The sequence below is a fragment of the Corythoichthys intestinalis genome, chromosome 17 (assembly GCF_030265065.1).
Source record: "Corythoichthys intestinalis isolate RoL2023-P3 chromosome 17, ASM3026506v1, whole genome shotgun sequence".
In the NCBI taxonomy this organism is placed as follows: Eukaryota; Metazoa; Chordata; class Actinopteri; order Syngnathiformes; family Syngnathidae; genus Corythoichthys; species Corythoichthys intestinalis.
This window is the reverse complement of record NC_080411.1, coordinates 29,877,764-30,439,718: the sequence shown is the minus strand read 5'-3', so window position 1 is coordinate 30,439,718 and position 561,955 is coordinate 29,877,764. Positions and strand designations below refer to the sequence as shown.

The 561,955-nt window shown below is 39.5% G+C and overlaps 8 protein-coding genes across 22 annotated transcripts; 4 read left to right on the top strand and 4 right to left on the bottom strand.

Annotated features, from left to right (window-relative positions):
- Positions 1-20,555: 20,555 nt before the first annotated feature.
- fubp3 (far upstream element (FUSE) binding protein 3) lies at positions 20,556-77,152 on the bottom strand. Of its 2 annotated transcripts, none has more exons than XM_057818985.1 (19): positions 76,995-77,152; positions 64,695-64,806; positions 61,479-61,512; positions 61,357-61,406; positions 61,195-61,266; positions 50,271-50,328; positions 49,915-50,077; positions 49,711-49,809; positions 48,192-48,296; positions 47,648-47,750; positions 46,308-46,408; positions 44,967-45,099; positions 33,001-33,161; positions 32,702-32,769; positions 32,540-32,616; positions 29,046-29,102; positions 28,265-28,315; positions 27,229-27,356; positions 20,556-21,926 (listed from the first exon to the last, which is right to left on the bottom strand). In XM_057818985.1, exons 1-19 carry the CDS (start codon positions 77,085-77,087, stop codon positions 21,918-21,920), a joined length of 1,674 nt encoding a protein of 557 aa, XP_057674968.1. In that variant the 5' UTR covers positions 77,088-77,152; the 3' UTR covers positions 20,556-21,917. The 2 variants fall into 2 exon arrangements, with proteins under 2 accessions (XP_057674968.1, XP_057674969.1); XM_057818986.1 differs by having other exon boundaries at positions 61,479-61,509.
- Positions 77,153-128,517: 51,365 nt separating this feature from the next.
- Positions 128,518-356,165, bottom strand: ass1 (argininosuccinate synthase 1). Its single transcript, XM_057818992.1, has 15 exons — positions 356,006-356,165; positions 350,287-350,419; positions 340,142-340,210; positions 336,171-336,359; positions 330,058-330,114; positions 329,885-329,959; positions 327,060-327,130; positions 326,946-326,976; positions 180,933-181,023; positions 162,182-162,266; positions 158,462-158,526; positions 151,131-151,262; positions 140,376-140,532; positions 132,065-132,130; positions 128,518-129,471 (listed from the first exon to the last, which is right to left on the bottom strand). Exons 2-15 carry the CDS (start codon positions 350,386-350,388, stop codon positions 129,423-129,425), a joined length of 1,239 nt encoding a protein of 412 aa, XP_057674975.1. The 5' UTR covers positions 350,389-350,419; positions 356,006-356,165; the 3' UTR covers positions 128,518-129,422.
- A 3,834-nt stretch (positions 356,166-359,999) lies between these two features.
- LOC130905800 (surfeit locus protein 4) lies at positions 360,000-383,347 on the bottom strand. 2 transcript variants are annotated; one of them, XM_057819493.1, is made up of 6 exons: positions 383,066-383,347; positions 367,830-368,016; positions 367,603-367,679; positions 367,481-367,524; positions 367,199-367,385; positions 360,000-361,217 (listed from the first exon to the last, which is right to left on the bottom strand). In XM_057819493.1, exons 1-6 carry the CDS (start codon positions 383,111-383,113, stop codon positions 360,951-360,953), a joined length of 810 nt encoding a protein of 269 aa, XP_057675476.1. In that variant the 5' UTR covers positions 383,114-383,347; the 3' UTR covers positions 360,000-360,950. The 2 variants fall into 2 exon arrangements, with proteins under 2 accessions (XP_057675476.1, XP_057675475.1); XM_057819492.1 differs by lacking the exon at positions 383,066-383,347 and adding an exon at positions 382,763-382,959.
- A 4,726-nt stretch (positions 383,348-388,073) lies between these two features.
- Positions 388,074-410,512, top strand: psmd5 (proteasome 26S subunit, non-ATPase 5). Its single transcript, XM_057818794.1, has 10 exons — positions 388,074-388,299; positions 393,909-394,053; positions 394,192-394,305; positions 394,382-394,510; positions 400,454-400,557; positions 405,025-405,167; positions 405,236-405,427; positions 405,547-405,656; positions 405,733-405,873; positions 409,960-410,512. Exons 1-10 carry the CDS (start codon positions 388,127-388,129, stop codon positions 410,212-410,214), a joined length of 1,506 nt encoding a protein of 501 aa, XP_057674777.1. The 5' UTR covers positions 388,074-388,126; the 3' UTR covers positions 410,215-410,512.
- A 211-nt stretch (positions 410,513-410,723) lies between these two features.
- On the top strand, positions 410,724-421,019 carry timm10b (translocase of inner mitochondrial membrane 10 homolog B (yeast)). Its single transcript, XM_057818795.1, has 3 exons — positions 410,724-410,994; positions 414,714-414,809; positions 420,495-421,019. Exons 1-3 carry the CDS (start codon positions 410,968-410,970, stop codon positions 420,759-420,761), a joined length of 390 nt encoding a protein of 129 aa, XP_057674778.1. The 5' UTR covers positions 410,724-410,967; the 3' UTR covers positions 420,762-421,019.
- Positions 418,709-445,011, bottom strand: LOC130905414 (calmodulin-regulated spectrin-associated protein 1-B-like). 4 transcript variants are annotated; one of them, XM_057818790.1, is made up of 19 exons: positions 444,670-445,011; positions 442,515-442,696; positions 437,998-438,260; positions 436,730-436,891; positions 436,563-436,646; positions 436,089-436,148; positions 434,678-434,819; positions 434,456-434,595; positions 432,749-432,845; positions 432,538-432,661; positions 432,361-432,459; positions 432,189-432,275; positions 429,887-432,119; positions 429,005-429,141; positions 428,724-428,932; positions 428,548-428,632; positions 424,230-424,351; positions 423,998-424,116; positions 418,709-423,912 (listed from the first exon to the last, which is right to left on the bottom strand). In XM_057818790.1, the coding sequence occupies exons 2-19, from the start codon at positions 442,693-442,695 to the stop codon at positions 423,622-423,624; spliced, it is 4,635 nt and encodes a 1,544-aa protein (XP_057674773.1). In that variant the 5' UTR covers position 442,696; positions 444,670-445,011; the 3' UTR covers positions 418,709-423,621. The 4 variants fall into 4 exon arrangements, with proteins under 4 accessions (XP_057674773.1, XP_057674774.1, XP_057674775.1 ...); XM_057818791.1 differs by having other exon boundaries at positions 432,361-432,444; XM_057818792.1 differs by lacking the exon at positions 436,089-436,148.
- Positions 445,012-452,980: 7,969 nt separating this feature from the next.
- ark2n (arkadia (rnf111) N-terminal like PKA signaling regulator 2n) lies at positions 452,981-497,352 on the top strand. 5 transcript variants are annotated; one of them, XM_057818801.1, is made up of 5 exons: positions 452,981-453,182; positions 467,652-468,521; positions 487,050-487,220; positions 487,546-487,654; positions 490,328-497,352. In XM_057818801.1, exons 2-5 carry the CDS (start codon positions 467,717-467,719, stop codon positions 490,530-490,532), a joined length of 1,290 nt encoding a protein of 429 aa, XP_057674784.1. In that variant the 5' UTR covers positions 452,981-453,182; positions 467,652-467,716; the 3' UTR covers positions 490,533-497,352. The 5 variants fall into 5 exon arrangements, with proteins under 5 accessions (XP_057674784.1, XP_057674789.1, XP_057674788.1 ...); XM_057818806.1 differs by lacking the exon at positions 490,328-497,352 and adding an exon at positions 487,700-488,032 and having other exon boundaries at positions 487,546-487,617; XM_057818805.1 differs by lacking the exon at positions 490,328-497,352 and adding an exon at positions 487,700-488,032 and having other exon boundaries at positions 487,546-487,622.
- An 11,680-nt stretch (positions 497,353-509,032) lies between these two features.
- Positions 509,033-550,434, top strand: ark2ca (arkadia (RNF111) C-terminal like ring finger ubiquitin ligase 2Ca). 6 transcript variants are annotated; one of them, XR_009061100.1, is made up of 9 exons: positions 509,039-509,451; positions 534,516-534,816; positions 538,013-538,138; positions 538,246-538,375; positions 540,964-541,068; positions 541,182-541,277; positions 541,346-541,449; positions 546,515-549,910; positions 549,973-550,434. XR_009061100.1 is itself a non-coding variant. In XM_057818959.1 (8 exons), the coding sequence occupies exons 1-8, from the start codon at positions 509,391-509,393 to the stop codon at positions 546,630-546,632; spliced, it is 942 nt and encodes a 313-aa protein (XP_057674942.1). In that variant the 5' UTR covers positions 509,033-509,390; the 3' UTR covers positions 546,633-550,434. The 6 variants fall into 6 exon arrangements, 5 of the variants coding, with proteins under 5 accessions (XP_057674942.1, XP_057674938.1, XP_057674941.1 ...); XM_057818959.1 differs by having other exon boundaries at positions 509,033-509,451; positions 534,615-534,816; positions 546,515-550,434; XM_057818955.1 differs by having other exon boundaries at positions 509,036-509,451; positions 538,246-538,372; positions 546,515-550,434.
- Positions 550,435-561,955: the final 11,521 nt, after the last annotated feature.

Here is a 561,955-nt window from a genome sequence, read left to right as displayed (position 1 = left end):
CATATAAATAAAAAATTAAATCGAAATACACGTGCAGTGGGGGATGGATTCCATTTCCTTTAGTAAATTATCACACATACACCATTAAAGCAATACAAAGAGGGAGGGAAAAAGTTTAAGTAGAAGAACTGAGTGGCTTGTACTACATGCAAACAACTAATAACAAGTTGTTTTTTAAAAAAAAAAACAAATTCCCACAAAGCAAAATCAACTGATGCACGTGAACTTTTTGTCCGAATCAAGAATTACTTTCCAAAGCGGTGGCTTCTGTTGTTCCCCTGAGTGCATTTGCTATTCATGTGCCTGTAATGTTATTTAGTGTGAGGGGTAAGAGCGGGAATAACAAGAATAGAAACACGCTCATGTGTTTTTTGTTTTTTTTATATACTTTTGGATGAGGAGAGAGGATTGGTGGGCATGAAAAGGTAGTGGGGGGTTGTTTTACTGCATTGTTCCCATGCAAAGCTGCTTTGACGGGCTGCACTTGTTGAGGTAAAACGGTTTAATATTCATGGGTGTTGTTGTGTGTGCCCCCCGTTCCCCCCCTTATTGGTATTGTGACAACGTTTAGATGAGTATATACGAGCCCCCTATTTTTCAGGCTTGATGGAGTGCAGCTAAACGTGCAGTTTTCCTTCTTTTTATTTAGGACATCTTTATTCCATTCGCTGCTTCGTGCTTTCAGGCCCCCCCTTCAGCACCCCCGCCATTATTTTTTTTTTCCACCCAAAGTGATGTCAGTGTCCCTGAAAAGTGTCGCAAATCAATCTTTCATGGGGGCTTTTGAGGGCAATTTGACATCCATGCACGCCTCCTTTCACTGCAGCAGCTACAAGGAGGATTGGAAGAAAAATGGGAATTTTTCTTTTTTTTAAAAGAAGAGAGCGGTGGTGGGGGGGGTGACGGGTTTGAATATGGAGGTATAGATGGCAAGTAGATCCAAAAAGAGGCAAGGTGAGTGACAGGGCACGTAAAAAGATTACTGCGCAAACAGCTGCTTTTTTATGAGCCTCTCCTTTTTTTCCCAGATGAAATTTGGGCACCCCCTCACTTTGCAGCCCCCTCCCTGGTCTATTCCCTTTCTCATCTAGATTGATTTACATTGATGGCATTCATCAGGAATAAAAAAAAAAAATCAGGGCGGGGCTGGGCTCTTTATTAAAGAGGAATTAAAGGCCCTGAATTGGGCTCAGGCATGGATTTGATTTGCTTATTTATGCATTAACCTCGGCTGCTGGTTGTGTCATCCCCCCGTTCAGGCGGCCCCATTGTCAGGGGACAGGGGGGCTTTCTTTTGGCCATTTAAAGCCTATCAATTTCGTGTGGATGATTGACAATTATTGCACAAAGACGCACGCTAATTGTAGCGTTTCAAAGAGCTGCTGGGAAAGCTATCAAAGAGAAGGGTGAGAAGAAGAAGGGGAAAAAAAGCAGGATGAATGCAGATTTGCTACTCTTTAAGAACAACAAAACGTGCTGGAATACATTAGAACTTTCAATGAATAATCATTTATATACATCGGGCACGCTTGCACACATCCAAAGGGGTCAAATTGGGCCTATATGTGACCCCGTTTCGATGCATGGTATCCAGGCTGAGAAAATACAGTGGGGCCTTGAGATTTTTAAGATACGAGCAGTCATCGGAACAATATTTCAAGTTGTTTAAGTGTGTCAGTGACGATGATAGACGTTCAATTATGGTTCTTTTTTAATTCTTCTAGTGCAGTGCATAGACTTCGCTATCAGTTGACGGGACAAGGGGCTCTGGGATCGATCCGTAGGGGGCCTATTTTCAAACATTAAAATTCAAATATTTTCAAAACCAAAGCTGCTAGCGACCTAAAACCAAAACAGGCACCTCTTTTAGGCATATATGAGTCTGCATGAGCAGGAACATAAAACAATTCAAAGTCGTTCCCTAATAAAATCCCGATTGTTTTTTAATACTCGCGTAATTTCCGGACTACAAGCCGCTACTTTTTTCCCTTATTTTGGGTCCTGCGGCGTGTGCAATGATGCGGCCAATTTGTGTATTTTTCTGACGGCCGCCAGGGGCGCTCGAGCATGGAATGTGGGAGTGAGACACGTGGAATATACAGTGGGGAGAACAAGTATTTGATACACTCACAATGGGAAAACCCATTGGCAGTGTATCAAATACTTGTTCTCCCCACTGTATGTGTGAAGGAAGATGCCAGTTTGCACTATTACCGGTAGTTTAACTTTGTGCGTTGTGCATCCGCCTTTGTGCATGAGTAGAATTGGCATACCTGCTTCATGGAAAATGCTCGAAGAAATTAAATTGGCCATCCGAGTTGTATGGGAAGCTTTGATGACGAGCGGCGAGAGACCGTTTGCCAAGACTCGCCGCATGCAAAGAGCAGCTTTTCCACAGGTTTGCCGGGGGAGCCTGGCAGCGTGAAGCGCTGTGAAAGAGTCCGCCATCACCAACGGGTTTTGAAGGGGCCATTCTGCTGCGTTACGAGGAGGACAGCACGAGCTAGGAGTGAATTTGCCTCGACATTGAAGGCGACAACGAAGGAGAGACAGTAAGTGTGTGGCGAAGTGCATCTGAGCGTCTTCATATCCGACACTGAGGGTGAAGACTTCCATGGTTTGAATGCACAGGAGGAAGATGACGATTGCTAACAAAGACTTTTATGTTTTTATTAACCAGCACAATTAGTGCTGCACCGCCATGCTGATACTATGTAACTTCCGTGCCGCTGCTATATAAATGCCGTGTTTGCCAGCGCTGTTTGGAACGAAAAGTTAAGGTGTGTTATTAAAATTTTGAAAACTGTATATTTCTTTGTCAATGTCTCTTGTTACTAAGTGGGCACACGCGGCTTATAGGCAGGAGAGGCTTATGTATGTACAAAATGGTTTTTCCTTTAAAAATGTACTGGGTGAGGCTTGTAATCAGGGGCGCCCAATAGTCCAGAAATTACGGTAGTAAAACAAAACTTAAATTTGCAATAAAATTCTCATATTTTACGCTAGATGCACAAGTCTCCAAATGCAGAGATAATAACTAGAGCTGTCAAACGATTAAAATTTTTAATCGAGTTAATCACAGCTTAAAAATTAATTAATCATAATTAATCACAATTCAAACCATCTATAAAATATGCCATATTTTTCTGTAAATTATTGTTGGAATGGAAAGATAAGACACAAGACGGATAGATACATTCAACATACTGTACGTATGTATTTGTTTATTATAACAATAAATCAACAAGATTGCATTAACATTAACATTCTGTTAAAGCGATCCATGGATAGAAAGACTTGTAGTTCTTAAAAGATGAATGTTAGTACAAGTTACAGAAATTTTATATCAAAACCCCTTTTAAGGTTTTCGTTTTAATAAAATTTGTAAAATTTAATCAAAAAATAAACTAGTAGCTCGCCATTGTTAATGTCAATAATTACACAATGCTTATGGTGCTTAAACCCATAAAAATCAGTCGCGACCAAGCACCAGCAGAGGGCGACAAAACACCAAAAAACATAAGTAACAAGTGGCCATGACACTGTGCTGTCATTTTAATCTGTTTGAGCGGGGCATGTGCGTTAAATGCGTCAAATATTTTAACGTGATTAATTTAAAAAATTAATTACCGCCAGTTAACGCGATAATTTTGACAGCCCTAATAATAACCTATATTTTCAGGATCAATAGCAATATTTAACATATCATATAAGTTTTTGCCCAAAATAGCAACTGTATTATTTTTTCATTTAGTGCTAGTTTTCAACGGCTAATGAATCACTCAATTTTCACATCAGAAACTTAATATTTCAGGAAAGCATGCCGAATCAGCTTACTCAACAAAAGCAAAATTTTCATTTTTCTATATACAATCACAACTTATTTAGGTTTAATTCCGCTATTGTGTAGAAATACACAATCCAATGTGGCGGCCATCACAAAACGAGCTTTTTAAGTTGAAAAGTCTTGTAAATAAATGCTTAAATCGCGGATTTTCTATAGATATGAATGTAAAACAGTCTACATTCTTGGTTAAAAGCAAAATACGGGCAGTTTTACGTAAATATTTCAAGCAAAAGTTACGGTATTGTGGCGGCCATCGCGAAACAAGGAACTTTTAAGTTAAAAATTCTTGTAAATGAGTCTTAAATACTGGAATTTCTATAGATATGAAAGTAAAACAGTCTTGATTCTTGGTTAAAAGCAAAAAAAAATAAAAATAAAAAATTTAAAAAGGGGGCAGTTATCATTCATTTTAGGTAAATATTTCAGGCCAAAGTTACACTATTTTCATCCAGTGATTTTTTTTTTCAAAGTGCATGCATTGTGCTATTGAAGATAATAATTACCTTGAATCCTTGACCAAATCACTCTTGAGACACTCCTGCCTGCTTGTATGCACTAAAACCTTCGTCCTATTTCCACCTATAACCGGCGTTAGAACGCAGCGTGTTTGAATTTATTACGGAGAAAGCGATACTCAATGTTCTGCCTGGGTTGGCCCCCTACGGGAAAGCGTGGCGCAATGTCTGTAGGAGCTGTCAACTGATGGTGGAGTCTATGTGCAGTGGTTCCTAAAGTTGCTAAAGGTACCGACGAGTTTCACACGTGCATTAACCGAACCCTTTGGAATTAGAAAAATCTTTTTTTTTCTTTCCCCAAATTCAAAATCGATATATCTAAGCTAGCAAGCTAAAACCCAAGTGAATTTCCATTCAAATTTCTTCTCATTTAGACAGCATGTTATTAAACAGGTCAAAGTTTTTATGCCTACAGCATCATCAGACCACTAAACCAAGACTGGCTCAATGCGCCTATCTTAGAATTTTTCATTCACTTGTGGAGGAATATATCTTACACTCAACATTAAACCTGCTTAGTTGCACTAAACTTGACTTAGCAGTTTCTGTTATTTTACATCTAAAAGTATATCAAATTTAATGAAACACCTGCATAAAATGATCGACAAATTTGTACACAGTCATTACGTTAGAAAAAACATGAATCTTCTCACAAATCCAATATACAGTATTAATTTACAACAAATAATTTTGCATTTTGATTTGAAAAACACTACTCCTATCCTGCTACTTTGGGGTACACAAATGTCATTTTCCTTTTTATTCAACTTATTAGATTTATTATTTTTTTGCCAGCAATGCCAAGAGTAGCTCTACCAATTTCACCTATGAGACATCCCAACAATAATCACATGACTACATTATACCCAATCAGACTCAAGCTTGCCAATTACTCAATCACGTGGCGTCTTTAAAGCATTGTAAAATGTAGTATTTGACACAGAGCGCTGCCCTCAACATGACTCGAAAGCGCGGATTTAAGCCTCTCTCCCAGTTTTCATTTGGCACCGTTGGCCACGGAAAACCAGAGATATGATCCTTTTAATTTCATAATAGTAGCCATGAAGGAACTACAGTATTCACGATTCAAACTAGGAACTATTTTCTCCACTAGAGGGAACTCAGGCTCTTTGGAAAAATAATGCTTCATTTCTGTCTTTTTTTTTTTTTTTTTTTTTTAAATTTCTCTCTCGCCGGAATTAAATGATTTTTTTTTTTTTTTTTATTACTTTGGCCTAATGCGGTAATGTAACAGGTTCTTGTACAGTATCATTATAACAACAGTTCATATAGATAAGTTTGTTTTGAGAGAAAAAAACCCATTGTTTAAAAAAAACAAATAAAGCAGTTACTCACAATGTTAATCATTACTTGAGTATTCTTTTCACTGGATACTCTTTTACTTGTACTTTAGTACATTTTTTGAATGACTACTTTTATTTTTTTACTTGAGTAATATTATTTTGAGGGAACGCTACTCTTACTTGAGCAAAATTTTTGGCGACTCTACCTACCTCTGCCCTTAAGTCTGTTGTATGTCCTCATGCCAAGTGAGAGTCAACCTTCCACTGAGCAAACCAGTTTCTCCTACCATCAGACAGGACTACCAGTTGAAAGAACTGGAATAGAGCCTGTAAATTGGGGACTAACCAGTCCAAAACGCCACTTTGCCTAGATTTAGTCAGCCTCCAAAAATAGGGCCCTGCATGTCTTCACCTCTCTAATCTTTGCAAGTTGGAGAACTTGCACAATTGGTGGTTGACTAAATACTTATTTGCCCCACTGTATGACCATTTCGACATACAATACAGGTTCTTGAACAAATTAAATTTGTATGTTGAGGTACCACTAGTGTATGTTTTAGGTACACAACTGTAACAAACTGCAGCGGGGGAAAAAGCGACCATGAAAAAACATAAAAGCATATGCAAAAAAGTCAAGAAATCACAATGAAGATAGCTCAATCACGTTGGATGAACAAATTTCTTATGCAATTTATCTTAAAATAAAACAAACTGCAGCGGGGAAAAAAGCGACCATGAAAAAACATAAAAGCATATGCAAAAAAGTCAAGAAATCACAATGAAGATAGCTCAATCACGTTGGATGAACAAATTTCTTATGCAATTTATCTTAAAATAAAACAATTTGTCTGCAACTTGTGCCGCACAACTGATTTGCAAAAAGAAAGGATTTGAGATAGTTTCTTTTTCACTTTGTTGAAAACAATCTTTTATATGATTATAATATTGCGATGGCCATGTTAAAATTGGAGGGGGAAAAACATTTGCATATGCTTTTTGCCCCCTATTTAATAAATTTCCAACGTATTGGATCAGGACTCAATATAGGCAATTCCCCAAAATCAGGTGAGTCGGACTCACATGTAAACTATGTGATCGAGATCACCAATCTATTTGAAGTGGGATGGCTGGCAGCGAATGAACATTCGTTCATGAAATGTGCAGTTTCATGAACACAGCACAACGCTAATGCATGTGCTAACTGCACGTTTTTTTTTGTTTTTTGTTTTGCTTTTAACCAAGAATCAAGACTGTTCTACATCCGTATCTATAAAGAATTCAGGGAATTAAGAATTTATTCACAAGAATTTCAACGTGAAAAGCTCTGTTGTGGTAAGGTGGCGCCACAGTGAACTTAAAGACGAGCAGCACATTCGACATATTTACGTAAAATAAATGCTAACTGCACGTTTTTTTTTTTTTTTTTTTTGTGCTTTTAACTAAGAATTGAGGCTGTTTTACGTTCATATCTATAAAGAATTCAGGGATTTAAGCATTTATTAACGAGAATTTTCAACAAAAAAAGCTCTTTGTCTGTGATTCCACTCGGTCAGCTTTGATGGCCTCGCCAACAATGCAGGCCCCCTATTTTTTGGCCCCGCGCCCCATCAATTACATTATAAGGTTCAGACTTTTATTAGGCCTAATCTTCGAGTTTGGGGGTTTAATTAGTCGTTGGAGTTGATTTCAACTAATTCCATGCAGTTAGTAAAGTGTTGGCTATGTTTTCAGGATAAAGTTATTAAAACTTACCATTGTATATCAATAACTGTAGTATGAACAGCAACATTTGTAATCCAGCAGTGCCGTAGGTAACAGGCTGCAGAGCGGAATGATATTTTTTCCACCAGTGTGTTTATGTCGTAGCCAGCAGCAAGTGTCCACAGTTTGTATTGTTCCTCGTTCTTCATAGGGAATTTGTGGAAACTCTTGTTTGCCCATTTCTTCTGTGTTTCCACAGCCTCTAAATGCGTGTTTCACAATGTTGCTGTTCTTCAGTCAAGACTATGTAGACTAATGTTGCATTTGGGGAAGGTGGGAATTTAGAGTTTTCCAATCTCTGACCATGAAAAATATCATTGGAACTCCACTCGAACTGGGAGGCCCTAGTTGCGAAGTCAGGGGGAAGAAAAGTACCGCGACTTCATGAGTAGCCTCAATCTGACGTCACTCGACAAAATGCGCTGCCCGTCAAAAAGCAGACTGCAATAGTAAAACTAAAGAAGGCAGTTTACAGTGTGGTCTACTGCAGGGTTACCTCAGAGTGTGTTGGCACTTTTTTAAAAAGTATTTAAATCAATCCATCAAATTTATTTCTATAGCCCTTTACAAAAACCTGAAAGGTCCTAAAAGTGCTTTACAACAACGACAAACATGGTTCATGATCAATAAAAGGCAGGAAAGTAGTATACCATGACATTAAAAACACGAAAAAACAACAGCAACAAATCGGCCACCCCACTGTTTAAGTCTCAACCTCGGAACTTGCAAAAGAAGCTGGCCGGTAGAACGAAGAGCCCTGCCAGAGTTACGGATGGTCAAAATCTCCGATAAATAAGAAGGAGCTTGACCATTAATAGTATTAGAAACAAACAATAAAAGTTTGAAGTCAATTCTAAAATGAACTGGAAGACAGTGTAGCGATGACAGCATGGGGGTAATATGTTCACGTCTAGGTGTACCGGTTAAGAATCGAGCAGTAGCATTTTGAACAAGTTGCAGATGACAAATAGAGGACTCGGGAAGACCAAGATGAAGTGCATTGCTGTAGTCAAGCCTTGAGCTTATAAAAGCGTGAATTGAAAGAAAAAAAAAGGATTTAAAATGATTTTAAAAAACGCTCACACAAAAAAGGCTCAGGACCTTAAGGGTTAAATTATATACCGTATTGGCCCGAATATAAGACGGTGTTCTTTTGCATTGAAATAAGACTGAAAAAGTGGGGGTCGTCTTACATCCACGGTCTAGACGTTATACCCATTCACGACGCTAGATGGCGCCAGATATCATTGAAGCGATGTTCTGTCATGACAGATCTCAGCTACTCTCAAGTTTAACCAGTATGCATTATTTTATTGCAATGTTTTTCCTTATTCAAATTTGTTTCAAGACTAAAGTTACAGTTAGACTTCACTTTGATGGTTAATGCAGTTATTGCAATTTTGTTGTTTTATCACAATAGATTGGTTTATTTACATTTCAAAAACCAGAAGCCATTCATTTATGAATGTGATTGCACTTTAGTTTACATATTTAAATGTTCAGATATTAAGATTTGAATGAGGCAAAATAACATGCTTTTTCTCTCAAATATATTGTTATAATCATTTGTTTCAGATGTACTGTAATTATTTTCTGTATAAAAATTTGGTGTTCAAAAAGTCTTTTTTTTCCAAACTTGAGTCTTGAAAAACAGGGGGTCGTCTTATAATCAGGGCCAATACGGTTCTTTTAAATTTAGCAGGACAAATGTTAATTTCATTCTAGTATTTTTTGTATTAGAAATACATTGCTAATAACTAGGGTTGTTCCGATCATGTTTTTTTGCTCCCGATCCGATCCCGATCGTTTGAGTATCTGCCGATCCCGATATTCCCCTATCCGATTGCTTTTTTTACTCCCGATTCAATTCCAATCATTCCCGATAATTTTTCCCGATCATATACATTTTGGCAATGCATTAAGAAAAAAATGAATAAAACTCGGACGAATATATACATTCAACATACAGTACATAAGTACTGTATTTGTTTATCATGACAATAAATCCTCAAGATGGCATTTACATTATTAACATTCCTTCTGTGAGAGTGATCCACGGATAGAAAGATATTGCCATCTAGTGTATTTGTTGAGCTTGCAGTAAATGATACTGAAGGCCATGCCCAAATGCATGATGAGAAGTGAAACCATGACTGTGCGTAGTGCTACCAATTTATATAGCTTCTCTGCGTTGGGAAATAACATAAGGTGTTAAGAAAAAGATCAATTGCGACCTTGCTTCCCCACATTGCTTCCCATGGTATTCCTAATCGTAGGGAGAGGGATTGTAAGGCTTTAGCCAATTAAAAAAAAGGCTCCAAAGGCTGCCAAAATTCACTCTACTCATTTTACGCTGCTTTTTATCTCTCTATATAGGTAAAACTGCGCCATTACAGATTGAGCGTGACATTGCGTGAGTGGGTCGTGCAGCGCATGCATTAATTGCATTAAATATTTTAACGCGATACATTTTTTAAAAAATTAAATACCGCCGTTATTGGGATAAATTTGATAACCCTACCTTAAGCCTAAACTAAAGACTCTGGATGAGTGTAACATATTATGTCTGTAACGTTAAATACAATTAGAAAACGATTTAATTAAAATATATATATATATATATTTAAAAAAGGCATGGCCGATATGTTTTTGCCGATTCCGATACTTAGAAAATGACGTGATCGGACCCGATCGATCGGTCAGGACATCTCTACTAATAATGGTTTCCATGTGTTTATAGCACTCAAATATGTAACTAATTAATTCAGGAATTAGTGAAATTACAAAAATCATTTCACATACAAAAAAATAATTAAAGGCCGACTTTTATCGGGCTGGCCAGCTCTACCTTTTTTTCTTTTTTTTTTTTCTTCAGAGAGTTGGCAACCCTAGTCAACATGCAGTAACAGCTAGCTAAAGAAAAGCTAACATTAGTACGGATTTGCGACCATGTTACTGCATGTAATTATGCTAAATTATGTAACTACTCCCCACAACCCCCAAAAATGTAATAAGATCTTACCATAGATCTGTTAGCTGAGCTAATCTAGTCTCTGATCGTTTTACTGATAATTGTTGAGTATGTATCATAATAAATCGGTAAAGTCTTCAAATCAGAAAGGTGAAGGCTTATTCATCTAGAATTTTGAAGCCAAAATGCCCTCCATTTCTGGAATGACCCATTAACACAAATTTTAAATAATTGGTCACACTGCTCCAATGTAAATTGTACAAGCAACAATCAAGACAGTAGATTTCAATGCAGGTGTACAAAATAAAATGCCCACTGAAATATAAAAACTACAAGCAAACTACTTCATCAATGTGCAGTCCAACCCGTAACAGAGGCAAAATACACGCAGACGCTTGACTATCGAAGCGTCATTAAAATGAGATTAAGCCGTATAGTGTGGGTCTCAGTAAAGATCAGCTAATCTGATGCAAAGGTGAGAGCAGAGGTTCGCCCCCCTCCTGCCCTACCATTCTTCCCCTTGTCACACCACACCTGCTTGCCTTAATATGCGGGGGAGGAAGGACATGGACGGGGGTGCACATTTAGACACACTTGAAATCATCATAATAGGCACAACATGTCAATAAAGCTTAGTGTGAGGTGGAGCTGTACTGAATCAAGCACAAGTAGCAAAAACCTGTTGGCATATTGTGAGGAAAATGAAGCAGTTAGTCATAGAATTGTGGCTAGAAAGTACCATGCAATTTTTTTTTTTTTTTACTATTTTAACCTGTCCTGCTCAGCTGCTTGACGTGGAGAACGGTAATCTGAGTGTCTTATTGGTCTAAACAGTTTTAATGTATCACATTAGAGTATGATATATTCCCTTGTGATGATTATTCATTGTATTTTGTTTATTAGGAGAAAGCAGGTACCAGGAGGGGGTTATGGAGGGACAGAAAGGAAAAAAGAAAAGGAGAGAGACAGAAGAAATGAACAAACAACAACAAGAAATACGTTCAACACCTACATTAACTATGAATATAGTGGTGCTATCATTAGCTAATTGTATTTCCGGTTGACACCATGTGGGGGGCCTGATGACCGAGGAGAAAAAGGAGTGGGAGAGAGTCAAAAATACAAGTCATAAAGTGGGGTGGAGCATACACAAATCAGCAATGTGAGATTTACAACCCAGTATTACAGTGGGGAGAACAAGTATTTGATACACTGCCGACTTTGCTGGTTTTCCCACTTGCAAAGCATGTAGAGGTATGTAATTTGTATCATAAGTTCTCTTCAACCGTGAGGGACGGAATCTAATACAAAAAAACAGAAAATCACGTATGACTTTTAAATAATAAATTTGAATTTAATTGCATGAAATAAGTATTTGATACATCACAAAAATCGAACTTAATATTTGGTACAGAAACCTTTGTTTGCTATTACAGATACCAAACGTTTTTTGTAGTCCTTGACAAGGTTTGCACACACTGCAGCAGGGATTTTGGCACACTCCTCCATGCAGATCTTCTCCAAAGCCTTCAGGTTTTGGGGCTGCTGCCGGGCAACACGGACTTTCAGCTCCCTCCATTTTCTATCGGGTTCGGATCTGGTGACTGGCTAGGCCACTCCAGGACCTTAAGATGCTTCTTACGGAGCCACTCTTTAGTTGCCTTGGCTGTGTGCTTTGGGTTGTTGTCATGCTGGAAGACCCAGCCACGACCCATCTTCAGGGCTCTCACTGAAGGAAGGAGGTTGTCAGCCAAGATCTGGCGATACGTAGCCCCATCCATCCTCCCCTCAATACGGTGCAGTCGTCCTGTACTCTTGGCAGAGAAGCAGCCCCAAAAAATGTTGTTTCCTCCTCCATGTTTCATGGTTGGGATGGTGTTCTTGGGGTTGTACTCATCCTTCTTTTTCCTCCAAACACGACGAGCCGAGTTTAGACCAAAAAGTTCCATTTTGGTCTCATCCGACCACATGACCTTCTCCCATTGCTCCTCTGGATCATCCAGATGGTCAGTGGGAAACTTCAGACGTGTCTGGACATGCACTGGCTTCAGCAGCGGGACCTGGCGTGCGCTGTAGGATTTTAATCCATGACAGCGTAATGTGTTTCCGATGGTTTTCTTCGAGACTGTGGTTCCAGCTCTCATTGACCAGGTCCTGCCGTGTAGTTCTGGGCTGATTCTTCACCTTCCTCATGATCAGTGATGCCCAAGGTGAGATCTCGCATGGAGCCCGAGAACGAGGCAGATTGACTGTCAACTTGAACTTCTTCCATTTTCTAATAATCGCTCCAACAGTTGTTACCTTCTCACCAAGCTGCTTGCTTATTTTCCTGTAGCCCATCCCAGCCTTGTGCAGGTCTATTGTTTTATCCCTGATGTCCTTACACAGCTCTTTGGTCTTGGCCATTGTGGAGAGGTTGGAGTTTGTTTGTTTGAGCACGTGAACAGGTGTCTTTTATACAGGTAACAAGTTCAAACAGGTGCAGTTACTTCCGGTAATGAGTGGAGAACAGGAGGGGTTCTTAAAAAACGAACTAAGAGCCGAAATATTTACTAGTTGGTAATGTATCAAATACTTATTCCATGCAGTTAAATACAAATGTATTATTTAAAAATTATACAATGTGATTTTCTGGATTTTTGTATTAGATTCCATCACTCACAGTTGAAGAGAACTTATGATACAAATTACAGACCTCTACATGGCTTGCAAGTGGGAAAACCAGCAAAATCGGCAGTGTATCAAATACTTGCTCTCCCTACTGTATCTGTTCTTCGCCTTAGTAACGAGTTTGTCTCTTTATTGAACAGGCAAGTTAGTTTAATGTCCTGTGAGCCAGACCTGCTTCCAATATGGCTGGGTTGTTGTCAAATCTCTCGTGATCCCCCATTCTGTGACGTAAACACTCGAGCCTAATCGCGCACGTACTCCAGAGCAGGTGTTTTCACACACAAACCGGAACAGCACGTGCGGCAAACATACACACACAAAACGGATGCAGAGGGATATGATGGCAGAGCATTCAGAGGAAAACACTATTTCAAGTTGGTCGAAATTAAAGGAAAGAACGTGCATGTAAAGTGTAATTTATGACACGGGGCAAAGCTTTTGTCTACATCTGTGGTAAGCAATTAAAATCTGTTTATTTTTGTTGCACTTCAAATGCAGGAGAAATCTGTTGCTGGTTAGGTGCAATAAATATTACAAGGTTCTATAGCACAACTACCAGTCTGTTCTTCTCTATTCAACTGACAATACTGCTAAGAAAATTTCAAATTCTTTGACATACAACAACTTCTTTTTAAAGTAACGGAAAGTTAAAATCCCTGGTAACTAGTTACTTTTACTATAGAGTAATTCAGTTACTCCGTTACTTTTTGAAAGAAATAGTAACTATAACTAATTACTTTTTTAAAGTAACATGCCCAACACTGGTTATGGGGGGACAGAAAGGAAAATAGAAAAGGAGACAGAAGAGATGAACAAATAACAAGAAATACGTTCAACGCCTACATTAACTATGAATATAGTGGTGCTATCATTAGCGAATTGTATTTCCGGTTGACACCATGTGGGGGGCCTGATGACCGAGGAGAAAAAGCAGTGGGAGAGAGTCAAAAATAGAAGTCATAAAGTGGGGTGGAGCATACACAAATCAGCACTGTGAGATTTACAACCCAATATTATGTGAATAACTTGTGAGTGTGGATATGTTGACATCCTATTCTAAGCTGCCTGATCGCTAATCCTGGCACCGATAGCTTCTCTACTTGAGTGTGTCTAATTGTACACAGTCATGCGTGAGTCCCATCAAATGTGTCATAGTCCTGTAGACAAGTGGAAATGCTGCGCAGGGGTCGCTCCAGGACCACGGCCGCCCCCCAGGCAATCAAAGGCGTTGAGCTAGCTTTCTCTCCTGGCTAGGGTAGCCTGGTTTTGAGGGTTTTCATGTGGTTTATTTTTATGTTTTATTTGTTGTAATGACTTTTAGCGTGGCACACTTGTTTTTTTTCTCAATTGTATTGTATAGTACAGTGGTACCTCGACATAAGCATTGACATACGATCCGTTCGATATCACACGGAAAATTTGACTCGCCATTCGTCTCGACATATGACATGCTTGAAATACGATTTATTACAGCGTCACAGTTTCATTGTTTCCCCACAAGACGGGCACAATGGATTTTCTTGTGAAAGAACTCAACCTAGGCCCCGAGAAGGTTAGTGCAGGTGGTGAATAAGGAAAAAGGTGACGCTTACCATTGAAAGAAATGATTGAAAAATATGAGTGTGGCGTACGTGTGAGTGAACTGGCTAGACAACACGGCTCCAGCCCCCCCTCCCCCGCCGACAACAACAGAACATGAATTGCGAAAGTAAAAACTTTTCACTCTTCTGCACCGCTCTGTCACACGATGCGTTCATAAACAGCATGCAAAACACAACTGCCACATTAGAACCAGATTCATCACATTACTATTATTTCCTGTATAATAATATTATTACGATTTGTATTTGTAATTTGTTTTGCTATGTGTAATTGCTATTAGTAATTGTACCTGCAGTATTTATTAAGGGATTTAGCGTAGGTTTTTGGGCTGTGAAACAAATTAATGGAATGATAATGTATTCTTACTGTATGGGAAAAACACGCTCGACATAGGACCATCTCGATTTACAAACCAGGTCTTGGAATTATGTTATGTATGTACTAGGGCTGTCATATTTATTGCATTAACGGGCGGTAATTTTTTTTATTAATCACGTTAAAATATTTAACGCATTTAAAACATGTATGGAACGACCCACTCAGGCATTGCTACAAACAGACTACAATGGCACCGTTTTATGTATATTAAGAGCCAAGAGGCAGCGACAAGCGAGTGGAGTGGACACAGCCATTCATTGGGGCCGTACTATTTATCGGCATAAGCTTTGGCATCTCTTCCACAACAATTATAACTATTGTGGCGAGCAACATGGGGAAGAATGACAGGAGATGATCTATTTATTAACACCCTGTATTGAACACAATGCAGAGAAGATATACCATTTGCAGCCACCACTGACAGTCATGGTTGCCCAACTTACCATCATGCGGAACAATTAAGTCGCTTTAGTATCACTTACTGAAAGCACAACAAAAATAATATTCCGATTTCTAAAAAAAATAATGTTCACAAAAAAGAAAAGTGCTCAATGCAAAGAGAACTGGCATTCCCAATCAGCTATGCAAAATAAGTGCAGACGTCGGTCAAACTCTATTCAAACATTTCGTTTAGCTCAACAAATACACTAGATGGCAATATTTATTCACAATATACAAACTATCAGAGGTCTCGTACATTGTGAAGTCAGCACTCAAATGAACGCAAGGTAGAACGAACCCGGAAACTACGGCGTCGGTCGAAGGGCAAAACGCCCTACAGAAACTAGGCTAGATCTCTAATTTAAAACACGCCCTTGACACCTTGTGGTGTATTTCAATCACTACCTTCCACAATGGCGAGCTATTAGTTTATTGATTGAAAATTTAAAAATTAAAACGAAAACAGAGAGGTTTTAATATAAAATTACTATAACCTGTTCTCACATTTATCTTTTAAGAATTACAAGTCTTTCTATCCGTGGATCCCTTTCACAGAAAGAATAATGTTAATGCCATCTTGTGGATTTATTGTAATAATAAACAAATACAGTACTTACGTACAGTATCTTGAATGTATATATCCGTCTTATCTTTCCATTCCAACAATAATTTACAGAAAAATATGGCATATTTTAGAGATGGTTTGAATTGAGATTAATTATGATTGATTTGTTTTTAAGCTGTGATTAACTCGATAAAAATTTTAATCGTTTGACAGCCCTAGTATGTACATTACCGTTCGAAAGTTTGGGGTCACTTAAAAAATTTTCTTTTTGAAAGAAAAGCAGTTATTTCAATTGAAATAACAGACCAATCAGAAAAACACTATTCATTATTAATGTGGTATATGACTATTCTAGCTGGAAACGTCCGGTTTTAATGCAATACCGGCGTAGTTTTGTAAAGAGGCCCATTAACAGCAAACATCACTCCAGTGTTCTAATGGTACATTGTTTGTTAGTTGCCTTAGAAGGATCATACTGTAGATGATTAGAAAACCTTGCGCAATTATGGTGGCACAGCTTAAAACAGTTTAGGTGGTTTGAGAAGCTATAAAACGGATCTTCCTTTGAGCTAGTTGGGTATCTGGAGCATCACCTTTGTGAGTTTGATTAAACTCTCAAATTGGCTAGAAAAAGAACTTTCACGTGAAACTTGACAATCTGTTCTTAGAAATGAAGGCTATACCGTAAGAGAAATTGCCAAGAAAATGAAGATTTACGATAATGCTGTGTACCATTCCCTCCAGAAATCGGCACAAACAAGATCTAACAAGAGTAGAAAGAGAAGCGGGAGGCCCCGCTGCACAACCAAGCAAGAAGACAAGTACATAAGAGTCTCTAGTTTGAGAAATAGATGCCTCGCAGGTCCTCATCTAGCAGCTTCATTCAATAGTACCCATAAAACGGCTGTGTCAATGTCGACAGTGAAGAGACGACTCCGGGATGCTGGCTTTCAGGGCAGCGTGGCATAAAAAAAAAAAAAAAAAAAAAAAAAAAAAAAAGCCTTATCTGAGACAGGCTAATGAAAGGAAACAATTAATATGGATAAAAGAATACAGACATTGGGGAGAGGAAGATTGGAAAAGTGTTATGGATGGATGAATCATAGTTTGAGGTTTTTGGACTTCTGATCAAAGAGAACATTTTAGAGATGCAGGACAACAGAAAAGATGCTGGAAGAGTGCCTGATGTCATCTGTCAACCATGGTGAAGGTAATGTGATGGTCTGGGGTTGCGTTGGTTGGTGGTATAGTGGGTGATTTGTTCAAGGTTGATAGGATTTTAAATAAGGAAGGCTATCACTTCATTTTACATCGCCATGCCATACCCTGTGGACAATGCTCGATTGGAGTCAATTTCACCCTACAACATGACAATGACCCAAAGCACACCTCCAAATTATGAAAACTATTTAGGAAAGAAGCAGGCATCTGGTATTCTATCTGTAATGGAGTAGCCAATCAAGCCATCAAGCCAATCCAACTTGTGGGAGGTGCTTCTGGAAGCGTGAAGTTTCTCCAGACAACCTCAACAAATTAACAGCTAGTATGTCATTGGTCTGCAAAGCTGTAATTGTTGCAAAGGGAGCATTCTTTGATAAAAGCAAAGTTTGAAGGAAAAAATTTCATATAAAAATCCTTATTTCTAACCTTGTCGATGTTTTGACTATTTTCTATTCATTTTGCAACTCATTTGAAAAATAAAAGTGTGGCTTTTGAAGGAAAACAAAATTGTCTGGGTGATCTTAAACTTTTGAATGGTAGTGTATGTAGAGGCACCACTGTACTCTAATTTATTGTGCATGTTACCAGTGTTGTCTTCATCAACGACGCCGAAAATATTTCGTCAACGAACAATTTTTTCATGACGATGTGCTAACTCTTGCGTGACTAAACTACACTGAGACGGATGCCAGTTTTCGTCTGACGGGACTAGATGTAAATTGGCCACCGTTTTAGTCATAAGATCACAGTATGTGACATTTTCTTCATATGTGTAGTTAGCACGCATCATAGCAGTGTTTGGTCGTGTCACACATCATGTGCTGTGCCTCCACACACAGCTTACTCACTGGCCGGTCAATAGGTTTGTGTCCTCTCCAGGCTAGACTTGTGTGAAACACATGTCAGGTGCTGCTTGATAAGTTTTAATATCTTAGCGAGATATGCCATGTTGCTTTAGCCTTTAAAATGTCTGTGCCGAGTGATCATCATACACTAAATGTAACTTGTAGCGTTAGCATTTAGCGTGGGGTCATCTGAAACTCTTGAAAAACGTTTTACATACAATTTGTGGCCTCCAGGTGAGTTTAACTGAAAATAATGTATTGTTTTTGATTGTTGTATCACGGAGATGGTGACGTCTTTGTAGACTACAATTATGTGCTCGTCTGTCAAATGTTCATTTGAAATTGTTGGAAACCTTTTTATTCATGGACTAAAACGAAGTTTATCGACGAAAACATTTTGAGTAACTGTTGACTAAAATTAGACAAACACGTTTTCAAATGACAAAAATATGACCAAGACTAATAACTTTTGGACTTTGACTTTTGGACAAAAACAACAGTCGTGTACTATATTTTTCTTTGTTGTAAAGCCCTTTGAGGTTTATGTAAAGGGGTATATAAATAAAATTGATATATTGACCAGAAGAAAGTCCTAATGTTACAAGAGAGCAAAGTTGACTTCCGACAATGACACAGCATTTTTAGAATGAGGTATTGCACAGAGTATATATATATATCTAGCCTTTAATTAATATAAATATGCAAAAAATTAAAAAGGAATCTGGTAACACTGACCCTTGGTATGGGGGTATTTAAATTAGTATTTTTACCAAGAAATATTTTAGATACGTTAATTATGCATCATTACATTTCAAAGTAAAATTATACTCATTACGAATTGAGTACATTACGATACCAATAACTACTGTAACAATTCATCTCAAATATTCTATATTCAAACGGCCACAAGCAGAAATCAATTTTATTCCGTTTTAGATTCATGCAACACCAAAGAATTACGTGCTAAAGTATGTATATTAATTTAATATTTCAAAGTTTCAAGTTTTTTAATTGCTTGTAATAATCAGAAAAACACGTTTTCCCACTAATTTGGCAATGTCTTATTAGTATGACATCAATACTCCTACTTGCTCCGAGATCATGTAGCAGATAAGCAAACAATGAATTAATTACAACAGCAACAATAGAGGCTGCACTCATTGAGGCTCTGGGAATGAGCCCGGAACAAGAACGTTATTAGCCGGCCACAATGAACCACCGGGTCATTAGTGTCCATTGGGAAAAGAGGAAGAGGATCAAAATCAAGGCTCGGATTTGGAAACAGCTGCAGCGCATCAATACAGGGGCTGCCACGGGGCCCGGCGTGGCAGGAGCCCCCCTGCTGCGCGCAAACGTGCAATGCTAGAGCGGGAGGGGGCCAACGGCAGGAACATGTCACTTATTATTAGGGCTCCGAGGACAAGGCGGTGCCAAGGCACTTTTGGAATTGCTGTTAATGATGATTCTTCCACTTTTGTACGAAGCGATAAAGTGCCCGAAAACTCAAGTTTTTGCAAGCGTGCATCCTGGTGAGAAGGTTTGTGTTAACAACCTTCACCAAAAACTCTGAAGAGTTTAGAAACAAAGTGAATTGAATCATCCGTTTTGGTATGAAAGTATATGAAAAAGGTGCCTTGAAACTACCGGCAAGAAATTAAGGTAATTAAATCAGGCCGTCACTTTCACTAAACGTGAAATTAGACGTGTTGAATAGCAAGTGTACCAAAAATCTCTCAGTTGAATGTTATGAAGCTTCAAAACTGTTCGTTATGCATGTTTGGTTGTCAATTGGACATCAATATTACAATTTTTGACACATTTTCTTGTTGTCTTTTTGGGTACAACAATTTCATTATAATTGTTCAGTGAAGAAAACATTTTGGACAAGAAAGGTTATGGTGCAAGGCCATTGTGAACATTTTGTCTTTGAAATATAAAGGCAATATGAAAGGCATGCAAAATCAGACAAAATAGGTCTTAAAGTATTAAGTCAAGAGTCAAGTCGCGAGTCCTCAAATTTGCAACTCAAGTCAAATTGTCTGCTGAATACCAAGGCCTTTTTTCGGGAGGGGGGCGTAAGTGGGTGGAGCTTGACATCCAATTGTGATGATCCCCAAAATTAAAACTCTGCTGGAAAGTTGCAAAAATGCCACTACCGACACCTATCTCACAGAGTAAGAAATGTGAGCTGATAAGACCATCATAGCAGGAAGAAAAAGTTCTAGGACCCATGCTGAAAATGGAGGTCAACCACAAGAGAGGCTTGCGGAAAATTTATTATGACTTTTGAGAACTGTCAACAGGCTATATAGAAAATAGATTTTCTGCTAATAAAACATACAGTTGGCCTATCATGGTTGTATTTACATAATAGAACTCTCAGGCGTCAAAAACAACCAACAAAAATCAGCTTGTATAACAGTACACAATGAAGGTAGTCTGGATGTTTTTTTTAATACACGGTTAACTGTACACCAAAGTAAACCCACCATAATTAGACATTTTTTCAAATTATATCCCTTTTCATTAAGAAATGACGTTAATACAAGAATCAGTTCTCCATGATGACTTGTCACCCTTGATATTTTTATATTAGATCACACAACAAAGAAATAAAAAAATAATTAAAAAGGTCTTAGCATCGGACAGAAGCGGGAGGTACCGAAGGAGAGCGTTTTTTGTCTTTTTTGATCATAACACTTCTTAAAACATAACAAAAACCAATCATCGCACAGGTAGAAGAAAACAAGAGGCTTAGCAGTCTTGAACACACGCAGAACAGACACCCCCGAACAAAACAAAAAAAACATTTCTTCATAAGATGCAACATCCAATTTCAATCACATTCACAATCTTGGAGCAGTATAAGAAAATAAGAACCGAGAGAGAAAAAAAAAAAAAAAAAAAAAAAAAAAAAGAGGGACAATTTTCTTACAATACTGGTGGCAGGAAAAATCATTTCTATATGAAACATTTTTTTTAAATTAACAGTCAAATACATGAGCATATATATTTATATATACACTTTTACAAGGTAGCAAAGGCAAACATCCCTCTAAGTCTTATATAATCAGATCCGTGTAATAAATTATCCTCAAAAGAAAACATTTCATAAAACTACAAGTTAAAAGTCTGTCAAAAATATTCGAGAAACCATCTTTGTATATCAAACGTGAAATAAGATATTGCACCTTTTTTCCCCGTATGTGAGCAAGTTGAGTACAATAAAATGACAATGAAGGAAAAAAAACAACAAAAAAACAGCATACAATGCACAATTAAATTAGAACTATCATTGCTTTTTCTTCGCTTTAAACCGTGTAACAAAAAACACATTCTGCTGTAACAAAACATCACAGTTTCATTTCATTGAATTATGTAAGATAACAGAATCATCGCAAGACGCTCTTCCGTGACAAAACGACAACAAAAAAAAAGGTATTCAAGACTGCTAAGCGGAATCAACATGGTGCCGCAAGAAACAGAACGAACAGATCATATATAAGTATTGCCTCTTTGAAATGTTACACACGCGCTTTTCATTTTGGCGAAAAAACAAAAACCAGATCCCAGATAACACGCTCTATTCAAAAATAACAGTGTACACAAGCATTTAGTAACAAATAAAGTTTCTGCTGATTACAAATATATTTCATCATGTCATTCTACAGCTAGTGTTTCCCACTAAGAAAAGTCTTCAAGGCGCTGCAAGTCTAAAAAATACCAACAAAAATGATAAAGGAAAAAACAAAAACAAAAAAAGAGGGCCGTCTTCATCCTTTGTGACGAGGCCTTTTCTAGTGATCCTGTAGGACAACAAACAGATGCAATGGTGGTTCACATACAGCAACGTGAAAACTGAAACCCCGATGAAAATAGTAATAACGGCACTAAAAAGTAGGGTTGGGAATCTCTGGCATGAAGCCGATTCGATATGTATCTAGATACACAGGTTACGATTCGATTAAAAAACGATACATTTTTAAGGCCGAGCGATTCGATGCAGTTTAAGAACAATGCGGTTCGATACAGAGTGAAAACGATACGATAGTAAACATTTGTTGTGTGTGTTCGTACAGTATTTTGAAAATATAAAAAAATACCACATTTTTTAATAGCAAAATTAACAAAATTTCATACCAATGTTATGTTTTATTTTTTATGAGAAAAAAATAAGGCTTACTATATGACCATCATTTTGTTGGATGGGATTGATAATACAATAAAACTCCAGTCACAGACAACAATAAAGTGCAGTAATTCAATTACTGTATTTCCTGGTGTTTTTAACACAAGAGGTAAGTAATTTAAGTGCAAACTTTCAATGTAAACATCTTACAAACAAAAAATATTAATTATATGCAGCAGCTCTTGAAAAAAAAACTAAACCTGCTAGTGTTATCGTAAATAAACAAATTATGCTTTACGACTGGTATAATTGGGGGAATAAAAACATAGCATTTTAGACAGGTCAATAATATAATCATTACTTTAACCTAATACACAGCAAAGTCACTTATGCCCGTGCTTCCTCATTTTTTATTGCTCATCACTGTCCATCTTTTTTGAAGGGCAGATTTTTCTTGAGGAAGATCAACTAATCCACATGTTCATGTTTAAGCAGACTGCGTTTCGTGGAAACAATATGCCGCCCTTTCCAGCATTGTAGTGGATTATTTTTCAGGGTTAAAACTCACGATTTCTGTACCGCTCCACACTTCACACAAGCTCTGTCCCATGCGAACAGATCTGGCTGCCTTCATCACTTCAAAGTCCGACTTTTGTTTTCCTGGGTGTGTTGAAAATCAATCACAGCACGTCGCTGCCGTCGGTGATCACACTGTCCATTGTTTTAGCATGTTGCTTCGTTGCCACTACTAGTTTCGTTTTCGTTTTGGGCTGTTAGTGTGAAGAAAACGCTACGCTGCGTGCGTTACAGTGGTTTCGTTAGCTCTCGCGTTATTATGACACGCCCGTGACGATCGGGTAATGACGGCGACTAGTAGCGGTTCTGCCGAAATGCATGGGAAGTAACTTGTGGCAACCACGACTGTGAGTAGTGCTTGTCCATATTATATCATGCGTGCGGTCTCGATCTAAGTGTGCGCTGTGTGGTGAATAACGAGCACTTGTGTCATTCACTGAAAGACAAGCGCAGCATGTGAAGTAAAAGCTAAATTATCATATTAAGCAATGCATTGAACTAGGCATTAGAAGCCGATTCTTGTGCTCACGATAGCCGAATTCTATCTCTACTATCGGTTCACTGAATATTTAATGGCTAATTACTGTCGAATGGTAACTTTACTGTCGATACGTCTGTATCTCTCACCTGGAAAACCGGATATCCGGTCGTATCGGTTTATCGTTCTCAAGCTTACTAAAAAGATGTCATCGGTAACACGGAATACTAAGAATGTGCTGATGCTGAGGAGTGGGGCAAACTTTCTTCAGACCGACGTCAAAGACTGGTAGATGGCTACAAAAAGCGTCTCACTGAAGTTATTTCAGCCAAAGGGGGTAACACTGGCTATTATGTGGTAGGGTGTCCTCACTTTTTCCTCAATTAGAATATGCATTATTGTTGATAAATTAGAGTAAAACAATGTTTTTTTTTGTTGTTTACCTGCAATTAAATTACTTTTTTTTTTCTGCAGAGATAAAGAAAAACATGTTCAGACATTGATACGTGAACATTTCTTAATAAGGAACTGAATATTTAATGGGGTGTCCTAATTTTTTCACATGACTGTACGTGATAGATTAAAGACTTAATTTTTTTTAAATGACTCATTAGAAAGTATCCAGTGATTATGCCGTAGACAGAAGAAAAGAGTGCCTATAAATACAGAATCAGTTTTACTGTACATGTTTAGAACAAACTATACTCACATATGCAAATAGGGGTGGTAACTAAGCCTGTCGCAATATGCAATAATTCCATTTACCGCACGGTAAATAAAAATGAAAGCGATACATTTTCCACTGCGATTTATCGCCTCACGTGCACGTGCGAACGCGCGTGTGGCTGACATGCTGTTAAAAAGTTCGGCTTCCTTGTTACCAACTACGCAAAATGCATTTTCGTTCTGGGTTCAGCAAAAAAAATAGCGCCGGAGCCAATTTGTTCCCATTATATCCTATTGTTCAACGTATCCCGGCCGCGTCAGTGCTCCGGATTGACTGCGGACCAACTCTGGCGGGCTCCGGCAGTCAATGTCAATGGTTTAGGCTATTTTTTATTTTTGCCGGAGACGAATCAGTCAAAATGGGCGGAGTCGGGCCTGGAGTCAACAGCCCAGTTGCTTATTCACGGTTTAACCAGCGAACATGGACGAAGAACGCATTATCACAGTCACAAAGTGATTTATGATGTAGCAGATCATCATTATAAGAACAATATTAAAAAAGAAGCTGTCCTATTATGTGTGTTTTTCTGGCAATGATATCTAACACACGACGTGCTGACAACTGTTTTTTATTAACACACAGCGCTTACAACACTTCAACCTGTGGCTCTCGGCAGGCTGTGTAGAGACACTGCCCCTCTCACTGCCGCGTCACATGAACAAAACAACAACAGTGTTGCGTGCGCTTCATGGTGCCTCAGAAAACATCCAATCACAATATTATACATGGAACGCCATAGCAGAAGCTATGAGGGGAAACGTTTTCATTTGCCTAAATGCGCAAGTTATTAAGTGCAATTTTATTTTTTTCTTGAATAAGAAATTTTATTTATTCTGTGTTTCTATGCGGAATTAATATTGTCTGTTAGTATTAGTATTGTGAGGCATGTCATTTGTTTTTAGTTGTGATTTCTTAAGTATTTTTTAATTAAAGAGTAAGCGTTTATTGCGTTTAAATGGGTGTACTTGATCTATTAATATATACTGTATTCTCACAGTGTTATTGTAAAAAAAAATTTTTTCCTAAATTTGGGAGGGGGGCGCAATAATATCAATAATTTATGACAAATTATCGCACACTAAAGTTTGTTATCACAACAGGCCTAGTGGCAACCTCTTGGTACCTCACGATACGGTAAGAATCGCGATATACAGCTCACGATAACATTCTCACAATATGGCGAGAACGCTTATCGATACTTTGGTCAGGAAATCATTCTATTCTACATAACAACTAATAAACAGAAAAACAAGCGAGTAGACGTCCAATCCATTTCAACTGGGTGGGTGGCAACAAATGAACCCCTCCTTTTTCAAACGGGCCCCTCCCACTTCTATGGCCGTCAGTGCCAGCCAATGCCAGGCAACGAGGTAATTTCCGTCAATGGCAGCTATAGAGTTAACTGAGACACTATCATGGTGAAAGATTTGGTAGCAACTTTTTGGTTCCATTTTTTTTTTTTTTTAAACGTTGACACTTTTTTAAAACGATACAGTGATTCTTGGCATGGGCGTATCGATAACCTTTTGGGATACAAATTATCAAGATATATCACAAGTTCGATATTTTGTGACACCCCCATGAGCTAATACAGTATAGGACTTCGTACATTTTTATAATAACACCATTTCTTACATACCATCGTGCCTTTCGTATGAAAGATAACTTTTTATCGTTTAATCTATCACGTTTATATCTATATCTGCGGTCAGTGCTCGAGCGAAAGTGATGTCGATTTGCTCATGGTAGCAATCCGGTAGTGCAGGGGTCTCCAAACTATTCCACATAGGGCTGCAGTCGATGCAGGATTTCATTACAACAAAACGAAAATGTTCATTTAGAAGTGTAATCAGTTGATTGCAGTCAGGTGCTGCTTGTTTTAGCAGAAACCTCATTGGTTAAACTGTCTGAGCTTGATCGGTTGGAACAAAAAACAGACCCACAGCGGCCCTTGACCGGTTTGTAGACTCCTGCGGTAAACTGTCACGATCAGGTAGTGACAGGGACCGTCGCCCTTACCAAAATGGCCACCCTAAGGTCTTTTTGGTGGATGTGATGTAAAATCTTAACATGCATCTGCCGATAATTGAAATGAGTTTTATCATTAGCTGAACGTTCATTCGCTGCCTCTCTCTCTCTTAAAACGGATTAGACGTCCAGAATCGTCAACGACAGCCAATGAGTTAAAGGTGCTATGAAATGTTAACCAAAATTTTGAAAAAGACTGGACTACTGTAATTTTACACGTAGAAAACAAATTTGGCAGCTATCTGCCGTTTTTGTTTTTTTAGCCATTTCATAGTTATTACACCCAAAACAACACATCGGGGAAAGCCCACTTTTTTCTAGCAATTCAGAATAGATGATCATCTAGCTTTCTTTTACTGCGCTAGCTAGTACTCGATGTTAGAATGACGGAACGATCACACATCAACAAAAATAGAAAGCCTACGGATAGCATGCTAGCAGACTGCAAAAATCTGCAGCTCATTCTGGGTGTGAAAATCTTCTGATTGGACATATTTTAATGGGCAGAGCTAAGGTGACTGATGAAAGACTAATTAGGATCTAATTTCATTATTAAGCCTTTCTGTCATGGTTTTATTTGTTTTGTAATTTGTGTATATAATATGGTCTGCTATCATTTTAAAGTCACTTGCTGTAGTATTTCATAGCACCTTTAAGCAGTGTCTGGCCAAGCCAAGATAGAAATGACATTCGAGTATGCAATAATGTAGTATTTAAAAAAGTATATTCAAAAAACGTGGTATTGGTACAGAATCGGCATTAGCCGATACCACATAGCCGGGTATTGGAATCTTTATTAAAAAAAAAAAAAAAAAAAAATTATTGGTGCAACACAAATAGTAGTAGCTCCCACTTTGTACACATTTTCATTACCATTTACAGCTCAAGGGCTGCTTGCTTATTCATTTTTAAACACCTACCTCCAAAAAATAAAAATAAATAAATAAATAATAATAATAATATGGACATTTATGTCTTTTTGTTTTAATTTGGACATCGCTCTTGATGGATTGCAGTTTTGTGTTGTTTTAATCAATGAAGACGAAATAAATTTCACTAAACTCTGACAAATTAAACTTTGCCCTTTACTGACAAAATGGCTATGAGACATTTGTCTAGTCACACAGGAATTTCAACCAGATATACAAATTTCAGTGAGAGAATACACACCTGAAGGCCCGGGGCTTGAGTCTGCTGGGCACCCTGGTTGAAGTAAGCCATGGGCTGCCTGTAGAAATCCACCCAGGCGTTAAAGTCTGGAGTGGAAGCCTGCTGAGAGCCAGGAGTCGAGGTTTGTCCTGACAACAAATATACACATTTAGTATATACTAATACATATACATACACACAGAGGTGGGTAGAGTAGCCAAATATTTGACTCAAGTAAGAGCAGCGCTACTTCAAAATAATATTACTCAAGTCAAAGAGTATTTGGTGAAAAGAATACTCAAGTCATGAGTGATACTGTAAGTAACTGCTTAAGATGTTTGATTTTTTTCTTCAAAAATTGTATTTTTTTCTCAGCACAGTTATCTATATGAGCAGTTATTATATTGTACTATAATATACTACATAACCAAATTAAGCCAAAGATATACAAAAAAAACCAACATTGAATTTTGGGCGAGAGCAAAGAATTCTACAGAAACGAAGCATTATTAACAGTTCCTATTCTGAAACTAAAAGACCACATTTCCGGTTTTCCGTGGTCAATCGTACCAAATAAAAACTGGGAGAAAGATTAAAATCCAGGCTTTTGAGTAATGTTGACAGCGACGCTCTATGTCAAATACTTAAATTTTTTACGGGGTATTAAATACGCCATATGATTGAACAGGCCGACGTGATCATAGAACAGCAAGCTTTAGTCTGATTGCTATAATAGAGTAATGTGATTATTGTTGGGACATATCATTGGTGAAACTGACGCCACTGTTGGAGTCTCTGGCCAAAAAAAAAAAAAAGTTAACTAATACTACGAGTGTAGCACAAAGTAGCCGAGTAATAGTTGCGTTTCTTCTTCACAAATCTCCCAAAGTATAAAGTATGGTTTAGTAAAACTACTCTTAGAAGTACATTTTTCCCCCCAAAGTTACTCAAGTAAAATGTAACAGTAAATGTAACGCGTTACTACCAACCTGCATAAACACCCCCCACCCCCCCTAAATCCAAGACGCAAACATGGAATCTACCCTCATTAACTCACCCCAGGCTTTGTTGTATTCAGGAGCAGCACTCTGGGCTTGGCTTTGCTGACCTGCAACAGACAATGTTCTTAAAAAGGGACATAGCACCGCTATCATGTGCATACCAGTAGAAAGGGGAGGGTGTTCAATTTCTTCAATGTGTAATAGTACAGAAAAAGGTAAATAAAAGCCAGTATTTAAAGGATGTGGCCACCCTTAAAACGCCAATTTATCAATGCCAGTCCCATTTTAGCCAATCAAATGTGAGCATCACACCCTTCCTTATTAATTCATTAATACCCATTATCACATACACCCGTGTTCATTCTTTTTATGTGTTAGTGTATATCTGACGTCATGAAATGGCTGTGCTCATTTCCTGTTTAAATGTTAATTCCTCCATTATCAAAGGCCTGAGAAATTTATAATTTGCATAAACACTTTGAACAACAGTCTTTCACATGAAAATCAAGTGTGTTAAGTTTTGCTAGTCCCTTTAAGCAAGAAGGAAAAATGGCAAATTCAAGATAATTGCAATGACTTTGGAAATTAGGCTGTTACGCTATCAATATAGTCGTATGATCATACCATGCTACTCAAAACATTTGTCGTTACAGTCAAAGGTTTTCAGGTCATTTGAATTTATGATCACTCTGGAATTAGTTCAAATTTAATTGATATCAATAGGGGATTTTTGTTTTGAGGGTTGACTAAATTTAACTTGAAATTGAACAGTCATGGAACTGCAACCGCTGGACCTTCGATGATGTGCTTTGTAGTAGGTAGAGTTAGCATGCTTGCCTAGCTTTTTGTAATACTGCTCCCAGTCCATCTGCCCCGTCTGGGATCCGTTGTGACCTGAAGTAGACAGATAATGCAGTCAATTCCTCAAGTGCAATTCTCTTTCCTGATCATTTCCATAGAGGATTCATAAAAAATGTGTCTGCACAGGAAAGAGGTGATTACCATTAGCATGTCTCAAAACCTCCACTTGAATATACACTTTTCCTTTACTGTCATTTTAGGATCTAAAAATTGCATTCAAAGTGCCTGACTTTAACGTGGTCGCATCATCGAAGCCAGGTTGCCTAACTGTGCTTCCTAACTTTTTTTTTTAGCCAAAACATTACAAAAATTGGATATGTAGTGTGAATTCTATCAAGTGGCAACCGATACAGCTATTTGTTGGAGTATAGGATTCGGTCACAAGATCAGATACAATCTAGTACAATGGTACCTCTACTCACAAACGTTTCTACAAACATTTTCAGGTTACGACATGTTTAAAGGGGAAATTAATGCTTCTTGTTAAGAAATGTCAGGTTACAAGAGGCAAAAATACTGGACAATAGCTTAAAAGATGCGTATCAACCTCCTGCGTTCTGCTTTTAAATGTCTCGCCATAAAATCCTCCTGTATTGATCATAATATTTCCAATCATGCGTAGTAATCAGGCATGAAAATGGGTCAGGGGTTAAAAAGGTGAGAAGGGTGTGGAGGAAATATGTTCCAGTACACTGTACACCCCAACAAAATATTGAGCTCTGTCGACCCACACTGTGTTTCAGCAGGGCCGTGCAGAGACCGGTGGAGGGGCGGGTGCTCGTAGATCAAAAGAAGCACATGAACAACTATTTAATACACCTTAAAACAACATAACTTCAATTTTAACCAGCTTTAGATAATAATTGGCTGCGACTGTGACATACTTTAATTGGGAGGGGGCAACAGTGAATAGAAATCAAAACTGTCATCAACACTTTCTGGCTGTGACTCAGTCAGTCTGCCTCTTTTCTTCCTTCAACCTCTGCATCAAAACTTCCTTCCTCAACTTGTTCATCTGAGAACAAACCACATCAGATGGTCACTGAGCCACCAACAGCACAGTTTTCTCAAAACTATTATTTCATTATTATCCATACTTAACAACTCTAGCACCTAATGATTAATAAAGCAATGACATAAAATCTTATAGTAAAATAACATTGCAATTGTGTTTATAATTGTATTTAATACCCGACTATCCTTGCAAACTTGTTCTTACCAGGTCTGCTATTCACCCAGCTGATGAGGTATCCACTGCCTTTAGCAGCCTCATCCAACTCATTTTTTTATCCCTCAATCTCCTTTCCCTACGAGGCATGTCTATGTAATGAAATATAAATATTTAAAAAAACAAAAAAACAGACTCCCCGGTGGCTTTTAGTTTTAAAGCTTTCTTAATTTCTTTCTCTCTCAATAACGATGGAGGTAGATTTGTGTTTTTATTATTCAATCAAAAAACGAAGTTACTTCTATCAAAAACAAAGTTGCTTCAATCAAAATACAGTATATACTTTTAATCCCAAAAAAGTCACTTCAATAAAAAAAAATTGTTTTTGATTGCAAAAATAAATTTGAGACAAAAAAAGCATTTGAAAACTATTGTTCTTGATTGAAACAAATTTTTCCATTGAAGTAATGTTTTGCGTTTGGGCCACATTATGGCTAGGACATTTGTGTCTTTATTATTCAATCAAATAATTTGCTTTAAACAAAAAAATATATATAAAAAGAAAAACTTTGCACATGTGTCAACCACCGTTTAACAAAGCCTAAGAGGGTTTGAGTAGACTCACTATGAAGCATTTAATTAAGTCAAGCATTTTCTTACTACTTTATTCTTGTTTAAAAAATAATTCGGTGGGGCAGTAACATGTTTAAAACTTATCATAATTCTTACATTTTGAAGTGCTTGAAAACCATTTATAAATGATACTTTGGTGAAAAAAGTGAAAAAACGTCATATATGTATTTTTTTCCAATGTAAAATCTGAATAAATACATTGAACACGCACAAAAAAATGGGGGGGGGGGGGGGGGGGCTTCTGCGCGGTTTTCACTTATTGCGGCGGGTTCTGGTTCCCATTAACCGCGAAAAACGAGGGATCCATGTATGTCTGAAAAGCTTTAAGAAGCAAGAGTCATTCCCACCACTCGTCGGGCCGGTATTGTGCCGACACCAGCCGTCAGCTCAAGTCCCAGCCGAAAATAACGTGTCTCAGGAGGACGACAGGAGCGATACGAGGCGCCCCAGTCAAGCGGCTCACTTCACCGCAGTATGTTAATGTAAGGAGTGCGCGCGTTTGGAATAATGGAACGCAGCTTGGGCCGATGATTGGTTCTCGTCAGCGATGCATCTAGAAGGATTTGCTGAATGTCCAAGTGTCCCTTTTTTAAAGAACCGATTTCTTAAGTGCTCAATTTACGTACTAAGTTAATCACATGATGATAAAAATAATAATAATAATAATTAAATAAAACCTCCTGACCCCCCCCCCCCCCCCCAAAATAATTTCTCCTTGTATCTACGCAATTCATGTAGGTCGCCCTTTTTGACCTCAAAACGGCGAATTTCGCCGAAAGGAGAGATTTTCATGCCTGAGTACTGGAATTCTCTCCTACTAGCCTATTGATGACATTTCAATTTGGCGTCGCAGTATGACATGCACAGGCGCGACGGTTTGTTTACATTGTGGGTCGACGTCTGAGTCAAATGAGCACAAGGCGCCTCGTGTTTTTGTCTTATGAAGAGTTTTTTAAGCCCACAGACAGTTCATTACAATAGTAGCACATTTTGTGTCATGAAGAGTGTGATAGGCACCATCGATCTTGTGAAAGAGGCCATTTCTTCACTCGAAAGGAAGGATATTTTTTCTTTGCATTTTGTTCTATTATTACTTCATTACTGGTATTAAAGGTGAGTTTAGGCATATGGAATGATTAAAATTTGTATGGCTGTTTTATTCTGGTTTTACCACAATTATAAAATTTAATGTGGCATGTCAGTCGTGCTTGGAACGGATTAGGGCATTTACAAGTAAAACGCACTGCAATTTACGAAATTTCGGGTTACGAGACTACTTCCGGAACCAATTAATGTTGTAAGTAGAGGTACCACTGTATTAATGCACCTTTTCAGCATCTAAGTCAAACAACTACGCAAACGTGTCCACGACTACTTCTCTTTAGAAAATATAGTTTACCATTTGTTAAACAGAGCATTTTCTTCAGGAGGTACTAGCAAGCATAACACATACACACATACATATATGCATACATTATATATATATATATATACATACATCATTCAGTAGTTTTCATGGTCTAAAAATATAGGTATCGAATCTGCAATCCATATCTTGGAGGAGTGTGGGTTGAAATCAGATTGGAGGTCAAAAAATCTTTAGCGGGGCATCTATATCAGTTGTTGTAATAAGATTTAGTATTGGTGACTGATCACTAGTCTAACTCACTATGGTCTTGTTGGCCTGGAGGCTGCCAGATCTGGAAAGTTGTCCCCCATCCTCCAGTCATGAAGGTTTGAGGGCCGCTGCGAGAAGATGAGTCAAGCGCACATTTAGTATTTCTGAGCTAACACTGCCGGTTACAAAAAAATAAAAGAAAGTTGACTTTACTGCTGTGGAGGAGTGGCTGCTCCTTGGTTGTAGGGATTCATTCCAAAGCTTCCTCCCAATCCAGGACCCTGCCGCGGAGAGAGTGAGAGACCACACTTGTGTTGAAAAAAGGAAGCCAACAGACAAGGTCAAAGGGCACGGGTGGGTGCTGATGCACTCCATTAAGTTCATTTGATGGATTCTTGGTGTGTAACCTCTGGTGTCATCCCTGTGACCACGCAACAACCCCCCACACCCTCGCAGAGGCGGCATGTGCACTCATGAATATAAGTGGGGGCAGCCAAAGCCAGACCACCTACCCCAATCCTCTCGTCGATCAGCTGCCGGGCCTTTTCCAGCTGCTGTGGGGTGCCTCGGATGGAGAAGATGCGCACGTTGGGGTCAGTGTTGGGTGGCGGGTTTCTCTGCAGCTCCACGTGGGCGCGAGACTGCTCTTTGATGTTCTTGATGGTTTCTCCGCCTGCAAAAACCATGGACACCTTATTGTCTGCATAGCCCCATTTCACACTAGTCTTGAGATGTCAGATCCATCAGGTATATGACTGAATGGGTTAACTTGAATAGAGGTTAAGTTTCTAGTCTGAAAAGTTAGAGACCCGTCGCTCCGAATTGTCACAGTTGCATCTGGATTCATTAAAGTCATCAATTTGATAATCATGTAATGATATAGGGCACCTGCACATGTGGGTACTTCAAATGTAAACAGCCATATACAGTCATGTGAAAAAATTAGGCCACCCGATGGAAGCCTGTGTGTTTTCTAACATATTTGGTCATATGGATATTTAATATCAAGATTCAAGAAATAGAACTAAACCAGAGGTGTCCAAAATTTTTGCAAAGGGGGCCAGATTTGGTGTGGTAAAAATGTGGGGGGCCGGCCTTGGCTGACGTCCTTTACGTAGAACAATATATTTAAGCAAATTTTAGCAAGCCGTTCTGTGTGTCACATTTGCTTTATTATAAGGCTGCAGCTATCGAATATTTTAGTAGTCGATTACTCGATGGACTAGTTTGTTCCAATAATCGAGTAATCGGATAAGGAACATGAAAAATTAAAACACCTGAGCTGAGCCTCAAACGATATAATTTTTTAAAAAATGAGGATCTGTGTACAAAAAAAAAGAACAATTGGCTAACTTGGATAGGCAAGGCAAAGGCAAGGCAAATTTATTTATATAGCACAATTCAACACAAGGCAATTCAAAGTGCTTTACATCACATGAAGATCATAAAAATCACATTTAAATCAACACAACGTAGAAACGAAGACAAAAGATCGCATTTAATCACAGAATAAAAATAAATAAATAAAATAACAATAAAACAAAAACTACTACTACTAATAATAATTGAAATCAGCAATGGAGATAAAAACAAGAGGAATAGAAAGCAGGTAGATTGAAATATATAGACAGTTATAGATATGCAGTGCTAAACAAAAGCGTTTTTAGCCCTGATTTAAAAGAGCTAACAGTTTGAGCATACTTCAGACGTTCGGGTAACTTGTTCCAGAGGTGAGGAGCATAATAACGAAATGCTGCCTCACCCTGCTTGGTGCTTGTTCTTGGAACATGCAGAAGACCGGTTCCAGACGACCTTAGGGGTCTAGATGTCTCATAGGACTCTAACAAGTCAAGCATGTATTTTGGTCCAAGGCCATTAAGTGTTTTGTAGACGAGCAGTAGTATTTTATAGTCTATCCTTTGACTTACTGGAAGCCAGTGTAGCGATTTCAAAACTGGTGTAATGTGGTCCAGCTTCCTTGTATTTGTGAGGACTCTGGCTGCAGCATTCTGTACCAGCTGCAACTTCCTGACTGATTTTTTATCAAGACCTGTAAATATACCGTTGCAATAGTCCAATCTGCTGAAAATGAATGCATGCATAAGTTTTTCCATGTCTTGTTGAGTCAGAAGCCCCTTAATTCTGGTTATATTGTTTAGGTGGTAATAAGCGGATTTAGTGATGGACTTTAAATGGCTGTCAAATTTTAGGTCTGAGTCAATAATTACGCCAAGGTTTCTGACTTGATTTGTAGCTGTAAGTGACATTGTGCTAAGTTCGCTGCTTATCTTTGACCTTTCCTTTTTTGGCCCAAAAATGATCACCTCTGTCTTCTGCACATTTAACTGGAGAAAATTCTGGCACATCCATTCATTGATTTGATGAATGCATTTGCTCAGGGTGACTAAGGGACTATAATCATGTGGGGACACAGAAATGTACAGTTGTGTGTCATCTGCATAGGCGTGATAGGAGATGTCATACTGTTCCATTATCTGAGCTAACGGAAGCATATAGATGTTAAATAAGAGTGGTCCAAGAATTGACCCTTGAGGGACTCCACACGTGAATTTGGTTCGTTCTGACTGATGGTTTCCGATTGACACAAAGAAATCCCTATCATGTAAATAGGATGTGAACCACTGAAGAATAGTGTCAGTAAGCCCTACCCACTGTTCCAATCTGCTGAGTAGTATGTTGTGATCAACCGTGTCAAATGCGGCGCTGAGATCCAATAGTAGCAGAACAGATGATTTGCCTGCATCGGTATTCCGACGAATATCATTTAGGACTTTGATAAGCACAGTCTCGGTGCTGTGTTGTGGTCGAAATCCAGACTGAAATGAGTTAAAAAGATTGTTTTGCATCATATAATTCTGGATCTGTTCGAACATATATAGATATGAAAATATGAATGAAATAGGATAGAAAAAGTCTGCTAGCTTAAATGCTATAAAATGCTAAAGTTTTTTTTTTTTTGTTTTGTTTTTTTTTTTTAACAATGCTCTTAACAAGTGCTTCAGACACATATTCCCACAAAAAATGGCTAAATATACCTACAAACTAAATTAAGAATGCATTAAAAAAAACATTCGCTCAAACAAAAACTTAGCTTATGTCTGTCTCAACAGGGAGCAGTTGGATTCAGCCAAGTGAAAAGAGGCAGGCCAGAGGGCACTGTATCCACCCTCATCAGTAAAAAGAAATGCAAACACTTTTAAAATCAACCATTACAATGCCACTTCAATTAAACGAATACTCGAAGCAACAAAATTTAGCTCGAATATTTTTTTTCTAATCAAATACTCGAGTTAATTGATTAATCGTTGCAGCACTACTTTTTTTTTTTTTCTTTAATTAATAATTTCAACAATTTAGCAACTAGCCTTTGTGGCATTCTCTTTCGACTCTCGGGCTCTTGCGAAATACTGCTGCTGTGAAATTAAACTAGCTTAAAGTTACTTCAATTTCTCGCTATGCATCTACCCTGTAATCTTGTCGTACATGTCAGCGTGTCTTGTTTGGTAATATCGCCTCATATTGAACTCTTTAAAAACAGCGACTGTCTCTTTGCAAATGAGGCAGACACAGTCGTTGCGTATTTTTTTGACGAAATAGTCCAGTTTCCCCCTACCTTTGAAGCGCCAGCAGTTGCAGTCAACTTTTTTTGTTGTTGATTGTCACCATTTTAGAAAATTGGGTGTAAAGGGTCACTTGTGGTAATGTTGCTTAAAGTGCTGCTCCCTTTTAGTGGGTAAATGAGGAGCAGCATTTAGTGTGTAAGCTACTTCATATGCTTGTAGCTATACTGCTGACCAATTTATTAAGTCTGTGTGCGGGCCAGACGTTATTGATTTTATGACAGAGGCTGGGGGCCGGATGAAATCTGACCAGGGGCCGCATTTGGCCCCCGGGCCGGACTTTGGACGTGTCTAAACTAAACAATTAAAACTGAAAAAAATATTTTTTATAACTTTCTGTAAAATGTGATTTTAAAAATAAATGCAATTTCTAGTGAAGAATAAATTAGGACACCCCCACATTCAATCCCACTTGAAATGGCTAAAATCACACAGGGGTATCACATGAGGTGCACATAATTAGAACATAATTGCCCAGTGTTTTGAAGGAGGCTTGCCTTATTTAAACCTCACATTTTGTTTGGTGTGCCCCTGACTGTTGAAGTGAAAGAAAACAGCATGGTGAGTTCAAAGGAGCTGTCTGAGGCTTTCAGAAAGAAGATTGTAGACGCTTATGAGTCTGGTAAGGGATTTCAAAACATCTCAAAAGAATATTAAGTCAGCCATTCCACTGTCCGGAAATAACTGCCTCCACCATTCAAAACAACTGCCAACATGCCCAGGTCTGGCCGTCCAAGCAAGTTCACCCCGAAAGCAGACTGCAAGATGCTAAAAGAAGTCTCCAAAAACCCTAAAATATCATCACGGGACCTACAGCAGGCTCTTGCTACTGTTGATGTGAAAGTGCATGCCTCTACAATCAGAAAGAGACTTTACAAGTTTAACCTTCATGGGATGTGTGCAAGGAGGAAACATTTGCTCCACAAGAAGAACATTAAGACCGGACTGAAGGTTGCCAGAGTGAATGAAGACAACGACCAGGACTTCTGGAATAATGTTCTTTGGATAGAAAAATCTAAAATTGAATTATTTGGCCACCAGAACAGAGGACATGTTTGGAGTAAACCCAATACAGCATTCCAGGAAAAGAACCTCATAGCAACTATGAAGCATGGAGGTGTCATGGCTTGGGGATGCTTTGCTACAGCAGAACCTGGCTAGCTCACAATCATAGAATCCGCCATGAATTTTATCAACTATCAGAGGGTGCTTGAGGAACATGTGAGATCATAAGTGAAAAAATTAAAGCTGAAGCGAAACTGGACCCTGCAACATGACAATGACCCAAAACATACCAGTAAATCCACCAAGGACTGACTGAAAAGGAAGAAATGGAGAGCCCTGGAATGGCCAAGTCAAAGCCCAGATATTAATCCCATTGAAATGCTTCGGCGTGACTTGAAACGGGCTGCCCATACAAGAAACCCCTAAGACATCTCACAGCTGAAAGTATTCTGCGTTGAAGAGTGGGGCAAACTTTCTTCAGACCGATATCAAAGACTGGTAGATGGCTACAAAAAACGTCTCACTGAAGTTATTTCAGCCAAAGGGGGTAAACACTAGCTATTAGGTGGTAGGGTGTCCTAACTTTTTCCTCAGAATATGCATTTTTGTTGATATATTTGGTTTAATGAGTAAAACAATGTTAATTTTTGTTGTTTACATGCAATTAAATTGCTTTCTTTTCCAGAGATAAAGAAAAACAAGATCAGACATTAATAAGTGAACATATCTTAAGAACAGAATATTTCATGAGCTGTCCTAATTATTTCACATGACTGCATGTGATATATCACACTTGAAATAAACAAAGTTAAAAATAAAAATGGGAAAAAATGAAAAGGCTATCCAATTATTATATCGAATGATATGTCACACCCATGTATAAGTCGCTCTAGCCAAAAAATGCACAAGAAAAAAACATACAAAGTTGCACCAGAAAATAAGTTGAATTTTGGGGAGGTCATTTTATTTAATCAGACTCCAAGCCCAAACATTATACCTTATAGCTGTTGTAATGAAACAAAGTGCTAAATAGGCATCTGTTAAGATATCAGTTATTCAGATAATGAAAAACAAAAACTCTCGATCTCACGCCAAATCCATATTTCATCTTCAGCATCACTTTTGAACAATTGCACCAACTCGAAGTAGAGGGCACACCTCGAGTATAAGTAGAGCATGGGGGTTAACCGAAAAATTCACCGTTACCGTAATTCTTCACAATGACCAACGTAATTTTGACCATGTCTGTAAATTCGGTTATTTAATAAAACAAGAAAATATAGTCTTTTCATCCTGCTTTGACTCTGTGTTGTTCGGCTATTTTCATTCCCCTTTAAGAAAGCATTCCGTGTGCTTACGTATGGAGTCACGTGGTTATCAGGAAGCCAAACAAACAGAAGCCCAGTAGGCTAACGCTGGCGGCTAACGCTACAAGCAAACGTGATGGAGTGTGGCTCAAGGGAGGTTCGCCAAACTTTCACCTGACATTAAGTATACTCTTGGCAGCATCCAGACAGGCTTTCACCCGCTGTCCTCCCTTGTTCTCACGATTTCCGGAGAGGGTGCTTTCTACTGGTAGCCAGGCCACAGGCCAACGCTCGCGGCTAACGCTAGTGGTTAACTCTACAAATGAACGCAATGGAGTCGGATAGCGGCTCTAACAGTGTCGAAACGGCTGAACTTAATGACTGGATTGGGCACGGACTGCATCTAGCAATTAGTACGTCATGTTATTGTGTATCTCTGAAATATGACTGTTTAATGGCCCCAGCTATTTTTCTGTATGTGCTTAATTCTGTGTCATTAGATCAATGCAGCTTTAATGTGTGTGTGTCTGTGTGGGGGTTCATGTGTGCTTGCATGTATTAAAAAATGCAGTGGGGAAAAAAACAACTGAAACCTTGAAGTAAACACTTGTCTTAAGTAGCAATTAGTAGGTCACGTTATTTTGTATCTCTGTCTGTGATTTCTCTGATAGCGTTTGTGATGGTAAGGCATTTAGCATAAAGTACAATCCAACAGTGAAAGTTATAATACGACCGTTTAATGGCCCCAGCTATTTTTATATATGTTCTTGCTTAATTCTGTGTCATTACTGCCATCATAAAATCTTAAATGTTTCATTTGCAGAAGATCAATATAGCTTTAATGTGTGTGTGTCTGTGTGGGGGTTCATGTGTGCATGCATGTATTAAAAAAATGCACTGGGGAAGAAAAAAAACCCTGAAACCTTGGAGTAAACACTTGTGTTGAGTAATTATGTCATAGCAGCCATTAACAATAAGTTGTCTTTTTGAAGTGTACTGTATAATCTGTAAGTCAATTGTGTTACAATGACATGTTTGCGCAGGCATATTGATTTTGATAATGTACATTGTTCAAGCCATACAAGCTGTTATAAATGTTCATACTTGAATTCTTATTGTTTACAATAAATGTTTAAATAGTTAATGTTTAGACTGCAATTCTTAAATATATTAAATTGAAAGCTGGTAAATAAATCAACGAGAAACGGTTAATCTGTATTTCATGCATTGATTCAGATTTTGAAATGATATAACAGTCCACTTGGGCGAATTTATCATTATTGAGGTACATCTGCTCAATTTACCGTGATACGTGCTTAAGGCCATATCGCCCAGCCCTATAAGTATCAACATGTAAGTCGCACCTGAGTATATGTTGTGGGGGGGGGGCACTTATAGTCCGGAAAATATGGTGAATAGGAATTGAGCAGTCGGACTGGCAGCGCAAATCCAGTCTTTGTGGAACACCACGTGCGAAGAGACATTCCTCTGCGCGCTGGCATCATGTCGAGTCGCATGACGGAATGATGCATGGCGTGACGCGACGCTACCTTACGCCGACGGCCATGTGTCTGACCGCTTTCTTACCATTCTCTGCTAACATCCGTGCAAATCGGAGAAACAAAAGAGGGACATCTCTTGGTCCCCCACCTCCTTCCCAGCATCAGATGCCAGTTTCCCGACGTGTGGTGAGAGCAATTACACCAGCAGGGAGAAATGAAACATTGCTGGCAAGAGAAAGGGGGGCAAAATTGAAGCGTATCCTCCTCTGGGGATATCGTTTGTCTCTTTTAGCCTTTTCTTTCTTGACTTGGTGTTGTCCTCTGTGATGAGAGCATGGAGTGAATGAAGTGGGGGGGCCAAACAACTGCCACCAACCCTTTTTTCACTCCCCTCCACATCTGAACCGAGAGCTAGGAAAAGGGCCGTGGGTGCTTCCCGGGGGGTGGGAGGGGGACACCGGGACCGTTCTGACATCAATTACACATTTGTTCACTTGTGGCTGACACTCTGATGACCCGGGCTGACCCCCGCGTGAAAACGCTCATCAAAAAGCTCTCCTCCTCCCTGACTCTCTTTTTCCACACCGCCAACAGACTGCACATGGACCATTAAGGCATTGTGAAGCAAATGAAACTTCTGCCTTAATGAAGCCATTATGAGCTCTCGCAGTCAGACGGCAGAGAGCGATGAAGAGGAGGACTATTCATTTCATGGACTGGCCAGAAGTCAGCGCAGATAATACCGGTCTTATTAATGAGACTGGTTTAGTGCGCTGCAAGAAAGGGAGGCACACAAAAGTGCAACTGGTGACGGTATTCAGAGGGTCTGGTTAGCGGATGGTCCTGCAGGGCGAAACACGGGTCACGCCCATCTTTTCGGGGGCGACTACTAAATTGTTCTGAAAAGACCCTGTATAGGTTTGATACATTATATACGCGTTTGAGGATAACTCCTGAAAACGTGCAAAGACTGAGAACTATGTAACAAGGTGAAGCCTTGCTCTCTCCACAAAAACCAGCCCGCGTTAACTGTTATCTAGTGGAATTTAGCACTGGCTACAACTCAAAAATGCAGCTACACATGCGCGGACCTCACATTTTGCGTCATGTAGGCTAAAGTATTAACATTTGGCATACAAATGCGGGCTACATGACCCAAAATGTGATGTCTGCGTACGTACTATACGTGGACGCCAGGTCTCTATGATTATTTAAATCATTTGTCATTATTGTATTATGTATATCATTTTATTAGAGCTGCAGCTATTGAATATTTTAGTAATCAAGTAATCGACTGAAAATTCTATCGATTAATCGAGTAATCGGATAAAACACTTTTTTTTTAGGTAAAGAGCAATTATAAATATACATGAGAAAAAAAGACATTTAATCCAATATTGAAACATTTTCAATGTCTTTATTTCCGATGTACATTGTTGAAAACAGCCAACAATTGCATCTCAGATGTGACTAGAAAAAAAAAATTCACTGCTTTTACTCAAATTTTACTCAAAAAACTCAAAACATATTTCTTACCTAAAAATGTAATTACGCTTGATAACACACATCACTTGAAAGCCATGTGTTTTTCCCACGTGTTTCAATGGAATTTCCATTTGTGTCAAGCTATTTTTAAGTTCTAATTAAGTTTTAAGTTAGTCTAAACTGTAAGTACTGATAGGATTTTAAGTTTTTGCAGTGTTCAAGATAAATGTATAATACCTGCTGTATTGGAGCACATTAGGGTGCTACTTGGTGTTTTATTCAGCAATGACTACTGAGCTAAAACTGACAGCTTTATTTTTCATTTTACACCCTCATTACTCTACAGCGCTTTTTTTACTGGTTAAATAAAGCCTGTATGTAAGACACATTAGCCACGCATCGACAGTAGTCATAATCAATAGAAACCTAGCCCTCCGAAGAGCTAACGTTATTTATGACCGCTGAGAAGTCTACTGCTTAAAGATGTCGCCTGTTGACTAACGCTGCCCAGACGCGGCCGAGTCTGTCATTTCGCATCTAGTTCTAAATGCATGCGATATCTATGAGACGCATCGGACACTACCTGCTACCACACTAGCATTATGCAGACGTAGTTTTTAGCAACGTCAGCGTAGTTTATAGCGGATGTCTGCTGCGGTAAAGTTTTTTTTTTTTTAATTGCTTCTTCCTCTACCCACATGACGTCAGCGCGTTGTCCCGCATTAGAAGTATTCTGGGCAAAACGTGATGCTTAGAGCTGGCAAAATTAAACGATTCCTCGAGGTGAACAAAATTACTCTGATCAGTTTTTAAACTCGAGTTACTCGAGTATTCGTTTCAGCTCTACATTTTATTTATATATTGTACTTATGACTAAATTTATTGCAAAAACAAAATTAATACGATTGAAACGATTGGTTATGGCCCCCAAACAACTTTTTATTTTTTTATCTAATTGCATTTAACTCATTGCCTGCCATCTATGACATACGTCCAATTCATTTAAACTGGGAGGATTGACTGTGAATGCTCATATTCCAGTGCCATTGATTTTGCTAGACATCCATACCATTTTTCTGGATTTTTTCTTTCTCCCAGTCATATTGGATTGGACGTCTAGCCCCGTCAATGCCAGCCAACGAGTCAATGAGTGTTGAATGTCCTATAATGGATTGAGAGGGCTACATGGTTGCACAAGTCATTGAGACAAAGAATATGACAGTTGAGCAGGGTGCGATTTCACACATATATGCCTACTTCACGTTTCAATGCATTTTTGAAAATGTTAACACTATTCAGCGGCATGTCAAATTTAGAGGACATTTTCACTCGATGGGACTTTATTACAATATTGCAGCTGAATGAGATTGAATTTGCTGGAGTTATGGATAAAGCGCCATACATTATCTATTTCTCTTTAAAGACTTTTTCTCATTAAAAAATATGAAAAAATATTTTTTTTTAAATGTGAATACTTTATTTTAATGCTTAACCAAATAAAGACACTAAACATTACATCATGGGAGTGAATAAAGAAAACGTAAAAAGTATGTAGTGTTGTTTTCATCACCGATGTGATTAAGAAAATATTTCGTCAACAAACAATTTTTTCATCACGATGACGAGCTAAAAACGTGTCTTGGGAGACTAAAACAAAGCGAGCACCAGTTTTCGTCTGATGAGACGAGATTAAAACTCGCCATAGTTTCTGTCATAAGTTCATAATGTGTGATATTTTATTATATGTGCAGTTAGCACGCATAGTAGCAGTGTTTGGTCGTGTCACTCATGTGACGTGCTGTGCAAAACAGACATGCTTACTCACAGGTGTCCTCTCCAGGCTGCAGACTTTTGTGAAACACATGTCAGGTGCTGCTTGTTAAGTTTTGTTTTCATATCTTGGCTAGATTTGACATGTTTCCTGGGCCTTTAAAGGTATGTGCCGAGTGATCATCACACACCAAATGTAACTTGCAGTGTGCAGTGAGTGTCATCTTAAACGCTTGGAAAGCTTTTTACATACAGTTCGTGGCATCCGGGTGAGTTCAATTTATTAAAAATAATGTCCCGTTTTCCTGCTGAGTGTGTATTATCATCACGAAGATGTTTCTGTAGACTCGTCTGTCAAAGTTCATTTGAAATTGTTCGAAAACATTTATCCATGCACAAAAACTTTTCAAGTTTATAGCCGGAAACATTGAGTAATTGAAGTTTGTAGGCGAAAACATTTTGAGTAACTGTTGACTAAAACTACACACAATGTATTTTCGTTAACTAAAACTAGACGAAGATGAACACATTTTGAAAAATTTTGAAAAAAATATTACCAAGATTCATAAGTAATTTCGGCCAAAAGGCTACGAAAATTAAAAGGCCAGCCAAAAGCAACATTAGAGGTATGTTTGTGGGTCTGTGCGTGTATTACTATATGTGGAAGCTATCCCAAAGGAGATCCTTTTTAATTTGCTTTTACACTAATGAATGATTGGACTGTCGCCGCGTATAACCTGCGCTTCTTTTATTGTATTAGTTATGCCTTTGCTTCAAATCAGATGTTGACTATTGCAAGCTTGCATGAAAATCTAAGCTCTGGAGCACGTAGATGTGTTTAGGGAGAATGAAACAGAAGGGAACATTCAGTATTAGTGGAAAACGGCTATGAATTTAAACCGATTTTAATGTGGGAGCAGATTGGTGGGTGGCTTGATCCATCAAGCACTGTTGAGCGACTGCGTGTGAGTAGGGGGTCAAAAGCAGGGGGCACCAGGCTACATATGGCATCGTAAAGATATTAATCACCGCAACCTTTAAGGGTCTGCTGACAGCACCCAGACCCACCGCCATCTCGACCACATTGACCCACTTCATATGCTAATGCAAGAATGGGGGGGTCGTGACGCCCAGGTTTACTTGTTTCCCTTGGCCGGCTACATCCACAAAAGCCACTTGACATTTCTATTGCCATGTTTTCATTTTAGGTAAAGAGGCCCTCTCCCCTTCCACCATCACAGTACGCACGCAGCAAGCGTAACGCACGAGCATGCACGCAAACACACACCCACGCGCGCGCACACACACACGCCTCCTTCCAAAGCAATGGTCAATGACTTTTAAATAGCTGGCAATAGAGTGGGCATGAATAGCCAATAAGCTAATTCCTCCTATTCATTCCCTCGCTGCACTCTATTGGGCTGAAAGAGGCTCATTAGATGCCAGGCGGCCTTCCACATGATTGAGGGCTGTTATTATGCACCTTGAACAATTAATGTCACATTACACGCATTATCCCCATCATTAAGCCCTTAGTGAAGCCAATGAATGCCACTTGTGCTGTATACATGATTCCTAACGGGGGGAAAAGGGGTGGTCACTCGCCCCCTCGTTGGTTTCGCTCAAGGGCAGAGCAGCACTCACTTATTCAAAAGATGATGGGCGGAGACGATGCAATCTGTTGAGTTGGAACTTACAGATGAACCGTACTCACAGAACAATTATAATGCTCACACTGACAAAATGTACTTTTAAAACATCTTTTTACCTTTGCCAATCACCAGGCCGCACTTGTCAGCGGGTACGGCGTACGTCACTTCCTGTAGCCCCCCAGGGCCGCCGCCCATGTTACAGTCACTTCTGCTGCGACGACCCATCACACCCCCAAAGCCATCTCGCTCCTGCAGAAGGCAAAAACTACTCAAGTCCTGAAAAAAATAGGGATGCCTGATCATATCAGGACTTTTTTTTTTTGCAACCGATACACCGCACAGTAGAAGAAATCTCAATCCATATGTATTAACTGTTTGATTTTGACAATGTTCAGCGCGATCAACTTCTTGACTATTTCTTATCACATGTTAAACGTAAAATAACTCCTTCTTTGTTACCTTTCATTGGCATTTACACATTTTCACTGCTTAAAGCAAGGAACGTTGCGTCAGTGCTCCTTGCTTTGGATACGACCAGCCTGAATACTTTATACTCATACTTACTGATTAATGACGCAACACACAAATACATTCTAAATGACGGTAAAATGTTCTGCTCCACTCACTCCCGTGACATCAGCAGCAAATAGGCTCAAGGCGAAGTGGACCTTAATCACTTATCAGCAACAGGTTTTAAATATATGATACAGAAATTTAATGGTTGCACATATGCGAGAGGTTGAGAAATATACTGGCATTAGTGCAAAATTGAGGAGCAAGATAATGCACTCTGTGTATTGAGTCCTGATGCACTCCCTCTCTGCCTATAACCCGTTTATTGTGTTAGGGTTGAAATGGATTCGTTTCCAAGTTTCGGTATGCAACAATCAATGATATATTTTACATACTCAAATTTGAAAATGGGTCAAACTTGACTCAAAAGCAATATACTGCAAAGTTTTAGTATTTTCATACCACTAGGTAAAATGCGGGCAGATTTCTAACAATACAGGGGCTAAACTTACCCGCTTCTCACGAGTGGTTTTCTTTCGGTGTTCAAGTAACAAGTTTCTTGCAAGCTCACAGATCATTGTCGACACTTCAGCCAGTCTTTTTGCGAGTTACCAGCAAATGTCAATATTTGGTTTTAACCTTGCTTGAACGCGTGTCACATTATGAAATCACGAGACAGGATCGTGACTGAGCTATTTCGGTTTGCGTATCATTACAGGCATAGTACAGTGTTAACCAAGTGCCCCAATTTGTGTTGTGTAATGACACATTCTTAAACCGCATTGCTAACTAGTTCATTAAGCACTGTATGCACTTCTGAAGGGTGCATCTCTTTACACTCTTAATTAACTTTACACTCTTGTAACTGTTCAAAATGGCAATAATGGTTTGAACAAAGCACCAAGGCATGGGGAGTAGTTGTCCAACAAAAAAAGCACATATACCTGGGCAGTTTGAACTAGCTCATTGATGAGATGCACAGCATGGTGGCAGTGGTCAGGCTGGCCCATCACTTGGGCAACACGGTCTGGGCTGATCCCGTCATCTGTGGGGATCAAATGACATGCAATGTCAGAGCACAGACTTCACAACCAGTTGACAAGACAGCTCCTACAGACATTGCGCCATGGCTTCCCCTTAGAGGGCCTGGCCAGGCAGAGCGTCCTGGCAACTTTCACTGCGATAAACACGCCGGATTTAGGTGGAAACAGGACGGACGTTTTGGAGCATACAAGAAGGCAGGAGTGTCACATGAGTGATTTGGTTGAGAATTCAAGGCAGCCATTATATAAAATCGCACCATGTTAACACTTTGAACAGTTGTGAAAATGAAATGGAAAAAAATTAGCATTTGGTTGAAATATTTACATAAAATAATAACTGCCCGTTATTTTGCTTTTAACCCAGAACCTAGACTGGTTTACATTCATATCTACAGAAATTCCGGGATTTCCGCATTTATTCATAAGAACTTAAAAAGCTCTTTGTTTTGTGATGGCCGCCATGTTGGATTTTGTATCCATACACAATAGCTTAATTGTAATAATTTTCGGCCAACTGCCCGTTTTTTACCCCCAAAAAATAGTCATTTAGACATTTCTGCGTCCGTACAAAAAAAAAAAAATCGGCTTTGACGAGTTTGATTTTATGTAAAATTTCAATCTAAAAACAACAAAGGCCAGATAAACAGCAAAACATTTTGAGGCAATAGTGACATTGGAATTCAACCTAAATAAGTTGTGATTGCATATAGAAAAATGCAAAACTTAGTTTCTGATGTGAAAATTGATTTATTAGCTGTAAGTAAAAAGTTATGTCACTATTTCGGGCAAAAACTTATATAAGTTAAATATTGCGATTGATCCTGAAAATATATGTGATTATCTCTGCATTTGGTGATTTTTGTGCATCTAGTGTAAAATCTGAGAATCACCATTTTAAGCTTTTTTATATTTGTATAAAAAATAATTACTCGGGATTTTATTAGGGAACGACTTTGAATTTTTTTATGCCGCTCCGCATGGAGACTCATATATGCCTGAGGGAGGTGGCCGTTTCGGTTTTAAGTCGCTAGCAGCTTTGGTTTTGAAAATATTTGAATCTTAAGTTTTTGAAAATAGGCCCCCTACGGAGCGGCCCCCCATCAACTGATAGTGACGTCTATAGTCAAAGGACGTGGCTATTCAGTGAGATATGACAAAGGGAGTGGGCACCTGCTAAAAGACTACAATACTACTGTGTCACATTCTATATTGGTAGTAAATTGTCCACTGTATGGTCTTGCCTTGTTTGAACTGAATCCTGACCCCAGCGTCATTCTGAATCTTCTTGATCATCTCTCCGTTTCTGCCAATGATGATGCCAACTGCAAATCTGGGTACCACCACCTGACCAATTAGGAAAAATAAAAAGTGAACTACTTTTTGTCTCCAAAAGTGCATTCTTTTATGTTCTAGAAGCTGTGTACAATGTATACAGATGTATCCCAACACATTTAATGAATGCATACCTTAAAAAAAGAAAAAAATCAAAAGTCCAATTAATAAACTAAATATTTTTACTTATGTAACATTTCAACTATTTGAAGTGGTGAATTGTTGTGGGTTTATCACCTTTAAGCTGTAATCATCAAAATTATGAAAATTGTAATAATGAAGGTTTCATTTGGTGTCTATCAATTCTACATGGGTTTTAAGGTTTGAATTCAACCACTTAAATTGAGTTCCACCTTATCCTAAATAATTAAAATACACATGAAAATTCCATTGCACAAGCAAATGTATTCGTACACAACTTGATTTGTATTCAAATGTGGATAAACATCTTACATCCAGACTGCTTCCGCCCATTTTGGACCCAAAGTCAGCCCTGCCCACCCTAAATTCTCCTTGGTCCTTATCCCTGATTAGTTTGACGACAAGTTCACGTGCTTGCTGAAAGAAAAAAAAAAGCAAAGTAAATCAAATAAGTCAGCTAAAAAATTGATTTGATTGACAATTTACTGTATAATCAGATTTTCAAAAGTTGCTGTATGCATTTCATCACTAACACAGTAAAGTTAAACTCATAGTCAATGGTTGGTCACCACCGTCATAACCGAGGATGCCTTCCTTTGTGGATGACAACAAAGTTGGCCTGAACTATATTTTTTTGGGTTTGCGATATTAAAAATGTATATATATTTATATACTGGACTGTCTCAGAAAATTAGAATACACAATATTCTAATTTTTTGAGACAGTCCTGTGTATATATACAGGACTGTCTCAGGAAATTAGAATACACAATATTCTAATTTCCTGACTGTCTCGGGAAATTAGAATATTGTGTATTCTAATTTCCTGAGACAGTCCTGTATATATACACAGGACTGTCTCAAAAAATTAGAATATTGTGTATTCTAATTTCCTGAGACAGTCCAGTATATTTTTTAAAATATTTTTTTACAAATTTTTACTTTGGATGACTCATCATGACCACAGTGTACAGTATTCCATTGTTTTTCGTGGTTGATAGGGACCACAACCGGCTGCGATAAGTGAAAAAACGCGAAGTAGCGCATACCCCCCCCCCCCACCATTTTTTTGTGTGTGTGTGTGTGTGTGTGTTCAATGTATTTATTCAGATCTAGCACTGGAATGAGAAACATATTAGACATGTTTTTTCTCGCTTTTTTCCCCCCAAAGTATGATTTTTAAAAAATGTATATTGTATATATATTTATTTTAATAAATACTTTGTAAGCATTTCAAATGTAACAATTATGATCAGTTTTAAACATAAATGTCCCACCGAATCATTTTTAAACAAGAATAAAGTACTGTAGTAGAAAAATGCTTGGCTTTATTAAATGCTTCTGTTTACCTAACATGGTTGTGAGTCGGAGTGATATGTAGAAATTACAAACTCCTCATAATCACTTCTGGCGTTTATTTTATATGTCTTGAACGTCTCCACAACAAAGACACACACATTCATTCCAGCCCGCGCTTCCTTGCAGAAACTGTTTAACAAGTTAAATGATGATTGACAGATTGTGTGATGTCGCCTTCTTTGGCCAGATCAAAGCCATCGTTAACTTTAATAAGCAAGTGGCGCAGTGACAGAGCTGGGAGAGGGGTTGAGGGAGGCTGTGCGAGCGAATGAAGCAGAACAAAGGTTTGTGGATTGGGGGGGGGCTATCGCACGTCCTTGCGATGGGACATCGCGCATGCGCACATCACGATGGCGATGTTTAAACGATATATCGTTCAGGCTTACAACAAAGTGTCATAAAAACGTCTTTGCGCCCTTCAAAATATTTATCTCAGCTGATAATTTTAATATTGAACTGGATGCGGGACCAACCTGCACTTTGTGGGGGTCTCCAGTTATTCTCAAGGGCTTGTCTGCACCAGTGGGCATTGGGTCATCCTGAATCATGATCATCTGCACTCCTGTTCTCTCCTATATATGGCGTTGAATGGTGACACGGACGCGCATTAATAAGACAGACGTAACATTAAAAACAACAGCTACTTTATTCTCACTTGGGTTGAAAAGAATTCACACCTGTAACTGTTTGATGGTCTCTCCCCCCTTGCCGATCACCAGGCCCACTTTGTTTGCGGGGATTAGCATCTGTTGGATGGCGCCATTGCCATCCATCTCGCAGTGGAAGCCCGGACCGTAGCGACACTGCTCTACAATCTCAGTCAGCAGCCTCTTGGCTTGCCTGTAAGGGGGTAGTGGTGCATTAGTCAAACTTTTTTAAAATTTGTTTTGCTAGTCATATTATTCAATGCACCAAGAGAAAATATTGTCATTAAGAAAGTGCATCGACCAATTTTGTGAGACTACAAGAAATACACGTTTAGTTTTTAGCCAAGTGGTTAAAAAGAGGGTGCAGGGGGTGAGAAAGAACTCACTCAATGTTCTCAGGACTGCCAGTCAGCGTGCAGGGCCTGTCCACCATGCCTCCACTGTCTGCAGGATTATCAAACCACACGATAATGTTAGCACCTGAATTGACTTTCCAAGAGAAATACAACATTGACTATGTAATTGCTTGTATACAAATTAGCTAACTCTCTGTAGTGCCTGCCCAGCCAGCCTGCCTGCCTTTCGCCGTTTACAAGACACGTGGCAAGTCATCCTGGTCTTCTGTGGTTTCAATAGGATTTCCACACCGATCTAATCTGGACTAACAAATCAGAGCACGAGAAGTGGGACTTTGTGATGCGTCATTAAGGGGAGCGAGTGCAATATCGTTTTTTACACTTTTTTACACATTTTTGGAAGGTGTTGTGTGTTTTTGTCTTTTTTTCACATATATTTAACTTAAAGGCTCCTGTAGGAGACTGGCAATTGTTTTCAATGTGCCGCTATTGCTTGTACAACGTGGTTTCATTTGGCACACAAGAAAAACACTAAAACTGCACAAACATGCTATTTCAAAACTGCTTAGTCAAAGGCAGACCTAACTACATAAAGCTTCCAAACTGATTTATTGTTTGTTCTCTACGTTTACACTACATCTGTGTTTCTGTGATTGGTTCTTTCAGATTTAGTCTCTGTTTGCTGGCCTCACCTTTAGCATCAATTTTGAAATCCAAAACCACAGAAGACCACACAGGCTTGCCATGTATCTTGAAAGTCAGGTTGGCTTGCCGGGCAAGTGTCTCCCCACCCATATTTTGTGCACCAATTTCTGAAAAGTAGTCTAAAGACTTTGTATGACGGCAAGATAACATTTCTTGATTAAATTGTAATTTAACATGCAACTTCTTTGAATAATTATGATGGTAACTAGAGATGATGCCGATCGATCGGGTCCGATCACGTCATTTTCAAAGTATGGAAATCGGCAAAAAAATATCGACCATGCCTTTTTTTAATATATGGTAAATGATGTTATACTTATATAGCGCTTTTCCACCTTTCAAGGCGCTCATATTTTTTAATTAAATCGTTTTCGAAATGTATTTAACGTTACAGACATAATAAGTTACACTCATCCAGAGTCTTTAGGCTTATGGTACCAATAACGGCGGTAATTAATTCTTTTAAAATGTATCACATTAAATATTCAACGCAATTAATGCATGCGTTGCACGACCCACTCACGCATTGTCGCGCTCAATCTGTAATGGCGCCGTTTTACCCATTTAGAGAGATAAAAGGCAGCGTCAAATGAGGAGAGTGCAATTTGGCAGCCTTTGGAGCCTTATTTTAATAGGCTAAAGCCTTACAATCTCTCTCCCTACGATTAGAAATATCATGGAAAGCAATGTTGGGAAGCAAGGTAGCAAGTGATTTTTTTCTTAACACCTCAAGTTATTTCCCAACGCAGTCATGGGTCCACTTCCCATCATGCATTTGGGTTGAATGGCTGCAGTATCATTTACTGAAAGCTCAACAAATACACTAGATGGCAATATTAAGTCACAATATACAAAGTCACAAGTCTTTCTATCCGTGGATCCCTCTCACAGAAAGAATGTTAATAATGTAAATGCCATCTTGAGGATTTATTGTCATAAGAAACAAATACAGTAATTATGTACTGTATGTTGAATGTATATATTCGTCCGAGTTTTATTCATTTTTTTTCTTAATGCATTGCCAAAATGTATATGATCGGGAAAAATTATCAGGAATGATTGGAATTGAATCGGGAGCAAAAAAAAGCAATCGGATCGGGAAATATCGGGATCGGCAGCAAAAAAACATGATCAGAACAACCCTAATGGTAACCTCATGGCATTCAACAGTATACAGATTGGGATTTTATTCCCGTCATTTTCCAACCAAAAGGTGAGAAAGGAGACTCAATTTTTTCATGATTAACGCCATCAAACTAGCCAGCAGGGGAGGGAAAATGTTACTAGTGAAAAAGAATTCTACACAATTAAAATGATTCTTTGTAAAGAAAAAAAATCAATCAATCAATTTTAGATGAGTAAAGCTGACATCTTACTAGGGAGCTATTGAATATTTTGGTATTCAAGTAGCCTACTTGGAAATGGGGCTTGAAGTAGGTGTAGGCAACAAAAATATTCTAGCACCCAAATTCTTTCTCTATAAGTCGATATTGATGTACACTATCTGCGCGAAAGTATTTGCTCACAGGCCATAGCTCGCTTAGGAATTTAAGCGACATCCCATTTATGATCTATAGGAGCTAATGCGTTTGCCCACTTCCCGTTGTTACCATAGCTTCAACTCTCCTGGGAAGGCTTATTACTTAAATACGGAATGTTTTCATAGACACTGTTGGCCATTCTGTCAGAAGCGCATTTGTGGGGTCGAACACTTAATTGGATGTACATTTGTGCTGTAATTTATCCCATAATTGTTTATTAGGTTAAGCCAGGAATTTGCAAACACCAGTCAGGTTATCTAAACCAAGCTTTTTCATCCATGCTTTCCTTATTCTACAGTGAAACAGTGTGTTTGAAACAGGAAGACACCATCCCCAAACTGCTCCCACAACATTGGGATCATTGGAATTGTCCAAAAATATTGCCACATGAAAAGCATTTTTGATAATTCCACGCTTTAATTTTGGGAGAAGTTTGTTGATAGCCCATTCCTGTTACAAAATGACAGTGCACCAGCGCTCAATGTGAGCTCCATTAAGACATACAGGGATTGGACAAAATAATGGAAAAAAACCTTAAAAAAAAAAAAAAAAAAAATCTTCAAAAACTAATTTAATATAGTGTAGGACCGCCTTTTGGGGCAATTACAGCCTCAATTCTCCGATGCATAGATTCATACAACTTGTGAATTTTTTTCCATGGGAATTTTAAGCCATTCTTCAGTTTGAATACCCTCTACGGTGGAAATCGACATCTTAATTGAATCTCAAACTGACCATAAATGCGCAATAATGTTGAGGTCTGGGGAGTGGGCCGGCCATAGGATACTCAACTTCATAAGAATGTTCCTCATGCCAGTCTTTAACAAATATATTTATTGATTATGATGCCAAAATGTTAGGTGTTTCCATTATTTTGTCCAACCCCTGTAGATTACCATTTTTTTGTGGATGAATATAACTGGCATGCAAAAACCCTACCTCAACCGGACAGAATATCTGTTACATATTAGAGCGGAAACAGAGTAAGGCCTTTTCAACCAACATCAGTCTGTAAACCTCACTAATTGGTTTTGAAAGAACGGACAAACAATACAATAAGCTCTATTCACAGTGATGTCACTCAGCTTCCGGATTAGCGATAGGAGTGTATCTTCAGTATTCTTCAATGATGATTGTGTGCACTGCTCCATAATCCAACAAAAGTCATTTAAATTCGAAATTAATATTAACTTTAATATTAACTTTTTTTTGTCTTGATAACGTCATATGTCCTTTATGCTTTACCATTCGGAAATTATCTTAAATTCGCCTAGGAATTTATGCTAAACACCAATGATATTGATTAGAGGTTGGGAATCTTTGGGCAACTAACGATTTGATTACGATTCAGAGTAAAGATGCACGATAATATCAGTTACCGATAATTATCGGCCGATAATAGCAATTATGATGTCATACAGATAATCCAGATAGAAATTCAACAGATAAGGCAATCCGATAATTATATACTTGATTTAGCCTCCAAATGTACGAAAACGAAGTTTTGTCCACTTCTCCACTGCGCCTCCTCAACCCCTCCTCTCTCTGAAGCCCCTGAGGGGGGAGGGGTTGAGGAGTATGGCGTCATAGAGGAGGCGGAGTTACACAACAGAGTTGAGGCATTACGGCCGATCTCACTAACGTGGGTTGTTTTCCGTGTGGTAAAGAAATGTCGCTCTCGCCATCTGCAAAACATGCACTGCAGAAGTTCCTTGAGACGAAAAGAAAGTCTTCATTTAACACCACTAATCCAGCAGCCATTTAAAACTGCCTCACAAAGATTTTTGGAACGAATACGAGGCTGCTGCTAGCGTGAATGCTACAGCTAAACACACATAAACAAATTACGGGGCTTGTGAAAATAGCGAGACGCTGCAGCCTTCCCTTCCCAGAGTCGGGTTGTTTAGGAATGCAGCCCAAAGCCGGTGGTAAACTCCATTTAAGGCTAAACACCGGCAAGGAAACCGATAGACGACAAGTGGCCTTCTTCCGACGGAGCCCGCCGCTCTGGCCGCTCCGGCAGGCCGCCGCCGGCCCGAGCCCGATTGCCTGGCGGCGGGACCCCCGGCGATCACCCCAGTTTCTCGAGCGTTCTTGTATGGCGTGCGGGACGCGAAGCGTGCGCCTCCGTCCGGAACAGAGCCATGCTCCGAATACGTCGCGGCGAGACGGCCAGGGCGGGCGGATATAACACCCGTATGAACGTAGCTGCCGTCGACACTCATCTCCGGTTCAACTCATTGTGCACTATGGCGGCCGGACGGACTGAAGGTCGGTAATGCATTCAGTACGCTGTAAATTTATGACGTCTTAATCAGATCCTTCTTCTTAAATCTTGTCAAATAATTTTCCCCGTCTTGTTTTGAGTGTTAAAGACTAATTAACAGATGAATGCTCCAGATTTTTCCACTTGAAGTAAATATTGCCATTTGTTCTTATCAAGCCCAAACATCTTAAAAAATTGTCATTTTTCACCTAAATCAAGAAAAATGCTTTCAAATAATGTTTTGAACCATACCTATTCTTGAACATTTTTGAACATTTCTGTTTTTTTTTTTTGTTTTTTTTTGATTAAGTATAATAATTTATTGTTTAAAATTAGGCTGTTAAGGTTATTTTCAGCTAGCTATTTTTCTTCAAGAAATCTGAGTGAAATATACTTGAAGTGCTGGCAGAAGATTTCACTTATTTCCAATAGATTTACACTGAAAACAAGGGAATTTAAATACTTTTAAGGAGGTGTGTTTTTGCAGAGTCGTAATGTCATATGTTAGGAGTGGCTTACTTTTAAACAGATTTTTGTGCAACTTAGGTATTTACTCTGTAAGTAATTGTTGCCAAAAGTTTACCATTACACAATGTCAGACAATCTGTATTTAGAGCTTGGAATTTACTACTTGTTCACATTTGATGTTGAAAAAAGGAGCAATAAATTATATTTTTGCACAGTAATATTTTCTCTTGTGTATACTTTAAAGTTTTACATAAATCTTTTAATAGAATTATCGGCTTGACATTATCGGTTATCGGGTGAAACGAGGAGGAAATGATCGGTTATTGGTATCGGTTGAAAAATGTATTATCATGCATCACTAATTCAGAGGCTCCGATTCGATTATAAATCGATTACTGATGCAACCCCCCCCCTTCCCTGCTTTTAATGTTTTGTAAATTATGTCCAAAATTGTTCAAAAACCTCTCAGGCTAAACGAAACTACTATTTCAGTATTAAGTTAACAGTTAATAACAGTAAATAAAATACTCAAGTCCCCATTCTGTATCAGCAGCTTTAAACTACATTGAATTGATTTAATGTTGTGAATCAACTGTTATTGTTAAAATTGCTTCCGTTATTCCATAATTTCCCTTCTGTCTACTTTCGACATGTGAACGTTTTAAAACCCTTTCATCATTTAAAGATAGATTCAAGTCAAGATTTTGCCGATTGGAGTATTTTAGATAAAAAGTTAATTAGGTTCGCTACAACAGAGCCTTCTAAAGAAGTCTACTGCTCTAGGGGGGCAGCTGTTTACTAACGACGGCAAGTCTCATTTCGCATCTAATTCTCCAATACTTGTTCTAATGCTGCCGTCTGTCATTTTGCATCTAGTTGAACATATATGTAATATTTACCGTAGCCGTATGTTTGTAGCAACTAGCAACTGGGCGTTGTTTGTAGCGGCTGTCAGCCGCAGTTAGGTATTATTGTTTTTTTCTATCTAGCGGCATGAGACAAGATATACTCGCGGTCCGTTCCTCATTGCGTCGCGAAGACCGCGCTGACTGCGTTTTACTTCGGCTTTACCTGGTATAATTCAGTCATCGGCATTTTGATGCTTATGAATCGTTCTCGAATCTTCCACGGCCGAATCGCGAATAATCTAAGAATCGAAAATTTCGCACGCCTCTAATAGATGTTGTTGTGTGTCTATGTGTATCACAACCATAACAAAGAATTTCTTGATTTATCATTTTAGCTTAAATGTATGACTGCATGAAATGCTGTATACATTTCTGACGGTGGCTTTGAGCCTTTTTCATAACACCAATTCCAGTGCCCTCCATAATTATTGGCACCCCTGCCTGGTTAAGATGTGTTTTTTGGCTTCTAATATATTTTTTAATTCAAATAATGAGGGACCTCAATGGAAAAAAAGAAAAATCCAACCTTCAATAAAAGTGCATTTATTCAGTGGGGAAAAAATCCCACATAAAGAAATAATTATTTTACATCAAATAATGTGTGTCACAATTATTAGCACCCCTGGTGTGTTAATACTTTGTACAACCCCCTTTTGCCAACAAAACAAGGTCTGGGGACTGAGATGACCATGGGAGCAGCTTGATTTTGTGTCTGGTGAACCATTTCTGTGTAGGGTCATTGTCTTGCTGAAAGACCCAGTGACGACCCATCTTCAGCTTTCGGGCAGAGGGCAACAGATTTTCATTTAAAATGTCCTGGTATTTCAAAGCATTCATGATGCCATGCACCCTAACACGGTTCCCAGGGCCTTTGGAAGCGAAACAGCCCCACAGCATCACTGACCCACCCCCATACTTCACAGTGGGTATGAGGTGCTTTTCAGCATGCGCATCTCTCGTGGCACGGTCCTAGCCTGGGACCGTGTGCTTTGGTCAGATGAGACCAAGATTGAGCTTTTTGGCAACAAACACTCTTAAGTAGGTCTGGCGTTAAAAGCAAATGCATAACTGCATAACGAAGTAGGTTGCCAGCATTATTAGCGTTACTTAGCTTCCATTCCAACTAATGCACAAATGTTACATTCAAAATTTGTAAAGTATGCATTTAGGAAGACAACATATTTCCTTGTCGTAAATAATATTAATCTTCATTATAACTTTTGAAATTGAATGTTTTTTCATTGTAGATCCCGGTTGTCCATATAAACTCAATGGAGTTTCAGAGAGGGATACGCTCCTATCAGCAAACCCAGAGGAGGGTATGACGTCATGTGAATTACCCTCATTTAATACTACTGATAAACCGATAAGAGTATCGGCAGTGGGAGCGATCCGGCGCAAAATGGTAGTATCGACGAGTACCAACAAACAGGGCGCCAATACCATTTACCGGTCCTGTAACACTGAACGCAGCCTTTCTCCTCCTGACACTGACTACACTCTGTTTTGTGTGCTCACAGGTGATTACTTTGCATGCCAAGCAGCTATTGCTATAGACCTGCTCCAGAACAATGAGAGCGGGCTCTTAACCAATGCCGTGGCAGCTTTTTCATGTAGAGGAAAAACAAACTAGGAGTAGGAGAAGAAAATGTCGGCGGTTTCGGAATATTTCGGCGTCGAGTACAATGGCTGGGGATGGACCGCAGCATCAAACCCTGGGCAGTGGGACGAGAAGAGTGAAGCAGCAAGAGCGATGTCCAAAAAAAAATCACCAAAATGACATGTCTTTAACCTGCCAGTTGCCTTTGTTGAAAGAGTGGGAATCCTGCTTTTTATGGCTCACGCAGTACCTAAGTATAAGGTCCCATGTCAGATACATTAAGGAGACGACTATCCTGCACTAAAAAATAAAGTAATGAAATATGTTTTAGAAAAGCTGGAGAAGGCAGGGGCCATAAACTTTTCAACCGACGTCTGGAGCAGCTAAGTCTCCCAACTTTACCTCCTTAGCTTGACTTCTGACTGGGAAGCGTAGTACTTCATGCGAATGAATTCAAGGGATCACACACACTTGCCAAGCTATTGCTGCTCAATTGGAGCATCCCAAAGTCAAAGGTACTTTACTTTTATTGTCTTTTACTGAAAGAAATGCCGTAGTAAATTGAGACCAGTTTCAAAAGTGCTGTAGAAGCAACGTAAACTGAGCTAAGTGGCTAAGCTGTGTGTGTGTGTGCGCCGTTTGTATTTGTGGGTTTTTATAGATGGAGTTATATGGTATTATACATGTTTTAATTTCATATTTTGGCCTTTGAGAGCCAAAGGCTTATTCAACTATTGTCCCCCATACCAGGTATGCAATAAAAAGTTCCATTAGTCTTTTTCCTGTTTCGCAAAGGTAACCAACAGGCTGACAAAGCCATGATAGCAATAGTTTCACATCCAAGTATTAGTGATGCACGATAATGCATTTTTCAACCGATACCGATAACCGATAATTTCCTCCTCATTCCAACCGATAACCGATAATGTCAAGCCGATAATTCTATTAAAAGATTTATGTAAAATTTTAAAGTATACACAAAAGAAAATATTACTGTGCAAAAATATAATTTATTGCTCTTTTTTTCAACATAAAGTATGAACAAGTCGTCAATTCAAACATCTAAATAATGACAGATTGTCTGACATTGTGTAATGGTAAACCTTTGGCAACAATTACAGAGTAAATACCTAAGTTACACAAAAATGCGTTTAAAAGTAAGCCATTCCTAACATATATAACATTAATCTGCTGCAAAACACACCTCCTTAAAACTAGTCAGTTTTAAGTGTAAATCTATTGGCAATAAGTGAAATTATCTGCGATCGCTTCAAGTGTATTTCTCTCAGATTTCTTGGAAGAAAAATAGCTAGCAGAAAATAATCTTAACAGCCTTGTTTTAAGCAATACATTATTATACTTAATCCTAAAAAAAAAAAAAAACTTGAAGGAAAGATTTTGAATAATATTTGTGGCTACAGAATATTGATTTAAGAATTTGATTATCTACTGTGACTGTAATTGAGCAGACAAATAAGTTAAATAATTTGAAAAGTGATTGCTAATGTTATATGCTTTGTTGCACACTGTGAAAATGATTACCTCAAAAGAGCGAGATGTCATGTACCCATTCTGCAGCGCTTTGTTTACATTTGCGGCTTTCACGACATTTGCGTTACAGCAGCTAAACTGCTACACGGCAGTACTATTTGGACGGAGTTGGAGCTCGCATCCGCGTGCGTTTGTTTTGTGCCTGAGTTTTATTAAGCCGAAAATAAAGGCAGCGTTACAAAGTCATCTGACCGCTCGTCATTTCACATTCTGAATGCATTATTGACTGGCTGACTTCGTTTTCTCCATGTTTAAATGATCTTATAACCACTGTGCCGTCATGATAAGCTTGCTTACCGGACATCACTTTTTCATGAAGAATGGTGGTCGTATAAACTGCATTATTTCTTTTATCCAGGGCTTTGGTTCTCGGGTCATTAAGGTAACAAAAAAAAAAAACACGTGTCTCGTCTCGGCGGCAGCGGCAGCTACATTCGTACCGGATAATCCGCCTGCCCCGGCCGGTTCGCCGCGGCGTATTCGGGTCCTGGCTCTGCTCGCACGCCGTGGGGGAACGCTCGAGAAACCGGGGTGTTCGCCGGAGGTCCAGAGGCCGGGGAACCGGGCTCGGCCCGCCCCGCCTATGGCGAGGCGACGGCGGCCTGCCGGACTGGCCAGAGCGGCGGGCTCCGTCGTAAGACGGCTACTTGCCGACTATCGGTCTCCAGTAGTGCCAGTGTTTAGCCTTAGATGCGAATTTACCACCCGCCTTGGGCTGCATTCCCAAACAGCCCGACTCTGTATCGTCACAAGCCCTGTAGTTTAACTTAGTGTTTACAATAGCTTTAGCATTCCTGCTAGCAGCAGCCTCGTATTTGTTCCAAAATTCTTTATGATGCATTTTTAAATGGCTGCTGGGTTAGTGGTTTTGAATGAGGACGCGTTCTTTCTGCCTCGTGGAACTTATACGGTACATGTTTCGCAGATGGCGAGAGCGTCGTTTTTTTAGTAACAGCCGCCATAATATTCAACTACTTCTTGTCTTGTAACTCCGCCTCCTCAACCCCTCCTCCCTCAGGGGCTTCAGAGAGGGGAGGGGTTGAGGAGGCGGTGTGCTGAATTCTTTGGTTGCGCACATTTGGAGGCAAAATCAAGTATATAATTATCGGATTGCATTATCGGTTGAATTTTTTTATTATCTGGATTATCTGTGTGACGTCATAATTGCCATTATCGGCCGATAATTATCGGTGACCGATATTATCGTGTATCTTTACCAAGTATGTAGCTCTTTTGGGAAAAAAAAATAAAATTATACAGTATATATATAAATGGAGTGGTATAGGTATGGTATCTGCAGATACTGCACAGCCAGGTATCGGGGCCAAAAAATTGTATCAGTGCAACACTATTAAATACATCACTGAACTATGTACAAAGCCTGCCCTGAATAGTTCATGCTGCTGTAGCTACAAGGACAGTCCAACATCATACTAAAACCACAATTCTAATGAAGTCGGAACATGGCGTTAAGTAAAAATACATTGCGCTGCACTGAATACACAAAAAATACAAGATTTTTAATGTTCAAACTGATAAACCTGATTATATTTAGCAAATAATCATTAACTTAGAGGTTTATGTCTACAACACGTTCCAAACGAGCTGAGGCAGGGTCTTACCACCGTTACCTTTACTTTTTAATACCATTCAATAAACTTTTGGGAACTGTGGACACCAATTCTTGAGGTGGCTTGATGTGCAGCTTCAGCTGTTCAAACGTTCAGGGTTTCTGTTGTCGGATCTTACGCTTCATATTAATAAATGAACTGTATTTTCATGCCAAGAAACAGACTGTGGGGCGATTTTAGTTCTCATGTACATAATTGTTTCAGTGGACTATAAGGAATCAAATGAGTACATATGGTATGCATCCAAATTTAAAGCTGTAGCCAAACGCGTTTCATGAACTCACCTGATGCTATCTGGATCTTACAGCCAGATTCCAGCTGGATTCTTGAAATCTGCTCCCCTCCTTTTCCAATGACTGATGGGAAATAAGAAGGAAAAGATGTCAATAGTAATGATCACATGCAATACATTCACCGCAAATGTAACGAATTCAAAGACCACTTACTGAAGCCCACCATCTTATCAGGCACTTTGAAGTCTTCGGTCGTGAGAGCCCTGTGAGATGATGACATGCGCAATAAAGTCTGAGTGAAAATTAGCTTTAGAACAAAAAGATACTGTGCTCACCTTTGATGTACCATTGCACCAAGATGGTTGCCTACTGAGAAAAAGAACAAGACAATGTCTGTTAGCACGTCAGAAAGGACTCAGGAAAATACGTTGCACAGAAATCCAAACAAGCGCATAAATAAGAAACATTTCCATTGATAGGTAACTGATGCCACTGTGAATCGACAATGTCGTCAGTCACGCAGCGGGATGGAAATGGAGTGCAGCGAAGAGAACTTCAATCAAAAAGAAGTTTGGCAGCTAGGTCGCTCAGATTGAATGTTGACAGGTAGCACTGAGCACGGGTCCTGCAGGGGTCAGTGGAACATGTGCCATCATGGATGTGAACATTTACACTGTAGCAGTGTGGACGATTTTTATGCTGGTTTGCACTCTTCACACACTGGAAATGCATTGGACTTCACATTGGGCTAGCTATGAATATAAATACAAGGAGGGGGTGTTTGAATTCCAGACAAGGAGGCAACTGAAATGTGGAATGTAAATGCCTTGGAACGACCGAGCGTGGCAGGTATTTTACTTTGGCTAGAGTTACACTACACGCTTCGAGAATTCAGTTTTTTCCCCTTTTTGCTCCATGTGCCACAATGGGCTATTATTATCTCTGACCTGATGTAAGGGCTGTCTATTCCCTTTCTGAAATTGAAATATGTTGTGTTAGTCAAGGGACTGTGTTTACTGTACTTATGCAAAACAGAACAGGCCTCAAAGTATTTTGCCTGTTAGAAAATCAAATAAAATGAAAGAATTTCTCTCTTCAATACGAATGGACAATTAGACTACCTAGTTATCAATCAGGACAAGGGCTGAAGAGATTTGGGGCAAGCTATGAACTTCTTTTACACCCACTTTAAACATAGGGGCTTATCTTACAGTACAACTAATTTCTAAATTTATTTATAAAAGGCTGCATGCCTTTTGGTGTAAATATCCCATAATATAATGTGGATACCAGTGGGAGTGTGGCTTCTATAAAAACAAATGCAAATTTCTTGTAAAATGGGGTGTGTGTAGTAGTTGTAATTTATTAAAAACAAATGTCGCCATTGCAAATAAGCTTTTAAAGCTCCAAAATTATTAAAGTGTACCGCGTGTAGTCAGCTGAAAATATATGCATATGGTTCGCAGAGCAATACTGTACAGTTTGATACTAAATATCCGATACGACTAAAAAATCGTATTATTTGATACTAAAATTATACGTGATTAATAATTGTGATTACTGGTAGTCCACGGGTTATACGAACGAGTTCCATTCCTACGCTTTAAGTCGAAATGAACCCTTTAAGTACCTTTAAATACCCCCTAAATCTCTAAATAACTATCCATAAACATTATACGTCATTGTACTGTCCTCACCAAAACATTGTAGCTAAGTCCTAGCTAGACAGCGAGCTAAGCTCCAAAATGAGGATGTCAGACAGCCGTGTGGTTTGCTGACTTTATTCAGCTGCACATGACATCAACACTTGCATAATGAAACTAAAAAATTAAATCAAAACAGGTTCATCTTCAATAAATAGCAATTCAAATTTGCGTTTATAACTAGCTGCTGACACAGCAATAACAATGCACACAAATGATTAGCAGTTAGTGTCCGAACATTATCAAAAACAATCACATGAACTCGCCCCAAATATTTTACCACAACTGAAAACCCACAACAAATAGTCCAAAAGGTGTTGCCTCTGTGGATGCTTCACAAGCAACAAATGCCTGCGCAGGCTTGCAGCTGTAATCTTTTCCCTTTTTCTCTCCGCCGGCTGCGCGACTTCTTTGTGGGCGCAAAAGCGCTACTCCTCGTGTGTGTGTGCGGTCTTCTTTGTGTGCGCAAATTCGTTCTTCATGTGTACGTGCGCTCTTACTCGCGTGCGGAAGTACTACCTACCTTCGGCCTCGTAACGTAAAAATCACGTAAGTCGGGTACGTCGTAACCCACGGACTACCTGTATTGATTATAGAATAAGGCGATGTGATGGATGACTGTTTAGCATATCCGCCACACAGTTCTGAGATCAAGGGTTAAATCCCAGTCTCCGGCCTTCCTTTTTGGAGTTCGCACATTTTCCTCTTGACTGAGTGGCTTTTCTCCTGGTAGTGGGTTTGCTCCCACAACCCACAAACATGCATGGTAGTTTGATAGAATGCACCAGATTGTCCGTAGTTATGAGTCTATGGTGAATGGTTGTTTGTCTCATTGTGCCTTGCGATTGGCTGACCACCACCTCAGGGTGTATTGCCCATAGTTGGCTGGAATAGGCTCCAGCACCCCTGTGAGTCAAGTTCGAATAGGCGACACGGAAGATGAACGAAAGAATTATATATATTTTTTCAACTTCCAAAGATGTACATGCATACACGGCACAAAAGCTACAATTTGTAATTAGGGATAGCATTTAGCAATCTAAGATAAAGGCACTATAAACTTCATTTACATTCACACCACAGGGCGTGATGCCAGACTCAGATTTTTTTGTTCGTTCCAATTTTTGTGTAGCCTTTTTGTGTAGCCCCTCATATTGCAAAAACATGAGACTTGCAGCATAAAGGGCATGCATCTGTGACGTCCCCCGCATGCTCACCGCAATGCGTCGACACATGTCGTAGTGCTTACGGAAGTAAATATAGTCTTTCGGGAGGTTCACTTTGAGAGGTCATTTCACTTTGGCATCTTTGAGGCTTTCATGTTACCGTAACCAAAGGCAATTTCTACATCTTGGTCCAACATTGCTCATGTCTGTTTGCTGTGTCAAGGAGTAGTGACGTATTTCACTTATTAATGACGTATGTCTCGTATTCATTCTTATAAAAGTTCATATTGTAGAGCTGACGGACAGACATCTGATTCTTATCCACATACAAATGATCCCAGGCTGGATGTGAAATAAAACACTGGATTGTTCCTACAGTATGAAAAAAAGATGCGTGTCGCATATGGGCAAAGAAATCGCAATTGACTGCAGTGCGAACGTAGCCTTAGTGTGGCGAGGTCAAGATGTTCGTTTCAATAGCATTTGCGAAATTTACTAACGTAGAAATGACCAAAAAGAATGCTTACTTACTGAAATGAAGAAATCCAATAGCCCTTAGAAGGTCTTACTGTACGGTCAACTGAACAGCAAGCCTTATTTGCAAAGTTTACAACACTAATTCAAGTTGAGAACCGAGATTTGCATATGACAAGCTAGCACATGTACATAAGACGCGACTTACCTCCATTGTCCAGCGTGCGTTTCTGGCCCCCGAAACCATAGAGGGAGGGGTCAATGACGGGCGAGGAACTGTGTAGATTTGGCATCTGCTCTCCTCCCATCTTGGCAGCCATCTGGAGAAAATTCAGAACTTACAACTGACCTTACAAACACGCTAAATTTCAAAGGGGAAAAACAACTGTTTTTTTGGTTGTTGGGTGCTCATGACCATGGGGTTCATGCTAACAAACACCAAAAATAGTACAATTAGGCTACTTCAGACCTTCGACGGTCGCCAACGTACTAATACGTTTCCGTGAAACCCGATGTGGAAATTCCAAGTCACATGCTACCGACATACTGTATATTTGTAGCGTGCTCCAATTTATACAACCCTGACTTATCGTAATAATAAACGTGATTTTACAGAAAATGGTCGACATTTTGTTGATAAAGTACTCTACTTATATGGCACAAATTCTATATTCATACACCACTAGCGTAGAGAGCCGTGTGTTTGTTGCGTAACTCGTTTTACATCACCACCTGACTGAATAACGAAAGTGATCATCAGTTTGTGGATAGAAGGGCATGTTTTTTCATCGAGCTGAATAAATCGGCTCCATTCCATCTTTTATTTTTTCCAAAATTACTTACAGGTATCTGGCCGTCGAAGGTTTAGTGTGCATATGTGCACATGGTAGTAGTGGTTGGTTTAGTCCCGGCTGTTCCACATAAATTGCGCTGACTATCCAATAATGTCCCATTCTAATATAAAGGGCCTAAATTTGATGCCTTGATATTTTACCCATGGCTGTCAATAAATGACAATGTTTATCAAATTAAAGTTAAAAAATGTCTAAACCTGAACCAGACTATTAAACTATTAGATTATACTAATTTCTTCATAGGTATGAATTTCACAAATAGCTTTATTTTCCATCTATTTTGTTTTGCCAGAATGGACTTAAAGTGCGTACGACAGGAGAAAAAAAAAAAGTCTTAAATAGCATTATTATGTGAATTAGAATCACATTTTGAGACGATTCAACTATATACAACAATTTGGCAAAGTTCAGATAAAGAGAAATTTGTCTTTTAATCTGCTGGTTAGCCATGCCTACCATTATAGACCCTACTCACATGACGTCACAACCACGCCTCCGCACCATATTGTCCGTCTACTCGTCGTGTTGACGCATTACCGCTACGTAAATTCCTATTATGGCGTGTTTTTCTGCTCGTTAACATTAATCATCAAAATGGTGAAGGCGTGTGTGGCGGTTGGTTGCAATAACAGAGAAGATAGACGGAGAGACTTGAAGTTCCACCGTATTCCGAGAGACCCGCAGAGGAGAGCGAGATGGACTGCTGCAATTCAACGAGAAAACTGGGCTCCAAACAATTACCACAGATTATGTAGTAGTCATTTTATATCTGGTAAGATAAATTTAATATATATTTAGAGGGTTTTGGGCTGACAACCACAATTAAGATCATTGCGAGGCTAATCGCCGACAACATACAGTTTCAAATTCAAGATGCTGATTTCTTCCACCATCATTACATTTTGAATAATATTTAGCTGGTACCAAGTGAAAGAAGCTGGCCTCGTCTACGGATCATCAGTTAAACAGGTGTGTCCAAACCTTTTGCAAAGGGGGCCAGATTTGGTGTGGTAAAAATGCGGGGGGCTACCTTGGCTGATTTACATAGAACAATATATTTAAACAAATTTTAGCAAGCCCTTCTGTGTTTCACATTTGCTTTATTATATTTTTTAAATTCATAATTTCAACAGTCTCGTCTTTGTGGCGTTCTCTTTCGACACTCGGGCTCTTGCGAAATACTGCTGCTGTGAAATTAAACTAGCTTCAAGTTGCTATAATTTCTCACTGCGTATCTTCCCTGTAATGTTGTCGTACATGTCAGCGTGTCTTGTTCGGTAATATTATCGCGTCACATCGAACTCTGACAACAGCGACTGACTCTTTGCAAATGAGGCAGACACAGTTGTTGCGTGTTTTATTGAGGAAATAGTCCAATATCCACCTATCCTTGAAGCGTCGTCGGCCATCGCAGTCAACTTTTTTTTTTATTGATTGTCGCCATTTTAGAAAATTGGAAGTAAAGGGTCACACGGGGTAATGTTGCTTAGAGTGCTGCTCTTAAAGTTTTTCAAACTTTCGTGAGAATAGGCTGATTTTGTGTGGACAAGATAGTTGTAGATATCAGGGTAGCAGATGTCAGGCAGAGAGGGCGAAGACAGCGGGTCGAAAAATATCGATTTAGGCATCAAATATGGATCTGGCGAATGGATAGACTGAAGCTTTTCCACATAACATCTTTTATGCAACGCTTCCAATGAGTTTACAGCGTCTGAAAGCACCGGGGCTTCCATGAATTGCACTATAAATTGCACGACAAATTGAAACCATTGAGAACACGGATAAACAAAGACGGACAATATGGCGGCCGGATACAGCGACACGTCATTCTGTGACGTTGGTGAGTAGGGTCTATAGGTCTCCAGCGTCCCCAACAGGACGATGACGTCGGCAGGAGAATGGTTTCATTTGTTTTACTATTCACCCCTTTGAAGGGGAATTATTCAGAAAGAGGAAAATGCGACGTAGAGAGTCGCAAAAGGTCATTGTTTCAGTCTCTCTACAATATTTTTACAGGATATGCTTTTATTTGAAGTATTTTTTCCGCTATTGCTAAATAAATGGTGTGGTCATGAAAATAACAGTCTTGTGCTAAATGAAATATGAAATAATAAAAATGCATTTATTCAGTACGACATGGCAAATTAATCCATAATGGTCAAAACTGTCGACTTCACCTTTATTGTAGCACCCCCCGAACGATATTTTATGCCACCTTAATTAGTCAGGCTTTTGTCATTTCCCTGCCCTGGCTTCAGAGAATGTAAACAAACAAAGAGACATGACAGCTAGCCGACATGCTAACCCGGACGGAGTGACGTCTCAAAGTCTTATTTTCGCTTCTCGAAGTGAAAAATCACACAAAACTAGCCCTGATCAATTCACACGGCGGCGGGGTTGTCGATTGTCTTCGCCGATCTGCAACCCGCCCGGCGGCAAGCAAGTTAAAGCTCGTTCCCCTGCTACAGACAGGAGAGCTCGCCGGGGAAGCAGCTGGAGAGTACCCCCCGACAAACTAGTGCGAAAAGTCGCCGGTCGTCGGCCGAGTTGCAATTTCAGTGGACAGTAAGCCACAAAATGCAAGCTACCTCCATATTAAAACGTGCCATGATCCCAGTATTTGACATAATACAAAATACGATGTTTACTCACTTCATGCGAAGATTTGCGTCCTTTGGTTTAATGGGGACGGAATTTAATAAGCCCAGGCTTCTCCCGTCAGCCCTTGTCTTTTCTTCGGGTTAATTAATCTTATCACAATGCTATCTTGTAACTGTCAATAATACCAATGAAGATGACAATAAAAAACAACAACTTTCTCGAAAGTCCAATGGGCTTGTTTTGGCCAATATCCGTGGTGAACGGTAATCTTTTGAAACCCAAAAAGGCTCACACGCCTCTCCCTAGTGCAGGGACAATTTTCTGCAGCTGTTTGGCTGGCGTGTTGTGAAAAATAAATTAGTCCGCAAAATCAGCTGAATCAGTAGTCCATCTGCACGCTATAAAGCAATGCTGTATTGTGAGACGCTGACCCGGGTGACGTCACATTCGTCATAAACCCGAGACTGAAGCCGGAAGTCACTCATTTTCATGGCGCGGGATTCAAAAATTGAATATATAAAATGATCGCTTCCACACATCCAAGCGGTCCATTTCATTCAGGAGCATAAAACACTGCGCGAAATATAAAATAAACAGGGGTGCACATAAGTGGTCCGCATGCGCGCATGCGTACTGGACGTAGACAAACGCGCTGGCCCTCAACGGCTTCCATACGCTTTTGCGTACCGATGTCTGACCACTGTATTTGCGGCGGACACGAGAAAATAACTTCTCAAAATGTCGAAGAGGCAGGCCACACTGAGTAATTACTTCCGTGTTCCCCTACCCCCGTCAAAAGACAGACAGACGACAGAGATGTCACCGGAGCTACCGAAAAAAAGGACTTTTGCTGAAAAGTGGCTACAGGAGGTACCATGGCTAGAAGCAAATGATGCTCGCACGGAAATGCGGTACAAAATGTGCCGTGAGAATCCCAATGTCGCCGATATGAGCAGCGCATTTTATGTAGGGTCAAAGAATTACAGCCATCCAAACTTTGAAAAGCACGAAAAAAACAGCATGTGGCAATTAAGCAAACTATCGATGTCAAACAGGACCCCACTCGCCCTATGGACAAGTGGCGGAATAGGGCGGAATAAAGGTAATGAACAGCGACATGCACTGACAAACGTGTTTTTGCTCGCATTTTACAAAGCTAAACATGCACGTTCAATGAGGTCTTATGAGGAGGACATCCCACTTTTAAAAAGGCTTGGAGTTAATGTGGGAGCCGCATAATCAGGCATGAAAATGGGTCAGGGGTTAAAAAGGTGAGAAGGTGTGGAGGAAATATGTTCCGGAGTTCTGCCAAAATGTCCGCCGTCGGCAAAACGTCCTACATGTGGCGAATTTGACCATTTTAATTTTTCACATAAGGCTTAATATTCGAGTTAACGGGGGTTTAATTAGTTGAAGGAGTTGATTTCAACCACCATTGACTCGCGCTAGCTTAGCCACTCCGGAGCCCTGAAACTAACAAATAACTGTCAAACTGCACAGAATTTGTTCAAATCATTTCCAACGACTAATTAAACCCCGGCTAACTCAAAGATTAAGCCTAATGTAAAAAATTCTGAACTTCCCCTTTAAAATAAAGACCATTGAATATGGCCCTTAAAATGTTGTCTATAAAAGTTTTAGAGCAATAAAACAAACAACACAAATGAATAAAATGAACAGGAATCCTTCAAAGTATTTCATTATGGGTCCAAATTATTTTTCGAACAGATCATGTGACTATAGAACCTTAGAGACAGCCGTTTGCATTGCTTAGCCAAAACTACAGCTGAGGAGGCAAGATGGATACTTAGAATTTCTTTAAACCTAAGCTTTCAAAACCCTCACCAACAACTGAGCTTGAACCGAGGATTGAGCACGAGCAGTATCATAAAGTCCTGGCTGTCGTGTTACCTGTTGTGCTGTAATTCCAAGTGGTGCTTGAGTTGGATGCTTTTAGCGGTCGAGAGTCTTTTTGAGCCAGCGCAAAGATGCAGCGCACGGGGATATTTTTGTTATCTTTACTGGACAAAAATGTGAAGTAATGGCTGTGTTTCCAGTGTGCAAATGCAGCCGTTTGTAGTATATCTCCTGCCTACTGATTTAGAAAAATGAACGCGTTAGATTGTTCTTTACTGAAAGAAAGTAATCAGATTAGTTACGCATTACGATACCGCGTTATTGACAACACTGCTTTTATATTACCGTTAAATACACAAGCTTGACGCTACCTTAACGGGAGCTATTTTTTCACCGGACGCTCCGGCAGTGTTCAACGCAAGCTGCAACGAACGGCAGTAACTTTGTCATACCACAAAATATGAAAACGAAAACCATTACTCACTAAATTCAATATGCTGGCAAATGCATTCATCTAAAAACAATTGGGAGTGATACTTTACCTCCTCCAGCGAATGTGAATTTGTGCTTAGTACAAGATCATCTGTCGCAATTAGCGATCTTTGACGCTCTTTTTTTTTTTTTTTTCCCTCCCCGCATACAAACTTGTTTCTCTCTCAGCGGCTGTGATTAACCTCAATGAAGTTGCTGTCCTAGCTAAGCCTTGCCTATCATTCGTCTTTGTAAGTTTTTAGTAACTTTGTGTATTGAATTTGAAAGGAAAATGTGTGTTTTGTTTTTGACGAACTTTTTCATGAAGCTAAACTGTTGAAGCTACTCACATGTGGAAAAATACGAGTGTACAACGTTTTAAATGTATTCATTTGGTATATTTCAGTTACCACGATTTGAGAGATCATTAAATTGAAGAATTTACGCCTTGCGTTTGGAGTGCTTGTTTTTGGGTTTGCTAGAATAGCGTCACTGACACACGCAGCATCAAACAGGGGAAGGGGTAAGCGCTGCCGCGCCAAGCTAATTCTGGCTGCATTTTCGACACATGAAAAATAACGAATACGTACTACTGTATGACGGAAAATTTTAGTGGTTTTGTAACCGCGACGTTTTCATAGCATGGTAATCCGTGAAGGTAACTGGCACATGCCTACAAACGACCCCCCCCCCTTAAAATTTTTTCTCCTCGGATCTACACGATTCACGTAGGTCATCCTTTTTTACTGCAAAACGGCGAATTTCGCCGAAAGGTGAGAGATTTTCATGCCTGATAATGCCCTTTATTTTGAATTGGTGCTTTTTATTTCTTTACATTTCACTTCAAAGTAATGGCAATTTTGTTGTGCCAGTTGATGTTAGTCAAGCATTAATTGTTAATATAATTAATTAAAGTTAATTGGCTCTAAGTAAAGCTTGTCATAAATTTATCGCATCAGGCGGGTCGGCTCTCAAGCTCAATGAGGAGCAAGTCACATCTCCAGGTCCTCCTCTGAGAACCTGGGCAAAAAAATTATGTGCACCCCTGGAAATAAACATGCTTTTTGGTGTCATACGCACTTTAAGAAGCTGTTTGGTTTGCCAGACATGAACGAGCTGTGACTGGTGGCTCGAGCATTGTTTAACAACAGCTACTGAGCATTGTAGTACACAATGATGTTCGAGACGTCATACTAGGAGTGTGTCAATAACTCAACATGGCAATATATCGGAATACTATACACGGATACATGATTGATATACTGTGGCCAACAATCTATGATTTTAAAAGGTGTCACTGCTTAATAACTGATATACGGTATCTACCGATATATTATTTAGTCTGTAAACAGGTGACAGGTTGAGTCCGTGGAACTGACTAAAATACATTATAAAATTTAGAAATATATTCATTAGGCCTGCACAGTATATCATTTGAACCTCGCCATCTCACTGTGCGCATGCGCAATAGTCCTATCCAGGATGTGCAATTGATTGATTGCATTTTTTTTATGTAACCTTTTGTTTTTCTTCATAAAATCAGCATCCCTTGTATTGTGTTAGATACAACCCATATTTTGGTAATGAATTAAATAGAGCTGTCCCGACTAGTCGACATTGTCGACGTCATCGATGACGTAAATGCGTCGACGGGCAAAACATACCGTCCACGGGTATTGACGGGTTAGAAAAAAAAAAAACATGCGGATAAAGTTTAGAATGGCGGGCGCTCGCGATGCAAGCGGTTGTTACTAACACCCCCAAGGGGTCCGCTGTTATTTCAATGTGACCGGCATTGTCAGATTGAGCAAAGAGGAAGAAAGTGGGCGAGCAACAGAGAGTGAGCGAAAGAGAGGGAGTGAAATCGGTGAGTTTGGAAAGTGCACGACTGCGCGGGTAGCGCGGAGTTCAGTGGCTGCAACCCCTGCGTTTTTGTTTTGGACATTAAAAGTATCTATAAAGAGCCATCCGACGCCTCTTGGTGTTTTTATGCACGCCGCCGCCTTCCTGAGGAGGACATGGGCCGAACCGACGACAACGAGCCAAGTGAATCGCCGGTTCACTCCTCACTATGGCGAGGAGTTGAAAACACCGCCAATTACCAAAAAGGGCAGAATTGGTGACACGTGAAAGTGGCATAAAGCCAAAAAAGCGGACCAGAATAGCCAGAGCCTGGAATTATATCAAGGAAAATATGGAGTGTGCCACTGTGTGTACTCTTTGCTAAGTTGAGCTCGCATACCACGGTAGCACGTCGGCTATGAACGAACACTTGAAGCGCCGTCACCCAAGTATAATTTTCGAAGACAACAAGAAACAACAAGCTAGCAGATTGTAAGTCCATACAACTTTCTGACGATGTTTTTTTAAAATGGAAGTTACCTTTATGTGCGTCGTATCAACGTGCATTTTTATTTAATAAAATAATTAATGTATATATATAGTTATATAATTTTTTAAAAATTATTATTAAATTTATTACGATCATGGAAGCTCCCACTTGGGGAAAATATATACATACATCCTGTATATACATAATATGAAAATATATATGGAAACAGCACTGGCCTGCTTACTGTAATCCATGACTGCACTAATGTTAGTCACTTTATATTATAAAGTATCGTTGTGTATATACATATAGTAGTATACTATAAAATTAATACTGTATATTTTATTTTTGTTACTGTGAGTATGTGTGCCTCTCATTCAAAATAGTTGTGGTAATATTTCAGTGTGCCCTCTACTTTATCTATTTTCAGGTTAAAACAAACAAAAACTGAACAGCTTTTCCCCTCCCCAAAAAATGCAGAATGCACACCAGAAAAAGCATCTGAACTCACACAAAGTATTCTGAAAATTGTTGTCCGGGACATTTCAATTCATTTTAACATTTAGAACAATTTAGACAATGACATACCACAAGAATTGTTTTGACTCCTGTTAAAGAGGTGAAGTCTCAGTGTTTCGGTTTACATTTTTTACACTACTTAATGCCAGCATCATTTGACCTATTTGTTTGTGATTTATTATTGATTTATTATTATTATTTATTATATTGATTTATGTTATTTAGTTATCCATTAATAAAGAATGTAGGTGTTCCAAAATGTTTTTGTGAATTAATAAGCTTCAACAAAAATTTCATTATTAAAGTAGTTAAAAAAAAAATCATTAGATTAGTCGACTAATGGTAAAAATAGTCGGCTGACTAATCGGGAGGAAATTAGTCGTTTGGGACAGCCCTAGAATTAAATTTGATCTGTAAACTAACTTGGCCTGAAAATATGAAACTTTTGCAGTATATTGTTTTCGGGTCAAGATTGACCCGTTTTCAACTTTGGGTATGTCAAAAGTACCATCGCATACGAAAATTTGAAAACTGGTCAATTCTGACCCCAACACAATACGAGAGTTAAACAGCAAACTTCCTCCTTCACATATAAACCCCCTAAGCCTGGATTAAACTGTATCATATGAGTACTACGGATATCCTGATTGCATATTTTTGCACCCGAGCCAGAGTCTTGTGTCACCTGATTTTGAGAACCTGCCGATACAATCTGATACCGAAAAAGATATATATATTTTTTTGCATTGACGCTCACGCTAGCAAGAACAGCCTCTCACTTACACAATAAATGAGTGGCCACAGCACACTTTAGACCACATGTGTCAAACCGGTCCTCAAAGGGCTGCAGTGGGTGCAGGTTTTTGTTTAAGCCCATCAGGACCACAGCCTTTCACCAATCTGGTGTCTTACAATTGATTGCAGTCAGGTGCTGCTTGTTTTAGCAGAAGCAGAAACCTCATTGGTTGAACTGTCTGTGCTTGATTTGTTGGAGCAAAGACCAGGACCCACTGCGGCCCCTTGTGGAATCTGTTTGACACCCCTGCTTTAGACTGTGTACCAAGCTTAATGATGATTAACACATTTGTGCCTTTGATCGTAGAACTATCAAGGCGTCTCTTGCCAGATCAAAGCTACAAACCTGTCAATCACAGTCAACTAAGTACCAAACGCCAGCTGCACTGGTGACCAAGAAAAACATTTTGGTCGCACTGCTGAGCAGGAGGGAGGGTGAGAGGTAGAGGTGGGAATCTCGGGGCACTTAACGATTCCATTACGATTCAGAAGCTACGACTTCGATTATAAATAGATTATTTATGAACCCCCCCCCATCCCAGCTATTAGCTGCTTTTAATGTTTCGTACATTAGTTACAAAAATTGTACAAAAATCCTCTCAGGTCTATTTCAGTATCAAGTTAACAGTTCAAAACAGTAAATAAAATAGTCAAGTTCTCATTCCATAATGTACCTTCAGTCTACTTGCGACATGTGAAGTTTTAAAACTGTTTCATCATTTAAACAGATTCAAGACAAGATTTTGCCCATTTTGGAGTATTTTAGATAAAAAGTTAATTAGGTTCGCTTGGAAGGTTCGCTACAACAGCTTTCCAGAGAAGTCTATTGCTTTAAGATGGTGGCTGCTTACTAATGCCGGCGAGTCTGTCAAATTTGCATCTAGTTTTCTAAACATGTGCTGCTAACGGTGCCGAATTTGTCATTTCGCATCTAGTTCTTTATACATGAGATATTTACCGTAGCATTATGTGGGCGTAGTATGTAGCGGCTGTTGGCCGCAGTCAGGTGTTATCGTTTTTGTTTTTTTTTAATCTAGAGGCATGAGTTGAGCCAGAGCCATGAGTTCAGCATGACGTTTACTCTTGGTTCGTTCCTCATTGCGTCCCGAAGACCGCGCTGACTGTGTTTTAGTTCCGTTTTACTTGGCATATTTCAATAAATCGGAATTTGGATGTTTGTGAATCGTTCTCGAATCTTCCATGGCTGAATCGCAAATAATCTAAGAATCGGAAATTTCACATATCTCTAGTGAGCGGCTGTACGAACGAGCATGAAGCAGAAAAACATGAAAGCCGATCCTTTTCACCAGATTCCCATCCACTGAAAAATGGCACGACTGGCCTGATTTCCAATCACGTGATCAGATCGGGACATCTCTAATGAATACAATGTGCTCATAGTGAGTCAAATAGTTTTTTCCAAAACATAGCTATGCAAGTCATCTGGTGAAAATTGTTCTAGTTTTAATACCGCAATATACCACATTTCCCCCCAAAAGGCGCAAAATCAGTTTTTTTCCAATATCGTTCAGCCCTAATATACATCTCCCTATTGGCAGAATCGTACAGTGTAGATTTCCTGATGCATGTATGGATAATTGCTGTATTGCCATATTTCTGCACAACAGTCAAGTGAGCAGTCTTCCCCATGATTCTGAAGCCTACAAGGCAAGACTGAGAACAATTGAGATCCGAGGAAAACTTCTGAAGGCGATCTGAGTTAATAATCTCAGACAATTAGGTGCTAAATGTTCACCTTTGTCATGATTTTCAAATTTTGGGGAATACTAAATTCTTTTTTTTTTTTTTTTTTTTTAGTCTTTCCGCAATAATCATTAAAGGTTTGACATATTTGATTTGTGGTGTACTTATTTAACGTACAGGTTTCACTTTTTGCAACAAAACATAAATGGACCTTCACCTGGATATTGGAATTTTTTGGCACACTGTAGATGACTAGCAAACTAGGTCACTAACTTTGATCATACATGACAGTGGAAAATTTGCTGGCATGGGTACTATGGCATATCTACAATATATATAATAACGGTAGCAAAAGTGTGTGGGACTATAATAACTCGAGATTTTATGTGCGAAAAAAACAAGAGGCAATATTTACTTAAAAGTCTACTTAACTACGGCGGCCATGTCTTCTGTGAATATTAGCTGACGTCTTGCAATGCAAGGCGACAACGCAAACGCACGGTGCTTGACGCTATAGTATTTTACGCGCATTTGTCGTGGGAAAAGAACTGTGGAATGGGGTTTATTTGGGGCAGGTGACGTTACATGACACGGCCTAACTCTCCAACAGACACGACCAAACGCGAGAAGCTAGCCGAGCTTAGTTAGCATGCCGTGCTAGCTTACTCACTTGTGGTGTTTAGTACACCGAGCAAAGTACGACACGAGTCGGACAAATACGCGTCACGTTCGGCTAAAACTCCGCCGTGTCGAGGGATAGGCTGGTTCGAAGTGTGTAAAGTGATAGTGGTCACAGCTTTGGTTGTTTTCGGCGACTGACTTAAGTGGTGCAACTGCGGCTTTACAAGCGTAAACGCAAGCTAACTTTCTGACGGCGTGTCAGTACATTCCGGCTAAAGTTGAGCTCCAGTTTGGAGGCTGTCACACACCGGGGAAATCGGCCGGCTGGGGCAGGGAGCTAATATGCTAAGGCTAGCAGCCAACTTGCGGGGGGAACTTGACAACAGGTTGTCGACGTAACTTGGCCAAAAGTTGGGCTGACTAAACTTCCACATTTCCACGAGGCGTCGGCGTCTCGGGAAACCGAGTACTTCCCTCCACTCACGGGGGGACGCCGTCGACTCGTCCTGTCCGTCGCTGTTAGCAGCGTAGTCAGGTTGAGGCTGTACAACTCTTAATCTGTCGGCTCAGCTACGCTAACTCAGCTAGTGGCTGTTAGCGCTTGAGCTAACGGGCTAACTGGGTGCATGAGGAATGGTTTGTGGTTTACGGGGAAGGGGGGGGTGAGGTGAGGGTCCCACACACGCCAAACTGTTGCCTTCCACCCCGCGTGCGCTTCTTTTGCGGGGCTTCCTAACCGGAGCAGTTGTTTTACCTGTCGCACCCGGCGTATAGTGTCTGCGAAGTCATCTTTCGTTCCGGGCTGAGCCACCGAGGCCTGTCCCTGAACCAGCTCCGCCATCATCATCACTCGCCTCGGCAGCTGAGAGGCTCACTTGAGGAGGGGAAAGGGCGGGGGGAGAGGAGCACATGTGCCAAACCCAAGGCTCCGAGAGTAGCCACATCTCGCGTGATGATCCAAAATCACACAGGAAAAAGAAAAAACATTTTTCTTTTTTTTTGCATAAAAACATCTACATGGGTACAAATCAATTGAAAATTGTGTAGTATTAAAAAACAAACCAAAAAATAAAATAATTCAGAAATGTACATTTATCAATGTCTACAATTAAACGACAATGAATTAATAGCATACCGCACGCATGCTATTTTTAGACCGTGACGTCACCATCGTAACCCGGAAGTGGGTCAACATAAACACGCCCTCACATGCAACTCATGTTATTAGTACGGTATTTTTCAGACTGTAAGTCGCACCTGAGTATAAGTCGCACCAGCCATAAAATGCCCAACGAAGAGTTAAAAAAAACATATATAAGTCGCACCTGAGTATAAATCGCATTATGGGGGGAAATTTACTTGATAAAATCCAACACATAAAACAGATATGTCATCTTGAAAGGCAATTTAAAAAAAAAAGAGAGAGAACAACATGCTGAATAAGTGTACAGTATGATAATGTTACATGATGCATGAACAACGAAATGCAAACGTGGCCGGTATGTTAACGTTACATAGCTATTAAGAGTTATTCCGATAACTATAGCATAAAGAACATGCTAACAAGTTTATCAAACCATCAGTATCACTCCAAAATACCAAAATAACATGTGAAATACTATAATAATTGTGATTTATAGTCCAAAAAATACGGTACTTGTTTTCTGCTGGTAATTTTTCAAAAAAGAACATGCCGCGAACATTGCTGCAATGGAAGTTGTAAAAACGACTCAAGACATTACGACACATAAAGGATGTTTTCTTCATACGTTTCCCAAAGCCAAAAAAGGGGGGGAAATGTGAACAATGGATCATCTTGTGCGGACGTCCAAAAGACCAGTTAAATGCCAGCAAGGTGAAGCCTTCCATCTTCATATGCAGTAAACATTTTGTCGGGGGCCATGGTCCTACAGAGGACAAAGAGGTAAGCCATTTTAATATTTTTAGGTTTTTTTTAGCGTGGCATTTTGCCGTGCTGCTTCCATCTGACAATGAATGACCTGAAAAAATTTAAAATGGTATCTGACTGCCACTGTTGTTACATTTATAAATTACCCCCGAAAATGGTCAGAGACGTAAGACAACCAGAGGATATAATATATAAGAATGACGGGGCATATGGTGGTAAAGGATAGATTGTTGAAACAGGAGAATGTCATTGTCAGTGCCGTAAGGCTATGCACACAGGAAAAAGGTGTCGAGAAAAAAAGCTACCAATGGATCAGGTCGGCTTTTTCCCATTTTTTTCAGCCCTCGACACTCAAGCCATCACTTTAACTGAGCATTTGTATGTTGTTCCACATCTTTACCAGTGAATTTGTCATCAGGGACATCATTTTCAGAGAGAATTGGTAGGTTTAGCTTAGTAAACATCTCATTCGTACACTATTTACATGCATTTAACATTGGAACAAACACGAGCTTGACCCTCCTAGCAACAACTGCTAATGTCATGAATATTAACGAGCAAAAGTGATGTGTTGCGTGCGGTACGCCATTACAAATTTTAAAATGATTATCAATGCCTCAGGAGACTTTAAGAGCGATTGAAACCAATTTTTACCAAACAATTTAAGTCAGATGTATGCCCAATCACAGATGTGTGGTTTAAAGCTGGACCGCCCACTATACAACACACACCTGGTAAGGATTGTCTTGATGAGAAGCATTGTCTGATGTGCATCATGGCTCGGTCAAAAGAGCTGTCTGAAGACCTGCAATCAAAGATTGTTGACTTGTATAAAGCTGGGAAAAGATACAAAACCATCTTTAAAAGTCTGGATGTTCATCAATCGACAGTCAGAGAAGTTGTCTACAAATGGAGAGAGTTTGGCACAGTTGCTTCGCTCCCAAGGAGTGGCCGTCCACCAAAGATGACGCCAAGAGTTCAGCGCAGAATACTCAGAGAGGTAAAAAAAGAACCCTAGAGTGTCTGCTAAAGACTTACAGATATCACTGGCACAGTCCAATATCTCTGTGAGCACATCAACTATATGTAATACTATGGCCAAGAATGGTGCTCATGGGAGGACTCCACGGAGGAAGCCACTGCTGTTTAAAAAAAAAACAAAACAAAACATTGTTGCTCGTTTAATGTTGGAAAAAAGGCACTTGGACACTCCAAAGAAGTTTTGGCAAAATATTTTGTGGACTGATGAAACCAAAGTTAGGGTTAGGGTTTGGGAGTAACACACAACGTCATGTGTAAAGGAAAAATGGAACAGCTCAACAACATCAACACTTCATCCCCATGGAGGAAGCATCATGATTTGGGGCTGTTTTGCTGCCTCAGGGCCTGGACAACTTGCAATCATTAATTGAAGGATAAATTCAAAAGTTTATCAGGATGTTCTTCAGGAAAACCTGAGGCCGTCTGTCAGACAGTTGAAGCTTAAAAGAGGATGGATGCTGCAACAAGACAATGATCCAAAACACAGAAGTAAATCAACTTCAGAATGGTTTCAAAAGAACAAAATACACATTCCGGAGTGGCCAAGTCAAAGTCCAGACTTGTACCCCCATAGAAATGCTGTGGCAAGACAATGATTCATGCCGGACATCCCAGGAATCTGACTGAAATACAGCAATTTTGTAGAGAAAAATGATCGATGTGCCAGACTGATCTGCAGCTACAGAAAGTGTCTGGTTGAAGTCATTGCTGCCAACGGGCCGCATGGAAACAATACGGAAAGTTCAGTTGATAGGGTCGATGTGCAGAGAGAAGTGGTTGACGAACTCACAGACGCGGTGAGCATAAAGTACGTGTTCTCTTTCACATTTTAATATTGTTTGTTAGGGAATTTTATGTGCTGTATGCACAGAGTGACTGATGATACGTTCATACAATTTAATCGGGTGCACTCTGTTTTTATGTACAGCACATTAGTTGAACTCCTGCAAAATAATACACAGCATCAAGCAGCCAAGAAATGTTTTCTGCACAGTATCAGTAAAGGGTGATTATGAACTCTTTTCAGCATATATCAAGGATATGATACTTGTCAGCCATTTGTGTCTGCATAATACTTAAACGATTGCCCTTTGCTGCACATGTGGAAACATATTCTGTCACACATCTGGAAAATAACAGCAGCCAGACAGAAGAAAAAGCTTTGTGAAATTGCAGCAAATCTTCCCAAATCTTTATGCAAAATAGTTCCCCGCTTCATAAATTGTATCCAAACCTCAGTGAGGTGCAGCCACGAGCAGTGCATGTGTGGTCTTCTGGATGTCATATAGTGCGATACATGCTTGCGTTTTTTCAGGAGTCCTTTTTTTTAGAACAATAAATATGCACACATATATTCAAATGAAAAAAATTTAAAAAATAAAAAATGAAAAAATACAATAAAAAAATAAAACATACAATACAATACACAGTATTTGTAAAATATAATGAAAATACTGATTTAAAAAAGAAAACATCCTTAAAGTGGAAGTTCAGAATTTTTGACATGAGGCTTAATCTTCGAGTTAGAGGGGTTTAATTAGTTGGTGGAGTTGAGTTCAACAAATTCCGTGCAGTGAGTTAGTTATTAGTTTCAGGGCTCCGGAGAGGCTAAGCTAGCGTGACTCAATAGTCCCTTCCTAGCATGCCAATAAACAACTGTATAAACAGATTTAACATTGTCAAATAAATTCGAAATGCAGAACGTTGTTCAAAATACCCATGCGGCCAAAACAATGTCACACCAAGCTGCCGTAATTCATTTATTTCTGCAGGACTATTTTTTTCAATGCCTAATGCAACCACAATAGAGATGAGCGCTTCGGTTGCTCGTGCTCATGCTGCATTCGAGGAAGGTAGGAAGTCGGACTTATCCCGCTTGGATGGTACCAGTTGCGACCTCAAAGCATTCCAAGCGGTTTTTATTTTGGCCATCAAAAGACATGTTGACCTCCAGCAAACCTGATTTCTCGTAAGCGATCAAATAGTGGAGGAAAAACGACGGCTAAGGTGAATAGACCATGCTGTAAACTGCCTTTAGTTTTACTATTGATGGTCTGCTTTTTGACAGGCGGCGCATTTTGTCGAGTGACGTCTGATTGAAGCAACTCGTGAAGTTGGGGTACTTTTTTTCTGACTTCGCGACAAGGGCCTTCCAGTTTAAGTGGCCTTCAATTTTATTTTTGCTGGTCGGAGGTTGGAAAACTTCAATTTCCCACCTTCCTCGAATGCAGCATCAGTCTACATAGTCTTGACTGAAGAACAGCAACATAATGAAACGTGCATTTAGAGGCTGTGGAAACAGACGGAAGAAATGGGCAAATGAGAGTTTCCACAAATTCCCAATGAAGAACGAGGAACAATACAAACTGTGGATACTTGCTGCTGGCTACGACATAAACACAACAGTGGAAAAATATCACTCCGCTCTGCAGCTTGTTACCTACAGAGCTGCTGGATTACAAATGTTGCTGTTCATACTACAGTTATTGAGATGCAATGGTAAGTTTTAATAACTTCATACTGAAAACATAGCCAACACTATTGATTGCATGTGTCATCAGTGGTTTTCATGCACGCATATATGGTCTTATATTGGCATGCTAGGGCGGGCCCACTGACTCACGCTAGCTTAGCCACTTCGGAGCCATGAAACTAATAAATAACTAACTGACTGCACGGAATTTGTCGAAATCAACTCCACCGACTAATTAAACTCCAGTTAACGCGAAGATTATGCCTAATGTCAAAAATTCTGAACTTCCCCTTTAAGAATACAATGTAATCAAAATATGGCTGAACTGATATTAAAAATGTATGGATTTTAAAAATATTTGAAATATACAGTATATGTATATATATATTTTTTATTCATTTCATTTCAGGTAGTTACGTCTTTATATTTGGTACAGGTACAGGTACGTCTTTATATTTGAAGAAATAGTATGAATAAGTATATTCATAACGAATGATTACTTGATAAAATAATAAAAAATAGAAATAAAATGCATTAAAACAGTGATGCCTTGTAACATATTCTTATTCATATGTGACCCAGCAAACAAAAAGAATCACGTGACCCATTTAAGAAAAAAAAAAAAAAGTTTTTGGCATAATCAAAAAGAAAATCCCACGCTTTCCAAAAGCATTTTGCTGCTAGGTTTCATCACCGAGAAATTGCGACTTGGAGGTTTGGTCTTATATTTTGTATTTCCAAAATTATTAGGATAAAAAGAACTAAAAAAAAAAAAAATTAAAACAACCCATCACTAATCCTTACCAACTAGAAAGTTAGTGAGGCTGGTGAAGCACCAAATTTGGCCTAGAGTCCTGTAACTGTCAACGTGGGTAAACTTCAACCATGGGAGACAGAATGTGAAAAAAAAAACAAACAGAAAATCACATTGTTTGATTTTTAAAGAATTTATTTCCAAATTAGAGTGGAAAATAGGTATTTGGTCACCTACAAACAAGCAAGATTTCTTGCTGTCAAAGAGGTCTAACTTCTTCTAACGAGGTCTGACGAGGCTCCACTCGTTACCTGTATTAATGGCACCTGTTTTAACCCATTATCGGTATAAAAGACACCTGTTCACAACCTCAGTCAGTGACACTCCAAACTCCACTATGGCCAAGACAAAAGAGCTGTCGAAGGACACCAGAGACATTTTTTGTAGACCTGCACCAGGCTGAGAAGAATGAATCTGCAATAGGTAAAACGCTTGGTATAAAGAAATCAACTGTGGGAGCAATTATTAGAAAATGGAAGACATGCAAGACCATTGATAATCTCCCTCGATCTGGGGCTCCATGCAAGATCTCACCCCGTAGCGTCAAAATGATAACAAGAACGGTGAGCAGAAATCCCAGAACCACACGGGGAGACCTAGTGAATGACCTACAGAGAGCTGGGACCACAGTAACAAAGGCTACTATCAGTAACACAATGCGCCGCCAGGGACTCAAATCCTGCACTGCCAGACGTGTCCCCCTGCTGAAGAAAGTACACGTCCAGGCCCATCTGCGCTTCGCTAGAGAGCATTTGGATGATCCAGAAGAGGACTGGGAGAATGTGTTATGGTCAGATGAAACCAAAATAGAACTTTTTGGTAGAAACACAGGTTCTCGTGTTTGGAGGAGAAAGAATACTGAATTGCATCCGAAGAACACCATACCTACTGTGAAGCATGGGGGTGGAAACATCATGCTTTGGGGCTGTTTTTCTGCAAAGCGACCAGGACGACTGATCTGTGTAATGGAAAGAATAAATGGGGCCATGTATTGAGAGATTTTGAGTGAAAATCTCCTTCCATCAGCAAGGGCATTGAAGATGAAAGGTGGCTGGGTCTTTCAGCATGACAGTGATCCCAAACACACAGCAAGGACAACAAAGGAGTTGCTTCGTAAGAAGCATTTCAAGGTCCTGGAGTGGCCTAGCCAGTCTCCAGATCTCAACCCCATGGAAAATCTGTGGAGGGAGTTGAACAGTCCATGTTGCCCAACGACAGCCCCAAAACATCACTGCTCTAGAGGAGATCTGCATGGAGGAATGGGCCCCAAAAAAATAATTCTCAAAATGTGTAATTAAACCTCATCGACAACCAATGGGTCATGATTAATTGATTGATTGATTGATGTCCAAATCTGAGCTATTTTCGTCGTTCCCATTGGTTTTACCATTGGCAGCATAATGTTCAAGTTCGCACACGCTATCCTGATTCTGTATGTAATTTTTCCCAATCGCTGGCTTCACGTCCATTGTCAAAACAAAAGTACGTAGACATCGATTCAATCCACTGCCATGGATTTCCAGCACCATCCAAATTGAGAGCCAACAGCTCATTCAGACTTTCAGCAACTTCTTTTTCCAAATAACCAATAAATTTTCCTAATCAATGCATTTTTTAACTCAGAGAACTCCCACACAACTCCATGTTATTAGTACAAAAAAGTCAGTGTGTTTTCTGACCATTGCCTCTGTGTCTCACAGTACACAAGTTCCCAGACTAATTTTAGCATACAATTATTAAAATACTGTAAGTACAAAACTAGAAAAAGGGAATCATCAACTTCATACTGATACTCATAAATTGGGGGTTACTCTTGTAGATATTGTTGGAGGCAGTCTTTCAGGTCCTCCGCGTGTTCGTTTTCAATTCAGGTGAGACGGCTAGACTGGATTGCTAAATAAAAGACTGGAGTCAAGAGATCATTACTGCACAGTTTTAATTTCAGAAATTTCTGGGTGCATTCAATGACAGAAGAAAAGCTGTGTAGAGAAATGCACACTAGACAGATGGCTCGGCGTTGCTTATATGCTGTACAGATAAGGAGGTGTGTCTGTTTGGTGATAAACTCTTCCTACGGATCTTGCAAAATAGGTCATGAGCCTTGCTGGTTGGCCGTTAAAAGTCCATGATTATCTGAGGCAAAACTAACTCAGCAGTTTCTATGAAACACAACTCCATTTGATTGCATTAGGCAAGATGCAGCAGTTTCTATGAAAAACAACTCCATTTGATTGCATTAGACAAGATGCATACTGACTTCAATATCTACGAAAACGGTAAGGAAATTAGTAATTGTTTCAAAATTCATGATGTCTTGGTGGAGTACCTATTGCAAAATATTCAAATATTTTGTGATGTTTGTTTCAGGATAATAGAACTTTGAATGGAAAAAAACTTACAACTTAAGAGAATTTATCACTTTAAGAAATGTTCTTGTTGTGCCAACTCATTTTGCTACACTAGTTCACAAATACATACAAATTAGACCTTAAAATCATAACACCATGTTAATAAATCAAGTTAATTAATATCATTTCTGTTTCAGTAAATGCTAGAGACTTAATAAAGTTGGATGTCTAATACCACAAAGGTGTTTGCCTATTCATGATGTGCAGCTCCTCAGACAGTGTTCCCACACAAGAAGATTGTTAACGTTTCCATGTTGCACATATCAATTTCTCTTCCATGTCAGCCTCTGGCAAATTCATCGTCCCCACAAGAGAATGAGAGCGACTCAATGGGAATCTACAGCTGTTCACAGAGCATCAACCCCCTCCTTCCCAAAATTAGCATGACTGAAGTATGATCCTGTTCCACATATTGCTACCATGTGCTCTGCAATGTGTTCAAAGCTGCGGGGTAGCTGGGAAACAAAAATCCTGGTCAAGTGGTTTCTTTTATTTACCAACGATCAAAAAATTGGTCTTCGTGGATTTGCGACCAGGCAAGCCAACTTTACATCATTGACTTCCTCATACACATCAACGTACCGTACCAGGTTCGAGAAAATCCGTCTCTTATTTTGCCATGACAAGCCAGCAATTACAACACATCCTCTTTTAAAGTGGACTTGCCACCAAATTACCAACACCAAGTTGAACAAGGTGAAAGTGTAGAGCTGTAGATATAGTATACATGAACCTCCTACAGGCAACAATAAGCCTGCAATTAACTAATTTGAGCCAATATTATCGGCCGATAAAAGCATTTTAAAATGATATCGCATCATATCTACATCTGTTTTTCCAATATCGGTTTTGAGCCAATATTCCAAAATTGCCTTCAAAGTGAATTTAGAAGTCTTCTGCCTTTTTACAAGGGCTGGTCACAGTTTAGCACAGCAATTATGCTTATTAACCATTAGATGCCTCCAAATTAAGATGCTTGGGAATTGTTAAGTGAGCATTATCATTATTAAAGCATCCAGTGGTGCATCTCAATACAATTAGCCATAATATGTTAAGTCCATGACCGCGTATATTGGTATTGGTTTGATATCGGTATCAGATTTTCGGAGTTGGACAATATCGGGACAGCGGTTATCAGTTAAAAAGTAATTAGAGTGATCTCTCGTTTTTCGCGGTTAATGGATACCAGAACACACCACAAGGGAAAAACTGCGAAGTAGTGCACTGCCCCCCTCCCCCAAAATTATTTATATACTGTATGTATATAATTTTTTGTGTGTGTTTGATGTATTTAATATGATTTAGCATTGGAAATAGATACATATAGGACACATTGAATTTAAAAAAATTAATTGAAATAATTAAAAAATAACCATTTATTAAAATATTATATCATACATAAATATGTATGATATAATATTTTAATAAATGGTTTATAAGCACTTCAAATGTAATAATTATGATAAGTTTTAAACACGTTACTGTCCCAATGAATTATTTTTAAACAAGAATAAAGTAGAAAAATGTCTTTAGTAAATGCTTAAATGAGTGAGTCCACTCAAATCCGCTCAAGCTGCTAAATTACACTCAATGAGTTGGCACAGCAACTGTTTAACAAGTGAAACAATGGTTGACGCATGCGGCGCTTTGAAGTTTCGGCTTGCAGTCATCTCTCACAACATCAAACCTTAACGTCTGTCAATCATCCTTAACTTTAATAAGCAACTCCATTCCTGCAGAGTGAGACTACATGATCAGATCGGGACAGCTCATCTGTGTTCATTTCTTATGTTTTAGTTTTTTAAAAATCTGCGATGGACTGAAGGCGCGAAGTTTGAAGCGCTAAGTAGCGAGGGATCATTGTATCGGACAACTCTAAATCTAGTTAATCAGCCCTGACACACACACAAAAAAAATCTTACTATTTAACATCCAATTCATTTAAACGTGCAGGACTGCCCGTGAATGCTCACCTTTCAGTGCCATTGACAGCGCTAGATGTCCAATCTATTTTCACTATTTAAAAAAAAAAACTTTTTCAGAGCAATAAGAAAGGGCTGGAAAATGTTTTTGTTTTTTGACATGGTGTTTGAGCTTTCCAGACATCTTTATGCATATGTGGGCCTGAAATCTATCCCCAATCACTGTATTTCAAATTCGGCCCTCATTACAGCAGGTGTGCGAGCTCCTGGAGTCCTGACAGTCAATCAGTGCGTTACAAAAGCGTGTGTGACTTTGGATCAAATATCATCCACATGCACGCACTGACACAGACACGCATCACGCACGAACAAATACGCAGCTGGACAAACGCAACGTTACATTGGTCCACTCACCCCTCCTTTCACAGTATGGAAGGAAGAGGCCACATGAAACTGTAATTGCTTGATAATTGACGCCGTTCTGCAAAGGGCATCAATTTCTAAAGGCAGGAAACATGAAACGGTTAAAGTTTCAACCAGAGACCTCAGAGGCAGACCAGCACTCCCCCTTGAATGTGTATTAGCACAGTCTTGGCATGGACTCTCCGTTTATTAGTGTCATTACAAATATAAAAGAAAATGTAATTGATAATTAATTAGAACATTTTGGTTCACTTCCTTATGTCATATTTCATTAAATTTATGCATCTTGCCAAAACTCTTTTCCCGTTTTTAGGGCTTTTCATTCATTTTCTATTTCCGGGTATGACATTTGACATTTTTGCGGTTTGGAATTATTTTACATGTTAAAAGACAAACTGGTTTAACATTTACTTCTACTGTCTTCTGTGAATCTCTTTAACCATTTTGAATTAAAAACAAAAAACAAAACAACAGCAACAACAAGAAACTAGGCCTGCAAGCAGGACTGAACGAGCCCTCGCTCTCGGACGGCACGCAGGTCAGAGTGGTGGCGAATCGTCCTGCTCTCATGATCTCATGAGAACACAACATGCTCGAAAGTCACCTCCTATTTTGGGATTAGAAATACATTCACACACCTAGGAGAAAATATCCCTCTTGAAGAGGGTCCTACAAAAAAGGAGGCCCTACTGCGCTGTGCAGCCACGCCTATATTCAAAACCAAAATGAATCTTCTAATTGGGCCAATTTGACCAACTGTGCCAAAATTCATGGCTCTATAAGCTGCCTAAGTCCCTGAAGAAATCAACTTCCTTTCAATGGCAAACAAAGGGTCGTCACGCCAACAGACAGAGACATGTGGACATGGGCCTTAAAATGTAGTACTACAAAAGGTCTTGTAAGTATATTGACCTACCTGAAAAGAACTGGACATGTAGAAGTAAAATGAGTGACTTTCTGTTGCTACTAGTTGGCGCTGTAAGGTTGATGCAAATGGCCCTTGCAGGACCCTTAAGGGTACGACTTTCACCGTGCATTTACATTTGAGCAATAATAATTTTAACTCCTTGATGCCTACTGTTGCAAAAAAGTCCCATTTCTGATCAAAGCAGCCTCAATGCTTTTTTTTTTGTTAGCCATAGATGCCTGTTGTCGCTAATTTGCCCCATACATTAAATTATATGCATTTTAATATTATCATGTTTTATTTAATTATTTATCTATTATTCTATTATGTATTTAATGAACTTTCTCATCTTGATTTAGCCTCTACTTAAAGGCATAAACATTTTTTAATTTAAAATTTTATAACATTATAAGGGATAAGGGTCTACATTTAAAAAGGTCTATAACCGATTTTTAAATCATTAGTGGTCCAAAACAAAACTAAAAAAACAATAATCAAACTCAGAAAATTAAAAGTACCCCTAGGACAGATACACTGGGGCAAATAAGTGTTTAGTCAACCAGCAATTGTGCAAGTTCTCCTACTTGAAAAGATTAGAGAGGCCTGTAATTGTCAACATGGGTAAACCTCAACCATTAGAGAAAGAATGTGGGAGGAAAAAAAAACAGAAAATCACATTGTTTGATTTTGAAAGAATTTTTTTCCAAATTAGAGTGGAAAATAAGTATTTGGTCACCTACAAACAAGCAAGATTTCTGGCTGTCAAAGAGGTCTAACTTCTTCTAACAAGGTCTAACGAGGCTCCGCTCGTTACCTGTATTAATGGCACCTGTTTTAACTCATTATTGGTATAAGACACATGTCCACAATCTCAGTCAGTCACACTCCAAACTCCACTATGGCCAAGACCAAAAGCTGTCGAAGGACACCAGAAACAAAATTGTAGACCTGCACCAGGCTGGGAAGACCAAATCTGCAATAGGTAAAACGCTTGGTGTAAAGAAATCAACTTTGGGAGCAATTATTAACAAATGTCAGACATATAAGACCACTGATAGTCTCCCTCGATCTGGGGCTCCATGCAAGATCTCACCCCGTGGCGTCAAAATGATAACAAGAACGGTGAGCAAAAATCCCAGAACCACACAGGGGGACCTCGTGAATGACCTACAAAGAGCTGGGACCAGAGTAACAAAGGCTATTATCAGTAACACAATGCGCTGCCAGGGACTCAAATCCTGTACTGCCAGACGTGTCCCCCTGCTGAAGAAAGTACACGTCCAGGCCCGTCTGCAGTTCGCTAGAGAGCATTTGGATGATCCAGAAGAGGACTGGGAGAATGTGTTATGGTCAGATGAAACCAAAATAGAACTTTTTGGTAGAAACACAGGTTCTCGTGTTTGGAGGAGATAGAATACTGAATTGCATCCGAAGAACACCATACCCACTGTGAAGCATGAAGGTGGAAACATCATGCTTTGGGGCTGTTTTTCTGCAAAGGGACCAGGACAACTGATCTGTGTAAAGGAAAGAAGGAATGGGCCATGTATCGAGAGATTTTGAGTGAAAATCTCCTTCCATCAGCAAGGGCATTGAAGATTGAAGATGAGACGTGGCTGGGTCTTTCAGCATGACAATGATACCAAACACACAGCCAGGGCAACAAAGGAGTGGCTTTATAAGAAGCATTTCAAGGTCCTGGAGTGGCCTAGCCAGTCTCCAGATATCAACCCCATAGAATATCTGCGGAGGGAGTTGAAAGTCCGTGTTGCCCAACAACATCCCCAAAACATCACTGCTTTAGAGGAGATCTGCATGGAGGAATGGGCCAAAATACCAGCAACAGTGTGTGAAAAGCTTGTGAAGGGTTACAGAAAACGTTTGGCCTCCGTTATTGCCAACAAAGGGTACATAACAAAGTATTGAGATGAACTTTTGGTATTGACCAAATACTTATTTTCCACCATGATTTGCAAATAAATTCTTTAAAAATCAAACAATGTGATTTTCTGGTTGTTTTTTTCGACATTCTGTCTCTCATGGTTGAGGTTTACCCATGTTGACAATTACAGGCCTCTCTAAGATTTTCAAGTGGGAGAACTTGCACAATTAGTGGTTGACTAAATACTTATTTGCCCCACTGTACATATCGATAAATTGGACGGATAGAAGGATAGCTGTAGTGCTGCAACGATTTGTCGAGTAACTTGAGTAATTCGTTTAGAAAAAAGATTCGAATCAAATGTTGCTGCTTCGAGTATTCACTTAATAAGAGTTGTAAAGGTTTGTTTTGAAAGTGTTTCTATCAAGTTTTATTCATTTGGGTGGATACACTGCCCTCGAGTGGCAACAGTGAATATTGCATAACTCATTTAACGTGGCTGAATCCAGCTGCTCCCTGTTACGACCAGCATAAGGTAAGATTTTGTTTGAGCTAATGTTTTCTATGCATTCATAATTTAGTTTATCGTTATATTTAGCTGTTTTTTGTGGGAATATTTGTTAGAACGATTTGTTAAGAGCAATATAAAAGATTTTTTAGCATTTTGTAGCATTTAAGCTAGCAGGCTTTTCCTATGCAAGTGAGCCATTTGTTCTCTTGCTGTACTTTGAACAATATTTTTTATTCATTTTTCATACTGTTTGCGGCAAAGCTCAGGTATTTTGATTGATTTTTAAATGAAAGTGCAATTCTGCATAGTATGACGAAACACTCAGGAATTTTATTTAGAATTCTAATTTAATGTTCTTTCGAAAGTGCAATATTAGTAAGCCTTTGTTATACATCTCTTAAAATTTATTCTGCAATGCATTAAATGTTCCTAATCTGATTACTCAAGTATTCGAACTAACTATTTGATAGATTAATCGACTACTAAAATAATCAATAGCTGCAGCCCTAAAATGTTGCACCACTTAGAAATGACCTTCTTTGACATATATATATTTTTTTGCTTCAAAGCAAATATTATTTCATTGAACTACTTGTTTGCAAGGCATTTGGCGAAAATAAATGCTTGAAGGGAAAAAAAAGTGCAATTTCGGTACAGATTTTCTTCCAAACTGACCAAAACAAATCCATGAAGCAAAAACATCTTGACTCCCCAGCTTTGCTTTAGTAGGCCGAAACTGGGCCATGGGCCTTGAGTTTGACACCAGTGCATTAGCGGGATGATTGACAGCTGACAAAGGTAAACAGTGGCGTTTTGCCCAGTAATGGCAGATATGCACCTACTTGTTTTTCGCCCTTTTTTCTTCTACTTTGCACCTCCTCCATCCTTCTCAAACCACTTTGCTTTGATCCTCTTGTGTATCTGTATTTTAAATGACTCAATTACGCGAGACCCTGCGGTGAAAATGACGGATGTTTTCCACTATTTGTCCCACCGTGACCCCTACCCCCACCCTCCTCTTCTGGCCTCCACCAGTGCTATTTTCCTCTTCCACGTAATGTCAAATTTTCTCCAAATAAACATTCGGCTGAGAGGAAATAATAGCTAAATGCTTTTGTTTGCGAGCTCTTTACACAAGGAGCTGACAAAAGACATTTCTAGGAGTGTGTGTGCTTTTTGTGTGTGGTCGTTGCAGGTAATTTTTCACAATGGGCTGCAGTAAACAAGATTTGACGAACCAAGTGGAGAGAAAAGCGCATCGGTGAGTAGTAAGAGCTGCACTTGAGTATTGTCTGTGGCTTTCTTCTCTTAGGCCCTGTACTTAAAACCATTACTAATTTTAATGCACTGCAGTGGACCAACGCTTGAGACACATGAAATAGCTCTGAATGATGGCGTACAGTAACATTAGTCCTAAAGCGGAAGTTCAGCATTTTTGACATTAGGCTTAATCTTTGAGTTAGCGAGGGTTTAATTAGTCGGTGGGGTTAATTTCAACAAATTTCGTGCAGTTTGTCAATGGGGCTAACTTAGCATGCCAATAAAAAAACAATACGGATCTACTAACAGATCCAAATTAGTCAAATAAATTCAAAATGTAGATCATTGTTCCAAATACCCATGCAGCCAAAACGATGTCACACCAAACTGCCATTCATTTCATTCTGCAGGACTGTTGTTTTTACAACCCGGATACGGATGAAGTTGGGAAATCGTGTAAAATGTAAATAAAAACAAAATACAACGATTTGAAAATCCTTCTCAACCCATATCGAATTGAATACGCTACAAAGACAACATATTTAATGTTCAAACTGATAAACTTCATTGTTTTTTGCCAAATAATAATTAACTTAGAATTTCATGGCTGCAACACGTCCAGTAGAAGTTGGGGAAGGTGGCAAAAATTCTGAGAAAGCTGAGAAAAGCTCATCAAACACCTATTTGGAACATCCCACATGTGACCAGGCTAATTGGGAATAGGTGGGTACCATAAAAGGAGCCTCCCCAAACATGCTCAGTCATTCACAAGCAAGGATGGGGCGAGGTTCACCACTTTGTCCACAACTGCATGAGAAAGTAGTTGAACAGTTTAAGAACAACATTTTTTCTAAGCAAAATTGCAAGGAATTTAGGGATTTCAACATCTACGGTCCATAATATACATCAAAAGGTTCCGAGAATTTGGTGAAATCAATGCACGTTAAGCGCCACAGCCGGAAACCAAGACTGAATGACCGTGACCTTCGATCCCTCAGACGGCACTGCCTTAAAAACCGACATGAGTGTGTAAAGGATATCACCAAATGGGCTCAGGAAAATATCAGAAAACCACTGTCAGTAAATACAGTTCGTCACTACATCAGTAAGTGCGGGTTAAAACTCTACCATGCAAAGCAAAAGCCGTTTATGAACAACATTCAGAAACGCTGCCGGGTTCTCTGAGCCCGAGCTCATGTAAAATGGACCGATGCACAATGCAAAAGTGTTTTGTGGTCTGATGAGTCCACTTTTCAAATTGTTTTTGGAAACACTGGACATCGTGTCAACATTGGACATCGTGTCCTCCGGACCAAAGAGGAAGCGGACAATCCGGACTGTTATCAACACAAAGTTCAAAAGCCAGCATCTGTGATGGTATGGGGGTGCATTAGTTCCCATGGCGTGGGTGACTTACATTTCTGTGAAGGCAACATAAATGCTGAAAAGTACATACAGATTTTAAAGCAAAATATGCTGCCATCCAAGCGACGTCTTTTTCATGGATGCCGCTGCTTATTTCAGCAAGATAATGCCAAGCCGCATTCTGCACGTGTTACAACAGCGTGGCTTTGAAGTATAAGAGTCCAGGTTCTCCCCTGCCCTGCTTGCAGTCCAGACCTGTCTCCCATTGAAAATGTGTGGCGCATTATGAAGCATAAAATTTGACAGAGAAGACCTCGGACTGTTGAACAATTGAAGCGGTTAATCAAGCAAGAATGGGAAAGAATTCGACATGAGAAGCTAAGAGAATTAGTTTGTCTCCTCTCTTTCAAAACGTTTATTGAGTGTTATTAAAAGGAAAGGTGATGTAACCAAGTGGCAAACATGCCCTTTCCCAACTTCTACTGCATGTGTTGCAGCCATGAAATTCTAAATTAATTATTATTTGAAAAATAAATGTTTATGAGTTTGAGCATTAAATATGTTGTCTTTGTAGTGTATTCAATTGAATATAGGTTGAAAAGGATTTTCAAATCATTGTATTTTGTTTTTATTTACATTTTACACAATTTCCCAACTTCAACCGAATCCGGGTTGTACATGCATAATACGACCACAATAGAGAGGAGTGCTTCCGCCATTCGTGCTCACGCTCCGTTCGAGGAAGGTGGGAACTTGGGAAGTCGGACTTATCCTACTCAGATGTTACCAGTTGCGACCTCAAAGCATTCCAAGCGAATGTAAACAACAAAGATGGCAGTTGCTTTTAATTTTGGCTATCAAAATACATTTTGATCTCCAACAAACCTGCCTTCTCGTAAGCGATCAAATAGTGGAGGCCTTCCTATAATATTTTTCCAGGTCGGAGGTTGGAAACTCTCACTTCCCGCCTTCCTTGAATGCAGCATCAGTCTGCTGAGTTAACTGACGGACAGCAACATGAGCCCTTTTCACACACATATCCGGGTAATAAGGTGACGGGGGATTTACTCGCGTCATTGCTTTCCCGCATGTAGAGATGTCCCGGGAATGACGCGGGTCGGACACTTTCACAGATTTGTCCAATGCTGCCCACTGGCGCTCTCTGTGGGGGGAGGGCTGCTGGCGTGATTTTATAACCCGGATATTACGTAATTTTTGGTTGGCATTGGCTGTCACAATGTTGGTCAAATTGTGTTTCGTTCCAGAGTGAGCGTTCCCGACGTCGTAACTGCAGCCAATTCAAGCTCATCAATCGCGATCATGATCGCGTGTATTTTTGCTTGCGGGCAGCGGCGGCGCTCTCTCCCCGCGCCTCAGGCCCCGCCGAGTAAGACGACTGCTGCGGTGCACATGGAAGCCGCAGGCGCGGGCCCAGGTGGAGCCGACGCGGGAGCAGATCTTAGTGGTAGTAGCAAATATGTATTTAATAAACCCTTGAACACATCTCTTCCTCGGCTCTGAGAGCCCGTAGTAATTTAATTTCGTTATGTTTTCAGTTTAATTTAGCTACTGTATATCCAGCTTGCTATGTTGATGTTTGTTTATCGCATTTCATCTTACCGCGAAGATCGAGGAAGTGACAATCTGACCGTTATCATATTTACGTCATCAGCCATCGTGCTGTGACCCGAGAATTTAAATCCTGCTTTCACGAACACCGATTCCTGGGAAAGGCAGGACATGATACTATAACGCGACCCATGAAATGTCCGCGTAATCTTTGTGTTGGTCAACCCGGGAAATGTTTTCACATACAACCGCGATATTTCCGGTGTTTCGGAGTGTGTGAAAGGGGCTATGGTGATTTAGTGGCTGTGGAAGCAGACAGAAGACATGGGCAAAGGAAAGTTTCAAATTCCCACAAATTCCCTATTAAGAACAAAGAAACAATATAAACTTTGTTTACGTGCTGCTGGCTACGACATAAAAAATCAGCGGTGGAAAAAAACAACGTGATATCACTCCGCCCTGCTCCCTGTAGAGCTGCTGGATTACATATGTTGCTGTTCATACTACAATCAGGGGCGCTGCCAGGGATTTTGGGCCCCATGAAAAGATATCACTTTGGGCCCCACCACCAGTGCCAGGACACACACACACAATTACAGTATCAACTACGTAATTTCCTGCACTCTGGTGAATCTTTACATACTGATTTGTGCATTTTTTGCATTAATTTAAGATGAAAATAGCAAAAGGAGTTGTGCCTGTTACAACAGGCAAGAGCAGAGACAACTGTTTTAGTATGAAGACGTTGCTAAGGGTTTGCCAGCTGTACTGATTAAATGTAAGCTAAAAGTGGAGCAAACAATTACAGTATTTCATTATGGAGTAGGTTTAGCCCCATCTGGAAACTCACGATCTCCAATATACGCTACAGCTCCGAAGCGAGGTCCCTTGTTAACCAACTAAATTCAATTGATGACAAACTGGATTCAAGCCGATTCTAAAAAAGAAAATTTCCACTCCCACTTTCAACATCTGTAGGACACCAAAAAATGCTGTCATTATTTGGAATTCATGTTTTTGAATAAGTGAATGTCGCTCAATGAGGCCGGGAAAATCACGTATTTCTTACGGAGTGAGCTGGGACCTTGCTTTGGAGATTTGTAATACACATCGCCAGTTTCCAGATGGGGCTCGAGTGGGCTAAGATAACAGGTTGATTTTCATCACTACTCTGACACAAGACACCAAACTTCCTTTGTGAAGTACTTTGTCACATCCTGTTGGCCTTTTATACCCCTCTCCTGTTTTGCTTTCTTTTCTTTCCTCTTTTGATAACCCGATTTTTATTTTGAAAATATTTCTGCAGTACCGCGCACTCCGAGTCACTGACTGGTGTAAATGCGCACCGCTGCTCCCGGTCTGATCGAAGGAAGGGCTGAACAAACCATTGGGGGGTGGGGGTGGGGGGTTGGGGGTCGTGGCTGGCAATACATATGCTCTCTGGGTGTTTACTTTTTGCCAAAAACAAAACAAGAAAAAGAAATCCTTCGTTTTATTCCTATTAAAATTATAATGATTATTATTTACATTTGCAAACGATTACCTAATGTTCTAATTTTCTTTGTGTGCCCCATCAGGGCATGGGCCCTTAGAATCAATGATCACTTTTCACCCCTATAAGGTGCCCCTGCTACAATTATTGATATGCAATGGTACGTTTTAATAACTTTATCCCGAAAACATAGCCAACACTATTGATTGCATGGGTTATCAATGATTTTCATGTGTGCATACTGTATGCTGTTTTTTATTGGCAAGTTAGAAACTAGAAACTAACAAACTTCACGTAATTTGTTGAAATCAACTCCAATGACTAATTAAACCTTCACTAACTTAAAGATTAAGTCTGATGTCAAAATTCTGAACTTCCCTTTTAAGACCGTTTCAAACTAGCGGCAGCCGAATGTGAAGGGTTCAGCGGCAACCCATTGATTGTGTATGTGGTAGCGGACTCCTCGGCGAAAGTGAGCGGTCTGCTGTCATCTTGGGCAGAACGTTTGAATAAATTTCTGCCCAAAATAGAGCTTTGCACTATTGTTAGAGTGCGCTGACGTCAACAACGCGTCCCATTGCAGAGGGGCCTGTGTACTTATATCTGTGCTATCAGGCTGTTTTGCCGACGGATATACGCAAATCAAGCATGACGAAACCTTGATAAATGAGCTTTTTTAAAGTTTCGCGAGCTCTGGGACACTCGAAAAATGACAATCATACCGCTCCTTGCTAAGCTAAATGGTACCTCGTGGCAATTTTTCTTTTGATAATGAATAAGTGTCCCCCATTCAGTGATGTGGAAACAGCCACCGTACTCCCAGCACTTAAACAACAAGCAGGCCTGACCGCTTGAAGAGTTGCCAGAAGAGGTAATAACTGGCATCCATCAGAACAACACACACAAACAAAACAAGCAGATAACCAGCGATATTAAACATTTACATCCTCCAAAGGGAACGACTGAGAGCATCCCCTGACGTCCCCTCTCATCCGGTCACGACATCACGGCGGATCGAAGAGCTTAGTGGACGTGTGCCGGCGGACAAACCCCGATAGTGGACGCCCTCCCTCGTGTTCCCCTGTGAGTCAAATGCAAAAGGAAAGGCACGGGCAAATGAGAGGGATAAATCTATTGATTTGGAGATCAACATACTGCATTACACACCACTGCCCCCGGGGTATTTGGGAGATGGAGGGGGTGCTAAAAGGTAGGTGGTGGTGGGGGGTAGGGGTTTCAGCCTCCAACAGAGCTGAATAGTGGCCACTCCAGAGTCGGAGGATTTTGGGCTTCAAAATTTTCTCATTTTCTGCTATATATGAATCAATACTATGTAATACAATATAGTAGGCTTGATTAGCTCAGTTTACAGAGAAATTGTATTTTTCTGTCATAACAAGATTGATTAAGTTTTAACTAATTGGCTGCCACTGACAGTGATAGACGTCCAATCCATTTTGACTGGGAGGGATTAGACGTCTATCAGCATCAGTGGCAGTGAAACATTGTCACTGAATGCCAGCCTTCCCAGGTGAAATGAATTTGATGTTTATAACTGTCCATGGCGGTTAATGAGATAAAGGCTACAAGCAACAAAATAATCCAGAGATAAGAATATATTTTAAAAATTAAAAATCAAAACTGTCCAGTGACCAAAAAGATAAAAAAACACAATCAAGATAGCACAATTTATCACATTGCATTTACAGTATGTATTTTTTTAATATATGTCTATTTACTGTATGTCAGGGTTATCACTAAACTTAATAGAATACTGGGGCACTGGCGAGCGAGCAATTTAGTTTTTTTTAGCACTTATCTGACTTTTTATCATAAGTCAGAAATAGATTTTAAACTATCTATGATCCAACCAAAATACAAGTTTCTGTAAAAAGTGCTGTTTTTTTCAGCCATCAATATTCAAAATCAAAATTGGGACTTACCTTGTTGATAGTTAATTCACCTCTGCTCATGCTCATCAACTTCCATCTCTCCTTCACCTCTTCCTACACTCTGCTGCTCTACTTTGACCTGACATAAATGGGGATACATCACTGTAACTGTTATGCAATTGTTTCTCAACAGGTATGTTGTGACCTAAAAGTGGTTTATGTTGCCTAGGTGGGTTACCTAGCTTACCTCTCTCCCTCCTCCTTGCTGAATTATCCTTGCTGCAAGCAAATAATTTGCAAGAGTAATGCTGTTTAAATCAAATAGAAATAATCTTATTACATATTACAGGGACTGCAGTAACATATAAAATGCTCGTAAAATAGCTGGAAATTATGATGAACACACCTACAAAATTGTTAGAGGTCATATCCCAAAGTTAGGCAATTAATTTATACAGATGGATTCTATTCATTTTGGACATATAAACAAATATCAATAAATAGCATTAGTATTGATACAGTTCAAATTGGTCATATAAACAAATATCAATAAATAGCATTAGTATTGATACAGTTCAATTTGGTCATATAAACAAATATCAATAAATAGCCTTAGTATTGATACAGTTCAAACCCCACGTATCGTATCAACACAATATTAGGCAAAGCTCTTCAGTGAGAGCCTCTCACTCAGACTGCATTTAATTGTATATATTGTAAATGTATTCATAGCTAGTTAGCTAAAAGACTACAGCTAATCTGCTACTTCAATTTGGGACCAGAATAGTTAACTGCCTGATACGTAAAGAGTAAAGTTAAACCATTTAAATTCACAATTCATGGAAATAGGCGACCAAACAAACATCAACACGGAGGTAAAAACCAACAACAGGGATGGGCAGTTTATCTGGGACTAACCTGTAAAGCAGGTGGGAAGACATCATTTACACAGGCGACTGTATGATTAGTACGGAAGCGTATTGCATTCACGTGAAAAATAAGAAAATGGGGGGCTGTTTAAAAATGTTTTTTTTTCAACTCTCCGTTTTTCTGAGTACCGGTAATTTATTTTTGGGGCTGTTTTTAAAATTTTTTTTTCTTTTTCAACCCTCAGTTTTTCCCCAGTAATTTATTTTGGAGGTCGTTTTTTGAATTGATTTTATTCCCAACTTTGTTTTTCTGAGTAATTTATTTTCGGGGTTATTTTTTGAAATATTTTTTTCTCCAGCTTTGTTTTTCAAAATAATTTATTTTTGGGTTTGTTTCTGAATTATTATTTTTTTTGCTGAACCTTGGCTACCAGGGAAAAAAATATTTATTCGAAATTCAAGTAATCAAGATACTTGGAAGTCTGGCGCGAACTGCATCCTGCAAGTTCACTATTGGAAGACACCTCTCGCGACACCTTCCAATGGCTGTTTTTCAAAAACATATTTTTTCCTGAGCTTGGCTAATGCTAATGGCTACCAAGAAAAAAAATAATCAAAAAACGACCTCCAAAATAAATTACTCAGAAAAACAAAGGGTTGAAAACAAAAACAAAAAAACTCATATAAATAGCTCCAAACATAAATTACTCAGAAAAACGGAGAGTTGAAAAAAAATTAATTCAAAAAACAGCCCACCATTTTTTTATTTTTCATGTGAATGCAATACGCTTCCGTAGATTAGCACACGCCTGGCAAAAAAAAAAAAAAAAAAAGCACACGCCTAGCACACGCTAATATTGACGCTGCATTCACGTGTTGTTGGAGTAATCGAAAAAAAAGAAAATCTATTACATGGTGACTATAAAAAGCGCCAAAAGGTCACTTAACTTTGGACGTATCGATGGAGCATTAAAAAAGGCTTCCCTTCTTTGTAGCAACCATGTTTTTATCCAACATTCAGACTGTACAACACATCAGGACGATTTTCCAAATTGAGACTCAGATCTCCTCCCGATAAGTGCTTCCCGGAAGTATCAATGCCTATCGCAGCCAAAGTTTTGTGCATAAATTATCATATTAAGGAGCCATGTGCAAATTGTGTGTATGGAGTGAATAGTGTAATATGACCATATTAAATAGGCACATTCTGCAGATTATGATATGTAGACTTAAAACTGCAAAGTACAGTATTTTATTTATTTAGTTTTACAGGTAATATTTATACTGGGGCACATGCCCCAGTGAAATATGTCTGGCGATCCCATGCTGTATGTAAAAAAATAAATAAAATACTGAACTCCTACACTTTACTACATTGATTTCAAGTCAGGTTTTGACTCCTGCGCTAATGGAGAGGCACTGTTTAAGTGACTAGCTCCATCCAGTGTTGAAGCTGAGAAGTGCAACACATTGTAGGCTGAGCTCAAGCTTCTTGTTCGGACTATATTCAATGATATTTTCATAATTTGCTGTGTCCCAATAAAAACCGCGCCCGTCGATAGTCTTTTCTGATAACACGCATAATAGAATTGCGTGAAGCAGAATGAAAAAAAAAAAAACCCAGAAAATCACAATGTTTGATTTTTAAAGAATTTATTTGTAAATCATGGTGGAAAATATGTATTTGGTCAAGACCAAAAGTTCATCTCAATACTTTGTTATGTACGTTTTCATCCAAATGCACTCTAGCGAACCAAACGTTTTCTGTAACTCTTCACAAGCTTTTCACACACTGTTGCTGGTATTTTGGCCCATTCCTCCATGCAGATCTCCTCTAGAGCAGTGATGTTTTGGGGCTGTCGTTGGGCAACACGGACTTTCAACTCCCTCCATAGATTTCCTATAGGGTTGAGATCTGGAGACAGGCGAGGCCGCTCCAGGACCTTAGAATCCTTCTTACAAAGCCACTCCTTTGTTGCCCTGGCTGTGTGTTTGGAATCATTGTTATGCTGAAAGACCCAGCCATGTCTCATATTCAATGCCCTTGATGATGGAAGGAGATTTTCACTCAAAATCTCTCGATACATGGCCCCATTCATTCTTTCTTTTACACGGATCAGTCGTCCTGGTCCCTTTGCAGAAAAACAGCCCCAAAGCATTATGTTTCCACCCCTATGCTTCACAGTGGGTATGGTGCAATTCAGTATTCTTTTTCCTCCAAACACGAGAATCTGTGTTTCTACCAAAAAGTTCTATTTTGGCTTCATCTGACCATAACACATTCTCCCAGTCCTCTTCTGGATCATCCAAATGCTCTCTAGCGAACTGCAGACGGGCCTGGATGTTTACTTTCTTCAGCAGGGGGACACATCTGGCAGTGCAGGATTTGAGTCCCTGGCGGCGCATTGTGTTACTGATAGTAGCCTTTGTTACTGTGGTCCCAGATCTCTGTAGGTCATTCACTAGGTCCCGCCGTGTGGTTCTGGGATTTTTGCTCACCGTTCTTGTTATCATTTTGATGCCACTTGGTGAGGAGGGAGTTAAAAGTCCGTGTTGCCCAACGACAGCCCCAAAACATCACTGCTCTACAGGAGATCTGCATGGAAGAATGGGCCAAAATACCAGCAACAGTGTGTGAAAATCTTGTGAAGAGTTACAGAAAATATTTGGCCTCTGTTATTGCCAACAAAGGGTACATAATAAAGTATTGAGATACACTTTTGGTATTGACCAAATACTTATTTTCCACCATGATTGACAAATAAATTCTTTAAAAATCAAACAATGTGATTTTTTTTTTTTTCCACATTCTCTCATTGTTGAGGTTTACCCATGTTGACAATTACAGGCCTCTCTAATATTTTGAAGTGTGAGAACTTGCACAATTAATGGCTGACTAAATACTTATTTGCCCCACTGTATTACTGGTGTCTTAATTGGTGCATTGACTTCTGAGTTTAATTCAGTGAGCATTCGGGTACCTCATACTACTCATATTTCAAATCTCAAATAAAAAGAAATGAAATGAATTTGTTATAGGCCCCCAAAATGTGTTGTTACATATTTTTATTAGGTTCAGTCCCCGGTATGAATGGTTTTCCATTATTAAAAAAAAAAAAAAAATTTTTTTTTTTTTTCCTAAAATCATCATATATCAAATAGATGGCTAGATCTATCGCTATACGCAGCGGCAATCACAGCTCGGCAACCTAATCTAGTGCTGAAAGTTTATTGATTCCTGCAGGCTCCCATCGTCGATGGTGGCGGTGGTCTTTTCGTTACATCTTGTAACAGGAGACGGCAAAGTCTTCACACTCATTAACCTCCAACACGGAGCAGCAGGCAAAATATTTCTATTTTTCCATCAATATTTCATCACCAGCTCAAGCCAAACAATGCCAAAGGGGGGGCTTTCTGACCGTAATGGCTCCATCTGTCTATAGATCTTAAGGACAGGAGCTTGCAATAGCTGTCCTTTGACACCAGAAAATAGGCTTTGACATCAATGGAAAGTGCACACACACACACACACACACATATATATAGAGGGTCCGTGTATGTTTGAAAGAGCCTGCAAGGCAAAGTGTATCCTGCTAGGTTTCCTCACAGATGGTCTCTTGATGTTCTCGCAGGAAGATCAAGTTTCCAGAGCGACGCGAACATGTCTGCTGGTGCTCCTGAGAACATGGGTGCTGTTTTGTACAAACACGATGAACACATTATGACATGAGGTTGCCGGGTACACTACCGCTTGAGTGAAGTGAGAAAAAAATTGGGGCAATCGGTGTCTTGACATTTATTGGACGGGACCAACAAACACACATACAGTAAATTCTGATGAAGGAGCTACTTTGGCCCACTACTCACAACCAGTGTTCTTACTTTAGAAAAGTAATTACAGTAGTTACAGTTAAAAATGACTTATCCCAAAAATAATTGAGTTAGTAACTCAGTTACCTCATTGTAAGAGTAATTAGTTACTCAGCAAAGTAGCTAGTGTTACTTTTCAGGTTGTACACCTTATTACATTATACATTCTATATGCTCTTTCACTCAAAAGATGTTTATATTAACTGATTGAATTGAACTGAAAAAAAAAAAACTAACATAGGTCACACTTTTGACATTATTTTTTCCAATTTCACCTTAAGTATATAAAATTCAAATTTTAACTTACAAATGATGTGAGGAAGAAAATCCTTTTTGTTTATCCTGTTGTACTGAACCCGCACCGAACCGTGACACCCGTACTGAGGTACGTACTGAACCATGACTTGTGTTTATCATCACACCCCAAATATATACAGTGGGGCACATTTAGTATTTAGTCAACCACTAATTGTGCAAGTTCTCCCACTTGAAAATATTAGAAAGGCCTGCAATTGTCAACATGGGTAAACCTCAACCATGAGAGACAGAATGTCGAAAAAAAAAAACAGAAAATCACATTGTTTGAGTTTTAAAGAATTTATTTGCAAATCATGGTGGAAAATAAGTATTTGGTCAATACCAAAAGTTCATCTCAATACTTTGTTATGTACCCTTTGTTGGCAATAACGGAGGCCAAACGTTTTCTGTAAATCTTCATAAGCTTGTCACACACTGTTGCTGGTATTTTGGTCTATTCCTCCATGCAGATCTCCTCAAGAGCAGTGATGTTTTGGGGCTGTCGTTGGGCAACACGGACTTTCAACTCCCTCCACAGATTTTCTATAGGGTTGAGATCTGGAGACTGGCTAGGCCACTCCACGACCTTGAAATGCTTCTTACAAAGCCACTCCTTTGTTGCCCTGGCTGTGTGTTTGGGATCATTGTCATGCTGAAAGACCAAGCCACGTCTCATCTTCAATGCCCTTGCTGACGGAAGGAGATTTTCACTCAAAATCTCTCAATACATGGCCCCATTCATTCTTTCCTTTACACAGATCAGTCATCCTGGTCCGTTTGCAGAAAAACAGCCCCAAAGCATGATGTTTCCACCCCCATGCTTCACAGTGGGTATGGTGTTCTTCGGATGCAATTCAGTATTCTTTCTCTTCCAAACACGAGAACCTGTGTTTCTACCAAAAAGTTCTACAGTGATACCTCAGCTCACGAACGCTTAAGCTCACGAACTTTTCGCCTCAAGAACATTAAATTCGCGAGCATATACTGTAGTCTCTGCTGACGAACTAGTTTTCGGCGGACGAACCAAACCACGCGGTCGAACAGCGCCACGAGAAGCTGACGCACGCTCACGGTGTCCCAGTTCGTCCCCTCCCTTTCGTTGCATGCGGACGTGGTTTGTGTTTGATAGACATTTTGGACCATATTGAGTGTACTTTTGCTATTATGGGACCGAAAAAGACCCCACCACAGGCTAGTGTTAAGCCTAAGAAGACATTAAAGAAAATAAGGTATATTTTTGTGTAGCTTTAAGGCTTATCTAGTAGAAAATTATGTTTTATGGGGACCTGGGAACGGATTATTCTCATTTCAATGGTTTCTTATGGGAAATAAATGTTCGGAAGACGAACTTTTCGCCTTACACACACTTACTGGGAACCAATTATGTTCGTGAGCTGAGGTATCACTGTATTTTGGTTTCATCTGACCATAACTAATTCTCCCAGTCCTCTTCTGGATCATCCAAATGCTCTCTAGCGAACCGCAGACGGGCCTGGACATGTACTGTCTTCAGCAGGGGGACACGTCTGGCAGTGCAGGATCGAGTCCCTGGAGGCGCATTGTGTTACTGATAGTAACCTTTGTTACTGTGGTCCCAGCTCTCTGTAGGTCATTCACTAGGTCGCCCCGTGTGGTTCTGGGATTTTTGCTCTCCGTTCTTATCATTTTGACGCCACGGGGTGAGATTTTGCATGGAGCCCCAGATCGAGGTAGATTATCAGTGGTCTTGTATGTCTTCCATTTTCTAATAATTGCTCCCACAGTTGATTTCTTTACACCAAGCGTTTTACCTATTGCAGATTCAGTCTTCCCAGCCTGGTGCAGGTCTACAGCTTTGTCTCTGGTGCCCTTCGACAGCTCTTTGGTCTTGGCCATAGTGGAGTTTGGAGTGTGACTGACTGAGGTTGTGGACAGGTGTCTTTTATACCGATGATGAGTTAAAACAGGTGCCATTAATACAGGTAACGAGTGGAGCCTCGTTAAACCTTGTTAGAAGAAGTTAGACCTCTTTGACAGCCAGAAATCTTGCTTGTTTGTAAGTGACCAAATACTTATTTTCCACTTTAATTTGGAAATAAATTCTTTAAAAAATCAAACAATGTGATTTTCTGTTTTTTCCCCACATTCTGTCTCTCATGGTTGAGGTTTACCCATGTTGACAATTACAGGCCTCTCTAATCTTTTCAAGTAGGAGTTATTTGCCCCACTGTATTTGCCGACTGAACTCTTGTACTGTCCATGTGCTGTGATGTTTTTGCATGCGTCCTCACATCGTTTTTTCCTCCACTACTAACCAATATATGCTCACAGTACAGTGAGCAAAAAGCAAATGTCACTCTTTTACTTTTACTTATCCAAGAATAGTCATTTTTGCCAAGCTGCTTGATATTTTGATTCATATTCTCTCTTCTTTTTGCATTGCTTCTCATCAGCCATCCTGCTCGTCTGCTACTTCTGCAATAAATGAAGTCACGTGGCAGCATGCATGTCTGGCGAGCAGATCTTTCACTGTCAGACAAAATTTTTCAGGTTTGTGAAAAGAATCTTTGCCAGAAAAAATTGACAGATTAAGTAGAGAACTACAGTATGAATATATATTTTTTAATCAGGAGATTTTACTGGTAAATCGGGAGGCGGGAAAATTTGTAAATAATCGGGAAATCCCCGACCAAATCGGGAGACCTAATCGTGAAAGTGAAAAAAAAAGTTGCATTTTAAAGTGTTCTGTGTGTGTGTTTATATTAGTTTGTGCGGGTGGCTGTAAATAATATTGTAATAATAATTGTAACTAGAGATGTCCGATCACGTCATTTTCAAAGTATCGGAATCGGCAAAAAAATATCGGCCATGCCTTTTTAAAATATATACAGTATATATATTTTTTTAAATTAAATCGTTTTCTAATTGTATTTAACGTTACAGACATAATATGTTACACTCATCCAGAGTCTTTAGTTTAGGCTTAAGGTAGGGTTATCAAATTTATCCCGATAACGGAGGTAATTAATTTTTAAAAAAATGTATCATGTTAAAATATTTAACGCAATTAATGCATGAACTGCACGACCCACTCACGCATTGTCGCGCTCAATCTGTAATGGCACCGTTTTACCTATATAGAGAGATAAAAGGCAGCATAAAATGAGTAGAGTGAATTTTGGCAGCCTTTGGAGCCTTTTTTTAATTGGGTAAAGCTTTACAATCCCTCTCCCTACGATTAAAAATATCATAGGAAGCAATGTGGGGAAGCAAGGAAGCAATTGATCTTTTTCTTAACACCTTAAGTTATTTCCCAAAGCAGAGAAGATATATCCACTGGTAGCACGACGCACAGTCATGGTTCCACTTCCCATCATTCATTTGGGCATGGCTACAGTATCATTTACTGAAAGCTCAACAAACTAGATGGCAATATTTAGTCACAATATACAAAGTCACAAGTCTTTCTATCCGTGGATCCCTCTCACAGAAAGAATGTTAATAATGTAAATGCCATCTTGAGGATTTATTGTCATAATAAACAAATACAGTACAGTGGTACCTCTACATACGATCGCTTCGACACACGAACTTTTCGACATCCGACGTAAAATTTGACTCGCCATTTGTTTCTACATCCGACGACATGCTCGAAATACGACGACAATGGCAGCACCGCAAACGAATGCACGGCGGATTTTCTTGTGTGACAAATCAACACAGGTTTCAGAAAAGGTTGGTACAGGTGGTGAAACAAGGAAAAAGTTGAAGCTTACCTTCTAAATGAAGATGCAAATGACAGAAAAATATGAGCGTAGGGTGGGCATCCGTGAAATGGCTCAACAATACATCTCCACTTTCCTCCTCCGACCATCGTTCGCCAGTCTTTATAAGTTAAGCTGACAATTCTTATTGTGGTAACATCTCCAGAGAAATCGCCAGCTTCGCCACGTTTTCATCATTTCTTTCACAACTTATTCAACACAAAACGCCTGCTGTCTGCCGCAATTGACGATGTTCTCAAGAAAGCATTGAAAGCGAAAGTAAACTTTCACCCGCTCCCCTCCCTCTTTGTCACGTCAGCGCCGCGGTGCCTTCAGGTACAGAAAAAAACGTCCGCCTTATTAGAACCCGTTTCGTTACACTATTACAGGAATTATTATTATTATTATTATATTATTAATCCGATTTTTAGTTATTATTTTTTTGTTTTGCTATATGTAATTGCCATTTGTAATAGTACCAGCAGTATTTTTTAAGGATTTAGTGCAGGTTTTTGGGCTGTGGAACGAATTAATGGAATTATAATGTATTCCTATGGGAAAATCCTGCTCGACATACGACCATTTCGACTTACAAACAAGCTCCTGGAACGGATTAACTTCGTATGTAGAGGTACCACTGTACTTGTGTACTGGATGTTGAATGTATATATTCGTCCGAGTTTTATTCATTTTTTTCTTGATGCATTGCCAAAATGTATATGATCGGGAAAAATTATCGGGAATGATTGGAATTGAATCAGGAGCAAAAAAAAAGCAATCGAAACTAAAACAATCGGGATCGGATCGGGAGCAAAAAAACATGATCGGAAAAACCATAATTGTAACTTATTTTATCTTATTTATTACGTTTGTTTTTTAAGTGTTTTTGAATTATCAGAGTATTTTTCTTTTAATTTCTGCATTTGTTCATTGTTTTTTTACATAATAAATTACAAAGCGATAATGTGCTTTTTCAGTGTGTTTAAATATGTGTTGTGAAAATATCTACAATATGGGGAGGGGGGACGCCAGCAAATATATTGCCAAGGGTACCAAATTGGTCAGGAATGGCCCTGGTGAAGATGGACTAAATATCGTGCCCATTAAGCGCTTTCGATTGTGGTAGGATTGACAATTATAAATAATACATATAAACAATCCACCCTCCTGAATCACTTTGTATGACCTCATCGCACCGCTATTTGCGCCACAAATCTCGAGGGAGTGGTGCATTACCACTTACCAGTTAAGCATTAGGTGAAATTTTCAGTGTTTGTGATGCATTAACTAACAGTAATTATAAAAAATAACTCACTTAATATGATAGTAGAGTGAAATGCTCTGGAGGAGCGGAGCGGCATTATTTGAATACGTACCTAGAGGCAGGTGGAGGGTTAAACGGAGGGTTAAACTTACAGGTAGCACCACAGACGTCATAATGGTGGCTGAGCGAAGGGAGGCTTTTTGGGTTTGAGTTACAGCGGAGGGGCGAGCCATGTCGGCCTGTAATTGTGGGTAATTAACCCCCCTGGTGGTCACTGTCGCAGCCTCATTGTGCGCCAGAGGAAAGGTCAGCGACCGAAAAGGCTTTTCTCCAGCGACAGCTCCTTGAAGAGCACACAATGAACGAGCACAAAAGGCAAGAGAACGACGTTGAGTTCAATCTTCTATGCGCTCAAACCTTATGTCAGCGCTAATGTGAGTACACTTGCACAAGTCGGAAAGTGTCAATTTTTAGCACAGCGGGTGCCTTGAAATACGAGTGACACACCTTAAAAGCTTTTCAAGATGGTAGTCGTCGCTTGGCTCATATTTTTCAATGCGAAGTCACTTTACGACAAGCAGTAATTTTGGATATAGTAAATGATTATTCACAAAATGAGGCTTCAAGATTTGAAATGCAACACAGTTTTACATGGCAGCTTTTAAAACAGGCGACATGGGCAATTTCCCCAGAAGGCATTCTCATAGAGGTGCCGGTACATAGAATTCTTCACAGAACTGCCAATGGTCCTCATACAAACAATTAATGCAAAATTCTAACAGCCATATAGACCCTAGTCACCAACGTCACAGAATGACGTGTCGCTGTATCCGGCCGCCAAATTGTCCGTTACGTATTGTCAATGGTTTCAATTTGTCGTGCAATTTATAGTGCAATTCATGGAAGCCCCGGTGCTTTCAGACGCTGTAAACTCATTGGATGCGTTGCATAAAAGGCGTTATGTGGAAAAGCTTCAGTCTATCCATTCGCCAGATCTATATTTGATGCCTAAATCGATATTTTTCGACCCGCTGTCTTCGCCCTCTCTGCCTGACATCTGCTACCCTGATATCTAAAACTATCTTGTCCACACAAAATCAGCCTATTCTCACGAAACTTTGAAAAACTTTAAGAACAGCACTCTAAGCGACATTACCCCGTGTGACCCTTTACTTCCAATTTTCTAAAATGGTGACAATCAATAAAAAAAAAAGTTGACTGCGATGGCCGACGCTTCAAGGATAGGTGGATATCGGACTATTTCTTCAATAAAACACGCAACAACTGTGTCTGCCTCATTTGCAAAGAGACAGTCGCTGTTTTCAAAGAGTTCGATGTGACGCGATAATGATATTACCGAACAAGACACGCTGACATGTACGACAACATTACAGGGAAGATACGCAGCAAGAAATTATAGCAACTTGAAGCTAGTTTAATTTCACAGCAGCAGTATTTCGCAAGAGCTCGAGTGTCGAAAAAGAACGCCACAAAGACGAGACTGTTGAAATTGTGAATTAAAAAAAATAATAAAGCAAATGTGACACACAGAGGGGCTTGCTAAAATTTGTTTAAATATATTGTTCTATGTAAATCAGCCAAGGTAGCCCCCCACATTTTTACCACACCAAATCTGGCCCCCTTTGCAAAAGGTTTGGACACACCTGTTTAACTGATGATCCGTAGACGAGGCCAGCTTCTTTCACTTGGTACCAGCTAAATATTATTCAAAATTTAATGATGGTGGAAGAACTAAGCATCTTGAATTTGAAACTGTATGTTGTCGGCGATTAGCCTCGCAATGATCTTAATTGTGGTTGTCAGCCCAAAACCTTCTAAATATATATTAAATGCATCTTACCAGATATAAAATGACTACTACATAATCTGTGGTAATCGTTTGGAGCCCAGTTTTCTCATCGGATTGCAGCAGTCCATCTCGCTCTCCTCTCCGGGTCTCTCGGAATACGGTAGAACTTCAAGTCTCTCCGTCTATCTTCTCTGTTACTGCAACCAACCGCCACACATGCCTTCACCATTTTGATTATTAATGTTAACGAGCAGAAAAACACGCCATAATGGGAGGAATTTACATAGCGGTAATGCATCAACACGACGAGTTGACGGACAATATGGCGCGGAGGCGTGGTTGTCATGTGAGTAGGGTCTATACTGTACACAAAGGGAAGATTTTGTTGGGATACTTGACAAAAGATTGTTATGCTCGAAAACCGAGACCGCCTCATAACACGAAACACATACTGTTATTTTCTCCTTGGACCACAAACATGTATAGTACGTATTTTCCTTTCCATTTGCATCAATTTCAATCAATCAATCAATGTGAATCATCACTGCCAAACCTCCCACATACACTAAAAAAAAAATGGGGTGTTGAACTGACATAAAAAAATTATGGAAAGAATTTGCACCTGATAATATTGCTTTCCTTCAGCATTTAGCAAATGTGTCCGTAACGCACTCTTGTTGAGCCAACATGAGGCAGTCATATTCACCCCAAAATACATGTTGAACCGACATTAAAGAAATATATAATGTGCACCTGATTAAATTGCTTTCCTTCAGTATTTAGCAATTGCGTGCTTTTAACATAAAGCACACATGTTGAGCCAACATAAGGCACAACTAGGGATGTCAAATTTATCGCGTTAACGGGCGGTAATTAATTTTTAAAATTAATCACGTTAAAATATTTAACGCATGCACGGAACGACCCACTCACGCGTTGCCGCAAATAGACTACAATGGCGCCGTTTTATGTATATACAGAGCTAAGACGCAGTGACAAGTGAGTGGAGTGGATACAGGCATCCATTTGGACCGCGCTTTTAATTGTCAAAAGCTTTGACATCTCTTCCACAACAACTATAACTATTGAGGCGAGCAACGTGGGGAAGAATGACAGGAGTTGATCTTTTTCTTAACACCCTGCATTGTACACAACGCAGAGAAGATATAGTATTTGCAGCCACCACACACAGTCATGGTTGCCCCACTTCCCATCATGCATTCGGGCAGAACAGTTTAGTCACTACGCAGAGGTGGGCAAACTATTCCACAAAGGGCCGCAGTGGGTGCAGGTTTTTGTTCATACTCATCATGAGGACAACCTTTCACCAATCTGGTTTCTTACAAGTGCAATCAGTTGATTGCAGTCAGGTGCTTCTTGGTTCCACTGAAACCTCATTGGTTAAACTGTCTGTGCTGAATCAGTTGGAACAAACACCAGGACCCACTGCGGCCCTCGACGACCGGTTTGCCCACCCCTGCACTACAATATCATTTACTGAAAGCTCAACAAATACACTAGATGGCAATATTTAGTCACAATATACAAACTCACATTTATCCTCTAAGAATATATCGCTAGAAAGCATTTGGATGATTCAGAATAGGACTGGGAGAATGTGTTATGGTCAGATGAAACCAAAATAGAACTTTTTGGTAGAAACACAGGTTCTCGTGTTTGGAGGAGAAAGAATACTGAATTGCATCCGAAGAACACCATACTCACTGTGAAGCATGGGGGCGGAAACATCATGCTTTGGGGCTGCTTTTCTGCAAAGGGACCAGGACGACTGATCTGTGTAAAGGAAAGAATGAATGGGGCCATGTATCGTGAGATTTTGAGTGAAAATCTCCTTCCATCAGCAAGGGCATTGAAGATGAGACGTGGCTGGGTCTTTCAGCATGACAGTGATCCCAAACACAAAGCCAGGGCAACATAGGAGTGGCTTCGTAAAAAGCATTTCAAGGTTCTGGAGTGGCCTAGCCATTCTCCAGATCTCAACCCCATAGAAAATCTGTACAGGGAGTTGAAAGTCCGTGTTGTCAACGACAGCCCCAAAACATCACTGCTCTAGAGGAGATCTGCATGGAGGAATGGAATGGAATTGAGATGAACTTTTGGTATTGGACAAATACTTATTTTCCACCATGACTTGCAAACAAATTCTTTAAAAATCAAACAATGTGATTTTCTGTTTTTTTTTTTTTTTTTCCCACATTCTGTCTCTCATGGTTGAGGCTTACCCATGTTGACAATTACAGGCCTCGCTAATATTTTCAAGTGGGAGAACTTGCACATATAGTGGTTGACTAAATACTTATTTGCCCCACTGTAAGAGTCTCCATGAGCAGCGGCATCAAAAAAATTCAAAGTCGTTCCCTAATAAAATCCTGATTAAATATTTTTTATATACCTTAATTTTTGGACAATGAGGCGCACCCGACTATAAGCCGCCACCGACCAAATTTGACACGAAAACAACATTTGTTTATAGATATGCTGCCCAGAGTATAAGCCGCAGCTGTCCTCTCTGTATAATGGGATATTTACATCAAAATATATTAACCGGTAACACTTTGACAGCGGCATCATAAGACTGTCATAAGACCAAATGAACCACCTTGAAGCCGTATACCAATTAGCTGCAAAGCTTCATTGCTTCAAGAAGCTTCATTTGGCCATCTTTTGGGGGAGACCGTCAACCTCTGCTGCCACCTGCTGTCAACGCTGTTGTCGTCCAACATGCCTCCTAGCATGCATTGCAGAGCTACACAAGTAAATACCAAACAAAATTCATGTTCTGTGCGAATTATTTCTTCAGTTACTGTTCCAGTCGTTTCATGAATCGCTAGTTATGGTATTTAGTAACACTTTAGTTGAAAGTGGCGCCATAAAACTTAAAATGGCAATAAAATTCTCAGATTTTATGCTAGATACACAAAAATCACCAAATGCAGAGTAATCACTTATATTTTCAGGATGAATAGCAATATTTAACATATCATAAAAGTTTTTGCCCGAAATAGCGACTGCATTTTTCAAATTTAATTATTAATTAATGATGATTATTTTTGACATTATTATTTTTGCTTTCAACAGCTAAAAAATCACTCAATTTTCACATCGGAAACTTAATATTTGAGGAAAGCATGCAGAGACTCATCTTAATTTTTCAACAAAAGCAAATTTTGCATTTTTCTATATACATCACAACTTATTTGGGTTGAATTCCGTCACCATAGCCTCTGCACGTCTTGCCGGCTATCTGGCCCTTATCGTTTTTAGAGTGAAATGTTACATAAGATAAAACACGTACAAGACTATTTTTTTTGTGTGTATGGACACAGAAATGTCGAAACGACAAGTTTTTTTTTTTTTTTGCCCAAAAACGGGCAGTTGGCCGAAAATGACCTGATTGTTTGAATGTTAAAGCGATCCTCGATCTTTAAGACAAGTAATTCTTAAAAGATAAATGTTAATATGAGTTATATTAATCTGATATTAAAACCCCTTTTAATGTTTTCGTTTTAATAAAGTTTGTACAATTATTTTAAGGGATAGGTTGCCATTCTTGTTACGCCGCAGTGCGTGATGTCACAGGGCCTGTTGCCGAACTTAGCGTGTCACTCTTAGCTACCCCAACATGTCGTCGGTTCTGCCCTTCCAATTTGAACCAGATCAGAAAAGTGAAGAGCAGGACAGCACTGTCGGTCGTTTACAAGACGAGCAGCAAAGTAAAAATGAGAGTAGGAAATGCAGTACCTGATAAGACAAGAGTTGGGAAAAACTGGTGATGTCCTCGCGGCAAGTGTATCTCAATGACAATGGAGCTAGAGAGTGTATGCTGTTGAGAACTCCGGTCTATGTGCAGATCCTCAAGGTAAGCTACTATGTTTTCAAACTTATCCCAGTATAATCATGTAGATTTTTAGCATCCAGGGCTGTCGTGTGCTTTACATACAGTACAGGCCAAACTCTGAACACACCTTGTCATTCGTGCATTTTTATTTTCATGACTATTGACATTATAAACTAGGGTGACCAAACGTCCTCTTTTGCCCGGACAAGTCCTACTTTCACGTAGTGTCCTCGTGGTCCGGGCGGGTTTTATAAATTCATAAAAATGTCCAGTTTTTATGAATTTTTTTAGTTTTATTCACGGGACCAGTTTGAAGAGAATCCCTCCGACCACTGGGTGGCAGTAGTTAACATGGCTCCTACGAGAATGGAGGGAAGTAGTAGTTCTTCTTGTTTTTGTTGTCAGTTTACCCCTATCATGAGGCATTACCGCCATCTACTGGGTTGACGATTTGGCCACAATGCCTGAAGTTTTTTTGTTTTTTTAATGATAAATACGTATATAATGGCAACTGTTGACTTCTGTCTGAGTTTTGACTGTAAAATCCCGTTTGGTGTCGCATCGGCGCGCTGCCGATGATTGTAAACTTTTATCAAATCAAATCAAATTTATTTATATAGCCCTTTACAAAACCCGAAAGGTCCTTTACAACAAAGACAAACATGGCACATAGTAAATAAAAGGCAGGAAAGTGTTATACAATGACATTAGGAAGAAAAGAAAAAAAAACGAACCATCGCATCACGATTAGTCAGACAGCAAACAAAACAATAAAACAGATCAAATCCGAAAACATTAAAACCCTAAAGAAATAAAACCAGGCTAAACTAATCTTGGGGAAAGGCGAGTCTAAAAAGGTGTGTCTTTAAACGAGATTTAAAAAGGCCCAAATTTGTAGTGGTGCGGATTTCCAGGGGAAGACTATTCCATAACCTGGGTGCAGCAACCGCAAAAGATCGGTCTCCCCACTGTTTGAGTTTGGACCTTGGGACTTGCAAATGAAGTTGGCCGGTAGAGCGAAGACTCCTGCCAGAGTTACGGATGGTTAAAATTTCTGATAAGTAAGAAGGAGCCTGGCCATTAATAGAATTAAAAACAAACAGTAAAAGTTTAAAATCAATTCTAAAATGGACTGGAAGCCAGTGGAGCGATGATAGCACGGGGGTAATATGTTCACGTCTAGGTGTATCTGTTAAAAATCGAGCTGCAGCATTTTGAACAAGTTGGAGACGAGAAACTGAGGATTTGGGAAAACCAACATAAAGAGCGTTGCAGTAATCCAGCCTTGAGCTTATAAAAGCGTGAATTGCTTTTTCCAAGTCGTGGCGAGTAAGAAAAGGCTTCACTTTGGCCAGGAGACGGAGCTGGAAAAAACTTGCTCTTACAACAGAACTAATCTGTTTTTCAAAGTTGAGCCTGCAATCGAATATCACTCCGAGATTTTTAACATGTGTTTTAAAAAAGGGAGCCAGAGTGCCAGGGTTGGGCTCAAGGGCATTTAACATAGAAGGTGTGCCAAAAGTAATATATTCAGTTTTGCTTTCGTTAAGATGTAAAAAGTTTTGCGCTAGCCACTGCTTCACATCGGATATGCACTCCATTAATTTAGTGAGAGCAGTTTGTTCGTTGGGTCTCAGGGGGAGATACAGCTGCAGGTCATCAGCATAAAAATGAAAAGAGATATTATGTTTTTTTATAACTGATCCTAAAGGTAGGGGATAAAGTGCAAAGAGAACAGGCCCTAAAATGGAGCCTTGTGGCACCCCACAAGACAGAGAGGTTTGTGAGGAGGAAAATTCCCCAATCATTACTGAGAAGGTCCTATGTTCCAGGTACGATTTAAACCACTGTAGAGCTTTACCACGGATACCTATAAAGTGTTCTAGACGAGATACAAGGACTGTGTGGTCGACTGTATCAAATGCTGCTGTGAGATCTAGTAAAACAAGGATTTATAGCAAAGTTTGATTTTTGCCTCAGCTAGCTATCAGTAAGCTAAACCGCGCTAGGCATTATGGGAAACGTAGTTTTGAACTGCTACATTTGGAAACGTGCTGATTGAATAGTTTGTCAGTTTATTTCGGTTTTTGTTTGTGTGCAATCTAGAACATTGAATGAGAACATCAATTGAATGGGAATAACAATTTGTCAAGAATTGTCGTGATAGTAATTTATAAAAATGTTTAGTTGGCACATAGCCTACTGTGTGTATGTGTATTGACTGGACTACATTTCTATGGGTCTGCATTATGTATATATATATATATATATATATTAGGGCTGTCAAACGATTAAAAATTTTAATCGAGTTAATTACAGCTCAAAAATTAATTAATCGTAATTAATCGCAATTCAAACCATCTATAAAATATGCCATATTTTTCTGTGAATTATATATATATTCTGTAAAATAAATTGTTGGAATGGAAAGATAAGACACAAGACGGATATATATATATACATTCAACATACGGTACATAAGGACTGTAGTGGGCATTTCACTCTACTGTCATTTAAATCTGTCTATGCTGTCCTCACTCCGAAGTGTCTACTTTTTCCAACGTTAGACAGCTAGTGAACGACGCCTTAATAATCAGACTTATTCCTTTTTCATCTGATTTATTAATAAATTGGCCTCAAACCATTGTCCCCTTTAAAACTACAAAAAAAAAAGTACACAAGCATTGCATTAGCAACAACGTTAGCTTAGCACGCTATACAGGTTAACTAAACATAAACAAAAAGCGTCTCATACAAAAAATATAACATTTCGCTTATTAACATAATATGTACATTCTTTACAACAACCATACTTACGGACAAATCTTGTCCAAGGATCATATGAACACAACAGAGACGTCGTGCAGCCATATTGAACGAAAGGAGGAAAAACAATAATCCATGTCGCAAAGCGACCACAAGAGTTCGCTGTTAGCACAAAAAGCCTTGCTGTAAAACTTATCAAAAGGCAGAATACTGTCTGAGCGGGACATGTGCGTTAATTGCGTCAAATATTTTAACGTGATTAATTTAAAAAATTAATTACCGCGCGTTAACGCGTTAATTTTGACAGCCCTAATATATATATATATATATATATATATATATATATTTTTTTTTATTTTTTTTTTAAAGTCATTATTTTTTTTCAAACTGCATTTTTCCATCCAGAGTGAGGGGGCAGGCTGGGCTGAGTGTCCTCTTTTTTAGAAATCAAAATATGGTCACCCTATTATAAACTCTCACTGAAGGTTATAAAACTATGAATGTACAAGTGTGATAGTCAGAATCGGAGTCATGTCGTGGCTGACTGTCCTCATTAAATTCGTCATCTGACGGGGAACAAATCCTGGAATTGAGTATAATCCATGTCTTGTACATTGTAACGCGTGGTAGGTAGGATACGTGAATAAAAGTACCAAAAGGGGGAGAAGCTTCCACTTATGCACATTTATTCACAAAAAAAATATTTCCACCTTGACCACTCGTCACTTGGGAGCTCAGCGGTACGCACACACGCGTTCCCAGACGAACTCCAACATAAAAGTAAGGTCCATATCAGAGTCACTGTCATCACTGTAGCATGCCATAGTGCTTTAATTATTTGGTATGATTTGGGGAAAACTCCCTCGAAGAATAGTCAACAAAAAAAGATAACAATAGTAATCCAAATCCGCGTTTTTTTCACTCACTCGAAGATCCAGGAAGTAGACCGATCCCATGGCAACGTTGCAGCCGCGATCAGGCCGTCGAATCCACAAAATAAACTAATCCGAAAAGCCGCCGTGCGACCGTCGAATCCAGAAAATAGACATATGCGAAACCAATATTGCAGCTGCGGTGGGATCGTCGGATCCAGAAAATAGACGGATCCCTTACATGACTAAGGATCCGGGAAAAATGTTCGGGCGCCACTTGTAACGCGTGGTAGGTAGGATACGTGCATACAGGGACCAAAAGGGGTGAAGCTTCCACTTATGCACATTTATTCACACGTCACTCCCCTTGTTTCAATTTGACTGGAAATTGCATCCAAAAGCAGCACATCGTGGCATTTTACCTCGCCAGTTTAGGCAGCAATACGCGATTGTTGTATACGCTACACATTTGGAAACATCCCATTTACGTCATCACTGCGAGCCCGCAAAACATGGCGCCGACTACCGGTCAAAATGTGTACTAAATATTATAAAATATTGCCATTGATTTAACATTTTATGTGTTTCAAGAACATATTTTAGTACAAGATGGTGTTATACGTGTATAGCGCTTTTCCACCTTTCAAGGTGCTCAAAGCACTTTACACTACATTGCCATCTACCTACTGGTGACGCAGCACCAGGAGCAATGTGGGGTTCAGTATCTTGCTCAAGGATACTTAGGCAAGTTCATCAGGGTAGGGAATTGAACCCACAACCTCTGGGTTGGGGAGACAACTACTCTATCACTGAGCTACGCCATCCCCGTGAGAACAATTGTGGTTTATTAGAGCCTACATGTATTTAAGGTAGAGGATCACTTTAAGTTAGGCAATTGTGTATGGATACAAAAACCAACATGGCGGCCATCACGAAACAAAGAGCTTTTCATTTTTCACTGTGCTAAACTCAAACATACGCTGCTTTCTAACGCCGAATTTTGGTGGAAATAAGACAAAGCTTTTACTGCTTTTTACTGCATACAAGCAGACAGTGTCTCAAGAGTGATTTGCTCAAGGTAATTATTATATTTGTCGCACCATGCATGCACTTTGAAACGTTGTGAATACAATGAAATGAATGGGAAAAATTTGCCTAACTTTAGCTTGAAATATTTACGTGAAATAAATGATAACTTCCCATAATTATTTTTTTTTTTTTTTTTTGCTTTTAACCAAGAGTCTAGACTGTTTTACATTCATATCTACAGAAATTCCGCGATTTAGACATTTATTTGCAAGAATTTTCAGATTAAAAAGCTCTTTGTTCTGTGACGGCTGCCATGTTGGATTTAACAATACCATAACTTTGGCTTGAAATATTTAGGTATAATGAATGATAACTGCCCGTTTTTTGCTTTTACCAAGAATATAGACTGTTTTAAGTTCTTGTCTATTGATAATTCCACGATTTTAGCATTTATTTGCAAGAATTTCCCACTTAAAAAGCTCTTTTTTTTGTGACGGCCGCCATGTAGGATTTTGTATCTGTACTAAAGATGCACCGATACCGATACTAGTATCGGCAGGGGGCGCCGATCCGGCCCGAAATGGTGGTATCGGCGAGTACCAACAAAGACGGCGCCGATACCATTTACCGGTCCATTATTATAACATTTGACCACAGCCTTTTTCTCCTCCTGGCGCTCACTACACTCTGTCTCTGTGTTGTGTGATGACACGTGAACACCAAGCAGCTATCGCTATTGGCCTGCTCCAGACCAATGAGAGTGGGCCAATAGCCACTCCTGACCAATCAAAAGGGGGCTTTTTCATATGGACGAAAAACAAACCAGGAAATATGGCGGCGCCGCGGCGGTCGGGAAATATTTCCAAATAGAAATCCCGTCGATTAAAATCAATGGCTGCATGCAAGATTTGCGGCCTGAAAGTTTGGAGATGTGGAGTTAAATCGGCCAGTTTCAATACCTCGAACTTGATAAAACACTTGAAGACGAAACTTGAACGAACACAACGAGTTTGAGCCTGCAAGAGCAGGACTGCTATCCAGAGGAAGCAGCCGCTGGACCGGAGCAACAATCTCTGGTCAGTTCACTTCGTCTACTTTACTTTTATTGTCTTTTACTGAAAGAAATGCCGCAGTAATTTGGGAAGTGTTTCCAAAGTATTGTTGCCACCTTTCAGAAATAGAAAAAGGAGGAAAAAAAGGAGAGACGGGATGCTGTGGTCAATTATTATTACTTATAATTGTTAGCGTCCGCAAATGCGGAAACAAGGTTGAACCTCGAAGCAGACAACAAGCGGGGGATACATAAAAGGGTTTAATGATTGCAAACAAAAAATAACACGCGATCGCGGGATAGTAGAAATAACAAAAGGAGTCCGTGACAGCAGGTGGACGGACAAACTAAGACGATAGGCAGCGGTTACAAACGAGAGCAGCACACTAACAGAAAAACCCAATGCAGGGGCATAACAAGCAAATGTAGCGAGATTATTGTGCCAGATGTCAAATAGCGATCAGCAAGGCAAATATCTCGGCAGCCTTCTCTGAGATCACCCGTGCTTAAATGCTGCGTTGACGAGCCTGCAATGGATTCAAGTGCCACGCCCCCGCGCCCAGCAACAAAACACAATCTAACCAGCAGCAGAATGTGACAATAATTTCATGAAAGTTGCACTGTTTGGACTTTGAGAGGTTTAAAAAACTTTATTCAGTTCATTCAGAGTTTATTATTATGAATTTATTTTTACTTTCTTACTGTTGGGCTAGTATTATACATGTTTTATTAATTTCACAAATTTAGCACTATTTTGGCCTTTGAGAGCGGAAGGTTTATTCAACTATTGTCTACTAGGGTTTAGTGTACTTTTTCCTATTTTGCGAAGGTAAGCAACAGCCTGACAAAGCCTTGATAGCAATGATTTCAAATCCAATTATGTAGCTCTTTGGGGGAAAAAAAATTAAGAAAAAAAAAATATATATAATCGGGGTGGTATCGGTATGGTATCGGTATCGGCCGATACTGCACAGCCAGGTATCGGTATCGGGGCCCAAAAATGGTATCGGTGCAACACTAATCTGTGCACGCAGAATTCAACCGAAATCAGTTGTGATTGTATATAGAAAAATGCAAATTTTGCTTTTGTTGAGTAAAATCAACATTATTCTGCATGCTTTCCTCAAGTATTGTTTCTGATGTGAAAACTGAGGGATTTATCAGCTGCTGAAAACTTGCGCACACACACACACAAAAAAAGTTGCTATTTTGAGCAAAAACTTATATGATGTGTTAAATGTTGCTATTGATCCTGAAAATATAGGTGGCTATCTCTGCATTTGGTGATTTTTGAGCGCCTAGCGTTAAATTAGCGAATTTTATAGCAATTTCAAGTTTTGTTATGCTTGCATTAAAAAAAAAAAAAATCTGGATTTTATTAGGGAACGGCTTTAAATTTTTTCATGTCGCTGCTCATGGAAACTCATATATGCCTAAGGGAGGTGTCTATTTTGGTTTTAGGTCGCTAGCGACTTTGGTTTTGAAAATATTTGAATTTTAAGTTTTTGAAAATAGGCCCCCTACGGATCGACCCGTTAACTGATAGTAAAGTCTATGCTGAAGTTCCGCGATTTTTCCTATGAATTTAATTTTTTTCAAAACGTTTCAAAATGCATGCATGGTGCTATTTTATATAATAACTAGTACCTTGGATCCTCGACCAAATCACTCTCGAGAGTTTGAGTTTATTGCAGTGAAAGCTGTCACAATGCTCTGCCTGGCCCGGCCCCCTACAGGAAGCCGTGGCGCAATGTCTGTTGGAGCTGTCTCGTCAACGGATAGTGAATCGGCTTGCTCGCGTCTGTTCGTCTGCTCCGGGCTAATTGCGGAAACAAAAGTGTGGATGCACAGTTAAGTGTCGTTGAGTGTCTTGAAAAACTTTGAGGCAGTATTATTAATAAATCAGAAGTTAATATTTGTGATTCTAGTAAATCCTTGATTTAAAAAAAAGCTGTCTCTGCACCCCAACTCCAGAGGGGTCACCGCCGGTGAACAACGACCTCCTTTGTACTTTTGCTTTGTGCAGAGTGACACGGACCTGATGGTTAGTCGACACCGACTCCCGAGAAGACGGAAGAATGGCGTAGGACTCCATTGGCCTCTGCGACAAATGCGGCCGCCGTCAACTTTTTACGTTGCCTTATTGTTGCTCACATCTATTCCACACTGAGTGGGTAATAAGGGGTAATTGGTCCAGGGTCAAGGATGATTAATTCCCTTGGTCGGGTGACAGCTCAGGTAAAAGGAAGAAGATGGAATATGAGAAGCACGCAATGAATGAATGGACAAGTATGCCAGCATGCATCATTAAGAACGTCTGTGCTTCAATAAAGAGTGAAACAAAAATAAAAAAGCAAAACTTAGAAATACATACAGTGGGGCAAATAAGTATTTAGTCAACCACTAATTGTGCAAGTTCTCCCTCTTGAAAATATTAGAGGCCTGTAATTGTCAACATGGGTAAACCTCAACCATGAGAGACAGAATGTGGAAAAAAAAAACAGAAAATCACATTGCTTGATTTTTAAAGAATTTATTTGCCAATCATGGTGGAAAAAAGGTATTTGGTCAATACCAAAAGTTCAATACTTTGTTATGTAACTATGTTATGTTAGCTAATAAACAGATCACATTCTTATCCAGTAGAGCTCGCTTATACACTCACCGGCCACTTTATTAGGTACACCTGTCCAACTGCTTGTTAACACTTCATTTCTAATCAGCCAATCACATGGCGGCAACTCAGTGCATTTAGGCATGTAGACATGGTTTAAGACAATCTCCTGCATTTCAAACCAAGCATCAGTATGGGGAAGAAAGGTGATTTGAGTGACTTTGAACTTGGCATGGTTGTTGGTGCCAGAAGGGTTGGTCTGAGTATTTCAGAAACTGCTGATCTACTGAGATTTTCATGCACAACCATCTCTAGGGTTTACAGAGAATGGTCCGAAAAAGAAAAAATATCCAGTGAGCGGCAGTTCTGTGGGCGGAAATGCCTTGTTGATGCCAGAGGTCAGAGGAGAATGGCCAGACCGGTTCGAGCTGATAGAAAGGCAACAGTGACTCAAATAACCACCCGTTACAACCAAAGTAGGCAGAAGAGCATCTCTGAACGCACAGTACATCGAACTTTGAGGCAGATGGGCTACAGCAGCAGAAAACCACGCCGGGTGCCACTCCTTTCAGCTAAGCACAGGAAACTGAGGCTACAATTTGCACAAGCTCATCGAAATTGGACAATAGAAGATTGGAAAAACGTTGCCTGGTCTGATGAGTCTCGATTTCGTCTGCGACATTCGGATGGTAGGGTCAGAATTTGGCGTAAACGACATGAAAGCATGGATCCATCCTGCCTTGTACCAACGGTTCAGGCTGGTGGTGGTGTAAGGGTGTGGGGAATATTTTCTTGGCACTCTTTGGGCCCCTTGGTACCAATTGAGCATCGTTGGAACGCCACAGCCTACCTGAGTATTGTTGCTGACCATGTCCATCCCTTTATGACCACAATGTACCCAACTTCTGATGGCTACTTTCAGCAGGATAATGCGCCATGTCATAAAGCTGGAATCATCTCAGACTTTTCTTGAACATGACAATGAGTTCACTGTACTCAAATGGCTTCCACAGTCACCAGATCTCGATCCAATAGAGCTTTTTTTGGGATGTGGTGGAACGGGAGATACGCATCATGGATGTGCAGCCGACAAATCTGCACCAACTGTGTGACGCCATCATGTCAATATGGACCAAAATCTCTGAGGAATGCTTCCAGCACCTTGTTGAATCGATGCCACGAAGAATTGAGGCTGTTCTGAAAGCAAAAGGGGGTCCAACCAGTTACTAGCATGGTGTACCTAATAAAGTGACCGGTGAGTGTAGCTCTGACGCTAGCTGCTAACATTAACCAATCGATGTGAGCTTACGTCTGTTGTATGACTTAAAACAGAAATATTTTGCTTCTGAGAGCAAAATCATATCCAAAATATTTTTCTTCAAACTTTCACTGTTTGTTTTTAATTCTATTAATGGCCATGCTGCTTCTTATTTGTCGGGGATTTTCACTCGCCTTTTATCCAAACTAGGGTAGCCTGGTTTTTCTTAAGGGTTTTAATCCTTAGGATTTGATTGATCTGTATTATTGTTTTATTTGCTGTTTTGACTTTTATCGTGATGCGTTGTTTTTGTTTTTTTGTCAATGTCATTGTATAATACCTTCCTGCCTTTCATTTATTATGAAGTACAGTATATTTTTGTTGTAAAGCACTTTGTGGACTTCTCGGGTTTTTGTAAAGGTCTATGGAAATAAATTTGATTTGATTTTAGAATTTAAAAAAATAAACTTCATTCAATTGCCTGACTTTACATTTTTTGGGGGCAGTCAGCAGTAGTGTAAATTAAGTGTATCATTTGTATTCCGTTTTAATTGTTTAGTTTGAATAAACTTTCGCTATTTTAAAAGTTATTTCAATATTGCTTCCGCTTCAAACCAATTGTTTGATTAAATGTGTTAGTAATGTGAGAGTGACAAAGATATTGTTGATACTTAATAGTTTATAATCACAATGTTTCGCAGTATTTTGGTGTTGCAAATAATTTCATTTGTGAATTTTAACATCACTCTTGCTTTAATTTGCTTCATAAATGGTCAGTTTAGGTTGGTTAATTAGATTCCAAGTTGTGGATTGCCCTCCGCAGAATTCAGAATTGTTCTCCATGGAATCAATACTTTTCACTGCTGATTACTGGGAGGACTATCAAGGCAGTCTAAATCGAGCAAAAAAACTGACAAAGGCTGTGTGACCTATTCGCCAAGTCCGTCCCCAGCCTCAAACCCAACAGAGCATGCATTTTACTTTCCGGACAAACAACAAAACCAGAAAATTTCTCGATCTACATTTGAGTGAAATAACATTCGTAAGACATCCACCAAGTCCCCAAATGCTAAAGGCACATAGCGATTGATAGCTGTCCCCTATCGCTCAACCCCCTCGCCTTCGGCTTGACTGACTAATCTGAATATGGGGGCCATTACAGACACTGATTATCTTGCAACCTGTGCGCGCGTGACAGTAAATGTAGGGGCCGGCCGGTAATTGACCAGGCAAAGACTGAGACGCCTGCCGTGTAATTGAGCAGGAGCTGGGAGGAGGTTGGTGGAGAGACGGAGGGGGGGACTATAGCAGCACTCAAAAAGTCCAAGTCGCCGTCATTGCTCATTAGACCTGGCGGGGGGTCCCGGACCTCATGGGGGGTCCCCTTATGGCTGTGGACTCTGGTGCTGACACCTTTCAGTGATACACTCACTGAACTGTTCATGACTGTAATGTTCCACATTAACGCTAATGGAGTTTTGGGGAACTTTAGCCCACTTTTACCTGAGGAAAGGAAATATCTGAAGTACAGCTATTCAAAAAGAACCAATATGTTCATAAAACTCAAAATAGGGGAAATTGTTGCCGATTTTCACTTTTTGAATTAATGTCTGACTGTTATTTACAGTGGTATGAAAACGTTATCTGAACCTTTTGGAATTTCTCACATTTCTGCATAAAATCACCATCAAATGTGGTCTGATCTTTGTGAAAATCACACAGATGTAAAAACAGTGTCTGCTTCAACTAAAGCCACCCAAACATTTTTAATGAGGATAGCATGCAAACAATAACAGAAGGGTGAAAAATAAGTAAGTGAACGGTCTGCCTAAGGAGACTTAAAGAGCAATTGAAACCAATTTTTACCAAACATTTTAAGTCAGGTGTGTGCCCAATCACTGATGAGTGGTTTAAAGCTGCCCTGCCCACTATAAAACACACACCTGGTAAGAAATGTCTTGATGAGAAGCATTGTCTGATGTGAATCATGGCTCGGTCAAAAGAGCTGTCTGAAGTCCTGCAAACAAGGATCGTTAATTTGTATAAAACTGGGAAAGGATACAAAACAATCTCTAAAAGTCTGGATGTTCATCAATCGACAGCCGGAGAAGTCTACAAATGGGAGTTTTGCACTGTTGCTTCTTTCCCATGGAGTGGCCGTCCACCAAAGATGACGCCAATAATTCAGCGCAGAATACTCAGAGAGGTATAAGAGAACCCTAGAGTGTCTGCTAAAGACTTACAGCAATCACTGGCACAGTCCAATATCTCTGTGCACACATCAACTATATGTTAAACTATGGCCAAGAAGGGTGTTCATGGGAGGAAACCACTGCTGTCTAAAAAAAAACAAAAAAACATTGTTGCTCATTTAATGTTCGCAAAAAGGCACTTGGACACTCCATAGAAGTTTTGGTAAAAATTTTTGTGGACTGATGAAACCAAAGTTGAATTGTTTGGGAGTAACACACAACATCATGTGTGGAGGGAAAATGGAACAGCTCACCAACATCAACACCTCATCCCCACCGTGAAGAATGGTGGAGGGAGCATCATGATTTGGGGCTGTTTTGCCGCCTCAGGGCCTGGAAAACTTGCAATCATTAATGGAAGAATGAATTCAAAAGTTTATCAGGATGTTTTGCAGGAAAACCTGAGGCCGTCTGTCAGACAGTTGAAGCTAAAAAGAGGATGGATGCTGCAACAAGACAATGATCCAAAACACAGAAGTAAATCAACTTTAGAATGTTTCTGAAGAACAAAATTCAAGTTCTGGAGTGGCCAAGTCAAAGTCCAGACTTGAACCCCATTGAGATGCTGTGGCATGACCTAAAGACAGCGGTTCATGCCAGACATCCCAGGAATCTGACTGAACTACAGCAGTTTTGTAGAGAAGAATGGGCCAAGATTAGCCCTGATCGATGTACCAGACTGATCTACAACTAAAAGAAGCGTCTGGTTGAAGTTATTGCTGCCAAAGAGGGGGCCACAAAATATTAAATGTGATGGTTCACCTACTTATTTCTTCCTTACTTTTTTATTTTGGTTGGTTTTAGTTTAAGCAGACACTGTATTTTCATCTGTGTGATTTTGACAAAAATCATATCACATTTGATGGTGATTTTATGCTTAAATGTGAGAAATTCCAAAAGATTCAGATACTTTTTCATACCACTGTATATTTATAGGCTCTTTTGGTTTGTGAGAGTTGAAAAGGACAAGAATCAATCTCCCAATATAATTGGGAGTTTTAAAGCTCGGGTGGGACTTACTGATTTTCTTTTCATCTCACTGCTGCCGTTTAAAGCTCACAAATGGCTTTCATCATCTCTGCTCCGGCGCCTACCACCAAAACAATCCTTCCAACATTCAACTGGGACAAATGTGAAACAACAACCTCCAAAAGTGACCAAATTTGTTCTTGACTACTTACAAGGCTGTAATAGAAAATCTATAAAAGGTGTAGCAACTATGATGTCAATCAGACAAGGCAGAAACACCAAAGATTGTTTAGATGTTGTTTGATAAATTTCTTCCTTTACACTTTATGTAGAAGTACACTCCATGTTATCTATCTTTGTATAGACAAGTTTCCTGAGCGAAACTTGGGCGGCGTCATCTTTGACGGACTTCCAGGTTAGACAGAATACCATGAATTGCGATTGAACTACACAAAGTTTTAAACTGCCAAATTATAAACCCTTGTCTGTTTTTCAGTCATTTTTCGCTAGGGTGTGGGCTTATAATTTCTGGGAACAAATAGGATACGTCATTATCGAGGGCAAGCGCACATAGTTTGTCACATTCGGTTGGTCAGATTGTGTTTTGTTACAGAGCCGGTTGTGGGAGTGTTCCTGACGTCGCACCTACAGCCAATTGGAGCTCATCAAGACTGTATTAAAAAACCCAGGCGATCCAAGAAAAGGGTGTCGGTTAACTTGTTGGACGCCATTCGACACGTTGTACTTTCGAGTCGCATTGCAATTGTTAATTTCACCCCTGCCTTGGGTTTTGGTCGTCGGCCGCTCTTGTTTTGAATTCCTCTACCTTGTGCAGGTATTTGAGTGTTTTAGTTTGTTGTCTTATTGGCCCTCTGCCTACCTTGGTTACCCTCGGGTTAATAGTATTGATCTGGGTCGACTTTCTGTCATGCATCCGTTTTGTTATTCCCCTTTTCCATTGACTGACGCTGGGCTGCTACTGAGGTGTGTTAACACCCCAGTAATGGCGGCCACCACTAGATGGCGACGTCCACATATCTCTACTCTGACTATTCAATAGAGCAGATTAGTGTGTCAAGAGGCATAGGCCAGAATGTGGTCGTTAATTAATAGGGATGGGAATCGAGAACTGGTTCTTTTTGAGAACCGGTTCCGTGTGTTTCAATTCCATGGAATCGTTTGGCAGTTTATCTAACAATTCTCTTATCGATTCCAACTAGCACGAATTACATCACGTAATTTACGCGTGTTACACACGGTCGAAGCAGCAGTTAAGACTACACGATTACTCAAAGAGTGACCACTCACCAAGTAAAATCTAAATAGTCGCCGCCGAGTGATTATGCATTGAGTTTCACAGGCCATATCATTATTGATGAGACTACTTAAAGAAATGGGGATTTTTCCCCCCCAAAAGTCTATTAACGGGTCTACCGTATTCCTCGTCGAATACGCTATAAGAAAAATATAACATATATGCATCTAAATGAATCCCAAACGATTTTATTAGCAATTTTAATACTCGTGTTAGAAAGGTTCATTGGGTATGCGTCGTTCCCATAGCAACCAGTCAGTTACTTCCTGTTATTGTCGTACGTCACACGCGCTGCATATTCTGGATCCGAGAATAGGCGTAAGGTGCACATTTTGAGCAGAGTGCAGCGTTAAGGCGTTAATCTGTGTGCGTCCATGAACGAATGTATTTCCTCTTCATGTCATAAAGTTCTTATGATAAGTTAGAGCCATTATCAGCGCGACTGCTTCGTGTTTTTACCGTTACGTTGTCTGGTTGCTCCAGCTCATCCTCGCTGCGTCGAGGAGAGCGTTGTTTACATTATATTTGCGTTGCACATTTGTGTTAAGAGGGAATGTGTTAGTTTAACATCTTAAGATGATGTTGTACATCCATATGAGTGTAAAGTGCTTAGTTTTCGCCACTTTTATGGCAAAGATGACCGCACGTGCATGCAGTGTGCTTCCGGGTTGTGCACACGCATTCTCGCCTCCCACCTTTGTGTTCATTATACAGTGCGAGTCATGTATGTATGTCATTGACTGCTTTACAGTCAATTTGCATTGTTTATTGCATCAGCACTAATATGATGTATTTTTTTTCCTTTCAGAACCACACATATACCCACACATTCCAGTCTTCTTCCACACACATACAAATACATCAACATCTTTCCACGCATGGTCTCATCTGCTCATTGAGTGATTCTCATATCAAGTGTCATTGCCTGTATATAGTTGTTCCTGTTGCCAAATTGGATTAAAAGTGCCAAAGACCAACTCCACGCTCCGCTCCTTGTGCTCTAACCGACACCCCGAGGTGAATGAAACATAAAACATATTGAACCCAAAACCTCATACAGTCTATTAGTCCAAATTAGAATCGATTAGAGAATCGATAAAGAATCGAATCGTTAAGCAATATCGATAATGGAATCGGAATCGTAAAAATCTTATCAATTCCCATCCCTATTAATTAATTATTTATTATTTCTGTGCAGACCAGTAGAATATGCACTATGGAAAGATACCGGTCCCCGTCTCGGCGGTAGAGGACCACTGCATTACCGTACATGCGTAAACATACGGCCGACAAACAACAGATTCAATTTTCACTGAGCATTCATTTCAGCTTCTATTTCAAATTCTTTCCATTATTCAAAATGGGAACGATCAGGTAACATAATACATTGCTTTGGAACGGAATGAAGAAATTGCAAATATACTGTAGTTTTTATTGAGATTCTACTTCAAATTGGAGTGTGGCTCCTTTGTAGGTTCACTGTTTGGCACTGGGAAGACCCTGAAGACGCTGGTGTTCCTTCAGCCTGCCGAGCAGAGAAAAAAATGCTATTACTACTGTAACAAACAGAGTGCCAATTAGTGTTGGGCATCGAGCATCGATAGGATACAAGATTAACACTGAGATTCTCCCGGAACTGTTCGATTTTTTAAAAGTTTCGATTCGAAGTTTTGATGACTTGACCGCCGACCGGAAAAAATAGCTTCCGAAGACCACGAAGAAGAAGCCACATGAGGTGTGTGTTTGTGCATTGCAGCTTTATTTCAAACAGTGACACTGTGAGGCGGCTCTCAAAGGTTTGGCTCAACTTCACAAAGAAAAATAACCGTTCAGCTCAGTGCAACACAGCTAAATAATGCAAATGTGGGTGCACAACCAATAATGATTAAACACCTCCCGTTTCATGGAATACAAGTCTTTTGAGTGCCGCGTGTTTGACATCCTGCGCCGGTCCTCTAACCAGTCAGAACCAGGTAAGTAAAACAATAAATTACGTCTGTCTTCTGCTTTAATTGAGGCGCCAAACAAATTTTACTGTTAATATGGTTGGAGAATAAATAGTGAATTAATAGTAGGAAAATAAGTCGTATTATTATTTCGGGCTAATGTAGCTATATAAGCAGCTAGGTACTTTACGCAGCATGTTGCCGCCTCCGTTAAAATCAACAATATTGAAAGCATTTTGTGTTTTAGAAACGGTTTTGAAAATAAGAAAAGCATTATTTTGTTCATATACATCAAATTATGATCAGTAGAGGAATTTATACTAATGCTTCGTCCTAGCTCCTAGCTAAGGTACAAAGTGCGTAGCAGCTCAAAGGTACATTACCCTACGTAATAATTTTCCTCATAGCAATAGCACGACTTTAATCGCGTAGTCCTTTTTTGAAATTTATTTATTTGGCCCTTATACTCCGTCGTAGCGTCGTATCAACGTGCATCATTAAGTTTTTTTCACATACTCCACTCCAGTGATACGTGACCTTTTTTAATCTACTCTGCTGGTGCTCACTCTTGGAACAATATAGACATACCACAAAAAGAGAAAGAATTGTTTTGAATCCTGTTGGAAAAGGAGTCACAGTGTTCTGAATCAGTTGACATTCCATTTTTTTGCAGGAATTAATGCCGTCAGCATTGACCTCTTTGTTTATTTGTGATTTATTATAGTAATTTACAGTACATGCTGTGTTTATTTGTACTTTTATAAAAGCATTTAAGTGTTCCAAAATGTTTTTGTGAATAAATAACTGTCAACAAAAATGTAATTGCAAGATTAGTAAAAATAAATGAATAAATATGTATAAATGTTTTCTTCGTGAGCTTTTGAAAAATAAATATCTTTCTTATAGTGCACTGCTTTGGAGAGAAACTTCATCATATTCAAGTTCAAAGACTGATATTCATATGACGGAAAACACTCAGGTGACTTGAAATTCCACTCTGAGACCCCCGATTTGTCCAAATTTCAAAATTGTCCGATATGCTTTCATCATTGGAAAGCTTAAAATCTCAATTTTCTGGAAGAAGAAAAATTTTGAACATTAAAAAAAACACACACAAAAAAAACAATGTAAACAGTGAAACCCTAACTGGAGGTGAGAGCATGAGAGAGCAGAATTAAAGACGCCACGATTTTAACAAGATATTATCGCAGACTTACTTTGTTTCGATCCAAAAACTTAGATATTAGACATCAATTAATGATTCAAAGTTAAAAATGACAGACATTTTGAATAATAAATATAATTTCTTCTTTTTATGGCTGGATTGAAACAAAAGCGGTTGCGCGACGTCTGTAAACGGGGGTCTCCAGGGTAAAATGGACAAATTAAAAATAGTTCGGGGACTTAATACGCCAAGAATCTGCTATGGCAGCATATAGACATATTGTTCTATCAAACACAACACTTCTTTTGGCTTAAAATACAGTTTATTTTAAAGAGGGGTGCAAGAGCAGAAACTGCCTTTTCAGTCTTGTCTGTGTTTTCTGCCATATACAAGTTAAAAATAGCACTGTGAGAAATGTATAGCAAAGTTATTTGAGAGTTCATAAAATTTAAAAATTCATTGAGAAGACATTAATATAAACTATGCCATTTTATTTTTAATCTGCCAATTAAAAGAATCAGAATCCAGAATCGTTTGGAAACGGAATCGAAAAGTGGAATCGGAATCGCTCAAATTCATACGATGCCTAACTCTAGTGCCAATACAGTATAATATAGTGGCATCATTTATCTTATGTACTTTCAGTACTTTCTGGGCTTTCGGTATTCATGAAACACCACCATTTATCACATTACGATTACATTACATCAATATTATATCAATATAATATTTGAAAACAACAACAGGCAACTGCACCATGTTATTTATAAACATAAAAGCTGTAAACAAAAAATTGACATTGACAACACCTTTTGACGGCAATAGTCCAATCCATTTCAACTAGGATGCTTATAATGGATTGGACCTCCATTGCTATCAATGGCAAAGACGTCACAAGACTTAAAAACATGTTTTTTTTCTCAATTTATTTATTGTGCAGAATGATTTCTGCTAGCATGCACATGATTAAGGTTTTGTCTTCCCCTTTTAGCAGAGCAATTGCTCACCTGACGGCGTTGATCCTGATAAATCCGGAGGCGTCGCACGGGTCATAGTCTCCCTGTACATCCATGCTAGAAAGAGGAAAGACAATGACAGCACACAAAGTGAAATGTTTGTGAGCAGAGTGATAAACAGACGAGTGGTGAAGCCTCATTAACTGCTGGGATAACTGGATCATTGATAAACTGTTCTATGGGAATTACGTGGCTATTGATTTCTCCCTCGTTGTTCCACTTTGGGGTTGGCCAAATGGGTCAATATTAGCCGGCAACAACAAGACGTGCTGAATTTTGATAAATCAATCCCATCATATCAAGTCGAGCAGATGAAGCTCTTATGATACAGTGTCGCATTCAGTCAAATTTTCAATCAAATCAGCTAGGCCTTGCATTTGTGAAACATTAATGTATGTTTTTAGAAAGTACCATATGCTAGAAAGCTATTTTGTCAGCCACAATTGCTCTCCTTTACTAAAATATCTTATTAGAAACACATAAAATATTGCCATTGATTTAAAAATTTATAATATTTAGTACCATATTTTTCGGACTATAAGTCGCACCGGAGTATAAGTCGCATTTTGGGGGGAAATTTACTTGATAAAATCCAACACATAGAAAAGATCCAGTGGGGCAAATAAGTATTTAGTCAACCACTAATTGTGCAAGTTCCCCCACTTGAAAATATTACAGAGGCCTGTAATCGTCAACATGGATAAACCTCAACCATGAGAGACAGAATGTGGAAAAAAAACCCAGAAAATCACATTGTTTGATTTTTAAAGATTTTTTTTGCAAATCATGGTGAAAAATAAGTATTTGGTCAATACCAAAAGTTCATCTCAGTACTTTGTTATGTACCCTTTGTTGGCAATAACGGAGGCCAAACGTTTTCTGCAACTCTGCACAAGCTTTTCACACACTGTTGCTGGTATTTTGGCCCATTCCTCCATGCAGATCTCCTCTAGAGCAGTGATGTTTTAGGGCTGTTGTTGTGCAACATGGACTTTCAACTCCCTCCACAGATTTTCTATGGGGTTGAGATCTATAGACAGGCGAGGCCACTCCAGGACCTTGAAATGCTTCTTACGAAGCCACTCCTTTGTTGCCCTGGCTGTGTGTTTGGGATCATTGTCATGCTGAAAGACCCAGCCACGTCTCATCTTCAATGCCCTTGCTGATGGAAGGAGATTTTCCCTCAAAATCTGTCGATACATGGCCCCATTCATTCTTTCCTTTACACAGATCAGTCGCCTTGGTCCCTTTGCAGAAAAACAGCCCCAAAGCATGATGTTTCCACCGCCATGCTTCACAATGGGTATGGTGTTCTTCGGATGCAATTCAGTATTCTTTCTCCTCCAAACACGAGAACCTGTGTTTCTCCCCAAAAATTCTATTTTGGTTTCATCTGACCATAACACATTCTCCCAGTCCTCTTCTGGATCATCCAAATGCTCTCTAGCGAACCACAGACGGGCCTGGACGTGTACTGGCTTCAGCAGGGGGACACGTCTGGCAGTGCAGGATTTGAGTCCCTGGCGGCGCATTGTGTTACTGATAGTAGCCTTTGTTACTGTGGTCCCAGCTCTCTGTAGGTCATTCACTAGGTCCCCCCGTGTGGTTCTGGGATTTTTGCTCACCGTTATTGTTATCATTTTGACGCCGTGGGGTGAGATCTTGCAAGGAGCCCCAGATCGAGGGAGATTATCAGTGGTCTTGTATGGTGTCTTTTATGCCGATAATGAGTCAAAACAGGTGCCATTAATACATGTAACGAGTGGAGCATCGTTAGACCTCGTTAGAAGAAGTTAGATCTCTTTCACAGCCAGAAATCTTGTTTGTAGGTGACCAAATACTTATTTTCCACTCTAATTTGGAAATAAATTCTTTAAAAATCAAACTGTGTTAATTTTCAGTTTTTTTTCCACATTCTGTTTCTCATGGTTGAGGTTTACCAATGTTGACAATTACAGGCCTCTTTAATATTTCAAGTAGGAGAACTTGCACAACTGGTGGTTGACTAAATACTTATTTGCCCCACTGTATGAACAAATGCCGTTTTCAAGGCAAATTTGGTGGGTAGCGGCTTATAGTCAGGTGCGCCTTATAGTCCGAAAATTACGGTAATTGGAAAAAAATGGATTATAAAAATAATCGTTAGTTGCAGGTCTAGTCAGGTGTGGCTTATATATGGATTTAAAAAAAAATTTTTTTTTAAAGTTTTGTCAAATTTGGAGTTGTGCGGCTCATAGTCAGGTGTTTTATAGTATGTTTGGACTTTGTTTATCAACAATATTGCAAAACTTTTTATTTTATCAAAGATTTCTTTTCCCCATTGATTTCTCCACTTGTACAAACGACAACATTAGAGTTAACCCACTCTAGGATTTCAGGTTTAGAAGTCCCAAAATCCAGAAAGTTTGAGAACACCTGATTCTATGTGCGTCTTGGGTTCATATGCGAGCCTGGAAAAAAGGCGCTAAATCAATGCCTTGCTCTGTTATCGCCTTCCCACATGAGTGCACGGAGCACAAAGGCGTTCAACGGCGTGGCGTGTAATTACGGCAGTTTTCTACCTGCCGTGCTTAATATGCTGCCTGGCCCGAGTCCTCTCTTGGCCGCCCAGTGTTTTCGCCTGCCGCTCATTCTTCGCTAGCACTTAGCCAAAGAGGAAATTGCCAACAAATGATAGGATAAACACGATAAAAAAAGAAACTCTGACAACTAAATCATCAACTCTCAATACAAGGCTCCCTGCCTCGCACCTGAGCGCCATTATGAGTGAGTGGCTTTGGAGGATATAGCGGCGTATGTGCGTGTGTGTTGGTTGCAGAAACCCTGCGGTCTAATTGAGAGGCGAGTCGGTAGACAGACGAGGAGGGTGACATTTCCCTCTCAGATGGGTGCAGTGACGGGTTGTGTTACCACTGTGTTAATGATGCCGTTTACTGTTGCCCACGGAGAGACGGCGAGATGCCGGCGGGGGATTTGCGCGTGTGTTGCTGTCATGAAACAACAAATGTGTGCGACTCTTCCTTCAAGGTATATCATTCTCAAACAGACATAGTTACTGCATGTGCTGAAAGTATGTTTTGTGAAAAGAATGAATGAGATCAAAGAAAGTGGGTTGTGTGTCATGACTTTACATGTGAATTTTTATTGCCTGGTGGACTAAAGCAGGCAATGAATCACTGCGTTTCACAAGCTGCCTTTGTCGTTTGTAGCGAACTCTTTTTGTGGGGAACCGCTGGGCCCATTTGTCACTGAGGCCTGAGGACTTTGTGATGATGGAACATAACACCTCAGTCACAACAAGGTAGCTAATGTGCTCTATCAAAAATTAGTTGTTGAGATTCAAGTATTAATGCAAAAGGGTCATTAGAAATGTGGAAATTTTATGTCCCACCCTTCACATTTTAAATAAATAACATACAATATGGTAAAACATTGTTTTTAAGTATATGTACTAAAAATACAAACCAAAAAAATGCTTGAAAATACGTTTTAAATAGAGATGTCCCGATCACGTCATTTTCAAAGTATCGGAATCGGCAAAAAAATATCGGCCATGCCTTTTTTTAATATATATATATATATATATATATATATATATATATATTTTTTTTTTTTTTATTGTTTTCTAATTGTATTTACCGTTACAGACGTAACATGTTACACTCATCCAGAGTCTTAAGGTAGGGTTATCAAATTTATCCCGATAACGGCGGTAATGAATTTTTTAAAAAATGTATCATGTTGAAATATTTAACGCAATTAATGCATGCGCTGCACGACCCACTCACGCATTCTCGCGCTTACTCTGTAATGACGCTGTTTTACCTATATAGAGAGATAAAAGGCAGCGTAAAATGAGTAGAGTGAATTTTGGCAGCCTTTGGAGCCTTTTTTTTTTTTAATTGGCTAAAGCCTTACAATCCCTCTCCCTACGATTTGAAATATCATGGGAAGCAATGTGGGGAAGCAAGGTAGCAATTGATCTTTTTCTTAACCCCTTATGTTATTTCCCAACCCAGAGAAGATATATCAATTGTGAGCACTACGCACAGTCATGGTTCCACTTCCCATCATGCAGTTGGGCATGGCTACAGTATCATTTACTGAAAGCTCAACAAATACACTAGATGGCAATATTTAGTCACAATATACAAAGTTACAAGACTTTATATCCGTGGATCCCTCTCACAGAAAGAATGTTAATAATGTAAATGCCATCTTGAGGATTTTTTGTCATAATAAACAAATACAGTACGTATGTACTGTATGTTGAATGTATATATTCGTCAGAGTGTTATTGATTTTTTTCTTAATGCATTGCCAAAATGTATATGATCGGGAAAAATTATCAGGAATGAATAGAATTGAATCGGGAGCAAAAAAAAGCAATCCGATCGGGAAATATCGGGATCGGCAGATACTCAAACTAAAACGATCGGGATCGGATCGGGAGCAAAAAAACATGATCGGAACAACCCTAGTTTTAAATATATCTTCTACAACTCACAGTTTTTTCATAGTTTGGCAGAGGGTGGTGCGTCTTATACTCTGGAGCGACATATGTGTGATTATTTACGGTCGAGTCACGCCGACTTCTCTCTCGCTAACTTTTGTTTAAATAAATATTAGTGCTTTCAAATTTATTGCGTTAACGGGCGGTAATTAATTTTTTTAAATGGATCATGTTAAAATATTTGACGCATTTAACGCATGCGCGGAACGACCCCCTCATGCATTGCCTCAAACAGATTACAATCTCAAACAGATTACAATGACGCCATTTTTTTGCACATTGAGGGCTAAGAGGCAGAGAAATGCGAGTGGACACAGGCGTTCATTGGACCGCGGCGTTTAATGGCATGAGCTTTGGCAACTTTTTCACAACAAACAACTATTGTGGCAAGCGATTGTGGGGAAGAATGTCTAGCGCTTATCTTTTTCTTGACACGCTTCATTGAACACAACGCAGAACATATACCATTTGCAGCCACCACTGACAGTCACGGTTGCCCAACTTCCCATCATGCATTTGGGCGGAACAGTTAAGTCGCTACAGTATAATTTAGTGAAAGCGCAACAAAGATATTATTCCTATCGCTCCAAAAAAAAAAAAATGTTCAAAAAGAAAAGCGCTCAATGCAAAGAGAACTGGCATTCCCAATCAAAATAGCTATGCAAAATACACAGAAAACCTACTCAGACTTTGGTCAAACTCTATTCAAACAATTCGTTTAGCTCAACAAATAGACTAGATGGCAATATTTAGTCACAATATAAAAACTATCAGAGGTCTCTTACGTTGTGAAGTCAACACTCAAACGAACGTAAGGTACAATGGACACCCAGGAAACTACGGCATCAGTCGAGGGGCAAATCGCACTCGTTGGCTGGATCTCTATTCAATTAAAAACTCGCCATGGACACCTTGTGGTGTATTTCAATCACTACCTTACGTAGTTAAAGACACTGTGGAAGAACAGCCGGCAGCCCACGTGACGTCCCGCTCGGCGACGTCAACAATGGTGAGCTATTAGTTTATTTTTTTAATTGAAAATTTTACAAATTTTATTAAGAAGGGTTTTAATATAAAATTACTATAACTTGTACTCACATTTATCTTTAAAGAACTACAAGTCTTTCTATCCGTGGATCCCTTTAACAGAAAGAATGTTAATAATGTTAATGCCATCTTGTGGATTCATTGCCGCATAAACAAATACATTACTTATGTACAGTATGTTGAATGTATATATCCATCTTGTGTCTTATCTTTCCATTCCAACAATAATTTACAGAAAAATATGGCATATTTTAGAGATGGTTTGAGTTGCAGTTAATTACGATTAATTAATTTTTAAGTTGTGAACAACTCGATTAAAATTTCTAATCGTTTGACAACCCTAATATATATCCATATATTTACACTAAATTGATGTATGGATGTTAAATAAATAAATAATTTGGATAAAACAGAGAAGGCGCTGTGCATGCCTGCGCACGTGAACGCAGTGGCCCCGCTCTCTTTTCAATCTTCCCTGCCCTCCGTGAGCATCCTGGTATTTCCTTTTCGATATGGAGCAGCTATAGGAGTGAAAAACAAACTAAAGACAGATTGAAAAGCAAACAACTGCTGTAGGAGTGGGATAAGGAAAGGATACAAATGGATTTTTAAAAATTTTTTTTATTATACTTTGGGGAAAAAGGGAATAAACATGTCTTATACAGTGGTACCTCTACATACAAAGTTAATTCGTTCCAGTTGTAAGTCGAAATGGTCGTATGTTGAGCAGGATTTTCCCATAAGAATACACTATAATTCCATTAATTCGTTCCCCAGCCCGAAAACCTACACTGAATTCTCCATAAATATTGATGTTACAATTGCAAATATCAATTACAAAGAGCAAAACAAATACATTATGAATAAAAATTGGAATCATAATATAATAATAGTAATAATAATAATAATAATAATACCTGTAATAATGTAACAAACCGGGTTCTAATGTGGCGAATGTGTTTGCGTGGTGTTCCTGAACGCATCACGTGGCTGACTTGATAGTGAGCCTTTTTAGTTTCACTTTCACCTTGTTTACTTGCTGTGGGGGACACTATAACTTATAAAAACAGGCGAACGGAGGAGGACCGTCATAGACCGTCTACGTCTATTGTTGAGCGAGCCTTATCACGGATGCGCAAACCATGCTCATATTTTTCAACATATCTATCTTCATGTCAATGGTAAACAGTAAGCATCACCTTTTTTCCTTTTTTTTTTCACCACCTGCACTTACACTGTTAGAACCATGTTGATTTCTCGCATAAGAAAATCTGCCATGCGTTCATCTTGCGGGAAAACAGAGAAACTGAGGTGCTGTCATAGATTCATCGTATTTAGAGCATGTCGTCGGATGTAGAAACAAATGGCGAGTCAAAGTTGGATGTCGAAAAGATCGGTGTCGAAGCGATCGTATGTTGAGGTACCACATATTCCAATGCTAAATCTCATTGAATCTCTTTCTTTTTTTTGGGTGGGGGGGTACTACTTCACGGTTTTTCACTTATCGTAGCGAGTTCTGGTTCCCATTAACCGCGAAAAATGAGGTATCACTGTAATTCATTATTTTTCAATCATTTATTGTTCATTTAATTTTTGCACCATGAATGCCAGTTGTCTGCTCACATAACAAATCCCAAGCATCTTAGTTTGTCGACATAAAAAGGTCAATAAGCATAACTGCCGTGCTAAGCTGTGACCAGCCGTTGTACAAAGGCAGAAGGCTTCTACATTTACTTTGAGGGCAACATGTATATTGACCCAAAACCGATGTTGATATTATTCAATATCATTTTAAAATGATTTTATCGGCCGATATTGTCGGCTACCTGATGATAATATAGGACAACTCTAGTAATGACCGATGTTCCTGAAAAGCTTAATAAACATACATAATATATAGATTTATATAAGTATGTTACACTGTATACACACACAATTGCTCAGCTTAGCTTTCCTACACTAATGGATTGTTTTCAGAGTGGTGTCAAAGCACCCCCTTGTATCCTTGAAGAAAAAGTTTAACACCCACTGTACAGTGTGCCCCCATCCAAGAGGACACCTCACCGATTGTTTGATTGAAAAGCGACCTCATTTTTTCTTTTTTCCCCTTTGACTTCTTTTCTGTGGTCCAGATCAAAATAGAGCGTCTGCTTGCCAAAGCAGTGTGAGAAACTAAACGTCTGTACACTTGAGGCATCGCTCCTCCTGACCTGCTTAACAAGCATGACACTTTTGCTACTTTCCTCTTAAAAGCCCGCTGAACGTCAGCTCCCTCTCTGGCTGAACACACTATTAGCTGCTTGACTCTAGGGTACAAGTGGTGTCCTTGACTCAAGTGGGGATGGAGAGGCATATGGAGGGGTTTTCACTTTGGTCAGTGCTGAGCCTGCCCACGGGGCATCGGGGGTCAACGTCCTGAACAAACCCACTGTTAGCGCCACAGAGAGGTCACGGGGGTGCGTTGAGGAGGGGGGTTAAGGGGTAGGGGGCAGCCCCGCAGGAACTGAGCTTGAAGCTCCTCTGATGTCTTTGTGCGTGTAGCGTGTCGACGGAGGTGGCGCGAGTGCTTAGGCGAGCTGACCCGACGACAGGCGAACGTGTGCGATGGCAGCAGGGAAGCATCTTATTCACATCGTACGGTATTAAAAAATATATATATAATGTATGAGCACAACCTAGGAAAACTCGAGTGTGTTTGTATGCCAATGAAACACTCACGGGCTCATCATTTTCTCCACCTACCTGACCAGCTCCTGGTTGTACAGGGACTTGGGCGACTCTCGTCCCAGGATGTAGACTTGGCCCTTGAAAATTGACAGCTGGACTATGCCTTCAATGTTCTCCTGGGACTTGACTATGCAGTGGCGCACAAAGTCAAACTCTGGACTGTACCAGAAGCCTGAGAGGAAACAACACACGGTGAACAGTTACATATAACACAGGCAGCGATGTATGATTTCTCAGTGCCATTGACGGTGACAAACGTCCAATCCAATTAGTCTTCTATCACTGTAAAAGGCAGTGAATGAGTTAATTACTAGGTGTGCAAATCACCAATTTCATGACATACAATATCAATTCTTTGAACAACAATACAATTTTCGCCGATATTGCAAGGTCTGCCACAATTCACTTCAATGCGATTCAATTCTAGGGGAACAGAATCAGTTCAATTCACCTGAAGCACTAAAAATAACTAAATGATTTGGATGTTTTTGACAATTTTCCCTGCTGAAACATTTCAAATACCTGAATGAAAATGATTCTTTTTAACAAAACGACTAGGGTTGTTCCGATCATGTTTTTTTGCTCCCGATCCGATCCCGATCGTTTTAGTTTGAGTATCTGCCGATCCCGATATTTCCCGATCCGATTGCTTTTTTTGCTCCCGATTTAATTCCAGTGATTCCCGATCATTTTTCCCGATCATATACATTTTGGCAATGCATTAAGAAAAAAATGAATAAAACTCGGACGAATATATACATTCAACATTTACATTATTAACATTCTTTCTGTGAGAGGGATCCACGGATAGAAAGACTTGTAATTCTTAAAGGATAAATGTGACCTTGTATATTGTGACTAAATATTGCCATCTAGTGTATTTGTTGAGCTTTCAGTAAATGATACTGTAGCCATTTAACTGTTCTGCCCTAATGCATGATGGGAAGTGCAACCATGACTGTGCGTAGTGGCACCAATTGATATATCTTCTCTGCGTTGGGAAATAACATAGGGTGTTAAGAAAAAGATCAACTACTACCTTTCTTCCCCACATTGCTTACCACAATATTTCTAATTGTTAAGATAGAGATTTTAAGGCTTTAGCCAACTGAAAAAAGGCTCCAAAGACTGCCAAAATTCACTCTACTCATTTTACACTGCCTTTTAGCTCTATATATAGGTAAAACAGCGCCATTATAGATTGAACGCGATAATGCGTGAGCGGGTCGTGCAGCGCATGCGTTAAATATTTTAATGTGATTAATTTTTAAAAAAATTAAGTACCGCCATTAACGCGATAAATTTGATAGCCCTACTTTAAGCCAAAACTAAAGACTCTGGATGAGTGTAAGATATTTTGTCTGTAACGTTAAATACAATTAGAAAACGACTTAATTAAAAAAACTATATATATTAAAAAAAGGCATGTCTGATATTTTTTTGTCGATTCTGATACTTTGAAAATGACGTGATCGGACCCGATCAATCGGCATCACATCTTTAAAAACGACATATCTAAAACATGTTTTGGGTTTTGACCGCTTTCAATTAGATTCTGCTTAACAAATCAATATATTGATCCAGCTCAATTAGTTGTCACACTCCTATTATATACAAAGTACACCACATATCTTCCAGTAAACCTTTAGTTCTGACATGGTATTGCACTGAATTGCAACTACCGTATATTCCAGACTTCGGCTGAAACAATTAAACAATTAAAATCGGTTAATATAAATTAGCCAACGAATTTGACAATCGATTTTCGTAGGCAGGTTTGAGCAGTCCCGTTTGGGTCCTTCTTTGTGTGTAATGTGAGGCTGCGCGCTCCAGTGATTAGACCAAGAGAGAGAGAAAGAGAGAGTTCACTGCTACACTCAGGTTGGGTTGCTGAATCAATAATAGTGTATTACGAAGTGTCACGAATTATATTGTCTTTTGTGTTGTTAGATCCAGTGTGCCTCCATCAGAGGTGAGTAAATGAAGCCAACTGTATTGTTTGTATTCTTTTTTAAAGAGAAGTTACTAGTTAGCGATTATGCTAATCAGTGTTTTAAGTGTCCGTTTGCATTGTGTTTTGGAGAATCAAATTTACACTTGAGTTTTTGCTAGATAGTAAAGTTAGTAAAGATCATTTTTAAAAAGAAACCACACACATAAACCCATTCATATAACAGCTTAGAGTAGTGGTTCTTAACGGGGGTTCGATCGAACCCCAGGGTTTCGGTGAGTAAGCCTCAAAGTTTTGGTGAAGGTTAAGAAACGCAGAGCCTTGGTTTGTACGCTGACTAAATCTGGGCAAAGTGGCGTTTTAGACCTGGTTTTGGACTAGCTTGCCCTTTATTTATTTCTTTTTAGAAAGAAACCACACACATAAACCCATTCATATAACAGCTTAGAGGAGTGGTTCATAACTGGGATTCGATTGAACCCCAGGGTTTCGGTGAGGAAGCCTCAAGGGTTTGGTGAAGGTTAAACGAAGAACCTTGTTTTGTACGCTGACTAAATCTAGGCAAAGTGGCATTTTAGACCTGGTTTTAGACTAGTTTGCCCTCAATTTACAGGGTTTATTCAATTTCTTTCAAATGCTTGCCCTCTATCTAATGCAGTGGTTCTTAACTAGGGTTCGGTGAGTAAAGGACAGGGGTTCGGTGAAGGTTAAGAAACGCAGAGCCTATTTGGTACGCTGACGAAATCTAAAAAAACTGCCGTTTTAGACTGGTTTGCCCTCAATTTACCGGCTTTATTCCATTCTATTCAAATGCTATCCCTCTAGCTCAGGGGTGGGCAAACTATTCCACAAAGGGCCGCAGTGGGTACGGGTTTTTGTTCACACCCATCACCTTTCACCAATCTGGTTTCTTACAAGTGCAATCAGTTGATTGCAGTTAGGTGCTTCTTGTTTCCACTGAAACCTCGTTGGTTCAACTGTCTGTGCTGAATCAGTTGGAACAAAGACCTGGACCCACTGCGGCCCTCGAGGACCGGTTTACCCACCCCTGCTCTAGCTCATGGAAGGAGAAATCGGTTTGCTCAGTGGAAGATTGACTGGCACTTGGAATGAAAAAGTACAAAAGACCTACAGACAGCGTGAACTGCGTAGATAATTTAAAAAATAGATTTGCGTAATTTTAGACCATGAAAATAGCATGTCATGCAAGAATGCGACAATAAAATGACAATGTAGACATGAAAACAAAAAAGGAACAGTGTAAATTCAAATGAGTTTAATTTCATTTACTGACGTGAAAATTAACAGCAAAAGAAAAAAAATTGTAGTAAATTTGAAATCTGGAAGAAATTTGAACAGGATTTCACTTAGATTTTAGCTTGCTAGGTTTTGAATTTGTAAAAAAAATACTTTATTATGAAATTCCGAAGGGTTCGGTGGATGCAGCTGTGAAACTCGTGGGGTTCGGTACCTTTAGCAAGGTTAAGAACCACTGATCCAATGGGAGGAGAAATTGGTTTGCTCAGTGGAAGGTTGACTGGCACTTGGTATAAGGAATTATAACAGACCTACAGACAGCATGACTGCGTAGATTATTTATTTATTTATTTTTTAAGTGGTGTCATTTTACGCCATTTATGTAGACATGAAAACAAAAAAAGGAACATTGTGAAATGAAATGAGTAATTTCATTTACCAATGTGAAAATCAACAGCAAAAGGAAAAAATATTGGAGTAAATTAGAAATCTGGAAGAAATTTAAACAGGAATTTACATAGATGTTAGCTTGCTAGGTTTTGAATTTGTAAAAAAATGGCTTTATTATGAAATTCCGAAGGGTTCGGTGAATGCCCGTTAAGTCTCCTTTGAACACAAACTCACATTCAAACTGTAAATTGTCATACAAGAGGGTGTGCTTTGAAATTGGATTGTATTTATGAACAACTGTTTGATAAAGAAAACGTATTCTTTACAGTCTGCCTCCTTCTTATTCGATTATGTTGTTTAGTTTGTTTAAAGTAAATAAATGAGTCATTAACACAATTTATCAGCACTATGCCTACAAAATAAATGTCAATCAGCAGCAATTTTTTATTTGAATGAACAGGACTTTTGTCTGATTTGTGAACTGAGAAATTCTTTTCATCTTTTATATTCAGAACCTTTACTAAAAACTAAAAGTTTTATGTACTTGAAAAGTACTGTTGTAGAATACAAGTTAAATCAGGAAGCTGTAATAAAATAATATTTTTGAAGGAAGTGTTCATCCATTTTGTCTTCATTGTTACTTACAACATGCCTAAAACAACTTCAAGGTAAATTGTAAAGGTAATTGAAAAAAGTGACATTTACCCGATTAATCGATTAATCATTTAATCAATCAATCGACAGATTAATCGATTATAAAAATATTCGTTTGTTGCAGCCTCATTCCAGACAATGAGTCACACATTTTTTTGCATTGTTTGGCTGGGTCCACCACTTATACTCATGTTTTTACATAATATTCCAATCAATTTTATACTAATAGGTAAAGTTGTTAGGGTTTATTATTATTGAAACAAAGACACTGCAGACAATTCAGGTTACATATTGTTGCCGTACTATGAAAAACACTTATTAATGTGTTAGCTCCTTCGGTTGTTTTGGAGTTAGCTACGTCTCTTAGGCCCTGTTTAGACTGGCAGTCAAGTTCTGATTTTTAGCCCATCCAGATTGAAACTGAATGGCTCTTTTGTAATCTGAACAGTCACAAAGCACAAAAATCAGATTTTTGCAAGACGGGTTGAACCAACATGAAGTCACTCTATGCTGGATGGTGCCTACGTTGCCACAGCAACCTGTCAGGTGTGTCAATAATGTGGCCCATTCTGAACAGGCTCTTAGGAGCCATGTATGATGTGTTTTTTTAAAGCTAAAAACACTGGTTTAGCATCAATATTTAGGATGCTACAATATTGGTATCTTTGTCTCACACGAAGTCAAAATTGTGGCTGTATTTCCATCTTGACAACATGTACAGTGCTATGAAAAAGTATCTGAACCTTTTGGAATTTCTTGCATTTCTGCATAAAATTACCATCAAATGTGAGCTGATCTTTGTCAAAATCACACAGATAAAAATACAGTGTCTGCTTTAACTAAAACAACCCAAACATTTATAGGTTTTCATATTTTAATGAGGATAGCATGCCAAAAATGACATAAGGGGGAAAAATAAGTAAGTGAACCCTCTGCTTAAGGAGACTAAAAGAGCAATTGAAACCAATTTTTACCAAAAATTTTAAGTCAGGTGTGTGCCCAATCACTGATAAGTGGTTTAAAGCTTCCCTTGCCACAATAAAACACACACCTGGTAAGAATTGTCTTGATGAGAAGCAATGTCTGATGTGCATCATGGCTCGGTCAAAAGTGATGTCTGAAGACCTGCGATCAATGATTGTTGATTTGTATAAAGCTGGGAAAGGATATCAAACCGTCTCTAAAAGTCCGGATGTTCATCCATCTACAGTCAGAGAAGCTGTCTACAAATGGAGAGAGTATTGCACTGCTGCTTCTCTCCCAAGGAGTGGCTGTCCACCATAGATGACGCCAAGAGTTCAGCGCAGAATACTCAGAGAGGTAAAAAAGAACCCTAGAGTGTCTGCTAAAGACTTTAAAAATCCCTGGCACAATCCAATTTCTCTGTGCACACATAAACCATATGTAAAACTACAGGCAAGAATGGTCTTCATGGGAGCACTCCACGGAGGAAGCCACTGCTGTCTAAAAAAACACATTGTTGCTCGTTTAATGTTCACAACAAGGCACGTAGACACTCCACAGAGGTTTTGGCAAAATAGTTTGCCGACTGATGAAACCAATGTTGATTTGTTTGTGGGTAACACACAAAGTCATGTGTGGAGGAAAAATGGAAAAGCTCACCAACATCAACACCTCATCCCCACCATGAAGCATGGTGGAGGGAGCATCGTGATTGGGGTTGTTTTGCTTCGTCAGGGCCAGGACAACTTGCAATCATTAATGAAAGAATGAATTCATCTGTTACCAGGATGTTTTGCAGGAAAACCTGAGCCCATCTGTCAGACAGTTGAAGCTTAAAAGAAGAAGAAGACAATGATCCAAAACACAGAAGTAAATCAACTTCAGAATGGTTTCAGAAGAACAAAATACACATTTTGGAATGGCAAAATACACGTTTTGGAATGGCAAAGTCAAAGTTCAGACTTGAACACCATTGAGATTGTGTGGCATGACCTAAAGACAGCGATTCATGCCAGACATCCCAGGAATCTGACTGAACTATAGCAGTTTTGTAGAGAAAAACAGGCCAAGATTAGTCCTGATCGATGTGCCAGTCTCATCTGCCGCTACAGGAAGCATCTGGTTGAAGTTATTACTGCTAAAGGGGGTGCCAAAAAAATTAAATGTGATGGTTCACTTACTTACTTATTTTTCCCCCTTCTGTCATTGTTTGCATACCGTCCTTACTCAAATATGAAAACCGATAAATGTTTGGGTGGTTTTAGTTAAAGCAGACAGTTTTTTCATCTGTGTAATTTTGACAAAGTTCAGACCACATTTGATGGTGATTTTATGCAGAAATATGAGAAATTCCAAAAGGCTTAGATACTTTTTCATACCAATGTACCTCTATCTTACCTCCATTGTTGTCTCTGTTCTAGGTCAATGTATGTCTGATTTTGTCGGGGCTGCTTTAGGTGTGTGTGACTTTTTTTTTTTTTTACGTCAATGGTGTATACAGTAGAGCTGGGAATCTTTGGGCACTTAACGATTCGATTACGATTATGAATCAGAGGCTCCGATTCGATTATAAAACGATTATTGATGCACCCCCCTCCTTTTTTTTTCCTTTTTTTTTTTTTTAATGCTTTGTACATACTTTCAGGCTAAACCAAACTACTATTTCAGTATCAAGTTAACATACAGCAGTAAACAAATATACAAAAATAACAGTAAATAAAAAACTCCAGTCCCCATTCTGTATCAGCAGCTTTAAACTATATTCAATTAATTTAATGTTGTGAATCAACCGTTAAAGTTGTTAAAATTGCTCCCGTTATTTCATAATTTCCCTTTTGTCTACTTTCGACATGTGAAAGTTTTAAAACTATTTTAAAGATAGATTCAAGTCAATATTTTACCGATTTAGGCGTATTTTAGATAAAAAGTTAATTAGGTTTGCTTGGAAGGTTCGCTACAACAGCCTTGCAGGGACGTGTACTGCTTTAAGATGGCGACCATTTACTAACGCCCACATCTAGCTTTTTGTAGGTGTGCTGCTAACGCTACCGAATCAATAATGCATCTAGTCCTATATAAAGGATATCTACCATAACATTATGCTACTTTGTAGCAGCTTTTCGGCAGCAGTCAGGTATGTTGTTGTGTTTTTTTATCTCGTGGCATGAGTTGAGCTAGAGCCGTGAGTTGAGCATTGGCATTACCCGAGGGGCCGGGTAATGAGAAGCATGATGTTTAGCTACTCTCGCTCAGTTCCTCATTGACCGCGCGGCGCACTGAGTGTGTTGTACTTCCGCTTTACTTGGCATATTTCAATAATCGGAATTTGGATGTTTGTGAATCGTTCTCGAATCTTCCACGGCCGAATCGTGAATAATCTAAGAATCGGAAATTTTGCACACCTCTAGTATACAGTATGTATTACATGTGAGTAGTCCTTGTGCTGCATGAGACCAAAAGTAACACACTCAGTGACTTGTAGATGTAACTTAAATTACTGGTTGCTTGGAAATAGCTACGGGTTAGATTACTCATTATTGAAACATGCAGATTTAATTGGGAATCACTGGTTGTGTGTGTTAAATTTTGGACAGATGGAGAACGCTTGTGCCTGCATTTGTTCGAGGAGGTCCCGCACCACTCGGCAGGGGTCTTCCTCTGATCAGCACCTGAACTCCACCTCATCATCTGTCCAGACTCAAAGACCAAAGCTGTCCCCGCTCTCCTTTTTAATCTCTTTAATTATTGTAATCTATCTATATTAGTTGGCATTTAGCATGTGTATTTCAAGGTTCCAGTTGAAAAATCTAACACATTTATGCATTTACGCGATTGTACTTGTTTTATTCTTTTTATTGATAATCGTCTCAGCAAGGATAAGGACATAGAAGACTCTGGAGGAAACTGAATATGGCCGTAATGGAGGGCAGGTGCATTGTTAAAATAAACCACACCAACACACACACACACACACACACAATTGTATTTATTTATTTTTAAATCTGTTGTGTTATTAATGTTTTAAATCCAATGGGTTTAATCCAGAGTGGGAAAGTATTGCTTGCTCTTTAATCTTGCCCACTGCGTTACTATAATGAACAAATGAGACTGATCAATTAAAATGTATTATTTGTTAATTATTTTGTCTTCATTTGTCGGAGTAAAGAATGGTTTAATTTACTGAAATGAACAAAACTAAACAGTAAAATAATGGGGGGAAATGACATCTATAAAATCCAAAATTATTAAAATAGCATTTGATCACGTTTTAATTTTTTACTTATTTCGCCAATCAGTTGGTATTAAATCCCAGCAGCACAGATGCGTTTTCTATGATTTAATTTTACTATTTGATGTCCGGCCTGCTTTTTATGCACCAACACCCTTAAAGTCGGAGCGTGTGTATTTGTGTGTGTGTGTTCACGTCGTGTCTCTGGAGGGTATAAGTGAAGTGGCCAAATAGTCAAGTCTCTAATGGCACTGATCCTATTATGTGGATGAAGGTGCAGAGGAGACTGGAGACAGAGCAGAAGGGAGGATTAAGACACCTGAGCCACACGCACAGAGATGAACGGATAAACTCATAGACCGAGGGTGTCAATTACAATGGCAATTTTTTGTTGCAAATAATGACATGCACATTTGGAAAATGTTCATGTGTAGGTTATTATATCTACAGTGGGGCAAATAAGTAATTAGTCAACCACTAATTGTGCAATTTCTCCCACTTGAAAATATTAGAGAGGCCTGTAATTGTCAACATGGGTAAACCTCAACCATGAGAGACAGAATGTGGAGAAAAAAAAAACAGAAAATCACATTGTTTGATTTTTAAAGAATTTATTTGCAAATCATGGTGGAAAATAAGTATTTGGTCAATACCAAAAGTTAATCTCAATACTTTGTTATGTACCCTTTGTTGGCAATAATGGAAGCCAAACGTTTTTCTGTTATTCTTCACAAGCTTTTCACAGACTGTTGCTGGTATTTTGGCCCATTCCTCCATGCAGATCTCCTCTAGAGCAGTGACGTTTTGGGGCTGTCATTGGGCAACACTGACTTTTAACTCCCTCCGCAAATTTTCTATGGGGTTGAGATCTGAAGACTGGCTAGGCCACTCCAGGACCTTGAAATGCTTCTTACGAAGCCACTCCTTTGTTGCCCTGGCTGTGTGTTTGGGATCATTGTCATGCTGAAAGACCCAGCCACATCTCATCTTCAATGCCCTTGCTGATGGAAGGAGATTTTCACTCAAAATCTCTCGATATATGGCGCCATTCATTCTTTCCTTTAAACAGATCAGTCGTCCTGGTCCCTTTGCAGAAAAAGAGCCCCACAGCATGATGTTTCCACCCCCATGCTTCACAGTGGGTATGGTGTTCTTCGGATGCAATTCAGTATTCTTTCTCCTCCAAACACGAGAACCTGTGTTTCTACCAAAAAGTTCTATTTTGGTTTCATCATACCATAACACATTCTCCCAGTCCTCTTCTGGATCATCCAAATGCTCTCTAGCAAACCGCAGACGGGCCAGGACGTGTACTATCTTCAGCAGGGGGGACACGTCTGGCAGTGCAGGATTTGAGTCCCTGGCGGCGCATTGTGTTGCTGATAGTAGCCTTTGTTCCTGTGGTCCCAGCTCTCTTTAGGTCATTTCCTAGGTCCCCCCCTGTGGTTGTGGGATTTTTGCTCACCGTTCTTGTTATCATTTTGACGCCACGGGGTGAGATCTTGCATGGAGCCCCAGATCGAGGGAGATTATCAGTTGTCTTGTACGTCTTCCATTTTCTAATAATTGCTCCCACAGTTGATTTCTTTACTTCAAGCGTTTTACCTATTGCCGATTCCGTCTTCCCAGCCTGGTGCAGGTCTACAATTTTGTCTCTGGTGTCCTTCGACAGCTCTTTGGTCTTAGCCAGAGGGGAGTTTGGCGTGTGACTGACTGAGATTGTGGACAGGAGCCCCAGATCGAGGGAGATTATCAGTGGTCTTGTATGGTGTCTTTTATACCGATGAGTTAAAACAGGTGCCATTAACACAGGTAACGAGTGGGGCCTCGTTAAACCTCGTTAGAAGAAGTTATATCTCTTTGACAGCCAGAAATCTTGCTTGTTTGTAGGTGACCAAATACTTATTTTCCACTCTAATTTGGAAATAAATTCTTTAAAAATCAAACAATGTGATTTTCTGTTTTTTTTTTTCACATTCTGTCTCTCATGGTTGAGGTTTACCCATGTTGACAATTACAGGCCTCTCTAATCTTTTCAAGTAGGACAACTTGCACAATTGGTGGTTGGCTGAATACTTATTTGCCCCACAGTAAGTACAAAATATACAGACTGTGAATTGAACAGGCGTCGACTGTTTGAAATTAATAAATGTCCTAAGAACGGTGCAGGAGTTACACAGTTACGCGAATGTGTTACACAAGTGCTCTCATTGGTTTTACTGTACTTGAGTCAAATAAAAAAAAAGAGTAACAAAATACTCCAGGATTGGACACTTTGACACATGCCATTAACAGAAGAATATTATTGCACATTTGAGAGGCTTACCATTGTAGACAAGCTCAGAGAACTTGATGCCGAGCCCCTGCTTGATTCTGCGCACCTCCTTGTCCATGGTAAACGTCTCTATGTCGAGATGGGCTGCCAACAGGATGGTACCTCCAGGGGTTTCATAGATCCCTGACAAATAAATAAAACAACAATTAAGCAAATGTCCTTGTTGTTGTTTTTGTTTTTTGGTAAAATCCTTTTACGTTTGGATTGTTGCTTTGTAGCCCATAAAAATTTGAAATATCAATACGTTTTTAAAATCCAATCATCTTCGCCCGATCACGATCCTCTGAAAAATAACGTGATCTCCCTGATTTTGCAATCACGTACTCAGATCGAAACATATTTAGTAGGGCTGAATGATATTGGGAAAAAAATGATATTGCTACTTTTCGGGGGTTTGCGATGTACAGAGATCCCTTGCCAATTTGCGCTTCAAAATTTGCGGTTTCAGTTATTCGCAGATTTTTGTGGTACTGTATTAGACTCCCTTAACACCTATGCATTGTGTCATCTTCATCGAAGTGCATAGGTGTTTCTTCATCATCATCATCATCATTATCATCGTCGTCGTCGTCGTCAGTCAAGGAAGGAGCCACTGGAGTCTTATGTTAGTGTTATTTTATTTAAAAATGTGTATGCATGTATAAATGTACAAATCATTTTCTTTTATATACATCTTATTTATATGATGTATTATTAGATTTGCAGTGCTTAAAAACATTTATAAAATATATACATACATGTAAATAGGCTCCACCTGTACTTTGCGGATTTTCGATTTTCACGAGGGGCCATTCACCGTGAAAAACGGTGCTATATATTGCGATATTTAAAACTAGAATATTTTTTACCAGATGACTTGTATAGCTCCATTCTGGAAGATCACAAGAGATTTATAAAACAAAACCAAAAATTTCCAGCGCAAAATTCATACAGGCCACACTTATTTGAATGTATGTTTTTGTTCTTTTCCAATATATTAAGTTCTGTTTTTTTAAATAATAATTCAATTTTAAATTCTTATTTTTTACTAAGCATGTTTTTTTTTTTTTTAATTTGCACTTAAAAAAAAAATCTTTCTTATTCTTAATCCCTCGCTACTTCGTGGCTCAACTGTCGCACCCTCAGTGCACCGCAGATTTTTTAATCTTGTTATAAGAATAAAAGAATTTAAAACATTCATGTACACTTTATTTTCATCTATGTATGTATGTAGAGTTACGCACACACACGCCCCCAAACACACACGTCGATCATATGAGAGAGAGTGAGAGAATGAATGTACAGTTAGGCCTGTCGCGATAACGAATTTTAGTAGGCGATATATTGTCTCATAAATTATTGCGATATGCGATATTATTGCCTGTTTTTTTTTTAACCTATTCAACCACGAATATAGTGACAATACATCCTAATAAAGCACCTATTAAAATGCAATAAATTGTTATTGTTAAATAAAACACAAACTATATTAAAATCTATAAATACTGTATTAAAAAAACACACAATGCATAATGAGTAATTTTAAAACTAGTTAGGTGCAGAATATGAAATATGTGAGAAACCCACTCTTATTTTTGTTGTCTGCCCATTAAAAGTGTTAATTTGATCCAAAATGACTGTCATCTTGTCTTGCAAAGTGCGCATGCAACAAATTTGAAGCCAAATTATTATCTTTTATTACATCATATTATCATTGCCAATCAGATTTTTCATAACGGTTGTCATTTTAAATTTATTCTTAGTGTAGAATCTGAAGTATATGCGATTGCCTCCAGAAATCTGAACATGGCATGCTTTTATTTTTAAATGTTCACCGGAAGTACGTTTACTAAGCCACTAACCGTAAGCTTTACACTCAGTAAAAAGAAACAAAATGCACTTCTCTTTCATCATGCATGTTGTATCAGTAACAGATTTTTTTCCTTTTGTTCGCATCACTTGCAATTTGCAAATTCTTTAATCCAGCGAGTTTTAATGTTTGATGTGTTTTAACCACAATTTCGCGTTGTGGAGAAGACTGTCAATGTTTTATAGCAGACTAAAGTGGGTAGTACATTGTCTTTTTTCCATTTGCCTCAATGTAGCAATGCTAACGTATTACAATGTTTAATAAAGAAGTGTTTCCTTATTTTGTACGTCTGAACTTTAATTCCATGGCGTGTTGATGGCCAATAAACATCTGTGAAAGCTACTGTGCAGCGTGCACGCAGCACATGCACGCATATACATATGCACGCACGCATTTACATTTGCCGTGCGATAATTTGACTTATTGCATATCGCGACAGGCTTATGTACATTACGGATTATTTATAGTCAGGGGTGCACATAAGTGGTCCGCATGCGCGCATGCGTACTGGACGTAGACAAAAGCGCTGGCCCTCAACGGCTTCCATACGCTTTTGCGTACCGATGGCTGACCACTGTATTTGCGGCGGACACGAGAAAATAACTTCTCAAAATGTCGAAGAGGCAGGCCACACTGAGTAATTACTTCCGTGTTCCCCCACCCCCGTCAAAAGACAAGACAGATGACAGAGACGTCACCCGAGCTACCGAAAAAAAGGACTTTTGCTGAAAAGTGGCTACAGGAAGTACCATGGCTAGAAGCAAATGATGCTCGCACGGAAATGCGGTACAAAATGTGCCGTGAGAATCCCAATGTCGCCGATAAGAGCAGCGCATTTTATGTAGGGTCAAAGAATTTCAGCCATCCAAACTTTGAAAAGCACGAAAAAAACAGAGAGCATGTGGCAATTAAGCAAACTATCGATGTCAGACATGGCCCCACTCGCCCACTGGCCCTAAGTCGCGGAATAAAGGTAATGAACAGCGACATGCACTGACAAACGTGTTTTTGCTCGCATTTTACAAAGCTAAACATGCACGTTCAATGAGGTCTTATGAGGAGGACATCCCACTTTTAAAAAGGCTTGGAGTTAATGTGGGAGCCGCATAATGCCCTTTATTTTGAATTGGTGCTTTTTATTTCTTTACATTTCACTTCAAAGTAATGGCAATTTTGTTGTGCCAGTTGATGTTAATCAAGCATTAATTGTTAATATAATTAATTAAAGTTAATTGGCTCTAAGTAAAGCTTGTCTTAAATTTATCGCATCAGGCGGGTCGGCTCTCAAGCTCAATGAGGACCAAGTCACATCTCCAGGTCCTCCTCTGAGAACCTGGGCAAAAAAATTATGTGCACCTCTGTTTATAGTATTTATTCATTATGTGTGTCATTTGGATTATAATTTTTATTTACTTTTTTATTCACTATTCATTAATGATCCAATGATAATGTATGTACTTATTGGGTTTATAAACACTTGTTGATATTATATATACAACCAAAACATGTATATTAAAAATGGGGCGTGGGGGTTGACAATACAACTTTACATATACCAACACTTTACGCGGTTGGTTTTGGTCCTATTATAAGATAAGTGACAGATCACTGTATTACTGTTTAAAAACTAATTTTTTTTTTTTCAAAATGGATCCTTCAATTCATAGCAGAAAACACTCAGGTGACTTGAAGTTCCGCTCTGAGACCCCCAATTTGGCCAAATTTCAAAATTATCCTATATGCATGTGTGATACATTCTTCCGGTTGAATCCTGCTTTGATCATTTTTATTTTTTTGTGCTCAATTTTTTTATTTGACTTTGTTAATTTCGCGTACTGTTTGGCATGCTTCCTTTGTTGTACTTTTTGTTAAATACAAACTTATTCGCTATCTCTGTTCTCCGAGTCTGTGATTGAGATTCACATAAATGGCTTGCCATTCACTACAGAATCATCCGACACAGTTGATATACGCAGGCGTCCTTGAATACAGTGCGCTTCTAATGCGTCACTCAGACAGAGTGCTCCTTAATGCGTCACAAAGAACAATTGAACACAAACATGTCACAAAGAACAACTGAGAACAAAAACATGACAGAAAAAGTTGTAATATTATGAAAACTGCTGAAGAGAAATAAGTCATATCCCGAGAATAAAGTGATAAAATTATGACATTAATTTAACATTTTTTGATTAACTATTCTTTGGGACAACAATTGAAAAGGGACAAAATACGCTGCTGACAGGTCTTTTTGATTCCAAGAATATAATCCAGTGACAGACAGGCCTGCTCGCTAAATATGGACGAGTGTGTCCATGCAGGCTAAATGACAGGGTAGGAGGCCCCTGCCAGCCAGCAGCGTGGACCGGGACTCTGCCTATACCCTGCAATTTACCCCCTCCGGTTGGGGAGGGGCAGCAAAAAAATGAGGTGGCTGACAGCAGAAATGAAGCTGTCACTCAAATGTCAGCTCAATCAAAAAAAAAAAAAAAGGGCAGGTGAGGTAAGGTCGTTACAGGCCGAAAACTACTGCTATGCTATTTAATCTCCCGGTTTGTACAACAGCAAATCCTCCAGTGCCAGTGCTGACCTGAAAATGGAGAAGCACTTACTGCAGTGCTGGCGGCCAGAAACACAGCTTAGCCCCGCTGCTAATTGTCCAAAGCCTCAAACGGCCGCCACCTGAGCTCCAAAGGCTCGTGGCCTTTTGCTGATCCAACGGAAGGCGCGTAGGAACATTTCCGCAAGGCCTGCCTCTATCAGATAAATAAGTTAAGACTCCCTCCAACTAAACTTGGCTTAAAAACAGCTTAGCGGCAAAGGAAGAACAATGGGAAGCTATCTGGAAGTTGAGTTAAGGCTTAAGGTGAAAACACCTCCAGTGTTTTTTGAGGTTTTAATCTCATGAAGGGATGACAGGTACACAAAATTTGAATGGGGACTATTTAACCACATTAAAAGTGTTCAAGCCATGAACTACAATACAGCACAAGTTTCAGGCACTTTTGTAGAAATGTTGTTTTAATCGCCAAATTATGTGGTACTTTGCTTAAGTAAGATTCTATAATTTATGAGTTTTTGAGTTATGCAAGTTTTCTGGCCAAGATGCACAGTGGCGCCTCCAGAAATTTTTCATAGGGGTGGCCAGATGGGGCCACTTAAAATCTTGGGGTGGCCAAAACTAAAAGCCATAATTTCAGGTTTTCATTATATTATTGCAGTAAAAAGGTCAGGGGAAAACTATCAGAAAGAGTTAAGGACATGGCTACTGGTATACTTTGGTGTATTGTGTAATATTTGATGTTACTAATGATTTAATGTGCATAGTCCATAACTGTCCAGTCAACATTTTGAGTTCCACAACAATTCTGTTTGTATTGTGTTATGTAAATATTAGGCATAAGGTGTACATTTAACAAGGGCTGTCAAACGATTAAAAATGTTTTAATCAAGTTTAAAAATTAATTAATTGTAATTAATCGAAATTCAAACCATCTCTAAAATATGCCATATTTTTCTGTAAGTTATTGTTGGAATGGAAAGATAAGACAAGACGGATATATTTTATATTATATATATATATATATATTTATTTTTCAGGGTTAAAAACTCACGATCTCTGTACCACTCCACACTTCACACTCGCTCTGTCCCATGCGAACAGATCTGGCTGCCTTCATCCCTTCAAAATCCGACTTTTGTTTTCCTGGGTGCGTTGAAAATAAATCGCTGCACGTCGCTGGCGTCGGTGCTCACACTGTCCATTGTTTTAGCATGTTGCCTCGTTGCCACTACTAGTTTTGTTTTGGGCTGTGAAGAAAACGCTAAGGAGCCTGCGTTACAGTGATTTTGTTAGCTCTCGCGTTGTTATGACACGCCCGTGACGATCGGGTAATGACAGCGACTAGTAGCGGTTCTGCCGAAATGAATAGGAAGTTGAGGCAACCACGACTGTGAGTTGTGCTTGTCCATATTAGATCATGCGTGCGGTCTCAGTCCAAGCGCGCTGTGTGATGAATGACAAAAGCGCAGCATGTGAAGTAAAAGCTAAATTATTATCCTATTAAGAAATGCATTGAACTAGGCATTAGAAGCCGATTCTTGTGCTCGCGATAGCTGAATTCTATCTTTACTATCGGTTCATTGAATACTTAATGGCTAATTACTGTCGAATGGTAAGTTTACTATAGATACAGCTGTATCTCTCACCTGTAAAACCGGATATCCGGTCGTATCGGTTTATCGTTCTCAAGCTTATTTCATACCACGGTATACCTTGAAACCGGTAATCGGCACATGTCTATTCTGCATAATATGTGGCTAAAAACTAGCAAACGAGGCAACAAAAGCGAATGCACTGAGAGCATCATACCTCGTGGAGAAGCGAAGCCAAGAAACCTTCCACAATTGAAGAACTCATTATGCCTACGACCAAGGATATTTGTTTTCAAGTTTTAGGAGAGGCAGCTGTTAAGAAAGGTTGATTTAGCTTATGGTGAGTTATATTTTTCCAGCGCTTAATCTTTATTTTTAGCCCCGTTGTGTTATATTTACTGTAATTTTCTACCACATATTGCCGGTCCGTGAAAAAAAGGCCCACATCACACCGGTACCCTTTAATAAAGTCAATGTATTGTTTAGTTCAATACTTCAGAAGATTTTTTCACAGTCCCCACACAGTTCAGCGAAGCTCAGAATCTGTCTGTGACACGTCAATCTTCCTTAATAGACTACATCCAGTGATTTTCTGAGTATCTCAGCCTGTTCATGAAAAGGTCAGAGGTCTGACAATGCTGTGACAGGATTGCTGATTGTTTGGTGTTCAACATTTTTTGACACAAATAAATATGACCTGACAAAAAATAAGTATGACATCCACCCCCTCCGGTCGTCTTTCATTGTCATTCTATAGAAGGATGGCGTCAAGTGCACTCAGCGGGAGTTACTCAAGCACTCGGAAACCTTGCCCTCCACCTCTTCCCGTTGCTCTTCCTTTTGCTTCTTTTGTGTCGGCAACGGGAGAGAAAAGTGGGCTTCCTATTTCGCCCCCATTTCTACCTGCCAATGTTGTGTCGCAGCCATTGAATGGTGGTGAAAATGCGCATGTGAGGAACACGAGCTTTCACCCTCTTATTTTCTACCGTGTTGTGATGTTTGTCACAAACAGACATGAAGTGACAACAGACTGAACAAGTGACGGACAGATGTGTGTCCTGTGGAGTAGGTGCGCTGCAGTCTAGCGCTGTTCTTTTTTTTGTGTATATCTGCTCACAGTCTATAATTCCAAACACTTGCAGTGGAATCATTTTGCTTTTACCGACTCGCTCTTGTAAAATAAGTGCAAATTACAGAAAAGGTTAAATATTGAGATGCTTTTCAGCATAATAGCGCACACAAGTGAGGGAAATGCAAATGTGAAAAGGGAGCGGAAAAAACAGACTCAAGATAAACGTGAAAGTGTAATCGTTATCACCTCGGGACTTCATGCCGATGAAACGGTTCTCCACGATGTCGATGCGACCCACTCCGTGCTTTCCTCTGAAACAGTCACACAGTGTTGACATTTCATTCAGTAAATACTGACTCATAATTTTCTGCTGTTTTACAAAATTTGACAAGAAATCATTTTGGACTTTAGTGTTTATAGTAGGGTTGTTCCGATCATGTTTTTTTGCTCCCGATCCGATCCCGATCGTTTTAGTTTGAGTATCTGCCGATCCCGATATTTCCCGATCCGATTGCTTTTTTTTTTTTTTGCTCCCGATTCAATTCCAATCATTCCCGATAATTTTTCATATACATTTTGGCAATGCATTAAGAAAAAAATGAATAAAACTCGGACGAATATATACATTCAACATAGAGTACATAAGTACTGTATTTGTTTATTATGACAATAAATCCTCAAGATGGCCTTTACATTATTAACATTCTTTCTGTGAGAGGGATTCACGGATAGAAAGACTTGTAATTCTTAAAGGATAAATGTGACTGTGTATATTGTGACTAAATATTGCCATCTAGTGTATTTGTTGAGCTTTCAGTAAATTATACTGTAGCCATTTAACTGTTCTGCCCAAATGCATGATCGGAAGTGGAACCATGACTGTGCGTAGTGGCATCAATTGATATATCTTCTCTGCGTTGGGAAATAACATAGGGTGTTAAGAAAAAAAGGTCAACTACTACCTTGCTTACCCACATTGCTCTCCACGATATTTCTAATTGTTGAAAGAGGGATTGTGAGGCTTTTGCCAATTAAAAAAATGCTCCAAAGACTGCCAAAATTCACTTTACTCATTTTACGCTGCCTTTTAGTAGTAGTTTTTTATTTTTATTTATTTATTTATTTATATTCTATTTGTTATAAAATGCAATTTTTATGTATACTTTTATTTCCGATTTTGATTGTCTTAAATGTGATTTTTATGATCTTCATGTGATGTAAAGCACTTTGAATTGCCTTGTGTTGAATTGTGCTGTATAAATAAATTTGCCTTGCCTTGCCTTTTAGCTCTATATATAGGTAAAACGCCATTATAATTTGAACGCGACAAAGTGTGAGTACGTCGTGCAGCGCATGGGTTAATTGCTTTAAATATATTAACGTGATTCATTTTTAAAAAATAATTACTGCCGTTAACGCGATAAATTTGATAACCTTACTTTAAGCCAAAACTAAAGACTCTGGATGAGTGTAAGGCATTTTGTCTATGACGTTAAATACAAATAGAAGACGATTTAATTAAAATATACATATATATTAAAAAAAGGCATGTCCGATATTTTTTTTCCGATTCTGATACTTTGAAAATGACGTGATCGGACCCGATCCACATCTTTAGTTTACAGAGTATGTACTTCTTGTTAACAAATGACATTTTCCAAAGACAAAATTATGGTATTTCTAGAAAGCGTTTTTAACAAATGGCATTTTCCAAAGACAAAATGATGGTATTTCTAGAAAGCGTTTTTATGTATATGGAAAATTAGAGGAATAAATAAACATGAGGAAATTCTGGCACTTTAAGCTCAATAAGATAAATACTAGGGCTGGCAAACGATTAAAATTTTTAATCGAGTTAATCACAGCTTAGAAATTCATTAATCGTAATTAATCACAATTCAAACCATCTCTAAAATATGCCATATTTTTCTATAAATTATTGTTGGAATGGAAAGATAAGACAAGACGGATGTATACATTCAACATACTGTACATAAGTACTGCATTTGTTTATCATAACAATAAATCCACAAGATGGCATAAACATTCTTTCTGTGAAAGGGATACACGGATAGAAAGACTTGTAATTCTTAAAAGATAAATGTGAGTACAAGTTATAGTAATTTTGATAGTTTGTATATTGTGACTAAATATTGCCATCTAGTGTATTTGATGAGCTAAACAAAATGTTTGAATAGAGTTTGACCAAAGTCTTAGTATTATTTTGCATAGCTATTTTGATTGCGAATGCCAGCTCTCTTTGCATTGAGCGCTTTTCTTTTTGTGAACATTTTTTTTTTTTTTTTTTTTTTTAGATAGGAATATTATTTCTGTTGTGCTTTCACTAATGATACTCTAGCGCAGGGGTCACCAAACTTTTTCCTGTGAGGGCCACATAACCTTTCCCTTCTCTGATGAGGGGCCGGGGTCAGTTGGTAACAGAAAAAGTGTGACGATTGCAGGAGTGCCTAAATGTAAAAAATTATTGTTTTTCAGATAGCCACAATCAAATAACCCTTTCTGGATTCTTCACGGAAAAAAAGTATATAATATAATATAATATAATATAATATAATATAATATAATATAATATAATATAATATAATATAATATAATATAATTAGGGCTGTCAAAATTATCGCGTTAACAGGCAGTAATTAATTTTTAGAATTAATCACGTTAAAATATTTGACGCAGTTAACGCACATGCCCCGCTCAGACACATTTAAATGACAGTTCAGTGAAATGCCCACATGTTAATTGTGTTTTATGGAGTTTTGCCGCCCTCTGCTGGCGCTTGGGTGCGACTGATTTTATAGGCTTCAGCACCCATGAACATTGTGTAAGTAATTATTGACATCAACAATGGCGGGCTACTAGTTTATTTTTTGATTGAAATTTTTACAAATTTTATTAAAACGAAAACATTAAGAGGGGTTTTAATATAAAATTTCTCTAACTTGTACTAACATTTATCTTTTAAGAACTACAAGTCTTTCTATCCATGGATCGCTTTAACAGAACGTTAATAATGTTAATGCCATCTTGTTGATATTATTGTTATAATAAACAAAAACAGTCCCTATGTACCGTATGCTGAATGTATATATCCATCTTGTGTCTTATCTTTCCATTCCAACAGTAATTTACAGAAAAATATGGCATATTTTATAGATGGTTTGAATTGCGATTAATTACAATTAATTAATTTTTAAGCTGTAATTAACTCGATTAAAAATTTTAATTGTTTGACAGCCCTAAATATAATATAATATAATATAATATGATATGATGATATATATATATGATAATAAAAATAAATAATAATAACACTTTGAATTAAATAGATAATAACCAAATAACCCTCTCTGGGTTCTTTACAGAAAAAAGCCAGGGAATAAATAACAATATTGAAGAAAAAAAAAAAAAAAAAAATCTTCAGGGGGCCGGACCAAATGTGGAGGTGGGCAGTATCCAGCCCGCGGGCTGTAGTTTGGGGACTCCTGCTCGAGCGACTTAACTGTTCTTAACCACCCAAATGCATGATGGGAAGTTGGGCAACCATGACTGTCAGTGGTGGCTGCAAATGGTATATCTTCTTTGCGTTGTGTGCAATACAGGGTGTTTAAAAAAAAGATCATCTCCCGTCATTCTTCCCCACATCGCACGCCACAATAGCTATAATTGTTGTGAAAGAGATGCAAAGCTTATACTAATAAATAGCATGGCTCCAATGAATGCCTGTGTCCACTCCACTCGCTTGACTCTGCCTCTTAGCTCTCAATATACATAAAACGGCGCCATTGCAGTCTGTTCGCGGCAATGCGTGAGTGGGTCATTCCGCGCATGCGTTAAATGCGTTGAATATTTTAACGTGATTCATTTTTAAAAATTAATTACCGCCTGTTAACGTGATAATTTTAATAGCCCTAATAAATACACAATAAAAGGAAAAAAAAACCTTACCCAATCTCATTTAAAAACACAAATATTTCCAAAGGGGTGTGTTTGGATATTCCTTCTTTCACACTGACCACCTTGACAGGCACTCCTGGAGGGGAACCAGAAAAATAACAATTTACCAAATTATGACAACCTAAGTGAAATATATAATCACAATGTGGGATTTCGTTTAAGCTGTGCTCCAGTGATTTCAACATAATGAAGCACACTTTTCCAGAAACATTTCTCAAACCAAACTAGCTTTTTTTTTTTTTTTAAACGCAGGAAACGGCAGCGGCGAGACTTAAGTGGGAGTGCAATTTACATTCATAAACGTGCTGTCAGTAACATGCTTTATAACATCAGTCAGACGATTCACCTTTTTCTGGACAAAAAAAAATGGATACAATAACATAAATCATTTCAATATATTTCCCATTTCAACTCTGCTTTTCTACAGTGAATATAATCAAGCTGAAATACAAATTTATAATAAAGATATTGCGATCAATCCTGATTGAAATCTCCAAATCCTGTTAAAAGTCATTCATTTTCAAAATACGCAATGTGCATCACCCTTGATGTGTATTCTGAAAAAAAATACATGCATTAATATTTTACAAATTTAGGACCATATAATAGTACAAGATGTGTGGACATGCACATACTGTACACACAGCTACACGGTAAATATATCAACACACATGTACAGACATATACACCCACATTTATACACACTGTACACACATATATACAGTGATACCTACAAACATATTTATCTGGATCTTTGAAAAAAAGACCCAGATAGTGTTATGCTGTTCTTTTTTTTTTTTTTGAATGGGATTTCTTCGGCGCGCCACACAGCCCGAACCGTTTGACCGATAGGCACCATTCGAATATCGAAACGACCGGAATTTTCACACGATGCAGGGAATTTTTCAAACGATCCAGAGAAGTTTTCCGTTCGCTCGTAAACGCCGATTTTTGGAATAAAAAACACATTTTCAAAATGTATCTAGTCCTACAATTTTTGACCAAATAACATAATTTGGACATCAAAAATTCCAGGACGGTGCGGGCATAAAAGTTGTATACAGAATTTGAAAAAAAAAACCTTATACAGTTCCCCAGAAATTTGCCAAAAACGTTCCCATTCATTTTTAATGGGATGCAACATTGGTTCAAATTTCCCATTCACTTCCAATGGAATTTCCAATGGAATTTACAGTGCATTGATGCCATTGACGGACATGAATTTCGATTCTATTGCTATTCTATTGATTCTATTATTCGATGCCAATGTACTTTGACTCCATTGACGTATATGAAAGTCGATGCCATTGACGGCCGTGGACGTCCAAATTTCCCATTCATTTTCAACGGCATTTACAGGGGTGCACATAAGTGGTCCGCATGCGCGCATGCACACTGGACGTAGACAAACGCGCTGGCCCTCAACGGCTTCCATACGCTTTTGCGTACCGATGGCTGACCACTGTATTTGCGGCGGACACGAGAAAATAACTTCTCAAAATGTCTGAGTAATTACTTCCGTGTTCCCCCACCCCCGTCAAAAGACAGACAGACGACAGAGACGTCACCGGAGCTACCGAAAAAAAGGACTTTAGCTGAAAAGTGGCTACAGGAGGTACCATGTCTAGAAGCAAATGATGCTCGCACGGAAATGCGGTACAAAATGTGCCGTGAGAATCTCAATGTCGCCGATAAGAGCAGCGCATTTTATGTAGGGTCAAAGAATTTCAGCCATCCAAACTTTGAAAAGCACGAAAAAAACAGAGAGCATGTGACAATTAAGCAAACTATTGATGTCAAACAGGACCCCACTTGCCCTATGGACAAGTGGCGGAATAGGGCGGATTAAAGGTAATGAACAGCGACATGCACTGACAAACGTGTTTTTGCTCGCATTTTACAAAGCTAAACATGCACGTTCAATGAGGTCTTATGAGGAGGACATCCCACTTTTAAAAAGGCTTGGAGTTAATGTGGGAGCCGCATAATGCAATTTATTTTGAATTGGTGCTTTTTATTTCTTTACATTTCACTTCAAAGTAATGGCAATTTTGTTGTGCCAGTTGATGTTAATCAAGCATAATTATTAATATAATTAATTAAAGTTAATTGGCTCTAAGTAGAGCTTGCCATAAATTTATCGCATCAGGCGGGTCGGCTCTCAAGCTCAATGAGGACCAAGTCACATCTCCAGGTCCTCCTCTGAGAACCTGGGCAAAAAAATTATGTGCACCCCTGGGCATTTACTTTAATGCCATTGAAGGCCATGTTTGTCGATTCTATTGATGCCAATGTACTTGGATTCCATTGACGCAAATGTAAGTCGATGCCATTGACGGCCATGAACGTCCAAATTTCCCATTCATTTTCAATGGAAAAAAAAAATGTCCCCAAATTAACAGGAGATGACAAGATATCTATAGGACGTGTCCCCCAAATGTCCCCAAATGACCTGATATGACCAGGCCACGTACCCCAAATGTCCCCAAATGACCTGATATGACCAGGTCACGCCCCCCATATGTACTGATATGACCAGGCCACACCCCCCAAATGTCCCCAAATGACCTGATATGACTAGGACACGCCCCCAAATGGCCTTATATGACCAGGACGTGTCCCCCAAATTACCTGATATGACCAGGACGTGTCCCCAATATTGTCCCCGAAATGTCCGCAAACCTACCTGGGCGGGGCTAAGATCTGTATCTCCACACATTAAAGACCCAGAGTAATTTCTCCAGAAATTGCAGTTTCTAATTATAAGTACTTATTCTAGTACATTCAATATCTACAAATGCATGTAAAATAAAACGTATAAAATGTATCTATATAGTACCGTGGTACCTCGAGCTACGAAAGCTTCAGTACATGAAAAAAATATTTTACAAAAAGATGTGAATTTCCCCTCTCCGTTTCATATTGCGAAAAATTATTCAGCATACGAAAGAATACTGTATCCACTATAATAGATACAGTGGTACCTCTACATATGAAGTTAATTCTTTCCAGGACCTTGTTTGTAAGTCGAAATGGTCGTACGTCGAGCAGGATTTTCCCCTAAGAATACATTATAATTCCAATAATTCGTTCCACAGCCTGAAAACCTACACTAAATCCTTAATAAATACTGCTAGTACTATTGCAAATAGCAATTACACATAGCAAAATTAATAAATTATTAATACAAATCCGAATAACAATATAATAATACCAATAATAATGATAATAATAATAATATCTGTAATAATGTAACGAATCGGATTCTAATGTGGCGGATGTGCTTTGCGTGGTCTACCTGAACGCACCGCGTGGCTGACGTGACAGAGTTAGAGGTGCATTAGAGTTTTTAATTTCATTTTTCATGTTGTGTTGTTGGCGTCAGCTGCGACGGACAGTAGGTGCGTTGTGTCACAATTTCTCAAATAAATGATTAAAAACCTGACGAATCTGGCGATTTTTTGGGCAATGTTACAATATTAATAATTGACACCTTAACTTATAAGACTGGCGAACGGAGGTCGGAGGAGGTCCGTCGAGATTGTAGACATTCGACGGCAGTATTGTCCAGCCAGTTCACACCACGCTCATATTTTTCTATCATTTGCGTCTTGATTTCAATGGTAAGCTTTTTCCTTTTTTCACCGCTTGCACTAACATTCTTGGAATCCGTGTTGATTTCTCCCAAGAAAATCCAACGTGCGTCCGTCTTGCGGGAAGAAGAAACTACGGCGCTGTTATAAATTGCCGTATTTTGAGCATGTGTTCGGATATAGAAACAAATGGCGAGTCAAATTTTACGTTGGATGTCGAAAAAATCGCGTGTCGAAGCGATCGTACAGTATGTCAAGGTACCACTGTAATTCCCGTTCGCAGCAAATTTTAAAAGTCGCACCACAAGATCTTGCTGCCCTATTGAGCAGAATCTTTCCCATCCTGCTGACTAGGGCTGAACAATATTGGAAAAAATTTACATTGTGACTTTTTGGGGGTTTGTGATATACAGTATATCGCAATATTAAAACTAGAAGAATTTACACCAGATGACTTCAATAGCTATGTTTAGAAAGGCTTTGCTTGACTCACCATGTTCCTCTTTTATCCTTATATTCTTAATTTTTTCCCTTTATTTTATATTCTTTAAACAATTCATTACATTTTTATTGTTGCATTATAGATTTAATCACTTCAGACCTTCTGCTAGGTAAAAAAAAAAAAAAATCTTTGCTGATTTTTACTCTACTCAAATACCAGAATTAAGTGTAATTTTTGGTCAGGGATATTTCATGCTTTTGTCGGTTATTTTTAATGTTAATGTTACATTGTTTTGGATGAGAAATGAGCACTTACCTTTAGCCCTTAAGTTGCGTTTTGTCTCAGCCATTTTCAAAGAGCCAAACATAGCAAAGAGGGCACGCTAAACCTCATGATTTGATTTCGATGGGTAAATTTTCGTCCAATAATCTCCTAGTAGTGGCAATAGCAACTAAATTCAGTGCATTTATTGATTTAGAGACGCGAACGCATCATGTCCTTCAGCAGCATGCTCAGGTCTGAAGGGGTTAGAGTGCTTCAATTTACTTTAATTGTATTTATTTACTTATTATTCATTTATTTAAGAACTTTAAGTGCAAAAAATTATAAAACCGCTTACTTATCTTTCTCCCTTCTGTCATTGTGTGCATAGGATCCTCATTAAAAAATGAAAACCTAAAATGTTTGGGTGGTTTTAATTAAAGGAGACACTGTTTTTTCATCTGTGTGTTTTTGACAAAGATCAGATCACATTTGATGGTGATTTTATGCAGAAATGTGAGTATTTCCAAAAGGTTCAGATACTTTTTCATACAACTGTACATAGCACATTTTGTGCCTGAATTCGTGCATTCTCGTGAGAGCCCTCATCATTTCCGCTGTCTGATTGCCGCAGACATTCGTAGCACAAACGCAACTAGTAAAAACTAACCTGCGATGTTTTCGTAGCCGTCATGCAACCGTGTTGCAGCTGCAGTCGGTGTGAATTCGGAGTGACACACTAGGTGGCGCTTCCTTTACTCGAGTCACACAAGAGGAGTACGAGTTTTGCTCATTGAGTATTAAAAAAGAGCCAAAATTACACCAACAACTTTAACTCCTTTGCTTTGCACGCGGACTTTGATGGGTGAGTTTGGCAGATGAAATATATTCATGAAATGCTGCAACATGTTTCCATGAAATAATCAATTAAAAAGTAAAATAATTATATATGTTTTTACTAAAGATGTCCCGATCCGATCACGTCATTTTCAAAGTATCGGAATCGGCAAAAAAATATCGGACATGCCTTTTTTTAAATGTATATATCTTTTTTAATTAAATCGTTTTCTAATTGTATCTAACGTTACAGACAAAATGTCTTACGCTCATCCAGCGTCTTTAGTTTTGGCTTAAAGTAGGGCTATCAAATTTATCACGTTAACGGCGGTAATTAATTTTTAAAAAATTAATCACGTTAAAATATCTAACGCAATTAACGCATTCGCTGCACGACCCACTAACGCATGCGCTGATGACCCACTCATGCATTGTCGCGTTCAATCTATAATGGCGCCGTTTTACCTATTTATAGAGCTAAAAGGCAGCGTGAACTGAGTAGAGTGAATTTTGACAGCCTTTGGAGCCTTTTTTTAATTGGCTAAAGCCTTACAATCCCTCTCTCAACAATTAGAAACATCGTGGGAAGCAATGCGGGGAAGAAAGGTAGTAGTTGATCTTTCTCTTAACACCCTATGTTATTTCCCAACACAGAGAAGATATATCAATTGGTGCCACTACGCACAGTCATGGTTCCAATTCCAGTGATGGTTGCACTTCCCATCATGCATTTGGGCAGAACAGTTAAATGGCTACAGTATTATTTACTGAAAGCTCAACAAATACACTAGATGGCAATATTTAGTCACAATATACAAAGTCACATTTATCCTTTAAGAATTACAAGTCTTCCTATCCGTGGATCCCTCTCACAGAAACAATGTTAATAATGTAAATGCCATCTTGAGGATTTATTGTCATAATAAACAAATACAGTACTTATGTACTAGGGTTGTTCCGATCATGTGGTTTTGCTCCCGATCCGATCCCGATCGTTTTAGTATGAGTATCTGCCGATCCCGATATTTCCCGATCCGATTGCTTTTTTTTGCTCCCGATTCAATTCCAATCATTCCCGATAATTTTTCCCGATCATATACATTTTGGCAATGCATTAAGAAAAAAATTAATAAAACTCGGACTAATATATACATTCAACATACAGTATATAAGTACTGTATTTGTTTATTATGACAATAAATCCTGAAGATGGCATTTACATTATTAACATTCTTTCTGTGAGAGGGATCCACTGATAGAAAGACGTGTGACTTTGTATATTGTGACTAAATATTGCCAGTAAACTTTCAGTAAATGATACTGTGGCCATCCCAAATGCATGATGGGAAGTGGAACCATGACTGTGCCTCGTGCTACCAATGGATATACCTTCTCTGCTTTGGAAAATAACTTAAGGTGTTAAGACAAAGATCAATTGCCACCTTGCTTCCCCATATTGCTTCCCATGATATTTCTAATCATAGGGAGAGGGATTGCAAGGTTTTAGCCAATTAAAGAAAGGCTCCAAAAACTGCCAAAATTCACTCTACTCATTTGGCGCTGCCTTTTTTCTCTATATATAGGTAAAACGGCGTCATTACAGATTGAGCGTGACAATGAGTGAGAGGGTCGTGCAGCGCATACATTAATTGCATTAAATATTTTAACGTGACACATTTTATAATAAATTAATTACCGCCGTTATCGGGATATTTTTGATAACCCTACCTTAAGCCTAAACTAAAGACTCTGAATGAGTGTAACATATTATGTCTGTACCATTAAATACAATTAGAAAACGCTTTAATAAAAAAAAAAAAATATATATATATATATATATATATATATATATATTAAAAAAAGGCATGGCCGATATTTTTTTGCCGATTCCGATACTTTGAAAATGACGTGATCGGAACCGATCGATCGGGATGTCGATCGGGACATCTTTAGTTTATAGAGTATGTACTTCTTGTTAACAAATGGCATTTTCCAAAGGCAAAATTATGGTATTTCTAGAAAGCGTTTTTGACAAATAGCAATTTCCAAAGACAAAATGATGGTATTTCTAGAAATGGGGATGCCGATCGATCGGGACATCTCTATTACAGTGCCTTGCTAAAGTATTCGGCCCCCTTGAATCTTGCAACCTTTTACCACATTTCAGGCTTCAAACATAAAGATATGAAATTTAATTTTTTTGTCAAGAATCAACAACAAGTGGGACACAATCGTGAAGTGGAACGACATTTATTGGATAATTTAAACTTTTTTAACAAATAAAAAACTGAAAAGTGGGGCGTGCAATATTATTCGGCCCCTTTACTTTCAGTGCAGCAAACTCACTCCAGAAGTTCAGTGAGGATCTCTGAATGATCCAATGTTGTCCTAAATGACCGATGATGATAAATAGAATCCACTTGTGTGTAATCAAGTCTCCGTATAAATGCACCTGCTCTGTGATAGTCTCAGGGTTCTGTTTAAAGTGCAGAGAGCATTATAAAAACCAAGGAACACACCAGGCAGGTCCGAGATACCGTTGTGGAGAAGTTTAAAGCCGGATTTGGATACAAAAAGATTTCCCAAGCTTTAAACATCTCAAGGAGCACTGTGCAAGCCATCATATTGAAATGGATGGAGCATCAGACCACTGCAAATCTACCAAGACCCGGCCGTCCTTCCAAACTTTCTTCTCAAACAAGGAGAAAACTGATCAGAGATGCAGCCAAGAGGCCCATGATCACTCTGGATGAACTGCAGAGATCTACAGCTGAGGTGGGAGAGTCTGTCCATAGGACAACGCTGCACAAATCTGGCCTTTATGGAAGAGTGGCAAGAAGAAAGCCATTTCTCAAAGATATCCATAAAAAGTCTCGTTTAAAGTTTGCCACAAGCCACCTGGGAGACACACCAAACATGTGGAAGAAGGTGCTCTGGTCAGATGAAACCAAAATTGAACGTTTTGGTCACAATGCAAAACGATATGTTTGGCGTAAAAGCAACACAGCTGAACACCCTTAATACACCATCCCCACTGTCAAACATGGTGGTGGCAGCATCATGGTTTGGGCCTGCTTTTCTTCAGCAGGGACAGGGAAGATGCTCAAAATTGACGGGAAGATGGATGCAGCCAAATACAGGAACATTCTGGAAGAAACCTGTTGGTATCTGCACAAGACCTGAGACTGGGACGGAGATTTATCTTCCAACAGGACAATGATCCAAAACATAAAGCCAAATCTACAATGGAATGGTTCAAAAATAAACATATCCAGGTGTTAGAATGGCCAAGTCAAAGTCCAGACCTGAAACCAATCGAGAATCTGTGGAAAGAGCTGAAGACTGCTGTTCACAAACACTCTCCATCCAACCTCACTGAGTTCGAGCTGTTTTGCAAGGAAGAATGGGCAAGAATGTCAGTCTCTTGATGTGCAAAACTGATAGAAACATACCCCAAGCGACTTGCAGCTGTAATTGGAGCAAAAGGTGGCGCTACAAAGTATTAACGCAAGGGGGCCGAATAATATTGCACGCCCCACTTTTCAGTTTTTTATTTGTTAAAAAAGTTTAAATTATCCAATAACTGTTGTTCCACTTCACGATTGTGTCCCACTTGTTGTTGATTCTTGACAAAAAATTAAAATTTTATATCTTTATGTTTGAAGCCTGAAATGTGGCGAAAGGTTGCAAGGTTCAAGGGGGCCAAATACTTTTGCAAGGCACTGTATGTCCTGTATGTTGAATGTATATACAGTGGGGAGAACAAGTATTTGATACAACGCCAATGGGTTTTCGCATTGGCAGTGTATCACATACTTGTTCTCCCCACTGTATTTGTCCGAGTTTTATTCATTTATTTCTTAATGCATTGCCAAAATGTATATGATCGGGAAAAATTATCGGGAATGATTGGAATTGAATCGGGAGCAAAAAAAAAAATCGGATCGGGAAATATCGGGATCGGCAGATACTCAAACTAAAACGATCGGGTTTGGATCGGGAGCAAAAAAACATGATCGGAACAACCCTAGTTTTTACATTAAATGAGTTGGTATTTTAATAAATAAATGACACATTTAAGTATTTATTTGAAGACGTATTTATAAATTTCATTCTGTCCCATTTGGTCCTCCACAATATCGTGGTGGCAAGAATTCATAACGAGTCGTTGAAATCAATAATGTTCAACCAAACCCAAATTTAAAGTTAACACATCACGGTCTCTCTCATGGTTTATGTTTTACATGCAAATGTTCTGATATACGCTTACCTGAAAAATGAATGGTTAGGCATGACACATGAACTCAAATAAATATCTAGTGACAAGTATTCATTACAAGTCATTGAAATCAATAATGGTCAAGTAAAAGGCATCACAAAAGGAGGCCGCGACGAAGAATGGCTAATAAATTCAAAGGCTGGACGCATTTGAAAACTGTGAAATTGTGGGCCGGCCTTAACCTAATTCAATTAAACACACAGCTTTGTTACCCACGCTCTCGTCAACGTCGACACTTTGTGTGCGTGTGAGCGCAACTTACCAATCTTCCAATCAGATACACACATTGATAGTTTATTTGCTTGACTGGGAGACGACCACATTTGCATCCGTCACTGTCACCCTACTGCTCATTAATGGGAGACGTGGAAGGGAGGACACAAAAAAGGAGCTTTTTCTTCAATTTGGGAAGGGAGCTCTGATACAACAGCATTGGGAAGGCGGAAAAAAAAGCCTGACAAGTGAAGGACTTGACAAATTTTCTTGGACAAGGGCTTTGTTGACAGGCCATTCGCACATCGCGGGAATCTCGCTTCTCCCATGGAAGCAAAAGTGCAGGAGAGGGATTTTACGAACGCCGTTCCCCCCGCCCTCAGATAGCTAATAATTAGATTAAAAGTTCAAATAAATTAAGTGGCCGAACGTGGGAGTGTAGGGGCCGGCGTTTTTCCCTCGGTTTGCTCACTCTCTCCATCATTCCGAGACTCACATCATTCAGCGATAGGCCTCTCTCTTTCTTTCTCCCCGTGATCCTTTTCTTCGTTTTTTCTCGCCGTCTAACAGTGCAGACAATGGAAGCGCAGACACAGTTGTAGGAAAAATTACTGCTTTACATTTTTCCTCTCTGTCTCTCTTTCCTCTTCTATTTCTTTGGCGTGAAAGGAGGGAGGGAGGAAAAAACGAGAGGGCGAAGTACGGGGGGAATGGAAAAGGTTCCTGTCGTTTAATATTCTTTTTTAATCAGTGAGAAAACTTCGGTGAGAAAAAGTTGGGATGAAAAAGGCGGGGGTGTGCGTGTGTGAAGTGAAAACATTCTTGCGCTGATCTTGTGCTCAGAGGGAGGAGCAGGCTCGGGGCCTTTGTGTGGACAACTAAAACAGCTTTTGTCACAGGGCACTCAATAAAAGCCAAAGAGAGTATGTGTGAAAATGGCGCACTAGGCCCAAAAAAAGAAATCTGAAAAACAGGCAGGGCTTTAATTCTCCGATCCGTCGGGTGACGGGACCCCAACTTGGACTAAGGTGAGATTGGGACACTACACAAGTTTCTGAAATATCCTTAAAGGGACAACTAATATATATGACCTTCATGTGAAAGACTGTTGTTCAAAGTATTTAAGTATGCAACTGGTAAATTTCTTAGACCTCTGATAATGGGTAAGTAATGTTTAAACACAAAAAAAGTGACACCGCTTATTAGGGGTGTGACAATATCAAATGGTGATATATTGCGATACAGTGGTACCTCGACATACAGTCCCTCACAGTCTTGTCACTTATCCATTTTGTAGAAACAATTGCTAATAACCTGACTATTTATGTTGCCTTCCACCCTGCAGATCTCTCGCACACCCCCATACTGGATGTAACCCCAGACCATGATTTTGCCACCACCAAACTTCACTCTTTTCTGAGTGAATCTCGGATCCATGCCAGCTCCAGTAGGTCTCCTGCAATATTTGCGGCGACTGTGGTGTATAATTCAATGGAAGATTCATCTGAAAATCCACCTTTTGCCACTTTTCCAGCGTCCATCCTTTTGACAGGCTGTGGGCCTTGTCAAATGCCACATGGTTTTTTAATTGTCTGCACCCTGAGAGATAGTCTGAAATATCAACAAATCTTAGCTGCCTCTTACATTCCTAACCATAAAAACAGACAAATTCTGCAGCAGGAGGGTGTTCCATTGCATACTTCAACCTCTACCTCAAACTTCCTCAAAGCAAAGAAGATCAAGAGCCTCCATGACTGGCGAGCCCACTCACCAGACATGAACATCATTGAGCATGTCTGGGGTAGGATGAAAGAGGAAGCATGGAAGACGAAACCCAAGAATGTTGATGAACTCTGGGAGGCATGCAAGACTGCTTTCTATGATGTTCCTGATGACTTCATCAATAAATTGTATGAATCCTTGCCGAAGCCCATGGAAGTCATACAAAATACTAAATTTGGATCTCACTGCACCACTACTTAATTCGCTTATGTTATGTAACATTTTTTTATTTGGAGTACATTTGTGTTCAATTTTCACAATACTTTCTGCAGGCGACAAAACTTCTTCTTGCCAAAATTTGACCTTTATGTCTTCATTAAATGATAAATCTTTTTTCAGTGAATCCAAATATATTTTTGTACACTCAACATCATTTGAGATGGTCTTAGCTTTCATATAAGCCATTTCTGAAACCAATTGAATAATTAAAAGTCAGGTTAATAGTAGGGCTGTCAAAATTATCGCGTTAATGGGCGGTAATTAATTTTTTAAATTAATCACGTTAAAATATTTGAAGCAATTAACGCGCATGCCCCGCTCAAACAGATTAAAATGACAGTACAGTGTCATGGCCACTTGTTACTTGTGTTTTTTGTCTCCCTCTGCTGGCGCTTTGGTGCGACTGATTTTATGGGTTTAAGCACCATGAGAATTGTGTAATTACCGTATTTTTCGGACTACAAGTCGTAGTTTTTTTCATAATTTGGCTGGGGTTGCGACTTATACTCAGGAGCGACTTATATGTGAAATTATTAACACATTATTATATCAATTTACATGTTATTTTGGTGTTTTGGAGTGACATTGATGGTTTGGTAAACTTGTTAGCATGCTCTTTATGCTACAGTTATCTGAATAACTCTATACATTAACATTAACATACCGGCCACGTTCGCATTTTGTTGTTCATGCATCATGTAACATTATCATACTGTTCATTTATTCAGCATGAAGTTCTCGATTTTATTTTTATTTTAAATTGCTTTTCAAGATGACATATCTGCTCTATGTGTTGGATTTTTTTCAAGTAAATTTCCCTCAAAAATGCGACTTATACTCCAGTGCGACTTACATGTTTTTTTCCTCTTCGTTGGGCATTTTATGGCTGGTGCGACTTATACTCAGGTGCGACTTATAGTCCGAAAAATACGGTACTGACATCAACAATGGCGAGCTACTAGTTTCTTTTTTTATTGAAAATTTTACAAATTTTATTCAAACAAAAACATTAAGAAGGGTTTTAGTATAAAATTTCTATAACTTGTACTAACATTTATCTTTTAAGAACTAAGTCTTTCCATCCATGGATCGCTTTAACAGAATGTTAATGTTAATGCCATCTTGTTGATTTATTGTTATGATAAACAAATACAGTACTTATGTACAGTATATTGAATGTATATATCTGTCTTGTGTCTTATCTTTCCATTCCAACAATAATTTACAGAAAAATATGGCATATTTTATAGATGGTTTGAATTGCGATTAATTACGATTAATAATTTTTAGGCTGTGATTAACTCGATTAAAAATTTTAATCGTTTGACAGCCCTAGTTGTTAGCAATTGTTTCTACAAATTGGATAAGCGACAAGACTTTTGTCAGGGACTGTACAATCGCTTCGACATCAGACTTAAAATTTGACTCGACATCTGTTTCTACATCCAACGACACGCTCGAAATATGACGATTTATCACAGCGCCGCGGTTTCTTTGTTTTCCCGCAAGACGGACGCACGGCAGATTTTCTTGTGAGAGAAATCAACATGGGTTCCTACAATGTAAGTGCAGGTGGTGAAAACATAAAAAGGTGAGGCTTACCATTGAAATGAAAATGGGAATGATGAAAAAATATGAGCTTGGCGCGCATCCGTGAACTAGCTCAACAATACGGCCGTAGACAGTCTTTGATCTCGGCGGTCCGCCTCCATTCGCCAGGCTTTGTAAGTTAAGGTGACAATTATTATTATTGTAATATCGCCAAAGACATCGCCAGCTTCGTCAGGTTTTAAATCATTTATTTCAGAACTTGTGCAACACAACATGCCTACTGTCAGCGCAGCTGAACAAGTGAAGTGAAAGTAAAAAGTCCTCCCTCACTCTGACACGTCAGTAACTCGGTGCCTTCAGGTACATCACGCAAGAATACATCTGTCACATTAGAACCCTATTCGTTACATTACTACAGGTATTATTATTATTAATATTATCATATTATTATTCAAATTTTTATTCATAATTTATTTGTTTTGCTCTGTGTAACTGCTATTTGGAATAGTACCAGCAGTATGTATTAAGGATTTATTGCAGTTTTTCGGGCTGTGAAACAAATTAAGGGAATTATAATGTGCTCTTATGGGAAAAACCTGCATACGACCATTTCGACTTACAAACAAGGTCCTGGAACGAATTAACTTCGTATGTAGAGGTACCACTGTACTTTGTATCCCAAAAGGTTACCGATATGCTCCCACGTAGAATGGATATATCATTTTAAAAAGGTGCGTTAACTGATTTGCTGCCATTGACGACGCCAGACATCCAATTCATAAACAAATAAACAAACTGTCATTCACCCCCCCCCCCTCCCAGTCTAAGGCTAGGCATGGTTTCACCCTGGGCAGGGCGCGTGTGTGACCCGTTTTGCATACCTGTTGTACGGTTTCGGCGTAATTTGTACAAGTGAGCATTGATTTTTAAATGTGTATGCCGTAGGTTCAAAATCTAAGTTTTTCGTGCATTACGGTTTTTTCTCCGTTCGGATTTTGTCACCGTTTCGGCAACGAGACAATGCACCGAAAAGGTGAGAGTTACTATGCGTTTATTGCTGCAACGATTAATCAATTAACTCGAGTATTCGATTAGAAAAAAATACTCTAATTAAATTTGGCTGCTTCGAGTATTCATTTCTTTAAAGTGGCGTTGTAATGGTTTGTTTTGAAAGTGTTTGCATTTAGTTTTATTGATTTGGGTGGATACACGGCCCTCTAGTCTACCTCATTTCACATTGCTGAATCCATCTGCTTCCTGTTAAGACCAACATAAGCTAGGTTTTTGTTTGAGCTAATGTTTTTTTAATGCAGTTGCAATTTGGTGTATTGGTATATTTAGCATTTTTTGTGGGAATATGTGTCTGAACCATTGATTAAGAGCATTGTAAAAGGGTTAGCAACATTAAATGACTTCCAAACATAGCAAAGGTTACTATGTTTTTATGTTGTATTTTTTTAATGAAAAACAAAACATGAAAAGTAACACCAGTTACTTTGCCAAGAAACTAATTACACTTACATTCAGGCAACTGAGTTACTAACTCAATTACTTTTTTGGAGAAGTAACTTGTAACTGTAATTAATTACTTTTTTAAAGTAAGATGAACAACACTGGTCATAAAGATGCAGTCTGCAGAATGAAAAGCTATGCTGTGACGAAAGCGGAGATTTTATTCTGCCAATTTGTTGTCGAACACAATTTGCCTGCAACTATTGCTGATCTCTTCTCAGAATTAGCAAATGAAATATTCCCTGACTCAAAGATTGCATCGGTAAGTTAATTTATCAACTGACCTTTTTAATTTATAATTGGACACACTAACGAACTACCTTCAAGTCAAACTAAATTGCGAGCTGAAGTGCCATGCAGTGCAGCCATCAGAAGACATGATAGAAATTGCCAAAAGTGCTACATACAATTATAACAAAAGTTACTGTTAAATTTTAGTAATCATGATGTAGCTTAATATATTGATTGTTCTTTGATTGCACCAGGTTATATGTGAAAATATTACCAATACATTCATATTATTTAAAAAATTGTGTTTTATTTTTGTTTCATATTGCACGCTATATAAAACGTTGTAAGATTAGTCACCAATTTTTAAGGGCATACGTCACTATTTTTAAGATTGCCAACGGCCTCGGGCTGACAGGTATGCGTTTTGTCCACGGATCTGTGTTGTCTGTCAGTTTGTCATTGAGCTCAAATTGTTTGTAAGTGTTTTTTTTCTCTTTCTCTCTCTCTCTCCTTTTTCTTTTTCTTTACTTTTCCCTCATTGTGAGTGAATTGTTCATGCGTGTGACTTGGAAGGTTGTGATATTGTCTAATGTAATACACCTGTAAAATGGAAACATCGACCTTATTTTCTTTTTAGCTCTATGTGTACGTCTGGCCCTTTAAGTAACTTTCTCTGAATGTCCTGTGTGATAAGAGAAGCTAGTGTCCCTCTGACCCCCCCCCCCCCCCCCCCCCCGATACTCTTCATTGGACATGAACAACCATCTGTGCTATTTGCCCCCCGGCCGGGCTGGTTCTTTCCGTTTTCTCTTTGCGCAAACAAGTGACACTTTCCACTGTTCGAGGCCCTCGTGGCCAACATATCTAATGAGCGTCTCCCCCGGGGGCGCCGATGTATTAAAGAGACTTCCGGCTTGCGCGCCGGTTCCCTGCGGCCAAACGTGCCACGTTCAGAGCCAGCGAATGCACGAGGTTGGGCATATTAAGTCTGGGTGGTCAGCGGTGATAAAGTGGCGAAAGGGGTCAGAGCTGGAGCAGCAGCCCTGCGGTGACAGCGACCAATGTTAAGTAACAAGAGTGGCCGACAGGCTGGACGTCAACACTCGAGATAAATGACTTTTAAAAGGGAGCTGGCAAATTAAATGACTTGTGTGGTCCAGCTAGCATTTTATGTAGCCTGGTTACAATTGTAATATACCAAGATGTAGCAGAAATTTTACATTCACACAAAAGAAGAGTGATAACTACAGTATCTTTCAGACTACACTTTGTATTTCGGGATGATTTTATTTTATATAATTATTATTCCAGTATATATTACATCAAGAACAAACATTATACAATACATTATAGTAGAGCTAAAACAATAACTCGAATAATTCGAGTAACACTTTTAAAAATTGATCGAGGAATTTTCTGCGCCTCGAGGAATCGTTTAATTTTGCCAGGTTTCAGCATGACGTTTTGCCTGGACTACTTTAATGTGGCAGAACACGCTGACATATAGGGTATAGGGTTGTTCCGATCATGTTTTTTTGCTCCCGATCCAGATCGTTTTAGTTGGAGTATCTGCCGATCCCGATATTTCCCGATCTGATTGCTTTTTTTTTTGCTCCCGATTCAATTCCAATCATTCCCAATAATTTTTCCTGATCATATACATTTTGGCAATGCATTAAGAAAAAAATGAATAAAACTCGGACGAATATATTCATTCAACATACAGTACATAAGTACTGCATTTGTTTATTATGACAATAAATCCTCAAGATGGCATTTACATTTTTAACATTCTTTCTGTGAGAGGGATCCACGGATAGAAAGACTTGTAATTCTTAAAGGATAAATGTGACTTTGTATATTGTGACTAAATATTGCCATCTAGTGTATTTGTTGAGCTTTCAGTAAATGATACTGTAGCCATCTGTTCTGCCCAAATGCATGATGGGAAGTGCACCCATGACTGTGCGTAGTGGTACCAATTGATATATCTTCTCTGCGTTGTGAAATAACATAGGATGTTAAGAAAAAGATCAATTACTACCTTTCTTCCCCACATTGCGTCCCACGATGTTTCTAATCGTAGGGAGAGGGATTGTAAGGCTTTAGCCAATTCAAAAATGGCTCCAAAGGCTGCCAAAATTCACTCTACTCATTTTACGCTGCCTTTTAGCCCTATATATAGGTAAAACGGCGCCATTACAGACTGAACGCGACAATGCGTGAGTGGGCCGTGCAGCGCATGCATTAATTGCGTTAAATATTTTAACGTAATAAATTTTTAAAAAACAATTACCGTCGTTAACTGGATAAATGAAAACCCCACCTTAAGCCTAAACTAAAGACTCTGGATGAGTGTAACATATTATGTCTGTAACGTTAAATACAATTAGAAAACGATTTATTTTAAAAATATATACAGTATATATTAAAAAAAGGCATGTCCGATATTTTTTTGCCGATTCCGATACTTTGAAAATGACGTGATCGGCGTCCTGATCGATCGGGACATCTCTAGTTGAAATCAAATATATCCGGCGCCTCTTCCGGAACATACGTGACTAGAGATGTCCGATCGCCGATCTTTTTATCACCGAGATTTTATCGCGTACTTACCTCTTTTCGATCCAAAAACTCCATGTAGCATGTATCACTGAGTGTCAAGACTGTGAATGGCCACAACCAGACTTTTGGGGGATTTTATGGGTGATGCATGGTATTATAACAAGGGTCGGGATGCAGAAATCACAGACATCAAGGAGGGGTAGAGATTTTAATTTTCATATATTTATACTTTTAAACATTTTTTTTCAATTTTTCTTTGTTTGGATCGATTATCATCTAAAATTTCGGGGAAAAGCAAAAGTAACGGGGAAAAAAATACAATTACGCAATAGTTATGAGGTAGATATCCGTGACTTTTTTACAGACGCTAAATTTTCATTGTGACGTAATTTGTTTAAAACTTTAAAATATGCGAGTGAATAATTTTTTAAAGTCTTTTTTTTTTTTTTTTAAACTAAATATCAGACATCAATTAATGATTCTAAGCTAAAAATAACAGACATTTTGAATAATAAATATGATTACTTGCCTTCTTTTTATGGCTAGGTTGAAACAAAAAGCGGTTGCGCGACGTCTGTAAACGAGGGTTTCCAGGGTAACATAGACAAATTAAAAATAGTTCGGGGACTTAATGCGCCATGAATCTGCTTTTGCAGCATATAGACATATTGCTCTATCAAACAAAACAGTTCTTTTGGCTTACATATACAGCAGTTTATCTTAAAGAGGGGTGCAAGAGCAAAAACTGCTTTTTCAGCCTTGTCTGTGTTTTCCGTCTTATATATATTATTTGATTGATGTAAAACAAAATACTGAAATTCTACAGCTTCATTCATGTTGTCAGGTTGTGACCCTTGAGCTAATGGAGAGGCAATGTATGACTCCATCTAGCTCTGAAGCTAAAAATGCAACAGAAGGTAGGCTGACTTTTAGCTTCTTGTGGGCCACATTTGGCCCACAGCTAAAGTTTGGACGGTGTTGTTCTAAACAATTGATTGACTGTCAATACAGTTACTGAATATTTTTATCATCGATTAGTTCATTAATTCTCACATCCCTAATTGTTACAACATTTTTATTGGTGTTTTGGGGGATCTGGAAGACATTAATTGTGTTTCCTTTCATTTCAAAGAGCATCATCAATTTATGTGGACCGTTGTAGCTGCTAATCAGCACGAGAGTTTAGTACAGTCTTATTGTGTGTTGCACTAAATCACTTTCATGGGTTTGTGGAACATAGTAGAAATGCACACAAACCGTTTTTGAAGTGCAGCTCCAGTACATCAGGGGAGGAGGGAGATTCTTCTGGGTTCTTGGTCATTTGATAGAGGTCAGTTGGAGCGTGGTTCTAGGAAAGCAAAAAAAAAAAAAAAGTTGCACTTTCACTCCCACTCCACTGATGAAAACCCATCTGAGACCTCATCATAGAAGAAGACTTTTGTGTGAAATTGACACATGGCTAGAAGAAGAAAAGAGACGATGAGGCGTGAAAAGTAGTTACTTGAAAATATCTGGAGTGGAGTCAGGTGGAAGGGGAAAAAAAATCAATATTTCATTTTTTTATGTGAAGGGAAATACATCCATAAGCAGCCAATATTACTCATTTTTCACAGATGATAAAGAATATGACTTGAGGTACCACAGTATTCATTCACACCTCTTGATCTATAAAATCTATTAAAAAATTTATTGGGTTCTAGTGCACACAAAGAGACATAAATATATGCTTGGAAATGTATGATTGGAAAAATAAGCCTTCACTTTTCTAAATTTTGTGCTGTCTATTGATCAACAATAGGTAATAGACTTGACTAGCTCATCTTTATGTATTTACGATATATATACAATTTATTTGATATTTATATTATCTGGCAAAAATCATTGTAACAAGACTGCAAATCCGTACAAATGTTTTTTTTTAACCTCGTTAAATCCTAACCAAACCCTAGCTAACATAAATAGTTAATAATAAATAATAAATTGCCTTTTCTGATCATATTCATAACAGTGTTACATGATATAGAGTAAGACATTTTTAATCAAGGCTAAATATTTCATAAAAAAATATTTGAAAAATAGAAGCAAAGACATCAATCTTCTCAGCTATTCTTTAGGAAAACTGCCAGAGCTTTTAATGTGATTCACTGCTTTCGTCTTCTTTCTACTATGATAAAATGCTTTTGGTAAAAGGCTTACTTGCAAGTTGTGGCTCAGACCTTACAACAGTAATAATTAATATTTGAAAAATCATGCTTATTCAAACATGTTCCCACAGTTACAAGAGACTGCAATGAACCGAATAAAACCCCACCCAAAAATTAATCAATTAATTTCATTTGAACTTTTTTATTTTCAATTCAATTTGGTGGCACGAAGGGTGGGACAAAAGAAAAGTAGCATTTCAGTCGGTACAGTATTTAAAGGGAACCACGGACTTAAAGACTTGCAGGATCTAATCAGCCACAATCGTTCTTTTTTACTAAAATATGTTATTAGAAACATATATTATTGCCATTGAGAAACATATGTGTAAATAAAGTGTTACTTTGCTATCAAAAGCTCTATTTGTCTTGTTCTCTAGGATATTTTGTAAAAGGAAAACATTATTCAGATGTTTGGGATGTAACTAAAGCAAAAATAACCGTGTTAAAGTCAAAGTTATGTTTGAAATGTATGCTTTCACAAAAAGCTCAATTTCTCTGTTTTTTCATCAGAAATTGGAAAATTGCTCAAACTAAGCTATTTTCTAATGCTGATTTCTAAAGAATGGAAAAAGACTTGAACTTACTTTTTTCCTGCTGAAAGAAAAGAGTAATCTTCCTTTTGGTAGGTTCCAAGTTTATATAGCAATAGAACAGAATTTTCTGTGGGCCTTGCAAAATCAGTCAAAATCCAGTAAAACGGCCGGGAGCGAAGGGCCTTGCTCTGGTGAAAATGGCTGGGAGATGAGTTCATGTTTGACTGTTTGTATTACTCTAACACACCCAATATAAAATAAATAGCACTGATATCATAGTTTAAGAAAAACAAGAAGAATATATTTGATATTAAGAACAGCTGGACCTGAAATGATTAGAATTTGCCGCGCCAAGGCAACGGGCAGATAAGGGCAGAACAGATACAGGATGCCTTCTGACCACGGAAGCCAAACGTGTGCGTCATGCAGCTGAATGAGCAAGATTGACGCTGACAAGCAGGTGATAGGCAAGACATCTACAAGCCAACGTCTGCACCACCAAATCCCGCAATCAGCTCTTCTGGACAGTCCAGAACAAATGGCGGTACATCTTGTCTTGCCACAAGGAACATCTGATACAGAGGAACCCGCGAACAAGAAGTAAACATTCAGCACTCACATGGCGCAGAGGATGGCAAAATCCTTAACTCTTGTTGCCCTGATAACAATAAAGCTCGAATCCTTCTGTCCACAACAGACAATAATCCTAAACAACGCCCAAACACACCCTTCTTCCAGACCACAGCCTACCCCACCACAGCCTTTAAAAGACTGAATGTTTAACTAATCATTGTCATCTTTCTCAGGAATCTTTTGTTGACCATGATATGGTGATCCTGGATCCAGTTTGCCTCCTTGCCTGGGTCTCTCTGTGCTGTATGACTGCTGCCGACTTGGAATAAATTGTCAACTTGTGTTTCGAAGCCTTTTTCCAGCTTTTAAAATAGAGTCAGTACAAGGGGTTAAGACTAAGGTGAACGCGAGGAGTTTGGCCTTTTGGGCAGGTTGTTGGGATTGCCCTAGCCCGGGTCGTTGAAATTGCACTAGCATGGTTCTGACAGTTCAGCTGGCATGATTCCGGCAATTTGGCTAAAAGGTCAGATTCCTTCACACTAAAAGTCTTTCTATCCGTGGTTCATTTAAAAATACATAATTTCAAGCATTCTTTTCTCATATTTATATTTATTTTCTTTTAAAGATTTGGTCTCAATTAAAGCAAATTCACTTAGGATCTGCATGTTTTATTATTGTGGATGTGGATTATTTTAAATTTGAAGGGTAGGAAGTAAAACATCCTCCAATTGATGAATGAGTCATTTGGTAAGGAAGAACCAAACCACTAACATTTAGGAGAGGGGATTTTCGATGAAGTACTTGTATTTGTCTACATCTATTTTCCCTCTGTTGACACCACTTTCATCTTCCGTCGACAATTTTCTGCCTGACAAGTCCTTCCTATTATTTGACTTTCCTCATGCCAAATGGGCGCCCGCACACCTAAATGCACTGAAGTTGTCCGGGCTGTCAAATGTTTGCGTTGCCGAGTCGTCTCGGCTCGGTCGGAAGTAAAAGAGCGCTCACAATTACACAGCCGCAGGACGGCGTCTTCTGAGCGGCGGCAAATTGCAGGGGTGCTATGCAAAGTAACTACTGAGTGCATTTAAATGGAAAGCTTTACCAGACACGGAATCATCACAATAACTAATCGGCATTCGTCAGTGAAGTGAAAACGAGCGGCGCAAACGCTTTTTCCTTTTAACTAAACGCCAAAATTGACCGAGAAGGTTCTCATGTGCCCTTTCTGAAATTTTATGCCTCACTGGCCTAAAAGATGTCAAATGAGTGAACAGGAGCCGTGTGAATGACAAACCTAAAAAGCCTTTTGGTGTATATTTTTTTGTATTATTGTTTTCGATACAGAAGAGTGATTAATTCATTCGCTGTGAATGACGGCGATAGTGAGTTACTGCCACGGGTTAAGTTGATGAGGCCTCATAATAAGGCGGAAAAGGTGAAATAAGGTATTTGTTGGAAAAATATTGATACAACACGATTCCCAGTGGGACTTGAGAGCCATAAATATTCAAATTTGCTCGCACCCACCACAATGAAAGAAGAGTGCAAACTTAAGGGTGGCTGGATACAAAGAAAAAAGGGAAAAGTGAGGGAAAAGACTTGTTTGCAGTGTTTGAAGATCAATGCATTTCAAGTGAAACCCCCTGCAGGTGGACTTGTCCCAAAGCCGTGATCCTGAGAGAGAAGGGAGGAGGCAATGGGGAAAGGTAGAGATGGAGAAGGTGGGAAGGGGTAGGGGGTGGGCGACGGGCATTGGTGGCAAATGGTGCGTGAAGCGCACCATCATGTCGCACAGAGCAACTCCTTTGGCAGTCTTTGCTCGGGCCATATTGTTGTGCTAAACGCGGCCCATAGAGCCACAGAGAGGGTTGACGCATGAACTTAAAGCAAGTAAATTTCTATCTTTCCACATATTATTTGCCTCATTGGTTTTCAATCGAAGCCAACCGGGCCTAAAGAGGCAGCGATGGCAGAGAGAAGGGGGGTGGCTCAGCAAAGGGAGAGTTGGGAGGGCCGCGGTGCAAACATCCTTGGTGCAATGGCTTGGAAATGACGCTTAAATCACCGTGTTTCTGGACTCTCTTTAAAATGCAAACGTGGCAAAACTGAGACAAAAACACATAATGTCCAGAAGGGACGCTTATATTTGTTGCTGGCTCCCTGAGGAATTGTGTTTGGACTGTACTATGGGCTCGATGCCCATTCTTGAGCAAAGAACTGTAAGTCCTTCATCAAGGTGTGGAAGAATTGATTTGTAGATTCAGGTTGTTCTTTTGTGTGTTCTAATGAGAGTCATTAAAATAAAGAATGTTGTAAGTATTTTAGTTTATTTTTGTATATGATGCTGTTCCTCTCATTTGCCACGTTTACATGGAGCCAAATATTCCAATTACAATCGGAATATTTGTTTAAACCGAATAAATGTGTTCCATATAAACACCTCATTCGGAATGAACAGGCCCAAACCGAATGGAATTTCATTCCGATTCACAGGGTTGGAATATTCCTTTTCCCAAACCGATTAGAAGTAAAATTATATCATGTAAACAGGGAAGCGGAATGGTGTCTGGTTGCGTTCTTTCTGCACATGCTCCGTACTGACGTGGTGACGTCACTTGGTGACGTAAGTAACGTCACTTGCAACATGGCTTCCAAGCACACGCACAGCGCACCCACACAACTTTTTAAATGAACTGCGTGTCATTCTGAAGTTTTGTTTCCACTCGAAAAGTTAAAACAGCAGCTGATCTGACGATCGATCTCCATGTTTTGCAACGTGACGCTTTGTTTTGATGAATCTGCGCATGTCAGACGGCAGTTGTCAAACGTCCTTTCGGAATAAAGGCAGACACATGTAAACGCTGGATCGGAATAGATGAAGTGACAAGTAAACAGCTGATGTGAAATTTCCATTCGGAATGATTTGAATCGGTATGAATAAAAGTCAGCATGTAAACGTGGCTATTAGAGGTGTGCAAAATTTCCGATTCTTAGATTATTCGCGATTCGGCCGTGGAAGATTCGAGAACGATTCACAAACATCCAAATTCCGATTATTGAAATATGCGAAGTAAAGCGGAAGTACACAACACTCAGCGCGCCGCGCGGTCTTCGGGACGGAACGGAGCAAGAGTAGCTAAACATCATGCTTCCCATTACCCGGCCCCTCGGGTAATGCCAATGCTCAACTCACGGCTCTAGCTCAACTCATGCAACGAGATAAAAAAACACAACAACATACCTGACTGCTGCCGAAAAGCTGTACATCCATATAATGTTACGGTGGATATCATTTATATAGGACTAGATGCATTATAGATTTGATAGCGTTAGCAGCACATCTACAAAAAGCTAGATGCGGACGTTATAAACGGCCGCCATCTTAAAGCAGTACACTTCCCTGCAAGGCTGTTGTAGCGAACCTTCCAAGCAAACCTAATTAACTTTTTATCTAAAATACTCCTAAATCGGTAAAATATTGACTTGAATCTATCTTTAAAATAGTTTTAAAACTTTCACATGTCGAAAGTAGACAAAAGGGAAATTATGGAGCAATTTTTACAAATTTAACGGTTGATTCACAACATTAAATTAATTGAATGTAGTTTAAAGCTGCTGATACAGAATGGGGACTGGAGTTTTTTATTTAATGTTATTTTTGTATATTTGTTTACCATTTACTGCTATATGTTAACTTGATACTGAAATAGAAGTGTGGTTTAGCCTGAGAGTATTTTTGAACAATTTTGGAACTAATGTACAAAACATTTTTTTTTAAAAAAGAGAAAAAAAAAAGAAGGGGGGTGCATCAATAATCGTTTTATAATCGAATCGGAGCCTCTGAATCGTAATCGTAATCGAATCGTTAGGTGCCCAAAGATTCCCAGCTCTAGTGGCTATTGTCATAGAGGCGCGTAGTGAGCAAAATATCCCACACAGAAATATATTTAACGAACCTTTCCAGCGTTATTTCGTTGTGTAAATGCATTTATAATGATCAGAAAAATAGGTAGCCTATTTAAACATTAAGAAAACTTGCGGGGTCTTTTTCTGCCAACTTGAAGAAATTAAAATAAATGTCTATTGCATTTTGCCGAGGAAATGACACATGAACTATCCACCTGATAGACACAAAAATATAAAATATATAATATGCATCTTACAGTCTTGTTTAACTGGGAGAATCTGTTACAAAAGACGGGCTTTAATTTGTTATCATTATGCACATCGTCACAAAAAACGCAACCACGCATTGCATCCCCGCATTTCCTCCCTCACCTGAGTCCTCACAAATAAAACGGGCGCGGGCCTACAAATAAAACATAAAATTTCGGGGGGGTTTCGGGCTCGGGCATACAAATAAAAAATTAAATTTGGGGTTTTTTCAGCCTCGGGCCTGCAAGGTAAGTTAATTGTTCGGGCCGGGTCGGGCTTTAATACGCGCGGGCCGGGCCGGGTCGGGCTGGATTTTTTAGGCCCAAACTAGGCTCTAATATAAGTACATTCAAAAATCTTCCCTGCGCAATTCCGGTGATGCAACGGATTTGGTTTCCCCATTTGTATTATTATTCTCATGTTTACCTGTAGAGGAAGCTACTTTATATTCAAAGCAATGCAGGTGGGACGAGGAACCCAAATCCGCTTCCTCACCGGAGTAACGTCACAGACATGCGCAGTTGCAATCGAGAGAGAGATAAGACATAACATAACAATGGATGAAGCGGAGAAAGAGGGAGTGCTACTGTGTGTAAAAAAAAAAAAAAGAGATAGCCCTGGTCTCATCAAAGCACAAATAAATGCTGTGATCTTTTTTCTTTATAATATATATATCTGAAAGTATACTATTTTCATTTAACTTCAACCAGGTGTGACACAAGAGCCAATAAAAAGTTGTTTAATGTCTGACCGCTTGTGTTGCCTCATGATTCACAAAAAATATGCTTTGCTTTAGAATTTTAATGCATCCCAGGCTTTAATGCATCGCGATGCATTGCCGAATCGAACCGAATCGAATCGTGACCCTCTGAATCGAATAGAATCGTGGCCCTCCGAATCGTAATCGAATCGAATCGTGAAGGCAGTGCCGATGCACACCTCTACACATAAACAACTTTAAGTAAGCAGGTTTTTCATTTTATTCAGAGGACAAAAAGTGAGAGCAGGTACTGAGAAATTCACTGCAATAGATATCATAGTCATTTGATCTGCGTTGGTTGGAGTGTTTCAGATATTGGACCATTTTCTGAGGAACACCTGATGAGCTCACTAATGTGATCTAAGTATTACAGGTCATGGCGCACACGCCCGAAAGGAAGCCAGAACACAGGCCCAAACGCTGACCTCTTGGCTTCAAAGCGCACATTCACGCGCACACTTACACCTACAAACTTCCACTTCCTTCCCCTCAAGGCACTCTTTTGTATCTCCATCCATCTTTCCGACTAGCCATGCGACCAAAAACACATTTCCACTTCCTTGAGGTGAACGGACCCACCCCCCATCGTTACGCCTCTTTACTTCTGGTCAACGCGAGCGGTGGTCCATCTATTTCCCCATCACAAAGAACAAAGCGGGTCAGGGTGGGAAGCTCACTGTTAGAAGCTATAATTAAGAGTGAGTTGATGTTTTAATGACTTGGGACGAGTGTCAGGCTGCCTGAAGGCATTGCCCCCCCCCCCCCCCCGCACAACTACTCGTGGGCAAGGAGCCTTCCAGCAACGATAATGAAATTGGATGTTTCCTTTTTTTGAAACGAGCCATGTAGAAGGCATTCATCTTTGTAGAACATTATGAAAATATTCGAAAAGCTGCACTAGCCCTGCTCACATGTCACACAGGTTAAGGCTACAAGATGGGAGGTCAGCAGGGCCATTGTGTTAAATTCTGTCAGGAAGGATTCTGTGTTTTAATTGCAGAGTAACCTGAACTCTGGTTGGTTCTTATCTACGGAACAACATATGATCGACCATTGGGACATTTCCTCATCTGAATGTGACAAGCAGGGGGTGTAGGAGTATTTTGTGCCACAGGTGGAATGGGGGTGGGCGTTAGGTTTGGCCCTTAGCCTTCAGGGCAGTAACTGGAGGAGAGAAAGGCTAACTTAGAGATGAGATATCCCCTTTAGATGACCTTCTGGGTCAGTTAGTCGATGCAAGTAAGAAGATTTTTACTGCTACTTGTTTTAAATTTCAGTTAAATGTGCTGAGTATTTGTTTCTTTTAAAAAAACAATCAAATGTTTTGATAATGAATTGTGGGTAACATATGGCTTACATGGGAATTTAAAAGTCCTGTAATATTTTTTTGTATATGGCGGTTTCTGCTCTTGCACCCCTCTTTAAAATAAACTGCTGTATTTTAAGCCAAAAGAACTGTTGCGCTTGATAGAACAATATGTCTATATGCTGCCATAGCAGATTCATGGCGCAATAAGCCTCCGAACTATTTTTAATTTGTCCGTTTTCCCGTGGAAACCCCGTTTACAGACGTCGCGCAACCGCTTTTGTTTCAACCTAGCCATCAAAAGAAGGTAAGTAATTGTATTTAATATTCATTTATTATTTATTGTATTTATTATGCGGCCATGGCGCAGTTGGTAGCTAGACTTGGACTGGAGGGTCAGTGGTTCGATTCCCGGCTACGACTGCCCACTGTCGAAGTGCCCTTGGGCAAGGCACTGAACCCCGATTTGCCTCCAATGGGTTGACAGCACCTTGGTTGGTTCGATTTCCGGCTACGACTGCCCACTGTTGAAGTGCCCAATGGGTTGACAGCGCCTTGCATGGCAGCAGCCCCATTGGTGTGTGAATGTGTGTGTGAATGGGTAAATGTGTGCTAATGTAAAGCGCTTTGGGCATGTTAACTATGCAGAAAAATGCGCTATATAAGTACAGTCCATTTACCATTTTACCATTTGCCATTCAAAATATGTCATTTTTAGCTTAGAATCATTCATTGATGTACAAATTTTAGTTTAAAAAAAAAAAAAAAAAACTACTTTAAAAAATTATTCACTCGCATATTTTAAACTTTTAAACGAATTACTTCACAATGAAAAATTTGGCATCTCTAAAAAAGTCACGGATATCTACCTCATAACTATCGCTTAATTGTTTTTTTGTTACTGTTGCATTTTCCCCGATATGTTAGATGATAAATAATTGATCCAAACAAAAAAAATTTGAAAAATGATGTTTAAAAGGGTAACTATATGAAAAAGAAAATCTCAACTCCTCCTTGTTGTCTGCGATTTCTGCATCGCGACCCTTGTTATATCACCATGTTTCACCCATAAAATAATATGCATATGCTTCTTCCCGTCCGCCTTTGTCTTCTTCTTCGGTTCCTTCGGGCAAATCATATCACATTTTGTAATTGTCAATGATACCGATGATGATGACAATAAAATTATTCAAAAAATAAATAAATAAATAAATCCGGCTGTGGCCATTCACAGCTGTGTCTTGACACTCGGTGATACATGCTACATGGAGTTTTTGGATCGAAACAAGGTAAGTACAAGATAATATCTCGTTAAAATCATGGAGTCTTTCATTCTATTCTCGCGTGTTCTCACCTCCAATTAGGGTTTTGCTGTTAAAAAAAAAAATTTTTTTTAAATGCCTTCCTGTTCAAAATTTTTGTTCCCCCAGAAAATTGAGATTTTAAGCTTTCCAATGATGCACATGCATTTCGGACAATTTTGAAAGTTGGCCAAATTGAGGGTCTCAGAGCGGAACTTCAGTCACCTGAGTGTTTTCCGCCATATTGACTGCATTGATTATTTAGATGCTACAATCAGTGAAGAAAATAAGTTTTTGAACACCTTGCTATTTTGCAAGTTCTCCCACTTAGAAATCATGGAGGGGTCTGAAATTTTCGTTAAAGGTGCATAATCTAAAAAGAAAAATCAAGATATCACAATGTATGATTTTTTTTAACGATTTATTTGTGTGATATAGTTGCAAATAAGTATTTGAACACCTGAGAAAACAAATGTTAATATTTAGTACAGTAGCCTTTGTTTGCCATTACAGAGGTCAAGCGTTTCCTGTCGTTTTTCACCATGTTTGCACACATTGCAGGAGGGATTTTGGCGCACCCATCAGTCAGGTTTCTGGGCTGTCGCTGAGAAACACGGAGTTTGAGCTCTCTCCAACGGTTTCTATTGGGTTTAGGTCTAGAGACCGGGTAGGCCATGCTCGAACCTTGTTATACTTCTTACGGAGCCACTCCTTGGTTTTCCTGGTTGTGTACTTCGGGTCATTGTCATGTTGGAAGACGCAGGCACGATTCATCTTATTTGCTCTGACTGACAGAAGGAGGTTGTTCCCCCAAAATCTCACTACACAGGGCACCAGTCATCCTCATCCCCAAAGCATGATGCTTCCAGCCCCATGCTTCACAGTAGGGATGGTTTTCTTGAGCTAGTACTCATCATTATTCTTCATCCAAACACGGTTAATGGAATTATGACCAAAAAGTTCTATTTTACTCTGATCTGACTACAAAACTTGCTCCCATGACTCCTGTGCATCATCCAAATTGAACTACTGGTAGTCAGGAAGATAGGCAAGCTTAAGACGGGCCTTGACATGTGCTTGTTTAAGCAGGGGAAACTTCCGTGCCATGCACAATTTCAAACAAGGACGTCTAGTGTATTACCAACAGGAACCTTGGAAACGGTGGTCCCATCTCTTTTCAGGTCATTGAACAACTCCTGTTGTGTAGTTCTGGGCTGATTCCTTACCTTTCTTAGGATCCAGCCACGAGCTGATATCTTACATGGGGCTCCACTCCGATTGCGATTGGCAGTCATGTTTAGCTTCTTCTATTTTGTAATGATTGCTCCAACAGTGGATCTTTTTTCACCAAGCTGCTTGGCAACTGCTTCGTAGTCCTTTCCAGCCTTGTGGAGGTCTGTGGTGTCATTGGACAGCTCTTTGGTCTTGACCATGTTACAAGCTTGAGTCTTACTGACTGTATTGATGACGGGTGTCTTTATGCTGCCACCGACCTCAAACAAGTGCATCTGATTCAGGATACTACATGGAGTGGTGGTGGACTTTTAATAGGCGGACTAACAGGTCTTTCAGGGTCAAAATTCTAGCTGATAGAGAGGTGTTCAAATACTTATTTGCAGCTGTATCACATAAATAACTTGTTAAGACGCCATGCATTGTGATTATTGGATTTTTCTTTTTGGATTATCTCTCTCACAGTGGACATGCAGCAACGATGAAAATTTCCGACTCCTCCATGATTTCTAAGTGGGAGAACTTGCAAAATAGCAGGTTGTTCAAATACTTATTTTCTTCACTGTATATTTTAATGCAGTACGTTTACCTGTACCCTTATAATAACCGGTTTTCATTTAAAAACAAAACATTAAAATAGACAGATTTTTTTTTTATTTCACCCATGTTAAATGCCAGACAGCTTAGCCCTCCCACCATTAGAAGTAGCCTTGATTCACCTCAAAGTCCATGTGCAGGTTTTCCCTAACATTTTGTCATTCTACATGGCGCTTAAAGGTTTTTTTTTCGGGCAAAATGGTTATTTCCTTCTAAATTGACTGATGAATGTGTTTTAGTTCAATAAAAACAGGCCCAAAGCATGACTCTCCTACCAACGATTATTTTATTTTTTTCTCCATCTTTTTTGACTAGTTCTGATTAGCTGCTTGTACATGCAGAATGATAAACCTGAATGCCTGAACACTTATAAATGTGCCACAACGGGAGTTTAGACTAGTCCCTTTATGACTGTTCATATTATATTATGTATGAGGAAATTGCAAGTGGACAGAAGAGTGTTTCAAGGTAAACAAAAATATTAGATTAAATACAAATGCTTTGTGCCAAATTATATTTTGGAATGGTGGCAAAAAAAGATCAAATGTAGTTTCATGGAATAAACCATAACACTTTAGCCCACATTTTTTAGGGAGATTCAATAGTGCAGTCCTAAGAAAATGGGAGATTGTGACATGTTCTGTTAACAAGCCAGTATTTGCAAGAGTTTTGCAGCTGCTTCAATGATTCCAAATACTGTACAGTGGTTCCTTGACTTATAAGCTTAATTCATACTGTGCCCATATTTAGGACTGCATTTTGTGAGCAGTACAGATACTGTATCAAATCAACCTGCTGATTTCTCCCTCAAGCTTTGGCTTGCTACACTTCAAGAAACAACACAAAAAATTAATTGGGGCCACTCATAAGTTAAGGAACGCTGTTAATTGATCGCACCCGCATTAAGGACCAGACTGCTTTACACCTTTGGAAGTTACTTTTTCTACTATTGCCCAGGGTATTGTATTCAAATCCATTTATCATGAATATTTAATTGAATTTAATACATTTAATCAACTCGGTATTGGAGTAAATGACCCATGACAGAACTCCTAATGAATGAAATCACAAGCACAACGTACACTGCCAATACGCTCTTGAGCTTCTCACCCGCATTCTTTTGAAAACATTTATCAACAGTCCGAGCTTTCAGGAGGCATCGGCAGGGTGGGAAAGGGAAGGATATACAGAGGTCTGCATTACAGCGCATCGCAACTCAAGCAATGCGGGACCCTTCGCCGCCTTGTGACACCCCGACCATCAAGAGGAGGGTGGGCGCGGCGGGGTAGACTCATCTGTCTGGGCGCGCTGTCTTTGTACTTTACTGTTACTGGTGACATTTTGGTGTCACGGTGTCACAGTGAAATGGCTCCCCTCCCACGTCGCAGCCCGCGGCGGTGCAAAACCGGCGGAACAATGAGCACCCGACGAGTTGGGGCTAGAACTCAGGAGGCCCCAGCTGGGCGCGTTGCCCTAACCCTTCCCCCTTCCCCCGGCTCCCATGAAATCGGGAATTAGTCGAAGCGTCACTGACGACAAGTCAGTGTCTGTGTGTCCCCGGCTCTTCCCAGGGCCCGGCAAAGACCCCGGGTGAGCGGAGACGCACACAGACGTCGCCAACGCCGTGAGACAGGAGCTTTACGGGTCGCCGAGGGCAACCTGTATGTACTGCCGTCACCTCTGACCGCTAACAAAAATCACAGTGTCTCACCAATGACCCCGTGGAAGAGTGTTTGTCTCTGAAGGCTCTTGCGTGGGCGCTAATATTCTTATGGCGCTACAGTAAGGGTCAAACTGAGGCATCAATGCATTTCAATTATACCGATAGTCGTAAATAGTGCAAATGGCAGGCATGAAAATGGGTCAGGGGTTAAAAAGGTGAGAAGGGTGTAAAGGAAATATGTTTTCGGTAGGGCTGTCCCAAACGACTAATTTTCTCCCGATTAGTCAGCCGACTATTTTTACGATTAGTCGACTAATAATTTTTTTAAAAAATTTAACCCTTTAACACCTAAGCCTATTTTGGCCGAATTTGCATGCATTTGATGTTGCCTTTATATTTCAAAGAAAAAATTGTTTACAATGGCCAAGTTGGGTTCCTTTTTTCAGGACACCTTGAACTTCATATCCAAACTGTTGTTTTCTTCACTGACCAATTATAATCCACATTTTGGACCCATGTTGATGTCCCATTGACAACCAAACATGCTCGACCAACCGTTTTGAAGCTTGATAATATTTATTCAACTTGTTAGGATAAACATTCAATAGAAAAAAATAAGATTGAATAGTTTTCTGTTTGACAATTTAACACAAACGGCAGGTATGGCCATAGGCGTTTTTGGCCTTTACACATACTATGGTCAAAACAGGTTATATACAGTGCAAAATAGCGAGAAAAAAAAATTCTATATATCATCTAATACAAAAAGGGTTTGGAGGATATCTCTTTGTGAAGTTAGGTGTTATACCCATCACCTTATCTAAAGTATACGCACATGCAATCAAGCTTCTCGAACACACATCTACATAAAAATTGAAAAGATTATAGTGAAGAATGGCTCTTTCGCCGTTTGTGCGCTCCTGTCACTTCTACTCACCGAGACGCCGACTCATCCAAAGAAAACAACTACAAATACGGCTCATCTTCTTCCTTGAGTTAAGGAAATAATGCATTAGCTTGCGCTAAATGTAGTTTTAGATTCATTCTGCACGTTTCAAAGTCGCTCGCTCAAACCAACCGGCCGTTGTTTGCTTCGCATGCCTCCCTTTCATTAGTTAGCGCCTCGCTCGGAAATTTATTAAAAATGATCACATTCGGTTTGTCCTTCTTGACATCACAACGGCTCTTGGATATATAGTCTTTTGTGCTGCTTTCGGTTTTGAAAAAGGACAAGAAATGATGGAAATATGGAGATAGATACATGGTCCATGCAGCGTTTTAATGCATATTTATGAGTGCAATAAAACTATAAAACTCAAATGACATTATCTTCCGTTTTTCTTGGTCGATCGACTTCAAATAAAAACTGGTGTGGACATCAACTTCCGCACTTTCAAATGAGACCAACCAGCGGCACGTGGGTGACGTAATTACAGCGTGACGAAGCTTCAAAGACGATATGCGTAAACGCGTCACTGCCGACACTTTCGGTGTTAAAGGGTTAATGATATTGCAAAAAACTATCATTGCGATTTTTGGGGAGTTTGCGATATTAAAATGAGAACATTTTCACCAAATAACTTGAATAGCTCAGTTTGGAATACCTGCACTGTTGACCGAGAAAAACAGTTTGGTCGCTCTGCCTAGCAGGATGGCGAGTGAGACACTGTGGCGCTGAAGCGAGCATGAAGCAGAAAACCATGAATGTACTGTATGTAACTTGTTTTTAAATAAAAACCTGATCCTTTTCACCCAATTCCAATGCTCTGAAAAATGGTGCCAACGGCCCTCATTTATATAACGCAGTTTAATCACACTTGCTGGATTTATGAAGTAAAACAAAAGTTGAAATGTTGATTAAAAAAAAAATAAATTGCTTGTCCTGCGATTTGACTAGTGCGCATGCGCACATTGCAATGGAGATGTTCAAACAATATATTGTCCAAGCTTAGCTGATAGCATTTACTAGTGCGAAAAAATGGAACGTAAACAGATTCAGAACACTGACTTCGTCTTTCCAACATTATTCAAAACAATTCTTGAAAAAAAAAAATCTTGCATTATTATTATCGTATATACTACTATATATAATAGTATTATAATAATTATAATATTCATTGCCGGTTATCTTTTTTGAAAAGGGTATCATTTTGAAGCTATTCTTAGTGTAGAATCTGAATTCTTTAGTATTTACATACAATAGTAGTAATCCCACATATTTCAGAATTAACTCCAGAAATTGTTATTTATATGACGAATGTGACGTGCTTTTATTTTGAAATGTTCACCGGAAAGACGTTCGCTAAACCGCTAACAACTTTACACTCCGCAAAAAGCACTTCTCGTCATTGCTTGTGGTGTCACCAATAGATTTTTTTTTCATTTTTTCGTTTGCAAATGCTGTTAACCAGCGATTTTTCATGTTTGAAATGTCACCTTTTAACCGCAAGTTTGCGTTTTGGAGAAGACTGCCAAAGTTTTATAGCAGGCTAAAGCAGGTCAACTTTTGTTCCCCATTAGTGTCAATGTAGCAATGCTAACGTTTACAGTGTTTAATATACTGTAGATGTGTTTCCTTATTTTGTATGTGTGAAGTGTAATTCCACGGCGTGTTGCTGACCAATAAACATCTGGACACAACAACTGGAGTCTCATATGTTATCTACACGCACGCACAAATGTATGCATGCACGCACGCGGTGATAAAACGCAGCCTTGAAAATTACCGCCCTCATTTTTATTTACCTTGCGATAAATGGAATCATTGCATATCGCGACAGGCTTAGCAACTTCAATAAAACATGTCGTTAGTTAGATGGACTTACAACGCCCCCCCACCACCCCTAAAAAATTTCTCCTCGGATCTACACAATTCACGTAGGTCGCCCTTTTTGACTTCAAAACGGCAAATTCGCTGAAAGGTGAGTGATTTTCATGCCTGAAATGGACGTCAAATCTAATATTTTTTGGTTGTCTGAAATTAAAGTCATGCAAACAAATCTCCCAATTTTCTACAAAAGGCTGTGCTTCATTCCAAGTGATTGAAAGACTGACTAGGCAAAGGACTTACACTGTCATCTACAGCAGTGATCCCTAACCATTGGTCTGGGGACCGGTAATGGTCCGTGGCACATTTACTGTGGGGCCGCAGAGAAATAATAAATAATTTGTTAAAGACCGCAATCTAGTCTGTGCCTCTTGACTAATCCGAGTAGAGATTTGTTTACATCACCCTCTAGTGGTTGGCCACCATTACTGGGGTGTTTGTAAACCTATAGCAGCCCAGTAGTGTTGTATCGGTCGCGAACGATTCGTTCTTTTAGAACGAATTGTTTGGGTGAACGAGACCGAACTAATCACCATCTGCACTGATTCGTTCTATGAAGTTGGTGGCGCTTGTTCGCTGCGTGGGAGGGCGTTGAGCAAGCGGCAGCGTCTTCTGACATCGCACACGACCAATCAGACGCCAGCCTCATCGCGGGCAGGGGAGGGAGCGGAAACAGAATCATGGCGTATGTCACTCATTTCCACGTGTGGCCAATAAGCAGCCAGCGTGCAGGCAGGGGGGAAAGACTGAGTTTTGTCACTTCCCGTTCAGTGATTCGGTCCTCCGGTTCCTGACCTAGCTTGCTGCTAACTTGACTTTCCAGTAATGACTATGCGGTGAACGAGTCATAAAATGAAAGGAAACGACTTTGTCACATATTTGTTAACGTGGAGCCTATCAAATGCTGCTCAAAAAGACAAAAACACCACACAAATCTAGCGAGCATGGTTTAGTGTTCTACTTTTCTCAACAGACTCGGGACTGTGCCTATGACGATATACTATCAAATTTACAGTAATTTAAAACACGCGTAGCTGCGAGGCAAGCAAAACCTGAGCTGCGGTCGCGTGACGGCAGTGAAGCGGGCAGAGAACTGTCACTATATGGAGGCTTCATGGCAGCGATATGTACCTCATATGTGCACAGAAAAAAAATAATATTTAGTATGATCACCATAATACTGATTTGCAATGAAACTGTATATACATGTCAATTTTTTCCGAGTGTTTTTTTTTTTTTTTTTTCGTGTCAGAGGGTGTCGGTTGGTTTGACAAATTATGTCAATCCGTCCATCATGTGCTACTCAAGCGCCCCAAAAACAAAGCGCGCGGACACGGGAGATGTCGCAATATGTCTACATTTTTCTTAACAGACTAATGAGAGTAGAAAGGCGAAATCATAAAGCAAACAATTATTTCTCGTCAGCATTTGACGATCTGAGATGCGGGGAGACAGGGGAGCTGACCGGATTATTTTATTTATTAATACCAGTGCAAAAATTCAAAACGATCATCTTAATAATAAAAAACAAAAATACAACAGAGCGAGAGGTTAATATGATGTGTTGGCCGTTCCATAATTAGAAATTAAACTTTCGATTTATTTTTATTTTCGTGACAGCAGGCATGCCGCGTTGGCTGTTAGCAGCAGCATTGTATATGTGAGCAAGATCATGCTAAAGAAAGTCCGTGCGCCCCCGACCCCAAACCCCGACTTCCCCCTCAAAAGGAAAATGTTTAACCGTGTCCTAATTCGAAATGCAAGCACGAGCCATGACTTTGAGCCCATAAAACTAGGACAGACGACGCGGAAGTTCTCCCTCGCTTTTGCAGCAGCGGGAGGGAGACGAGGCTGTCTCTGAGAGCAGAATGATATCGCCTGTCACTCATTTCTGAAACTACGACGAGTGGTCAATGTGCAAGAGAGGGAGGGACCAACCAATGTCACTTCCCGTTCAGTTATACTGCGAAGCGGTCTTTGGTGATTCGTTCGGCAACGTCACTTCCCGTTCACTAACCGAACGATTCATTTGGGTGGGGAGGGAGATGAGGGGGGCGAACGATTCGTTGAACGATTCGTTTGAACGAATCGTTTTACTGAACGAACCGGAATGGATTCGTTTACTCAAGTGAACGACAGATCCCGTCACTACAGCCCAGCGTCAGTCAATGTAAACAGTAATGTTGGCTGCTGTTGGCTGGGTGCTGTAGTGGCACACTTCAGCAATGGCGGACGGGGTACTTCCAGTTGTTTTGCTCGGATTATCCATTGGAGCTAGCATCTAGCATCTTTTTTATATATCTATGTTCGAGAGATGAAACAATTACTCAAATAACTCGAGTAACTGAAGTTTAAAAATTGATTGAGGAATTTTAATCATCTCGAGGAATCGTTTAATTTCCCCAGCTCTAAGCATCACATTTTGCCCGGACTACTTTTAATGCGGCACAACGCACTGACATCACGTTCATACTGGAAGAAAACAGCAGCAGGGGATATATTTGATTTCAACCATGCATGGATATAGAGATAACAACGAAGAAGCCGACAAAAGCCAAGAGAAATGCACCAAGAAAAGGCAGAAAATGCCAAAAGTGTGGGAGCATTTGGAGCTGGAGACCAAGACGAACAACATTTTCATGTATTCACTGTAATTTTTATATTTATAATTGCTCTTTACCCAAAAAATATGTTTTATCCGATTACTCAATGAAATTCATAATAGAATACTTGATTACTAAAATATTCGATAGCTGTAGCCCTACTATGTCCGCCCATCGTCGATAATGGCGTAGACACATCAGATTTGTTCCCGGAAATAGTAAGCCCACATGTTAGCGAAGAAAACTGAAAAACAGACGTCTTTGGACAAGTTTTTAGCAGGGAAAAGGTCAGCTGCTAAGGCAGAAGAGGAGCCTACAACCAAGTCCATTCCGCATAATATGTGGCTAAAAGCTAGCAAGCGAGGCAACCAATGCAAATGCACTGAGAGCTAAAGTCAAGAAAACTTTCACTATTGGAGAAGAACTCATTATGCCTGCGACCAAGGATATTTGCCGTCAAGTTTTAGGAGAGGCCCCTGTTAAAAAAGGTTCATTCAGCGTATGGGGAGTTCCATTTTACCAGCACTTAATGTTCGTTTTTAGTCCCGTTGTGTTATTTTATATTAACTGTAATTTTTTGCCACACATTGCTGGTCCGTGGTGCAAAAAAGGTTGGGGACCACTGATCTACAGCAGAGGTTAAACCCTTCACTGAAAAAAATAATTGGTAGATTTACTTGATAAAATCATTGTAACAATTTGCACTTACTTCTACAGTATTAAGAAATTTTTACTGCTTGTGAACTGAACAAATTTACTTTTATGAGTTGAAGTGGCTGGGGAGAGGGAAGTCTGGGCTTCCCTGTTAAAGCTGCTGCCCCCCCGACCCGACCCCGGAACAAGCGGAAGATAATGGATGGATGGATGGAAGTCAATTTTACTGCTTGCAATATTAAACCTTTCTTGCAAAATGTATCACATTTGATACACTTAGAATTTCATGATTTTGAGACTAATTCAGAATTTTGAAATATCTTTCCTCAAAAAAAAAAAAGAATAATGGATGCAAGTCAACTCATGCATCTGCAGGTTCCAAGAGGGGAAAAAAACAGGATTTAGCAAGCGTTATAGATATTAGAGCGCTTATTACACATGTTTATTTTTTTTCTTTTTTACAAATTTGGGAAAAAAAAGGTTTCATTAAGAACTTATTTTTCAAATTTTGTGATTCTCTGACAATTGCTTCATATTGCTGGGGTTAAAGGGTTAAGTTCAGTTCTGAACAAATTTACTTATTTTCATTAAGTAAATTTTGCTGCCTGCAATATTAGGTTCAGTTCGCAAGCAGTAAAATTTACTTAATTATTGCTTGCAACATTAGGTTCAGTTCACAAGCAAAAAATTTTACTTAATACTGTGGAAGTAAGTGCAAAATGTTACAATGATTTTATCAAGTAAATCAACCAATTATTTTTTTCATTTTTTTATTAAGTAAATTTTACTGCTTGCAATATTAACTTCAGTTCACAAGCAGTAAAATTCACTGTAAATTTACAGTAAAATTATTAAGTAAATTTCACTGCTAGCAATATTAACTTCAGTTCACGAGCAGTAAAATTTACTTAATACTGTAGAAGTATGTGCTAATTACCTTGGTCTTTCCAAAGGAAAGAACAAGGTAATGATATTCTACAACTTTATTGTACTTATTATTATTACCTTGGTCTTTCCAAAGGAAAGAACAAGGTAATGATATTTACCTTGGTCTTTCTGAAAGAAAGAACAAGGTATTGTTATTGTGCAACTTTATTGTACTTATTATTTATTCATCTTATTCTCCGCGTTTTTTTGAGCCAACGCACAGCCCAAACCGTAGCACCGATCGGCACAGTTCAAGTATCGGCACGACCGGAATTTTCGCGTGACGATGGGAATTTTTCAAACCGCCACGAAAAATTTTCCGTTCGCCCGTAAACGGCAATTTTCCGAAAAACAAAAAAAGTTTCAAAATGTATCTAGTCCTACAATTTTTGACCAAATCACATAATTTGGGCATCAAAAATTCCGGGACGGTGAGGGGCATAAAAGTTGTATACAGAATTTGGCAAAAATTTACGGTTCCCCGGAAATTTGCCAAAAACTTTCCTATTCATTTTGAATGGAAAAAAAACGCGCGCTTCACAGCCCGAACCGTTAGACCGATCGGCACCGTTCAAGTATCGGCACGACCGGAATTTTCGCGTGACACAGGAAACTTTACAAATGGCCCCGAAAATTTTTCCGTTCGTCCGTAAACGGCAATTTTCCGTGAAAAAAAAAAAAGTTTCAAAATGTATCTAGTCCTACAATTTTTGACCAAATCACATAATTTGGGCATCAAAAATTCCGGGACGGTGAGGGGCATAAAAGTTGTATACAGAATTTGGAAAAAAATTACGCTTCCTCGGAAATTTGCCAAAAACTATCCCATTCATTTCGAATGGGAAAAGTCCCATTCACTTCCAATGGGATTTCCAATGGAATTTACATTGCATTGATGCCATTGACGGCCATGCATGTCGAATCTACTGATGCCAATGTACTTGGATTCAATTGACTATATGAATGTCGATGCCATTGACGGCCATGGACGTCCAAAATTTTTCCCATTCATTTTCAATGGGGAAAAAACAAAATTTCCCCAAATCAACAGAAAATGACCAGATATCAATAGGACGTGTCCCCCAAACTTCCCCAATTCCATTGACGCTTATGAAGGGTGCCGCCATTGACTTCCATGGACGTCCAAAATTTTTCCCATTCATTTTCAATGGGGAAAAAACTACATTTCTCCAAATCAACAGAAAATGACCAGATATCAATAGGACGTATATCCCAAACGTCCCCAATTCCATTGACGCTTATGGGGGGTGCTGCCATTGACGTCCATGGACGTCCAAAATTTTACCCATTCATTTTCAATGGGAAATTTTTTTTTTTCCCCAAATCAACAGAAAATGACTAGATATCAATAGGACCTGTCCCCCAAATGTCCCCGATTGCATTGCTGCTTATGGAGGGTGATGCCATTGACGTCCAGGGACGTCCAAACTTCCCATTCATTTCCAATGGCATTTCTTCATGTTTGTTCATTCTATTGATGCCAATGTACTTGGATTCCATTGACGCTTATGTAAGTTGATACCATTGACGTCCATGGACGTCCAAAATTTTTCCCATTCATTTTCAATGGGAAATTTTTTTTTTTCCCCAAATCAACAGAAAATGACTAGATATCATTAGGACGTGTCCCCCAAATGTCCCCGATTGCATTGCCGCTTATGGGGGGTGATGCCATTGACGTCCATGGACGTCCAAACTTCCCATTCATTTCCAAAGGCATTTCTTCATGTTTGTTCATTCTATTGATGCCAATGTACTTGGATTCCATTGACGCTTATGTAAGTTGATACCATTGACGTCCATGGACGTCCAAAATTTTTCCCATTCATTTTCAATGGGATTTTTTTTTTTTTCCCAAATCAACAGAAAATGACTAGATATCATTAGGACGTGTCCCCCAAATGTCCCCGATTGCATTGCCGCTTATGGAGGGTGATGCCATTGACGTTCATGGACGTCCAAACTTCCCATTCATTTCCAATGGCATTTCTTCATGTTTGTTCATTTTATTGATGCCAATGTACTTGGATTCCATTGACGCTTATGTAAGTTGATACCATTGACGTCCATGGACGTCCAAAATTTTTCCCATTCATTTTCAATGGGAAATTTTTTTTTTTTTCCCAAATCAACAGAAAATGACTAGATATCAATAGAACGTGTCCCCCAAACTTCCCCGATTCCATTAACAATTATGGAGGGTGCTGCCATTGACGGACATGGACGTCCAATTCTCCCAATCTTTTCTCATGGCTTTTACTTTGTTTAGTGCCATTGACTGGCATTATGGTCCATTCTATTGATAGACCTGAGTGGGGCTAAGATCTGTATCTCCACAGAGGAAAGACCAAGGTGTGTAATTTCTCCCGAAATTGCAGTTTCTAGTCTACAACTTTATTGTACTTATTATTACCTTGGTCTTTCCAAGGGAAAGAACAAGGTTATGTTGTTGTACAACTTTATTGTACTTCTTTATTTTTTTTATTATTACCTTGGTCTTTCCAAAGGAAAGAACAAGGTTATGTTATTCTACAACTTTATTACCTTGGTCTTTCTGAAGGAAAGAACAAGGTTATGTTGTTGTGCAACTTTATTATTATTATTATGTTTTTTCATTCTATTGATGCCAATGTACTTGGATTCCATTGACGCTTATGTAAGTTGATACCATTGACGTCCATGGACGTCCAAAATTTTTCCCATTCATTTTCAATGGGATTTTTTTTTTTTTTCCCAAATCAACAGAAAATGACTAGATATCATTAGGACGTTTCCCCCAAATGTCCCCGATTGCATTGCCGCTTATGGAGGGTGATGCCATTGACGTTCATGGACGTCCAAACTTCCCATTCATTTCCAATGGCATTTCTTCATGTTTGTTCATTTTATTGATGCCAATGTACTTGGATTCCATTGACGCTTATGTAAGTTGATACCATTGACGTCCATGGACGTCCAAAATTTTTCCCATTCATTTTCAATGGGAATTTTTTTTTTTTTCCCAAATCAACAGAAAATGACTAGATATCATTAGGACGTGTCCCCCAAACTTCCCCGATTCCATTAACAATTATGAAAGGTGCCGCCATTGACGTCCATGGACGTACAATTCTCCCATTCATTTCTAACGGCTTTTACTTTGTTTTTTGCCAATGACTGGCATTATGATCCATTCTATTGATAGACCTGAGTGGGGCTAAGATCTGTATCTCCACAGAGGAAAGACCAAGGTGTGTAATTTCTCCCGAAATTGCAGTTTCTAGTTACCTTGGTCTTTCTGAAAGAAAGAACAAGGTATTGTTATTGTGCAACTTTATTGTACTTATTATTTATTCATCTTATTCTCCGCGTTTTTTTGAGCCAACGCACAGCCCAAACCGTAGCACCGATCGGCACAGTTCAAGTATCGGCACGACCGGAATTTTCGCGTGACGATGGGAATTTTTCAAACCGCCACGAAAAATTTTCCGTTCGCCCGTAAACGGCAATTTTCCGAAAAACAAAAAAAGTTTCAAAATGTATCTAGTCCTACAATTTTTGACCAAATCACATAATTTGGGCATCAAAAATTCCGGGACGGTGAGGGGCATAAAAGTTGTATACAGAATTTGGCAAAAATTTACGGTTCCCCGGAAATTTGCCAAAAACTTTCCTATTCATTTTGAATGGAAAAAAAACGCGCGCTTCACAGCCCGAACCGTTAGACCGATCGGCACCGTTCAAGTATCGGCACGACCGGAATTTTCGCGTGACACAGGAAACTTTACAAATGGCCCCGAAAATTTTTCCGTTCGTCCGTAAACGGCAATTTTCCGTGAAAAAAAAAAAAGTTTCAAAATGTATCTAGTCCTACAATTTTTGACCAAATCACATAATTTGGGCATCAAAAATTCCGGGACGGTGAGGGGCATAAAAGTTGTATACAGAATTTGGAAAAAAATTACGCTTCCTCGGAAATTTGCCAAAAACTATCCCATTCATTTCGAATGGGAAAAGTCCCATTCACTTCCAATGGGATTTCCAATGGAATTTACATTGCATTGATGCCATTGACGGCCATGCATGTCGAATCTACTGATGCCAATGTACTTGGATTCAATTGACTATATGAATGTCGATGCCATTGACGGCCATGGACGTCCAAAATTTTTCCCATTCATTTTCAATGGGGAAAAAACAAAATTTCCCCAAATCAACAGAAAATGACCAGATATCAATAGGACGTGTCCCCCAAACTTCCCCAATTCCATTGACGCTTATGAAGGGTGCCGCCATTGACTTCCATGGACGTCCAAAATTTTTCCCATTCATTTTCAATGGGGAAAAAACTACATTTCTCCAAATCAACAGAAAATGACCAGATATCAATAGGACGTATATCCCAAACGTCCCCAATTCCATTGACGCTTATGGGGGGTGCTGCCATTGACGTCCATGGACGTCCAAAATTTTACCCATTCATTTTCAATGGGAAATTTTTTTTTTTCCCCAAATCAACAGAAAATGACTAGATATCAATAGGACCTGTCCCCCAAATGTCCCCGATTGCATTGCTGCTTATGGAGGGTGATGCCATTGACGTCCAGGGACGTCCAAACTTCCCATTCATTTCCAATGGCATTTCTTCATGTTTGTTCATTCTATTGATGCCAATGTACTTGGATTCCATTGACGCTTATGTAAGTTGATACCATTGACGTCCATGGACGTCCAAAATTTTTCCCATTCATTTTCAATGGGAAATTTTTTTTTTTCCCCAAATCAACAGAAAATGACTAGATATCATTAGGACGTGTCCCCCAAATGTCCCCGATTGCATTGCCGCTTATGGGGGGTGATGCCATTGACGTCCATGGACGTCCAAACTTCCCATTCATTTCCAAAGGCATTTCTTCATGTTTGTTCATTCTATTGATGCCAATGTACTTGGATTCCATTGACGCTTATGTAAGTTGATACCATTGACGTCCATGGACGTCCAAAATTTTTCCCATTCATTTTCAATGGGATTTTTTTTTTTTTCCCAAATCAACAGAAAATGACTAGATATCATTAGGACGTGTCCCCCAAATGTCCCCGATTGCATTGCCGCTTATGGAGGGTGATGCCATTGACGTTCATGGACGTCCAAACTTCCCATTCATTTCCAATGGCATTTCTTCATGTTTGTTCATTTTATTGATGCCAATGTACTTGGATTCCATTGACGCTTATGTAAGTTGATACCATTGACGTCCATGGACGTCCAAAATTTTTCCCATTCATTTTCAATGGGAAATTTTTTTTTTTTTCCCAAATCAACAGAAAATGACTAGATATCAATAGAACGTGTCCCCCAAACTTCCCCGATTCCATTAACAATTATGGAGGGTGCTGCCATTGACGGACATGGACGTCCAATTCTCCCAATCTTTTCTCATGGCTTTTACTTTGTTTAGTGCCATTGACTGGCATTATGGTCCATTCTATTGATAGACCTGAGTGGGGCTAAGATCTGTATCTCCACAGAGGAAAGACCAAGGTGTGTAATTTCTCCCGAAATTGCAGTTTCTAGTTGTACTTATTATTTATTCATCTTATTCTCCGCGTTTTTTTGAGCCAACGCACAGCCCAAACCGTAGCACCGATCGGCACAGTTCAAGTATCGGCACGACCGGAATTTTCGCGTGACGATGGGAATTTTTCAAACCGCCACGAAAAATTTTCCGTTCGCCCGTAAACGGCAATTTTCCGAAAAATAAAAAAAGTTTCAAAATGTATCTAGTCCTACAATTTTTGACCAAATCACATAATTTGGGCATCAAAAATTCCGGGACGGTGAGGGGCATAAAAGTTGTATACAGAATTTGGCAAAAATTTACGGTTCCCCGGAAATTTGCCAAAAACTTTCCTATTCATTTTGAATGGAAAAAAAACGCGCGCTTCACAGCCCGAACCGTTAGACCGATCGGCACCGTTCAAGTATCGGCACGACCGGAATTTTCGCGTGACACAGGAAACTTTACAAATGGCCCCGAAAATTTTTCCATTCGTCCGTAAACGGCAATTTTCCGTGAAAAAAAAAAAAGTTTCAAAATGTATCTAGTCCTACAATTTTTGACCAAATCACATAATTTGGGCATCAAAAATTCCGGGACGGTGAGGGGCATAAAAGTTGTATACAGAATTTGGAAAAAAATTACGCTTCCTCGGAAATTTGCCAAAAACTATCCCATTCATTTCGAATGGGAAAAGTCCCATTCACTTCCAATGGGATTTCCAATGGAATTTACATTGCATTGATGCCATTGACGGCCATGCATGTCAAATCTACTGATGCCAATGTACTTGGATTCAATTGATTATATGGATGTCGATGCCATTGACTGCCATGGACGTCCAAAATTTTTCCCATTCATTTTCAATGGGGAAAAAACAAAATTACCCCAAATCAACAGAAAATGACTAGATATCAATAGGACGTGTCCCCCAAATGTCCCCAATTGCATTGCTGCTTATGGAGGGTGATGCCATTGACATCCAGGGACGTCCAAACTTCCCATTAAATCCCAATGGCATTTCTTCATGTTTGTTCATTCTATTGATGCCAATGTACTTGGATTCCATTGACGCTTATGTAAGTTGATACCATTGACGTCCATGGACGTCCAAAATTTTTCCCATTCATTTTCAATGGGAATTTTTTTTTTTTCCCCAAATCAACAGAAAATGACTAGATATCAATAGGACGTTTCCCCCAAATGTGCCCGATTGCATTGCTGCTTATGGAGGGTGATGCCATTGACGTCCAGGGACGTCCAAACTTCCCATTCATTTCCAATGGCATTTCTTCATGTTTGTTCATTCTATTGATGCCAATGTACTTGGATTCCATTGACGCTTATGTAAGTTGATACCATTGACGTCCATGGACGTCCAAAATTTTTCCCATTCATTTTCAATGGGAATTTTTTTTTTTTCCCCAAATCAACAGAAAATGACTAGATATCAATAGGACGTTTCCCCCAAATGTCCCCGATTGCATTGCCGCTTATGGAGGGTGATGCCATTGACGTCCATGGACGTCCAAACTTCCCATTAATTTCCAATGGCATTTCTTCATTGTTTGTTCATTCTATTGATGCCAATGTACTTGGATTCCATTGACGCTTATGTAAGTTGATACCATTGACGTCCATGGACGTCCAAAATTTTTCCCATTCATTTTCAATGGGAATTTTTTTATTTTCCACAAATCAACAGAAAATGACTAGATATCAATAGGACGTGTCCCCCAAATGTCTCCGATTGCATTAACAATTATGAAGGGTGCCGCCATTGACGTCCATGGACGTCCAATTCTCCAGTTCATTTCTAATGGCTTTTTGTTTTGTGCCAATGACTGGTATTATGATCCATTCTATTGATAGACCTGAGTGGGGCTAAGATCTGTATCTCCACAGAGGAAAGACCAAGGTGTGTAATTTCTCCCGAAATTGCAGTTTCTAGTTATTATTATTATTCAATAATTCTCCGCGTTTTTTTTGAGCCAACGCACAGCCCAAACCGTAGCACCGATCGGCACCGTTGAAGTATCGGCACGACCGGATTTTTCGCGTGACGATGGGAATTTTTCAAACCGCCACGAAAAATTTTCCGTTCGCCCGTAAACGGCAATTTTCCGAAAAATAAAAAAAGTTTCAAAATGTATCTAGTCCTACAATTTTTGACCAAATCACATAATTTGGGCATCAAAAATTCCGGGACGGTGAGGGGCATAAAAGTTGTATACAGAATTTGGCAAAAATTTACGGTTCCCCGGAAATTTGCCAAAAACTTTCCTATTCATTTTGAATGGAAAAAAAACGCGCGCTTCACAGCCCGAACCGTTAGACCGATCGGCACCGTTCAAGTATCGGCACGACCGGAATTTTCGCGTGACACAGGAAACTTTACAAATGGCCCCGAAAATTTTTCCGTTCGTCCGTAAACGGCAATTTTCCGTGAAAAAAAAAAAAGTTTCAAAATGTATCTAGTCCTACAATTTTTGACCAAATCACATAATTTGGGCATCAAAAATTCCGGGACGGTGAGGGGCATAAAAGTTGTATACAGAATTTGGAAAAAAATTACGCTTCCTCGGAAATTTGCCAAAAACTATCCCATTCATTTCGAATGGGAAAAGTCCCATTCACTTCCAATGGGATTTCCAATGGAATTTACATTGCATTGATGCCATTGACGGCCATGCATGTCGAATCTACTGATGCCAATGTACTTGGATTCAATTGACTATATAGATGTCGATGCCATTGACTGCCATGGACGTCCAAAATTTTTCCCATTCATTTTCAATGGGGAAAAAACAAAATTACCCCAAATCAACAGAAAATGACCAGATATCAATAGGACGTGTCCCCCAAACTTCCCCAATTCCATTGACGCTTATGAGGGGTGCCGCCATTGACTTACATGGACGTCCAAAATTTTTCCCATTCATTTTCAATGGGGAAAAAACTAAATTTCTCCAAATCAACAGAAAATGACCAGATATCAATAGGACGTATATCCCAAACATCCCCAATTCCATTGACGCTTATGGGGGGTGCTGCCATTGACGTCCATGGACGTCCAAAATTTTACCCATTCATTTTCAATGGGAATTTTTTTTTTCTTCCCCAAATCAACAGAAAATGACTAGATATCAATAGGACCTGTCCCCCAAATGTCCCCGATTGCATTGCTGCTTATGGAGGGTGATGCCATTGACGTCCAGGGACGTCCAAACTTCCCATTCATTTCCAATGGCATTTCTTCACGTTTGTTCATTCTTTTGATGCCAATGTACTTGGATTCCATTGACGCTTATATAAGTTGATACCATTGACGTCCATGGACGTCCAAAATTTTTCCCATTCATTTTCAATGGGAATTTTTTTTTTTCCCCCCAAATCAACAGAAAATGACTAGATATCAATAGGACGTTTCCCCCAAATGTGCCCGATTGCATTGCTGCTTATGGAGGGTGATGCCATTGAGGTCCACGGACGTCCAAACGTCCCATTAATTTCCAATGGCATTTCTTCATGTTTGTTCATTCTATTGATGCCAATGTACTTGGATTCCATTGACCCTTGTGTAAGTTGATACCATTGACGTCCATGGACGTCCAAAATTTTTCCCATTCATTTTCAATGGGAAATTTTTTTTTTTCCCCAAATCAACAGAAAATGACTAGATATCATTAGGACTTGTCCCCCAAATGTCCCCGATTGCATTGCCGCTTATGGAGGGTGATGCCATTGACGTTCATGGACGTCCAAACTTCCCATTAAATCCCAATGGCATTTCTTCATGTTTGTTCATTCTATTGATGCCAATGTACTTGGATTCCATTGACGCTTATGTAAGTTGATACCATTGACGTCCATGGACGTCCAAAATTTTTCCCATTCATTTTCAATGGGGAAAAAACTCAATTTCTCCAAATCAACAGAAAATGACCAGATATCAATAGGACGTATACCCCAAACGTCCCCGATTGCATTGCTGCTTATGGAGGGTGATGCCATTGACGTCCAGGGACGTCCAAACTTCCCATTCATTTCCAATGGCATTTCTTCATGTTTGTTCATTCTATTGATGCCAATGTACTTGGATTCCATTGACGCTTATGTAAGTTGAAACCATTGACGTCCATGGACGTCCAAAATTTTTCCCATTCATTTTCAATGGGATTTTTTTTTCCTTCTCCCAAATCAACAGAAAATGACTAAATATCAATAGGACGTGTCCCCCAAATGTCCCCGATTGTATTGCTGCTTATGGAGGGTGATGCCATTGACGTCCATGGACGTCCAATTCTCCCATTCATTTCTAATGGCTTTTACTTTGTTTCGTGCCATTGACTGGCATTATGGTCCATTCTATTGATAGACCTGAGTGGGGCTAAGATTTGTATCTCCACAGAGGAAAGACCAAGGTGTGTAATTTCTCCCGAAATTGCAGTTTCTAGTTATTATTATTATGCAATGGTTTCTCCGCGTTTTTTCGGCGCGCCGCGCAGCCCAAACCGTGCCACCGATCGGCACCGTTCAAGTATCGACACGACCGGAATTTTCGCGCGACGATGGGAATTTTTCAAACGACCCCGAAAAATTTTCCGTTCGCCCGTAAACGGCGATTTTCCGATTTTTTAAAACTTTTTCAAAACGCTACTTGTCCTACAATTTTTGACCAAATCACATAATTTGGACATCAAAAATTCCGGGACGGTGGGGGGCATAAAGATTGTATACAGAATTTGGAAAAAATTTACGGTTCCCCAGAAATTTGACAAAAACTTGCCCATTCATTTTTAATGAGAAAAATAAAATTTCAAAATGTATCTAGTCCTACAAATTTTCACCAAATCACACAATTTGGGCATCAAAAAATCCAGGATGGGGAGGGGAATAAAGGTTATTAACACAATTTGGAAAAAATATACGGTTCCCCGGAAATTTGCCTAAAACCTGCCCATTCATTTTTAATGGGAAAAAAAGACAACTTTCAAACTGTTACTAGTCCGTCAATTTTTGACGAAAACACACAAGATGGGCGTCAAAAATTCCGGGATGGCGAGGGGAATAAAAAATACCGAGAAATTTTTTTTGATAAAATGTACGGTTTCCCGGCAAATTGCCAAAAACTGGCCCATTCATTTTTAATGGGAAACAAAGAAAAGTTTCAAATTGTATCTTGTCCTTCAATTTTTGACCAAATCACACAATTTGGGCATCAAAAATTCAGTGATGGTGAGGGGCATAAAAGTTGTATACAGCATTTGTAACAAATTTACGGTTTCCCAGAAACTTGCCAAAAACTTTCCTATTCATTTCTAATGAGAACATTTCCCGTTCACTTCCAATGGGATTTCCAATTGATTTTTTTTTTTTTTTACATTGCAGTGATGCCATTGACGGCCATGCATGTCGAATCTATTGATGCCAATGTACTTGGATTCAATTGACTATATGGATGTCGATGCCATTGACGGCCATGGACGTCCAAAATTTTTCCCATTCATTTTAAATGGGGAAAAAACTACATTTCCCAAAATCAACAGAAAATGACCAGATATCAAGAGGACGTGTCCCCCAAACGTCCCCAACTCCATTGAGGCTTATAGGGGGTGCTGCCATTGACGTCCATGGACGTCCAAAATTTTTCCCATTCATTTTCAATGGGGAAAAAACTAAATTTCCCCAAATCAAGAGAAAATGACCAGATATTAATAGGACGTATACCCCAAGCGTCCCCAACTCCATTGACGCTTATGGGGGGTGCTGCCATTGACGTCCATGGACGTCCAAAATTTTTCCCATTCATTTTCAATAGGATTTTTTTTTTTTTTCCCAAAATCTAAAGAAAATGACTACATGTCAATAGGACGTGTCCCCCAAATGTCCCCGATTGCATTGCCGCTTATGGAGGGTGATGCCATTGACGTCCATGGACGTCCAAACTTCCCATTCATTTCCAATGGCGTTTCTTCATGTTTGTTCATTCTATTGATGCCAATGTACTTGGATTCCATTGACGCTTATGTAAGTTGATACCATTGACGTCCATGGACGTCCAAAATTTTTCCCATTCATTTTCAATGGGAAATTTTTTTTTTCCCCAAATCAGAAAATGACTAGATATCATTAGGACGTGTCCCCCTAATGTCCCCGATTGCATTGCCGCTTATGGAGGGTGATGCCATTGACGTTCATGGACGTCCAAACTTCCCATTAAATCCCAATGGCATTTCTTCATGTTTGTTCATTCTATTGATGCCAATGTACTTGGATTCCATTGACGCTTATGTAAGTTGATACCATTGACGTCCATGGACGTCCAAAAATTTTCCCATTCATTTTCAATGGGAATTTTTTTTTTTTCCCCAAATCAACAGAAAATGACTAGATATCAATAGGACCTGTCCCCCAAATGTCCCCGATTGCATTGCCGCTTATGGGGGGTGATGCCATAGACGTCCATGGACGTCCAAACTTCCCATTCATTTCCAAAGGCATTTCTTCATGTTTGTTCATTCTATTGATGCCAATGTACTTGGATTCCATTGACGCTTATGTAAGTTGATACCATTGACGTCCATGGACGTCCAAAATTTTTCCCATTCATTTTCAATGGGGAAAAAACTCAATTTCTCCAAATCAACAGAAAATGACCAGATATCAATAGGACGTATACCCCAAACGTCCCCGATTGCATTGCTGCTTATGGAGGGTGATGCCATTGACGTCCAGGGACGTCCAAACTTCCCATTCATTTCCAATGGCATTTCTTCATGTTTGTTCATTCTATTGATGCCAATGTACTTGGATTCCATTGACGCTTATGTAAGTTGAAACCATTGACGTCCATGGACGTCCAAAATTTTTCCCATTCATTTTCAATGGGATTTTTTTTTCCTTCTCCCAAATCAACAGAAAATGACTAAATATCAATAGGACGTGTCCCCCAAATGTCCCCGATTGTATTGCTGCTTATGGAGGGTGATGCCATTGACGTCCATGGACGTCCAATTCTCCCATTCATTTCTAATGGCTTTTACTTTGTTTCGTGCCATTGACTGGCATTATGGTCCATTCTATTGATAGACCTGAGTGGGGCTAAGATTTGTATCTCCACAGAGGAAAGACCAAGGTGTGTAATTTCTCCCGAAATTGCAGTTTCTAGTTATTATTATTATGCAATGGTTTCTCCGCGTTTTTTCGGCGCGCCGCGCAGCCCAAACCGTGCCACCGATCGGCACCGTTCAAGTATCGACACGACCGGAATTTTCGCGCGACGATGGGAATTTTTCAAACGACCCCGAAAAATTTTCCGTTCGCCCGTAAACGGCGATTTTCCGATTTTTTAAAACTTTTTCAAAACGCTACTTGTCCTACAATTTTTGACCAAATCACATAATTTGGACATCAAAAATTCCGGGACGGTGGGGGGCATAAAGATTGTATACAGAATTTGGAAAAAATTTACGGTTCCCCAGAAATTTGACAAAAACTTGCCCATTCATTTTTAATGAGAAAAATAAAATTTCAAAATGTATCTAGTCCTACAAATTTTCACCAAATCACACAATTTGGGCATCAAAAAATCCAGGATGGGGAGGGGAATAAAGGTTATTAACACAATTTGGAAAAAATATACGGTTCCCCGGAAATTTGCCTAAAACCTGCCCATTCATTTTTAATGGGAAAAAAAGACAACTTTCAAACTGTTACTAGTCCGTCAATTTTTGACGAAAACACACAAGATGGGCGTCAAAAATTCCGGGATGGCGAGGGGAATAAAAAATACCGAGAAATTTTTTTTGATAAAATGTACGGTTTCCCGGCAAATTGCCAAAAACTGGCCCATTCATTTTTAATGGGAAACAAAGAAAAGTTTCAAATTGTATCTTGTCCTTCAATTTTTGACCAAATCACACAATTTGGGCATCAAAAATTCAGTGATGGTGAGGGGCATAAAAGTTGTATACAGCATTTGTAACAAATTTACGGTTTCCCAGAAACTTGCCAAAAACTTTCCTATTCATTTCTAATGAGAACATTTCCCGTTCACTTCCAATGGGATTTCCAATTGATTTTTTTTTTTTTTTACATTGCAGTGATGCCATTGACGGCCATGCATGTCGAATCTATTGATGCCAATGTACTTGGATTCAATTGACTATATGGATGTCGATGCCATTGACGGCCATGGACGTCCAAAATTTTTCCCATTCATTTTAAATGGGGAAAAAACTACATTTCCCAAAATCAACAGAAAATGACCAGATATCAAGAGGACGTGTCCCCCAAACGTCCCCAACTCCATTGAGGCTTATAGGGGGTGCTGCCATTGACGTCCATGGACGTCCAAAATTTTTCCCATTCATTTTCAATGGGGAAAAAACTAAATTTCCCCAAATCAAGAGAAAATGACCAGATATTAATAGGACGTATACCCCAAGCGTCCCCAACTCCATTGACGCTTATGGGGGGTGCTGCCATTGACGTCCATGGACGTCCAAAATTTTTCCCATTCATTTTCAATAGGATTTTTTTTTTTTTTCCCAAAATCTAAAGAAAATGACTACATGTCAATAGGACGTGTCCCCCAAATGTCCCCGATTGCATTGCCGCTTATGGAGGGTGATGCCATTGACGTCCATGGACGTCCAAACTTCCCATTCATTTCCAATGGCGTTTCTTCATGTTTGTTCATTCTATTGATGCCAATGTACTTGGATTCCATTGACGCTTATGTAAGTTGATACCATTGACGTCCATGGACGTCCAAAATTTTTCCCATTCATTTTCAATGGGAAATTTTTTTTTTCCCCAAATCAGAAAATGACTAGATATCATTAGGACGTGTCCCCCTAATGTCCCCGATTGCATTGCCGCTTATGGAGGGTGATGCCATTGACGTTCATGGACGTCCAAACTTCCCATTAAATCCCAATGGCATTTCTTCATGTTTGTTCATTCTATTGATGCCAATGTACTTGGATTCCATTGACGCTTATGTAAGTTGATACCATTGACGTCCATGGACGTCCAAAAATTTTCCCATTCATTTTCAATGGGAATTTTTTTTTTTTCCCCAAATCAACAGAAAATGACTAGATATCAATAGGACGTGACCCCCAAATGTCCCCGATTGCATTGCCTCTTATGGAGGGTGATGCCATTGACGTCCACGGACGTCCAAACTTCCCATTTATTTCCAATGGCATTTCTTCATGTTTGTTCATTCTATTGATGCCAATGTACTTGGATTCCATTGACGCTTATGTAAGTTGATACCATTGACGTCCATGGACGTCCAAAATTTTTCCCATTCATTTTCAATGGGAATTTTTTTTTTTCCCCAAATCAACAGAAAATGACAAGATATCATTAGGACGTGTCCCCCAAATGTCCCCGATTGCATTGCCGCTTATGGAGGGTGATGCCATTGACGACCATGGACGTCCAATTCTCCCAATCTTTTCTAATGGCTTTTACTTTGTTTAGTGCCATTGACTGGCATTATGGTCCATTCTATTGATAGACCTGAGTGGGGCTAAGATTTGTATCTCCACAGAGGAAAGACCAAGGTGTAATTTCTCCCGAAATTGCAGTTTCTAGTTATTATTCAATAATTGTTGACGTTTTTTTCGGCGCGCCGCGCAGCCCGAACCATACCTCCGATCGGTACCGTTCAAGTATCGGCACGACCGGAATTTTCGCGCGACGATGGGAATTTTTCAAACGGCCCCGAAAAATTTTCCGTTCGCCCGTAAACGGCAATTTTCCGAAAAATAAAAAAAGTTTAAAAATGTATCTAGTCCTACAATTTTTGACCAAATCACATAATTTGGGCATCAAAAATTCCGGGACGTTGAGGGGCATAAAAGTTGTATACAGAATTTGGCAAAAATTTACGGTTCCCCGGAAATTTGCCAAAAACTTTCCTATTCATTTTGAATGGAAAAAAAACGCGCGCTTCACAGCCCGAACCGTTAGACCGATCGGCACCGTTCAAGTATCGGCACGACCGGAATTTTCGCGTGACACAGGAAACTTTACAAATGGCCCCGAAAATTTTTCCGTTCGTCCGTAAACGGCAATTTTCCATGAAAAAAAAAAAGTTTCAAAATGTATCTAGTCCTACAATTTTTGACCAAATCACATAATTTGGGCATCAAAAATTCCGGGACGGTGAGGGGCATAAAAGTTGTATACAGAATTTGGAAAAAAATTACGCTTCCTCGGAAATTTGCCAAAAACTATCCCATTCATTTCGAATGGGAAAAGTCCCATTCACTTCCAATGGGATTTCCATAGAATTTACATTGCATTGATGCCATTGACGGCCATGCATGTCGAATCTACTGATGCCAATGTACTTGGATTCAATTGACTATATGGATGTCGATGCCATTGACTGCCACGGACGTCCAAAATGTTTCCCATTCATTTTCAATGGGGAAAAAACAAAATTTCCCCAAATAAACAGAAAATGGCCAGATATCAATAGGACGTGTCCCCCAAACTTCCCCAATTCCATTGACGCTTATGGGGGGTGCTGCCATTGACTTCCATGGACGTCCAAAATTTTCCCCATTCATTTTCAATGGGGAAAAAACTAAATTTCTCCAAATCGACAGAAAATGACCAGATATCAATAGGACGTATACCCCAAACGTCCCCAACTCCATTGACGCTTATGGGGGGTGCTGCCATTGACATCCATGGACGTCCAAAATTTTTCCCATTCATTTTCAATGGGGAAAAAACTAAATTTCTCCAAATCGACAGAAAATGACCAGATATCAATAGGACGTATACCCCAAACGTCCCCAACTCCATTGACGCTTATGGGGGGTGCTGCCATTGACATCCATGGACGTCCAAAAATTTTCCCATTCATTTTCAATGGGAAATTTTTTTTTTCCCCCAAATCAACAGAAAATGACTAGATATCAATAGGACGTGTCCCCCAAATGTCCCCGATTGCATTGCTGCTTATGGAGGGTGATGCCATTGACGTCCAGGGACGTCCAAACTTCCCATACATTTCCAATGGCATTTCTTCATGTTTGTTCATTCTATTGATGCCAATGTACTTGGATTCCATTGACGCTTATGTAAGTTGACACCATTGACGTCCATGGACGTCCAAAATTTTTCCCATTCATTTTCAATGGGAAATTTTTTTTCTTCTCCCAAATCAAAAGAAAATGACTAAATATCAATAGGACGTGTCCCCCAAATGTCCCCGATTGTATTGCTGCTTATGGAGGGTGATGCCATTGACGTCCATGGACGTCCAAACTTCCCATTAATTTCTAATGGCATTTCTTCATGTTTGTTCATTCTATTGATGCCAATGTACTTGGTATCCATTGACGCTTATGTAAGTTGATACCATTGACGTCCATGGACGTCCAAAATTTTTCCCATTCATTTTCAATGGGAATTTTTTTTTTTTCCCCAAATCAACAGAAAATGACTAGATATCAATAGGACGTGTCCCCCAAACTTCTCCAATTCCATTGACGCTTATGAAGGGTGCCGCCATTGACGGCCATGGACGTCCAATTCTCCCAATCTTTTCTAATGGCTTTTACTTTGTTTAGTGCCATTGACTGGCATTATGGTCCATTCTATTGATAGACCTGAGTGGGGCTAAGATTTGTATCTCCACAGAGGAAAGACCAAGGTGTAATTTCTCCCGAAATTGCAGTTTCTAGTTATTATTATTATTATTTATTCATCTTATTCTCCGCGTTTTTTTGAGCCAACGCACAGCCTAAACCGTAGCCCCGATCGGCACCGTTCAAGTATCGGCATGACCGGAATTTTCGCGTGACGATGGGAATTTTTCAAAACGCCACGAAAAATTTTCCGTTCGCCCGTAAACGGCAATTTTCCGAAAAAAAAAAAAAGTTTAAAAATGTATCTAGTCCTACAATTTTTGACCAAATCACATAATTTGGGTATCAAAAATTCCGGGACGGTGAGGGGCATAAAAGTTGTATACAGAATTTGGAAAAAACTTACGGTTCCCCAGAAATTTGCCAAAAACTCTCCCATTCATTTCTAATGGGAAAAGTTCCCATTCACTTTCAATGGAGTTTACATTGCATTGATGCCATTGACGGCCATGCATGTCGAATCTACTGATGCCAATGTACTTGGATCCTATTGACTATATGGATGTCGATGCCATTGACGGCCATGGACGTCCAAAAATTTTCCCATTCATTTTCAATGGGGAAAAAACAAAATTTCACCAAATCAACAGAAAATGACCAGATATCAATAGGACATGTCCCCCAAACTTCCCTGCTTCCATTGACGCTTATGGGGGGTGCTGCCATTGACGTCTATGGACGTCCAAATTTTTTCCCATTCATTTTCAATGGGATTTTTTTTTTTTTCCCAAAATCAAAAGAAAATGACTACATATCAATAGGACGTGTCCCCCAAACTTCCCCAATTACATTGACGCTTATGGAGGGTGCTGCCATTAACGGACATGGACGTCCAATTCTCCCAATCTTTTCTAATGGCTTTTACTTTGTTTAGTGCCATTGACTGGCATTATGGTCCATTCTATTGATAGACCTGAGTGGGGCTAAGATTTGTATCTCCACAGAGGAAAGACCAAGGTGTAATTTCTCCCGAAATTGCAGTTTCTAGTTATTATTATTATTTATTCATCTTATTCTCCGCGTTTTTTTGAGCCAACGCACAGCCTAAACCGTAGCCCCGATCGGCACCGTTCAAGTATCGGCATGACCGGAATTTTCGCATGACGATGGGAATTTTTCAAAACGCCACGAAAAATTTTCCGTTCGCCCGTAAACGGCAATTTTCCGAAAAAAAAAAAAAGTTTAAAAATGTATCTAGTCCTACAATTTTTGACCAAATCACATAATTTGGGTATCAAAAATTCCGGGACGGTGAGGGGCATAAAAGTTGTATACAGAATTTGGAAAAAACTTACGGTTCCCCAGAAATTTGCCAAAAACTCTCCCATTCATTTCTAATGGGAAAAGTTCCCATTCACTTTCAATGGAATTTACATTGCATTGATGCCATTGACGGCCATGCATGTCGAATCTACTGATGCCAATGTACTTGGATCCTATTGACTATATGGATGTCGATGCCATTGACGGCCATGGACGTCCAAAAATTTTCCCATTCATTTTCAATGGGGAAAAAACAAAATTTCACCAAATCAACAGAAAATGACCAGATATCAATAGGACATGTCCCCCAAACTTCCCTGCTTCCATTGACGCTTATGGGGGGTGCTGCCATTGACGTCTATGGACGTCCAAATTTTTTCCCATTCATTTTCAATGGGATTTTTTTTTTTTTCCCAAAATCAAAAGAAAATGACTACATATCAATAGGACGTGTCCCCCAAACTTCCCCAATTACATTGACGCTTATGGAGGGTGCTGCCATTAACGGACATGGACGTCCAATTCTCCCAATCTTTTCTAATGGCTTTTACTTTGTTTAGTGCCATTGACTGGCATTATGGTCCATTCTATTGATAGACCTGAGTGGGGCTAAGATTTGTATCTCCACAGAGGAAAGACCAAGGTGTAATTTCTCCCGAAATTGCAGTTTCTAGTTATTACCTTGGTCTTTCTGAAAGAAAGAACAAGGTATTGTTATTGTGCAACTTTATTGTTCTTATTACCTTGGTCTTTCCAAGGGAAAGAACAAGGTATTGTTATTGTGCAACTTTATTGTTCTTATTACCTTGGTCTTTCCAAGGGAAAGAACAAGGTTATGTTGTTGTACAACTTTATTGTACTTCTTTATTTTTTATTTCTTTATTATTATTATTCAATAATTGTTGACGTTTTTTTCGGCGCGCCGCACAGAACGAACCGTACCACCGATCGGCACCGTTCAAGTATCGGCACGACCGGAATTTTCGCGCGACGATGGGAATTTTCCAAACGGCCCCGAAAAATTTTCCGTTCGCCCTTAAACGGCAATTTTCCGGAAAAAAAAAAAAGTTTCAAAATGTATCTAGTCCTACAATTTTTTACCAAATCACATAATTTGGGCATCAAAAATTCCGGGACGGTGAGGGGCATAAAAGTTGTATACAGAATTTGGCAAAAATTTACGGTTCCCCGGAAATTTGCCAAAAACTTTCCAATTCATTTTGAATGGAAAAAAAACGCGCGCTTCACAGCCCGAACCGTTAGACCGATCGGCACCGTTCAAGTATCGGCACGACCGGAATTTTCGCGTGACACAGGAAACTTTACAAATGGCCCCGAAAATTTTTCCGTTCGTCCGTAAACGGAAATTTTCCGTGAAAAAAAAAAAAGTTTCAAAATGTATCTAGTCCTACAATTTTTGACCAAATCACATAATTTGGGCATCAAAAATTCCGGGACGGTGAGGGGCATAAAAGTTGTATACAGAATTTGGAAAAAATTTACGGTTCCCCGGATATTTGCCAAAAACTATCCCATTCATTTCTAATGGGAAAAGTTCCCATTCACTTTCAATAGGATTTCCAATGGACTTTACATTGCATTGCCATTGACGGCCATGCATGTCGAATCTATTGATGCCAATGTTCTTGGATTCAATTGACTATATGGATGTCGATGCCATTGACGGCCATGGACGTCCAAAATTTTTCCCATTCATTTTCAATGGGGAAAAAACTACATTTCCCCAAATCAACAGAAAATGACCAGATATCAATAGGACGTGTCCCCCAAACGTCCCCAACTCCATTGACGCTTATAGGGGGTGCTGCCATTGACGTCCATGGACGTCCAAAATTTTTCCCATTCATTTTCAATGGGGAAAAAACTACATTTCTCCAAATCAACAGAAAATGACCAGATATCAATAGGACGTATATCCCAAACGTCCCCAATTCCATCGACGCTTATGGGGGGTGCTGCCATTGACGTCCATGGACGTCCAAAATTTTACCCATTCATTTTCAATGGGAATTTTTTTTTTTCCCCAAATCAACAGAAAATGACTAGATATCAATAGGACCTGTCCCCCAAATGTCCCCGATTGCATTGCTGCTTATGGAGGGTGATGCCATTGACGTCCAGGGACGTCCAAACTTCCCATTCATTTCCAATGGCATTTCTTCACGTTTGTTCATTCTTTTGATGCCAATGTACTTGGATTCCATTGACGCTTATGTAAGTTGATACCATTGACGTCCATGGACGTCCAAAATTTTTCCCATTCATTTTCAATGGGAAATTTTTTTTTTCCCCAAATCAACAGAAAATGACTAGATATCATTAGGACGTGTCCCCCAAATGTCCCCGATTGCATTACCGCTTATGGAGGGTGATGCCATTGAGGTCCACGGACGTCCAAACTTCCCATTAATTTCCAATGGCATTTCTTCATGTTTGTTCATTCTATTGATGCCAATGTACTTGGATTCCATTGACCCTTATGTAAGTTGATACCATTGACGTCCATGGACGTCCAAAATTTTTCCCATTCATTTTCAATGGGAATTTTTTTTTTTTCCCCAAATCAACAGAAAATGACTAGATATCATTAGGACGTGTCCCCCAAATGTCCCCGATTGCATTACCGCTTATGGGGGGTGATGCCATTGACGTCCATGGACGTCCAAACTTCCCAATCATTTCCAAAGCCATTTCTTCATGTTTGTTCATTCTATTGATGCCAATGTACTTGGATTCCATTGACGCTTATGTAAGTTGATACCATTGACGTCCATGGACGTCCAAAATTTTTCCCATTCATTTTCAATGGGATTTTTTTTTTTTTTCCCAAATCAACAGAAAATGACTAGATATCATTAGGACGTTTCCCCCAAATGTCCCCGATTGCATTGCCGCTTATGGAGGGTGATGCCATTGACGTTCATGGACGTCCAAACTTCCCATTCATTTCCAATGGCATTTCTTCATGTTTGTTCATTTTATTGATGCCAATGTACTTGGATTCCATTGACGCTTATGTAAGTTGATACCATTGACGTCCATGGACGTCCAAAATTTTTCCCATTCATTTTCAATGGGAAATTTTTTTTTTTTCCCAAATCAACAGAAAATGACTAGATATCATTAGGACGTGTCCCCCAAACTTCCCCGATTCCATTAACAATTATGAAAGGTGCCGCCATTGACGTCCATGGACGTCCAATTCTCCCTTTCATATCTAACGGCTTTTACTTTGTTTTTTGCCAATGACTGGCATTATGATCCATTCTATTGATAGACCTGAGTGGGGCTAAGATCTGTATCTCCACAGAGGAAAGACCAAGGTGTGTAATTTCTCCCGAAATTGCAGTTTCTAGTTACCTTGGTCTTTCCTATGGAAAGAACAAGGTATTGTTATTCTGCAACTTTATTCGCCTTATTATTATTACCTTGGTCTTTCCTATGGAAAGAACAAGGTATTGTTATTCTGCAACTTTATTCGCCTTATTACCTTGGTCTTTCCAAGGGAAAGAACAAGGTATTGTTATTGTGCAACTTTATTATTATAATAATTATTATTACCTTGGTCTTTCTGAAAGAAAGAACAAGGTATTGTTATTGTGCAACTTTATTGTACTTATTATTTATTCATCTTATTCTCCGCGTTTTTTTGAGCCAACGCACAGCCCAAACCGTAGCACCGATCGGCACAGTTCAAGTATCGGCACGACCGGAATTTTCGCGTGACGATGGGAATTTTTCAAACCGCCACGAAAAATTTTCCGTTCGCCCGTAAACGGCAATTTTCCGAAAAATAAAAAAAGTTTCAAAATGTATCTAGTCCTACAATTTTTGACCAAATCACATAATTTGGGCATCAAAAATTCCGGGACGGTGAGGGGCATAAAAGTTGTATACAGAATTTGGCAAAAATTTACGGTTCCCCGGAAATTTGCCAAAAACTTTCCTATTCATTTTGAATGGAAAAAAAACGCGCGCTTCACAGCCCGAACCGTTAGACCGATCGGCACCGTTCAAGTATCGGCACGACCGGAATTTTCGCGTGACACAGGAAACTTTACAAATGGCCCCGAAAAATTTTCCGTTCGTCCGTAAACGGCAATTTTCCGTGAAAAAAAAAAAAGTTTCAAAATGTATCTAGTCCTACAATTTTTGACCAAATCACATAATTTGGGCATCAAAAATTCCGGGACGGTGAGGGGCATAAAAGTTGTATACAGAATTTGGAAAAAAATTACGCTTCCTCGGAAATTTGCCAAAAACTATCCCATTCATTTCGAATGGGAAAAGTTCCCATTCACTTCCAATGGGATTTCCAATGGAATTTACATTGCATTGATGCCATTGACGGCCATGCATGTCGAATCTACTGATGCCAATGTACTTGGATTCAATTGACTATATGGATGTCGATGCCATTGACGTCCATGGACGTCCAAAAATTTTCCCATTCATTTTCAATGGGAAAAAAACAAAATTTCCCCAAATCAACAGAAAATGACCAGATATCAATAGGACGTGTCCCCCAAACTTCCCCAATTCCATTGACGCTTATGAAGGGTGCCGCCATTGACTTACATGGACGTCCAAAATTTTTCCCATTCATTTTCAATGGGGAAAAAACTACATTTCTCCAAATCAACAGAAAATGACCAGATATCAATAGGACGTATATCCCAAACGTCCCCAATTCCATTAACGCTTATGGGGGGTGCTGCCATTGACGTCCATGGACGTCCAAAATTTTACCCATTCATTTTCAATGGGAAATTTTTTTTTTCCCCCAAATCAACAGAAAATGACTAGATATCAATAGGACCTGTCCCCCAAATGTCCCCGATTGCATTGCTGCTTATGGAGGGTGATGCCATTGACGTCCAGGGACGTCCAAACTTCCCATTCATTTCCAATGGCATTTCTTCATGTTTGTTCATTCTTTTGATGCCAATGTACTTGGATTCCATTGACGCTTATGTAAGTTGATACCATTGACGTCCATGGACGTCCAAAATTTTTCCCATTCATTTTCAATGGGAATTTTTTTTTTTTCCCCCAAATCAACAGAAAATGACTAGATATCAATAGGACGTTTCCCCCAAATGTGCCCGATTGCATTGCTGCTTATGGAGGGTGATGCCATTGACGTCCACGGACGTCCAAACTTCCCATTAATTTCCAAAGGCATTTCTTCATGTTTGTTCATTCTATTGATGCCTATGTACTTGGATTCCATTGACGCTTATGTAAGTTGATACCATTGACGTCCATGGACGTCCAAAATTTTTCCCATTCATTTTCAATGGGAATTTTTTTTTTTTCCCCAAATCAACAGAAAATGACTAGATATCATTAGGACGTGTCCCCCAAATGTCCCCGATTGCATTGCCGCTTATGGGGGGTGATGCCATTGACGTCCATGGACGTCCAAACTTCCCATTCATTTCCAAAGACATTTCTTCATGTTTGTTCATTCTATTGATGCCAATGTACTTGGATTCCATTGACGCTTATGTAAGTTGATACCATTGACGTCCATGGACGTCCAAAAATTTTCCCATTCATTTTCAATGGGATTTTTTTTTTTTTCCCAAATCAACAGAAAATGACTAGATATCATTAGGACGTGTCCCCCAAATGTCCCCGATTGCATTGCCGCTTATGGAGGGTGATGCCATTGACGTTCATGGACGTCCAAACTTCCCATTCATTTCCAATGGCATTTCTTCATGTTTGTTCATTTTATTGATGCCAATGTACTTGGATTCCATTGACGCTTATGTAAGTTGATACCATTGACGTCCATGGACGTCCAAAATTTTTCCCATTCATTTTCAATGGGAAATTTTTTTTTCCCCCAAATCAACAGAAAATGACTAGATATCAATAGGACGTGTCCCCCAAACTTCCCCGATTCCATTAACAATTATGGAGGGTGCTGCCATTGACGTCCATGGACGTCCAATTCTCCCATTCATTTCTAACGGCTTTTACTTTGTTTTTTGCCAATGACTGGCATTATGATCCATTCTATTGATAGACCTGAGTGGGGCTAAGATCTGTATCTCCACAGAGGAAAGACCAAGGTGTGTAATTTCTCCCGAAATTGCAGTTTCTAGTTATTATTACCTTGGTCTTTCTGAAAGAAAGAACAAGGTATTGTTATTGTGCAACTTTATTGTACTTATTATTTATTCATCTTATTCTCCGCGTTTTTTTGAGCCAACGCACAGCCCAAACCGTAGCACCGATCGGCACAGTTCAAGTATCGGCACGACCGGAATTTTCGCGTGACGATGGGAATTTTTCAAACCGCCACGAAAAATTTTCCGTTCGCCCGTAAACGGCAATTTTCCGAAAAATAAAAAAAGTTTCAAAATGTATCTAGTCCTACAATTTTTGACCAAATCACATAATTTGGGCATCAAAAATTCCGGGACGGTGAGGGGCATAAAAGTTGTATACAGAATTTGGCAAAAATTTACGGTTCCCCGGAAATTTGCCAAAAACTTTCCTATTCATTTTGAATGGAAAAAAAACGCGCGCTTCACAGCCCGAACCGTTAGACCGATCGGCACCGTTCAAGTATCGGCACGACCGGAATTTTCGCGTGACACAGGAAACTTTACAAATGGCCCCGAAAATTTTTCCGTTCGTCCGTAAACGGCAATTTTCCGTGAAAAAAAAAAAAGTTTCAAAATGTATCTAGTCCTACAATTTTTGACCAAATCACATAATTTGGGCATCAAAAATTCCGGGACGGTGAGGGGCATAAAAGTTGTATACAGAATTTGGAAAAAAATTACGCTTCCTCGGAAATTTGCCAAAAACTATCCCATTCATTTCGAATGGGAAAAGTCCCATTCACTTCCAATGGGATTTCCAATGGAATTTACATTGCATTGATGCCATTGACGGCCATGCATGTCGAATCTACTGATGCCAATGTACTTGGATTCAACTGACTATATAGATGTCGATGCCATTGACTGCCATGGACGTCCAAAATTTTTCCCATTCATTTTCAATGGGGAAAAAACAAAATTACCCCAAATCAACAGAAAATGACCAGATATCAATAGGACGTGTCCCCCAAACTTCCCCAATTCCATTGACGCTTATGAAGGGTGCCGCCATTGACTTACATGGACGTCCAAAATTTTTCCCATTCATTTTCAATGGGGAAAAAACTAAATTTCTCCAAATCAACAGAAAATGACCAGATATCAATAGGACGTATATCCCAAACGTCCCCAATTCCATTGACGCTTATGGGGGGTGCTGCCATTGACGTCCATGGACGTCCAAAATTTTACCCATTCATTTTCAATGGGAAATTTTTTTTTTTCCCAAAATCAACAGAAAATTACTAGATATCAATAGGACCTGTCCCCCAAATGTCCCCGATTGCATTGCTGCTTATGGAGGGTGATGCCATTGACGTCCAGGGACGTCCAAACTTCCCATTCATTTCCAATGGCATTTCTTCATGTTTGTTCATTCTTTTGATGCCAATGTACTTGGATTCCATTGACGCTTATGTAAGTTTATACCATTGACGTCCATGGACGTCCAAAATTTTCCCCATTCATTTTCAATGGGATTTTTTTTTTTTTCCCCAAATCAACAGAAAATGACTAGATATCATTAGGACGTGTCCCCCAAATGTCCCCGATTGCATTGCCGCTTATGGAGGGTGATGCCATTGACGTTCATGGACGTCCAAACTTCCCATTCATTTCCAATGGCATTTCTTCATGTTTGTTCATTTTATTGATGCCAATGTACTTGGATTCCATTGACGCTTATGTAAGTTGATACCATTGACGTCCATGGACGTCCAAAATTTTTCCCATTCATTTTCAATGGGAATTTTTTTTTTTTCCCAAATCAACAGAAAATGACTAGATATCAATAGGACGTGTCCCCCAAACTTCCCCGATTCCATTAACAATTATGGAGGGTGCTGCCATTGACGGACATGGACGTCCAATTCTCCCAATCTTTTCTAATGGCTTTAACTATGTTTAGTGCCAATGACTGGCATTATGATCCATTCTATTGATAGACCTGAGTGGGGCTAAGATCTGTATCTCCACAGAGGAAAGACCAAGGTGTGTAATTTCTCCCGAAATTGCAGTTTCTAGTTATTATTATTATTCAATAATTCTCCGCGTTTTTTTGAGCCAACGCACAGCCCAAACCGTAGCACCGATCGGCACCGTTGAAGTATCGGCACGACCGGATTTTTCGCGTGACGATGGGAATTTTTCAAACCGCCACGAAAAATTTTCCGTTCGCCCGTAAACGGCAATTTTCCGAAAAATAAAAAAAGTTTCAAAATGTATCTAGTCCTACAATTTTTGACCAAATCACATAATTTGGGCATCAAAAATTCCGGGACGGTGAGGGGCATAAAAGTTGTATACAGAATTTGGCAAAAATTTACGGTTCCCCGGAAATTTGCCAAAAACTTTCCTATTCATTTTGAATGGAAAAAAAACGCGCGCTTCACAGCCCGAACCGTTAGACCGATCGGCACCGTTCAAGTATCGGCACGACCGGAATTTTCGCGTGACACAGGAAACTTTACAAATGGCCCCGAAAATTTTTCCGTTCGTCCGTAAACTGCAATTTTCCGTGAAAAAAAAAAAAGTTTCAAAATGTATCTAGTCCTACAATTTTTGACCAAATCACATAATTTGGGCATCAAAAATTCCGGGACGGTGAGGGGCATAAAAGTTGTATACAGAATTTGGAAAAAAATTACGCTTCCTCGGAAATTTGCCAAAAACTATCCCATTCATTTCGAATGGGAAAAGTCCCATTCACTTCCAATGGGATTTCCAATGGAATTTACATTGCATTGATGCCATTGACGGCCATGCATGTCGAATCTACTGATGCCAATGTACTTGGATTCAATTGATTATATGGATGTCGATGCCATTGACTGCCATGGACGTCCAAAATTTTTCCAATTCATTTTCAATGGGGAAAAAACAAAATTACCCCAAATCAACAGAAAATGACCAGATATCAATAGGACGTGTCCCCCAAACTTCCCCAATTCCATTGACGCTTATGAAGGGTGCCGCCATTGACTTACATGGACGTCCAAAATTTTTCCCATTCATTTTCAATGGGGAAAAAACTACATTTCTCCAAATCAACAGAAAATGACCAGATATCAATAGGACGTATACCCCAAACGTCCCCAACTCCATTGACGCTTATGGGGGGTGCTGCCATTGACGTCCATGGACGTCCAAAATTTTACCCATTCATTTTCAATGGGAATTTTTTTTTTTCCCCCAAAATCAACAAAAAATGACTAGATATCATTAGGACGTGTCCCCCAAATGTCCCCGATTGCATTGCCGCTTATGGAGGGTGATGCCATTGACGTCCATGGACGTCCAAAATTTCCATTCATTTCCAATGGCATTTCTTCATGTTTGTTCATTCTATTGATGCCAAAGTACTTGGATTCCATTGACGCTTATGTAAGTTGATACCATTGACGTCCATGGACGTCCAAAATTTTTCCCATTCATTTTCAATGGGAATTTTTTTTTTTTTCCCCAAATCAACAGAAAATGACTGGATATCATTAGGACGTGTCCCCCAAATGTCCCCGATTGCATTGCCGCTTACGGAGGGTGATGCCATTGACGTTCATGGACGTCCAAACTTCCCATTTATTTCCAATGGCATTTCTTCATGTTTGTTCATTCTATTGATGCCAATGTACTTGGATTCCATTGACGCTTATGTAAGTTGATACCATTGACGTCCATGGACGTCCAAAATTTTTCCCATTCATTTTCAATGGGAATTTTTTTTTTTTTCCCCAAATCAACAGAAAATGACTAGATATCAATAGGACGTTTCCCCCAAATGTGCCCGATTGCATTGCTGCTTATGGAGGGTGATGCCATTGACGTCCACGGACGTCCAAACTTCCCATTAATTTCCAATGGCATTTCTTCATGTTTGTTCATTCTATTGATGCCAATGTACTTGGATTCCATTGACGCTTATGTAAGTTGATACCATTGACGTCCATGGACGTCCAAAATTTTTCCCATTCATTTTCAATGGGAAATTTTTTTTTTTCCTCAAATCAACAGAAAATGACTAGATATCATTAGGACGTGTCCCCCAAATGTCCCCGATTGCATTGCCGCTTATGGGGGGTGATGCCATAGACGTCCATGGACGTCCAAACTTCCCATTCATTTCCAAAGGCATTTCTTCATGTTTGTTCATTCTATTGATGCCAATGTACTTGGATTCCATTGACGCTTATGTAAGTTGATACCATTGACGTCCATGGACGTCCAAAATTTTTCCCATTCATTTTCAATGGGATTTTTTTTTTTTCCCCAAATCAACAGAAAATGACTAGATATCATTAGAACGTGTCCCCCAAATGTCCCCGATTGCATTGCCGCTTATGGAGGGTGATGCCATTGACGTTCATGGACGTCCAAACTTCCCATTCATTTCCAATGGCATTTCTTCATGTTTGTTCATTTTATTGATGCCAATGTACTTGGATTCCATTGACGCTTATGTAAGTTGATACCATTGACGTCCATGGACGTCCAAAATTTTTCCCATTCATTTTCAATGGGAAATTTTTTTTTTTTCCCAAATCAACAGAAAATGACTACATATCAATAGGACGTGTCCCCCAAACTTCCCCGATTCCATTAACAATTATGGAGGGTGCTGCCATTGACGGACATGGACGTCCAATTCTCCCAATCTTTTCTAATGGCTTTAACTTTGTTTAGTGCCAATGACTGGCATTATGGTCCATTCTATTGATAGACCTGAGTGGGGCTAAGATTTGTATCTCCACAGAGGAAAGACCAAGGTGTGTAATTTCTCCCGAAATTGCAGTTTCTAGTTATTATTATTTATTATATCTTCATCTTATTCTCCGCGTTTTTTCGGCGCGCCGCGCAGCCCGAACCATACCACCGATCGGCACCGTTGAAGTATCGGCACGACCGGATTTTTTGCGCGACGCAGGGACTTTTTCAAAATCCCCCGAAAAATTTTCCGTTCGCCCGTAAACGGCAATTTTCCGGAAAAAAAAAAAAGTTAAAAAATGTATCTAGTCCTACAATTTTTGACCAAATCACATAATTTGGGTATCAAAAATTCCGGGACGATGAGGGGCATAAAAGTTGTATACAGAATTTGGCAAAAATTTACGGCTCCCCGGAAATTTGCCAAAAACTTTCCTATTCATTTTGAATGAAAAAAAAACGCACGCTGCACAGCCCGAACCGTTTGACCGATCGGCACCGTTCAAATATCGGCACGACCGGAATTTTCGCGCAACGATGGGAATTTTTCAAACGGACCCGAAAACTTTTCCCTTCGCCCGTAAACGGCAATTTTCCGGAAAAAAAAAAAAGTTTCAAAATGTATCTAGTCCTACAATTTTTGACCAAATCACACAATTTGGGCATCAAAAATTCCGGGACGGTGAGGGGCATAAAAGTTGTATACAGAATTTGGAAAAAAATTACGCTTCCTCGGAAATTTGCCAAAAACTATCCCATTCATTTCAAATGGGAAAAGTCCCATTCACTTCCAATGGGATTTCCAATGGAATTTACATTGCATTGATGCCATTGACGGCCATGCATGTCGAATCTACTGATGCCAATGTACTTGGATTCAATTGACTATATGGATGTCGATGCCATTGACGGCCATGGACGTCCAAAATTTTTCCCATTCATTTTCAATGGGGAAAAAACAAAATTACCCCAAATCAACAGAAAATAACCAGATATCCATAGGACGTGTCCCCCAAACTTCCCCAATTCCATTGACGCTTATGAAGGGTGCCGCCATTGACTTACATGGACGTCCAAAATTTTTCCCATTCATTTTCAATGGGGAAAAAACTAAATTTCTCCAAATCAACAGAAAATGACCAGATATCAATAGGACGTATATCCCAAACGTCCCCAATTCCATTGACGCTTATGGGGGGTGCTGCCATTGACGTCCATAGACGTCCAAAATTTTACCCATTCATTTTCAATGGGAATTTTTTTTTTTTTCCCCAAATCAACAGAAAATGACTAGATATCAATAGGACCTGTCCCCCAAATGTCCCCGATTGCATTGCTGCTTATGGAGGGTGATGCCATTGACGTCCAGGGACGTCCAAACTTCCCATTCATTTCCAATGGCATTTCTTCATGTTTGTTCATTCTTTTGATGCCAATGTACTTGGATTCCATTGACGCTTATGTACGTTGATACCATTGACGTCCATGGACGTCCAAAATTTTTCCCATTCATTTTCAATGGGAATTTTTTTTTTTTTCCCCAAATCAACAGAAAATGACTAGATATCAACAGGACGTTTCCCCCAAATGTCCCCGATTGCATTGCCGCTTATGGAGGGTGATGCCATTGACGTTCATGGACGTCCAAACTTCCCATTCATTTCCAATGGCATTTCTTCATGTTTGTTCATTTTATTGATGCCAATGTACTTGGATTCCATTGACGCTTATGTAAGTTGATACCATTGACGTCCATGGACGTCCAAAATTTTTCCCATTCATTTTCAATGGGATTTTTTTTTTTTTCCCAAATCAACAGAAAATGACTAGATATCATTAGGACGTGTCCCCCAAATGTCCCCGATTGCATTGCCGCTTATGGAGGGTGATGCCATTGACGTTCATGGACGTCCAAACTTCCCATTCATTTCCAATGGCATTTCTTCATGTTTGTTCATTTTATTGATGCCAATGTACTTGGATTCCATTGACGCTTATGTAAGTTGATACCATTGACGTCCATGGACGTCCAAAATTTTTCCCATTCATTTTCAATGGGAATTTTTTTTTTTTCCCAAATCAACAGAAAATGACTAGATATCAATAGGACGTGTCCCCCAAACTTCCCCGATTCCATTAACAATTATGGAGGGTGCTGCCATTGACGGACATGGACGTCCAATTCTCCCAATCTTTTCTAATGGCTTTAACTTTGTTTAGTGCCAATGACTGGCATTATGGTCCATTCTATTGATAGACCTGAGTGGGGCTAAGATTTGTATCTCCACAGAGGAAAGACCAAGGTGTGTAATTTCTCCCGAAATTGCAGTTTCTAGTTACCTTGGTCTTTCCAAGGGAAAGAACAAGGTATTGTTATTGTGCAACTTTATTATTATAATAATTATTATTACCTTGGTCTTTCTGAAAGAAAGAACAAGGTATTGTTATTGTGCAACTTTATTGTACTTATTATTTATTCATCTTATTCTCCGCGTTTTTTTGAGCCAACGCACAGCCCAAACCGTAGCACCGATCGGCACAGTTCAAGTATCGGCACGACCGGAATTTTCGCGTGACGATGGGAATTTTTCAAACCGCCACGAAAAATTTTCCGTTCGCCCGTAAACGGCAATTTTCCGAAAAACAAAAAAAGTTTCAAAATGTATCTAGTCCTACAATTTTTGACCAAATCACATAATTTGGGCATCAAAAATTCCGGGACGGTGAGGGGCATAAAAGTTGTATACAGAATTTGGCAAAAATTTACGGTTCCCCGGAAATTTGCCAAAAACTTTCCTATTCATTTTGAATGGAAAAAAAACGCGCGCTTCACAGCCCGAACCGTTAGACCGATCGGCACCGTTCAAGTATCGGCACGACCGGAATTTTCGCGTGACACAGGAAACTTTACAAATGGCCCCGAAAATTTTTCCGTTCGTCCGTAAACGGCAATTTTCCGTGAAAAAAAAAAAAGTTTCAAAATGTATCTAGTCCTACAATTTTTGACCAAATCACATAATTTGGGCATCAAAAATTCCGGGACGGTGAGGGGCATAAAAGTTGTATACAGAATTTGGAAAAAAATTACGCTTCCTCGGAAATTTGCCAAAAACTATCCCATTCATTTCGAATGGGAAAAGTCCCATTCACTTCCAATGGGATTTCCAATGGAATTTACATTGCATTGATGCCATTGACGGCCATGCATGTCGAATCTACTGATGCCAATGTACTTGGATTCAATTGACTATATGAATGTCGATGCCATTGACGGCCATGGACGTCCAAAATTTTTCCCATTCATTTTCAATGGGGAAAAAACAAAATTTCCCCAAATCAACAGAAAATGACCAGATATCAATAGGACGTGTCCCCCAAACTTCCCCAATTCCATTGACGCTTATGAAGGGTGCCGCCATTGACTTCCATGGACGTCCAAAATTTTTCCCATTCATTTTCAATGGGGAAAAAACTACATTTCTCCAAATCAACAGAAAATGACCAGATATCAATAGGACGTATATCCCAAACGTCCCCAATTCCATTGACGCTTATGGGGGGTGCTGCCATTGACGTCCATGGACGTCCAAAATTTTACCCATTCATTTTCAATGGGAAATTTTTTTTTTTCCCCAAATCAACAGAAAATGACTAGATATCAATAGGACCTGTCCCCCAAATGTCCCCGATTGCATTGCTGCTTATGGAGGGTGATGCCATTGACGTCCAGGGACGTCCAAACTTCCCATTAATTTCCAATGGCATTTCTTCATGTTTGTTCATTCTATTGATGCCAATGTACTTGGATTCCATTGACGCTTATGTAAATTGATACCATTGACGTCCATGGACGTCCAAAATTTTTCCCATTCATTTTCAATGGGAATTTTTTTTTTTTTCCCCAAATCAACAGAAAATGACTAGATATCAATAGGACGTGTCCCCCAAATGTCCCCGATTGCATTGCCGCTTATGGGGGGTGATGCCATTGACGTCCATGGACGTCCAAACTTCCCATTCATTTCCAAAGGCATTTCTTCATGTTTGTTCATTCTATTGATGCCAATGTACTTGGATTCCATTGACGCTTATGTAAGTTGATACCATTGACGTCCATGGACGTCCAAAATTTTTCCCATTCATTTTCAATGGGATTTTTTTTTTTTTCCCAAATCAACAGAAAATGACTAGATATCATTAGGATGTGTCCCCCAAATGTCCCCGATTGCATTAACAATTATGAAAGGTGCCGCCATTGACGTCCATGGACGTCCAATTCTCCCATTCATTTCTAACGGCTTTTACTTTGTTTTTTGCCAATGACTGGCATTATCATCCATTCTATTGATACACCTGAGTGGGGCTAAGATCTGTATCTCCACAGAGGAAAGACCAAGGTGTGTAATTTCTCCCGAAATTGCAGTTTCTAGTTACCTTGGTCTTTCTGAAAGAAAGAACAAGGTATTGTTATTGTGCAACTTTATTACCTTGGTCTTTCTGAAAGAAAGAACAAGGTATTGTTATTGTGCAACTTTATTGTACTTATTATTTATTCATCTTATTCTCCGCGTTTTTTTGAGCCAACGCACAGCCCAAACCGTAGCACCGATCGGCACAGTTCAAGTATCGGCACGACCGGAATTTTCGCGTGACGATGGGAATTTTTCAAACCGCCACGAAAAATTTTCCGTTCGCCCGTAAACGGCAATTTTCCGAAAAATAAAAAAAGTTTCAAAATGTATCTAGTCCTACAATTTTTGACCAAATCACATAATTTGGGCATCAAAAATTCCGGGACGGTGAGGGGCATAAAAGTTGTATACAGAATTTGGCAAAAATTTACGGTTCCCCGGAAATTTGCCAAAAACTTTCCTATTCATTTTGAATGGAAAAAAAACGCGCGCTTCACAGCCCGAACCGTTAGACCGATCGGCACCGTTCAAGTATCGGCACGACCGGAATTTTCGCGTGACACAGGAAACTTTACAAATGGCCCCGAAAATTTTTCCGTTCGTCCGTAAACGGCAATTTTCCGTGAAAAAAAAAAAAGTTTCAAAATGTATCTAGTCCTACAATTTTTGACCAAATCACATAATTTGGGCATCAAAAATTCCGGGACGGTGAGGGGCATAAAAGTTGTATACAGAATTTGGAAAAAAATTACGCTTCCTCGGAAATTTGCCAAAAACTATCCCATTCATTTCGAATGGGAAAAGTCCCATTCACTTCCAGTGGGATTTCCAATGGAATTTACATTGCATTGATGCCATTGACGGCCATGCATGTCGAATCTACTGATGCCAATGTACTTGGATTCAATTGATTATATGGATGTCGATGCCATTGACTGCCATGGACGTCCAAAATTTTTCCCATTCATTTTCAATGGGGAAAAAACAAAATTACCCCAAATCAACAGAAAATGACCAGATATCAATAGGACGTGTCCCCCAAACTTCCCCAATTCCATTGACGCTTATGAAGGGTGCCGCCATTGACTTACATGGACGTCCAAAATTTTTCCCATTCATTTTCAATGGGGAAAAAACTAAATTTCTCCAAATCAACAGAAAATGACCAGATATCAATAGGACGTATATCCCAAACGTCCCCAATTCCATTGACGCTTATGGGGGGTGCTGCCATTGACGTCCATGGACGTCCAAAATTTTACCCATTCATTTTCAATGGGAATTTTTTTTTTTTCCCCAAATCAACAGAAAATGACTACATATCAATAGGACCTGTCCCCCAAATGTCCCCGATTGCATTGCTGCTTTTGGAGGGTGATGCCATTGACGTCCAGGGACGTCCAAACTTCCCATTCATTTCCAATGGCATTTCTTCATGTTTGTTCATTCTTTTGATGCCAATGTACTTGGATTCCATTGACGCTTATGTAAGTTGATACCATTGACGTCCATGGACGTCCAAAATTTTTCCCACTCATTTTCAATGGGAAATTTTTTTTTTTCCCCAAATCAACAGAAAATGACTAGATATCATTAGGACGTGTCCCCCAAATGTCCCCGATTGCATTGCCGCTTATGGGGGGTGATGCCATTGACGTTCATGGACGTCCAAACTTCCCATTCATTTCCAATGGCATTTCTTCATGTTTGTTCATTCTATTGATGCCAATGTACTTGGATTCCATTGACGCTTATGTAAGTTGATACCATTGACGTCCATGGACGTCCAAAAATTTTCCCATTCATTTTCAATGGGATTTTTTTTTTTTTCCCAAAATCAACAGAAAATGACTAGATATCATTAGGACGTGTCCCCCAAACTTCCCCGATTCCATTAACAATTATGAAAGGTGCCGCCATTGACGTCCATGGACGTCCAATTCTCCCATTCATTTCTAACGGCTTTTACTTTGTTTTTTGCCAATGACTGGCATTATGATCCATTCTATTGATAGACCTGAGTGGGGCTAAGATCTGTATCTCCACAGAGGAAAGACCAAGGTGTGTAATTTCTCCCGAAATTGCAGTTTCTAGTTGTACTTATTATTTATTCATCTTATTCTCCGCGTTTTTTTGAGCCAACGCACAGCCCAAACCGTAGCACCGATCGGCACAGTTCAAGTATCGGCACGACCGGAATTTTCGCGTGACGATGGGAATTTTTCAAACCGCCACGAAAAATTTTCCGTTCGCCCGTAAACGGCAATTTTCCGAAAAATAAAAAAAGTTTCAAAATGTATCTAGTCCTACAATTTTTGACCAAATCACATAATTTGGGCATCAAAAATTCCGGGACGGTGAGGGGCATAAAAGTTGTATACAGAATTTGGCAAAAATTTACGGTTCCCCGGAAATTTGCCAAAAACTTTCCTATTCATTTTGAATGGAAAAAAAACGCGCGCTTCACAGCCCGAACCGTTAGACCGATCGGCACCGTTCAAGTATCGGCACGACCGGAATTTTCGCGTGACACAGGAAACTTTACAAATGGCCCCGAAAAATTTTCCGTTCGTCCGTAAACGGCAATTTTCCGTGAAAAAAAAAAAAGTTTCAAAATGTATCTAGTCCTACAATTTTTGACCAAATCACATAATTTGGGCATCAAAAATTCCGGGACGGTGAGGGGCATAAAAGTTGTATACAGAATTTGGAAAAAAATTACGCTTCCTCGGAAATTTGCCAAAAACTATCCCATTCATTTCGAATGGGAAAAGTTCCCATTCACTTCCAATGGGATTTCCAACGGAATTTACATTGCATTGATGCCATTGACGGCCATGCATGTCGAATCTACTGATGCCAATGTACTTGGATTCAATTGACTATATGGATGTCGATGCCATTGACGGCCATGGACGTCCAAAATTTTTCCCATTCATTTTCAATGGGGAAAAAACTACATTTCCCCAAATCAACAGAAAATGACCAGATATCAATAGGACGTGTCCCCCAAACGTCCCCAACTCCATTGAGGCTTATAGGGGGTGCTGCCATTGTCGTCCATGGACGTCCAAAATTTTTGCCATTCATTTTCAATGGGGAAAAAACTAAATTTCCCCAAATCAACAGAAAATGACCAGATATCAATAGGACGTGTCCCCCAAACGTCCCCAACTCCATTGACGCTTATGGGGGGTGCTGCCATTGACGTCCATGGACGTCCAAAAATTTTCCCATTCATTTTCAATGGGAAATTTTTTTTTTTCCCCAAATCAACAGAAAATGACTAGATATCATTAGGACGTGTCCCCCAAATGTCCCCGATTGCATTGCCGCTTATGGAGGGTGATTCCATTGACGTCCATGGACGTCCAAACTTCCCATTCATTTCCAATGGCATTTCTTCATGTTTGTTCATTCTATTGATGCAAATGTACTTGGATTCCATTGACGCTTATGTAAGTTGATACCACTGACGTCCATGGACGTCCAAAATTTTTCCCATTCATTTTCAATGGGAATTTTTTTTTTTTCCCCAAATCAACAGAAAATGACTAGATATCATTAGGACGTGTCCCCCAAATGTTCCCGATTGGATTGCTGCTTATGGAGGGTGATGCCATTGACGTCCACGGACGTCCAAACTTTCCATTCATTTCCAATGGCATTTCTTCATGTTTGTTCATTCTATTGATGCCAATGTACTTGGATTCCATTGACGTTTATGTAAGTTGATACCATTGACGTCCATGGACGTCCAAAATTTTCCCATTCATTTTCAATGGGAATTTTTTTTTTTCCCCAAATCAACAGAAAATGACTAGATATCATTAGGACGTGTCCCCCAAATGTCCCCGATTGCATTGCCGCTTATGGAGGGTGATGCCATTGACGTTCATGGACGTCCAAACTTCCCATTAAATCCCAATGGCATTTCTTCATGTTTGTTCATTCTATTGATGCCAATGTACTTGGATTCCATTGACGCTTATGTAAGTTGATACCATTGACGTCCATAGACGTCCAAAATTTTTCCCATTCATTTTCAATGGGAAATTTTTTTTTTCCCCCAAATCAACAGAAAATTACTAGATATCATTAGGACGTGTCCCCCAAATGTCCCCGATTGCATTGCTGCTTATGGAGGGTGATGCCATTGACGTTCATGGACGTCCAAACTTCCCATTAAATCCCAATGGCATTTCTTCATGTTTGTTCATTCTATTGATGCCAATGTACTTGGATTCCATTGACGCTTATGTAAGTTGATACCATTGACGTCCATGGACGTCCAAAAATTTTCCCATTCATTTTCAATGGGAATTTTTTTTTTTCCCCCAAATCAACAGAAAATGACTAGATATCAATAGGACGTGTCCCCCAAATGTCCCCGATTGCATTGCCTCTTATGGAGGGTGATGCCATTGACGGCCACGGACGTCCAAACTTCCCATTCATTTCCAATGGCATTTCTTCATGTTTGTTCACTCTATTGATGCCAATGTACTTGGATTCCATTGACGCTTATGTAAATTGATACCATTGACGTCCATGGACGTCCAAAATTTTTCCCATTCATTTTCAATGGGAATTTTTTTTTTTTCACCAAATCAACAGAAAATGACTAGATATCATTAGGACGTGTCCCCCAAATGTCCCTGATTGGATTGCCGCTTATGGAGGGTGATGCCATTGACGGCCATGGACGTCCAATTCTCCCAATCTTTTCTAATGGCTTTTACTTTGTTTAGTGCCATTGACTGGCATTATGGTCCATTCTATTGATAGACCTGAGTGGGGTTAAGATCTGTATCTCCACAGAGGAAAGACCAAGGTGTGTAATTTCTCCCGAAATTGCAGTTTCTAGTTGTACTTATTATTTATTCATCTTATTCTCCGCGTTTTTTTGAGCCAACGCACAGCCCAAACCGTAGCACCGATCGGCACAGTTCAAGTATCGGCACGACCGGAATTTTCGCGTGACGATGGGAATTTTTCAAACCGCCACGAAAAATTTTCCGTTCGCCCGTAAACGGCAATTTTCCGAAAAATAAAAAAAGTTTCAAAATGTATCTAGTCCTACAATTTTTGACCAAATCACATAATTTGGGCATCAAAAATTCCGGGACGGTGAGGGGCATAAAAGTTGTATACAGAATTTGGCAAAAATTTACGGTTCCCCGGAAATTTGCCAAAAACTTTCCTATTCATTTTGAATGGAAAAAAAACGCGCGCTTCACAGCCCGAACCGTTAGACCGATCGGCACCGTTCAAGTATCGGCACGACCGGAATTTTCGCGTGACACAGGAAACTTTACAAATGGCCCCGAAAATTTTTCCGTTCGTCCGTAAACGGCAATTTTCCGTGAAAAAAAAAAAAGTTTCAAAATGTATCTAGTCCTACAATTTTTGACCAAATCACATAATTTGGGCATCAAAAATTCCGGGACGGTGAGGGGCATAAAAGTTGTATACAGAATTTGGAAAAAAATTACGCTTCCTCGGAAATTTGCCAAAAACTATCCCATTCATTTCGAATGGGAAAAGTCCCATTCACTTCCAATGGGATTTCCAATGGAATTTACATTGCATTGATGCCATTGACGGCCATGCATGTCGAATCTACTGATGCCAATGTACTTGGATTCAACTGACTATATAGATGTCGATGCCATTGACTGCCATGGACGTCCAAAAATTTTCCCATTCATTTTCAATGGGGAAAAAACAAAATTACCCCAAATCAACAGAAAATGACCAGATATCAATAGGACGTGTCCCCCAAACTTCCCCAATTCCATTGACGCTTATGAAGGGTGCCGCCATTGACTTACATGGACGTCCAAAATTTTTCCCATTCATTTTCAATGGGGAAAAAACAAAATTTCTCCAAATCAACAGAAAATGACCAGATATCAATAGGACGTATATCCCAAACGTCCCCAATTCCATTGACGCTTATGGGGGGTGCTGCCATTGACGTCCATGGACGTCCAAAATTTTACCCATTCATTTTCAATGGGAATTTTTTTTTTTTCCCCAAATCAACAGAAAATGACTAGATATCAATAGGACCTGTCCCCCAAATGTCCCCGATTGCATTGCTGCTTATGGAGGGTGATGCCATTGACGTCCAGGGACGTCCAAACTTCCCATTTATTTCCAATGGCATTTCTTCATGTTTGTTCATTCTATTGATGCCAATGTACTTGGATTCCATTGACGCTTATGTAAGTTGACACCATTGACGTCCATGGACGTCCTAAATTTTTCCCATTCATTTTCAATGGGAATTTTTTTTTTTCCCCAAATCAACAGAAAATGACTAGATATCATTAGGACGTGTCCCCCAAGTGTCCCCGATTGGATTGCCGCTTATGGAGGGTGATGCCATTGACGTCCATGGACGTCCAAACTTCCCATTAAATCCCAATGGCATTTCTTCATGTTTGTTCATTCTATTGATGCCAATGTACTTGGATTCCATTGACGCCTATGTAAGTTGATACCATTGACGTCCATGGACGTCCAAAAATTTTCCCATTCATTTTCAATGGGAATTTTTTTTTTTCCCCAAATCAACAGAAAATGACTAGATATCAATAGGACGTGACCCCCAAATGTCCCCGATTGCATTGCCTCTTATGGAGGGTGGTGCCATTGACGTCCACGGACGTCCAAACTTCCCATTCATTTCCAATGGCATTTCTTCATGTTTGTTCATTCTATTGATGCCAATGTACTTGGATTCCATTGACGCTTATGTAAATTGATACCATTGACGTCCATGGACGTCCAAAATTTTTCCCATTCATTTTCAATGGGAATTTTTTTTTTTCCCCAAATCAACAGAAAATGACTAGATATCATTAGGACGTGTCCCCCAAATGTCCCCGATTGCATTGCCGCTTATGGGGGGTGCTGCCATTGACGGACATGGACGTCCAATTCTCCCAATCTTTTCTAATGGCTTTAACTTTGTTTAGTGCCAATGACTGGCATTATGGTCCATTCTATTGATAGACCTGAGTGGGGCTAAGATTTGTATCTCCACAGAGGAAAGACCAAGGTGTGTAATTTCTCCCGAAATTGCAGTTTCTAGTTACCTTGGTCTTTCCAAGGGAAAGAACAAGGTTATGTTGTTGTACAACTTTATTGTACTTCTTTATTATTATTCTTTATTATTATTATTATTCAATAATTGTTGACGTTTTTTTCGGCGCGCTGCGCAGCCCGAACCGTAGCACCGATCGGCACCGTTCAAGTATCGGCACGACCGGAATTTTCGCGCGACGATGGGAATTTTTCAAACGGCCCCGAAAAATTTTCCGTTCGCCCGTAAACGGCAAATTTCCGAAAAAAAAAAAAAGTTTCAAAACGCTACTTGTCCTACAATTTTTGACCAAATCACATAATTTGGGTATCAAAAATTCCGGGACGGTGAGGGGCATAAAAGTTGTATACAGAATTTGACAAAAATTTACGGTTCCCCGGAAATTTGCCAAAAACTTTCCTATTCATTTTGAATGGAAAAAAAACGTGCGCTTCACAGCCCGAACCATAGCACCGATCGCCATCGTTCAAGTTTTGGCATGACCGGAATTTTCGTGCGACGCAGGGTCTTTTTCAAACGGCCCCGAAAAATTTTCCGTTTGCCCGTAAACGGCAATTTTCCGTAAAAAAAACAAAAGTTTCAAAACGCTACTTGTCCTACAATTTTTGACCAAATCACATAAATTGGACATCAAAAATTCCGGGACGGTGGGGGGCATAAAGATTGTATACAGAATTTGGAAAAAAATTACGGTTCCCCGGATATTTGCCAAAAACTATCCCATTCATTTCTAATGGGAAAATTTCCCATTCACTTCCAATGGGATTTCCATTGGAATTTACATCATTGATGCCATTGACGGCCATGCATGTCGAATCTATTGATGCCAATGTACTTGGATTCAATTGACTATATGGATGTCGATGCCAATGACGGCCATGGACGTCCAAAATTTTTCCCATTCATTTTCAATGGGGAAAAAACTACATTTCCCCAAATCAACAGAAAATGACCAGATATCAATAGGACGTGTCCCCCAAACGTCCCCAACTCCATTGACGCTTATAGGGGGTTCTGCCATTGACGGCCATGGACGTCCAAAATTTTTCCCATTCATTTTCAATGGGGAAAAAACTAAATTTCCCCAAATCATCAGAAAATGACCAGATATTAATAGGACGTATACCCCAAACGTTCCGAACTCCATTGACGCTTATAGGGGGTGCTGCCATTGACGTCCATGGACGTCCAAAAATTTTCCCATTCATTTTCAATGGGGAAAAAACTAAATTTCCCCAAATCAACAGAAAATGACCAGATATTAATAGGACGTATACCCCAAACGTCCCCAACTCCATTGACGCTTATGGGGGGTGCTGCCATTGACGTCCATGGACGTCCAAAAATTTTCCCATTCATTTTCAATGGGAAATTTTTTTTTTTCCCCAAATCAACAGAAAATGACTAGACATCATTAGGACGTGTCCCCCAAATGTCCCCGATTGCATTGCTGCTTATGGAGGGTGATGCCATTGACGTTCATGGACGTCCAAACTTCCCATTCATTTCCAATGGCATTTCTTCATGTTTGTTCATTCTATTGATGCCAATGTACTTGGATTCCATTGACGCTTATGTAAGTTGATACCATTGACGTCCATGGACGTCCAAAATTTTTCCCATTCATTTTCAATGGGAATTTTTTTTTTTTCCCCAAATCAACAAAAAATGACCAGATATCAATAGGACGTGTCCCCCAAATGTCCCCGATTGGATTGGCGCTTATGGAGGGTGATGCCATTGACGTCCATGGACGTCCAAACTTCCCATTCATTTCCAATGGCATTTCTTCATGTTTGTTCATTCTATTGATGCCAATGTACTTGGATTCCATTGACGCTTATGTAAGTTGATACCATTGACGTCCATGGACGTCCAAAATTTTTCCCATTCATTTTCAATGGGAATTTTTTTTTTTTTCCCCAAATCAACAAAAAATGACCAGATATCAATAGGACGTGTCCCCCAAACTTCTCCAATTCCATTGACGCTTATGAAGGGTGCCGCCATTGACGGCCATGGACGTCCAATTCTCCCAATCTTTTCTAATGGCTTTTACTTTGTTTAGTGCCATTGACTGGCATTATGGTCCATTCTATTGATAGACCTGAGTGGGGCTAAGATTTGTATCTCCACAGAGGAAAGACCAAGGTGTAATTTCTCCCGAAATTGCAGTTTCTAGTTATTTATTCATCTTATTCTCCGCGTTTTTTTGAGCCAACGCACAGCCCAAACCGTAGCACCGATCGGCACAGTTCAAGTATCGGCACGACCGGAATTTTCGCGTGACGATGGGAATTTTTCAAACCGCCACGAAAAATTTTCCGTTCGCCCGTAAACGGCAATTTTCCGAAAAATAAAAAAAGTTTCAAAATGTATCTAGTCCTACAATTTTTGACCAAATCACATAATTTGGGCATCAAAAATTCCGGGACGGTGAGGGGCATAAAAGTTGTATACAGAATTTGGCAAAAATTTACGGTTCCCCGGAAATTTGCCAAAAACTTTCCTATTCATTTTGAATGGAAAAAAAACGCGCGCTTCACAGCCCGAACCGTTAGACCGATCGGCACCGTTCAAGTATCGGCACGACCGGAATTTTCGCGTGACACAGGAAACTTTACAAATGGCCCCGAAAAATTTTCCGTTCGTCCGTAAACGGCAATTTTCCGTGAAAAAAAAAAAAGTTTCAAAATGTATCTAGTCCTACAATTTTTGACCAAATCACATAATTTGGGCATCAAAAATTCCGGGACGGTGAGGGGCATAAAAGTTGTATACAGAATTTGGAAAAAAATTACGCTTCCTCGGAAATTTGCCAAAAACTATCCCATTCATTTCGAATGGGAAAAGTCCCATTCACTTCCAATGGGATTTCCAATGGAATTTACATTGCATTGATGCCATTGACGGCCATGCATGTCGAATCTACTGATGCCAATGTACTTGGATTCAACTGACTATATAGATGTCGATGCCATTGACTGCCATGGACGTCCAAAATTTTTCCCATTCATTTTCAATGGGGAAAAAACAAAATTACCCCAAATCAACAGAAAATGACCAGATATCAATAGGACGTGTCCCCCAAACTTCCCCAATTCCATTGACGCTTATGAAGGGTGCCGCCATTGACTTACATGGACGTCCAAAATTTTTCCCATTCATTTTCAATGGGGAAAAAACTAAATTTCTCCAAATCAACAGAAAATGACCAGATATCAATAGGACGTATATCCCAAACGTCCCCAATTCCATTTACGCTTATGGGGGGTGCTGCCATTGACGTCCATGGACGTCCAAAATTTTACCCATTCATTTTCAATGGGAAATTTTTTTTTTTCCCCAAATCAACAGAAAATGACTAGATATCAATAGGACCTGTCCCCCAAATGTCCCCGATTGCATTGCTACTTATGGAGGGTGATGCCATTGACGTCCAGGGACGTCCAAACTTCCCATTCATTTCCAATGGCATTTCTTCATGTTTGTTCATTCTTTTGATGCCAATGTACTTGGATTCCATTGACGGTTATGTAAGTTGATACCATTGACGTCCATGGACGTCCAAAATTTTTCCCATTCATTTTCAATGGGAATTTTTTTTTTTTCCCCAAATCAACAGAAAATGACTAGATATCATTAGGACGTGTCCCCCAAATGTCCCCGATTGCATTACCGCTTATGGGGGGTGATGCCATTGACGTCCATGGACGTCCAAACTTCCCAATCATTTCCAAAGCCATTTCTTCATGTTTGTTCATTTTATTGATGCCAATGTACTTGGATTCCATTGACGCTTATGTAAGTTGATACCATTGACGTCCATGGACGTCCAAAATTTTTCCCATTCATTTTCAATGGGATTTTTTTTTTTTTTTCCCAAATCAACAGAAAATGACTAGATATCATTAGGACGTTTCCCCCAAATGTCCCCGATTGCATTGCCGCTTATGGAGGGTGATGCCATTGACGTTCATGGACGTCTAAACTTCCCATTCATTTCCAATGGCATTTCTTCATGTTTGTTCATTTTATTCATGCCAATGTACTTGGATTCCATTGACGCTTATGTAAGTTGATACCATTGACGTCCATGGACGTCCAAAATTTTTCCCATTCATTTTCAATGGGAAATTTTTTTTTTTCCCCAAATCAACAGAAAATGACTAGATATCAATAGGACCTGTCCCCCAAATGTCCCCGATTGCATTGCTACTTATGGAGGGTGATGCCATTGACGTCCAGGGACGTCCAAACTTCCCATTCATTTCCAATGGCATTTCTTCATGTTTGTTCATTCTTTTGATGCCAATGTACTTGGATTCCATTGACGGTTATGTAAGTTGATACCATTGACGTCCATGGACGTCCAAAATTTTTCCCATTCATTTTCAATGGGAATTTTTTTTTTTTCCCCAAATCAACAGAAAATGACTAGATATCATTAGGACGTGTCCCCCAAATGTCCCCGATTGCATTACCGCTTATGGGGGGTGATGCCATTGACGTCCATGGACGTCCAAACTTCCCAATCATTTCCAAAGCCATTTCTTCATGTTTGTTCATTTTATTGATGCCAATGTACTTGGATTCCATTGACGCTTATGTAAGTTGATACCATTGACGTCCATGGACGTCCAAAATTTTTCCCATTCATTTTCAATGGGATTTTTTTTTTTTTTTCCCAAATCAACAGAAAATGACTAGATATCATTAGGACGTTTCCCCCAAATGTCCCCGATTGCATTGCCGCTTATGGAGGGTGATGCCATTGACGTTCATGGACGTCTAAACTTCCCATTCATTTCCAATGGCATTTCTTCATGTTTGTTCATTTTATTGATGCCAATGTACTTGGATTCCATTGACGCTTATGTAAGTTGATACCATTGACGTCCATGGACGTCCAAAATTTTTCCCATTCATTTTCAATGGGAAATTTTTTTTTTTCCCCAAATCAACAGAAAATGACTAGATATCAATAGGACCTGTCCCCCAAATGTCCCCGATTGCATTGCTACTTATGGAGGGTGATGCCATTGACGTCCAGGGACGTCCAAACTTCCCATTCATTTCCAATGGCATTTCTTCATGTTTGTTCATTCTTTTGATGCCAATGTACTTGGATTCCATTGACGGTTATGTAAGTTGATACCATTGACGTCCATGGACGTCCAAAATTTTTCCCATTCATTTTCAATGGGAATTTTTTTTTTTTCCCCAAATCAACAGAAAATGACTAGATATCATTAGGACGTGTCCCCCAAATGTCCCCGATTGCATTACCGCTTATGGGGGGTGATGCCATTGACGTCCATGGACGTCCAAACTTCCCAATCATTTCCAAAGCCATTTCTTCATGTTTGTTCATTTTATTGATGCCAATGTACTTGGATTCCATTGACGCTTATGTAAGTTGATACCATTGACGTCCATGGACGTCCAAAATTTTTCCCATTCATTTTCAATGGGATTTTTTTTTTTTTTCCCAAATCAACAGAAAATGACTAGATATCATTAGGACGTGTCCCCCAAATGTCCCCGATTGCATTACCGCTTATGGGGGGTGATGCCATTGACGTCCATGGACGTCCAAACTTCCCAATCATTTCCAAAGCCATTTCTTCATGTTTGTTCATTTTATTGATGCCAATGTACTTGGATTCCATTGACGCTTATGTAAGTTGATACCATTGACGTCCATGGACGTCCAAAATTTTTCCCATTCATTTTCAATGGGATTTTTTTTTTTTTTTCCCAAATCAACAGAAAATGACTAGATATCATTAGGACGTTTCCCCCAAATGTCCCCGATTGCATTGCCGCTTATGGAGGGTGATGCCATTGACGTTCATGGACGTCTAAACTTCCCATTCATTTCCAATGGCATTTCTTCATGTTTGTTCATTTTATTGATGCCAATGTACTTGGATTCCATTGACGCTTATGTAAGTTGATACCATTGACTTCCATGGACGTCCAAAATTTTTCCCATTCATTTTCAATGGGAATTTTTTTTTTTCCCCCAAATCAACAGAAAATGACTAGATATCATTAGGACGTGTCCCCCAAACTTCCCCGATTCCATTAACAATTATGAAAGGTGCCGCCATTGACGTCCATGGACGTCCAATTCTCCCATTCATTTCTAACGGCTTTTACTTTGTTTTTTGCCAATGACTGGCATTATGATCCATTCTATTGATAGACCTGAGTGGGGCTAAGATCTGTGTCTCCACAGAGGAAAGACCAAGGTGTGTAATTTCTCCCGAAATTGCAGTTTCTAGTTATTATTATTATTATTATTCAATAATTCTCCGCGTTTTTTTGAGCCAACGCACAGCCCAAACCGTAGCACCGATCGGCACCGTTGAAGTATCGGCACGACCGGATTTTTCGCGTGACGATGGGAATTTTTCAAACCGCCACGAAAAATTTTCCGTTCGCCCGTAAACGGCAATTTTCCGAAAAATAAAAAAAGTTTCAAAATGTATCTAGTCCTACAATTTTTGACCAAATCACATAATTTGGGCATCAAAAATTCCGGGACGGTGAGGGGCATAAAAGTTGTATACAGAATTTGGCAAAAATTTACGGTTCCCCGGAAATTTGCCAAAAACTTTCCTATTCATTTTGAATGGAAAAAAAACGCGCGCTTCACAGCCCGAACCGTTAGACCGATCGGCACCGTTCAAGTATCGGCACGACCGGAATTTTCGCGTGACACAGGAAACTTTACAAATGGCCCCGAAAATTTTTCCGTTCGTCCGTAAACGGCAATTTTCCGTGAAAAAAAAAAAAGTTTCAAAATGTATCTAGTCCTACAATTTTTGACCAAATCACATAATTTGGGCATCAAAAATTCCGGGACGGTGAGGGGCATAAAAGTTGTATACAGAATTTGGAAAAAAATTACGCTTCCTTGGAAATTTGCCAAAAACTATCCCATTCATTTCGAATGGGAAAAGTCCCATTCACTTCCAATGGGATTTCCAATGGAATTTACATTGCATTGATGCCATTGAAAGCCATGCATGTCGAATCTACTGATGCCAATGTACTTGGATTCAATTGACTATATGGATGTCGATGCCATTGTCTGCCATGGACGTCCAAAATTTTTCCCATTCATTTTCAATGGGGAAAAAACAAAATTACCCCAAATCAACAGAAAATGACCAGATATCAATAGGACGTGTCCCCCAAACTTCCCCAATTCCATTGACGCTTATGAAGGGTGCCGCCATTGACTTACATGGACGTCAAAAATTTTTCCCATTCATTTTCAATGGGGAAAAAACTAAATTTCTCCAAATCAACAGAAAATGACCAGATATCAATAGGACGTATATCCCAAACGTCCCCAATTCCATTGACGCTTATGGGGGGTGCTGCCATTGACGTCCATGGACGTCCAAAATTTTACCCATTCATTTTCAATGGGAAATTTTTTTTTTTCCCAAAATCAACAGAAAATTACTAGATATCAATAGGACCTGTCCCCCAAATGTCCCCGATTGCATTGCTGCTTATGGAGGGTGATGCCATTGACGTCCAGGGACGTCCAAACTTCCCATTCATTTCCAATGGCATTTCTTCATGTTTGTTCATTCTTTTGATGCCAATGTACTTGGATTCCATTGACGCTTATGTAAGTTTATACCATTGACGTCCATGGACGTCCAAAATTTTTCCCATTCATTTTCAATGGGATTTTTTTTTTTTTCCCCAAATCAACAGAAAATGACTAGATATCATTAGGACGTGTCCCCCAAATGTCCCCGATTGCATTGCCGCTTATGGAGGGTGATGCCATTGACGTTCATGGACGTCCAAACTTCCCATTCATTTCCAATGGCATTTCTTCATGTTTGTTCATTTTATTGATGCCAATGTACTTGGATTCCATTGACGCTTATGTAAGTTGATACCATTGACGTCCATGGACGTCCAAAATTTTTCCCATTCATTTTCAATGGGAATTTTTTTTTTTTCCCAAATCAACAGAAAATGACTAGATATCAATAGGACGTGTCCCCCAAACTTCCCCGATTCCATTAACAATTATGGAGGGTGCTGCCATTGACGGACATGGACGTCCAATTCTCCCAATCTTTTCTAATGGCTTTAACTATGTTTAGTGCCAATGACTGGCATTATGATCCATTCTATTGATAGACCTGAGTGGGGCTAAGATCTGTATCTCCACAGAGGAAAGACCAAGGTGTGTAATTTCTCCCGAAATTGCAGTTTCTAGTTACCTTGGTCTTTCCAAGGGAAAGAACAAGGTATTGTTATTGTGCAACTTTATTATTATAATAATTACCTTGGTCTTTCCAAAGGAAAGAACAAGGTAATGATATTCTACAACTTTATTGTACTTATTATTATTACCTTGGTCTTTCCAAGGGAAAGAACAAGGTAATGTTATTGTACAACTTTATTATTATTATTCAATAATTCTCCGCGTTTTTTTGAGCCAACGCACAGCCCAAACCGTAGCACCGATCGGCACCGTTCAAGTATCGGCACGACCGGATTTTTCGTGTGACGATGGGAATTTTTCAAACCGCCACGAAAAATTTTCCGTTCGCCCGTAAACGGCAATTTTCCGAAAAATAAAAAAAGTTTCAAAATGTATCTAGTCCTACAATTTTTGACCAAATCACATAATTTGGCCATCAAAAATTCCGGGACGGTGAGGGGCATAAAAGTTGTATACAGAATTTGGCAAAAATTTACGGTTCCCCGGAAATTTGCCAAAAACTTTCCTATTCATTTTGAATGGAAAAAAAACGCGCGCTTCACAGCCCGAACCGTTAGACCGATCGGCACCGTTCAAGTATCGGCACGACCGGAATTTTCGCGTGACACAGGAAACTTTACAAATGGCCCCGAAAATTTTTCCGTTCGTCCGTAAACGGCAATTTTCCGTGAAAAAAAAAAAAGTTTCAAAATGTATCTAGTCCTACAATTTTTGACCAAATCACATAATTTGGGCATCAAAAATTCCGGGACGGTGAGGGGCATAAAAGTTGTATACAGAATTTGGAAAAAAATTACGCTTCCTCAGAAATTTGCCAAAAACTATCCCATTCATTTCGAATGGGAAAAGTCCCATTCACTTCCAATGGGATTTCCAATGGAATTTACATTGCATTGATGCCATTGACGGCCATGCATGTCGAATCTACTGATGCCAATGTACTTGGATTCAATTGACTATATGGATGTCGATGCCATTGACTGCCATGGACGTCCAAAATGTTTCCCATTCATTTTCAATGGGGAAAAAACAAAATTACCACAAATCAACAGAAAATGACCAGATATCAATAGGACGTGTCCCCCAAACTTCCCCAATTCCATTGACGCTTATGAAGGGTGCCGCCATTGACTTACATGGACGTCCAAAATTTTTCCCATTCATTTTCAATGGGGAAAAAACTAAATTTCTCCAAATCAACAGAAAATGACCAGATATCAATAGGACGTATATCCCAAACGTCCCCAATTCCATTGACGCTTATGGGGGGTGCTGCCATTGACGTCCATGGACGTCCAAAATTTTACCCATTCATTTTCAATGGGAAATTTTTTTTTTCTCCCCCAAATCAACAGAAAATGACTAGATATCAATAGGACCTGTCCCCCAAATGTCCCCGATTGCATTGCTGCTTATGGAGGGTGATGCCATTGACGTCCAGGGACGTCTAAACTTCCCATTCATTTCCAATGGCATTTCTTCATGTTTGTTCATTCTATTGATGCCAATGTACTTGGATTCCATTGACGCTTATGTAAGTTGATACCATTGACGTCCATGGACGTCCAAAATTTTTCCCATTCATTTTCAATGGGAATTTTTTTTTTTTCCCCAAATCAACAGAAAATGACTAGATATCATTAGGACGTGTCCCCCAAATGTCCCCGATTGCATTGCCGCTTATGGGGGGTGATGCCATTGACGTCCATGGACGTCCAAACTTCCCATTCATTTCCAATGGCATTTCTTCATGTTTGTTCATTCTATTGATGCCAATGTACTTGGATTCCATTGACGCTTATGTAAGTTGATACCATTGACGTCCATGGACGTCCAAAATTTTTCCCATTCATTTTCAATGGGAATTTTTTTTTTTCCCCAAATCAACAGAAAATGACTAGATATCATTAGGACGTGTCCCCCAAATGTCCCCGATTGTATTGCCGCTTATGGGGGGTGATGCCATTGACGTCCATGGACGTCCAAACTTCCAATTCATTTCCAAAGGCATTTCTTCATGTTTGTTCATTCTATTGATGCCAATGTACTTGGATTCCATTGACGCTTATGTAAGTTGATACCATTGACGTCCATGGACGTCCAAAATTTTTCCCATTCATTTTCAATGGGAATTTTTTTTTTTTCCCCAATTCAACAGAAAATGACTAGATATCATTAGGACGTGTCCCCCAAATGTCCCCGATTGCATTGCCGCTTATGGAGGGTGATGCCATTGACGTTCATGGACGTCCAAACTTCCCATTCATTTCCAATGGCATTTCTTCATGTTTGTTCATTTTATTGATGCCAATGTACTTGGATTCCATTGACGCTTATGTAAGTTGATACCATTGACGTCCATGGACGTCCAAAATTTTTCCCATTCATTTTCAATGGGAATTTTTTTTTTTTCCCAAATCAACAGAAAATGACTACATATCATTAGGACTTGTCCCCCAAACTTCCCCGATTCCATTAACAATTATGAAAGGTGCCGCCATTGACGTCCATGGACGTCCAATTCTCCCATTCATTTCTAACGGCTTTTACTTTGTTTTTTGCCAATGACTGGCATTATGATCCATTCTATTGATAGACCTGAGTGGGGCTAAGATCTGTATCTCCACAGAGGAAAGACCAAGGTGTGTAATTTCTCCCGAAATTGCAGTTTCTAGTTACCTTGGTCTTTCCAAAGGAAAGAACAAGGTAATGATATTCTACAACTTTATTGTACTTATTATTATTATTATTATTATTTATTCATCTTATTCTCCGCGTTTTTTTGAGCCAACGCACAGCCTAAACCGTAGCCCCGATCGGCACCGTTCAAGTATCGGCATGACCGGAATTTTCGCGTGACGATGGGAATTTTTCAAAACGCCACGAAAAATTTTCCGTTCGCCCGTAAACGGCAATTTTCCGAAAAAAAAAAAAAGTTTAAAAATGTATCTAGTCCTACAATTTTTGACCAAATCACATAATTTGGGTATCAAAAATTCCGGGACGGTGAGGGGCATAAAAGTTGTATACAGAATTTGGAAAAAACTTACGGTTCCCCAGAAATTTGCCAAAAACTCTCCCATTCATTTCTAATGGGAAAAGTTCCCATTCACTTTCAATGGAATTTACATTGCATTGATGCCATTGACGGCCATGCATGTCGAATCTACTGATGCCAATGTACTTGGATCCTATTGACTATATGGATGTCGATGCCATTGACGGCCATGGACGTCCAAAAATTTTCCCATTCATTTTCAATGGGGAAAAAACAAAATTTCACCAAATCAACAGAAAATGACCAGATATCAATAGGACATGTCCCCCAAACTTCCCTGCTTCCATTGACGCTTATGGGGGGTGCTGCCATTGACGTCTATGGACGTCCAAATTTTTTCCCATTCATTTTCAATGGGAATTTTTTTTTTTTCCCCAAATCAACAGAAAATGACTAGATATCATTAGGACGTGTCCCCCAAATGTCCCCGATTGCATTGCCGCTTATGGGGGGTGATGCCATTGACGTCCATGGACGTCCAAACTTCCCATTAAATACCAATGGCATTTCTTCATGTTTGTTCATTCTTTTGATGCCAATGTACTTGGATTCCATTGACGCTTATGTAAGTTTATACCATTGACGTCCATGGACGTCCAAAATTTTTCCCATTCATTTTCAATGGGAATTTTTTTTTTTTTCCCCAAATCAACAGAAAATGACTAGATATCAATAGGACGTTTCCCCCAAATGTGCCCGATTGCATTGCTGCTTATGGAGGGTGATGCCATTGACGTCCACGGACGTCCAAACTTCCCATTCATTTCCAATGGCATTTCTTCATGTTTGTTCATTCTATTGATGCCAATGTACTTGGATTCCATTGACGCTTATGTAAGTTGATACCATTGACGTCCATGGACGTCCAAAATTTTTCCCATTCATTTTCAATGGGAATTTTTTTTTTTTTCCCCAAATCAACAGAAAATGACTAGATATCATTAGGACGTGTCCCCCAAATGTCCCCGATTGCATTGCCGCTTATGGGGGGTGATGCCATTGACGTCCATGGACGTCCAAACTTCCCATTCATTTCCAAAGGCATTTCTTCATGTTTGTTCATTCTATTGATGCCAATGTACTTGGATTCCATTCACGCTTATGTAAGTTGATACCATTGACGTCCATGGACGTCCAAAATTTTTCCCATTCATTTTCAATGGGATTTTTTTTTTTTTCCCCAAATCAACAGAAAATGACTAGATATCATTAGGACGTGTCCCCCAAATGTCCCCGATTGCATTGCCGCTTATGGAGGGTGATGCCATTGACGTTCATGGACGTCCAAACTTCCCATTCATTTCCAATGGCATTTCTTCATGTTTGTTCATTTTATTGATGCCAATGTACTTGGATTCATTTGACGCTTATGTAAGTTGATACCATTGACGTCCATGGACGTCCAAAATTTTTCCCATTCATTTTCAATGGGAATTTTTTTTTTTTCCCAAATCAACAGAAAATGACTAGATATCAATAGGACGTGTCCCCCAAACTTCCCCGATTCCATTAACAATTATGGAGGGTGCTGCCATTGACGTCCATGGACGTCCAAAATTTTTCCCATTCATTTTCAATGGGATTTTTTTTTTTTTCCCCAAATCAACAGAAAATGACTAGATATCATTAGGACGTGTCCCCCAAATGTCCCCGATTGCATTGCTGCTTATGGAGGGTGATGCCATTGACGTCCAGGGACGTCCAAACTTCCCATTCATTTCCAATGGCATTTCTTCACGTTTGTTCATTCTTTTGATGCCAATGTACTTGGATTCCATTGACGCTTATATAAGTTGATAGCATTGACGTCCATGGACGTCCAAAATTTTTCCCATTCATTTTCAATGGGAATTTTTTTTTTTCCCCAAATCAACAGAAAATGACTAGATATCAATAGGACGTTTCCCCCAAATGTGCCCGATTGCATTGCTGCTTATGGAGGGTGATGCCATTGACGTTCATGGACGTCCAAACTTCCCATTCATTTCCAATGGCATTTCTTCATGTTTGTTCATTCTATTGATGCCAATGTACTTGGAATCCATTGACACTTATGTAAGTTGATACCATTGACGTCCATGGACGTCCAAAATTTTTCCCATTCATTTTCAATGGGATTTTTTTTTCTTCCCCCAAATCAACAGAAAATGACTAGATATCATTAGGACGTGTCCCCCAAACTTCCCCGATTCCATTAACAATTATGGAGGGTGCTGCCATTGACGGACATGGACGTCCAATTCTCCCAATCTTTTCTAATGGCTTTAACTATGTTTAGTGCCAATGACTGGCATTATGATCCATTCTATTGATAGACCTGAGTGGGGCTAAGATCTGTATCTCCACAGAGGAAAGACCAAGGTGTGTAATTTCTCCCGAAATTGCAGTTTCTAGTTATTATTATTATTTATTCATCTTATTCTCCGCGTTTTTTTGAGCCAACGCACAGCCTAAACCGTAGCCCCGATCGGCACCGTTCAAGTATCGGCATGACCGGAATTTTCGCGTGACGATGGGAATTTTTCAAAACGCCACGAAAAATTTTCCGTTCGCCCGTAAACGGCAATTTTCCGAAAAAAAAAAAAAGTTTAAAAATGTATCTAGTCCTACAATTTTTGACCAAATCACATAATTTGGGTATCAAAAATTCCGGGACGGTGAGGGGCATAAAAGTTGTATACAGAATTTGGCAAAAATTTACGGTTCCCCGGAAATTTGCCAAAAACTTTCCTATTCATTTTGAATGGAAAACAAAACGCGCGCTTCACAGCCCGAACCGTTAGACCGATCGGCACCGTTCAAGTATCGGCACGACCGGAATTTTTGCGTGACACAGGAAACTTTACAAATGGCCCCGAAAATTTTTCCGTTCGTCCGTAAACGGCAATTTTCCGTGAAAAAAAAAAAAGTTTCAAAATGTATCTAGTCCTACAATTTTTGACCAAATCAAATAATTTGGGCATCAAAAATTCCGGGACGGTGAGGGGCATAAAAGTTGTATACAGAATTTGGAAAAAAATTACGCTTCCTCGGAAATTTGCCAAAAACTATCCCATTCATTTCGAATGGGAAAAGTCCCATTCACTTCCAATGGGATTTCCAATGGAATTTACATTGCATTGATGCCATTGACGGCCATGCATGTCGAATCTACTGATGCCAATGTACTTGGATTCAATTGATTATATGGATGTCGATGCCATTGACTGCCATGGACGTCCAAAATTTTTCCCATTCATTTTCAATGGGGAAAAAACAAAATTACCCCAAATCAACAGAAAATGACCAGATATCAATAGGACGTGTCCCCCAAACTTCCCCAATTCCATTGACGCTTATGAAGGGTGCCGCCATTGACTTACATGGACGTCCAAAATTTTTCCCATTCATTTTCAATGGGGAAAAAACTACATTTCTCCAAATCAACAGAAAATGACCAGATATCAATAGGACGTATACCCCAAACGTCCCCAACTCCATTGACGCTTATGGGGGGTGCTGCCATTGACGTCCATGGACGTCCAAAATTTTACCCATTCATTTTCAATGGGAATTTTTTTTTTTTCCCCAAATCAACAGTAAATGACTAGATATCAATAGGACGTGTCCCCCAAATGTCCCCAATTGCATTGCTGCTTATGGAGGGTGATGCCATTGACGTCCAGGGACGTCCAAACTTCCCATTCATTTCCAATGGCATTTCTTCATGTTTGTTCATTCTATTGATGCCAATGTACTTGGATTCCATTGACGCTTATGTAAGTTGATACCAGTGACGTCCATGGACGTCCAAAATTTTTCCCATTCATTTTCAATGGGAAATTTTTTTTTTCCCCCAAATCAACAGAAAATGACTAGATATCAATAGGACGTTTCCCCCAAATGTGCCCGATTGCATTGCTGCTTATGGAGGGTGATGCCATTGACGTCCACGGACGTCCAAACTTCCCATTCATTTCCAATGGCATTTCTTAATGATTGTTCATTCTATTGATGCCAATATACTTGGATTCCATTGACGCTTATGTAAGTTGATACCATTGACGTCCATGGACGTCCAAAATTTTTCCCATTCATTTTCAATGGGAATTTTTTTTTTTTTCCCCAAATCAACAGAAAATGACTAGATATCAATAGGACGTTTCCCCCAAATGTGCCCCATTGCATTGCTGCTTATGGAGGGTGATGCCATTGACGTCCACGGACGTCCAAACTTCCCATTAATTCCAATGGCATTTCTTCATGTTTGTTCATTCTATTGATGCCAATGTACTTGGATTCCATTGACGCTTATGTAAGTTGATACCATTGACGTCCATGGACGTCCAAAATTTTTCCCATTCATTTTCAATGGGAAATTTTTTTTTTTCCCCAAATCAACAGAAAATGACTAGATATCATTAGGACGTGTCCCCCAAATGTCCCCGATTGGATTGCTGCATATGGAGGGTGATGCCATTGACGTCCATGGACGTCCAAACTTCCCATTTATTTCCAATGGCATTTCTTCATGTTTGTTCATTCTATTGATGCCAATGTACTTGGATTCCATTGACACTTATGTAAGTTGATACCATTGACGTCCATGGACGTCCAAAATTTTTCCCATTCATTTTCAATGGGAATTTTTTTTTTTTTCCCCAAATCAACAGAAAATGACTAGATATCAATAGGACGTTTCCCCCAAATGTGCCCCATTGCATTGCTGCTTATGGAGGGTGATGCCATTGACGTCCACGGACGTCCAAACTTCCCATTAATTCCAATGGCATTTCTTCATGTTTGTTCATTCTATTGATGCCAATGTACTTGGATTCCATTGACGCTTATGTAAGTTGATACCATTGACGTCCATGGACGTCCAAAATTTTTCCCATTCATTTTCAATGGGAATTTTTTTTTTTTCCCCAAATCAACAGAAAATGACTAGATATCATTAGGACGTGTCCCCCAAATGTCCCCGATTGGATTGCTGCATATGGAGGGTGATGCCATTGACGTCCATGGACGTCCAAACTTCCCATTTATTTCCAATGGCATTTCTTCATGTTTGTTCATTCTATTGATGCCAATGTACTTGGATTCCATTGACGCTTATGTAAGTTGATACCATTGACGTCCATGGACGTCCAAAATTTTTCCCATTCATTTTCAATGGGAATTTTTTTTTTTCCCCAAATCAACAGAAAATGACTAGATATCATTAGGACGTGTCCCCCAAATGTCCCCGATTGCATTGCCGCTTATGGAGGGTGATGCCATTGGCGTTCATGGACGTCCAAACTTCCCATTAAATCCCAATGGCATTTCTTCATGTTTGTTCATTCTATTGATGCCAATGTACTTGGATTCCATTGACGCTTATGTAAGTTGATACCATTGACGTCCATGGACGTCCAAAAATTTTCCCATTCATTTTCAATGGGAATTTTTTTTTTTCCCCCAAATCAACAGAAAATGACTAGATATCAATAGGACGTGTCCCCCAAATGTCCCCGATTGCATTGCCTCTTATGGAGGGTGATGCCATATACGTCCACGGACGTCCAAACTTCCCATTTATTTCCAATGGCATTTCTTCATGTTTGTTCATTCTATTGATGCCAATGTACTTGGATTCCATTGACGCTTATGTAAGTTGATACCATTGACGTCCATGGACGTCCAAAATTTTTCCCATTCATTTTCAATGGGAATTTTTTTTTTCTTCCCCAAATCAACAGAAAATGACTAGATATCATTAGGACGTGTCCCCCAAATGTCCCCGATTGCATTGCCGCTTATGGAGGGTGATGCCATTGACGTTCATGGACGTCCAAACTTCCCATTAAATCCCAATGGCATTTTTTCATGTTTGTTCATTCTATTGATGCCAATGTACTTGGATTCCATTGACGCTTATGTAAGTTGATACCATTGACGTCCATGGACGTCCAAATTTTTCCCATTCATTTTCAATGGGAAATTTTTTTTTTTCCCCAAATCTACAGAAAATGACTAGACATCATTAGGACGTGTCCCCCAAATGTCCCCGATTGCATTGCTGCTTATGGAGGGTGATGCCATTGACGTTCATGGACGTCCAAACTTCCCATTCATTTCCAATGGCATTTCTTCATGTTTGTTCATTCTATTGATGCCAATGTACTTGGATTCCATTGACGCTTATGTAAGTTGATACCATTGACGTCCATGGACGTCCAAAATTTTTCCCATTCATTTTCAATGGGAATTTTTTTTTTTTTCCCCAAATCAACAAAAAATGACCAGATATCAATAGGACGTGTCCCCCAAACTTCTCCAATTCCATTGACGCTTATGAAGGGTGCCGCCATTGACGGCCATGGACGTCCAATTCTCCCAATCTTTTCTAATGGCTTTTACTTTGTTTAGTGCCATTGACTGGCATTATGGTCCATTCTATTGATAGACCTGAGTGGGGCTAAGATTTGTATCTCCACAGAGGAAAGACCAAGGTGTAATTTCTCCCGAAATTGCAGTTTCTAGTTCTTATTATTATTTATTCATCTTATTCTCCGCGTTTTTTTGAGCCAACGCACAGCCCAAACCGTAGCCCCGATCGGCACCGTTCAAGTATCGGCATGACCGGAATTTTCGCGTGACGATGGGAATTTTTCAAAACGCCACGAAAAATTTTCCGTTCGCCCGTAAACGGCAATTTTCCGAAAAAAAAAAAAAGTTTAAAAATGTATCTAGTCCTACAATTTTTGACCAAATCACATAATTTGGGTATCAAAAATTCCGGGACGGTGAGGGGCATAAAAGTTGTATACAGAATTTTGCAAAAATTTACGGTTCCCCGGAAATTTGCCAAAAACTTTCCTATTCATTTTGAATGGAAAAAAAACGCGCGCTTCACAGCCCGAACCGTTAGACCGATCGGCACCGTTCAAGTATCGGCACGACCGGAATTTTCGCGTGACACAGGAAACTTTACAAATGGCCCCGCAAATTTTTCCGTTCGTCCGTAAACGGCAATTTTCCGTGAAAAAAAAAAAAGTTTCAAAATGTATCTAGTCCTACAATTTTTGACCAAATCAAATAATTTGGGCATCAAAAATTCCGGGACGGTGAGGGGCATAAAAGTTGTATACAGAATTTGGAAAAAAATTACGCTTCCTCGGAAATTTGCCAAAAACTATCCCATTCATTTCGAATGGGAAAAGTCCCATTCACTTCCAATGGAATTTACATTGCATTGATGCCATTGACGGCCATGCATGTCGAATCTACTGATGCCAATGTACTTGGATTCAATTGACTATATAGATGTCGATGCCATTGACTGCCATGGACGTCCAAAATTTTTCCCATTCATTTTCAATGGGGAAAAAACAAAATTACCCCAAATCAACAGAAAATGACCAGATATCAATAGGACGTGTCCCCCAAACTTCCCCAATTCCATTGACGCTTATGAAGGGTGCCGCCATTGACTTCCATGGACGTCCAAAATTTTTCCCATTCATTTTCAATGGGGAAAAAACTAAATTTCTCCAAATCAACAGAAAATGACCAGATATCAATAGGACGTATATCCCAAACGTCCCCAATTATATTGACGCTTATGGGGGGTGCTGCCATTGACGTCCATGGACGTCCAAAATTTTACCCATTCATTTTCAATGGGAATTTTTTTTTTTTCCCCAAATCAACAGAAAATGACTAGATATCATTAGGACGTGTCCCCCAAATGTCCCCGATTGCATTGCCGCTTATGGAGGGTGATGCCATTGACGTTCATGGACGTCCAAACTTCCCATTCATTTCCTATGGCATTTCTTCATGTTTCTTAATTTTATTGATGCCAATGTACTTGGATTCCATTGACGCTTATGTAAGTTGATACCATTGACGTCCATGGACGTCCAAAATTTTTCCCATTCATTTTCAATGGGAAAATTTTTTTTTTTCCCAAATCAAGAGAAAATGACTAGATATCATTAGGACGTGTCCCCCAAACTTCCCCGATTCCATTAACAATTATGAAAGGTGCCGCCATTGACGTCCATGGACGTCCAATTCTCCCATTCATTTCTAACGGCTTTTACTTTGTTTTTTGCCAATGACTGGCATTATGATCCATTCTATTGATAGACCTGAGTGGGGCTAAGATCTGTATCTCCACAGAGGAAAGACCAAGGTGTGTAATTTCTCCCGAAATTGCAGTTTCTAGTTATTATTATTATTATTATTATTATTCAATAATTCTCCGCGTTTTTTTGAGCCAACGCACAGCCCAAACCGTAGCACCGATCGGCACCGTTGAAGTATCGGCACGACCGGATTTTTCGCGTGACGATGGGAATTTTTCAAACCGCCACGAAAAATTTTCCGTTCGCCCGTAAACGGCAATTTTCCGAAAAATAAAAAAAGTTTCAAAATGTATCTAGTCCTACAATTTTTGACCAAATCACATAATTTGGGCATCAAAAATTCCGGGACGGTGAGGGGCATAAAAGTTGTATACAGAATTTGGCAAAAATTTACGGTTCCCCGGAAATTTGCCAAAAACTTTCCTATTCATTTTGAATGGAAAAAAAACGCGCGCTTCACAGCCCGAACCGTTAGACCGATCGGCACCGTTCAAGTATCGGCACGACCGGAATTTTCGCGTGACACAGGAAACTTTACAAATGGCCCCGAAAAATTTTCCGTTCGTCCGTAAACGGCAATTTTCCGTGAAAAAAAAAAAAGTTTCAAAATGTATCTAGTCCTACAATTTTTGACCAAATCAAATAATTTGGTCATCAAAAATTCCGGGACGGTGAGGGGCATAAAAGTTGTATACAGAATTTGGAAAAAAATTACGCTTCCTCGGAAATTTGCCAAAAACTATCCCATTCATTTCGAATGGGAAAAGTTCCCATTCACTTCCAATGGGATTTCCAACGGAATTTACATTGCATTGATGCCATTGACAGCCATGCATGTCGAATCTACTGATGCCAATGTACTTGGATTCAATTGACTATATAGATGTCGATGCCATTGACTGCCATGGACGTCCAAAATTTTTCCCATTCATTTTCAATGGGGAAAAAACAAAATTACCCCAAATCAACAGAAAATGACCAGATATCAATAGGACGTGTCCCCCAAACTTCCCCAATTCCATTGACGCTTATGAAGGGTGCCGCCATTGACTTACATGGACGTCCAAAATTTTTCCCATTCATTTTCAATGGGGAAAAAACTAAATTTCTCCAAATCAACAGAAAATGACCAGATATCAATAGGACGTATATCCCAAACGTCCCCAATTCCATTGACGCTTATGGGGGGTGCTGCCATTGACGTCCATGGACGTCCAAAATTTTACCCATTCATTTTCAATGGGAAATTTTTTTTTTTCCCCAAATCAACAGAAAATGACTAGATATCATTAGGACCTGTCCCCCAAATGTCCCCGATTGCATTACCGCTTATGGAGGGTGATGCCATTGACGTCCATGGACGTCCAAACTTCCCATTCTTTTCCAATGGCATTTCTTCATGTTTGTTCATTCTATTGATGCCAATGTACTTGGATTCCATTGACGGTTATGTAAGTTGATACCATTGACGTCCATGGACGTCCAAAATTTTTCCCATTCATTTTCAATGGGAATTTTTTTTTTTTTTCCCAAATCAACAGAAAATGACTAGATATCATTAGGACGTGTCCCCCAAATGTCCCCGATTGCATTGCCGCTTATGGAGGGTGATGCCATTGACGTTCATGGACGTCCAAACTTCCCATTAAATCCCAATGGCATTTCTTCATGTTTGTTCATTCTATTGATGCCAATGTACTTGGATTCCATTGACGCTTATCTAAGTTGATACCATTGACGTCCATGGACGTCCAAAATTTTTCCCATTCATTTTCAATGGGAATTTTTTTTTTTTCCCCAAATCAACAGAAAATGACTAGATATCAATAGGACGTGTCCCCCAAATGTCCCCGATTGCATTGGCTCTTATGGAGGGTGATGCCATTGACGGCCACGGACGTCCAAACTTCCCATTCATTTCCAATGGCATTTCTTCATGTTTGTTCATTCTATTGATGCCAATGTACTTGGATTCCATTGACGCTTATGTAAGTTGATACCATTGACGTCCATGGACGTCCAAAATTTTTCCCATTCATTTTCAATAGGAAATTTTTTTTTTTCCCCAAATCAACAGAAAATGACTAGATATCATTAGGACGTGTCCCCCAAATGTCCCCGATTGCATTGCCGCTTATGGGGGGTGATGCCATTGACGTCCATGGACGTCCAAACTTCCCATTCATTTCCAAAGGCATTTCTTCATGTTTGTTCATTCTATTGATGCCAATGTACTTGGATTCCATTGACGCTTATGTAAGTTGATACCATTGACGTCCATGGACGTCCAAAATTTTTCCCATTCATTTTCAATGGGAATTTTTTTTTTTTCCCCAAATCAACAGAAAATGACTAGATATCAATAGGACATGTCCCCCAAATGTCCCCGATTGCATTGCCGCTTATGGAGGGTGATGCCATTGACGTCCATGGACGTCCAAACTTCCCATTAATTTCCAATGGCATTTCTTCATGTTTGTTCATTCTATTGATGCCAGTGTACTTGGATTCCATTGACGCTTATGTAAGTTGATACCATTGACGTCCATGGACGTCCAAAATTTTTCCCATTCATTTTCAATGGGAATTTTTTTTTTTTCCACAAATCAACAGAAAATGACTAGATATCAATAGGACGTGTCCCCCAAACGTCTCCGATTGCATTAACAATTATGAAGGGTGCCGCCATTGACGTCCATGGACGTCCAATTCTCCAGTTCATTTCTAATGGCTTTTTGTTTTGTGCCAATGACTGGCATTATCATCCATTCTATTGATAGACCTGAGTGGGGCTAAGATCTGTATCTCCACAGAGGAAAGACCAAGGTGTGTAATTTCTCCCGAAATTGCAGTTTCTAGTTATTATTATTATTTATTCATCTTATTCTCCGCGTTTTTTTGAGCCAACGCACAGCCTAAACCGTAGCCCCGATCGGGACCGTTCAAGTATCGGCATGACCGGAATTTTCGCGTGACGATGGGAATTTTTCAAAACGCCACGAAAAATTTTCCGTTCGCCCGTAAACGGCAATTTTCCGAAAAAAAAAAAAAGTTTAAAAATGTATCTAGTCCTACAATTTTTGACCAAATCACATAATTTGGGTATCAAAAATTCCGGGACGGTGAGGGGCATAAAAGTTGTATACAGAATTTGTAAAAAACTTACGGTTCCCCAGAAATTTGCCAAAAACTCTCCCATTCATTTCTAATGGGAAAAGTTCCCATTCACTTTCAATGGAATTTACATTGCATTGATGCCATTGACGGCCATGCATGTCGAATCTACTGATGCCAATGTACTTGGATCCTATTGACTATATGGATGTCGATGCCATTGACGGCCATGGACGTCCAAAAATTTTCCCATTCATTTTCAATGGGGAAAAAACAAAATTTCACCAAATCAACAGAAAATGACCAGATATCAATAGGACATGTCCCCCAAACTTCCCTGCTTCCATTGACGCTTATGGGGGGTGCTGCCATTGACGTCTATGGACGTCCAAATTTTTTCCCATTCATTTTCAATGGGATTTTTTTTTTTTTCCCAAAATCAAAAGAAAATGACTACATATCAATAGGACGTGTCCCCCAAACTTCCCCAATTACATTGACGCTTATGGAGGGTGCTGCCATTAACGGACATGGACGTCCAATTCTCCCAATCTTTTCTAATGGCTTTTACTTTGTTTAGTGCCATTGACTGGCATTATGGTCCATTCTATTGATAGACCTGAGTGGGGCTAAGATTTGTATCTCCACAGAGGAAAGACCAAGGTGTAATTTCTCCCGAAATTGCAGTTTCTAGTTTCTCCCGAAATTGCAGTTTCTAGTATTATTATTTATTATTATTATTCAATAATTCTCCGCGTTTTTTTGAGCCAACGCACAGCCCAAACCGTAGCACCGATCGGCACCGTTGAAGTATCGGCACGACCGGATTTTTCGCGTGACGATGGGAATTTTTCAAACCGCCACGAAAAATTTTCCGTTCGCCCGTAAACGGCAATTTTCCGAAAAATAAAAAAAGTTTCAAAATGTATCTAGTCCTACAATTTTTGACCAAATCACATAATTTGGGCATCAAAAATTCCGGGACGGTGAGGGGCATAAAAGTTGTATACAGAATTTGGCAAAAATTTACGGTTCCCCGGAAATTTGCCAAAAACTTTCCTATTCATTTTGAATGGAAAAAAAACGCGCGCTTCACAGCCCGAACCGTTAGACCGATCGGCACCGTTCAAGTATCGGCACGACCGGAATTTTCGCGTGACACAGGAAACTTTACAAATGGCCCCGAAAATTTTTCCGTTCGTCCGTAAACGGCAATTTTCCGTGAAAAAAAAAAAAGTTTCAAAATGTATCTAGTCCTACAATTTTTGACCAAATCACATAATTTGGGCATCAAAAATTCCGGGACGGTGAGGGGCATAAAAGTTGTATACAGAATTTGGAAAAAAATTACGCTTCCTCGGAAATTTGCCAAAAACTATCCCATTCATTTCGAATGGGAAAAGTCCCATTCACTTCCAATGGGATTTCCAATGGAATTTACATTGCATTGATGCCATTGACGGCCATGCATGTCAAATCTACTGATGCCAATGTACTTGGATTCAACTGATTATATAGATGTCGATGCCATTGACTGCCATGGACGTCCAAAATTTTTCCCATTCATTTTCAATGGGGAAAAAACAAAATTACCCCAAATCAACAGAAAATGACCAGATATCAATAGGACGTGTCCCCCAAACTTCCCCAATTCCATTGACGCTTATGAAGGGTGCCGCCATTGACTTACATGGACGTCCAAAATTTTTCCCATTCATTTTCAATGGGGAAAAAACTACATTTCTCCAAATCAACAGAAAATGACCAGATATCAATAGGACGTATATCCCAAACGTCCCCAATTCCATTGACGCTTATGGGGGGTGCTGCCATTGACGTCCATGGACGTCCAAAATTTTACCCATTCATTTTCAATGGGAAATTTTTTTTTTTCCCCAAATCAACAGAAAATGACTAGATATCAATAGGACCTGTCCCCCAAATGTCCCCGATTGCATTGCTACTTATGGAGGGTGATGCCATTGACGTCCAGGGACGTCCAAACTTCCCATTCATTTCCAATGGCATTTCTTCATGTTTGTTCATTCTTTTGATGCCAATGTACTTGGATTCCATTGACGGTTATGTAAGTTGATACCATTGACGTCCATGGACGTCCAAAATTTTTCCCATTCATTTTCAATGGGAATTTTTTTTTTTCCCCAAATCAACAGAAAATGACTAGATATCATTAGGACGTGTCCCCCAAATGTCCCCGATTGCATTACCGCTTATGGGGGGTGATGCCATTGACGTCCATGGACGTCCAAACTTCCCAATCATTTCCAAAGCCATTTCTTCATGTTTGTTCATTTTATTGATGCCAATGTACTTGGATTCCATTGACGCTTATGTAAGTTGATACCATTGACGTCCATGGACGTCCAAAATTTTTCCCATTCATTTTCAATGGGATTTTTTTTTTTTTTTCCCAAATCAACAGAAAATGACTAGATATCATTAGGACGTTTCCTCCAAATGTCCCCGATTGCATTGCCGCTTATGGAGGGTGATGCCATTGACGTTCATGGACGTCTAAACTTCCCATTCATTTCCAATGGCATTTCTTCATGTTTGTTCATTTTATTGATGCCAATGTACTTGTATTCCATTGACGCTTATGTAAGTTGATACCATTGACGTCCATGGACGTCCAAAATTTTTCCCATTCATTTTCAATGGGAAATTTTTTTTTTTCCCCAAATCAACAGAAAATGACTAGATATCAATAGGACCTGTCCCCCAAATGTCCCCGATTGCATTGCTACTTATGGAGGGTGATGCCATTGACGTCCAGGGACGTCCAAACTTCCCATTCATTTCCAATGGCATTTCTTCATGTTTGTTCATTCTTTTGATGCCAATGTACTTGGATTCCATTGACGGTTATGTAAGTTGATACCATTGACGTCCATGGACGTCCAAAATTTTTCCCATTCATTTTCAATGGGAATTTTTTTTTTTCCCCAAATCAACAGAAAATGACTAGATATCATTAGGACGTGTCCCCCAAATGTCCCCGATTGCATTACCGCTTATAGGGGGTGATGCCATTGACGTCCATGGACGTCCAAACTTCCCAATCATTTCCAAAGCCATTTCTTCATGTTTGTTCATTTTATTGATGCCAATGTACTTGGATTCCATTGACGCTTATGTAAGTTGATACCATTGACGTCCATGGACGTCCAAAATTTTTCCCATTCATTTTCAATGGGATTTTTTTTTTTTTTTCCCAAATCAACAGAAAATGACTAGATATCATTAGGACGTTTCCCCCAAATGTCCCCGATTGCATTGCCGCTTATGGAGGGTGATGCCATTGACGTTCATGGACGTCTAAACTTCCCATTCATTTCCAATGGCATTTCTTCATATTTGTTCATTTTATTGATGCCAATGTACTTGGATTCCATTGACGCTTATGTAAGTTGATACCATTGACGTCCATGGACGTCCAAAATTTTTCCCATTCATTTTCAATGGGAATTTTTTTTTTTTCCCCAAATCAACAGAAAATGACTAGATATCATTAGGACGTGTCCCCCAAACTTCCCCGATTCCATTAACAATTATGAAAGGTGCCGCCATTGACGTCCATGGACGTCCAATTCTCCCATTCATTTCTAACGGCTTTTACTTTGTTTTTTGCCAATGACTGGCATTATGATCCATTCTATTGATAGACCTGAGTGGGGCTAAGATCTGTGTCTCCACAGAGGAAAGACCAAGGTGTGTAATTTCTCCCGAAATTGCAGTTTCTAGTTATTCAATAATTCTCCGCGTTTTTTTGAGCCAACGCACAGCCCAAACCGTAGCACCGATCGGCACCGTTGAAGTATCGGCACGACCGGATTTTTCGCGTGACGATGGGAATTTTTCAAACCGCCACGAAAAATTTTCCGTTCGCCCGTAAACGGCAATTTTCCGAAAAATAAAAAAAGTTTAAAAATGTATCTAGTCCTACAATTTTTGACCAAATCGCATAATTTGGGCATCAAAAATTCCGGGACATTGAGGGGCATAAAAGTTGTATACAGAATTTGGCAAAAATTTACGGTTCCCCGGAAATTTGCCAAAAACTTTCCTATTCATTTTGAATGGAAAAAAAACGCGCGCTTCACAGCCCGAACCGTGAGACCGATCGGCACCGTTCAAGTATCGGCACGACCGGAATTTTCGCGTGACACAGGAAACTTTACAAATGGCCCCGAAAATTTTTCCGTTCGTCCGTAAACGGCAATTTTCCGTGAAAAAAAAAAAAGTTTCAAAATGTATCTAGTCCTACAATTTTTGACCAAATCACATAATTTGGGCATCAAAAATTCCGGGACGGTGAGGGGCATAAAAGTTGTATACAGAATTTGGAAAAAAATTACGCTTCCTCGGAAATTTGCCAAAAACTATCCCATTCATTTCGAATGGGAAAAGTTCCCATTCACTTCCAATGGGATTTCCAACGGAATTTACATTGCATTGATGCCATTGACGGCCATGCATGTCGAATCTACTGATGCCAATGTACTTGGATTCAATTGACTATATGGATGTCGATGCCATTGACGGCCATGGACGTCCAAAATTTTTCCCATTCATTTTCAATGGGGAAAAAACTACATTTCCCCAAATCAACAGAAAATGACCAGATATCAATAGGACGTGTCCCCCAAACGTCCCCAACTCCATTGAGGCTTATAGGGGGTGCTGCCATTGTCGTCCATGGACGTCCAAAATTTTTCCCATTCATTTTCAATGGGGAAAAAACTAAATTTCCCCAAATCAACAGAAAATGACCAGATATCAATAGGACGTGTCCCCCAAACGTCCCCAACTCCATTGACGCTTATGGGGGGTGCTGCCATTGACGTCCATGGACGTCCAAAAATTTTCCCATTCATTTTCAATGGGAAATTTTTTTTTTTCCCCAAATCAACAGAAAATGACTAGATATCATTAGGACGTGTCCCCCAAATGTCCCCGATTGCATTGCCGCTTATGGAGGGTGATTCCATTGACGTCCATGGACGTCCAAACTTCCCATTCATTTCCAATGGCATTTCTTCATGTTTGTTCATTCTATTGATGCCAATGTACTTGGATTCCATTGACGCTTATGTAAGTTGATACCATTGACGTCCATGGACGTCCAAAATTTTTCCCATTCATTTTCAATGGGAATTTTTTTTTTTTCCCCAAATCAACAGAAAATGACTAGATATCAATAGGACGTGTCCCCCAAATGTCCCCGATTGCATTGCCTCTTATGGAGGGTGATGCCATTGACGGCCACGGACGTCCAAACTTCCCTTTTATTTCCAATGGCATTTCTTCATGTTTGTTCATTCTATTGATGCAAATGTACTTGGATTCCATTGACGCTTATGTAAGTTGATACCACTGACGTCCATGGACGTCCAAAATTTTTCCCATTCATTTTCAATGGGAATTTTTTTTTTTTCCCCAAATCAACAGAAAATGACTAGATATCATTAGGACGTGTCCCCCAAATGTCCCCGATTGCATTGCCGCTTATGGGGGGTGATGCCATTGACGGCCACGGACGTCCAAACTTCCCTTTTATTTCCAATGGCATTTCTTCATGTTTGTTCATTCTATTGATGCAAATGTACTTGGATTCCATTGACGCTTATGTAAGTTGATACCACTGACGTCCATGGACGTCCAAAATTTTTCCCATTCATTTTCAATGGGAATTTTTTTTTCTCCCCAAATCAACAGAAAATGACTAGATATCAATAGGACGTGTCCCCCAAATGTCTCCGATTGCATTAACAATTATGAAGGGTGCCGCCATTGACGTCCATGGACGTCCAATTCTCCTATTCATTTCTAATGGCTTTTTGTTTTGTGCCAATGACTGGCATTATGATCCATTCTATTGATAGACCTGAGTGGGGCTAAGATCTGTATCTCCACAGAGGAAAGACCAAGGTGTGTAATTTCTCCCGAAATTGCAGTTTCTAGTTATTATTATTATTATTCAATAATTGTCGACGTTTTTTTCGGCGCGCCGCGCAGCCCGAACCGTACCTCCGATCGGTACCGTTCAAGTATCGGCACGACCGGAATTTTCGCGCGACGATGGGAATTTTTCAAACGGCCCCGAAAAATTTTCCGTTCGCCCGTAAACGGCAATTTTCCGGAAAAAAAAAAAAGTTTCAAAATGTATCTAGTCCTACAATTTTGGACCAAATCACATAATTTGGGCATCAAAAATTCCAGGACATTGAGGGGCATAAAAGTTGTATACAGAATTTGGCAAAACTTTACGGTTCCCCGGAAATTTGCCAAAAACTTTCCTATTCATTTTGAATGGAAAAAAAACGCGCGCTTCACAGCCCGAACCGTTAGACCGATCGGCACCGTTCAAGTATCGGCACGACCGGAATTTTCGCGTGACACAGGAAATTTTACAAATGGCCCCGAAAATGTTTCCGTTCGTCCGCAAACGGCAATTTTCCGTGAAAAAAAAAAAAGTTTCAAAATGTATCTAGTCCTACAATTTTTGACCAAATCACATAATTTGGGCATCAAAAATTCCGGGACGGTGAGGGGCATAAAAGTTGTATACAGAATTTGGAAAAAATTTACGGTTCCCCGGATATTTGCCAAAAACTATCCCATTCATTTCTAATGGGAAAAGTTCCCATTCACTTTCAATAGGATTTCCAATGGACTTTACATTGCATTGCCATTGACGGCCATGCATGTCGAATCTATTGATGCCAATGTTCTTGGATTCAATTGACTATATGGATATCGATGCCATTGACGGCCATGGACGTCCAAAATTTTTCCCATTCATTTTCAATGGGAATTTTTTTTTTTTCCCCAAATCAACAGAAAATGACTAGATATCAATAGGACGTGTCCCCCAAATGTCCCCGATTGCATTGCTGCTTATGGAGGGTGATGCCATTGACGTTCATGGACGTCCAAACTTCCCATTCATTTCCAATGGCATTTCTTCATGTTTGTTCATTCTATTGATGCCAATGTACTTGGTATCCATTGACGCTTATGTAAGTTGATACCATTGACGTCCATGGACGTCCAAAATTTTTCCCATTCATTTTCAATGGGAATTTTTTTTTTTTCCCCAAATCAACAAAAAATGACCAGATATCAATAGGACGTGTCCCCCAAACTTCCCCAATTCCATTGACGCTTATGGAGGGTGCCGCCATTGACGGCTATGGAAGTCCAAATTTCCCATTCATTTCTAATGGCATTTAATTATGTTTTTTCATTCTATTGATGCCGATGTACTTGGATTCCATTGACGCCTATGTAAGTTGATACCATTGACGTGCATGGACGTCCAAAAATTTTCCCATTCATTTTCAATGGGAATTTTTTTTTTTTTTTCCCAAATCAACAAAAAATGACCAGATATCAATAGGACGTGTCCCCCCAAACTTCTCCAATTCTATTGAGGCTCATGAGTGGTGCCGCCATTGACGTCCACGGACGTCCAATTCTCCCAATCATTTCTAATGGCTTTTACTTTGTTTAGTGCCAATGACTGGCATTATGATCCATTCTATTGATAGACCTGAGTGGGGCTAAGATCTGTATCTCCACAGAGGAAAGACCAAGGTGTGTAATTTCTCCCGAAATTGCAGTTTCTAGTTATTATTATTATTCAATAATTGTCGACGTTTTTTTCGGCGCGCCGCGCAGCCCGAACCGTACCTCCGATCGGTACCGTTCAAGTATCGGCACGACCGGAATTTTCGCGCGACGATGGGAATTTTTCAAACGGCCCCGAAAAATTTTCCGTTCGCCCGTAAACGGCAATTTTCCGGAAAAAAAAAAAAGTTTCAAAATGTATCTAGTCCTACAATTTTGGACCAAATCACATAATTTGGGCATCAAAAATTCCAGGACATTGAGGGGCATAAAAGTTGTATACAGAATTTGGCAAAACTTTACGGTTCCCCGGAAATTTGCCAAAAACTTTCCTATTCATTTTGAATGGAAAAAAAACGCGCGCTTCACAGCCCGAACCGTTAGACCGATCGGCACCGTTCAAGTATCGGCACGACCGGAATTTTCGCGTGACACAGGAAACTTTACAAATGGCCCCGAAAATTTTTCCGTTCGTCCGTAAACGGCAATTTTCCGTAAAAAAAAAAAAAGTTTCAAAATGTATCTAGTCCTACAATTTTTGACCAAATCAAATAATTTGGGCATCAAAAATTCCGGGACGGTGAGGGGCATAAAAGTTGTATACAGAATTTGGAAAAAAATTACGCTTCCTCGGAAATTTGCCAAAAACTATCCCATTCATTTCGAAAGGGAAAAGTCCCATTCACTTCCAATGGGATTTCCAATGGAATTTACATTGCATTGATGCCATTGACGGCCATGCATGTCGAATCTACTGACGCCAATGTACTTGGATTCAATTGATTATATGGATGTCGATGCCATTGACTGCCATGGACGTCCAAAATTTTTCCCATTCATTTTCAATGGGGAAAAAACAAAATTACCCCAAATCAACAGAAAATGACCAGATATCAATAGGACGTGTCCCCCAAACTTCCCCAATTCCATTGACGCTTATGAAGGGTGCCGCCATTGACTTACATGGACGTCCAAAATTTTTCCCATTCATTTTCAATGGGGAAAAAACTACATTTCTCCAAATCAACAGAAAATGACCAGATATCAATAGGACGTATACCCCAAACGTCCCCAACTCCATTGACGATTATGGGGGGTGCTGCCATTGACGTCCGTGGACGTCCAAAATTTTACCCATTCATTTTCAATGGGAATTTTTTTTTTTTCCCCAAATCAACAGTAAATGACTAGATATCAATAGGACGTGTCCCCCAAATGTCCCCAATTGCATTGCTGCTTATGGAGGGTGATGCCATTGACGTCCAGGGACGTCCAAACTTCCCATTCATTTCCAATGGCATTTCTTCATGTTTGTTCATTCTATTGATGCCAATGTACTTGGATTCCATTGACGCTTATGTAAGTTGATACCAGTGACGTCCATGGACGTCCAAAATTTTTCCCATTCATTTTCAATGGGAAATTTTTTTTTTTCCCCAAATCAACAGAAAATGACTAGATATCAATAGGACGTTTCCCCCAAATGTGCCCGATTGCATTGCTGCTTATGGAGGGTGATGCCATTGACGTCCACGGACGTCCAAACTTCCCATTAATTTCCAATGGCATTTCTTAATGATTGTTCATTCTATTGATGCCAATATACCTGGATTCCATTGACGCTTATGTAAGTTGATACCAGTGACGTCCATGGACGTCCAAAATTTTTCCCATTCATTTTCAATGGGAAATTTTTTTTTTTCCCCAAATCAACAGAAAATGACTAGATATCAATAGGACGTTTCCCCCAAATGTGCCCGATTGCATTGCTGCTTATGGAGGGTGATGCCATTGACGTCCACGGACGTCCAAACTTCCCATTCATTTCCAATGGCATTTCTTAATGATTGTTCATTCTATTGATGCCAATATACTTGGATTCCATTGACGCTTATGTAAGTTGATACCATTGACGTCCATGGACGTCCAAAATTTTTCCCATACATTTTCAATGGGAATTTTTTTTTTTTTCCCCAAATCAACAGAAAATGACTAGATATCAATAGGACGTTTCCCCCAAATGTGCCCCATTGCATTGCTGCTTATGGAGGGTGATGCCATTGACGTCCACGGACGTCCAAACTTCCCATTAATTCCAATGGCATTTCTTCATGTTTGTTCATTCTATTGATGCCAATGTACTTGGATTCCATTGACGCTTATGTAAGTTGATACCATTGACGTCCATGGACGTCCAAAATTTTTCCCATTCATTTTCAATGGGAAATTTTTTTTTTTCCCCAAATCAACAGAAAATGACTAGATATCATTAGGACGTGTCCCCCAAATGTCCCCGATTGGATTGCTGCATATGGAGGGTGATGCCATTGACGTCCATGGACGTCCAAACTTCCCATTTATTTCCAATGGCATTTCTTCATGTTTGTTCATTCTATTGATGCCAATGTACTTGGATTCCATTGACGCTTATGTAAGTTGATACCATTGACGTCCATGGACGTCCAAAATTTTTCCCATTCATTTTCAATGGGAATTTTTTTTTTTTCCCCAAATCAACAGAAAATGACTAGATATCATTAGGACGTGTCCCCAAAATGTCCCCGATTGCATTGCCGCTTATGGAGGGTGATGCCATTGACGTTCATGGACGTCCAAACTTCCCATTAAATCCCAATGGCATTTCTTCATGTTTGTTCATTCTATTGATGCCAATGTACTTGGATTCCATTGACGCTTATGTAAGTTGATACCAGTGACGTCCATGGACGTCCAAAATTTTTCCCATTCATTTTCAATGGGAAATTTTTTTTTTTCCCCAAATCAACAGAAAATGACTAGATATCAATAGGACGTTTCCCCCAAATGTGCCCGATTGCATTGCTGCTTATGGAGGGTGATGCCATTGACGTCCACGGACGTCCAAACTTCCCATTCATTTCCAATGGCATTTCTTAATGATTGTTCATTCTATTGATGCCAATATACTTGGATTCCATTGACGCTTATGTAAGTTGATACCAGTGACGTCCATGGACGTCCAAAATTTTTCCCATTCATTTTCAATGGGAATTTTTTTTTTTTCCCCCAAATCAACAGAAAATGACTAGATATCAATAGGACGTTTCCCCCAAATGTGCCCCATTGCATTGCTGCTTATGGAGGGTGATGCCATTGACTTCCACGGACGTCCAAACTTCCCATTAATTCCAATGGCATTTCTTCATGTTTGTTCATTCTATTGATGCCAATGTACTTGGATTCCATTGACGCTTATGTAAGTTGATACCATTGACGTCCATGGACGTCCAAAATTTTTCCCATTCATTTTCAATGGGAATTTTTTTTTTTTCCCCAAATCAACAGAAAATGACTAGATATCATTAGGACGTGTCCCCCAAATGTCCCCGATTGCATTGCCGCTTATGGAGGGTGATGCCATTGACGTTCATGGACGTCCAAACTTCCCATTAAATCCCAATGGCAGTTCTTCATGTTTGTTCATTCTATTGATGCCAATGTACTTGGATTCCATTGACGCTTATGTAAGTTGATACCATTGACGTCCATGGACGTCCAAAAATTTTCCCATTCATTTTCAATGGGAATTTTTTTTTTTCCCCCAAATCAACAGAAAATGACTAGATATCAATAGGACGTGTCCCCCAAATGTCCCCGATTGCATTGCCTCTTATGGAGGGTGATGCCATTGACGTCCACGGACGTCCAAACTTCCCATTTATTTCCAATGGCATTTCTTCATGTTTGTTCATTCTATTGATGCCAATGTACTTGGATTCCATTGACGCTTATGTAAGTTGATACCATTGACGTCCATGGACGTCCAAAATTTTTCCCATTCATTTTCAATGGGAATTTTTTTTTTCTTCCCCAAATCAACAGAAAATGACTAGATATCATTAGGACGTGTCCCCCAAATGTCCCCGATTGCATTGCCGCTTATGGAGGGTGATGCCATTGACGTTCATGGACGTCCAAACTTCCCATTAAATCCCAATGGCATTTTTTCATGTTTGTTCATTCTATTGATGCCAATGTACTTGGATTCCATTGACGCTTATGTAAGTTGATACCATTGACGTCCATGGACGTCCAAATTTTTCCCATTCATTTTCAATGGCAAAAACAAAAAATGTCCCCAAATCAGTAGGAAATCACCAGATATCAATAGGACCTTTACCCCAAATGTCCCCGATAGCATTGATGCTTATGGAGGGTGATGCCATTGACGTCCATGGACGTCCAAATTTTTCCCATTCATTTTCAATGGGGAAAAAAAAAAAAATTCCCAAATCAACAGAAAATGACCAGATATCAATAGGACTTGTCCCCTAAACGTCTCCGACTCTATTGACGCTTATGGAGGGTGCTGCCATTGACGGACATGGACGTCCAATTCTCCCAATCTTTTCTAATTGCTTTTACTTTGTTTAGTGCCATTGACTGGCATTATGGTCCATTCTATTGATAGACCTGAGTGGGGCTAAGATCTGTATCTCCACAGAGGAAAGACCAAGGTGTGTAATTTCTCCCGAAATTGCAGTTTCTAGTTATTATTATTATTCATCTTATTCTCCGCGTTTTTTTGAGCCAACGCACAGCCCAAACCGTAGCACCGATCGGCACCGTTCAAGTATCGGCACGACCGGATTTTTCGTGTGACGATGGGAATTTTTCAAACCGCCACGAAAAATTTTCCGTTCGCCCGTAAACGGCAATTTTCCGAAAAATAAAAAAAGTTTCAAAATGTATCTAGTCCTACAATTTTTGACCAAATCACATAATTTGGGCATCAAAAATTCCGGGACGGTGAGGGGCATAAAAGTTGTATACAGAATTTGGCAAAAATTTACGGTTCCCCGGAAATTTGCCAAAAACTTTCCTATTCATTTTGAATGGAAAAAAAACGCGCGCTTCACAGCCCGAACCGTTAGACCGATCGGCACCGTTCAAGTATCGGCACGACCGGAATTTTCGCGTGACACAGGAAACTTTACAAATGGCCCCGAAAATTTTTCCGTTCGTCCGTAAACGGCAATTTTCCGTGAAAAAAAAAAAAGTTTCAAAATGTATCTAGTCCTACAATTTTTGACCAAATCACATAATTTGGGCATCAAAAATTCCGGGACGGTGAGGGGCATAAAAGTTGTATACAGAATTTGGAAAAAAATTACGCTTCCTCGGAATTTTGCCAAAAACTATCCCATTCATTTCGAATGGGAAAAGTCCCATTCACCTCCAATGGGATTTCCAATGGAATTTACATTGCATTGATGCCATTGACGGCCATGCATGTCGAATCTACTGATGCCAATGTACTTGGATTCAATTGACTATATGGATGTCGATGCCATTGTCTGCCATGGACGTCCAAAATTTTTCCCATTCATTTTCAATGGGGAAAAAACAAAATTACCCCAAATCAACAGAAAATGACCAGATATCAATAGGACGTGTCCCCCAAACTTCCCCAATTCCATTGACGCTTATGAAGGGTGCCGCCATTGACTTACATGGACGTCCAAAATTTTTCCCATTCATTTTCAATGGGGAAAAAACTAAATTTCTCCAAATCAACAGAAAATGACCAGATATCAATAGGACGTATATCCCAAACGTCCCCAATTCCATTGACGCTTATGGGGGGTGCTGCCATTGACGTCCATGGACGTCCAAAATTTTACCCATTCATTTTCAATGGGAAATTTTTTTTTTTCCCCAAATCAACAGAAAATTACTAGATATCAATAGGACCTGTCCCCCAAATGTCCCCGATTGCATTGCTGCTTATGGAGGGTGATGCCATTGACGTCCAGGGACGTCCAAACTTCCCATTCATTTCCAATGGCATTTCTTCATGTTTGTTCATTCTTTTGATGCCAATGTACTTGGATTCCATTGACGCTTATGTAAGTTTATACCATTGACGTCCATGGACGTCCAAAATTTTTCCCATTCATTTTCAATGGGAATTTTTTTTTTTTTCCCCAAATCAACAGAAAATGACTAGATATCAATAGGACGTTTCCCCCAAATGTGCCCGATTGCATTGCTGCTTATGGAGGGTGATGCCATTGACGTCCACGGACGTCCAAACTTCCCATTCATTTCCAATGGCATTTCTTCATGTTTGTTCATTCTATTGATGCCAATGTACTTGGATTCCATTGACGCTTATGTAAGTTGATACCATTGACGTCCATGGACGTCCAAAATTTTTCCCATTCATTTTCAATGGGAATTTTTTTTTTTTCCCCAAATCAACAGAAAATGACTAGATATCATTAGGACGTGTCCCCCAAATGTCCCCGATTGCATTGCCGCTTATGGGGGGTGATGCCATTGACGTCCATGGACGTCCAAACTTCCCATTAAATACCAATGGCATTTCTTCATGTTTGTTCATTCTTTTGATGCCAATGTACTTGGATTCCATTGACGCTTATGTAAGTTTATACCATTGACGTCCATGGACGTCCAAAATTTTTCCCATTCATTTTCAATGGGAATTTTTTTTTTTTCCCCAAATCAACAGAAAATGACTAGATATCAATAGGACGTTTCCCCCAAATGTGCCCGATCGCATTGCTGCTTATGGAGGGTGATGCCATTGACGTCCACGGACGTCCAAACTTCCCATTCATTTCCAATGGCATTTCTTCATGTTTGTTCATTCTATTGATGCCAATGTACTTGGATTCCATTGACGCTTATGTAAGTTGATACCATTGACGTCCATGGACGTCCAAAATTTTTCCCATTCATTTTCAATGGGAATTTTTTTTTTTTTCCCCAAATCAACAGAAAATGACTAGATATCATTAGGACGTGTCCCCCAAATGTCCCCGATTGCATTGCCGCTTATGGGGGGTGATGCCATTGACGTCCATGGACGTCCAAACTTCCCATTCATTTCCAAAGGCATTTCTTCATGTTTGTTCATTCTATTGATGCCAATGTACTTGGATTCCATTCACGCTTATGTAAGTTGATACCATTGACGTCCATGGACGTCCAAAATTTTTCCCATTCATTTTCAATGGGATTTTTTTTTTTTTCCCCAAATCAACAGAAAATGACTAGATATCATTAGGACGTGTCCCCCAAATGTCCCCGATTGCATTGCCGCTTATGGAGGGTGATGCCATTGACGTTCATGGACGTCCAAACTTCCCATTCATTTCCAATGGCATTTCTTCATGTTTGTTCATTTTATTGATGCCAATGTACTTGGATTCCATTGACGCTTATGTAAGTTGATACCATTGACGTCCATGGACGTCCAAAATTTTTCCCATTCATTTTCAATGGGAATTTTTTTTTTTTCCCAAATCAACAGAAAATGACTAGATATCAATAGGACGTGTCCCCCAAACTTTCCCGATTCCATTAACAATTATGGAGGGTGCTGCCATTGACGGACATGGACGTCCAATTCTCCCAATCTTTTCTAATGGCTTTAACTATGTTTAGTGCCAATGACTGGCATTATGATCCATTCTATTGATAGACCTGAGTGGGGCTAAGATCTGTATCTCCACAGAGGAAAGACCAAGGTGTGTAATTTCTCCCGAAATTGCAGTTTCTAGTTACCTTGGTCTTTCTGAAAGAAAGAACAAGGTATTGTTATTGTGCAACTTTATTGTACTTATTATTTATTCATCTTATTCTCCGCGTTTTTTTGAGCCAACGCACAGCCCAAACCGTAGCACCGATCGGCACAGTTCAAGTATCGGCACGACCGGAATTTTCGCGTGACGATGGGAATTTTTCAAACCGCCACGAAAAATTTTCCGTTCGCCCGTAAACGGCAATTTTCCGAAAAACAAAAAAAGTTTCAAAATGTATCTAGTCCTACAATTTTTGACCAAATCACATAATTTGGGCATCAAAAATTCCGGGACGGTGAGGGGCATAAAAGTTGTATACAGAATTTGGCAAAAATTTACGGTTCCCCGGAAATTTGCCAAAAACTTTCCTATTCATTTTGAATGGAAAAAAAACGCGCGCTTCACAGCCCGAACCGTTAGACCGATCGGCACCGTTCAAGTATCGGCACGACCGGAATTTTCGCGTGACACAGGAAACTTTACAAATGGCCCCGAAAATTTTTCCGTTCGTCCGTAAACGGCAATTTTCCGTGAAAAAAAAAAAAGTTTCAAAATGTATCTAGTCCTACAATTTTTGACCAAATCACATAATTTGGGCATCAAAAATTCCGGGACGGTGAGGGGCATAAAAGTTGTATACAGAATTTGGAAAAAAATTACGCTTCCTCGGAAATTTGCCAAAAACTATCCCATTCATTTCGAATGGGAAAAGTCCCATTCACTTCCAATGGGATTTCCAATGGAATTTACATTGCATTGATGCCATTGACGGCCATGCATGTCGAATCTACTGATGCCAATGTACTTGGATTCAATTGACTATATGAATGTCGATGCCATTGACGGCCATGGACGTCCAAAATTTTTCCCATTCATTTTCAATGGGGAAAAAACAAAATTTCCCCAAATCAACAGAAAATGACCAGATATCAATAGGACGTGTCCCCCAAACTTCCCCAATTCCATTGACGCTTATGAAGGGTGCCGCCATTGACTTCCATGGACGTCCAAAATTTTTCCCATTCATTTTCAATGGGGAAAAAACTACATTTCTCCAAATCAACAGAAAATGACCAGATATCAATAGGACGTATATCCCAAACGTCCCCAATTCCATTGACGCTTATGGGGGGTGCTGCCATTGACGTCCATGGACGTCCAAAATTTTACCCATTCATTTTCAATGGGAAATTTTTTTTTTTCCCCAAATCAACAGAAAATGACTAGATATCAATAGGACCTGTCCCCCAAATGTCCCCGATTGCATTGCTGCTTATGGAGGGTGATGCCATTGACGTCCAGGGACGTCCAAACTTCCCATTCATTTCCAATGGCATTTCTTCATGTTTGTTCATTCTATTGATGCCAATGTACTTGGATTCCATTGACGCTTATGTAAGTTGATACCATTGACGTCCATGGACGTCCAAAATTTTTCCCATTCATTTTCAATGGGAAATTTTTTTTTTTCCCCAAATCAACAGAAAATGACTAGATATCATTAGGACGTGTCCCCCAAATGTCCCCGATTGCATTGCCGCTTATGGGGGGTGATGCCATTGACGTCCATGGACGTCCAAACTTCCCATTCATTTCCAAAGGCATTTCTTCATGTTTGTTCATTCTATTGATGCCAATGTACTTGGATTCCATTGACGCTTATGTAAGTTGATACCATTGACGTCCATGGACGTCCAAAATTTTTCCCATTCATTTTCAATGGGATTTTTTTTTTTTTCCCAAATCAACAGAAAATGACTAGATATCATTAGGACGTGTCCCCCAAATGTCCCCGATTGCATTGCCGCTTATGGAGGGTGATGCCATTGACGTTCATGGACGTCCAAACTTCCCATTCATTTCCAATGGCATTTCTTCATGTTTGTTCATTTTATTGATGCCAATGTACTTGGATTCCATTGACGCTTATGTAAGTTGATACCATTGACGTCCATGGACGTCCAAAATTTTTCCCATTCATTTTCAATGGGAAATTTTTTTTTTTTTCCCAAATCAACAGAAAATGACTAGATATCAATAGAACGTGTCCCCCAAACTTCCCCGATTCCATTAACAATTATGGAGGGTGCTGCCATTGACGGACATGGACGTCCAATTCTCCCAATCTTTTCTCATGGCTTTTACTTTGTTTAGTGCCATTGACTGGCATTATGGTCCATTCTATTGATAGACCTGAGTGGGGCTAAGATCTGTATCTCCACAGAGGAAAGACCAAGGTGTGTAATTTCTCCCGAAATTGCAGTTTCTAGTTATTATTATTATTATTCATCTTATTCTCCGCGTTTTTTTGAGCCAACGCACAGCCCAAACCGTAGCACCGATCGGCACCGTTCAAGTATCGGCACGACCGGATTTTTCGTGTGACGATGGGAATTTTTCAAACCGCCACGAAAAATTTTCCGTTCGCCCGTAAACGGCAATTTTCCGAAAAATAAAAAAAGTTTCAAAATGTATCTAGTCCTACAATTTTTGACCAAATCACATAATTTGGCCATCAAAAATTCCGGGACGGTGAGGGGCATAAAAGTTGTATACAGAATTTGGCAAAAATTTACGGTTCCCCGGAAATTTGCCAAAAACTTTCCTATTCATTTTGAATGGAAAAAAAACGCGCGCTTCACAGCCCGAACCGTTAGACCGATCGGCACCGTTCAAGTATCGGCACGACCGGAATTTTCGCGTGACACAGGAAACTTTACAAATGGCCCCGAAAATTTTTCCGTTCGTCCGTAAACGGCAATTTTCCGTGAAAAAAAAAAAAGTTTCAAAATGTATCTAGTCCTACAATTTTTGACCAAATCACATAATTTGGGCATCAAAAATTCCGGGACGGTGAGGGGCATAAAAGTTGTATACAGAATTTGGAAAAAAATTACGCTTCCTCGGAAATTTGCCAAAAACTATCCCATTCATTTCGAATGGGAAAAGTCCCATTCACTTCCAATGGGATTTCCAATGGAATTTACATTGCATTGATGCCATTGACGGCCATGCATGTCGAATCTACTGATGCCAATGTACTTGGATTCAATTGACTATATGAATGTCGATGCCATTGACGGCCATGGACGTCCAAAATTTTTCCCATTCATTTTCAATGGGGAAAAAACAAAATTTCCCCAAATCAACAGAAAATGACCAGATATCAATAGGACGTGTCCCCCAAACTTCCCCAATTCCATTGACGCTTATGAAGGGTGCCGCCATTGACTTACATGGACGTCCAAAATTTTTCCCATTCATTTTCAATGGGGAAAAAACTAAATTTCTCCAAATCAACAGAAAATGACCAGATATCAATAGGACGTATATCCCAAACGTCCCCAATTCCATTGACGCTTATGGGGGGTGCTGCCATTGACGTCCATGGACGTCCAAAATTTTACCCATTCATTTTCAATGGGAAATTTTTTTTTTTCCCCAAATCAACAGAAAATGACTAGATATCAATAGGACCTGTCCCCCAAATGTCCCCGATTGCATTGCTGCTTATGGAGGGTGATGCCATTGACGTCCAGGGACGTCTAAACTTCCCATTCATTTCCAATGGCATTTCTTCATGTTTGTTCATTCTATTGATGCCAATGTACTTGGATTCCATTGACGCTTATGTAAGTTGATACCATTGACGTCCATGGACGTCCAAAATTTTTCCCATTCATTTTCAATGGGAAATTTTTTTTTTTCCCCAAATCAACAGAAAATGACTAGATATCATTAGGACGTGTCCCCCAAATGTCCCCGATTGCATTGCCGCTTATGGGGGGTGATGCCATTGACGTCCATGGACGTCCAAACTTCCCATTCATTTCCAATGGCATTTCTTCATGTTTGTTCATTCTATTGATGCCAATGTACTTGGATTCCATTGACGCTTATGTAAGTTGATACCATTGACGTCCATGGACGTCCAAAATTTTTCCCATTCATTTTCAATGGGAATTTTTTTTTTTCCCCAAATCAACAGAAAATGACTAGATATCATTAGGACGTGTCCCCCAAATGTCCCCGATTGTATTGCCGCTTATGGGGGGTGATGCCATTGACGTCCATGGACGTCCAAACTTCCCATTCATTTCCAAAGGCATTTCTTCATGTTCGTTCATTCTATTGATGCCAATGTACTTGGATTCCATTGACGCTTATGTAAGTTGATACCATTGACGTCCATGGACGTCCAAAATTTTTCCCATTCATTTTCAATGGGAATTTTTTTTTTTTCCCCAATTCAACAGAAAATGACTAGATATCATTAGGACGTGTCCCCCAAATGTCCCCGATTGCATTGCCGCTTATGGAGGGTGATGCCATTGACGTTCATGGACGTCCAAACTTCCCATTCATTTCCAATGGCATTTCTTCATGTTTGTTCATTTTATTGATGCCAATGTACTTGGATTCCATTGACGCTTATGTAAGTTGATACCATTGACGTCCATGGACGTCCAAAATTTTTCCCATTCATTTTCAATGGGAATTTTTTTTTTTTCCCAAATCAACAGAAAATGACTACATATCATTAGGACTTGTCCCCCAAACTTCCCCGATTCCATTAACAATTATGAAAGGTGCCGCCATTGACGTCCATGGACGTCCAATTCTCCCATTCATTTCTAACGGCTTTTACTTTGTTTTTTGCCAATGACTGGCATTATGATCCATTCTATTGATAGACCTGAGTGGGGCTAAGATCTGTATCTCCACAGAGGAAAGACCAAGGTGTGTAATTTCTCCCGAAATTGCAGTTTCTAGTTATTATTATTATTATTATTCATCTTATTCTCCGCGTTTTTTTGAGCCAACGCACAGCCCAAACCGTAGCACCGATCGGCACCGTTCAAGTATCGGCACGACCGGATTTTTCGTGTGACGATGGGAATTTTTCAAACCGCCACGAAAAATTTTCCGTTCGCCCGTAAACGGCAATTTTCCGAAAAATAAAAAAAGTTTCAAAATGTATCTAGTCCTACAATTTTTGACCAAATCACATAATTTGGCCATCAAAAATTCCGGGACGGTGAGGGGCATAAAAGTTGTATACAGAATTTGGCAAAAATTTACGGTTCCCCGGAAATTTGCCAAAAACTTTCCTATTCATTTTGAATGGAAAAAAAACGCGCGCTTCACAGCCCGAACCGTTAGACCGATCGGCACCGTTCAAGTATCGGCACGACCGGAATTTTCGCGTGACACAGGAAACTTTACAAATGGCCCCGAAAATTTTTCCGTTCGTCCGTAAACGGCAATTTTCCGTGAAAAAAAAAAAAGTTTCAAAATGTATCTAGTCCTACAATTTTTGACCAAATCACATAATTTGGGCATCAAAAATTCCGGGACGGTGAGGGGCATAAAAGTTGTATACAGAATTTGGAAAAAAATTACGCTTCCTCGGAAATTTGCCAAAAACTATCCCATTCATTTCGAATGGGAAAAGTCCCATTCACTTCCAATGGGATTTCCAATGGAATTTACATTGCATTGATGCCATTGACGGCCATGCATGTCGAATCTACTGATGCCAATGTACTTGGATTCAATTGACTATATGAATGTCGATGCCATTGACTGCCATGGACGTCCAAAATTTTTCCCATTCATTTTCAATGGGGAAAAAACAAAATTTCCCCAAATCAACAGAAAATGACCAGATATCAATAGGACGTGTCCCCCAAACTTCCCCAATTCCATTGACGCTTATGAAGGGTGCCGCCATTGACTTACATGGACGTCCAAAATTTTTCCCATTCATTTTCAATGGGGAAAAAACTAAATTTCTCCAAATCAACAGAAAATGACCAGATATCAATAGGACGTATATCCCAAACGTCCCCAATTCCATTGACGCTTATGGGGGGTGCTGCCATTGACGTCCATGGACGTCCAAAATTTTACCCATTCATTTTCAATGGGAAATTTTTTTTTTTCCCCAAATCAACAGAAAATGACTAGATATCAATAGGACCTGTCCCCCAAATGTCCCCGATTGCATTGCTGCTTATGGAGGGTGATGCCATTGACGTCCAGGGACGTCTAAACTTCCCATTCATTTCCAATGGCATTTCTTCATGTTTGTTCATTCTATTGATGCCAATGTACTTGGATTCCATTGACGCTTATGTAAGTTGATACCATTGACGTCCATGGACGTCCAAAATTTTTCCCATTCATTTTCAATGGGAAATTTTTTTTTTTCCCCAAATCAACAGAAAATGACTAGATATCATTAGGACGTGTCCCCCAAATGTCCCCGATTGCATTGCCGCTTATGGGGGGTGATGCCATTGACGTCCATGGACGTCCAAACTTCCCATTCATTTCCAATGGCATTTCTTCATGTTTGTTCATTCTATTGATGCCAATGTACTTGGATTCCATTGACGCTTATGTAAGTTGATACCATTGACGTCCATGGACGTCCAAAATTTTTCCCATTCATTTTCAATGGGAATTTTTTTTTTTCCCCAAATCAACAGAAAATGACTAGATATCATTAGGACGTGTCCCCCAAATGTCCCCGATTGTATTGCCGCTTATGGGGGGTGATGCCATTGACGTCCATGGACGTCCAAACTTCCCATTCATTTCCAAAGGCATTTCTTCATGTTCGTTCATTCTATTGATGCCAATGTACTTGGATTCCATTGACGCTTATGTAAGTTGATACCATTGACGTCCATGGACGTCCAAAATTTTTCCCATTCATTTTCAATGGGAATTTTTTTTTTTTCCCCAATTCAACAGAAAATGACTAGATATCATTAGGACGTGTCCCCCAAATGTCCCCGATTGCATTGCCGCTTATGGAGGGTGATGCCATTGACGTTCATGGACGTCCAAACTTCCCATTCATTTCCAATGGCATTTCTTCATGTTTGTTCATTTTATTGATGCCAATGTACTTGGATTCCATTGACGCTTATGTAAGTTGATACCATTGACGTCCATGGACGTCCAAAATTTTTCCCATTCATTTTCAATGGGAATTTTTTTTTTTTCCCAAATCAACAGAAAATGACTACATATCATTAGGACTTGTCCCCCAAACTTCCCCGATTCCATTAACAATTATGAAAGGTGCCGCCATTGACGTCCATGGACGTCCAATTCTCCCATTCATTTCTAACGGCTTTTACTTTGTTTTTTGCCAATGACTGGCATTATGATCCATTCTATTGATAGACCTGAGTGGGGCTAAGATCTGTATCTCCACAGAGGAAAGACCAAGGTGTGTAATTTCTCCCGAAATTGCAGTTTCTAGTTATTATTATTATTCATCTTATTCTCCGCGTTTTTTTGAGCCAACGCACAGCCCAAACCGTAGCACCGATCGGCACCGTTCAAGTATCGGCACGACCGGATTTTTCGTGTGACGATGGGAATTTTTCAAACCGCCACGAAAAATTTTCCGTTCGCCCGTAAACGGCAATTTTCCGAAAAAAAAAAAAAGTTTCAAAATGTATCTAGTCCTACAATTTTTGACCAAATCACATAATTTGGGCATCAAAAATTCCGGGACGGTGAGGGGCATAAAAGTTGTATACAGAATTTGGCAAAAATTTACGGTTCCCCGGAAATTTGCCAAAAACTTTCCTATTCATTTTGAATGGAAAAAAAACGCGCGCTTCACAGCCCGAACCGTTAGACCGATCGGCACCGTTCAAGTATCGGCACGACCGGAATTTTCGCGTGACACAGGAAACTTTACAAATGGCCCCGAAAATTTTTCCGTTCGTCCGTAAACGGCAATTTTCCGTGAAAAAAAAAAAAGTTTCAAAATGTATCTAGTCCTACAATTTTTGACCAAATCACATAATTTGGGCATCAAAAATTCCGGGACGGTGAGGGGCATAAAAGTTGTATACAGAATTTGGAAAAAAATTACGCTTCCTCGGAAATTTGCCAAAAACTATCCCATTCATTTCGAATGGGAAAAGTCCCATTCACTTCCAATGGGATTTCCAATGGAATTTACATTGCATTGATGCCATTGACGGCCATGCATGTCGAATCTACTGATGCCAATGTACTTGGATTCAACTGACTATATAGATGTCGATGCCATTGACTGCCATGGACGTCCAAAATTTTTCCCATTCATTTTCAATGGGGAAAAAACAAAATTACCCCAAATCAACAGAAAATGACCAGATATCAATAGGACGTGTCCCCCAAACTTCCCCAATTCCATTGACGCATATGAAGGGTGCCGCCATTGACTTACATGGACGTCCAAAATTTTTCCCATTCATTTTCAATGGGGAAAAAACTAAATTTCTCCAAATCAACAGAAAATGACCAGATATCAATAGGACGTATATCCCAAACGTCCCCAATTCCATTGACGCTTATGGGGGGTGCTGCCATTGACGTCCATGGACGTCCAAAATTTTACCCATTCATTTTCAATGGGAAATTTTTTTTTTTCCCCAAATCAACAGAAAATGACTAGATATCAATAGGACCTGTCCCCCAAATGTCCCCGATTGCATTGCTACTTATGGAGGGTGATGCCATTGACGTCCAGGGACGTCCAAACTTCCCATTCATTTCCAATGGCATTTCTTCATGTTTGTTCATTCTTTTGATGCCAATGTACTTGGATTCCATTGACGGTTATGTAAGTTGATACCATTGACGTCCATGGACGTCCAAAATTTTTCCCATTCATTTTCAATGGGAATTTTTTTTTTTTCCCCAAATCAACAGAAAATGACTAGATATCATTAGGACGTGTCCCCCAAATGTCCCCGATTGCATTACCGCTTATGGGGGGTGATGCCATTGACGTCCATGGACGTCCAAACTTCCCAATCATTTCCAAAGCCATTTCTTCATGTTTGTTCATTTTATTGATGCCAATGTACTTGGATTCCATTGACGCTTATGTAAGTTGATACCATTGACGTCCATGGACGTCCAAAATTTTTCCCATTCATTTTCAATGGGATTTTTTTTTTTTTTTCCCAAATCAACAGAAAATGACTAGATATCATTAGGACGTTTCCCCCAAATGTCCCCGATTGCATTGCCGCTTATGGAGGGTGATGCCATTGACGTTCATGGACGTCTAAACTTCCCATTCATTTCCAATGGCATTTCTTCATGTTTGTTCATTTTATTGATGCCAATGTACTTGGATTCCATTGACGCTTATGTAAGTTGATACCATTGACGTCCATGGACGTCCAAAAATTTTCCCATTCATTTTCAATGGGGAAAAAACTAAATTTCCCCAAATCAACAGAAAATGACCAGATATCAATAGGACGTATACCCCAAACGTCCCCAACTCCCTTGACGCTTATGGGGGGTGCTGCCATTGACGTCCCTGGAAGTCCAAAATTTTTCCCATTCATTTTCAATGGGGAAAAAACTAAATTTCCCCAAATCATCAGAAAATGACCAGTTATCAATAGTACGTCTCCCCCAAACGTTCCGAACTCCATTGATGCTTATAGGGGGTGCTGCCATTGACGTCCATGGACGTCCAAAAATTTTCCCATTCATTTTCAATGGGGAAAAAACTAAATTTCCCCAAATCAACAGAAAATGACAGATATTAATAGGACGTATACCCCAAACGTCCCCAATTCCATTTACGCTTATGGAGGGTGATGCCATTGACGTTCATGGACGTCCAATTCTCCCAATCTTTTCTAATGGCTTTTACTTTGTTTAGTGCCATTGACTGGCATTATGGTCCATTCTATTGATAGACCTGAGTGGGGCTAAGATCTGTATCTCCACAGAGGAAAGACCAAGGTGTGTAATTTCTCCCGAAATTGCAGTTTCTAGTTATTACCTTGGTCTTTCCAAGGGAAAGAACAAGGTTATGTTGTTGTACAACTTTATTGTACTTCTTTATTTTTTATTTATTATTATTATTCAATAATTGTTGACTTTTTTTTCGGCGCGCCGCGCAGCCCGAACCATACCTCCAATCGTCACCGTTCAAGTATCGACACGACCGGAATTTTTGTGCGACGATGGGAATTTTTCAAACGGCCCCGAAAAATTTTCCGTTCGCCCGTAAACGGCAATTTTCCGGAAAAAAAAAAAAGTTTCAAAATGTATCTAGTCCTACAATTTTTGACCAAATCGCATAATTTGGGCATCAAAAATTCCAGGACATTGAGGGGCATAAAAGTTGTATACAGAATTTGGCAAAAATTTACGGTTCCCCGGAAATTTGCCAAAAACTTTCCTATTCATTTTGAATGGGAAAAAAACGCGCGCTTCACAGCCCGAACCGTGAGACCGATCGGCACCGTTCAAGTATCGGCACGACCGGAATTTTCGCGTGACACAGGAAACTTTACAAATGGCCCCGAAAATTTTTCCGTTCGTCCGTAAACGGCAATTTTCCGTGAAAAAAAAAATAGTTTCAAAATGTATCTAGTCCTACAATTTTTGACCAAATCACATAATTTGGGCATCAAAAATTCCGGGACAGAGAGGGGCATAAAAGTTGTATACAGAATTTGGAAAAAAATTACGCTTCCTCGGAAATTTGCCAAAAACTATCCCATTCATTTCGAATGGGAAAAGTTCCCATTCACTTCCAATGGGATTTCCAATGGAATTTACATTGCATTGATGCCATTGACGGCCATGCATGTCGAATCTACTGATGCCAATGTACTTGGATTCAATTGACTATATGGATGTCGATGCCATTGACGGCCATGGACGTCCAAAATTTTTCCCATTCATTTTCAATGGGAAAAAAACAAAATTTCCCCAAATCAACAGAAAATGGCCAGATATCAATAGGACGTGTCCCCCAAACTTCCCCAATTCCATTGACGATTATGAAGGGCGCTGCCATTGACTTCCATGGACGTCCAAAATTTTTCCCATTCATTTTCAATGGGGAAAAAACTAAATTTCTCCAAATCAACAGAAAATGACCAGATATCAATAGGACGTATATCCCAAACGTCCCCAATTCCATTGACGCTTATGGGGGGTGCTGCCATTGACGTCCATGGACGTCCAAACTTCCCATTCATTTCCAATGGCATTTCTTCATGTTTGTTCATTCTATTGATGCCAATGTACTTGGATTCCATTGACGCCTATGTAAGTTGATACCATTGACGTCCATGGACGTCCAAAATTTTTCCCATTCATTTTCAATGGGAATTTTTTTTTTTTCCCCAAATCAACAAAAAATGACTAGATATCATTAGGACGTGTCCCCCAAATGTCCCCGATTGTATTGCCGCTTATGGAGGGTGATGCCATTGACGTTCATGGACGTCCAAACTTCCCATTAAATCCCAATGGCATTTCTTCATGTTTGTTCATTCTATTGATGCCAATGTACTTGGATTCCATTGACGCTTATGTAAATTGATACCATTGACGTCCATGGACGTCCAAAAATTTTCCCATTCATTTTCAATGGGAATTTTTTTTTTTTCCCCAAATCAACAGAAAATGACTAGATATCAATAGGACGTGTCCCCCAAATGTCCCCGATTGCATTGCTGCTTATGGAGGGTGATGCCATTGACGTCCAGGGACGTCCAAACGTCCCATTCATTTCCAATGGCATTTCTTCATGTTTGTTCATTCTATTGATGCCAATGTACTTGGATTCCATTGACGCTTATGTAAGTTGATACCATTGACGTCCATGGACGTCCAAAAATTTTCCCATTCATTTTCAATGGGAATTTTTTTTTTCCCCCAAATCAACAGAAAATGACTAGATATCAATAGGACGTGTCACCCAAATGTCCCCGATTGCATTGCCTCTTATGGAGGGTGATGCCATTGACGTCCACGGACGTCCAAACTTCCCATTAATTTCCAATGGCATTTCTTCATGTTTGTTCATTCTATTGATGCCAATGTACTTGGATTCCATTGACGCTTATGTAAGTTGATGCCATTGACTGCCATGGACGTCCAAAATTTTTCCCATTCATTTTCAATGGGAATTTTTTTTTTTTCCCCAATTCAACAGAAAATGACTAGATATCATTAGGACGTGTCCCCCAAATGTCCCCGATTGCATTGCCGCTTATGGAGGGTGATGCCATTGACGTTCATGGACGTCCAAACTTCCCATTCATTACCAATGGCATTTCTTCATGTTTGTTCATTTTATTGATGCCAATGTACTTGGATTCCATTGACGCTTATGTAAGTTGATACCATTGACGTCCATGGACGTCCAAAATTTTTCCCATTCATTTTCAATGGGAATTTTTTTTTTTTCCCAAATCAACAGAAAATGACTACATATCATTAGGACTTGTCCCCCAAACTTCCCCGATTCCATTAACAATTATGAAAGGTGCCGCCATTGACGTCCATGGACGTCCAATTCTCCCATTCATTTCTAACGGCTTTTACTTTGTTTTTTGCCAATGACTGGCATTATGATCCATTCTATTGATAGACCTGAGTGGGGCTAAGATCTGTATCTCCACAGAGGAAAGACCAAGGTGTGTAATTTCTCCCGAAATTGCAGTTTCTAGTTATTATTATTATTCATCTTATTCTCCGCGTTTTTTTGAGCCAACGCACAGCCCAAACCGTAGCACCGATCGGCACCGTTCAAGTATCGGCACGACCGGATTTTTCGTGTGACGATGGGAATTTTTCAAACCGCCACGAAAAATTTTCCGTTCGCCCGTAAACGGCAATTTTCCGAAAAAAAAAAAAAGTTTCAAAATGTATCTAGTCCTACAATTTTTGACCAAATCACATAATTTGGGCATCAAAAATTCCGGGACGGTGAGGGGCATAAAAGTTGTATACAGAATTTGGCAAAAATTTACGGTTCCCCGGAAATTTGCCAAAAACTTTCCTATTCATTTTGAATGGAAAAAAAACGCGCGCTTCACAGCCCGAACCGTTAGACCGATCGGCACCGTTCAAGTATCGGCACGACCGGAATTTTCGCGTGACACAGGAAACTTTACAAATGGCCCCGAAAATTTTTCCGTTCGTCCGTAAACGGCAATTTTCCGTGAAAAAAAAAAAAGTTTCAAAATGTATCTAGTCCTACAATTTTTGACCAAATCACATAATTTGGGCATCAAAAATTCCGGGACGGTGAGGGGCATAAAAGTTGTATACAGAATTTGGAAAAAAATTACGCTTCCTCGGAAATTTGCCAAAAACTATCCCATTCATTTCGAATGGGAAAAGTCCCATTCACTTCCAATGGGATTTCCAATGGAATTTACATTGCATTGATGCCATTGACGGCCATGCATGTCGAATCTACTGATGCCAATGTACTTGGATTCAACTGACTATATAGATGTCGATGCCATTGACTGCCATGGACGTCCAAAATTTTTCCCATTCATTTTCAATGGGGAAAAAACAAAATTACCCCAAATCAACAGAAAATGACCAGATATCAATAGGACGTGTCCCCCAAACTTCCCCAATTCCATTGACGCATATGAAGGGTGCCGCCATTGACTTACATGGACGTCCAAAATTTTTCCCATTCATTTTCAATGGGGAAAAAACTAAATTTCTCCAAATCAACAGAAAATGACCAGATATCAATAGGACGTATATCCCAAACGTCCCCAATTCCATTGACGCTTATGGGGGGTGCTGCCATTGACGTCCATGGACGTCCAAAATTTTACCCATTCATTTTCAATGGGAAATTTTTTTTTTTCCCCAAATCAACAGAAAATGACTAGATATCAATAGGACCTGTCCCCCAAATGTCCCCGATTGCATTGCTACTTATGGAGGGTGATGCCATTGACGTCCAGGGACGTCCAAACTTCCCATTCATTTCCAATGGCATTTCTTCATGTTTGTTCATTCTTTTGATGCCAATGTACTTGGATTCCATTGACGGTTATGTAAGTTGATACCATTGACGTCCATGGACGTCCAAAATTTTTCCCATTCATTTTCAATGGGAATTTTTTTTTTTTCCCCAAATCAACAGAAAATGACTAGATATCATTAGGACGTGTCCCCCAAATGTCCCCGATTGCATTACCGCTTATGGGGGGTGATGCCATTGACGTCCATGGACGTCCAAACTTCCCAATCATTTCCAAAGCCATTTCTTCATGTTTGTTCATTTTATTGATGCCAATGTACTTGGATTCCATTGACGCTTATGTAAGTTGATACCATTGACGTCCATGGACGTCCAAAATTTTTCCCATTCATTTTCAATGGGATTTTTTTTTTTTTTTCCCAAATCAACAGAAAATGACTAGATATCATTAGGACGTTTCCCCCAAATGTCCCCGATTGCATTGCCGCTTATGGAGGGTGATGCCATTGACGTTCATGGACGTCTAAACTTCCCATTCATTTCCAATGGCATTTCTTCATGTTTGTTCATTTTATTGATGCCAATGTACTTGGATTCCATTGACGCTTATGTAAGTTGATACCATTGACGTCCATGGACGTCCAAAAATTTTCCCATTCATTTTCAATGGGGAAAAAACTAAATTTCCCCAAATCAACAGAAAATGACCAGATATCAATAGGACGTATACCCCAAACGTCCCCAACTCCCTTGACGCTTATGGGGGGTGCTGCCATTGACGTCCCTGGAAGTCCAAAATTTTTCCCATTCATTTTCAATGGGGAAAAAACTAAATTTCCCCAAATCATCAGAAAATGACCAGTTATCAATAGTACGTCTCCCCCAAACGTTCCGAACTCCATTGATGCTTATAGGGGGTGCTGCCATTGACGTCCATGGACGTCCAAAAATTTTCCCATTCATTTTCAATGGGGAAAAAACTAAATTTCCCCAAATCAACAGAAAATGACAGATATTAATAGGACGTATACCCCAAACGTCCCCAATTCCATTTACGCTTATGGAGGGTGATGCCATTGACGTTCATGGACGTCCAATTCTCCCAATCTTTTCTAATGGCTTTTACTTTGTTTAGTGCCATTGACTGGCATTATGGTCCATTCTATTGATAGACCTGAGTGGGGCTAAGATCTGTATCTCCACAGAGGAAAGACCAAGGTGTGTAATTTCTCCCGAAATTGCAGTTTCTAGTTATTACCTTGGTCTTTCCAAGGGAAAGAACAAGGTTATGTTGTTGTACAACTTTATTGTACTTCTTTATTTTTTATTTATTATTATTATTCAATAATTGTTGACTTTTTTTTCGGCGCGCCGCGCAGCCCGAACCATACCTCCAATCGTCACCGTTCAAGTATCGACACGACCGGAATTTTTGTGCGACGATGGGAATTTTTCAAACGGCCCCGAAAAATTTTCCGTTCGCCCGTAAACGGCAATTTTCCGGAAAAAAAAAAAAGTTTCAAAATGTATCTAGTCCTACAATTTTTGACCAAATCGCATAATTTGGGCATCAAAAATTCCAGGACATTGAGGGGCATAAAAGTTGTATACAGAATTTGGCAAAAATTTACGGTTCCCCGGAAATTTGCCAAAAACTTTCCTATTCATTTTGAATGGGAAAAAAACGCGCGCTTCACAGCCCGAACCGTGAGACCGATCGGCACCGTTCAAGTATCGGCACGACCGGAATTTTCGCGTGACACAGGAAACTTTACAAATGGCCCCGAAAATTTTTCCGTTCGTCCGTAAACGGCAATTTTCCGTGAAAAAAAAAATAGTTTCAAAATGTATCTAGTCCTACAATTTTTGACCAAATCACATAATTTGGGCATCAAAAATTCCGGGACAGAGAGGGGCATAAAAGTTGTATACAGAATTTGGAAAAAAATTACGCTTCCTCGGAAATTTGCCAAAAACTATCCCATTCATTTCGAATGGGAAAAGTTCCCATTCACTTCCAATGGGATTTCCAATGGAATTTACATTGCATTGATGCCATTGACGGCCATGCATGTCGAATCTACTGATGCCAATGTACTTGGATTCAATTGACTATATGGATGTCGATGCCATTGACGGCCATGGACGTCCAAAATTTTTCCCATTCATTTTCAATGGGAAAAAAACAAAATTTCCCCAAATCAACAGAAAATGGCCAGATATCAATAGGACGTGTCCCCCAAACTTCCCCAATTCCATTGACGATTATGAAGGGCGCTGCCATTGACTTCCATGGACGTCCAAAATTTTTCCCATTCATTTTCAATGGGGAAAAAACTAAATTTCTCCAAATCAACAGAAAATGACCAGATATCAATAGGACGTATATCCCAAACGTCCCCAATTCCATTGACGCTTATGGGGGGTGCTGCCATTGACGTCCATGGACGTCCAAACTTCCCATTCATTTCCAATGGCATTTCTTCATGTTTGTTCATTCTATTGATGCCAATGTACTTGGATTCCATTGACGCCTATGTAAGTTGATACCATTGACGTCCATGGACGTCCAAAATTTTTCCCATTCATTTTCAATGGGAATTTTTTTTTTTTCCCCAAATCAACAAAAAATGACTAGATATCATTAGGACGTGTCCCCCAAATGTCCCCGATTGTATTGCCGCTTATGGAGGGTGATGCCATTGACGTTCATGGACGTCCAAACTTCCCATTAAATCCCAATGGCATTTCTTCATGTTTGTTCATTCTATTGATGCCAATGTACTTGGATTCCATTGACGCTTATGTAAATTGATACCATTGACGTCCATGGACGTCCAAAAATTTTCCCATTCATTTTCAATGGGAATTTTTTTTTTTTCCCCAAATCAACAGAAAATGACTAGATATCAATAGGACGTGTCCCCCAAATGTCCCCGATTGCATTGCTGCTTATGGAGGGTGATGCCATTGACGTCCAGGGACGTCCAAACGTCCCATTCATTTCCAATGGCATTTCTTCATGTTTGTTCATTCTATTGATGCCAATGTACTTGGATTCCATTGACGCTTATGTAAGTTGATACCATTGACGTCCATGGACGTCCAAAAATTTTCCCATTCATTTTCAATGGGAATTTTTTTTTTCCCCCAAATCAACAGAAAATGACTAGATATCAATAGGACGTGTCCCCCAAATGTCCCCGATTGCATTGCCTCTTATGGAGGGTGATGCCATTGACGTCCACGGACGTCCAAACTTCCCATTAATTTCCAATGGCATTTCTTCATGTTTGTTCATTCTATTGATGCCAATGTACTTGGATTCCATTGACGCTTATGTAAGTTGATGCCATTGACTGCCATGGACGTCCAAAATTTTTCCCATTCATTTTCAATGGGGAAAAAACAAAATTACCCCAAATCAACAGAAAATGACCAGATATCAATAGGACGTGTCCCCCAAACTTCCCCAATTCCATTGACGCTTATGAAGGGTGCCGCCATTGACTTACATGGACGTCCAAAATTTTTCCCATTCATTTTCAATGGGGAAAAAACTAAATTTCTCCAAATCAACAGAAAATGACCAGATATCAATAGGACGTATATCCCAAACGTCCCCAATTCCATTGACGCTTATGGGCGGTGCTGCCATTGACGTCCATGGACGTCCAAAATTTTACCCATTCATTTTCAATGGGAATTTTTTTTTTTCCCCAAATCAACAGAAAATGACTAGATATCAATAGGACCTGTCCCCCAAATGTCCCCGATTGCATTGCTGCTTATGGAGGGTGATGCCATTGACGTCCAGGGACGTCCAAACTTCCCATTCATTTCCAATGGCATTTCTTCATGTTTGTTCATTCTTTTGATGCCAATGTACTTGGATTCCATTGACGGTTATGTAAGTTGATACCATTGACGTCCATGGACGTCCAAAATTTTTCCCATTCATTTTCAATGGGAAATTTTTTTTTTTCCCCAAATCAACAGAAAATGACTAGATATCATTAGGACGTGTCCCCCAAATGTCCCCGATTGCATTGCTGCTTATGGAGGGTGATGCCATTCACGTCCACGGACGTCCAAACTTCCCATTAATTTCCAATGGCATTTCTTCATGTTTGTTCATTCTATTGATGCCAATGTACTTGGATTCCATTGACGCTTATGTAAGTTGATACCATTGACGTCCATGGACGTCCAAAATTTTTCCCATTCATTTTCAATGGGAATTTTTTTTTTTTCCCCAAATCAACAGAAAATGACTAGATATCATTAGGACGTGTCCCCCAAATGTCCCCGATTGCATTGCCGCTTATGGGGGGTGATGCCATTGACGTCCATGGACGTCCAAACTTCCCATTCATTTCCAAAGGCATTTCTTCATGTTTGTTCATTCTATTGATGCCAATGTACTTGGATTCCATTGACGCTTATGTAAGTTGATACCATTGACGTCCATGGACGTCCAAAATTTTTCCCATTCATTTTCAATGGGATTTTTTTTTTTTTTCCCAAATCAACAGAAAATGACTAGATATCATTAGGACGTGTCCCCCAAATGTCCCCGATTGCATTGCCGCTTATGGAGGGTGATGCCATTGACGTCCACGGACGTCCAAACTTCCCATTAATTTCCAATGGCATTTCTTCATGTTTGTTCATTCTATTGATGCCAATGTACTTGGATTCCATTGACGCTTATGTAAGTTGATACCATTGACGTCCATGGACGTCCAAAATTTTTCCCATTCATTTTCAATGGGATTTTTTTTTTTTTTCCCAAATCAACAGAAAATGACTAGATATCATTAGGACATGTCCCCCAAATGTCCCCGATTGCATTGCCGCTTATGGAGGGGGATACCATTGACGTTCATGGACGTCCAAACTTCCCATTCATTTCCAATGGCATTTCTTCATGTTTGTTCATTTTATTGATGCCAATGTACTTGGATTCCATTGACGCTTATGTAAGTTGATACCATTGACGTCCATGGACGTCCAAAATTTTTCCCATTCATTTTCAATGGGAATTTTTTTTTTTCCCCAAATCAACAGAAAATGACTAGATATCAATAGGACGTGTCCCCCAAATGTCCCCGATTGCATTGCCGCTTATGGGGGGTGATGCCATTGACGTCCATGGACGTCCAAACTTCCCATTCATTTCCAAAGGCATTTCTTCATGTTTGTTCATTCTATTGATGCCAATGTACTTGGATTCCATTGACGCTTATGTAAGTTGATACCATTGACGTCCATGGACGTCCAAAATTTTTCCCATTCATTTTCAATGGGAATTTTTTTTCCCCTCCAAATCAACAGAAAATGACTAGATATCAATAGGACGTGTCCCCCAAACTTCCCCAATTACATTGACGCTTATGGAGGGTGCTGCCATTGACGGACATGGACGTCCAATTCTCTTAATCTTTTCTAATGGCTTTTACTTTGTTTAGTGCCATTGACTGGCATTATGGTCCATTCTATTGATAGACCTGAGTGGGGCTAAGATTTGTATCTCCACAGAGGAAAGACCAAGGTGTAATTTCTCCCGAAATTGCAGTTTCTAGTTATTACCTTGGTCTTTCCAAGGGAAAGAACAAGGTATTGTTATTGTGCAACTTTATTATTATAATAATTATTATTATTATTACCTTGGTCTTTCTGAAAGAAAGAACAAGGTATTGTTATTGTGCAACTTTATTGTACTTATTATTTATTCATCTTATTCTCCGCGTTTTTTTGAGCCAACGCACAGCCCAAACCGTAGCACCGATCGGCACAGTTCAAGTATCGGCACGACCGGAATTTTCGCGTGACGATGGGAATTTTTCAAACCGCCACGAAAAATTTTCCGTTCGCCCGTAAACGGCAATTTTCCGAAAAACAAAAAAAGTTTCAAAATGTATCTAGTCCTACAATTTTTGACCAAATCACATAATTTGGGCATCAAAAATTCCGGGACGGTGAGGGGCATAAAAGTTGTATACAGAATTTGGCAAAAATTTACGGTTCCCCGGAAATTTGCCAAAAACTTTCCTATTCATTTTGAATGGAAAAAAAACGCGCGCTTCACAGCCCGAACCGTTAGACCGATCGGCACCGTTCAAGTATCGGCACGACCGGAATTTTCGCGTGACACAGGAAACTTTACAAATGGCCCCGAAAATTTTTCCGTTCGTCCGTAAACGGCAATTTTCCGTGAAAAAAAAAAAAGTTTCAAAATGTATCTAGTCCTACAATTTTTGACCAAATCACATAATTTGGGCATCAAAAATTCCGGGACGGTGAGGGGCATAAAAGTTGTATACAGAATTTGGAAAAAAATTACGCTTCCTCGGAAATTTGCCAAAAACTATCCCATTCATTTCGAATGGGAAAAGTCCCATTCACTTCCAATGGGATTTCCAATGGAATTTACATTGCATTGATGCCATTGACGGCCATGCATGTCGAATCTACTGATGCCAATGTACTTGGATTCAATTGACTATATGAATGTCGATGCCATTGACGGCCATGGACGTCCAAAATTTTTCCCATTCATTTTCAATGGGGAAAAAACAAAATTTCCCCAAATCAACAGAAAATGACCAGATATCAATAGGACGTGTCCCCCAAACTTCCCCAATTCCATTGACGCTTATGAAGGGTGCCGCCATTGACTTCCATGGACGTCCAAAATTTTTCCCATTCATTTTCAATGGGGAAAAAACTACATTTCTCCAAATCAACAGAAAATGACCAGATATCAATAGGACGTATATCCCAAACGTCCCCAATTCCATTGACGCTTATGGGGGGTGCTGCCATTGACGTCCATGGACGTCCAAAATTTTACCCATTCATTTTCAATGGGAAATTTTTTTTTTTCCCCAAATCAACAGAAAATGACTAGATATCAATAGGACCTGTCCCCCAAATGTCCCCGATTGCATTGCTGCTTATGGAGGGTGATGCCATTGACGTCCAGGGACGTCCAAACTTCCCATTCATTTCCAATGGCATTTCTTCATGTTTGTTCATTCTATTGATGCCAATGTACTTGGATTCCATTGACGCTTATGTAAGTTGATACCATTGACGTCCATGGACGTCCAAAATTTTTCCCATTCATTTTCAATGGGAAATTTTTTTTTTTCCCCAAATCAACAGAAAATGACTAGATATCATTAGGACGTGTCCCCCAAATGTCCCCGATTGCATTGCCGCTTATGGGGGGTGATGCCATTGACGTCCATGGACGTCCAAACTTCCCATTCATTTCCAAAGGCATTTCTTCATGTTTGTTCATTCTATTGATGCCAATGTACTTGGATTCCATTGACGCTTATGTAAGTTGATACCATTGACGTCCATGGACGTCCAAAATTTTTCCCATTCATTTTCAATGGGATTTTTTTTTTTTTCCCAAATCAACAGAAAATGACTAGATATCATTAGGACGTGTCCCCCAAATGTCCCCGATTGCATTGCCGCTTATGGAGGGTGATGCCATTGACGTTCATGGACGTCCAAACTTCCCATTCATTTCCAATGGCATTTCTTCATGTTTGTTCATTTTATTGATGCCAATGTACTTGGATTCCATTGACGCTTATGTAAGTTGATACCATTGACGTCCATGGACGTCCAAAATTTTTCCCATTCATTTTCAATGGGAAATTTTTTTTTTTTTCCCAAATCAACAGAAAATGACTAGATATCAATAGAACGTGTCCCCCAAACTTCCCCGATTCCATTAACAATTATGGAGGGTGCTGCCATTGACGGACATGGACGTCCAATTCTCCCAATCTTTTCTCATGGCTTTTACTTTGTTTAGTGCCATTGACTGGCATTATGGTCCATTCTATTGATAGACCTGAGTGGGGCTAAGATCTGTATCTCCACAGAGGAAAGACCAAGGTGTGTAATTTCTCCCGAAATTGCAGTTTCTAGTTATTATTCATCTTATTCTCCGCGTTTTTTCGGCGCGCCGCACAGCCCGAACCGCTGCACCGATCGGCACCGTTCGGATATCGAAACGTCCGGAATTTTTGCGCGACGATGGCTTTTTTAAAAAGGGCCCCGAAAAATTTTCCGTTTTCCCGCAAACGGCAATTTTCCAGATTTTTTTTTTTTTTTCAAAATGTATCTAGTCCTACAATTTTTGACCAAATCACATAATTTGGGTATCAAAAATTCCGGGACGGTGAGGGGCATAAAAGTTGTATACAGAATTTGGAAAAAATTTACGGTTCCCTGGAAATTTGCCAAAAACTCTCCCATTCATTTCTAATGGGAAAAGTTCCCATTCACTTACAATGGGATTTCAATGGAATTTACATTGCATTGATGCCATTGACGGCCATGCATGTCGAATCTATTGATGCCAATGTACTTGGATTCAATTGACTATATGGATGTCGATGCCATTGACTGCCATGGACGTCCAAAAATTTTCCCATTCATTTTCAATGGGGAAAAAACTACATTTCCCCAAATAAACAGAAAATGACCAGATATCAATAGGACGTGTCCCCCAAACGTCCCCAACTCAATTGACGCTTATAGAGGGTGCTGCCACTGACGTCCATGGACGTCCAAAATTTTTCCCATTCATTTTCAATGGGGAAAAAACTAAATTTCTCCAAATCAACAGAAAATGACCAGATATCAATAGGACGTATATCCCAAACGTCCCCAATTCCATTGACGCTTATGGGGGGTGCTGCCATTGACGTCCATGGACGTCCAAAATTTTACCCATTCATTTTCAATGGGAATTTTTTTTTTTTCCCCCAAATCAACAGAAAATGACTAGATATCAATAGGACCTGTCCCCCAAATGTCCCCGATTGCATTGCTGCTTATGGAGGGTGATGCCATTGACGTCCAGGGACGTCCAAACTTCCCATTCATTTCCAATGGCATTTCTTCATGTTTGTTCATTCTTTTGATGCCAATGTACTTGGATTCCATTGACGCTTATGTAAGTTGATACCATTGACGTCCATGGACGTCCAAAATTTTTCCCATTCATTTTCAATGGGAATTTTTTTTTTTTCCCCCCAAATCAACAGAAAATGACTAGATATCAATAGGACGTTTCCCCCAAATGTGCCCGATTGCATTGCTGCTTATGGAGGGTGATGCCATTGACGTCCACGGACGTCCAAACTTCCCATTCATTTCCAAAGGCATTTCTTCATGTTTGTTCATTCTATTGATGCCAATGTACTTGGATTCCATTGACGCTTATGTAAGTTGATACCATTGACGTCCATGGACGTCCAAAATTTTTCCCATTCATTTTCAATGGGATTTTTTTTTTTTTTTCCCAAATCAACAGAAAATGACTAGATATCATTAGGACGTGTCCCCCAAATGTCCCCGATTGCATTGCCGCTTATGGAGGGTGATGCCATTGACGTTCATGGACGTCCAATTCTCCCAATCTTTTCTAATGGCTTTAACTTTGTTTAGTGCCAATGACTGGCATTATGGTCCATTCTATTGATAGACCTGAGTGGGGCTAAGATTTGTATCTCCACAGAGGAAAGACCAAGGTGTGTAATTTCTCCCGAAATTGCAGTTTCTAGTTACCTTGGTCTTTCTGAAAGAAAGAACAAGGTATTGTTATTGTGCAACTTTATTGTACTTATTATTTATTCATCTTATTCTCCGCGTTTTTTTGAGCCAACGCACAGCCCAAACCGTAGCACCGATCGGCACAGTTCAAGTATCGGCACGACCGGAATTTTCGCGTGACGATGGGAATTTTTCAAACCGCCACGAAAAATTTTCCGTTCGCCCGTAAACGGCAATTTTCCGAAAAACAAAAAAAGTTTCAAAATGTATCTAGTCCTACAATTTTTGACCAAATCACATAATTTGGGCATCAAAAATTCCGGGACGGTGAGGGGCATAAAAGTTGTATACAGAATTTGGCAAAAATTTACGGTTCCCCGGAAATTTGCCAAAAACTTTCCTATTCATTTTGAATGGAAAAAAAACGCGCGCTTCACAGCCCGAACCGTTAGACCGATCGGCACCGTTCAAGTATCGGCACGACCGGAATTTTCGCGTGACACAGGAAACTTTACAAATGGCCCCGAAAATTTTTCCGTTCGTCCGTAAACGGCAATTTTCCGTGAAAAAAAAAAAAGTTTCAAAATGTATCTAGTCCTACAATTTTTGACCAAATCACATAATTTGGGCATCAAAAATTCCGGGACGGTGAGGGGCATAAAAGTTGTATACAGAATTTGGAAAAAAATTACGCTTCCTCGGAAATTTGCCAAAAACTATCCCATTCATTTCGAATGGGAAAAGTCCCATTCACTTCCAATGGGATTTCCAATGGAATTTACATTGCATTGATGCCATTGACGGCCATGCATGTCGAATCTACTGATGCCAATGTACTTGGATTCAATTGACTATATGAATGTCGATGCCATTGACGGCCATGGACGTCCAAAATTTTTCCCATTCATTTTCAATGGGGAAAAAACAAAATTTCCCCAAATCAACAGAAAATGACCAGATATCAATAGGACGTGTCCCCCAAACTTCCCCAATTCCATTGACGCTTATGAAGGGTGCCGCCATTGACTTCCATGGACGTCCAAAATTTTTCCCATTCATTTTCAATGGGGAAAAAACTACATTTCTCCAAATCAACAGAAAATGACCAGATATCAATAGGACGTATATCCCAAACGTCCCCAATTCCATTGACGCTTATGGGGGGTGCTGCCATTGACGTCCATGGACGTCCAAAATTTTACCCATTCATTTTCAATGGGAAATTTTTTTTTTTCCCCAAATCAACAGAAAATGACTAGATATCAATAGGACCTGTCCCCCAAATGTCCCCGATTGCATTGCTGCTTATGGAGGGTGATGCCATTGACGTCCAGGGACGTCCAAACTTCCCATTCATTTCCAATGGCATTTCTTCATGTTTGTTCATTCTATTGATGCCAATGTACTTGGATTCCATTGACGCTTATGTAAGTTGATACCATTGACGTCCATGGACGTCCAAAATTTTTCCCATTCATTTTCAATGGGAAATTTTTTTTTTTCCCCAAATCAACAGAAAATGACTAGATATCATTAGGACGTGTCCCCCAAATGTCCCCGATTGCATTGCCGCTTATGGGGGGTGATGCCATTGACGTCCATGGACGTCCAAACTTCCCATTCATTTCCAAAGGCATTTCTTCATGTTTGTTCATTCTATTGATGCCAATGTACTTGGATTCCATTGACGCTTATGTAAGTTGATACCATTGACGTCCATGGACGTCCAAAATTTTTCCCATTCATTTTCAATGGGATTTTTTTTTTTTTCCCAAATCAACAGAAAATGACTAGATATCATTAGGACGTGTCCCCCAAATGTCCCCGATTGCATTGCCGCTTATGGAGGGTGATGCCATTGACGTTCATGGACGTCCAAACTTCCCATTCATTTCCAATGGCATTTCTTCATGTTTGTTCATTTTATTGATGCCAATGTACTTGGATTCCATTGACGCTTATGTAAGTTGATACCATTGACGTCCATGGACGTCCAAAATTTTTCCCATTCATTTTCAATGGGAAATTTTTTTTTTTTTCCCAAATCAACAGAAAATGACTAGATATCAATAGAACGTGTCCCCCAAACTTCCCCGATTCCATTAACAATTATGGAGGGTGCTGCCATTGACGGACATGGACGTCCAATTCTCCCAATCTTTTCTCATGGCTTTTACTTTGTTTAGTGCCATTGACTGGCATTATGGTCCATTCTATTGATAGACCTGAGTGGGGCTAAGATCTGTATCTCCACAGAGGAAAGACCAAGGTGTGTAATTTCTCCCGAAATTGCAGTTTCTAGTTACCTTGGTCTTTCTGAAAGAAAGAACAAGGTATTGTTATTGTGCAACTTTATTGTACTTATTATTTATTCATCTTATTCTCCGCGTTTTTTTGAGCCAACGCACAGCCCAAACCGTAGCACCGATCGGCACAGTTCAAGTATCGGCACGACCGGAATTTTCGCGTGACGATGGGAATTTTTCAAACCGCCACGAAAAATTTTCCGTTCGCCCGTAAACGGCAATTTTCCGAAAAATAAAAAAAGTTTCAAAATGTATCTAGTCCTACAATTTTTGACCAAATCACATAATTTGGGCATCAAAAATTCCGGGACGGTGAGGGGCATAAAAGTTGTATACAGAATTTGGCAAAAATTTACGGTTCCCCGGAAATTTGCCAAAAACTTTCCTATTCATTTTGAATGGAAAAAAAACGCGCGCTTCACAGCCCGAACCGTTAGACCGATCGGCACCGTTCAAGTATCGGCACGACCGGAATTTTCGCGTGACACAGGAAACTTTACAAATGGCCCCGAAAATTTTTCCGTTCGTCCGTAAACGGCAATTTTCCGTGAAAAAAAAAAAAGTTTCAAAATGTATCTAGTCCTACAATTTTTGACCAAATCACATAATTTGGGCATCAAAAATTCCGGGACGGTGAGGGGCATAAAAGTTGTATACAGAATTTGGAAAAAAATTACGCTTCCTCGGAAATTTGCCAAAAACTATCCCATTCATTTCGAATGGGAAAAGTCCCATTCACTTCCAATGGGATTTCCAATGGAATTTACATTGCATTGATGCCATTGACGGCCATGCATGTCGAATCTACTGATGCCAATGTACTTGGATTCAATTGACTATATAGATGTCGATGCCATTGACTGCCATGGACGTCCAAAATTTTTCCCATTCATTTTCAATGGGGAAAAAACAAAATTACCCCAAATCAACAGAAAATGACCAGATATCAATAGGACGTGTCCCCCAAACTTCCCCAATTCCATTGACGCTTATGAGGGGTGCCGCCATTGACTTACATGGACGTCCAAAATTTTTCCCATTCATTTTCAATGGGGAAAAAACTAAATTTCTCCAAATCAACAGAAAATGACCAGATATCAATAGGACGTATATCCCAAACATCCCCAATTCCATTGACGCTTATGGGGGGTGCTGCCATTGACGTCCATGGACGTCCAAAATTTTACCCATTCATTTTCAATGGGAATTTTTTTTTTCTTCCCCAAATCAACAGAAAATGACTAGATATCAATAGGACCTGTCCCCCAAATGTCCCCGATTGCATTGCTGCTTATGGAGGGTGATGCCATTGACGTCCAGGGACGTCCAAACTTCCCATTCATTTCCAATGGCATTTCTTCACGTTTGTTCATTCTTTTGATGCCAATGTACTTGGATTCCATTGACGCTTATGGGGGGTGCTGCCATTGACGTCCATGGACGTCCAAAATTTTACCCATTCATTTTCAATGGGAAATTTTTTTTTTTCCCCAAATCAACAGAAAATGACTAGATATCAATAGGACGTGTCCCCCAAATGTCCCCAATTGCATTGCTGCTTATGGAGGGTGATGCCATTGACATCCAGGGACGTCCAAACTTCCCATTAAATCCCAATGGCATTTCTTCATGTTTGTTCATTCTATTGATGCCAATGTACTTGGATTCCATTGACGCTTATGTAAGTTGATACCATTGACGTCCATGGACGTCCAAAATTTTTCCCATTCATTTTCAATGGGAATTTTTTTTTTTCCCCAAATCAACAGAAAATGACTAGATATCAATAGGACGTTTCCCCCAAATGTGCCCGATTGCATTGCTGCTTATGGAGGGTGATGCCATTGACGTCCAGGGACGTCCAAACTTCCCATTCATTTCCAATGGCATTTCTTCATGTTTGTTCATTCTATTGATGCCAATGTACTTGGATTCCATTGACGCTTATGTAAGTTGATACCATTGACGTCCATGGACGTCCAAAATTTTTCCCATTCATTTTCAATGGGAATTTTTTTTTTTTCCCCAAATCAACAGAAAATGACTAGATATCAATAGGACGTTTCCCCCAAATGTCCCCGATTGCATTGCCGCTTATGGAGGGTGATGCCATTGACGTCCATGGACGTCCAAACTTCCCATTAATTTCCAATGGCATTTCTTCATGTTTGTTCATTCTATTGATGCCAATGTACTTGGATTCCATTGACGCTTATGTAAGTTGATACCATTGACGTCCATGGACGTCCAAAATTTTTCCCATTCATTTTCAATGGGAATTTTTTTATTTTCCACAAATCAACAGAAAATGACTAGATATCAATAGGACGTGTCCCCCAAATGTCTCCGATTGCATTAACAATTATGAAGGGTGCCGCCATTGACGTCCATGGACGTCCAATTCTCCAGTTCATTTCTAATGGCTTTTTGTTTTGTGCCAATGACTGGTATTATGATCCATTCTATTGATAGACCTGAGTGGGGCTAAGATCTGTATCTCCACAGAGGAAAGACCAAGGTGTGTAATTCTTATTATTATTATTCATCTTATTCTCCGCGTTTTTTTGAGCCAACGCACAGCCCAAACCGTAGCACCGATCGGCACCGTTCAAGTATCGGCACGACCGGATTTTTCGCGTGACGATGGGAATTTTTCAAACCGCCACGAAAAATTTTCCGTTCGCCCGTAAACGGCAATTTTCCGGAAAAAAAAAAAAGTTTCAAAATGTATCTAGTCCTACAATTTTTGACCAAATCACATAATTTGGGTATCAAAAATTCCGGGACGGTGAGGGGCATAAAAGTTATATACAGAATTTGGGAAAAAATTACGGTTCCCCAGAAATTTGCCAAAAACTGTCCCATTCATTTCTAATGGGAGAATTTCCCATTCATTTCAATGGGATTTCCAATGGAATTTACATTGCATTGATGCCATTGACGACCATGCATGTCGAATCTATTGATGCCAATGTACTTGGATTCAATTGACTATATGGATGTCGATGCCATTGACGGCCATGGACGTCCAAAATTTTTCCCATTCATTTTCAATGGGGAAAAAACTACATTTCCCCAAATCAACAGAAAATGACCAGATATCAATAGGACCTGTCCCCCAAACTTCCCCAATTCCATTGACGATTATGAAGGGCGCCGCCATTGACTTACATGGACGTCCAAAATTTTTCCCATTCATTTTCAATGGGGAAAAAACTAAATTTCTCCAAATCAACAGAAAATGACCAGATATCAATAGGACGTATACCCCAAACGTCCCCAACTCCATTGACGCTTATGGGGGGTGCTGCCATTGACTTCCATGGACGTCCAAAATTTTTCCCATTCATTTTCAATGGGGAAAAAACTAAATTTCTCCAAATCAACAGAAAATGACCAGATATCAATAGGACGTATACCTCAAACGTCCCCAACTCCATTGACGCTTATGGGGGGTGCTGCCATTGACGTCCATGGACGTCCAAAATTTTACCCATTCATTTTCAATGGGAATTTTTTTTTTTCCCCAAATCAACAGAAAATGACTAGATATCAATAGGACCTGTCCCCCAAATGTCCCCGATTGCATTGCTGCTTATGGAGGGTGATTCCATTGACGTCCAGGGACGTCCAAACTTCCCATTCATTTCCAATGGCATTTCTTCATGTTTGTTCATTCTTTTGATGCCAATGTACTTGGATTCCATTGACGCTTATGTAAGTTGATACCATTGACGTCCATGGACGTCCAAAATTTTTCCCATTCATTTTCAATGGGAATTTTTTTTTTTCCCCCCAAATCAACAGAAAATGACTAGATATCATTAGGACGTGTCCCCCAAATGTCCCCGATTGCATTGCCGCTTATGGAGGGTGATGCCATTGACGTCCAGGGACGTCCAAACTTCCCATTAAATCCCAATGGCATTTCTTCATGTTTGTTCATTCTATTGATGCCAATGTACTTGGATTCCATTGACGCTTATGTAAGTTGATACCATTGACGTCCATGGACGTCCAAAATTTTTCCCATTCATTTTCAATGGGAATTTTTTTTTTTTCCCCCAAATAACAGAAAATGACTAGATATCAATAGGACGTGTCGCCCAAATGTCCCCGATTGCATTGCCTCTTATGGAGGGTGATGCCATTGACGTTCATGGACGTCCAAACTTCCCATTAAATCCCAATGGCATTTCTTCATGTTTGTTCATTCTATTGATGCCAATGTCATGTAAGTTGATACCATTGACGTCCATGGACGTCCAAAAATTTTCCCATTCATTTTCAATGGGAATTTTTTTTTTTTCCCCAAATCAACAGAAAATGACTAGATATCAATAGGACGTGTCCCCCAAATGTCCCCGATTGCATTGCCGCTTATGGAGGGTGATGCCATTGACGTCCACGGACGTCCAAACTTCCCATTCATTTCCAATGGCATTTCTTCATGTTTGTTCATTCTTTTGATGCCAATGTCATGTAAGTTGATACCATTGACGTCCATGGACGTCAAAAATTTTTCCCATTCATTTTCAATGGGAATTTTTTTTTTTCCCCAAATCAACAAAAAATGACCAGATATCAATAGGACGTGTCCCGCAAATGTCCCCGATTGCATTGCCGCTTATGGAGGGTGATGCCATTGACGTCCATGGACGTCCAAAATTTCCATTCATTCCAATGGCATTTCTTCATGTTTGTTCATTCTATTGATGCCAATGTACTTGGATTCCATTGACGCTTATGTAAGTTGATACCATTGACGTCCATGGACGTCCAAAATTTTTCCCATTCATTTTCAATGGGATTTTTTTTTTTTTCCCCAAATCAACAGAAAATGACTGGATATCATTAGGACGTGTCCCCCAAATGTCCCCGATTGCATTGCCGCTTACGGAGGGTGATGCCATTGACGTTCATGGACGTCCAAACTTCCCATTTATTTCCAATGGCATTTCTTCATGTTTGTTCATTCTATTGATGCCAATGTACTTGGATTCCATTGACGCTTATGTAAGTTGATACCATTGACGTCCATGGACGTCCAAAATTTTTCCCATTCATTTTCAATGGGAATTTTTTTTTTTTTCCCCAAATCAACAGAAAATGACTAGATATCAATAGGACGTTTCCCCCAAATGTGCCCGATTGCATTGCTGCTTATGGAGGGTGATGCCATTGACGTCCACGGACGTCCAAACTTCCCATTAATTTCCAATGGCATTTCTTCATGTTTGTTCATTCTATTGATGCCAATGTACTTGGATTCCATTGACGCTTATGTAAGTTGATACCATTGACGTCCATGGACGTCCAAAATTTTTCCCATTCATTTTCAATGGGAATTTTTTTTTTTTCCTCAAATCAACAGAAAATGACTAGATATCATTAGGACGTGTCCCCCAAATGTCCCCGATTGCATTGCCGCTTATGGGGGGTGATGCCATTGACGTCCATGGACGTCCAAACTTCCCATTCATTTCCAAAGGCATTTCTTCATGTTTGTTCATTCTATTGATGCCAATGTACTTGGATTCCATTGACGCTTATGTAAGTTGATACCATTGACGTCCATGGACGTCCAAAATTTTTCCCATTCATTTTCAATGGGATTTTTTTTTTTCCCCAAATCAACAGAAAATGACTAGATATCATTAGGACGTGTCCCCCAAATGTCCCCGATTGCATTGCCGCTTATGGAGGGTGATGCCATTGACGTCCATGGACGTCCAAACTTCCCATTCATTTCCAAAGGCATTTCTTCATGTTTGTTCATTCTATTGATGCCAATGTACTTGGATTCCATTGACGCTTATGTAAGTTGATACCATTGACGTCCATGGACGTCCAAAATTTTTCCCATTCATTTTCAATGGGAAATTTTTTTTTTTCCCAAATCAACAGAAAATGACCAGATATCAATAGGACGTGTCCCCCAAACTTCCCCGATTCCATTAACAATTATGGAGGGTGCTGCCATTGACGGACATGGACGTCCAATTCTCCCAATCTTTTCTAATGGCTTTAACTTTGTTTAGTGCCAATGACTGGCATTATGGTCCATTCTATTGATAGACCTGAGTGGGGCTAAGATTTGTATCTCCACAGAGGAAAGACCAAGGTGTGTAATTTCTCCCGAAATTGCAGTTTCTAGTTATTATTATTATTACCTTGGTCTTTCTGAAAGAAAGAACAAGGTTATGTTATTCTACAACTTTATTATTATTATTATTATTATTATGCAATGGTTTCTCCGCGTTTTTTCGGCGCGCCGCGCAGCCCGAACCATACCACCGATCGGCACCGTTCAAGTATCGACACGACCGGAATTTTCGCGCGACGATGGGAATTTTTCAAACGACCCCGAAAAATTTTTCGTTCGCCCGTAAACGGCAATTTTCCGATTTTTTACAACTTTTTCAAAACGCTACTTGTCCTACAATTTTTGACCAAATCACATAATTTGGACATCAAAAATTCCGGGACGGTGGGGGGCATAAAGATTGTATACAGAATTTGGAAAAAATTTACGGTTCTCCGGATATTTGCCAAAAACTATCCCATTCATTTCCAATGGGAAAAGTTCCCATTCACTTTCAATAGTATTTCCAATGGACTTTACATTGCATTGATGCCATTGACGGCCATGCATGTCGAATCTATTGATGCCAATGTACTTGGATTCATTTGACTATATGGATGTCGATGCCATTGACGGCCATGGACGTCCAAAATTTTTCCCATTCATTTTCAATGGGGAAAAAACTAAATTTCCCCAAATCAACAGAAAATGACCAGATATTAATAGGACGTATACCCCAAACGTTCCGAACTCCATTGACGCTTATGAAGGGTGCCGCCATTGACTTACATGGACGTCCAAAATTTTTCCCATTCATTTTCAATGGGGAAAAAACTACATTTCTCCAAATCAACAGAAAATGACCAGATATCAATAGGACGTATACCCCAAACGTCCCCAACTCCATTGACGCTTATGGGGGGTGCTGCCATTGACGTCCATGGACGTCCAAAATTTTACCCATTCATTTTCAATGGGAATTTTTTTTTTTCCCCCAAAATCAACAAAAAATGACTAGATATCATTAGGACGTGTCCCCCAAATGTCCCCGATTGCATTGCCGCTTATGGAGGGTGATGCCATTGACGTCCATGGACGTCCAAAATTTCCATTCATTTCCAATGGCATTTCTTCATGTTTGTTCATTCTATTGATGCCAAAGTACTTGGATTCCATTGACGCTTATGTAAGTTGATACCATTGACGTCCATGGACGTCCAAAATTTTTCCCATTCATTTTCAATGGGAATTTTTTTTTTTTTCCCCAAATCAACAGAAAATGACTGGATATCATTAGGACGTGTCCCCCAAATGTCCCCGATTGCATTGCCGCTTACGGAGGGTGATGCCATTGACGTTCATGGACGTCCAAACTTCCCATTTATTTCCAATGGCATTTCTTCATGTTTGTTCATTCTATTGATGCCAATGTACTTGGATTCCATTGACGCTTATGTAAGTTGATACCATTGACGTCCATGGACGTCCAAAATTTTTCCCATTCATTTTCAATGGGAATTTTTTTTTTTTTCCCCAAATCAACAGAAAATGACTAGATATCAATAGGACGTTTCCCCCAAATGTGCCCGATTGCATTGCTGCTTATGGAGGGTGATGCCATTGACGTCCACGGACGTCCAAACTTCCCATTAATTTCCAATGGCATTTCTTCATGTTTGTTCATTCTATTGATGCCAATGTACTTGGATTCCATTGACGCTTATGTAAGTTGATACCATTGACGTCCATGGACGTCCAAAATTTTTCCCATTCATTTTCAATGGGAAATTTTTTTTTTTCCTCAAATCAACAGAAAATGACTAGATATCATTAGGACGTGTCCCCCAAATGTCCCCGATTGCATTGCCGCTTATGGGGGGTGATGCCATAGACGTCCATGGACGTCCAAACTTCCCATTCATTTCCAAAGGCATTTCTTCATGTTTGTTCATTCTATTGATGCCAATGTACTTGGATTCCATTGACGCTTATGTAAGTTGATACCATTGACGTCCATGGACGTCCAAAATTTTTCCCATTCATTTTCAATGGGATTTTTTTTTTTTCCCCAAATCAACAGAAAATGACTAGATATCATTAGGACGTGTCCCCCAAATGTCCCCGATTGCATTGCCGCTTATGGAGGGTGATGCCATTGACGTTCATGGACGTCCAAACTTCCCATTCATTTCCAATGGCATTTCTTCATGTTTGTTCATTTTATTGATGCCAATGTACTTGGATTCCATTGACGCTTATGTAAGTTGATACCATTGACGTCCATGGACGTCCAAAATTTTTCCCATTCATTTTCAATGGGAAATTTTTTTTTTTTCCCAAATCAACAGAAAATGACTACATATCAATAGGACGTGTCCCCCAAACTTCCCCGATTCCATTAACAATTATGGAGGGTGCTGCCATTGACGGACATGGACGTCCAATTCTCCCAATCTTTTCTAATGGCTTTAACTTTGTTTAGTGCCAATGACTGGCATTATGGTCCATTCTATTGATAGACCTGAGTGGGGCTAAGATTTGTATCTCCACAGAGGAAAGACCAAGGTGTGTAATTTCTCCCGAAATTGCAGTTTCTAGTTATTATTATTATTCATCTTATTCTCCGCGTTTTTTTGAGCCAACGCACAGCCCAAACCGTAGCACCGATCGGCACCGTTCAAGTATCGGCACGACCGGATTTTTCGTGTGACGATGGGAATTTTTCTAACCGCCACGAAAAATTTTCCGTTCGCCCGTAAACGGCAATTTTCCGAAAAATTAAAAAAGTTTCAAAATGTATCTAGTCCTACAATTTTTGACCAAATCACATAATTTGGGCATCAAAAATTCCGGGACGGTGAGGGGCATAAAAGTTGTATACAGAATTTGGCAAAAATTTACGGTTCCCCGGAAATTTGCCAAAAACTTTCCTATTCATTTTGAATGGAAAAAAAACGCGCGCTTCACAGCCTGAACCGTTAGACCGATCGGCACCGTTCAAGTATCGGCACGACCGGAATTTTCGCGTGACACAGGAAACTTTACAAATGGCCCCGAAAATTTTTCCGTTCGTCCGTAAACGGCAATTTTCCGTGAAAAAAAAAAAAGTTTCAAAATGTATCTAGTCCTACAATTTTTGACCAAATCAAATAATTTGGGCATCAAAAATTCCGGGACGGTGAGGGGCATAAAAGTTGTATACAGAATTTGGAAAAAAATTACGCTTCCTCGGAAATTTGCCAAAAACTATCCCATTCATTTCGAATGGGAAAAGTCCCATTCACTTCCAATGGGATTTCCAATGGAATTTACATTGCATTGATGCCATTGACGGCCATGCATGTCGAATCTACTGATGCCAATGTACTTGGATTCAACTGACTATATAGATGTCGATGCCATTGACTGCCATGGACGTCCAAAATTTTTCCCATTCATTTTCAATGGGGAAAAAACAAAATTACCCCAAATCAACAGAAAATGACCAGATATCAATAGGACGTGTCCCCCAAACTTCCCCAATTCCATTGACGCTTATGAAGGGTGCCGCCATTGACTTACATGGACGTCCAAAATTTTTCCCATTCATTTTCAATGGGGAAAAAACTAAATTTCTCCAAATCAACAGAAAATGACCAGATATCAATAGGACGTATATCCCAAACGTCCCCAATTCCATTGACGCTTATGGGGGGTGCTGCCATTGACGTCCATGGACGTCCAAAATTTTACCCATTCATTTTCAATGGGAAATTTTTTTTTTTCCCCAAATCAACAGAAAATGACTAGATATCAATAGGACCTGTCCCCCAAATGTCCCCGATTGCATTGCTACTTATGGAGGGTGATGCCATTGACGTCCAGGGACGTCCAAACTTCCCATTCATTTCCAATGGCATTTCTTCATGTTTGTTCATTCTTTTGATGCCAATGTACTTGGATTCCATTGACGGTTATGTAAGTTGATACCATTGACGTCCATGGACGTCCAAAATTTTTCCCATTCATTTTCAATGGGAATTTTTTTTTTTTCCCCAAATCAACAGAAAATGACTAGATATCATTAGGACGTGTCCCCCAAATGTCCCCGATTGCATTACCGCTTATGGGGGGTGATGCCATTGACGTCCATGGACGTCCAAACTTCCCAATCATTTCCAAAGCCATTTCTTCATGTTTGTTCATTTTATTGATGCCAATGTACTTGGATTCCATTGACGCTTATGTAAGTTGATACCATTGACGTCCATGGACGTCCAAAATTTTTCCCATTTATTTTCAATGGGATTTTTTTTTTTTTTTCCCAAATCAACAGAAAATGACTAGATATCATTAGGACGTTTCCCCCAAATGTCCCCGATTGCATTGCCGCTTATGGAGGGTGATGCCATTGACGTTCATGGACGTCTAAACTTCCCATTCATTTCCAATGGCATTTCTTCATGTTTGTTCATTTTATTGATGCCAATGTACTTGGATTCCATTGACGCTTATGTAAGTTGATACCATTGACGTCCATGGACGTCCAAAATTTTTCCCATTCATTTTCAATGGGAAATTTTTTTTTTTCCCCAAATCAACAGAAAATGACTAGATATCAATAGGACCTGTCCCCCAAATGTCCCCGATTGCATTGCTACTTATGGAGGGTGATGCCATTGACGTCCAGGGACGTCCAAACTTCCCATTCATTTCCAATGGCATTTCTTCATGTTTGTTCATTCTTTTGATGCCAATGTACTTGGATTCCATTGACGGTTATGTAAGTTGATACCATTGACGTCCATGGACGTCCAAAATTTTTCCCATTCATTTTCAATGGGAATTTTTTTTTTTTCCCCAAATCAACAGAAAATGACTAGATATCATTAGGACGTGTCCCCCAAATGTCCCCGATTGCATTACCGCTTATGGGGGGTGATGCCATTGACGTCCATGGACGTCCAAACTTCCCAATCATTTCCAAAGCCATTTCTTCATGTTTGTTCATTTTATTGATGCCAATGTACTTGGATTCCATTGACGCTTATGTAAGTTGATACCATTGACGTCCATGGACGTCCAAAATTTTTCCCATTCATTTTCAATGGGATTTTTTTTTTTTTTCCCAAATCAACAGAAAATGACTAGATATCATTAGGACGTTTCCCCCAAATGTCCCCGATTGCATTGCCGCTTATGGAGGGTGATGCCATTGACGTTCATGGACGTCTAAACTTCCCATTCATTTCCAATGGCATTTCTTCATGTTTGTTCATTTTATTGATGCCAATGTACTTGGATTCCATTGACGCTTATGTAAGTTGATACCATTGACGTCCATGGACGTCCAAAATTTTTCCCATTCATTTTCAATGGGAAATTTTTTTTTTTCCCCAAATCAACAGAAAATGACTAGATATCAATAGGACCTGTCCCCCAAATGTCCCCGATTGCATTGCTACTTATGGAGGGTGATGCCATTGACGTCCAGGGACGTCCAAACTTCCCATTCATTTCCAATGGCATTTCTTCATGTTTGTTCATTCTTTTGATGCCAATGTACTTGGATTCCATTGACGGTTATGTAAGTTGATACCATTGACGTCCATGGACGTCCAAAATTTTTCCCATTCATTTTCAATGGGAATTTTTTTTTTTTCCCCAAATCAACAGAAAATGACTAGATATCATTAGGACGTGTCCCCCAAATGTCCCCGATTGCATTACCGCTTATGGGGGGTGATGCCATTGACGTCCATGGACGTCCAAACTTCCCAATCATTTCCAAAGCCATTTCTTCATGTTTGTTCATTTTATTGATGCCAATGTACTTGGATTCCATTGACGCTTATGTAAGTTGATACCATTGACGTCCATGGACGTCCAAAATTTTTCCCATTCATTTTCAATGGGATTTTTTTTTTTTTTTCCCAAATCAACAGAAAATGACTAGATATCATTAGGACGTGTCCCCCAAATGTCCCCGATTGCATTACCGCTTATGGGGGGTGATGCCATTGACGTCCATGGACGTCCAAACTTCCCAATCATTTCCAAAGCCATTTCTTCATGTTTGTTCATTTTATTGATGCCAATGTACTTGGATTCCATTGACGCTTATGTAAGTTGATACCATTGACGTCCATGGACGTCCAAAATTTTTCCCATTCATTTTCAATGGGATTTTTTTTTTTTTTTCCCAAATCAACAGAAAATGACTAGATATCATTAGGACGTTTCCCCCAAATGTCCCCGATTGCATTGCCGCTTATGGAGGGTGATGCCATTGACGTTCATGGACGTCTAAACTTCCCATTCATTTCCAATGGCATTTCTTCATGTTTGTTCATTTTATTGATGCCAATGTACTTGGATTCCATTGACGCTTATGTAAGTTGATACCATTGACTTCCATGGACGTCCAAAATTTTTCCCATTCATTTTCAATGGGAATTTTTTTTTTTCCCCCAAATCAACAGAAAATGACTAGATATCATTAGGACGTGTCCCCCAAACTTCCCCGATTCCATTAACAATTATGAAAGGTGCCGCCATTGACGTCCATGGACGTCCAATTCTCCCATTCATTTCTAACGGCTTTTACTTTGTTTTTTGCCAATGACTGGCATTATGATCCATTCTATTGATAGACCTGAGTGGGGCTAAGATCTGTGTCTCCACAGAGGAAAGACCAAGGTGTGTAATTTCTCCCGAAATTGCAGTTTCTAGTTATTATTATTATTCAATAATTCTCCGCGTTTTTTTGAGCCAACGCACAGCCCAAACCGTAGCACCGATCGGCACCGTTGAAGTATCGGCACGACCGGATTTTTCGCGTGACGATGGGAATTTTTCAAACCGCCACGAAAAATTTTCCGTTCGCCCGTAAACGGCAATTTTCCGAAAAATAAAAAAAGTTTCAAAATGTATCTAGTCCTACAATTTTTGACCAAATCACATAATTTGGGCATCAAAAATTCCGGGACGGTGAGGGGCATAAAAGTTGTATACAGAATTTGGCAAAAATTTACGGTTCCCCGGAAATTTGCCAAAAACTTTCCTATTCATTTTGAATGGAAAAAAAACGCGCGCTTCACAGCCCGAACCGTTAGACCGATCGGCACCGTTCAAGTATCGGCACGACCGGAATTTTCGCGTGACACAGGAAACTTTACAAATGGCCCCGAAAATTTTTCCGTTCGTCCGTAAACGGCAATTTTCCGTGAAAAAAAAAAAAGTTTCAAAATGTATCTAGTCCTACAATTTTTGATCAAATCAAATAATTTGGGCATCAAAAATTCCGGGACGGTGAGGGGCATAAAAGTTGTATACAGAATTTGGAAAAAAATTACGCTTCCTCGGAAATTTGCCAAAAACTATCCCATTCATTTCGAATGGGAAAAGTCCCATTCACTTCCAATGGGATTTCCAATGGAATTTACATTGCATTGATGCCATTGACGGCCATGCATGTCGAATCTACTGATGCCAATGTACTTGGATTCAACTGACTATATAGATGTCGATGCCATTGACTGCCATGGACGTCCAAAATTTTTCCCATTCATTTTCAATGGGGAAAAAACAAAATTACCCCAAATCAACAGAAAATGACCAGATATCAATAGGACGTGTCCCCCAAACTTCCCCAATTCCATTGACGCTTATGAAGGGTGCCGCCATTGACTTACATGGACGTCCAAAATTTTTCCCATTCATTTTCAATGGGGAAAAAACTAAATTTCTCCAAATCAACAGAAAATGACCAGATATCAATAGGACGTATATCCCAAACGTCCCCAATTCCATTGACGCTTATGGGGGGTGCTGCCATTGACGTCCATGGACGTCCAAAATTTTACCCATTCATTTTCAATGGGAAATTTTTTTTTTTCCCCAAATCAACAGAAAATGACTAGATATCAATAGGACCTGTCCCCCAAATGTCCCCGATTGCATTGCCGCTTATGGAGGGTGATGCCATTGACGTTCATGGACGTCTAAACTTCCCATTCATTTCCAATGGCATTTCTTCATGTTTGTTCATTTTATTGATGCCAATGTACTTGGATTCCATTGACGCTTATGTAAGTTGATACCATTGACGTCCATGGACGTCCAAAATTTTTCCCATTCATTTTCAATGGGAATTTTTTTTTTTTCCCCAAATCAACAGAAAATGACTAGATATCAATAGGACCTGTCCCCCAAATGTCCCCGATTGCATTGCTACTTATGGAGGGTGATGCCATTGACGTCCAGGGACGTCCAAACTTCCCATTCATTTCCAATGGCATTTCTTCATGTTTGTTCATTCTTTTGATGCCAATGTACTTGGATTCCATTGACGGTTATGTAAGTTGATACCATTGACGTCCATGGACGTCCAAAATTTTTCCCATTCATTTTCAATGGGAATTTTTTTTTTTCCCCAAATCAACAGAAAATGACTAGATATCATTAGGACGTGTCCCCCAAATGTCCCCGATTGCATTACCGCTTATGGGGGGTGATGCCATTGACGTCCATGGACGTCCAAACTTCCCAATCATTTCCAAAGCCATTTCTTCATGTTTGTTCATTTTATTGATGCCAATGTACTTGGATTCCATTGACGCTTATGTAAGTTGATACCATTGACGTCCATGGACGTCCAAAATTTTTCCCATTCATTTTCAATGGGATTTTTTTTTTTTTTTCCCAAATCAACAGAAAATGACTAGATATCATTAGGACGTGTCCCCCAAATGTCCCCGATTGCATTACCGCTTATGGGGGGTGATGCCATTGACGTCCATGGACGTCCAAACTTCCCAATCATTTCCAAAGCCATTTCTTCATGTTTGTTCATTTTATTGATGCCAATGTACTTGGATTCCATTGACGCTTATGTAAGTTGATACCATTGACGTCCATGGACGTCCAAAATTTTTCCCATTCATTTTCAATGGGATTTTTTTTTTTTTTTCCCAAATCAACAGAAAATGACTAGATATCATTAGGACGTTTCCCCCAAATGTCCCCGATTGCATTGCCGCTTATGGAGGGTGATGCCATTGACGTTCATGGACGTCTAAACTTCCCATTCATTTCCAATGGCATTTCTTCATGTTTGTTCATTTTATTGATGCCAATGTACTTGGATTCCATTGACGCTTATGTAAGTTGATACCATTGACTTCCATGGACGTCCAAAATTTTTCCCATTCATTTTCAATGGGAATTTTTTTTTTTTCCCCAAATCAACAGAAAATGACTAGATATCATTAGGACGTGTCCCCCAAACTTCCCCGATTCCATTAACAATTATGAAAGGTGCCGCCATTGACGTCCATGGACGTCCAATTCTCCCATTCATTTCTAACGGCTTTTACTTTGTTTTTTGCCAATGACTGGCATTATGATCCATTCTATTGATAGACCTGAGTGGGGCTAAGATCTGTGTCTCCACAGAGGAAAGACCAAGGTGTGTAATTTCTCCCGAAATTGCAGTTTCTAGTTATTATTATTATTCAATAATTGTCGACGTTTTTTTCGGCGCGCCGCGCAGCCCGAACCGTACCTCCGATCGGTACCGTTCAAGTATCGGCACGACCGGAATTTTCGCGCGACGATGGGAATTTTTCAAACGGCCCCGAAAAATTTTCCGTTCGCCCGTAAACGGCAATTTTCCGGAAAAAAAAAAAAGTTTCAAAATGTATCTAGTCCTACAATTTTGGACCAAATCACATAATTTGGGCATCAAAAATTCCAGGACATTGAGGGGCATAAAAGTTGTATACAGAATTTGGCAAAACTTTACGGTTCCCCGGAAATTTGCCAAAAACTTTCCTATTCATTTTGAATGGAAAAAAAACGCGCGCTTCACAGCCCGAACCGTTAGACCGATCGGCACCGTTCAAGTATCGGCACGACCGGAATTTTCGCGTGACACAGGAAACTTTACAAATGGCCCCGAAAATTTTTCCGTTCGTCCGTAAACGGCAATTTTCCGTGAAAAAAAAAAAAGTTTCAAAATGTATCTAGTCCTACAATTTTTGACCAAATCACATAATTTGGGCATCAAAAATTCCGGGACGGTGAGGGGCATAAAAGTTGTATACAGAATTTGGAAAAAAATTACGCTTCCTCGGAAATTTGCCAAAAACTATCCCATTCATTTCGAATGGGAAAAGTCCCATTCACTTCCAATGGGATTTCCAATGGAATTTACATTGCATTGATGCCATTGACGGCCATGCATGTCGAATCTACTGATGCCAATGTACTTGGATTCAATTGATTATATGGATGTCGATGCCATTGACTGCCATGGACGTCCAAAATTTTTCCCATTCATTTTCAATGGGGAAAAAACAAAATTACCCCAAATCAACAGAAAATGACCAGATATCAATAGGACGTGTCCCCCAAACTTCCCCAATTCCATTGACGCTTATGAAGGGTGCCGCCATTGACTTACATGGACGTCCAAAATTTTTCCCATTCATTTTCAATGGGGAAAAAACTACATTTCTCCAAATCAACAGAAAATGACCAGATATCAATAGGACGTATACCCCAAACGTCCCCAACTCCATTGACGCTTATGGGGGGTGCTGCCATTGACGTCCATGGACGTCCAAAATTTTACCCATTCATTTTCAATGGGAATTTTTTTTTTTTCCCCAAATCAACAGTAAATGACTAGATATCAATAGGACGTGTCCCCCAAATGTCCCCGATTGCATTGCTGCTTATGGAGGGTGATGCCATTGACGTCCAGGGACGTCCAAACTTCCCATTCATTTCCAATGGCATTTCTTCATGTTTGTTCATTCTATTGATGCCAATGTACTTGGATTCCATTGACGCTTATGTAAGTTGATACCAGTGACGTCCATGGACGTCCAAAATTTTTCCCATTCATTTTCAATGGGAAATTTTTTTTTTCCCCCAAATCAACAGAAAATGACTAGATATCAATAGGACGTTTCCCCCAAATGTGCCCGATTGCATTGCTGCTTATGGAGGGTGATGCCATTGACGTCCACGGACGTCCAAACTTCCCATTCATTTCCAATGGCATTTCTTAATGATTGTTCATTCTATTGATGCCAATATACTTGGATTCCATTGACGCTTATGTAAGTTGATACCATTGACGTCCATGGACGTCCAAAATTTTTCCCATTCATTTTCAATGGGAATTTTTTTTTTTTTCCCCAAATCAACAGAAAATGACTAGATATCAATAGGACGTTTCCCCCAAATGTGCCCCATTGCATTGCTGCTTATGGAGGGTGATGCCATTGACGTCCACGGACGTCCAAACTTCCCATTAATTCCAATGGCATTTCTTCATGTTTGTTCATTCTATTGATGCCAATGTACTTGGATTCCATTGACGCTTATGTAAGTTGATACCATTGACGTCCATGGACGTCCAAAATTTTTCCCATTCATTTTCAATGGGAAATTTTTTTTTTTCCCCAAATCAACAGAAAATGACTAGATATCATTAGGACGTGTCCCCCAAATGTCCCCGATTGGATTGCTGCATATGGAGGGTGATGCCATTGACGTCCATGGACGTCCAAACTTCCCATTTATTTCCAATGGCATTTCTTCATGTTTGTTCATTCTATTGATGCCAATGTACTTGGATTCCATTGACACTTATGTAAGTTGATACCATTGACGTCCATGGACGTCCAAAATTTTTCCCATTCATTTTCAATGGGAATTTTTTTTTTTTTCCCCAAATCAACAGAAAATGACTAGATATCAATAGGACGTTTCCCCCAAATGTGCCCCATTGCATTGCTGCTTATGGAGGGTGATGCCATTGACGTCCACGGACGTCCAAACTTCCCATTAATTCCAATGGCATTTCTTCATGTTTGTTCATTCTATTGATGCCAATGTACTTGGATTCCATTGACGCTTATGTAAGTTGATACCATTGACGTCCATGGACGTCCAAAATTTTTCCCATTCATTTTCAATGGGAAATTTTTTTTTTTCCCCAAATCAACAGAAAATGACTAGATATCATTAGGACGTGTCCCCCAAATGTCCCCGATTGGATTGCTGCATATGGAGGGTGATGCCATTGACGTCCATGGACGTCCAAACTTCCCATTTATTTCCAATGGCATTTCTTCATGTTTGTTCATTCTATTGATGCCAATGTACTTGGATTCCATTGACGCTTATGTAAGTTGATACCATTGACGTCCATGGACGTCCAAAATTTTTCCCATTCATTTTCAATGGGAATTTTTTTTTTTTCCCCAAATCAACAGAAAATGACTAGATATCATTAGGACGTGTCCCCCAAATGTCCCCGATTGCATTGCCGCTTATGGAGGGTGATGCCATTGGCGTTCATGGACGTCCAAACTTCCCATTAAATCCCAATGGCATTTCTTCATGTTTGTTCATTCTATTGATGCCAATGTACTTGGATTCCATTGACGCTTATGTAAGTTGATACCATTGACGTCCATGGACGTCCAAAAATTTTCCCATTCATTTTCAATGGGAATTTTTTTTTTCCCCCCAAATCAACAGAAAATGACTAGATATCATTAGGACGTGTCCCCCAAATGTCCCCGATTGCATTGCCGCTTATGGAGGGTGATGCCATTGACGTTCATGGACGTCCAAACTTCCCATTAAATCCCAATGGCATTTTTTCATGTTTGTTCATTCTATTGATGCCAATGTACTTGGATTCCATTGACGCTTATGTAAGTTGATACCATTGACGTCCATGGACGTCCAAATTTTTCCCATTCATTTTCAATGGGAAATTTTTTTTTTTCCCCAAATCTACAGAAAATGACTAGACATCATTAGGACGTGTCCCCCAAATGTCCCCGATTGCATTGCTGCTTATGGAGGGTGATGCCATTGACGTTCATGGACGTCCAAACTTCCCATTCATTTCCAATGGCATTTCTTCATGTTTGTTCATTCTATTGATGCCAATGTACTTGGATTCCATTGACGCTTATGTAAGTTGATACCATTGACGTCCATGGACGTCCAAAATTTTTCCCATTCATTTTCAATGGGAATTTTTTTTTTTTCCCCAAATCAACAAAAAATGACCAGATATCAATAGGACGTGTCCCCCAAACTTCTCCAATTCCATTGACGCTTATGAAGGGTGCCGCCATTGACGGCCATGGACGTCCAATTCTCCCAATCTTTTCTAATGGCTTTTACTTTGTTTAGTGCCATTGACTGGCATTATGGTCCATTCTATTGATAGACCTGAGTGGGGCTAAGATTTGTATCTCCACAGAGGAAAGACCAAGGTGTAATTTCTCCCGAAATTGCAGTTTCTAGTTATTATTTATTATTCAATAATTGTTGACGTTTTTTTCGGCGCGTCGCACAGCCCGAACCGTACCTCCGATCGGTACCGTTCAAGTATCGGCACGACCGGAATTTTCGCGCGACGATGGGAATTTTTCAAACGACCCCGAAAAATTTTCCGTTCGCCCGTAAACGGCAATTTTCCGAAAAAAAAAAAAACTTTAAAAATGTATCTAGTCCTACAATTTTTGACCAAATCACGTAATTTGGGTATCAAAAATTCCGGGACGGTGAGGGGCATAAAAGTTGTATACAGAATTTGGCAAAAATTTACGGTTCCCCGGAAATTTGCCAAAAACTTTCCTATTCATTTTGAATGGAAAAAAAACGCGCGCTTCACAGCCCGAACCGTTAGACCGATCGGCACCGTTCAAGTATCGGCACGACCGGAATTTTCGCGTGACACAGGAAACTTTACAAATGGCCCCGAAAATTTTTCCGTTCGTCCGTAAACGGCAATTTTCCGTGAAAAAAAAAAAGTTTCAAAATGTATCTAGTCCTACAATTTTTGACCAAATCACATAATTTGGGCATCAAAAATTCCGGGACGGTGAGGGGCATAAAAGTTGTATACAGAATTTGGAAAAAAATTACGCTTCCTCGGAAATTTGCCAAAAACTATCCCATTCATTTCGAATGGGAAAAGTTCCCATTCACTTCCAATGGGATTTCCAATGGAATTTACATTGTATTGATGCCATTGACGGCCATGCATGTCGAATCTATTGATGCCAATGTACTTGGATTCAATTGACTATATGAATGTCGATGCCATTGACGGCCATGGACGTCCAAAATTTTTCCCATTCATTTTCAATGGGGAAAAAACTACACTTCCCCAAATCAACAGAAAATGACCAGATATCAATAGGATGTGTCCCCCAAATGTCCCCAACTCCATTGACGCTTATAGGGGGTGCTGCCATTGACGTCCTTGGACGTCCAAAATTTTTCCCATTCATTTTCAATGGGGAAAAAACTAAATTTCCCCAAATCAACAGAAAATGACCAGATATTAATAGGACGTATACCCCAAACGTCCCCAAATCCATTGACGCTTATGGAGGGTGCTGCCATTGACGTCCATGGACGTCCAAAATTTTTCCCATTCATTTTCAATGGGAATTTTTTTTTTTTTCCCCAAATCAACAGAAAATGACTAGATATCATTAGGACGTGTCCCCCAAATGTCCCCGATTGCATTGCCGCTTATGGAGGGTGATGCCATTGACGTCCATGGACGTCCAAACTTCCCATTCATTTCCAATGGCATTTCTTCATGTTTTTTCATTCTATTGATGCCAATGTACTTGGATTCCATTGACGCTTATGTAAGTTGATACCATTGGCGTCCATGGACGTCCAAAATTTTTCCCATTCATTTTCAATGGGAAATTTTTTTTTTTCCCCAAATCAACAGAAAATGACTAGATATCAATAGGACGTGTCGCCCAAATGTCCCCGATTGCATTGCCTCTTATGGAGGGTGATGCCATTGACGTCCATGGACGTCCAAACTTCCCATTCATTTCCAATGGCATTTCTTCATGTTTGTTCATTTTATTGATGCCAATGTACTTGGATTCCATTGACGCTTATGTAAGTTGATACCATTGACGTCCATGGACGTCCAAAATTTTTCCCATTCATTTTCAATGGGAAATTTTTTTTTTTCCCCAAATCAACAGAAAATGACTACATATCATTAGGACGTGTCCCCCAAACTTCCCCGATTCCATTAACAATTATGAAAGGTGCCGCCATTGACGTCCATGGACGTCCAATTCTCCCATTCATTTCTAACGGCTTTTACTTTGTTTTTTGCCAATGACTGGCATTATGATCCATTCTATTGATAGACCTGAGTGGGGCTAAGATCTGTATCTCCACAGAGGAAAGACCAAGGTGTGTAATTTCTCCCGAAATTGCAGTTTCTAGTTGTTACAATGATTTTATCAAGTAAATCCACCAATTATTGTTTTCAGTGTAAGAAGTAAGAGAGACTGTTGTTTTTGAGAAAATTTTGACAAACTTCCATTCTATTGATCAGATGCCTAAAATAGACTTTTGACCCCTCTCCTCTCAACAACAACAACAACAAAATAATAAAAAGAATAATAGACACAGCATACCTTAGGGTTTTCCAGGATGCCGGACTCATAGCTGTTAAGAAACAAAGTTAATATTGGGGGAAAAAATTATAAGCATAATCTACTTTATGGACAATGTGGTTTAAATGGGCCTACCTTATATGCATAAGATTAGCGTCCATGCTCCAGGGGGCTCGTGGAGTGACGGGCACAGGGATGCCTTGTTTCTACGTTTCAACGGAAATGCACAATGTCCATAATTGATTAGAGACAGATAACAGACTCCAAGGTATATGTATAAATTAGTTACCAGGTCAAGTGAATATAATGGTATTGTCTGACTTCCACTTAATTGGTGGAGTGTTCGAGGAAAAAAAAAAAGTTGTTTTCTGTCACTCAAATATATGCAAGAGAAACCTTTAGTGCAAGGCTGAACAATTAAATGCTTAGCCACTAGATGGCAGAATTAAAGCATTAACAGTGTCACCACCTGTTGTCATGAATACAACCAAATACGTACAGTATTCGTGTTAATCAAGACCCGAGCATTATGTAGTTACCTCCCAAAGCATGTTTTTGGGAAACATAAAAAAATAAAAAATAAAAAAACCAGCATGTTTGCTCAGCCATTAAATTGTCAAGCAAACCCAATAATGCTGTCAACAGTTTGTGAGATAAATAAATCAATAAATAACACTGTGAAACTGCTGAGACTATCTAAAATTTCATTCTGAATCAAACTAGAATGGCATGTTGATTCAAAAAATCCAGTTATTTTCTGTCACAAGTTTTTCACATCTTACCAACTTGTTAATACTGTACTTGCACACAATTATATTTACAGTAGTCATATCTTTTGTAAAAACATAATTGTGTTAAATAAAACATTGAATTCGTGCCTGTATTTCAATACAGTATCTTAACATTTTTATTTTTAAAACAAGCACATATGTTAAGTATAGTAATTATAATATTTTTTTTAAACGAAAACAGGGATCCTATAGTTAGAAAACTTGACGTGATGAAAACAAATAAATCAGTTTTGAATTCTGCATCCAAAAATTTGTTCAAAACAGCTGTGAAACCTAAATTAAAATGAAATAACACCCCCTCGTTGGGACTGACTAATTTCTGAAAAAATACACTATATATATAAAAAATATAAATAAATCCGGTCCAGAACTTTAAACATTTCGTGACAACGTTAAATGCCAAACCGTGAGGAGTCTTGAACAAGTGAGCCAAACGGATGCACACCGCCCTCTAGTGTACAAACTGCATAACGACAATCACGTAAACGATGTGGCCTCACCATTGGCCTCAAAGCTTAGGTAACAGTCATATACAGTGGGGCAAATAAGTTTTTAGTCAAGTTCTCCTACTTGAAAAAATTAGAGAGGCCTGTAATTGTCAACATGGGTAAACCTCAACCATGAGAGACAGAATGTGAAAAAAAAACAGAAAATCACATTGTTTGATTTTTAAAGAATTTATTTCCAAATTAGAGTGGAAAATAAGTATTTGGTCACCTACAAACAAGCAAGATTTCTGGCTGTCAATGAGGTCTAACTTCTTCTAACGATGCCTAACGAGGTCTAACGACGCTCCACTCGTTACCTGTATTAATTGCACCTGTTTTAACTCATTATCGGTATAAAAGACACCTGTCCACAACCTCAGTCAGTCACACCCCAAACTCCACTATGGCCAAGACCAAAGAGCTGTCGAAGGACGCCAGGGAAAAAATTGTAGACCTGCACCAGGCTGGGAAGACTGAATCTGCAATAGGTAAAACGCTTGGTGTAAAGAAATCAACTGTGGAAGCAATTATTAGAAAATGGAAGACATACAAGACCACTGATAATCTCCCTCGATCTGGGGCTCTATGCAAGATCTCACCCTGTGGCGTCAAAATGATAACAAGAACGGTGAGCAAAAATCCCAGAACCACATGGGGGGACCTAGTGAATGACCTACAGAGAGCTGGGACACCAGTAACAAAGGCTACTATCAGTAACACAATGCGCCACCAGGGACTCAAATCCTGCACTGCCAGACGTGTCCCCCTGCTGAAGAAGGTACATGTCCAGGCCCGTCTGCAGTTCGCTAGAGAGCGTCTGGATGATCCAGAAGAGGATTGGGAGAATGTGTTATGGTCAGATAAAACCAAAATAGAACTTTATGGTAGAAACACAGGTTCTCGTGTTTGAAGGAGAAAGAATACTGAATTGCATCTGAAGAACACTGTACCCCCTGTGAAGCATGGGGGTGGAACCATCATACTTTGGGGCTGTTTTTCTGCAAAGGGACCAGGACGACTGATCTGTGTAAAGGTAAGAATGAATGGGCCATGTATCGAGAGATTTTGAGTGAAAATCTCCTTCCATCAGCAAGGGCATTGAAGATGAGACGTGGCTGGGTCTTTCAGCATGACAATGATCCCAAACACACAGCCAGGGCAACAAAGGAGTGGCTTCGTAAGAAGCATTTCAAGATCCTGGAATGGCCTAGCCAGTCTCCAGATCTCAACCCCATAGAAAATATGTGGAGGGAGTTGAAAGTCCGTGTTGCCCAATGACAACCCCAAAACATCACTGCTCTAGGGGAGATCTGCATGGAGGAATGGGCCAAAATACCAGCAACAGTGTGTGAAAAGCTTGTGAAGAGTTACAGAAAATGTTTGGCCTCCGTTATGCCAACAAACGGTACATAACAAAGTATTGAGATGAACTTTTGTTATTGACCAAATACTTATTTTCCACCATGATTTGCAAATAAATTCTTTAAAAATCAAACACTGTGATTTTCTGGGGGTTTTTTCCCACATTGTCTCTCATGGTTGAGGTTTACCCATGTTGACTATTACAGGCCGCTCTAATACTTTTCAAGTGGGAGAACTTACACAATTAGTGGTTGACTTATTTGCCCCACTGTATCTAACCATGTAAGCAACCAAACCAAAAATTATGCTACTGTCATACCTCTGCATATTCCAACAGGTCTATTCTCCCTCGGAAACGGTTGTAGAACTCAGGAATCCTCCAGGGTGCAATTATCTGCAAAGCACACACAGACAAGTGGATGAGTGTGCGTTCCTGGCACAGGGCTACATTAGGTTCTCCTCTCCACAAATCCATCATGTGAACTGACTCACCTTAACCCCAGGATAAAGTGCATAGAAAGTGAGCTCAAAACGGATCTGGTCATTGCCCTGAAGGGAAAAAAAAAAAAACAGAAAACAAAGTAATCTGGCTCCCAGGCGAGTTTGGCACCACTGACAAAACCATGCTGCCTCATGCAATGGCAGCCAGGAGTTAAATGTTTCAGGTCATCGAGCAAATTTTTTAATATTTCAAAAAGGTGACTCAAGTAAATACAAATTATTTTTTAAATTATCGTCTTATTGATCAAAAGGGAACAAAATATACCTGATCTAATCCTTTGTGAAAAAGTAATTTCCCCACCTTGTTAAAACTAGGGGTGAGCCATTTTATCGAAAAGGTGATATATCGCCATACTTTGTAGACCAAAAGTTTATCGATATTAGCGGAGCAACGGTTTGCGGTTCAAGGCCGAACCGTACTGTTCGCCCTGTACGGTTCAATATGTCTTTATGAACGGTTTTGCAATTAATGTATTCCGAACGCTTGTGGACTGAATTGAGTGTGTGACGTGATGCACCACTGTGAAGAAATTCCCGCCCCGCAAGTAAATGTCGGATCGCTGTCAAGTACCTGTGTATTAGAAGCCGAGTAACGCCCTCTCTCGCGTACGAGCTGAGGAGTGGAGAGACCGAATTTTGAGGAAGCACTGGCTTCTTTCAAATCTGCGGTGTGGCAACATTTTGGTTTCCCTGTGGACTACAATGAGGAGGGGGAGATAAAATTGAAGAAAAAAAAAATTGCAAGCATTGCTCAGCGCTTGTTCCCCATTGTTGAGGTGGTTGCAGCTCAACGTTGCATTCGTAGAAGAATTGACGGAGAATAAGTTGTCTTTTAGCCAAAAAGTTTAATTTCCACTGACATGCGGATACATCCTCTCTCATTGCTGTCTTCACAGGCAATCCCACAAAATTAAAGTAATAAAAGTCAAACACGAACAAGTAAAAAAAGTAGCACTTTAGACAATTAAGTCCCATCCTGCCCTCTTGTGGCGAAAAGATAATATGTCAATAATAACAAGCAATAGGAACATTATTTCAACATCAACTGAGGACACATTTATGAATACAAAACATTTCCTCCACCATTTCTCTCAACACCCATGCTAATGGTAACACTTTTATAACATGACTCCAACACCTCAGCCGGTACCACCCACAGATATCACTTTCTCAGGGTAGGACAACCCCGATGATGACACCAGTGAAAACACACAGCGGGCTTCGTTAATTTATTTGCAACGCTTGACCCACGTTACATCGTTCCCTCGCGGACATATTTTTTCCAACAACATAATCCCCGACATTTATGAAATCGCACGCAAAGCCATTGAAGATGATTTCGCTGAAGCACATAGTTTCGCCCTGACCACTGATGGTTCGACGTCCCGTGCTCCAGAGTGCTACTACCTAACTGTGACGGTCCACTATAATTCATACCTGTCAAATTGTACTGTCTCATCGTAATTTGTACAAGTGAGCACTCATTTTTAAATGTGTACACCGTACGTTACGTTCAAAATCTGCACGTTTATCGTGCATTACGTTTTTTTTTTTTCATCCGTTCAGATTTGGTCACCGTTTCTGCAACGAGAAAATGCGTTGGTTGAATGACGCGAGAAAAGTCAGAGACTCTGAGAGGGAGGAGTGTTGAGACGCTGTAGCAAACGCGATGCTAGGATAGGTGGCTCCAATATTACCTGACTTAGCCGACAACATACAATCTACGCCTAGATATCTCATGCATATAGAACTATATGCGAAATGACAGACTCGGTAGCATTAGTAAACAGCCGCCATTTTAGAGCAGTAAACTTCTCAGAAAGGCTCTGTTGTAGTAAACCTTACGAGCGAAACTAGGCAACTTTTTATCTAAAATACTCCTAAATTGGCAAAATCTTGACTTGAGTCTATCTTTAAAGGATGAAACAGTTTTAAAATTTTCACATGTCGAAAGCAGAGAGAAGGGAACTAATGCAAAAACGGGAGCAATTTTATCAACTTTAACGGTTGATTCATAACATTAAATGACCTCCAAACATAGCAAAGGTTACTATGTTTTTGGGTTTGTTTGTTTAAAAAAACATGAAAGGTATCACCAGTTACTTTGCCAAGTAACTTTTTTACTACCGTGTGAATATTTCAGTAGTCAGTCACTACACTAGCCAAAGAGCTAAGAGGCATTTTAACAGTCGAAAATGTTTACATTTTAAGTGTTTATTTCATTTTTTAAAAGCAAAATAAAGGCAGTTAAAAAGAAAAAAAAAATGCAAAACGCAAACCGAAACCGTGATCCCAAAACCGAGGTTCAAACCGAACCATGGGCTAACTGAACCGCTGCACCCCTAATCGATATGCAGACCTGTGCAGGCGAGCTAGGCAACTGCCTAAGGGCGCAGCAGAGTCCAAAAGGGCATCAAGAAAAATATTCAATATTTGATGATAGGAGTATTCAAAAAATTATACAAAACAATAAAACAAAAAAGCACCAAAACCATTCATAATAAGTCTTTGAATAATAATGAAATATTTTTTCTAGTGTGCCTTCTGCCCGTTTCTTGTGATGCGATGATTTCACCACAGACCCTAGTCTCACTCACCACCCAGCAGACCAGCGAGCTACTTGAAGGTGCTATTTTTAACCGCAGTTTAATTTTAGCCTCCGCAATTGAGAGACGTTACGGCGACAATTCGCCTTCATGAAAAGACAAAAGCCCTCCGGGTCCACAAAGTCCAGCAAAGAAGTGCACCTTCCAAAACAACTGTCATATGAAAGTGCAATAGATGCTTTTGCATCAGTGATGACAAGGTAAGGTTATAGGTTAAGGTGAAAAAAAGTTGCATTTTAAAGTGTTCTGCAGTCTTTATATAGGTTTGTGTGGGTGGGTGTTAATCATATTGTAATAAAAATTGTAATTTATTTAATGCATTTGTTTTTTAAGTGTTTTTATGGATACTTTTGAATAGTTATTAGAGCATTTTTCTTTTAATTTCTGCACTTTTTCGTTCTGTTTTTATATAATAAATTACAAAGAGATAAAGTGCTTTTTCAGTGTGAGTGTTTAAATATATGTGGTGAAAATAGGGGGGGGGGGGCAACAAATATGTTGCCTAGGGCACCAAATTGGTCAGGAACGGCCCTGTTGATATGCTCCCACCAAGAATCAAGATATCGCTTTGAAAAGAAGTCACTGTTTAAAAAAAAAAAAAAGAAAAAAAAAACAGGTTCTTACCAATATTTCAATAGTGTCTAGGTTAGCTCACTGGCTGCCAGTGACAGCACTAGACATCCACTTCATTTTGACTGGACTGGACGTCTAGCGCCGTCAACGTCAATGAAACCAAAGCGTTCACCGCCAGTCTTTTGCGGGTATTTACAGGTCACTCGCTGTTCATTTTAGGGCATTTTCAGGTTACATCCTGTTGATTTAGAGTCATTTCCTATTTATTTGGGGACATTCTTGAGTCACTACACCTTTTAATCATGCAAAATCAACAGGAAGTTACCTGCAGATGCCCCAAAATCAACAGGAAGTGAACCGTAAATGCCCCAAAAGGAAAATGAAGTGACCATAAATCAACAGGAAATGACGTAAAATGCCCCAAAATGCACTCATTGCCTGGCATTGGCTGCCACAGAAAGCCATAGATGTCAAATCCATTTGAAGTGGAAGGGATGGCACTCATTCATCCATCCATCCATCCATCCATCCATTATCTATCGCTTAATCCTGGGTCGGGTCTCGGGGGCAGCAGTTTTAGCATGGAATCCAGATTTCCTTCTGCTCAGCCACTTCAACCAGCTCCTCCAGCAGGATCCCAAGGCGTTCTTAGGCCAGAGACATAGTCTCTCCAGCATGTCCTGGGTCGCCCCAGGGGCCTCCTGCCAGTGGAACATGCCCGGAACACCTCTTCAGGGAGGCGTCCAGGAGGCATAGGAACCAGATGCTTGAGCCACCTCAGCTGGCTCCTCTCAACGCGGAGGAGTAGCGGCTCGACCCCAAGTCCCTCCCGGATGACCGAGCTTTTCACCCCATCTCTAATGGAGAACCCGGACATCCTGCGGAGGAAACTCATTTCTGCCGCTCATATCCAGGATCTTGTTCTTTTCGTCATGGGGTGAGGGTAGGGACATCGATCGACTGGTAAATCTAGAGCTTCGCCATTTGGCTCAGCTCCTCCTTCACCACTACGGACCGGTGCAGACGCTGCACTAATCCGCCTGTCGATCTCCCACTATCTCGTGCCCTCATTCGTAAACAAAACCCCAAGATACTTGAACTCCTCTACTTGGGGCAGGATCTCATCCCTGAGGACCTGCCACCCTTTTCCGACTGAGGACCATGATCTCAGATTTGGAGGTGCTGATCTTCGTCCCAACTGCTTCACACTTGGCTACAAACCACTCCAGAGAGAGTTGGAGATCACGGCTTAATGAAGCCAACAGCACTACATCATATGCAAAAAGCAGCGATGCAATGTTGAGGCCACCAAACCAGATCCCCTCAATGCTTTGGGTGCGCTTAGAGAAATTCTGTCCATAAAAGTTGTGAAGAGAATCAGTGACAAAGGGCAACCTTGGCAGAGTCCAACCCTCACTGGGAACGAATTCGACTTACTGCTGGAAATGCGGACCAAACTCTGACACCGGTCATACAGGGCCCGAACAGCCTTTACCAAAGGGCCCTGTACCCCGTACTTCCGAAGCACCCCCCACAGGATTCCCCGAGGGACACAGGATGGCACCCTCCCAGTTCAAATGGATTGAACATCTAGTAGTGATAAACTCATTCCAATTCATAGCAGAAGGATGAAAATAGCTTGTTTTACTGTTCATTAGGGATGTCCCAATCCAGGTTTTTGCACTTCCAATCCGATACCGATATTGTTTTGCACTTCCGATCCGATACCGATACTGGCCGATACCCGCCTATCTGAGCATGTATTAAAGTTTAAAGTTATTTAGCCTCCTTACTTAGTTGTCAGACTCATGTTGAAAAGGGTTGTAGTACTCTTGATAACAATTAGCCAGCTAAATTAGGTGAGTTTGAATAACACACAATGGTTGGTAACAAGAAACTAGCCTGTTTATTTAGTGATAAACACAAAACATTACAATAACAAACAGAAATGGCATATTCAGTCAGTAAAACTTGCAAATGATATTGTAAACAGTCTTAAAAAAGCAAAAAACAAAAACAACCTCAGTGGAAAATAAACTATTAACTCAGCATCAGTTCTCTGCTCTTGAACAACTGTAGCAAGGCTTTAAAAAAATCAGTGCAAATAATACTATTTTAAACCAAAAATGCCTTCTACTCCCCAATCTTCTCCACACTTTGTTGCTCCATCTCCATCTATTCTACACACTTCCTTCAGCTGTTTGCCCTGGATGCAGTCCAAACATGATGGGGAGATTTTTTTTTCTGACAAAGACAAGCATTTCAAGATGCTAAGGTGACAGCTGACATTTTTACCGATAAACTTTAAATTCACATTGCAGTCATAATGTAGGAGATGCCACGGAGGTAAATTGGGACGCTAGTGTGCTGAAGGTGTGCCATTGAACGCGGACCGGATTTAGGGAAACCAAAGCAAAAACTGGAATGGATTATGTAAATCGGTGCGCTGGAAAACCTGGACCGTTTTTTGTTGTTGTTTTTTTTTCTTAAACTGGATCGGGAGTCTTGATCGAAATTATTCCGTGTCGGCCGAACCGATACCGATGCACATTTTTTTGCGCATATTGGCGGTTAATCCGATCCAAATATCGGATCGGGACAACCCTACTGTTTACTCGCTGTTTTTTAGAATATCCTAGAGTTCTTTCCTGATCCATGTATCGATAATTGTTGTATCGCCATATCATGAGATCATCGTTATCGTGAGCTTTGTATCGCAAATCGTATCGTATCGTATTGTAAGGTTTACACCCCTAGTTAAAACAAGAGTTAATTTTGGTAAACTACTACTTTTGGAAAGTCAAATTAAATGTCACCTGCCACACTTACTGGTGACAACCAGATTTGTTTAGTGTTTCATTGCCTTGTACTTTTGAAATATGAAATAACAAAGTTGGATCCAATCTAAAACGTCAACTAGCTCACCTTTCCAGTGGCACCGTGCGACACATACTGAGCTCCCTCTCGACGTGCAATCTCAACCTGTCGGCGGGCGATGCAGGGCCGAGCCAGCGCGGTGCCCAGTAAATACCGGTCCTCGTAGACAGCGTTGGCTTGGACAGCGGGCAAGATGAAGTCCTCCACGAACTCGGCGCGAAGGTCTTCAATGAAGACCTGCACGAGAGAAAGAAGTGGCAGTGAGGGAATCCAGAATTGTAGGTTTCCCCTGTTTGATTGCAGATTATTTGTGGGAGAAATTTACTTTAGCTTTTCATAGGTGTCTGCAGTTTTTAAAGAAAAAAAAAATCATTTTAATTGGTTTTAATGTATACAGTGCTACCTTGACTAATAAGTTCACTTGTAGATTGTCACTGACAGCAATAGATGTCCAATCTATTTGAACTGAGAGGGCTGCCAATATATAATAATAATAATAATAATAATAATTGCTGATCTTTACGTTAAATGACAACAAAAAGTCACTTGCCAGATAAAGGGTTAAAAGTCTTAAGTGTCAAAGCACAAGTTTCTTTTTTTTTTTTTTTAAATGACCAAAAATAGTTGTTCTCTCACACTTTTCATTGGTAACATTAACAATATATAATATATATTAGTGTTGTCAAATTTATCACATTAACTGGCGATAATTAATTTTTTTAATTAAACACCTTAAAATTTTTGACGCATGTAACGCATGCACAAAATGACCCGCTCACGCATTGCCTCAAACAGTTAACAATGACGCCGTTTCAGCAAATTGAGAGCGAAAATACAGAGAAATGCAAGTGGACACAGGCGTTCATTGGAACACGCTTATTATTTGTATAAGCTTTGGGAACTCTGTCACAACAACTATAACTGATGTGGCAAGCGACATGGGGAAGAATGACAGGAGACGACCTTTTTCTTAACATGCTTAACATGCTAACACAATTTTTTTTTAAATGGCCTCCTGTTCTAATTTTTTCTTCCCCCAGAAAATTGAGATTTTAAGCTTTCCAATAATGTATCACAAATGCATGTCAGACAATTTTGAACGTTGGCCAAATTGGGGTCTTGGAGCGGAACTTCAAGTCACCTGAGTGTTTTCCGCCATATATATACAGTGAGGAGCAGAAGTATTTGCACACCTTGTGATTTTGCAGGTTCAGTCACTTAGAAAATAGGTAGAGATCTAAAATTTAAATCATAGAATCATTCCCACTTATAAAGACATTATCTAAAAAAATCTGGAACTCAAAATGTATGATTTTTCAATCATTTATTTGTAATTTACTGGGGTTCATAAGTATCTGTACCCCGTAGAACCAGCAATAATTACGACACTCAAAGAGTTGTCAGTCTACCTTAGAAAAAAGTCCACCATTACATGAGTAACCACCCACCCACCACCCGTTTGAGCTCATTATTGTCCCCTGTGCACCCCACAGTCAGTCATAATTCAACTGCTACCATGGGCAAAACCAGAGAGCTTTTGAAAGTCACCAGAGAAAAAGCTCCACAAAGCTGGAAAAGGGTATGAGACTAGGGCTGCAGCTATCGAATATTTTAGTAATCGAGTAATCGACTGAAAATGCTATCGATTAATCGAGTAATCGGATAAAACAAATATATTTTTAGGTGAAGAGCAATTATAAATATACATGAGAAAACAAGACATTTAATCTAATCTTGAACCATTTTCAGTCAATCAATGTCTTTATTTTCAATGTATATTGTTGAAAACAGCCAACAATTGCATCTCAGATGTAGCTAGAATTAAAAAAAAAAAAAAAGACTAATTCACTGCTTTCACTCAAAAAACTTTTAGATCTTATTTAAAAAATATATATATATATATATATATATATTACCTAAAAATGCCGTTATGCTTGATAACACACATCACTTAAAAGTTAGGATTTTTTCCCACGTGTTTCAATTGAATTTCTCTTTGTGTCAAGCCATTTTTAAGTTCTAGTTAAGTTTTAAGTTAGTCTAAACAGTAAGTCCTGATAGGATTTTGAGTTTTTGCAGTGTTCAAAATAAATGTATGATACAGGTTGTACTGGAGCACATTAGGGACCAGTGCTACTTGGTGTTTTATCCAGCAATGACTACTGAGCTAAAATTGATAGTTACCATGATAAAGTTTTTATTTTACACCCTCATCACTCCACAATGCTATGTTATGTTAAAGCCTGTATGTAAGACACGTTAGCCACGCATCGACAGTGGTCATAATTAATTGAAACCTAGCCCTCCGCAGGGCTAACTTTTCGTGAGCTAGTAGCGACAGTAACGTTAATTTTATTTATTAGCGCTTAGCGCTCTTTACTAGCGCTTAGCGCTGTACTGCTTTAAGATGGCGGCTGTTTAATAACGCTGCCCAGACGCGGCCGAGTCTGTCATTGCGCATCTAGTTCAACATACATGTGATCTTTATGAGATGCATCAGACGCTAGCTGTTACCAACGTAGCATCGTGCAGGCTAGTATTTGGCAACGTCGGCGTCGTTTGTGGCGGCTGTCAGCTGCAGTAAGTTTTTTTTTTTTTTTTTCCTTCTTCCTCTCCGCACGTGACAGCGCGTTGTCCCGCATTAAAAGTAGTCCGAGCAAAACGTGATGCTTAGAGCTGTCAAAATAAACGATTACTCGAGGTGAATAAAATTACTCGGATCAGTTTTTAAACTCGAGTTCCTCGAGTTGCTCGAGTACTCGTTTCAGCTCTATATGAGACAAATGGAAAGCAGCTTGGTGAGAATAAACAGTTGGAGCGATTGTTAGAAAATGGAAAAGGCTAAACATGACTGAAAATCTACCTCGGATTGGGGCTCCATGTTAAAACTCTCCTCGTGGGGCATCACTCATGATGAGAAAAGTGAGGACTTAGCCTAGAACTACACGGCAGGAGCTGGAAGAGAGCTGGATGCACAGTTTCAAAGGCTACTGTCTCAGTACAACACTACGGTGCAATGGTTTGAAATCATGCATTGCTCAGAAGGTTCCCCTGTTAAGGCCAGTACATGTGAAGGGCCAGGGAGCATCTGAATGATGCAGAGGGGTGATGGGAGAAAAGTCGTGTGGTCAAATGAGACCAAAGTAAAACTTTTTGGTGCAAACTTTACTTGTTGTGTGTGGAGGAAAAAGAAGGATGAGTAAATTCCCAAGAACACCATCCCCACTGTGAAGTATGTTGGTTGGTGCTATACTTGTATAGCGCTTTTCCACCTTTCAAGGCACTCAAAGCGCTTTACACTACATGGGTGTGGAAATCTCATGCTTTGGGGCTGCTTTTTGGCAAAGAGGACCAGACAACACTACTGTATGAAGCAGAGGATGAATGGTGAAATGTATCATCAGATTTTGAGCCACAACCTCCTCCCCTCAGTCAAAGACTTGAAGATGAGTCATGGCTGGATTTTCAAACATGACAATGATCCGAAGCACACAGCCAAGCTGACCAAGGAGTGGCTGCGTAAAAAGCATATCAAGGTTCTGGAGAGGCCTACCCAGTCTCCAGATGGAGCTAAAATTTTGTGTTTCTCAACGACAGCCCCGAAACCTGACGGATCTAGAGAAGATTTGTGTCGAGGAATCGGCCAGAATGCCTGTTTCAATATGTGAAAACGTGGTGAGGAACTACAGAAAGCGTCTGACCTCTATAGTTGCCAACAAAGGCTTCTGCACTAAATATTACAAATACTTATGAACCCCAGTAAATTACAAATAAGTTATTGAAAAATCATACAATGTGAGTTAAGGATTTTTTTTTATGTCTCTATAAGTGGAAATGCATCTATGATTGAAATTTCAGACCTCTACTTATTTTCTAAGTGGGTGAACTTGCAAAATGACAATGGGTGCAAATACCTCTGCTGCTCACTTTATACAGTACGTGTGTATTCGTATTCCACTCTTTTTTTGTTTTTAGTTTTCTTTTAGGTTTAGTGTAAAGACTTGGTTGACATACAATACCTTTTTGGCACCAAGTGATTTTGCCTTTTTGCGAGCTGCTTCAAAGTCCTCATCTTGTCCAATATTGGCCTACATGAGGGAGAAAAGGGCAATTAAACATCACAGGAATTGAATGCACTCCTGTCATTGAAAATTGTCAGAATTGGAACACGATTAAAATACTTTTACAGTCCGATCATGCATGGCTGAAGATGTCTAATAATAGCCTGTGAAGTTTATGAATGTGATCTCATACAAAAAATCTTACTTGACAAAGATGCATTCATTTTAGAACACAGTCCAATTATCATTTTGTTTGTAGTTTGCTATGAGTTTATGTAATTTTTTTTGCGGAATGGTAATGATGAGGGTTTAATGGCTGCTTATATGGAGGTCTGCACTTCTAAATTAAAAAAATGTTTCTGGTCAAATGTATGAAATGTTTCAGCAACAAAATTATCAAAAACATTGAAAATCCTTTGTATTTTTTATTAGATGAAATACAACTTATTGTTCTAACAGTTTATGGGGCAAATGACTATTTTTGGTGATCAAATTGAAAAAAGAACCACATAAACACCTTGTATCCACATACATGGACACCAAATTTTAGGTCATTTAGGCCACAATATTAACATTTGGCATACACGTGTGAATACAAACATGATGTATGTACAGTGGGGCAAATAACCACCAATTGTGCAAGTTCTCTTACTTGAAAAGATTAGAGAGGCCTGTAATTGTCAACATGGGTAAACCTCAACCATGAGAGACAATGTGGAAAAAAAAAAACCCAGAAAATCACAATGTTTGATTTTTAAAGAATTTATTTGCAAATCATGGTGGAAAATAAGTATTTGGTCACCTACAAACAAGCAGGATTTCTGGCTGTCAAAGAGGTCTAACTTCTTCAAACGAGGTCTAACGAAGATACACTCGTTACCTGTATTAATGGCACCTGTTTTAACTCATTATCGGTATAAAACACACCTGTCCACAATCTCAGTCAGTCACACTCCAAACTCCACTATGGCCAAGACCAAAGAGCTGTCGAAGGACACCAGAGACAAAATTGTAGACCTGCACCAGGCTGGGAAGACTGACTCTGCAATAGGTAAAACGCTTGGTGTAAAGAAATCTACTGTGGGAGTATTTCTTAGAAAATGGAAGACATACAAGACCAATGATAATCTCCCTCGATCTGGGGCTCCATGCAAGATCTCACCCCGTGGCGTCAAAATGATAACAAGAACGGTGAGCAAAAATCCCAGAACCACACGGGGGAACCTAGTGAATGACCTACAGAGACCTGGGACCACAGTAACAAAGGCTACTATCAGTAACACAATGCGCCTCCAGGGACTCAAATCCTGCACTGCTAGACATGTCCCCCTGCTGAAGAAAGTACACGTCCAGGCCCGTCTGCGGTTCGCTAGAGAGCATTTGGATGATCCAGAAGAAGACTGGGAGAATGTGTTATGGTCAGATGAAACCAAAATAGAACTTTTTGGTAGAAACACAGGTTCTCGTGTTTGGAGGAGAAAGAATACTGAATTGCATCCGAAGAACACCATACCCACTGTGAAGCATGGGGTTGGAAACATCATGCTTTGGGGCTGTTTTTCTGCAAAGGGACCAGGACGACTCATCTGTGTAAAGGAAAGAATGAATGGGGCCATGTATCGAGAGATTTTGAGAGAAAATCTCCTTCCATCAGCAAGGGCATTGAAGATGAGACGTGGCTGGGTCTTTCAGCATGACAATGATCCCAAACACACAGCCAGGGCAACAAAGGAGTGGTTTCGTAAGAAGCAGTTCAAGGTCCTGGAGTGGCCTAGCCAGTCTCCAGATCTCAACCCCACAGAAAATATGTGGAGGGAGTTGAAAGTCCGTGTTGCCCAACGACAGCCCCAAAACATCACTGCTCTAGAAGAGATCTGCATGGAGGAATGGGCCAAAATATCAGCAACAGTGTGTGAAAAATTTGTGAAGAGTTACAGAAAACATTTGGCCTCCGTTATTGCCAACAAAGGCTACATAACAAACTATTGAGATGAACTTTTGGTATTGACCAAATACTTATTTTCCACCTTGATTTGCAAATAAATTATTTAAAAATCAAACAATGTGATTTTCTGGGTTTTTTCCCCCACATTCTGTCTCTCATGGTTGAGGTTTACCAATGTTGACAATTACAGGCCTTTCTAATATTTTCAAGTGGGTGAACTAACACAATTAGTGGTGGTGGTTGACTAAATACTTATTTGCCCCACTGTATGTGGAAGCCAGGTTTGAATTATATATTTTATTAATTATTATTTTAATATACATTTTTAGGAATCAATAAAATTACAAATATGTTTTAAAAAATATAACATTACTCTTGATAAATAATATACAGTATGAAAATAAATTAAAAGCAGAAATATACTCTGGTTATGCCCTCCAATAACACCATTTATTTTATTCTATTTTTTTACTGTCATCGTATTTAAAAGATCACATTCCATTAACAATTTTAGACATCCAATCCATTTTGACTGGGAGGGTTGGCAGCAAGAGCGTAGGTTTGCGTAGGGACGGTAGGGACATAACACTACCACCATTTCAGGACGTTCAAATTGTCCCCACCAACTTTTAAGCAACCTTATTTGCATTATATAATAACTTTATATGATATGGGTAATTTAGAATGTCTTCCCAAATGTTGTAAGGATAGAATTGGCCCTACAATTATTAAGTGATTTGTATTATGTTCAGACTTACATTTACATCTTTTGACTTGCTGAATGTGCCAGTCCATGTTTTTCCCTCAAACGCACGTTTGATTGGCCGATGACTTGACCCTCTCACCCCCAAACACACGCACTCACAGCCCCAACAAAAATGCAACATGTCGACAACATGTCCTCCGCCCCCTTTGAATTTTTTTTCCACCACTAGCAGTAGCAGCCACTGTGTAATGTAAATGATGTAAAAAAGAAATCAATGTTGTGGAGGTGGGGAACACACTACTAATTTTGCTACTAAAAGTCCGACCACAGAGTTAACATTAAACTGTGTGAATTTGCTAACCTGCAAAATACAAGTAGGAAGCTGTTAACATTTATTAGACCTACTAAACTTTTATTTTTTTGGTTGATCCCTGACTACGAATTTTTTTTTCAGTTATATTTAATTTCTTTATTTGGACACACAATGTTGAGTGGTTTTAAGACAAATGTTTGGTTTTTTTGCATTCCTGAATAGTTAAGGGATGATTAACACGTGTATGTTAATATAATTTATGTTAAAATATTGCATTTTAAATTTGCAAATAAAATCCAGACATTTATTCTGGAAGTTTTCAAAATGTTTTAGCAGATTTTGAAAACAAAGATCTGAATCGAACAGTTTACCACCTGAACCAACACACGATGTAGTATAAGTCAATACAGATTTATTTTGTTCATCACCTGAACCAATACACATTAAAGTATGAGTCAATACAGATTATTTTGCACTGATAATTTAGCCTATCAATTAATTAGGTTCATATTCATGAGAAATTTAGCCCTGACCCCCGTTCGCCCAAACTGTTTGGTCTTATTAATGTCCCGTCTCCAGCAAAAAGTGGACATGTATGTTATGGTGTTATCTCGTTCCTACCAATGTTGAAACCAAACCTGCACCCTTGGTTGGCAGCGATCATTGGCCTCGCATTGCAGTCAATGGAGTTCCTGAGCTTGCACAGCCTGGTGGTCGCAATCATTCGCTGCCACCTTCAACTACTACAGTCAATTGCAGCAAATGATTTGAAAAAGTATCCTATAAGGGGTAAATGCAGGGGTATAAGTGGCTAGAATTTCTTGCCAGAACTCCTCGACGTGAAGGTCGCCACGGAGCCAGAAATTTTGTTTATTTATTTATTTTCGGGCTGTCAAGTTTATCGCATTAGCGGGCGGTAATTAATTTTTTTAATTAATCATGTTAAAATATTTGACGCAATTAACGCATGCACGGAATGACCCATTCATGCGTTGCCTCAAACAGTTTACAATGGCGCCATTTTAGCACATTGAGGGCGAAAAGGCAGAGTAATGCGAGTGGACACAGGTGTTCATTGGACCACACCTTTTATTGGCTTAACCTTTGGCAGCCACTACTAACTCATGGTGTCTCAACTTCCCATCATGCATTTTAGCAGAGCAAGACACGATGTTTTTCTTAACACGCTTAATTGAACACAACGCAGAACATATTGTATACCATTTGCAGTCACTACTGACAGTCATGGTTTCCCAACTTTCCATCATGCATTTGGGCAGAGTAGGAGACGATCTTTTCCTTAACACACCTAATTGAACACAACGCAGACCATACTGTATACTAGGGTTGTTCCAATCATGTTTGTTTGCTCCCGATCCGATCGTTTTAGTTTGAGTATCTGCCGATCCCAATATTTCCCGATCCGATTGCTTTTTTTGCTCCCGATTCAATTCCAATCATTCCCGATAATTTTTTCCGATCATATACATTTTGGCAATGCATTAAGAAAAAAAATGAATAAAACTCGGACGAATACATACATTCAACATACAGTACATAAGTACTGCATTTGTTTATTATGACAATAAATCCTCAAGATGGCATTTACATTTTTAACATTCTTTCTGTGAGAGGGATCCATGGATAGAAAGACTTGTAATTCTTAAAGGATAAATGTGACTTTGTATATTGTGACTAAATATTGCCATCTAGTGTATTTGTTGAGCTTTCAGTAAATGATACAGTAGCCATTTAACTTCTGCCCAAATGCTTGATGGGAAGTGCAACCATTACTGTGCGTCGTGGTACCAATTGATATATCTTCTCTGCGTTGGGAATAACATAGGGAGTTAAGATCAACTACTACCTTTCTTCCCCACATTGCTTCCCACGATTATTCTAATCGTTGGGAGAGGGATTGTAAGGCTTTAGCCATTTAAAAAAAAGGCTCCAAAGGCTGCCAAAATTCTCTCTACTCATTTTACGCTGCCTTTTAGTTCTATATACTGTATGGGTAAAATGGCGCCATTATAGATTGAACGCGACAATGCGTGAGTGGCTCGTGCAGCGCATGCCTTAATTGTGTTAAATATTGCAACGTGATAAATGTAATAAATATTAATTCTCGCCGTTAACGCGATAAATTTGATAACCCTACCTTAAGCTTAAACTAAAGACTCTGGAAGAGTGTAACACATTATGTCTGTCACGTTAAATACAATTAGAAAACGATTTAATTAAAACATATATACACATATATATATATATATATCAAAAAAAGGCATGTCCGATATTTTTTTGCCGATTCCGATACTTTGAAAATGATGTGATCGAGCCGATCGATCGGGACATCTCTACTGTATACCATTTGCAGCCACCACTGACAGTCATGGTTGCCCAACTTTCCATCATGCATTTGGGCGGAGTAGGCGACGATCTTTTTCTTAGCACGCCTAATTGAACACAACGCGGAACATACTGTATACCATTTGCAGCCACCACTGACAGTCATGGTTGCCCAACTTCCCATCATGCATTTGGGCGGAGCAGGAGACGTTCTTTTTTCTTAACACGCCTAATTGAACACAACGCGGAACATACTGCATACCATTTGCAGCCACCACTGAAAGTCATGGTTGCCCAACTTCCCATCATGCATTTGGACGGAGCAGGAGACGTTCTTTTTCTTAACACGCCTAATTGAACACAACGCAAAACATACTGTATACCATTTGCAGCCACCACTGACAGTCATGGTTGCCCAACAAAATTACTATAACTTGTACTCAAATTTATCTTTTAAGAACTACAAGTCTTTCTATCTGTGGGTCCCTTTAACAGAAAGAATGTTAATAATGTTAATGCCATCTTGTGGAATTATTGTTATAATAAACAAATACAGTACTTATGTACAGTATGTTGAATGTTTATGTCCGTCTTGTGTCTTATCTTTCCCTTCCAACAATAATTTACAGAAAAATATGGCATGGTATGGAGATGGTTTGAATTGCAATTAATTATGATTAATTAATTTTTAAGCTGTGATTAACTCGATTAAAAATTTTAACCGTTTGAGAGCCCTAATTTATTTATTCATTTATTTACATTTTTTTTGGGGGGGGGGGGGGTCAAACCTCCTAAAACTACTGAAATGCAAAGAAAACTGTTTTGGCACAGTTATTTATATAACACATTAAAAAACTGATTTTCGTTCAAAATTTTATTTTTTCAATGATTTGCAAACTAAAAGTTAACAAAAACGGCAATAACCCCAACCTCCATCTCCTAATTGTTATTTTCCCTCATTTCCTCACATACTAAATGCCAAATCTCAATTTTAACTACTTAAGAACATAGGTTGTATATTAGGGTGTCCCAAAAAAGTAAATCCAGGAAACTAATCTCGCACACCCTCTCAATGCATTCTACTTCTTGCCAAAGTACTGTGAGAAAAAATTCACAATGATCGCTTAATATTTAGGGGTCCCTCAGAGCACATGTAATGTCTGCTATGCTGTATACAGGGGCCAGCCAGGTAGGGGTGACATCCTGATCTGTTTTCAACTGTCCATTTGCACTCGCATGCATAGAACGTATGCGGTATTGCCTTGACCTGGTGTTGACAGTGGCTGATCCAGAAAAGCTATCTGAAACTATTTAGGGGGGGGATTTCCCCCCTAAATATCACCGATTTTGAAAAACTCATCGGATTTGGGAAGCTTACCATGTGGGAGGTGGTTTAAGCAAGTCTTTTTCTGATAGAATGTGACTTTACTTCGAGAAAATCGCACTTTCAAGCGATCATAGCATGGAACTGGTCATCGCGGCTGTCTTCGACCTCTTCTTCCGATCCTCTGGCCCTGATATTTCCCTGTTCGGCCACTTCAAAGTAGAATGGAATTTTTTGGACCACTCAAAGGCATCTCCCTTTGACGACGATCCGAACGAGAACCTCTCCGAGTGGGTGCGTCTCAAGAAAGATGAAGTCGTGGGGTTTATCGACAGCCAGCTGGAGACCACCCACCACAGGGACGACTACCGCGAGTTCCTCCTCCTCGCCCGCTTCTTCCTCACGGGCCCCGGGACAGAAGTTGTCTGCTTCAACCGGCCTGGGGCGTACCACCGGGCTCGATGGATGGCCAAAGGCATCTACTCGCTAAAAATCTACATCTTCCGGAAGCAGTTCCAACTCACTCCACATGAAGCAAGAGCTCTGCGCAAGATCAACGTGTTCGCAGTGACGGTCTACCTCAAGCGGTGGTTCGAAGCTCCAGTGACCGTCGATGCACCTGTCAACGACCTGGAGAGGTGCGAGGAGCTGGACAGATACACAGCTGTTGACAGTGAAGTCGGCTCGGCTGCTCTCAAGAAGTTCCGTGGGCATCTCTGGTACTTGAGCGAGGACTTGGCCCCCCTGGCGATGTTTTCAACGAAGACCGAGGAAGAGGAGAAGGCCAAGATGCTGCACAACCTCTATGAGGCTCAGGAGAAAGGGAAGGAACTGCGATGGCTGGAAGGAAGGAGGACCCTTACACTCAAGAGGGCTGACCTGGGCGACTTCAGCGACCCGGAGGTCGCAGAACCTGTTCCACTGCCTGAAGCTGCCTCTCCCAGCCACAGTCGCGGATCTGTGGGTTGTTCCAGCTGTCATGTCCGAGCTGAAGTCGGTGAATGATGTTGCCGAGCGAGCGGTAAAGCTGGCGAACGACTTCAAACAGTGCCTGACGAAGGACGAAGACGAGCGGCAGCTCATCTTTCAGGTCGTCGAACATCACTGCCGCTAATTCCCCACGGCTGACAAGGCCAGCTTCCAGTAGTGCAGCTGTCACTTCCCTGTCTTCAGTTGTATTGCTACTATCCAGTTGTATTGCACTTCAGTTGTATTGCACCAGTGCATGTAACACCTTGTCCAATGTGAATTGTGCAAGGTAGACAATCGGTCTGGGAGAGAGGCGATCATTAGACAGAAGAGTGCGAGACCGACACGTTAACCACTGCCAGTCCAGTAGGAATGTCAATGAGGGAAGCCTTAGCAACCAGCTATGGGAGTGAAATTTCGTGTGCTCTGTTCTTTTCGCAAGTGGAATACAATGAAGGGGTGTGCGAGTCCGAATCTGTTAATATGTGATTTTATATAGGGGGCCTGGGACTATTGTATATTAAAATTGAAGTTAATGTAAACATTTACTTTTGCTTTCTTTTTTTTTTTTATTATTACAATGATATAGGTAACATACATTCAGAAAAATGAGTACAAATTACTTATAGTATGCAGAGTGAAATGGAATATATTTTGAAGATCACGCAAACATTGACTTTTTTCAATCATAAGGAAATGAATAAATAGCCTAACATAAATGAACAAATATAAGTCCAAAGTGCACATTGACAGCTAAGATGTTTTGAACCTCCCCATCAGAACAAATAAAACTAAATATGATAAATAAGCCTCAACTCTTTCCTTGCTCTTAAAGATTTGATCCATTTTCTGTTGCATTGCCATTTTTTTTTTGCATCAATTCAAAAAACTTTTTTTTTTTTTTTTGTTCCAGAAAACATGCACATTTGAACCAATCAGAGCGAACTATCTCTGCTGATCACATGTCAGTATGTCAGCCAATTGAACTGATATATGAGTCCAGGCGTTTTGCTTTGCTGCGTGCATTTGCACATTGACGTGACTCATCATCGTCAGACTCAGATAACTGCAGCAGCTGCGGAAACCTCCATGCCGTCCGTGAAATGGAAGAAATAATAAATATCGGTGGAAACGGATTACGCGACACAAGCACTTTAAATCTGATGTTGGTAGATCGTTTTCTTCGTGGGGATGAAATGCATGTGTGGCAGTGTATGATTTTTTTTTTTTTTTAACTTAGCGTTTTGACAATTGCCGTCATATTTTTTAAATCAAAGCACCGTGTACCGGAACTGCATTCCGGCCCTGATTCTTATACCGGAACTGTGTTCCTGACCGTTCTGGCCCACTTTCACCCCTGGGTAAATGTGTATATAATATTCTATTAAAGGTCGTTGATTCAAATTGAATCTTGCCAGACTTTTTAATTATCGGCAAATATCGTATCATTGTCCATAGAATCGATATCGTATCATAAAATTTAGAGCAGAAACGAATACTCGAGCAACTCGAGTTTAAAAACTGATCCGAGTAATTTTATTCACCTATTCTAACTTTTAAGTGATGTGTGTTATCAAGCGTAATGGCATTTTTAGGTAAGAACAAATATATATATATATATATATATATATATATATATATATATATTTTTTTTTTTTAAATAAGATCTAAAAGTTTTTGGAGTGAAAGCAGCGAATTAGTCTTTTTTTTTTTAATTCTAGTTACATCTGAGATGCAATTGTTGGCTGTTTTCAACAATGTACATCAAAAATAAAGACATTGATTGACTGAAAATGGTTCAATATTAGATGAAATGTCTTGTTTTCTCATGTGTATTCATAATTGCTCTTCACCTAAAAATATGTTTTATCCGATTACTCGATTAATCGATATAATTTTCAGTCGATTACTCGATTGCTAAAATATTCGATAGCTGCAGCCCTAATAAAATTTATGATTTTCTCTATTAAGACCATGATCGGCCTGTCAATATTTCTCTCCTAGATTGGGTCAGTTTAACCAATCAGCTTAACAGTAAACTTCAAAACTGGGAGTGGCACTAAACATCTTATAGCCCTTTTTTTGATGATATTTTTACAATGTGTGTCAAACTGCTGCTCATTGTGAACGGAATGAATCGTGTTCATGGAAATCAGTGTTGTGATTTTTGTATGCTCCTGCTAACTAACTCATTTGAAATATTTTCCTATAGGAACAATTGAATTCATGCATTACTGTAGCTGAATAACCAAAGAGCACACAAAAGACCACTGATGATGTTTTTACACAAATGTGAAAAGAAAAAAATGTGCTGAATACGCAAGGCCTCCATATGCAAAAATCCTGCTTGTGGTGCAGTGGCTTTATTTTTCCTATTGTAGCATCAACAAATGGGCACCACCAACCACCTGAGCCCAGTCTGCGCATTTCTGCTAAATTGCACCATGTACTTGAAAAGAGCACAAAACCCACACAAAGCAAAATTTTCCTCCAATCTCACCATGTAAGCAATGACATCATGACCCTGCTCCTTCAGCCACACCAAAATACAGGATGTGTCCAGTCCGCCGCTGTAGGCCAGAACTACTGAACCTTTAGACATGATGGTGACTTGTTACTGATTTGCTGGCAAGCTGTGATGGCAGAGAAAAGACCATTAGTTAATGTGCAACTGGAATGCAGAAGAGAGTCACAACAACCTCCTTAAAAATATAACGGAGTCACTGAGCTTGCAAAGCATGGTGGGAGCAAAGCCCACTGGCGGCCCACCGTGTTTATGAAAAATGAATACATACAGTGTATCACAAAAGTGAGTACACCCCTCGCATTTCTGCAGATATTTAAGTATATGTTTTAGGGTTGTTCCGATCATGTTTTTTTGCTCCCGATCCGATCCCGATCGTTATAGTTTGAGTATCTGCCGATTCTGATATTTCCCGATCCGATTGCTTTTTTTTTTTTTTTGCTCCCGATTCAATTCCAATCAATCCTGATAATTTTTCCCGATCATATACATTTTGGCAATGCATTAAGAAAAAAATGAATAAAACTCGGACAAATATATACATTCAAAATACAGTACATTAGTACTGTATTTGTTTATTATGACAATAAATCCTCAAGATGGCATTTACATTATTAACATTCTTTCTGTGAGAGGGATCCACGGATAGAAAGACTTGTAATTCTTAAAGGATAAACGTGACTTTGTATATTGTGACTAAATATTGCTATCTAGTGTATTTGTTGAGCTTTCAGTAAATGATACTGTAGCCATTTAACTGTTCTGCCCAAATGCATGATGGGAAGTGCAACCATGATTGTGCATAGTGGCACCAATTGATATATCTTCTCTGCGGTGGGAAATAACATAGGGTGTAAAGAAAAAGATCATCTACTACCTTTCTTCCCCACATTGCTTTCCCACGATATTTCTAATTGTTAAGAGAGGGATTTTAAGGCTTTAGCCAATTAAAATCAGGCTCCAAAGACTGCCAAAATTCACTCTACTCATTTTACGCTGCCTTTTAGCTCTATATATAGGTAAATCGGCGCCATCATAGATTGAACTCGACAATGTGTGAGTGGGTCGTGCAGCGCATGCGTTAATAGCGTTAAATATTTTAACGTAATTAATTTTTTTAAAAATTTAACTACCGCCGTTAACGCAATAAATTTGATAGCCCTACTTTAAGCCAAAACTAAAGGCTCTGGATGAGTGTAAGAAATTTTGTCTCTAACGTTAAATACAATTAGAAAACGATTTAATTAAAAAATATATATACTGTATATTAAAAAAAGGCATGTCCGATATTTTTTTGCCGATTCCGATACTTTGAAAATGACGTCATCGGACCCGATCGATCGGCATTTAGATCGATCTAGGCATCTTTAGTTTTCATGGGACAACACTGAAAAAATGACACTTTGACACAATGAAAACTAGTCTGTGTGCAGCTTATATAATAGAGTTCATTTATTTTCCCCTCAAAATAACTCAAAATATAGCCATTAATATCTAAACCCCTGGCAACAAAAGAGAGTACACCCCTTAGTGAAAGTCAATATTTTTTAAAAATTCTAAATTTGCAGCAATTTTGAAATTATGACCATCCTGCTTTGTTATACGCAATTTATTAAGAATACTTAAAGGTAGAGGTCCTGAAATACATTTTTTAACAAACAAACAAACAAAAACACAATGTACTTCAGTGTAATGGCAAAGAGTTGGGACAAATTTGTTCACATATTGACTGTAAAATGTCACCATTGCATTTAAAATTTAAAATGTAAATTCAAATACGATTAAAATATGTATTGTTTTTAGACCTTTTTCTTTAGCCTGGAGGGTGAAAAAAGAGGCTTATATACAAGGGCGTAGGTTTGGTCTCAACATTGGTAGGGACGATATAGCAGCATAAACTGCATGTACACTTTTTGCTGGGGACGGGACATTAATAAGACCAAACAGATTATTGAACAGGGGTCAAGGCTACATTTCTCACAAATATAAGACATGAGGATCAATGCAAAATAAATCTGTATTGACTTATACTAACTTTCATGCGTATTGGTTCAGGTGAAAATGGTCAATTCAATCCTTTGTTTTCAAAAACTACTAAAGAACCATTTGAAGTGCAAGTCCCTTTATTGGAAAAAAATGGGAACTATCCAAGAATGGGTCCACTTTTGGGGGACACTGGAGCACCCCAAGACTCCAATTAAGTATTGTAAATTACAGTGGGGCAAATAAGTATTTAGTCAACCACTAATCGTGCAAGTTCTCCCACTTGAAAATATTAGAGAGGCCTGTATTGTCAACATGGGTAAACCTCAACCATGAGAGACAGAATGTGGGGAAAAAAACAGAAAATCACATTGTTTGATTTTTTTAAGAATTTATTTGCAAATCATGGTGGAAAATACGTATTTGGTCAATACCAAAAGTTCATTTCAATACTTTGTTATGTACCCTTTGTTGGCAATAACGGAGGCCAAACGTTTTCATCCAAATGCTCTCTAGCGAACCGCAGACTGGCCTGGACGTGTACTTTCTTCAGCAGGGGGACACGTCTGACAGGATTTGAGTCCCTGGCGACGCACTGTGTTACTGATAGTAGCCTTTGTTACTGTGGTCCCAGCTCTCTGTAGGTCATTGATTAGGTCCCCCTGTGTGGTTCTGGGATTTTTGCTCTCTGTTCTTGTTATCATTTTGACGCCACGGGCTGAGATCTTGCATGGAGCCCCATATCGAGGGAGATTATCAGTGGTCTTGTATGTCTTCCATTTTCTAATAATTGCTCCCACAGTAGATTTCTTTACACCAAGCGTTTTACCTATTGCAGATTAAGTCTTCCCAGCCTGGTGCAGGTCTACAATTTTGTCTCTGGTGTCCTTCCACAGCTCTTTGGTCTTGGCCATAATCGAGTTTGGAGTGTGACTGACTGAGATTATGGACAGGTGTCTTCGTTGTTCATTGCTTGCTGGCTTGACGGCAGTCGTTTTGCAGGTTAGCAAGTTCACACAGTTGAATGTTATGCCAACTCTTATGCAGGTCCAATTTTCAGTAGCAAAGTTGGTGGTGTGTTACCCACCTCCACAACATTGATGTCTTTTTACATTACTTACAGTGGCTGCTGCTGGCTGAAAACAACTTCTAATATCCCTCCTCTTTTGAGGGGAAGGAATGTTGTCAGCATGAATCTGTCGGGGTTGTGTGAGTGTGCGTGTGTGTCTGTGTGGCGGGAGGGTGTGTGTGTGGTGGTGGTGGTGGTGGGGGGGGGGGTTTAGTCATCAATGTGCGTTTGAGGGGAAAAAATGAACCGGCACATTCAGCAAGTGAAAAGGGATAAATCTATTAAATTTAATTCCCAACTATGGATCGTTCCTTATTTCAAGGGACGGGTGGCAACCCTAATTCTATTCTTACAACATATATGAAGATAATCTAAATTTTATCATATTATATATAATTAGTATTATTATATAACTGAATTCATTATGTAATGCAAATAAGGTTGCTAAAGTTGGTGGGGACAATTTGAACATCCTGAAAAGTGTACAGTTGTGGTCAAAAGTTTACATACACTTGTGAAGAACATAATGTCATGGCTCTCTTGAGTTTCCAGTTATTTCTACAACTCTGATTTTTCTCTGATAGAGTGATTGGAACATATACTTCTTTTGTCACAAAAAACAATCATGATGTTTGGTTCTTTTATGACTTTATTATGGGTGAACAGAAAAAAGTGATCAAATCTGCTGGGTCAAAAATATACATACAGCAGCGCTAATATTTGGTAACATGTCCCTTGGCCATTTTCACTTTAATTAGGCGCTTTTGTGAGCCATCCACAAGCTTCTGGCAAGCTTCTGGTTGAATCTTTGACCACTCCTCTTGACAGAATTGGTGCAGTTCAGTTAAATTTGATGGCTTTCTGACATGGACTGGTTTCTTCAGCATTGTTCATTGTTCTCAATGGGGTTTAAGTCAGGACTTTGGGAAGGGCATTCGAAAACCTTCATTCTAGCCTGATTTAGCCATTCCATTACCACTTTTGATGTGTGTTTGGGGTCATTGTCCTGTTGGAACACCCAACTGCGCCCAAGACCCAATCTTCGGGCTGATGAAGTTAGGTTATCTTGAAGAATTTGAAGGTAATCCTCCTTCTTCATTATCCCATTTACTCTCTGTAAAGCACCAGTTCCATTGGCAGAAAAACAGCCCCACAGCATAATACTACCACCACCGTGCTTGACGGTAGGCATGGTGTACTTGGGGTTAAAGGCCTCACCTTTTCTCCTCCAAACATATTGCTGGGCATTGTGGCCAAACAGCTCGATTTTTGTTTCGTCTGACCACAGAACTTTCCTCCAGAAGGTCTTATCTTTGTCCCTGTGATCAGCAGCAAACTTCAGTCGAGCCTTAAGGTGCCGCTTTTGGAGCAAAGGCTTCCTTCTTGCACGGCAGCCTCTCCGTCCATGGAGATGCAAAACACGCTTGACTGTGGACACTGACACCTGTGTTCCAGCAGCTTCTAATTCTTGGCAGATCTGCTTTTTGGTGATTGTCGGTTGAATCTTCACCCTCCTGACCAATTTTCTCTCAGCAGCAGGTGAAAGCTTGTGTTTTCTTCCTGATCATGGCAGTGACAAAACAGTGCCATGCACTTTATACTTACAAACAATTGTTTGCACTGTTGCTCTTGGGACCTGCAGCTGCTTTGAAATGGCTCCAAGTGACTTTCCTGACTTGTTCAAGTCAATGATTGTTCAAGTCAATAATCACTCACAAGAAATTGCTAATTCGTGTTGCTGTATGTATATTTTTGACACAGCAGATTTGATCACTTTTTCTGTTAATCCATAATAAAGTCATAAAAGAACCAAACTTCATGAATGTTTTTTGTGACAAAGAAGTATCTGTTCCAATCACTCTATCAGAGAAAAATCTGAGTTGTAGAAATAACTGGAAACTCAAGAGAGCCATGACATTATGTTCTTCACAAGTGTATGTAAACTTTTGACCACAACTGTATAGTGTTATGTCCCCACAGTCCCTATGCAAACCTTCGCCCTTGCTTATATATCAATATGGGGGGAAACCTTGCATTCTATGTAAAAATCAATTAGACCATTTACAAAGGTTCCATATAATTTTCCCCACAATGTTAGAGCGTTGCATCATCCTTTCTTCATAAATTTAGGATATCTACTGGAGGACAGGCTTTGGGGAAAAATGCAGTGGCCCATGCCAAGTAAAAGGTTCCACATGAATGGTAAATACTAAGAGTGTTCGTTATGGTTGAAAGTTGTCAACAGGTTTGACCACTTCACTTATCGGTTTAAGGTACCTATTCATTGATAAAGTTTAGTTGCGAATTTTAGGATTAAGTAGAGAGAAAAAAAAGAGCAAAGTTTCTCACGACTTCAATTACAACTGTGCTAAATATTGAGTTTTTCAATTGAGTGGTACTGATTGTAACTCATCCGTCAAGATGTTACTTGAGTAATAAATAGTAATCTACCGAAACCACTGAAAAAACTATTCACAAAAAAAATCTGTTGAGGTCGCCGAATTGCACGATGGTCGAATTTGAAAGCAGCCGCCGCTTTAACTATGAGCCGACAGAACCCCAGTTCCCGCTCACAAATTCAAATTCGATTCTAAAAGATGTATGATGTATGTACTTATGAAGAAAATGAAGGGTTAAACTCACGTAATAAGATGCTGTTCTGAGACGAGCTGGAAATGTCACACTGTTGCTGAAATGAGGAGAACCAAGCACCAGCACTGGCGTGGTGGCTCCACTAACTATGCTGTTATTGGTCGCCGCAACGGTGATGTCATGAGTTTACAGTTTTCCCATTGCATTTGAACTTTCCATTGAAGAGGGGCGTTCAAATACAAAAGGGTTGCAACCAAATATATCGACTAGATGTCTAATGCGCGCTGTGAGGCAATGAGGACGGGCGTCCAAATATGTCAGCCTTTTTGCGGTTTATGTTTTCATAAAAATAAAGAAAAGCTGTCAATTTACTGTATACCTAAATATTTGTAATATCAATTTGAATAATTTCAAAATCTAACCTGAATCCTAGCCATGTTAATATGATTTGTTATGAAGAAAGCTATTGGGTTTTTTTTTTTTAAATACGTCCCCCGACGTAAAATGGCCACGGACTCCGGTTTCAGACAGCTAAGTTTAGATATATGGTATCAATGGCTGCTACAAGGTTTTAGATTGTAAACCCACATGAGCTATAATACGTTTACTTAATCTATAACACATTTATATTTTAAATTATTGTGCGTTTAGCTTTATGATGCTACAAACGTTGCTCCTGTACAAAAACAGATTACAGTGAGCCCTCGTTTTTCGCGGTTAATGGGGACCAGAACCCACCGCGATAAGTGGAAAACCGCGTAGTAGCGCAACCCCCCCCAACCCCACCAAGAATTTTGTGTGTGTGTGTGTGTGTTCAATGTATTTATTCACATTTAGCATTGGAAAGAGATAAATATAAGACATGTTTTTCACTTTTTCCCCAAAGTATAAAAAAAAAAAAATGTATAGACCCCACTCACATGACCTCACAACCACGCCTCCGCGCCATATTGTCCGTCAGCTCGTCGTGTTTACGCATTACCGCTACGTAAATTCCTCCTATTATGGCGTGTCTTTCTGCTCGTTAACATTAATAATCAAAATGGTGAAGGCGTGTGTGGCGGTTGGTTGCAATAACAGAGAAGATAGACGGAGAGACTTGAACTTCTACCGTATTCCGAGACACGGAGAGGAGAGCGAGATGGACTGCTGCAATTCGACGAGAATACTGGGCACCAAACGATCACTACAGATTATGTAGTAGTCATTTTATATCTGGTAAGATGCATTTAATATATATTTAGAGGGTTTGGGACTGACAACCACAATTAAGATCATTGCGAGGCTAATCGCCGACAACATACAGTTTCAAATTCAAGATGTTTATTACTTCCGCCATCGTTATTTTTTGAATAATATTTAGCTGGTACCAAGTGAAAGAAGCTGGCCTCGTCTACGGATCATCAGTTAAACAGGGGTGTCCAAACTTTTTGCAAAGGGGGCCAGATTTGGTGTGGTAAAAATGTGGGGGGCTACCTTGGCTGATTTACGTAGAACAATATATTCCAACAATTTTTAGCAAGACCTTCTGTGTGTCACATTTGCTTTATTATTTTTTTAAATTCATAATTTCAACAATCTCGCCTTTGTGGCGTTCTCTTTCAACACTCGGGCTCTTGCGAAATACTGCTGCTGTGAAATTAAACTAGCTTCAAGTTGCTATAATTTCTCGCTGCGTATCTTCCTTGTAATGTTGTCGTACATATCAGCGTGTCTTGTTTGGTAACATCGCGTCACATCGAACTCTTTGAAAACAGCGACTGTCTCTTTGCAAATGAAGAAGACACAGTTGTTGCGTATTGTATTGAATAGTCCAATATCCACCTATCCTTGAAGCGTCGGCCATCGCTGTCAACTTTTTTTTTTATTGATTGTCGCCATTTTAGAAAATTGAAAGGGTCACACGGGGTAATGTTGCTTAGAGTGCTGCTCTTAAAGTTTTTCAAAGTTTCGTGAGAATAGGCTGATTTTGTGTGGACAAGATAGTTGTAGATATGAGGGTAGCAGATGTCAGGCAGAGACGGCGAAGACAGCGGGTCGAAAAATATCGATTTAGGCATCAAATATGGATCTGGCGAATGGACAGACTGAAGCTTTTCCACATAACGCCTTTTATGCAACGCATCCAATGAGTTTAAAGCGTCTGAAAGCATCGGGGCTTCCATGAATTGCACTATAAATTGCACGACAAATTGAAACCATTAAGAATACGGATAAACAATGACGGACAATATGGTGGCCGGATACAGCGACACGTCATTGTGTGACGTTGGTGAGTGGGGTCTATATGGCGGAAAACACAAGACAAGGATGAAAAAGCAGTTTCTGCTCTTGCACCGTTGTGTTTGATAGAACACGATGTCTATATACTGCCGTAGCAGTTTCATGGCGCATTAAGTCAAAGAACTATTTTTAATTTGTCCGTTTTACTCTGAAGACCCCCGTTTACAGACACTGCGCAACCCCTTTTGTTTCAACCCAGCCATAAAAAGAAGCTAAGTAATAATATTTATTATTCGAAATGTCATTTTTAGCTTAGAATCGTTGATGTCTAATATCTAGTTAAAAAAAAAAAGATTTTAAAAAATTACTCACTTGCATAATGTCACAAAGAAAAAAATAGTGTCCGTAAATGAGTAACGGACACCTACCTCATACCTATCACTTTTTTTTTTTGTTACTGTCATATTTTCACCGATATTCTAGATGATAATCGATCCAAACAAGGAAATATTGGGGGAAAAAAACATTTAAAAGGGCAAATATATGAAAAGGAACATCTCGACCGCTCCTTGATGTCTGCGATTTCCTCATCGCGACCCTTGTTATATTACCATGTTTCAGCCATAAAATTCCCATTAAGTCCACCTGTGGCCATTCACAGCTGTGTCTTGACACTCAGTGATACATGCTACATTTTTTTACATGTACGGTTTTTTGATCGAAACAAGTATGCGATAATATCTCGTCAAAATCATGGCGTCTTTAATTATGCTCTCTCATGCTCTCACCTACCATTAGGGTATCGCGGTTTAATTTTTTTTCTCCGCCGAAATGCCCTCCTGTTCAAAATTTTTCTTCCCCCAGAAAATTGAGATTTTAGGCTTTCCAGTGATGTATCACACATGCATATCGGACAATTTTGAAATTTGGCCAAATTGGGGGTCTAGGAGCGGAAATTCAAGTCACCTGAGTTTTTTTTACACATATATAATGTTTTTTAAGCACTTCAAATGTAAAAATTATAAGTTTTAATGATGTTACTGTCCCATCAATTTTTAAACAAGAAAAAAGTAGTACAAAAATGCTTGACTTTATTAAATATTTCATTGAGTGAGTCCACTCACTCAATGAAACACTCACGGCTCACACAATGAGTTGCTACAGCAAATGTTTAACAAGTTAAACAATGACTGACGCATGCAGTACTTTGATCTTTGCAGACGAGCGAACCTCAACCATTAAACGTCTGTCAACATTGTTAACTTTATAAAGCAAATCCAGGGCACGGCCTGAGGGACAAAGAGTGGGGATGGGGAGAGTGACACTACGTGATCGGCTCGGGACAGCTCATCTGTTTTTTTGTTTTTTAATTGAAGAAAAAAAATCTGCAATGGACTGAGGGATGGAAGTTTGAAGCGCGAAGTCGCAAGGGATCACTGTTCTACTGTGACACCCCCCCCCCCCCCCCGAACTCGCCATTGACTAACACACAAGTGCAAAAATTCTCAATCTATGTTTTGCATTTCCAAGAATGCTACACTTCTTTGAGACTTCTTGCAACTTGCAGATGACAATTACACTTACTCCGAAATCTTGTTTGCGGCCTCACAACACAAAACTATTGTCAATCATACCAATGAGAGTTTTTTTTTTACTATTTATTTGCGTTGCACATCTGTCAGTGCATATGTATGAGAAAAAATTTGATGGGCTCCCCTTAAAGGAGACAGTCACTCAGTTAATTTTTTGTTTTTAATTTTCTGCTATGAACCTGCAAATGGAAACACACAAAAATCAAAGATGCAATATAAACTTCTGAAAATCAAAACACAGAATATTTTATTTGGGCAAAAAACACCAAGCAGAGAGATCAAAAACAGTCTGCTTAGTCCTTGTTGCGCTTCTAGATCGCAGAATATGGCATATGACAGAACATGAATAGAGCCTCCCCACCTTTAACCCCCACACATACACAGTTCACTACATACGGAAGCAAAGCGCCCAACGACAAGTCCTGGCTCCAACAACCGCAATGTGATTTTCAAATGGAGAAAGATAATCCATTATTTTGTACATCATGTGCACCCCCACCCCCACTACAAACATGGCTTGTCAGTCGGTTGTTTGGCTTATGGATACCCAGCTGAACAGAAGGCAGGACGGGACACCCACTACGGGTCTCACCATACATGGTTATGATCAGCATCTATGTTGGCTACCCCAACAACTGCATTTTCGAATATGAAGGTCTGTCGATTCCTAAACTTCAATTTCTAGGGTGTCCCTGATTATCAAGAGTACAATTTCATTTCGCACCTTTTCGTGGCAGAAGGGATTTTTGATTCATTTGTGTTTTTTTTATTCATTTGTAAACAACATTTTGGGTTACCAGGAGGAAATAAATTTCAAATCTCAGGTTGACAAAACGACAACAAAAATTTGGGAAATCCCGATCCACGCTAACACCAATAAAACAGGATATGTATGTGTTTACCCATTCACAGGACAAATAGAAATTTTAACTTGAAATATACGGGCCTTTTTCATCTTCCTGTCATTGTGAAACGTAGTTTAGAAAGAATATAACCATGTTCCAATGAGAGCCATGACATAAAGAAACAAAAAGGGGGATCAGTGTCTCAGTTTTTGGCCCAAATAATTGAAAACATATAGAGTAACCCTGTGCATCCAGGTGAAACAATAGTTAGCGAGTGGGATGGGGGTGTGTTTTTGGGTCCTGGTTGGTGGTGCTATGTATCACTTTCCCCCCTCTCTACCACTCTTTCTTTTTCTCGTCCATGGACACGCCGCCAGGCCCGAGGGCCACCACCAGGAGCAAGCCGCCGATGACAGACGTGGTCTGGAAGAAGTCGTACTTGAGGAAATCGTGCATGGGCTTGTAGGCGGGGATGTTCCAGAAGGCGTTGAAGTAGACGTTCATTGCTAGCAGCCACAGGACCAAGGTAAGCGCTGCCAGCTTGGTCTTAAAACCGATAGCCACCAAGATGATGAGAGCAGTGCCCACCAAGTTTTGCAGGATCTGGAGACGATAGGCCCATGAGTAAAAATCGATTTTATATTAATTTCCTATTTATAATTTTTCTGACATACTGAATTTGGCATTTTCATTAGTTTTTGAGTTACAAACATCAAAAGAAAAACATTTGAAATTCCTCAGTCAGTGTGTAATGAATGCATATAAAAGACAAGTTTCCCCTCATAAATGGAATTACTGAAATACATCAACTTTTTCAGTGCCTGCCTGTAGTCCAATCCAATCCATTTGAACTGGGAGGGCTAGCACTAGCAGTGAATGAACAAATGCTCATTACTGGCTATAGGGTCGTAGGTCTCTTCGTCCGTTACAGTGTAGCAAGATTTTTACTGGCTATAGGGTCGTAGGTCTCTTCGTCCGTTACAGTGTAGCAAGATTTTTACACATTTTTCATGGCCAAATTAGAGCACTTAGGGACTTTGTCCCAATTTTCCAAGTCCATTTGAAGGTTACGGGTAGGCATGTGCCGGTATGAGATTTTGACGGTACGATAACCGTGGGCAAAAATACCGCGGTTTCATGGTATCACGGTATTGCAATTATAGCTCCAAAATGTGTTATTTTGAGATGTATGGGTTAAAAAAAATTTTTTTTCCATTGAACAGGACTTTAAAAAAAAATTCAGAACATTGCAACGTTGCAAACTGGAACATGAATATATTGTTAAAATAAATTATCAATAAAAAAAACAAATATTTCAAATAAAATTGAAATAAATATAACTTATAGACTATACCCACAGCCACAGCTCAAGTTGCTCAAGATTAGAGCAAGAACAAAACAATTTCCATAAAAAAAGTAAAAACACTTCTGAATAATTTTTTTTTTAAATTTTACTGCATGACTTTTTTTTTGAGGGTGGAAAAGCTCAAGTGAAGTTTTGCCATTTTCAGCCACTGTGTCAGCTCTAGTTATACATGTCACGCCTATGTGTTAAAAAACAAAGAATTAATAAGTTCATGAATAAAAAATGTATAAGTTAGTTTAAAGTGTAAATATTGTTGTGGAAAGGTTTCGTCTAAACAAAGAAGTAAAAAAAAAACATTGGGAGTGAGACGTCTCCTTGATCCAGCGAACGTGGATTTGTGCTTAGGGCAAGAGCATCTTTCATTATTAGCGATCTTTGATGCTATCCCCTTTTCCTTTTCATTCAAGCGAATCAAGCTGGTTTTCTCACTCTGCGGCTGTAACACTCGACGAAGTTGCTCCCCCAGCTAAGCCTAGGCTAACATTCGTCTTTGTAAGCTTTGAGTTAGTTTGTATATTGAATTTGAAAGGAAATTGTGTGTTTTGTTTTTGGCGAACTTTTCATGGTGCTAAGCTGTTGATGCTACTCACACATGGAAAAATACAATTGTACAATGTTTTAAATGTATTAATTTTGTATATTCCACTTACCATGATCTGAGAGCTCAATAAATTGAAGAAAAGTACGCCTTATGTTTGGATGATTTGTTTTTGGGTTCACTGGCTGTCAAGCCGATAGCGTCACTTTCACACGCAGCAACAAACGGGAGGGGCTGAGCGCTGCTGCGCCAAGCCACTTCTGGCTGCATTTTTGACACATGAAAATTAGCGAATACCGTACTACGGTCTGACAGAAAATTTTAGTGGTTTTGAAACCGTGACGTTTTCACACCACGGTAAACCGTGAAACCGGTAACCGGCACATGCCTAGTTACGGGTTTCTTTTGTCTTGTTTGTTGAAGTAGAAATCAAATATTGCACCTTCTTACAAGCACAGGGGTTGACAATATAAGTGGCCCGGACGTACTTTTAAAACCGTCAGGGCCACCAAAATGCTCCAACCAATGGCTCCATAATCCATCGATTTTAAAACAAAAGTCTTATTTCACATGAATTCCCAGTGGTTCCATGTTTTGATGGCGTTACGCTATCCCGATCAAACAAATTTACAGTCTGTGCAGCCAGACGTTGTGCTCCGTGGGGCGTAAACACACTTCGCTCGCTCCCGTATGAATGCGCGCAATAGGGCTGCAGCTATCGAATATTTTAGTAATCGAGTAATCGACTGAAAATTCTATCGATTAATCGAGTAATCGGATAAAACATTTTTTTTTAGGTAAAGAGCAATTATAAAAATACATGAGAAAAAAAGACATTTAATCCATTACTGAACCATTTTCAGTCAATCAATGTCTTTATTTTCAATGTACATTGTTGAAAACAGCCAACAATTGCATCTCAAATGTGACTAGAAAAAAAATCACTGCTTTCACTCAAAAAAACTTCTAGGTCTTATAAAAAAAAATATATATATATGTTATATATTTCTTACCCCAAAATGTAATTACACTTGATAACACACATCACTTGAAAGCTACGTGTTTTTCCCACCTGTTTCAAATGAATTTCCATTTGTGTCAAGCTATTTTTAAGTTCAAGTTAAGTTTTAAGTTAGTCTAAACTGTAAGTACTGATAGGATTTTGAGTTTTTGCAGTTTTCAAAATAAATGTATGATACTATGGAGGTAGATTTTTGTCTTTATTATTCAATCAAAAAAAGTTGCTTCAATCAAAATATATATTTTCAATCGAAGAAAACGTCACTTCATTTAAAAAAAAATGTGTTTGCATGCAAAAATAAATTTGAAACTAAAAAAAATATATTTGAAAACTATTTTTCTTTGATTTTTTTTTTTTTTTGATTAAAGTCAAGTTGTTGTTTTTTTGATTGAAACACCATTTTTGATTGAAGTCATGTAATTTTGCGTTTGGACCACATTTTGGCTAGGACATTTGTGTCTTTATTATTCAATCAAAAAATAAGTTGCTTCAAACAAAAAAATATATATTTTCAAAAGAAAATCACTTCAATCTAAAATTTTAAAAATTCAATCGTAGAAAAAATGGTTTGAATGTGAAAAAATATTTGAGACTCAGAAATTCGCATTTGAACACTTTATTTTTCATTGAAACTGTTTACTTTGATTGAAGCTATCCTTTTTGTGTTTGAGCCATATTAGGGGTAGGACATTTGTGTCTAAATCATTCAATCGCAATAAAAGTTGCTTTAATCAAAAAACAATTTTTAATCAAAGAAAAAAATTATTTGCATAATTTTTTTTTAAAATAAATGAATGAATGAGTGAAATATATATATTTTTTTATTGAAGTGTCACTTTTTTTGAAAAGCAAAAAGTTTTAAACCCTTTTTTTCAAAGTGGAAAAAGTTTTGAACACACTTTTTTTTTTGAAGTGGAAAAAGTTTTGAACACACTTTTTTTCGATTGAATCATTTTGACACAAAGATTCAACTTCAACGCTAGTTCCGGTGTGTTTGAGTGGCAGGTGGCTACACCAATGGCATAAAAGTATGAAGCAAGCATAATGGCCACCAGGGCTCCATCCAGGCATCGGAGGCTGCTGGAGTCTAAGCCGAATATAGGGCAACGGTACGGGGGTGTGACATCGGCATTTCACCAGAGTATGGTGCCCTGCTGCTTAATGTGATTCAACACGGCGAACTTCACCCGCTGCCCTGACGTGACGGTTGGGAATTGGTTCCAACCGGAGTGTCCGCGACGCGCCGGTACAGGAGTGGTCAGCGACTGGCCCGACACTAGCCTGCCCAGTAAGCGAGTGTACTACGGGCGAGTCGCCGGCGTCCATGCCGGGAGCTCCGTCACTTCAACTTTGAATGAGTGTCGTGTCATTCGCGGGCCATCCACTCGACAGCCGGCCTCCGCGCCTGGGGAGTGATATCGGGGTCCGACTAGTGTGCCGCGACAGGGCAATGTACCTGTTGCCAATGTCACACCCCCGTACCGGTGCCCTATATTCGGCTTGAACTCCAGCAGACTCCGAAGGCTGGATGGATCCCTGGTGGCCATTATGCTTGCTTCATACTTTTATGCCATTGGCGTACTCACCTGCCACTCAAACACACCGGAACTAGCGTTGAAGTTGAATCTTTGTGTCAAAATGATTCAATCGAAAAAAAGTGCCTTCAAAACTTTTTCCACTTAGAAAAAAAAGAGTTTAAAACTTTTTGCTTTTCAAAAAAAGTGACATTTCAATAAAAAATATATATTTTTGCAAATGATTTTTTTCTTTGATTAAAAGTAATTTTTTGATTAAAGCAACTTTTATTGCAATTGAATGATTTAGACACAAATGTCCTACCCCTAATAAGGCTCAAACACAAAAAGGATTGCTTCAATCAAAGAAAACAGTTTCAATGAAAAATAAAGCGTACAAATGCGAATTTTTGAGTCTCAAATATTTTTTCACATTCAAACCTTTTTTTCTCCGATTGAATTTTTTTCAACTTTTGATTGAAGTGATTTTTCTTTTGAAAATATATATTTTTTTGTTTGAAGCAACTTATTTTTTGATTGAATAATAAAGACACAAATGTCCTAGCCAAAATGTGGTCCAAACGCAAAATTACATGACTTCAATCAAAAATGTTGTTTCAGTCAAAAAAAAACTTGACTTAAATCAAAAAAATGTTTTCAATCAAAGAAAAATAGTTTTCAAATATATGTTTTTGAGTTTCAAATTTATTTTTGCATTCAAACACATTTTTTTTAATTGAAGTGACTTTTTCTTCGATTGAAAAAATATATTTTGATTGAAGCAACTTTTTATTTGATTGAAGCAACTTTTTTTTGATTGAATAATAAAACACAAATCTACCTCCATATGATACCTGCTGTACTGGAGCACATTAGACAACTAGCTAGTGAACTGTTGCACTTATTTTCAAGTTTTGACATTTTCTACAATATGCATTTTTATAGTTAATTGAAAAAGAATGGTAGTTATACAATTTCAATATATGTTCATGTTGTTTTCTTTGGGGTAAAATTACAGCTCTGTTGGATATAAAAAATTGGATGTGCGTCATTGATCTCGGTGTGGCACACTGATTGACTAGAAAATTTGAAAGTGGCACTCCACACCAAAAAGGTTGCTGACCCCTGCTATAGATAATGATGCACCAAGTGACTACTCTGTTGTACGATGCAACCTCAAGTTTAACTTCATTACAATATTAATGAATTATTTTAACTGCTTTGATGAAATTAATGCAATACAATAAAGAAATCACAATGTTGACATCATTTTTACTTTGAAGATTTGAAAAAACAACAAAATAGAATGTGCATAACGTGCCCCTTATCTGGGCAACAAACACTGCAACAAAACGCAACCTGCATTTTTTTAAAAAATAAACGCATCTTCTTCAAAAGGTATATAATGGGAGTTCACGTACCTGCATAAAAGCACAGGGTGTTCGATATCAATCACATCACACGACTCATCACAGGCAATTGAGTATGCTGCCACTGAATTAATGTCCTTGGTTTGTTAATCGTTGATGTTGCCTACCATTTTTATGGCTCTTTCCCTCACTGTCATAGTGGAGAAAGGCATATCTTTGATTTTCTGTATAATCTCGTTTTTTTTTTTTTTTTTTTTTTTTTTTTTTAAATAGCAAATAGGTGTTCTGATAGTTGAACGCAATCCTTCCGCATTGGCAATGAATGCAATTGATTCGGCCCAAGAAACGTTGAATAATCTGTTCTCCTCAGTTATTTTTCTCTATCGCCATTTGCGATGAATGGCTCATCACACAGCCGCCAGTTTATTTACAACAGTCGCCTGGCTGATAGAAACGTGTGTCGCAGGCTATGACGCAAATCTTCGTTGATAGAAATGTTGAAATGAAATATTTATTCTACTCATTTTTACAGCATTGGAAAACGTTAAGAATGTTTGTGTCATGTTTGCCCTCGGACAGAAACCATATTAAAACAAAAAATCTATTTCCCTCCCCCATCTTTTTCAATTTTAAAACATTTTTGAAAACGCTCCAAGGAGTCACTAGGGCAGCGCTGAAGAGCCACATGCGGCTCTAGAGACACCTGTTGCAAACACCCGGACTGGAGAAAGGCAAAGAATTTGCATTCAAATTTGCTGGCTGTGCAAGTACTCACAGAGAGGAAGCTGGTGTCAAAATGGACAAGAGACATGAACATGAGAACCAGCAGTATGCGGCCCCCCAGTTGCATGTACTGCTTGGGCGAACTCTCGCCCATGGATGGCACGCCAGCAAACATGCTCTTTCCTTCCGAACGTGACTCAGCTAGCAGCAGCAGGAGACCACCGCCCAGAGCTAGGTTTCTACAAGAAAAAGTGAGCGACAACCGTCAAAAGGAGAGAAAAAAAACCCTACTACCGAATATTCACATGAAAAGAGGTAACGCCGCAGGGCCTACCTCATCAAAAATTTAATATCCCATAAAATGCTGTAGCCAATAGTCTGGTGAGAGATACATGATGACATTTCAGATTAGACTTCCACAACATGAACAGTCAGTCTTATTATTGTATTGCTCACCTGTAGCGCTATGATGCCAAATAATCCAAAACAGGCATACTGTACAAAATTTCTACTGAGGATGAGGATACAGCCACCTTATAGAATGCAGAGGCAAGACAAAAAAAGCATTATTTCCGATACTTTAGGATCATATTATGAGGAACTGTGTACTGATGCCTTGCGATACCAATTTAATTCATACTTTGACTGGGCTTTTTACTTGCATAATATTGCAATGTACTCACCAAGCTGGCCTAATAGATTAATGAGCACAAAGCAGGTCGCCAGGAAGTAACCACAGTTCCATGTGACCTCGATGTAGTCCCGCTGGTCGTTCCATTGGAACCACATGCGGATGCCGTCCTCCAAGAAGGTGCTAATAAGACACAGACGGGCCAAGTGAGGCAGGTACTGTTTGGTCACCCGCAGGAACTATAAAAAAAGGGGGCGAAAAACACGAGAAGGTAAGAATTTGATAACACGTTACACCACCTTATAGCTTAACAGAAGCATAAAGTGCCTATGACAACAAAAAGCATGTTTATTTCATATTCCAAGTGTTATTTTAGGCTCCTGAATGAAATGGACTGCTTGAATGTGTGTAGAAGCAATCGATTCATTTAGTAATTTTTTAATTCCGCGCCATGAAAATGAGTGACTTCCTGGATTGAGGAAGAATGCAAATGTGATGTCAGCCGGGTCACCATCTCACAACACAGCCATTGCTATATAGCATGCAGATGGACTGTGAATTCAGCTGATTTTGCTGATTAATTCGTTTATTTTTCGCATCACGCCAGCCCAATGTGCTGCAGGATTTTTTTGCTGTACCAGGGAGAGGCGTGTGAGCCTTTTTGTGTTTCAAAAAGTTCCTGTTCACCGCGGAGAATGGCCAAAACAAGTCCGACAACTGTGGGACCATTGGACCAAAGAGGAAGGGAGTAAACTATGTGTTTTGCATAATGTCAAATACTGGGATCATGGCACATGTTTCAATAAGTAGGTGGCTTGCATTTTGTGGGTGACAATGCTCCTTATCCATCGAGAAGGCCACTCGGCCGACGACTTGTCAAACACCATGGTCACCCCCCCCCCCGGTCCTGTTCGTGTGGCCGCCAATAGACCACTATCCTCGGCTTGACCACGAGCAGCCCCCCGCTCCGACATCGGTTTGTCCACCCAGAATGGGCTATTTTCAGCGTTTATTCCCAGCGACGAGCACTGCCAGCCCGCCGTGGCCGCAGCAGAACGACGAGCCGAAACTTGCTCACCGCCGCGGGCTGGCCGATTGGTGAAGACAATCAACCGCCATGTGTGACATGGTCGGGGTAGTTTTGTGTCATTTTTCGTATTCGAAAGGCGAGAATAAGACTTGGAAAAGCTGCTCGGTTCGGGTTAGCGTGTCGGCTTGCTGTTACACCTCCTGTTTTGTTTACGCTCTTTCCTCGGTCTCCGAAGTCACAGCAGGGAAATGACAAAAGCCGGACTAACTTCGGTGGCATTATGCAGTAATTTTGCCCTATCGTACTGAATAAATGCATTTTTTATATTTCATATTCCATTTACCACAAGACTTATTTGTCATGACCATACCATTTATTTAGCAATTGTGGAAAAATACTTAGATAAAATGAATATCTTGTAAAAATATTGGAGTAGAGAGATTGAAACAATCATGACATTTTGCTGCTCTCTGTCCTATTTTCCTCATTCTGAACCTTCCCCTCACTGGGCTGAATTCTAAATCAGATGAAATCGTGACCCGGCAAACATCATCAGCCAGCTGGGGACGCTAGAGCGCTATAATGACAGGCGGGGCTAAAAGGCAGATAAAAAGACAAATTTGTCATTATCTGCGCTTTGCCAAATTGTTGTATATAGTCCAATTGTCTCAAAATATGATTTGTAATTCACAGAACAATGCTATTTAAGATTTTTTTATGCTGTCACAGGAAGTTTAAAAGAGTCATTTTTTTGAGTGGGGCCAGTTAGACTGGGTTAACAAAAAACTGCCACTGCCAAATTATGCAAATACAATACAACATTCTAGGGAACGAGTTGTTCCTGTTTTTGGCCAATCAAAATGAGAAGAATTGCACATTAGGCTTAAGAAATTATATTGACAACGAATAAATTTTAAAAATCTTTCACGAATAAAGAAGGGATTCAAAGTACCGTATTTTTCGGACTATAAGTCACAGTTTTTTTCCATAGTTTGGCTGGGGGTGCGACTTATACTCAGAAGCAACTTGTGTGTGAAATTATTAACACATTATGATATCATTTCACATGTTATTTTGGTGTTTTGGAGTGACACTGATGGTTTGGTAAACTTGTTAGCATGTTCTTTAGGCTATAGTTATCTGAATAACTCTTAAGAACTATGGGCACGTTCGTGTTCTGCCTTTGGCAATGTGTGTTCATTTGCATAATTTACTTTTTATATTGAAATGCATGCTTTTAGTTTGTGGCGCTTTCACGCCCTAGTGGGGGCGCACTCGTTTACATAGAGAGAGCGAGAGAGAGAGAGAGCGACAGAGAGAGAGAGAGAAAAAAAAACTCGGCTGCGTTCATTGTTTATGCTTGTAAAATATCTCTGCAGAGGCAACACCCGTGTGTATAATCTTTTCTGTTTTTGTTGATTTTGTTGTGTGTTTTCCACCCACGATCGGACACTTAGAGCCAGTTGTGTGGTCGTTTGAACGATTTGCTAATGCTAGCAAACACATGCTAACTGTTTGTGTCATTGCTGTAATAGCACCTAATTATCATTTATTTACGTTTATGCGAACTTGTTTGGTATCAAGGACGAAATTGATTCAGCAAATTATACGGACGTCCAGTATCGTCATTTGGGAGTTTAGCTGGCTGTATAGCCAGGACCGGGCCGTAGCGTCCTGGTGAGGACAGTATATTCCCATTTCGTTGTGCATGCATCATGTAACGTTATACTGTACACTTATTCAGCATGTTGTTTTCTATTGTATTTTTGTATTAAATTGCTTTTCAAGATGACATATCTGTTCTATGTGTTGGATTTTATCTGGTAAATTTCCCCCAAAATGCAACTTATACCCGGGTGCGACTTATACATGTTTTTTTTCTTTTTCGTTGGGCATTTTATGGCTGGTGCGACTTATACTCCGGTGCGACTTATGGTCCGAAAAATATGGTACACAATTGTGCAGGGGATCGCCCCATAGTTTTCCTCTATATCAAATTTTTAATATTGGTCGATTTTAAGTGGGGGGTTGGTTGTTTGACATCTAACAAGTCCAAAAGGATTGAACGTGAATAACACCAATGGCAGCCAAGAGGCACAAAAAAAGATTCTTCAAGCGATTTATTGACTTATAGTAGTTGACAATGGCGCTATGCCAGGTTATTTTTTGCATAAACTCCTAAATAGCATTGAGAAATAGATGTCAGCCATATTGTTTCCTGCTTCTCTTTGGAGCACAGGCTCGGTAAATTAGTTTTTGGTTAAAATTTATCTTTTTTTTTTTTTTATTCATAATATTTGAGAGACTTCCTCAAAAGTTACTTGAAGAGGTTACGTGCAAACACATTTCCTTTTTCAAAACAGGTAAAGTATAACTTTATGACTTTAGATTTTTCTCGAAATTTGCTTTTTGTTCAGAATTGAGGTTTACTGAAAAATGAGCCTTCTACTTCAGGGTAAAATTGTGCTGACATTAATTCCACTCTATCTGATCCATCCATTTGCTACTTTACATCTCCATTTAAATGTGTCATCATATCACAACTGATAGACTGTAAAAACAACCAAAATATACATCGTATATATTAGTCGATGGTAAATAATCCAAGGTGAACTTTAAACATGACCTTGCTAGCCGCTTTAGTCGTTTCAACAGTTGACTGGATAGCATAAAATGAGAATAATGTCCCTGAAACATGGGGTGCATGTCCTCCTCATCTTGACAAACAAACAACCTTCATCTCCTTCATGAATCTAACTTGATAGCTGGCGTCAACGACTTGTCAAACATAGAACTTGTTCTTCTGCTTGTTTCACGTGCTTTTGAAATTATGTTAAAAAAAGCAGAACAACAAGTTTTATGTTAGCAAAGTAGTTGCAGGGTTTTTTGATTAGGTTTTTGAGTTTTTACTTTTTTGAGAAAGTATTGTTTTAAGAACCATTTAAGCAGTGAGACAGTATTAAAAAGTACATAGTGCTACCAAGTAAGCCTGAACGATATATGGTTTAAACATCGCCATCGCGATGTGCACATGCGCGATAGTCCCATCGCAAGGACGTGCGAGTTTTTTTTTGTTTTGTTTTTCTAATCCACAAACCTTTGTTCTCTGTCATTCGCTAGCACAGCCTCTCTCAACCCCTTTCCCAGCTCTCAGTCACTGCGGCACTTGCTTATTAAAGTTGACGATGGCTTTGATGTGGCCAAAGAAGCCAGGCAGCAATCTGTCAATCATCGTTTAACCTGTTAAACAGTTTCTGCAAGGAAGCACGGGCTGGAATGAATGTGTGTGCCTGTGGGGGTAGAATGTGTAGATGTTCGAGACATAAAATAAACGCCAGAAGTGATTATGAGGAGTTTGTAATTTCTACATGTCACTCCAAGAGTCACAGCCATGTTAGGTAAACAGAAGCATTTAATAAAGCCAAGCATTTTTCTACTACAGTACTTTATTCTTGTTTAAAAATGATTCAGTGGGACAGTTATGTTTAAAACTGATCATAATTATTACATTTGAAGTGCTTAAAAAGCATTTATTAATATATATATATATATATATATATATATATATATATATATATACATATATATACATTTTTTTAAAATCATACTTTGGGGGGACAAAAGTGAGAAAAAACATGTCTCATATGTATCTATTTCCAGTGCTAGATCTGAATAAATACATTGAGCACACACACGGGGGGGGTTAGGGGGGTTGGGGGGGTTAAGCACTACTTTGCGGTTTGTCACTTATCGCGGCGGGTTCTGGTCCCTATTAACCGTGAAAAAACGATAGAATACTGTACACTGTGGTCATGATGAGTCATCCAAAGTCTTTCCAAACAGCTATTCAAGTCATCTAGTAAAAATGTCTTTAAAAAAAAATATATATATTTTTTTTAATATCGCAATATATCGCAAACCCCCCCAAAAAATCGCAACAATAGTTTTTTCCAATATCGTTCAGGCCTACTACCCAGTAACGGATAAAACCCAAACTGTACCCTATAGTTGTGTAAGCTGTTCTGTGAGAGGTAATATCTGAGTGCATCAGTCAAGGAAGACCTAGATGGGTAAAAAAGTCCTATGAACTGTCCTATTGCCCGGATTTACTGCCACGAATCGTTTTCCTGACCCGGTGGCTTATACCTGCCACGGTTGTGCCACTTGGCATGTGAAACTTCAGTGTTGAGACTGTTGACCTTTTGTTATAACCTGTAAGGTTAGTAATGACAGCTGTGAGAATGAGTAAGCGCTCCCCTAAAAGCAAAGATTTGAAAATCATTTGGATATTTTTAAATCAAAAGCCTGGCCTTTTGAAAACTTTTAAGAGAAAACATCGAATACACTGAAAGCTCGGGTGGGAACCTCTTGGTACCTCACGATACCATACGATTTGCAATACAAAGCTCACGATATGGCGATACAACGATTATCGATACATTGGTCAGGAAATCATTGAACAATTTACGATGCAAGTAATAAACAGAAAAAAGCTATCTTCATCCTTCTGCTGTAAGTTTCTCACTAGTAGACGTCCAATCCATTTGAACTGGTAGGGTGGCAGCTAGAAATGTGCCGATTAACAGTTTCAAGGTATACCATGGTATGAAAACGTCAGAGTTTCAAAACCGCAAAACTTTTCTGTCATACCGTCCCTAAGGTATTAGCTACTAGTATTTTTTATGTCGCAAAAATGCACTGAAGGGATCAACCCTCCCCCACCAGTTGCTGCTGAGTGTCAATGAGTCAGATATGCTACACGATGGCTGGAGGAGGTGAAATTCCTGATTTTTTTTCCCCATCGAAGAAAACGAAATCGCAAAGCGCACAAGGGACAAATGTATTAATCATATTTTAGTCACTCTGCATTGTCAAGAGGCTGTTCTTGGCCACGTGAGTGCCAACGCACGAGTGAATTTGGACTCACTCAATGAAGCATTTAATAAAGGCAAACATTTTTCTACGCTATTCATTCAAGTGCGTACGACAGGAGAAAAAAAAAGTCTTAAATAGAATTATTATGTGAATTAGAATCATTTTGAGACAATTCAACTATATACAAAAATTTAGCAAAGCGGAGATGACGAGAAATTAGTCTTTTAATCTGCCGGTTAGCCAAGCCTACCGTTATAGGGCTCTAGCGTCCCCAACAGGTGGATGACGTCAGCGGAGTCACGATTTCATCTGATTTAGTATGCAGCCCATTGAGGACGAATTATTCAGCACGAGGAAAACACGACAAAGAAAGCCGCAAAATGTCATTGTTTCAGTCTCTCTACTCCAATATTTTTACAGGATATTCTTTTTATCCAAGTATTTCTCCCCAATAGCTAAATAAATGGCATGGTCATGACAAATAACAGTCTTGTGCTAAATGGAATATGAAATAGTAAAAATGCATTTATTCAGGACGACATGGCAATATTACTCCATAATGGTCAAAACTGTCGACTTCACCTTTACTGTCACACCTCCCGAACGATATTTTATGCCACTTAAATCGGGCTGATGTCATTTCCCTTCCCCGGCTTCGGAGAATGTAAACAAACCAAGAGGCGTGACAGCTGAGCTAGCCGACATGCTAACCCGAACCGAGTAATGTATTAAAGTCTTCGAAGTGGAAAATCACTCATAACTAGCCCGGATCATTTCACATGACGACTGGGTTGTCGATTGTCTTCGCCGATCGCAGCCCGTCCGGCGGAGCAATTTACAGCTCGTTCCCCTGCTACTACGGACAGGAGAGCTCGCCGGGGAAGCAGCTGGACAATGACTGCCGAACAAACCGGCCGAGTCAGAGGAGCGTGTAGCTGCCAAATGGTCAACGCGAATATGGCAAAATAATGCTTTACTACACGGCGAAGAATTAAACAGCAAGAGTCATACGGGAGCGGGTGCAGTTGTTGTGCAGCTAACATGTGCAGCTCATGTGTATGAGGAGAGCTTTTTACATGCCCATCCATGATAAAACGTAAGTAGTCCCTTATTTGAAGAGAGATTGTAGTGTTTACTTTGTAATCACTGTATCCGCTGCTATTTTTAAAAGGAAGTTGCAGTTTCTGATGGGTCAGAAAATTTGACAGAACACCGGGCACATGAAGAGGGCAATAAGCAGAGTATAGTGCTCTCCCGGCGGGGTGGATATGCGACAAGCCGCCGGTCGTCAGCCGAGGGGACAAGGAGGATGTCAGCCACAAAATGCAAGCCACCTACATATTAAAATGATCCCAGTATTTGACATAATACAAAACACGATGTTTACTCACTTCCTCGTAAGTCCTATGGTCCCACAGTAGTAGGGCTTGTTTTGGCCAATATCCACCGGTGAATGGGAACCTTTTTAAACCCCAAAAAGGCGCACACGCCTCTACCTCATACAGCAAGATTTTTCTGCAGCCGTTTGGCTGGAGTGATGCGAAAAATAAACGTATTAATCTGCTAAATCAGCTGAATCCTTAGTCCTTCTCATACAACAGTACGACTGTATAGTGAAGAGGACTCCTCCCTCCGTACACGTCACAGCGCCCTCTTCCTCAATGCAAGACCGAAGCCGGAAGTCTGTCATTTTTGTAGCGCGGGATTCAAAAAATGTAATAAATATATCGATCGCTTCTTCAACATCCAAGTGGTTCATTTCATTCAGGAGCATAAAATATCGCGTGTATTAAGACATAAACATGCTTTTTCGTGTCACAGGCACTTCTATTCATATGTTGAAGGGGGCACGGTGGGATTGTGGGTTCAATCCCGGCTCTGGCCTTCCAGTGTGGAGTTTGCATGCTCTTCCCGGGCCTGTGTGGGTTTTCTCCTGGTTAGTTAGCGCTAACCCCAAGCTAACAGCAAAAAGTCCCATGTAATTAATAAACCAAATGGTCCATGTTTGACGAATCAAAACCTGGCTTCCACACTACAGACAATCTCTGTGCATGTCTTATCTTTTTTGTTTTGCGGTCAAAAGTTACATCCAGGCGCTAAAATAACGTTGTTACTTAGCTACTGCTAGATAGTTAATCTGAAATGCAATGTGAACTTCCATGTTCTTTGGGGTGACTTCCTTCCAATCTGGAGCATCAGTTGTGTTTCTCACTTTACGAATAGATGAGTACAGGAACTGAGCTCATTCACGTACATACAGTACAGGCCAAAAGTTTGGAGACACCTCATTCAATCTAACACAAATGATGGTCCCAACCCCAAATGGCATGAGTGTGCAAAAAAGTATCAGCAGAGGATGGTTACTTTGAAAATACTAGAATATTATACATGTTGGTAATTATTTCCCCTTTTTTTTTTTTTTGCTGAGTACATACAGTCCTAGACAAGTCTTGTCGCTTATCCATTTTGTAGAAACAATTGCTCATAACCTGACTTTTAATTATTCAATTGGTTTCAGAAATGGCTCATATGAAAGCTAAGACCCTCCCAAATGATGCTGAATGTACATATTTGTTTCACTGAAAAATGATTTACCATTTAACGAAGACATAAAGGTCAAATTTTGGCAAGGCAAACGTTTTGTCGCCTACAGAAAGTAGTGTGAAAATTTAACAAAAAGTGTACTTCAAATACAAAAATATGTTACATAACATAAACGAAGTAAGTAGTGGTGCTGTGAGATCCAAATTTAATATTTTGTATGACTTCCATGGGCTTAAAGGACCGCATCCATGTGGTTCGGCAAGGATTCATACATTTGAAGTACATTTTTTGTTCAATTTTCACACTACTTTCTGTGGGCGACAAAACTTTTGTCTTGCCAAAATTTGACCTTTATGTCTCCGTTAAATGATAAATCTTTTTTCAGTAAAACAAATATTTTTGTACATTCAACATCATTTGGGAGGGTCTTAGCTTTCATAAGAGCCATTTCTGAAACCAATTAAATAATTAAAAGTCAGGTTATTAGCAATTTTTTTCTACGAAATGGATAAGCGACAAGACTTTTGTCAGGGAATGTAATTCCACACATGTTGATTCATAGTTTTATTACCTTCAGTGAGAATTCACAATGTAAATAGTCATGATAATAAAGAAAATGCATGAATGAGAACGTCTGTTCAAACTTTTGGCCTGTACTGTATGATTATCATCAGTGGATGGTCATAATAATACACTAATAATAATCACTGCACTGCCTTTATTGACCTGAAAGAGTCGGCGCAGAGGAGCAAAGAGGGTGAGAGGGGAGAGACCTCTATTGTAAAGGTGAGTAGAGGAGGAGAGAAATGATTAGAAAGCAAAGAAGATGTTATACATAGCATACACACACACAAGAAATTAGAAATCAAGAAATTATTAGTATTTTTCAGGGTTTGAAATTACATTTTTGTCACATGTGCCCAAAATGTAATCCGTGCTTTTCACAAATATTTAGGAACAAACACTAACTGTGTCGTGAGCGAAAGTCGTGGCATTAGCTTCTATGATTAAACATTTATATAAAACTCTGCGTTCACTTACATCCTTGTGGCTATGCCCCCCTAATTCTTAAAAGCTAGTGATGCCCCTGGCTTTGTCAATGGATTTTTACATTTACAAAACGAATTTGAAACCAAAATCTTTTTCCATTTCATCATTATTTCATCCAAAACAATGCATAAAGAAGTGCCCACTTTTTTCTCAGCAATTATGGGTTACATCACAACCACAATCGATGCTCATTCCTAGCTCTAGTGCTGCCCTAACGAGTTATGATGACAGAATGACAACAGTAACATGGCAACAATAGAAAGCCTATGGCTAGCATGCTAGCAGACTGCAAAAATAGTCGAATTCTGGGTGTGACATAGAGCCGGGCGGCATACCGAAAATTTATCGTTACCAAAATTCTTCACGATGACAGACTTAATTTTGACCATGTCGGTAAATTCGGTAATTTAATAAAACAAGAAAATATAGTCTTTTCATCCCGCTTTGACTGTGTTGTTCGGCTATGTTAATTCCCCTTCAAGAAAGCAGTCAGTGTGCTTGTGTATGACGTCACGTGGTTATCAGGATCTCAGAAGCCCGGTAGGCTAATGCTAGCGGCTATCGTTACAGGCAAACGTGATGGAGTCGGGCTTAAGGGAGCTTCGCCAAACTTTCACCCGACATTAAGTAGACTCTTGGTGGCCTCCAAACAGGCTTTCACCCGCTTTCCTCCCAGGTTCTCACAATTTCAAGAGAGGGTGCTTTCTACTGGTAGCCAGGCAACAGGCTAACGCTAGGGCTAACGCTATAAAATGAACGTGATGTAGTCGGGTGGCGGCTCTAACCTTGTCAAAAGGCCTGTACTCAATGAGTGGATTGGGCAAGGACTACATCTAGCAATTAGTATGTCGCGTTATTTTGTATCTGTGTGTTTGTGAGTTATTTGATATATTTGATGAGGTTAAAGCATCCAGCATGAATTATAATGCAACAGTGAAGCCTATAATATGACCGTCTAATGGCCACAGCTGTTTTTCTGTATGTGCTTGCTTCATTCTGTGTCATTACTGCCATAAAATCTGAAATGTTTCATTGGCAAAAGAGCAATATAGATTTAATGTGTGTGTGGGGGGGGGGGGGGGGGGCATGTGTGTATGCATGCATTAAAAAATGCTCTGGGAAAAAAATCTGAAACACTTTAAGTTAGGCCTCTCGCGATAACAAATTTTAGTGTGTGATAATTTATCTCATAAATTATTGCGATATGAGATATTATTGCACCCCTCCCCAATTTTTTTTAAACCAATTTACAATAACACAGTGAGAATACAGTATATATTAATAGATCAAGTACACCCATTTAAACGCGATAAATATTTACTCTTAAATTCAAAAATACATTTAAAGAAATCACAACTAAAAACAATAGACCATGACAGACATGTCCAAAGTCCGGCCCGGGGGCCAAATGCGGCCCGTGGTCAAATTTCATCCGGCCCCCGGCCTCTGTCATAAAATCAATAACGTCTGGCCCGCACACAGACTTAATAAATTGGTCAGCAGTACTGCAACCAGCATATGAAGTAGCTTACACACGAAATGCTGCTCCTCATTTACCCACTAAAAGGCAGCAGCACTTTAACCCTTTATTGCCAAATGTATCACATTTGACACACCTAAAATTTCATGATTTTGAGACTAATTTAGAATTTTGACATTTCTTTTTGAAAAAAGAAAATGATGGATGTAAGTCAACACATGCATCTGCAGGTTCCATGAGAAAAAAGCATGACTTAGCATGGGTTATAGATATTAGAGCGCTTATTACACATATTCATTTTGACTTTTCTTTTTACAAATTTAAAAAATACGTTTCATTAGGACCTTATTTTTCAAATTTTGGGATTCTCTGATAATTGCTTCATGTTGCAGGTATTTAAGGGCTAAGCAACATTACTCCATGTGACCCATTACTTCCATTTTCTAAAATGGCGACAATAAACAAAAAAAAGTTGACTGTGACCGCCGACGCTTCAAGGATAGGTGGAAATTGAACTATTTCTTCACTAAAATATGCAATAACTGTGTCTTGCCTCATTTGTAAAGGGACATTCGCTGTTTTTAAAGATTTCAATGTGAGGCGATATTACCAAACAAGACACGCCGACATGTACGACAAGATTACAGGGAAGATACGCAGCGACAAATTGAAGCAACTTCAAGCTAGTTTAATTTCACAGCAGTAGTATTTTGCAAGAGCCCGAGAGTCGAAAGAGAACGCCACAAAGGCTAGTTGCGAAATTGTTGAAATTATTCTTTAAAAAAATAATGAAGCAAATGTGACACACTGAATGGCTTGTTAAATTTTGCTTAAATATATTGTTCTATGTAAAGGACGTCAGCCAAGGTCGCCCCCCCCCACATTTTTAACACGACAAATCTGGCCCCCTTTGCAAAAAGTTTGGACACCCCTGCCTTAAGTAAAAGACAACAATATTAATACTGCACAGAAACACAGAATAAATTAAATGTGTTTTTCAAGAAAAATAAATAAAATTGCGCTTAATAACTGAAGCATTTAGGCAAATGAAAACTTTTCCCCTCATAGCTTGTGCGATGTTCCATACGGATGCAACGATACAGTTAAGTCACGGTTCGGTACGATTTTCGGTACCGGGGACACGATATTCGATTCGATTCAATACATTTAATGCTCTGAAAAGAAAATAACAATTGTATTTTTTGTTTCGTTTTTTTTTTTTTTTTTTTTTGCTAACGAGCAAAAATTAAATTGCCATCATATAAGCACGCATTTCAGTGCATAATATTTATGTGCTTACTTTTTACTGATCTGAAGAATAAAATGTATTATTATTGTTATTATGAGCAAAACATCCTATTTCCGAATCCATCTGTGTCACGTACTGAATTAACAATATTTGCAGCATTATCTATAGTCACTGGTACGGATTGATTTGGCCTTCTTAACTTCCATTCAGTCATGGCAGTTTATAATTCATCGATGTAGTATTTGGACTACGGGTCCCATAATCACTCTGAGCTCACGTAGCCAATGGCATGGGACGTAGCACATGCAGTTTGCTATTTCATGATATCTAGTGTGTGCGCGCATGAAAAAAGTTAGCAAACGCCACAGAAGTCATGTCTGCTCATTACTGCACAACACCAGCATATGACAATCGACTTTCATAAACAGGACGAGTTTGAAGCACAGCGCTCTTAATTTGCCACTCAAATATCCAGTGGTATGCCGAAAAATAGCCGCCCCGTGGGAAATGTCACTCCTGACAGGAGCGCCCACCTCAACAACATCGGCACGCCAGAGATGGTCCGCAGTCAGTCCGGAGCACTGGCGCGGCCGGTATACGTTGAACAATAGGATATAATGGGAACGAGTGGCTCCGGCACTATTTTTTACAACAAGGAATCCGAGCTTTTAACAGCACGTCTGCCGTACGCACGCATGCGAGGCGATAAAAATTACCACCTTCATTTTTATTTATCGTGCGATAAATGGAATTATTGCATATTGCGACAGGCTTACTTTAAGTCAGTACTTCTCAAATAGTTGGGCGGGCCCCCCCAGGGGGGCACAGAGTATTGCTGAGAGTGGCGCATGTGACCTTGGGGAACATACTTTTTTGCCGTACTAGATTGAAGTGTAATTGCACATCCACTCAGTGGGTGGCAGTGCCGCTCTCATTTTCAGCGTGTGCGCAGTATTTTTGAACCAAACAAGAGCACACAGCAAAGAGCACCGGAGATATGAAAAGCTAAGACAAGGAAATATGACGAAGCGTATGTAGCATTTGGCTTTGACTTTTAGTACAGTGGGGGACGACGAAAGACCAGTCTGTTTACTTTGTCTAAAAATGTTCGCAGCGGACAGCAGGAATCATTTTTTTCGGCAAGATTGCCAACAATCCTCCCGCTTAGTCAGTGTTACATAAGTAAACCAGCAAGCACTGTCAGCATCAAATAAGGTGGCATACGTGGTTGCTCAGTGCAAAATAACCCCACACCATAGCAAAGGAGCTGATACTGCCTGCAGCAAAAATAAAAATTGTCCCTCTGTCCAATGACACTAATTTTTGTTCTTTCAGTCTAATTGTTTGGCATATTATCCTAATGAGTTAATGTTGCTGAATTTGAATTTATTATCATTTATTGATTTTATTACATTTTAATTTTCAGTATCAAACGGTCAAAAAAATGCATCGAGTGTATTTTTACAGTACGGATGTTTTTTTTTATACTCTATTGTAGGTTGATTTTACTTTTTTCTTTCAATATAAAAAAGAACACAATGTTATGCAGAGGTGTACTTATAATCATAAGAATTTTATATACAAATGATACAGTATATTTATAGTGGCGGCAGAGATTTGGGGGGGGCGCGAAATGTTTACGTCTTCCTGTGGGGGGGGGGGCATAACAGAAAATAATTGAGAAGCACTGCTTTAAGTAAACAATTGTGTTGAGTAATTATGTCACAGCAGCCATTACCAATAAGTTGTCTGTTTGAAGTATTTTGTTCAAACTAAGTCATTTGTGTTACAATGACGTTTGCACAGTCGTCGTATTAATTTTTATAATGTTGTACAGTGTTCAAGTCATAAAAGCTGTTATAAATGTTCATACTTGAATTCTTATGATTTACAAGAAATTTTTATATACTTAATGTTTAGACTGCATGTACAATTGTTTAAATATGTTTAAGTGAAACCTGGTAAATACATCAACAAGAAACAGTTAATTTGTATTTCACGCATTGATTCAGATTTTCAAATTATATAACAGTCCGCCTGGGCGAATTTATCGTCATTTATCGTGATCGAGGTAAATCTGCTCAATTTACCGTGATACGTACTTTCGGCCATATCGCCCAGCCCTAGTGTGACATCATCTTCTGTTTGTATTTTTTTGTGGATAAAGCTATAAAGCTTATAAAGCTTTTTCTGTCACTTTTGGGGATGGTTTTGTGTTTTAAAAAAATAGTCACATGAAGCATTTCTTTAGCACCTTTAAGCGTCTCAAGTCGCTCAAATGCTCTGGAACCGCTTAGCCCCTCCCACTTCAGGGCCACGTCAACATAACCGGAGCTTGCCAGCCAATCGTCGTGCAACAAGTCCCTCCATGACTGCAACGTGAGGCATGAATGGACAAAATGGGGGCCAATCCAAATATGTTACGACCAAATAGTCCCTGTTCAAGAGTTTAAAGACTTTTTAATTCCCTCCAATGCGCAATAAAACAAATAGGACAATGTAAAATCAACACATAAATGCACTTTTCCCTCCAGCCCTGCAACAACGACACCTCAAAAACACGACATATGTCCACATTTGGGAATAGTTTTAACGTCTAAAAAGTAGCTTCGGAAAGAGGGGCAATCTAAACCAGTTGTCAAACACGAGTGCTACGAGATTTTACCCGAAATGACTAGAATTAAAGCGGCAGATTTTACAATCGCGTATAGTGGTATTCTCGTTATAAACTGACAGTTACGAAGCTCGGATTCGTACCTCTTGATACCGGGTTTTACCTGGCTCCCCATTTAACGGCATCGGCTGCATCCTGGCTGTGCGACAAACGACAACTTCTCACTCGAATGAAGTGCATGTGGAATTTGAAGAAGACACGATGGGTAAGACTGTCACACAACTGGTTTGTCATGCCAATTAACTCCCTTGTAAGAATGCGAGTAGTTCATCTGGCTTGTCAGGTAACATTTTAACGTCAAGAGGTTATTCGTCCCTCCCCGAGTATAAAACGGAAAAGTACCGTTCAACGGGGGCTAGCTGGCGTGTGCTAATAGTTCAACTTGCCTGGTCTGCCACGTCTTCGGCCGTGCTCATGAGATCCTCCTGCCCCATGTTTGTCGACCAAACGGGTGGTTGATACCAATAATAAAGGCTTTATCCGACACACTTTGGGGGTATTTTGTCTTTGCTTGTTTGAGACTCCCCTCCACGGGAACGTTATTTACTTAAAAAGATGTGCCTATAATCGTCTACTGCTCTTTGCGGTGTATAGACAGAGAGGAAAGGCCGCCTCCGCCCCACAATGCACCGCGATTTGACGAGACGGGAGCCAGCGGTCTGGTCCTCCTACTCCGCTTCCTCCTCCCCGCTATTTGCAACCTTGACGCTCTTGCAACAGACTTGTGCCACGTAGGCGCAAGCAGCTTCTTCGGGAGTCTGACGCCGTGATTTGATTCACATGAATGGCCACATTAGGCCTTCCAGTCAAAATGGAATAACACTTTGTTGCACGAATTACAATTTTTTTTTAACCCTTACATGGCACTCATTTAACTCACTGGCTGCCATTGACGGTGTGAGACGTCCAATCTATTTTGACTGGGAGGGGCGAATGAACGAACCCACAGCAGTTTCTTTTTTTTTTTTTTTTTTTTTGTATGATTAAAGTGGGTAAACCCCACTTTACATTACTAACATTGCTTGCACAGTCCCTATACTCGAACACACCTTATCCGACCTGTCTTCCCTCTTCTTATCCTTTGGTTACAAGCATCCCAGATAACAGACCGACGTTGAAAAGCATACGTAGAGTTTAAGGGGGGGCCAGGGGGCATGCCCCCTCTTGTGGCCGAAAAGTGTCATTGCATGTAATTGTCTTTCCTATACTGGACTGTCTCAGGAAATTAGAATACACAATATTCTAATTTTTTGAGACAGTCCTGTGTATATATACAGGACTGTCTCAGGAAATTAGAATACACAATATTCTAATTTCCTGAGACAGTCAGGAAATTAGAATATTGTATTGTGTATTCTAATTTTGAGACAGTCAGGAAATTAGAATATTGTGTATTCTAATTTCCTGAGACAGTCCTGTATATATACACAGGACTGTCTCAAAAAATTAGAATATTGTGTATTCTAATTTCCTGAGACAGTCCAGTATATGATTTTAAAATTAAGAGTTTTCCGGTAAAATATTGTCTGAGCTGTAAAGAAAAAAAAATAAGCAACTAAAATGAATGAAATGAAAAAGAAAAAAAAAGCTTTTATAATGGGTGAGTATATATATATTAGGGGTGTCAAACGATTAAAATTTTTAATCGAGTTAACTACAGCTCAAAAATTAAATAATCGTAATTAATCGCAATTAATCGCAATTCAAACCATCTATAAATATATATGCCATATTTTTCTGTAAATTATTGTTGGAATGGAAAGATAAGACCGAGATGGATATATAATATACATTCAACATACAATACATAAGTACTGTATTTCTTTATTCTAACAATAAATCAACAAGATGGCATTACCATTATTAACATTCTGTTAAAGCGATCCATGGATAGAAAGACTTGTAGGGCTTAAAAGAGAAATTAAAAAAATAAATAAAATATATAAATATATAAATAAATAAAATATATAAATATTTATAAAAATTTATAAAAAATTATAAAAATGTATAGAAAATAAATAAAAGATAATAACTAGTACAAGTTATAGAAATTTTATATTAAAACCCCTCTTCATGTTTTCGTTTTCATAAAATCTGTAAAATTTTCAATCAAAAAATAAACTAGTAGCCCGCCATTGTTGATGTCAATAATTACTTACACAATGCTCATGGATGCTGAAGCCTATAAAATCAGCCGCACCCAAGCGCCAGCAGAGGGCGGCAAAACTCCGAAAAACACAACAAGTACACCTTTCACTTTGCTGTCCTTTTAATATGTTTGAGCGGGGCATTTGTGCGTTAATTGCGTCAAATATTTTAACGGGATTAATTTAAAAAATTAATTACCGCTCGTTAACGTGTTAATTTTGACAGCCCTAATATATTATATATATAAGTTAATTTTATTGCTTACACTGCGTTTAGGGGACATCAATATGTTTTGTCCCCCCCTGCCCCAAAAGTCAAACTCTGCCTATGTTGAAAAGATGTTGGATCAACATTCCACTGTCGAATTTATATCGTTGAATCAACGTCACTTTGCACCCTCAATTAATGTTGTTTCAACGTTGAAATCCTTACAAAACCTAAATGTCATTTCGATTATTAATATTGGAACAGCTCTGAATCAATGTTATGTTTTTGACCAAAACTCAAACCCGCTCATCCATAATTTGATTACTTTCCAATCATATTTCCCAGTCAATCATTAATCAACTATTTGTCAACAATAGTTCATCAACTATAAAACAATGTTAATCCAACCTTTGCCTGACATACCATAGAACAACGTTGTTTCAACGTCACTTGACGTCGAAAATTCCGATGTCAACCGTACTGATGATTTTGATGGAAAATCAACGGTTATTCAATGTCGGTCTGCAGTTTGAGAAGGGTGTAGGTTGAATGTCAATGCGCTGGAATATAAAAGTGTATGATCAAAAATCACAACCCCGCGTTTTTCTGCCATTTAAAATCAACAGAAAATTGGGACGTTCATAGCTGTCAGTGGCATAGCCTGAATTGGGTGCTAGTTGAATGTCAGTGCGCTGTAATGTAAAGTGTATGATCAAAAATCAGAACCACATGTTTTTCTACCATTCAAAATGAATGGAAAATTTGGACATTCGTAGCCGTCAATGGCATAGCCTGACTTAGGTGCCAGTTGCATGTCAATGCGTTGTAATGGTAAGTGTACGGTCAAAAATCACTGCCACACATGTTTTACTGCCATTTAAAATGAATGGAAAATTTGGACGTTCATAGCCGTCAATGGCACAGCCTGACTTGGGTGTCAGTTGAATGTCAATGCGCTGTAATGGTAAGTGTATGGTCAAAAATCACAGCCATGGCATGGACGTGCATGGCCTGCAAAAATGCCATTTACAAAAAAAAAAAGGGAAAAAAATGCCACATGCCAAAGTACATTTTGCCACATACCCCAAAAAAATGCCATATGGCCAAAAAAAAATTCAACTTACCAAAATCAATTTTCCCACATGGTAAAAAATATGCCATATGCCAAAATCCATTTTACCACATACAAAAAAAAATGCTACACGGCAAAAAAAAAAAAAAAATGCCACATGGCAAAATTGGTTTTGCCACATACCAAATACTACCACTTTTCGCTTTCAGCCCTGTTGAACTTTAAAGCAACCTTATTTGCATTATATAATGAGTTCAGTTACGTATATAACTCTATAACACTCCAAACTCCACTATGGCCAAGACCAAAGAGCTGTCGAAGGACACCAGAGACAAAATTGTAGATAGACCTGCACCAGGCTGGGAAGACTGAATCTGCAATAGGTAAAACGCTTGGTGTAAAGAAATCAACTGTGGGAACAATTATTAGAAAATGGAAGACATACAAGACCACTGATAATCTCCCTCGATCTGGGCTCCATGCAAGATTTCAATCTGTGGCGTCAAAATGATAACAAGAACGGCGAGGAAAAATCCCAGAACCACACGGGGGGACCTAGTGAATGACCTACAGAGAGCTGGGACCACAGTAGCAAAGGCTACTATCAGTAACACAATGCGCCGCCAGGGACTCAAATCCTGCACTGCCAGACGTGTCCCCCTGCTGAAGAAAGTACACGTCCAGGCCCGTCTGAGATTCGCTAGAGAGCATTTGGATGATCCAGAAGAGGACTGCGAGAATGTGTTATGGTCAGATGAAACCAAAATAGAACTTTTTGGCTGAAACACATGTTCTCGTGTTTGGAGGAGAAAGAATACTGAATTGCATCCGGAGTACACCATACCCACTGTGAAGCATGGGGGTGGAAACATCATGTTTTGGGGCTGTTTTTCTGCTAAGGGACCAGGACGACTGATCTGTGTAAAGGAAAGAATGAATGGGGCCATGTATCGAGAGATTTTGAGTGAAAATCTCCTTCCATCTCCTTCCATCAGCAAAGACATTGAAGATGAGACGTGGCTGGGTCTTTCAGCATGACAATGATCCCAAACACACAGGCAGGGCAACAAAGGAGTGGCTTCGTAAGAAGCATTTCAAAGTCCTGGAGTGGTCTAGCCAGTCTCCAGAGCTCAACCCCATAGAAAATCTGTGGAGGGAGTTGAAAGTCCGTGTTGCCCAACGACAGCCCCAAAACGTCACTGCTCTAGAGGAGATCTGCATGGAGGAATGGGCCAAAATACCAGCAACAGTGTGTGAAAAGCTTGTGAAGAGTTACAGAAAACGTTTGGCCTCCGTTATTGCCAACAAAGGGTACATAACAAAGTATTGAGAGGAACTTTTGGTATTGACAAAATACTTATTTTCCACCATGATTTGCAAATAAATTCTTTAAAAATCAAACAATGTGATTTTCTGTTTTTTTTTTCCCACATTCTGTCTCTCATGGTTGAGGTTTACCCATGTTGACAATTACAGGCCTCTCTAACATTTTCAAGTGGGGCAACTTGCATAATTAGTGGTTGACTAAATACTTATTTGCCCCACTGTAGCACCAGTTTGCTTACGATGCTGCTGCAGTGTCAATTCCAGTCAACAGATGACGGTAGTGGCTTAATGGCGTATGCAATGGTCACAAAGAAGAGTCGGTCCACTTTATATAGAGTTAGATGTGAAAAATCAGAATCGGCGACGTAAATGACTGACGGCCATCTTAAATCAATAAAGTTTTAGGATTTTCAAAACGGTTTGATTAAATAAAACAAACGCATTAACGACGTTTATGAAAAGCCAAGCCGTTTTAAAATCAGTGAGAAAATTGAGCAATTTATTGCAAAGCACAGGCGGTGCATATTTTTCAATCGAATAACACTGACGCAAAATGGCCGACAAGTGATAATGACCGTCCCTATTGGCTCACAGCGTGCGTTACTCATCTACCTCTCTAAATTTATGTGATGTATATGCGCGAAATTACCCAGTCACAGTGCAGTGGACGTTTCCCATGTAAACAGACAACATCATGGCCTCCTCCATCGAGAGTTTGCTAGAAGCCATCTCCGACACAGAAGACCCAATTGAAGAGCTTCAATGTCTTAAAACTGCACTTTCATCGACACCCGTAAGCTCTTTGAGCGACATTGTTAGCGGGCGTCGCTTCGATGTAATCTTCTCTTTGTTGTACTCGAATGAAAGGTTAGTATGACAATATTTTTGTGCCAGCTCATTGTTTGGATTACGCATTTTACTTACATAAAAAAAAAAAAAAATGTTTTATTGGTATTCTGTTCATGTATCGACGAGACTATGACGTCTGTCTGTATTTACAATTCTATGAAGTGCAAGGAAATTAGTTGGTGACTTGGACAAAACATTAGGACTTACGTCATATTTTTCACCAATTTCTGTTTGCATTCTGCAAGACTCACAGAACAGGTGATGGGCCTTTTTACTCCATTAAGAAATTCCAAATAGAAATGAAGTTAACGAAGAAAATGTGAAAGATTATTTGGTCCCTTGACACAATAATGATAAATCCCATTGATTTTTGTGATCCAAATTAGGATATATTATAGTGGTTTCTAAATATATTAGGTCACTTCTCAGTCATTTTTTATTTATTCATTTATTTTTAAATCTATTGATCAGTACATTATCTTTATGACATGAACTTCATCGTATTGACATCCGACCCGACAAATTGACCTTTGACACAATTTAGGCATAGTCATAGACAGTGTTGTTAATCTTACTTTAAAAAAGTAATTAATGAAAGTGACAAATTACTTCTCCCAAAAAGTAATTGAGTTAGTAACTCAGTTACCAGATTGTAAGAGTAATTAGTTACTTGGCAAAGTAACTGGTGTTGCTGAAAAAAAAAAAACGTAAGTCGCACTATGTGAAGTTCAAAGGGTTTTCGGGACAATTGGTGGTAGCCCAATTCTTTACCCTAAACTTAACTAGACACAGGGATTTTGCGGATATTGCGATCACTAGATTGTAACCTTTGCAATGTTTGGAAGTCATTTAATGTTGTGAATCAACAGTCAAAGTGTTAAAATCCCTCCCGTTATTGCATTAGTTCCCTTCTGTCTACTTTCGACATGTGAATGTTTTATAACTGTTTCATCATTTAAAGATGGATTTAAGTCAAGATTTTGCCGATTTAGGAGTATTTTAGATAAGTTCAGGTTGACTAGAAAGGTTCTCTAAAACAGAGCTTTCCTGATAAATCTACTGCTTTAAGATGGCTGCTGTTTACTAACACTTGTGAGCAGAGGTTGCGCTAGACTTTTTTGTTGTCTGTCATTTTGACTGACAGTGTCATAAAAATCCGGTCACAATCTATTTTTACCCGTCACTTAGATTTTTAAAATGATACTAATGACATATTCAATAGTATTTAGTTTTCATTCATTTTTAATTAATATTCTGTCTGAACAAGCTTAACAAGAGGCAAACAGACAGCGGAGTGCACCAATCAGCGACGGGCAGACGTGCCGTTAGCAAAGCGACGAGGGCAGGACAAGGGACTTGCGTGCGGAAGTAAACATACGAGGAGAACGGAGTTTATTCAACATGGCTAGCGCGAGACAGACTGTTGTCAATGTCTCGTGTCGATGTGTTTTAGCTCATTTAAAACTGAATTTACTGCGGATTGGAACATATTCTCGGCTCTCCCGCCATCCGTGTTGTTGTAGAGACAACTTTCGGCGCGCAAGAGTGACGTTGCTCGTGAAGAACACATCACGCAAATAAACAAATCTGATTTGTCGATTGATTTTGTACTCACTCTGTGTCCTAGACTTTTCTCTCAGTGTTTGAAAAATACAGGGAGAACAGTCTGGCCGTGCCAGGCAAACACTCAGTTGCCTTGACATTTTTCCGAGTAAGGCCAACGACGTCATGCATCAAGAGAGACAATAGCTAATTAATATGCTCACTTGCCACCCTGTGGTCTGGGGTGTGAATTGCAACCTGTCAAAATGACGGATGGACTTCAGTTTTTTCCGTCACCGTTTTAAAAAACCAGTCAACGACGGAAAATATTCGGTTAACGCGACCTCTGCTTGTGAGTGTCATTTCGCATTTAGTTCTCTATACATGATATATGATATCTACCGTAGCATCATGTGGGCGTAGTAGTTTGTAGGCTGTTGGCTGTAGTATTGACGCCATCTAGCATCGCGTTTGGAACGGCTTCACAACTATCCTTACCTCCTCCCCATTCCTGCTCTGCTCTCCGTCAGTCCGTGTTCCCCTCAGACTTTTCTCGCGTCATTCAGCCAACGTAGTAACGCATAGTAACGCACACCTTTACATCCTCAGTCACAGTAACGGCGTTGCCAGGATGAGAAAAGTAATGACTTGGATTACTCACTACTGAAAAAAATAATGTCGTTAGTTACGGCGCTATACTCTTCATACCTAAACTAACCAAAGTGGCTTTGAACTTGATTACTCACTACTGAAAAAAATAATGTCGTTAGTTACGACGCTATACTCTTCATACCTAAACTAACCAAAGTGGCTTTGAACTTGGCAGTTGTGGCTCCCCCATGTTGCCTGCTTCAAAACGAAAGACTTTGGCCTAGATACAAACAACTCTCTGTGAGGATAGTTCCAAAACATACGACATTTGGGGTCGGAATCACAGAAGGGTGACGTATGCACGACCACAAGTGTGCAGGGCAAAATTGTGTTTTCGCAAGCATATTTTTAGAAAACCAAAATCAAGTGATTGCAGTTTTACTGTTTTATTGCTAATCAAACGTCCCAAAACAAAAACCTGAACTTTTACACTACCGTTCAAAAGTTTGGGGGAACTTAGAAATTTCCTCCTTTTTGAAAGAAAAGCAGTTTTTTTAATGGAAATAACATTAAACTAATTAGAAAAACACTCTATACATTAGTAATGTGGTAAATGAGTATTCTAGCTGGAAACGTACGGTTTTAATGCAATATCTACAGTGGGGATGACAAGTATTTGATACACTGCCGATTTTGCTGGTTTTCCCACTTGCAAAGCATGTAGAGGTCTGTAATTTGTATCCTAAGTTCTCTTCAACTGTGAGGGACGGAATCTAATACAAAAAAACAGAAAATCACGTTGTATGATTTTTAAATAATAAATTTGCATTTAATTGCATGAAATAAGTATTTGATACATCATAAAAATCTAACTTAATATTTAGTACAGAAACTCTTGTTTGCTATTACAGATACCAAACGTTTCCTGTAGTCCTTGACAAGGTTTGCACACACTGCAGCAGGGATTTTGGCCCACTCCTCCATGCAGATCTTCTCCAGAGCCTTCAGGTTTCAGGGCTGCTGCCGGGCAACACGGACTTTCAGCTCCCTCCATAGATTTTCTATCGGGTTCAGATCTGGTGACTGGCTAGGCCACTCCAGGACCTTAAGATGCTTCTTACGGAGCCACTCTTTAGTTGCCATGGCTGTGTGCTTTGGGTCGTTGTCATGCTGGAAGACCCAGCCACGACCCATCTTCAGGGCTCTCACTGAAGGAAGGAGGTTGTCAGCCAAGATCTGGCGATACATAGCCCCATCCATCCACCCCTCAATACGGTGCAGTCGTCCTGTACCCTTGGCAGAGAAGCAGCCCCAAAAAATGATGTTTCCTCCTCCATGTTTCACGGTTGGGATGGTGTTCTTGGGGTTGTACTCATCCTTCTTTTTCCTCCAAACACGACGAGCCGAGTTTAGACCAAAAAGTTCCATTTTGGTCTCATCCGACCACATGACCTTCTCCCATTGCTCCTCTGGATCATCCAGATGGTCAGTGGGAAACTTCAGACGTGTCTGGACCAGAGGTTGCGCTAGACTTTTTCGTTGTCTGTCATTTTGACTGAGAGTGTCATAAAAATCCGGTCATAATCTATTTTTACCCGTCACTTACATTTTTAAAAATGATAATAATGACATATTCAGTAGTATTTAGTTTTCATTCATTTTTAATTAATATTCCGTCCGAACAAGCTTAACAAGAGGCAAACAGACAGCGGAGTGCAGCAATCAGCGACGGGCAGACGTGCCGTTAGCAAAGCGACGAGGGCAGGACGAGGGACTTGCGCGCGGAAGTAAACATACGAGGAGAACGGAGTTTATTCAACATGGCTAGCGCGAGACAGACTGTTGTCAATGACTCGTGTCGATGTGTTTTAGCTCATTTAAAACTGAATTTACCGCGGATTGGAACATATTCTCGGCTCTCCCGTCGCCATCCGTGTTGATGTAGAGACGACTTTCGGCGCGCAAGAGTGACGTTGCTCGTGAAGAACACGTCACGCAAATAAACAAATCCGATTTGTCGATTGATTTTGTACCTACTCGAGAGGCTGTGTCCCAGACTTTTCTCTCAGTGTTTGAAAAATACAGGGAGAACAGTCTGGCCTTGCCAGGCAAACACTCAGTTGCCTTGACATTTTTCCGAGTAAGACCAACGACGTCATGCATCAAGAGAGACAATAGCTAATTAATATGCTCACTCGCCATCCTGTGGTCTGGGGTGTGAATTGCAACCTGTCAAAATGACGGATGGACTTCAGTTTTTTCCGTCACCGTTTTAAAAAACCGGTCAACGACGGAAAATATTCGGTTAACGCGACCCCTGGTCTGGACATGCACTGGCTTCAGCAGCGGGACCTTGCGTGCACTGTAGGATTTTAATCCATGACGGCGTAATGTCTTTCCGATGGTTTTCTTCGAGACTGTGGTTCCAGCTCTCTTCAGGTCATTGACCAGGTCCTGCCGTGTAGTTCTGGCCTGATCCCTCACCTTCCTCATGATCAGTGATGCCCCACGAGGTGAGATCTTGCATGGAGCCCCAGAACGAGGCAGATTGACCGTCAACTTGAACTTCTTCCCTTTTCTAATAATCGCTCCAACAGTTGTTACCTTCTCACCAAGCTGCTTGCTTATTTTCCTGTAGCCCATCCCAGCCTTGTGCAGGTCTATTATTTTATCCCTGATGTCCTTACACAGCTCTTTGGTCTCGGCCATTGTGGAGAGGTTGGAGTTTGTTTGTTTGAGCATGTGAACAGGTGTCTTTTATACAGGTAACAAGTTCAAACAGGTGCAGTTACTTCCGGTAATGAGTGGAGAACAGGAGGGGTTCTTAAAAAAGAACTAAGAGCCGAAATATTTACTAGTTGGTAATGTATCAAATACTTATTTCATGCAGTTAAATACAAATTTATTATTTAAAAATTATACAATGTGATTTTCTGGATTTTTGTATTAGATTCCGTCCCTCACAGTTGAAGAGAACTTAGGATAGAAATTACAGACCTCTACATGGCTTGCAAGTGGGAAAACCAGCAAAATCGGCAGTGTATCAAATACTTGTTCTCCCCACTGTATCTGGCGCCATTTAGCATCGTGAACTGGTATAATGTCTAGACCGCGAATATAAGACAACCCCCTCTTTTTCAGTCTTATTTCAATGCAAGCCACACCATCTTATATTCGGGCCAATATGGTAACAGCTCGTATGTCATGGGTCTGCAAAGCTGTAATTGTTGCAAAGGGAGCATTCTTTGATAAAAGCAAAGTTTGAAGGAGAAAATTATCATTTAAAATAAAAATCCTTATTTCTAACCATGTCAGTGTCATGACTATATTTTCTATTCATTTTGCAATTTGAAAAATAAAAGTGTCACTTTTGAAGGAGAAAACAAAATTGTCTGGGTGACCCCAAACTTTTGAACGATAGTGTATCTAACACTAATGCTAATCATCAAAAATTATTATCAGCATCAATATTGAGGCGACATTCGCATTGACAGGGAGCAGGTGGAGCTGTGCGTGGACATCCTCCAGATCATCTTAATGGCCTATAGCCCCCTGCAGGTAGCTCAGGACTATAGAGTGGAGCTGCAAGCGGGTCTGACGCACCCCAACGACACTGTCAAAACACTGGCTTTGACTCAGGTAAGCAGCTAATTAGCATTTCCAATGATAATTGTCTTATTAGCACACCATTTTGTTGCCTATTTACACTCGAGGCCTGTGTGAGCTTAGATAGACTTGTAACTCGGTGTGTAAACACAACTGCCTTTTACTGTTTAGGTGACTAGGATGGCAGAAGACCCGGACGCCGGTGTGGAAATCCTCAACAGTCACAACATTATTGAAGCTGTGATCCGCTGCCTTGCGGAGGAAAACATTACGGTGGCGAAACAGGTAAGCAGAGGTTTGCCTTTGTGTGTTCATTCCAATTTTTGGGGCGCGATTTTTATTCCAATTGCTCTTTCCACAGGGCATCCAGTGTCTGTCCAGGTTATGTCGCTGTGAAAACGGCTTTTATAAAATATTCCAGAGCGATTTGGTGAACGTTATGAAAGAAGTGATGACCGTGAGCGACATCATCCGGTACAGAGTCTATGAGGTACATATGGGGAAAAAAAATGGTGCATTTTTGTGCATGTTTTGATTAAGGGTAATGTTATTGATGAAAACAGATTACTAAAATTCTAGACAAATTCTGACAGATTAATGACATTTTACACTTTTTACTTACCGTATATTCCCGTGTATAGGTCGCTCCGGCAGATAGGTCGCACCCCTAGTTTGTGGTTTAAAAAATAGGTATTTTAGGAATAGGAATCTTGGGCACATTTTTGACCAAATTTCGATACCAATATTTCTGAAACAAATAGAACTAGTACATTTTATTATTTATTGATTGTACTGGTCCTTCTAAAAAAATTAGCATATTGTGATTAGCAGTGCAACGGTTTGCGGTTCAAAACCGAACCGTATGGTTCACCCTGTACGGTTCAATACGCCTTTATGAACCGCGCCTTTTTGGTTTTGCAATTACAGTAATTTATTCCGAACGCTTGTGGAATGAATTAGTCAAACTCTGTGTGCCTGTGTGTGACGTGAAGCGCAGCTGTGGAGAAATTCCCGCCCCGCGAGTAAATGTCCAATCGCTGTCAAGCACCTGTGTAATAGGAGCCGAGTAACACCCTCTCTCGCTTACGAGTGAGGTGAAAGTGAAACAAGAAAGAAAACAAAAAAAGTTATGGCGAGCGGAGGAGTCGACAGACCGATTTTTGAGGAGGCACCGGCTTCCTTCAAATCTGCGGTGTGGCAACATTTCAGTTTCCCCGTGGACTACAATGCAGACGGAGAGAAAATATTGAAAAAAAAAAAACAATTTGCAAGCATTGCTTAGCGCTTGTTCCCTATGCTAACGGCAACACTTCTAACATGACTTGGGCACCTCAGCCGCCATCACCCACAGACATCGCTTTCTCAGGGCAGGACAACCCCGAAGATGACACCAGTGAAAACACACGGGTCTATAGAAGAGGCGTTCCAAAAGCCTTACGATATCAGGTCAGAAAAACACAAGAAATAACCCGCGCAGTGGGGATGTGCATTGCAAAAGACATGCAACCATATTCCGTGGTTGAAGATGCGGGCTTAGTTAATTTAATTGCAACGCTTGACCCGCGTTATATTGTTCCCTCGCGGACATATTTCGCCAACAACATAATCCCCGACATTTATGAAATGGCACGCAAAGCCATCGAAGATGATTTCGCGAAAGCACATAGTTTCGCCCTGACCGCTGATAGTTCGACGTCCCGTGCTACAGAGTTTTTAAACGTGTACGCCGTACGTTACGTTCAAAATCTGCACGTTTTTCGTGCATTGCGTTTTTTTTTTTTTTTCCCATCTGTTTGGATTTGGTCACGCGTTTGGTTTGTAGCAAACGCGATGCTAGGCGGCTCCAATATTTCCTGACTGTGGCCGACATCATACAATCTATGCCTAGATACCTCATGCATATAGAACTACATGCGAAATGACACACGGTAGTGTTAGTAAACAGCCGCCATTTTAGAGCAGTAAACTTCTCAGAAAGGCTCTCTTGTAGTAAACCTTCCGAGCGAACCTAAGCAACTTTTTATCCAAAATACTCCTAAATCGGCAAAATCTTGACTTGAGTCTATCTTTAAAGGATGAAACAGTTTTGAAATTTTCACATGTCGAAAGTAGACAGAAGGGAACTAAGGCAAAAACGGGAGCAATTTTATCAACTTTAACGGTTGATTCACAACATTAAATCACCTCCAAACATAGCAAAGGTTACTATGTTTTTTTTTTTTTTTATGAAAAAAAAACATGAAAGTTATCACCAGTTACTTTGCCAAGTAACTTTTTTACTACTGTGTGTGTATTTCAGTAGTCAGTCACTACACTTGCCAAAGAGCTAAGAGGCATTTTAACAGTCGAAAATGTTTACATTTTAAGTGTTTATTTCATTTTTTTAAAAGCAAAATAAAGGCAGTTTAAAAAAAAAAAAAAAAAAAGCAAAACGCAAACCGAAACCGAACCAAAACCGTGATCCCAAAACCGAGGTTCAAACCGAACCGTGGGCTAACTGAACCGTTGCACCCATAATTGTGATAAAGTTCATTATTTTCTGTAATGGACTGATAAACATTAGACTTTCATATATTTTAGAATCATTACACACAACTGAAGTAGATCGAGCCTTTTATTGTTTTAATATTAATGACTTTGGCAAAAAAGTCAAGAAAAACCAAAAATCCCTATCCCACAAAATTAGCATATCATGAAAAGGTACTCTAAAGAAGCTACTAACCTAATCATCTGAATCAACGAATTAACTCAAAACCCCTGCAAAAGATTCCTGAGGCTTTTAAAAACTCACAGCCTGGTTCATTACTCAAAACCACAACATGGGTAGAGGCGTGCGAAATTTCCGATTTTTAGATTATTTGCGATTCGGCCGTGGAAGATTCGAGAACGATTCACAAATATCCAAATTCCGATTATTGAATTATACCAGGTAAACCGGAAGTAAAACACAGTCAGCGCGGTCTTTGGGACGCAATGAGGAACGGACCGAGAGTAAATATCATGTTCAACTCATGGCGCTAGATAAAAAAAAAACAATCATACCTGACTGCGGCTAACAGCCGCTACAAACAACGCCCAGTTGCTAGCTGCTACAAACATATGGCTACAGTAGATATAATATATATGTAGAACTAGATGCAAATGCAGACAACGTCAATGTTAGAACATTTATTATTGAACAGAGATGCGAAATGACAGACTTTCCGGCGTAAGGAAACAGCCGCCATCTTGTAGCGAACCTAATTAATTTATTATCTAAAATACTCCTAAATCGGCAGAATCTTATCTTGAATCTATCTTTAAATGATGAAATAGTTTTAAAACTTTGACAAAAGTAGACAGAAGGGAAATTGTGGAATAACGGGAGCAATTTTACCGACTGTAACAGTTGATTCACAACATTAAATTAATTGAATGTAGTTTAAAGCTGCTGATACAAAATGGGGACTGGAGTTTTTTTACTGTTACTTTTGTATATTTGTTTACTGTTATATGTTAACTTGATACTGAAACAGTAGTTTGGTTTAGCCTGAGAGGATTTTTGAACAATTTTGGAACTAATGTACAAAACATTAAAAAAATCAAAACAAAAAGGAGGGGGGTGCATCAATAATCGTTTTATAATCGAATCGGAACCTCTGAATCATAATCGTAATTGAATCGTTAGGTGCCCAAAGATTCCCAGCTCTAATCATGGGCAAGACTGCCGACCTGACTGCTGTCCAGAAGGCCATCATTGACACCCTCAAGCAAGAGGCTAAGACACAGAAAGAAATTTCTGAGCAAATAGGCTGTTCCCAGTGTGCTGTATCAAGGCACCTCAGTGGGGAAGTCTGTGGGAAGGAAAAAGTGTGGCAGGAAACGCTGCACAATCAGAAGAGGGGACCAAACCCTGAGAAAGATTGTGGAGAAGGCCCGATTCCAGACCTTGGGGGACCTGCAGAAACAGTGGACTGAGTCTGGAGTAGAAACATCCTGAGCCACCGTGCACAGGCGTGTGCTGAAAATGGCAGAAGCGCCTGACCTGGGCTACAGAGAAGCAGCACTGGACTGTTGCTCAGTGGTCCAAAGTACTTTTTTCAGATGAAAGCAAATTTTTCATGTCACTAGGGAATCAATGTGCCAGAGATTGGAGGAAGACTGTGGAGAAGGAAATGCCAAAATGCCTGAAGTCCAGTGTCAAGTACCCACAGTCAGTGATGGTCTGGGGTGCCATGTCAGCTGCTGGTGTTGGTCTACTGTCTTTTATCAGGGGCAGGGTCAGTGCAGCTAGCCTTCAGGAGATTTTGGAGCACTTCATCCTTCCATCTGCTGAAAAGCTTTATGGAGATGAAGATTTCATTTTTCAGCACGACCTGGCACCAGCTGACAGTGCCAAAACCACTGGTAAATGGTTAACTGACCATGGCATTACTGTGCTCAATTGGCCTGCCAACTCTCCTGACCTGAACCCCATAGAGAATCTGGGATATTGTGAAGAGGAAGTTGAGAGACACCAAACCGAACACTGTGGATGAGCTTAAGGCCACTATCAAAGCATCCTGGGCCTTCATAACACTTCATCAGTGCCACAGGCTGATTGCCTACATGCCATGCCGCATTGAAGCAGTCATTTCTGCAAAAAGATTCCCGACCAAGTATTGAGTGCATAGCTGATATAATTAATTGAAAGTTGACTTTTTTTGCATTAAAAAACACTTTTTTGTATTGGTCGGATGAAATATGCTCATTTTTTTCGATAGGGATTTTTGTTTTTTCTTGACTTTTTTTGCCAGAATCATCAATATTAAAACAATAAAATGCTTGAACTACTTCAGTTGTGTGTAATGAATCTAAAATATATGAAAGTCTAATGTTTATCAGTACATTACAGAAAATAATGAACTTTATCACAAGATGCTAATTTTTTGAGAAGGACTAGTATTTTTTTTTAGTAACAACTTACATATGTAGTTATTATATTAACAACTAAATACACAAGACAAACAATGCCAAGTGCAGTGGTACCTCTACGTACAAATTTGATTCGTTCCAGGACCACATCAGCTGCACATGATTAGAACATCGTTACCCAGTGTTTTGAAGGAGGCGTACCTTATTTAAACCTTACATTTAGTTTGGTGTGCCCATGACTGTTGAAGTGAGAGAAAACACCATGGTGAGATCAAAGGAGCCGTTTGAGGGCTTCAGAAAGAAGATTGTAGACACTTATGAATCTGGTAACGGATTTTTAAAGATCTCAAAAGAATATAAAATCAGCCATTCCACAGTCCGGAAAATAGTCTACAAGAGGCGGACAATCAAAACAACTGTGACTTCAAAAGTTTAACCTTTATGGGAGGAGAGCAAGGAGGAAACCTTTGTTCTCTAAGATGAACATGAAGGCCGGACTGAAGTTTGCCCGAGTGAATGCCGACAAAGACCAGGACTTCTGGAATAATGTTCTTTGGACAGATGAATCTAAAATTGAATTATTTGGACACCAGAACAGCGGACATGTTTGGCATAAACCCAATACAGCATTGTAGGAAAAGAACCTCATGCTAAGTGTGAAGTGTGAAGCATGATGGTGGAAGTGTCATAGTTTGGGGATGCTTTGCTTCAGCAGGACCTGGCCAGCTCACCATCAGAGAATCCACCATGAATTCTATCGTTTATCAGAGGGTGCTTGAGGAACATGTGAAATCATTCATGAAAAAATTAAAGCTGAAGCGAAACTGGACCTTGCAACATGAATTACATGACAATGACCCAAAACATACCAGTAAATCCACCAAGGACTGGCTGAAAAGGAAGAAATGGAGAGTCCTGGAATGGCCGAGTCAAAGCCCCGATCTTAATCCCGTTGAGATGCTGGGGGGGTGACTTAAAACGGGCTGTACATGCAAGAAACCCTCAGACATCTCACAGCTGAAAGTATTCTGCGTTGAAGAGTGGCGCAAACTTTCTTCAGACAGATGTCAAAGACTGGTAGATGGCTACAAAGAGCGTCTCACTGAAGTTATTTCAGCCAAAGGGGGTAACACTAGCTATTAGGTGGTAGGGTGTCCTAACTTTTTCCTCATTTAGAATATGCATTTTTGTTGATACAGTTGGTTTAATGAGTAAAACAATGTTAACTTTTGTTCTTTACCTGCAATTAAATCACTTTCTTTTCCAGAAATAAAGAAAAACAAGATCAGACATATTGATATGTGAACATTTCTTGATAAAGAACTGACTATTTAATGGGGTGTCCAAATTTTTTCACATGACTGTAAGTCGCACCCGCATTTTTGGGTTAAAATTTTGGTTAAAAAATTGCAACCTATACGGGAGTATATACGGTACATATTGAGCAGTCAGTGAAATAACTATTTATCCTGTTGTGTTTTTTACAGGGATAATAATTGTCCATATAAAAATTGAGACATATTTTCTTTCTTGTTATAAGCTGGCTGTGGATGTCGCGATGGTGGACATCGATCACCTCTGTATCAGCTACAAGATATTAAAAGATCTCATCGCTGAACTCACAGGAGACGATATTTTGATCAGGTAAGACAAATGCACATTGAAATTTATGTTTCTTATAAAGATAACCTTGCATGAACTTCCAATTTTGTTTCATGCATAAGATAGCTCAAAATGAATGATGGATGAATTTTTATTTTTTTATTTTTTACACCCTTACAGGGCTTTATTTAACTCATTGGCCGCCATTGACGGCATTACAGTCCAACTGGATTGGACGTCTAGCGCCATCAGTGGTTCTGAAACATGAGCAATCACAGCCAGTTTTCATGGTTTAAATTAAATGGACGTCTAACACTGTCAATGGCATGCAATTAGTCATATGTCATAGATATAAAAAATTATTAATTTATTAACATTATATTAATTTATAAATATATATGCAATTTCTAGAGGAATCGCCTTGTACGTGCAGAAACTTTGTGGCGTCATACCCACGCATATACAGTGGGGCAAATAAGTATTTACTCAACCACTTCTCCGACCAGTTCTCCCACTTGAAAATATTATAGAGTAAGAGTAGGATAAGTTACATTTATCAATTGCCTTTTTTAATTTATAATTGGAAACACTAACGAACTACCTTCAAGTCAAACTGAATTGCGAGCTGAAGTGCCATGAAGTGCAGCCATCAAGACATGATAGAAATTGCCAAAAGTGCTACATACAATCATAACAAAATTTACTGTTAAATTTTACTAATCATAATGTAGCTGAAGATGTTGTTCTTTGATTGCACCAGGTTATACAGTTGGGCAAATAAGTATTTAGTCAACCACGAATTGTGCATGTTCACCCACTTGAAAATATTAGAGAGGCCTGTAATTCTCAACATGGGTAAACCTCAACCATGAGAGACAGAATGTGGGAAAAAAAACAGAAAATCGCATAGTTTGATTTTTTAAAAATGTATTTGCAAATCATGGTGGGAAATAAGTATTTGGTCAATACCAAAAGTTCATCTCAATACTTTGTTATGTACTTTTTGTTGGCAATAACAGAGGCCAAACGTTTTCTGTAACTCTTCACAAGCTTTTCACACGCTGTTGCTGGTATTTTGGCCCATTCCTCCATGCAGATCTCCTCTAGAGCAGTGATGTTTTGGGGCTGTTGTTGGGCAACACGGACTTTCAACTCCCTCCACAGATTTTCTAAGGGGTTGAGATCTGGAGACTGGCTAGGCCACTCCAGGACCTTGAAATGCTTCTTACGAAGCCACTCCTCTGTTGCCCTGGCTGTGTGTTTGGGATCATTGTCAAGCTGAAAGACCCAGCCAAGTATCATCTTCAATGCCCTTGCTGATGGAAGGAGATTTTCACTCAAAATCTCTCGTTACATGGCCCCATTCATTATTTCCTTGACATGGATCAGTCGTCCTGGTCCCTTTGCAGAAAAACAGCCCCAAAGCATGATGTTTCCACCCCTATGCTTCACAGTGGTTATGGTGTTTTTCGGAAGCAATTCAGTATTCTTTCTCCTCCCAACACGAGAACCTGTGTTTCTACCAAAAAGTTCTATTTTGGTTTCATCTGACCATAACACATGCACCCAGTCCTCTTCTGGATCATCCAAATGCTCTCTCGCGAACTGCAGACGGGCCTGGACGTGTACTTTCTTCAGCATGGGGACACGTCTGGCAGTGCAGGATTTGAGTCCCTCGTGGTGCATTGTGTTACTGATTGTAGCCTTTGCTACTATGGTCCCAGCTCTCTGTAAGTCATTCACTTGGTCCCCCTGTGTGGATCTGGGATTTTTGCTCACCGTTCTTTTTATAATTTTGACACCACGGGGTGAGATCTTGCATGGAGCCCCAGATCGAAGGAGATTATCAGTGGTCTTGTATGTCTTCCATTTTCTAATAATTGCTCCCACGGTTGATTTCTTTACACCAAGCGTTTTACCTATTGCAGATTCGGTCTTCCCAGCCTGGTGCTGGTCTACAATTTTGTCTCTGGTATCCTTCGACAGCTCTTTGGTATTGGCCATAGTGGAGTTTGGAGTGTGACTGACTGAGCTTGTGGACAGGTGTCTTTTTTGCCGAGTTAAAACAGGTGCCATTAATACAGGTAACGAGTGGAGCATCGTTAGACCTCGTTAGAAGAAGTTAGACCTCATTGACAGCCAGTAATCTTGCTTGTTTGTAGGTGACCAAATACTTATTTTCCACTCTAATTTGGAAATAAATTCTTTAAAAATCAAACAATGTTAATTTTCTGTTTTTTTTTCCACATTCTGTCTCTCATGGTTGAGGTTTACCCATGTTGACAATTACAGACCTCTCTAATCTTTTCAAGTAGGAGAACTTGCACTATTGGTGGTTGACTAAATACGTATTTGCCCCACTGTAAACACTGTTATACACAGATGCATGGGAGAAGGGTGGGCAATCAAGGATAGTGTGGCATGAAAAAGTATGTGAACCTTTTGGAATTCCTCACATTTTTGCATAAAATCACCATCAAATTTGATCTGATCTTTGTCAAAATCACACAGATAAAAAAACAGTGTCTACTTTAACTAAAACCACCCAAACATTGATAGGTTTTCTTATTTTAATGAGCATAGTATGCAAGCAATGACAGAAGGGGGAAAAATAAATAAGTGAACCATCACATTTAATATTTTGTGGCCCCCCCTTTGGCAGTAATAACTTCAACCAGACACTTCATGTAGCTGCAGATCAGTCTGGCACATCGATCAGGACTAATTTTGGCCCATTCTTCTCTACAAAACTGCTGTAGTTCAGTCAAATTTCTGGGAAGTCAGGCGTGATTCGCTGTCTTTAGGTAAGGCCACAGCATCTTAATTCAAGTCTGGACTTTGACTTGGCCACTCCAGAACGTGTATTTCTTTCTTCTGAATCCATTCTGAAGTTGATTTACTTGTGTGTTTTGGATCATTGTCTTGTTACAACATCCTGATAAACTGTCAATGTCATGGCCTGCAAATAGCCCAGATCTCAACCCTATTGAAAACCTGTGGTGGAAATTGAAAACAATGGTCCACAGCCAGGCTCCAACCTGCAAGTATGATCTGGCAACTGCAATCAAAGAGAGTTGGCACCAAATTGATGAAGAATACTCATCAAGTCCATGCCTCAGAGACTGCATGCTGTCATAAAAGCCAGAGGTGGTGCGACTAAATACTAGAGATGTGTTTTGATAGTTATTTCTTTGTTTGTTTCTCATGATTCCATATTTTTTCCTCAGAATGGAGTGATTCCATATATATTTCCCTGCACTTGCTCTATAAAAGTAACATTTACTGACCACCACAATGTTTTTATTCATTTTTTTTAGTGTTTCTGAATGCTAAAGAGTTGCACTTTTGAACTAATTCATTATTTTTTCAAGTTTTTTATGTGAGTTTGTTCTACATGACAAAAGGTCTGAGTGAGTGCTCGTCCGAGACTGGTGATTCCAGACTTTTTGCTAGGGGTTGTACATTGCGAAAAGTAGCCAACCCTCCCTCACTTCGGTCACGGTGACATAAACTAAATTGGACCTCGTATCAGGGCTCTTTTAATTGTCATTACTAAAAGTGGGCATTATTGAAATGAAAACGACTTGCGTGAAAATTCAAAATAAGATACACCTTCTACAGTCCATGACAAAAGTCTTTTCGCTTTTCCATTTTGTAGAAACAATTGCTAATAACCTGACTTTTAATTATTCAACTGGTTTCAGAAATGGCTCATATGAAAGCTAAGACCCTCCCAAATGATGTTGAATGTACAAAAATATATTTGTTTCTATGAAAAAGATTTATCATTTAATGAAGACATGAAGGTCAAATTTTGGCAAGACAAAAGTTTTGTCACCTTCAGAAAGTAGTGTGAAAATTGAACAAAAAAATGTACATCAAGTACAAAAGTATGTTACATAACATAAGCGAATTAAGTAGTGGTGCTGTGAGATCCAAATTTAATATTTTGTATGACTTCCATGGGCTTCGGCAAGGATTCATACAATTTATTGATGAAGTCATCAGGAACATCAAAGAAAGCAGTCTTGCATGCCTCCCAGAGTTCATCAACATTTTTGGGTTTCGTCTTCCATGCTTCCTCTTTCATCCTACCCCAGAGATGCTCAATGATGTTCATGTCTGGTGACTGGGCTGGCCAGTCCTGGAGGATCTTGATCTTCTTTGCTTTGAGGAACTTTGGGGTAGAGATTGAAGTATGCGATGGAGCACCCTCCTGCTCCAGAATATGTCCCTTTTTATGGTTAGGAATGTAAGAGACAGCTAAGATTTGTTGCTAAGACTTTTGTCAGGGACTGTACAGAGGACTCGTCGCTTGCCACTTAAAGTTCTTTTCCTGCAGCTTCTCCAATGTGAAGCCGAAAGCAGAGGGCATTTTGTGGTAGCCAATATTTTGAGCTAGTTGCAGTACCATTTTTGGCCACCAATACTACATTGCGCACCTTTAAATCTAACAAATATATCACAGAGTGTCTTGCAAATCAAAAAGTTGAAGTTTTTACTTTTCAGGGCCACGGCCATTGAGATGGTGACCGGTCTTACTGGCTCTTGGTTTGGTCAAACGTGGTTAGCTGAGCACGGTGTCATTGCCAAGTTTTCCAACATGATCAAAGGCGCCAACGAGGATCCTCTCTCCTCCTTGTATCTCCCAGGTACTTAACACTCCCTTGGAAATTCATAATGTTGGCCACTGTGTGTAATCTGTGGACACTCCCCGCAGGTCTTGTGAAGTTTTTCGGCAAACTGGCTATCCTGCAAAGTCCCCAGAAGGTTTGCGAAGACTACCCGGTTTTCCTAAACAAAGTGTTAGAAATGGCTTTGGACCCAGACCCTGCCATGGTTGGTGTGGCTCTGGACACATTAGGACTGCTGGGCTCTACAGTAGAAGGGAAGCAAGTTCTGCAGAAAACAGGTGAGGTTATTTCAAAGGTGCAGTTTTTTTAATGGTGAAATACACAATTCTTGTGCTTTGAAAGACTCAAGTGTCGAACTGTACGACTATTGACTGGCACATTCTCTGTGTGGTGTCAGGTGAAAAATTTAAGTCCGTGTTGTTAAGGATGAGCCAGCTTTTGAGCTCCGGTGCTACCGAGCTTCGAGTGCGCTGCTTGGAGGCCTTATCGCAACTCCTTACACTGCAGGTATTTCGTTATCCTAAACACGGGTTTTACGTTTCAAGAAAAAAAGTTTTTAACAAAAACTTGTTGTCTTCTCAAGCCGGAGATGCAGAGCGAAGACCTGCTGGCGCTGACCGAGTCCTGGTTTTGCCTTTTGTCCAAACACCCTGTTGACATGATTCGCGATATCAGCACTCAACCCTTCCCGGAGCTGCACTGTGGGGCCTTGCAGGTCTTCACTGTAGGCACCTTCTTAAATCTATAACTTAAAGTAGTTGGGGACTGAGCTACACAAATAGTCTCTTAGTCCAGATTTGGTGACATAAAAACAAATCGGTCGAATCTTGAATTAAATTCAGTCTGAAACCGTTTCATTATACGGGTAGTTCCCGGTTTACGAACAAGTTCCGTTCATGCGCCGGTGATTAGGGTTGGGCATCGTTTGAAATTGAACGATTCAGATTCCATGTTTCGATTCCGGTTCCAAACGATTCCGATTCTTTTAAGAGGCAGGGTCAAAAAATAGAGGCGGGGTAAAAAATAAAAATGAAAAAAAAAGCATAATTTATATTACAGGCATGAAAATCTCTCACATTTCGGCGAAATTCGCCGTTTTGAAGTAAAAAAGAATGACCTACGTGAATCATGTAGATCCGAGGAGAAAATTTTTTAAGGGGGTCGGGGGGTGTCAGGTGTAGGCATGTGCCGGTTACCTTCACGGTTTACCATGCTATGAAAACGTCGCGGTTACAAAACCACTAAAATTATCCGTCATACAGTAGTACGTACTCGTTATTTTTCATGTGTCAAAAATGCAGCCAGAAGTGGCTTGGCGCGACAGCGCTTACCCCTTCCCCTGTTTGATGCTGCTTGTGTCAGTGACGCTATTCCGGCAAACCCAAAAACAAACACTCCAAACACAAGGCGTACTTTTCTTCAATTTATTGAGCTTTCAAATTGTGGTAACTGAAATATACCAAATGAATACATTTCAAACATTGTACAATCGTATTTTTCCACGTGTGAGTAGCTTCAACAGTTTAGCTTCATGAATAAGTTCGCCAAAAACAAAACACACATTTTCCTTTCAAATTCAATACACAAAGTTACTAAAAACCTACGAAGACGAATGATAGGCAATGCTTAGCTAGGAGAGCAACTTCATTGAGGTTAATCACAGCCGCTGAGAGAGAAACAAGTTTGAATGCGGGGGGGAGCGTCAAAGATGGCTAATTGTGACAGATGATCTTGTCCTAAGCACAAATTCACATTCGCTGGACGAGGCGAGGTCTCACTCCCAATTTTTTTTTTTTTTTGATGAATGCATTTGCCAGCATATTGAATTTGGTGAGTGATGGTTTTTAATCGTTTTCATATTTTGCGGTATGACAAAGTTACTGCCGTTCATTGCAGCTTGCGTTGAACACTGCCAGAGCTAGCCAAATCTCCGGTGAAAAAATAGCTCCCGTTAAGTTAGCGTCAAGCTTGTGTATTTAACGGTAGTATAAAAGCAGTGTTTTCAGTAACGCGTTATGTGAGTAGTGCGTAACTGTAATCTGATTACTTTCAGTAAAGAGCAATCTTAACGCCTTCATTTTTCTAAATCAGTTATCTGACTAAAGTGACTTTCCTTGATGCCTGTGCGTTACTATTTTGGTATTTCCCCATAATGTATGTAGAATGTAGAATACTGTAGTTATGGGAGTGACATCACATGTCACATTTTCTAATTGGGGATGGGAAAAAAAACTGGTCACGTGTATTACCATGATGCGTGAGCCGTGACCGCTGGGAGTTTGCGGCCAAAACAACATAGCCTTGCTACCTCGCCAGGATGCAATGAAATAGGCAGGAGATGTACTAGAAACGGCTGCATTTGCACACTGGAAACACAGCCATTACTTCACATTTTTGGCCAGTAAAGATGACAAAAATATCTCTGTGTGCTGCGAACTTTGCGCTGGCTCAAAAAGATTGTTGACCACTGAAAGCATCCAATTCAAGCACCACTTGGAATTACAGCACAACAGGTAACAAGACAGCCAGGACTTTTTGATACTGCTCGTGCTCAATCCTCGGCTCAAGCTCAGTTGTTGTTGAAGGTTTTGAAAACGTAGGTTTAAAGAAATTCTAAATATCCATCTTGCCTCCTCAGCTGTAGTTTTGGCTAAGCAAAGCAAACGGCTGTCTCTAAGGTGCTATAGTCACATGATCTGTTCGAAAAATAATTTGGACCCATTATGAAATACTTTGAACGATTCTTGTTCATTTCATTCATTTTTGTTGTTTTATTGCTCTAAAACTTTAATAGACTACATTTTAATGGCCATATTCAATGGTCTATATTTTAAAGGGGAAGTTCAGAATTTTTTACATTAGGCTTAATCTTTGAGTTAGCCGGGGTTTAATTAGTCGTTGGAGTTCATTTGAACAAATTCTGTGCAGTTTGCATGTTATTTGTTAGTTTCAGGGCTCCGGAGTGGCTAAGCTAGTGCGAGTCAGTGGTGGTTGAAATCAACTCCTTCAACTAAATTAAACCCCCGCTAACTCGAATATTAAGCCTTATGTGAAAAATTTAAATCTTCAAATTCGCCTCATGTAGGACGTTTCGCCGACGGAGGACATTTTGGCAGAACTCCGGAACATATTTCCTTCACACCCTACTCACCTTTTTAACCCCTGACCCATTTTCATGCCTGATATTAATGTCTTAACTTCTCGATGATTTTTTAAATCATATGAACTTCCTGACAGGACTATTTTTAACTTGTATATGGCGGAAAACACGGACAAGACTGAAAAAGCAGTTTCTGCCCTTGCACTCATCCTAAAAGAAACTGCTGCATTTTAAGCCACAACAACTGTTGTGTTTGATAGAACAATATGTCTATATGCTGCCATAGCAGATTCATGGCACAATAAGCCCCCAAACTATTTTTAATTTGTCCGTTTTACCCTGAAAACCCCCGTTTACAGACGTCGCGCAACCGCTTTTGTTTCAACCTAGCCATAAAAAGAAGGTAAGTAATCATATTTATTATGCGAAATGTCTGTCATTTTTAGCTTTGAATCATTAAATGATGTCTAATATTTAGTAAAAAAAAAAAAAAAAAAAAAAATTTATTCACTCGCATATTTTAAACTTTTAAACAAATTATGTCACAATCAAAAAATTGGCGTCTGTAAAAAAGTCACGGCTATCTAGCTCATAGCTATCGCTTAATTGTATTTTTTCATTACTGTCACATTTTCCCCAATATTTTAGATGATAAATAATTGATCCAAACAAAGAAGAATTGAGGAAAAAAATGTTTAAAAGGGTAAATATATGAAAATAAAAATCTTGACCACTCCTTGATGTCTGCGATTTCTGCATCGCGACCCTTGTTATATTACCATGTTTCACCCATAAAATCCCCCAAAAATCCAGCTGTGGCCATTCACAGCTGTGTCTTGACTCTTAGTGATACATGCTACATGGAGGTTTTGGATCGAAACAACGTAAGTACGCGATAATATCTTGTTAAAATCGTGGCGTCTTTAATTCTGCTCTCGCGTGCTCTTGCCTCCAATTAGGATTTTGCTGTTTAAAAATGTTTTTTTTTTTTTTTTTAAGAATGCCTTCCTGTTCAAAAATGTTCTTCCCCCTGAAAATTGAGATTTTAAGCTTTCCAATGATGTATCACACATGCATATAGGACAATTTTGAAATTTTGCCAAATTGGGGGTCTCAGTGCGGAACTTCAATTCACCGGAGTGTTTTCCGCCATATAAATATCAGTCTTTGAACTTTGATGAAGTTTCTTTCCACAGGAGTGCACTTTCACAAAGATGTTCATTTTTCAAAAGCTCACGGAGAAAACATTTACACATATTCTTTTGCCTTACATGTACCTTAGCTGGGAGCTACGACGAAGCATTAGTATTATTTTTCCCATTGATTATAATTTGATGATCTTTTAATACTGTTGATTTTAACGGCGGTGGCAACGTGCTACGTAAAGTACGTAGCTGCTTATACAGGCTGTGTAGATCTACTGCTTTAAGATGGTAGTTGTTTACTAACACCAGCTAGTCTGTATAGCATTATCTAGCTAGCATTATCTGACAGAGTTGCAAGGGTGCCAATACTTTTGGCCAGCACTGTAGATGGGATTTGCCTTGTGCAGATTTACACAAATTGTAAGTTTTTTTGTATTTTATAATAATGGAACTTGGAAGGTTTAATGAGGAACTTTCAATTGCGTTTTTTTTTTTTTGTAATCGCAAATTTTCAATTGATTCACTGTTTTCTTATCATATTTATCGACAACTTCTTCTTCCCAAGGCCATCGCCTCTCAGCCGTGGGGTCTGAGGATGATGGTGAGCACACCTGGTTTCATGGAGTTCATCCTGGATCGTTCCACAAGTCGAGGCAAGGAGGCCAAAGATGCCAAGTTTGAGCTAGTGGGCTCGCTCTTGAGTTTGTCCACCGCAGCGGATATACTGGGCACCCAGTACATCATCTCCCTTAAAGGCTACCGGAGTGAAGGACCTTACTACGTGTCGGCAGTTGCCGCCGTCGACATGGAAGGAGCCTAATGGTGCGAAGTTTACACACGTGTGCCATGTTATAACAAAGACATTCTCGATATGAATAACACTGCCGGACACAGTGTTATCAACCGTTCTGATTCCCATCTCAAGTGCACTTATGAAGTCAAATTCATCGACCAAAACCTGTACTTCATAGCACTTGAGTGCTAGTTTCGGGTGTTCCCGCAAAGTGCTTTGCTTTCTGAACTGAATTGTTTCTGTTCCCCTGATTGTTATTGTTAATAAAAGTGGTTGAACTAACGAAATAAAAAAAAGTTTTGTTTATTTTACATCACCTAAGAATAATAAGCGTTATTTTAGAAAAAAAAATGTATTTGTACATATCATATCCTCTTTAGAAGTCACGCCACTTGGCAACTAAAAAATTGCAGGTTTTAATGTCTAAACAGATGAAAAAGAACCAATAAAAGCGCTAGGTTCTAGAATTGCGGAAATTAAGTCAACGTAATAGCGAATGAAGGTCTGTAGGTGGTGCTAATGCACCCCTTCAAATGCGAACCGGCATTGAACATGAAGAACAGCCAATGAAGAAGCAAACACCCGGAAGCTAATAAACCTCGCCGAAGGAATGTCATGTCCTTATTCTTCAATTAACATAACATTTGTCGTCTGGGTGGCATTTAAATTACTACCGGCGCATTTTACTCATGTAAACAGACGGAAAATTAATACATGCTGACCTCGCAAGTGTTGACCTCGCGAAGTCAATAAATTTGATGACTGCGTGGGACGAGCAAGATGGATCAAGAGCAGCAACTGAGAAACGTAAATTATTCTTGTATTCCAATTTTTTATTTTTTTTGGTGTGATATTTTAGGCACAAGGATTGAGATAATGTCCCAACCGCATGCACATTTTGCTGGTTAATAACGCGAAATCAAATTGTTATTCATTTTCTCCATTAATCAAAGCACTAAATGTTAGGGCTGGAACGATACATCAATCGTGACCGATACATTGGTTGATTAACCACTATCAAATTCGATCCAAAGCCAAAACATTAACAGATCTTTTATATATGCAATTTTGTGAAAAAGAATGGTTTTCATTAAAATGTCTGAAATGTATCAGCAACCCAGTTGTCAACATTTAGGTATGGAACAATAAATATGAAATATAAACAAAATGCATATGTTTTGAATTAGGCCTGCACAATATATCGTTTGAACATCATCATCACAATGTGCGCATGCGCAATAGTCCCATCGCAAGACGTGTGATCGTTTTTTTGGCTGGATTAATCGGTAGTATATGAATACAGTGGTACATCGACATCCGATCGCTTCGACACACGATCTTTTCAACATCCGACGTAAAATTTGACTCGCCATTTGTTTCTACATTCGACGACATGCTCGAAATACGACGACATGGAAGCACCGCAGACGAACGCACGGCGGATTTTCTTGTGTGAGAAATCAACACAGGTTTCAAAAATGTTGGTACTGGTGGTGAAACAAGGACATGAACATCATTGAGAATGTCTGGGGTAGAATGAAAGAGGAAGCATGGAAGACGAAACCCAAGAATGTTGATGAAATCTGGGAGGCACGCAAGACTGCTCTCTTTGATATTGCTGATGACTTCATCAATAAATTGTATGAATCCTTGCCGAACCGCATGGATGCAGTCCTTCAAGCCCATGCAAGTCATACAAATTAAGGGTTGTTCCGATCATGTTTTTTTGCTCCCGATCCGATCCCGATCATTTTAGTTTGAGTATCTACCGATCCCGATATTTCCCGATCTGATTGCTTTTTTTTTGCTCCCGATTCAATTCCAATCATTCCCGATAATTTTTCCCGATCATATACATTTTGGCAATGCATTAAGAAAAAAATGAATAAAACTTGGACGAATATATACATTCAACATACAGTGCATAAGTACTTTATTTGTTTATTATGACAATAAATCCTCAAGATGGCATTTACATTATTAACATTCTTTCTGTGAGAGGGACCCACGGATAGACTTTGTATATTGTGACTAAATATTACCATCTAGTGTATTTGTTGAGCTTTCAGTAAATGATACTGTAGCCATGACCAAATGCATGATGGGAAGTGGAACCATGACTGTGCGTAGTGCTACCAATTGATATATCTTTGCGTTGGGAAATAATATAAGGTGTTAAGAAAAAGATCGATTGCTACCTTGCTTCCCCACATTGCTTCCCATGATATTTCTAATCGTAGGGAGAGGGATTGTAAAGCTTTAGCCAATTAAAAAAAGGCTCCAAAGGTCGCCAAAATTCACTCTACTCATTTTACGCTGCCTTTTGTCTCTCTATATAGGTAAAACGGCACCATTACAGATTGAGCGCGACAATGCGTGAGTGGGTCGTGCAGCGCATGCATTAATTGCATTACATATTTTATTTAACATGATACATTTTTAAAAAAATAAATTACCGCCGTTATTGGGATAAATTTGATAACCCTACCTTAAGCCTAAAGACTCTGGATGAGTGTAACATATTTCTGTAACGTTAAATACAATTAGAAAACGATTTAATTAAAAAAAAACACACATATATATACATATATATATATATATATATGTACTGTATATATTTAAAAAAAGGCATGGCCGATATTTTTTTGCCGATTCCGATACTTTGAAAATGACGTGATCGGACCCGATCGATCGGCATCTCTAATACAAAATACTAAATTTGGATCTCACAGCACCACTACTAAATTCGCTCATGTTATGTAACATATTTTCGTATTTGAAGTGCATTTTTTGTTAAATTTTCACGCTACTTTCTGTAGCTGACAAAACTTAAGTCTTGCCAAAATTTGACCTTTATGTCTTCATTAAATTATAAATTATTTTTCAGTGAAACATATATTTTTGTACATTCAACATCATTTGGGAGGGTCTTAGCTTTCATATGAGCCATTTCTGAAACCAATTAAATAATTAAAAGTCAGGTTATTAACAATTGTTTCTACAAAATAGATAAGCGACAAGACTTTTGTCAGGGACTGTAGTAGTGAGTCAACCAAAGTCTTCCCAAACAGAGCTATTCAAAGTCTGGTGAAAATTCTTCTAGTATTAATATCGCAATATATATCGCAACCCCCCCAAAAATCGCAATGACACTTTATTCCAATATCGTTCAGCCATAGTTTGAATCTGCATGAAAGCATGAGCTAGTGCAGGGGTGTCCAAACTTTTTGCAAAGGGGGCCAGATTTGGCGTGGTAAAAATGCGGGGGGCCGACCTTGGCTGACGTCCTTTACATGGAACAATATATTTAAGCAAAATTTGGCTAGCCATTCAGTGTGTCACATTTGTTTTATTATTTTTTTAATGAATAATTTCAACTATCTCGCAACTAGCCTTTGTGGCGTTCTCTTTCGCCTCTCGGGCTCTTGCAAAATACTACTACTGTGAAATCAAACTAGCTTCAAGTTGCTTCAATTTCTCGCAGCGTATCTTCCCTGTAATCTTGTCGTACATGTCGCCGTGTCTTGTTTGGTAATATCGCCTCACATTGAAATCTTTAAAAACAGCGAATGTCTCTTTACAAATGAGGCAAGACACAGTTGTTGCGTATTTTAGTGAAGAAATAGTCCAATTTCCACCTATCCTTGAAGCGTCGGCCGTCACAGTCAACTTTCTTTTTTATGTTGTTGATTGTCGCCATTTTATAAAATGGAAGTAATGGGTCACACGGAGTAATGTTGCTTAGCCCTTAAATACTTGCAACATGAAGCAATTATCAGAGAATCCCAAAATTTGAAAAATAAGGTCCTAATGTCAAATTCGTAAAAAGAAAAGTCAAAATGAATATGTGTAATAAGCGCTCTAATATCAATAACCCATGCTAAATCTTTTTTTTTTCCCTCATGGAACCTGCAGATGCATGTGTTGACTTGCATCCATCATTTTTTTTTTCAAAAAGAAATGTCAAAATTCTAAATTAGTCTCAAAATCATTAAATTTTAGGTGTATCAAATGTGATACATTTGGCAATAAAGGGTTAAAGTGCTGCTGACTTTTAGTGGGTAAATGAGGAGCAGCATTTCGTGTGTAAGCTACTTGAAATGCTGATTGCAGTACTGCTAACCAATTTATCAAGTCTGTGTGCGGGCCAGAAGTTATTGATTTTATGACAGAGGCCGGGGGCCGGATGAAATTTGACCACTGGCCGCATTTGGCCCCCTGGCCTGACTTTGGACATGTCTGAGCTAGTGTAATAGAAATTCAATAGGTCTCCAGATCTGACATGTGACCCATTTTAACATTACAATGATGCGAGGTAAAGGCCTCTAATTTGCTTAATCTCTCACTAATTGTAATAAACAAGGAGTAGCTAAAAAAATCCAAAGAATCAATCTCCTCATGAAACTGATTTAAAAAATCCCGAAACATTGGTAGAATAATTCATTGTCAAAAATAATAATCAGCGGCAATCATTCATTTCTTCATTTTCTGTTTATAGCAGTGGCTGTAATGTTTGTTTTCTGCAGCTGCGGGATTTCCTTCTGGTGTACAACCGCATGACGGAGATCTGCTTCCAACGATGCACCAGTAACTTCAACTACAGGAACCTCACCATGGACGAGGCAAGGACTATACATTACAGACCCTCTCAAGTCACAATAATCATTAGGAGTGGGAACCTCTGGGTACCTCACGATACGATACGATTTGCGATACAAAGCTCACGATAACGATGATTTGACGATATGGCGATACATCGATTAGCAATACATTGGTCAGGAAATCATTGTAGGGTATTCTACAAACAACCAATAAACAGAAAAACAAGACAAGCCTCTGCTGTGAATTGGAATGAGTTTATCAGTAGTAGACTTCCAATCCATTTGAACTGGGAGGGTGGCAGCGAATGAACATTCGTTCATTCGCTGCCATCCCTCCCACTTCAAACGGATTGAGCGTCTATGGCCGTGAGTGGCAGCCAATGCCAGGCAATGAGGTATTTTTGGGCCATTTAAAGTCATTTACATGTTGATTTTCCGTTACTTCCTTTTGATTTTGGGGTATTTTATGGGTCACTTCCTGTTTTTTTTAAGTTACAGAACAGGAAGTGACCTGGGAATCACCCAAATGAATAGGGAGTGACTCAAACTCAACAGGAAATGACCTGTAAATGCCCTAAAATACACCGCAAGTGACCTTTAAATGCCCTGAAAATTGGACAGAATGACTGTGAATGCTCTGGTTTCCAAGATTGGTGGAAGATTTTGGTAGCAACTTGTTGGTTGTTTTTTATTTATTATTTTAGACATTGACACCTTTTTAAAACGATATCTCGATTCTTGGCAGGAGCATATCGATAAACCTTTTGGGATACAAAGTATCACAATATATCACCATTTCGATATTTTGTCACACCCCTACTAATCATAAGACATAAAATTATCTTTGCTGCTGGAACTTACTATTATTTGAGACTATCTCGACCTCTTGAAGTCTTGCGGCACCTCTTCAGGTCGACTTCAAATTCTCCGCCCCTTTTTATTCCACTTTTGGAACATAGGCCACTTAGGCCTGTCGCGATAACAAATTTCAGTGTGCGATAATTATTCTCATAAATTATTGCGCCCCCCCCCCCCCCCCCCCAATTTTTTTTTAACCAATTTACAATAACACAGTGAGAATACAGTATATATTAATAGATCAAGTACACCCATTTAAACGTGATAAATATTTACTCTTAAATTCAAAAATACTTTTTAAGAAATCACAACTACAAACAACAGACCATGCCTCTTAAGTAAAAAACAGCAATATTGATACTGCACAGAAACACAGAATAAATAAAATGTGTTTAAAAAAAAAAAAAAAAAAATTGCACTTAATAACTTAAGCATTTAGGCAAATGAAAATTTTCCCGTCATAGCTTCTGCAATGGTGTTCCATAGGGATGAAATGATACAGTTAAGTCATGGTTTGGTACGATTTTTAATATGGGGGACACGATTTTCGATCCGATTCAATACATTTAATGCTCTGGGGAAAAGAAAAAAAACAATTATATATATATATATATATATATATATATTTTTTTTTTTTTACGAGCAAACGAGCAAAAATTAAATTGCCATCATATAAACATGCATTTTAGTGCATAATATTTATGTGCTTACTTCCTACTGATCTGAAAAAAATTTGTATAAAGGTGCTGAGAACAATATTTACTGTTTGTAAAGTGAGGCTGGACACAGTGTTGATTGTTACAGCTCTCTTAGCAGCTAGGTTTACTACGTGAGCAAGACATCCTATTTGTGGTCCGAATCCATCTGTGTCATGTACTGAATTAACAATATTTGCAACATTATCTATAGTCACTGGTATGAATTGATTTGGCCTTCTTAACTTCCATTCAGTCGTGACAGTTTAGAATTCATCGATGTAGTATATGGACTACGTGTCCCATAATCACTCTGGGCTCACGTAGCCAATGGCATGGGACGTAGTACATCTAGTTTGCCATTTCATGATATCTAGTGTTAGCAAGCGCCGCTGTAGTCACATCTGCTCATTACTACACAACACCAGCATATGATGTAATAACAATCGACTTTCATAAATAGGACGAGTTTGAAGCAGCTGTTCGCTGTCAAAGCGAGGTTGTTCATAGCAGCCAAGTCGGTAACAATGTTTTGGCGGACTACGTTGTAAATATCCGGCGTTGTGCTGAAAAATAGCCGCCCCGCGTGAAATGTCACTCCTGACGGGAGCGCCCACATGTCAACAACACCGGCGCGCCATAGATTTGCATTCGCATTTGACACCATTGACCACAACATCCTCCTCCACCGTCTTCAGTCAATAGGGATATCTGGCACTGCACTCCTCTGGTTCACCTCCTATCTCTCCGATCGTCACCACTTCGTCTCCATCAATAACCATAAATCCCACACCTCTCCAGTCACCCATGGTGTCCCCCAAGGTTCGGTCCTTGGCCCCCTCCTCTTCATAATCTATATGCTTCCCCTCGGTCAAATCCTTCGCCACCATGGACTCAATTTCCACTGCTATGCAGATGACACTCAACTTTACATTTCATCTAAATCCATCACCCCAGTCATTCTCTCACATCTCAAACTGCCTGTCCGACATAAAAACCTGAATGGACAATAACTTTCTCAAACTCAACAGTAACAAAACAGAACTTCTCATCACCGGACCCAAAGCTCTCCTCCCCTCTGTACAGAACCTCACTCTCCTCATTGATGGTCACCCAGTCACCCCCTCCACCTCCGTACGCAATCTTGGCATCATTATGGACTCAACACTGTCATACCAATCACACATCAGCCACCTCACTAAAATCTCCTTCTTTCATCTCCGCAACATCGCCCGCATCCGTCCCTCCCTCTCCCAAGCCACAGCTGAAATACTCATTCACGCCTTAATCACATCCAGACTCGACTACTGCAATAGCCTCCTCTATGGTCTTCCATCTTCTCATCTCCAAAAGCTGCAATACGTCCAGAACTCTGCCGCCCGCCTCCTCACCCACACCCGCTCCAGAGAGCACATCACCCCCATCCTCCAACAGCTTCACTGGCTTCCAATCTCATACCGGATTCAGTACAAACTCCTCCTCCTCACCTACAAGTCCCTCCATAACCTGGCCCCTTCCTACCTCACTGACCTCCTACAACAGCACTGTCCCTCCCGCCGCCTACGTTCTGCCGACTCTAATCTCCTCACACCCATCACTCGCACTAAGCTCCGAACCTTGGGCGATCGAGCCTTCGCCGCTGCTGCTCCCTCACTCCGGAACTCACTCCCAAAACCCATCAGGAACTCGGACTCATTACAAAACTTCAAATCACTCCTAAAAACCCACCTGTTCAAACTAGCTTTTCCCACCTAATTCTTAATTCTGTCTTTGTGTTATGTTATGTAAAGCGTCTTTGAGTGTCCTAAAAAGCGCTATATAAGTTTGAGGTATTATTATTATTATTATTATTATAGATGGTCCACAGTCACTCCGGAGCACTAAGGCGGCCGGTATACGTTGAACAATAGGATATAATGGGGACGATTGGTTCCGGCGCTAGTTTTTGCCGGATTGAACGAAGATGCATTTTGCGCAGTTGGTAACGAGGAATCCGAACTTTTAACAGCACGTCTGTCGCACGTGCGCGCGAGGCCATAAATCGCAGCAGAAAAATTACCGCCTTCATTTTTATTTATCGCGCGATAAATGGAATTATTGCATATTGCGACAGGCTTAAGGCCACTAGGTGGTGGAATATCACAGTTAACAAAGATCATCACCCATACAGTGAACATACACGGTAACTAAAGTTTTCCTATCATAGCGGCTATATCTTGGCTCATATCGGCAGATCTTGAAAAAGATACCAATATATTGCTCGACCTTCATTAGAAGGATCATCACCCAAACAGTGAACATAACACGTATCCTATTATGTGGGTAATATATCGTGCGATCTAGAAAAAAAAAAGACCATATATCGGTTTGATTTATCAGTCAACCTTTAACGTTTTTCATAGTATTTAACTCATTGCAAGCCATTGATGTCCAATTCATTTAAAATGGAAGAAATGGATGAATGATCATCTTTCAGTCCAGTTGATGGCACTAGACCTCCAATCCATTTTGACTGGGAGAGGCGAATGAACAGTTTTGAGTGCAATGGCGTACCGCAAGCAACATGTCACGTTTGCTCATTAATATTCATGAGGTTAGCAACTGTTGCTGGGCAGGTCAACCTCCCCTTTGTCCCTAATCGTAAATGCATGGAAATAGTGTATGAACGAGATGTTTACTGAGCTAAAATGACCAATTCTGTCCCAAAAATCATGTCCCTGGTGACAAATTCACTGGTAAAGATGTGGAAGAACATACATATGTTCAGTTAAAGAGATGGCTTGAGTGTTGAGAGCTGAAAAAGACGAGCCGACCTGATCCAGAGTTAGCTTTTTTATCGACACCTTTTTCTTGTGTGCATTGCCTTACGACACTTACAATGACATTCTCCTGTTTCAACAATCTTTTACCAACATATGCCCTGTCCTTCTTATATATTATATCCTCTGGTTGTCTTATGTCTCTGACCATTTTCTAGAGGCATTTTACATTGCTATTTTTGTGTAGCGATCGCAAATGCTACTCAGTGAAAGCCAACGAACACTTAATGTTTTCATTGATAACAAATCTTAATTCTATCATTTATTTATAGTTCCCCCTTACCAAAATTGTTTTTTTTAACAACTGAAAAGGAAACACTGGCAGTCAGATACAATTTTAAATTTTTTCAGGTCATTCATTGTCAGACAGAAGCTGCACGGCAAAACGCCATGCTAAAAAATTAGTAAAAATATCAAAATGGCTTACCTCTTTGTCCTCTGAAGGACCATGGCCCCCAACAAAATCTTTACTGCATATGAAATATGAATGGCTTCACCTTGCTGACGTTAAACTGGGCTTTTGGACATCCGCGCAGGTTGATCCATTCTTCACATTTTTTCCTCCGAGTCGTTTGTTTCGGGAAACGTATGAAGAAAACATCCTTCATATGTCGTAATGTCTAGAGTCGTTTCTACAAGTTCCATAGCAGCAGTGTTGGATTGGCATGTTCTTTTTTGAAAGATTACTGAAGAAAACAAGCAGAAATGCCTGTTTTGTAAATATTTTTATCTTGCATTAGAGAATATGCAATGTTGGTTTAGCCTTTTAAGGTGTTTACGGAGTGATCCTTACACTCTAAATGTAACACGTAGCCTTAGCTGTAGCATGGTGAGCATCCTTTGAAACTCTCACTTGTTTACATCTTGTCGTGATGTCCTGGTGGGTTTAATTATTTCAAAATAATGTACGGTTCTTGCTGAGTGTGTACAATCATAAAAAGAAGTGCTACGCTCGTTTGTTTGGTAGCCTAATGGTAGACTAATCCTTTAAGTCTCAGGTCATTGTAAATTTGAAACTGTTGAAGTAATTTTTTTAAATTGTCTTTTATAATCTGTGCGCTTTAAAAGAAAAAGTATGTCGGCCTCAAATATTGGCTTTTAAAATCAGCTTTGGATATCGGCAATCTGCTGAAAATCTTTTTAGGTATCGGCATTTGAAAATCCCATATCGGTTGACCTCTACGGGAGACGGTAAAACCTGTTAAGAGTGATCGCTTTAAAATCTGGAAATCTCCATAGTTGTCTTTTTTGTGAAAACATACAGCAACTCAAGCTACGAGAGTGAAACCTTTGTGTATGAACATGTTGGGCTAATTTAGACTGTGATTTTGTAGGAGCGCTGCGTGGACAGCTGCGCAGGGAAGCTGATTCGCTCCAATCACCGTCTGATGGCCACCTACGTGCAGCTAATGCCTCGCATGATGCAGCGACGCATGGAAGAGATCGAGAAGAAGGCCGCCGAGAATGCCAAAGAGGCGGAAGTTGCCACCGCCGGCTCGCTTGCGCCTGAAATCTCTGATACCGTCACATTGACGCCTCCGCAAATACAGTCACCGCAGCCGGCAACTGATGATGTCCGTGTTTCACCAACAGAAACATGAATGATCTACTGACAGAAAACTGGGAGTCGTCGTATCTGAAAGTCATGCCTTCTCAAAACTGAGAGTCGTCACATCTGAAAGTCATGTCTTCTCAAACGGCTGAACTTTAAACGGAGCCACTTGGAATCATGGTGGGCGTGTGCTGAGCTCCATTTTTATAAATGTGATTGTATTTGCAACCACGATATATGTTTTAAAATTTTATCTATAAGCTTTTTTTCAGTTGAGTTGTACACATTAAAATTTAGAAGTGACTTATCTGAGTTGTATTTTTATTTTAACCATATGTAGCTTTTTGCAGCCAATCTATTGCATTTCAGATGTCAGTTTCCACTGTGAGGAACATAATAAGGAATAGAAGCCCACAAATATTTTCATGAACCCTTTCAGGGACAGTGATCACTACAGTGGTCATCTATTGAACGGTTATCATTAGCTTCACTCATTCCCTGCGAGCCCAGGTTACAGAGTATACTAGTAAAAAAGGGAAATTGAAAACATCCGCTGACGGCAATAGACGACCAATCCGTTTCATCTGGGAGGGGCTGGATTGCCGTCAATGGCACCTAAAGAGTTAAACTATGCGAGTTCAAAGGAGTTTTATTAAAAATAGAAATTCCAAGAGCAAAATACTCATGTGACACACTTTTTTGAATATTTTTTCTCAATGCGATCATTTTTTTCAGTTTTTTTTTTTTTTTTTTTACTTTAGAATTAACAACTCATTGGAAGTCTTTTGAAACATCTGGAAGCTGATATTTTGGCAAAAGCAAGATTTACTTAATATTGGTTCTTAATTTATGTTGGAGTGCCCAGATTTTTGTTCACTTATCATCTTGTTTTGAGGCATACTGCACATCTTCTATTAGTCCACTAAACTTGGTTTCACTTCTGAAATATTACTCCGTCCATCAGTTTTTTTTAACATATAAAAATGATATGAAGTGAACACGCGCTGTGAATGTCTCTCTCCACATTAAACTTTTGTGTTAGTGGTTATATTCACATTTAATAATAAAGTAGTGATATATTTAACTGTATTTTATTACAGATTTTGAAAATAAATCAACATACAATATATAACACAATGAAATGGAACTGTAACAGAATAAACCTCATAACAGTGCCTGTTTTTTTTTGCATTTTTCAGAACTGGTAGAAAACACCCCACTAAAAAATATACAAAATGCAGCAAAAAAATGTCAAGTATTGTGCGGTTTTGTTCGCCATCACGTTCCAATGACTCCGGAACTAACAGGCAACTTGAATATTTGGAGCTACATACATTGTTCTCCGGTGAAAAGGTCGCAAAAAAGCTTGAAAGCCGGTCAAGGATTGCAATCGGCCAAAATAAAGACATTCCTACTAAATGAAAATGTTTTTCTTCAAATGAGATATCAGAAATAACCATCGCAGGATTTTTGTCCAATTTTCCAGCGCTTTTCAACTAAACTTGAGGCCTTATCTAAATTTTAGCGATAAGCAGGTAACAGACAACTTGGACTAAGCACCAGCTAATTGCAGGTCACACAGACAAGCATTCATGCTCACATTCACACCAACAGGGAATTAAGTGTATTCCAAAAAAAACTGGCGCTCGTTTTTAGAAAACTCCAGAAAATACTCACATTAATATCCATGAACGATTTAGTCTTCAATTGACTGACTTCTGGTGAAAGAAGCAGGGTACAAAATTGACTGGTCGCCAGCTAGGGACAGAGCATATACATTATAAACAACGATTACCCATTCACATTCATACGTATGGTCAGTTTTGAGTTGTTAGCAAGAAAAAAAAAAAGCTGAATTGCTGAGTGAAGTACAAACATTCTGAGGTGGGTTCAGATTGTGTTCCTCACTTCCTCAGGTAAAGAACAACAATTCTGCCTATTTAAAATTAAAATATGTGATCAAAGTGTATCTTTGTAAGACTGAAAGAACCGAACCAGTAGTCTGAAGCCCAACAATACAAATGACAAACCTTATTTGGGGGGGATGAAATGTCATAATCTTCGCAGCAGCGTTCCTCTCGAAAAGGTCCAACTTGGTTTGCCACATTGCAATCAATTCTTAAGCAAAAGTGCCAAAAAAAAGAATGTAGGACGTACCTACAGGCTAAAAGAAAACTGTAAAATGCAGAATTATCTGACAAAAGCAAAGAATGAATGTTTTCGCCTAGCATTGCTTTGTGTTCTCTAGCGCAGTCATTCCCAACCTCTGTGCCAGATCACCAAGGGTTAGTTATTTATGACACAAAATGTATCTTTGTTCAAATGTCTATAACAGCAATGTACAGTCCAAGCTGAACAATGAATGCTCTTCCATTCAGGAAAATATTAAACGACTTAATATCAAATTTACTAGTTACAGTATCGTTTAAGTATACAATAGATGTGAGTCAAATTAACATTTTGGTTTTGTTCTATAAAATGACAATACTCCCAAATTCCAAACACAGAAAATCTAAAACATTTATGTAGAAAAGGAAAAGTTGTCAATATGCGCGAAACAATATTGTTTTGTTTTTTGTTATGTGGTCTGCATTATTAATTAATTTCCAGTTGTATATTTTTTGTTTTTAGCGATATGCTGTGACATTTTTTCCTCATACAAAATAGGTGCTTTGACTCGAGGCAGGTTGGAAATCACTGCACAGCGCTGAAAGGAATGAAATAACACACAAATTTCAAAGATTTCAACTTCAAAGATTTTGCATTTGATTTCACTGTAATCTCACACAGACAACTTTTTAAGCTGTCATTGCAATTCGGGAGAGTTTACTCTCAACACGCCTTACGACGACGTATGTGGGTCCGGCCCAACGGTCGTAAACAGAAGAAAAATACCGAGCATCCGGGTGTCATTTTCTGCGTGCGCTGCTAGGCCTCTTAGCCTGCCACAAGTGGTTGTGGATTGTCAGCGCATCCACGCTGACCGACACAGACTTCGCCGGGATGACGTTGAACTGCTTGCGATCCGAGCTATACTTGTACAGCCGATCGATCATCTTGTGGCCGATGGAACGTGGGCCCGTGCCCGTGAATTTGACGATGTCCTCCGTCTCAGGCGAGTATGAGTATACTGCACGGAACTGGCATCCGCCATCGCGGAAGAGGATGATGAGATGATTGGACTCGCACTTTTCCAGCTCCTGTGACAAACCAGGACAAAAAAATACATGGCTGCCGATTTAATGATCAATTACCGAAAAACCATTTTATCGTGATAAAACTGACCTCCAGAAGGACATTCTTCTGGGCCTCATTCACCTTTCCAGCCAAGCAGCAGTGCGCAATGGCATTGATAATGATTGGCTTGTTGGACTTGGAGCTTGGCTCTTTGAAGAGCTTGGGTCCTAGGATCAGCAAAAACAAGCAAAGGTTACAGGTGATATAAGGTGAAATTTGGACCAAAATGTGTCAAAATGACCCATTTTCCAAAACTGAGGCTTGGCATGTGGCAACTCACCATTGTACTCGATGGAAGTGATGGAGGAAGCAATGGATCCACTCTCCCAGTCGCGTTCCATGTTCCTACTGGAGGCTCGGCTCATTACAGAGAAGGAATCCATGGAGCAGACTGACTCAGCCCTGAAAGAGAAACTTGGGTTTTCACTCCAATTTGAAGCGCGCTGTTCCAATTTAATGCTTTTATCAGATACAGTGGGACAAACAAGTATTTAGTCAACCACCAATTGTGCAAGTTCTCCTACTTGAAAAGATTAGAGAGGCCTGTAATTGTCAACATGGGTAAACCTCAACCATGAGAGACAGAATGTGGAAAAAAAAAACAACAGAAAATCACATTGTTTGATTTTTAAATAATTTATTTCCAAATTAGAGTGGAAAATAAGTATTTGGTCACCTACAAACAAGCAAGATTTCTGGCTGTCAAAGAGGTCTAACTTTTTCTAATGAGGTCTAACGAGGCTCCACTCGTTACCTGTATCAATGGCACCTGTTTTAACTCATTATCGGTATAAAAGACATCTGTCCACAACCTCAGTCAGTCACACTCCAAACTCCACTATGGCCAAGACCAAAGAGCTGTCGAAGGACACCAGAGACAAAATTGTAGACCTGCACCAGGCTGGGAAGACTGAACCTGCAATAGGTAAAATGCTTGGTGTAAAGAAATCAACTGTGGGAGCAATTATTAGAAAACGGAAGACATACAAGACCACTGATAATCTTTCTCGATCTGGGGCTCCATGCAAGATCTCACCCCGTGGCGTCAAAATGATAACAAGAACGGTGAGCAAAAATCCCAGAACCACACTGGGGATCCTTGTGAATGCCCTACAGAGAGCTGGGACCACAGTAACAAAGGCTACAATCTGTAACACAATGCGCCGACAGTGACTCAAAACCTGCACTGCCAGACGTGTCCCCAGGCTGAAGCCACTATACGTCCAGGCCCGTCTGCGGTTCGCTAGAGAGCATTTGGATGATCCAGAAGAGGACTGGGAAAATCTGTTATGGTCAGATGAAACCAAAATAGAACTTTTTGGTAGAAACACAGGTTCTCGTGTTTGGAGGAGAAAGTATACTGAATTGCATCCGAAGAACACCTTGTGAAGCATGGGGGTGGAAACATCATGCTTTGGAGATTTTGAGTGAAAATCTCCTTCCATCAGCAAGGGCATTGAAGATGAGACGTGGCTGGGTCTTTCAGCATGACAATGATCCCAAACACACAGCCAGGGCAACAAAGGAGTCGCTTCGTAAGAAGAATTTCAAGGTCCTGGAGTGGCCTAGCCAGTCTCCAGATCTCAACCCCATAGAAAATCTGTGGAGGGAGTTGAAAGTCCATGTTGCCCAACGACAGCCCCAAAACATCACTGCTCTAGAGGAGATCTGCATGGAGGAATGGGCTAAAATACCAGCAACAGTGTGTGAAAAGCTTGTGAAGAGTTACAGAAAACATTTGGCCTCCGTTATTGCCAACAAAGGGTACATAGCAAAGTATTGAGATGAACTTTTGGTATTGACCAAATACTTATTTTCCACCATGATTTGCAAATAAATTCTTTAAAAATCAAACAATGTGATTTTCAGTTTTTTTTTCCAAATTCGGTCTCTCATGGTTGAAGTTTACCCATGTTGACAATTACAGGCCTCTCTAATAGTTTCAGGTGGGAGAACTTGCACAATTAGTGGTTGACTAAATACTTATTTGCCCCACTGTATTATTATTATTTTTTTTTTTTAGTATTTCAAGTATATTTAGAGTATTCCTTTTTATATACAATATAAATGCAACACATACGTAATAACCCTCACAGGCACCACACTCAGTAAAAAGCACTAGTGCGCTATACAGGCTGATGGCTGCCCTCTACTGGCAAATTTCTACTCTAAAGAAGGCTGGGGAAGTTCAGAATCTTTGACATTAGAGCTAATCTTCGAGTTAGCGGGAGTTTACTTAGTCACTGGAGATGATTTCAACAATTTCCGTGCAGTTAGTTAGTTATTTATTAGTTTCAGAGCTACGGAGTGGCTAAGCTAGTCGAGTCAATAAGGCCGTCCTAGCATAACATATGCATGCATGAAAATCACCCATCTAATCAATAGTATTGCCTATGTTTTCAGGATGATGTTATTAAAACTTACCTTTACATGTCAATAACTAGTATGAACAGCAACATTTGTAATCCAGCAGCTCTGTAGGTAACAGGCTGCAGAGTGGAGTGATATTTTTTCCACCGGTGTGTTTATGTCGTAGCCAGCAGCAAGTATCCACAGTTTGTATTGTTCCTCGTTCTTCATAGGGAATTTGTGGAACCTCTCATTTGCCTATTTCTTGTGTGTTTTCACAGACTCCAAAGGAATGTTTCACTATGTTGCCATTCTTCAGTTTGGACTCCGTAGACCAGGGGTATCCATCTCCGGTCCTCGAGGGCCCCTATCCAGCTTGTTTTCCACGTCTCCCTCCTCCAACACACCTGACTCAAATAATCAGGATCGTTATCAGGCTCCTGCAGAGCTTACTGATGAGCTGATCATTTGATTCAGGTGTTTTAAAGGAGCGAGACATGGAAAACAAGCTGGATAGGGGCCCTCGAGGACCGGAGTTGGCTACCATTGCTATAGACTTATGCTGCAATCGAGGAAGGTGGGAAAATGGAATTTTCCAACTTCAGGAAAAATATAATTGGAATGCCGCTCAAACTGGGAGGCCCTAGTCGCGATGTCAGAAAAAAAAATCAGACGTCCCTCGACAAACTATCGCTTACGATAAGGCAGGTTTGCTGGAAGTCAACATGCCTTTTGATGGCCAAAATAAAAACGCTTGGAACTAGTGCTGCAACGATTAATCGATTAACTCGAGTATTCGATTAGAAAAAACATTCTAAATAAATTTTGCTTGTTGAGTATTCCTTTAATTAAAGTGGTATTGTAATGGTTTATTTTGAAATTGTTTGAATTTAGTTTTATTGATTTAGGTGGATATACTGGCCTCTCGTCTGCCTCATTTCACTAAGCTGAATCCAGCTGCTCCCTGTTAAGACCAACATAAGCAAAGTTTCTGTTTGAGCTAATGTTTTTTTATGAAATTTATAATTTAGTTTATAAGTATATTGAGCCGTTTTTTGAGGGAATATGTGTCTGAACCATTTGTTTAGAGCATTGTAAAAAAAAGTTAGCAATTTATAGCATTTAAGCTAGCGAACTTTTGCTATGTAAGCCAGCCAATTGTTCTTTATTTTTTTATACCGTTTGAGGCTCAGCTCAGGTATTTTAATTTTCCTTGTTCCTTATCCGATTACTCGATTATTCAAATTAACTAGATTATCGATTACTCGTCTACTAAAATAATCGATAGCTGCAGCCCTCCTTGGAACGCTTTGAGGTCACAACTGGTACCATCCGAGTGGGGTAAGTCCAACTTCCCACCTTCCTCGAATGCAGCATGAGCACGAGTGGCCGAAGTACTCCTCTCTATTGTGGTCGTATTACGCAAAAAAAATAGTCCCGCAGAAATTAATGAATTACGGCAGTTTGGTGTGAGATTCTTTAGGCCACATGGGTATTTTGAACAACGATCTGCATTTAGAATTTATTTGACTATGTAAATTCTTTTTAATATCGCTTTTTATTGGCACGCTAGAAAGGGACCATTGACTTACTTCGCCACTCCGGAGCCCTGAAATTAATAAATAACTAATAAACTGCACGGAATTTGTTGAAATCAACTCCACTGACTAATTTAACCCCCACTAAATCAAAGATTAAGCCTAATGTTCAAAATTCTGAACTTCGGCTTTTACTATTATTCTTCAATTAATTTATCAGCACTGTTAAAACAAAATTTGCCTGTTCTCACCCCTCAGCATCATCGTCTAGGGGTTTAAGTTAGGTAAAGCCTAAAAGCTTTTTATTTTTTGGGGGGCTGGAGGTGTTTCTAGCCTACTTAAACTATAACATGATTGGTTGACTCTCCCATCATTTAAAAAAAAAAAAAAGTATCTTTTTTCATTGGTCCAAAATTATTGCAGAAGGTTTACCACTAGTGAACACCATAATGTACTTTGTACAGTGTTGTTTCACTGTATTTCAGATATACAGCATGTTTTTGTTATGTGTTTATTGTGTTGTTTGAAAAGACACACGTATACTGTACATTAGATTTTAATGGAAAATACCCTTTACATACCGGTACTTAATTGAATTGCGCATTTTGGAAATAAGTCAATTGCATAGCATTGTTATTCAGTACTGCTCCTGTTTTCTCCAGCTTTGGGTGAACATAGCCACTGCCCTAGTGGACAAAATGAGTATCTTACCTCTGTGTCTCTGCCTCTCCAGAAATGACGCTGTCCGTGTCCGCCAAAGACAACGTGGATCCTCGAAGGCAGCCGCTCAGTTCAGCTAATAGTTCCAATAATTTGTTATTAAGCACTGTTTATCGACATCCCTCTTTAATACTGTAACTACAGTATGTATCAAAGAAGCTACGTACGTGTGGTGGATCCTTTACAAGGGCTGCTGAGCTCGCTGCGGTTGACTGATTTGGGTCTACTCCTGCGGGTTTTGAACCTGGGCCTAGGCTTGACCTGACCCTGCTCTTCCAACAATGCCTGCTGCTTCCGGCGCAGGTACTCCTGCTTTATCAGCTCTCGTCTGGCCTTCTCCTCTTCTTTACGAACCCGGTCCTCCTCCGCCTTACGCCTGCATGAAACAGTAGGTAAAGAGCCCTTGCATAGACACTGGACTTGTAATTATAATTTAGAGGTACTATACCTGGCCTCGTCACGCTTGAGCTCACTCTCTGCTTCCTGCTGCTGCTTGCGTACCCTTGCCTCCTCGGCTTTACGCTGCTGTTTTAGCATGAAGGCAGCGCGACGTTTGGCCATCTCATCCTCGGCCTTTTCGTCATCCTGAAAAAGTAAGAGGATTAGGTAGTGAGTGATTAATTAGTTAAAATGTGATCTTGCATGGAGTTTCATTTATTTTTACTGTGTTTTCATGCATAAGGATAAAAATGAGTGGAACCCGGTTGAAGTTGATCATCTATTTGGTTTGTGATTTCTCTCACAGAAGACATTAATCATGTGCAGTCACTATTAATGACGCTAGGCTAGCGCCATTCTTTTTTTGGATCAGATTCTGCTCATCAATGCTGCAAAGTTACATTAAACAACTGTTTCCAAGTGCACCAAGCATAAGGAAGGGAAAGCCCACTTTGAGGAACCTTTCCACAATGTCGTTTTCTGCACAATTGTTGTCCAAGATAAAATAACTGAGTACATTTACCAACTCTATATGGATCTTGTCTGAAAAAGCATGTACTATTTCCTCACATTAAGTCTGTTTTAGAATTAGGAATACAACTTAATATAAACACTTGCCCACCGACACAGCCACTCATAAACGACCAACCCTAGTGAAGAGTTTAGATGTAAACATTAAATAGTCAGCCACATAGACAGGAATCCATTTGTTTGCAGGGGCAAGCAAAAATGGACAAAAATAGCTTGTAAGAGGAAGTATACATCTTCAACGCAAATTGTCTTGCACATGACATCAAAGGTTATGAAAAATAGTGTTAAAAATAATGTAAGGACACCTTTGGCTATTAGTCACCAAACCACTGGGCCTCTGCACATTAGTCTAGAACATCACCTTAAAGAAGAAGCCGATCACATTCTTCTGTTCGCCATCCGTGGTGTCCGTGCTATCATCTCCTGCAGGCTCCTTCAGCTCTGATAGGTCAACCTCGATCAGCTGACCTTTTCCCCTAAAACTGTCATCCCCACCAGCAAATTCTCTCACTGTGATGTTGTCCTTGTTGTCTTCTGCACAATGTGACTGGGTGACAGAGGTGTCATACGTAATGTCCTCTGACTGAGCTTTGACAGGAGATAGACCAGCTTCCTCTCTGGCGACACCTTGGTCATTTTGGATTCTAAAAGTTGTGCGTCTTCTGAAGTTTCTATCCATCCTGGAACTCTCACCATCCTGGCTTCCTGTACCAGTCATTTCCTTGGGAGAGGTCTCAGCTTCTGTGTCAAAATCTTTGACATTCTTATGGCTTTGCTTGGGCCCAGAGGGTTTGCTTCGCTGGCTGGAGCTTAACTTGGGAGGACGGCGACTGGGAGTGCAACTGCTGTCGTTAAAGTCAACAAAGTTTATGTCGAAAGATCTAGGGTCCGAGGTGGAGGACTGTGTTGTGGGTGGAGTTGATTTCCGGTCAGGTTCTTTAGGCTCTGCAGATGAGGCTGCATTTTTCTTCATCAGCAAGTCTTGCTGCAAAGAGAGCTGTGTCATCTGCTGCTGGATAGCACTGATGGCCTCGTTGAGGAGGTCGATGGAGCGAGAGCGATCACTCACGTCCGCTTCGGAAGCACTATCTTGACCTAAGCTGTTTAATCGGTTGTCTCGATTTATCTGTGTTCCATCTGCCTTAGCCTGCACTTTCAGTGCCTCAAGACAGGAGTCATCCTTGCAGCATGGGCTCTTTGCTTTCGGAGCAGCAGACACTTCATCCAAAGGGGAATGCTTGATTGGAAGAGGAAGGGTGTCGCTCCTACTCTCGCCCTTCTTCACAATGTTCAAGAAGGCAGCTTTGCCAAGTTTCAGTCGCTGCCGTGCCGACAAGGTCTCCATCTTCTTCTTCTGGTACTCGATAGCACGTCTTTGCTCTTCCAACTGCATGTGGAGCTGCAGCAGCTCTGAAGGCACTACCGGAGGACTTGCCATCATAGTCTTCTTCAGAGCAAATAAAGGGTCTTTCCCTGACCACCCCGGGCTACCTTCTGCCTTTAGTTGCCAGGGAGGGCAGGGATTAATCTCAGAGTGGTCAGGCGTTGTTTTCTGCGAACTGCTGGTGCTGGAGAACCCGTCACGAAGGCTGAGTTTAAGCAGCTTTTTTTCAGCAAAGCTGGTCATCTTGACACTGCCCGAAGCGCTGCAGCTGCTTGCACAGGACGCAGTACTGAGGCATGGGCTGGAGCGACCACTCCAGTCTTCTTTGTCGTCTCGTTCGTGCACCTTCAGGTCTTCTCTCAACTTAAAAGACTCGACTTCGGAAAAGTCTCGCAGTAAGCCAATCCCTTTTCCCCTGCTTGCCTCGATCACGTCCACATCCTCGTCATCTTCCTCAAAATCTGCAATGTCTGAGTCAGAGTCTTGGCCTACTTCTGCATCAGAGGACAGATAACTGTGACAGTCTGACTCCCCAGACAAGTGAAGAAAGAAGCCTTGCGGTTGTGTCTTCTCAGGTAGAGACGTGCGTGTCAAGCCTTCCTGGTTTGGGGCCGATTTTACCGAAGGTATGGGCTTAAAGGTGTATTTACCGCGTTCAGATAATGGTGATTTCTGATGTGATTTGTGTGGAGCATCTGTTGCTGTTTTCACAGAAGACAGCCGGCAGCGACTCTCCCCACTCTCCTCTTCCTTGTTCAGGCTAGTGCTCTTCTCTTTGGATGGCTTTGGAATAGCAGGCATAAGAGGCTCCAGATAGTAACTGTCTACCTGCAAATTTGGGGTTAAGATGTTCATGTCCAGAGTTTTAGAAACCCTACGCGGTGAGGTTGTGTGGGGGATTTCCAATTCATCCAGCTGTATGTCACTCCTGAATGAATGACGAGGGAAAGCACCAGGGTGAATCACGGCGACCAGCTCCTCTTCCTCTAAAATCTCCTCCTCGTCCTCAATGCGAAGGTGACTGAGGAGGCTTTGCCCGCTTAGTCTGTGTTGATGCACAGGGTGACCTGGACCCACGAGCATGTGACTGGGTGTCATAATGCTTGAGGCCAAGTTGTCTTTGCTGACGGAGAGAACCAGACTATCATTGTCTGTGCCGTCCTCCTTATTTAGGAAATCCAAGGCATATGGTGCCGGCTGGGGTATATGCCTGGTTAAGGATACAAAATCAGGAAGTAAGCATGGAAGTGTCTGCCGAGAGTAAAATGTGAATGCTCACCTTTGCCTCCGGTCTGGACAGATCTGTGACAGACCTTGACGCTTTTCTTCTTTACGTGCCAGAGAGCTACACTGATTCCTCACTGAGGTAGAAAGACAACATGAATCTTACTTTAAGAATTTCAAATAATTTCCTAAATATAATGCACTTCTGCAGGTCACTATCACCTGAGGCATCGTCCTCAAGTCCCCTCAGCCGTATCTGTCTTCGAGGCACTAAAGAGTGAGGAGAGCTGGAAGTACTTGGTACAGTGCCGCTAGAGGAAGACATTCTTAAATGAAATAAAATGAGTCATGAAGTGAAACCAGCATGTTAAATGTAACCTAGTCTGCTTCGAAACAAAGTTTACCTAAAGTCCAGGATTGAAGGTGTGGTCAATATATCAGCAGCACTTGATGTAGTTGGGAAACTACGTTTGGTGACATTGATGGGTGTGTGAGATCGAGAGGTGTTAGACTGCAGAAGTAACTTCGCTGTAAAGATGAGGAGGGCGTATTTAACATGAACAACTCAACCCGGAGTAATGAAAGTGGTATGAGGATACATGGATACAATTTTACCATCTCTGTTTTCCTTTAGGTCCCTCGGCTGTACAAAATCAGGCTTCACAATCTCAAACCACCAAAAGAGCTCAGCGATGAACACCATCACATTATTCTGCATGAAGAAATCAAAGAAAGGTGATATGTGCTACCCGTAAATCTGTCCACATCCTTCATAAATTCAGATAAAGTCGATATAATGTTCGACTTCAAAGAGCACAGGTTGATGTAGCTATCACGTGACCACTACATTTCCTAATTTTTCTTCATCTTACAACGAAACAACAAAATTTGAAAAGCAGTAAACAAAGAACTTATTAGCTTGACAGAACGAGATACGGCAACTGTTTGCCCATCTTAGGGCTTAGGAAAAGACTTTTCATTCATTGCATTTAATGAAATTTGGACTCTTCAATGAGCATGCATGTTTTTTCCATGTGCAATAATGTCTGAGTACCCAAAGAATAAAGATGCAAGCACTTGAAGGACTTGCAAACTCCATAAAGGAAAAGCGTAGCTGAGCCTGAGATCTAAACCCTGAACTACAGAACTGTATGGCAGATGGGTTAAACAATATATTGCATTGGTCTTCTGTCCTGTGTAGCCTTACAAAGTATTTACAATACGGTCAATCCAGGTTACTATTGTTCACTAGATCATTTCCAGGACATTTTCATCGATTAATTACTAGGTGGGAATCATTGGGTACCTAACGATTCTATTACGATTCAGAGGCTCCGATTCGATTATAAATCGATTATTGATGTCACCCAACCCCCCCCTTTAATGTTTTGTACATTAGTTCCAAAATAGTTTAAAAATCTTTTTAGCCTAAACCAAACTAATATTTAAGTATCAAGGTAACAGTTAAAAATATTAAATAAAATACTCAAGTCCCCATTCTGTATCAGCAGCTGTAAACTACATTCAATTAATTTAATGATGTGAATCAACCGTTAAAGTTGATATTTTGCTCCCGTTATTCCATAATTTCCCTTCTGTCTACTTACAACATGTCAAAGTTTTAAACTGTTTCATTATTTAAAGATAGATTCAAGTCAAGATTTTGCTGATTTAGGAGTATTTCAGATAAAAAGTTAATTAGGTTCGCTACAACAGAGCCTTCTAGAGAAGTCTACTGCTTTAAGATGGCAGCTGTTTACAACGCGGGAACTACTAAACGGCAAGCCTGTCGTTTCGCATCTAGTTCTTTTTATATGTTCTAACACCGCCGTCGTCTGTCATTTAGCATCTAGTTCTGAAAATATGTGATATCTACTGTAGCCGTATGTGGCCGTATGTTTGTAGCAACTAGCAACTGGCCGTTGTTTGAACCAGCTGTCGGCCGCAGTCAGGTATTTTTTTGTTTTTTTAACTAGCGGCATGAGTTGAACATGATATTTGCTCTTGGTCCGTTCCTCATTGCGACCTGAAGACCGCGCTGACTGTGTTTTAGTTCTGCTTTACCTGGTATAATTCAATAATCGGAATTTGGATGTTTGTGAATCGTTCTCGAATCTTCCACGGCCGAATCGCGAAAAATCTAAGAATGAGAAATTTCGCACGGCTCTATTAATTACTGTGATTGATAGAAAAAGTTGATGATTTAAGTGTAATATTTCATTATTTTATGCTTATTCCCTCAACAGAAACTTTTATTAACTTTTTTTTAGCTGTGGCATAACATGTGAGAATCTTGTTTTTGTGTGCGTCATTGTCTCTCACCCTTAACACTGGAGGACAATACAGTATGTCTTCGGGCTTTAGATAAAAGCACTTGTTCAAGTATTTATTGGAAAATTTTATCAGGAGCTGGATGTTGTACATGCTGTCAGCAATGGAGGCGACATCCTTCAGGCAGATATCTACATTTAGGACAGACAGATGGATATCATTGTGACACATTTTCTTCACTAGTCGGTCGTGTAATAAAGGTTTCATCCATACCTTCAAGTCTAATGAGTTCAGGGCAATAGAAATGGATTAGTGCCAGAAGAGCAGCGCCATCGCACACATCTTTGCACAGGTCCTCTATCAGGGAGAAGTGCTGAAGTGTCCGACCAGAGAGGTAATCCCTGCGATAGCGTACCTGAACAGTGAGATCACAGGTAATGTTTATAATGTGTCCAGTGGTTCTTGTATTTAAATGGAACCATGGACAGAAAGACTTGTAGTTCTTAAATGATAAATGTTAGCATGAGTTATAATAATTTGATATTCAAACCACTCATAATGTTTTCGTTTTTAGAACATTTGAAAAATTAGTGTAACTAGTAGGTCGCCATTGTTGTGGACGAAGCAATGCACTCTGGGCGGTGACGTCACTGGGCAGCGCTGCTGTACTTCCACAGTGTCACTCGTTAGCTACATAAACATGTAGTCAGTTCTGCCCTTCCAATTTAGAACCCAAGGGGAAAAGTGATGAGGAGTCATCGATATTCAACTATATTAACAATCGTCAACTGTCGATATTTCACAAAACGAGCAGCAAAAGCAATTAAATGATGGTCTCCAGCGGGATTCGAACCCACGTTTCCCGTGCGACAGATGAGCACATAGATCACAGTACTATCCCGCGTGACGTTGTAGAGTCATGATTTTCTGTCTGTGCGATAAAACCTGAAAGGGAAACGCAACTGAAAAATAGTGCGGCTAGCTTTACCACGGAATTAGAAAAAGGCAGCTCACATCATACAGCAAGTAGGCAAATATAACGTTGGAATTGCGTAAGAGTTTCTTGAACACACACACACACACAAAAAACACGCAATCGCGAAAGGGGAGACACAAAAAGGGTTTGTGACAATAGGTCGGGATCAATTAAAAAAAAAATTTTTCTAAAAAACGAGGGAAAACCGCAGTGAGAGGCAGGCAAACGAAAAAAACAAGGCAATGATGCAACTAGCAACAAAGGGATATACAAACTGTCAAATAGAAGCAAATCAATATCTCGGCATGCCGCCTAGGATCGGTTTTAAGACATTGCTGACGAGCTGGAATTGAATGCAGGTACAACGTTGGGAACTCATCTCACAGCTCTGTAACAAAACAATCTGACCAGCAGCAGAATGTGAAAAAAATCAAGCCAGTCATTATACTAGCTTCGCTTGCTAGCTAGCACATCTATTCTCCCAGTCCAGGCCAACTGCGTTATCTTTCCCGGCATGCATTGTGGGCATTAAAAATGGCAACCTCCATAGGTCAATATACAGTATGTGTTTCTAATAACATATTTTAGTAAAAGAGAACAATTGTGGCTTATTAGAGCCTACAAGTCTTGAAGTCCGAGAAATCGGAAACTGTTTTCCCTTTTGTACAAAAATATAAAATTACAATATATACGTATCAGGTATTTTACCACTCGAGAGAACTCCACAGGCTCCAGCAGACAATGGGCCAGTGCATGCAATATGTCAGGCTGGTGGAGAGAGAGGAAAGAGATGACTTGATGGGGTCCACACATGCATGGTTGGAAAGCAAGTCCAGTAAGGCTGGGGGAAAACTTAAGTTTAAATTTGCATGCAGCAAGCAAGGTGAGAGTATTTGGCAGTGGGTTTACAAAAGTGATGATGATTAATGCCAAATCTGAAATAAAATAAAAATGAATGAATGAATGCAAAGGTCGATGGAACATGTACCTAGAACTACAGGGTAGAGCACCGTCGTCCTCACTGAGTTAAACCGGGTACGCACATACTGACAATTGGGCCAGATCTAAATTTGCTCTCCCTCGCGATCAAATAATTTACAGTACTTGGTCTAATAATTTCTATTCAGTTACCTTAGTCAATCAAAGTTACATTTTTTTGGTGGATAACTTTTTTTTACCTACCTTCTGATGGCTTGGTGAGTCTAACATCTGCTGCTGCTTCATCTTCATCTCTTTTTCAGAGATAGCACTCATCTTAGTATTCACCTTCAGGTGACAAAGACACAGCAGGTCAACCCACAGCACTCAATTTAAAAATACAAACATGATATGTTCTTATTCCTTTTTACTTTGTTAAGCCAAAGGACCATGGCGTCTTCTAGGTCCATTGGACGCTCCTTTGAGGCACTAAAGTTGGAGAATCGTTTGACACTGGACACCACCTTCTCCACACTGATCATTTCCAACATGCAGGCCATCATGAGGGCATCAATCAAGTGCATGTGGCAGCTCTGCACCAAAAAGAGGAGATTCAAAGTCCATTCATAAAAGAGGAAAATACCCGGAGAGGGCCGGCGCACTGCATAAGCTAGTAACGCTCTGTGTGTTGGGCCCCTATGTGGTCTAAAGGGCACCATTACATGTTGAATTCTATCTGGATAGAAACTCAGAAGGGAAAAACACTAGCATGTAGCATGTAAGCAAGGAGTGGGAATCTCTTGGTACCTCACGATACCATACGATTTGCAATACGAAGCTCATGATGATCTGACGATACGGCGATTATCGATACATTGCTCAGGAAATCATTTTAGGATATTCTACAAACAACTAATAAACAGAAAAACAAGCTTCTGCTGTGAATTGGAATGAGTTCATCACTAGTAGACGTACAATCCATTTGAACTGGGAGGGTGGCATTCGTTCATTCGCTGCCATCCCTCTCACTTCAAACAGATTGAACGTCTATGGCCGTCAGTGACAGCCTGCGCCAGGCAATGAGGTAATTTTTGGCCATTTAAGGTCATTTATCTGTTGATTTTTAGTTACTTCCTGTTGATTTTGGCGTATTTTATGGGTCACTTCCTGTTCTGTAACTCAAAATAAACAGGAAGTGACCCATAAAATACCCAAATGAATAGGCATTGACCCAAACTCAACTGGAAATGACCTGTAAATTCCCTAAAATGAACAGCAACTGACCAGTAAATGCCCTGAAAATCGGACAGAATGACAGTGAATGCTCTGGTTTCGAATGAACAAACGTTCCCAGTCTAAATGGATTGGATGTCGAGCACCGTAAATGCAGCCTTAGAGTTAACTTAGACACTATTATGATGGAAGATTTTGGTAGCAACTTGTTGGTTCCTTTTTATATATTTTTTTAGACATTGACACCTTTTTAAAACGAATCTCGATTCTTGGCAGGAGCATATTGATAACATTTTGGGAAACAAAGTATCACGATTTATCAGTAGTTCGATATTTTGTCACACCCCGAATGTAAGCCCATATGCCAATTACGCTGTCAATGTATTTGGCTTGAAACATGCAAGGTTAGATCATATTAAAACATGTTACCGAATGTATAATTAACCAGTAATAAACCTCAACGCACCATCTTAACGGGGGTAGAGCTGAGATCCAGAGCGGAGACAGGAATGTCGTCCAAGTCTCGCACGTGGATGCCCCTGGCGGACAGAGCCAGGAGCACAGACTGATGGCTTTGGAGCGAGGTGGCTTGCTCGACGTGGAGGATGAGTCCACACACCCAACAGTAAATCTCTCCAGACAGCAGCAGGTGAATGACGGGTGGCTTAATGTGCTCCTGCTCATATTGGTCAGTGTAGAAGGGGTTTTGCAGGTCCTTTGGGATGTGGTCTGATGGTAAAAAGTATGCATATTGCATTCATATAATTATTTATTAATCAAATCAAGTCTTCATTTTTTTTACCGGTCTTGTTAAGCTGCTTGGACATACAGAATGGTACATGTGAATGTCTTTAACTGCTGGAACAGTTTTATTGTGCCACATGGAAGTTTTGGTTTTCTCCTCTAGTGGTTGTTTATATTTATGTGTAGTGTGTTAATTAGATGTTTTCACAAGTTACATAGAGTAACACAGCTGGGATGCTATCTTTGAACCCAATGTCTTCAAGCAGTCTAACGTCAGCCTGGGAAAACATTGAGGCAAAGTAGCAACTCCGTAAGCTTAGAATCAATCAGATAACAAGACTTAGCAGTGATTACGAAACTGAAGTTGTTGTGCCAGCCCGCCTAGTGGTTCCCTGCTCGTGCTCCAGGACGTAGGGAAGCTATTTTAGTACACCTTGAAGACGCTAATCCACACTTACTTTATTAGTGTGACACGTGGACAGTCAGCGAGTAGCGTTAACACATAATATTAGGCACAATTTAGGCACTATTCTTTGAGAAAGGGTCGGACTTTTGATTGAGGTATAGGTATATACTGTAGGTATTGTTACCTTGTTTATCTACCTGACAGCCTGAAACTGGTCCATCAATGTTAATTTCGATATAAAGGGCTACAGGAATGCTAGTCTTTAATTCTGTTTGATCATACCAAATATATGGACTGACCTAATGTTGGACATAAGACTGAATTGTTGAGTTCAAGAGTCTTTCACGAATCAAACAGGTGTGTGTCCTTGCTTCCAATCTCATTAATCACTTAAACATGTGACATTCTCACTAGCACAGAAGGGCAGCACAGTGCAGTGTTTGCAACTTAATCTAATGAGAGAGTTTTGGCCATCTCACACACACACTACCACTAATGTGAGTTGGGATTGTGTTTTAAGCAAAAAGCCCACCGACGCATTCACTCTTCCCCAATCATTCACAGCCATCTACATCATAGTGGTCCAAGAAATTGTTTGATTGCATTTGAGGAGCTTAACAAAACGACAGAAAAAAAAATGTATTCAAGTCACTTCAGTCGTAAATGCTTGCCTATGGTTAGTATAAAAATGAGGCAACTAAAGCACAGATAGCCTGATGAGGAAATTGATATAAACTACTTTTATGGATTTTTAATTTTATCTGCAACTCTTCATACAATGAGTATGAAGTAAAGACCTACAAGAGATACATACACGTAGTTTGTGCCATAGCTGATGTCAGGTACTGAAATGTTAATTCTAGCATACTCAATAGTAGTGCTGCAACGATTAATCGATTAACTCGAGTATTCGATTAGAAAAAAAGATTCGAATTAAATTTTACTGCTTCGAGAATTCGTTTAATTAAAGAGGCGTTGTAATGGTTTGTTTTGAACGTGTTAGCATTTAGTTTTATTGATTTGGGTGTATACACTGCCCTCTAGTCTGCCTCATTTCATGTGGCTGAATTGAGCTGCTCCCTGTTAAGACCAACATAAGCCAGGTTTTTGTTTGAGCTAATGCTTTTTTTTAATGCATTCATAATTTAGTTATGTTATGGTATATTCAGCCATTTATTGTGGGAATATGTGTCTGAATCATTTGTTAAGAGCATTGTAAAAAAAAAAAAAGTTAGCATTTTATAGCATTTAAGCTAGCGAACTTTTGCTATGTAAGTTGGCCAATTGTTCTTTTGTTGTGTATAGATCCTCAATTATTTATTTTTTTATACCATTTGAGGCTCAGCTCAGGTATTTACATTTTTGATGTTTTTTTATCTGATTACTCGATTATTCGAACTAACTTGTTCATCGATTAATCGACTACTAAAATAATCGACAGCTGCAGCCCTACTCAATAGACTGGCTGAGCAGAGAACCAAAACAAAGGAAGCAGCTCTTTGTCCTCCAGGCACAGCTGACGTCAGGACGAACCAATCAGATTAAGAGACACTCCGCGGGAGTGGGTGTTTATTAAGGGCATCTTTATCTGCTCCTTGGCACCCAGTGGTAGACCTTTAACTGGAATTTGACCATTCATAATATTTACAACATTAATGCGGAACTCTAAATAGTACTGTTTGCGTTCCAGCTAGTGTATGATGAGGTACGCCATGTTGCGTAGAAATTCATGCAACCCGGGGACTATTAGTGTATTCAAGATAGTTTTTTTTTTTTTTTCAATGACTGCTGATTGACCCACAGCTCACACTCAGAGAGTAGTGACATCGAGTGACACAAAAACCCACTTTGAAGGGAAGGAGTAGTTTCTACACATTAGCACACGGCCTAGCGATGTGGGGCAGTTTAAGTATAAGGAGTAGACGAGGTGGTTGAGAGCTGTCACGGCTAGTGACCTGTGTATAAAAGACTTTCACCCATCATGAGACTCTAGCACAAATGTGCGTCTACTACGCAAAGATTGTACTGCGTGTTCTGTTCAGAGTGTTTCAGTCCCACTCCAGTTACATTTTCGAATGAAATACATAAATTGACCAGCTGCGCCGGTATTTATACGCGGTCTTTACAGGCGAAATTTTGCCAATTTGACATATAGGCAAACACGCACCAAGCACTGATTTTTTTCAGTGAGAATATGAATCTGAATTAATTTTTTAGACTACATTTGCCCTTCAATTGACTGACGAGTTGCAAGTCTGGCGACCAACCCAAAAATAGTTGTTACTATTGTAACAACTCATGAAAACAAGTGCTGAAGGGAAATAGATGGCTTTTAGTTTTTACACGCTGATAAAGGGCAAATTGTAAATTTGACTTATCGTTATTTTTTGCTTTGTGCTTCACAATACCAATCCAATGTTGTGGGTCTAGCACTTACAGTGGTATGAAAAAGTATCTGAACCTTTTGGAATTACTCACATTTCTGCATAAAATCACCATCAAATGTGAACTGATTGTTGTCAAAATCACACAGATGAAAATACAGTGTCTGCTTCAACTAAAACCACCCAAACATTGATAGGTTTTCATATTTTAATGAGGACAGCATGCAAACAATGACAGAAGGGGGAAAAATAAGTAACTGAAACCTCTGCCTAAGGAGATTTAATGAGCGATTGAAACCAATTTTTACCAAATATTTTAAGTCAGGTGTGTGCCCAATCACTGATGAGTGGTTTAAAGCTGCACTGCCCACTATAATACACACACCTGGTAAGAAATGTCGTCATGACGAGCTCTGTCTGATGTGCATCATGGCTTGGTCAAAAAAGCTGTCTAAAGACCCGTGATCAAGGATTGTTGAAAATATTATATGTGATGGTTCACTTACTTATTTTTCCCCCTTCTGTCATTGTTTGCATACTAGCCTCATTAAAATATGAAAACCTATAAATGTTTGGGTGGTTTTAGTTAAAGTAGACACTGTTTTTTTTTTTTATCTGTGTGATTTTGACAAAGATCAGATCGCATTTGATGGTGATTTTATGCAGAAATGTGAGCAATTTCAAAAGGTTCAGATACTTTTTCATCCCACTGTAAGTTGGCTGACTGTAGCATACTGGCCAATAGAGCTGCAACTAACGATTATTTTCATATTTGATTAATCATACGATTAATAAATGGATTAATCGGATAAATGTCCCTTTTTTCAAATACCTTCACAATTTACCTGGCATGTTCTAAGTAACAATGAAGACAAAATGGATGACCATTTCCTTAAAAAATAAAATTTTATTACAGTTTTCTGACTTAACAGTAGTCTACAACTGTATCAATTATCAAATTCATTGGAAAATATTTAATTCATCAATTTTAATCAATTGAATCAATTAGTTGTTGAAGCTATATTAAGAAGCTAGTTTAGAAAGTAAAATGTCCGAAAATTGGCAAAAATGTGAACTGTAGTTTTCCCAAGTAAAAGCAGATTTTTGTCCTACTTTGACTCAACAAAAATATAATTAAGAAATTTGATAATATTTACAGCTGAGAAGTTATATGTATGTTATAATTTCAAGAATTTTGAAAAGTTTAAGGTGAAGAAAGTCCTAAACGATTAATTGGTTATCAAAATAGTTGCCGATTAATTTGCTCATCGATTAGTTGTCGAGTAAACAATTAATTGTTGCCCATCTACTGGCCATACTATTAAACCCTCAGTCAGGGCTACTTGTCAGATCTTATAATATGACCCAGTAAATTGTAAAACAATGCTATCACATACCTTGCATTGTGAGTGTAGAAAGACCGAGCAAAAGCACAAGAGAACATCTTACCAATTCCATAAGCTTTAGCCAGCAGCCAGCGGAGATTTGCTTCTATTTTGGCTCTCGCAGAGTCATACAGGTCCGGAGGTACCACCAAAACTTCCACACCTCCTCCTCCTACATTCCCATCTTCTGTTGCTCTCTTTCTAGTGCCGCCCCCTCCCTGCCCTGCACTCTCTTCTACGTCCATGCTGAAACAAAGAAAAACCAACAGGTTCATGTTCATAACAGGGCTGACCAAAACAAATTATACATTACACCAATAACCAGATTTGGGGGACTTGAGTCATGTCGGTTTAGGACTTAAAATGTGCTCTATTAAAACATGAAAGACGCAACTTGTCAGTATTACCTGTGGACTTTTGGTAATTTGCCAATTATTGTCCAACCTCTGTGTTGATTGCAACGCATTTACACGGAATAAGCAAAGTCTGTAAATAGTCTATTTTACTGACATTACAGCTGCAAAGCGGGGCGTTTTTTGGGTCTTTGTTGCTGGCTGCCTGAAAATCCACAGGACTGCTTCAAAGCGTTTCCATCCCACCAAGAGCCTGAAGGAACATTGATTAGCCCCTCCAAGTCACAACAGATACGATGTCTAGCCCTGTCAATGGCAGCCAATGAGTTGAAAGAGTACCCTATAAGGGTTAAAAAATATATATATATATATCATCATAGTTCGTACATAAGTGTTAAACCCCTAATTAGCGTGGTAGACGCTCACAAATTTCTGGCTAATTAGACACTTCTTACAATATACATGTCTACAGTACTGTAATAAAACTACACTACAGTGGTACCTCAACAAACCATCCCTTTGACACGAGATCTTTTTTTAGACATCCAACGTTAAATTTGACTCGCCATTCGTTTCTACATCCGACGACATGCTCGAAATACGACGATTTATGACATTTTTCCTGCAAGACGAACGCACGGCGGATTTTCTTGTGCGAGAAATCAACATGGGTTCCAAGAAGGTCAGTGCAGGTGGTGAAAAAGGAAAAAGGTAACACTTATCATCAAAATGAAGATGGAAATGATAGAATAATTTGAGCGTGGTGCACGAGTCCGTGAACTGGTTTGACAGTACAGCCGTACAATGTCTACGATCTTGACGGTCCTCCTCCGACCTCCGTTCGCCAGTCTTTATTATTGTGGTAACATCGCCAAGGAAATCGCCAGCTTCGTCAGGTTTTTAATCATTTATTTCAGAACTTGTGCAACACAACACGCCTACTGTTGGCCGCAGATGACACCAATAACAAAAGAAAATTAAAAGAGAAAGTGATAAATCTCTAGGGTTTTCTCCTTTCGCACTCTGTCACGTCAGCCGTGCGGTGCACGCGTTCAGGTACAGCACGCAAAACACATCCGCCACATTAGAACACGATTTGTTGCATTATTACAAGAATGATTATTATTATTATTATATTATTGTTCCGATTTTTATTTTTTAAGCGGCATGGAAAATGAATGAATGAATGAATTTATTTGTTTTGCTATGAGTAATTGCCATTTGTAATGGCACCAGCAGCATTAAGGATTTAGTGTAGGTTTTCGGGCTGTGGAGCGAATTAATGGAATTATAATGCATTCTTATGGGAAAATCCTTCTAGACGTATTCGACGATTTCGACTTACAAACAAGGTCCCGGAACGAACTAACTTCGTATGTAGAGGCACCACTGAACTTAGGAAGTTGATAAAGATGATGTCAAAATTCAAGAGGTGGATGTGCTAATCCCTCTTCCGTTAAGTTTATCATGTTTGGATCTAATAAATAAACAAAAATTATGAAAATAATGTCTAATTACTGTGTTTTCTATGTCTAATTACTGTCCACTGTAGGCAGGTGAGAGCGTGACGTAATTACAGCCCACAAGCAAAGGCCTGCCTGCTGTTGTTAAAAATATATTTAATGTCCTCTCCCATAAAACACATTTTCATCATATTAACGACTGGTGTTGGTTTCATTTCATGTATAGGAAAACTGACACCATTAAAAAAAATGAAACGTATCGTGAATTTATTAGCTCTCAATCAATGAAGCGCAGTTAGCATGTTGCTGTCATTAGCCGTCTGGAGACAGGTTGACTGGTGAAAGGCGGCTCCTTTTCGCGGCGAATGGTCGACATGTCAAGGAAAAGGGAGAAGAAGCTCACCTTTACGGGCGCATTGTCTCCGTCTTCTCTGTAACTGTCGCGGGTAGTTATGGGAGCATAGTGGTTGGTTGGACCGAGCGGCAAGATGACTGGGTCTCCGAAAGCCTCCTCCAAGCACTCTTCCCCGCCCCACACCACACAAATCTCTAGCCTCCCTAGATAACGCCGCGTAATCCCACGGTAATAAATGAAACCAAATCCGTTTGGCAAACCACGCAAGGTCGGCATTCGAGGGAAAACCACGAGTAATGTCCGAACGCCGCTAATACAGATTCACTGGCATCGTTTCTGTAAGTGGTGCTGACGAAGGAGGTGGGGGGTAAACGCTTGGAGGAGCTTGTCTCTATGGGGACGGGAGTCATCCAGGCAACATGGATGAGGTGCGGTGCAATTGTTGGCCATCTTGAGGGCGATGTCAGCCGGTGTAGCTAGAGTGGGTTAGGCATGTGCTGGATTGGTTGAGACAAATGTCAAATCAAACTGATTATATCCTCTGTTTAACAATTGAAAGTGAGTAGATTTCAAATTACCTCCTGAATCAGTTGGTTTTTCAGAAAGCGGCCCTCGGATAATAGAATAAATCAAATTTCCCAATTACATGAATGGAAATGCATTTGTTCAGTTCCAGAGTCCCAAAAAATAAACTAATAAAAATAGTTACCATTTCTTTATTTATTTATTATTAGAAAAAAATAGCACACTAAAATATTCTATCCTTAAAAGCATAGAGTTTCAAATGAAATGTCATGTAAAAAATTAGTTTCCGCAGCATGATTAATGCTTCCATATACAACCTCTATAGCAAAAAGTATGGAATCACCAGTCTCGGACGAGCACTCACTCGGACATTTTATCATGTAGAACAAACTCAGATAAAAAGCTTGAAAAACTAATGAATTTGTTGAAAAATTGCAACCCTTTAGCATTCAGAAACACTAAAAGAAATGAATAAAAAAACATTGTGGTGGTCAGTAAACATAGACAGAGTTTGACTTTTGGGGCAGAGGGGGCACAACATGTTGATGACCCCGAAACGCAGTGTCGGCAATAAAATTAACTTACAAGAATATTTATAATAATAAGTTGACAAAGAGCGTGTTTTTGTTTCCCATCATTCTTGAGGGGAATTCTAAATAAGGCTGCTTAAGCAATACTTTTCACTAAGATCGTCATCCATTGAATATGGTACGCCCGCCGGTGTCATGCCAATGTAGTTACCACCGTCAAAAATTGTATCCCCTGAGCGGAGCCATATGGAGGTAGATTTCTTCTCTTTAATATTCAATCAAAAAAAAGTTACTTCAATCAAAATATATATTGTCAACCAAAGAAAAAATCGCTTCAATTAAAAAAAAAAAAAAAAAAAAAAGTGTTTGAATATAAAAATAAATTTGAAACTCAAAAAATTCCCCCAAAACATGCATGTGAAAACTATTTTTCTTTGATTTTTTTTTTTTTTTTTTTTGGGGGGGGGGGGGGGGATTGAAGTCGTTTTTGTTTGGGCCACATTTTGGCTAGGACATTTTTGTCTTTATTATTCAATCGAAAAATAATTTGCTTGAAAAAAATATGTGTTTGAAAAGAAAAATCACTTCAATCAAAAAAAAAAGAAAAAATTCAATCATAGAAAAAGTTTTTGAATGCGAAAAAATATTTGAGATTGACAATTTGCATTCGAACACTTAATTTTTCATTGAAAAAGTTTTCTTTGATTGAAGCAATCTTTTTTGTGTTTGGGCCATATTAAGGGTAGGACATTTGTGTCCCAATCATTTAATCCCTCAAAAAGTTACATTTATTATTTTGAATATTTTCAATCAAAGAAAAAAATCATTTGAAAAACAAAATTGCCCTCCACTAATATTTTTTCTCAATGGAAAATTATATGCTAAGCAAATGACCGTCTAAGGTGGTAGTCACATGATCTGTTCGAAAAATAATTTTGACCCATTATAAAAATATATTTTTTTGTTCATTTCATTCATTTTTGTTGCAGTTTTATTGCTTTAAAATATATATATATATATATATATATATATATATATATATATATATATATATATATATATATATATATATATATATATATATATATATATATACAGTACTGTGCAAAAGTTTTAGGCAGGTGTGAAAAAATGCTGTAAACTAAGAATGCTTTCAAAAATGGAAGTGTTAATAGTTTATTTTCATCAATTAACAAAATGCAGTGAATGAACAGAAGAGATATCTAAATCAAATCAATATTTGGTGTGACCACCCATTGCCTTCATAACAGCATCAATTATTCTAGGTACACTTGCACACAGTTTTTGAAGGAACTCGCCTGGTAGGTTGTTCCAAACATCTTGGAGAACTAACCACAGATCTTCTGTGGATGTAAGCTTCCTCAAATCCTTCTGTCTCTTCATGAAATCCCAGACAGACTCGATGATGTTGAGATCAGGGCTCTGTGGGGGCCATACCATCACTTCCAGGACTTCTTGTTCTTCTTTACGCTGAAGATAGTTCTTAATGACATTGGCTGTATGTTTGGGGTCGTTGTCATGCAGCAGAATAAATTTGGGATTTTTCTTTTGTTCACTCACTTTGCATTTTGTAAATTGATAAAAATAAACAATCATTGTTTATATTTTTGAAAGCATTCTTAGTTTACATCGTTTTTTCACACCTGCCTAAAACTTTTGCACAGTACTATATATATATATATATATATATATATATATATATATATAAAAATATATATATATATATATATATATATTTATATAGGAAAGTCAATTACATGCAGTGACACTTTTTGGCCACCATGGGGGGGGGGGCTGGCCCCCCCTTAAAATCCGCTTATGTCAGTAAATGTTACTTTTATAGAGCAAGTGCAGGGAAATGTATACGGAATCACTCCATTCCGAGGAATAAAAAATATGAAAATCCTCCTCTAGATCTAGGGCTATTTGCAGGCTGGATGACATTGACATTGACTGGATGAGTCTTTCTCCAAGGAATGCTTTAACAGTTTTGTGGCATGAAGCATTGTCATCTAGGAAAATGACAAACATATTTTCAATTGAAGGGATAAGAAAGCTGTCTAAAATTTCAATGTAAACTTGTGCATTTATTGAAGATTTAACCCCAGCCATGTCCCTAGTGCCTTTGCCTGACATGCAGCCCCATATCATCAAGGACTGAGGGAATTTTGATGTTTTCTTCAGTAAATCTCACTGGAACAGCATCAAACAAAAGTTCCAGCATCATCACCTTGTCCATTGCAGATTCTTGACTCTTGACACATAGTCCAATGCAGATTCTTGACTCTTGACAAGGATAAAGACTTATCCACTCAATGTCATGGCCTGCAAATAACCCAGATCTCTCTCAGAACTCTATTAAAAACTTGTGGTGGAAATTGAAAAATATGGTCCACAGCAAGGCTCAGACCTGCAAGGATGATGTGGAAACTGCAATCAAAGAGAGTTGGCACCAAATTGATGAAGAATACTCATCATGTCCATGCCTCAGAGACTGCAAGCTGTCATAAAAGCCAGAGGTGGTGCTACTAAATACTAGAGATGTGTTTTGATTGGTATTTCTTTGTTTGTTTCTCATGATTCCATTTTTTCCCCCTCAGAATGGAGTGATTCTATATATATTTCCCTGCACTTGCTATATAAAAGTTACATTTACTCACCACCACAATGCTAAAGAGTTTCACTTTTGAACAAATTAATTATTTTTTCAAGCTTTTTATCTGAGTTTGTTCTACATGATAAAATGTCTGAGTGAGTGCTCGTCCGAGACTGGTGATTCCATACTTTTTGCTGTGGGTTGTAGACAAGTTTCCGAGGTACGTCCGCTTTACTTCTGTATGTCTGCAAGCAACTTCCGTTTTAGAATTTCTCCATCCAAAGCAACAGTGGAGCTGGAGTAACATTACTCATCAAAATCCCTTTAAAAAGACAATTTGGAAATACAGCATCCCTCTGCCATCATCTTGACAGTGGAGGCCAACATGTTCATGAAGGCAGATGTGGAACCAAGCTCGTGCCACCATAAAGACCGGGTGGTTTTATAACCATGTTGCCACTGTGTTATGGAAGGTATGCGCTTCCTATCCCTGCATTTTTATGTGTCCGGTGCTCAAAAAACACTAAAGCTAAAATCTTGCGCATGAAACAACTTGTTGCCTTTGATATTGTTATTATGATGACGATTATAATTATGATGATCTTTATTATTATTTACTACAACTACTGTATCTGTTGCTAGCCTGTTGCTCATCAGTATGTGTAGATGGCACAATTATGTCATCGCATAAACGCAAGTGTTACAAGTTCTTTGTTCGTTTGTTTACAGGTGGAAAACGTTGTTAGGCAAGGGAAGATATGTTGAAGTGTCTTACAGCAACACTTACTGTATGTTGATGGACATACAGTATATCGAGACTACGTCGGTGTACTCGGGGGCGGCCGAGAGGCTGGGGCTGGAGGTGGTGGCTCGCCTTGCAGCGGACCGTCAGCTCAATCCCGAGATCCAACTATGAGCTTTTTAACAGTAGCAACTTTAAGATACGCTATTGGAGCTGGAATTACTGAGGACAGCGAGAGAAAGCCCTTCTGGAGGGCGTAATGTCGGGTGAAAGGCTCCGGAGCTCTGCTGTCTGATATCACATTCTCGTTTGCTATTTTTCCCAATAATTTTATATATTATGATTTATTGACCTGTTTTGCACAATCACCAATCGTTTTAAATAAAACAAGAAATGGAATCATCGTCGTCGTCTCCCACTTATGCGAATCCGGGTCACGGGGGCAGCAGCCTCAGCAAAGAGGCCCAGACAGCCCTCTCCCCAGCCACTTCCACCAGCTCGTCTCGGAGAATCCCAAGGCGTTCCCAGGCCAGCCGAGGGATATAATCTCTCCAGCCTGTCCTGGGTCGGCCCTGGGGTCTCCTCCCAGTTGGACATGCCTTAAACACCTCCCGAGGGAGGCGTCCAGGGGGCATCCTAACTAGATGTCCAAACCACCTCAACTGGCTCCTCTCGACATGGAGAAGGAGCAGCTCTACTCCGAATCCCTCCTGGATGACTGAGCTCCTCACCCTATCTCTAAGGCTGAGCCCGGCCACTTTGCAAAATAAACTAATTTCAGGCGCTTGTATCCGCGACCTTATTCTTTCAGTCATTACCCAAAGTTCATGGCCATAGATGAGGGTAGGAACGTAGAATGATCAGTAAATCTCTCTTCACCACGACAGACTGGTTAAGCGCCCGCAACACTGGGGACGCTGCCCCAATCCGCCTGTCGAGCTCACGCTCCGACTAACCCTCACTCGTGACCAACATCCCAAAATACTTGAACTCCTCCACCTGGGAAAAGATCAAATTTGCTACAAATTTTAAGTAACTGTATGCGGTGTAACTTCTAATTAAATCATCTTCAAAACGAAATTATCATTGGTTAGTAATAACCAGACTACGTCAACTCAATAACATTTTAGTAAGGGTGGGAAACTTAGCATTTGTTTGATTCTGGAAGTTAACCAGAGGAATTACTTTAAAATACATACAGTAGTGCACAAAATATTAACTAGTCCCATTCTTATCACTCTTTGACAATTAAATTTCCCAATTTTTCATATTCAAGCAAACATGAACAGTTGGCACCTTCTTGCAAAATGACAAAATTTTAATCTAAGTTCTCATGTAAAGTTATACAGGAACACTTTCCTAACCTTGTGGACCAGCGCTGGACTGGAGATGTTTGGTCATGTCTCTGACTCTCTCCTCGTTCTTTCTCTGTCTGAACCCTGCAAGCTATCTTCATTCGTGCCTCCCTCATTTTTTAAAGATAACACCTGTTGCACCCTTTTATATATATATATATATATATATATATATATATATATATATATATATATATATATATATATATATATATATATATATATATATATATATATATATATATATATATATAAATATAAATCGAACAATACAAAATACAGAAACCAAAAAACAACTGTTGCACACACGTGCACAGCCAGTGCTGCTCTGACGTCATCTCCTGCCGCATTCCTACACAGTCTGATATTGGAAATATGCATTATAAATGTCAAAATGTTTTTGTTTTTTTTTAATTCGTTGGTACCGACTGGGGTGGAAAGCCTGTCAAATGCCACCCTATGCTACCACAGTAGATCCACCTCTGATTGAAATATAATCTAGTCTGTTAAAATACTGTTAACTTGGTTATTCTATTTGGTTTTAAGGCTGAAATATTGCAAGTGATTAATCAATTATCAAAGTGGTTCATTAATTAAAAGTGTGACACTTGATAGCACTACTAATGTCGCAGTAGTGACGTAATGCACTCGTTCAACATTTGCTAAGCTCCTCATGCCTACAAAACCAATAATGACGATGACCCTGCTTGAGTGAAAGCAAAACTAGAGTTTTGGCAGATTTTGGCGAAGCCGGTGGACAAAAACGGTAGTGTTTTGCCTTAAGAAAGACTGTGTTTCCCATGACGACCAGCGCACACCCACACAGTGTTGTAAAAACATGATCCCCCTGTCGCCTGTAGATGGATTAAAAAACATTTTTTGTTTCCAGCGGCTGTGTGAAAGATGAATAGTAATCAGGTAATGAATCCAGTTGTGACTAACAATAGCATATGGCCGTTAGAGACCATGTGGCTTGGTGTGGCTAACCCCCCTACTCCTTGTTAGCATTGAGGAGTTCTGTTGGGTTGGGCGTCATGCCAGCAAGTTTATTTTTTAGTATCATGTTAGCCTCCCTTTTTTCTTCCTTGGACAAAACTTTTTTTCTCTTTTGTTGCTCTGCCCTCCTTGCAGAATTTGCGCGAAAGCGTTCTGAAGGGAATAGTATCTTTTCTCGCATATACTGTTTGACTGTTTGTATTACTCTAACACACCCAATATAAAATAAATCGCATTGATATCATAGATAAATAAAAAACAAGTAGAATATATTTGATATCATGAACAGTTGAACTTGAAATGATTAGAATTTACAGCACCAAGACAATGGGCAGATAAGGGCAGAACAGATACAGGACACCTTGTGACCATGGAAGCCCAAAGCGCGTGTCATGCAGCTGACTGAGCAAGATTGACGCTTACATCCAGGTGATAGGCAAGACATCTACAAGCCCACGTCTGCACCACCAAATCCCACAACCAGCTATTCTGGACTGTCCAGAACAAATGGCGGGAGATCTTGTCTTGCTACAAGGAACATCTGATACGGAAGAACCTGCGACCGAGAAGTGAACACTCAGTGCTCACGTGGCGCTGAGGATGGCAAAATCCTTAACTCTCGTTGCCCTGACAACAGTAACGCCCGAATTCTCCTGTCCAACAGAAAATAATCCTAAAAAACGCCCAAACACACCCTTCTTCCGGACCACAGCTCGCCTCACCAGAGCCTTTAAAACACTGAGTGTTTAACTAATCTTTGTCATTTTTCTCGGGAATCTTTTGTTGACTTGTGATATGAAGACCCTGGATCCAGTTTGCCTCCTCGCTTGGGTCTCTGTGCTGTATGATTGCTGCTGACTTGGAATAAATTGTCAACTTGTGTCTGGAAGCCTCTTTCTAGATTTTAAAATAGAGTCAGTACAAGGGGTTAAGACTAAGGTGAACGTCTGGAGTTTGGCCTTTTGGCCGGATTGTCGGGTTCTGCCTGCCCGGGTCGTTGGAATTGCGTGAGCGTGGTTCCAGCGGTTCGGCTGGCGTGATTCCGTAAATGTAGCTAAAAGGTCAGGTTCCTTCAGTTCGCATTGACTTCTGTGTTTAGAATGAATGGGCAAAGGGGGGAATGACGTATGCCATAAAGCAGTCTGCACATTTGTTGTTTTTGTGTGTGGCAGGGTTCCTGCCACCCTCCTCAAAGTTAATTAGGACTGGTGAAAGCGATACAGACTCCCTCAAGATATAAAAGAGTTGTCATTCAACTAGTTGTCAGTCGACATATTATCACAAATGATATGAAAATATTTTTAAAGGTTGAAAAGTTACCAAGTGCCGCTTTAAATGAGATCAAAACACTTTTAGAAATTATAAAAAAAAAAAAAAATTAATGTGAAGGAACAAAAAGGGCAAAAATAATAATTACTCAATAAATTAAAAATAAAATAAGATTATCAAACCATCATTCACTATCTGCAATTTAGCAATTTTGTCCTTTTGCTGCATTGACGGGACTAACTCCGGACATGCGAGGGCGCTAGCTCCCCCGTAGCGATCGGGAAATGACGTTCTTGCTTTGTGAGGTCGACGCAGACATTTTAAAATAAACATTTGGCTAACGGCTAAATGCTACACCAGAGAGCTTGCAAAGGGGCGAACGCGCTGCGCCAAGAGTACATTCACATCCGGCCAAATTTGTTAGTTCGTTGTAATTTAAAGAACGGAGGTTCGCGGGTCACAGAGAGTCGAACCGACGAAGATGTTGAGGCGTCTGGCGCCGGGAAAAGGAGCTCGTTAACACCGTGGTAAGTAACTGGCGCAGTCAGCTGCTAAGGTAGCTTCGCTGAGCTAAATTGGCTGCATCTACATTCTCGCCTTCGGTTCCGATTGCGGACGTAGCTGCAAGGGTACGCAGTGGCCTCTCACGCTGAATATTTTAGTGTCAATTAGACTTTCTTTTGCCAAGTTGGCGGAATGCACTCTTGCAAGTGAGTCTAGCTTTAGTTGCATATCCTCTGTTGCTCGATTAGCGAGCGAACCACAGTCATGAAGGAGCTAAGTCATTCATTCTGGCACAAGTCGATGTCTCCGGTTGCTTGCCTGGCTTAATGGGGGCTTGGAAAGGTTTAGCGGGCATTTGCAAATATACACCAGGAGTGTTTGGCATCCAGGTGGCTTTATGACGATTTAAAACACGTAACTCAAAGATCAACTTGTAGAGTGGATCAATTTATTTGATTTAAGCAGGTAATGTCACCATTGACAACACGCTATCATTTACGCTTTCGAGAGGATTGCCAATATCGGAGCAAAACAATCTGAAACAAAACATTGAGTCAACCTTTCAATATGCACAACTGTCAATATTCATAAATTAAAACCTTGAACAAAACATGACAAATAACTTGCCAAAATGTCCCTCTCAAATCCAATAGTTTTCTTAAAATTGGCAACTTGCATGCAAGAATTGCAGAACTTGACTCTATACATATATTGAAAAGTGGTTTGGAGTGAGAAAGGAGCAACATTTGAGATACGACCAGTATGAGGGCAACAGGATTAAAATGTTTGAGTCATATAATCTAAACATGATTAGTAACGCACATAGAATGAAACTGCTTCTTTTACCATTCTTCCTTACATCTCCTGCAGAATGCAAGCCCACCTCCACCTTTGTGAGGCAAAACTAGATTTGGTCTCTCTTTTGCAGTCATACCACAGACCGCACAGACTTTAAGTATCTTAGCTAGATTGTGGCAATCCTAAAATGCCGACATTTACTACAATTGCTGTGTGAAGCTGTAAAATAACAAATGCTTGTCATCATAACATTGTTTTTGGGGGGGGGGGGGGCAATAGAGCCGTGTGAAATTTTCGATTCTTAGATTATTCGCGATTAGGCCGTGGAAGATTCGAGAACGATTCACAAACATCCAAATTCTGATTATTGAATTATACCAGGTAAAGCGGAAATAAAACAGTCAGCACGGTCTTCGAGACGCCATGAGGAACGGACCGAAAGTAAATATCATGTTCAGCTCATGCCCCTAGATAAAAAAAAAATCAATAATACCTTATTGTGGCCGTCAGCTTCTACAAACAGCGCCCAGTTGCTAGTTTCTACAAACATAAGGCAACATACGGCATTGATAGATATCACATACAGTGCCTTGCAAAAGTATTCGGCCCCCTTGAATCTTGCAACCTTTCGCCACATTTCAGGCTTCAAACATAAAGATATGGAATTTAATTTTTTTGTCAAGAATCAACAACAAGTGGGACACAATCGTGAAGTGGAACAACATTTATTGGATAATTTAAACTTTTTTAACAAATAAAGAACTGAAAAGTGGGGCGTGCAATATTATTCGGCCCCTTTACTTTCCGTGCAGCAAACTCACTCCAGAAGTTCAGTGAGGATCTCTGAATGATCCAATGTTGTCCTAAATGACCGATGATGATAAATAGAATCCACATGTGTGTAATCAAGTCTCCGTATAAATGCACCTGCTCTGTGATAGTCTCAGGGTTCTGTTTAAAGTGCAGAGAGCATTATGAAAACCAAGGAACACACCAGGCAGGTCCGAGATACTGTTGTGGAGAAGTTTAAAGCCGGATTTGGATACAAAAATATTTCCCAAGCTTTAAACATCTCAAGGAGCACTGTGCAAGCCATCATATTGAAATGGAAGGAGCATCAGACCACTGCAAATCTACCAAGACCCGGCCGTCCTTCCAAACTTTCTTCTCAAACAAGGAGAAAACTGATCAGAGATGCAGCCAAGAGGCCCATGATCACGCTGGATGAACTGCAGAGATCTACAGCTGAGGTGGGAGAGTCTGTCCATAGGACAACAATCAGTCGTACACTGCACAAATCTTGCCTTTATGGAAGAGTGGCAAGAAAAAGCCATTTCTCAAAGATATCCATAAAAAGTCTTGTTTAAAGTTTGCCACAAGCCACCTGGGAGAGACACCAAACATGTGGAAGAAGGTGCTCTGGTCAGATGAAACCAAAATTGAACTTTTTGGCCACAATGCAAAACGATATGTTTGGCGTAAAAGCAACACAGCTCATCACCCTGAACACACCATCCCCACTGTCAAACATGGTGGTGACAACATCATGGTTTGGGCCTGCTTTTCTTCAGCAGGGACAGGGAAGATGGTTAAAATTGACGGGAAGATGGATGCAGCCAAATACAGGAACATTCTGGAAGAAAACCTGTTGGTATCTGCACAAGACCTGAGACTGGGACGGAGATTTATCTTCCAACAGGACAATGATCCAAAACATAAAGCCAAATCTACAATGGAATGGTTAAAAAATAAACATATCCAGGTGTTAGAATGGCCAAGTCAAAGTCCAGACCTGAATCCAATTGAGAATCTGTGGAAAGAGCTGAAGACTGCTGTTCACAAACACTCTCCATCCAACCTCACAGAGCTTGAGCTGTTTTGCAAGGAAGAATGGGCAAGAATGTCAGTCTCTCGATGTGCAAAACTGATAGAAACATACCCCAAGCGACTTGCAGCTGTAATTGGAGCAAAAGGTGGCGCTACATAGTATTAACGCAAGGGGGCCGAATAATATTGCACGCCCCACTTTTCAGTTTTTTATTTGTCAAAAAAGTTTAAATTATCCAATAAATTTTGTTCCACTTCACGATTGTGTCCCACTTGTTGTTGATTCTTGACAAAAAATTAAAATTTTATATCTTTATGTTTGAAGCCTGAAATGTGGCGAAAGGTTGCAAGGTTCAAGGGGGCCGAATACTTAAAGCAGTAGACCTCTCTAGAAGGCTCTGTTGTAGCGAACCTAATTTCTTTTTATCTAAAATACCCCTAAATCGGCAAAATCTTGGCTTGAATCTATCTTTAAATGATGAAACAGTTTAAAACTTTCACGTCGAAAGTAGACGGAAGGGAAATTATGGAATAATGGGAGCAATTTTAACAACTTTAACGACTGATTCACAACATTAAATTAATTGAATGTAGTTTAAAGCTGCTGATACAGAATGGGGACTTGAGTATTTTATTTACCGTTTTTAACAGGTAACTTGATACTAAAATAGTAGTCTGGTTTATTTAGACTGAGAGGATTTTTGAACAATTTTGGAACTAATGTACAAAACATTAAAAGCCGGGGGGGGGGGGCATCAATAATCGATTTATAATCGAATCGGAGCATCTGAATCGTAATCGAATCGTTAGGTGCCCAAAGATTCCCACCTCTAGGGGGCAATATATGTTCCTCAGAAACTACAGCGTTTTTTTATAATACTGTAGACATTTTTTCTCTGCCAGCATAATATTACAACATATAAATGAATCATCACAAAAATACGTAAAGGTCATGAACAAATGTTAGTTAGTTAGGCTTGGTTCATACTATAGGTCTTAATTAGGAGTGGGAACCTCAGGGCACCTCACGATACGATTCACGATACAAGGCTCACGATAACGATTATCTCACGATATCACGATACAGCGATTATCGATATATTGGTCAGAAATTGGATACATGATATTCTACGATACAACTGTTGAAACGGGAAAAAATATATATTTCAAAATAGAAAAAATGCTGTTTAAGTCATTTATTAAACAGTGACACCTTTTCTGTGCAACATTGCTGTAAAATATAAATCTACTGCAAATGGTGCACCTGCACATATAGAGGAAACAAACCACAACCACTGATATTGCTTGGAGAGATCATGATGAATGGCACCCTTAATTTCTTTAAAATTTTAAATCTTTAAAAAAAAAAAAAAAGTGCTGTAGGTGTCAGCAGTTGAGCTTGGAGTGGGGCAATAATAAAATTGGTGGGTCTTTTCTTCGTATATGACCTTTGTTGCCAAAAGCGTTGGTTTGAGCACTTCCACTATCTGCTTCAGCATTTGAGATGTCAGACTTGCTCAGTCACAGTCTTCCTCACCTTAAAAACAACAAAATAAAACAAAAAATATTAGCTACTTCATAGCTTTTGAGTTGAAATCCTGATTTTTTTGTGTTGGAAGTATTGAATTAAAAAAAAAAACATTAATTGAATGTATAGAAATTAAAAATGCAATAATTACCTATTTTTAATATGTAGGCTACATTAATTATCATGCACATCACTTTATATATCTTGGAACCTATTCAAACCATTTTAATAGCTTATTGTATCAAAATGGCAGTAATAACAGTTTGTGTAGTAAACTAGATGGAAAGTGGTTCTCAAATAAATCGGTAAATTCATGTGGGCTTGTTCGAGATTCATTTTCATCCAGTTTAGGGTCCTGGTTTATTTTATATCATTCAACACCAAATGTCATCAAAATAATACATGTAAATTAAAAATCAATTACATTGCAAAACTTTCTTACCTCAAGTGATGAATGTGAAGCAGTGAAGAAATCCGGTGTGCACTTCGTCACCAGATCCCAGTGAACCTTATTTTTGTTAGACAATTCTTGCATACAGGAAAGTCCTTGTTCACCTTACTTCCTTTCTTGTTGGTGTAAAATCTGAAGTGTGTCCCCATGTGTGATTTGTAGCAATATTTTTCTCATTTTTTCTTCCACCGTTCTCACGGAGCTTTTTTATTTTTTCAACCCACTTGGAGCTTCCTCTCTTCTTCTCTAGACGACTTGTGTGCACTTTACCTTCACCGCCACTCTCGAGCGCCCCTAGTGGACCGCCAAGGAATTGCTCAACAAACATTGAGCAGTTTACAGCATCCATACTCCATTGTATGGCCAATATGTTAAATAAAAGTATCGATACTTGGCGGGAGCATATCGATAACCGATCGGGTTGCAAAATATCGCGATATATCGCTGTATCGAGATATTGTCACACTCTTAGTCTTAATGCACAAATCCGATTTTCTGTCATGTTTTTTTCACATGCCCATTCAGACTGCCTTTGTCCATTGAGACCATTCAAGTAATACGCATGCGCACGCTTTTTACGTACATGAACCGTAGCTGAGAGCTACGACATTAGCCTGGCTCATGAAATATTTCAAATAGAACTTTGTTATGGTTCTTTTTGGGAAACAAAATGTGAAAGAAAAAAAAAAGTCATGATATGATGCAATTTTGCCGTGGCACGACATGGTGGGGCAATCCGACTCCAATGCCCACTACCGCAGCTTCAAATAATCCTAGGAGAAACACTGATTTTAGTTTTGCGCAAGTGCTCTAAATATTTGCTTGCCCATTGCAAACTTCAGCTTGTCCCCTTTGGTCAGATTCACCCAGATTTTGCTTACCCAAGGCAAATGTTGCACTGATGCAAACACTAGTTTTTACGTATAGTCGGGGTGCTGAATCCAAATCTGACCTTTTTTTTTTTTTTTTTTCCCTCTTCAGTTCTATTTTTTACGAAACAAATTAAGATTTAATTTATTTGTGGAAATGCGGTATTATTAACAAAGTGGATATATGGCTAGCCCTTGAAAATAGCCCAAAACTAACTATATACTGCAGGTTTCTGCGCAGGCCAGGTTTAGGACAACTGCAGACACAGGAGAACAATAATATGGAAAATGTGACATGTGTTGGACTGGCTGCCAAAGTACTCCAATATGTGAAAATCAGTCATCTATGTGTTTATATGAGAAAAATGTGTATAAATATACAAAGGACTTAAAAGTTAAACTTGTATTGGGAGAAAATATATGAATAATTTACACAGTAATATAAAAATAAAAGAATATAACGATTGAATGAAAAATTAGAGCATAAGGAATGGCAGACTCATCTGTTGATTTAGTGGTCTTTGTGCTGGGCAAAGTTTACTCTTTACACATTGCCAGAAGGAGATGGAGGAAATGTATTTTATCAAATTAAAATTTTTGCTATGTATTGCTTAGTACAGTGACAAAAACACTTTATACGTGGTGCTCTTTGCTTCCGCTTTTTTGTCAGTTTTTGTTTTTTTTTTTAAATTGGAAATTGAGTACTTACCAAGATAAGCTAGCCTACCATGTTAAAAGTTTAGACTTATTCCAATTACACAGACGACACAGTTAAAAAAAAAAAAAAAAAGGGGGGGGGGGGGCTGCTCGGTCCGTCATCACATACGTTCACTGCATGGACGGGCAAATCACTACTTTAAATTGTTTGTACAATAATCTCATTTTGGATGCATGCTTCTGTCAGTGTTGTCACATGTCAAATATTCAAATACTGTATATTCGACTCAAATATTCATTTGCATGCCAAAATTGACATGTGCTATATAACCAGGAGTGTTTTTTTTTCTTCCTTGCCACAGGTGATAACTTGTCATACCTTATGTTCAACAACAAGCTATTAGAGGAGTTCCAAAAAATCGATTATTACATGCATCGCGATTCGACACGTGACGATTCGATTACGATTCATAAAGGTTAAAAAACGATTATTTTCACTCCTAACAACGCTCGTAGCGAAACGAAATTCAAGACACGTCTGCGGCCCGGACACCGTTAACGGACGCACACACAACGTTATGATGGATGCTCCCAGTTACTGGAAGATAGATTTACTCCTTTTTATAAAAGACTGGAAAATAAATTTGTGTATATGGCAGGCAGGACCAGAAGCCGGTCGCGCTTTTGTGCGCATTTTTAGAGCGAGAGGGGAAGAGAGATAGTTCTTTGCTCGTTGCTCCTTGCCTTTCAGATGACCAGCTGTAGTTTTAAGGCATTTCAATTAAAAAAAATATCCTGAGTGTGTTGCTAAGACCCGTGTGCATCTATAAGAGGTGAGTACAAGAACCCTCTTGTACTGTTTAGCCTTTATTGTTGTTGTTTTTGAGATGTTAATAGTTAGCGCCGAGCGCTAAGCTAATGAGCTAATTCGCTAACGTGTATTTCATATGCAGAACTTGTAAAACCATGATAAAGTACAGTGGTAACACTACAAACATGCGAAATAGAAAGAGAAGAAAGTGCGCGCGCTGTAATGAGTGTGAGTGTAGCAGTGTCAAGACCAGTTGAGATTTCCACCTGTTACTCCAAGAGGTAACACTGTGAAAACAAAGTATATTGGTTAAAAGAAGTCTTATTTCTAAAGACACTTTGTTTGTGTCCAGAAAATGTCGAATTCATTCCACCAGTGTAAATTTCATTGCATTGTTGAGAGAAATGAGTACTCCCTTTAAAATAGTTAAGCATTTTGCACTTTCTTGTAAAACGAAATAAATAAAAAAGCAGCTTAAGGGCAGCTTTTTGTTGTATGGGCATTATTCCATCTTTCCTGTTGAATCATAAGGATATTTTAAATAAATAATGGACATAAATTTGCTTGGCTGCTTTAGTAATCAGTGCTGCACGATGCATCGATAATCGTGATAACCGCGACAACCGCGATCATAGACGATATCGCGATAATCGATTAAAAATCGAATCGTGGCGTCCTGAATCGTAATCGAATCGAATCGTGGGGTGCCTAAGATGGCACACCCCTACAAGCTATCAGCTGTTCACATTCAGCACTAGAGCTGGGAATCTTTGGGCACCTAACGATTCGATTACGATTACGATTACGATTCAGAGGCTCCAATTTGATTATAAAACGGATTATTGATGCACCCCGCTCCTTTTTTATTTTAAAAAAAAATGTTTTGTACATTAGTTCCTAAATTGTTCAAAAATACTCTCAGGCTAAACCAAGCTACTATTTCAGTATCAAGTTAACATATAGCAGTAAAAAAATATACAAAAATAACAGTAAATAAAAAACTCTAGTCCCCATTCTATATCAGCAGCTTTAAACTACATTCAATTATTTTATTGTTGTGAATCAACCGTTAAAGTTGTTAAAATTGCTCCCGTTATTCCATAATTTCCCTAAAGTTTTAAAACTATTTTAAAGATAGATTCAAGTCAATATTTTACCGATTTAGGAGTATTTTAGATAAAAAGTTAATTAGGTTTGCTTGGAAGGTTCGCTACAACAGCCTTGCAGGGAAGTGTACTGCTTTAAGATGGCGGCCGTTTACTACGCCCGCTTTTTGAAGCTGTGCTGCTAACGCTACCGAATCTATAATGCATCTAGTCCTATATAAATGATATCTACCGTAACATTATGTGGATGTGCAGCTTTTCGGTAGCAGTCAGGTATGTTGTTTTGTTTTTTTATCTCGTGGCGTGAGTTGAGCTAGAGCCGTGAGTTGAGCATTGGCATTACCCGAGGGGCCGGGTAATGAGAAGCATGATGTTTAGTAGTGATGCACGATAATGCATTTTTCAACCGATACCGATAACCGATAATTTCCTCCTCATTCCAACCGATAACCGATAATGTCAAGCCGATAATTCTATTAAAAGATTTATGTAAAATTTTAAAGTATACACAAAAGAAAATATTACTGTGCAAAAATATAATTTATTGCTCTTTTTTTCAACATAAAGTATGAACAAGTCGTCAATTCAAACATCTAAATAATGACAGATTGTCTGACATTGTGTAATGGTAAACCTTTGGCAACAATTACAGAGTAAATACCTAAGTTACACAAAAATGCGTTTAAAAGTAAGCCATTCCTAACATATATAACATTAATCTGCTGCAAAACACACCTCCTTAAAACTAGTCAGTTTTAAGTGTAAATCTATTGGCAATAAGTGAAATTATCTGCGATCGCTTCAAGTGTATTTCTCTCAGATTTCTTGGAAGAAAAATAGCTAGCTGAAAATAATCTTAACAGCCTTGTTTTAAGCAATACATTATTATACTTAATCCTAAAAAAAAAAAAAAACTTGAAGAAGGAAAGATTTTGAATAATATTTGTGGCTACAGAATATTGATTTAAGAATTTGATTAAATACTGTGACTGTAATTGAGCAGACAAATAAGTTAAATAATTTGAAAAGTGATTGCTAATGTTATATGCTTTGTTGCACACTGTGAAAATGATTACCTCAAAAGAGCGAAATGTCATGTACCCATTCTGCAGCGCTTTGTTTACATTTGCGGCTTTCACAACATTTGCGTTACAGCAGCTAAACTGCTACACGGCAGTACTATTTGGACGGAGTTGGAGCTTGCATCCGCGTGCGTGTTGTTTTGTGCCTGAGTTTTATTAAGCCGAAAATAAAGGCAGCGTTACAAAGTCATCTGACCGCTCGTCATTTCACATTCTGAATGCATTATTGACTGGCTGACTTCGTTTTCTCCATGTTTAAATGATCTTATAACCACTGTGCCGTCATGATAAGCTTGCTTACCGGACATCACTTTTTCATGAAGAATGGTGGTCGTATAAACTGCATTATTTCTTTTATCCAGGGCTTTGGTTCTCGGGTCATTAAGGTAAGAAAAAAAAAAACACGTGTCTCGTCTCGGCGGCAGCTACATTCGTACCGGATAATCCGCCCGCCACGGCGAACCGGCCGGGGCGGGCGGATTATCCGGTATTCGGGTCCTGGCTCTGCTCGCACGCCGTGGGGGAACGCTCGAGAAACCGGGGTGTTCGCCGGAGGTCCAGAGGCCGGGGAACCGGGCTCGGCCCGCCCCACCTATGGCGAGGCGGCGGCGGCCTGCCGGACTGGCCAGAGCGGCGGGCTCCGTCGGAAGATGGCTACTTGCCGACTATAGGTCTCCAGTAGTGCCGGTGTTTAGCCTTAGATGCGAATTTACCACCCGCCTTGGGCTGCATTCCCAAACAGCCCGACTCTGTATCGTCACAAGCCCTGTAGTTTAACTTAGTGTTTACAATAGCTTTAGCATTCCTGCTAGCAGCAGCCTCGTATTTGTTCCAAAATTCTTTATGATGCATTTTTAAATGGCTGCTGGGTTAGTGGTTTTGAATGAGGACGCGTTCTTTCTGCCTCGTGGAACTTATACGGTACATGTTTCGCAGATGGCGAGAGCGTCGTTTTTTTAGTAACAGCCGCCATAATATTCAACTACTTCTTGTCTTGTAACTCCGCCTCCTCAACCCCTCCTCCCTCAGGGGCTTCAGAGAGGGGAGGGGTTGAGGAGGCGGTGTGCTGAATTCTTTGGTTGCGCACATTTGGAGGCAAAATCAAGTATATAATTATCGGATTGCATTATCGGTTGAATTTTTTTATTATCTGGATTATCTGTGTGACGTCATAATTGCCATTATCGGCCGATAATTATCGGTGACCGATATTATCGTGTATCTTTAATGTTTAGCTACTCTCGCTGCGTTCCTCATTGTCCCGAAGACCGCGCGGCGCGCTGAGTGTGTTGTACTTCCACTTTACTTTGCATATTTCAATAATCGGAATTTGGATGTTTGTGAATCGTTCTCGAATCTTCCACGGCCGAATCGCGAATAATCTAAGAATCGGAAAGTTTGCACACCTCTATTCAGCACTGATAATAGTGATCAGACTTTCTTTTTCCATCATCTTGAAAAGATTGCCATGTCCCGTCCTCCGATGTCGACGCCACAAGCAACCTTGCCTGCCTGCTGGATCTTTACTAGAATTTTCTTGAACAAGTCCATTGAGCGAAAGTTCATAAACTAGTTTATATTTTGGAATAACGTGAACTACACAGTGTATTTTGCCTCCTTGCTTTTAAACTGCAGTTAATTTTCTTTCTAGAGGGCAGATTTTGTTAAACAACAAGAAATTAAAAACACAGCAAAACACATTAACACATTGTAAACAAGGCTTAATTTATAGGTGGGAAAATTCACTATCCGGAAAACCAATTCCACCAAAAGTTGCACTATGCATGCATATTTAAAATCCAAAATGTACTTGGATGGGGAAAAATAGTACAATTGGTGTTAGAAACTAGGAATGTCCCGATCACATATTTTCACACTCGTGTTCAAGTCACCTGATTTGACAATCTGCCATTAGACCCCAATCACCAACGTCACACAATCACGTGATCGCTGTATTGTGCCGCCATATTGTCTGTCATTGTGTGTCCGTATTGTCAGTGATCGTACTTTTAAAAGTTGGATTCACTTGCAAATTGTGGAAGCCCCGGTGCTTTCAGATGCTGTAAACTCATTGGATGAGTTGCATAAAAACCATCATTTGGAAAAGCTTTGGTTGATCCAGTCGCCAGATCCATATTTGATGCCCAAATTGATGTTTCCTCCTGTCCCGTGCAAAAACCTCCAGTCGTACTCCAGTTGATGTTACGATGAGGCGTCGGGCACCCAAAATCGGCACCGGCCCAAATATAAACAGACATTTGGGCAGCTGAGCGTCACCATTGTCACGATTGTAAAATAAAACTTGATCGGTGGTTCGACAACGGGCGTGCTTATTCATAACGCTTTATTGAAGTGAAAACATCAAATGTTTTAATGGACGCATTAGGTTTAGATTTACGACTGTAAAATCAGTTTTAAATAATAAATTACACAAAATATTTGTACTGTATTTTAGTAACAAATCGTGGTCATGGGCTGGGCCATATAACCATCTTTAAACAGAAATGTATTAGTCTACAGGTTTTCACGACCATATCACAATCACACAGGTATGACATTTATTAGTTCAAGCAGAGTAAAATAATACATATTCACGGTACAAGAAAGTCGTTTCCGTGTGGGCGCTCCCTTCAGGGGGGACATTTCACGCGGGGCGGCTATTTTTCGGCACAACACCTGTTGTAGCGTTCACAGTCTTGCTGCGCGACGGTGGCGACGAGCTTCGTAGTCTCAGTCTGAAGATGTCTGCGATTGTGTTGCCATCACGACTATTAATGTTTTCGCCGCTGTCTGATGGCTGCCCTTTTAACAATGGGCACACAGTAACTACTAAAATGACCCTTTATCTTCTGTTACTGCAACCAACCGCCACACATGCCTTCACCATTTTGATTATTCAATGTTAACGATTGTCAGGAAGGTTTTTGGGTTATTCCTTAGACAAGCAGAAAAACACACAGTAATAGGAGGAATGTACGCAGCGGTAATATGTAAAGACGATGAGCTGGCGGACAATATGGCGGCTCAAGTCAGGGGGGCGGAGTTGTGACGTCATGTGAATGGGGTCTATACAGAGTTTCTCGTGCGCTTTTTCCGGGAGTGTTGTGGAGTATAAAACATATGTTTTTGTTTCTTTTGGCAATGCCATTGTATTTCTGGATTGTTTGTCACTGTTTAGCCCTTAAAAATTAATACAATAAATATGTATATTTAAATTTAAAACCTTATTTTATAAAAAATTAAAATGGCCTGATCGGCCCGATTTCCGATCACGTGATTGGATCGAGGACATCTGTATTGGAAACAAAATCCGAAAGAGTACATATTGCGCTGCATCGACACATTACAGTGATCCCACGCTACTTCGCGCTTCAAACTTTGCGCCCTCAGTCCATTGTGAATTTTTATTTTTGAATTGAAAAGTAAATAAATAAATACAGTATTTTATAGAGCTGTCCCAATTCCATCGCGTAGTCTCCCACTCTCGCTCCTGCCGCTTTTCTTGGTCAGGCAGTGCACTGGAGTTGCTTATTAAAGTTAAAGATGATTGACAGACTGTTAAAGTTTCATCTTGCCAGTGACGCTTACTTCAAAGCGCTGCATGCGTCAATCATACTTTAACTTGTTAAAGTTGCTGTGGCAACTCATTGTAAGAGAAGAGCTTGAGCGGATTTGAGTGGACTCACTCAATGAAGCATTTAATAAAGAAAAGTGTTTTTGTACTTTATTCTTGCTTAAAAATTTCAGTGGGACAATAAAACATAATTATTACATGTGAAGTGCTTAAAAAGCATGTACTGTATCTACTGTCCCTGACAAAAGTCTTGTCGCTTATCCATTTTGTAGAAACAATTGCTAATAACCTGACTTTTAATTATTCACTTGGTTTCAGAAATGGCTCATATGAAAGCTAAGACCCTCCCAAATGATGTTGAATGTACAAAAATATATTTGTTTCACTGAAAAAAGATTTATCATTTAATGAAGACATAAAGGTCAAATTTTGGCAATACAAAAGTTTTCTCGCCTACAGAAAGTAGTGTGAAAATTGAACAAAAAAATGTACGGTACTTCAAATACAAAAATATGTTACATAACATAAGCGAATTAAGTAGTGGTGCTGTGAGATCCAAATTTAATATTTTGTACGACTTCCATGGGCTTGAAGGACTGCATCCATGCGGTTCGGCAAGGATTCATACAATTTATTGATGAAGTCATCAGGAATATCAAAGAAAGCAGTCTTGCATGCCTCCCAGAGTTCATCAACATTCTTGAGTTTCGTCTTCCATGCTTCCCCTTTCATCCTACCCCAGACATGCTCAATGATGTTCATGTCTGGTGACTGGGCTGGCCAGTCCTGGAGGATCTTGATCTTCTTTGCCTTGAGGAACTTTGAGATAGAGATAGAAGTATGCGATGGAGCACCATCCTGCTGCATAATTTATTCCTTTTTATGGTTAGGAATGGAAGAGGCAGCTAAGATTTGTTGATATTTCAGACAATTTATGTTGTCTTCCACCCTGCAGATCTCTCGCACACCCCCATACTGGATGTAACCCCAGACCATGGTTTTGCCACCACAAAACCTCACTGTTTTCTGAGTGAATCTCGGATCCATGCGGGCTCCAGTAGGTCTCCTGCAATATTTGCGGCGACTGTGGTGTAATTCAATGAAAGATTCAGCTGAAAAATCCATCTTTTGCCACAAAACAGTGAAGTAAGAAAAAAAATGTGGGTAGGGGTGCGCTACTTCGTGGGTTTTTGCTGCGGGTTCTGGTGCCCATAAACCGCGAAAAACGAGGGATCGCTGTATTTCTTAGTACTCACTGGTACTGACGTTTGCATATTAGTGCTGTATTTGGGCAACTTCCAATACCAGTATCGGTGTTGCACTTTTAAAAATGGTGTTATACTTGTATAGCGCTTTTCTACCTTTCAAGGTGCTCAAAGCGCTTTACACTACATTGCCATCTACCTACTGGTGACGCACCACCAAGAGCAATGTGGGGTTCAGTATCTTGCTCAAGGATACTTCAGCTTCTTAGAGTTCATCAGGGCAGAGAATCGAACCCACAACCTCTGGGTTGGGGGACAACTACTCTACCACTGAGCCACGCCATCCCCAAATCAATGGAAAACATCTTTTCTCATTCTGATTGTTGTAGTAGTTGGCAATGGAAAAGCCACTAATTCGCACCTTGCATTCAAAATGAATTGGACATCTAGCGCCATCAATTGCAGCCAGTGAGTAAATAAGGAAAATGCTAAAATATCCTCCAATGCTATCAAGAGTAGTGCAGGTGTGAAAGCGCTCTAAGTTAGCAATAAGATCGATGACATAATTTCTTTCTCCCTTTCAGGTGAGTGCCTGTCAAGGCACCTTGGTCCACCCTTGTTGGACCATAGGGCATTTTGCTGAACTAGCATGAAGATGGCTGATTCAGAGAAAGCAGAGGAATTTGTTGATGCAGAGTGTCCGTCCGAGCGACTCGATGAAGCACAGTCAGCTACCACGTCTTTCCAGGATGAACATCTAAAAACGGAGACCACCACAAGCACCAGTTCCCCACCAAGGGAAAAGGAGGATGACAGCCCGTTGCACACAGAGGGCGACCAGTCTCTCCTCTCCATGCCGTGTTTGATGAAGGAGCTCCGCAGAGATTCCCCCGAGTCGCAGCAGGCTTCCACAGGGAGCGAGAAACCAGCCTCCCGTCACATCTACGAGAGCGACTCATCCAACCCCTGTGTGCTTTCCCCCTCATCTAGCGGCCACCTGGCCGACTCGGACACCTTGTCCTCTGGGGCGGAAGGCGCCGCCGACGGAGAGGAGGCGGAAACTAAAATGGAAGGCGACACCAGCAAGGAAGCCGAACGGCAACCCAGCGGGAGGAAATCCCGGCGGACGCGTTCGGAAAGCGAAGCCCCGCCCAACACCATGGCGGCGAAAAAGAACCGTTGCCAGCTTGCAGTGGCGGGAGCCGCTGGGCTAGAAAAGCAAATCAACGGCAAGCAGGCCAAGGTAAAAGGCCACCGCAGCCAGAAACACAAGGAGCGCATGCGCCTGCTGCGGCAGAAGCGTGAGGCGGCCGCACGAAAGAAATACAACCTGCTGCAGGACAGCAGTACCAGTGATAGCGAACTCACATGTGACTCGACCACCAGCTCATCTGACGACGACGACGATGACGACACTTCTGGAGGCAGCAAGACAATCAAGACAGATATTCCAGGTAAATCCCCTCTACCTTGTAGAATGCTTGTAGAGCCCTTTTCAGGGGTGGGCAAACATCTATGTTCATCGGGTACACTTCCTCTTTAAAGTTCATGTAAGAGGAACATACATATGATTTTAAACACCAGTGCCGTTAAAACCCATGTCGAAATAACTTGGAAAAATGGCTAAATACTGTATATGAGTTATGACTTAAAAATCATGCATTTCCACTGCCAGACTCTAGACTGCTGAATGTGCTGAAACCCCCACTATGAGAGGAAAAATGGATAATACTTTGTCCAGCATCTTGATATCTATACATTTGGGCCATGAAAATAATTCAAACATCTTTGTAAAACAGTTGATACGAATGATAACATTCATGGTAATTTAATTGTTTATAGTAATCTAACTTTAAGAATTATTTAGTCAAATAAAATGTTTTTATTTATATATACAATGCACTATTTGAAAGACGAGTTTGCAGACTCCCTGTACATGCTGCCGATGGCAACGTGAGGGAATAGTGTCTAACTAAAATGTCATCAACCACCAACATACACAGGGAGCCAGCTAAACTGCTTTAGTGGTTTTTCACATGACTTTTGCTGGGTAGTTGTGTTAACTTTAGTTGCCAGCAGAGGGTAGTATTGCCCAACATGGCAGCTCCCTGAGCTCGAAGTTTGATGAAAAATTGCCTGAACTCTATGGAGGTAGATTTGTGTCTTTATTATTCAATCCAAAAAAAAGTTGCTTCAATTAAAAAAAAATTGCTTTAATCAAAATATTTATTTTCAATCAAAGAAAAAGTCACTTCAATAAAAAAAAAAAAAAAGTGTTTGAATGCAAAAATAAATATGAAACTCAGAAAAATGTATTTGGAACCTATTTTTCTTTGAATTCTTTTTTAAAATTTAAGTCAAGTTTTTTTAATTGAAACTACTATTTTGATTGACTTAATGTGGTTTTGCGTTTGGACCACATTTTGGCTAGGACATTTGTGTCTTTATTATTCAATCAAAAATAAGTTGCTTCAAACAAATATATATATATATATATATATATTCAAAAGACAAATCACTTCAATCAAAAATTTAAAAAAAATTCAATCGGAGAAAAAAAAATTTGAATTTGAAAAAATATTTGAGACTCAGAAATTTGCATTTGAACCCTTAATTTTTCATTGAAACTGTATCTTTCAATGAAGCAATCCTTTTTGTGTTTGAGCCATATTAGGGGTATGACATTTGTGTCTAAATCATTCAATCCCAAAAAAAGTTGCTTCAATCATAAAAACTAATTTTAATCAAAGAAAAAAAAATCACTTGCAAAAAACGTTTCTTTTGAAAATATTTTTTTTTATTGAAGTGTCGCTTTTTTTTGAATGTTTTTTTGATGGAGGAGCAATGTAAGTACCCCCTCCCACCATGTCAATATTAATTTTTAAGTGAATTAAGATTAATGTAGTTATTATTGAGCAGTTACTTTTAAAAATATGCTTTTTTACATGCACATGAAAATGTGTTTCCTGACTTTCTGACTTATTGTTGGGGTTTTCCCTGATAAATTAGTCACCAGTTGTTTAATTTGAGTCAAAACAGGTTTATTCATATAGCTCTGAATAACAAGCAAGGTTACTTTCACACTGTTGGCCTTTGCTATTTAAAAAAAAAAAAAAAATGTGCCCACTTGCGACACATTTTATTTTTATCTATGCGATGTGAACACTTAAATTCCGATCTATTTCAAACCCGATTCAGGTCATAATTATATAAATGGGACATGTATGCAATATACAGTTGGGCAAAGAAGTATTTAGTCAACCACCAATAGTGCAAGTTCTCCCACTTGAAAATATTAGAGAGGCCTGTAATTGTCAACATGGGTAAACCTCAACCATGAGAGACAGAATGTGTGGAAAAAAAACAGAAAATCACATTGTTTGATTTTTAAAGAATTTATTTGGAAATCATGGTGGGAAATAAGTATTTTTTCATTACCAAAAGTTCATCTCAATACTTTGTTATGTACCCTCTGTTGGCAATAAATGAGGCCAAACGTTTTCTGTAACTCTTCACAAGCTTTTAACACACCATTGCTGTTATTTTGGTCCATTCCTCCATGCAGATCTCCTATAGAGCAGTGATGTTTTGGGGCTGTCGTTGGGCAACTCGGATTTTCAACTCCCTCCACAGATTTTCTATGCAGCTGAGATCTGGAGACTGGCTAGGCCACTCCAGGACCTTGAAATACTTCTTACGAAGCAATTGCTTTGTTGCCCTAGCTGTGTGTTTGGGATCATTGTCGTGCTGAAAGACCCAGCCACGTATCATCTTCAATGCCCTTGCTGATGGAAGGAGATTTTCACTCAAAATCTCTCGATACATGGCCCCATTCATTCTTTCCCTTACACAGATCAGTCGTCCTGGTCCCTTTGCAGAAAAATAGCCCCAAAGCATGATGTTTCCACCCCCATGCTTCACAGCGGGTATGGTGTTCTTCGGATGCAATTCAGTATTCTTTCTCCTCCAAACACAAAAACCTGTGTTTCTACTAAAAAGTTCTATTTTGGTTTCATCTGACCGTAACACATTCTCCCAGTCCTCTTCTGGATCATCCAAATGCTCTCTAGCGAACCGTAGACGGGCCTGGACATGTACTTTCTTTAACAGGGGGACACGTCTGGCAGTGCAGGATTGAGTCCCTGGAGGCGCATTGTGTTACTGATAGTAACCTTTGTTACTGTGGTCCCAGCTCTCTGTAGGTCATTCACTAGGCCCCCCCCCGCGTGGTTCTGGGATTTTTGCTCTCCGTTCTTGTTATCATTTTGACGCCACAGGATGAGATTTTGCAATGGAGCCCCAGATCGAGGTAGATTATCAGTGGTCTTTTATGTCTTCCATTTTCTAATAATTGCTCCCACAGTTAATTTCTTTACACCAAGCGTTTTACCTATTGCAGATTGTCTTCCCAGCCTGGTGCAGGTCTACAATTTTGTCTCTGCTGTCCTTCAACAGCTCTCTGGTCTTGGCCATAGTGGAGTTTGGAGTGTGACTGACTTAGGTTGTGGACAGGTGTCTTTTATACCGATGAGTTAAAACAGGTGTCAATAATACAGGTAATGAGTGGAGCCTCGTTAGACCTGGTTAGAAGTTAGACCTCTTTGACAGCCAGAAATCTTGCTTGTTTGTAGGTGACCAAATACTTATTTTCCACTCTAATTTGGAAATCTTTAAAAATCAAACAATGTGATTTTTTCCCCACATTCTGTCTCTCATGGTTGAGGTTTACCCATGTTAACAATTACAGGCATCTCTAATCTTTTCAAGTAGGACAACTTGCACAATTGGTGGTTGACTAAATACTTATTTGCCCCACTGTATCTAGAATATGGTTGCTCAGTCGCGCTCATCCAACCCACAAGAAATCAACAGGCAAACAACTTTAACATTGTTCAACAAAACAGACAGGAACAAAAATGTAATGGCGGGCAAAGGCACCGGAAAATACTCACTGGCTTAGCCATAGCATCAAGTGTTCATTGCTCCTGTCCTAGCAGTAAATCAAACGCCTTGGCATTAAATAAAAAGAGGTAGAAGACATCAAACCAAAGAAGCGGAAGCGGTTGGGAAACTTAACCATTTTACAAAGAACTGGACACAACATTGGGAGCTAAACCCAGAGGTATGACTCTCGAGTTGCTTGACAGCTCTGCAGAGGACACCACTGATTCTCCAGGCATGATTACAGCAACTAGTCCAGCGAGCAGTTATATCGGCAATGCAGGTGGGTGCATTCATTGACAGGTATTATCTCACTGAATTCACTCAGAAACTAAAGCCACCTTGCAGCCAAAAAACAATTACCACATAGGGACTATGTTTTCTAGCAAACCCAGGTTTTGCCCTGCTTCTCCAAGGCTATGTTTACACTAGGGTGGATACATTTTATACAGGGTATTTCTCACACAGTTATACCTGTCCACACTACGTTTAAGGAGCGTTTATGACCCCACCCAATCCATGATGCCGTACTTGTAGTCACATGTTGTCTACACATTGTAGGAGTACTTCCCTTTTCTGTTGGTGAAATCCATCGACTTGCACGGCATCTTCTTCACTTCAGTGTATGTGCAGTCGTTGGCCCTCAAATCTGTGGCCATGCGCCTGGTAGAAATTGGTCGCAAGGTCTTGAACTTCTGCCTTTATATACACTAGACCAAAATGTTGAGTCATTGCTTGACATACATAGCAAACAATAATGGATACGCTCTGCTTGGCCAGTCCAAAAGCATTTGGACATGAGGCTGTTTCCTGAGGAACGTGAACATTGTCCCTGATAAGGGTGGTTTAGCAACCAAGGGGAGACGCGAAAATGCAAAAACTGTACATTTAGCACTTTTTATATATGTACTATGTTTATGCCAGAAGAAAGCACAATGATTGAGGAGACTTACCAGATTGACCAAATATCAGGAATCGTAGAAAAAGCCGTAGCGACTTCAGTTTCAACAAAACATTGCTCCGTCCATTTCTACCTTAACAATGGCATCATTAAGCATATTTTTCTGTATATCTACCTTAGTCTTTCAACAATGATAAGGTCTTTTAATGTCTCCAGTAGGCATGTGCCGGTATGAGATTTTGACGGTATGATACTAAAATGTGTTATTTTGAGATGTATAGGAAAAGTGAAAAAAAAAAAAAAAAAAAAAAATCCATTGAACAGGATTTAAAAAATTTTCACAACATATTTGCGAATTTGAACAACGACATGAATATAATGTTAAAATGAATAAAATAAGTAACTGAAATATTTTAAATACAATTGAAATAGAATTTTTGGACTAAACCCACAGCTCAACTTGCTAAACAAGAGAACTAAAATACCGTAATTATTTTCCGTAAAAAGTAAAAACCTTTCTAGATAAAATATGTACTGTATAATATATAATGCAGCCTCTTCACTGACTTTAAAGCTCCATCTCAACATTTTTAGAGACTTGCTCATTGTCTACAATTATGTGGGAGGTGTTGCCTGCCCATCGGCTGTCCTTCCTGCTCTAAGCTGCGGCCGTCTGTTTTTTGTCTGTAGCAGAAATGCTAATACTAATACCATACTAGCGACTGTCTTTGTTGGGGGGGGGGGGCTCAGGTGTAGTTTTGACAGCAAGAGAGGTGTCACCGACACACAGGACAGAGCAACAACCAGAGGGGGATGGGTGAGCGCTGCCGCTCCAAGCCATTTCTCGCTGCATTTTTGTGGCATAAAAAATAGCTAATACCATACTAAGGTATGACGGAAAATTTTAGTGGTTTTGAAACCGTGACGTTTTCATATCACAGTAAACCTTGAAACCGGTAACAGGAACATGCCTAGTCTCCAGCAACATGTTCGTCTCGAATATAGACCAGGTCAGTCTTGCACCCGCCGTGTCTTTAGTTCACTCTGCTTCTACTAACTTCTGGGGACAACAGAAATGCGTACACTGACGTCACAGACATGCACAATGAACACTGTTCCGAAATTTTTCAATAAGCGTTTCATGTGCACTGATCGGATTATAAATCGACATAAACTACCCCTCTCTTTCAAAATAAAATCTTAATCGGAATGGACTTGATCGGGTCAGAATATTCTGAATGGGATGTGGACATGAAACATTTTATTCCGATCAAGCTTTTAAAATCGAAATAAATGTGTCCATGCAAACGTAGCCAGTGACTATATGGAACATCTATACAAATGTTCCTACATTAATATAGCAAAGAGTGGCAGACTTGACAATTGTAAACATTATGCTGTGGTCAGAAAGCAAAAATACCCCAACTGTAAACATGCTGGGGTCAGAAAGCAAAAATACCCAACTCCTCGAATGTCCGTGGTCAGATGCTAGTGGATTAATGTAGCCACACTGACATAAACTCTAGAAGCAATCGACTGACAATATTCAGAATGTTTTTTTGTGTTTGATCGATCAGATTCCCGCAAATTTATGAAATCGGTTGACAGATTGATGGGTGCATTAATAATGTATACATACGTCTCGATCCTTGGAGCCATTTTTTTCTCTTAGTGTCAGGGCTTAACTTGTGTAGTTACTCCGGTTATTCAAAAGATGGCAGGATTTCATCACATCTTGTTTGGGTACTGGGCGGTCATAGTTCATATGAAGATAATCATACAAAGTCATTCTTAAAGATTGAATGCAAACATTGTACAGCATGATGTAAATGTATTTTCTATACATATTGAGTTCAGTCAATCTTTGGCCGACCACTCGAGAGAACCACGATACAATTTTTGGAGAATCACTGTCATAAATGGAAAAACTTATTTGTACATACAATTCAGGAATAAATGGATGATAATAAAACATTATTTCAGGACCATACTTTGCCCACCCCTGCCATATCTCACATAAAAAGTGCAGTGAGCAAGTGGTATGCATGATGTAAACATTTCTCATTTGCCATTATTAGTGAAAACATGTCATGGATTTCATGAAAAATGTTGGTATCAAACCAAGCATTGACATTTTATTTGAGCAATCACCTGTTTTCTCACTTCATCGTGACATTTAATCTGGCCAATCGAAGGTCATGCTCATTCATTTGTCTTGATGCAATGTTCTGTCACACTGCCACCCAGTAGGTTCTTCATTTCTTGGAAGCAACAGATGTCACCCACAATGTATGCAAGCCGCAGTTGAGAGAGCCATGTTTTATTCCCACAGTTCTTCACTGTAATTAGACACTGCTTGCTTGGGTAAGCCCATAGTGTGAGTCTTGGCTCTGTGCGTGCTGTTTGGCCTTAGAATGCAGGTTGGAAAAATGTTAATGGATTTATATAAAGGTCATTTTGTTGGAGAGTCATCCAAAGTTGTCCTGCTGTATAGTATATTATTTTATTTCTGTCTTTTGTGTATATTCCACTGATATTAAGTTTAAAGTAATTTCTTATGAAGAAGCAGGCATACTGTAGGTATTACGCAACTGTAGAGAGGTACCTTTTAGAGGTTAGGGGGTTTGCTGGGGGTTGGCAATGTAATACATACATCCTAGGGGTGTGCAATCTAAGTCACCCCACGATTCGATCATTGAAAGATGATCAGAATTATCGATGTATCATAAATTTGTTTAGCTACTGTATTAATTAAAAATTTATGTCCATTATTTATTTAAAATATCCTAATGATTAAACAGGAACAATGGAAACATGCCCATAAAACAAAAAGCTCCCCTTAAGCTGCTTTTTTTTCCCCCAAGAAAGTGCAAACCATTAACCATTTCAAAGGCAGTACTTATTTCTCAACATGTCTATACAACACAAAGCTGACCTTAAGCTGCTTTTTTTCACAAGAAGATGCAAAAACATTAGCTGATTCAAAGGCAGTACTTATTTCTCTTAACAATACGATAAAATTTACACTGGTGGAACGAGTTCCACATTTTCTGGAAACAGTGCCTTTAGAAATAAGACTTCTTTTAACCAATATACTTTGTTTTCACATATTTCAGTACTATTTCACATGTTTGTCGTATTACCGCTGTACTTAATCCTGGTTTTACATGTTCCGCATCTGGAGTAACTTTTTACACAACCAAATAACGCATGAATGGACATGGAAATACACGTTAGCAAATTCGTTAATTAGCATAGCGCTTGGCGCTAACTAGTAACATCTCAAAAACAACAAGAAAGGCTAAACGGTACAATAGGGTCGTGTACTTACACAGGACTTGGCAACACAATAGGGACATTTTCCAATTAACACGACTTGAACCTAATGCTGGACAACTGAAAGGCAAGGAGCAACAAACTATCTCTCTTCCCCTCTCGTTCAAAAAAAAAAAAAAACGAGCACAGAAGAGGACCCAAAGCGCGACCGCCCGGTACCTGCCTTTCTCATATACAAATTTATTTTCGAGTCTTTTGAACAGGAGTAAATCTCTCGCTCACTAACTTCCGCCAAAGCCATCCAAACTTGCTGCGTCCCTTAAGGTGTCCGGGCCGCAGACGTGTCTTGAATTTCGTTCCCCTAGCAGCGGCTGTCACTAAGTTATTAGGGAAAATCATCACTTTTAACCATTTATGAATTGTAATCGAATCATCACGTGTCGAATCTCGACAAATCTAATAATCGACGTATTGGCACACCGCTAATGGATACATTGCACTTTCTTTTAGAGTGGGCCAGCCTAAAAGGTATATTTATGGATTTTTTTTTTTTTTAATCTAATTTGATTTTTTTTTTCTGCTTTGGAGCTAAGATTTGACATTTGCAAGTTTCAGATACAAACATCGGGTGGAAAAAAAAAAAAAAATAGAAAAATTATGGTGCCGTTATGCCTTTATATGTAGACAAGGAATACCAAAGTCTCTGATGTATTTCCAATCATTTGGTGAATGAATGAAATTCAAACACACAAATAATAATGGGCACACTTGTAAGGTGCTGCAGTAGACCACAACACATGCTCTCACATTAAGCAGGCAACAGACTCCAGCTCTTGACGACATGCATTTTAAAGATCTACATTCAACACATGGATACTACAATATGCACAGCAGTTACACTCTATAAAACCATTTTAAAGTCTCATTTTATACAAAGGCAATTTTGAAACTCCTAAAAATGAATTTTGTGACGCTTGAATGAATTAAGGGCACTTCAGTTACTATCACTTGGGAAAATGTATTACCGGTAAGTAAATTTATTTATGAGCTTGGTCATAGAACAAATTAAGTAAAGATATACTGGACCACTTTCGCTCATGACGTAGTATTTCTAATGCACATTTGTGGTGGTGTTCTTTGGCTCTATTTGTTTACCTGTAAACTATTGTTTATTTATTTTTTAAAGGCATCTGCCCGAGGTGCAACTTTTTATTTGGGAACATTTTTCGGTGCACAAGCCACTTTTTGAGTCTTGTTTTACTTCTGTTGATAACGTGTAAGTGTTGTTTTGAAATATTAGATAATAGTGGACCTAGGCAGTTGGTATTTAGAGGACCTTAATGGTCACTTTTGAGCCCTTGTCAATTTTTTTTGTACTTGAATGGTCTTGAAACTTGGCCCTGTTTGTTCATCTTGATGCAACAACTAATTTGGCCTCTTCTTTTACCTCCTGTCATAGTTGCAACATCAGCATGTAAATCTTAGATGGCTCTCTGTTTGCGTCCGAAACTCACAGGTCACGTAATGCCACAAAATGGTCCTCCAAAGCCAACTACCAGGGATCTGTAAAAAGGGAAGATGTCAGCCATTTCAGTATTTTTCAGCATCTTCAGACACAGACTGCATGATGTAGTCCATCAGCATGAAAGAGTTTTGATCTGCACGTAAAACAAGAAAGCAAAAATTATCATCTTTTTTTTTTTTTTAAACACAAAAAAAAAAATCCACTCAGGAAGCATGAATCCACTACCACTGTATGTTCTTAAGCCTTGGCCTCAATGTCTTTCAAGCTGGATTCAGAGGTGCGTCGGAGAGATCCAGAGTGGGCGCCCACATTCACGGGCTGCTGGACACCAGCGCGTGGGACAGGAACGGCATCAGCAGCGTGCTGGAGGAGGCCATGACACGCTTCGCCGTCATGCAGCGCCAGACTGAAGAGCGCTTCCGTGTCTGGATGGAAAAGCTTGCGCACCTCGACTCTGACGACTCATCCAAGCGCTCAAGCGATGTCCCCGAAGGTGGGCAGCTGCCACCACTGCACCAGGGAGCTCGACCTTCACCTGCTAGTTCCTTCTTACCGTCTTCGGAGTCTGCGGAGACAATGGCCGCCTACATGTTGGCGCGAGCGAACACCGCTACCGCCTCGCCTGTCAACAATAACAACATCATACCTGAAGTAGTTACTCATAATGGAAACCTCGGTGGTGCTGATCCAGGTCTCTTGAATGTTTAATGCCATTTTGAACTGTGATGTTACCCATTAGGTAGGGCAAAGAATCATGCCAGGACAATACGCCAACGGGATTAACTGCTGGCTTGAATCACTGTGAGAACTTGAGAACATTTGCAAACCTGCACGGACCTTTTGCATCCTCTTCCTTCTGCGGAATCAAACGTTGGTGGTGACATGGCCTGCCACACAACTCTTTAAAAAGAAAAAAACAAAACACTATTATTAAGCCCCAGACGTTTAGACTACTAATGATGTTTCAATTATTGCTTATCCCAAATATACTGTGGCTCCTTAGACTTCAAACAGACCACCCCAAAAAGGTTCCACCTCTTGGGGGCATGGCTTTATATTTTTTCATGTCATTCATAAAATATGGCCGCTACATACTGTGAGACTTCTGAATCCAGGGGTTTGAGTTACACGAGTTGAATTTGTTCCATGACCATGCTCGTAACTCAATTAATCATGAATCGGCTTTCCTCATTTACAGTATAATTATGGAAATGCAAGCGTGCCACCTGGGTTTTGTGATGGTTTTCTTTCACAAGAAAAATGACTGACATTATACTTAATAAAACCATACAATATTAATAAGGAATGTCAAATATTTTAAATATAGCAATAGTCATTGCGATTGTTTGACTCCTTATGGTGTGTGTGCCTTTGCCACCTAAGGCAGAATAATTTGGATATACATGGTGACAAACTCAAGATGCAATATTTGTCGTTATTTGCAGATAAACACAACTTTGTTGTGTTGCTTGATATTGTTCCAGCCCCTCTTTTTTAAATGCAATTCTTTAAAAGGTTGTAATACTGGTAATTGCTAACCCATCTTTAAAGTTTTACATTGTTACCATTAAGAATAAGATAAGCAAATCTATTTTACTTTAAACAGTCGTAATTCTGTTTTATGTTTCGTTTGGCCAGTAAACTTAAACTGAGGAAGGCATTAAAATGCTTGGAGGCTCTTTTTGGATGAATTATTGATTGAAATGAGTTCAGTTCACTTCCACTTTTTGGCATTTATATCTCTGAATGACTATCTCACATATCTCAAGGAAAACCGCAGAAGCACTGTTACAGAATGCACCAAACATTCAACTCTGTAATGATGTCTCAGTCACATTTGCTTGGTCTTGAAATGGCCTCCGTGGGTTGCCAACCCCTTGCGGATGTTGCTTCCTCTGTTTTACTTTGACCCCCAACTGTACACTCACACTCCAGTCAATTGTGCCGGTTTTACAAAAATCTGTCAGCCGCTAAAATAGCATGGTGCCTTGATATCCAGTTTAAATGCTGGCCTCAGCATTAATTTATGATTTTAAAATAACGTTTACACTGTGCATGTACATCTGACAGCCTTTATGACGGCCCCTACACATCGATTTACTCAAGTATAAACTGTACTGACGTACTAGAGATGTGCAGGTGGTCTGCCTTTTAAATCATACTTTTTCATAATAAGACTAGCCGTTTTGGAATGGCCTTTTCCTGTTCCAAAATAACTTGAATCAGTGTGCAAAGTAAGGTAAAGACAAAATACAACACCCTAAATTAGAACAAAAAATGAGATTAAGGCCTTGTCGTTCAAATCAGTTTTGATCTCTAAAAATGAACACTCCTTGCATAGCCTTTCCAGAAGAGTAAAAGCTGATATTTGCTTTAGGAATTGGACAAATGTTGTATTGAATTATGAATGACTGGATTATGAATCGTTTGTCAATTAGACTGATAGAAAAACCAGGTGCATCCCAGCGGAAAAGAATCTTGTTTGTGGAAAGACAGAAGTGTATCTTTTTTGATGTGTTATAGTGGAGAAAAATATAAATACATAGTTATTTATTGTAGGTGTTGTCTATTATCCCCCCTTGGTTTTTCATTTGTTAGCCACAGTGTGATAAGCCTCAAATTTGACCCTTTTTAAAATTAATAAAGTTGCGTTGCTTCTGCTAGTTTGGTCTCGGCAAAGGGAATTATCTTGACTGAAATGAAAGGAATCTTTTACTAAATGTTTGAAACGGTACATAATACATCTTGAGGTAAGCTATATAAAATTACAGGTAGGGAAAAAGCTGCCTTACCAAAAATAGGTTGTAATTTTGGGATTTTAACAACGTGATATTGCAAGTATAGTTCATGGGGGGATGAATCGATCAAGAAACAACGCAGTCAAAGTATTATGGAAAATCTCAATTACAGTAAGTGTAAAAAGATATGCATTTATGTCCATTTGAAATGTACTCAGATAAAGTAATGTTTTATTATTTGTCTCAATCCTCCGACGTTCTCATAATATTCAAATGAATACCTTCTCTTTTAGTAAGGTGTTGAATACTCGTTTTCACCTTTTCGTGATTTGACTAGCGTAAATCTCACTTTTTATCATATTACACCTGTAGTTTTCAAAATTTTTTATAATGCTACAATTTACTATTGTAATATTTATACCTTTTGTTTTAATACAACCTAGTTTCATTAAATTGGATTATATTTATCGTGTAACAATGAATTTACGCGTCATATTACTTTCATTGAATGTTTCTCACAACATGACTTTCTTCTGATATTAGTACTGTAGTTTTTCTTGCTTTAATAGTACATAATGCCACATTATCCTCATTACATAACCTTTAATAAAATTATGCCTCTGTAACTGGTAACACATTACAAGAAAATGTGACATCTGTGAATATTACAGCTTTTTCAAGTAGTATGATTATAGTTGGTTTGAATTATGACTTTATTTTAGAGCTGCAGCTATCAATTATTTTAGTAGTCAATCGATCAACTAGTTTGAATAATTGAATAATCTGATTAGGAACATTTAATGCGTTGCAGAATACATTTTAGGAGATATAAAACAAAGGCTTGCCAAGTTTGTACTTTCAAAAGAGCATTACCAGTATATGCGAATACAAAATGAAATTCCCTGAGTGTTTCTTCAGACTATCCAGAATTGCTCTTTCATTTAAAAATAAATCAAAGTTCCTGAGCTTAGCTTCAAATGGCATAAAAAAATTAATGAGGCTCTAAGTGCAACACCAGAACAATTGGCTAACTTGCAGAGCAAAAGTCCGCTAGCTTCATGCTATAAAATGCTAACATTTTTTTTTTTTTTTTTTTTTTTACAATGCTCTTAACAAATCGTTCAAACACATATTCCCACAAAAAAACGACTGAATATACCTGTAAACTAAATTACGAATCCATTAAAAAAAAAAAATTCTCGAACAAAAACTTACCTTAGGTTGATACTAACAGGGTGCAGCTGGATTCAGCGATGTTAAATGAGTTATGTCATATTCACAGTTGCAACTAGAGGGCAGTATCTACCCAAATCAATGAAACTAAATGCAGACACTTTCAAAACCATTACAACGCCACTATAATTAAACGAATACCTGAAGCAGCAAAATTTGATTCAAAGCTTTTTTCTAATCGAATAACTCGAGTTAATCGATTAATATTTCTACTTTATTGGAATAACGGGAGTCTGCAAAATTATTGTCATATGTTGCAAATTACAATTATACCTTTTCCTGAGATTTACAACTTTTTTTTCCCCACCAATTCCTTTTCATCTCACATAAAATTGAATACTGTCTTGTCATATGAGTTGTTTGTACTGGTGTCAACAATAATCGATGCGGCGATGCATCCCGGTTCGGGCCATGGACGATGCGATTCGATGCGGGCAACAAGCCGAATCGATTCAGCACATATTAAAATATATAAGTCCGTTCAAAAATCTTCCGGTGATGCAATGGATTTGGTTTCCCCATTTGTATTATTATTCTCATGTTTACCTGTAGAGGGAGCTACTGTACAAGCAATGCAGGGGGGACGAGGAACCCAAATCTGCTTCCTCACGGGAGTAACGTCACAGACATGCGCAATTGCGCAGTGCCAATCGAGAAAGCAGAGAGATAAGACATAACAACAATGGCTGAAGCGGAGAAAGAGGGAGCGCGAAAGATTATTGACGCACCAACGAAAGATTATTGACGCACCAAAGACATTGAAAGCAGGTATATGGAGACATTTTGGCTTCTATGAGGTTGGTGGGGAAACTTGACCAAACTTATGCGGTTTGTAAAAAATGAAAGGCTGCTACTGTGTGTTTAAAAAAAAAAAAAAAAAAAAAAAAAAAGCCCTGGTCTCATTCAAAGCACTAATTAAATGCGGTGATTTTTTTTTTTTTTTAATTATTATATATATTAGTATTTTCATTTGACTACAACCAGGAATGACACAAGAGCCTATAAAAAGTTGTTTAATGTCTGACCGCTTGTGTTGCCTCATGATTCACAAAACATATGCTTTGCTTTAGCATTTTAATGCATCCTAGGCTTTAATGCATCGTGATGCATTGCCGAATCGAACCGAATCGAATCGTGGCCCTCTGAATCGAATCGAATCGTGGCCCTCCGAATCGTAATCGAATCGAATCGTGAGGGCAGTGCCGATGCACACCTCTAGTAGTTTGGCCACTTTTTTCTTCTTGCAATAGTATTACAACTTTTGTCATGACTTCTTTGTATGTAAATTGTTTCGGTTTTATAAAATCATGACTTGTGATATTACGATTCCATTCTGGTGTTCGGTTCAATTCAGTTGCAAAAGTGTGATTAAAATGACTTCATGCATGAAAGGGTTAAAAAACAACCTTCGTCATTTTCTCACTTTATCCCCAAGAAGTTAATTTTTTTGTTTCTTCTGTTATGTTACAACATTGTAATCCAAATCTGATCTTGATTGCGACCTTTTTCCCCTCTTGTAACAGTGACTTCTCTTATAACTACAACTTTTTTTCCCCATATATTTTGGAGCTTTATTCTTGTGCCATAGGGTTATGACTTCATTGTCAGTATGTTTGTTTTCAGCATGGCCTTAATACCCCTTGATGCATACCAACAGCAGGACCGAGCATGACAATGTTTAACACCCCCTAAAACTAATTTGGGGGATCATTTGATCGCTGAGAATATTGACGTAGTGTGATAGTTTAAATGCCCACACCTTTCACAGTTAATGAAGGAACCATATTCAATGCTAGGATGCTAACGGGATTTCTGTGTATGTAACATGAACTACCTAAGCTTTGACTGCATCATGTGTTTTGCATGCAGTATCTATTCGTGTGTAGAATTTATAAATGCAGTGCTCTCACCAGGAAGCGTGCCAGCTTTAGCACGGCGTGTATGGCTAATGCCGACTGAATGAAGCTTGAGCATTTATGCTTGTTTTTCCTTTCTTCTGAGTGTGTGCATTGTGTGTAAGGACATTTTGTTGTGGCCAAAGAAACAATTGGGCTTGACACGTGTTTTTTCTTTGCATCACCTGGCCTTTTCTTTGCAGGTTTTTGAATTCTGGTAATGCCATAGCTCTCCAGTTGAAGCTCTTCTTAGGCCTTTCACAACACATGCACACAGTCAGCATAGCAGCAGAGTGTATTTGTTGAGTTGCAAGTAATGTCAAGGGTAGAACTAAATCTAAATATTTGGCAGTCACTATCCAGCTGATGTTTTAGTTATCTGAAAAAGTCTTTGGATGTGTTTTGTATTGACTATATTTGAGTGTAGTTTTTATGTGAATGGCTGTGACTTCAACATAAATAAATGCAAAAAAAGAAACGGCTGCTGTCAAAATGCGTATTACATGCAAACACTGTAACACAACATTTACCGATACATCACAAAGCGTCATTTTTCAATTTTCCTTTTATTCAGAACTAGCCATGTACCGGTATGATATTCTGACTGTATGATAACCTTAAGCCAAAATTTCGCGATATCACGGTATTGCAATTACAGCTCTAAAATGTGTTACTTTGAGATATCTGGGTTTTAAAAAAACTTTTTTTTTCTCTCCATTGAGCAGAATTTTTATTTTTCAAAACATATTAGCAAATTGAACATAAGTATGTTAAAATGATTTTTTTTTTTTAAATTCTAAATAAAATTAAAATAAATGCAGTCTTTTAGGTGAGCCTAAATCCACAGACACAGCTCTACATTATTACCATCAGAACAAAAATAATTGAATTATTTTCCATAAAAAGCATGTGTGTATGAGTCGTATCATGTTTACATTATACACAAACTCAACAGACAGTTGGCAGAGAGAAAAAAATGTTTTACCACCGCTAGACAACCTAAACACGCTGGAGTTAACTCTTGTAGCGGGTGGGAAATGTTCATGACAGTGTTTACTAACCTTTAATTTTGTGTAGATGCGACATCATATTGGAGGTATTGCCTCCTCGGGAGCCACCCTCCACAAACATGTTTTACATGTCGGTTGGCCCTCATCCTCTTAAGCCACGGCCATCTGTAGCTTTTCTGTAGCCGAAGTATTCCCATACCAGCGGTTTCATTTTCTTCAATTGGTGGAAAATTTCAGGAGTTTTACCTCCTCCAGCCATCGTGTAGCACAGCTGACTGACTGACACTGAGTAACAGCCGGCAGGGGAGGGTTGAGCCTTACAGCTGCAAGCGAGGGATTTTTCCATGTGTTTTTGGGACATAAAAAATTGCGAATACCTTAGGGACAGTATGACAAATTTTTGCGGTTTTGAAACCTTGACATTTTCATACCACGTTATACTTTGAAACAGGTAATCAGCACAGGTCTATTCAGAACCCAGCAAAGTATGGTATTGCCACAACTGCACATTGTTGCACAGCATCCCACAATCTGATAATTAGATGACTAAAAGCAAGTAGCTAGGGTTTCCCACAGAGAGCCTGGTGTTAGAGAAGCCCAGGGGTTTTTGGAAATAAAACGTTTACAGGAATTTTAAAATTATGATCTTGTCTGTTATTATAAGCTATTTGATAACAATTAAGCTTAATCAGTCATGAAATACTTTGAACAAACAAAAATGCAAGACAAATTGCATTGGCATAGAGCTGGGACAGGTTTGTTCACATATTGACCAAAGTAAGTCGCCATTGCGCTTTCAACCGTAACACCAAACGTGGTTAAAATGTAATTTCTTCTGTATCAATGTTTTAGCCTGGCTGTCGAGGGGCAAGAGAAGCCTGGCGAAACCCCAGGCTTATAAAGCCGTGGTGGAAATCCTGAGTATCTATTGTCAACTTCACCCTTTTGTAGCAGGATTACAAAACATCTGCTGGGTTGTCTTTAACACACTTTAAAAACAGCAAGACTGAAACAGGTCAACAAAAAATGATTTAGACTGTACAGGTAATACTCAGGCTACGAAGGCGTTCCGTTCCTACTCTGGCGACGTATCCCGAATTTCCGCGTAAGTCGAATTAACCCTTTAAAACAGTGGTCTCCAAACTATTCCACATAGGGCCGCAGGATTTCATTCCAACAAAACAAGACAACACCTATGCACTAATCTGGTGTCGATTACAGTCAGGTGCTCCTTGTTTTAGCAGAAACCTTCATTGGTTAAATTGTCGGTACTCGATTGGTTGGAACGAAAACCAGGACCCACAGCAGCCCTTGAGGAGCGGTTTGGAGACCCCTGCTTTAAAAATTAAAAATTACTATCCAAAAAGTCCAATAGTTTTGTTTTTTTTGTTTAATGGTGGAGGATGCACTGCCCTCTGGTGGCAGCATTGGGTCTGGCTGGACTGTCGTTCAATAATGCTTCTACAGTGGTATGAAAAATATCTGAACCTCTTGGAATTTCTCACATTTCTGTATAAAATGTGATCTTTTTCAAAACCACACAGATGAAAAAACAGCATCTGCTTTAAGTAATAGCACCCAAACATTTTACAGGTTTTCATATTTTAATGAGGATAGTATGCAAACAATGACGGGGGGGGGGGGGGGGGGGTGAGATAAGTGAACCCTCTGCCTAAGGAGACTTAAAGTGCAATTGAAACCAATTTTTACCAAACAGTTTAAGTCAGGTGTGTGCCCAATTAATGATGAGTGGTTTAAAGCTGCCCCACACACTATAAAACACACAACTGGTAAGAATTGTCTTGATGAGAAGCATTGTCTGATGTGCATCATGGCTCGGTGAAGAGCGCTGTCGTTAATAACGTTAATAAAGTAAAAAAATAAGGTACTGTAAGGTGCAATTAAAAAAAAAAAAAAAAAAAAAAAAAAAAAAAAAAAAAAAAAAAAACGGACTGGAGACAAATTGGCGGACGAGACTCCGGCGTCAAGTCGAGTACGTCATAACCCGGGGACTACCTGTAATCGACAGCAGTAGACGTCCCATCCATTTTGATTCGGAGGCACTCTCAGTGAATGCTCACTGCCAGATCTCTTTGTCAAAACAGATCGGACATCTATCACTGATAATGGCAGAAAATTAGTTAACAACAACATTCCATTTCTATTATGACTCTGTTGATCCCTAAGTTGTCAGAAAAATTACCAATCCATGCAGAGCTCAAGGTGAATTTACGGTCTTTCACTACTGTGACACTTGAAGTGTAAAATTGTTGGGTTGCCTTCTCACCTCCAGTTGGTACCATTTACAAGAAACACCATTTTTTAAAAATTGATTGAGGTCCTAAATGACAACTAAAGTAAATCTTAGTCTTTTTTTTTTTTTAGTTTAGGTGTGTTCGCAGCTAATCCCCTCATATCTACGCCATATTTTGAATAATGAAGTGTTTTCTTTGTCCTCTGCAGACGGGCCTCCAGTAGTGGGTCACTATGATATATCAGACACTGATTCTAACCAAGAGAGTATGAATGTGGAGAAAATCCGGCCCAGCGTGATTAAGCGCGAACTAGAAACACTCAGAGGCCAGGAAATGGCAGCACGCTCCGGGTGTATAAGAGCTCTGAGCTCTGTGGCAGGTCAGTTACAAACCCTGACTGACTTATTTCTTCCTCCTCTTGCTCCTCCTCTTCAGTAGAGTCTGGACTTTTAAGCTTTCTGGGTTTCATCTTGGCAAGATAGTGATGCCTCTTTTGGTACTTTCTCTATGCAGAATTTCATATTTAAAGAAAAAAAATCACAAATAGCATTTTGTCCGATATGACGCTGCTTTTTATTACATGCGCAGACACTTGCCCTTGACCTGTGATCGTCTTATGCAGCTACAAGACCTGAAGTCCTCCCCTTTTTCTCTCCACGCATTGGTAATTAGTACTCAATGTTTGATTTTGTTTTTTGTCTCAGGCCAGACAGAGACTTTACACAATGTGGATGGGCATCAACGAAAAGGCCAGATCAGCATCGCATCATCAGACAGTGAGGTGGAGATTGTTGGTGTGCAGGAGAACATTCGGTAACTATACAATTCACCTTTTTTTTTTTTTTTTTTGTCTTTTAGGAAATAAAGGGAACAACAAACTTTCCACCATAAGATAAACTTTATTACATGTATATTGTGAATAAAATAATGTAGTGCTGAAACAATTGAATAATGTAGTTACAAAATTGTCCAATGAAAATCTTTGGCGCAAGACCACAGGTGTCAAAGTTAAGGCCCAGGAGCCAGATTCTTCCCACCATGACATTTTATGTCTTAAGTAAATCATGTGGTTCGACGTTGTTATTTTGCTAAAATAAAATGTATGTAGTCTTGTATAAAAAAAAATAAAGGACTACAGAAATGGCTGATGTTTTTTGTTTAAAAAAAATACAGAAATATGAAAGTTTTTTGCTGCCACACCCAAAAAAAGTCCAGTATCACATTTTTACATGATAGTTGTCATGTTTTTACATTAAAAAAATGGGATGACTATCATGTGTAACTGGACTTTTTGGGTGTGGCAGCAATACATTTCCATAGATAATATTTTTAGTTTTTTTCCATTTTTGTTTTATAATTAAAATAAATAAATAAATACTTTCTGTTTCAATTAAAAATACTTAAAGCAACCTTAGGTAACTTCTCAACCTTTATAAAATACTTTCATAACATTTGTGATATATCGACTGACACCTACTTGAATGACATCTCTTGTGGTGGCAGGAACCCTGTCACACTAAAAAAAAAAAAACAAATGTACTGACTGCTTTACGTTGCTTTGTTAGAAAATGGAAAAGGCTAAACATGACTGATAATCTACCTCGGACTCGGGATCCATGTAAAATCTCTCCTCGTGGGGCATCACTCGTGATGAGAAAAGTTAGGGCTCAGCCTAGAACTACACAGCAAGGGCTGTGACCTGAAGAGAGCTGGATGCCCAGTTTCAAAGGCTACTGTCAGTTGAACACTACGGTGCAATGGTTTAAAATCATGCATTGCTCAGAAGGCTCCCTGTTGAAGCCAATACATGTGAAGGCCCGTCTGAAGTTTGCCAGGGACCATCTGAATGATGCAGAGGGTTTATGGGAGAAAGTCATGTGGTCAGATGAGACCAAAGTAGAACTTCTTGGTGCAAACTTGTCGTGTGTGGAGGAAAAAGAAGGATTAGTACAATCCAAAGAACACCATCCCCATTGTGAGGTATAGTGGTGGAAACTTCCTGCTTTGGGGCCGCTTTTTGGCAAAGGAGACAGGACGACTGTACTGTCTAAAGCAGAGGATGAATGGTGAAACATATCGTCAGATTTTGAGCCACAATCTCCTTCCCTCAGTCAGACACTTGAAGACGAGTCAAGGCTGGATCTTCCAACATGACAGCAATCTCAAGCACACAGCCAAGCTGACCAAGGAGTGGCTGCGTAAAAAGCATATGAAGGATCTGGAGTGGCCTAGCCACTAGCCAGTCTCCAGACCTCAATTCAATAGAAACTCTGGATGGAATGAAAACTTTGTGTTTCTCAACGACAACCCCGAAAGCTGACAGATCTAGAGAAGATTTGTGTGAAGGAAAGGGCCAAAATCCCTGTTTCCATATATGAAAACCTGGTGAAGAACTACAGAAAGCGTCTGACCACTGTAACTGGAAACAAAGGCTTCTGCACTAAACATTAGCACAGATTTTCTCATGGGTACAAATGTTTATGAACCCCAGTAAATTACAAATAGATTATTGAAAAATCATACAATGTGAGTTCCAGATTACTTTTTTAAAATGATGTCTCTATAAGTGGAAATGCATCTATGATTGAAATTTCAGACCTCTACCTATTTTCTAAGTGGGTGAACTTGCAAAATCACAAGGGATCCAAATACTTCTACTCAAAGTCCTCAATGCAACTACGATGTAGCCTGCAAAACAAAAATGACTGTGACATCCTTCTCTCGATTAATGTTTCTGCACTCACCCACCACTTTGGGAAGTTAGCGTGATAGTAGGGCTGCAGCTATTGATTATTTTGGAGTCGATTCATCGATGAACTAGTTAGTTCGAATAATCGATGAGTCGAATAGGGAACATAAAAAATTTAAATACCTGAGCTGAGCCTCAAACTGTATTAAAAAAAATTAATAAATGAGGATCTAAGGACAACAAAAGACCAACTGGCTAACTTAAACAGCAAAAGTCTGCTAGCTTAAATGCTATAAAATGCTTTTTTTTTTTTTTTTTGCAATGCTCTTAAATGGTTCAAACGCATATTCCCACAAATAACAGCTAAATATACCTCTAAACTAAATTAGCAATGCAATAAAAAACATTAGCTCAAACAAAAACTTGGCTTATGTTGGTCTTAACAGGGAGCAGCTGGATTCAGCCATTTGAAATGAGTCATGTCATATTCACTATTGTCACTAGAGGGCAGTGTATCTGCCTTTAATCAATGAAACTAAATGCAAACACTTTCAAAACAAGCAATTACAACGCCACTTTAATTGAACGAATACTCGAAGCAGCTTTTTTTCTAATCAAGTTAATTGATTAATCGTTGCAACACTACGCGATAGCATTGAGCATTTACAAAACGAAGGAAAGATGAAACATATGAAAGAATATAGCGACTGAGCCTGTTTGGGAGTGTTACTAAAACATACCCCCCCACCCCCCCTTAAAAAAAGAAGGTAAACATTGTTTTTGTGTGTGTGTTGAAGATGCGCCCACCCTTGCGGCGGAGTGATCAAGAGTTTATCCTCCTTGAAGGACGAACATTCGGCAGAGCGGTCCGCCTGCAGCACGACTCACCCGAATCCGCAGCTGTGGACATGCGTCTCCCCTCAGTCCAGTTGGGTGTCCCCACCGGAGGTCGTAGACCTCACGCTGGACGAGGAAAGCAGCGGACACAAACACTTGACATGAGGGGAAAAAAAGAAAGAAAAGGAATCCTCTTACACTGAAACTACCCTTACTCTTCCTTCGTGGTCACTCATGCCTTCCCGGAGTTCTTTTTGACCTGTTTTTGAACAATCGTGTCTAAAGCCAGTCTGTTGATGAGGTTTTTTTTTTTTGTTTGTTTGTTTGTTTTTTTGTGGTTACACAGCACAGCACTTGAGTTACAAGAGTAAAGGTAAATCACCTTTTAATGAAAGCAATACCCTCCCCCAAACTCATGCTTTTGTGAGTGTGTGTGCTGTATAGTGAAAAATCTATAACTGCTGCTGGAAAGCTAGACCGCTATACGGCACCTGGTCAGCTCTATTACTAAAGATTCAAATACTTTTCATTTTCAATTTGCAATCAAAAATGAAAATGTCACATTTTTTCCGTCTTTTATTTTTAACTTATATAACTATATTGTATATTGTATAACTATATAAATAACAAAGTAGTTGTAATTTTATTTTGTGCTCAGATGAAAAACTTTGTTTGAATGTGTGTGAAATTGTATTGATATCCTTTTACAGATGTTTAATAGTTTGATCATATTTTTACCTTATCAGGGACAGTTGACACTTACCCCGGTAATACACCAGGCACTGCACCGCGTCAACGCAGTGAAACGCGGCTGTTAAAGTCAATCAGCCAGTGCGCATCGGCCGCGTTTTAGATGGGTCCCAGAAGCGATTTAATGCGTCACACTCGAAAAGAACTGCAGAGTTTATTATTTGACGCGAGACGCGACACTCCTGCTTCAATACTACTAGGTAGGATCGAGCAGATTGGAATAGAGGTAAGATTTTAAGACTGAACCGGTCGGGCCAAAACATGTCAATTATTTACATTCGGGTCGGGCCGGATTTCTCTCTTGCTTTTCTTTTTGAGTAAATATATATTTTTTATATGTATACTAAAACGATGTATGGATGTTAAACTAAGGAATATTTGTTATACTTGTTATATTATAGGCCCCCGCCCTCTTCCCCTCCTGCTCTGCGCGAGTCCGCATCCTGGTTTTTCCTTTTCGATATGGAGCAGCAAGAAGTAAAAAACTAACTAAAGACGGGAGAATTGAAAAGGCAAACATGCACCGGTAGGAGTGGGGTATGGAAAGGCTTCAAATTGATTGTTGAAAATGCTATACAGAAACATGTGTTGGCTTCGCTGAATGCAAACGAATGCGGCGCTTTGCTGTCATACGAGAAATATATTTAACAAACTTTTCCAGCGTTATTTCGTTGTGTAAATGCATTTATAATAATCATAAAAATATACAGACTATTTAGACCACAGGTGTCAAACCGATTCCAGAAAGGGCCTAGTGGGTGCAGGTTTGCTTTCCAACCAATAAAGAGGACACCTTTTCACCAATTAGATATTTTACATGTGTAATCAGGTAAACTTTGTCAGGTGCTGCTTGTTTCAGCAGGAAGTTCATTGGTTAAACTCTCTGCGCGTTATCGGTTGGAACAAAATCCAGCACCCATTAGGCCCTTTCTGGAATTGGTTTGACACCTGTGATGTAGACATTGAGAAATCTTGCGGGGGGGTTTTTTCTGCCAACTCGAGATTAAAATAAATGTCAAATCCGTTATCCGCCTGATAGAGCAGACACACAAATATAAAAGGTATAAATGTTTATTGAATATGCATCTTACAGTCTTGTTTAACTGGGAGAATTAGTTTCAAAATACAGGCTTTAATTTGTTTTCATTATGCACAGGCATCGTCACAAATGTGATCACGCAAAACGCAACCACGCATCGCATCCCCGCATTTCCTCCTCCTCCTGAGTCCTCACAAATAAAACATAACATTTTTGGGTGGGGGGAGTGTTTCGAGCTTGTGCCTAAAAATAAAACCTAACATTTCGGGAAATACCAGGCTTGGGCCTGCAAATCAAGTTAATTGATCGCGCCCGGGCTGGGTTGTGCTTTAAAAGCCGCAGGCCATGTAGGGCTGGATTTTTTTAGGCCTGATCTAACCTCTCGACTGGAAGTCACTCGTGTAAAAATATGGTGGATCCGGTTGATTTTCAAAATAACATGCAATTGAATTTATTTCTGCGTGGCGCTTTAACTTGACAAAATCTATCAATAAAGCTTTTGAAAACTTAAGAAAAAAAAGTTTCATTGAGGCATTTCATATGTAAAATACGTGTTAAAATCTTTGTCATTGGGATTGTTTTTCTCATTAGCACAGGATTTTTTTTTCTCTCTTTCAGAAAGAGAGCTGACCAACAGTCCAATGAGATTCGTTTATTTGCGTGACGTGTTCTGAATGAGCAACGTCACTCTTCTGCGTCGGAATTCGTCTCCACAACAACACAGATGGCGAACAGGAGAGCCGAGAATATGTTCCAATCCACGGTAAAATCAGTTTTAAATTAACAAAAACACCTCGACACAAGTCAGTGACAACAGTCTCTCGCACTTGCCATTTTAAATAAACTCCGCTCTACTCATATTTGTACTTCAGCGCACAAGTCCCTCGTCGCTTTACTAACGTCACATCCGCCCGTCGCTGATTGGTCCACTCCGTTGTCTGTTTGCTGTGGCTTGCTTCGCCCTGGAAATTTTATCCGCTGAATGCTGGCCAGACTCAATTGCTGGAGCAGCGGTGATTCTGGTGTACCAGGCTATTGTTGTATTATTATCTTTAGAGACCCGCTACTCTCGCGAGATCTTGCAATCCTTGTGTGAACAGATCGAGCCGCTCCACAGACGCTTTGTTCGTAAAACGCGTTCTGTGGAAATTGGGGGCGAGTGTCAGTAGTGCGTTGACGCGCCGTAAATGTGCCTGGTATGTTACCGGGCTTACAGTTAGACCTTTAACCCTTTATCGAACAAGTGACTTTTTGGTGGTAATTTTACAATAAATTTGACATTTAAGACCTTTTACCCTTTATATATAAATATATACAAATATTGTATTTTTATTTTATTTTATTTTTTTTTTTAGATTTTTTAATTATAAATGTATAAATTATTACAATGTCAATTAAAAACTAATTAAATTCATAAAAAGTAATACTGTTTACGGGTCAGTAAGTAAGGTATATTTTTTTCTTTAACACGTTGGCTCCCATTGGCGGCGGTAGACGACCAGTCCACTTCGACTAGGAGGGGCGAAAGAAGTTAAATGAATAAGGGGAAGGGGATTGTGCATGAAAGGGTTAAAAGTCTTGTCCACTCAGAACACGAATGAACTTCAAGACTTTGGTGGGAAAAACATCTTTTTTCAATTCCTTTTTCTGTGATTCATAAGGGACTGTATTTATTTCGGTTGACTGATTTCAGTTTTTGATCGCAAATTGAAAACATTGAAAGATAGAATGGTGGAGGATTTCTTTTTTTTTATTTAAATGCCCATCCACTGCCATCCTTTGATCATGCCTAGTTAAGTGGATGGATGTTTAAAAAGTCTCACCACTGGGTTAATATTCACTTTGGTGCTGCTATTGCTACTGTTCCACTTACATGTTACAAAAATTGGTCACTTGATGTCTGCATACCTATGTGTGAAAGTAATAGGTTGGCTTTTTACTTTTGGAATCATCTTGATTGACTCCAAAGTACAAAAAAACCCTTGCATAGGGGTTACATCCCAAACCCCGTTAGGTTGAAATATCCTATTTGAATTCATTTTAAGAGTTTTCATAACATTTATGATACTCTAAAATGTTTTTAAGCTCTCCAAAAAGTTTTATAACACCACAAACACATAAAAAATCTAAAAGATACAATATAGGATTTCACAATATAGATTAAAATTGATAGCTTTAGCTAACCCTTTAACTCCATAGACGTCCAAATTTCTTCTGAAAGGGTGTGGCCGTCACTGCCGTTATTGTTACTGAAATGCCGTCATTCACTGCCTGCCCTCCTAGTTTTTGTGAAATGGACGTCTGTTGCCGTCAATGGCTGTGAAAGAGAAGGAAAATGTGGCAATGCACATTTAAAGAGGACATTCAGAATGCTTGACATTAGGCTTAATCTTCAAGTTAGCGGGGGTTTAATTAGTCGGTAGATTTGATTGCAACAAATTCCGTGCAGTTATCAGTTTCAGGTAGGGTTGCCACGTTTCAGAAATAGATATACGGGACGCCCCCCCCCTCACGCCCAAAGCTGTACAGGCAGAAAAAAAGGGACATCCCTAAAACTCCTAAAATGCATAGAAATGTATTTATTCATATATATTCCCTATTGGTTCAATACGGAAGGCAACATTTAATACCCAATTACCGATCACTCCTTGTTTGAAGGGACAGGTGGCAACCCTAGTCAGGGCTCCAGAGTGGCTAAGCTAGTGCGAGTCAATGGGCATGTCAATAAAAAACACAAAAAACAACATATGCACGCATGAAAACCACCAATGACCCATGCAATCAATAGTGTTGGCTATGTTTTAAAGATGAAGTTATTACCATTGCATGTCAATAATTGTGGTATGAAAAGCAACATTTGTAATCCACCAGCTCTGTAGGTAATAGGCTGCAGAGCGGAGTTATGTTTTTTCCACCAGTGTATTTATGTCGTAGCCAGCAGCAGGTATCTAGTTTGTATTGTTCCTCGTTTTTCATAGGCACGTTGTGGAAACTCTTTTGCCTATTTTTTCTGTATGTTTCCACAGTCTCTAAATGCATTTTTCACTATTTTGTCTTCAGTCAACAAGACTGTCGATTGATGCTGCATTCGAGGATGGTGGGAAGTTGGAGTTTTCCCACCTCTGACCAGGAAAAATATCATTGGAACGCCAATCGAACTGGGAGGCCCTAGTCGCGAAGTCAGGAAAAAAAAGTACCCCGACTTAACTAGTTGCTTCAATCAGACACCACTCGACAAGATGTGCAGACCGTCGATAGTAAAACTACAGATGACAGTTTACAGTGTGATGTAATTACCTTCGCCTCCACTATTTGATCACTCACGAGAAGGCTGGTTCGCTTGAGGTCAATTTGTCTTTTGATGGCCAAAATGAACGCTTGGAACGCTTTGAGGTCGCAACTGGTATCATCCGAGTGGGATAGGTCCGATTTCCCACCTTCCTCGAATGCAGCATGAGCACGAGTGGCTGAGCACTCCTCTCTATTGTTGTCAAATTCTGCTAGCTTAGCAACTCACAACCCTGAAATTAGTAAATAACAAACTGCATAGAATTTGTCGAAATCAACTCCACCGACTAATTTAACCCTCACTAATTCGAAGACTAAGCCTAATGTAAAAAAATTCTGAACTTCCGCCTTAAGGTACATTCTGATTGGTCAAACCCGGCTAAATGCCGAAATTAAACAAAGCATGCCAAATAAAGTATTAATTCAAAGCATGTCTTTGTGATTCGCATATTGCACATGGCATTTTTGTCCAAAAATTATTTTGCAGTGCTAGTGAACTAAAAAAAAATGCAAAGTTCGGGTGTGGGGGGCTGTATATCGTATAAGAAAGTCTGTCTTCAGTGTCCTCTGAATGCCTTGAAATGTGCAGTTTTCCTTTCAAATTATTTTTATTCTGCAAAACCGCGACTTTTGCTATATCCGAACAAGAACTATTTTAATAGTGAAGGTGAGTGTGGCATTGTGTGTGACATTTAGTTTATATTTCTCCTGCTATTGTTTTTATGCCAGTGACATTTTATCCAACTTTTTGGTTTCCGGAAGCTGAAACGACTGGTAAAATGATACAATTTTACTTATGCTAGTAGGGGAAAAGTCCTACATAAAGATTTTTCTAAACCAAAGTGGATTTGTTAAAATCTCTTTTTGAGTTGGGTTCATAGAGCATTCATTGGAATCTTCTCGTCATGACTTTTCTATAAATTTAATCCAAGATATTTGAAAATTCATGTTCCATTACAACATACAGTATTGTTTTTAACTTCAGTAGGCTATGCTTTTTACTGCCGCTAGCACACCAATAGCAGTTCTTGTAACACCACTTTTCTGTTTTGCATTTTATTGTTTTGTGTGTTTTTCATGCTTTGGCTGAAATACAAAATGGAGGGCATTCTCAATTGAGGGGGAAAAAGTGCATTCACTCATGTCATCATACTTTGCCTAAGCTCTTCCTTTAGCATTTTTTTAAAGTGTCAATATTTTAAAATAATAACAAAAAAGTGTTTATATATTTTGTTGCTTCTGCCATGTCTTCCTTTAACTTATGTCTGTAGAATGAAAAAAGAACTATTTTAAAAACAATAAATAGAATGTTATTTAATGACATTATTCTCTAATGTTTTTGTTTTCATTGATTATTTGGAGCAAAAAGTATTGATGGAAGTACTCGTAATTTGTTGCTGAATTGATGAATGTGTTAATTGTACTCATACGGATGCATTGGTGGGTTATGTGGCAGTGGTTTAAAGTGCGTACAACATGAGGAAAAAAGTCTTTAATAGGATTATTATGTGAATTAGAATCATATTTTGAGACTATTTCTCTATATACAACATTTTAGTAAAGCGCAGATGATGAGAAACTAGTCTTTTAACCTGCCGGTTAGCCACGCCTACCATTATAGGGCTCTAGCGTCCCCAACAGATGGGTGACATCAGCGGAGTCACGATTTCATCTGATTTAGTATGCAGCCCGTGGAGGGGGAAATATTCACAACGAGGAAAACACGACGAAGAGAGCCGCAAAATGTCATTGTTTCAGTCTCCAATATTTGTACAGGATATTCTTTTTATCCAAGTATTTTCCCCAAGAGCTAAATAAATGGCTTGAGAAGGACCAGTCAGCCTGTTGAGGGGGAATTTTTCAGAACGAGGAAAACGTGACTAAGAGAGCTGCAAAATGTCATTGTTTCTGTCTCGTCAATATTTTTACAGGATATTCTTTTTATCCAAGTATTTTCCCCCAATAGCTAAATAAATGGCATGGTCATGACAAATAACAGTCTTGTGCTAAATGGAATATGAAATAATAAAAATGCATTTATTCAAGACGACATGGCAAAATTACTCCATAATGGTCAAAACTGTCGACTTCATCTTTACTGTCGCACCTCCCGAACGATATTTTATGCCCCCTAAATTGGGCTTATGTCATTTCCCTTCGTGGCTTCGGAGAATGTAAAGAAAACCAAGAGGCGTGACAGCTAGCCAACATGCTAACCCGAACCGAGTGATGTTTCAGTCTTCGAATCAGAAAATCACACATAACCAGTGTTGTTAATTTTACTTTAAAAAAAGTAATTAGTTACAAATTACGTCTCCCAAAAAGTAATTGCGTTAGTAACTCAGTTACCATAATTTAAGAGTATTTAGTTACTTGGCAAAGTAACTAGCGATAATTTTCTTTCTTTTTTCTCAAAAAAAAAAAAAAAAAAAAAAAAAAAACGTCACGCAATGTGAAGTTTAAAGGGGTTGGGGGACAATTAGCCCTAGCCCAATTCTTTACCCTCCACTTAACTAGACACAAGGGTATTGCGATAACTAGATAGTAACCTTTGCTATGTGTGGAAGTCATTTAAAGTTGTGAATCAACCGTTAAAGTTGTTAAAATTGCTCCCGTTATTGCATCAGTTCCCTTCTGTCTACTTTCAACATGTGTAAGTTTTAAAACTGTTTCATCATTCAAAGATAGATTTAAGTTAAGATTTTGCCGATTTAGGAGCATTTTAGATCTTAAAAAAAAGTTACTTAGGTTTGGTAGGAAGGATCTCTACATCAGAGCCATCCTGAGAGGTCTACTGCTTTAAGATGGCGGCTGTTTACTAACGCATGTAGTCCTTAAAACATGTTGCCAATGCAGCTGTGTCTGTAAATTGCATCTAGTTCTATAATATGATATCTACCGTGTCGTGGGCGTAGTTTGTCGGCTATGGCTATAGTCAGGTATTATTGGATCCACCTAGCATCGCGGTTGCAACTGCGTCTTCCCCACTCCTGCTCTGCTCTCTCGTCTCCATGAGTCCGTTTCTCTCAGACTTTTTTTATTCAACCAACTTAGTAACGCACGCCTTTCCTGCCTTAGTAACGGTAACGGCGTTGCCAAGATGAGAAAAGTAATTAATTAGACTACTCATTACTGAAAAAAATAATGCCGTTAGTAACGCCGTTATATTCTAACGCCGTTATTAACATTACTGCACATAACTAGCCCGGATCATTTCACATGACGACTGGGTTGTCGATTTGTTTTTGCTGATCGGCAAACCGTCTGGAGGAGAGCAATTTACAGCTCGTTCCCCTGCTACTACGGACAGGAGAGCTCGCCGGGGAAGCAGCTGGACAGCGACCGCTGAACAAACCGGCCGACGTCGAAGGAGCGTGTAGCTGCACAATGGTAAACACGAGTATGGCAAAATAATGCTTTACTACACTGCGAAGTCGTAAACAGAGAGACTCAGTGGAGAAGGGCGACTGCAGTTGTTGTGCTGCTAACATGTGCAGCTAATGTGTATGAGGAGAGCTTTTTACATGCCCATCCATGATCAAATGTAAGTAGTCCTTTATTTCAAGAAAGTTTGTAGTGTTTACTTTGTAATCGCTGTATTCGCGGCTATTTTTAACTCAAAGTTGCAATTTCTGATCGGTCGGAAACTTTGACAGAACACCCGGAACATGAGCACAATCAGCCCAGTATAGTTCTCTCCCGGCAGGGGGATGTGCAACAGGCCGCCGGTGTTGTGCCGAAAAATAGTCGCCCCACGTGCATGTCAGCCACAAAATGCAAGCCACCTACATATTAAAATGATCCCAGTATTTGACATAATACAAAACACAATGTTTACTCACTTCCTCGTAAGTCCCATGGGCCCACAGTCGTAGGGCTTGTTTTGGCCAATATCCACCGGTGAATGGGAACCTTTTGAAACCCCAAAAACGCCTCTCCCTCGTACAGCAAGATTCTTCTGCAGCCGTTTGGGTGGCGTGATGCAAAAAATAACGTATTAATCCGCAAAATCAGCTGAATCCTTAGTCCTTCTCATACAACAGTACGGTTGTATAGTAAGGAGGACTCCATCCTCGGTGCACGTCACAGCGCCCTCTTTCTCAAATCGAGACTGTTGCCGGAAGTCACAAATTTTCATGGCACTGGATTAAAAAAACTAAATAAATATAGCGATCGCTTCCACACACATCCAAGCTGTCCATTTCATTCAGGAGTATAAAATACCGCGTGTATTATGAAATAAACATGCTTTTTCCTGTCACAGGCACTTTAAGCCAGTGCAATTTCTATTTTTAAGGGAAATACATGCGTAATTATGCAGCCCAAAAATCAAGCAAACACAGAAGGACAGGTTATTTCTGATCCAAATTAGGATTCTAGTCTGGATCTTTATCAATTTGCATCAAGCTCAAGTGTCGCATGGGCTTTAATCAGATTTGTAGCTAGTGAGGTTGTGTTAATTATCTTGGTGCCTTTGTTTTCTATGACAAGAAGTCTTTAGTGTGCGTTTGTTATTGTGTGTATGAATGAGAATATTACGTACAATACTTGACTAGAGCACCCTTTTTGTTTTTTTGTAGTTGTCTAGACAATTTGCCCCAGCACACAAAAAAAACCTCGGTCACAAAAGTAGCCCGCAGGGGTCACATTTTTTCCCGTAACACCTGCCGCGAGGATGGCATATGGAGTTGGGCTGTAAAAGGAGGACAATGAAGGAGTGCAGCAATGCAGCCAAAGTCCCCTTCAGTCATCTCCTTTTCAGTTCTCAGACCCCAACATCAGCTGTATGCTAATTTGCCTACACTGGCCACGTTGTTAGTTCCAGCACATAAGAGGGTTTGAATATTGCGAGGCTTTTAAAATGAATACAAAATCGCCTTGGAATCAAGCAGCAAATCCATTTAAGATGGTTCTTACTAGGGTTGTTCTGATCATATTTTTTTGCTTCCGATCATTTTAGTTTGAGTATCTGCCGATCCCGATATTTCCCGATCCGATTGCTTTTTTTTTTTTGCTCCCGATTCAATTCCAATCATTCCCGATAATTTTTCCCGATCATATACATTTTGGCAATGCATTAAGAAAAAAATGAATAAAACTCGGACGAATATATACATTCAACATACAGTGCATAAGTACTGTATTTGTTTATTATGACAATAAATCCTCAAGATGGCATTTACATTATTAACATTCTTTCTGTGAGAGGGATCCATGGATAGAAAGACTTGTAATTCTTAAAGGATAAATGTGACTTTGTATATTGTGACTAAATATTGCCATCTAATGTGTTTGTTGAGCTTTCAGTAAATGATACTGTAGCCATTTAACTGTTCTGCTCAAATGCATGATGGGAAGTGCAACCATGACTATGCGTAGTGGCACCAATTGATATATCTTCTCTGCGTTGGGAAATAACATAGGGTGTTAAGAAAAAGATCAACTACTACCTTTCTTCCCCACATTGCTTCCCACAATATTTCTAATCGTTGAGAGAGGGATTGTAAGGCTTTAGCCAATTAAAAAAAGGCTCCGAAGTCTGCCAAAATTCACTCTACTCATTATACGCTGCTTTTTAGCTCTACTTATAGGTAAAACGGCGCCATTATAGATTGAACACGACAATGCGTGAGTGGGTTGTGCAGCGCATCCGTTAATTGCGTTAAATATTTTAACGTGATTAATTAAAAAAAAATTTGATTACTGCCGTTAACGCGGTAAATTTAATAACCCTACTTTAAGCCAAAACTAAAGACTCTGGATGAGTGTAAAACATTTTGTCTGTTACATTAATACCATTAGAAAACGATTTAATAAAAATATATATATATATATATATATATATATATATTTTAAAAAAGGCATGTCCGATATTTTTTTGCCGATTCCAATACTTTGAAAATGACGTGATCGGCCGATCGATCGGGACATCTTTAGTTCTTACAGGTGGACCTGGATTCTGGTCAAAATGATACATGTGTCCATCCAACCATCCCGAGCCTCCTTGCTGTGGGATGTGTCCGAGACAGCTCACCAGGGGACATCCTAATCCGAGCCACCTCATCTGCCTCCCCTTGATGCAAAGGCGCAGTGTTTCTACTCAGAGCCTTCCCTTGATGACCAAGCTTCTCAGTTTATTTCTAAGGAAGAGCCCAGATACCCTCAGAGGGAAACTCATTGTGCGCGCTTGATCTTTTGGTCACGACTCACAGCTCATGACCATGGGTGAGTGTAGGAACTTAGATGCACCAATAAAATATAGAGCTTCGCCTTTCAACTCCGCTCCTTTTTTTTTTTTTTTTTTACTATGCTAGAGTCCGCATTGCTGCAGATGCCGCCCCAATCCACCTACATTGAAGAAAGTAAGTACAGTGTATCACAAAAGTGAGTACACCCCTCGCATTTCTGCAAATATTTAAGTATCTTTTCATAGGACAACACTGACAAAATTACACTTTTGACACAATGAAAAGTAGTCTGTGTGTAGCTTATATAATAGAGTTAATTTATTTTGCCCTCAAAATAACTCAAAATATAGCTATTAATATCAAAACCCTTGGCAACAAAAGTGAGTACACCCTTTAGAAACTACATACATCCCTAAATGTCCAAATTGAGTACTGCTTGTCATTTTCCCTCCAAAATGTCATGTGACCCGTTGCAGGAGTGCCGTCAGCATTGCTGCAGAGATTGAAGAGGTGGGGGGTCAGCCTGTCAGTGCTCAGACCATACGCCACACTCTATATCAAATTGGTGTGCATGGCTGTCACCCCAGGAGGAAGCCTCTTCTGAAGATGGTACACAAGAAAGCCCGCAAACAGTTTACTGAAGACATATCAACAAAGCACATGGATTACTGGAAACATGTCCTATGGACTGATGAGACGGGCTGGTTGACTCTGTGTTTCGGGGTCATCATCAACATGTTTTGCCCCCCCTGCCACAAAAGTCTAACTCCACCTATGTTAATAGGTTAAAGGAGTTCAGACCTTGAGGCCCTTTGCCAAAGCTTGACTGTTTACCTGTATGTCAATCAAAAGTCAACTTGTGGACTTTCACAATCAATTTTACAATTGACAGACACTATCTTTGAGAGCTTTCAGTTGAGTTGGGTTCAATGTATTGGACACCTCCGCTCAATACCTCTATACAAAGGCAATTGTAAGAGAAAAGTGTTCCAGGGTCGAAAGCTTGATTTCAGTCGCAGGTCATTTGTCTTGCATCAGGATAATGGCCCATAACGTGGCTAAAAACACCCAAAAATGGCTAAGAGCAAAACATTACACTTCTGAAGTGGCCTTCTAAGAGCTTCGATCTAAATCTAGTCTTTGGAAGGACCTGAAACAAGTAATCTAGAAAAACCCTTTAAACGTAAAGCAATTGCAGGAAATTGCTCATGGATAGTGGGCCAAAATACTTGCTGCGAGGAGCAAAGTCTTATTAAAAGAAACAAAAATATGAGCACCATCATTTTTAATTGTTTTTGTTGAGGCCTGTTGAACAAAACAGTTGTGTTGAACTGTAATTTAAAACCAATGTCTGGTTTTCACTATGTTTTATTTCGGTTTCTAATTACTATGACCACTGCGGGTTATACTTTCATTAACAACGTAGTGGCACTTTTAGGTATGTTATTAGAGAAGGAGGATCTATAAAGTGACTAATTTTGGAGTACCGTGTTTCCTAGAGCAGGGCATTTAGTTGTGATTGGAGATCTGCACTTACAATGCCTAACCCATTATGTCTATGCATCCTCACGAGTTCTTTGTTGCACTGCAGACTCTAAGCAGGAGTCTGGGAAGAGTAACGGCGACATATGGGACTAAGAGTTTAGTGACCCCCTCTTGCTCTCCTGAGCCCATCTGTTTCCTCAGCCTCAAGGCTAACGACTCAAGGCAGTCAGGACACACTTTCAGGCTGTTGGCATTCTGGTTCCTGGGGTTTGCTGTGAGATTTTACAAGCAACCAGGTGGTTGAATTGATGAAACTGGATTGGCAGGTTTACAGTAACAGAGTAACAGATTAAATCTGGTTGCTGAAGTGTTCCCACTATAACTCGGGATGTGCTTGTGTTCAAAATTGTCTACAAGAGCTCAAACTTGCAAGTGTCAGGAAACAGGTTGTTTGTGCTTTTGCACTCGCTGGTTGTGCTAGGGGAGAAAAATGCCTATGTGAGCGATGACCGTGAGATCTGGAAGGGTTTGATTGGGAGGCAGTTGATGTTCCAAAGTGGAGGGGTTCAGGTATCAAATAGGCAAGGGCATAGGTTTGCATAGGGACGGTAGGGACATAACACTACCATCTTTTCAGGATGCTGAAATTGTCCCCACCAACTTTTAAGCAACCTTGTTTGCATTTTGTAATGAGTTCAGTTATATATGTAATTTAGATTGTCTTCCCATATGTTGTAAGGATAGAATTTACCCTACCATTATTAAGCTAATTATTTTCTTATGTTCAGACTTACATGTATCCATTTTTACTTGCTGAATGTGCCAATTCCCCCCCTCCCCCCAAACGCACGTTTGGTTGGCGGATGACTTGCCCCCACCGCCCCCCACCTCCCAAACACACACAGCCCCGACAGATTCATGTCGACAACATGCCGCCTCCTCTGCCCCATTCGAAGGGGAGGAATATTAGAAGTTTTTTTTGGCCAGCAGTAGCTTCTGCAAGTAGTGTAAAAGACGTCAATGATGTGGAGGTGGGGGAAACACCACTAATTTTGCTACTGAAAGTCCAACCTGCATCAGAGTTAGCATAACATTAAACTGTGTGAACCTGCTAACCTGCAAAACTACTGCAGTCAGGAGAGCCTCCACATGGAATAATGAAATCAAGCTAGGCGTCCCTCATTTGGATCATTGTTTGCATTATGTGCATTACAATAATGCAACGCAGTGGCTTCAGAGTCCAAGTCACTTTATTAACATGAATATTAACTGACACAAGAAAAAAATCTGTGAAATGAAATCATACATCAGAATTTCATAAGAGTACTTTGGTTCGAGTCTTGGGGAAGTCTAGTATGCCTCAGATGTAGATCAGTCCTTGGATATCTTGATATGTTATATTGTCCCCACCATTGTTGGGACCAAACTTGTGCCCTTGCGGCCCTGATTATAAGACGACCCCCTCTTTTTCAAGACTCAAGTTTGAAAAAAGACTTTTTTAACACCAAATTAATTTTTATACAGAAAATAATTACAGTATAGCTGAAACAAATGAGTATAACAATATATTTAAGAGAAAAAGCATGTTATTTTGCCTCATTCAAATCTTAATATCTGAACATTTAAATATGTAAACTAAAGTGCACTCACATTCGTAAATGAATGGCTTCTGGTTTTTGAAATCCAAATAAACCAATCTATTGTGATAAAACAACAAAATTGCAATAACTGCATTAACCATCAAAGTGAAGTCTGACTGTAACTGTAGTCTTGAAACAAATGTGAATAAGGAAAAACATTGCAATAAAATAATGCAAACTGGTTAAACTTGAGAATAGCTGAGATCTGTCATGACAGAACATCACTTCAATGATATCTGCCGCCATCTAGCGTCGTGAATGGGGAGCGTAGCTGAGATCTGCCATGACAGAACATCGCTTCAATGATATCTGGCTCCATCTAGCATCGTGAATGGGTATGACGTCTAGACCGCGAATATAAGACGACCCCTTTTTTTCATTCTTATTTCCATGCATGTCTCATATTTGGGCCAATACGGTAGTTATATCTTTTCCCCTGCACCTACACATGTTCGCGTGCCCCTCGAGACGATCGTCCAATGCAGTGGGTGAGGGGGGTGTGCTGGCAGAAAATTCGAACATTTATACCGTCTATTATAGGTCCATGCATCATCATATTTTATTTTGAGAATCAGCCCAAAAACTCGGCCATCTAGAGACCACAATTACCCCCCCTAAGTTCCACCCTTAGATCATATTGTATATTTTGGGGAGGAATGTGTCATGGCCAGAGGTGGGTACTAATGCGGTAGTAATGTACTTCTAATAGTAGTTTGACTAAGCCATACTTAAGTCGGTTTGTGAAGAAGAAACGCTACTCTTGCTCTTGACTTTGGGCTACACTCCTCGTTACATTTTCCCTCGTTATTTTCCTTTTTTTTGCCTGCGATGCCAACATTAGCTCTCCCAGTTTCACCAATGAGACATCGCAACAATAATCACATTACTCCATTTTACCAATCAGATTCAAGCTTGCTGTTCTATGATCACACCAGCCTGTTCAATCGCATGGCGTCTTTAAAGCACGGTAAAAAATGAAGTTCCGTATTGGCTCTAATATAAGACGGTGTTTTTTTGCATTGAAATAACACTGAAAACGAAGGGGTCGTTTTATATTTGCGGTCTAGACATTATACCCATTCACAACGCTAGATAGCGCCAGATATCATTGAAGCGATGTTCTGTCATGACAGATCTCAGCTACTCTTTTAGTTTAACCAGTTTGCATTATCTTATTGCAATGTTTTTCCTTATTCAGATTTGTTTCAAGACTACAGTTACAGTTAGACTTCACTTTGATGGTTAATGCAGTTATTGCAATTTTGTTGTTTTATCACAATAGATTGGTATATTTACATTTCAAAAACCAGAAGCCCTTCATTTACGAATGTAATTGCACTTTAGTTTACATATGGTAATTTAAATGATCAGATATTAAGATTTGAATGAGGCAAAATAATATGCTTTTACTCTCTAATACATTGTTATAATCATTTGTTTAGGATGTACTGAAATTATTTTCTGTAAAAAAAATAATTTGGTGTTCAAAAAGTCTTTTTTCAAACTTGAGTCTTGAAAAAGAGGGGGTCGTCTTATAACCAGGGCCGTCTTATTTTCGGGCTAATACGGTATATGAAATAGAGCGCTGCCCTTAACATGACTTGAAAGTGTGGATTTTAACCTCTCGCTCAGTTTTTACTTGGCACCGATTGACCATGGAAAACTGGAGATATTATCCTTTTAATTTCATCATAGTAGCTATGAAGAAACTATTCAGCATTCACTATTCAACTATTCAAGCTAGGAACTATTTTCTCCACTAGAGGGCACTCATGCTCTTTGGACTTATGATGCTCCAGTTCTGTAGATATTTTTTTCTCTCGCCGGAATTCAATGATTTTGTTTCCCTTGGCTTAATGTGGTTATGTAATAAGTTATAGTATGGTATAATAATAACAGTTCCTATAGACAAGTTTCCTGGGCGATACATGGGCTTTGACATTTTCTGCTATGGACTTCCGGTTTAGACAGAACACCATGAAGTGCAGTTGAACCAGACAAAGTTTTAAACTGTAAAATCAAACCAGAGGAACCCACGGAATCTCCAAAAATGGATTCAGCACGACGTAGATGAGGCTACGGGACTTTCTGTGCTGTGCGCGAACTCCTGGAAGCGCCTATATATATGGTTAGAAGTGGAATGTTTTGATCAGTGACAAGCTGCTACAAAAGCGCCAGTGTGGACCTAACTCGCCATATGCCTTAAATCAAAACCAGCAGCAGACAATAAGGGTCAAAGGATCCAACTAAAAGATTATATGTTCTTCATCACTTCATATTTTTTTGTTCATTTCATTCATTTTTGTTGCAGTTTTATTGCTTTACAACTTACTTATTTGCCCCACTGTATATATGTTTAGTCAACCACTAATTGTGCAAGTTCTCCCACTGGAAAATATTACAGAGGCCTGTAATTGTCAACATGGGTAAACCTCAACCATGAGAGACAGTATGTGGGAACCCCCCCCCCCCCCCCCCAGAAAATCACATTGTTTGATTTTTAAATAATTTATTTGCAAATCATGGTGGAAAATAAGTATTTGGTCAATACCAAAAGTTCATCTCAATACTTTGTTATGTACCCTTTGTTGGCAATAATTGAGGCCAAACGTTTTCTGTAACTCTTCACAAGCTTTTCACACACTGTTGCTGGTATTTTGGCCCATTCCTCCATGCAGATCTCCTCTAGAGCAGTGATGTTTTGGGGCTGTTGTTGGGCAACACAGACTTTCAACTCCCTCCACAGATTTTCTATGGGGTTGAGATCTGGAGACTGGCTAGGCCATTCCAGGACCTTGAAATGCTTCTTACGAAGCCATTCCTTTGTTGCCCTGGCTGTGTGTTTGGGATCATTGTCATGCTGAAAGACCCAGCCACGACTCATCTTCAATGTCCTTGCTGACGGAAGGAGATTTTCACTCATAATCTCTCGATACATGGCCCCATTCATTCTTTCCTTTACACAGATCAGTCGTCCTGGTCCCTTTGCAGAAATACAGCCCCAAAGCATGATGTTTCCACCCCCATGCTTCACAGTGGGTATGGTGTTCTTCGGATGCAATTCAGTATGCTTTCTCCTCCAAACAAGAGAACCAGTGTTTCTATGAAAAAGTTCTATTTTGGTTTCATCTGACCATAACACATTCTCCCAGTCCTCTTCTGGATCATCCAAATGCTCTCTAGCTAACCGCAGACGGGCCTGGACGTGTACTGGCTTCAGCAGGGGGACACGTCTGGCAGTGCAGGATTTGAGTCCCCGGCGGCGCATTGTATTACTGATAGTGCCTTTGTTACTGTGGTCCCAGCTCTCTGTAGGTCATTCACTAGGTCCCCCCGTGTGGTTCTGGGATTTATTCTCACCGTTCTTGTTATCATTTTGACGCCACGGCGTGAGATCTTGCATGGAGCCCCAGATCGAGGGAGATTATCAGTGGTCTTGTATGTCTTCCATTTTCTAATAATTGCTACCACAGTTGATTTTTTTTATGCCAAGTGTTTTACGTATTGCAGATTCAGTCTTCCCAGCCTGGTGCAGGTCTACAATTTTGTCTCTGGTGTCCTTCGACAGCTCTTTGGTCTTGGCCATAGTGGAGTTTGGAGTGTGATTGACTGAGATTGTGGACAGGTGTCTATTATACCGATAATGAGTTAAAACAGATGCCATTAATACAGGTAACGAGTGGAGCCTCGTTAGACCTCGTTAGAAGAAGTTAGACCTCTTTGACAGCCAGAAAGCTTGCTTGTTTGTAGGTGACCAAATACTTATTTTCCACTCTAATTTGGAAATAAATTCTTTAAAAATCAAACAATGTGATTTTCAGTTTTTTTTTTTTCCACATTCTGTCTCTCATGGTTGAGGTTTACCCAAGTTTACAATTACAGGCCTCTCTCATCTTTTCAAGTAGGAGTTTGACATTCGATGATACATGCTACATGGAGTTTTTGGATTGAAACAAAGTTAGTACGCGATAACATCTCGTTAAAGTCGTGGCGTCTGTAATTCTGCTCTCGCGTGCTCTCACCTCCAGATAGGGTTTTGCTGTTTAAAAAACTTTTTTTTTTTTTAAATGCCCTCCTGTTCAAATTTTTTTCTTTCCCCAGAAAATTGAAATTTTAAGCTTTCTAGTGATGTATCACACATGCATATCGGACAATTTTGAAATTTGGCCAAATTTGGGGTCTCAGAGTCACCTGAGTGTTTTCCGCCATGTACTTGAGTACATTTTTTGGGATGACTACTTTAATTCTTACTTCAGTAAAATTGTGGGATAATCTACCCACCTTTGATCATTCCCTACAGGCGTTCTTCAAACACTTTCGTTATTCAGGTTATGTCGCCACCATACAAACGGAATTGCATCTTAAAGCGAGGATTTGTCTCTGATGGAGTTTATTGAGCGCTCCCATTGGTTGTACAGGATAAGAAAGCAAAGAGAAGGGCGGTGCAGCAGTACAGGCTTTTGTACGGGTTACGGTGATTGGTCCATGTGTTTTTTATTTTTTTTCTTTCGGTAGGGGGCTGTGTGTGCGTTCGTGTGAGCTTCACGTTCAGGGCGGCAAAGGGGGGCGACTGGAGGGATCACTTCCATGGACCATCTGTCTGCCTCGGCTCAACAAAGAAGGAGGACGCAGGATGGTGTTGGTCCATGTTGGATATCTGGTTCTTCCCGTCTTCGGTTCGGTTAGAAATAGAGGTACGAACACATTTGTTATCTTTTAAGCCACGCTTTCAATTGAATATTAAGGGTAAACAAAAAATAGATTTTCGGCGCTAAAATAATGTAAACAGAGCTGACACCTGCTAGCCAACAAGCTGCGGTCACATTAGCTGCGTTGCTAGCGTCACGTCATGTTCACGGCAAAAAAAATAGTCGTTTGTTTCGTTTTAATATAAAAACTGCGAAAGGCCGCAACGGTCATTGTCTATTTTTTCCCCGTTGCGTTTTATGGCAAAAATGTGAACACCACCTAGAGCCCAATGACGAAAGACTAATTGGGGCTTGCTGGTTTCATACTCAAAAACATACAACCGGCGTCCACTTGCATTATTCAAACTATTAAAAATACGACACTGGAAACAGCAGAATGCTTTCAGAATAAGACATATAATTGTAACGAAGGGGAGGCCTTTGTCATCTAATCTTTCTGACTTGTGCTGCTGCTGCTACTACTACTACAACATGCATACAAGTGTGGCACCGATGATTTCATTGTGCTTTTATTTGTGTTTTCTTTTTTCCCCTGTTCCATAGTATCGAGGCTGGCTCCACATTCCGCATTTCTCAGACCTTTGTGTCCCCTCTCCTCTCCATTGTGTAGCTAACGATCATCTGCTGCTGTCTGCCCGTGTACGGCCTCTGCCTGTTTTTCTCTCTGCATCTAGCTGTTTTTGTGGGAAAAAACAACCCTTCTGCCTCTTCTTCATCTTTTTTCTTCTCCTTCCTCTTCCATCTAAAGATAAAATTGGCAACAAAAAAAAAAAAAAAAAGACAAATGCCTCGATCATTCCTCCTGTTGTGTATCTTACCAAGGAATTTAGGGCCACATGGAAAGGCAACAATAAGTTTCACCACAAGACTGAAGCCGGAATATAACAATCAAGTGAGAATTTCAAAATAATACAAGCATTTTTTCCTCCAAGATTGATTATGTTTTTTTTTTTTTAACCAAGGATAAAAAAAAACTTCCTAAAAGTGAATATTGCTTGGACAGTTATGGTGTTAAATATTGAATTTCAAGATACAGTGGTACCTCTTCTTAACTCATTCACTCCCAGCCATTTTCACCGGTGCAACCCCCTTCGCTCCCGGCCGTTTTATTGGATTTTGACTGGTTTTGCAAGGCCCACAGAAAATTCTGTTCTATTGCTATATAAACATGGAACCCACCAAAAGAAAGATTAGACTCTCTTCTTTCAGCAGGAAAAAAAGTTAGATCATGTCTTTTTCCATTCTTTAGAAATCAGCATTAGAAAATAGCTTAGTTTGAGCAATTTTCCAATTTCTGATGAAAACACAGAGAAATTGAGCTTTTTGTAAACGCATACATTTCAAACATAACTTTGACTTAATCGCAGCTCTATTTTTTTGCTTTAGTTACATCTCAAACATCTGAATAATGTGTTACTTTTACAAAATAACAAACAACAAGACAAATCGAGCTTTTCGCAGGAAAGTAACAATTTCTTTACACTAGGGCTGTCAAAATTATCGCGTTAACGGGCGGTAATTAATTTTTAAAATTAATCACGTTAAAATATTTGGCGCAATGAACGCATATGCCCCGCTCAAACAGATTAAAATGACAGCACAGTGCAATGTCCACTTGTTACTTGTGTTTTTTGGAGTTTTGTCGCCCTCTGCTGGCACTTGGGTGAGACTGATTTTATGGGCTTCAGCACCCATGAGCATTGTGTAATTATTGACATCAACAATGGCAGGCTACTAGTTTATTTTTTGATAGAAAATTTTACAAATTTTATTAAAACGAAAACATTAAGAGGGGTTTTAATATAAGTTTCTACAACTTGCACTAACATTTATCTTTTAAAAACTACAAGTCTTTCTATCCATGGATTGCTTTAACAGAATGTTAATAATGTTAATGCCATCTTGTTGATTTATTGTTATAATAAACAAATACAGTACTTATGTACCGTATGTTGAATGTATATATCCGTCTTATCTTTCCATTCCAACAATAATTTACAGCAAAATATGGCATATTTTATAGATGGTTTGAACTGCGATTAATTACGATTAATTAATTTTTAAGCAGTAATTAACTCAATTAAAAATGTATAATAATAATCGTTTGACAGCCCTAATTTACACATACCTGAGAGATGACGCTGTTGTGGCTACAACAGCCGGGGTAAACGTTTCCCTCATGTGTGCGTGTGGAGACGTTTGAGACATAAAAATAAATGCCAGAAGTGATCGTGAGGAGTTTGTAATTTCTACATGTCCACCAAGAGTCACAGCTAAGGTAGATAAACAGAAGTATTTAATAAAGCCAAGCATTTTTCTATTACAGTACTTTATTCTTGTTCAAAAACTATTTTGGTTGGACAGTTATGTTTAAAGCTGATCATAATTGTTACATTTGAAGTGCTTAAAACCATTTATTAATATTTATATACATTTTTAAAAATCATACTTTGGGGTAAAAGTGAGAAAAAAACATGCCTGATATGTATCTCTTTCCAATGCTAAATCTGAATAAATACATTGAGCACACACACAAAAAAATAAAAATTTGGGAGGCGGGGTGCGCAACTTCGCAGTTTTTCACTTATCGCGGCGGGTTCTAGTCCCCATTAACCACGAAAAACGAGCGATCACTGTACGCTGGTCATTGTGAGTCATCCAAAGTCTTTCCAAACAGCTATTCAAGTCATCTAGTGAAAATTTCTTTTTAAGGAAAAAAAAAAAAAATAAAAAAAAAAAATAATTTTTTTTATATCGCAATATAATATCGCAAACCCCCAAAAAATCGCAGCAATAGTTTTTTCCAATATTGTTCAGGCCTAGCTCCGGCCGTGCGGCCTGGCCGTTCGTTCCGTTGAATCGGGTTGGGGGTCTTACCAAATGTGCTACTGCCCTCCAGTGGCCAGTTTTATTGCTTTAAAATGGATTTTTAGCATTGTGCTTTGGAGTTAGGTTGACTCAGAACCTAGAGATGTCTCTTGTTAAAAAAAAACAAAAAAAAAAAAACGTAAAAGACTTAAAAATACGTTTTTGGGACACTGAAACAATGAAAAATAGAACTTATTTATACGTTTTTCGGAGCAAATGAGTTAAGAACGTCTCTACATACAGAATTTTCAGGTTAAGACACGCCTCATTTGGAAAATATTGCCTCTTGTTAAGAAATTTCAGGTTAATAAAGGCAAAAATACAGTAGGGCTGGTACTCGCAGCTCCCAGAGTTCACTGAAGGTAACATACTAATAGCTGCTCTGCAATTGGCTATTGCCCAGCATACCTGGCATCCAATTGGCTAAGAGAGGCCACTACTGTATGTGTATATGTGTGTATCCCAGTGTCTCTTCAATCGCCCCTGGTGTTACGACAGCTTTACATGAGTGTAACAACTTTAATTCTTTACTACTTTACTTGGTTTTTATGCAAAACTCAGGTTTTATGTTTAATGTGCAACAATCGAATTGCTGCATGTATTTGCTACATGTTTTGATGCATTTTTATGCATTATAAAATATTTATGTCTGAATTTTGGAGGACTTGGAACGGATTAATTAAAACCCCTTATAGCCCAATGTATCACATTTGATACACTTAGAATTTCATTATTTTGAGATTCTAATTTTGAATTTTGAAATTTATTTAAAAAAAAAAAAAAAAAAAAATGATGGATGCAAGTCAACACATGCATCTGCAGGTTCCATGAGAAAAAAAATCTGGATTTAGCTAGTGTTATAGATATTATAGCGCTTATTACACAAATTCATTTTCTTTTTTTTTACAAATTTGAAAAAAGTACCATTAGGACATTTTTTTTTTTTTTTTTTTAATTTTGGGTTTCTCTGACAATTGCTTCATGTTGCAGGCTTTAAAGAGTTAGGGCATTTACGTGGAAAAGGCGTCTCTACTTACAGAATTTTCAGGTTAAGAAACTACTTCCAGAACCAATTAATTTCGTAAGTAGAGGTACCACTGTATACAAGTGAATTGAATAAAGTACAAGGTCAGCCCCCCCCCCCCAAAAAAAAAAAAGAATGGATATGTACAGAGGGAAACAAAGTTGTTAAAATAAACAGCTGTGATTTTATCGGAATGAAGTTGTATGTTTTTGATTGGAAAATTAAGACGTACATGAATTTTTCAGGTTGCAATATTATAAGAACACATTTACAACCGTATATTTTCTGGAGTGAAAGTGTCACAATTGTATATTGTAGAGTTAGTTTTCCAAGATTAAAGTTACAAAATAAAGTCAGTTTTAGAATTGAAGTTGTACATCTTAGAAAAGAAGTTGTGCATTTGAGTTTAGTCTGAATATTACAGTAAGAGTCGTATATTTTATCTGAAAAAAAAAAAAAAAAAAATCTCAGTTTGGATAAATAGTCAAATTGTATTTTGAAACTGTACAGCCTTTTTATTTTTAAAACTCTCAAAATCATACCATTAACCAGAAATGGATACAAATTTTTCCCGCTAAAATATTTTACCCCTTTACTCCTGTCTTTTATGTATTTATTTTTTTGTCTTCAGTGTGGCCCTAAAACAATTTGGTAGTAACTAAAGAATAACACTTCTTAGAAAGTCTTGATTTACATAAGTGTCTTTAGTGAATAACCCATGCTAGCTCTTCAGCTACTAGACATTGTGATTCTCCCATTTTATGTGTTAGTAGATGACATTCTACTGTAAATTTCTGTAAAGTGGATACATTTTGGCAGCCACCCCTCAACAGCATCCCTCCCGTTTCCTCCCTTCTCCAAATGATGGTTCGATCACAGCCATCCGAGGAAGGCTTGATCGAGCTGGCCATACTCGAAATCCCCTACAATGTAAAATTAACGGCAATTGAACAAGGACAAAATATTGGATTAGCATATTGCCAAAGCTGCAATCCACCTCACAAAGATAATGATGCTCACTTGTGTACTGCTTACCTGAAACCTGTTCATACCAGAATTTCATAGATATTTGAAGATTAATTTCTATATTTTTTTCCATTTATGAGCCCTGAAGTCATATTATAACTGATAAACTTTACCTAGCAACAAATGTCATGATAGCTGCCTTTGAAGGCGATAGACGTCCAATCTATTTTTACTGGGAGTTTCAGCAGTGATCATCAATCACACTGAACATGAGCACTTGTTGACAGTCATGGAATGGTTATCTATCTGCGTCAATGGCAGCAAATGGGTTAAAAACAACATTACAGTATTTGTTTTTTAATTGTTTATTTTTAAATCAAGCACTTACAGTTTGATTGAACGCTAAGAACTCTATATCGATTGGCTAAGCACAATCGATCAAGTATGCTGTTTTACCAAGTTTTTTTTTTTTTTTTTAAATAAAATACAGCGAGGAGCAGAAGTATTTGCATCACTTGTGATTTTGCAAGTTCACCCACTTACAAAATAGGTGGAGGTCTGAAATTTCAATCACAGATGCATTGCTACTTAAAGACATAATCTTAAAAAAATCTGGAATTCTCGTTGTATGTTTTTTCAATAATTTATTTGTAATTTACTGGAGTTCATAAGTATTTGTACTGCTGAGAAAATCAGTGCTAATATTTAGTGCAGAAGCTTTTGTTTGTTTCTGTAGTTCTTCACAATGTTTCCACATTTGGCCCATTCCTCCCCACAAATCTTTGATGGGTCTGTCAGGTTTTGGGGCTGTCGTTGAGAAACAAAGTTTCAGCTCCATCCAAAGATTTTCTATTGGATTGGGGTCTGGAGACTGGCTATGCCACTCCAGAACCTCGATATGCCTTTTACGCAGCCACTCCTTGGTCAGTTTGGCTGTGTGCTTAATGTTGGAAGATCAAGCCACGACTCATCTTTAAGTCTGACTGAGGGAAGGAGGTTGTGGCTCAAAACGGTACATTTCACCATTCATCCTCTGATTTATACAGTACAGTCGTCCAGTCTCCTTTGCCGAAAAGAAGCCCCAAAGCATGATGTTTCCACCCCCATACTTCACAGTGGGGAGGGTGTTCTTGGGATTGTACTCATCCTTCTTTTTCCTCCACACATGACAAGTAAAGTTTGCACCAAAAAGTTCTACGTTGGTCTCATCTGACCACATGACTCTCTCCCATGACCCCGCTGCATCATTCAGATGGTCCCTGGCCTCACAAGTGATGAGTGATGATGCCTCACAAGGAGAGATTTGACACGGAGCCCCAGTCCGAGGTAGATTATCAGTCATGTTTAGCCTTTCCCATATTTTAACAATTGCAGCAACTGTTGATTTATTCTCACCAAGTTGCTTTCCAATTGTCCCATATCCTTTTACAGCTTTGTGGAGCTCAACAGTTTTTTCTATGGTGTCTTTCCAAAGCTCTCTGGTCTTGCTCATGGTAGCAGTGGGATTATGACTGAATGTAGGGTGCACAGGTGACAATATTGACTATAAAATGGGTGGTGGTTATTCATGGGGTAAAGGTGGACTTTTTTTAAGGTAGACTCACAACTCTTTGAGTGTCATAATTATTGCCAATTCTCTTATGAACCCCTGTAAATTACAAATTAAAGAAAAAAAAATCAAGCAATGTGATTTCTGGATTTTTTAAAAATTATGTTCTATGAGTAGAAATGCATCTATGATTGAAATTTCAGACCTCTACTGATTTTCTAAGTGGGTGAACTTGCAAAATCACAAGGGGTGCAAATATTTCTGCTCCTCACTGTATTTGAAATATGTAATCAACAAAATTGTTAAGAACATCAAAATTGTTTATTTTTTTTTCAGGTGAAATGGAACTGATTCTGTTAAATGTGTACATGATATCGTGTTAAATCGGTCGAAAGCCCTTAAATCGAATTGAATTAGGCAGACTTTGTGTCTGCAAGCTATAATTAGCTCTTATTTATTTTATTTTAATTAAACACATATATTTATACTGGAGTGCCACATCAAATTTCGTTGTTGACAATGTTCATTTGTTGCTGACAATGACAATAAAGTTCTATTCTATTCTTAACGGCAAATATTGAATTGTTAAAACTGTGCCATTAGTAATTCATTTCATTGCGTGCAAAATTCTAGACATTTTATGAAAGCAGGCTTAGCAATGTCAATCAAAGTGAGCTTCATTATCCTTGTAAATACATATGTTGGATGGCACTCTTGTGTTGAATTCTTTCCCCAAAGTGTGTCGGGTGGGCGTGTGTATATCCAACATTTCCGTACATTTCTGTCAGTTCCCACATCAAATTCGCACGTTGGACTGTTCATCAAAGCCCCCTCCAATGTTTTAACCATACAAAGCCTGTGTCACAATGCTATCCATTTTACAGAGATGTGTATACTGCACTGCTGTAGAGTTCCTTTGGTACAAAACTCAAATCAAAATGTCTGTTTTTTTTTCTCCTCAATTCTTTGTTTTCTACCTCATGTTGTTGTATGACTAGATCCTATCAAATGCATGGTCATTTTCTTTTCACCACATGGAAGAGCAGATTCCAATGTACTCTTTTGTGTAGAAATGTCCCTGCTGTACTGAACTGTGCTGTAAAAAGCATACACATCTACTCATTGGATGCTGCTTCTGTTGTGTTAACCCTCCAAAGAAGCATGGTTGGGCCTTGCCTTCTGCCTCTTTTTATTTGCATGATATTATTGTGCTTATGCAGGAGCCAATGACTGTTTTTTTAATTATCTCACAGTGCCACACCTATATTTATACTAATATTTTCCAATAAAGACTCTAGTTTTCTTCCTAACCTTCAGTGTGCTTTTTGCTGATTTTTCCATGTTGCTCGCCCACCCACTGCCCAACTCTCCCACCTTACCTCTCTTCCCTCCACACTGTGCTGTCACTGAGACATTTCCCCTCACTCTTTATGTGCTGCCATTTCTCAGCTGTCCCTGACAGTCGATGCAACACTCCCTTTGGTATAGATCATTTTCAAGTAACACTGTCTGAAACACAATTGATCTTTTATTTGTATATGGCCATCTAATGGTTCTCCATATTCTCCATAAGAAGCAACAGAAATAGAAGTAACAGTCAATTTTTTAAAGTTAAACGCCTAATTGAATGTAATGCTCCACATATAATGTTGTATTTGAATTTTAAGTTTCCCCCAAAATGGAAAAAAGGGAGATTAAAATACTTTATGTAGCAATGAACAAGCCCTTCGATCCCATTTTTTGACTTTGTAAATCCTTGAAATGATCAGCAAATTTCCAAGTCGTGTTTGAATAACATTTCACAATTCAGTATCTTGATATCAGTCTTTAAACTTTGGTCCGCTTGAAACCAAAAAGCCTGACTTCCTATTCAAACAAGGGATGTTGAGATCATATACTAATGGACTTTAGTTAATTTAGTGTCAGTGGCAGAAAAACAAACAACTAAAGGAAGACTTTTGCCTAAGTAGCAAAATTCAAAGAGTCACCATATTAAGAATGAACATTTCTTGTATCACATAACCTGCAAATTTGAGTTAACTTGATAACTAATTAGCCTAATTGTCATAAAATTTCTCTGTGACATTTGACCTTATTACCCCAAAATGTAATAACCTCTTTTGTTTCATATAACAAACATATCCTGATGTAAGGTAACCCCAAGCTTTAACATTGTCCTTGAATATTTTCAAATTTGCAAATTTGGTCTGTGTTTGTTGCCTGGCACGGCCAGACTGTTCTCCCTGTATTTTTCAAACACTGAGAAAAAAGTCTGGGAACCAGCCCATTAACGGCCTCTCGAGCAGTTACAAAATCAATTGACAAATCAGATTTGTTTATTTGCGTGACGTGTTCTTAACGAGCAACGTCACTCTTGCGCGTCGAAAGTCGTCTCCACAACAACACAGATGGTGAACAGGAGAGCCGAGAATATGTTCCAATCCATGGTAAAATCAGTTTTAAATGACCAAAAACACATTGACACGAGTCATTAACAACAGTCTGTCTCGCGTGAGCCATGTTGAATAAACTCCGCTCTCCTCGAATGTTTACTTCCGCGTGCAAGTCCCTCGTCCTGCCCTCGTCGTTTTACTAACGTCACGTCTGCCCGTCGCTGATTGGTCCACTCCGCTGTCTGTTTGCTGTGGCTTGCTCTGCCCTGGAAATCGTATCCGCTGAATGGTGGCCAGACTTGATAGCTGGAACAGCGGTGAGTCTGGTGTACCAGGCAACTGTGTTTGACCCTTCAAATTCAATAACAAGCAGACATGCAGAACCGAATACATAACTTCCTCCTTCTGTAGGTTTAACCAACTGACAGAAGAAACAAACATAAAAACCCAAACAAAACTCCTCCAGTGCTCCTAATTGGCAAAGCACATTCATTTGTATAGCACAATTCAACACAAGGTAATTCAAAGTGCTTTACATTAGGGGTGTGACAAAATATCGAAATGGTGATATATCGTGATACTTTGTATCCCAAAAGGTTATCGATATGCTCCTGCCAAGAATCGAGATATCGTTTTAAAAAGGTGTCAATGTCTAAAAAAATAAAAAGGAACCAACAAGTTGCTACCAAAATCTTCCACCATAATAATGTCTCAGTTAACTCTAAGGCTGCATTGACGGTGCACGAAGCCCAATCCTTTTAGACTGGGGGTTTTCAGGGCATTTACAGGTCACTTGGGGTTCATTTTAGGGCATTTATAGGGAATTTCCTGTTGAGTTTGAGTCACGGCCTCTTCATTTGGGTGATTCCCAGGTCAATTCCTGTTCTGTAACTCAAAATCAACAGGAAGTGACCCATAAAATACCCCAAAATCAGCAGGAATTAACTGATTATCAACAGGTAAATGACCTTAAATGTCCCAAAATTACCTCATTGCCTGGCATTGGCTGCCACTGACGGCCATAGACGTTCAATCCGTTTGAAATCCATTTCAAATGGATTGGACGTCTACTAGTGATAAACTCATTCCAATTCACAGCAGAAGCTTGCTTTTCTGTTTATTAGTTGTTGGTCAGAAAATCATTCTAGGATATTCTGCAAATGTATCGATAATAGTTGTATCGCCATATCGTCAGATCATCGTTATCGTGAGCTTTGTATCGTAAATCGTATCGTATCGTGAGGTACCAAGAGGTTCCCACTCCTACTAAAGCACATAAAATTCCAAAAACACAAATAAAATGATACATAAATATTAGGGCTGTCAAAATTATCGCGTTAACGGGCAATAATTAATGTTTTTAATTAATCACGTTAAAATATTTGACACAGTTAACGCAGATGGCCCGCTCAGAGAGATTTAAATGACAGTATACAGTGAAACGCTCACTTGTTGTGTTTTATGGAGTTTTGCCGCCCTCTGCTGGTGCTTGGGTGCGACTGATTTTATAGGCTTCAGCACCCATCAGCATTGTGTAAGTAATTATTGACATCAACAATGGCGGGCTACTAGTTTATTTTTGGATTGAAAATTTTGCAAATTTTATGAAAACGAAAACGTTAGGAGGGGTTTTAATATAAAATTTCTATAACTTGTACTAACATTTTTCTTTTAAGAACTACAAGTCTTTCTATCCATGGATCGCTTTAACAGAATGTTAATAATGTTAATGCCATCTTGTTGATTTATTGTTACAGTAAACAAATAGTCCTTATGTACCGTATGTTTAATGTATATATCCATCTTTTGTCTTATCTTTCCATTCCAACATTAATTTACAGAAAAATATGGCATATTTAAAGATGGTTTTAATTGCGATTAATTACAATTAATGATTTTTAAGCTGTAATTAACTCGATTAAAATTTTTAATCGTTTGACAGCCCTAATAAATATCTATCATAATGGTCAAACATTGAGATGTCCTGCCCAAATTAGATATAGTACCAAAAAAAAATCTTGAATATTTAGCCTTACCAAATTTGGAGCTGATTAGGGCACATTTTTGACATAACTTTAAAGGGAACTTTGGACAGAAAGACTAAAAAATGTCATCTGTTCAGCCCTTTCAGTTTGAACCCGAGAGGAACATTAATGAGCATGACGGCACTCGATATTTCACAAAAAGAGCAGCAAAAGAAAAATGAAAAGGAAAGACTGGATGAGACGAGCTGAGAGTAGGATAAAACTAGTGTTCTGCCAAAATGTGCGATAATGGCAAAACGTCTACAAGAGGCGAATTTGACACCAACTGTGCGCATTCAACTTGTTTTGTTTACATGCATACCAACAGAACATACTAAAGATGCCTTAAGAAAATACTTAAATGTAATTATATCAAATAAGGGTGGTTTAAATCCGTAACGTAGTTAACAGATCAACAATCTGCTTTAAAGCTACCACAAGAAAACACAATGGTTGAAAGTATGGGAGGCAAACACATGCAAAAAGTATTTTGAGGCAATAAAAAGGTAATAAACGAGTCAGTAAAAGATTTCTAAATCAATGGTAAAGTTTTATGTGTTTCTAATAACATATTTTAGTAAAAGAGAACAATTGTGGCTTATTAGAGCCTACAACTCTTATAAGTCCGAGGTTCCCTTTAACACTACAAAAAATGGCTGATTGGTGCTTTTTTGTCATGTCATGTCATTTACCTAAAATATCAAATGCTTATGCTTGCAATGATATTTATTTTGGGTTTCTAAGATTACACTTTCAAAAGAGCATTTAATGCGAATACAAAATAAAATTCCTGGGTGTTTCTTGAAACTTTGCGGTCGCACTTTCATTTCACAAAAGCAATAAATGTTAGGGCTGCAGCTATCGATTATTTTAGTAGTTGATTAATCGATGAACTAGTTAGTTTGAATAATTGAGTAATCGGATAAGGAACATGGAGAATTAAAATACCTGAGCTGAGCCTCAAACGGTATTAAAAAAAAAAAAAAAAAAAAAGGATCTATGTACAACAAAAGAATTGGCCAACTTACATAGCAGAAGTCTGCTAGCTTAAATGCTATAAAACGCTAACTTTTTTTTTTTTTTTATCAATACAATCCTCTTAGCAAATGGCTCAGAAACATTCCAATAAATAAATAAATAAAAACTGCTAAATATACCTATAAATTACAAATGCATTAAAAAAAACATTAGCTCAACTTGGCTTATGTTGGTTTTAACATGGAGCAGCTGGATTCAGCCATGTGAAATGAGGCAGACTAGAGGGCAGTGTATCCATCCAAATCAATAAAACTAAATGCAAACACTTTCAAAATAAACCATTACAACGCCACTTTAATTAAACGAATACTCGAAGCAGCAAAATTTGAATTTTTTTTTTCTAATCGAATACTTGAGTTAATCGATTAATCGTTGCAGCACTAATAAATGCATTTAAAAATAAAACACCTCCCCTTATCATCAAACGATATAAAGAAGCAAATGAGGATCGCAGTACAACAAAAGAACAATTGGATAACACTTAAAGCAAAAGTCAGCTTGCTTAAATGCTATAAAATGCTAACTTTTTTTTTTTTTTTAAACAAATCATTCAAACACATATTCCCACAAAAAAACTCAAATACATTTCTAAACCCTTAATATACTTCTAAACTAAATAACGAATGCATAAACATATTAGCTCAAACACATATCTTATGTTGGTCTTAACAGGAAGCAGCTTGATTCAGCCATGTTATACGAGTTATGACACATTTACTGTTGTCACTAAAGGGCAGTGTATCCTCCCAAATCCATAAAACTAAATGCAACATTTTGAAAATGAACCATTACAACAGCACGCTAATTAAACTGATCCTCGAAGCAGCAAAATTTGATTCAAAGCTTTTTTCTAATCGAATTACTCGAGTTAATCAATTAATCATTGCGGCACTAATCACATCCTCTTTCTTCTCAAAAATAGGTTTGACAAAGATAGCACTTTTTTCATTCCACAAATTGCAGCCTCTAAAATAACATTCAGTAAATCAACACAAATTGAGTCGATGAAACCGACATAAAACTCTATAGCTCATAAAGACTGAATTGATGGCAGGTATTTTAATGCATATCTTTTTGACTAAACCGACAATGAGGCCAACATGTCATAAAAATTTTGGGTAAAATTTAATCCTCTGACAGCCATTTAAGATAAACTGCAGATTAACTGATAGAGACTATAAAGTCATAGCAGGATAAAAGAGTAGCATTTGTTTGGGCTAGCAAACTATTCTGAGGAATGTTGTGGAAATCAATCTGAGTAGTTCAAGTTTGTGCAAACTAAAGTACACAACAGCTGTGTAATGCACCACCATATACTGTAGTCATAGTTGTTTTTGCCCTATGCACGAGTGTTTCCCAGCCTTTTACTAAGCCAACACAAAATGTTGCCAACACAAAATGTTAAGACACATCAACAAACAAAAATTTCACAAAAATAGTCAGAATTTACTCGCTACTATGCGATCTGTGGCTGTGTAGTTGAACATCAAGCTACTAGTCTGTTGTATAGATTGAAGGAAAGACAGGTTAGTTGCACCCTCCATTATCTTGTGGAAGAACAAATGATTGTTGGTGTCACTACACAGCGCTTGCATAGGTCGATGGAAAAAAGATACACTATTCATAGATCTAATCACCACTTTTCAGATGATTTAAGTAAAATTGGATAATTTCCCGCATTGATTGGGAATCAATGCACACATATTATTTCCTCAAAGGTGGGAAGAGTCAAATGTATGACTTTCAAGACCAAAAACAGAAAGTTGATCCTTCTGGGTAACCCTTTATAGGGCAATCATTTAATTTATTGGTTGCGATTGACTGCGCTAGACGTCTAATCCATTTTGACTATGAGAGGCTGACGGTGAATAATCGCTGCCATCGCTTACTCATTTTTAGTAATGTAGGCCATACTTGTATTCCAAATGATAATGTTGTTGCCAACCTGACCAAAAATAATGATGTCCACGTATGAAGACGTCAGGCCCAAAATGGTTACTTTTCTTATAAAGAGTTAAGGTAACTGGTGGAGCCAAGACAAAAAACCTGTATGAATACTAAACAGCTATTTTTTATTTTGTTCAAAATGACTTTAAGAACTAACAAAGATGACCATATGTGTTTATGCGTAATAGCTTTTACATAGTTTGTTTTCTAAAATTATATACAGTGCTATGAAAAAGTATCTGAACCTTTTGGAATTTCTCACATTTCTGTATAGAATCACCATCAAATGTGATCTGATCTTTGTCAAAATCACACAGATGAAAATACAGTGTCTGCTTTAACTACAACCACCTAAACATCTATAGGTTTTCATATTTTAATGAGGATAGCATGCAAACAATGACAGAAGGGGGGAAAAATAAGTAAGTGAACCCTCTGCCTAAGCAGACATAAAGAGCAATTGAAACATTTTTAGCAAACATTTTAAGTCAGGTATGTGCCCAATCACTGATGAGTGGTTTAAAGCTGCCCTGCTCACTATAAAACACACACCTGGTAAGAATTGTCTTGCTGAGAAGCATTGTCTGATGTGCATCATGGCTCGGTCATTAGAGCTGTCTGAAGACCTGCGATCAAGGATTGTTAATTTGTATAAAGCTGGGAAAGGATATAAAACCATCTCTAAAAGTCTGGATGTTCATCAATCGACAGTCAGAGAAGTTGTCTAAGAATGGAGATAGTTTGGCACTGTTGCTTCTCTCCCAAGGAGTGGCCGTCCACCAAAGATGACGCTAAAAGTTCAGCGCAGAATACTCAGACTGGTAAAACAGAACCGTTGAGTGTCTGCTAAAAACTTACAAAAATCACTGGCACAGTCCAATATCTCTGCACACATCAACTACGTATATGTAAAACTATGGCCAAGAATGGTGTTCATGGGAGGACTCCACAGAGGAAGCCACTGCTCGTTTAATGTTTGCAAAAAGGCACTTGGATACTCCACAGACGTTTTTGCAAAATATTTTGTGGACTGATAAAACTAAAGTTGAATTGTTTGGGAGTAACACACAACGTCATTCATGTGTGGAGGAAAAATATAACAGCTCACCAACATCGACACCTTATCCCCCACCATAAAGCGTGGTGGAGGGAGCATCATTATTTGGGGCTGTTTTGCTTCTTCAGGGCCTGGACAACTTGCAATCATTAATGGAAGAATGAATTCAAAAGTTTATCAGGATTTTGCAGGAAAACCGGATGCCGTCTGTTAGACAGTTGAAGCTATTAAGAGGATGAATGCTGTAACAAGACAATGATCCAAAACACTGCAATAAATCAACTTCAGAATGGTTTCGGAAGTACAAAATACACGTTCTGGAGTGGCCAAGTCAAAGTTCAGACTTGAACCCCATTGAGATGCTGTGGCATGAGCTAAAGACAGCGATTCATGCCAGACATCCCAGCAATCTGACTGAACTACAGCAGTTTTGTAGAGAAGAATGGGCCAAGATTAGTCGTGATCGATGTGCTAGACTGATCTGCAGCTACAGGAAGCGTCTGGTTGAAGTTATTGCTGCTAAAGGGAGGGCGCAAAATCTTAAATGTGATGGTTAACTTATTTTTCTCCCTTCTATCATTGTTTGCATACTACCCTCATTAAAATATGAAAACTAGGGCTGCAGCTTTCGATTATTTTAGTAGTCGATTAATCGATTAACTATTTAGTTCGAATAATCGAGTAATCGGATAAGGAACATAAAAAAGTTAAAATACTTGAGCTGAGCCTCAAACAGTATAAAAAATGAGGATCTATGTACAACAAAAGAACAGTTGGCTAACTTACATAGCAAAAGTCAGCTAGCTTGAGTGGTATAAAATGCTAACGTTTTTTTTTTTACAATGCTCTTAACAAATGGTTCAGACACATATTCCCACAAAAAATGGCTAAATGTACCAATAAACTAAATTATGAGTGCATTAAAATTTCTTTAGCTCAAACAAAAACTTAGCTTATGTTGGTCTTAACAGGGAGCAGATAGATTCAGCCACGTGAAATGAGGTAAACTAGAGGGCTGTGTATCCACCCAAATCAATAAAACTAAACGCCACTTTAATTAAACAAATACTCGAAGCAGCCAAATTGAATTCAAATCTTTTTTCTAATCGAATAGTCGAGTTAATCGATTAATCGTTGCAGCACTAATGAAAACCTATAAATGTTTGGGTGGTTTTAGTTAAACCAGACAGTTTTTTTCATCTGTTTGATTTTGACAAAGATCCCATTTAGTGATTGTGTCAGTTGTGTGAGAAATTCCAAAAGGTTCAGATACTTTTTCATACCACTATATAGTGCATACCATTACCTGTATAAGTGTATTTAATTATCTCAAACATGCCAGCAATAAGGAAAATGATATTCCACAAAATTCAAGTTCAAACCATCATCAATAAGCCCGTAGTTATTTCTGAACACACAGGAAGCTTGCCGACATGTTTTTCGCTTTTGTCACGTGAGTTTCGGTCACGTCTTCTGTCTCTACTAGCTCGTTTTCTTAACACAGAGTCGATTTTAATGTCTTCATGCCAATTTGGTTCAGGTCGATCCCCAGAATCAGTCTTGTCAAGCCGGGGTCTCCCCACTACCATCCTCACAAATTTCTCAGAGAACCTGAAAGCACAATGCAATTTGATTTGTTTTCATGTAGACATGAAACAATTTGTCATAGCTCACCCTGCCTCAAAATCAAAATTGGTACAATCCTCAATGAACCAGTAAGGAAACACAAATTTGAAATATGGCTTTCTGTAATTTCCCTCCACTATTGCTAACAGTTGAACCATTGTGCCCTTCTCAGTGACATTCTTAAATGTATGAGTATTTAAAGTGCAGTCATTATTAATGCATTTCTGCCTGTATGATGACAGGTGCGCGCGCATGCACACACACGCACACACAGGCTGATAACGCATTGTGTGTCGGGGTAGTGCTGCAGCAGACAGAAGGATTATGGGAGGAAGAGGAGGTGTGATTGTGTAGTTGCAGTGATGGAAGTAGCAGGGAGCAGGGGGAGCCGTCGGGGGGGGGCTTTTGAGTGGTGGGCTATTCATGTCAGACTGCTGCAGTCAAGCGGGGGTGGAGTTTTAGGCCGTCAGTCAAGCAAGGACACACCGTTGGGCATAGGGGCTACGGGTGGGCTTAGAGGGGGTGGGGGTCTATTCTGGGCCAATCAGATCCCAGGCAGAGATTAAAGCCTTGTTACTGCAGGCACCACTGCAATATGTCAAATATTCATGCCCAGAGACTAATGATTTGATATTTGCAAGCCCTTTTACCAATGCCACATTCTGCCTTTTTAATCAATCAGCGACATGAAGTCTGGCATTTCTGATCGAATTGCTCAAATGAAGGTTGTTGGTCACCTTTTGAGAGGGTCAATTTATTACAAACAGCTCTCAGTCTGATGCAAGTCCGTTTTACATCACTAAAAATGTTAGAATATATCCCAAGCTGTATTGAGCCAATACACACGACATTGGATAATTTCCCTGATCGCACACTGATTGGGAATTACAGGATGCAATCAATGACAGGCATGCACTCCGTATCATAATGAGTATTTTTGCTTGATGTGTTGTCATGACAACCATCCTACCAGACCCTGCTTCTGCTTCTCATTTTATGGCACCAGACAGAGCAGTGAGCTACTTGGAAGTAATTTGTTCGCTCCCTAACCTTCCTATCTCTCAACTCTCACTCGCTGTCATTGATTATGTGGCCACGACTCATTATAGAGAAGATTCAGCGGGGATCCTTCACAATCTCCAATACCCTCTGCAGAAGGGGTGCATGAGGCTGTGTCGGCCTTGTTTATTTTATGCATTAAACCTTTCTTTGTCCAGGTGAGGCAAGTGAGATCTCGTTTTCATTTGCAATGTCAGCCTGGCTGCAGACAGCAGAAAAATTTGATAAATTTAAGATTTTATAAGGTTTTACCAAATACGTTTTAAATCCATGTATGGTAAATCGTAAGGCACAGTGATTTTCAATTCAAACCGGCGCACATCCATGGTAGTTGTGATGATTTGTCTTGGTCTCCAGACCACATTTTTTGGGTCTTTGTCTTGGTCCTAGTCTTGGACTGGCCGGGGGGGTTGATCCCATATTCTCTGTATAAAGTAGCACAAAAATTTTGTATTTTAATTAGGCCTGAACGATATTGGAAAAAAACTATTGTTGTGATTTTTGGGGGGTTTGCGATATTATATTGCGATATTAGGGAAAAAAAAAATCTTTGTTTAAGAAATTTTCACTACATGACTTGAATAGCTGTTTGGAAATACTTTGGATGACACATTGTGACCACAGTGTATTCATATAATACTGTTTCACTTGTGAATGATGAAGATTGCTGTATGAAGGGATCCAGGAAGCCATGTCTGCACAAAATAGATAATTTATTGAACACTGTATTTTACACTTCAACAGCAGCAAATACATTAAATGACAAATAAAAGAGCAGATGCGTTAGTCCCCTGAGTTTCTGACAAAATACAAAAATATTAATTATGACAAATAAGAGTTGTTCACTAACGATTACAATAAATAAAAACTTCAGTAAAACAACAAAAAAGTTGTCAACATATTTGAACTTAAACATTAAATCAAACAAAACAAAAGTGAAAGTGCGTTAGTCCCCTGAGTTGTTTACACAAAATATAACAATAAATATAAAACTACAAAACAGCAACAAAGTTGTAAAAATCTTTAACGAAAATATTAAATATTAAAACTATATGTGCAGCTGTACTATATACGTATATAGTTATTTGAAAAATACAATTTACAATAAATTTAAATATAAAAGAAACAAACTCAATTGAACTTGTAAATAATTGAACTGAATAACTGCAAATAACTGTGATGAATAACTGAACCATTTTAACTCCCAAATTTCCTGCCTTCCTGATAGCTGTCACAGAAATAAAAAGAAGAAAAGACATTCGTGCAGCTGTGTTATGTATTTGTCTGCATATCGGCCACCTTCCTTGCTCAGCAATTCTCAACCGGGTCTCGTAGGTTTTTGGCCAAGACTACTAGTTTATCCACCATTGCAGGCTTGAGACAAGAACATTGGCATGTACCAATGTTCCCACTTGTATTAAAATGTCTCTCTGATGGGAAGTTCTAGGCAGGAATGCATAGATACTTGCGTTTCAAATTGTCCAACATGTTCGACGTATTACTACTTGTTGAGGCAACCACGGCGAAGCACTGTCGACAGGGCTGTTTTTTGTTCCTTATCATCTTGTTGATAGCCAAAATAATTCCAAAACTACTTTTGGAGACAGTCTTCCCTCGCTTCCTTCAACGTGTTGCTTGCTTGGTTTCAGTTTGAGAACGGCCCCTCCTCCCTCCGCTCTGCTCTTCGGCCCCTCCTCCTTCCACTCAGCTGTAGCAGGGGGAGGAGCCGATGACTGCTGAGCTGGAGGGAAAGAGACTATGTGCTCTCCTTCCCCAAAACAAACGTTTGTGGATTTTAAAAAAAAAAAAAAAAAAAAAAAAATTTTAAACTATCGCATGTCCTTGCGATGGGACTTTTGCGCAACCGCACATCGCGATGGCGATGTTTAAACGATATATAGTTCAGGCCTAATTTTAATGTTAAGTGTTTAAATGTAGGGTCTCGGTCTTGGCTTGTCTTGGTCTTGGTCTCGGGGCAGGGATGCTGGAAGTCACTCACAGCAGGATCTTTTTTTAGGGGCCGTTTACATGGTGACTCTCCGAGAAGACGAAAAATGTCATGTTTGCATCTATATGGTTCCGTCTCCATTCGATCAATGTCGCAATTCCGCATCAAAAGGATGTAGTATTCATGCCAGGCCCTAGGGGGCAGTGCAGATTTACAGGGCGACAGCAAATGATGCACTTTGACCCCAAAAACCTCCTCAGCCCGGAAGACAACATGCCCGCCCACTCCAAGCATTGGCATTTTTCTTTTGTTCCAAATGGCACAACAATGAAAACATTCAACATATTTAAATTTAAAATATTATAAAACCAGTAAATTAAAGCCAACATTCCGCCATATTTACTGTTTTTAATGTTTAGTATCACCGCTGCGCACGCCCAATATGACGTGTACAAGTGCTGACATTATTGGCACAGGTCCTGCGCCGCGGGAGCTTTTGATATGCATGCGGAGCTTGCCCCCCCTCAAGCCCCCGCAATCGAATTCCTCCACTTTGGAGGCAGGATTCGAAGGTTTGGGTCTTTGCCTTCTGTTTTCGCCGATACAATACGAACGTAAGGCCACTCCGCAACACAGTCATTGTGTCTTTGTGTCCATGAAAACTGCCCCTTAGTTTTTCCCATCCAAAAACAGCCGTTTCGGTCAAAATTTGTCATGCTGGGTAATTTACGTACTACTACTAGGCTACGACAAAGGCACCGTTATATTTCACCTACAGTGTGTGTTGGTGTTTTTGTATTGGAAATATAAGCTTTTAATTTGTAAGTATTTTAATCCCCGCAGCTAGACGGCGCAATGACACACGAACACATTTGAAAGCTAAAAGGGCCGATAAGCCTCGATTTAACGCCCCCTTTTCACAACACTTAAATAAATTGCACACAAATATCCAGCGCTCTACATGGCGGCAGCTCAACAGCAACAACAAACAATAATATGGCTCCAATGCAAGCATGTTTTACCTATTTGAAGACACTAAAGGACAATAGTCTTCATTTTCGACCTGGAAATGAATTTTATTAAATTAACTGTTTTTGTAAAGAAATGAGTGCTATTTGGTTTTTGTGCCACGTTGACAACTCTTCTGTCAGTAATCTGTCAGAAAATCACATTGTTTGATTTCTTAATTTTATTTCTAAATTAGAGTGGATAATAAGTATTTGGTCACCTACAAACAATCAAGATTTCTGGCTGTCAATGAGGTGTAACTTCTTCTGACGAGGTCTAGCTAGGCTCCACTCGTTACCTGTATTAATGGCACCTGTTTTAACTCATTATCGGTATAAAAGACACCTGTCCACAATCTCTGTCAGTCACACTCCAAACTCCACTATGGCCAAGACCAAAGAGCTGTCGAAGGACACCAGAGACACAATTGTAGACCTGCACCAGGCTGGGAAGCCTGAATCTGCAATAGGTAAAACATTTGGTGTAAAGAAATCAACTGCGGGAGCAATTATTAGAAAATGGAACACATACAAGACCACTGATAATCTCCCTCGATCTGGGGCTCCATGCAAGATCTCACCCCGTGGCGTCAAAATGATAACAAGAACGGTGAGCAAAAATCCCAGAACCACACGGGGGGACCTAGTGAATGACCTACAGAAAGCTGGGACCACAGTAACAAAGGCTACTATCAGTAACACAATGCGCCGCCTGGGATTCAAATCCTGCACTGCCAGACGTGTCCACCTGCTGTAGAAAGTACACGTCCAAGCCCATCTGCGGTTTGCTAGAGCGCATTTGGATTATCCAGAATAGGACTGGGAGAATGTGTTATGGTCAGATGAAACCGAAATTTGAACTTTTTAGTAGAAACACAGGTTCTCGTGTTTGGAGGAGAAAGAATACTGAATTGCATCCGAAGAACACCATATCCACTGTGAAGCATGCGGGGTGGAAACATCATGCTTTGGGGCTGTTTTTCTGCAAAGGGACCAGGACGACTGATCTGTGTAAAGGAAAGAATGAAGGGGGCCACGTATCGAGAGATTTTGAGTGAAAATCTCTTTCCATCAGCAAGAGCATTGAAGATGAGATGTGGCTGGGCCTTTCAGCATGACAATGATCTCAAACACACAGCCAGGGCAACAAAGGAGTGGCTTCGTAAGAAGCATTTCAAGGTCCTGGAGTGGTCTAGCCAGTCTCCAGATCTCAACCCCATAGAAAATCTGTGGAGGGAGTTGAAAGTCCGTGTTGCCCAACGACAGCCTCAAAACATCACTGCTCTAGAGGAGAAGAGGAGATCTGCATGGAGGAATGGGCCAAAATACCAGCAACAGTGTGTGAAAAGCTTGTGAAGAGTTACAGAAACTGTTTGGCCTCTGTTATTGCCAACAAAGGGTACATAAAAAAAGTATTGAGATGAACTTTTGGTATTGACCAAATACTTATTTTCCACCATGATGTGCAAATACATTCTTTAAAAATCAAGCAGTGTGATTTTCTGGGTTTTTTTCCACATTCTGTCTCTCATGGTTGAGGTTTACCCATGTTGACAATTACAGGCCTCTCTAATATTTTCAAGTAGGAGACCTTGCACAATTAGTGGTTGACTAAATACTTATTTGCCCCACTGTATGTTTAATCCCCAAAGTTAAATACACTATGGTTTCAATGTTTTATTTATTTATTTTTAATACACACAAAAAAAGAATGTACCAAAACAATATTTTCCCTCAACACAAGGGGGTGCTACAGCACCCTCAGCACCCCACTTCCCACGTCTCGGTGAGTTCTGTTCTTAGGCAAGTCTTGGTTTTTGATAATGTGGTCTAAAGCAATGGTCCTCAACCTTTTGTGCACCACGGACCGGTCTGACATGGGCCTTTTTTTCACACACCAAGAATATGTGGCAGAAAATTATAGTGAATATAAAATAACATGACGGGGCTAAAAACGAACATTAAGTGCTGGGAAAATGTAACTTACCATACGCTGAATCAACCTTTTTTAACAGCTGCCTCTACTGAAACGACGGCCAATATCGTTAGTCGCAAGCATTATGTGTTATCTCCAATTCGAAAGGGTTCTTGGCTTTAACAATAAGGTTTGCCATGAGGTATGACACTCTCAGTGCATTCGATTTTGTTGCCTCGTTTGCTATCTTTTAGACTCACATTATGCTGAATAGACTTGGTTGTGGGCCTCTCTTCTGGCTCAACGGGTGGCCTTTTCCCCGTAAAAAAGCGGTCCAAAGATGTCGCCAACAGCAGCTAATGTTATTGTTTACATTGACTGACACTGGGCTGCAAACACCCCAGTAAGGGTGGCCAACCACTTTAGGGTGACGTATACACATCTCTACTTGGATTAGTATAGCTGTGTCACGAGGCACAGGCCAGATTGTGGTCATTAACAAATTCATTATTTCTCTGCGGCTCGGTAACAAATGCAAAGCAAATGTGTTTGGGGATCACTGGTCTAGAGCACAATGCCAGAATAGACTAGTAACATTTTTCATTTTTTAGGAATACAAACAAAACTGCAAATATCCTTAGATTTCAACACAGCACGAGACTGGTCTTGCTTTATTTGTTTCTTTGTTTTTTTTTTTATCTGCCTATTTGTTTTCCTGGTATGTACAGTTGTTTTACTGTCTTAGTGTTTTTATTTACTCAATTTTTTCTGAAATACCTCTTGATTTTATGTTGCTGGACACAACTTTGTAATTGACTGTTGTTACTTTTAAAGAGTGGAGTTTAGAACATTTGTTAAGGGCAATTCCAAATAGCGCATTAAAATAATAGCTCCATTAGAATTATGTTATCTCATAAATAGAAAGGCAAGTCAGATTTTTGTTTACCCTGTCTTTGTGTTTCTGACACAAGTAATGAAAATGTTTTAATATCAGTTTGTTTTTTTCATCAGGCTTCTGCAACTCCCTCGCGGGGGTGCCAGCAGCAGCTTAATAGTCATTAGACCACCCGTCATAAAAATGACAAGATGGCATATGGCACAGTGCAGTGCTCTTCTTCAGTTTTATTTCAGGGAGTTCGCAGCATTTTAAAATTTTTAACAAGAATGGCGGTTCTTGTAGAGGACAAATTCGGGGTGATAAAAAATATTGAATACATTGTACAATACATTGCAATGTTTCCATCAGAAATTTGAATTAATATGCTTCCTGGCCAGTGGAAGCCAATGAGAACTTTGGGTTTTGGCTTTTACAGCTTTTCCTATATAATTCACAGAAAACAAGGTATACAAAAACGTACACAATGTTTAATGTATTGTTTTTCAAAAAAGTGATGTGACATACCAAAAAGTAGACTGATTATCGGCGCTAAAATTTGACATATATCCGTATTGGCCTCTTTTTTGTTTGTTTGTTTGTTTGGTTTTCTTTAATCCGACCGGCCGATATGGAAAAAAAATCAATTTAAAACTGGGTTGTTTCTGCTCGGATGCAGCCGCGCCTCTCTCTCCTGTCTGCCGTCTCCTGCGCTAGTATTCACCCCGTCCTATGATAGTTTAAATGGTAAATTAAATTACACTTGTATTGCGCCATTCCACCTTTTTAAGGCCCTCAAAGAGTTTCACACTATATCCCCATCTACCTACTGGTGACGCAGCACCAGAAGCAACGTGGGTTTTATTATATTGCTCAAGGATACTTAGACGAGGCCATCAGGGCGGAGAATCGAACCCACAACCTCTAGGTTCAGGAACGACTACCACTGAACCACGCCACCCCCTATTATTAGCTATAATTTTCTTTTTGTGTGATTTCAATAAACATGCTTTAGGTTTTTCAATGAAGTTCAGTGTCTGTATTATTATTTTATTTTTTTTACGACAATTTTTACACTTTTACTGCAATTTAATCTCCAAAATTCTGTTATGGGCCTTCGAACTACTACTAATCAGTATTCTGAAAAACCCGTATTGGTCAATCTCTACCAAAAACATACTGTACGTGTTTGCATTAAAATCTGAAGAAACTGTCAACGGGTTCCCAATTTGTCCATTTCTTACTGAATTGCCATCGAAGCATTAAAATCAACATCAAATCGAAACAAACACTAAAACAAATCTAAATTGAATTGAATTGCAACCGTGTGAATTGAAATTGAAGCAGAAGTTTCTTAACCATACTCAGCCTTAACATCTACAGATAATTTACGATCCCAGATTAGTTAAAAATGACGTGACAAGACAAGTGAAGTACATTTATAGCCAGCTAATTGCATGGCGCGTGCAGACAAATAGGGTTTCTCCCATTGCGATTTTTTTTTTTTTTTTTTTTTTTTGTGCTTGCCATGCAGCACGCAATGAAAAAAACACCCCAATCCAGGCTTGTAAATATTTGCAAGTGCTTGTGTAGCAGTCAGTCAGCAACTAACGACCTGAGGTTTTATCTGGATTAGATGACACTCCCATGGGGTTTTAGTGTATGTGCCCTCCATCTGTTGGCGACTGAAAATGTCTGCCTATCCTCCGCCATAGTCTGTTTAAAAAGAAAATGGATCTTTTCTGACCACGCAGGAGCACACTTCACCAGGCACCAACACAGCCATGCTACCTCCTGCCGACACTTTCACCTGGGCGCCCCACAGGCGCCCATCTCAACCGAGTTCCCTTTAGGACATGCCAGCCAGCCCGCTCAGACGGGCCTGGCCACCCACATCCCCCCCGCACACCATCCGCCCCTCGCTGCCCTGCCTGCCGCCCCGCAGTTCCAGGATGTGTCGGGTCCTCCGTTCCTACCTCAGGCCTTACACCAGCAATACCTCATCCAGCAGCAGCTTCTAGAGGCGCAGCACCGCAGGATTGTTCCACACTCCAGGTAAGTTTGTTGATTTATGTATATTTGAAAGGAAGTATTAGTCGCTTTTGGACTGTAGGAACCTGAGTACTTAGTTCCTATATACACTAGTCCTTCTAAAAAAAATAGCATATTGTGATAAAGTTCATTATTTTCTGTAATGTACTGATAAACTTTAGACTTTCATATATTTTAGATTCATTACACACAACTGAAGTATTTCAAGCCTTTTATTGTTTTAATATTGATTATTTTGGCAAAAAAGTCAAGAAAAGCATATTTCATCCGACCAATACAAAAAAGTGTTTTTTAATACAAAAAAAGTCAACCTTCACTTAATTATATCAGCTATGCAATACTTGCTCGGGAATCCTATTTCAGAAATGACTGCATCAATGCGGCGTGGCGTGGAGGCAATCAGCCTGTGGCACTGCTGAGGTGTTATGGAGGCCCAGGATGCTTCGATAGCGGCCTTAAGCTCATCCACAGTGTTGGGTCTGGTGTCTCTCAACTTCCTCTTCACAATATCCCACATATTCTCGATGGGGTTCAGGTCAGGAGAGTGGGCAGGCCAATTGAGCATAGCAATGCCATGGTCAGTAATCCATTTACCAGTGGTTTTGGCGCCATGAGCAGGTGCCAGGTCGTGCTGAAAAATGAAATCTTCATCTCCATAAAGCTTTTCAGCAGATGGAAGCATGAAGTGCTCAAAAATCTCCTGATAGCTTGCTGCATTGATCCTGCCCTTGATAAAACACAGTAGACCAACACCAGCAGTTGACATGGCTCCCCAGACCATCACTGACTGTGGGTACTTGACATTGGACTTCAGGCATTTTGGCATTTCCTTCTCCCCAGTCTTCCTCCAAACTCTGGCACCTTGAGTTCCGAATGACATGCAAAATTTGCTTTCATCTGAAAAAAGTACTTTGGACCACTGAGCAGCAGTCCATTGCTTCTTCTCTGTAGCCCAGGTCAGGCGCTTCTGCCGCTGTTTCAGGTTCAAAAGTGGCTTGACCTGGGGAATGCGGCACCTGTAGCCCATTTCCAGCACATGCCTGTACATGGTGGCTCCGGATGTTTCTACTCCAGACTCAGTCCACTGTTTCTGCAGGTCCCCCAAGGTCTGGAATCGGACCCTCTCCACAATCTTTCTCAGGGTGCGGTCACCTCTTCTGGTTGTGCAGCGTTTCCTGCCACACTTTTTCCTTCTTACAGACTTCCCACTGAGGTGCCTTGATATAGCACCCTGGGAACAGCCTATTCCCTCAGAAATTTCTGTGTCTTAGCCTCTTGCTTGAGGGTGTCAATGATGGCCTTCTGGACAGCAGTCAGGTCGGCAGTCTTGCCCATGATTGCGGTTTTGAGTAATGAACCAGGCTGGGAGTTTTTAAAAGCCTCAGGAATCTTTCGCAGGGGTTTTTAGTTAATTCGTTGATTCAGATGATTAGGTTAGTAGCTTCTTTACAGTACCTTTTCATGATATGCAAATTTTTTGAGATAGGGATTTTTGGTGTTTCTTGACTTTTTTGCCAAAATCATCAATATTAAAACAATAAAAGGCTTGAACTACTTCAGTTGTGTGTAATGAATCTAAAATATATCAGTACATTATGGAAAATAATGAACTTTATGACAATATGCTAATTTTTTTAGAAGGACCAGTATATAAGTCTCTACAGTAGTTATAGGAACCATCCCTCGGCCAGCAGTCGTGTTCATACAGGGGTACTGCGCCTGATGTGAACTGTTGTGACGTTGTAGTCCGCGTCATTGATGCATTATTTACTCGCTACACCAAACTCTGGCAAAATGAAACCGCGAAAACTAAGCTGAACAAAAACAGCGAAACTGAGACAGTCGAAGACACAGCGGCGATTCTTGCATGTTTGAAGGGAATAGTTTTTATCGGCGAAGATATCCAGCATCTAACAATGAGACTAAGAGCACACAAATTTAGTACAGGGTAGTTTTTTTTTAAATATGGCGGCTCCTCGAGACACGTGAGTATGGAAGGGGCGTAGATGCTGATTTCAGTGAATCACCAAACACCTACGGAATCCAGTTCCCATGGCCCCACTGAAAGTCCCTAACTCAGAGCAGCAACGAAAATGGCTCTTGGAACTCGAGTTCTTGGTCCCTGGATCCTACATGTACGAACACGCAAACTGATGTCATTGTCCCACAAAAGGTTATTGGAACTACGGATAGTTCCTACAGAGCGAAAGCGGCTATTGTTACCTGGATACCTGTGAATCCACATGGTCACATTCGTCAAATAACACCGAGAAACAACATTCTTGTGGTTTAAGGTCTGACATCTCTTTTTAACTAATTTTTGGATGTGGAATCAAAACTCTGTCATAGTTTTTGGTCTATATTACAGCTGTTAAACTAATTTTTGTCACGAGCCTCTTATGGGTACGATTTCCCTCAGAGGACCATCATGACTGCGAACCCGTATACACACACACGACATATAGAATGGTACCTGAGTTTGAAATCAGATACCAGGAAAAGCATGGCTGATAACAAAAAAAGCTTACAATATCTCAACATTTTTAAAAGTTACATTATCCAGTTTTCAATGTTCCTGTGGTGCCTTAAGGAAATCCTAACTGTACTAGTATGTTAATTGTATAATACTTTAAGGGTCTTAAAAAGGTATTGAATTTCATCTGGTAGGTCTCAAATGAATTACATTTGATTTGAAATGCCTGTACATTGCATAAAATTGTGTCCGACAAACTGTCTGGCATTCAAAGCGTTAGATTTTTTTTTTGTCTGTGAAATTTGGCACGAAAGTGGCAATAAATACTGATCTTAGTGATCTTAAAACTAATTATATTCCAAATTTGCGCACAGAGCATGAAGTAAATAGGATCCTTGTTTTCTTAAAAAATATGAAAAACATTGTACTTCTTTTGCAAAAAAAAAAAAATGTGTATATATATATATATGTGTGTGTGTATATATATATATATATAATATATATATATATATATATATAGACAAAAAATGTGGAAAAAAACAGCCATGACTAATATTTAACACTCTTATGTTTTTACAAAGGATATGGTTAGTTGTGTGTGTGTGTAGTAACAACATTGTAAGTTTTGGTTTGGTTTCCGTACTAAAGAATTATTTAGCTGTCAGATCAAAAACAACAGATTTTATTTTCAAATTGTTGTATTAATCATGAACCCATCGTCAACAGAAGGGCCCAAGAAAGAGTTCCTATCAATCCCCACCGACTGCGCTCCACCTACGAGTACTCCCCACCCCTCCATGCCCCGCAGCCAGTGACACAGCAGCCAAGGTACCTGGCCGAAGGCACCGACTGGTGAGTCAGTGTCTCAAAAGTGAAAAAACGACGCCACCGTTCTGATCGCGCTTCCATCAGTTTGTCTGTCACTCGTCAACTTGGCGGACTGTATGTCTGCCTGGCAGGGATCTCAGCGTCGATGCTGGCCTCCCTCATCACCAATACCACCTCCAGCAGCTGCCCCAGCACTACCAGCACTACCTGGCTTCCCCCCGAATGCACCACTTTCCCAGGAACACATCCTCTGCACAGGTGGTATGTACTTATTGCTTTTTCTCTTTTGGTTTCGTGTACTTATTGACAGGGGGAAAGTCGCTTGAATTTCATGCTGACATATGCAGATTACCGGTTTCAAGGTATACCGTGGTATGAAAACGTCACGGTTTCAAAACTGCAAAAATTTTCCATCATACCACCCCTACGGTATTAGCTATTTTCTATGTCCCAAAAATGCAGTGAGAAATCCCTCGCTTGCAGCTGCAAAGCTCAACCCTCCCCCACCTGTTGTATCTCAGTGTCAGTGAGTCAGCTGTGCTACACGATGGCTGGAGTAGGTGAAACTCCTGAACTTTTTCCAGCATCGAAGAAAATTAAATTGCTGGTATGGGAATACTTCAGCTACAGAAAATTTACAGACGGCCGCGGCTTAGAGAAGGAGGGCCAGGCGACATTTATAACACGTGGCAGCCGAAGAGCCAAATACCTCCAATATGATTTTGCATTTATACAAAATTAAAGGTTAGTAGACACTTTAATGAACGTTTCCCACCAGCTACGAGAGTTAACTCCAGTGTGTTTAGTGTGGCTAGCGGTTGTAAAACCTTTATTTTTTTATCTCTAGCAACTGTCTGTGTTGAGAAAGTGCGTGTCTGCAAAATGTAAACATGATTCGAGTCATACACACGTGCTTTTTATGGGAAATAATTCAATTATATTTGTTCTGATGGTAATAATGTTTAGCTTTGGCTGTAGGTTTGGGCTCACCTAAAGGACTGCATTTATTTTAATGGTTTTTAGAATATTATTATTTTTTTTAAAAATATACTTATGTTCCAATTTGCTAATATGTTTTGAAAAATAAAAATCCTGTTCAATGGAAAAAGTTATATATATATATATATATATATGTTTTTGTATTTATTTTTATTTTAACCCATATATCTCAAAGTAACACATTTTAGAGCTGTAATGGGAATACCATGATACATGATACATAATATTATCATACCATCAGAATCTGATCCCGGCACATGCCTACTCATGTGCAATTTCAACCTATCAGAGCTAACTATCCATACTGATCACATGTCGGTCTGTCAGCCAATTGAAAGGATAACTGAGTCAAAGGTGGTATGCCTTCATGCATGCGCACCTGAAAGCGACTCGTCAGACTCAGATACACTGGATGCTGGGCAGAGCTCCGTGGAATGAATGAATTCATAAAAAAATGGTGGAAGGTGATTACACTACGCAAGCACTTTATTAGGCTTGTTGTTGACACTTGTCTATGTGAATCGAAAGTTAGTAGATTGTTTTCTTGGAGATGCGTGTGTGGCAACCAGGCAGGTTTTTTATCATGGGGTTTTCACAGTTGTCAAATTTTCAGGTTCAAAGCACCGCTCCAGTGCGTTCCAGCCCTGAATCTTTTACCGGAATGGCATACCAGACCGTTCCGGCCCCCTTTCACCCCGGCTTATTGATTCAACCAAAAATCAACATCAGAGAGTTTAGTTGTGAAATATTCCACAAAAATGGCCGAATGTTTTATTTGCCCTTCGTTGGGCAAAATATTATTTTTGTCAAGACTCTACGTCCATATACATGGACATTACATTTTGGGTCATGTAGGCCACGATATTAGCATTCCTTAAAAAAGTTTTGGTGTCATAAAATATCCAAACCCATTTCAATTCAAAATCTGGTGGCGTCTGGCCAAAAGTTGAAGTAGGGTCATCACTGGGTCTGAACAAAATAATGACTTAACCATATGGCCAAAGGGCCACATAATTATTTCAACAGACACAGAATTAAGTTCCTCCTACGGCTATCTGTCTCCTAACCTCAACCGCATTGAAAACTTGTGAGCTGAAGACGAGAGTGCAGAGAAGAGGTCCTATATCTCGTGACGATTTAAAGAGATTGAGGGAAGAGGAATGGTCCCAGGGCCCTCTCTCTGTATTCTCCCACCTTATGAAATATTATAGATAAATAAATGATTCGGTGCTGTTTTCTTAGCACAAAGTATAAACATCAGGAATTGCAATAATTATGACACATGTAAAATAATGATTTCTTGATTTGGGATTTTTTTCACCAATTGAATGAAGTATTGGATTTTACCCCCCACTCCCTTGTTGTCTTATATATTAAAAAAGAAATAAACGCTGCATTCATTAAAATCGGAAGAACACATCTAAACCAAGCGTGACAATCATTTTGGATGGGGCTGTAGCTACTGTCATTTTCTGAAAATAAGTGTTACAGGTTGAATTGGACCATTTCACGTTGTATTATGGGATATTTACACTAAAAGACATGCAGCTCATAAGCCCATAAAAAAAACACAAATTAATCCATCATTAGTAATCAGTCATACATACCTCAACTGAACTAATTATTGGACTGTAAGCCACTAATTTTTCCACCCACTTTGGACCCTGTTATTGGCAATTGGGATTTAATTTGGCATTCATGTTGTGGTAATTGGCGTTTGTGCTGTGATAATCTGCATTTGTGCTTTTTTACTCTTCCAAAGTGTTTGCAAGTTGCAGTTCGCCTGATGCTTCTCGGCCACCGTCTCTTTTAAGTGCAGGAATGTAAAGCAGAGGTTTTGTTGTTACCAGGTTGTGCATGAAATCAGAAACTACCCGTATCCCCAGCTGCACCTGTTGGCACTCCAAAGTTTGAACCCTTCCAGACATGCCACTGCGGTGCGGGAAAGCTATGAGGTAAAAATTACTTTATTTAAAAAAAAAAAAAAAATTCTAACAGTTGAACAAGTATATTCCAGATCAGTATTGGAAACTATTTTGAGTACTCTAAGTGCCTTTTCCCTCCCCAGGAGCTCCTTCAGTTGGAGGACCGGTTAGGCAGTGTGAGCAGAGGTGCAGTGCAGACCACCATCGAACGATTCACTTTTCCGCACAAATACAAAAAGGTAGCACTGAACATACATGGAAACCTTGTGGAAGGCCTGTGGACTTCATCCCTCTGCTCCTAAAACAGAGGAAGCCCTTGCAGCTGAAGCTCGGGGAGGAAGAAGAGGAGACAGACGTTGATGAGAAGTGCACTATCTGCTTGTCCATGCTGGAGGACGGCGAGGACGTCAGGTCAGTTTGTTGCCCAAAATGTTCATTCATGGATGTTTTCGCCACAATTTTTGCACTGTCCTGGGGGTCCTATAGACCCTACTCATGTGACGTCACAGCCACGCCCCCGCGCCATGTTGTCCGTATATTCGTCATGTTAATGCATTAGCGCTTCGTAAATTCCTCCTATTATGGTGTGTTTTTCTGCTCATTAACATTAATAATCAAAATGGTGAAGTCGTGTGTGGCGGTCGGTTGCAAAAACAGAGAAGATAGACGGAGAGACTTGAAATTTTACAGTATTCCGAGAGACCCGAAGAGGAGAGCGAGACTGACTGCTGCAATTCGACGAGAAAACTGGGCTCCAAACGACTACCACAGATTATGTAGTAGTCATTTTATATCTGGTAAGATGCATTTAATATATATATTTAGAGGGTTTTGGGCTGACAACCACAATTAAGATCATTGCTAGGCTAATCGCCGACAACATACACTCAGACGTTGTGAATGAACTACCTGAAAATATATAATTATAAGGGGATAATCAGACAGTTGTCATACAATTAATTTACAATTTCACTATTGAGGTCAAAAGCCAAAAAATAAATTCAACTAGGGACAATCTGGAGTTGTGCTGTCGCACTTCATATTTATTACATATTATATATGTATGTAGTGAGAGTGCTATCGCTAAACCATATAAACATTAAAAGCCCTAGCTCCATTGACAAATGATATGAAATACATTAGACTCGACAGTGGATGTTAGCAAGAACAAAAGATTTTGAATTGAAAATTTCGTAACTCACCTTCCGAGCACAAGATTCCTGCCGAATTTTCGTGTACGAGGACCTGTTTCACCCAACCAGCAACGTAGCATTTATAAGCCTCCAAGCTTTAAAGTTTTTCAAACTTTCGTGAGAATAGGCTGATTTTGTGTGGACAAGATAGTTGTAAATATCAGGATAGCAGATGTCAGGCGAAGCCAGCGGGTCGAAAAACATCGATTTAGGCATCAAATACGGATCTGGCGAATGGATAAACTGAAGCTTTTCCACGTAACGCCTTTTATGCAATGCATCCAATGAGTTTACAGAGTCAGATAACACCGGGGCTTCCATGAATTGCTCTATAACTTGCTCGACTAATTGAAAACAATGAGAATAGGTCTAAGAAATAGATACAATATGGCGGCCGGAAACAGCGACATGCCCATTTTGTGACGTAGGTGAGTAGGGTCTATAAATCCTCTAACAGATTGAGAAAAAATAAAGGGAAAAAAATCTTTTTCATAGTCTGACTAAAATGTAACTGTACTAAAAATGCAGTAACAAATCATCCTAATACAATTTAGTTGTTCCAGACCATTGAATATATATAATAAAATAAAATATTATAGAGAATACCTAAAGTGTAATTGACAAGGAAGCCACTTGATGGCATAAAGAAGATGGCGAGAAAAGATCTAGGAGTAGCCATTTGTTCAGAAGGATGGTCTGCCATTTTCCTACTTGCTAAATTTCCTTCTTCCCCAATTTAGAAATTAGTTCATTTTATTGTCGAGATACAGTATACAGTGAGGAGAAGAAATATTTGCACTCTTTGTGATTTTGCAAGTTCACCCACTTAGAAAATAGGTAGAGGTCTGAATGTATTTAAACTTAGAGAAATAATCTACAAAAAATCTAGAATTTAGATTGTATGATTTTTTAAAATACCGTAATTTCCCGAATACAACGCGCACTTCCCCCCCCAAAATCAACTTGTAAAATCATGGTGCGCATTATAAACGGGTACATGGATGGAGACAGAAATATATATACAGTATATATACTGTGTATATATAATATATATAATACGGTACCTGACGTCACCATTTTGTTTCGGTAATACTTCACTCTGATCGGCCGAATGATTTCGTCTGTGTTAAATTCTGCTTTTTTTCACTCTTCATAAAGCACAGAATTTAGTTTCTTGAACTCATTTGAGTCGACGTTTATTGCAGCTCCGCAACTCGGACCATAACAAACGTAACAACAGATTTCCTGTGTGTGTCCGTCAACTATATCTGTCCCTCGGGAAACTCAAACCCAAATAACAATAGTTCCTATTGTTACTGTCGTGTCTGTTTTATCTTGTCTTGGAAAAAAAACTAGAATACTTCGAGTGCCGTGTTCAACGTTTTATTTCTTGCTTTCAATGAACTTAAATGCCGACAGTCCAGTTATAATGCGGCGCTCTTTTGTCTAGCCTCAGCGGCCCTCTGGCTCATAGACAATCACAACATAGATATGACAATACAGCAGCATGGATCCACCAGTGCCACAACATGGAACAACACAACATAGAATACCAATGTATCACAGTGTTGACAGCGATGAGCTCTCTCGGATTTCCAACTTACGTTCTCACTTTCATTTTACCGTATCAATCCATGGAAGAAACATTTATTCATCATGATGAAACGAGCAAGTTATACAGCATCTTTTAAAAGAAAAGTCACATCTGTTTTGTTTTCTCCTAGATTCTGGTAAATTGAAGAGGTTGTCAAATCATATTATTACCGTAAATATTGTCAGTTTATGGTAATGTTTTGAACTACCAATATGCTATGCTTGTGCTGTGTTTCACCAGTCAGTAAAATGACATTTCTGTGTCTGTACACGAGCTCTCTTTTCTTGTATTCTTCTATTTATTGGTGCTAAAATTAGGGTGCGCGTTATAAACAGGTACAATCATTTTCCCTAGATTTTACAAGTAAATTTGGGGTGCGCATTATACACGGGTGCGCCTTATATTCAGGAAATTACGGTAATGTATTTGTAATATACTGGGGTTCATAAGTGTATATAAGAAAATCAGTGCTAATTTTTAGTGCAACAACCTTTGTTTGCAATTACAGAGGTCAGACGCTTTCTGTAGATCTTCACCAGGTTTTCACATATGGAAACAGGGATTTTGGCCCATTCCGCCACACAAATCTTCTCTAGATCTGTCAGGTTTCGGGGCTGCCGTTAAGAAACACCAAGTTTCAGCTCCATCCAAAGATTTTTTTATTGGATTGAGGTCTGGAGACTGGCTGGGTCACTCCGGAACCTCGATATGTTTGTTTACGGAGCCACCCCTTGGTCAGCTTGTCTGTGTGCTTCATGTTGGAAGATCCAGCCACGACTCATCTTCAAGTCTCTGACAGAGGGATAGGGGTTGTGGCTCAAAATCTGACAATACATTTCACCATTCATCCTCTGCTTTATATAGTGCAGTCGTCCTGTCCCCTTTGCCGAAAAGCAGCTTCAAAGCATTAAGTTTCCACCCCCATACTTCACAGTGGGGGTGGTGTTCTTGAGATTGTACTCATCCTTCTCTTTCCTCCACACACGACAATTAAAGTTTGCACCAAAAAGTTCTACTTTGGTCTCATCTGACCACATGACTTTCTCCCATTACCCCTCTGCTTCATTCAGATGTTCCCTGGCAAACTTCACATATACTGGCTTCAACAGGGGAACCTTCTGAGCAATGCATGATTTTTAAACCATTGCACCGTAGTGTTCTACTGACAATAGCCTTTGAAACCGTGCATCCAGCTCTCTTCAGGTCATTGACCAGTTCCTGCTGTGCAGTTCTAGGCTGAGCCCTCACTTTTCTCCTCATGAGTGATGCCCGAAGAGAAGAGATTTAACATGGAGCCCCATTCCGAGGTAGACTATCAGTCATATTTAGCCTTTTCCATTTTCTAGCAATTGCTCCAACTGTTGGTGTATTCTCATCAAGCTGCTATCCAGTTGTCCCATAGCCTTTTCCAGCTTTGTGGAGCTCAACATTTTTTTGTCTGGTGTCTTTTGAAAGCTCTTTGGTCTTGCCCATGGTAGCAGTTGGACTATGACTGACTGTCGGGTGTAGAGGTGACAATAATGAGCTCAAACACATGGTTGATTACTCATGGGGTAAAGGACTTTTTTTAAGGTAGACTGACAACTCTTTGAGTGTCATAATTGTTGCTGATTCTCAGGGGCACAAATACTTATGAACCCCAATAAATTACAAATAGATTATTGAAAAATTATACAATATGAGTTTCGGAGTTTTAAAAAAAATTATGTCTCTATAAGTGGAAATGCATCTGTGATTGAAATTTCAGACCTCTACCTATTTTTTAAGAGAGTGAACTTGCAAAATCACAAGGGGTGTAAATACTTCTGCTCCTCTCTGTATTACTTACGGCAGGGGTTTTCAACCCAGTCCTCAAGGCACACTGTGGGTCCTGGTTTTTGTTCCAGCCGATCCAGCAGAGACAGTTGAACCAATGAGGCTTCTGCTAAAACAAGCCACACCTGACTGCAATCAACTGATTGCACTTGTAAAACACCAGATTGGGGAAAAAGTGTTGTCATCTTGTTTGGTAAGAATGAAATCCTGCACCCACAGTGTGCCTTAGTGGAATAGGTTGGGAACCCCTGACTTACGGTATATTACTTACTTTTTGAGTTGGTCTTAAATTGAATTTCAAACATTATTTAAAACAAACTGAATTTAACTTAACCTGTAGAAACCCTGGAATTGGTTTCAGGACAAGTAAATTTACTCATAAAGAAACAATGTTTTAGAATTTTGTATGTGCATTGATAATAACTGATGGGTCGGATGTAAAATGTCCTACAATTCTGGAATGACCTTGATAGAAAGACCACAGAACGCCAATAGTTGAGGAAAGGGGCTGTCCAAACTTTTATTCTATACTTAATTATTGTTTCATAATTTGCTGCGGGCCAATAAAAAATAGGGCAGTGGGCCACAAATGGCCCGCGGGCTGTCGTTTGGACACCTCTGGTCTAGGGTAAAATTGTCGTGTCTTCACTGAGACCTTGCAGTAGTCCAAGTTGAGTCAGGAGGGGGGGACTGGGGGGTCGTCGGGGGACAGAGCTCGTGTTGCGACCAATGTGTGCAAAGGCCAGCTGTCTCGAAGCTTCATGACTGAGCAGAATGCGTGCCCTTACGCCTGAGAGGGCAAAACCAAACTCTCCCTCCGAGACGCCCAAGTCAATAAACCCCCACACCCACTCCTCATCCTTGTGTCTCGCAGGAGGTTACCCTGCATGCACCTCTTCCACCAAGGCTGCGTGGACCAATGGCTGGCGACCAGCAGGAAGTGTCCAATCTGTCGCGTTGACATCGAGACGCAGCTGAACCCCGACAGCTGATGAGATTTTTCACCCCCACGGCGTTTCCTAGCCCGCTCCTGCTTTCTTCCATCCTACTTTTTCTCGCATCCCAAATCGGGTGCTATTGCCAAATGTCTCCTGACTTTTGATGTGACATCTTTTTTTTTTGTTTGTTTCTTTTGGACTCTCGCTTTTACTGAGCCAAGCAAGGGAGGAGAATTGCAAGAGACATGCGCTGTTACTCTCTCTTTCGTTCTCCCCCCCCCAAACGCCCCCTCCTCTCTTTCTATAGAACACAAGCACATCCACACACACTACTAACAAGTCGTGTACACAGGGTTTTATTGTAGCTTGGTGGTTTTACTTGGTGGTGTCGTTTAGGGGTTCTCAAACTTTTTGGGTCCAGGGACCATTTATTGAGGAGCAATTCTAGCCCTCTCATAGTTTTACCAGTTCAATATTAAAAGTTGCCTATTTTAGATGGGGAAAATGTTGAAATAAAAAACAAAAATCCTGTCGAAAAAAGTTGCAATGTTATGAGAATAAAGTTGTATTTTTTTTCAAGGAAAAAAATGGTAATCTTTACAAGAACAATGATGTATTTTGTCGAGATAAAAAGTATATATCTTACAAAGTTGCATTGTTCCAAGATCGTCATATTACAAAGTTAAAGTTGGCTTTTGCAGTTTAAAAAACTGTTTTTATAATACTGTACGTTACTCATTCAGTGAGTTTTCAGCTGTTTTCAGTAAAAACACTTAGCATGTTTTAGAGGATTTTGACTGAATTTTCAGAAATGGACCTCAGAGAGCTTAAAAGAAACAAGTTGTCTTAATCCAAGATCAAGTGAAAAAGTGGTTTGTTGGTAAAAAAAAAACTTTTTGTAATATACTGTATGTTAACTCATTAGTGCAATCCATTTTTTGAAAAATCAGTTAAAGTTTTGGAGGCTTTTGGCTGATCTTTCAGAAATGGGCCTTGTAGTTCTTACAAGAACGAAGCTTTATTGTTTCAACAGTTCAAAGTGGAGTTTACGGTTAAAAACAGTTTTCCTAATATACTGAATGTTAACTAATTGAGGGCTTGTCATTTTCAGAAAAAAACAATGCTTAGCATTGTTGCAGTTTTAGAGGTTTACTTAAGAAATAGTCTTCGTAATTCCTACCTAACCTGCTCTTACAGTTTGCTCCCCCTCATTTTCTATAGTCAGCAAGGGCCAACTCATGCCAAAATGAGACACTGGTTGGTGTTTTAGCCCCCCCCCCAAATATATTGAACAACATACTGTATCGCTACAATTTTGTGCTTAGGTAGTTTGAGTTTTTGCACGTTCTCAAATGTGTATAATGCATTTAAAAAATGTATCTCAGAATTCATGTTACAGCATCTTTAAAGTTAAAATACAACTTTATTCATGGAATACTCTGTCTTTAATTCTTTGGAAGCTATCCTTAAAAAAAAGACTGGATTCTTTTTGTCAAGGGAGGAAAATGATGGTACATCACTAGCATATCAGAGCTTTTCAATGGCTCAAAGCTGGAAAATTACTATTACTAGTATTACTATTACTTAAAACTAACATAATTATTATGTTTTATTGGCATGCCAGTCCACATGTGTAAAGATGCACTGTTTTTGATGATAAGACATAATAATTTAGTACAAATTATTTAGCGAATGCCTGAGCTATGGCTCACGGACCCCAGTTTGAGAACCACTGGTGTAGTGTATAGGCGCCTCCTTGCTGTGTAGCATGTCCTTGAAGCCATGACTTTAACGTCGCATTGCCAGCTGTCTTTCTAGATTCTCCTACTTTTTTTCCCTTCCTTTTCTCTTCCTGAAACACAAAAATGCCATGTTTACCTTTTATGATCGTAGAGTAGCAGCAAACGCGTGTGGCGTGCCGTCGCTTCCTTCAGGGGAGAGCCCCTGAGTGCCACCTGTGGCATGTTTGAACTCTATTGTGCAGCTTTGACGTTTTGCAATACACTTGTGCCAGCTCTGCCGAGCCGCCAGTCAAGTCATTTTGAAAGAGGGTTGCAAAAAAGAAATAGTCGGAACCTTTCCATGAGAAATAATGAGAATTTATTGTTGTTTCCTGATAGTGTGCTATTATGCAAATGCAAAAATGGTATTTTGTTAATTATAAATTATTTGGTTACTTGAATTGTGCTTTTTGTTTTAGTTAAAAAAAAATATTTTTTATATTTCACTTTTTATGTATTTATCGTTTAGCCCTTTACTATTGACCGATTCTGCAGTAGCATCTTTTTTTTTCAGTGCTTGACCTTTCAAAGTTCAAGCTTAAGCCCTGGAGATAAAAGTTTTAACTTTGTCACTGCTTACAGTTAGGGATGTCCCGATCACATTATCAGAAATTGGGCCGATCGCGCCATTTTTTCAGAGGATCGGAATAGGGTGAAAAGGATCGGGTTTTTAATTAAAAATATATATTTGTTTTTTTTTTTTTTTGCTTCATGCTTGTAGAGCCTTTCACCCGCCCTCCTGCTAAGCATTGTGACCAAATTGTTTTTCTTGGTCGCCAGTGCAGCTGGTGTTTGGTACTTTAAGTTAACGATGATTGACAGTTTTGTAGCTTTGATCTGGCCAGAGAATCCTTGGCAGCACTACGATCATGGACACAAATATTTTGATAATCGTTCAGCTTGGTACACAGTCTGAAGTAGAGGTGCAACAATTAATCGAAAACTAATCAGTTAGCAAATTAATCGACAACTATTTTGATAACCGATTAATCGTTTAGGACATTCTTCACCTTAAACTCTAAATTCTTAAAATGATAACATATATATAACTTATCAGTTGTAAATATTATCAGATTTCTTCATTTATATTTTCGGTAAGTCAAAGTAGGACATGAACAAAAATCTGTCTTTTACTTTGGAAAACAACAATTCACATTTCTGCCATTTTTCGGACATCTTACTGTCTAAACTAGCTTCTTTATAAGGCTGCAACAACTAATCGAATAAATCAATTAATAAATTAGTTACCTACGAATTTGATAACCGATACAGTTGAAGGAAAAAGTCCTCCATTTTGTATTCATTGCTACTTACAACATGCCGAAAACAACTTCAAGGTAAATTGTGAAGGTAATTGAAAGAAGTGACATTTATCCGATTAATCGGTTAATTGTTTAATTAATCGTCCGATTAATTATTGAAAATAATCGTTAGTTGCAGCCCAAGTCTGAAGTATGCTGTGCCAACTCATTCAATGTGTAAGTGAGAGGCTGTTCTTCGCAGCGTGATTGTCAAAGCGTGACTGAATTTAATCCTTCCACCTTCATCAGAGTGTCATGACGCCTCTTTATCAGCTGATGGAGTCACACCTTCATCCATCAGCTGATAAAGAGGTGTCACACAAACACCAGTGACACTCTGATAAAGGCGGAAGTAGTCACCGAAACATGTCAGGTAAATCAAACAGCATAAAACAATTGTCCGTGATAACAGAAAAAAATCAACTAATCTATAAGTTGAGACCAGTGTTGTTTTTGGCAGCCCTTTTAATTTTCGTTTTAGTCTTAGTCTTTTGGACGATAATACCTATTAGTCGTAGTCATATTTTAGTCATCTCAAAAACTGTTTGTCTTCGTCTAGTTTTTGTTGACGAAAACTCAAGACAAATTTAGTCTAGTTTATTCGACATTTGCTGTTTCTGTCTGTAAAATTAAAAAATTTTTACTCCAAAAAATAAATAAATAACTAAATAAAGATTTCCAACTATTTCGAATCAAGATTGACAGACGAGCACAGATTGTACATTCCAAGGAGAACACCAATTACAGTTGTGTTCAAAAGTTTACATACACTTGTGAAGAACATAATGTCATAGCTCTTTTGAGTTTCCAGTTATTTCTACAACTCTGATTTTTCTCTGATAGAATGATTGGAACAGATACTTCTTTGTCACAAAAAACATTCATGAAGTTTGGTTCTTTTATGACTTTACTATGGGTGAACAGAAAAAAGGGATCAAATCTGCTGGGTCAAAAATATACATACAGCAGCGCTAATATTTTGTAACGTGTCCCTTGGCCATTTTCACTTCAATTAGGCGCTTTTGGTAGCCATCCACAAGCTTCTGGCAAGCTTCTGGTTGAATCTTTGACCACTCCTCTCGACAGAATTGGTGCAGTTCAGTTAAACTTGATGGCTTTCTGACATGGACTTGTTTCTTCAGCATTGTCCACAAGTTCTCAATGGGGTTTAAGTCAGGACTTTGGGAAGGCCATTCGAAAACCTTCATTCTAGCCTGATTTAGCCATTCCATTACCATTTTTGATGTGTGTTTGGGGTCATTGTCCTTTTGGAACACCCAACTGCGCCCAAGACCCAATCTTCGGGCTGATGACGTTAGGTTATCTTGAAGAATTTGAAGGTAATCCTCCTTCTTCATTATCCCATTTACTCTCTGTAAAGCACCAGTTCCATCGGCAGCAAAACAGCCCCACAGCATAATACTACCACCACCATGCTTGACGGTAGGCATGGTGTACTTGGGATTAAAGGCCTCACCTTTTCTCCTCCAAACATATTGCTGGGCATTGTGGCCAAACAGCTCGATTTTTATTTCGTCTGACCACAGAACTTTCCTCCAGAAGGTCTTATCTTTGTCCATGTGATCAGCAGCAAACTTCAGCCGAGCCTTAAGGTGCCGCTTTTGGAGCAAGGGCTTCCTTCTTGCACGGCAGCCTCTCAGTCCATGGAGATGCAAAACATGCTTGACTGTGGACACTGACACCTGTGTTCCGGCAGCTTCTAATTCTTGGCAGATCTGCTTTTTGGTGATTCTCGTTTGAATCTTCACCCTCCTGACCAATTTTCTCTCAGCAGCAGGTGATAGCTTGCGTTTTCTTCCTGATCGTGGCAGTGACAAAACATAGCCATGCACTTTATACTTACAAACAGTTGTTTGCACTGTTGCTCTTGGGACCTGCAGCTGCTTTGAAATGGCTCCAAGTGACTTTCCTGACTTGCTCAAGTCAATGATTCGCTTTTTCAGATCCATGTATGTATATTTTTGACCTAGCAGATTTGATCACCTTTTCTGTTAACCCATAATAAAGTCATAAAAGAACCAAACTTCATGAATGTTTTTTGTGACAAAGAAGTGTCTGTTCCAATCACTCTATCGGAGAAAAATCTGAGTTGTAGAAATAACTGGAAACTCAAGAGAGCCATGACATTATGTTCTTCACAAGTGTATGTAAACTTTTGACCACAACTGTAGGTGATACATACACTCAACAGGAAAGACGCCAAGAACTGTATGTGTAAAAAAAAAAAAAAAAAAAAAAAAGATGTCCGAGGGTTAAAGAGGACACTTGCCATTAGCATTAGCCTAATGCTACTGCATATGTTATGCTAACGCTATGAGTAACATTTAGTATGTGATGATTACTCAGCACAGACCTTTAAAGGCTAAAGCAACATTGGATATTCTCTCTGGCAGAATAAGAAAACAAATCGTACCGTGACTGCAAGCCCATAGACTGAGCAGCAGCACATCACATGAGTGACACAACTAAACACTACTACAATGCAAGCTGACTACATATAAAATGTCACACATTGTGAACATGAGACGAAAACTATTGTGCATTTTCTCGTCAGACGAAAGCTTGCATTAGTCTTGTTATGTTTTAGTCTCCCAAAACACGTTTTTAGCTCGTTATCGTCTCGTCATCCTCATGAAAAAAAAATTGTTCGTTGACGAAATAATGTCGTTTTATTCATCGTTAAAAAAAAAACAACACTGGTTGAGACAATATGAACTCAATGCAACTAGTTATGGAGAGTAAAGTTAAGGCGTTAAAGGTGATCCAATGAAAAAATGTGGGTGCACCTAAATTTTGTGCTGGTGCACCTTAGGAAAAAAGTTAGACGCACCAGTGCAACCAATGCAAAAAGTTTGGAGCCTTGGCAAGGTGTATATCGCAACGAAAATTTTTTCCAAAATCGTTCAGGCCTATCCCAAACAGCTATTCAAGTTATCAGCTGAAAATTCTTCTAGTTTTAATATCGCAATATATTGCAAATCCCCCCTAAAATTGCAGTGATAGATTTTTTTCCAATATCATTCAGGCCTAATTTATATTTTTTGTACTTTTTAAGGGCTAAAAAGTAACAAAATCATCCAGAAATGCAATTGCATTGCCAAAAGATGCAAAGATATATGTTTTATACTCTGCTACACTCTAAGAAAAAGCTGAAGAGGTAGTACTGTAAAAAGTAGAGTACTGTAACATATTTGGAACTTTTGTTCCAAAAAAAAATTTTTTTTTTTTTTTCCTGTATCAGATCGGGACTCGATATCGGTAGATTCCCAAAATCAGGTGACTCTGACTCGGGAGGAAAAATATGCGATCGGGACATCCCTACTTACAGTTTATACATACATAGACAGTATGAATTTGACAACACTAATCCCTAATACTTAGTACTACACGTACTTAACATTATGTACAGTATAGTATGTTTTTGATAGCTGTTAAAATAGCTTTAATTTTTAATTTCCAGAGTATTCTGACAGCACTAATTATTACAATCTAGCAGTTCTTTGTCCTTATTTGTTTTCAGTTATTTTTCTCGTGTAAAGTTTCCGACCAACTTCTGCACCCTGTTTTGCGACCTGAGCTGCCAAAGTCGGCATTTGCGCTTGCCCTGTCGCGCAAATTAGCACAACGCTCTGATGAACATGAATTACGGGATGCTTATTACAACACAAAGCCAAAAAAATTAAAAAGAAACAAAAATAATAAGGACGCTATCATGCACTGTTGCAGTATAGTAGTATTAGTTGTAGTAAATAGTATGTGGAGAGCTTCAGAATGAAAACTGCATGCGTTCGTCGTCCCGGCAGCTTGAAACTACAAAGATGGCGTCCTTTGTTTATATTTTTTCAAAGTTGAAGAACAAGCACAGGCTTATTGGCTCGGAAGTGTGAGTTTTTTGTGTGATAGATCCCTGCCCCTTGTGGTTGCTATGCCGGTTGCTATGCTGTATTGCTGTAGAATGTGATGTGCGATGGAGGCAGCTTCTCTCTCACAGTGCACAAGCAACCACACAATGCATTTACATCCAAACGTGATGACGCCCTTTACGCACTGTGATTGACGATTATGTGTTTTATTTTGGATGTTTGTTTGTTTGTTTGTTTTTTTGTCTTGTGCACTGCCAGTGTTGACACTGCCTCCTCCTCCTCTGTGATGACGAAGTGTTCATAGTTTACACAGGGTGTTGTCCATTGAGATGCCTTAAGTATTTAACAATCATAATTTATTACTAACTGTAGATATGGTGGCTATTTAATTTTCATTTTAGTTGAAGGGAATTATTTATTTAGACACACACACTGCTATGAAAAGAAACTATTACCTCATCTTTTGCAATGTTTTCAGTGCTTTGCATGCAGCTGTATGGGAAAACACTAAAGGAATATTTACAACAAAAAAAAGATTATTATTAGCGCTGCTGCTGCTGCTGTCTGTTAAAGCCCCTCTGCACCTCTTCATCCTCTAGTGGTGCTGTGGATCTCGCTGACATTCCATCCCATGCAACACTTGCCAATGCTGTGACATAATATTTAGTAGACAAACTGCAATGGACTTGACTGGTTCTTTTTTTTGTTGTTGCACTGTTTGGATAGGGGAACCCTTTCACTGGTAAACCAGTTTGGATTTACTGTTACCCCCCACCCAACTAAACAAACTCACACTTTTTCAGTGCATGGCTTTCAGCGTATTTTCCATAATTAGCCTTATCTCTTTATAGGGCAACTTAATATTTTGGGTAATTTAACCTTGTGGACATTTTGGGTCATGTCGGCAACAATATTAAAGGGATAGACAAGACCTTAATCATCCTAGTGGAAAATTATTTAATAAAGTGGAAAGACTAAATTTTTGTTTTATGTGTATTAGTGAAAAAAAAAAAGCAAATAAAAACATATTTCCTGGAAGTGGGCGGAAAGGCTGTTGTCAGACATATTAAATGCACGTTTCATTTTAGCCAATTAAATGCAAGTACAGTTGTGGTCAAATGTTTACATACACTTGTGAAGAACATAATGTCATGGCTCTCTTGAGTTTCCAGTTATTTCTACAACTCTGATTTTTCTCTGATAGAGTGATTGGGACAGATACTTCTTTGTCACAAAAAACATTCATGAAGTTTGGTTCTTTTATGACTTTATTATGGGTGTACAGAAAAAAGTGATCAAATCTGCTGGGTCAAAAATATACATACAGCAGCGCTAATATTTGGTAACATGTCCCTTGGCCATTTTCACTTCACTTAGGCGCTTTTGGTAGCCATCCACAAGCTTCTGGCAAGCTTCTGGTTGAATCTTTGACCACTCGTCTTGACAGAATTGGTGCAGTTCAGTTAAATTTGATGGCTTTCTGACATGGACTTGTTTCTTCAGCATTGTCCACAAGTTCTCAATGGGGTTTAAGTCAGGACTTTGGGAAGGCCATTCGAAAACCTTAATTCTAGCCTGATTTAGCCATTCCATTACCACTTTTGATGTCTGTTTGGGGTCATTGTCCTGTTAGAACACCCAACTGCGCCCAAGACCCAATCTTCGGGCTGATGACTTTAGTTTATCTTGAAGAATTTGAAGGCAATCCTCCTTCTTTATAATCCCATTTACTCTCTGTAAAGCACCAGTTCCATTGGAAGCAAAACAGCCCCACAGCATAATACTACCACCACCGTGCTTGACGGTAGGCATGGTGTACTTGGGGTTAAAGGCCGCACCTTTTCTCCTCCAAACATATTGCTGGGCATTGTGGCCAAACAGCTCGATTTTTGTTTCGTCTGACCACAGAACTTTCCTCCAGAAGGTGCTATCTTTGTCCATGTGATCAGCAGCAAACTTCAGTCGAGCCTTAAGGTGCCGCTTTTGGAGCAAGGGCTTCCTTCTTGCACGGCAGCCTCTCAGTCCATGGAGATGGAAAACACGCTTGACTGTGGACACTGACACCTGTGTTCCAGCAGCTTCTAATTCTTGGCAGATCTGCTTTTTGGTGATTCTCAGTTGAATCTTCACCCTCCTGACCAATTTTCTCTCAGCAGCAGGTGATAGCTTGCGTTTTCTTCCTGATCGTGGTAGTGACAAAACAGTGCCATGCACTTTATACTTACAAACAATTGTTTGCACTGTTGCTCTTGGGACCTGCAGCTGCTTTGAAATGGCTCCAAGTGACTTTCCTGACTTGTTCAAGTCATTGATTCGCTTTTTCAGATCCATGTATGTATATTTTTGACCCAGCAGATTTGATCACTTTTTCTGTTAACCCATAATAAAGTCATAAAAGAACCAAACTTCATGAATGTTTTTTGTGACAAAGAAGTATCTGTTTCAATCACTCTATCGGAGAAAAATCTGAGTTGTAGAAATAACTGGAAACTCAAGAGAGCCATGACATTATGTTCTTCACAAGTGTATGTAAACTTTTGACCACAACTGTACCTCTGATTGTCTCACCTACTTGTTACGCATTGGCTGCCTCCGTAGTATGCGCTGCTGTCGTAGAAACAAGCTTTAATGGAGCCTGAAAGTGTAGGCTTAGTCTGAGTCTCAGATGGAAAAGGTGAAAAACAGACATATTGAAAAAGTACAGAAACTATAGCAGGCTTGCCCACTTTCTTAGCTACTTTTCACTTGTTTCGAGTGTACAGTCATGTGAATAAATTAGGACACCCCATTAAATATTCAGTTCTTTATCAAGAAATGTTCACATATCAATGTCTGATCTTGTTTTTCTTTACCTCTGGAAAAGAAAGTGATTTAATTGCAGGTAAACAACAAATTTTAACATTGTTTTACTCATAAACTAAATTTATCAACAAAAATGCATATTCTAACTGAGGAAAAAGTTAGGACACCCTACCCCCTAATCGCTAGTGTTAGCCCCTTTTGGCTGAAATAACTTCAGTGAGACGCTTTTTGTAGCCATCAACCAGTCTTTGACATCGGTCTGAAGAAAGTTCCTCAACGCAGAGTACTTTCAGCTGTGAGATGTTTGAGGGGTTTCTTGCATATACAGCCCATTTCAAGTCACCCCACAGCATCTCAATGGATTGAGATCTGGGCTTTGACTTGGCCATTCCAGGACTCCCCATGTCTTTCTTTTGAGACAGTCCTTGGTGGATTTACTGGTATGTTTTCTGTCATTGCCATGTTGCAGGGTCCATTTTAAATTTTTTCACAGATGATCTCACATGTTCCTCAAGCACACGATAGAATTCATGGTTGATTCTATGGTGGTGAGCTGGCCAGATCCTGCTGCAGGAAAGCATCACCAAACTATTTCATTTCCACCTCCATGCTTCACAGATGGCATGAGGTTCTTTTCCTGGAATGTTGTTTAGGGTTTATGCCAAACACGTCCTCTTTTCTGGTGTCCAAATAATCCAATTTTAGATACATCTGTCCAGAGAACATTTTTACAGAAGTCCTGGTCTTTGTCTACATTAACTCTGGCAAACTTCAGGCTGGCCTTCATGTTCTTCTTGGAGAGCAAAGGTTTCCTTCTTGCACACCTCCCAAGAAGGTTAAACTTGTGAAGTCTCTTTCTGATTGTAGAGATATGCACTTTCACATCAACAGTAGCAAGAGTCTGCTTTAGGTCCTGTGATGACATTTTAGGGTTTTTGGAGACTTCGTATGGCATCTAGCGGTCTGCTCTCGGGTTGAACTTGCTTGGACGACCATGTTGGCAGTTGTTTTGAATGTCCCCCACTTGTAGACTATTTTCCGGACAGTGGAATAGTGGATTTTATATTCTTTTGAGATCTTTTGAAATCCCTTACCAGACTTATAAGCATCTACAATCTTCTTTCTGAAGGCCTCAGACAGCTCCTTCGATTTCACCATGGTGTTTTCTCTCACTTCAACAGTCAAGCACTGGTGAAAGTATTCTGCTTTGAGGAGTGGGGCAAACTTTCTTAAGAACGATGTCAAAGACTGCGTCTTACTGAAGTTATTTCAGCCAAAGGAGGTAACACTAGCGATTAGGTGGTTGGGTGTCCTAACTTTTTCCTCAGTTAGAATATGCCTTTTTGTTGATAATTGGTTTATGAGTAAAAAAAAATGTTAAATTTTGTTGTTTACCTGCAATTAAATCACTTTCTTTTCCAGAGATAAAGAGAAACAAGATCAGACATTGATATGTGAACATTTCTAAATAAAGAACTGAATATTTAATAGGGTGTCCTGATTTTTTCACATGACTGTATATTGAATACTTTGTGCAACCTTAATTCACATAAATGTAATTAATATTAGATGTTCTCTATTGCTTTAAAATTTGGTATACAAGTGTGGCCTACATGACCAATAATGTCTGCATACTAGGAGTGTGACAAAATATTCAAATGGTGTAACATCGTGATACTTTGTATTCCAAATGGTTATCGAAATGCTCCTGCCAAGAATTGATATATCATTTTAAAAAGGTGCCACTCTTTAGAAAAATAGAACCAACAACTTCCCACCAAAATCTTCCACTGGATGAGTATTGTTTTGTTAACTCTATTGACTGCGCTAGACGTCCAATCCATTTTGATTGGGAACGGCGAATGAACATTTATTCGTTTGAAACCAGAGCATTCGAGCATTGTTCAGTAACACAAAATCAACAGGAAGTGACCCAGAAATGTCCCAAAACCAACAGGAAGTGGCCCACAATCAACATCAAATGACCTAAAATTAGTCATTGGCTGCCATTGACTGCCATAGATGTTGAATCCATTTGAAGGGGGAGAGGGAACCCTCCCGGTTCAAATGAATTGGATGTCTACTAGTGATAAACGCAATTCAATTCACAGCAGACAGATGAAAAGAGCTTGTTTTTCTGTTTATTAGTTGTTTGGTAAAATATTGTAGAATGATTTCCTTGCCCATATATAGATAATTGTTACATGGTGAGATAATAGTTATCGTGAGCCTTGGTTCGCAAATCGTTTCTTATAGTGTGGTACCCAGTTTCCCACCCCTACCACATACTGTATGTGTATGTGTCTCAATTCTATTTATATTATTATTTTTAATTAGTAATCATAATTGTATTTATTAATGTATTTTTTTTTGGCTTTTTCCTTTTTTAATATATATTTTTTAAAGGGAACCACGGAAAGACTTGTAGTTCTTAAAAGATCAATGTTATTATGAGTTAAAATAATTTGCTATTAAAACCTCTCTTGATGTTTAGGTTTTTACACAATTTGTAACATTAGTTTAACTTATAGGTCGCCATTGTTGTTGACATAGCAGGGCGGGTACATCATTGGGTTACGCTACAAGGCTTTCATAGTATGACTATGGCGACATAAACATGTCATCCATTCAGCCATTTCAATTTGAACCCAAGAGGAACATTAATAAGCATGGCAGCACTGTCGATATTTCACAAAACGAGCAGCAAAAGCAAAATGATAAGGAAAGACGGGATAAGACAAGATGAGAGTAGAACAAAACCGGTGTTCTGTGAAAATGTGCTACACCGGCGAAACGTCCTACAAGAGGTGAATTTGACACCCAAAGTACTACAGTGCGCTCTCGGCTTGTTTCGTTTAGATGCATACAGACAGAACATACTAAACATGCCTTAAGACAATATTTAAACGTAGTTATACTAAGTAAGGGTGAATTACGTGACTAAGGTGGTCAACAGATCAACAATCTGCTTTAAAGCTACCATAAGAAAACAATACCTAAAAGTATGAGAGGGAAACACATGCAAAAGTATTTTGAGGCAATGAAAAGGTAAATAAAAGACTCAATAAAAACAGAAATAGTAAGTACTCGCCACTTTTAACCGATGTGTTGGACGTTTTGCCGCATAGGAAGGAATTGCAGAACACCGGTATTCGTCTAGTGACAGTGACAAATTCAGTCATCACCCCAAGCGTCCATTGTGGGCATAAAACATGGCGCCCGCTGTAGGTCAAAACGTACTAAATATTATAGATTTTTAAATCAATGGCAATATTTTATGCGTTTCTAATAACAAATTTTAGTAAAAGAGAACAATTGTGGCTTATTAGAGCCTACAAGTCTTTAAGTCTGAGGTTCCCTTGAATAAAAACCTCTATACATTGATAAATTTAATTAAAAACAAATTTGATTACATTAAAATTAATACAAATAGAAAATATACTCTGGTAATGGCCTCCAATAACAAGTGATCATTTGCCGCCATCCTCTCCCAGTCAAAATGGATTGGACGTCTAGCACACTCAGTGACGTTAAAAGATTGCCCTATAAAGGAATAACGGTTGATCAGTTCAATTGATGAGCCAAAGTAACGGAAAAAGCTCTTGTGATGAATCAGTGTTGTATTTCATCCAATGAAATTAGCTGAACATACATACACAAAAAGTCTCAAGTACCCATCCTCCAAATTGAACACAAAGGCAGCCATTTTTTCTTGAAACATTAAATTCCAAGGTGCGAGGTCCCATTGACGGTGACTCGTTTTGGATTGTTGATAATGATTACCCAACAAAAAGGCACTCGTTTTACGTTTCCACCTCAGTTTCCTTTGACAGTGTATGGAAGGTTTTAAAGCACAATTGCATGTTTTCTCAGGTTTCAATGCACTGATTGAACAGCTTAAGATTGACCTTACAGATAACATTGGAGGAAAACTGTATTTTTTTTATGTTGCTTGAATCCAAACATCACATGGTAATATTTCCCCAAAAAGAAGAATGCCAGTGAAAGGGCTGCCGCCATCCTGTGTGTGAGTGTATAATCTGCCGTTTTAGCCGTGACTGTGCAGTGTTTTTCAATATAGGATATTTTATCTGAAAATAGAACTATTTATCATTAATATTAAAGCAATAGCGCATTAATGGTGATGAGTGTATGCGACGTGGATGAGCATATTGCGAATACGTGTTAGATTCACGCGTGGTGGAATTTTTTGTACCTTATTTATTCTTACTACTAATGATGATGATGATTTCAAAAGTGGCATTGCTAAACCCAAACTCTTTGTTTTGTTTTATTTTTTATTTCATGGCTTGTATATTATCCTTTTGTATGTGCTCTTTTTGTAATAAATGGTAAAAAAGAAGTGGTGATTCATCTTTACTACGCAAACTTTTGACCTATTTTTAATTTTAGAAAAATCAATTTTTTTTTTGGTAGTCCCACAAACAGTACCTAGTTGTACCTCACAGTAGGCCTGAACGATATATCGTTTAAACATCGCCATCGCGATGTGCGCATGTGCAATAGTCCCATCGCAAGGACGTGCGATAGTTTTTTAATTTCATTTTTTTTAATCCACAAACGTTTGTTTTGAGGAAGGAGAGGGGAAAAAAGCGCACAGCTTCTCTTTCTCTCCAGCAAGTCATCGGCTCCTCCCCCTCCCCCTGCAACAGCGGAGTGGAGGGAGGAGGGGCCGAACAGCAGAGCGGAGGGAGGAGAGCCCGTTCTCAAAGTGAAAGCAAGCAATCAACACGTTGGAGGAGCAAGGAAGACTGTATCCAAAAGGAGTTTTGGAAGTATTTTGGCAAGAACAAGACTATAAGGGACAAAAAACAGCCCTGTCGACAGTGCCTCGCCATGGTTGCCTCAACAAGAAGTAATCTGTCAAACATGTGGGACCATTTAAAACGCAGGTATCTATGCATTCCTGCTACGAGCTCCCCATCAGAGGCTTTTTAGCACAGGTGGGAACATTGTTACGTGCCAACGTTCTTGTCTCAAGCCTGCTATAGTGGATAAACTAATAGTCTTGGCTAAAAACCTATGAGACCCAGTTGAGAATTGCTGAGCAAGGAAGGTGGACGATATGCAGACAAATACATAACACAGCTGAAGGAATGTCTTTTCTTCTTTTTATTCATGTGACAGCTATCAGGAAGGCAGGAAATTTGGGAGTTAAAATGGTTCTGTTATTCATCACAGTTATTTGCAGTTATTCAGTTCAATTATTTACAAGTTCAATTGAGTTTGTTTCTTTTATATTTAAATTTATTGTAAACCGTATTTTTCAAATAACTATATATAGTACAGCTGCACATAAAGTTTTGATACTTAATATTTTTGTTGAAATATTTTTACAACTTTGTTGCCGTTTTGCAGTTTTATATTGTTATATTTTGTGTAAACAACTCAGGGGACTAATGCACTTGCACTTTTATTAGTCAGATTTAATATTTAAGTTCAAATATGTTGACAACTTTGTTGTTTAACTGAGGTTTTTATGTATTGTTATAGTTTGTGAACTCTTTTGTCATATTTAATATTTTTGTTCAAATATGTTGACAACTTTGTTGTTTTACTGAGGTTTTTATTTATTGTTATAGTTTGTG

Coding starts and splice junctions, on each gene's coding strand:
- psmd5 (XM_057818794.1), top strand. CDS start 388,127: ATGGCCTCCTCCATCGAGAGTTTGCTAGAAGCCATCTCCGACACAGAA. Junction 405,428..405,546: donor GCAAGTTCTGCAGAAAACAG/GTGAGGTTATTT, acceptor GTGTGGTGTCAG/GTGAAAAATTTAAGTCCGTG. Junction 405,874..409,959: donor GGGCCTTGCAGGTCTTCACT/GTAGGCACCTTC, acceptor CTTCTTCCCAAG/GCCATCGCCTCTCAGCCGTG.
- ark2ca (XM_057818954.1), top strand. CDS start 509,391: ATGGTGTTGGTCCATGTTGGATATCTGGTTCTTCCCGTCTTCGGTTCG. Junction 509,452..534,515: donor CGGTTCGGTTAGAAATAGAG/GTACGAACACAT, acceptor CTGACCACGCAG/GAGCACACTTCACCAGGCAC. Junction 541,278..541,345: donor TTCCGCACAAATACAAAAAG/GTAGCACTGAAC, acceptor CTCCTAAAACAG/AGGAAGCCCTTGCAGCTGAA.
- ark2n (XM_057818801.1), top strand. CDS start 467,717: ATGAAGATGGCTGATTCAGAGAAAGCAGAGGAATTTGTTGATGCAGAG. Junction 468,522..487,049: donor AATCAAGACAGATATTCCAG/GTAAATCCCCTC, acceptor TGTCCTCTGCAG/ACGGGCCTCCAGTAGTGGGT. Junction 487,221..487,545: donor AGCTCTGAGCTCTGTGGCAG/GTCAGTTACAAA, acceptor TTTTTGTCTCAG/GCCAGACAGAGACTTTACAC.
- fubp3 (XM_057818985.1), bottom strand. CDS start 77,087: ATGATGATGGCGGAGCTGGTTCAGGGACAGGCCTCGGTGGCTCAGCCC. Junction 46,409..47,647: donor CAGGATTCAGTTCAAACAAG/GCAAGACCATAC, acceptor TGATCCCCACAG/ATGACGGGATCAGCCCAGAC. Junction 32,617..32,701: donor GCAGCCACTCCTCCACAGCA/GTAAAGTCAACT, acceptor ATCTTCTCGCAG/CGGCCCTCAAACCTTCATGA.
- ass1 (XM_057818992.1), bottom strand. CDS start 350,388: ATGTCTAAAGGTTCAGTAGTTCTGGCCTACAGCGGCGGACTGGACACA. Junction 326,977..327,059: donor GCTAATCTTATGCATATAAG/GTAGGCCCATTT, acceptor GTTTCTTAACAG/CTATGAGTCCGGCATCCTGG. Junction 151,263..158,461: donor CATCGGCATGAAGTCCCGAG/GTGATAACGATT, acceptor TTTATTTGTCAG/GGATCTATGAAACCCCTGGA.
- LOC130905414 (XM_057818790.1), bottom strand. CDS start 442,695: ATGGACGTAGAAGAGAGTGCAGGGCAGGGAGGGGGCGGCACTAGAAAG. Junction 432,846..434,455: donor ATTGTCCTCCAGTGTTAAGG/GTGAGAGACAAT, acceptor TTCTTCATGCAG/AATAATGTGATGGTGTTCAT. Junction 432,460..432,537: donor CCTTCAATCCTGGACTTTAG/GTAAACTTTGTT, acceptor ATTTCATTTAAG/AATGTCTTCCTCTAGCGGCA.
- timm10b (XM_057818795.1), top strand. CDS start 410,968: ATGGATCAAGAGCAGCAACTGAGAAAC. Junction 410,995..414,713: donor AAGAGCAGCAACTGAGAAAC/GTAAATTATTCT, acceptor TGTTTTCTGCAG/CTGCGGGATTTCCTTCTGGT. Junction 414,810..420,494: donor GGAACCTCACCATGGACGAG/GCAAGGACTATA, acceptor GTGATTTTGTAG/GAGCGCTGCGTGGACAGCTG.
- LOC130905800 (XM_057819492.1), bottom strand. CDS start 382,813: ATGCAGCCGATGCCGTTAAATGGGGAGCCAGGTAAAACCCGGTATCAA. Junction 367,525..367,602: donor TTGGCATCATAGCGCTACAG/GTGAGCAATACA, acceptor ATCTCTCACCAG/ACTATTGGCTACAGCATTTT. Junction 367,386..367,480: donor GATATTAAATTTTTGATGAG/GTAGGCCCTGCG, acceptor TTTTTCTTGTAG/AAACCTAGCTCTGGGCGGTG.